Raw genomic sequence first — 544974 nt, 5'->3', positions numbered from 1 at the left:
TCTCCTGTAAAGTCCCAGTGGAGTGAGTGGCTCCACAGAACTCCCTTTTATTTCTGTTATCTCTACTCTCTTTTTTTTGTTTTCACGAATCACTGGAAAATTAAAAAATGCTTTCAGCCAGATCAAAGTTTAAAAACTGTCCAGAGCTGTGCTATTATAGCCTTCTGAGTTTCACTGCACTTCTTCCAGGTCCTTTCTCAAAAGTCATGGTTTCTACTGCACTGCTTCCTTGCAGAAGCTGCTATCCTATATGTATCTTCCATCTACGCTGTTAAATTGTTGAGCCTGTGTGTTCTGTTCTGTGTAACAAGTTAGTGTAATAGAGCTTCAGTCTCCAAAAGCCATTTCTCTGCTGCATCAACTGCCATCACTATTCATAGAATCGTAGAATCACAGGGGTTGGAAGGGACCTCTAGAGATCAGCTAGTCCAACTCTCCTGCCAAAGCAGCTCCCCAGCCCAGGTTGCACAGGTAGGTGTCCAGGTGGGTCTTGAACATCTCCAGAGGAGATTCCACCACCTCTCTGTGCAGCTGTGCCAGTGCTTCGTCACTGCACTGTGAAGAAGTTCCCACACACATTTGTGTGATAATTCCTATGCCTCAGTTTGTGGCCATTTCCCCTCATCCTACCACCATGCACTGCTGAGAAGAGTCTAGCCTCAACCCTTTGCCTCCCGCTCCTTAGATATTGACATATGTGGATCAGATCCATTCTGAGTCTTCTTTTTTCAAGGCTGAACAGAACCAGGTCTCTCAGCCTCTCCTCGTAAGAGAGGTGTTTCACATCCTTTATCATCTTTGTAGCCCTCCACTGGACTCTTTCCAAGAGATCCCTGTCTTTTTTATATGGAGGAGCCCAGAACTGGATGCAATAATCCAGGTTTGGCCTCACCAGGGCAGAGTAGAGGAGGAGGATCACTTCCCTTGACCTACAGAGGGCTGCCTTTTGAAAGAGAACATGGCTACAGACATTCTACTGCATCCTATCTCTTTGATTTTTCACATATATGATTTTTGGCTCTATAAGATAGAACTAATCATTATTCTATGTAGGTTGATCCAAAATGCACGCAAAACATTATTTGATAGCAAAAATCCTCAGCTCCAAAACACTATTTCACCAGCAGTGAACTGCATGCCATGCTTATAAAAATGTTCACCAGTGGAAGTGCCCCAGTGTTGTTACCATTGCTGAAACACACCACACACCACTGCTCACTCTGCTCACATTCACTGTTTACTCTCCATAAACATTCAATGAGGAACAATGAGTGTCAGTGGGTGCCATTTTTTCCCCATGGAGGAATTCAGTTCAACTCTTTTGCTTCATATGCACTTCCACATCAGACACCATTCTGTGAGACTGCTGCTCTATTGCTGTCTGTCACAAAGCAACAAAAAGTAACAGGATAGTGGTAGAGAAGTTTAACTTCTGCTCCCATCCCACCAGCATCTGCCCCTGATGTAGTGGGCCAACATAATAAAATAGAGGCATTACTTTTGGAGCAGCCCTCATCCCTAGTACGCATGTTATCCATTGGGCTGAAGTGGAATTGTTCAAATAATTTTCCTTTAGAAAAGTTTTCTGGAGCATCTGTTTAGCACTGCACTCTTGCCTAAGTTGTATCTTGGATACTTACAGACACTTGAAGCTTTACCATTTTCTTATTTAAGGCACTTGATCTAAAGGCAAGGAGGAACTAAATCAGCCCAAAGAGCAAATACCATCCTGTGCTTATTACATTGCTAGGAAGAGAAGCATTTGCATACTTTTTCCTTTAGGAGAGCCTGACTCTTAATGAGAGCACTAGATAGGGAGAGCAATACTGAAAGCCAGTGTCTTCAATCTAACATGGCCTTTGAACTGCAGAAATAAAGCATATTAAGGAATTGCAATTAATTATGTGATTCATCCTTACATATTTTTCAAGCAGTGGCAAGAAAAATTTAATTTCCATTCTTAAGATCAAGTGCTCTATGCACTGTCAGCTGATGTTTCAGGTTTTCAAGTTGTATTTCACAGATGCCAAACTGATAGCTTTAGAGAATGACAAAGCTCAACTTCAGGAGAGGGAGCTCTTATCAAAGATGATCTGTATGAACAACTGTCAAAAACAAGGAAACCTGTGAGCCTGGAGAAATGCTGTTATTAGGCTGGTGCTGACCAGTTATCTTGATAATACGGTTGGTGACACATTTAGCTCATAAACAGTGGATAAGCATAGAAAATGACTGTTTTGGGTCCCTCATTCGCAACAGTCCTCAAATGCTATAAAATCACTGTGGCTAGGCTGTGAAACATCTGAGCTGGAGGCACATCACCTTAAGATCAGCAGTACCTCTAGAAAGGAAGAGAAGAAAGATCATAGGGAAATAACTTAAAAATGATGTAGAACATTTTATCAGATTGCACCAGGATCTCATTCCTGTTTTCTTTTAAAATCTATTTTTGTTACTGTGGTCACATATAGAAGTCTGTCACATCAAATGCTACAAACATTTATCATCTTTTTTTATCAATAGTTTCACTAAAAACAAAAGCAGCATAGCTGCAATTAATCACAACTCTTCAACACAACTAGCTAAGAAGAGAAAGGTTAACTGCACATTCTGTTTTACTGGTTGAAGATGCTACTACAGTGGTGTTTGCTCAAATGGTTGTTTTACACATGCAGTGGCGTCATCCAGTTTAATTCCTGCTGTGTTTCTTTGCCAACAACTGCTAGTGAACATTTGCCCACCTTCCCTGCTGCTGAGCTGTATCAGGATTAGATGCAGGGAAGCGAGCAGGCTTACAACTTCATCTGTTGGCACCACAGGAATGCAGGAGCAGAACAGCATGGAAGTAGTGAAAACTTTCAAAATCATCAGTTTTAAGGTCTTGCCTCAAAATGGCTATTTCCTGGCTGGGGGGAAGGGCATCTTCCCCCAGCTGTGCCCTCCCACTCCCCCTAAAAGATGGGAGTGGGTGAGAGGGACTGGAGGGACAGTAAGAAAACTTTTCTTAAATGAAATGATGATGGACATTTTTTATTTGTCTGATCTATCAGGAAGATGTCAGCAAAACTGTGCTGGGAAGTAGGTTTTTAGATAGGAGTACCTGTCAGGAAAATACTGGTCCTATCTGGCTCATCTGGGAATAAAAAATTAAGGGGCTTTAATACATCTTATACTAGAAGATGGTGGATAGCTCACAGCAACAGGCCTTTTCCTTCTCTCACCAAAGGAAGCCACTTTTCCCTGAGTACTTAGTGTCTTTGAATGACACGATTATAGAGAATTGTATTTTGGGGAAAATGTGGTAGAGGCAGAGAGCTGTGTTTTCTGAGCATTTGTAATAGCATTTGCCTGCACTTAAGAATACCTGAAATTTACTTTCTGGACTCCATGCATTTCTTAAATAGGAAGATACACCACTGTAAGTGACTTTGTAAAATCACTTGTCTATACATGTATTACAACCGGAAAAAAAAAAAGCCAAAGGGCCACAACACAGGAAAAGGAAATGGTGGCTGTGTTCTTCTCATTGAGTTACTGGGATGTAAACTGTGTGCTTGTTGCATCCAGACATGTTGCTATAATGGATGATGCCCTTGTCTTTAGCAGAGCTTTCTCATAGGCATTCAAGGCCAGGCTGGAATTGACTTTGAGCAACCTGTTCCTCTGAGAGGTGTCCCTGCCTACAGCAGGGGGTTGGAACTAGATGATCTTGAAGATGCCTTCCAACCCAAACCATTCTATGGTTCTAAGACATGGTTCACTGTCAGTAGTAAATTGAGCAAGGAAGGGGGAGTAGCAAGCAGCCACTGTGGCCTTTTAACTTTAAACATAATCTTAATGGCTCCTTGTAGTTTTTTAAACTAGATGAGTACAGAGTTAAACAAAATAATAGTCTCTCCCATCCTCTCTTTTCTCATTGTTTGTCTTTTTTAAACACATGGCAAGTATCTCCATCTCTGAATTTGTTTCTCCTCTGATCCATCAGCAATGCCTGTTCATAATTACATTAATACTTCACCTCCATGCTCAGACAATGCTCAGCTATGACAACAAGCAATCAGTTTAGATTATTCATTGGCAGCTAAGAAGTAATCAAGATTTGTTCAGATGGAGATGGATTTGGACAAACTAGGCTGACACCTCCAAAGCAGCCATCATGGTCTGTAGTAGCAGTAGTCTCAAAGGCCATTTCATGCCTTAGACCTACTTGCTCTAATTGAGCTGTCTATCTGTCAAATATTATGTACTCTTAAGAATGAAAAGATATGTCCAAAGGAATTACTGTGATCTACAACAACAAGTTTATTTCTCCTTTACTTCAACATTTTTTTTTCTTTAATCAACTGTATTTCTACTTGATTACACTGTTAATAAGAAGCATACAGGCAATACTGAATGACAGAATTTGTGAAGCCTACACAGAATACTGAGGTAAGTTGAATACTGAGGTAAGTTGAATATTTCATCTGTAGCTCATTATGACAGGTAACAGTAGTTACAGAATGAGCCTCATATAGACAGTATCATTAGAAACAGCAACAAGAGTCATAAGAAGTAGCTGAATTTTCCTTGTTTTTTGCATGCATCTTTACCATCCAGAGGAGTGTTTACAATGCTGTGATCTCCAAGAGGGCTGATGTTCAGATTCTAGTACTAGCTTGGTGAGTAGAATAGCTAGCTACACTAACACTTACCTACTACAGTTGTCTTGCTGATTCAACACTACTTTTGCTTTTGGAGATCAGCTAGTGCTACCCAAAACAAAAGTCCTTAGGGCCTCCAAACTTTTTATATTGTACACTTCTGTCAGTAAAAATGCTATGTTTTGTCAATAGGTACTAGTTTAAAGAGAGTTTGCTTTTGCTTTCCAATGAATTGGAACAGCTCTTGCTTCAGGCAGAAAGCAACTGGCAGGTATCATACAGCCCTCCAACCTGTGTCTTTCACTTCCTTACCTAGCAGTTAATTGCCTACTAATGTGTGAACTAGCTTGTCTGACCTGACTTGCTGCATCTCCCAGAAAACCTTCTCTTAGCTGTTGCTTTCCTAAACTCAGTTACTTCATGTAAATAAACATAATCAAGTTCTTAAGGGACCAATAATTTATGTCACAGGAAAGAGTGAAAAGAGGCCAAACTTTACTCATAGCCAAGGCTCCTAAAGTGGCAGAAAACCATCAAGATATGTTTAACCATATTATAGAATCATATTTTCCAGTACTGTGAAGAGGACAAATCTGCCAATCTGGCTGAGATTAACCTCAGAGGAAGGAATAATCTTTTCTTTATTTATTCAGACAAACAGCTGAAAAATATTTTACCTCTTTACACATTTGACTGTCTTCTTATAGATGCTGTGGATCTGTTGAGGTTGGTGTAGGCAAACTTAATGCTTCACTCTGAGTTTCTGATGATAGCTTCCTCCTTCAATGTCTGTCATATTGAAAGCGTACAGTGGTTCTTTCGAGGACAGGACATTACATGCCAGCTCCATAAAAATGCCAGAATTGAATTAAGACTATGAAACATAATGGAAGTTCTGGATAATGCTTTAAATTCTAAAATGCTCATTGCATACTTCATTTTTACATTCTTTTGGATGTAAAAATATGGTTAATCCAGTTGAAGCAGAAGAACCTGATGATTAGGACAGTGAGCCTGAGTGAAAGGAATTTAGAGAACAAGACATGAGAGAAGAAACAGTCTGGCATGTACAGAGCTTATGAGGACAGCAAGTAACATAAGGTGTTGGTCAGGATAAGTGGTACAAAATAAACTGATCTAGTGATTTGACAACAATGTGCTCTTCTGTATCTCCTAAAATTTGGTATCTCCTTTCCTAGAGCTGTAGGAGTGGGTGAAGAGTGGAGAAAGAAGAGCTTTTTTCTGCTTGATTATTAGTCTGGGAGATAAAGGAGAGTAAACTGAGTGAGTCTATATTGACTGGTTTAGCCAAACACTTCCTAGTCTCCTTAGCATTCTGTGGTTTGTGGTGCAGTTTATTACTTGCCTTATACCTTCATAGCTTTGCATAAAGGGAAGGGCAGCTTGGTTATTGTTACTTGGTTTGTGTGATTGGCCTCCTTGACAGGGCAAGTCACAGGAAAAAAATAATCCTTAATGGGAAGAGCTAGGCAGCCTCTCCTGATGCAAGCTGCAGCCAGAAAAGAGGTGTACCAGGAAAAACTCAGGATGGATTATTGTCGTGTTGATTCTTGTGTAAGTAGTTCCTGGGAAGAAAGATTTCTTGGTTCACCTGCATGGCAAGGTGGAGTGTTAGGGCTATTGTTGAAGAGGACTCTTGTGTATAAAAAGGGCACATTGGTTGCATATCTAGAAAACTAAAAGCAAATCTGAGGATGCCTGGGCTCCTGCACTTGGTTCCCTTGTAGGAGGTTGTGAGCTCCATAGCATAACACAAACTGGTTTGTGAGATTGATAATCAGGGTTTAAGAAACTACTTTGTTCTTGTCTGTGATTTAGGATTACTTATCATCTCTACAAATGACCTTCCAAGGTATTCTGGTATATACTGGATTGTGATATGTAGCTTGGAGTTTAAAATTGGTTGAGGGAAAGTCTGAGATATGTTGGGTTAAGAAGCTTTTGCTCATAATCTGAACAAAAATAGCATAGTCATGTCCATTCTTATGTGACCTATATGTAAAGGTTTGCACATGTTTGTGCTGTTAGCCTTCGCAAATTGTCTCTTTGTTTAAACAGAAGGGGTTAGGGCTCTGAGACTCCAGGGGTCCATATTTAAAGCATGTGAATGACTACACCAGTATAATCCTGAATTATTTAACTACAACAATGTATGTAATTCATCTAGCTGGGAGAGAGCTTTGTAAATACTGTTTTCATGTATAATTCCATGAGGGAGGTGTGGAAAATGTAGATCATCAGAGCTGTTGCAATTGGGGTTTGGCTCTATATCCAAAATATGTAAGAATTTACTCTGATGGCGTAAGCCTCTTGCAAAATGTTCATTCACAAGTTCAATTAAAGAAACAACAACAACAGCAACAAATTATTTGTAGAAGAAATCAGTTATAAAGGAAACAAATTTCGTACAAGAAACGTTGGAAAACAAAATCACAAATAACAAAACATACTGTTTAGAACCCAGATGGCTGCATAAAGTAAATAGCTGTTTCCTCAGTGGAAACATAGGCAATTTGGCTGTGTGAAGCTCCAATTCCAGCAGAGATCCTTGAAACAGATGTTGATATTGCTTGTGCATGGAAACCCCAGTGAAAAACTAGATGTTCAGGTAACATGAATGTAAGGACTGACAACCTCAGATATCTTTGTCTGTAGGCAACATACTCTTAAACCAAAAATGTGATCATTATAAAGCCTGGGAAACAAGCATCTTTCTGTACATATGCTATGATCAGCTAACGTGTCTGGGTAGGGTACTTGAGAATTTTCAATAATTTTCTTCCATCTGAAACAGATAGGCCAGTGGAGTATTTCAAGACCAAAAATAAAATGTAAGTTGAATCTAAATACAGGTGGGGATATGTAGATGTATGTATAGTAGCTAAAAAATTATAATGTATTTTCCTGCATAGAGAAGAAAGAAGAAATTAATTTCAATAGTTCTTCATGTCATGCTAACTTAAAAAATTGTCCAATATGAATGTGGGTTTGTTTGTTTGTTTGTTTGTTTGTTTGTTTTTCACTAACATGTTTATGTTATCATTTCTTAATTATCTGATCAGGTGTGTCCTTAGATTGTTAAATTCTTGACTCAAGCTGATCCTGAGAAATCTGAGTTCCAGAAGTGTGTTTTCTGGAGGCAATGATAAAATTTTTTCAGTGGAACATGTTTTCTCTTTATAGTAAGTAGAAAAAGCAGTAGATTTGCAAAAACAAAACAAAACCCTGGCCCTTCAGTTCTTCAAAAGCTCTCATTGCTTGCATTTAGTAAGTGTGGTACAACAATTTCCTGACTGACAGCAGCAAAGCTCTTCTGTAATATTTTGCTGTCTGATCCAGTTGATTCCTCATTCATGAAGACCCAGAATACACAACCTGTGCAACAGATTAGTTTGTTCTTGAGCAGCTAATGGAAGTACTGTCGTCATTAGCTCCAGCATATACAAGGTTACAAGGTCAGGTTGCAAAGTTCATTCACACTTTGAAGCAGTAATGAATTGTGGGGTTTAGAACATCTACTTGTTCAGTAACATGATGACACAAGTACTGTTGGCACTAAGGGAGACTGCCACTGACTATATACATTTTTGGGTGAGTTGTCTGAAGACCACAGTGCGGTGAAGAAGCCTGATAATAGCTTTTCTCTTTTCTCTTTGAAAATACATGCAGGAGGATAGCGTCTGTGCAATGGGTTTTACAGAAGTCAGTGGTCTAAGTACATGCCTAGATTATGTGAGATTTAGTTTCTTGCTCAGCCTGGAAGAGGATTCACCTTCCTGTAGGACATTCTGAACCATGAGTGTTCTGGGAAATCTGTCATCTGCACAGATAGGTTCTCAATTTGATGAGAAAACACAGGAATTCATTGCAATAGGTTCAGCATTCATGCAAATATTAGTAAAACACAGCCTGCTCCAGAGTGTAGTCAGTGAGAATTTGGTGTTCTTGGAAACAAACAAACACACACACACAAAAAACAGTAGCTCAGTCAGCTCATGTTCATGAATGTCTGTCTGTTTTTCCAAGCTTAGGTTTGATCTCAAGAGGCCCCAGAGACAAGGCAAATGCAAAGCATTTCATAGTTCTATGGGTAAGACAGAAGATTCCTCACCTCCTCTCCAAATTGTGAGACGTCTATACATGAAAAAATAGTAGAAGTCCAATTTGTATTTTGTAAGTGGTTCAAAGCAGCAGATTTGTTAGCTGGTTGTGTCAAGGTACCCTAGTAATCTCCCACATGTTAGCTGGTTGTGTCAAGGTACCCTAGTAATCTCCCACATGAGATTAATTTCATTCCTCAAAGGGAAAAAAAAGAGGAAATATTCTGCTAGTAGGTCATCAGGTACCAAGGCTCTTTTAACCATTAATCTCAACAGAGAACCTTACGGACATTGCAAGGGATTTGATAAAATGTATGGTATAGAGCTACTGTTATACCTACTGGAGAGTGTTGAAACAGCTCAGTTTGAAACTATGTCCTCAAATGTTTGTGCTGAGTAGTCTCTCCTCTGATTACATAAGTAGCCCTACACTTTCGATAAGGCAGATTCTCAGTTCTCTCCCTGTCTTAACATTCTGATGTCATCTTGTTGCTCAGTTCAGTGGCAGCAACTGAGTTCTGAAGCACGCAGGGCTGAAAGCCTCTATCTTCCAAGGCTTAGTTAGAATGAGGGAATGGGAAGACAGCATCGTAATTCAGAATCCTAAATCATTCACTTGCCTATTCTCTCTACTACATCCTCTCTATCTGTGATAATGGACATGTGCTTGTCTTTTAGCTAAAGATACCAGTTTCCTGCACTTAGCATAAAATATATATTTTCTAAGAAAGCACCAAAAGTGTTTCCCAAAAGATATAGCTTTACTTAATGCTAAATTACAGTGCCTTTGCTGTCTTATGATATTGCTCCTCTAACTCACCTAAGTCTGCTGAGTCAACAAGCTAAACACCACACATCCCGGTATTAATTTCTGCAATCTTGACACCTCTGGATTGTAGTGTTACATTTCTTAACTCAGCTGTCAGCAGGCACTAAATGTGGTGGTACTGTCAGAACACATAGATTAGGGCTTAGTATCACAAGGAGATATTTTGTATAACTCTGAGAAATCCCCTTTTTAGACTCCTTCTGTGTTTACAGTAATAATGCACTGTGTTTGCCACTCTTAGTAATTAATGTCTAGTGCTAAAACTACAAGAAACAAACATTGCTCTGCTGATTTACCCTCTCTGAAGAATCTCTTTGATACAGAAGAAAAAGAAATCTGAAACAAAAAAAATCTAAATTTTTTCGTTTCAGAGAAGACTCCTGTGGTGCCTCCTGCAATTTGGACACCTGTTCGTCTGACCAATGCCACAATAAAATCAGACTCAAATTGCTTTATTCAGTAAAGATAAGTAGATAAAATCACATAAAATGAAGTCAGAGTAGAGTAAATTCTTGCTCTACTTGCAGCTGTTAGCTTAATGGAATTGCCTTTCTCATGGAAAGCGCAGCTGCTCCAGCCCTGCCCGCAGCATATATGTGTGCCTGAGATGGAAGAGGCTATGGAGCTGCAGCAAGGTCCATCGTGAGCTTCCAAGGTGGCTGTCAGAGGAGGCCTTCATTAATATGTGAGTATAGAAGAAAAATATTTTGACCAAACCATGCCTGGCTACCGTTTGTTTGGAAGATCGGCTGAGAACTCAGTTTGCAAATTGCTCAGCATATACTTGCTGATGGACCACTGTCTGTCAGACAGTAGTGGGTCTTGTGCAACATTTGTTTTCTGCCCCTAGTAACATCAGTGCATTTCCTTTTTACAAGTGAGCATGTGTCCTCATGAGCTGGCAGACCTTTGCAAACCAGACTGTTGGATTGGCTGCACAAGTGTCACTGGCACCTTGCCTTTGCAGATCATAGGGTCCACAACTTTGCAGGTTTGATTAATTCTTTATAGGAATGCATAATTGGACATAGATTCAATTCTGATTTGTGAGTGTGATCAGTAGATACACATGCAGGGCTACTTTTTCTGTTTTTTTCCCCTTCAGCTACACTGCTCATATTATAGAACTCCTCCTTTAGTTTATGCCACAAATACAATAGGACACTATGCCTTACTTTGCCATTTCCAAGCGATAATAATGAGCTCCTTTATCTTGCAGGAAAACTGTGAAAATAAGTCAAATAATGTACTGCAAATGGTTTGATACTGAACTGACAAACACAAAGAAATAATGTGGTTTTAGAAGTTGGTCTGAATAATATGCAAAAAATAAGGCTCTAGACTGGTAATGAACAGTGACAGAAGGAAAAATTATTGAATCGTTGCTCATTTAGTGAACGTGATTCCTGCTGTGCACTGGATGAAACTAGTCCCAAGGGGAAAATAGAAACACTATGATAATTTTTACAAAAAGAAGAATGACTTATGGTCACAGAAACAAGCTTACATTTAGTATTTTCTAACTTTTGAGGATGTGTGACCACCAGAAGATATTTCAGCAAAATTGTGTAGGGATATTTTATTAAAGTGATTGTATACCTTTTGAAAAGAGAATGGAATATGTAACAATTCTGTTCAGGAGCATTGACCTAACACCTACTAGTGCTAAAAGTACTGAATTGCCTGAAGTCACTTCAACTAAGAGAAGCTACCCAGGCAGTATGCTATCATCTTCTGTGTGGGGAAATGTGAGCCTTCTCATGAGGAAATGGAGCTCATAACCTGATAGAAGAGGGAGCCTATGGTGGAAGTTACTGTAGTCAGGTGGGTGGCTGGTGGTATCCTTATTCTGGAGTAAAGCATAAAGACAGCCCACCTTTGATTAATAAATTTGTCTGTGAAGAACAGGATGGATAATAAGTTGCTAAATGGCAATAGGTTTCCATAGGTCTGATATGAAGTGGCTTTCTCATAGATTTCAAGCGTTTTTCCAAGATTTTTAATTCTTTTTAATTTTTTTTTTTAAGATGAATTTATTATGTTCAAAAAGCAATTTCTAGTAGTTACTGACACAGATAATATACCTATATTCCTTTATCACATTCTTGGAAAAGGCAGAAATATTCTGAAAGAAAATCTCTGACATACACACTTCGAAAGCTTCAAACCAAATAGTTAGAATTTAAGAAATTCTAAACAGTTGAAAGCAGGATTTTCCTAATGAGAAACATCAAGGAATATTAACAGTATTTGCTATTTCCACCTATGTTTGTGATAATATATGATAAGATTTTTAAGGTAGAGAGCTGTAAACCCAAAGTGAGTCAAATGTATGTAGTCATATTTTACATTTTAATGGAACTAATGAATGAGTCTGGCTTGCTTTTGAAAATGCTTTTATTTATTCTTAGATTAAAACATAGAAGTTGTTAGTACAAAATAAAATTTCTGAGTTATACTTCTGGAGTGCATAAAACAGATCAATGCTGATACAAACTGGGAAAATACTGTTTACCTTGCGTACTATTTCAGCAGTATTCATTGTGGATTTACATCATAATTAGTTTGTTATGTTTCTCCTATAATGAGCTTGGCTTGAAATGGGAAACTCCCCTGGATTTAACTGTTGCACCTGATTGCCTTTATCTTTTTTAAACTTTCAGACACAAGCTCTAAAGCTTCTATATGTGTCTATTTCTATGAGAAGGTAGAAAAAAAAATCTATTTTTCTATCCAATATATTGAATGGCTTCAGCTTCAGCTTTGCTCTGTTTTATACAAGGCGACCTTTGCATTTGTCAAACAGTTCTTTGATTATAAAACGCTGCACGGGCCAGCTGTGAATTTTGTGCATATACTTTAAATTGCATTTGTATTTTGCAGACTACTATATATGAGATCTTTAGCAAGTTTTTTTTTTTCTTTAAATCAGGTCCTGTAATTAGTATTTACATCCTATTTAATAAGTATTTCATCAAAACTGTAATAGTGTGAGTGTTTGCATAGGGCCAAGTGGAGTGTGTGGCAGGCTGTTTCCTTACCTGAAGCTGCATTTGTGGAATAACAGGGCTCCAGATGGGGAATGTAGCTCCACCTTTGAATAAATGCATGATTCTGATAATTGTCTGTCTTGCCTTGAGGGATGAAATTCTCTTCATGCCAGAGGGTTTATGTTTTTTTTCATTAATACAGCATCCTTGAGCTGAACCAAAAACCCTGCCATCTTTCAAGAATTTCATTGAGATAGCAAAGAATTCAGATGTCTTGTGTTGGCATGGAGCCTTCCCATAGCTCCCCCTACCCTTCTGCAGGTTGCCCTCTCCCAGCCAGTGCAGGGCTGTCCTCTGGTTGTAGCTTCCATAATTCTGTGCATTGTTCTTTCTTGTATCCCTTGAAACTGGCTAAAATAAAATAAAATAAAATAGGAGGATAATTGAACAGTATAATTACCCATCATAGAGTATTGGGATCTACCTCCAAGTAGCTGAAACTGCCACAAGCAAAACAATAGCTTGTTGCTTATAAATAGTCCTTTTTGCTTTGTTCAGTCTGTGAAGCTGCAGCCTTCCCCACTGTTGCTTTACCCCAGTTGTGGAGCTGGGTAGATGGTTGCCATTAGGGAGGAAGATTTTCCTTCTAAAAATACAGGATCCAGAGCATCTTGTTGGCTAAGCAGAACAGATGGGAAGCATACTGCTCTGCCCTCCTCAGCAGGTTATAATCTGGTGGTTTGTGTAGGAGATTTAATGTGGATATAAATAAATAATAGAATGCTGTGGCCTACTGATAAATCAGTCCAAAAATACTTTGAGACTCATTTTTCAACTTCTTTGACAGAACCTGGTGTCCCAGTTTGAAGGACAGCCTGTGGATTTCACTCCCATTATCCATTCCTTTCTTAGCAATGTTACATCTCCCAGTTTTTCTAATAAAGCATTCTTTCTCTTTTAAGGAAAATAAATCAGCAATTAGAAAGTTTGACCAGAAACAACCCACCAAAGCAGAGTACAGACCTCTGTGAGTGACAGCACTATCTTACAAGTTCTATAAATACTTGGTGTCACCCCGTGCACATCTTCCATGGATTTTGCATTTATTTCTCCCTACATTATACACCAACATGGGCAGCAAAATATGGAAAAGAGGAGACAGAGCAGAGATTAGGGGCTGGAAACATATTCACAGCAGTATCTTGTCAGCTTTCCAGCACACTCTGACTTATCGAGATCCAAACACTCACAGCTGGTGCATATTTTAATGCCAAATGACTGACATGGCTGAAATTGGAATTCACAGTCTCTCGATGCACTGTACTAGCACATTTAGTCAGTGTATTGCTTTTGTGTGACTCTTTTAAAGTTAAGTTACATTTCAATGAGTGCATTATTATGGAGGCACTGTGAACTTGCATGGAAGAGCGTACGGTTTGGTGTGCCAAGTGGCTGTATGTCTGATTAAAATTAGAGGTAAAACAACATGAAAAGCCCTGCTAATTTACTGCCCTAAAATTGTCAATTAGAGAAGTGCCAAGCAGTCTGGAAAGAGCTCCAGTTTTTCCAAAAGCAGAACAGTGCCAACTCCAAGGCAGAGGAAAGAAGAAGAAATATTTGTCAACTCTATCCAATAGCTGGTCACATAGTAATTGGGAGGTAAATTCTCCAACCTGACTTGTTTCTCTGATTGTTGGAATAATGCCTAGTTTTGTGTGTGTTTTTTTTTTTGTTTTTTGTTTTTTTTGTTATTGCTGTTTGGTTTGTTTGTTTTGTGTGTTTATTTTTAATTTTTCACTTTGCCATTAGTTTATTCTTTTTTGTTCATATTGTGATGGCTTGCTGTGTTACTTAATGCATAGCTGCATATTCTACATTGTCATGTTTCCTGAACAGCTCAGTATATAACGTCTAGAAATATGAAGGCCCTTTTCCTTTTAAAAAGTGTTTTTAAATTCAATAATGCAGATCTTGCCTTGATTTTAATACTCTGTATGCCACTAAGAGTACCAGTGCAGTGAAAGTGTCCACCCAGTGAGGCATTCTGTGGCACAGACTGTTAACATTAGGGCCACCTTTGGGATCATTCTTCTAATGATAGCACTGGAATGGATGTGTCGCACAATGCTGTGGTATATGGGGATAGACTTTCATAACTTAAGGATGTCCCATATGCTGTTTAAATCGTTTAAATTATTCTGGAGTCATGGAGCAACTCAGATTAGTTCATTAAAATTCCTACAAAACTGTGAAAAGAATTGAATCCAGTTCAATTCAATGGAAGAAAGATCTCATGAGAGATGCTTTTGAACTCTCCAGACCTGAAAAAGTTTTGTTGTTTTCATGTGATTCACATGTTTGCAAAAAATTGTCTCTGTGGATTAATTTGACACAGAGGAGAGCAACAAATCAGTCAGTATTTTTATCATGACCATAATTTTGTGGGATATGCCAACCTGCTTTCTTTACTTTTTGTTAAGTCCTAGATTTTTATTTGCTTCAGTGACAGAAATACAGATTTAAGGATGAACAAAACAATATGGAGTATATTGACCAGTCTTTAAAAGTGGTTAATTAAATATCTTAGCAAGGACAGTCTGTGGAAAATGGAACAAAGCAGTACATAATTTCCATATCTGGGTAGTTATTGAAGAACATGTGGAAAACAAAATGAGCCACAGATGGGATCAGATTTTAAATAGACTAGTGGGGGTATCCAGGCCAACACTGTCACATACCATATTGGACAGAGTGAATAATCTCCATTAACTTCTTTGCCCCTTCCTGCAAATCTGTTCCAGGGTTGAAAGAGATGTTTCAAAGAGTAATGGGAAAACCTGGTCAAGTACTGATGTAAGAAGTAAGGAGAGGCCAAAGTACTTGGCTCAGAAAAGTAGTAGTTCAATTTTTCTTGGAGGCTGCTCTGAGATAAATGGAAATCAGACTGGTGGTCATTTGTACCTGTTCTATGTCAAGAGCTCTAGTCTCAGTAACTAGTGAGGTTCAAAGCTAGGACATCAGCAAGGCCCTGCCTGACTATAACATGGAAGGAAAACAAAATCATTTTTCCCCGAGGTTCAGAGCATGTATGTCTCCCAGTGCCCTTAAGAGCAGGTTCACTATTGCCTTCGGTGGCAGCAGAAGTAGACCATGAACAGCAGATTTTAAATGGACTATGTATATATGTTACATGTATAAGAATAATGCTAGTACTCCAATATGTGGTACATTATAAGCTGAAACTGGCTGTTTTCCAGAATTATGGAATAATGTGTCAAGTTATGAAGTGATTAGAAGAAATTGATTACTTATTTTTACACAGAATCTGTAATTTAAAAAAAAAAATCAAGTTTGTGAAGTACTTCAAGCTTGTTGTTCTTAAAGGTATCTCAGGCTGTTAAGAAAAAGAGAAATAGCACAAGGACCAAACTGTCCTTGTTGTCCTCTTGCAGACAACGTATTTAGTTCTTGCAAATAAGACTTTTATTCAAAGCACCAGGCCTCCTCCAAACAATCTGAGACAGTTGCATGTTTTGGTACTAAATTCCCTGGGAGCATGGATAGGGCCACGATGGTTCAGTATCAAGTGAAATCATATTTTGATCTAAGTATTTTCATTGATTCCTGTCTTCAAATTCACATTGTCTTCTTAGAGTACTCTTTCCTGTGCAGATTTCAAGGGAGGATACATGCCAAATAGTGTTCTTCACATGTCTCTGGTATTGCATATGTTTAATGAGTTTGAGCATAATTTATTTCCAGTAGAGAGCACTCTGAGATTAGAATTAATACTGGGAGTTCCATGAGGAAATTATGGTTTAGCCATAAATACAATGCACAGTGCAGAATTAAACAGATTAATTTTTAAGCAGGCAATGTATGCACTTGTAATAGTAGCTTATTTTTTCCACTTGATTTTTTGAAGACCAAATATTTGAATCTTATGAATAGAGTGTTCTTTAGTTTAACCTTTAAAAGTATGACTACTAAATGCCATATTTCTATCTTACTCTTACATTGTATATTAATGGAACTATTGTAAACTGTATTTTCATTATATGGTTTTCTTTTATTCCAAACTTGAAAATTATTTGATGAAGTGAATAATGCTAAGCAATACTGCACTACTGTTGCTTTCATTTCAGATTAATTATTTTTATTTATTTTCATATTACAGCGTAAAGCCTGTTTTTCATCAGTAACTTCATATAGTGTTTCATTCATAGTATTGAAAGACATAAGAAATATAAAATATTGCAATAATCAATAAACTTAAGTACAGACTTTCAATCCTGTTCTGTTTAGAGTGCATTAATCTACGTACTAAATCATGTCATCGTTGCAATTCTTTCCATCTTGCAGTTTAATTTTCCTTACGATGTGTTCTAATTACACTAATCTTTTTGTACTTGAAGGGGCTTGCTTTCAAAAGCTCTTTTGGTATTTTACTTCACCCTATAGTGTAATGGTGGTTTTTAAATTCTACACAGTCATTCGCAAGCTGAAGGGCTCTAATTTTATATGACCCAGCAATGATTAAGGATCAATCTCCAACACCTTTAACACCAGAATTTAGTTTTTTCTGGAGGTAAGAGCAGCTTACCTATCCATATAAAAAATGTAGAGGTTTATATGCAGTGCAGTAAGCTTCAGTACGTGCAGCTCCATCTAGAGAGATTTTATTTTACTCAGGCTCTTCTGACTGAACCTCACTTTCTGTGCATTTCTCTTTGTAGTTGTGTGGCTGGACATCCATATAGTTTCCTGTGCCAGGATGCTGTCACCCAGTTGGGCAAGAACACTATTGCTCTTTGAGATTAAGCCTAATCCTTATAGGATCCACAGGTAACCTGCCTCTTCACTGTATGGAGAAAAAAGATTAAATGAAACTAAAGCACAGTTGAGATCAACAAACATCATTTACGTGCATAGCTGAAAGTTTATATATATATAATCAGGTAGTTCAGGTGAAAGAAAACATGTAGGAACAGAGCTGAATCAAAAGTGCAGGCATCTCAAGAGAGAGAAGGATGAAAGACTGTAGGTGTGTACTGTATATACTCATTAGTGTATGAACAAATAAGTGTGTGACCCATACCTTTGAATGTCTAACTCAAATTAACTCCTTTCATCACTGAAGAGTCTTTCAAAAACCTATCCAACAAAGACCGACTTCATTTCAACTTCACTAGTCATTGACACACTGATGCAGGTCTACAGGAATCTTTCTTTCTGATAATGACAACATCATTAAAATAGAATCATTTAGTTCTAAATATTGTGGAGTGCCTCCCTGGTGTGCCAAGCACCAGTGCATGGATGTCTTTACAGCACTCTGGTGGGGTAAAGGGACATCTAGGTGTTTAATTTACACGTTTGTTGAAATGCTAAATGTAAGCATTTCAAAACAATAAATTGATCTGCACTGTTGTAGAACACCAATACCCAGTTAGAAAAATAACATAAAAAAAGTACAGTTCAATATGGCTCAATTTTTTTAATTTTTATGTATCTTCTTGGGAAAAACAACATGAAAACTGCTTAATTTTATGGGGATAAGGAAGAGAAGTACTAAGGAAGCACTGTTCAAATGAACCAAAACATTAATGTTGAGGAAATAACAAGGCTTTACTTTCAGGCTGATAGTTTGAACTCCAAAACAAAATTCGTAGTTTAGCTCTAACGTTTCATAGTTTGTTTTCATTCAGCAAAGATGAACCATGCTTAATTCTTATTTTCATTTATTTATTGTCGATATGTTAAATTGATATATATGTAAATAAAAACTTAAAGAAACAACTTTTTTTGTCCTGCTGCCAAAAATACTGGTGAGACAGAGATACTAAGAAAAGAGATTTTACACATTTTAGATATGTTAGTAGCCCTGCACTAATGACTAATGTGCTTATTAACCTTTAACTAGAAAAGGCTTATTATCACAGTTTCAGCTTTTCTTACAGCTGATACTTAGATAATTCTGTAAGGAAATTTTAAATATTTTTAGATTATATTTTTAAATATATATTTTTTTAAACAACAACTATACAGAGTATTAAATAGATAATTGCCAATTGCTTTGGATTCCAGACTTATTAGTAGGCTTCCCTATTTGAACAATATAAATAACCAAGGCAGAGACCCAGCTTGCAAGAACCTATCTGGGTCTTTATCACTGAACAGAAGCTGTCACTTCATGGGTGCGGTTCACTTGCTTCTTTCATGTATTTCTTGCCCTAGCATCAGCCAAGCTTCTTCCCATGAGAACTTGTGGCTGCTGTTTTTCTCAGAGCTCCCTTATCTCAGGTTCCAGGGTTGTCTTTTTTTAGCTCTCTTGTTGTGTTGCAATCTCTCAATGGACTCCCTGAACTGCAGTGCAATATGGCAGCTGAGGGGCATTGTTTAACTCTGTATCTTGACTCACATTTTTCACCTCTCTGGTTTTGTGAGGGCATTGATAATTAAAGATGAGAGGCTTGTGACTGTAGCGTAATGTAGGAATACTTCAAAATCAGAAAGCTTACATTACAGTACTCGAGAGGAAATGAAAGTTCAAGGATGCCCACATTATTAATCACTTGTAGTGTTTCTCTCTGTGATAAAATAATCTGTATTTGGTTTGACTCCGCATGAATACTTATATTTAAAAAAATGTGAGTGTATTCTTTTACCAGTTTCCTCTTAACGGCATTGCTGTTCTCTGGACACCTATAGGTATCTCACTTGATGAAAAAAATTTCTATCTAAATTTGCCAACACTAGAATAAGAATACCTGTTGCCTAAATTTGATGTATAATCTTTAGATTATAAATTCTTGGAGATAGAGATTGCCTTTTATTCTGTGCTAGTAGGGTACCTAAAGCAATAGTGTCATTGTAATTGACTGTACGAGAATGGGTATTGAAACCTAATATTTCAACAGCTACAGTACTCAAAATGTGTTTTGAAAGATGATATATAAAGGCTCTATTGCAATCTGTAGTTGGTAAACAATATAAAAATAAAAAATATGACACTTCCTTTGTCTCTCTTGTGCCCACAGTCAAGAAAACAAAGCTCTAGACTTAGAGAAACAACTATTAGAAAATACTCAGCTACAAGATATATGTAGTGACTTAATTTTACCTTTGCAAATGTGCTTGTTGAGTCTTCAGTTAAGGCCGAATAATATTTCCTCACTTATAAAACAGTATAAAATATGTCAATTTAAATTAATTTTAAATATAGAATACAAATTGTGTATCCTTATCCAAGGTTAATGGTAAGAACTGAAGTTCAAAGCATTAGATAAAAGAAACTGAGCTTTGGAGATGTGGTAGTCGACTTGGTTCTACAGCGTACACCAGGAGACAAATACTGCACCTGCAGGCTAAACTCAGCTAACTCTTCTGCTGATCTCTCTCCATTGGTAGCAATTTCATTCACAGATAATGAACATAAAAGCTTGGAGGAAAGGAGAGGAGGAGGAAGCAGATTACCAAGTTGCTTCCACAGTAAAAGCTAATTTTACCTGTGTATCCACCTGAGCAGTGCAAGCAGAAGCACTGTCTAGCTTGAAAGATTACATCACAGCTGAGCTGAAGATCAGCTGCTACATGTAGCATGGAGAAAATCCAGGAAGAAACACATACCGAGTTTACTACAGCTTTTCCCTCACCCCTCCCTTATGTGGTCTCTTGTCTTTGCTAATGATGGCCAACCTCTTTCATGGCTGATTGGCCACAAGGATCTACTTGTCCCTAGAGACTTTTGACCTTCACGTTTCTCTAACTTGAGCTGAGCAATTAGCATGCCAGTAAGTTTTTCTGCTTTGTGGGACATTATCTTTATGAACTATCCTTTTGTGTATAGCCTTTCCCCCCTTTTCTGGACATACAGATTTTTCCCTCTGCATGACTTCTTCCTTCCTAAAGAGCTCTCCTTAACAATGAATAGAAAAAGAAAGCCACTTACAGCTTCTTTTCCTTTCCCTATCACTGGAAAATACAAGGGATTTTATGCAGTGACTTTGTGCCATGGTTTTACAAGTTTTGTTATTGGTATTCCACATCATAACATGTATTGGGAGTTAAAGAGTTAATTCTCCAGCTCCATGGATCATCAATAGTTCTGGGTGTACCTGTCTCAGAAGAGAAGAGTTGTCAGCAGGAACTCAATGAAAAGTAAAGCCAAACACCAAACACCTTTGGATAAGCATACACTTCTGAAAATGGCCATAATTTACTCAAGACTCTTACACTGATACTGATGGGACTAACATTTTAAGATAAGATCATAGGAAAGAAACCTATATTTTTTTTTCTTTTTTTCTAAAAAAAACCCTACAACAACAAACCAACCAACCCAAAAACTTGTTTCTTTCCCTAATGCTTCTGTGGGAAGGGGAAGCCCCAGGCATCTGACTGTAAGTTCTCAGTCACTCAGAGACCTACAGAGCATAATATGAAACGATCACACCTCCATGGGGTAGCTTTTGGGAGACACTTGAGCCTATACAGGTGTGGGGTAAATAACTCCCAAGAACGGTACATCACAACAAAATAGTATAGATGATAGTATATTTTGAGTAGTTCTATATAGATAGGATACAAATAATGCAAAAGAGAAGATGGCTCACCTTCAGGATGACAAGGCTCGCAGGGAACTCCACGTAGGAGGGACTTCCAAGAAGAGATCCTTCCCTGGTGGTGGTCAGCCCTTAAATGGGGTTTGGGAGAGGTGGCGCCAGGCTCCACCCCTTCCAATCACACAGGTATATCACCTCCACCTGTGGCCCCATGGCTGACTTGGCGCTCACCTCAGGTGACCCATCAGTGGTTCAGGCCATGATTCAGTAGTTCCCATACAACAGGTGAACTGATTTCTTGGCTTTTTCATTTTTTCTTCTCTGAACTGCTGTCTGGCTCAATACTTTATCGGCTCCTCCACGTTTATTTATTTATTATTATTATTTCACCCCCTTTTTTTTCCTTTTTTTACTTCACAGGTACATCAATCCTCACTCCAGGCCAAGTTGAGAAAGGAAGTCTATTTCAAAGTGTCAGTGGTTTACAGGCTATTTTGGCCTGGTTCTGTGATGATTTGGGTGAGAGACCCAAGGACCCAGACCCCGGGAAAGGGGAAGGGGGAAAGGGAAAATGGAGATGGGCCTAGAAACAAGACAGTGGCAGGAGGAAAGCTGATTTACTAAATAATGTTTCAGTGTGCAAAATAACACAATATAATACAATTGGAATTGAGGCTAATAAATCAAATAAAATGAGAGGAGATTGTGTCCAATGAAACAAGGTCTTTCGCTTAACGCTGAAAGTGAGACAGCAGTGAGCACCTGATGCTGGGTTGATCCAAAAGGAAGGAGAATGTCTCATGACACACAAGCAGTTTCTATCTTTCCCTCTGAGCGGAAAATATAAAAATACAAAGGGACGTGAAATCCCCTGGATTATGTAGTTGTTCTTCTTTTCTGAGACAGATATACCTGGAACTATCGAAGATCCACAGAGCTGGAGCATTAACCCTTAACTCTTAATGCACTACATGATGTTATGATGTGGAATACCAATAACAAAAATCATAAAACCATGACATTCCACTCCTTATTCCACGTCACTACATCATGCTTAATATATAGAGAGGAACAATGATTAACATGCATTAAATACACACACACACAGTGTATATACATATATATACATGGAATTACTGACTGCACTCCCCCAACATCAAATTCCCATGTGGTACATGCTGAACATCCCCATTCTTCTGCATCACCCACCAAGTGGACCCAGGTCTCTGAGCAAAAATATTTCCACGGAGAAGTTTGTCCTTTCCAGAAGCTGGGAAGATCTAAACTGCTTTCTCCAACATGCTCTTTACATGTACTACAGGGACCTTATCTCTCTCTACAGTAGGGAGAGAGATGAATTGGGCAGGACCACCACATTCTTGAGTGTTGACCAACCAGGTGGCTTCTGCCAAATGCTTCTCCCAGTGCTTAAATGTATGCCATAGCATTAACTCTTTAACTGCCTGCATGATGTTCTGATGTGGAATACTGGCATCAAAACCACAAAACCACAACAACGTTCCACCACCCATTGCTTTCAACATGGTTTTTAATAACCCATTGTATCTTTCAATTTTACCAGAAGCTGGTGCGTGATAGGGAATATGATAAATCCACTCGATGCCATGATCTTTGGCCCAAGAATTAACAAGAGAATTTTTGAAATGAGTCCCATTATCTGACTCAATTCTTTCTGGAGTGCCGTGTCGCCATAGGACTTGTTTCTTGAGCCCTAAGATGGTGTTTTGGGTGGTAGCATGGGGTACTGCATATGTTTTAAGCCACCCAGTGTTTGCTTCCACCATGATAAGCACATAGTGCTTGTCATTGAGAGTTCATGACAAGGTGATATAATCAACCTTCCCATATTTTTACTTTTGCCATCACCCTTCCACCCAGAGTGGTTTCATCCTCTTGGCTTGTTTAATTGTGGCACATGTATCACAGTCATGGATAACCTGTGCAATTGCGTCCATAGTTAAGTCCACCCCTCGGTCTCTAGCCCACTTATACATTACATCTCTTCCTTGATGGCTTGAGCTCTCATGAGCCCACCAAGCTAGAAATAATTCACCCTTTTGTTGCTAGTCCAAGTCTACCTGAGCCACCTTAACTTTGGCAGCCTGATCTACCTGATGGTTATTTTGTTGTTCTTCAGTAGCCCGACTTGGGCACATGAGCATCTACGTGATGCACCTTCACAACCATATTCTTTATTTGGGCAGCAATGTCTTCCCACAGCTCAGCAGCCCAAATAGGTTTGCCCCTATGTTGCCAGTCATTTTGTTCGCACTGCTGTAACCACTCCCATGAAGCATTTTGCACCAGCCGTGGGTCAGTATAAAGACAAAGCACTGGCCACCTCTCTTGTTCCACCACATTTAAGGCCAGCTGGACAGCATTGCCCTGTTCCAATGCAGTTTGGATCAACCCATGGCAAATGGTTGGGCTGTGTTTTCACCCCTGAGGCAAACAGTTCCAGGTGTACTGAACGTCACTCCAGGTGAAAGCAAACTGTGGCCTGCATTCTGTGGCCAAAGGAATTGAAAAGAAGGAGTTAGCAATGACAGTGGTGGCATACCACTTGTCTGCTTTTGACTTCAGTTAATATTGGAGATGTAGCATATCGGATACAGCAGATAAAGCAGCACTCAGCGGGGGTGTGACTTCATTCAGGCCGTGGTAATCTACTGCCAGCCTCCATTCTCCACTGACTTTACACACCGGCCATATGAGGTTGTTAAAAGATGAGTAAGTTTTGCTGATCACTCCCTGTCTCTCTAGCTGATGAATCAGGTTATGAATGGGGAGCAAGGAATCCCTGTTGGTGCGGTACTGCCGTCTGTGCACCGTTTTTGTAGCAATCAGTACCTGTTGCTCCTCTACTCATAGCAACCACACAACACACAGATCTTCTGACAGCCCAGGCAAAACAGACAGCTGCTTAATGTTTGTATCTACAGCAGCTATTCCAAAAGCCCATAAATACCCCTTGGGATCCTTAAAATACCACCTTCTGAGGTAATCAATATCAAGTATACACGGAGCCCCTGGGCCAGTCACAATAGCATGTTTTTGCCAGTCTTTATCAGTGAGGCTTATTTCAGCCTCCAGCATGGTCAACTCTTGGAAACTCCCAGTCACCCCAGAAATATAGATTAATTTTGTCCCATGGTGACTCAAGGGCATTAGAGTGCACTGTGCACCAGTGTGCACCAGTGCCGCATATTTCTGTGGTTCTGGTGTGTCAGGCCATCGAATCCACACAGTTTGATATACTCTATTGCCCCTTTCTCCAACCTGGCTGGGGGCAGGGCCCTTCTATTTAATATCTTTGTTGTCCTTATGGCTATTGCTGTGTCCCGCAGCCACTGGAGCAGTCATCTTTTTGGAGTTCACCCTGGTGGTTGATCTATCTTGTAACTCTTCTACCCATGCCTGAAGTGCAAGAGTAGGTTTTTTATTTCACTTCATATCTTCTCCATGGTCACATAGGTAACACCATAAGGCAATACATGACATAGTCAGAATAAAGCCTGGTTGACTGTTCATCCATTATATTGCTCTCCATTCTATCCAGTCTTTCAGTTACTTTTGCAGTGGCTGAAACACAAGCTCATAGAGGGGTTAAATGTAACTCAGTGTCTTGAAGTTTATTAATCAGTTCATTTATAAGGGGTCTTCTTTCCCTTCTGCCATACATTGCTGCTAATGTACTGGCATACCTTTCTGGTGCAGTCCTTGTGAATATATGCCACATATTTGGTGTACACCTGACTCTCTCAGGATCATGCTCTTGGTCTGGTTTGTCATGAATGAATGCAGGGTCATGTAACATTTCCACCACAGCATATTCTCTCAAATAATGGATGCCTTTTTCCATAGCAGACCTTTTTTTTTTTCTCAGGCATCAGATCATCTCTGAAAGGATATTTTTCTTTTATGGCTATCAGCATCCACTTCCAGATAGTGAAGGATCTATTGTGGCATGTACTCTGTCAATGGTAGAGTTCCTGGCAGTGCTACGCAATTGGCGAGCTTCGTTACCATCTAGCCACCCACTGTTGGCCCCACTGTCCCAACAGCGTAGTAACCAGGTGACAATAGGTTCATCTGTATGACGTGTAAAGTCTTCTTTCAAAACTCAAATTTCATTCATTTCATTCACAATATAATTGGAATTTAAGCTCAGAAATAAAATAAAATGAGAGGAGAGAATGTCCAATAAACCAAAGGCCTTATGCTAAACACTGAAGGTGAGACGGCAGCGAGCACCCGCTGCTGGGTTGATCCAAAAGGAAGGAGAGTGTCTCATGACACACAAGCAGTTTCTATCTTTCTCTCTGAGCGGAAAACATAAAAATACAAAGGGAGATGAAGTCTCCTGGAGTACATAGTTGTTCTTCTCTTCTGAGTCAGGTATACCTGGGACTATCGAAGATCCACAGAGCTGGAGCTTTAACTCTTTAACTCTAAATGGACTGCATGATGTTATGATGTGGAATACCAATAACAAAACTTGTAAAACCATGACAGGATGTTTAAAACATAAGTAACCTCAAGGAATATGCAGTGTGTGTTGTGATTTCAGCTTCACTTTCCTGCCTTATTTGCTTGTTAATTCCACCCTCTAAATTGTACTATTTAAAAACATGTTTAATAATATTTGCCTAAAGGTTACGGTAGTGAGTACATTATACTCCGCCAGAGAGTATTAAGTATTAGCATACAATTTGAGTAGCTAAATCTGTCTTTATGGCACTAAAAATAATTCCCCTCATATAGGTGAGGGCAATACTGAATAAAATGACTTACTGAAGTATACATACATGTCTAGCAGAATTATCTTGTGAGCTTGCTGTGCAGTAAGTTCATCATACTGCTGCAAAGAACAGTTAAATATAGTCTTCTCTATTTCTCAGAATGTCATTTGAATTTTTTTGGTTTTGTGTATTTGGGCTCTTCATTTCTACAAGAAAATATTTTGCTGGATGTATGAAAGCTTTCCTCTTCATTTGCACAAACAGTTGCATTCTGAAAGCAAGCAAGCATGTAAGGAAAGAAAGAATAGTCTTTTTTTCTAGTGAAACCACAGAGGTATAAGGTCAACTGCCCTAAAAAAATGTAGGCAAAATGATGTACTTTTAATTCCTCCTCCTTACCCCTGCTGTTCTTAACCTAACAGGCAGCCTCCCCATACTTTTTTAATTAGTTTAGTCAGGATTCTTCATGCATTCATTTGCAAGTTAGAACTCTTTCATGTTAGAACTGTGGCTGAACCTTGTTAAGCTGATGCTGGAGGTGGCTCTCTGTAGCTAAGCCAATGTATGGCTACACTCATCTTCTATTTGCAAGGCTGAGACCAGCATCCTCTGTTTAAACACATGCAGGACAAAAACTCTGATTATCTTCCTGAAACTAAAGATGTTCCCATACCTGTTAACAACTTGAAGATTTTATTAAAATTATTTAAACTGTCTCCTTTTGAAATTGGAGGAATGTTCATGTTGGCCAGGAGGCACTCTCTTCCAACCAAAGCTTGCATTTCATTGAAGATGTTTCTTTCTGTGTGCTCTGGATAGAACACTTAGAATAATATATAACTGTTTTTCAATGTGTCATGAAAAATACAGTTGGATACAATTATTTCTGACTCATAAAAAAACATGAATGCCTTCCTTGTTGATTCACTATATTTCTTGCAGCTTTATATCCAAATGTAACTGTGCCGTAAGTTCAAAAGTGTAGGGATTTTTCCATCATATTCTCTTAATCCTTTCTGGATTTGTTCAGCAAGTATTTTCCTCCTGCAAGTTTCCTGATATTGACAGAAATTTTTGTCCTTCAGTCCAACACATTTCCGTCAGTCATGCTAATTCAAATGCCTTATGTAGGATCCAAACAAAATAATTTTTGCTCTTTCCATTCTAACTGATATAGTCTCATGATGATACTTGCCTGAAACTGGTGGTGAGCAGACCTTTCAGCATTTTACAGAGATTAATGAATTTGTCTTCTCAGTGTCCCCCAGAGGCAGGAAAGCTTTGTGCAGAAATGGAAACTGGGAATCCAGGGAGATTAATGGATTTGGTGAAGATTACAAGGGAAGTAGTAGCACAGAGGTCGTGAGCTTTCTTATCTCCCACTCCTGTCCTCACATCAGGAGTCTTCTTGCTGTTTCTATAACTACTAGGAGGCTTTTTTATTTAATGCTCAATATAGCCTATTAGGCTTCTTACTATGAAAATAAAAAGCTATGTATTCCCTGAGAAATCAATAATTTTAAGTAATAACAAATGCAGAACACAAGGAGATACCTCTATATTTATGGATATCCAGGGTGAGAAGATACAGGCAAGGGTTTCTTTTGTTGTAAGTTCATCTAGCAAGTTGGCTCATGATAGACAACATATCAAGGACACAGACAGTGCCAAGAGCTGCCTATGTGGAGACTACTTATTTACCAGTTGTTTGCTATTGTATACATCAGACCAAACGTCCCTGTTAAGTAGAATACCTCCACTATGACAATTTTGGTAGCTGTTAAGGATAAGACCAAATTCTGCATGTCCCTGAGCTACTGGAAATTAAGACGTTTCTCTCCATTCAAGTGCGTAATGTTTGTTCCAGGCAGATATTCAAGTCAATTGGAAAAGTTTCCTATAGTAAAATGGAGAAGCAAACCAGATATTATTCATACATCACTGACCATACTTAACTCTTACGGATTTGAAAGCCTTCTTGCCTGGAAAGGGACCTTAAGTTTCCTCAGTTCTCAGCTACCAATGTATTAAATATAATTTAATACCCTATACAGAAAAACAAAGTGTGACTGAAACTTATCTCTGATTGCAATCTGTTCTGACATGTCAGTGCATCTTACTGCCCTCTTTATTAGAACATTTTTTCTTTTTGATGGCTGAGACAACTTAGGATCAACATTCCTTTCCATTAAGGAAAATAAAACAATTTACTTCATGGTGACCTTTTCAAATACATCCAATTAATTAAATTTATTTCAATTTATTCTGTATTTAAATGAAGGATTTCATATTCTAACTTCAAGGCAAAACTATGTTGACTAAGACTTTTTGAAAACAGTAATCACTGTAATTTGAGTTGGGTTGCTTTTTTTTTCCCCCTTTCAATTTTACACATCATATGTTCCTTATGTCTAATTTTTAATATTCTTGTGATTGTGTTTTCATTTTATTTTGTTTTATTTTCCCCAGGACATTTAAGAAATTCTTAATATTGGGAGGTAGGTTTCCATGAAATACTCTGGGTCATCCTGGCAAAGACAAAAAAACTGAAGACTCCATTGAATTTAATTACAGAATTTACAAATGTAAAAGTTCGGTTTCTCCTTGTCAACTGAACAATCAAAAAGAGGTTAAATTTCTCACTGCATAGACATAATGACCTAAGTGATATTTGCTCTTTAGACTCAACAAGTGATTTCTTTAGCAGTGGCAATATCTCTAGTGAGATGCAGCAAACTTAAGTCTACTTTATATAATAGTAACTATTGTCTGGTCATGTTGATATGAATGTAGCTGTTCTCATTTGAGCATACTGTTAAGATGAGTTCCTCTGCTTTGTCTACCTAATCAAGATTTATCTAAAACAAATGAAGACTATGCTTGGAAACAGTTCCTTCACTCCCTATGCCAGAGGCAGCTTTTCTGATGCTAGATGAGGTCACTTATGATATTGTTCATATGTCAACGGTTTATGGGCTGGTTCAGCCCAGTTCCATGACAAATGGGTTGGGGGGACCTATGGATGCATGCCCTGGGAAGGGGAAAGGGAAAAAGGGAAAAGAGTTGGGAGATGGGCCTAAAAACAAAACAGCGGCAACAATCTGAGGAGGAAAGCTAATTTACTAAGTAAAATACCAGAATGCAAAATAACACAATGTAATACAGTATAATTGTAATTGAAGCTAATAAATCAAATAAAATGAGAGTGTCCAAAAACTGAAGGCCTTGCTCTAGTGCTGAAGGTGAGATGGCTGGGGAGCTCACACTGCAGACAAGCAGCAAGGGAACAGAGAGATGTATTGTGATTTGCCAACAGTTATCCTTCCCTCTGAATGGAGAACGGAAAATGCAAAGTAACGCGAAGTCCTCTGGGGTATGTAGTCCTTATTCTCTTCTGAGATAGGTATACCTAGAGCTGCTGATGATCCATGGAACTGGAGCATTAACTCTTTAACTTCCTGTACAGTACATGACGTTGTGATGTAAAATACCAACAACAAAAGTCTTAAAACCATGACATCATATGATTTTTCCATAAAATTTCATGTGAGTGACTTCTGCAATATTATTCTTCTTTGGAATACTATCAGCCTTTACAGTCTAATGTTCTGTTAATGCAGAACAATATTTTCCCTCCCTTCATGCAGTTCATGTGTTGTATATTACTTCAGGGATGCAAACCACCATCATGATCATCAGTATTCATATTCAAAAGTTTTCTAAGTCTTTTACTGTTCTGTTATCTTGTTTTTCTCAGATTTTTTGTTGGGAGTTTTGATCAGCTTAATCAACTTGCCAGACTTTTTTGCAGCTTATTTTAGTGTTAGACTGAACCCAATGAAGCTTTCGATTTACTGTCTCTAATGTCCAACATGGTCAATTTCTCAACCATGCTCTCTACTCTGTTTTCAGATAAGAATGTCAATATTTTTATTCTTTCCAATGTGTTCATCTTGCCATGAGGTACGCTCTCTCCAGTTGTCCTGCAGTTTACCCCCATGCCCTATTATTGTTCCCCCTGAAGAGGACACAAGAAAATGGTATTGTGGTCCTTGTGGCAGAGTTAGGAGCAAAAAAAGAAAAACACTTATCAACTTTCATTTTGTTTGCCTTCAGTTCTGTCTCCCTGATGTTTCTTTTTCTTTGTTGTTCATTTATCACCTGTGTTGTTCAGTATTTTAGTTTTTCAAATGCATCTCACAACAGGAATGAAAAATGTGTTTTCTGAGCAAGGCCAAAGCTGAAGGCAGCTGTGCAGATGCTGCCTAAGCCACTGAACATACAGGAATAAGACTGCTATTGCCAAGGCCTCTCCCTCTCGACTTGCTGCTCTTGCTACAGAGTACTTGAAGGAAAATTAGGGCAAAATGGGGGGATAATAGGATGGGAGACAATGTAAAAAAAGTAGTAATCATCAAGACATAAGCTTTGCTTAGTTCCTGGCAGTATCCTGGGGAGATCACTGCCATGCATATGTGTGACCACGAGCCTGGCTTCCACCCCACAGAGCCCTGCGTGCACAGGCCAAGGTTACTGAAGCGGGGCCTGCAGTGGAGCCTCTCCTCTCGGGGGAGTGAACCCCACTGGCTGGTTACATCATTTCGTATCATAGAAAAAGCACTTCTAAGGCATTAGAAATATTAAGGTATTGTCACTTTCTATTATATGCTGTTAACCTTTTTAGGGAGAGATTTTATGCAAAAGAAATGCAGGAAATGCATTAGTAAATGTTTTACTTGATAATGTTTATTACAGAAAGTTTTTCAGACCTAGTGAAATTACTTCTTTATTTTTTTAGAAAAATATACTTGAAAATCTTTTCAGAATTTGAAGATATTTGAGGAAAAAAACAGCACACAAACATACTGTGAAACAGATCTGAATAGTTACTGTCAAAAAACATTTATTATATATTTTGTACTTTATTTATTTTCAAGTATCAGAAGACCATCTGGTGTAATCAGAAGCTTAGCAGTAGGAAGCACCAAGCTGGATCTTCTCTTGCACTATGAAATAGCTCTAGCTTCCTTTCTGATCAGAGTGCACTGATCTGGTCAGTGCTTATAGTCACAAAATAACTCCATAATACTTTGGAACATGAACTTAACACCTTAAGCTAAAGCGAACATTCAGAAGAATATAATTTCTATATGTGATGCATAACTGAGTCCTTCAGTCCAAGAAATGAAAAATGAATGCATAACTGAGTCCTTCAGTCCAAGAAATGAATTTACCAACATTCAATTTTTACATTTCTCTGGCAACCTGAGAGTATAGTATCAATACATTCATCTTGCATGATGCTGTGACAGTGACAGAAGGGTTATGCAATGTCCTCCTTGTCAAGCAGTGGTGCTTGAGGATTTAAACACCTCCATTTCACCTTAATCTTAGGTAATATTGCCAGTTAGTTTAAGTATACCATCTGTGATCACAGAGCATCTGAAGCAAAACAGGAAATAGAAGCTAGGCTCTAACATTCTTGTGCTTTACTAATTGTATCTTCACTTCACAATAAGGAATGTTCATGAGGGAACTGTAACTTTCCCAGTCTAGCCAATATTTTTTGTTCTTGATGAGTGTATTTATTCAGCTATAATTCTGTCCCGAGCTTTTGTCATTTTATTTACTGTTATGCTTATTTGTAAAAATGGGAAAATCAATAGAGTACTGGGGAGGGTAGTGAAAGAAAAAGAAAAAAAAAAAACACTCAGAAGGAGTATGATAAATTTACGTTAGGATAAAAAACTCCACAGACAAAAAATAGATAAAAACACTAAAGGCAAAATCTGAACCACTCATTGATTCGTCATGTCTTTTCTACAGTATTTCTGGAAACAAACAAAGAAGATAAAAGGAAGAGGTAATCTTAGTAGCTTAATGAGAATTTTACAGTCAGCAGAAAGACCCAACTTTTGTGGTCTGAACACTGCATTCTGCACCAAAATTATGTTTTTAATAATTACCTAAAAGGTGTTGTGGATTCATCTATGTATTAAATTAGCTTATCTGTCTTGGGAAACTTCATAACCTGTAGCATGAGCTTACTTCACCATCTTTGTGTTTTGGTTTACGCCTTATATCTTACAGTAATGAAATAAAATGTTCATGTCATAGAAATTCCTTTATATCCTCCTCATATTATCTAGGTGTGATGATTTTTATAATAAAATAAAATACAAACACAGAGACTTCCGATTTTCATGGAAGTATAAAACTACTTTGTCACCTAGAAAATTATACTTTTCAAGAACACTAACAGTATATATTTGAATACTTATATTTATATATAATATATATTTGAATTTGAATTAGCATTCCTTTTTACTTAAGTGGAGTACATGGCCTTCAAAATGTATACAATCTTTGAGCCAAATAACTTCTGATTGTAGAACAATGTATAGATTTCAAGATATATACCACCATGTTAACTGGCAAAGTCCTGCTGGTATTTATTGTTTGCAATGAAGTACTGCAAAGTTACAGCTTTTGCATATGAACAAACCAAGAAATGAAATAATTTTCCTGGCTGGTGCAGGTCGGACTTTCAAACATGAAAAATACTGACAGTACTTGACTGAAAGCCTCTAGTGTAAATCTTTTCATAGCTCTTCTATTGCTGTTCTACTGGTTTCAGCCTCTTGCAGTGCACTCCCAGGTACTCATGGAGTGACTCTTGAGAAATAGATGGGCACTTCTGAGCAACAGTAGTAAGAAGAAATGCCTACTGCTGTAGTTCTATGTAATATGCTACCATATTGGCTTCATAGTGGACTGGTAACTTCTGGTCCTGACCCTAACAGGAGTTAGAGAAAAATATATCCATTCTCTAGAATGGATACTGCTTTACATGGATGGCAACACTGAGCAAACCTCTTAGTCTTGCAAGGGTTTCTTGCCTCCTTTACATTTTTTTCCGTTTCCTTTTCTTTTCCTCTTCTTTCCTCTTCTATTCTTTCTAATAGCATATTCTTTTTCTTATTTTCTGTGTTTGGCTTTTATATAATAAGCTGTTTCTGGTTTGGGATCTGGGTCTAAAAGACTGTTTATTTTCCTTGCTTATCCACCCTGATTCTACAGCTGAAACACAGCTCTTATTTTCCATGAGATTTAAATTGGATTTTTATTCAACAGACAAATAATTCAGAGGGTTTCTTTAGTCTCTGCTACTTCAGCATATTAAGTGCAAAAGAATTGTCAGTATCATTCACTCTCATTGAAAAAACAACCTGTTGTAACTTTGCATATAACTTGAAGGCTTCTTTTGTTCCCAAAAATTAGTTTACGTTTAGCCTATATTAGTTATTCCCCCAGATACTGTGTCCCAGACAGGCTGGTATTCAAGAGTCCTTGCAAATACAGAAGAATAACACCAAAGACTCTCTACAAAGACCTCATTGTAAGACTAAAAGGATTTCCTGTGAATAAGAGCTACACATGGACTTAACACTGCTGGGAGCAAGAACATGCAAGGAGAAACCAACTACACAGTGAAGCCAAGACATTACTGTTTTTTAATGATTTCTTTGTAGATAGGTGGAAGAGGTCTTTTCCCAAGGAGCTCATGATAATACAGCATAGCCAAGAACACAAGGGAGAATGCTGTATGGAAGCTAAAAAGGGAGCCTTGAAGGAAGAGAGGAAGCTCTGAGCTTTCTCTCTTTCTGTTCTTTTCTACTCATTTAGATTAGGTGTGAATGTTTCTGATAGGCAATGCACACTGCTACTTCTGCAGAAAGGGACTGTAGCAAGATATAATGATTTCTCAGTCGTACATTATGGTGATAGTTCAAAGGGTTAGCAGAACACAAACTAACATCACTCTCAAGGTAAATGCCACAGGACTGTTCACTAGAGCACAGACAGTGAGTGCCTGTAAGGAGTATTTACTATTGATTTCCAGAACTGCTTGGAAAGCAATATTTTGCACAAATATTTTAAATTAAATAATAATCTTCACAAATGGACTTAAAGGAAAACTGGTGGAAACATAGGATTAGGTGTGGATTTTCTTAAACTTAATGCATTTCTACTGGGAAAATAAAAGCAATTTATCTATTTTTTTTTCTTCTCATCTTGAAGACCTCCTACCTTTAATTGCTTTAAATAATCTCACATTTGTATCAACAGGGAACCTTATTAATATCATAGGTCAGTGCAAAAGAGGAATAATTTCAGCATGAAAATCCATGAAGGAGAGAAGATTTTGAAGTTAATCTTTCTCACATTAAATATTACTATGTTTATGTAATTTTGAAAGGAGTTAATCCTCAGCTAAATGCATCTCAGACTGTAGAGGAATACTGATGCCTATTCTGTAGTAATTTTAATGTGAAATAAAAGTTAGAGTTGATTTGATTTTGACTAGCTCTCCATTGCTGATCCATAGGATCATCACCTGAATTTTAACTCTAAAATGTATTTGGCTAACATTAGCTCTGGTGTTAGATATTTAAAAATTTGTGCAGTGCAGATGATAAAGCTTAGTATGAGCTATTTGCTCCAGGCTGCACTTCATATGTTGGTGAGGAATTTTCAGTGATACTTAGAAAGGAAGAGATACTCAGAGGATACCTACCTCTTCTCTGTTAGATTAAAAGAAGAGCCATCAGGCCTTTCCATATCTTTTTGTTCTTTACTGCTCTATCTAATAAGACTTCTCATGTTTTGTTTTCTCTAAAGCCTCAGTGACAAATCTTGCAGCTGTTGGACCAAACTGATTGCATGCTGAATCACAACGATGTAATCTTGTTCTTTCTGTGACATTTTCACGTGTCCTCTCCATGCATTCAGCCCTTCATTTTGATAAGAAAAGCTTATCTTTTTTTTTTTTTTTTTTTTTTTTACAAAAGCTACTCATACTCTGATCACAGTGACCTTGGAGTATCAGCTGGCGAGAAACTACCTCACTTTGCATTCTAAGCCATAATTGGTGTCAGTCAATATCCATGACATAAGAAGTAGTTATACACCAGAAGTTCAGAGAGTTCCTTAGGCTGAGAGCATGATAGGATAGGTAGATGTCCACTAACTGAAATGTATGTAGATGAGTACCTAACAGGATACATGACCTCACCACATAGTTGCCAGGTAGTGTCAGATCATAATTTTTTTCAAACTGTTATATTAGTTTTGGTAACCATGAAGAGACAGATGGCATTTTGTTGGCTTTCCAAGGCAGACGAATAATTTGCTGAGCTGTAGATAGTGTAATGAGAAGCCAAGTAAGTTGAAGATGAGGTAAAACCAAAGCATCTGTCAGTCCTTGTATGCCAACTTTTAGATGCTGCAGACGAGCTAATATTTCTACACACAAAAGAAGTAGTGACTGTTAGAGATTTGTGTAAAAAATATGGCATTTGATAACAATACCACAACAGATGTCATTGAGTCCATGTTTGATTTTTACTACTGCTCTGTGCAATTTTGGAAGAGATGCTTTCTCTGCACAGCTTGTATGGAGTATGTTCATTATAAAACTTTATTTTTCAGAAAACAATGAGATGGAAAATTCATAGCTAACCTGATATTGTTCTTTATCAGGCTTCCTTAGTGGTTAGGGTTTATTCTTTTATTTCTTTTCAATTATTTTTATATGAGGGAAGTGTCTATAGATACAACTATATGCTGTATATAATATATAAATCTTAAGAGGACTCCCTATTAAAATATAATGAAAAATTTTAGGTTACTCACACTATCCAGTATTACATTTTCCAACATGTTTCATAGAAAATGTGTAATTATATCTTCCCTATTCAAAGAAATCCTTCTCTTCGTACTAATCCTATTCTTTCTCATCTTCTTTGATGAGGGAGGACAATGTTTCAAAAGTTTCCCTTAAAGAGCAAAGCTTGTGAAAGAAACCCATTGAGTATACTATAGCCTATTTGACTTTTTCTCCTTGGTAATAGATGCAGCAATTTAATAAAAAGCATCTTCTATCTAGGTCAGAATTATTTGAGGCATGCATACTTCACTTTATATATACATATATATATATAATTATTACTTAATATATTAATTAATTTAATTAATTTAAATTAATACTTGCTAGAATGTGGTGGTCTCTGCACAGTCTGCATTGTGTGTTGAAGGTATGAGAGGAACAGTGGGTGTGGGTGAAGGGAAGCACTTACTGCTCGAAGATGTCAACCTGACCAAATCTAAGCATACAAATCTAAGCAGCAGATCCATGAAATAGTGAGAGAGAGACTGAAGAGTGAACAACAGCACTTTGGAGAGTGTAAAGAACAGGAGAAGGCTTCCCTGGATCCTGGAACCTCCCACAGCAAACCTGTGTGTGGCTGTGTATGAGCTGCAAACAGTATTTGCAGCAGGAGTCTGAGACTGAACAGCTGCTTACTTTTATTACATTCCTGCTGTTTTTCATTTGTTGATCGTGAGCAGTTCTGCAAGTTACATTGCTGGGTGCAGGAGTGGGGAGGAGAGAATTAAGGTGTAGCATGGTGCTCTGCAGACTGTGTTGCTCCAAGGATGCATCACTGTTCTGTTCTTACCAAAGCCTGTCAATAGGACTTAACAATAGCCAGAAGTTCAATTTGAGACAAAAATGGCATCAAGTAGACTGGACAGAAGTTGAATCAAAGGGGAAAAAGGAGAAACTGCTGATAAAAGCAACATACAGCACTGCTTGATAGATTCTTTTTGCTACATAAAACCCCATGGCAAGGAAAAGTGAAAACCTGTGATTTTATTATCAAATGATTTCACCATGGATTAGCAGATGCTCTCAGGCAAGGGAGTACTCTTCGACTTTGCCAATTCTTCAGAACACCTTCATTTGCCAACCACCATTACCTTATCCATACTGAACTGAAGTCTAACCTGCTATAATCCAGCACCTGATTTTTGCAAATAACTGAAGAGCAGACATTTTTCACCCAGTGGATTTAATTCTCTGATTTTTTATCTATTTCATAATATCCAAAAGGGTGCATAAAACACATGATTAGAGATCAGCATTAACAAATTTTATATGATTATCATTGAGATTAAATTGATTGCCCCAATGGAGGTCTGCTATTTTCAAAATGCCACTATGTCTCTGGTTTTATAGTGTGTTTTGCAGACTGTTTATGAATCGTCTTCCTTACTTATTCTGTTTTAATTGTATTCTTTTCTCCACAAGCATGAAATGCAAGCTCATGTTGTTACGTATTTAAATCAAGCCTTCTTAAGGACTGTGTTCAGAAGTAAGTATTAATACACGAGATGTTTACTTAAGTGAAAGAGTGGAATAAATACTTCTGAGACAGACAGAAAGAAAAACAGCCATTTAGCTTTTTACTACTTCACCTGTAGAGGAAAATCTGTCCCATTCAGTGTCCTCCGTTTTGATGAAAGTTCATTTATTCAATACACTAGCTACAAGAACTTCATACAGATAATGTGCACAAAAATCATAATTTGATAAATGTGCTGTTGATGATATCTTTGGATGATATTTTTGGAGACAGTTTAGAGCTCTTTATAAGGAGCAGTTTTAAGTGTTTGTATATGGCTAGAAATCACAGACACATATAATTTGTCTTGGCAATACCAAAATTGAAGTTAAATAGGAAGGTGAGTAGGGGTACTGACAGCAGTCTAGGGGAAGAAACGATACTGTATATTGAGCTGAATTAGATTATCATGCTGTAAATAAGTGGTAGCAATTGGATTTTAATTTGCTAGAATTTTTGTATCCAAAATACAGGTTTAAAATTCTCAAGTATAATTAATTTTAAAATATTTTCAAGAAGACAAGAAGATGAGCACAGAAATATCATACTTTAAATTTCATATCATTAAAGGTAATCCAAGAAGCTAATATAATTTTGTTCTGCTTCACTTTCCTTAAGTACTGTTTTGCTTTAATACTGAGCATAATAGATGACTACGCTTTTGGTTATATCACAGATTTCTTTTGTTAGAATGATGTTCTGATGACTCACTTGTGCTGTGCCAGCTCGCAGTAGATTTAATCTTTTTTTTTCTCAAACTCTATTATTTTTCTGCATATTCTGTGTGCTGTGGTTTCCACTGACCCTTGGTTGCTCTTAATACATTTTATTAGTGCCACTTAGAATAAATCTGTTAGGTTTAGAATAAAGACGTTAAGGATGTTTTCAACCTTAACACAATAAAAAGCATGCAAATCACTATGCATGCAGTCAACCTCTGCAATTTGTGAGTTTGGTGCAATGTTTTATTAGGATACTATATATAAACAATTTTGTCATCCAGAATGGATTATTTCTTTTCAGCTGATACCTTTCAGTCAGAGGAGCATCCTTTGCACCAAGGACTAGGAAAAAAAGAAACAAATAAAGTTATGGGTTCCAGATTTCTATTTCTGAAGAAATTTGCTTCTAGCAAAGCAATCACTGGTGAGAGAAAAAAAAAAAAAAGAGTAAATTCTAGCTCACTTGCTCTCTCTCTTCATGCATTCATGTAGCTGATCAGCCCGTATCTTGCACCACTCTACTTAACTCAGTGAAGTTATTTTCAGTTTATATGGATGCATATATTCCATAACAATTCTGGACATAGATTTAGAGGTTAAAAATAAAAAGAGATCTGATTTTATTTAAAAAAAATTTAGATAAAAGGAAACAAACAAACTAACAAAAAAAACCCTAAACAGTACATTTTCCCAACAAAATAAGATCTAACTCATGTTAGGTGTCTTGTTTTCCCTTTGAACTATGGGTTGGGTAGGGATAGTGATAGGAGGATGGTTGGACTAGATGATCTTGTAGGTCCTTTCCAACCTTATGAACCTATGAACCTATCTGCCAACGGAGGTGAGGCAGAGAGAGCTGGGACTGCTCAGCTTGGAGATACAGGAGGATCAGGAGTTCATGTTAGTATGCATAAATACCTGACAGATGGAGCCAGGATCTTTTCAGGGATGGTCAGTAACAAAACAACGGGCAATGTGTACAAATTAAAATACTAAACTAAAATTTCATTCAAACTAAGAATTCCTTGTGTGTGTGTGTGTGTGTGTGTGTGTTTATGGAGTCTCCATCCTTGGAGATAATAAAAATCTGACTGGACATGGCCCTGGGCAGTCTTCTCCAACTCATCTTGCCCTGAGCAGGGGATTAGACTGCCCAGTCTCTGGATGTGTCTTCTCTCCTCAGCCCTCCTGTGATGATCTCCCAGCCCCTACTATTTTAAGTACGTTGCAAATGCAATACTAGATATGTGGCATCCTATCTGCTTTTGTGCCCATCTGCTAGAATGGCATTATGCCCACTCAGAAGGTGCAATGCCAGTTTCAACAAGGCACAGGTGCCAACCAAACATAGATTTAGAAAGATACCCTGCAGAAGATTCTCCTGGTAGTAAGTAATGCCAAATTAGGCCCACATGCTTCATTACGGGGGATCACATCTGTCGACGCTTGTGAGCACTGTACCATCAATTACAGCCTTTATCCTTTCTTTCTTTTTCCTGAAAGCTTTACTGAATAGAAAGTAAAATTTATGAGCCAATCAAGGGCCTTGAGAAAATCTAGGGTTTTCCCTAGTGATCTCTGTCTTGCAATCCCAACTTTCAAACTGCTTGTGTTTATATCCCTCTGTTAGAAATACTTCAGTGTACACTAGAATTGTAATTTAAGGCCATGAGAGAAAGTTCATGTGCAATTCATTTTATACCTCTTAGACCATGAAGCACTTTTTGCACCAGTACCTTCATTTAGTAGAATAAAATACACTACTTGTTTGCTACCTTATCTGTCCACAAGTTTCACTTAGGCAATTAAGAGACCATAAAGCTCAAATTGCTGGTCACCATGCTACCTGTTTTACATGGTCTATTGCTGTGTGTGAAATGAAAACAGACTCAGCTCACACTATGAGAAGAACAGATGACTCAGAAAGTGCTATTAAATCCTCTTACCTCAAAAAACTGAGCACTGTGTAGTGTAAGACTGGTGTCAAAGTGCTCAGTGCTGACAAGCTTTCTTGGGAGCAATTCTCTGATTCTATGGTAGCCTATAGGAAATTTGTCCTTTATGTCACATAGGCCAATCTGGAAGCTTGCTATGCCAGAAAGACATTTTCCTAGTCTCCTTGTTGTTGGCCCAGAGTTGCTTGTCCTCTTCTTATTGGATTTTCTTCAGGTTTTCCCTAAAGTAAAGGTTGTCATTTAACACTGTGCAGTTCTGCATAAATAATTCAACTAAATCTTACAGTAAGGGTGAAAAATGCAATGCAAGAAACTGTCTTGAAAAGAGCAGTCTAGATAATATGTTTCATTATTTTCCTTAGGGAATAGTTAGAGGGAAGGACACACTGCTTTGTACCTGCCTACACCTCACATTTACCCTGATAAGAATTGGCTTGCTTTAACTGGCCGTCAGCTTAATTTGAGTTATGCCAACCATAAAAGCACAAGTCCAGACAAAGCCCCATGTTCTGTCAGCGTGCTTCCTAGCTCAGCCAAGAAATATAGTGTTGCCTCCTGCCTGCCTAGGCAGCTCTTACCAGCAGCAAGAGGGGACAGTTGGAGGTCCAGACACTGATAACCAAGTGCTGTCATGTTTTCTAACTGTTCCTCATGATACTTTAGCTGATAAGCAAACCAGCTGTGAGTTCAGGCATTGTAATTTTGGTGGTGTTTATTCCACATTTGCATCATTAAGAGAACACGTTTTAAAATGTTGTTGAGTTCTATAGACTGAATTTTATTCTCATAATGGTACATATATTGATATCCAAATAGATGATTATCTATGCACCATTAAGTATTCTGCTCACGGCCTTTTGCCACATCTTTCCATCCAAACCTGGAGAACATCTACTGTCATATGGTTCACTTATTTATTCTTTAAGAGTTAAAACAATAAAAATAGCACAGCAGGGTCTTGTCCATAAACAATGGAAACATTGCTATAAATTCAGTACTATTTCTGTTTTTATTATGTGATCTCTTCTTTGTTGTTAATCACTTGCCCTACTTAATTCATTCATTATACTCAAAAGCTTTGAGATTAAACCCCCAGGCAAGATAGCTTCATATGAATCCTTTCTTTTTTATCTGTTCCAAGTTAGATTAAGTCTAGGTCCTGTTTAATGAGGTGCCACTTGCTGGCTTTTCATGCAGAAAGATTTCCTCATACTCAGCGGTATGTATATACCATATAAATTATAAAATATTTTACTTTTTTTTCTGAAATTCTAACTAATAAGTCCTGCAGAAAACACTATTATTACAAGTTCCCTGGGATATGAGTGGTTGTTTCCTTCTGATTTGATTTTATTTTCTTTGAAATTAATCTAATCTTGCTGTTCATTTTTAATATATTTCTTTTTTTTTTTTTTTAATTTATGTCATTCCATAAAAATTTTGTTACCAGCGGTAGTGAGAAAACTTCTTTTTTGTCTTTGCCTTCAACTCAGGAGGTCAGCTGCCATACATCCCATGGATACTATTTCTGCACTTAGAGCCTCGTAGAGCCAATGTGAATTTGGCATGGGAAGACTTATGGTCAACTGTCAACACTAGCTAAGGGAGTGTGATAGGTCTCTTACTCCACAGGCTAGTTGATGAAGCACTTCTGTGATGATGCTTACCAGAGTTTAGTCTCCACCATGGTCTGAGGATGAAATACCCCTGTATCTTGTGTTTGCTGCCCTTCTGTTGGGCTCCTTTTCAGCCTCAGTCCAACAGTTAACTAATCTGTTCCATACTGGCAAATTCCTGATGCTAGTGGGGCTTCCTCTAAATTCATAGATCTGTTTGTACTGATTCAGCTTTAATTACAGATTCCATGCTAGACTTATATCTAAGGTCTTGGCTTCTGCAAATTCTCTGCAATTCTAGAAAAAGTTTAGTTGAAAATGCCATGCACAGCCCTGTCATCCTCATCTGTATATTCAGACATACTACAGATGGCATTTTTCTTTACGCTAATCATGAAGGTTAATATATACAAGGACAGTCTGTCTATGCTGCCAAATCTCACCTTTCTGGAAACAGAGGATATACATATTTTGCAAATGTTTTTTCTTTAAGATAAGGACAGCAAAAATGGAGTTCAGCTATCTTTGTAAAAGCTTACTACACTGAAGTGGTTGGTTATTTTAGCCACAAAACAGCAGCTTCATTCTGCTGAAAGTGATCAGAAAGTCTCTGCTGTGAAAAGGCCTCTCTGAAGTCTTTTTATTTTTTCTCCTTCCTTCGAGAATTTGAGACTGAACTCCTTACAAAAAGCAGAGGCAGAAATGTTGTCCAGGAATGCAATGATGTCCAGGAATGCAATGATGTCCAGGAAGGACCATCTTCCATGGTCTTTGGAGAGATCTTGGCCTTATGAAATTCACCTGCTGAATTTAGGAGTTTTGTTACCTCAACCTGGAATAAAGCTGCTCTTAAAAGGTCATTCAGGTTATGGTAATTATATTCAAATAAAAATCATTTATGCAGAATTAGTTGTACTGAATTAAGCCTATTAAGGAAATGTTCTTGTGGAATTTCTGAATGCTACTGAATTTATTGGGAAGATATATGATTTTCTTTAACCTGGCTTTCTGGTGATTCTTGAGCAGTTCAGCTGTACTGATGTTATCAGCCATACAGGGTCTTTTACTTTGGGCCCTTTTTCAGTATTTGTTTGCTCTGAGTTATTGTGAGGTTTTTGCAAGACATTTTATGAACAAACTTATGGAATTGGAAACCATGATTTATTGGTGTGCTTCCTGGATTCTTTTGTCTTGACATGCTCCTTGATGCAGCCTTTGATTATTTCAACTTAATAACAGTTAGGAGACTAATATTAAGGAATTATCATACAGCAAAAATAATTACAAATGAACTAGTAGAATTTCAGATGTGATCCAGATTAGTTCTACAAATAAGTCATTATTATTGTTACTAGCATTACTACCAACATTCAAATTTAGAATCAACATCATATAAAATGTGAAGAATATGGTAGAACAAGCAGATTGCTCAAAATTTAAAATTGAATAGCCTTAATTTTCTGCAGTACTCATAGATGAAATCAAGAGACAGCAAAGCTTATGTATGCAAGTACTAGTACATAAATATCATTCCCAGTAAATGATCAACAATTCTCTGTGAATCACTAAAAAAATTCCATGTTTATGTCCTTCAAAAATTTTAAAATAATAAAAAAAAAACCACGTATTAACTGGTTATTTTCCTTTCTTCCAATCTCCATTGCCAGTTTGAACCCCCTGTAAGATATCCAGAGCTGAAACTGAAATAACAAAAAGAGCTGCAGTGCTTTCAGTTCAAGGGATTGGTGGTGGTTCACAGTAGGCCTGCCCCCCACAGCCAGCTTTAGAGAAGAGATCGGTTGCTTTCCAACAGCATAGTGTGATGTTATCAAATATTTTGAACTGTAATCTTGCTATTACTATTAATGTTGCATTAAAAGATTATTTAATGAAGGAGATCATGCAGAGAACAAGCAATATAATGGCTCTGAGGAGCTTGCCTCCCACATACCTGGAAAACCTCCCTACTGCTACAGAGGGAGGAAGAACAGCTAGTGCCAGTTCTAAACAACAGGTTTCACACTGTATCTGTTAAGACCTGTTGCTTTTGGCAACAAAGTCTGACTCAAAGGCATGAATTTAAATTTTGAAAAGTGGTACTGGGTGATTAAAGACACAGAATATTCTAGCTTCTGTTGTGTATAGTTAAGTATTCAAGGATAGTTTTGGAGGTGTTGGCTGTCTGAGCATTCCTTTCTGCCATGTGTTATTAAACCTCGCTATGCTTTTTTGGGGCCTGAACTTGTACTGAAAAAAAAAAAGAAAAAGAAGCACATGTAATTAAGAAACAAATGCAGTTACATTGATGTAAAACTTGTTGAGATAACAGAAGAACAATGGCTTCAGTTCTGCTTTAGAACTGAAAGATGTGAGGGCTGCTCTTAAAGTAAAGCTTCCATTTTATAATGTTGGCCCATGATATTAGAAGCTTTTGTGGATTTTATGGCAGTAGAGGGTAAATCTTCCCACCAAGATTCCATTACATTTTGTTGCCATGTGACAGATGGTAGCAGAGGAGCAGTCTGACAAAACTGCATCTGACATGGAAGTGTGTATGAAGCAACAGCGTGGAACTGAATTCCTCCATGCAGAAAAAATGGTACCCTAATGGTACCCACTGACATTCATTGACAGTTGCTGAACGTTTATTGAGACCAAACAGTGGATGTGAGCACAGTGAGGGGTGGATGGTACATTTCAGCAGTGGTGACTGCAACATAAAAGACAAACCACACTCCAGACTGCCACGCACAGCTGTCACACTATGAAATGAAAAGCATCTTGACCAGCCCATCTTAGCAAACCAACTAATGGTGGTGACTGTTGAAAAATAGCATTTTGTAGCTGAGAATTATCTCTATTCAGTAGTGTTATTTCTGTGTCTGATTTGAATCTGTTGCAGTTTTCGTGGAAAAAAATTAGAGGTTTTACTTTCACAGCAACTTATGTGCTCCACGTTGTAAATTGAGTGTCTGTTGCTATATTAGGCACAGTACAGCATATCCCACTTTGGTATCTACAGTGATGACTGCCTGGCATTTCCTTAAATCCTTGCTTCATGTATCTGTTTTTCTCTTTGAAACACACTGAAAAATGAGTAAAGTGTGATGATATCAATGCATGGCTAAATCCAGACAATCCAGTAGTTGCACAGAGAGTGTACAGATTGAAGATCCTTTCAGAAATTTGTCCACATTAAAGAACATGTTAAATATGAACATATGTATAAACTACAAGAAACAAACAACAAAAACAACAAATGAACAAAACCAACCAACAAACAAAAACAACAAACAATCAAAAAACAATAATTACAAAATGTTTTGGTGAAATCACAGCTATGATGATCTTCTGAAGACACAGGCAGGACAAGTTGTGTAAGAAGAGATTTTTCATTTATCTTTTAACATTATAAAACTTGGCAAGTGTTTTATGCAAAGTCTTCCTTGTATCAAGCTTTATGCACTGAAGGAAAATTCTACACACTATTCCATTCTTCATTCAAAAGAAAGTTAAAGAACAACACTGTTTTTAACTTAGCAATATTCTTACAGAGGACTTAGAACAATGTTGCGGGGTTTGACACCAAACTGAAGAACATCAACAGAATAAAAAAATGTGAAATCTTTTATATGTCAGTATACCACTCTCTAAAGACTGATCAGACAACTGAAAAACGGTGCCATAACACTGGAGTCAGAGTCTGCCTACTTTTGGAACCCCATCCTCTTGTGTTTTACATCAATTGGTTATTGTGTCATTAGTTTCTGGAGTTTCTCTGTCTTTCCAGCTGTAGGTTGTTCTGTCCTGACTGCCTATTCTTGTATCATGGAATTTGAGCACAGAATATTTCAGTCTATATACAAGAATGGCAAGTGTTGCTGATGAGCCCTCATCCTGTACAAAAGAAATGCAACCAGTCAAATAAAAAAAAAATCCCCTTCAACTCAGTTTTTCACAGCATTTTTTCCATTTGTGTTCTTTTTTGTTTGTTTGTTCGTTTGTTTTAATCTTGCATTCTGTATACTGTGAGTAAAATCAAGCTCTTTCTACAATGTTTGTTATTAAGCAAAAGAAAATCCTACATCTGTGTCAACAGTTTACGGGCAGGTTCGGCCTGGTTCCGTGATGATTGGTGCGGGGGACCCACGGACCCACGCCCCAGGAAAGGGGAAGGGGGAAAGGGAAAAGGGAGATGGGCCTAGGAACAAAACAGCGGCAACGATCTGAGGAGGAAAGCTAATTTACTAAATAGATATTGGAAAGCAAAATAACACAATATAATACAATATAATTGGAATCAAAGCTAATAAATCCAATAAAATGAGTATGAGAGAGTGTCCGAAAAACCGAAGGCCTTACGCTAACGCTGAAGGCGGACGGCAGTGAGCACCCACTGCTGAGTCGATCCCAAAGGAAAGAGAGTGTCCCGTGACCGCAGACAGTTTTTATCTTTCCCTCTGAGCGTAAACACGTAAGAACGCAAAGCATCGCAAAGTCCTCTGGGGAATGGAGTTCTTCTTCTCTTCTGAGACAGGTATACCCATAACTATTGATGATCCACAAAGCTGGAGCATTAACTGTTTAACTCTAAATGCACTACATGATGTTATGATGTGGAATACCAATACCAAAAATCATAAAACCATGACAATCTGAAAAGATCCAGTTGTTTTTCATGACCACAAAATAATACATTTTCATATCCATTTCTGAACATGTTTATGGTTCAGAGTTTCCATCCAATTCATTAAACAGCTGTCTGCCTTCCTCTCAACTTTATTTGTGCTTGCATTTACAAAACATAGGTAATTAGAATAGGTATACAAATACCTCATAATATTTTCAAATACGTAGAATTAGGTATTTGAAACAAAGGCATTTTGTGTTATATTAATCAAAGAATAAAATGTGAAATTTCTGTGAAATTTTATATGAGAAGCACGACTATCAGATAGATATTCTTACTATGCTATTCTTGGTTTCTTAATCATAGTAGGAATGCATTATTTTGCAGGAAGAGTGCAATACTTTATCTGATGCCTGATGTGGTTTTTTTTGTGTAAATATTACTATGTTTAACCTCACAATGTCTTTGGAGGAAAAGTCAGAATACTTCAAGCAACACTTAAATATGAGGAAATAACATATTCAGTTTTCAGCGCATAATTCAGCCACCCAAGTACTCTTGAGGAAACTGCGAAGACAACCTGCATCTTCCTTTACAAAATTTTCAAAGTATTTATATTCCAGTGGGTATTGCAATCTTCAAAAATGGTCTTAAATTCTTGTGCACATGAGAGAGTTTTTCTGAGAAACCAAACATTAGGCATAACTGATAAGGTGTGTGGAAACTTCACAGTGGATTTAGATATGTGAAAAACTATAACCCAATTCAGTTTTGTCTATTCTATTCTATTGCATGTGTTTGTTGTTAAAACACTTCAATGTAAATGTTGTCTGCTCTTTTTCCTACTTTTGCCTTCATATATTTTAAAAAGTTGACCTGAAGAAATAAGTGGAAGACAGCACATACATTAGAAAAAAAATCAGAGAAGTAGGGGAAAAGAAGATAACAGGAGAAATCCACAGAAGAACAGTAGCATTCATAATCAGTTTTCTGATTCCCTTACCAAACTTAAAATAATTATGAGTAAAACAGTTTGTTCTGGTAGGTGCTATTGAACTTACCCAACAACAGCCTTTTTAACACAGTCATGTTTCTTTTCCTTACGAGCTTCGTAAGTTAAACATTTGAATTTACAGACCTACAACTAGTTTTATGAGTTCATGACAGTTCAGTATTTGTTTCTTTTGTCATCTCAACTATTAGGAAGATTTGGGCTTTTAAAATGACTGTCTACAAGGAACTCAGCTTCCGGACGCTGATGTATTTTGTTTTCTTTATAATCATCATCCAAACTCTTAAATGCTTTTACAAATTAAGCTTGAATGCTTTCGCTATCAAATGTATCAGATCAACTTATTATTTCTAATGAGTCTTCCTACTCTTTGAAATGCCACTCAACTTTCCTTTACTGTAACCATTAGATAAAGCTATACAAAATAAATAAATGAGAAGACTATTTATAACATGCAAACCTTGACACATTAAACCGTTATGTTCCAACAACTTTTTTGTGGGTAATGAAACACTCATCTTTGCTTTCTTTATACTGTGATGCTCTCCCTCATGACAGAATTTCATGAAGTTTCTTTTAACTCTGTTGATGATGTTCCTGGGAATCTCTGTTAACTAGTGAATGTTGCATATATAATTTATTCTAAACACAATTAACTTGTTAAAAATATTGCTTACAGAAGCTGTAGTGGTATATTTATGAATTAGTAACTAAGTTCAATATTTAGGCAAAAGTAGTAAAATTCTTAATGCTAGTTATTACGCCTGAGTGTCATCTGTTAAGAACATCACTTTCTCCTTGAATCATGTGTGATGTAGACAGCGTTTTTGCATGAATGTTCAATAGAAACCCTGTCTCATACAGAAATATCACTCTTCAAATTCAAAAGAAGCAAAAATTAACATTTGTTCTATTCCTAAAATATGCTATTCATATTAATTAATTAATTGTATTAAAATTTAAGAGAAAATATGCTATTAATTAATATAGGTGAAAAATTAGCCAAATTTTCAGCTTGAAAACTGAACCTCTAATCATCAATGACTAGACAATTCTTGGATGATTACAATTTGCATAAAGTAGCAATGACCAAGGAAAATCTTTACATTCTGTTGGTATTTTAATCACTTTTTTTTTCTTCTTCCTTTCAATTCTTTTTTATTTTTACCTGTGATCTGGCTGCATTTTCTGTTTTTTACAGAGGATTTATTTTCAGATTTTAGTCTCAAGAGTTACGGAGTTGAGATGCATAGTTTCCAGCTAGCACTGAAAAACACAGCTAGGAAGTAAGTCTCCTGAAGTTCACTGCCATGTCTTTGTGTCAAAAGGAAGTATTTTTACATTATATCAGTCCAGAAATGCTGTCTGAGGAATCTGATATTTGTGCATGATGCGCATTTAATGAATGCTGCTCTCACTTCTACACTAAGCTCCCATACAATGCTTGCAATTATGCTTAGGTCAACAACTTAATAAGTAGTGAGATGGAATGGAGTAGGAAAGTTTTTTGAATTAGCAGCTATTAAATTTTATATACTGTCCCTTTAGCCCCCTTTCCTTATGTATGTAAGATTCAAGTAGCTAAGATAACATGAATGGAATAGAAACCTTTACTATTCTATCACCTGCTTTTAGATTATTCTGGAATTTCCAGAGAGGATTCTTTTGGAAACAGTTAAAATTAATTCAGCAATTGTCATTAAAACTAATGACTGTAAATTGATTTAATTCAGGAAACATATCTGTCTAGACTCAGAACGATCATACCACAGCAGAATTCTACAGTTATGCTATTCATTCATGTTTTGAGGATTTTGTGCCCATGTGGCAGAGTGAGAAATCACAGACAACCTTATTTTTCTTGACTTGATATGTCATTTGCCTCTCTGAAAAGAAAAAAAAAAGAGTGAATCTGGGGAATCATTGTCTGTACATGTGAGTAAGTTTGCAAATGTGCATATTTAAACTGAAAACTATAAGTTTCATTTCTTATGACTTCTGGAATGGTCGACACTTTTAAGTGGAATTTATTGTAAACTCTTTTTTTAAAACTATTTTGGTGCCGTCAGTAAATGTGCTTGCTTTGTGAATGAGTGGAAGGCTGCTAGAGTCAGGTATCACCACTGCACTGGTTATGTCTTTCACTGGCATGCCCTGTGCAGCTCATGTTTTCTATAGATTCTTGCATCCTTTCCTGACCACCTTCAGAATTTGCATGAAGGAGTATGGACCTGAGTGGTATCCAGTTGGGGTCCTCTTCTAAACAGAATTCCAGTATGAAGCATTTCATTTTCCTGATAAAGTGAGCAAAACTTTACTTGAGAGAAGTTATTTGTAGTATCCACCTACAATTGTTTTGTCCTCTTCTCAGAAGTCCTAGAAAAAAATATGGTTTTGATTTACAATCAACAAAATAGCAATGCTTTCTTTAATATTAAATTAAATAAAAACAGGGGGGTCAATTTTTTTCCATTTGACTTCGTAAATTAAAGCATGTAAGCAGAATGCTCCATGTCTTGTGGGAAGGGACAGCTATACCTGGGATGAAGGTAGCAATCAAAACTGATTTATTCTTTGTAAATATCGACCAGCTCATTTGCTGGTGTTTAACTCATTGCCTCTTCCTTTGAGGCCCACAATGTATTTATGCTTTCTGAACTACTTTGTTATCCCTATCATAAGATATGCTCCTGCAATTAAGATCATCTTTTTTTTTCTGTCTTGTAGCTCACTTGTAAGATTTCTTCTGTGCTTTGTCTACTATTTCTTCATCACTTTAATAGCTTAAGCTGCATTTAATTGCAGCCTAGGTCGCTTTCATTCCCCTTGCATACATTAAAGAGTAAATTCTGAATGACTGGACATAACTAGTACTTATCATAGTAAATAACATATTCATCTCTTCTATAGTCAGATAATTTCTTACTTTCTCTTTCTGAAATGTCAACACTTAAACTGTGTCATGATTTTCCCATGAGGAGAAGTTGAAAAGGCCTTTCCTGAAAAACAGCTTGGAAATGTAACCTGCACATTATATTTAAACCATTTTTATAGTGCTCAGAAATTGGGTGAACACGTACAATACTCACACAGTAGAGACAGTGTGCTTTTTTCATTTTTCCCTCCAGGAATCTGTCCTGATTTTAATGAGTTTCTTCAGTTTTGAATTTGATTTTTTTTTTAAAGTTTCTTGCCAGTTTTGTGAAATCATTTCTCTATTATTAGGCTTCATAACTGCAGAAATTGTTGCTTTCAGTTAGATAACTGAAACTCTGAGGTGACATACATCACTATAAAATCTCATGCACTATACATATCACTTCCTAATGCTGAACTGAATGGCACCAAAGCTATCCCAAAGTTTAATAGTTTCTTGGATCATGGCTTTGCAGAGGAAAGCTCTGTAGGATGATGGAGTGTCATTTTAGGAAGAATTTTATGAACTTGGAGAAAGGGAAAATGAATAATCATATTTAGTTTGAAATGTGTTCTGTGCATTTATTTCAGTTCTGAAAAGAACCATACAACAGTGTGCCTGCAGGTTAGGCACTGTGCATAGCAGAGGTGTCCTAAGAAGCATTCATTCATTCTTAGTGCAGTATTTCGTAAATCTGAAACTACTAGAAAGATTTTTGAAAAACTCCACTAGGAGGAAAAAAATGAATTAATTCAAATACACAAATTGGATTAAAAATATAAATTTATTAATTTCTGCCAGCATCTAATGAGGCTTCTAGAAGGAGTGGCACCAGACTCCATGTGTGGCCTCTAACGTTCCTTGGGGAGGCTTGGAGAGGACAAGGGGACAAAAGATGATGTCAGCCTCTCCTAGGCAAGACCAGTGGGGAATACCTTCAGAAACACCAGTGGATGTCAGATTATGCTGACTAAGGATTTCACTACAGAACTTTCCATCATAATCTGGGTCTTCTATGGTTTTTTTTCTGTGTAATAAAGTATTGAAGGCACACACCATCTGATATATTTTGTTAGTGATCCATGGAGTCAAGCCACCGTATTACTTTTCAAGAGGAATGAACCTGTCTCCTCTGTGGTAGTTACAGAACTTCAATTAAATTAATGATTAGCAACCAATTGTTGTGCATACATAAATACCATTTAGTTTGGACTGACTTGTCAGTTTGTTGGTTTGGGCTCCAATTTGTTTAAGGAAGTGTTTGTTATACAATGTAGGACTGTTATTTCATAAAACTGTATCTGAAGTTGTTACTTTTCTGTGTTTGAAAATGAGTATTACGTTGTTTTACATGGAAGCAAAAAAGTGAAAAACCTCTGCTTTTATGATGTCTAAGTTTCAAAATCATGGTTAAATGTTTATGAAGGTAGAGAGTATAAGACTGTTTGTACTATATTCTTTATTAACTGTGTTCTAATATACCTATAGCCTACAAACCTGCAGGGTCCTACCCACATGGTCAATCACTGAAAAACAATGGCAGTGTCACCTGGGAGTGCAGCTTTTTTTAGGCTTTGAACTACAAGAGGGAAAATTTAGATTAGATATTAGGGAAAAAAATTTCATTCGGAGGGCCTTGATGCCCTGGCAGTGCTTCCCAGAGCTGTGGGTCCCATCCCTGGAGGTGTCCAAGGCTGAGCTGGGTGGGCCCTGGGCAGCCTGAGCTGGGGGGAGCAGCCAGCCCACAGCAGGGTGTTGAGGCTGGGTGGGCTTTAAGTTCCCATCCAACCTAAGCCATCCCATGATTCTATGATAATGACTTTTGCCTGTTTGTCCATTTTGGACAGGAAGAGATTATAGCTGGTGAATAATATATGGCATTGTGTGTGTGCTTTTACTCTGTGTTTATAGTTACTGAAGGAGATTTCCTCTCAGTACTCTTCCCTTCACTGAAGGAAGAACAGTCATACATGCAGTTAGTCCTTGCCAGTTTAATCATTTAATGCCCAAGCAACCACTGCAGTATAGCACTTATTCATTTTATCTGGATTTATTTCTACTCTCCACTGTGCTGATAGCTGAATACCTCTACCTGTGCAGTTATGTTTCATTAACTGGAATTCAAACCATTACTGTTCATGGCTTTAATGGAGAATCCAGTACTGAAAACTCAGAGGCCCATGATCTTTTGGGTGACTTGGTGATGGCGCTAATTAGAGCAAGCAAAAAGAGTTTCATGCAGAAATCTGTGGAAGCTATTGTCTAGCCACAGAGTTAGAAGGAGGATTATATGCCCAAGAAGTAGGAAGTATGGGTGCTGTTTCCAGAAATGCGAATTCCTACTGGAAGCATAAGTTATTTTTGCTTTTGAGAATCTGTCTGCCATGTGAAATCCATGTAGTAGTTGAACCTTGGGCTGAGAACCAATAGCTATCAATGGTGCTCATAAGCATCCATGAGTGGCATGTATGGAAGAGATTGTAATGACACATGATATGTTGTCTTGCACCCTTTGAAATTTCACTGTGCCCTTGTTAAGTCACAGAATCACAGAATTGCAGGGGTTGGAAGGGACCTCTAGAGATCATTGAGACCACTACACTGCCAAGGCTCCCTAGACCAGGTTGCTCAGGTAGGCATCCAGGTGGGTCTTGAATGTTTCCAGAGGAGACTCCACCACATCTCTTGGCAGCCTGTTCCAGTGCTCCATCACTGCACTGTGAAGTCAGTGGAAACTTGACAAAAGAAAACTTTCACATTCATAGGAATAGTATATCCTCCATCTCACACTTAAAAAAAAGGGATGTTAATTGAGAAAAGGTTTGCGCTGTATTAATTTTTGTTGTTAAATTTTCTACTCACCCATTAATGTCAATAGTCATCTTAGAAATATGATACTGAATCAAAACAAGAACCCTGTTGCTTTCTGCACACCCTCAACTCCTTTCAGGAGGCATGTTACCCATTCATTCATGCATGTGGTACATACTGTGACGGAACCAAGTCTGCAGAGTCCAGGACCAACCACCTGCAAAACATGTCTGGATGCAGAAACACACTTCCCCGCCTTTGAAAATGTGAGCTGAATTGCTGTGTGCAAAATGCATGAGCTTGCAGTGGGAAGAGCTGAGACAGAAGGTCAGAGACCTGAGAGAGAGAAAGAGAGAGAAGGTAGAAACCTGGGCCTGATTGTGTTTTCAGGGTCACACTTTGCAAAATTTCTGTGGCAAATGCCTAAACGAGCTTGATAGTGACAGCCTGTTTAAAGTATGCTGTATTTGAAGCAACTGAGTTAATATTTGAGACTCTGACAATTGGAAAAGTACGTTGGCATGATTATATTAAGATATCTCAGAATGCCATGTGCTTGCAAGACTGAATTTCCAACTGTTAATTTAAATTAATATTCAAGAGTTTCTAATTTGTTTATTTATTGAAATCAAATGCAGTCCATATTTCTAACTAATTGAAAAGTATACTTGTGATAGAGAAAATATTTAATTTCGGCAGGCAAGATACCAGACTTCCAAATAAAGATGATGAATTGCAAATTCTCAGTCTTAATCCCCGTAGGCTGACAGTTACCCCTTTAAAAGCAGCATTTGAGTGATATACTATAGCTGGTAATAGCACACAGCTGCAGAGTAGGAAATCCCATTGCTATCTTGCAAAGCTTTTATTTTAATGACAGGACGAGAGGGAATGGCCACAAGTTGCGCCAGGGAAGATTTAGATTAGACCTCAGGAAGCATTTCTTTTCTGAAAGAGTGGTCAGGCACTGGAATGGCCTGCCTAGGGAGGTGGTTGAGGCACCATCCCTAGCGCTGTTCAAGAAGCGTTTAGATGAGGTGCTTAAGGACTTAATTTAGTAGTTGGGTAGAGATAGTGATAGGAGGATGGTTGGACTAGATGATCTTATAGGTCCTTTCCAACCTTATGAACTTATGAACTTATTTTGCCTCCTTCATTTATTTTTCAAAATGATGTTTTCCTTTTTCAGAATAAAGAACTTTTCACCATTGCATGTGGGCTGCACCTCTAACAAACAATGGGCTGTTTGTTAACCATTTGTAAAAATTCCTGGAGATCAGTTCACGTTTTATTTCACTTACACATTTGTGATTTTGCAACCTCTTCCCCTTCCAAGTGTAAAAACACATTTCTGTTATGTATCCTAGTATTCAACATGCAAGATCAAATGCAAAGAGGCCTTTTCTGTCTTTAATGCATAAAGCATGTGTCCAACAACAGCAACAAAGTCAGTGCCAGAAGAAATCCAGAGGGAAGCAGTAGTTTGTGTCTGCACACTATTCTGTGTCTATGCACATATTAACCCCAGTATACAGTAAATTTTGTTACCATGGCAGCCCTCATATGAAAAGTTATATGCTAGTAGTGTATTTCTAACAAACACCAATGGAGAATACACATGTTCTGGCAAATGCAGAAGGGTGTGTTATTTATTTATTTATTTATTCATTCATCCATTAATTCATTCACAGATTTTCTGGGAGGAATCAAAGCACTATCATTAAGGATAACCAGGCAGAAAGGAAGAAGCAACTCAGAGTTTGCCCCAAATGTAAGGGTGGGGGGAATCTCCAGAAGAACTCCCTCTCCCCCTTTCCCATGCAGCAGCATCACCATGACTCTCAAGGGCAGGAATGCTGTAGCCTTTAATCAGACAAAACTACCACTAAAATCCTGTCCTACGGTTTTCAATCTGTGTACTTTTCATTGAGGTTTTTATGGGGTACTTTGCTTACATTTGCTTTTGTGTCTGTTTCTGAAAGTGAACTTCTTTCTTTTTGATAAAGCCAGCTTGTCAAGGGTTAGCTGTTATCAGTGATGCTTGCAGTTCCTCAACACTGCATGTTATCATATTCTGTGTTATATATATAGTTGTATATACAACTTTGCCAAACTTCACCTTCACAGCTGATGTTTTGAAATGGATGCTATTTGCCTCAAATAATTCTTTTTTTTATGCTTAAACAGAAAGTGCTCAACCATTCAGAGAAGTCATACTACAGTTCATACTGTTGTTCATTCTTTAACACTTTGAATATCACCTGCTGGCTTGAATTGTAGTCTTAACATTTGCAATACAGAAATGACAGCATCAAGCAAAGATGAAGTACAATAGAGAGATGTATTGTCAGTGTTGTACCATGCAAAACCCAACACTGAGTAGAGTGGATGTAGAGTGGATGCACTACAGGAGAGTCATCACTGGTGTAGAAAGGAGAAAAGTAAAAAGACCAGACAGACACTCCCAAGAGCGACAGGCTTCTGGTATTGGCTGAAGTTTAATGGAAAAGCACTGCTCCTGTCAGCTGGTGTACTACATAATAATGTTAGCACCACTACAAACAGGTTGACGTTTATTGCTTCAATTTCTTATGCACTGGCAAGAGAATTAACAAGATTGATGCATTAGGATCTTAGATCTAAGTCAAATTAGGTGACTAAGAGGGAGATGAAAAAAATGCGTGTTCTTTGAAGGAGCACAACTCCATCAGAAACTTGTTACATCCTAACATCAGGCCATCTGATGAGCTGCTGATTTAACAGCACACTTAGCAGGCAGTAGTTACATTGATAGAAGGGACTACTTAATCAGTCCTTTAAAGATATTATATTCCAAGTGATTTAAAGGAATATTGTGCCTTAGTAAGTGTGCCATGAGCATGTTCTGCATAAAGTGAATGCAAAAATGAGGATGCAAGTGTCATTTACACTGTTAGATTCTTTATTTGAGCATACACTAAGAAAAAAAGAAAAAGAAAAAGAAAGAAAAAGTTATAAAAAAGAAACAAATACTAAAATTTTATAAGTTATACTTCCTGGAAAGACGAGGGAAAGAAAATGTCAGCTATCTTGTTCTATGGATTTGCGGTGTAGAGAAAAATGGAGAATAACAAAGTGCTGAAAAATACAGTAGAGGAGATTTTTGAAGATGGAACAGTAAGGAAAGTGCTTGATTTCTACTATCTGTCTTCTGTGACTTGGAGGATCACCCTTGTAATCATGAATGTATCCAGAAATGCTGATTGCCTTTTGGATCTTGTTTTGCAGAACCAATAGAACAAGGAATACATCTTGGATTCTGCACCAAAGAGGAACAAACTGACTTGGTATGGAGGGGTCCGTTAATGCTTGGGGATCTGATACTGTGTACAGTATCTGATAGATATCAGTGGAAAAATCAACATGAGGCTCACTATCTTAAATCTCATAGGAAATATTTTAAATAAAAAACAACAAAAAAGTGAGGAGGCAGAATTAGTGTATTTGAAATACCCGATGTTGGATGGTGACTGAGGTAGAGGGTGTTTCATGCCAGCTGTCTATTCCAAGTCCAGAATTACCACTCCTTTTATATGATATTTGCCTTTAGATCTAGGCTGGCGACAGTACCCTGTATCTTACCTGCCTCAGCTTACAGGAATCTGCAGATTACATCTCTCCCTTGCTCTAGACTTGGCATACCGGATGCTCTACTTAAAATCTGCAGTTTGGCAGAGGAGCTGGAAGTTAGCCACCATTGGACTGTTCAGTTCTTCCCAGTAAGATCCAGTTCACTGCTGGGGCTGTGCAGTACAGGCAGCAGAGAACAGGGCCAGATGCAGTGGACAGCTGTAGTATAGCAGACACTCAGGTTGACAGCATGAAGCTTTTCCCAAGCACTGAATTTGTTAACTTTTGAAAATGGACAGAACTTTAAGGTCCATCATAGCAAGCACAAAAATAAATGAGTGGAAATAAAAATAGGTTTTGCTTACGGCATGGGGGATATTCATTTTGTTGAGGAGAAAATGAGGCGAGGCAGAGTCATTAGGAGGGCTCCTTACAAAAGCAGGAGTTGCTTGAGAAATTTCGGTGTCATTGACTAGAATACATCGAATACAAAAGGGAGATATAATAAGAGGAAAGCAGTTATGCACCTAAGCCCTGAAATGTAGCATTACATTCATCCTGAGAGGTAATCATTCCTGTCATTACTAAGCTGTAAGATCAGTCAGTCCTAGCATGGTAGAAATCTAGGAGCTCAATACATCAGTCAGATAGCTTTTCATAACCCTCTGCTTCTGCAGCTCACCTGGAGTTCAAGTAAAAACACCCAAATAGTAGCACTGAGACATCCAGTAAATCCTACAGTTCCTAGCAAACTTTGTAAGTAGTGACTCACAGACATCTTTAATTTAAATAAATTTTCTTTTCATTACTGCTTTTCTGAGTCCTTTGAAAGGTTCTTTCTCAGAAACCAGGCTGCTAGTACTGGCAATTTTGGCTCCAAAACAGAAATTCTATGGGCAAACAGTAAATGGAGTATCACAGATTTTTATCTTCTTTTAAGTCACCACTGGTGGCTTAAGATTCCCTTTAATTACTATAGTTGTATTTTGTTTGTGTATATGTTCTATATTACTTAATAATGCTTGTGAAAGTAATATAACAGAAATGGCAGGTATCACTCTGCCAGAGCAGTGATAAAAGTAGTCAGAGGAAAATGCTATCAGAGCAGAGATATGACAAACTGCTTATGCTAGAGACTGGCAGCAGCATAGAAATCCCGAGCACAGAATGACTCTCTCACCACCGTGCTTATGTGCAACCACTAATGACTTTACCATACTTACTCATCAACATCATGTCTTGTTCAGTGTCATAGGAACCATTCAGATTGTTCCTAGAATTACCTTACAGATCCAAGACATGATATACTGTCTTGAAGAAAAGGTCCTGCACTCTATCTATGCAGCAGCTGGAGAAATAGGGGAGTAAATGTTTGAGTTATTTACCACAAAATTTGACAAAATGCAGAACCTTCTGGCTTTCTTAAGGGATAAAAATCTATGAGAACCCATGCAAAAAAGACAGTCTTGGAGAATGAAATGGTAAGTCATATGTTTCATTGAAAAATTCATTGTAAAACATGACAGAAAGAAAACTGCCTAGAGATAGTTGAGGGCTTCTCCTGTAAGATTCTCAAAAATGTTTTGAACCATCCTGGTAACCTTAAGAATCCCTGCACCTCAGGGCCATAGACTAAACCCCATTCATTTTTGTGTCCCGTCTTCGCTCTCTTACTGTCTGAGAGCACAGTCCAGAGAGCAGACAGTTTATATTTAATGAATGGAAGGGTTGGAGAATTCATTCCAACTCTGTGTATATAGTCCCACTGCTCCATTATTGTCACTACTTATCAAAAATATAAAGGCTGATTTCACTACACTAAAACCTAATTTCTGTGTTTTCACTGATGTCTTTTCCCTAATGCAGACTATTCTTCCTTACTAACAGGACATGTGTCAATCCCCCTTTGACCTTCTCTGGCACTAGAGTTCCTGGAGTCTCCAGTTGCAGGGTGGGTTCTGGAGTCTTGGTATCTGCAAAAATATTTCTGGATCATTTCCAGGTTGTCAACAAGCTCCTCAGATATGTAGATTGAATACTTATGACTTAATGCTGTGTCAGAGGGCAATTCACTGATTTCCTACTTCATGTCATATTCTCAGGGGGGCATTAATGAACATCCTGGCTGTATCTGCCCATATCTGCTGGAATGTACACAAGTATGGTTCTGTTTCCCAGTCACCAGAATACACAGTTATAATTTGTATTTCTGAATGAGCAGAGACAGTGTAGATGAGATGGACACCAGCATTCTCCTATGTGAAAGTTGTCTTCACTGCTGTGTTTTTGTTTTTGTTTTGTGTGTGTGTGTGTAACTCACTTGCTTCTGAGCACTCTACTCTTGGCTTGGGTGTGTGACTCAGACCTTAGTTTAACAAGCTGGAGAGCCCCAGAGCACGCAAGGCACTAACTTGCTGTGATGTTTGGGAGGGCAGCACTTCTTGACAGGCAAGTTAAATACCTACAGACTTTAAAAATGCAAATTCAGATATCTATAGACTTCATCTAGGCTTTATACAGGACATTTTAGGAATTATGCTCTTGTACAGAAACGCCTAAATTCCCATGTTCCACTTCAGGCTTATTAGTCCCTCTGCGAATTTAAGCCTGGGAAAATAAAAGGCAGGATTCAAGTATCACCAGGCTGTACTTAATAATAAATCTCTAAGCATGCAACACTGACTTTGGTTTGAGGCCCAGCCAAAATTGAAGTGAAATAAGAAAAGAATATACATGTCTTCAGGGACTGCAAATCAGCAAATTGATGCTGAACAAGAGTAGAGCAATAGAAAAAGAAGCTGAAAGAGGAGAGAAACCTTGGACTTTAAGAAATTGCCTATTCTCTCAAAAGCATTGCCACAACTTTTCAACAAGTGCAAGCTATTAAAATACATGCACTTGAAGGTGTTCTATATGGCTTGGTGGAAATCTTGAAATCAGTTTCTGTGCTCGATGAGCACTTAGTTAGAAATTGCCATATAGCATTAAAATCTTTCACACCTGGATTTCATATATATTTCTTTATACAGCTGCTTTCCACCAAAATGGCTAATGAGGTAAAAACTTGGAGCCACTTCCCAGATTAGTTCCATGTTTCACATGGAAGAGAGGTTCCTATTTTGATGGAAACATTGGGCCACAGTCACAGCAAGTTCACAGAAAATGTTCACCTATCATTTCAAATAAAACAGATACAGTCCAACTGCAAAAGCCCACTTGAATTTTCTACCTGAAGTGGAAACTGCCATCCAACATGTAATTATACCCACCCCACACGTCTGACATTTTCTGCAGCTATGTTAGTAACCCGATTTCACATCACAGATAAGGAATGACTTTCCTGCCAATCCCTACCCTCTTTACACTTCTTAATCTAGTGAGATATTAATAATTATGGTAACGATAATAGTAATCATGTATTTACCAACCTGCCAACTTTTAGTCTCTACACTGATATTCTAGCTCACTCTGAGCAGTACTTTAAGCTACAAATGAACTTGAATGACAATAATTGTTTAGAAAGAGATTACTCAGACTGTAAACCACGTGGGACAGCCACTGTCTCTATTCTGTGTTTGCATAACACTTAGCCACACCAAGGTCCAATTCTCCTCTGGGAGATCACCATCTGTGATGATATAAACTAACTATAACTGGCTTAATGCCAGCAGCACTATAGAATCTGTTTTTTCTCTTGATTTCCCTCCTACCATTTATTCAAAGATCTTAGGAGCAATGAGAGCACAACAAGCATATGAGTTTATGCAGAATAGTTCTTTTTGTTTTGTTTTGTTTAAAGAAAGGAGGTCATGTTGGCACAAAGTGGGAATCATCTTTAGTGCTATATTTTCCATCCTCACCAATTTTCTCCCTGTCTTCTCCCTGAAGCAATGTAAGATAATCTGGCAACTTGTTGCCACAATGATTGGTGCTCTATTAGTCTCAAGAAATTTCACAGATCAGAGAAATATGAGAGAAATAATTTCATAGCTAAATTCTAAAATTCAAGCAGGAGTGTCAAAGATGTTTGGGGGAAAGTAAATAAAGAAATAAACTGCTAGCTGTTTTAGTCACTAGAGAATAATTTAAAATCTATTGAGTTTTGCAATAGTTGTCATATGTATTTCAGTGACTGATAGAATGACCCTTTATGAGGAGGACTGTTGTTTTGTTTTGTTTTGTTTTTTGTATTGACAAAAATGCCACATTTTATTTCATGTAACTGCTAAAGAGAAACTAGATTATTGGAGGCTTCTTTCAGTGTCTGGGGTACTCTTATCTGCAATAATCAGGTTTTTGTTCTGTTACTCTTCTATTGTGGTCTTAGATCCATGCCACAGCACATTCTGAAATTCAAATTCATACCAGTTTCATTGTTGTCCTTATAAGTTTGAGTTCTGGCAACATGCACGTGTTCTAGGGAGGTGTGGAACTAAATTGCTGTGCATGCTGAGAAAGAAGGGAAGAGGTGATTCCTCATACTCAGTGTGAGTCTATCCAAGGAGGAAACAGAAATACTTTTCTGTGATTTAGTTGAACATTGGAACAATAGAATTAAAATCATAGAATCATAGAATCAACCAGGTTGAAAAAGACCTCCAAGACCATCCAGTCCAACCGTCCACCTACCACCAATATTACCCACTAAACCATGTCCCTCAGTACAACATTTAAATATTTCTTGAACATCTCCATGGTTGGTGACTCCCTGGACTCAGATACTTCAGATCTCAGATACTGTTTTTTGCAACTGGTCTCATGATAAAATAATGTAAACAAGTTTATATATATATATATGCAGTCCAATTAATTTTGATTGAATAATGTGAGAAAATCACAACCTGTTTACATATACTCTATGAACAGGAAGTAAAGCTACATTAAATCGTGTAAATTATTCTCTGTGAGCTGCATATTCTTCTCCCATAGTTATTTGTCACCCCAAGACCCTCTATGTATATGTAAACCAAAGCACATGTTCGTAAATGTAAATAACTACAACAATATGTGCTTTTCCTTTGTGGAGAAGTCGAGTGCTGCCCATTTACACTGTGAACTTATTTAATCAGTGATTGATGCTGATTTGGAGAGATGAAGATAATTACTACCTTTTCCTATGTGAACCAGCTATCCATTTGACCCCAGTATTTTAGCCAAAGAATGTTGTGGGGAGTACAGATCCTTTTTAACAAAGAAGAATATCTGCTTTTTTCTGCTCTTGTGTTTTCTAAGTTTTGCTCCTCAGAACTTCTTCCCTCTCCCAGGTGGGTTTTGTGGCTATTATAGGACACAACAGGTTTCAAGATTTCTTTACTATGAAAGATCTGCCCTACAGCCTGCTCCCTTTTCAAGAGGGAGACAAGTGGGAGAAGTGAAGAAACATTCCAGCTGTTGCTTGTGGCTTCTGACATCTGTCTGTGTGACTGCAAGGGCATAGAGAGACTGCGTATGCAACTTCCTCACAGTTTTCAAAATATTTTAAAGATGGAGCAACGTCTATTTCTTCAAAGTCACCATTGCTAGTTTTTTTTGCATTAATAGAGTTAAGGACTAAATGTTATGACAAAACAAACAAACAAAAAAAAGAACAAGAAAAAGTTTTGGAGCACATTCTCTGCCATTCTTTTCCATCCATCTGTTTGCTTCTTGTCAGTAAATACATAAACTCCTCTCAAATACAAGTTCTTCCTTTTCCCTCTTTATTTTCCTGCATGTTTTCCATATTGACAGGAAATCCTGCAACGGTGATCTACAAAGCTGCTTGCCTTGCCTTGGTATACATATCAGCTAGGCAGGCTGTCTATTATCATAGCCACCTGGAGAAATATAACCACTTCCAACAAGTTTAAAGCTTTAAGTAAAATATAGCAGATATCTGGGCAAACAAGCGTTATCATGCCATCAAGAATGAAAATAATAATTAAATTCCATTCAGCTCAGGAACATGGATTGTCTTTTGTACAAGCAGGTTAATTGACTTCTGTGTATCTTACAGGGACACGAGAAATCTTCATGTTAGATATTTTACTCTGACGTAGGTTCACATACTCCACAGCAGCACCTGCTTATGTTTCTGAAGTGTTGTACTGACAGTGTAAGAAAACATCTCTTTTCAAAAACACCTTGGGAGATTTCAAGTGGTGTGATAAAACAAATGTGTGATAGAAATTAGAAATCATACAGGAAGTACTTAAGTGTGTGTGTTTAAAACATCGTAAAAGTATATACAGTATTATTGTGAAATATCTGAGCCACTTTCAGATGTTTCTTTTTTTAAAAATAATAACAATAACAAAAATATTTCGCATTCCTCATGATATTTGCATAACAAATAAATGGGAGCAGGAGCAGCAGGTCCTGTTCACAGCTCAGGAAACGCTAGTTGCAGCCCCATCTCACATTAGTAGATGATGGCAATTGCATTTTACAAGCAATTAGAGGAACTTCTGGAGTTTCCACATGCACTCTGAGATTTGGCAGCACGGCAGAATTGGAGAGATTTTAATGTTAGTACTGAAAGATTATAAAATCATGCCTTGCGATGTAGAAAATGAAACTTCTTCCAAAGCTGCATTAATGAGCTCATTTTACTAAACTTCATTAAACCGGCCATATAATCTGTGCAAACTTAGTCTGCTTCTCAATTACATGGAAGCGGAGTATGCTCTGACGAGTTAGGAGCCAGTGGCCATTACTGGTTGTGTCAAGCCACGGAGGTTTAACTATTACAGATGTCTCATTTTATGACTTTTTGAAGCTATAGGTGAAGAATCTGCATGAGGAATGTGTAATGTGGCTGTGGGTTGACCAGAAACCTGGTGATGCAGAGCCGTTGGACTGTGGGACAGGCTGGCAAATTGCAGCAGCACACATCTGGTTCTGCTTTGCCCTGGCTCTTGGAGCATTACTTTTAAAGATAAGGATGCAGGTAGATGTCTCCCTACTTGTCAAAAACAAAGATGTGAGATCCCACTCTATGGGAGCAGAACAGGAAACTTGCTTCTTTGCTTTCCTTCCCACAGGAGGTAACCTGTACCTGTCTATGTTGCCACTTATATTCTTCCTGTCCAAAAATCTACATCCTTCTCTCATTATGTTTCAGACAGGGATAGAGTGGTGTCTGTGTGGTGCATTATGAGCAGGAGAATTGTGGTCCTATTTGTGTCACAAAAGACTGTATGATACAGATACATTACATAAAGAGCTTTCTTTCATTTCACATACTTGAGAGATGCTGCTGTATACAACACAAAATGTGTTGGAAACAAATGCAGTTTTAGGAAATATCTGGACTCAGAAATTCCTGTCAAATTATGCTCTTTTCCCCTATGACTATTGATCACAGGGAAATTTGTGGGACTAACTTAAGCTTAGTGTATTAAAATGAAAAAAATGAGTTGAAAGAAGTATTAAATTAGCCAAAATCAGCTTCATTTTTCTGTTTTCAGTTAGTTTCAATTATGAAAATTTAACTTCTCATCTCATTTCAGAGATTTGTTTAAAACCTGTGACATGCAAAACATTGCACTGAAAGATCAAGCACTTTCTGATGTGTTGCCGTCCTGTTCCCATTGGTGAGGTAAACAATACTTATGTCATGACTTGATGGACTTTTGCTTATCTTTATTCAAACTCTATTGTGAACATATTGTATATATTTTAATCACTAACCAAAGACATGTTCAGATTGTCCATGATAACTCCATATCATACCTACCATGGTATGAAAGAACCTCCATATGAAGGATTATTATTTCTGTACTGCATATGGTCTCTCATTATATTATAAAAAAAAAAAAAAAAAAAAAGAAGGTGTAAATATGCAAATGTGTGAAAGAGAGCTTGTGTTGAGGTTATGTAAATAAACTTGCTATGCCTGTTTTGCCTGGGTATAGCATGATCAGTTCAAGACAGATTTACTTCCTGAGAAAAGGTCATGGCTTACAGAAAGTTTGTAAAGGATGGTATGTCTAAAAGCCATCTGCAAAAGCCTATGTATAATTTAATAGCGTGGTGTTAATTGTAACTTTACCATTAGGAAAGTGGCAGCAAAAATGACTCTGGAAACACCACAATGTTACCAGGGCAGAGGAGCCACGTACTGCATGGACAGAACCACTTTCAAATCCTTTTGTAACCAGGTCCCTGTACATGTCTCTGGGCATGAAGGACACCTAGGAAGTCTGTCTGGGGGAAATGGAAGGAATAGAAAGACTGAGAGAAAGGAGAGTGTAAAGAGCTTTTCAGATAGGATGGCAGATATGAGAAAACACCAAATGTTCCTTAAAGTGTTACAGGATCAGAGCTGGGACTGGCACAGACTGGTGTATAAAGTAGGGAAAATGTAACTAGTTCCTGCTGTTCCCCTGGCCTTCCTCAGGCTGAACAGATCTTGTTCAGAAAAGATTCGAGTTGAATGCGGCGATTATCTGGTAATTAAATGGTACTGTTGCATATGGTAGATTTCCAAAGCGGATTTGTCTTGGATTAACATCAGCCTGTATGTGAAGAAGGTGAACGAAATCCAGCCTTAAAACTTCCGTCCATTCTTTTCTGTTTGTTTCCTGCAGTATAAAGCCAGTGCAAAATTAAACTATACAGTCAAATTATCAGCCATTTGGCAGTGGTTCAGGCAAGAAATATTTTTAAAACAAATTATAATATAAGCATGAAACACCTCTGAGCAGCTGTATTCAAGGAAAAGCAATAGTTGTAAAGCTAATAGCAGTTGTGTGAGAGGCAAAATAGCATGTATAGCTAAGAGTTTAGTGTGAGTAAACTCTTTGGAAGCTGATATGTTAGATAAGTGGTAAAGCAGTCATAATAATATGTTAAGAACCATCAGAAAGTTCTTTCTCTATATATAATTTTTCCAGCACTCTGGAATGATTTTTCTTTTTTTAGCAGAACCACCTGCATAGGTTAGACTGCAGACCAAGACATGTTAAGATTCAGGATAGCAATTATTTCTGAACACTGAATGTAAATTTTCTCAAGGTAATAAGATGTTCAAAGGCTGGCCTCAACCTGCCATTACAGCATTTTGAGCAGTTTGTAATTTCTGCTTTCATATTGAAGAAAGTAAAACTTACTTTAAGAGTCCATATTACATTTCCTTTTTTGTGCTTCCTCACTGTATAAGCAGTGCATTTCTTCTCCTTTTTTTCTTTTTATTTAACATTTGTGTTTATGGTTCTTCTGTCAGCCTTAAATACACTGTCACATCATTGTTCAATCATTTTTTTTTTCCCCCATCTTTGAGAGAATCTGTGTGGGGGCAGTGTAGGTTCAGGAGATTTTAAATACTTCTTGGTGGGGTCTGAACCAGTGTTTGGAAAGTTCTGTTGCAATCTGCCTGAAATGAAATGTTTTCCCTGGGGCCAGAAGCCTTTTAATGACAGGTCAGTTCTAAAGATGAGTCACTGGTGTTGAGAAAAAGCTGACCAAAGAATAGTCAAGCTGTATTGCTGATGCAAAATTGCATAGGGAGGGATGACAATTTGAGTTAAGAAATGAAGAACATTTCTTCAATTCAATCATATTTCCTAAAAGAAACACTAAAAAATGAAATAAAAGCTTTCTCAAGAGGTTTATTTTGCTGTTTCTACCCAAAACAAAGTAGATACTTTGCTACTGAATAAAACCTCTCCTTTTTCTGCATTCTCCATTGCAGTTACAGTTTCCCAGTCAATACAGTCCACACTCAGAAATTATATCATTTCTTCAGGAGTTGGCTGTAGCTACTTCGTTCCTTATCATCTATGGATCACAGTCCCTCTACAAAGAGACAAAAACACCACTGCAAGCTACAGAGTGCAATCTTGCAGCTTCCTCTCTCTGGACATGCAGAATTTATGAAGGCCTGCTTTTTCATACTCTGATGAGATAGAATACAGAACGTGGGTAGGTTTTCAGAGTATTCTGCAAAGCCCACTGCAATGTCCCCATTCCACAAGGTGCCTGATGATGACTTATGTCAGCTGCAACAAAGGAGTCTGAGGACAGGAAGTGCCCAAGCTCTGAAACCTAATGACAAAAAAAAAAAAAAAAAGCTGTCAAAATTCCCTAATCAATTAAAATACATCCTCTTTATATTCAAATTGTTCACTTGGATTGCTATGGCGAGTCAATTGATTCTGATTCCTTTTGACCCAACTATTTTTTAAAAAATCCTGAATACTTTTCTTCAGGGCCATAAAAGCTGAGATATCCATCAAAGAACACTTACACCGCTGTGGTAGGAGCAGAGGATTCCAGAGGAACTTCCCCAACCATCCATAGGGGTGGATGGAAGAGGGTGGGATGCTGGTAGTAAAGAGAAAGTGAGTTTGAGTCATAGTCAGCCCTCTGTCAGAGAAATAATGGTTTCTGTGAAGATTTAAGGAGATTAATTAAACTCTCAGTCTTGTGAACTTTATTTTCAGACCATTTCTTGCTAGTCTATTTTTGCTTGAAGAGTGAATCTGTACAATTAATTGTGGTGCAATATTTTTTGTTGCTCTATTTTCACGAGCACAGCTTAAAAAATCTAGCCCTGTAATAAATAACAGCTCAGTAAGTTTTGAGCTCCCTGTCAGTGAATCTCTTTTAGTGCCACCTGATTCATTTCTGAGGCTCCAGTTTCTCACTGTGGCTTATTATTATGTTACAGTTCCGAAAGATGATGTAGGTAATTGCACTGGTCCCTTAGCTAACTATAAATTCATTTTAGTTTGTTAATAATAATGAAATTGCCATAGATGCCTCACAATATTTTTTCTTCAGAAATAAACATTTAAGTAGAGTTTTGCAGAAAGTAATCCTGGGCTACCCTGTGGCAACTATTATAATTAAAATATAACTGATTATATAATTGAAGCTGCTTCCATTTGATTAGCTTGGATCCCTTCCATAACCATCCTCCTCTTTTTGAATAACTCAGCCTTTGTGCTGCAGGAACATTTATGTAGATGTAGCCATGGGCTAAAGAATACATGTCCATTTCAGTCCACAGGTAAGGAAAACACTTGACTGTAACACCAATAATTGAAAAATTCTGGTTTGTGTGTAATTAGATGGCTTCATCATCCTGCTAGAAATGCTGGGCCATTGCTTGAGAAAACATCAACAACAAAACCAACAACAACAAAAAAGCAACAAAATAATCCCACAAAAAAAGTGAAGAGTAGTGCTCATGTCTCTGTTCTCTGTACTCCCAGAGTCACACTCTCCCTTTGTTAGAGGGCACTATTTTTTTTTTCATAGGTCTAAAGATAACTTTGAGAGTTCTTCTTGTCCATTACTCCGTCCAAATGGCAGGAAGGATGAGCCTCTTGGTTTTCTTCAGGTCTTCTCCAAGAATATTGCTATGATATAGGATGGCATGGTATTGGATGACTTGGGACATCTCCTGCAAGCGAACCAGAGATGGACAGACACCTGCTGTGAACACCCAGAAAGAAAGAGAGAAACACAAATGAGTTAACTTCTTAGAAGACTGAGGCACTGTTGGCAGTGGGATGCTTTGCTGGTGAAGGCTGAGTGGATGTTATATTCCCTCTCGCCTGTGGTCACTATATGTCAGAAAAAGCATGCAAGCTTTAGATATAAGGGCCTGAAAAGTCTGTTTGACGTGTATAGTTCACCAAAAGCCATCCATGAGTTTAACAGACAAAGGTAGCTGGTATTCCTTTCTACAATCTGAGTGAGCTCAAAAGCTGTGGAAGAGCACGGTGTAAAGAAAGTAACTGATTATTTAATTTACATAGTTTGCAATCAAATTGGGTTTATCTGGTAGCAGAAACATAAAGCATCTCTAAATATTGCCAGAAATGCACAGAAGAAATAAAATAAATTTGACAGAATAATTACAGCTTCCTTTTATGATTCCATCAATGGTATTTAAAAGCACGTGAACATGGGTTTTTACAAAAGGATTTATGAAAATCCCGAATTGTATTGAAATTCACAGGACTGAGAAGAAAGATCAAATTGCTCATGTTTTGACTGGTTTATAGTGAATACACACAGAGTCCTATTTTAGTGCACTGCATACAAAGCATGACATTCAATTAAACATTGGTTAGTGATTTCTTCATTTAGTGACAATCAGGTAAACAACAAAGTTGGAACTTAAGAAAAGGACTGTGGACTAAATTTCATTTCAGGTTAAAAGCTAATGAATTGAAATGTTAAGTCAATCATTTAAAAATTAGAATTCAATACTTTAATATCATGTAATCATTTTTATCTTTATTTTGCGACACGGAGTGAGCAAAGGGTCAAAATACACAACTAGAAGTATATTTTGACTAATGTGAATATTGGAATGAATGGTTTAGATGCATGTCACCTGGAATACATTAGCAACTTTCACAATGATTATTTTTCTTGCTTTCAAGGAAATTAAATAATCAACTAGCCAAGACAGCTCTAAAATAAGCAATTGACCTTTCACAGGATAGAAGGATTGATTATTCTATAGTCTTCATTTCACTGTACTAAAGACACATCAAAGCAGTCATTCAGAGGTGTCTAAAGGTTAGCTCACCAATTTCCAGCCCCAGCCCACAAGGCTCTGAGAATATTATGATCCCTCTAAGTTTTTATAAAATGAACCATGGTTGATTAAGAATCAAGCCTTAATCACCTTTTGACAGAGGATGCTATATAGCACAGTTGTCTATATTGAGGCTGGACAGAAAGAACATCAGGAGCACCTAAGTCCTTTACTACAGAAACATAAATATTAACATTTTACAGCTATGCTATGAGGCACAATACACTGAACTGTTACAAGGGCCATGCTCTTGCTTTTTTACTCATTACTATCTTCCAAGTAGGACAGGAGACTAATGGAGGAATTAAAGGGCTGGCTAATATTCAGAATGAGAGCTGGAGAACCACCAGCAGGCTGAATGGCTACTGTGTGATGATAGTTTCCTGATGGTATACTCAGTAAGGATTGAAGTTCTAATTTTAGAGGGCATGGGTATCACTTAAGCTTATCTGTGCTTTGTCAAAAGTGTGGGGAGAATCTACTTTTGGTAGATGCCTGAAGAAGAATAGAAGGTCAGCCACAGTGGGATTTGCTTGCTTTGTGGTCAATATGGAGGACTTTCAAGGAATCCAGAGGAAGTTCTGTGAGGGGCTGATTGCTCAGTTAAACTTTTTCCCTATTATGGCTCTCCGTGTCCACCATTATTTAGAAAATATGCACCAGAGAATCAGGAATATAAAAACCATGCTTCAATTTTGTTTTGTTTACTTTTCCTATGGAAAAGAAAATTAGATTGTTTTTTAAGCAACATGATTTCTGACTACAGTACTAATGTACTAATTTGTTAATAGTGGACAACAGGGAAATAGTCTGCTTGCTTCCTAGGTACTGCAGGATATAATTAAAGATCTAACAATACAAAACAGTTCTCTTTGAGGACAACTGGGTGAAGTAGGACTGGCAACATCAGTACCCAAGTACAGCAAAGCAGAAATGATCCACTGAGATATCAAATAAGATTAAAACTTTGAGATAGTTTATCAGATACTATTCTACATGGCATCCTTCAGACCAAGACTGTCTCCAGTGCCCCAGCAGATTAAATACAATGGTACAAACCCACACTGACCAGAAGCCCAGCAAACTGCCTTTATTCATCTTACTATGTTCAGTTTTTGGTAGTCTACATGTCTTCTGCAACTGTCTGTGATGTGTGACAGAATAGAGTCTACATCCAGGAATGACAGAAATTGCAGACTGAGTGGACCCCGGCCCCACAAAACTGCTCTCCATTTTATATTGAAACACAATATTCAGTTCACCCTTCAAGACAATCTGGTATATAATTTACATTTGCTTTCCCTCTTAGAACAGCTTGTCACTGACAGTAGTACAGATTATGTTGCTGCCATAAGGCAAAATGCCTGTTGAAAATCTGAGCCACAACGTTAAAGGTTATTTTGAAGGAAAAATGACTTAATTATAAGGCTAGAAAATTAATTAATAATTTTCTGGAATAATTAATATGCTTGGTATTTACACTTAGGAAAGTGATTCCAGCACACAAAGTAAGGCATTAAATTGAAATTAGCTATACTTATTTCAGCTACTAATATAGTTGCCCTCCACACCATGTCTTGTGGGACCCCTCCAACATCTGTTTGAAAAAATGAAACCAAATCAGCCCGCAGTTTCTGCATGATCTAATTGTAAATCTCCAGTCACTTCTTGGGTTTTATCCAAAACAACATGAGTTCCAATTTTTCCAGTTTTTCCTTATGCTGGTAAGTTAACCACCCATGTTATTACTGAGAAACATGACCCTGTGTTATGTTCCCTCACTGAGGCCTTTGAGTCAATAATCCCAGCAGTGCCTCAGCTTTTTTAGAAGTCCTATTCTCTTCTTTCAACATGCTTTACTTTCGACACAGTGCCAAATATTACAGCAAGCTTTTAGAGGTGCCAGAGTTACAATAATTAATGCTAAGAGACTTTTAGAAAGAATATAAGTGCTCATACCTCAGGGTTTTAAACATTTTCCCACTCTCACAGATTAAGATGAACCTATCAAGGGAGTAGATTATTCCATTTTATTTTCCAAAACCAAGATTTCTTATGCATTTATCCAAGGCATATAGTTCTGGCTCTCATCAGAGACAGGAAACGGGACTAGATGGCCACTAGCTCTGATGTAGTCTGGTAGGTCATGTGCTAGGAATAAAAGAGGAAAGGATTGCTGTATCTTTTGATTCTTGTTCTGCACACTAGCACAGAAATGGTCACAGCAGCTGCTTCCACAGAAGGTAAATGGGGTAAAGCAAGACTGTACCACACCATCGGGATTTCCAAAATGAAACTCAGTTTCATTTCAAAGTGTTCAGGACAGCACTTCTGAAGTTCCATTTTAACAACGAGCATTGCATGTTTAAACTGTTTCACTAATAAGACAGCAACCAAAGGTAATTCCATGAGAAAACAACGCCTGGCTGGATTCTGCACCAGTCAAGATTCTGAACAGGTTTACATGTGAGGCATTTTTTCTGAAACCACAAGGCCTACAAGTGTAGGAGTCAGGAATTTTCTACCTTTAGAAACACTGTTGGTGTGTGATTCATGTATGTACTTCTGCCCTGTGTCTGTTCCTGCAAGTATCTTTTCTCCAGTGGAGATCCTGGTGAGGGTGCAGCCCCTCGCACAGTTTAGTGACAAAGCACATCTGCTCATCATGCTGGCCCCAAGCAGCGACCAGTGTGTTCCCTCTGTCATGGGCCAAGAGGGGTTGATCTCTTTGGAAGACTCATTTTAATAGAGGGTGAGCTCCAACAGTTTGTCAGCATTGAGAACAAGGTTGTGACCCTCTGACAAAATTTTGGCTGAAAAATGAAATTTCCTCTCCATACAGGAAACCACAAGAGAGAGTATTTCTATAATACTTCCATTCAAATAAATCCAGGTATTCCAGTAATTCTATGGTCTCCAGTAAAAATATCAAATAAAGCTGTCATAAGCTTTTCTCCCAGATGCTTAGATACTACCTCTTTTCCCTGTTTACTTATGTAGCACAGCCTGAAATGCTAATGTACACCCGAGGTTATGGTCCTGTGGTTCAGGCTCCATGGCTTGCCTAGTAAATGAGGTTAGAGTGACTCTGTCTGCTAATATCTTCATAACTCCGGCCACTCAGTGAGAGCAGTTGGGATGTGATGTAATGAAAGCTCATAACAATATAATTTATTAGCTGTTTGGTAAGGCATAGAAAAGGTGTACTTGGTAAAGAACATACACCAGCCACAACAGTGTAACTGTCTAATAGAATGTGCTGTTGGAAAGGTTTACTGCAAAGGAAGATAAAATACAAAGATTAATAAAATGCAAAAATACTCACTTGGAAGCCTTCTGTTTTAAGAGAAAGCAGGTCTGATCAGCCAGCTCATGGAAGGTGAATATTCCTATGGCTGTCTTTGTACTAAACCTCAAATCAGACTGTTTCTGCTTCCTTCAGATCTGTAGAAACTTATCTTCACCGATGCCAAGGTCTTCCATTATCACCCTTTGGTAGAGCTGTCTTTCGATACAGAGGCATTTAAATGGCAGCTGGTCACTTTGTCTCTACAGCAGATTGCTCTGCTCATCCACTGCCTGAACAAGGAAAAACTGTGAGAGAGGCAGAGCACTGGAAGAGAGAGGCAGTGAGGAGGTGGTGGAGTCTCCCTCTCTGGAGATATTCAAGACCCACCTGGATGCCTACCTGTGCAACCTACTGTAGGGAACTGCTTTAACAGGGAGCTGGTCTGACAACCTCTTGAGGTCCCTTCCAACTCCAACAAGTCTATGATTCAGTGGTTCTGTGACTTTCACCCTTTCATACATAGATCACAACCTCAGCATGGCATCTTAGTCTGAAGCCTCCCAAACATTTTAAATGAATCAGATGTGAAACACTAACACGAGCAATATATCTCAAAGACAGCTCAGTGATAGCATGTGCTACTCTAGCTGTGATGAATGTTAACTTAAAATTTTAAATTAGTTATGAATAGTAGATTTCTCACACTGTCATTCCATATCATTTATTTTACATAGTTTACTATATTACTTTATGTTATAAACAGATCAGAAGCCAAAGATACAAACAAAACAAAACAAAACAAAAAAAAAAAAAACCCACAAAATTACCCCACCATATTAAACACACACACACACATATATATATATATATATATATAAAACTAAAAATGGATTGAAGGATTGAATATTTAAGCATTCAAAGGGGACCAAACACATTCCTGGTAGAAGCAACTGAAACTTATATACTCTGAGCAGTTCCCATCATCTTCAGTAAACATTCCTCAGGGCTAAGCTCCACCCAACCGGTTTTTTAACACTTCTCTGAATGAGACTCTATTAAAATTAGAGTACCTTGACCTCCACTGCAAGAAACAAAAGTCCAGTGTATTTTTCTTACTAATTGGCACATCCATAATGACTTTCATTTCAATGCACACTCTTGGAAATATGAATTGACGAGTAGCAAAGTTCATTGATTAGAGCTTGTGTACAGGCACCTTTCCTCTTAGTACAGTTTTTGCAGATAATCACTCAGCAGGAGCCAGCAGCTATTTATAAAAGAGAAATCCAGAAATGTATGGGTGAACATCTACACACAGGAAACATTTATCCAGCCACACACTTGAGCATTAATTTTACATACAGGAAGAGAGATTTCCCTTTTGATGATGATAGTTCCTGTAACAAAGATATTGAATGATCTGAACACTTTATACTATTTATAATTACCAAATGGGCAGGAGAAATTGAATGACCTTCTGGGTTAATAAGAATTTTGAGCAATGATTTCATTGAGATATAATTCAGTGTTCAGGAGGCATAAGTCTCATATCTTAATTAACAATATACATATTTTAAAAAAACATTATTTGAGTATTAAATCTATTATCACAATAAGACACTTAAGTGTGTGAACTAGTGTGAATTAATTCACAACTAGTCGTATGGATGGCTTTTAGCCCTTTGGCCCCATACTTGACAATATGCTAGGCTTGAATTAATGCACAGTAATTCACAGCTTGTCATGTCTTATTGTCAGAGTATATCCTTGAAGTGCTTTCACCAAAACATAGGCTGGCTTCACACTTTCTCATAAAGGAGTGTCTTCAGCTGCTCTCCATTGCTGTGACCTCCAAGAAAGGCTTTGCACTTCTCACCACCATCAGCTGTTGTCCACTGTTCAGGGACATATTGCTATTCCAATATTCCATCTTCCTGTAACAGTACAAAGTACACTCAGTGTCATTGCTTCCAAATGGATATGCTGTTTGGAAAACCACAGATCTATTCACACTTCACTTTAGCTTGAGAGTAATGGTGCTTATTGTACTGCATCAGTATGGTACTGAGAAATATCAGAACTCACATACACTGGAAAATGAGATTTCTCCTCCATTCTTGCCTGTCAGAAATAATACTGAATGAACTACCCAAGGCAGACAGTGACTTATCCACCTCAGGAATTGCTCAAGAGAACTTTGCTTTGGTGTGTGGGAAAAAAAACTACTCTTGTAATGCTGTTGTAGACTGCATCATCTTGATTTATCCCCACTGTGGAATTACAAGCATTGTTTGTTGCATCTAGCTGGATGCTAGCCTCACATAACCTGCTTAGTTTTTGCTTATTCATTTGTTAGGTCAGTTGACTTGTTTTTCAGATGCATTTGATCCCATTTGGCACTCCCCATTTGGAGTTTGATGTGGGAATTCCAGAGCTGCTATAGCACCCCAAGAATGGAAAGAGCCCCAGTTTTGAAGTGGATATATCCTCAGAAGGATAGCTGAAGAGATGAGAAAATTTGAGAAGTCAAAAAAAAATAATAAATAAAGCAAGTCTTGTTAAGAGGGGAGCTTGATAGGTGTGGTGATAAATCTGAATAAATAAAGGAGAGTTGCTGCAAGACATGGGGGTAGCAGTTTTGCTGATCTATGTTGGAAGAAAGCCCTGACTGTGTGCCAAAGTAAGACAGCAGCTGTGAAACACTGGGTGTGGATGCTCTGCAGTAATCTGCTTTAACCCTGTACATAATCATATAAAGTAGTGTCCAGCCCATGTTCAGTAGGTGGTAAAACACATTAAGTATGTGCCACACAGGCATAAAATATGCATAACCTGTTTCTTTCTTTCTGCAGTAATTCATATAATGGCAGCAGTGATTCTTCTGTCTGTATCAGAAACCATGAAGAGGTGAGTCAGGTCTTGGCACGCTCATACAGCTCTTGCCAGACCATGCCACAGGGCTGTTTTTTTTTCTTTTGTCACCCCAGAGTTCTTCTCACTGCTTCCTCTGCATGAATTGCCAAAGCAACCTTTCAGTGTCAGAATGAAGATGGCTAGAAAATCGTAAAATACAGTGGAATTTATTAAGCTGTGAATTCGTCAGTAATATGTGTTTCCCCAGAAAAATCTAGAACATCTCAGTAAAATTATTCAAACAGAAGGGTATTTCTGGGACTGCCAGCTCTACTTTTTTTTCAGTTGTTAAGGTCTTTTTTTTTTTAGATCCCCAAATTAATCAGTGCCTTAATATGCATGACTTCTTTTTTTCCTTAAGGTCTGAGTATTATATATATTATAATTATATATAGTATAAATCTGACACATTGTGTACAGACACAATCTACACTTGCTGCAGATGTCACCTCTTCAGAAAACAAAAGTGCGTTTTATTAACAAAATTAGCTCTGTGTATAGGAATATGGTACAGGCATTTTGGACGAAAAATGCTGTCAACACATTTGTTTTGAGGCACACCTCTGCCAATACAGCTCACGTATACAAAAGCTGATGAGTAACTATATACATTATGCCTGAATACATACAGGAGTTCAATATTTCTATTTACTGGGAAAAGTAATGGGATCAGTCTGATCTGAGAAGGGTTCTGCATGTAATTTGAGGGAATCTATGTTAAATTTAATGGGTCACATATCTGTCTCAAGTGGAGATTACAGTATCTGGTTTAAAGTGATATACAGTATCTGCCTTATTATGTAGCTTTTATTTTTAGCCAGGAATGGATTTAACAGTTGACACTCCTATTTAAGTATGAAATACATCAAGTTTATTGCCCAGGCCAGCCTGCTGGCTGCACAAGACACGCTAGTTTACAAACAACCTTGGGACTTCCATTCGTCAGGTCGTTTGGGGCAGCATGAAGTGGCAGGCTGGGGGCATAAAGTCGTCACGATCCTGCAGCAACTTGGGCTGATCTATGAAGCAGTATTGTTGGTGAGGCTGTAAAGATGATTGGAGGAAGGGTTGATCACTGCACTGGGAAAAGTTATGGAGCAGAGCTGGGCAGAAGGAATCCAGAGTGAACAATAGTTCATGCTCGAATGCTCTGAAAAAGTGTATCACGTGCTTTGCTTTACGCTTGATAAGTGCTAATACAGCCAGGTAGTGGGATGAACAGAACTGGTCTGAGGAAAAGGAGAAAAAAGAAACAGGCAATAACAAAATAACACAAGTAAAAATATTCTGATAGCTGAAAGGGAATATATAAGGGATCACAATGTACGCTGAGGCAATGTGAGAGCTTCCACATAACATTATTGTTGCTGGTTGCAACATCGTAATGATTTGGATATAGCAAGAGACTCCAAGATTATCATATTTCCTGTGATGACTGGCTGCTCCCTTGATCCTTCCTTGCCTGTACCTGCCTGTTCTTCAATACATCCATTGCTGTGGCTGGTTTCCAGTTAGAAATCAATAGCAGGAAACTGAGTGTCGGTACAGTTTCTAGCTTAATGATGTGATTCTCATTTTGCTTGTGTAATAAGAGTGGCAAAACAGAGGTATGCCATAAAGAGCTTATCTGTATTCTAATTAACTCAACTTTAGCTTCTGGCCTGGTCTGTAGATTTTCTTGGCACAGGAATGAATACTCTCAGGTGCAGAGAAATGAAAGTGTAATATCTAGTAATCATAATTGCACCAGTGAAAGCTGCTATATAAACAGAATTATTCTGCTTAAATTACACTTCTCCTAGGAACCTTGTTTTACTTCTGCAAGTGGCTTTGCTAAAGTGATACTAAACTTTCTTGTATGGCCTGGCTACACAAAGACTGCCATGCCAGAACTGAGTAATATTAACATGCCTATACCAGCAAAAATCTTCAACAGCAAATATAGTTCTGGTCAGTGAAATAAAGCTAAGGATTTTTTTCCCCTTTATTTTACCTCATTTATATCTAGCAGTTAAATCAATAACTCACCACCAAAAGTACAGCTATAAACATTTCAATAGATTCATCTTCAAGTGCAAGTTTTGCTCCTGAAAATGATGTTGTAACAGTCATCACATGGTCTCATGTCAATTGCTGAACAGATCTTCATTTGCAATTAAAAGCTAACATTTCTAATTGGCAGCTGTAATAAGCCTGTAGCTGAACTCTGGCAGCCCAGCCAGGGTCACCCTTCCTCATCCATCCGTATCAGCTGAAATCTGCCCTGCATTACTCTGGATTCTCACACAGTGAGAATAGATAGAAGCATAATTTTGCCTTTCATGCTGCAGAAATCCATTTGTACAAAAGGAAAGAATCTTAGTTTAAGTGACAGACATAGGATGAGCTGGTTTTGCTTCTCTGGTTTTGTAGAGCTTATTTATTCACTTACATATTTACTCAGGTAATGCCACAGATTCTTTAAGGTTAGCACAGACAAGGAGGACAGGCTATTTCCATGGGGGCAGTGTTCTGACAACATTAATAATGAAAATAGCTACAATCATCTTTTCTTTGTCTTCCTTCACTCCTGAAGGTTATGGGCCTAATCTTAGCTTCAGTTTCCCAGTGAACTTCACCTCCCAAAGAACAGCAACTGGGTTATTTCTGCAGGTAAGGTGGTAGGAGGACACTGCCAAGTAGTTGATGTCCAGGAAAGTTTATTTGGCTTCCCTCAGGTCCTATACATCCAGTAATAATATTTTTGTAATTAATCCAAAATGTCACTTGTCAAATAACACAAGATCTTTCTTGTAACCACACACGATTGCATTAGAACATTAAATCAGACATAACTGAATCATTTCATTTATATATAATTTTAATGTAAAAATAACATTAAACAAAAAAACCGGTAGTGTATTATACGAAAAGAGAAATTTAATGCAGCTTCATATTAAAGAATGTATGGACTCATTTTCTGAATATAGAAAGGACTAACTAGAGTGTTTATACCTGCAGCTGCTGAACTAAGCATTCCTTCTGACACCAAGGGTTTGTTTTATACTAATAGGTATTAGATCTGAAGTCACACGTACAAGAAAATATTCAAGGCTCAAGAAAATATTCAAGGCTCTGTTCTGTGCTAGTCGTATCACTTTAAATTACACTTCCTACATGTTCTTGAAATAGCACCAACATAACTCTATTGGCTTTGATATTTTAACATATAATCACCCCCATAGATGAAGGGCATAGAATTAAACTAGAGTTCGTTGAAAAAATATGTACAAAAATATTCACTTCCTTTAATAAATGTTGTTATTATTATAATCAAATATATTCACTGACAGAATGCCTCACTGTAACAAGAAGCTGAGAAGAGGCAGTGCCACTATCAGCACTGCCACTTTTCTGGAAGGTTATGTCCCGCATGTATGTTCAGAGAAGTTCTTACTGAGATCCCAGAAAGTGAGGAAAATGATCAGGCACTACAAACCTGCTAGGGCTACACACACATCCTGCCCACAAGGCAACCCTAGTGGCCTGTGTGTATGCACACAGGATGTGGGTAGCAAAGAAACACATGCAGGATGTACACAGTTGTTTCATATCAGCAGTATTTCCTCACAAGACGATTATAGGGTGGGAGAGCTCTCCTCTGAAACACAACTCAGTGCCGGAGCAAGGTGGGGAATGGGCTCCATAGATGGCTCACAATCCTTTGCATCATATTTCTGCACCCTGCTGGGTTAATGCCTTTTTGCAGCTATAAAAATAATATATGCACAAGAGGTTTTTCTCAAGTTTTGATGAAAATTAAACACAATATTGGCATTTTTGTACACCAGCCGGCCTCTGCCTTCAAACAATTTTGTGCTAATGTCCCTCTCTGAGAATGTGCTTCAGAACAAGTTCAGAGACTTCATCTTTATTTCTCATGCAAGCTCTTTTTGTTCTGCACTGCGTGTTTTAAATGAGATGGTTTGGAACTTATAGATGGTGTGCTTCTGTCTGTGTTTTATCATCCTAAGGTTTCTATATGCATACACTTTGTATTTATATCATAGAGAACTCTAATAAACTTGTTTTATCATCATTTTTTTTTCATCTTGACATAAATCAGAAGCCAAACAAAAGGAAGAAAGGTTTTCTCTGTGTTTAACCAGGTTGATTCTCATTGCTGGTTGTTCTCCATGACTTTATTTAAAAGCTTCCCTCCGGATTCATTAAGCTGCCTTTGACAGGCAGAGGCTTCATAGACAGTGCGCACACACATATGTATATGTGTATTCATTTGAATCTGTGCTCTTTCCGTCCGGTCTCTGTCAATTGTGATTTGTGTCTGGGAGGATGAACTGTCTGAAAAATAATAAATAAGAGGTCATGAGATGAAAACCATTATTCATGTTTATCTAGAAAGAAATTAAGTAAACCAAGTTCAGGTTTATTAATGGAAGAAAATTACCCTGGAGTCTCCACACACTGGATCAGAACTGGCTTGACACATTTAATTGCATTGCAGGTTCCTGCCCTTCCAAAGAAAATTACCACACTTCTACTGGAGCCACCCAGGGAAGTGAAAAGGAGGTTATCAAGCAGCCTAGAAATGCTGTGGCAGCTCCTCATATGCTCTAAACCAGAGAGAGCTCTAGTGCTAGAGATGGCCCATTATACCAACAGATTAAAGCCCAGCTGGCTACTGGCCATCCCAATCTGCTGACTGAATGCCTCAGTACTTCAGAGGCACGGGTGGGAGAGAAGTGCCTTTTGAGGAGATAAAGGAAGGAGAGATGGTCAGACAGCCAGCAATGTGAGGAGCTGCTGATTATACAAAACGTGTCTTCAGAAGGAAGGGTGTGCTAGTGTGGGGGCCTCATCTGCTTGCTCTGCTGGGTCTGTGTTGCTGCTGGATTTGCAATCTGTCTGCAGGTGCAGCTGTTGGTATGCTGAGAATGCTGCATACCAGGATGTATGCAAAAGAGGTGACTCAACACCTCTCTGATCATGATCATACAAGCAGTTTGGGGGTTTAGTCTTGATTGTGAGCTGATTATTACTTTATCTCCTACTAAACTGCATAATTCACAGCAGAGTAATATTTGTATGGTTATTTTTTTGTTGGCCTGTGTTTTTTTGTTTGTTTATTTTTTGCTTTTTGTGAGCCATTCTAGATAGCTTATTAGTAGCTCTGTTAAAAAATACCTTCCATCCCACACAGATACTCTCCTTCATGCGGATTGCTTCAGGCCTTTGCACTTCTTTACAGAGCCTCAAGCCCACTTCAAGGGTGATATTTTTGTAATACTCAACAACCTGTCTCAGGTGGATGCAGAAAACCATCTTTGATTTGGATTTCTCTGTAAGTGATTTAACTAGGCCCTCAGCTGAAAACAGACTTTGAGAGGAGTCAGAAGTGGTTCTTGAGTTCAGCCACGTAGATGGGAAAGCTGCATCTGAAGATAGAGATGTGTGAAGGAGACCCACCTGCAGCCACAAGTCTCCGTGGTGAGCTGGTCACAGCCTGTGTGCACATGAGCTGCTGCTGAGCACTTGGGAGCTCTATGGGCTCTCCCTTCCCAGCTTCTGAGGATTTAGCCTTGCTTCAGTGAAAACTTGGTTGAAGTACAAATGTGAGTAAATACATTTTCTTTAGAGTAGATTTTTGAACAGTTCCCTGGGGGTGTAGTCTAGATTTGAGTTATTTTTGAGATAGATTCCTAGATATCTTTTTCTGGGGGTATATTTAAATCATGTAATCATAGTATCATAGAATAGTTTGGATTGGAAGGGACTTTTATGATCATCTAGTTCCAACAACCCTGCTATAGGCATTGACACCTCCCTCTAGACCAGGTTGCTCAAAGACCCATTCAGCCTGGCCTTGAAATCATAACTCTAAGTGCTACCTAAAGGTGATTTCAGTCCTTTTTTAGAGATGTTTTTGGGAGTGTTTCAGAAGGAGAACGTGGCTTCTGAGGTACAGGCTAGGAGAGGAAGGAGTAAAACCAGGCACACATTCAGCAGACTGCCCACATTGCATTGCTGTGCTCCTCCCTCCTTCAAGCTGGCACTGTCTTTAGGCTGTGAATGTCCAGGGTGATAAATAGCAACTGGTAGTTACTTTTAAAGTATTTACCAGCAGCCAGTCCACATAGTGCTCAGCAGGAATTACAGGAAGTTTGGTTATGAGCCAGACTGTTTCTTGCCGTAGTAGTTGCCTGTTAGTTCTGTCACCAAAACAATAGGGGTTCATAATTTTACCTCAGAAAATGCAGATCCAAACTCTTCTGGCTGCAGAGGAGGTGAGTAGTAGTGTACAGTTCAGAACCATCAGTTTCCAAAAACTTCAGCTATCTCAGGGACATCCTCAAAACTCCCTCCATCACTAACTAGAAGCTGTCCGGAACTCAGGGCTTCGTTCTTAGCAGCTCCAGGATTGCCTTTGGATTCAGCTGGAGAATGCAATAGGAAGAGCCTGGATCGTATGTGCTGGGTGAGGCTGTACAGGAAACTGGTCAGGATCGCCAGGTTACCTACATGAGTTAAGAGTGTGAACAAGGAAATTCAACAGGGGTGCTTATTTGAGCAGTATAATCAGAATTCTTGGTCTACAGAACAGCTCATTATTATTGTTGACAATCCATTATACTGATAGTACTAGAGTAGTGGTACTTTAGAAAATAATTGACAAATTCACCTAGAAATATGTGAATCGATTTGCCTCTACTAACCAAGTGAAGTGAAGTCTATTCCTATGGAAACAAGCAGCACCAAAGAAGGTCCTCACACTGTATAGTGGGGCAATGAATAAAACAACAAAGTGCTAACCAGTAGATTGCACTGTCAATGTACTGGATAGCAGGTTGCTTGGGAAAGAGAAATGAGAGAACTCTGCTTGAGCAGGACACTCCAAGGTACAGTGTTGGCAATGCGGTCCTAAGAATAGGCTAGATCTTAGCCTGGTACCTGCCTGCTTTCTTGATGGGACCTTCTTTTGTCTGAATGATACTCAGCTGCTGAGAATCAAAGTGTTTGGAAAGCAATACTTGCAAGAGCACCCAATGCCAGGAAGAATAGAAACAGATTGTTCTGAGAAAGGGGTTCCTCCCTCCTGTCTTCTTCAAAGAGCTGACTCCTGTTTTGCTTATTTTCAGAGGAATGTTTAGGTATGATTATTTAAAAATAAAAACATGAATGTAATTAACTACATAGGTGTTATATGTAAGTTTCAAGTTCTGCTCAACTTGCTCTTTCAACAAGCCCCTCAAACTTTGTCCTTACTGCAACCTCTGTAAAGATGTCTCTAAAATGCTTCACTGGTTTTGGAGGTTTTTTCTTCTGAACATTGCACATTTTCACTACTATGGATTGTGACAGTTATGAGGTGTTCTTCCCTCACTAACAAACAATACTTTCACTTTCAAATTCTTCATTAAATTGTACACTGTACATCCTTTATGAGGCACTGTGTTAGCATTTAGGAAAAAAAAATTGGCAGCGGAAAGTCTGTTATAGTTGTGTGACAAAACTCAGATTGGAAGGAAATAGCTCACAAAAGCATGAATTAAACATCTAATTAAAAGTGTTAAGTCTCATTTTAATTTTGTTTGAAACACCAAAGACAGAAAAGCAGCTGCGTGTTTGAAGAATGCAGTGTGACAGGATCCAGTTGGGTACAAACCAAGAACTGATACCAGAGCTCAAGGAAACATTTATGTATGGAAATGTGGATTTCTAGAATCCTTGAAGAGATGATTTATCAAAGACTAGATGTTTGTAATATCTGCTTGCTAAATGGTTTCTGGAAGGTGGGATTGGCAGAATGACATCCTCTTTCCAAATTTCTACTGAGCAAATATATTTAATTAGCTTCATTTTTTTAATTGGCAGATTATACTCTTAATTCATTGTTTGGTGCCACACTTCCAGATTTGGACTAGTGGATTCACAGGGGTCTGACATAAATGGACTCATATTTTTAAGCGATGACTTTGAAGATGTGCAGTTGCCTCAGCTAACAGTTGCAGTGCCTCATAAGCCGTAGGTCAAAGATGCTAAAAAATTATTTGGCTCTTTTTTCAGTTATAATTACAATTTTAAGCTAGAAAAAAGAAATTACACGCAAATAAAATAAAAAAAGAAATGCCTGTAGTTTTAGAATAGTACTTTGTCTCCCATATTACATATCTACTTAAAAAAGAACATACTGCATGACCTAGGAGTGTTATCTATTGTTCAGTAATGTAACTGGACAGCCTAATATTTGCTCTATGAATAAGAAAATTGAATTGGAACAGTAAATTGCTTGGGCCATTTCATGTGATTATGAGGAAAAAAGCTTCTTGCAATTATAATTGTAATTCAAAATGTATTTTAAAATATTAAAAAGTTATCTGCACTTGCAAAAACTCGATCTAGCCAGAAGGAAATGTATTGTACTTGTATCTCTCCCTGTGGGCCATATTCTGTCAGATGCTGGGCAGAAAAGTCATGTTCAGAGAGATCAGTGCTGGAACCCCGTGAAATGCAACGCTCTCCTTGCTTCAGCCCCAAATGGGGCAAAAAGCCTGGAGTCTGCGATGTTTCATTGAATTGCAAGTCTAGACTTGGATCTGCTCTCTAAAGTGGCTTTACACTGGAGTAACTGGAACAGAGCTCCTGTCTTGCACCAGCTGATAAGAATTAACAAACGGGCTTTTGAAATCGAAGTACTTTCATTTTCAAGCCTGTCTTGATGTTGGGATGGCTGCTGTACAAAGCTTCTCGCTGAAATAACCAATACTCCTAAGGAAGCAACACCAGCAAAGGACTGTGGATGGCTCTGTAGAGTGCCAAAGCACACATGCAGCAGTGTATGTGGACAGTGCTGTAATTTGTGTGGCCTTTTTGTGTGGTAGGATTTTTTTTATTATTATTTGAAAGTACTTTCTGCTGTTTCTATTTTTTGTGAGACTAAAGAAACTTGTCACTAAAATGCTGGACAGGTTGCTAGAAACATCTGGCAGGAGAAGTTTTGAAGAACACATGAGCATATTTTGTTTTTTTGATGAAAATCTTTAAGGTTTGGGGGCTTTTTCCTCTCTGAAAAATTTGTGAGGTCTGATTAAATGCACAAGTTGTGACACAGTTACCACAGTAGCTCTAGATACTTTTTATTCTAGGTCTTCAGGCACTGAAACCTAACGGGAAAGGTCCCTGGGTTTATGCCTCCCATGTCTGAAGAGCACGGTACCTCATAGTGGAACAGTTCTGCCCCACTTCCTCCCTCTCCTGGAGATAGCATTGCAGCTGCCTATGGCTGAAGGTTGCTGTGTACGGCTTGGGGAGCCAAGCAGAGCACTACATGAATTTCAATAAGCATGCCTCCCTCTCCATCCACAGTCCCTCATACCTTTCTCAATTCTGTGTAACAATTATATATTATATAATATATTATATATTATTATATATAAAATATATTATTATATAATATATTTTATATATTATATAATAATATTTATATATTATATTTATATAAAATATAAAATATATTATTATATATAAAATAGATGTAACAATTAACTTGTGTGGGCTGCGTGAAGCCATGTCAGCTAGAATATGGGTGTAATTTAGCACTGCAGATGTGAAACTTGCTGACAGGCATCTCAGACAGAATCAGATCCAGTTCTTTTGCTATGAAGTTCCTGGGCACTAATCTAAGTAGGTAGAATATATACACTAAAATGCATTTCACGCTATCATGGACTACTCTTTATAAGTTCTCTGAACAACTCAAGATATTTACTTTATGAAGTATGCATCATGGTGTAGCTAGGAACAAACAAGAGTGCCTTAGAGTGAGAGAGAAAAGAGGATTGTGTTCTAGGAAATATCAATTAAATATTTAGTCAAAAAACAAAGTAATTTTGTCTCTTTGATTTCAACAGGTAAAAAATGAAAATACATTTTAGGGGAATTTACAGAACATCTAATTCCTCATTCGCTGTCCCCCCAAAATCTGTAATTATTCATAAACACAAGAGCAATAAGAAGTGGTACTCATTTATTCAATATGTAATTTGCAGAACAGTGATATAAAATAAGAACTTTAGAGGAGCTGGAAATACAAAGTGTTGAAGCATAGTGATGATGTTAATTTGCAGAGGGCATATGTATACAACTGTAATAACTGAACACTGGACAGGAGGGAGCAGAGTTTGGATAACAAGTCCAAGGACTCTCTGACTAGCTTGGGGAAGGACCTCAACAAAATGAAGAAATCAGAGAAGCTGCTGAAAATAATCAAAACGTCAAAGTACAACCAAGAAAGAGGTGGGTTAATGAGCTAAGTCATGGCTAGAGAGGAGAAAATTAACTATGAAACGATTGCAAAGTTATCATTAGAATGAAAAGAGCTTTCCAATTAAAAACAGACAAAAAATACATGTTATAATCACTAGAGGACTCCAACCTAAAGCCTGAAAACCCAGAAATACTTATTTGCATCGAAAAGGATACTTGTATGCAGATAGAGGCAGTAAGGCTGGAAAAGACCTAATTGGTCATCACGTCTAACCATCAAACATCCTGACCACTAAACAACATGCCCACTAAATCATGAGAGAAATTTTTTTTCCTAATATCCAGTCTGAACCTCCCCTGGTGCATCTTAAAGCCATTATCTCTCATCGTACTGCTAGTTGCACAGAAGAAGAGGCCAAACCCCACCTCACTACAACCTCTTTTCAGGTAGTTGTAGAGAGTAATAAGGTCTCCCACGAGCTTCCCCTTCCTTAGACTGAACAAGCCCCATTGCCTCAGCTGCTCCCTTTAAATTTTGTCCTCCAGACCCCTCACCAGCTTTGTTGCCCACATCTGGACATGCTCCAGGGCCTCAATGTCTTTCTTGTAGCAAGGGGCTCAAAACTGAACACAGCACTCAAGCTGTGGCCTTGCCACTGCTGACAGTAGAGGGACAATCACCTTCCTAGTCCTGCTGACTACACCATTTCTGATACAAGCAAGGATGCTATTGTCCATCTTGGTCACCTGGGCACACTGCTGGCTCATGTTCAATTGTCAACTAAAATCCCCAGATTGTTTTTCTCCATGCAGCTTGCCAACCACTCTGTCCCAAGCCTGTAATATTGCTTGGGGTTGTTGTGAGCAAATTGCAGGACCTGGCACTTGATCTTGTTGAAGCTCATACAATTGACCTCAGCCCAGTAGTCTAGCCTGTTCAGATCACTCTGTAGGGTCTTCCTACCCTCAGGTAGATCAGTATTTCCTGCCAACTTGGTGTCATCTGCAAATCTACGGAGGGTGTACTCAATGCCCTCATCCAGGTCATCAAAAAGGATATTAAACAGGACTGGCCCCAATACAAATTCCTCAGGAAGTCCTCTAGTGACTGGTCATCAGCTGGATTTAATTCTATTCACCACCACTTTCTGGGCTTAGACCTCCAGACCATTTTTAAATCAATGGAGTACACCTATCCAAGCCATGATCTGCCAGCTTCTCCAGGAGAATACAGTAGGAAAGGCCTTACTGAAGTCTAGGTAGATTATATGCACAGCCTGGTCATAGTAGGAGATCAGGTTGGTCAAGAAGGACCCACCTTTCATGAACCCATTCTGGCTAGGCTTGATGCCCTGGTTGTCTTGCACATGCTGTGTGATCATACTCAATCTGCTACATGGTCTTCCCCATACTGAGGTCAGGCGGACAGGCCTGTAGTTCCCCAGATCCTCATTTCAACCCTTCTTGTAGACAGTCATCGTACTGGCAAGTCTGCAGTCCTCTGGAACCTCTCCAATTGCTCAGGAATGATGATAGCTGGTGGAAAGCAGCTCGGCTATTTACCTTCACCAGCTTCCTCCGTGCACTTAGGTGGATCCCATCTAGCCCCATGGACTTATGACAGTCCAGGTGGAGTAGCAGGTCACTACCTGCTTTCCCTTGAATTGCGGGGGTTTTATTCTGTTCCTCATCTTTGTCTTCCAGCTCAGGGGTCTGAGTACCCTGAGGATAACTGGTCTGACTATTATAGACATAAGTAAAGAAGGCATAGAGAACCTCAGTCTTTTCCTCATACTTAGTGGTAATGTTCATTGCTGTATCCAATAAAAGATAGAGATTCTCCTTGGTCCTCCTTGTGCTGTTAGTATTTTTGTAAAAACATTTTTATTTTCTTTAAAAACTGTGGCCAGATAAAATTCTTACTGGGCTTCTGCCTAATTTTTCCTCTGTGTGTCTTAGCAACACCCCTGTACTCCTCTTGAATTGCCTGTCTCCTCTTCCAAAGACAGAGTACAAGCAAAAGCTCCCCGTTCAGCCACACTGGCCTTACTCTTTGCTAGCTCATCTTACAGCACAGGGTGACAGCCCATGCCTGTGCCTTAACATTTCTTTCTTGAGTAATGTCCGGCCTTTCTGAATGCCCTTGCCTTTCAAGACTGAAGTTCCCTTCCCACACACAATACACATTAAGTTTTCTAACTTATGCAGTAGAAGTTGATCAAACCAGCTGTTGCCGGGGAACCAATGCCTTTCTCGCACAGGCTTCAAGCACTTGTTTCAGACCAACTCTGGCCTAGCCAGGCTGTACATCCGGGCTCATGCTGCAAGGCTACTTTTATCCAGAGGACACTGCTTGTAAATTGGATGGTATTTTTCAATGGAGTATTAGTTTGTTAAGAGTTGTGTGCGACAACAGAATTATAATTTTTTTTTAAGTCCTATTTGTGCAAAAATATACTGAAATATACTGGCAATGGTTAGCATCACAGTGCATTCACTGCTCAGGAAATAACCAGATCATTACAGTGCTCTCTAGGCATTTTATATCTCTTCAGAAAAGGATGGCACAGAAAGCTCTGTACCACTTGGCACTCATTTTATGTAAATGAGTATAACTGAGGATTGTTGCTATTAATATATTTTTAATTGAGAATACATTGAGTAGGCAAGAAGAAAGATGTTTACTCCATAAAAACATTACTAGCAGTCTTCTCACCACAGAGCATCAACCAGGGAACACAGGGTTTTGTAATGTAGTTTTTTTTTATTATTATTTTTTTAAATGAGCCACATAAATCAGGGCAATAAATGCAGAAGTTTCTGTTGCATTGCCCTGTCCAGGTTGTCCTAAATTAAATAATGTGGGTGCTGGCCTAGCATAGAGGGTGAAGGTACACAGAAACACTTCTCGGTACTACATAGAATCATAGAATGGATTGGAAGGGATCTTCAAGATCATCTAGTTTCAATCCCCCTGCTACAGGCAGAGACACCTCCTTCCAGAGCCAGTTGCTCACAGTCCTGTCCAGCCCAGCCTTGAATGCTTGAATGTTGAGGCCCCATCCATAACCTCCCTGGGTAACGTGTTCCTGTGTCTCACCACCCTCACAGTAAAGAATTTCTTCCTAATACCTAGTCTAAATCTACTCTCTTTCAGCTTGATGCCATTTTCCCTCATCCTGTTCCTACTCACCCTTAAAAAATTCCCTACCCAGCTATTCTGTAGGTTTCTCTCAGGGACTGGAAAGTCCCCTCGGAGTCTTCTTCAGGCTGAAGAACCCCATCTCCCTGAGCCTAGCAGGGGAGGTGCTTCAGCCCTCTGATCATCTTCATGGCCCTCCACTGGACATGTCTTTGTCATACTCTTCTAGTTCCAGTTTCCTACCTTGTGCCAGCTTCTTGCTTTCATTAATATAAATAGTAAAATATACTTTAAATGACGTATAGAGAGCAACAACTTAATTTAAGCCTGAACTAGCCAAACCTAAGCCAAACCCTGCTCACAGTTCCACCAGAGAAAACACCAGTGTCACATGGCTGTGTCGATAGGATGCTCCATCACACAGCTAACAAATCCCATGGAGCACCACTGAGTCACCCTGTGCCTGGGGAGCATCAGCACACAGCCGGCCTTGGCTGCCTTGGTCAGCCCTGGCTCCTCTACTTTGCATGGTTGGAAGGTGTATGTGTGCTTGGCATCTGGAGAAAAATCAAAAAGGATTTTTCTCTAATCACTCTACTTAGAGAACTATTTCAATCAGCTTAAAGTTAAATATCTTATATAGGAGGAGGAGAGGTGCAGATTTGGTATTAGGATTTAAGGATCGGGTAAGGAGGGAGCAAATTGCTAGTGACAGATGTTGGTACCATGTGCATCTGAAAGTATACTAAAGAAGCTAGTGAAATAAACATTCACCATGAATACTTTAAAAATCAAGCTCAAATTGTGGAAAAAAATGTATGAATGTTCACAGCAGATTTTTCAAACTTATTGTTCTAGTGAAAATTGTAGAAGGCAAGTAAAAAACAAGTTTTTCTGTTTTTCTTTACTTTGTTCATTCCCCAAACCTCTCACAATACTGCTAGGGCCATCATAAGTGGGTGTGGTTCCCTGAACAGGTGAACTTGTGTCAATGGTTTATGGGCTGGTTCAGCCCGGTTCCTTGATGATTGGTGCACCCACACCCTAGGGAAGGGGAAGGGGGAAAGGGAAAAAGTAAAAAAGGGAAAAGGGAGATGGGCCTAAAAACAAAACCGTGGCAATGGTTTGAGGAGGAAAGCTTATTTACTAAATAAGATATCGGAATGCAAAATAACACAATATAGTTGGAACTGAAGCTAATAGATCAAATAAAATCAGAGAGAGAGTGTCTGATAAAAGCAAAGGCCTTACGCTAAACACTGAAGGCAAGATGGCAGTGAGCACCCACTGCTTGGTCAATCTGAAAGGGAAGAGCCTGTGTCTTGTCACACGCAAACGATTTTTATCTTTCCATCTGAGTGGAAAACGGAAAAATGCAAAGCAACGAAAAAGTCCTCTAGGGTATATGCACTCCTTCTTCTCTCCTGAGATAGGTATACCCATAACTACTGATGAGCCATGGAGCTGGAGCATTAACTCTTTGACTCCCAAATGTACTACACCATGTTATGATGTGGAATTCCAATAACAAAAATCATTAAACCATGACAACTTGCATTCCAGATAAGATAGCAGCAAAATGCATACAACAGAACAGAACTTGTCCTGCAGTTCTGCAGAGGTAAAGCTACTTATGAAGCACATGAGCCCCTGGGCCAAATCACAGCATATATGAATAAATGTCTTCTCTCAGCACTGGGGTGCTGTGCATGTGGAGTTTCCTTGCACACAAAATGCTTCCACTTCTGGAGTAGCTCTGTCTAGGAAACTTCTGCCTTTCCACAAGAGACAAGTGCAATATGTAGGCCTTTATAATTCTTGAACTGAGAGTGTTTTTCCAAAGGATATCTTCTGCCTTCCATCATTATTGGCATGAGTGATGCTAGGAGTACTGAACTGGTTGCAAAGGGGGACAGGGCAGAGTAATTCACACAAGGGTCCCTTCCAACCAAAACCATTCTATGATCTGTGATAAAATTGAAAACAAATGCTTTTCTATGAACCACACGGCCCAAAATGGGAATGGTCTGAGACAGTGGTACTTAAAGGAAACTGAAGCCAGACTTGAAGGAAACAGGGAACTAGCGACACAATGAAGCCTAATCAAGAGAAGAGTTTTGCCACAATGTAGAAAAGAACTTCAAAACTGCCCTAATATTTTAAGTGAGAAAAGCTCTACTAACACAATAAAAGAAAAAAATCCTGGGTTTGTCAATTAAATTTTAAACAGTGTGTGCATTTGTGTGTGTACGTGTGTGTGTGTGTATGTGTATGTGGCAGGGGAATGGCAATTTAATTTGACAGGACAAAAAGGGAAAAGGGGGGAAGGCATTTTTTCCATTCTGGGACTGCTCTGTACCCACAGCCAAAGATGTAGTCTCAGTTATTTTCTGCCTGAGTGCTGGAGCTGTTAATTTTATCCAACACTATGTGACCATCCAGTACAAGAATTCATTCACCAGAGATAGAATCCTTTGGGCCCATTCTTGCACATGAACTGAATTTTAGCACTACCCTCAGTTGGTCAGATGGTTCTGGATAAGGATAAGCCACTTAGAATTGAAATAGATGCAAAGCAGGATGCAGTGGAATAAAGCAGCCTTGTAAAGGATTGCTTTTCTTTCTCACAGTGCTAATCTGGAAAACATTACTTGGGTTTGCTTTTCATATATGTACCTATTAACTAATTTTAAAAATTAATCATTTCCTGAAGCATTAAAATGGTACTATTAACAATAAGAACACATGAAACAACATAGCAGTGCTTTTCTGAATAATTAAATGCAACTTGGCATGTGTGTGTGCCTTATGACAGATATAGGTAGGCATGATGTTATGAAAACAATAAGCTAGTTTGCTTTTTGACACACAATCTTCATCAGGAGCTGTACAGCATCCTAAAAGTACAGCAGAGTTGTGAAAATCACATGTTTCATATTGGGAAATTAGAGTCTGCATCTTTATGTTGCCAGCAGACCTGTCAGTAGATGCACGTCCCAGAAGTAAAGAATTAAGTCAAGAAGCAAGATACTTGAAAAGTCAATCAAAATTAATTAGGGAGTTGTAAATCAATCGATAATACACCAAGAAGTCATACTATGATCTCAGTTACTTGTTTAAGTATAAACAAGATAATCAGGTACATTTCCTGTCTAGAAATAAGATCACTACCAATTAACTTAGGACTTAATTAACTCTCTAAGGTACTGAACTTTAGATGCATCTTACACTGTCTTAACATTATTACTAGTTATTGCAGTGACTCTGGCACATTCTTGATTTATTATTATGATAATATAACTATTACATTTACACTTACCATGCTATTAAAAAACAGGGCCTTCAATATTACATTAAAGTCAAAGCCAGATAAAAGACAGGCATTAAATAAAAGCAAACTTAGACAGTATAGGTTTATATTTGAAACCCACCAGCCCAGCTTCTCTTCTTTGCTGGGAAGCATCAGCACAATAGTTTATACTTCTGGAGCTATCAATTTTCTGTTGCCCAGCTATAATTGCTCTCTATTTCTGGATAGGAGCTATTGGATTTGCCAGCCTTTTGATAGCTTAGAGAAATCATGGTGTAGCACAGTAATGTAAACTCTACCTTCTTTTGAAGATCCTTGCTGTTCATCCCATCTACAACATAGCTTGGGACAACCTTGATTTTATTATTAGTATTTTTTTTTGGTACTGAGACATCTCAGCAATTTCCTTCTTCTGCCACATCAGTGACCCAGTTTTCATTTTTGCTTCTCTATCTTTTTTTAATAACTGCAAGCTGCTCTTTTCCAAGACTGAGAAGAATTTGTTCTGTGTTTGCTAGGAATAAACAGTCCAGTGGAACAAGTATTCTGTCTTGCACAACAGAGGAGTAATGAGAGAAAAGTTGGATAAGCAAAGACATTTAAAGCTGTTCCTTTGCTCAAAGTGTATGTTAGCTATTCAGCAGTATATGATAAATGTCTCCAGAACACTGAGTGTGTAGAAATAAACCTACACTATAAGTAATATGCAAGTGTAGCTGTCGCCTTGCAAGCTGGCAACAACAACACCAGCACGCATCTTCTGTAAATGGGCATTTTGTCTTTTTTATAACTCTAACAAAGTCACTACAGAAGTATTTCAATCTTTTATTTCAGAAATAATGTCATCTTGTCTATATGTCAGATCTTTTTTGGGTGGCTTTATGAGCTCTTTCCACAAGGTAGGAAAAAATGATCGCATCTATATGTTTGTCTTTGCTGCAGGTTTAGCTGGCAAGTAGACACTGGCTTCTTTTATCATTTTGTGACAGAGCAGGACTAATGGGGCTAGGAAAGGCAATGTGCCCTTTGGTACTGGTTACGTTTACAGCAAAAGTGGGCTAACAGCTACATTTTGTTCTATGAAAGAATCACTTCAGTCTTAAGAGAAGCTCCTGGCTCCCAGGGATATTTTCCTGTGGTTTTGAATATTTTTTCATTTGTTTGTTTGCTATGTCCAAACTCTGTAATTAAAATAATCTGATATCTACTTCAAATCTGGCAACCTAGATATAGGGAGATCTGGGATTTTCAGGGTTTTGAGAATGAAACAAGCCCACAGAGAACCCTTTGATAGAATTGACCTCACATCTTCACCATGTGCAAAAACCTGGAGTTTTCTTTACCACAAAGTACTCCAGCACTTATTATATGACAGACTTGCTAATGATATATGCATGCATGTGGTGGTATTATGCTGAGCTAAACTGAAGTTTCTGTATCTCTCCATCCACTGGTAATAGGCTGGCGTTGCAGTTAATGTCTCCAACTCCTCAGCATCTCTAACAAATGCTATACGTATTCAGTACTTTCCATACACTTTTGTTCTGAAATAATGTCTAGATTGGTCACATAAGTTTAACACTTTACCTAAATCTAAGAATAGTCCCCTTGCGATAAAGGAGATGTCTATCCAGAGAAGTTATGTGTCAGAATATGCCAAATTAATGGTCAGCTATTGTTTCTAAAAGGCTAAAGAAATAAAAAATGAGATGCTTTTATTCTGGAGTGATCACTCCATCCTGGGAGTGTACTTTCTGAACGTGAGCCAGGAACAGCTCCCTGGAACAATGCCCTATGAGGGCTCACCCTATTCTGCCTTGTGGGACAGATTTCTTTCAAAATATGAAGTACTTAAAAATCTAATGCTGCCTACAGAGATGTGCTTGACAACTCACTGTTCAATTTCTTTTTCTTCAAATTGCTTTTAGAGTTTAACTGTGTCATTATTAAATACTGTTTGATAAAGCTCCTAGGTTTATCCAAATACATTTGTTGGGCATGTTTTCTACAAAAGCTTTTTTGCCACTTCCAATTATAAAACAACCAAGCACTGAAGAATGCCCTTTTCTCAGGTGCAGTCCTAATTGTAATTACAGTCATGTGATCATAGCACAAAAGGATCACTTTTGGTACCCCTGTCTGCTCTGCTAGGTATGCATGTGCTGCTAGCAGAAACCTGGCTGGGAAGAGATCAAAGGGGGCTGGGGGTGCTCAGGACATCTCCCAGCCCTTGGGCCCTGGTGGAGGGAACTAGAGGAGCAGGAACATGAAATGATACGGGAAACTGAAAATGATGCAGAACTCTTTTTTTTTGTATAATAACTTTTTCTCTGGTGCCCTTCTTCAAAGTCCTTTCTCCCTGGCCTCACCCTTTGTTTCTCAGAGTAAAACTCATAACTCTGAGGTAAATGCAACCATTGCTAATGTCAAGGGTCACATCAACATCTGTCCTTGCTCTGTGTGGCTGAGCTGATGCTTTGCCTCCATTTGACTCCGAAGCTAGATTGACCAGGGATGCAGTTTTCTGTGACAAGTATCTCTGAGTTGGTTTGTTAATGGCTTCCCATGTGTGGGGAGAAAATAATGTTATTGCTATTGCTGGCTAGTGCAGAAGTACAAATACCTTCAGACTCGTTAAAAATTGAGTTATGCCTGGACATTTCCTAGTTATGTGCTTGCTCACAGTCACGCAAAGAGCCTATTCAGAGATGGAATAGGGCACATCCAATCTGCCTCCCTTTCCTGTGATTTAAAGGACGCTCCTAATCATGACTTTATTATGTATGCTGCACACTGCTTGTATTTCTGAAAGGAGCTTGACTGAGAGTACTGACATTTCTTAATGATATTTTGATCATTTTCCTGGAAATTATATTGTTAGGAAATGTACCATGAGGAATACAGGAAGGAATGGAGAATTTTACATTCAGGCAGACATAGATGAATAAATTTTGCCACAGTCTGGGGTAAATTTGCTCAAGATATTTCAGAGATGTGCATGGAATATTAGGGGACACATCTGAAACTTCTCCAGAATTTATATGGCCTTTGGGTTTGACCCTTGAATACTTAACCTCTTTTTATGCGACTGTTGTCAAACTGCCTTTGAAGACTTCAGCTTTTCATGTTCTCATATCCCTACAAGCTATGTTTTTCACTGCTGCTCAGGAGCAATTACTGTGCTAGGTACAACAGCACAGTTCTAGGAGACAAACCTCCCCACACTGTGAGGAAGGATGTGGCCTGCGATGGGAGGTCAAGCTGCTGGTAATTAATAGCATTTTCATTGTGTTCAGGTATTTTAATCTATTTGGGTAGCTGGTAGCGTAGACAGGAGGGATTAAACTTGTGTGAGATAAAATATGGTGGAGAAGTAAGGAAAGCGGAGGAAAAAATATGAGATGTGTGACACATCACAATGGTGTGAGTATCTTGGCAGCTCATGAATGGAGCAGCAAATCCCAGATACTATAGCAGTGTTAATTCTGCAAGTGGTGATACTGACTCCCATGTTCAGCCTGTTTGCATCAGAGGATCTATCACCAGGAGAACATCAATGGAGGTGGGAAGGGAGCCTGCAGCACCATTGGAAGGCTTACTTTATTTTTATTTTGTTCCATAATGTTGGATAGCACTGCGGATGGACCAGAGCTTGAGGGTCCATTCGTGGGTTTTATCACTCCCTTTACCCAACAGTCTTTAATCTGGGTGCAAAGGGACTTCTCATGTGAGATAAACCCCGCTGACAGAAATGACTGCAAATTGGAGGGCAGCAGCTGAGCGGTTCCTTTATCAGTAGCACACACTGGATGCTAGCGAAAATACAAGCCTATCTGAAATAAATCAAGATAATCTCTTTCAAAACCTTCTTCAGTATCACCCCAAGACTGAATTATTATTGTTAACTTAATAAAATGATCTTTTGTTTTCATGACATGATAGACTGCACAGGATTTTTGTTGCTTCCTCCATGGCCTTGAATGGCCAAGTCTTCACAGCTTCCAGCACTCAAGAAAGCAGTTTAAACCTAGATCAAAAATGTTTACCATGCTGCTGCTCCATTTCTTTTTACAATATAAGTTAACGTAATTTGAAATGGTTTGCATTATCCAATTAATTCCTAAATCCAGCAGAAGCCATTTAATTTTTGACACCATGTTCCACTTCCAGACAATTTTAGAGAACTGTCCAGGTTTGGTGATCCTATGGAAGTTGTGTATACTTTATGGCATTTAATTCAGCCTTTTTGTATTTTTCAGTCCATGAATGAACACTAAATTTCCCAATTTCTTCCACAAGTGTATTTTGCAGAGATCTGTTCTGAACAGGAGCAAAAAGATACAGACAACTGCAAATCTAAGAATCAACTGGAAAACACAAAACACATCTTTCAAATGGCTAACATAAGAGTATCACATGTGTAATTGCTCTATCCTTAGTTAATGTATCTACTGCCATTTAAAATAGTATTTTTGCCCTTCTGCTTATTGAAGATCCCTTGTGCTTTAAAATTCTTCAATCAGTCAGGCTGTGCACTCATAAATTTAAGTTATCTAAAAGTGAATGTTGCCCCTCCGTATTTTTCCTCTAAAATCTTTACAGATTTTAAGTGCATGTAAGATAGAGCATATCTTTGAAGATTTTGGACACATGTAAAATAGAGTTTAGCAGAATATGTACAGTTATTGGTGACTAGAGCCAAGCAATCAATCTTAGAATCATCCCTGGAGTGCACTAGCATTTTCTTGCACATGGGTGCTTTCAGAAAGCAAGTAAATTACCTGTTTAGAGAGATTGAGTTGGTGTACTAACCTGCAAACTATAATTCAAAGAGTCAAAAGCCTTTTTCTCTCCACCCCTCTATACAGAAATTAACAACTCCAGTAGCATAATGTTTTTTTTGTACTGCTGCTCTCTCTTCAGTAAAATACACTTTATTACTATTTGGAGGCTTTATCCCTTTATGACAACCAGTATCAAGAGTAATATTACACCAATAACTTGGTTTGCTAAGTATTAATACAAGAGAAATTACACTAAGAACACTATGTGAGTTTAATTGCAATTCATACTTTAATATTTTGATGCAGCAGTAAAAATGTAGAACGAGAAACATTACAATTCTATTAGATACTAATAAATTGTGCTGTGGAGGAGGATATGAGCTGTACTTCTCATAATGAAGTACATTCAACTTCCCATCTCTGTTTTGATCTTGCATGTGTGCGATTTCATAGAAAGGTTGAGCAAGGGTGCTACAGGACAAGTCAGAATAGAGTGAAGGGTTATATAGTTTCATTTCCAATAATCAGAAACAAAGTAAAACTAATGTAAATCATCTTGCTCATGAAATATGAGATTCTTTAGAATGAGTTCCACCACAACTTATTTTTTTCTTCTGTAGGCTTTCCAGTTGTGAACATATCTAATAAAATGGTATTCTGAGAAATGTTCAGAGGCTCATCCCTTTTCATTTTTCCCTAATAGAAGTGATATTAAATGTCTATGCATTTCTTTGCTATTTTTATCCATAAATGAGGGATGCATGGTGGCATTAATTTTTTCACGGAGCCAAATCTTGCTGGTCTCCCCCATTAACAATACTGTAGTTTTTTGGCCAATCGTTTGATGAATGCCCCAGAGCAGTAACTTAAACACACAATATTTGAAGCTGTTGCATAATAGCCCTCACAAAGAGAAAGCTGTCTGCAGTGTGTATAGCACACATAGTTACACGTGTGAAACGTTTGAGTTTTTGACCATCATGTGGTGTTTAAAATACCCACTTCTGGTCTGTGTGTGCATGACGATAACTAGTTATGCCCCAGTAACCCATTTGTTTTTAATCAGCACTGTGTTGAGCAGCTTGCTTAGGTCTGTTGCTGCAAGACACTAGTTCTCATGTTCATAATAAGAGCTGTAAGAGAATAAATACAGCCAGGATCTAGGCTTCTCGTGCTGGACACTAGATTGCTAAAAAAGTTGTGATCTTAAGTCAAAGATCTTGCAATTGAGTGGCTGAAGAGGGTAGACTGCCCTCACAGATCCCTAACTTCCACGTCTCACATGTACTGAAGGGTGTTCAAAAGATAAATACCTTGATACTTTGATACCAGCAACAACTGAAAGTTTAGTTGTGTGTTCTAACATACAGACCAAAATGCATAGAGTTACGTGGCTTGTGACAAATTACCCAGCAGGCTCTGTTTCAATAGCTGGGAAGCAGAAATAACAATCTTTCTCTCCACCCCAAGTCTATTCTGATTAAATAAAGATGTTACTCAAGTCTGTTTTTTGCCTAGGTTCTCAAGTTAAAAAAAGTGGGGGGCTGACCCCACTTCTAGGACACTGATACTGAGCGATACCGTCTGTTGGAGCAATGCTTTCTTTATCAACAATAAGGACAATGTCAGCCACAAAATATTTTGGTATGGGGCCTTTGGTATCATTGCTGTCACTGATACAAATCTTTATGGAAGAGCTGATAAGTCTCAGTTCACTTCCTCGGGGAAGGCAGAAGAGTACAGCTTGAATAAGTAGTAATCTGTTGGCCATCTACATATAGCTGATACTGAAAAGTGTTGAAATGTATTATTTTTTTAAAAATGTGTATGAATCATCACATGTGGGTAGAGGATGATGCAGGCCTGTTAACTTGTGCTCTTTTATGGAACAGATACACACAGAGGCTCACAATATCAATACATAGCTTTTCTTACAAGGCTTGATTCTCAGAGGTCTGTGTAGTTTTCCAGTGTTCTCTGTGAAATTTTGGGTGAGAGTGAGAGCAATTTAAGTGCACAGATGTTTTCACACCACATCTCAGACCAGGTAACCTCACCAGCAAGTTATGTGCTTTTGTGATTCCTAGTTTTCAGTGTCTCACCATCCCCTCTTCTATTATTATGGACTTCCTGGTTTGTATTTTTTTTGTTGTTATCTCCTCTGTCTTCTGCCTGAGATCCAACTCTGAGCACAGCTGACTGCACATTTCTCTCTTTCCCAAATGTAAACTCATCCAAGTGTCTTGAATGAGTCGCTTACCCAGGGATCTTCTCAATTAAGATGTTCACAGAGTCATTAAACTAACTAATGGTGGAAACTTCAGTAGAAATAATGCTGTAATGAGACAAGCTTTCATCATCTCACTGAGGAAAACATATTTCACTTGATTCAGATAAATTATGTGCCCCTACACATTATGATCAATATTTTAGCAAGACATAGCATTTAACTATGTCATTTTTGAGTAATGAATAATCACATTCAGTATATGAAAAATGAGTAATGACAGATATCACTGGACTGGGGCATATTTTACTTCTCAAAACGATGTTTAAATTTTTACCAAAAAATGTATAAAGGATTCAATGACTCAAACTTGTTCCTTCTTCTTATAGATATCTATCATTTAATATGGTGATTGCACTAAAGTGCAGGCTAACATGACTAACTCTAATAAAGCATACATGCATTTTGATCAAGAAAAGCTGTAAGAAACTAATATTTTATACCATTGCCTCAAAGTTTGCTGATGAACATGTTCCAAACATGTCCAAGCTAGTCTTGGGCAAGGGTTGTGAAATTCTTTGTCTACGGGACAAGCAGATGGGCATGTCCTGGGGCAACGAAAGAGATAAGCTGCAGCTCAGTGGCCGCTGAACACTCATTTGTGTGGTACTCATCTCCGTGGGGAGATAGCCATCTCAGGAGACGCTTGCCTGGCACTCTCTACCATGGGATTTGCCACATAGGCAAGAGAAACGGAGAATAAAAGAGGGATCGACCACCATGAGGTTGTTGTTGTGGTTGTTGGTTGGTGTTCTTCCATCGGAAACCTCACGAGCTGATCCCTGCTGCTGCACTCCCTCCTGGGCCTGCTGTCTGAGACATGCTGCTTTCTCCTGGACCTCGCCGCTCCTTCGAGGTGTTCTACCATCTGAACCCTCATGAGCTGATCACTGTTCACTGCTTCTCTGGTGCTGACTGATGCTGTTCCTGGACTTTCCCCATGCTGCTTCTCCTGTGCTGACCCGGTGCTGCTTCTCCAGGACAGCTGCTTGCTGCTCAGGGCTGCCCGTTGCTGCTGCTGTTCTCCCCACTTCTGCCGCCCCTGCTCTTCTGCCTCGGACTGTCGGAGCCGCTTGCAACCGAACCGCCCCTGGGATCCTGGCTGCTGACTATCCCTGCGTTGTACAAACCCTTGATTCTTTCCTATCTTTCCTATCGCTCACCTTCCCTTCCCCATCACTCATAACCGTGTCCGCCTTCCCAATCTCCCTGGTGTATAGTGGTAGTAAACTGGTAGGACCAACATTTGAACCGTCGTTTCTTAATCTCACGCTGGGTATACACATAATCTTAAGAGCCTCGTCTTCCTCCTTTATATTGGAGCTTGACATTTTTAAGAAACAACAACAAAAGCGAACTCAGTTGTCATAAACAGTACATGATAAGACCAGAATTCAGAAACTGAAGGACAGAGCATGCCACTGAAGTGATCTGTATGTTGCATAATAACAAGAGTACGGCTACTTCATAGCTTTGCGAATCTATAAAACAGAAGAGCTGTAAAGTACTTTTATCAGAAAAGCTATCTAAAGTTATTATTTTTAAATAACATGCAGAAAACAGCAGTTGTCATGACCTAGGCGGCCTTTGTTTTATTTACTTTACTTGCCACTGCTTACTGTATCACATTTCTTTTGTATACAGCCTTGCCAATGGCTTTTGCCAAGATTATAAAATCTTTATGCTTAAAACTACATTTTTAAATGCTTAAGCCATGACTAAAGAAGCTGTTTTGATTTTCCTCTAAAAATGCCTACTTAAGAAAATCTTCTTCAAAGGCCTGTTGAATGAACTATCAGTAAATGTATGCAGGTCTTAGAAAGATCAGTAAGCATTTGTCACTGTAATCCAAAAAGAAATCTCTCTATGCATAGGTAACTAATTTTTCTCAGTCAAGTAATCAGTCACTTGATTACATTGATCTGTGGTTGACTCTTTTCTGCCTACATCTGATCTGTCATCAAGTTTTAAAGTTGCAGCTGGGGTGATAGATCTTGTTCTATGTTCTCAATATCCTTAGGCTGTAGTTGGTTGTTCTGCTTTTGACTAATTTCTTTTTTCATTATGTCTATCAGATGTGTAAAACTAATTTCCAAACTTGACCGCTGACATAGCTGTTCCTACTTGTAGGTGGGTTTAATGGTGCTATATTGTGATTCTACCTCTAAAAAAATAAAAATATGGCATTTATGAGTATTCCATATTTCTATTCAAAGAAAACGATGTGTCGCTGACCTCAATTGTAATTTCTGGGCTATTAAAATTAGGAGTGTGAGTAACAGTCCCTAAGCAGTTGGGTCAAATCTCCCATCAAGCAGTTTCTTATGGAGTTTTGCACTGATACCTGTAACAAGCACTGTTTAATTTTTAGGTGCCTAAAAACAACAAAGAGGTTTCTATTTCTAATGGGGTGTTGGAGGGAGAGCTGTTGGGAGGGGGGGGGGAGGTTCAGGTGTCCCCTCAGTATAGCTCATTGTATAGTTTCCTTTCAATGTTTGGTTATTTTAGTATAGTCCAGATACGTTTCTAATGTTTCTGCCATTTTACGGAAGAATAATATCAAGAAGATCAGCTATAATCTTCTCATCATATTAACATAAATGCTATTCTGCTGGTAAACTCCTTGCCATGTGCTGCTTTTTCACTCAGAAAGTAAAATTCTACTCCCTGTCAATATCAGTGTTTTTCTTACTGATGAAGCATCTAATAATCTGTGCTATATAATAGAGACATTTATATTAATGCCCTCCCAAGGATGATTGCTGACTCTTTTAGGACTAGTTTTCTACAATGATAAAAAGACATTCTAAAATGTGTTTTCCTAAATTAGATCATTTAAATTAGTTCACAATGTAAGTCACAGTAGCAAATTCTTCACTTGGCAGCTCTTCATTATATAGCTTGAATTAATTCTAGTTTAAGAATCCTGTTCAGTTATCCCCTTTTTTTTCCCTGCAGAACTTTACTTTCAGTAGATGTGATGACATCAAACAGTGGTATAATATTATTTGTTGCCATTCAGATTTTCCAGATATGGAGATGATTTCACAGGGTGCAGAATCCCATAAATCAACCAGATAAGTGATAAGGCAAAAAAAGAAAGAAAGTGGGAGTGGAAAAGCATCCCAGGCCCAAGAATTGAAATAAGCAGAAGTTACAAAACTCTCTTCTGGAAATGGATTTTTAAGAGTGTAAGTCATATAACCACTTTCCAAGATTTTACTCTGTAGTGCCTCCATGCTAGAGCCATACAAACACAGTAAAATACAGTCCATGCCCCAGTGAGTTTAATAGCCCTCTCAGTTTCTTCCTGTTGATGGTGTTTTGCTCATGTCCTATCCTCTTGTGTGGGATGAAGGCCTCTGTCCCCTGATTCTTTTAGCAGACCTCCAGTTAGCAAGAGGAGTGAACCCTCTAGACCTTGCCGTCAACACTACAATCCTCTTGAAGCTCACCTGGCAGGTCTCCCAGAAAAGCAAGACTTGGTCATTTAAGTTAGTTGACAGGAAAAAAAGGCTGAATAATGCTCATTCTAGCTATTTGTTTGGGATACTGGTTCTCACTTTATGAAACAAACATGCCAGACATTCTTCTCTTGAATGAAAAGAAATTGCTGCAATGGTCTTGCATGGTGCTCAGCAGAACTTTTCCAAGGCTTCTCAAAGGCCTTTGATAAACCATCTCAGATGCTAGTAAAGCATTGGTTTCTACTGGTCTTCCAGGACTCGTATAGAGGCTGAGGCTTCTTTCTTGCCATCTTGTAGCCATCCACAACTATCAGTTTCAAGTTAAAAACAGCTTTTGTTTCCTGTAGAAAACTGGTTTCTTGTTTCCTGTGAATGGGGGACAGGACACCCAAATCCACAGCCTTGAGTGCACTGCTCTGTGTTTTTCAAATGGAAGTGTGGGCTGGCATTGTAAAGGCATATTCTATGCCATAAAATTTTTACACCATAGCAAACTAGAATGTAAGAACTCTATATAAGCTATCCAGTAATGGTCTGTGAGCCTGGAGGACTAGTTTTGTCTGCCCATGGAAAGCAGACACTTCTGTTTTCCTAGCCAGGAAGTTAGGAAGAAGTACTGAGAGTCAGTTCAGGCTACTTCCCCCAGGTACCAGAAAAATAGTGCTGAAATGCTATTAAATTGATAAAAGCTGTGAACAACTCCAGATGCCTTCAGCTGGGTATGCATTTGTAAAAACACACTGATACCGCAATTTAGCTGACATAATTTTATTAATGCTTTGTACTATGAAGAAACTCTTTCGGTATTCATCAACTTCCTCTTAGGAAGAAAGTCTCTCCTTAAATGAATTTCAATTTTGGCTGGCTCTTCTCTGTGTTCATAAAATATGTCATGGATGTGGACATTATCTACCCTCTTCAATGCATCTTATTTATCATTAGATCACTTTGTTTATTTGGTACTGGACATCTAGGTAAATTCTTAAACTGCTGCTAATTACATTCCTTCCTTGTGGTCAACCCTGAATGGCTACAGATTGTGGTCTCAATGTATTTGTTGGAGATATGTTCCAATGTTTGTAGAAGACAGAATAGCTTATTTTTCTAACAGAAGGTGACCAGATAATTGATGCTGTAGTGGTAAATACAACAGAGACATCTTATCAGAATAACAGAAGAAAGAGGGGAAAGGAAGAGGAACTAGAGACCAAATTTTCTTGTCTAATATTCCACCTCCGTGATAATGCTATCTGCCATATATTATCCTTCTCATTTCCCTCATAAAAGGGAAAGCTTTGCACAGTCTTATATTTCTGTGAAGTGCTTTTGTGAATATCATCGTAAAAATCACTGAAGACAAAACAATATTTCAGCAGCTTATATATAGACATATATACAGGCATCATTGCTGTAAAGTGCTTCTGTCTTTTGAAAGCAGCACGACAGAAAGAAGGGAACTTGATGTGAAAAGTCCTTTTACCATGTCTTTGCATTTCAATTCTCTGGCTGTGTTTGTGTTCCAAAGTGTTGGTTTGGTAGTTTCGTTTTATCCTGTGTTTTAGCTTTGGTTTCACTCATAGGGAACATATGGTCACAGAATCAGTTAAAAAACTACTACAGGAATTGTTTCTGAGCACCAGGCTAGGAGATAGCAAGGGCCACAACAGGGTTGTAAGCAATAGGTTTGGTTAAAGAAAGGGACTGCAGCAGATGGTGTGCTGTTCAGTTGCCTGTTTCAACCCATTGTTTACATTCTGCTGTTAGGCACTGAATAAAATGGTATTCCTTAAATCTTTGGAGAAGATAGATGGCTGCTTTAAAACCTGCACAGCAGAGTATAGGTAAAAAACTACTTAAAGAAAAGAGAGAGAAGGGAAGAAAGGATTCAGTTGTGATGATCTTAATCAAATATCTATTTGAGAGGCCAATTGCTTCGTTTGGTTGATTTGAATTTTCTCCCTCATAAAGCCTTTGAACTTCTGGCAACCGGTACTGTCCAGATTCTTAGTTCTTCCACTTTCTCTCTTGCTTTTCAGAATTGAGTTTCACCAGTTATTCAACAGATTTTTTTTTTGTATACTAATTTCTGAAAACTGACATTTTCATAGTTTTTGAGTACACCAAGCCTTGGCTAGTTTTGAAAGTTTAGACTATTCTAAGTGCTTTAAGAGTTGTCTGTCTGGTGTGCAGAATGACAGTAATGAACAGGAATATCATCATTATTGCCTTTCTCCCCCCTTTACTCTTTTCTGAGAGTGGCAAGTTATCATGGCGAAGCTGTGCCTCCATTAGGCAGGGTCACCCATTGCCAGCATCTAAGCACTGCAGTACTGAAGGGTTTATTCAGCAGGACATGAAAATACTCCTCCTACTCACAGTGAGCAAATGTTATCAATGTATTTTCAGAAGTGATTATTGTATTAAATTATTCTTTCATAAAATAAGAGTAGCAATGATAATAAGAGAATAGCTCTGCACAGTTAAATAAATCACTCAGGCAACACAGAAATGATAATTACAATTGAAGTGGCAGACAAATAAATATTACCTACATATGTGGTCTTGAAACTGAGTAACAACATACTTTCAGTATCTAAAATTCTTGTATGCTTCCAAATGGGAAATTTAGCCATAGCAGCTGTACATGATGGGCTCTTACTTTATACATGCACATGTCAATTATGACTGTTTTTCTACTGTAGTAGCTTTAGGATACAACAAATTTATGCATCCATGCCAAGAGCCTGTTCTCATCAAGTAGGGTGAAGCGTTCTTGTGCTACCTTCAAGTAGATGCTAATGATGACTTAATTTTCGATGCATTAGTGTAAGCTGTATGCTTTACCTAACATGTTTTAAGTTTGTTCTATATACATATTTAGTGCAGTATGAATGAGACACAGAAAAATCAATCATTGCTTCACAGAGAAATATGAACTCTGTTAGCTTCATTTTTCAAACTGTGAAAATGACTTGACCTTCCTTTCCTCAGAAATCCAAATATCGCCAATCTGTATTCAACAGTGTAGCTGGGCACAAATTTTCCATTAACATTTTCTGGATAGAAAACTGTGATTTCGCTTTTGTTGCTTTGTGAAAAATAGGTTTTCGTTGGATCAAATGGAGTGTTTTGAGCAGAAAAGATTTACATGCTGTATCACAAGGGTTCAGTTCAGCTACCTCTCACTTTTGGCCATGAATAGATGATCAGAGTCTCCTTCAGCCACCGAGGCCACAGTTCTGCTACTCCTTCTGCAGGAGTGAGGACAACAGGGCATTATGTGGTGGTTGTGGCCCAGACACAGCGCTGCCTTTGGAGTACAGCACTGACCAGGCACATGTGCACAGCATGTGCTACAAAGTCTTGGGTAAGGAGATGAGCATGGGATGTAGGACTGCAAGAAAAAGGATGAGGCTGGGGTGCCCCTTCCCTGCTTCAAAATTGATACCCAAAGCCTGGCAGCTTTGACACAGCCTGGCAGCTCTCCTGGTTGGATGGTCCTCTCAGCCTCATGCTTTGCACTGTGGCCAAAGTGGTGGCAGCAATTGAGAGGCTCTTGTGCTCTGCTAGAAGAGAACTCCTGTGGGCCCTCTCTCCATAGAACCTCAAATGGGGGCTGCTCTAAAAGCTGCTTGCACTCCCTGCAGCATGTTAGTGTGCACAGCACCAGTTTGCTCCCCTAGCAAATACTGAGCTCGGCAGAGTATGCCAAGGTCGCGTGAGGCCAAGTGTGGCCTCGGGAAGCTCAGTGTGCAGCCTCACAAGGAGCTGGGACCAGGGGCTCCCCTGCTTGCCTCGTGGCAGCAGACGCCATGCCCAGCCCCAGCAGGGCCCTGGCCTTGGCTCACCCATAGTCTGCAGCAGCAGCATTCAGGTATATCCTTGGGTACTTTGAAATCTGGCTGCAAAAGCTGATTTGTGCACAAACTGCCTCATGCAACTGTGGGTGCAGGGTGCCCAGGAGCATCAGGTGGCCAAAACATACCTTCTGAGGAGCGGGATTATCTCTGACAGCGTCCATCACAGGAAGTGCAGATCCACTTGCTCCCACTGGATTTTCCACTTTTATTTTTGCAGGAGTGAGCTCTGAAAGCCTTGTTATGTTTTGTACAGATTTTGATATTTTCTGAAAAATTGGAGGGGTTACTTTCATGATTTCTATGTTCCTTATAACTTCTATGATTCATTAAGTAAAGGCTCTGATATCCGAGGACCGTGTTTGTCCTGTCCTGTAAGAGCAATGCCATGCACAGGCGTGTTCAGTGCAGGGGGACGGGGCTATCTGCAAGCAAGGTGCCGAGCACTGCTGGCTTCTGCGGCCCCATGTGACACGTGCAGGCAGTTATTTAGCTCTGCTTCGCAGTGAAGCTAGAGATGCTGAAGATAGGGAAGTTACCAAATGTAAGTGATGAGGTGGCAGAGCGGGCTTTTACTTTTGGTAAGAAGTACCTTTTGGTGAGGCACAGGTTGCCCCATCCCTGGAGACACCCAAGGTCAGGCTAAACCAGGCACTAAGCACCTGATGGAGCTGTGGGTGACCCTGCTCATTGCAGGGGAGATGGACCAGATAGCCTGTAAAGTTTCTTTCCGACTCAAATGATTCTATAATTCTATTTTTATTAATAATGTTTTATTTTTTTTAATCCTCTGGAGAAAATTTTGCAGTTGTGGCAGGGCTGGACACAAGGCTTGATTTTTGAACAGGGCTTTAAAAACCACTACGAATGGCAAAACTTGAGCCTGTCTGGGGAAAACACAGATAGGTGGCAGAAAGGAAATGCCTGCACCAGGGACAGGAGTAGAGCTGGGCATCACTGGGTGCCAGCAGGCTGCTGGTGTCACGGCCTCATCTGAGCTGCCCCCCACCCCCCCCCAGGCCTGTGGGACGCACAATGCAAATGGACATCCTGCAGTGAAGTCCAAGTTCAGATTAGGAAGTCCCCATCATGACTGATTTCCACTGTTCCAGAGCTTTTCCTCAGCAATATTCTTCAACCTAATACAGCACTGGGCAATGCCTTAGGAAGGCAAAAATCTTGTGCTGTGCTTAGCTGCTCTGCCATTGAACTGGTTGACCTCTTTGGGTTTGTCTCCTAGCACTCAGCAAGCCTATAAAGACACTTCAGTTGCAGGGCCCTCTGGAGCCTGCTCTCCGAGTCTGACTGCAGGAGCTTCAGCTGCGGAGGTCGGACCCCACCAAACACAGGATAGCTGCAGCTCTGCCCAGAACCGAGTCCAAGAGCCGCTGGTGTGTGGGACGCCTGGGATGGGCCGGTCCAGCGGTCAGAAGGAGCAGAGCATCTATCTCATCTTCGCAGTACCAGTAGCAGTGCAGTTGTTTGCTGTGGGCAGATATGCATTTGGAATCTCCGGAAATGGAGAAAAGTAGATACGGAAAATGGTGAGATACTGGTTACTGCTTAGAAAGCAGTGAGATGCAAAAGCGTGTGAGCAGGATTAAAGGGTCTGGGAAGAAATAAATTAATTTGGGGAATGGAGGGGCTGCTTTCTCCATCTCTCGCGCTGAGGGCAGACTGGGACCCCGGGGGTGCACCTGGTGCCGGCAGGACCGCACCACCTCTGCAGCTGTGCGGACAGAGGCGAAGCCCCCGCAGCCCTCGGAGCGGCCGCCCCTCGCGGCCTCGCCCAGGCCTTGCTTTGCTCAGCCGCCGCGCCTCTCCCCTCTGAGGCCGGCCCTGAGCCCAGCCGGGGTCGCGTCTCCCCAAGGCACTTCTCGTGCAAGCGGGACCACTTCGGTTTGTTCGCAGAAGTTGGCTTTGCCAGTGAAACCAGAGCCGCCCATTTCATATTTTTCCGTCCTTCTCCCTCCTCCAAGCCTCGCCAGGACACTCAGGAATTAGCCCGAGGCGTGAACCAGCGCTGCTCGCCCGCACCCTCGCTTTTCCTCCTTTTCCTCCAAACTTCCCCGTGCAATCCCGGCCGGGGGCTGCAAGCCTCCGCCAGATCCCGGCGCTGCAGCCTCGGCAGCTCCATGCCGCGGCTTCAGGCCGCCCCGGCTCCTCCCCTCGCGGCGTGAGAGAGTGTGTGTGTGTGTGTGTGTGTGTGTGTGTGTGTGTGCGTGCGCCAGGGCCGCCGCCGCCGCCGTGCCCGCCTCTCCCAGCCAGGCAGCAGCCGCGCCGCGCTGCTGGCGGCGGCCGGAGCGGGCGGCGGCGGCGGCGCACCGCGAGCCCCGGGCGGCTCCGCGCTGCTCCGCGGCGGCCGCCGCTGCCCGTGCCGGCCGGGCTGCCCGTGGCGCGCTGCCTCGGCTCGGCGCGGGGCGGGGACATCACTTCTCCGAGTCTCCCCGCCGGATCGTTATGGACCTATTCGACTTTTTCAGGGACTGGGACTTAGAGCAGCAGTGGTAGGTGGTTTTGATTATTTTATTTATTTTTATTTTTATTTTTATTTTTGGGCTTTGGTTTTGTGGTTCACTCTCGACCCCTCACCCCCGCAAGCCGCTCCTTACCTCTCCACCCCTCTCCTCCTAACAGCTGCCTCCTTCCTCTTCTCCCTGCTCGTTCCGCCGGTGCCTTCGCCTTTGTTGAGGGGCGAAGGGACCGGTGTACGCCGCGGAGTACCCGGCTCCGCGCTGCCGGCTGCGGCTGGCGGGATCGGCCCGCTCTGCGCGGCTGCGGGAGGCAAAGTTGGCCGGAGGGGGGAGAGGTGGGGGCACTGACATGTGCCGGGGTGCCGGCTGCGAACCCCCGCCCCGAGCAGGGACGCGGTGCGGGGAGGCGACGGCTTTTCCCGGGGCTCGCGGTTCTGTTCACGTTGTGTTTACTGCTGTCAGTGACAGTGTTCCTTTCGCGGGGGGAAACGCAACTGTAGTTTCGCCGTGAGGCGCGGTTGAACTGTAGCCCTGCGCAGCGCGGGGCTTTCTGATTTATCTGGTTCCCCGTTCAGGAGAAAGGGTTATTGAAGTTAGTTTCGGAAGTGAGAAGGTCGGGGTCTTTTTCCTTCTGTCTCTCTCTTTCTTTCTTCTTTTTTTTTTTTTTCGCCTTTTTTCTCTTCTCCACTCTTCCTTTATTTCTTTTTTTCTGATTTTTTTGACGTCAGGGCTGCATTGCTGTCAGTGAGCGCACCTCTGCATCTGTTACAGCGCAGAGTAAACTTGTTACTGAAGTGAACGTTGCGGAATTTCCGACGGGGGGGACGACTAACTGGGAAAGTTGCTGTTTGGGTCGGTATTTAGGCAGTTGGGTTGTTTTTTTAGCCAGCTTTCCCAGATGGATAATGAGTTTATGATTATTCCTTACTGGTCCTTTCTTTTAATTTTAGCAAATACGGCGATAATTTTTTAACTATGCACGGTTAAATTCGAAGGTTGGTTACTGCTTTGTGAAGTGGTTTTGGACGGCGTGCAGTTAGCCAGGAGAGCAAGGAAAATACGGCATTCTGTGATCCTGAACTCGCACAGATTTTGTGTGTATGCGTGTGCATTTTGACCTCATGTTTTGCAGAGGATTTACTTTACTTTGTTGATAATATGATAATACGAAAGTGTCACGTATATGGCAAATAACCATCATTTTGCCAAGCACAGTGTAGCTACTATGGTTGCAAATCCAAGAAAATAAGAACCAAATACCTGTCACGTTCTGTTTTACAGCAGTTTGGAGTAAATCCTCGGAACCATAATTGCACTGTATCATTATTAATCTGGAAGCAAGCGCTTTGGATACTAAGCAAGTTTTATCAGCTCTGAATAAACCGTCATATTGCATCTGTTTTAACCACGCTGTTGTTATTTAAAAGTAATAGTCATGATAAAATTAGTGCTCAATTAAATATTATGCCTATGCCATGATCTTTACTCTGCTCCACTGATTTATTTTGCAGACAACTGATAACTACCATATAACTACTCAAATAATATTTGCATACAATTTGCCTAATTTATAGTGTGGGTAACGTCATTAATTTAATAGAAGCTGTTACAACCCAATATGTGGGTGTAGTTCAAATACTGAGCACATTATAGGTATTGAGATTTAGTGTTTGCTTAATAACTTGCTTTCATTTGACTGTGGCTTTATGTGGATTTAGAGATGTGCGCGGAAGGAAGGAACTCCCGTGCCTCTGTTTTTGTGTAGAATATTAATGTTTCAACACTCATTCTGTGAATAAAATTTCCTTGGTTTCTTACAATTAAATTTGTATGTGAGTGTATGTATTTTTAGGGTTTTTGAGGCAACAGTATGTTTTACTTTGTCTGTTGCAAAGTGTCTTGATATCTACACCAACTCTGTAAGGCATGGAAATTCATGCACGGTTGGATTACTATTGCAGAGATCAAGTTGGATTTAGCCTTTAATAATCCAATTAGTATATGCATGTGTACATGCATATAGTATATGGGTACATAATCTACATGTATATGAAAACATTACAAGTATTTTATTGTACATGTAAAGATTTGTCTCAGACAAGTCATTTCATTCTTAAGGATAGATGAATTTAGCTCATTAATCCATACACATATGTTAATATACGTAATATATGTGTACAGGCATCATCTCTACATACCCAGAAATAGGCATTCTTGCCCATCAGAACTGATTTATTTTTGTCTGTATTCAGTGTGGTTTGGTTACTGTATATTGTTTATAATTAAGTGCATTTAGCATCATGCGTGTATTTGTACTTTTGTATTTTGCAACAGTCTTTGGTGCTTTTGTCTGCAAGCTGGCCTTTGTAAAGGGCATTTTATAAACATTTATAAGGCAATTAAAGCCCCTCATTTGCGCTGCTTGCCAGTGCAAAACTTGTGCTAACCTGTGCTACAATCACCAGGCAGGAAAGCTCAGGCCTACAGAGAGTGGGGGAGTCTGTATGTGTTATCCATGTACAAGTACAACACAAACACAGTGAGCCTGAGAAACTTGCATGACAAAAATTTATAGTTTGACTACAGCTTTTTTATCTGATGAAGAGGTTTAAAAGTAATGCATGTGAGGAGGTGACTCCCCAGAAGTTTTGGGGTGATGGGAAGAGCACCATTAGTTTGTTTTTCTTTCCACCAGAGGTACTTCTCTGTCTGTTCTTGTTGTGTATTTTGTCAAGAACTGTCAAAGTTGCAGTGTGCACTGCACCTGGTGTTCAGGACGGGTAGTGGGAGCTTTGTCTTGGCAGGAGCTGCAGAATCAGGCCCTTACTTTCCTGCGGTAGGTGAAATCACAACAGTGCAAGAATGAAGGGTTTTGTTGACCATCAAGAATGTTTTGAATTTCACACTGTATAATGTATAAAATAAGGCCATAATTATCCCACTCAATCTAATGGATGCTTTGTCAGACTTGAAATGCAGCAAAAAAAAAAAAAAAAAAAAAAAAAGGAAAAGAAAAATACACAACCCAGAACAATTTAAGTTAATCTAAATTCTGGGCTAGGTGAAAGGGCTAAACCTAAAGTCTGCTGAGATCCCTGGATGAACAGGAAATGTTCACCTGGGCTTGCATTTAATATGAACCATTCTATGAGGGGGAATGGAAGGGAGATGGATATAATGAAAAGCTTGAATGCCTTTGTGCACCAAGGGGACCACTTGCTGTTAAAAATCAGATTTCATCTTTTAAATCTCTTTCCACGCTTGTCTGTGGTAACCAAGTAAATGAAATCTTGAAGTGTCCTGGGACCATGTGGCTAGGTCCGAACCTGCTTATGGAGTGAGGAGATGCCATTAATCAGCAGCTGGGAAGCAACAAACCCCAACAAAAACCCAGCCAACCTAGGATATAGGGCTTTTTGGTAACACAAAAGTAGAGAGATTTGTGTTGTTTCATTTATCATTGTTGGTATTAATGCTTTTTAAGCCCTACAGTCTTTGAAAAGTGGGAGCGGAGAAAATACTTAGCAGCGAAGTACACGTTGAGGTATGTAAAATAAAAGCTGGCGAAAGAAAATAAAACCAGCAGGTGGTACAGTCGTTGTAACTGTGGTTGGGGTAGCGAAGACTTCATATCACAGAGAAACAAGCCTCTTGTCTTTTCATATTGTGTATCGCAAGTAGCCTCATTACAGCGAAACCAGCAAACTGCCAGTTATACAGGAAGAGGCTTAAACTCACTAAACTGTTATATAAATAGAAAGTTCAAAGGTCTGTTTGTGGCTGACAAAGCCGAGAACAGGACATCTGTGGGCCAGGTTCCCCTCCTGTATGAATGCAGGAACATTTTGCGTCCCCCAGCAGTGTGCACTTCCAAGGCATCCCTCAACCTGGAGGGGGTGATCCTACTCTCCTGACAAAGGTGAACTGTTTCACAACTAGCCTTGGGTATCCCCTGCATCTACCTTCCCTTTTTGCCTTGGGCCTGTGCAGAGGACCTTCTCAGTTACTGTTCCTTCTCCAGGGTCTGTGCTAGCTTGCTAAATGGAGAGCGTGAGTGTGGAAACAGCGTTACGCTTCTGAAGGGAATGTGTGAAATACAGTAGATAGGCTCTTTGGGAGTTAGATTGATTTTCATTTCTCCTTATTTTCTTTTAGGGGGTGGTGAGAGTGTTAGTTCAAGAAGTTGCATTTTGAATCGACTTCAGTAAGATCTTTTTCTCCCCTTCCTTTCTTCTACTTAAAAAATATTACAACTGAAATGTTGTTACTTCTTAGTATTATAGACATTCTCAAGTAATCATTTGAAAAAGTTTCATTTTCAATTTGCTTTGAAAGTGTAAATGGATGGATTGTGTGGCTGCTGGTGGGTAGGTGAAAGGGGATTAGATTCTTCCCTGGCTGATATTGAACTCCATGGAGTGTAAATCTTAAAAGAATTTGGCCATTGGCAAACATTAAGCTGCCATCTATCCTGTGAGGCAAAATTACGATCAGTTTAACAGCATTTGAATTGTTTTTCTAATGATTCATTCAAGAATTTAATTACTTTTAAAATATACAATTTGGGATGGAGAGTAGATACTTCAGATACTGCTCAGCTATTCCAAAGCCAGGCAAGGACTTCAGAGGATTCGAGTACTTTTTATATGAATGCCAATTATATTGTTTGGGATTTTGTTTTCGAGTAAAGATGATGTTGCGATGCAAGTCCATCATTGAAGCAGAATTATTCCTTTTTGTGCATCTGAGAAGACTGTCACTGCAGCCTAGAAGTTAACTAAATAATTTAAAGGGGAAATGTGACATTCTGTAATGCGTAAAGTTAAATATACTAAAAGATCTCTGAAAAACTGGGTGAATACTTCTAGTCTTTTGTATGACAGCAACAATATGCTTCAGCTTCTTGGAAGGAGTGTTCTGATGTTGTCTGTGTTATGAGGTCCAAATTCTCTTTCCGTCTGAGTCAAGAACAAAATTCCTGTCTTATGTGATTGAACAAATACAGCTCCAAGACTGGGTCTTTATATAGCACTTTGTAGACACCTATATAATTTTAAACACACAAGCAAACGTATTGAAAGAATACTGATTTCATGTTAAGTCTTACTGAATTGGGTTCTTGATCTCTCCCCAAACATTTAGTGTTTTACTAATGATTAAATCCTAGTTCTTCCTGTACTCAGTCATGCAAATGTATGGTATACATCAATTAGTCTGAACTCTATCAGCAGTTTTACACCAGTGCACAGATGATTGAGAAAGAATGCAAATATTAAAGCCCATTGAAACATAAATAAATAAATATCTATATTGAGAAGAGCTGTAGGAAATACACATCGAACCCTGGAAGAATGTGGAAACAGCATCTAAACAGACAGAGCCCACTCTGTATTTCCCCAGTGCCTTTAACGCAATTTCTTTGTGTGGAGGACTTGAAGGATTGGTCTCTTGGATACTCATTAAATGTATATAATCAATAAATACCATAAGGTATCTATGTGTTCCTCCAGTATGGATTTGAGCTGTAGCCAATGTCAATGGAGGTGTTCCTGATTGACTTCCGATGGTCCTGGGTTTGGCCCTATTGTGGTAAAAAAGGGAGACTTTCAGAAATGTACTGCAGCTGTCTACTGACCAAGATCAACGGGGCAATTTGCACATACATAGTACCAGACATGAACAATTCCACTATGTCCAATTTTGAACCATTCTAATTCATATTTACTACTTTACTTTTTAAAAGAAAGTGAAGAAAAATTGAAAAGAAACTTTTGGATGCTGTTAACAGTAACAGAATTTTATAAAACCATCAGACATCTGTTGACATTGAGATCTGATTCTGCCCTAATTCTTGGTTTGCAGTGCCATGAATAGTTTTTAAAAACTTGAAAAAGAAGACAGTAAACCCAGGAATATATCAAGTTATTATAATCTTCTGGACTATTCTTCATATAGTAGTCAGGAGGTCACAACACTGACTGGAGAAAACAGGTGTTTTACCCATTTGTTGTTACTGAATATTGTATATTCGTGCTTTGTAATCAAAACATTTAAATTGTTCTAGTAGCTTTGTCTTTCATCAGAGATGTTGGAAGGCATTTTACTTCTGATGAATGGAAAACTGTAGAGATTAAAAAAAAAAAAAGAGGAAGGATGGAAACATATATATCAGTAGGATTTTAAGCTCCATTTTGATTACCTTCCAGTGATGCAGTTATTTGGCCAAAGAGCGTGTGATGTTCAGTGAACATTTTGGGAAAGGAGATTTAGATATTCTTTTTCAAAAACTGTACCAGAGCCCAGCCTTGCAAAAACTTGGAAACAATTGCAAGTTACTTTTTTATTTCAGTGATCAGCATAATGGATTTGCAGGGTTGGGCTTGTAGTACTGAAAAGATAGTGTGGAACTAGCGTGCTGAGGTCGAGGAATAAACAAAAACCTCCTGCAGTTAACTTCCCAGATATTACAAGCTGTTTTATCGTGAAGAGGCTGTTTTTAACTCCTACATAGCAGATCCGCACCATAAATTATTGCGACTGTTAAACAGAGGTCCAGTTAGTAGTCTCTTCTGTAAAACTTTGCACCACGTTTTAATGACATTTTATGTATGTGTTCAAATCAAGACACAAACCTGATTGAATTTCTTTTTATTGAGTACTTGTTGAATTTCTCTTCTGTACGTTACCTGAACAGTTAATTTACTGGACTATTTACTGATGAGCATGGGTGAATCCTCATTCCAGGTCATCTGTGGTGCTGTAGTTTAAGGAAAGTTGGAGATGATGCCATAACTGGAAGCTGATTTTCACTGTAGGGGACTCAAAAAATGGGAGAATGCCGTTTACTATGTGCAATGTTTGTTTGGTGAGGAGCTGTAGTCAGCAATTCAAATGGATTCCTTACTCAGATGCTGCATGATGCTACCAGTTATAGTAAGACGTGAATAGCCTACTCGTAATTATATGTTTTGGAAGGGGTTGGATATGAACAACTAGTGAAGAAGAAAATGAGGTTGAGTGATTTTTAACTTGGTGCTCTGTTGTTCCTTTGACAAGTATTATAATCACTATTTTTGTACTGCTGTGGGTGTACATGGTGTGGAATAAATAAATTCTGTAGCTCGACAATGCTGGCAGTGCCTTTGGCTCAAACCTGCTAACATCTTACTACTGAGACTAGTCTTCTTCCTTATGGCACTCTACAGACTATTGCCAGGATTCAACTATAGTTTAAAAGTTTTCTTTCTGGTCATTCAGTTTTAAACTCGTATGATAGGCGATGGTATCTGCATCCTATAGAGGGACAGGTCAGCATGAAGTGAAAATGGATCAGTACTTGGTGGCTTGTAATCTGTGCTAAGAAGACATTAAAATGAAATGTTTGTAATTCGAAATATTTTTAGCTGTAAGGGCAGCAGTCCATTATGTAGCTCTAGTAATTCTTTCACTTCTTTCTGTATTAGTGATTTAGGTCCAAATTTCACTTGTGTGGAAAAAATCAATACTACTGTCTTTTGAGAAATCATATACAAAATTTTGCAAAGCTTTAAGTATAAAGTAAGGAAGCACAGATTCTTAAGGTTGCCAGTTCCCACTTATTTTAGTCTTATGTAATGAGAGAAATTGAGATTGAAGAGTAATAACAGTGTTTAGATGAGTCTGTTTCTGTGCTACTGGCAGTAGCCACGCTTGTGTTTGAGAATGATTTTGAAAAAAATGATATAAAAGATTAAATCATAACCTCTGTTTGCATAGAGGCCAGTGAGAAATTATTTGAAGGTGTTTAGTTTCAGTGGGTTGTGTACTTTTTAAGTCCCTGTTCCAAATTCTCAGCTGAGATGCCCATGGTTTGGGTGGCCAGTTTACATATGAAAATGCTGGGCCTTTTGTTGCTTAATGTGGGGGTAGTTTTTCATCTTTTTTGTCCTGTAGAACAACGGAATGACATTCTTTCTGGTGTTTCCTATGAAGAATAATGATGAGGAATTATCTTCTCTGTTTACAAGTGTTTAAAAACTCGTTAGTTAGAGTCCCTGGAAGAATTCTGATACAAGTCAGTGAGTGTAGTGAAGCTGATTGTAAGGGGAAGCAAACTGGGCCCTGGGGCTGGTGGTCAGCAGAGAGGAAAAGCTGTAAATAATACTGTGCATATGCTATGGTAAGCATTTTTATAGATCTCTTCTGTGGGAAAGGACAATGGATTTGGAGCTTATATTTACTCAAAAAAGCAGCCCTTTGATTTTCATGGCTTTATGCTTCATTGCACATTGGAAGGCCAATTTGTCTTCACCAAGCCTTTGAAGAGGGATAGGTGGATTGAGGCAGTGACCAGCGGCTGAGGGTAGTGGTTGCTTGGAGAAGGAGGTGCACTGCAGTTCTTTTGGTAACACTTGGCAGAGTTATTGTTATCCTTTTTAAGACTGCTAAATGGAGGTGATTATGTATTTAGGTCTGGAACATGGATTCTCTTAGCAGCTGTGTCACTAGCTGCTTTGCTGCCTTGGCAAAATCTGTCAAAATGGGGTAATGACATTTTCATCTTTCATAAATTGTTGTTTTGTTGTTGTTTAAATGGAAAGCAGAGAGGGAGACCAGATGGATTTACTTTTATCTAGTGTGTCTGTCAACTTTTTTCATCTTCTCAGGGATCAAATGAGAACTGTTTTTGCAATTTTCTGTACTTTTAACCTTGCTCTAGCTACGCTGTCCTTCATAAGCTTGCATTGTTTTGCCTTGTACCTGCAAGAAGAGCAGATGATGTCAGTGTAGGTTGTTTGTGGCATAGCTTATGCTTCAAGATCCTGTTCTGGTTGTAACTTTTGTGCCGATGATATCAGACATGCTTAGAAAAATAGGTTGAGATTTCTGTCCACAGACCTTTTATGCGATGTTGATTTATGTCTCTGTACTTTACTTACTATTGTAAGGGAAGAGATGAATGAAAGAATAACATCTCAGAGTTTTACTGATAGGCTGAGGCATTTTACAAAGAAATTGGTATTGTTACCCCCTTTTTATACACAGGGAAATGGAAGCTGTGAGAGGCAAAAAGGCTTGCTAAAGGATTGGTCAAGATGCTGTCAGTTGGGTTCCAGTTCGCTGCTTGCCCACTCTGGTGGGTATATTTTAGTATTCCACAGGGGTGTGATAAGGTTAAGTTGCTTAATGTTTATGAATGTTCATGGTGATAGAGCAAGACAGGAACCAAGGCAGATGTATAGTAGGGGAAAGGCAAGCCCATAAAGAGAGACAAGAGGATTTGGACAGAGCGTATCTGCAAGAAAAGAGAATCAAAGCAGATAAACTTTTTTGAAGAGCAAAGAATGTGCTGTATATGTACAGTGTGCATGTTTGTTATAATTTACCCTGCTCTGAACTGGACAGTGGACATTCCGGAGTCAGAATGGCATTGTTACTCCAGAAGACTTATCTTTTTCTGGGTCTTATAGCAAAGAACTGTATATGGAGCTGCAGCTTAAGTAAACATCAAGACTCGGACACTTGACTGACTAGGACATCTACACTTTTTCAGAAAGCATTGATGCACTTTGAGCCAACTGCCTTTGTTTCTAGGAGACTGATACTTTGTTGGTTAACCCTGGGCATGAGTTTTCTTCACAGTTGATTCAGTTCATTAGACTGAACATATTTTCTATTTATACCACTTGGGGATACAAATTATGGTGTTGTGTTTAGCAAGCACTAGGAAGCGTACATCTTTGTGATGTTTAAAAAAAATAAGAGAGGCAAAATTTTATTCACAACAGATCGTTCAAAGGTCCTTTCTTTCAAGGTTCAAGGGAAAATAGACTATAAGAACAATTGACTGTCATTATTTTTGCTCCAGACAACCAGAAGTTATTTGTACATATGGATTTTAATAGATTGTTTGTGGACTATGATTCTGAATTAAGGGCTTTTCAAGAATGTTGATGAAATTGTGTATTGTTTTAAGGCAATTTTGGGAAATTAATAGTAGCATATGTACTTAGAATTATTGTCTTCAGGGCTTTAACAGTTGCCTGTGGGCCAGCAAAAGTGCCCTAGAGGGCTGAGCTGAAGGCCACTGGCTGAAGCTTTTCATTTATTTACAAAACTCTAAAACATACTTGGCCAGAGATTCCTTTGCTTTCTCACTCTGATTTCTGGAGAAGATGAGAAGATACTCTACTCTGTGATAGAGCTCCAAAAGCATTATGCAATCGATGACAATGCTATTGTTGCTGCCTTTCCTTCTCTCTTTAAACAGGCCTTCGCTGAACTGATTGTTTTTTTGTGTACACATAAGGGGATCATAGATAAGGGACCATAATAATTATAAAGGTTTTTAGTATTTGTGTAGGAAAACACTTGCTTACTCTTTTACAACCATCCAGTCCTGTCTGCAGAAAATTGAGCATGTTTGGACTGTAGGCCATGACTAGGTGTTTTCCTTGTCAGGATAATAGATATTACGCTTTTCTGACACTTCATTCTCCCTATTTCTTTCCCTGTTACTTAAGACAAGCTGTTGTGTGAGAGTTCTGCCTGGCTGTAGATGGCTCATGAGTCTTGCAGTACATAAGAAGCAGAATCTAACAAATAAGACTAGAAACTACACGAAATACATAGACATAATACAGAAGTTGTATGTTTAAAAACACATCAGAACTCCACAAATAATCTAATATATAAACCATTTTTTTATCCTCCTGCATACCCATAACCAAGAATGTCTGTTAGCTGTGTTTCAACCAGATCAGTTATTTTAGGCTTCGTAATGATTTTCACTTTTGTAAACTCAGTCTGCCTGGAAGTTCAACTTCAATGATAAAAGGTCTCATCAAAAAATGGAGGCGGGCTTGTATGTTTGGTTAAGATTAAATGTCTTTCTAACTAATTAGAAGCCAGTGTCAATATATGCTCTAATGTCTTTGGAAATAAAGGGGACATAAATGATACAGTTCCATTGTATCAGGTCTTTTGTAAACAATTAATGGTGAGGTGGATGTATGAAGCAAGGACGAGAGAATTGATAAACCTGTGCCAAAGGGCTCAAAAAGTTGCAGTGAATTCTAAATGTAGATTAGGAGCAAATGATGACAGCCAAGCCAGCATTACCTCAGCTGATTAATTTATAAGGAAACTGGTCAATGATTTTAACCAACAGCTATGCATAGTAGAATCCTAATGGGATCTGTCTGTTAAGATTACATAAAGTAGAGTGTTTGATTTATTTCATAGCTTTCCAACGCTCTACTTTAACTTCATACAAATAATGCATTAGTCACACTGGATAAAATGGTGTATTGAATAAAGTTGTGATTTTATCCTCCTCTTATAATCTGATTTTATAAAAGATTAAATCTATTTTAGTAGTTTGTTCATATCATAAAAGAGACTGTCGGCTGAATGAAATCTTTGCATCTGCCACTTTCTATCTCATTAGAAAAGACAGTAACATAAAGTTCCTCATTTCCTTCCACTCTGTTTTATCCCCTAGTGTGTCTGAGTGTGTATTTCTTTTGTACATGTTTGTGTATGATAATGTCAGCATGTTTTCAATGTTGTTCTTAAGACTGTATCAGGTTTCATTTTAGGGGAGCATTGCGAGGGCTTGTAAATATTGTGACAAAACATACACGATCGGGAACAAGTAGGAGGGCAAGGGGTGACTCTCTAAAAGCTGAAAATGATGATACTAGTGGCATGACCACATATGCACACACTGGTAGATTCAGCAAGATTTAGTTCATGCACAATAAGTGAGCATGCCCACATCAGTGGGCGCAAGTGCATCTTTAATGTTGACTTAGGGCTGAATTAAAAAGATGTAAAGGTTGGGAATTCCTTTGTCATTCGGATGTCATGATGCTAGTGTTTAAAAAACAAACCTAATTTGTGTGCATTGATTCTTTGTTTTATTATACTATTTTTAATTACAAATTATGAATTTAGGTGTTTTTTTTTTTCTCACACATTATTGTCAGAATGTAGTTTACTGCTGGTACATTTTATTCCTTTCATTTAAGTATCCATCTTTGACAGGATGCTGATGTTACAGCTGAGCATTGGCTTCATGTAGAACTTCAAAGTGTGGGAAAATTATCTTTGTGGATGTTTTCTTTGTGTTTGATGTTCCCGCCATTTTCACTTAATTCTGTAAAGTAGTTAGGGCTAGGTTTGGAACATGATGTTCTCTGGGTTTCTGATGCTGAGCAGAGAGGCAGTATCTAATGATTTTATTAACTTTTTTGTCCAAAATGCAGATTTTGAAGGTGTCACTTCTCTCTTCTGTGGACTTTCTGGAGCATGAAACGTCTTCCTTCACATTTTCAGTTGTACTGGCTCTGGCTTTTCAGGCTTGGCTCCTTTTCCCACGTACTTCCAGTTGCTGGGAGATGTGTACACAGTCAGCCCCTCCTCTGTATGCCCCACTTGCAAACTCTGGGCACAGAGGCCATGGGAGCAACTGCAACCCGGGGAGCTGTGTGCCAGGCTCCTCCTGGGGTTGCCACAGCATTGACACAAGATTACACACACTCGATTCGTGGTGAAGGATTGGGGCAGTGTCTGGTCCTGAGCATGCTTTATGAATAAGACTTTAAAAGTCCTATGGGGTACATCAGCCTGCTTTGTTTCAGGAGGAATTGCCAGCGGGTGGCCCTCTGCTCCCAGTTGCCTTCTCACTGAGGCACCTCTGCCCTCTCTGACAGCCACCCAGGCACAGCTGAGTCATTTTCTTGGTTAAACTTTGTTCATTACCGAAATTGAGAAAAAACCCTTTACTCATCATGAAAGTGGTTTTGGTCTTGTGTACATTCCTATGAGACAGAATGCTCCTAGAAAGGACAGAAATATTTGCTGAGGAGGAGATGCATCCTACTTCTAGGTTTGGGGGCCAAATGTAAGAAGTATGAGTGGGTTTGCTTGCGGAGGGCAAATAGTTTACCTTTGGTATTACTGAATGAACAGTGACCTCTTTCTCAGCTAAATTTAAGTATCCTCAGCGGCAGGCTCACCTACGCCCATCAAACTGCTCTAACACCTCTGGCCTGCTTTACAAATGGGCGCTTGTATGGCAGTGGGCACGGCTGTGCCACATGGCTGCTCTGGTGCCTGGGGGGCTGGCAGCATGGCCATCCTGGGGCTCCCTGTGGTCTGGTTGGTGCCAGGGGTCAGCCTGGGGCTGTACATGATGGGAACTGCACCCAGCACTGCTGGCATCCTGTCTGTGCACGACCAGTTGGAAATTGAAGCATTTGTCAGCCTCCTCATATACGGAGTAGCATATGCTCAGGAGTGCTGGGTACTTACGGTTCCAGTTGCTGCTCAAAAACCTGAGCGGGTGCTGGAACTGCTGTTCGTAGTATGCTGTGGAACTGGTTTAACCATCCGGTGGGCAGTTAACAGCCCTGCGAGATGGTGGTGGTGGTAAGATATGGCGTAAATATTTAAGTATGAAAGAGCAGTGCCACAGTTTGTTTTCTGTGGGCAGTACTGACAGTATCTGAATAAGCAGACAACAGCCTTTCGTGGGAGATGTTTGCTGTATTTTACTTGGCAGCTGTTTGTCTTAATAGGAATTCTTCAATAATATTTATTGTATTTTGTGCTAGTAGGGGGGAGAGCCAAAGCAAAATCTGAGCAGTTTCACTTGCTTTACTCATCGTGAACAATAAGAAAATATGGCTGTATTAATTACTGTTGTGCTTTATTGGCAAAAATGAAGAGATCCTATAATATGAAATTGCTAATATAAGAAAGGCTTTGATTTTCTCATTAGCACAGGATATTTTGCATCTGTTCTGGTTCATGAGTGCATTGTTGGCACTTAAATAATAATAATGACTCAGTAATGAATAAGAATAACAGCAACAAATAGGCATGTGAGTGTGCAGGCAGTCAGGCACCCTCCGGTGTTTATCAGTAGGTTGGTTTTGGAGGTTTTACAAAATGAGCTGTTCCTGTATGACCATTTGGATTTTCTTAGATCATTGCACAGTCTTTCATTTCGCTGCTGGCATGGCTGGGTTATATGAAAGCACTTTTTTCATTGTGTGTCAAGAGTAAAGTGCTAAAATTCTCACTTGAAATGGAAAAAACATGTAAGTCTCCTTTTTTCCCTCTCATATTTTTTCTTGTTTCTCTCTCTCTCTTTTTATTTTGTGAATAAAGTCTTAAGTATCTCATTGCTTAGAATTCATGAAGGAATCTGAGCTCTGGATTGTTCTTCTAATCTTTCCAGTATGTTTTTAAAAATGTAGTCTGAAAACACCTTCACTATAATTCAACCCAGTTTATAGCAATTTTTCCCCACTTCTGTAGCTTCCATTACAAAAACAGTTGTCTTAAACTAATGTTAGCAGTCTATCTTGAACATTGAAATACCTAGGCATCTAAAATTCTGATTTGATTCCTGGTTTCTAACAGTGTTTCGCCTTGAAATCACCTGCCTATGTAATATTCTATGCAGTAGAATTTACAGATTTAATTTTATTCCAGCTCTTACCTGATGCTGGATTGATAACAGTGATAAGCAAAGGACAGCAGAATGCTCCCTTTGCTAAACCAGGGGCTAATTTTATCAAAGAATGATAACTTTTAGCCTTATTATCAAAGTAATTTAGACTAATCCTTTGGCTTCATAATTTCAAGTTCAAGATAAGGAAAATGTTCAAACAGGAAAAAATCAGTACCTGTGCTCTGAGTTATTTAAAAAACAACAGTAACACAATTGAGCATTTTAAATTATATCCTAATGATTCTGCAACTCTAGAAAATGAGCGTGTGTGTGTGTGTAAACAATTATCTGAAATGTGTCTATTCTTGTTGAAACGATTAAAGTCTGGGCTAGAGCGCATCATATGTGTGAAGGATCAGAACTGTACCTACCATTTAACTCCATTAAAATACCTACTTAAAAAGAAAAAAGAAAAAATAAAACTCCAAAAGTGGCCTTATTGATTGATTGCTTCAAGTGGCACTTCATTTAAGAAGCAGGCATGTGCTAATGTGCTAGTCACAGTAACTGTGCACTGCAAAGTAAAATAGGATTTCTTTTTTCCTTATTGACTGCAGATTAATATTTGGTTCAACAGCTCTTAAGTATAATGGCATGAACCTTACAAGGCATGCATGGTTAAAATAAAACAAGAAAGGAAATGAAAATAAAAAGGAAAAAAAAACACCCTACCAAACAAATAAACGTAATAAAACTCATCATTTCCCTCTAACTAAAACAGTTTAGCCATAGATAAGGCAAATAAAATTGGTAATGCAAGTAGTTTATCAGCACATGACCCGTAAAGTACTTGAAGTGATCTGTAAATGGAAGCAACCCTAAGTCTGCTTCTTGTCACAGTAATTTGTTTGGCTTAAGGGCAAATAAGTGGGTCTCCTTGGCAGTACAAGTAGATCACCAGGTAAGATCAGATAGGAGTCTCTGGTGGTAACAACAGAACTACAAGAAAGCTCTTCTTTTGATGCTATTTCTGCTGCTGTTGATGCCGAAGTTAATAAGTGTGCTAATTATCATGAACCTGATAGGACTTATATTAATTGACTGAAATAAATTTAAATTCTGGTTAAACAGAGAATAGTTTAATGGACTTTACCAGGTGCTAGTTTTCTTATCTGCTCTGTTCAGCATAAAGACATGCTTTAAAATGAAATAATTATCTGTGTTTTAACCTTAAGATTTTTGTGAGAAATTAATATGTTCACATTTAACTCCTAAAATATAAAAGCATCTTCTACCCTTCTCCCCTGTCCTGTGATACTTCATTCAAGTCTAATTGGTTCGTATGGGTTTTGTACTACAATAAAATCCCCGTGTAGTCATTCGTCACGTATTTACATGGCCCAGAGCAGTATGGCCTAACTTGTTCAGTCTCCAGATGCCGTTAAAGTAGTAAATGTTGGATAATAAATAACAACAACAAGCAGTCTGATGGCTATGGTCTAGATCTGGAGTTCCAGTTGGAGGGGACTCTGGGCTCTTGGGTAGATCATCTCTCTCCGTATCATTTAGCACAGTTGCTAAGTTACTATGTTTTTTTTACTGTGGGATGTGTTTAATCTTAGAGGTGTTCTAGGGCATGCCTAAGATTTGTGAAGGTACTCTGAGATCTTCCAAATATCTTTCACGTGTCCATGCAAAAGGAGAGCGGGTTAATATTGATGTTCCTTTGCTTGTGTGTTGCTTTTCCTGAGTTACAGCAGGAGTTAAGATGCGTGATATTGCAAATGTGGACATAGAGAAAACTAAACGTGTTACCTCTGGTGATAAAAATGTCATGTTCTTTGGAAATGTTGGAGTATTTATAGAATGTTTTGTTTTCCATAATTAGGCATTGCTGTTAGTGCATGTGACCTCCCTATTGTAATTGTCAGGAGAGCTGTCATACAGTAGTATGTGCTGTAGCACACTGAGAGAGCAATCAACTTTTGTCATTTGTCAGCTACATTTTAATACTTTTTTAAATATTTGAATTCTTTTCCTTCTCTTGCTCACCAGAAAGCATAATATTCACGTGTAAGGCTGAAAAACCGATGTCCTTTGTGCACCTTGGCTGACTGAGATATTGCTCTGTGCTCCCATTTGGCTGCTTCCAGAAAGCAAGGAGGTGTCTTGATGTGTTCTGGACTTGGTGCTCTCTGTAATCTGAATCACTGTTCACCTTTGTATCCATTTTCCCACTGTGTAATACTCTCCCTCCAAACCCCCCCTCCCTCCCCCCCAGACCCCTCCCCCCAAAAAGGACTTCCCCAACCCAGCAAAAGACAAACCTGTCACATGGTTTGTGCAGTTTCAAGTATCTAACCTCACTGTGAATGGGGCTGAGATGGTACTTTAAAGCTGTTTTGGTTTACGTGGAATAAAAATAGTCCAGTGCTTTCTGCCCCATGTGTGCCATCTGCTCCAGTGAGAAGAGGAAGCCTCAGTTGCTTATATCGGACATGAAACTAGCCGAATTGTGCTCAAATGCACAGGTGCAAAAAACTCCATTTTGAAACACATGAGCTAATAAATTGTCAGTTGAGAAATTAAAATGGGCTCATTTGTAGAGTGAGGGTGGTCAGTGTGTGGTAATTGCCACATGTCACACTTTAGTTTGGATTACAAGATCGTTGCATGCATTTACTTCAGGCAGTGCTTTATTGAAGCTGTCCTGCATTATATCTACAGAGGTGCTGGTGGCTTTTTTTGTTTTGTTTGTTTTTTTAATGTGAAATTCTCAATCACTTCCTGCCTGAGAAGCATTCTGCAGGGCTTTTTTTTTAGTTTTTAGTTTTGTATTCACTAACTTACTGTTTGTTCTAGAGCAGCAGCGATTGGGAGTTAAACTTTAAGTGCACATTTGGCTCTTTAAAAAGACATTTAGTGTACAATTACTGCTGTTTACCATCTTATAATTGTTGTTTGTTGAGGCTTAGTTTGGCTTAGGAAGAAGGGTATCTGTAATCTTTGAGGGCTGCAACTCCCTGTCCTAGTTTTCACAAAAGAGAAAGTAATTATAGATATTGAGATAGATACAGAGATAATGCAGAGCTGTATGCTGTGATGTTTTAGTGATCAGTGTAAAATAAACACAGGCAAAGAGAAGTTGAGGTAGAAGATGCCATATGCAGCTCCAGTTTCAGTCAGTAATATTTAATATGGGGTTCACATCAGATCTGAGAGTCCTGAGATTTGCTGTCTTGTTGTTACACAGGAGCACAAACACTGGATTTAAGTAAGGGACCATATTTGTATTTCAATTTGTAGGCTGTGATATCTGCTGTGAAAATGTAAGCTGAGCTTCTGGGTTAATTTTCCTTAGAGCTTGGGCTGAAAGAGACAGTTGTGTGAAAAGAAAATGTAACAAGTAACTGAAATGAAAAACATAAGAGAGGTAGTTACAAGGCATGATTAGCTAAGATAAAGTACCTTCTTTTAATTCTATTTAGGGAGTCACTGTAGTAGGAAGAGACTCCACTGTGTTTTTTTTAACAGAATATTGATGAGGCTAAAAGCTCATCATCTGAAGGAGTTAGGTTAAAAGCCACGGGAATGCTTACTTTTCTATTTGTGACGAATGTTTTCAGACTGCAGACACCATGCAGAAACAAAACTGTTTGGGGGATACATTTTAACAGAAAGCATTTGAGAACATGCTCCTGAAATTCCGCCAGGATCCTGAGCTGTGAATGTGTATTTTGAGTGCCATATTAACTTTCATACTGAGAACGTAAATGTCTAATCCTTTCCTTCCTGGTAGGAGTCACAGACTGCTCTTCACCATACTTGATTTTTAATGTAATTTTAATGAAAGGTGGATCTACCATTAAAGGTGATTGTTTCTTCTGTTATTGCTAAGCATTTCAGTAGTGTTAGGTGTTTGGAGTTGTGGGGTTTTTTTTTTTTAATTTTAATTTTAATTTATTTTATTTTGTGTAATATATTCTGCATGTAAATTTTGATCTTGTGTTTAATCTTACAATTGAAATCTGTGACACCACCTTTGGGCTTTATCTGTAGCCTTTTAAAATCAACTCTCTTTTAACAGGCAGTAATAGCCCCTGGATTGAGACCAAAGAGCTTTTGAGTACTCAGGTGTTACAAAGGCAGAATGTGGGGAAGGGGTGGTGAAGGATCAAATCCACCCTCCCATTTAAAAGGTGGAGATAAAGCCTGATATAGTATCCCACCTCTTCTTGATAAGGCTGGTCTGTCTGTGTAAATGCTGTTCCTCCTCACTATGGTGAACTTCACCCACTGACATTAAATCCTGCAAGCCTATTCTGTGATTTCAAGGCATGTCAAGGGATTTAGCTGTACAAGCTTTTTCTTGTATTTGAAATGCACCTTTTTGATAGTAGTAGGAAACATGGATCAAAATGTGTGATTCATCCTCTTTTTGCACCCTTAAAATCTTGTAACCAAGCTAATTAATATAGTTTATTTGTTCAGAACACTAACTAGTAGGAAAAAAAGCCACCCTCAAGGAGAAATTCTAAAGCCTATCTATTGGTTTTGATTTCATATGAATCACAATTTCTTTTTAAAGGCTGAATTTTTATGTGGGAAAGTATACTTCAGCTAGAGTGTAAAATTTCAGCAATTTTATGTCAGTGCTGTTGGAAAATTTTAAATTTAGAAATCATTTTTACCATTGGAAGAGAAAAACTGTTTTGCTTTAAGATATAAATCTGAGCGTCTCTTAATAAACACTAACATTACTGTGTTTTCTTTCTTTCTTTCTTTCTTTCTTTTTTTTTTTTTCATCTTTCATAAAAGGTTCTTTTTAGTGCAATACACATTTGGTTAAATCTTGCAATACCTTAATTCCTTTCATGCCAGTGCATCCCAAGGCACTTTACAGTCTGTAAGGTTAACATTAGAAATGCAGCACATAAAATTCCTTAAGACAATCCTTTTTAAATTGCTGAATAAAACATCTAAACTGTTAAGTTTGGATTAAATGACCCAGCAGTTGGTGCTTGTTTTCCTTTTGTGGAAAACATGTTTGAAACAAATGACTCAAATGAATAAAAGCTCTGTAAATAATATAACTTCAAATGATATTTGTGAAGGCCAAAATCTGCCATTCTGCAGGAGGAAGTCTAGACATGCACAAAGTTCAGCCCTGTTAATTAAGAGGGAGCAATACGCTGCAGTGAGTCAGAGAAATTTTATAATCCAAATGCTTCTAAAAGGGACTCTTGTCAACCTCCAGATCTTATTTGTTTTATAATCACTGCGTAAGGAGACTTGCTGGCTGAGGAGATGCATGTCTTTCTCTTTCACGTTTGAATGTGGTCCAGCCTGGTAGCAACCAAAAGCCGTTACCATCTGATAACATGTCAGGTTATGCAAAATAATTGTGCTCCCCAAACAGTTCTCAGTGTCAATGTCACAAAAGCCATTGCCATGCTTGGTGCTAATTTTTGCCCTCGCTGGCAGCCCCAGAGAGGAGGCCAAAGTTTGACTGTTATTTCCCCTTTCAGTAATTGCAGTGGTCCTGCTGAGAGTGTGTGTGTCTGGGCTGTGGTTAAACGGTGTGTGCTCTGTTCTCTGCTCTGTTCTCTGTGGGGCTGCCAGCCTGGCATCTTTTATAAGGATGATTTTTATCTTTAAGAAAACAAGATCCTTCATCATATTCTTACGCCACCTCTAGATCCAGAACTAGCAGATTTTTTATATTGATACAGTTAAAAAAACCAAACAAAAAACAAAACCTACCAAGAAATGCAACAGAACAGCAGAATGAAACAAAAGCTGTGGCAGTTATGAGTTTGTTTTGCAGGAGGAGGCCAGAAAGAATTTGTGCTTTTAATTTTATTTTTTTCTTTGTAATTTAAGATGTGTAAAACCTAGGTTGAAAAATAGCATCAAGAAAAACATCCAGCTAATAGCAATGGAATATATGAGAAAAAAAATAATCAACAACCCAGGATTATGCAGCCTCAGAACAAGCCAGCAGATGTTCAGGGCGGGTTAGAAAAACAACGTGATCAACGGTATGAAAGCTGCAGCAGATCTAAACAAAACCCCAAAATAGATGCAGTTCTAGAATATGCTTGAAAAAGAGAAAAATCGTTATGGGCTTTCCTCAAGCATAGCCACTGGTATCTGATAAAAAACAAGATTGAAACTTCTCAAAAAGGAAATTTATACAGAGATGAGTTTGCAAATTCGTTGTTAGAGACTATTCTTGCACTTCTGCAAGTGGGTAAATTGGTAACAGGATGAAGGTAGGTAGTCTGTTCCTCACCTGGGAAAGGTGCCTGAAGTATGAGCTAATTTCATATCCTTTATTGCAGTGGCACTTTCTTAGGAGTCCAGATTGTATTTGTATTACTTAAAGTAGTTTTTTTGTTTGTTTGTTTCAATGGAGAAATTAAGCTGAAAGTCTCCACAGATGTGAAATGGTGTGAGGTCACCCCACACCTTCACTTCAACAGCATCCCTTTCCTTCAGAAGGATGGCAGAGAGAGCAGAGCAGTGCATGGTGCTGCCTCTTGCCAGGGGTCATGGCTTAGGTTGGAGCCCATGCTCAGCTTGTTGGTTTGGGTAAACCAGAAGGCAGGCCATTTCCACAGGGCTGGTCTTACTCTCTGATGTCCATACCAGCAGTGGAGATAGGAGTGAACCCTGTGTGATGCATTTGATGGTCTGAGGCCTGTTCCCTCCTGCTTGAAATTGTTGTTCGCTTGGTGTGGCACTTAGTGGACCAGATGCCTGTACCATGGGTGGGCCAATGTCTGAAGCAGTGTGAAGCCCCTTCAAAAAGGGGAGATTCCTCACCTCAGCAAAATCCTGCTGGCCAGGGAAGCCGTGAACAGCCCTACATGCCTGATGGGGACTAGTGGGTGCAGGGATCAAGGTGACTGTAGCCCCTGCACAACAGCCATGGGATAGGCTAGGAGTGAACGTGGAGACTGATCCGCCTTTTTGCTTAGGAACCTTTTTTATTGGGCTGTCACCTGCTCCCCACCCCAAAGGGATATTGCAACTGCTAGAACCAGAAAGGCCTCTTGTGTGTCTAAAAGACGCCCTTTTGAAAAGATGCCTTAGGTATGCACTGAATGGGCTAAGTTACTGTAAATTTTAAGAAGGTAGAATATCAGTCTTATGTTTGGTTGGTACTGCTGGAGTAATGCCAGAGCGAGATCCTGATGTAGTGTCGGGGCAAGACACAGTGCCAAGGATGGTGCCTGCCATTAGTTTTCAGCAAGATGCCGGCTGCTGGTGCCTGGGCTCCCACCTGCCTTCCCTGGGCTCTGAGAGTGCTAATTAATGAATCGTCACCCATTTGCATAAGTCATGTGAGTTAGCAGCTGCTGCCAGGTGGGTCTGGTGGGGCTATACTTAAAACTTTATGTTGGAATGACAAAGATTTTATTCACTGAAATAAATTGTTCTGTTGTGGAGTGTTTGGAAAACAATTGATAGTGGTGCTTGGTTGTTGGTGACACTGGTGCACTCTGTTAAGATTTATTGAACAATATATTCTTTGTTGAAGAAATCCAGGTTGTAAGGCCAGTGAGCTTGATTCTCACTGTGTATGGCTTGAACCAGCAGCATGTGGACTGCTTAGCTGTTGGGGGATGTTTGTGGAGACATTAAAGTGATTATGTATTCTATTAGAGATATTGTCTTTCGTCAGGTTTAGGGACCTGTGAAATTAGTGCTGAGTTGTACAGAATCATGACCATGCTCAGTAGTTGCTGTCACTGCTTGGTGTTCAGTGTTACCTTGTTTTGCAACCCTTTGCCACCAATGGCTCCTCACTCCAGTCAGCATCTTCCTGCAGCACACTGAGCAGAGTGCAGCTCTTGACATACGTTACAAGAAGAAATCCAACTCCAGCTTTTCAGATGAAAAGGTTAAAGACTTTGACATAAGATAATTATAAAAGGAAAATGAATCTTCTCTTGGATCAAAAATTATTGTGTAAAAGAGTGTGTAAATTATGGCGTGCAAGTTAAGTAATGGCTTTTATACTGAAATCTGGAATTACTATGATGAAGGAGACGGTGTCAGACTGTGGTAATTTATTTCATTTTGGTTTCTCAGATCTGCAATGAATTTAGGAAATTCAAATTTATAGCAAATGGATCTTTGTAAGAATTTCTCTGAGAGAATGAGGGTACTTTATGAACCTCCAATGGGGTCAGATTGATGCCATTACTCTAGTGAGAACTTCCAGTTAAAAAGTTCCCACATACGATTTGTTCCACTGGCTTCTATAAATGGATTTTGCAAACTTGTTAAATGGTGTTTCCATTTTCTCATTTAGTTTGCATCACTGCTCTTCAGTATTTGAACAGCAGAGTGGTGACAAGTATAATGCATGATTTTCCTAATAAATCATAAAACCTTTCAAGTAATGTTTACTTCTTTCTCTCTCTCTCTCTTCCTCTCTTTCTCTGAGTAAGGCTTACATAGTAGTACTCTGTTGTAATAACAAAAATTACAAAAAGCCTGATTTTATGTTTCTTTAGAAATATAGTTCCTAAAAGAGCAGCTGTATTTTTGTGAGATTCAGTCAGGATAACTACAAGGACTCAATTCTATTCTCAGTAGAGGATGGCTATGAATTGGTCATAAGCATAATTCACCTTTGAGTTGCAGCACTTCACACAGAAAAGTATTGTTGATGCTACAGAGCATATAGTCTAGCTTGCAGTAAATCAAAACTCAGGGTGTAGCGTCTTTCTGTGTGTGTTTAAAGAAAGAAATGAGCAGGGTTATATATCTGCTATATCTAAACTGTGCTCTTTTGTAAACAGAACAGCTATTTTTGAACCTCTAGCAGGATGTTTCTGGTGAAGGGATAATGCAGATGAATCCTTGCTTGCACGCAGGCGCACGCATGCATTTATCACTCAGTGAAGGAACTGTGGGTATCATTCATTTAACTGGCAATTCTTTTGTGGTGTTAGCATCATTTCCTAGCAAAATTGGCTAAAAGAATTGTTTCAAACACAGAGGATATTTTCAACTGGCGTAATTGCTTGCTCAACAGCCAATAACTTTGGGGATTGTTTTCTATTTGAATTCTACACACAAACTGGGATATCTTTCCATTTGTTTAAAAAAGATTAAGCCAATAGGAGAAAAAAGGATCTTTACCCATTTTCACTGAGCAGCGAAGTTTGAATATACAGCTTGCAATTGAGACTATTTTTTTCCAAAGCCTTTGAGGGCCGTTTCTCAGTCTAGTGTAAACAATTTATTGTTGAAGTCCTAGAATATTTGCATTTTAATTAAAGACAATTTTAATTAAATACAAAACTTTAATCAGAAAAGCAGAGTTTAGGCAGATAATGCACTTGCATGCTAAGCAAGCTTACTCTGAGGGGACCTGTACTCTGTACAGCTCCTTGGTGTGGTGGTTAAAACAGAAACGTAGTAAGCTGCCTACCTCACCTACAAATAGTCATCTTCCTCTTGCCTCTAATACAGGCAACTAAGTGAGTAAAGGGGTGATGCTGAAGTCGTAGAGGGGTGTTGAGCAGAAAAAAAAAGTTGAATTTGAACTCATAAGGATGCCTGTAAAAGCAAGTGTTAAAATTACTGTTCCATTTTTAAAAATGTTACATTTCAGTGATATATTCAAATCTGAAAATGTACTGGAAAAATAAAAAAAAGGAAAAAGCATAGACAATACTTTGGCCATTTGATGTTGAAAAAGTCACATCAGAATTTCTCTGTGATGCTGTAACGATGATGTTGAAACTACATCACAGACCAGTTGTTTTTCCCTCTTCATGGACGAAGCTCCTAGTGCCCCAAAACAAAATCTATCAGTGCTCTAGTGGGCTCACATCTAATAGAAAGCTAGTGCATGCTGTAATGTCTTCAGGTACATCTGGGGTCAAATGTATTTGTGGAGCCTTCTGCTTTCATTCTGATGGAATTTTGCTTAGGCTGAGGCTGCGTTACGTGGACATGGAGAATAGCACTTTCCACAGTGAGCAATGAACAAGTCATCAAAGAAATGCAATGGAAGCCCAACTCTGACAGGTTTCCATTTTTGTTCGTTCTATAAGTTGATATTTATAAGGTTTTAGTACCCTAAGGTTGACAAGAAGTAGGTGATTTCATGTGCCTCTTCCATCTCTCTGTTGAAATTCAGTTAATTTGTTGTAAAATAGCACATAAGTAATTAACATCCTCAACAGCCGTAATAGGAAAACAGGATATTTCGTGTTTACTCATAGCTAGATATTTTGAAAGCAGTATTTCTCATTAAGACCTCATTGTTGCCAAACTACTCAGAAACTTAGAATGTAGGTGTCACTCAAGATCTTTTTAAAGCTGAGACTTATAAGTTCATAAGTTCATAAGTTCATAAGGTTGGAAAGGACCTATAAGATCATCTAGTCCAACCATCCTCCTATCACTATCTCAACCCAACTACTAAATTAAGTCCTTTAGCACCTCATCTAAACGCTTCTTGAACAGCGCTAGGGATGGTGCCTCACCCACCTCCCTAGGCAGGCCATTCCAGTGCCTGACCACTCTTTCAGAAAAGAAATGCTTCCTGAGGTCTAATCTAAATCTTCCCCGGCGCAACTTGTGGCCATTCCCTCTCGTCCTGTCATTACTTATCAGGGAGAAGAGGCCTACCCCCTCCTCACCACAACCCCCCTTCAGGAAGTGGTAGAGTGCAATAAGGTCTCCTCTGAGCCTCCTCTTCTCCAGACTAAACAATCCCAGCTCCCTCAGCCGCTCCTCATAAGACTTGTGCTCCAGACCCCTCACCAGTTTTGTTGCCCTTCTCTGAACACGCTCCAGGGCCTCAATGTCCTTCTTGTAGTGAGGGGCCCAAAACTGAACACAGTACTCGAGGTGCGGCCGTACCAGAGCTGAGTACAGGGGGATGATCACCTCCCTGCTCCTGCTGGCTACACTATTTCTAATACAGGCCAGGATGCTGTTGGCCTTCTTGGCCACCTGGGCACACTGCCGGCTCATGTTGAGCCGAGCATCAACCAACACCCCCAGGTCCTTTTCCTCTCTACATTCTTCAAGCCATTCTGCCCCAAGCCTATAGCATTGCATGGGGTAATTTAGTATAATATCAGTATTATGTTTTAATTCAAAAGGGCATACAAAAATATTTCATCTTAGGCTTGAGGTTACTTACAGTAATGGCATAGTTAATATAGTAGTTAATATATTACCTTTGCTAACAGGAAAAGTACTGCATATAAATATTTTTAGTCAATAATGTATTTTTTAAAAGGTTTCTCAGTGGGATCAGATTTATGTTGTTAGAAGAATTTATTCATCTGACAAGTGCAGATGCCCAGCATTTCATGTACTCTGAGATTTACAAAAGCAGTTTTTTTTTCTTGGATGTCATTTGCACGTGGTTCTGATAGGTAATGTAGAGAACTAGAGAATCAGCCCAGGAAATCATTTCTGCCAAATCCTACCTCAGATTGCAGCAGCCATTGGTAGCAGTAGACACTTGGATCACAAAGTGGCAGAACTCTGGAGTTGGGATCTGAGGCATGGATCTATGAAGAGAGTTTTGCCTGAAGCGTTGGAGATTTTCCTTGTATGTGAAGTGGGTCATCTTCCCCACCCGTGTTACTTGTGTACTGCTGCATGATGTGGTTTAACTAGGTAGAAATTGGAGCTTTCTCCTTTAGTTTCCACGGATAAAAAAATAGAGGATAACAGTACTTGTGCAGTAGATTATGCCAAGCATGCATGTTTCAACCGCTGTTGTTAGAGCCCACATGTTGTTTGTTGTACAAAATACATACATAATGAGAAAAATATGCTTAAACATATTCATTTTGCATAGAGTAGCCGAACTATATAATGAGTAAAAAGAACAATGCTGCTTGCATTCAATTTAAAACTAATGATCAAAAATAATTGAAATTCAACCCCTTTGAAAATTAAAACCTTTTAAAGTGCTTGAAAAAGCATCATTTCAATTCATTTTTATTGTTCTAGGATCAGTTTGTGAAGTTGTTGCATCAGTCTTCATACCTTTCAATGGAGCTGTATTCAATTGTGCTGAATCTGTTCCAAAAATTTTAATTGGTTCAATGGAATCTCTTCTCCCAAGACAGAGGTAGCTAATGCCAAGGAGTTTTTTAGCTGCTTAATTAGCCTGGCCTGTGAAATGATTTGGTATATGGGATGTCAGATATCAGGAAGAACTTGGCATGTCAGTGCTGACTTTGAGGTAATCCATCAATTTTATCAAATAAATTGCTGAGTACTTTTGGTGGTGGTTTGTGTTTGTTTCTGTTGTTCTGGCTTCCCTTTTTTTTTTTTTCCTTTTTTTTTTTTTTCAATCAATAGGTGTAAAGTAAGGATATTTCCCCCCTTTATTTTATGTCCTTTCCAAGTAGCTCTAATCTAATCACCATAAAATTTGCCGTACAGTTAAATAGCAATGCATGATTATACCTGATGACACGCTTCTTTTTTAAAAGTAAAAGCATTTAATACCAGGATTCTGTATTGATTGTGCTGCTAATTCTGCCTCGTAGCATAGGCAGCAGGCAGGTAGCTGAATTGTATTTAACGGCTTTATTGTGATGTGACTAAGATGGATGTGACATGGTCCTCTATTATTCGTTTGAGAATGTGGACACTAATGAAGCCATTAGCTGAGCTAAGGCAAGTGAAGAAAATAGGGAAATTACCATTATTCTGAAGCCATTAAGTTGTAATCTGCCACTTTCTCTCCTTACTCAAAAAGGCATCTTCTTTCTAAGGCCTCCCTGACTATCCTTTAAAGATTCATTAATTCATTAACTTTCCAAAGGAGATGGCGGAAACACAACTGAAATTTTAATCAGCTTGATGTGTCATATTATTAACATTTTGAGTGTATCTGTATTCACTGTTGCACCACATCAGGTTAAGGTTAAATAAACTACATTACAGCAAATAATGTTCTGTTTCATACCATAAAACATAAAATGTTGAAGGCAGAAATTGGTTTCATGGTTAAATTAAATTATGATACAGAGCTTGTATTATAAATTATATTATTCAAATGTATGTTCTTTGGAGGAAATGCAGCACTGCATCCATGTTATTAACATTAATATTTTCACAATATATCCGATCAGTCTGTAGTGTGTGAGCAGATACAGAAAGCACTACAAAAAGTTTTATAAATTGCCACTTTTACTATATATTCATGATCAATGCCTTTACATTATCTTTTGTAAAGTAACAGACTTCTTTTAATGTCTCTCTTCTAATGGGTTGTGCAGACATTATGTACAATTACAGTTGCAAAATTCTCTTTGTTTTTGCTTTCATCTAGATACCACAGAGTGCTATTTTTATCTATCTCTACTTTCTCATATAAATATTTCCTTTCCCCTCAGTTATACTTTGTCCTGGAGTACAGCAAGCAGCTTTTGTCCTGTACAGTTGTAAGTGATGGAGATACAGCTGTGACAAAGTGGGTGACTGCTCTATTTAAACTATTAAAATACCCTGTGTACACTGAATGATCTCAAACCTGCATGTTGGAGCACTGACCTTGATTCCTTCCCTTATGGGCATGACATTTCCTGGAATGTTGGTTGTTTTCTGGAGAGGGCAGGGAGTAAAGGTTTGCTATATATATATATATATAAAATATATATAATATATATAATATTTATATATATAAGATCAGTCTTAATAATGCCTCAATTAAAAGAAGCCTTGGGTGCAAATACTCTCCAGAAGGTGTATGTTTTGTTTGACATCACTTGATAATGTTTCAGGGATTGCCCATGCACAAAAGTATGGTGGAAAAAATGGTGTGAGCCCAGTAAGTACAGGGTGGGTAGCTGGCCTGCTGTCTGGAGGTGTAAGATGAGGTATGGTGATGGTCGAATGTGCTGCTGCTTCTGTAAACATAGTTACACTTCAGAATCATCAGAGTTCTTTCTCTACTTCCTACAATGTTTTTCTTTGCAAGCGCTTTCCATTTCATTCTGGACAGTTCTGCCCTTGTGTGCATCACAAAACTCTTAAGCAGCCTTATAACAAAGGCTGCATAGCTTGATATTAGTATTTATGCTAGGCAGGCAAGCCTGGTATAAATCTAAAGTGTTTTTCTCTTCTTCTTTTTTTTTTTTTTTCTTTTCCTGGCTGTGGTAGTGTCAGTTTGATATATCACCTTTCATGTTGTGTTTGTACTTGAGGTCAGAAAACTTCTGAGTTGTGTGTATCATCAGCATTGTAAATACGAAGTAGCCTTTGGCACCTTAGTGTGATGCCTTGCAGTGGATTTGTCAAAACAAACCAAAATCGCCTCTTTTGTTTTCCTCTGGAGTCAATAACACTCAGGATGAAGCGGTTAGTGACACCATGGATAGTAGTTGAAACATCACAGGTTAACCTGCTTATCAGAAGTGCTGGCATCAGTATTTTCTGGTATCACTGGTTGGCTTAACTGATCCATTGAGTGCTTCTGCAGGACTTACGGCATTCACTAACAGTTCACAGACTTCTAGCTTTGAAAAAATACTCAAATAAATGAACTTGTTTTGCTGTGTCTCTCAAGTCAGAACCTTTCCCCTTCTGTCTGTGAACATCTCCTTTGATCAAAGATGTGGAACAGTGGTTGTGCCTTCCAGCCTTCCCCAGCATGCCCTGCTGTGTGGACCAGCCCTGGTAGCTCTGGGGAAGCTGCTGACCCATTGCTGTTGCATGCATATTATGCATTTATCTAGGATGCTTTCCATGACCAAGTCTATAGTGTGTGCTTGGAAAAGTTATCTGCCAAATGGAAAACTGATATGTATCTGTGCAGGTGCACATTATTTATATGGATTATATACATATACTGAAAATAATGCCTCCTATTTATTTCCATGGAAATGACAACAGATACAAAGAGCACAATAATACTGTTTTATACAGCAAATTCTCAGCTACAGAAAATTCATTTTTCTTTTTTTTTTTTTTCCCAAACGTAGTGTATTTTTACCAGTGATGAATAAGAGCCTGCACACCATGCTCGTAAACATCAGCACCAAAGGAGGTGACCACTTTCTCCATCACCACTGCTGAAACACAGCACACACCCCTCACTTTGTTCACATCAACTGTTCAGTCTCCATGAATGTTCAGCAAGTGGCAGTGAATGTCAGTGGGTGCAATTTGTTCTGCATGGAAGAATTCTGTTCTACCTCCTTGTTCAATACTCACTTCTGTGTTAAATAGCATTCTGTCAAACTGCCCCTCTGCTGCCATCTTCCACACAGCAAAAAATTTAGTGGGATATTTGTAGGGTAATTCAGCCTCTACTGCCATCTCACCAACATCTGTCTCTGATATTGAGGGCCAACTTAATAAAAGAGGAGGCATTACTTTTCGCAGATTCATAGATCCGTTAGGTTGGAAAGGACCTACAAGATCATCTAGTCCAACCATCCTCCTATCACCATCCCTACCCACTAAGCTACTCAATCAAATCCCTTAGCACCTCATCTAAACGCTTCTTGAACAGCGCTAGGGATGGTGCCTCACCCACCTCCCTAGGCAGGCCATTCCAGTGCCTGACCACTCTTTCAGAAAAGAAATGCTTCCTGAGGTCTAATCTAAATCTTCCCCGGCGCAACTTGTGGCCATTCCCTCTCGTCCTGTCATTACTTATCAGGGAGAAGAGGCCCACCCCCTCCTCACCACAACCCCCCTTCAGGAAGTGGTAGAGTGCAATAAGGTCTCCTCTGAGCCTCCTCTTCTCCAGACTAAACCATCCCAGCTCCCTCAGCCGCTCCTCATAAGACTTGTGCTCCAGACCCCTCACCAGTTTTGTTGCCCTTCTCTGAACACGCTCCAGGGCCTCAATGTCCTTCTTGTAGTGAGGGGCCCAAAACTGAACACAGTACTCGAGGTGTGGCCGTACCAGAGCTGAGTACAGGGGGATGATCACCTCCCTGCTCCTGCTGGCTACACTATTTCTAATACAGGCCAGGATGCTGTTGGCCTTCTTGGCCACCTGGGCACACTGCCGGCTCATGTTGAGCCGAGCATCAACCAGCACCCCCAGGTCCTTTTCCTCTCTACATTCTTCAAGCCATTCTGCCCCAAGCCTATAGCATTGCATGGGGTTGTTGTGGCCAAAGTGCAGGACCCGGCACTTGGCTTTATTGAACCTCATCCCATTGAGCTCAGCCCAGCTGTTCAGCCTATCCAGATCCCTCTGAAGGGCCTCCCTACCCTCAGGCAGTTTGACACATCCTCCCAACTTGGTGTCATCTGCAAACTTACTGAGGGTACACTCAATCCCCTCGTCTAGGTCATCAATAAAGATATTAAACAAGATGGGCCCCAATACTGACCCTTGGGGGACACCACTCGTAACAGGACGCCAGCTGCACTTAACTCCATTCACCACTACCCGCTGGGCACGGGAGCAGCCTTCATATATATTATACATATATTGCAGTGTGAGTACAGGATACTCGTGTGTTCTTAAGATGCTTCTCCACAGCATCCTACAGAGGGATGTTGTGGTTGCAGCTAGTGCCTTCAGGCACTCAGAAGATGGGTATGTAAGTGTTGGCTCTTGCTAGGTTCAGTACAGATGTGGTGTATTGTTTTAACAGAAACTGGTCTGCAGTTTGAATTTCAAAATTTCCTTTCCGAAGAATATGTGAATTTATAATATGGAATGATCTAAATTGACCTATTCCTGTACAGTGCTGTTGACATTGTGCAGGAAAAGTTTGTTTTGACTTCCTTCTCGTATAGGTCAGCTCATTAATTTTGTTGCAGCTGCAGTAATATAGTAAATGTGGCTCAGGTATTACTGTACTGCTGTTGCATGTCAGATACAAACTGCCTTTTGTAAGTAATTTCAGTATGTAGAATTAGATTTTACCTATGTTCTGAAAATAAAAAGGAATTCATAATTCAAGGGAGAAAAATAACTGCATGCCTCAGAAGGAGCATAATAGAAACCGTGCATTGCATATTCTGATGATGACATCAGTAGCTATTCATTCCCTATCAGTAGATTAAGAAACTACCATTGCTTTGGGATGGGGTTTCCACATCTGTCTGCTGACAATGTTTGGACCACGGTCACATCCACTGTGATGTTCTTTGGTGGAAAAGGAGCTTGTTTCCCATCTCCTTTCACTGGCTGGAGATTAGTATGATATATTTGGCTGAGCACGGTTAAAGGTCCAGACATGCTGGCCAACAACCAAAACATGTTTTGTACTTAATACTGCCTCAAATTTCTTATAAATGGTCTGTGATTATTCCAGTCACAAATAACATGGGGAGGCTGTGAGATCTAACCATATGACATAGAGTCTGAGTTCTTTTGTAAATAAAGCCAGTCCTCAGGAGTGAACATGAGTAATGGTTGATTCTGAAAAATGAGGAATAGGATTGTGTTTTGAAGCTGGGTGAAAAAAAGCACACGTTGTAATTTATTTATTTACCTCCATTACTCTGCACTTCTCCAAGCGCTGAAGCACAACCAGAACATAAGATCTTATTGCAGATCTGCTAAGGCTCATACAATGGGGACTCCTCTTAGTTATTGCTATCAGCAGCAATGGATGTAATAAACATAAACCTCTCATGACAATCTCATACATCCCTCAGTTTGTAACTTCCCTTGCGACCTGAAAAATTGATGTACTTCGCAGTGGGTCTGTAAGGTTATCAGCAAACTCTGGGTCTGCAGACTTAAGGAAAAGATCAGGTTTCAGCATCCCCTGCTTTTCCATGCTGTCATCAGGATCTTCTGTGTTTTCTGTAGAGGGCTCCAGTCATAATTTTTGCCATCTTCCATATGAGGAGACTTCCTAGTAGGTGAGATCTCAACTAGCAGGAGTGTGAGGAGCTAAACCTGGTGTCTGAAGGCCTTACCTCAATGCTAGCCCACAGCTGGTGCGGATGTGGGAGCACCAGTGGAACATGTAAAGTGGGGCAGAAACAGGCAGCCATGAGAGTGTGCATCAATAATCGTATTTTGAGGTGAAAAAAGATAGATACATCTGCATAATCCCAGTTCTGGCTTTCAGATTTCAGGTTCTTTCTGAAATCCCCATGAGAATTCAGCCCCAACTTGCCTCAAGTAGTGCATGGCCTCACTGTTTCTGAATCTTCTTCAGTGTCCCTCAATGAAAGAGACATTCTGGGAGTTGCTTGTATTCACTCCCCCCCTATGTGTGTAGGAAGAGATCTTTCTGCTGAGGTGTGTCACTTGACTGTAATGAACTTATGAAATTTATTCCACACAAGCTTGGTTTGAGAAACAAATATATGTGAATAAACAATGTGTATGATTCAATTCTCCCTCTCGTGGTCAGAAGACGTCCTTTCTCTCAACCTTCAAGTATGGATGTACTAGATATTTGTTTGTTTGAAGCAACCTGTGTCTGTTGGAAGACTCCCATGTATGTAATATGGCCAGGATTTAGTGGGGAAGTTACTGATAGTTCCTGAGATGCATATATTGACTTCTTGCCATCCTGTGCATGGACAGATGGAGGATTTGAACCGAACTGCGACATTCCACAGAACTGTATTAACCTTACACATGCACACCTCTCCTAAGTGTCTCTAATTTGTCTCTTGTTAAGTGTTAAAGTACTTCTGAAACATAGCTGTTTATCATTCTTCTGGCACTCCTATTGACTCCGTTGGGTGATACAGTGTAAGCTGTGTTGCTTTTAAAGATGCTGCAGTGCTGTTGACTGTGATAGCAGCACTCTTCTAAATAAGGAGAGTAGGATTTGCCTCTCTGTCTCTTATAAATCCCTCTGTTTGGTAACAGAAGTCTTGAGGATTTTGTTCAGTAATGTTTAAGTCTCCCCAGAAGCAACTTAAAGAAAAATTGCTCAAATGTGCAGGTTTAAGCATTCCAAAATCAATTTTTAATTATTGTTTAATTGATTTCAGATATAAGAAGAAAAAATAAAGGAAAGAAGAAGAAAAAGAAGAAAATTCAGATACTCTTTACATAGGGAATAACAGCTGTTTTCTGTCAGAGTGGATATTAGAACAGTACCAAAATTCTCTCGTGCACAAAACCACTGCAAACCAATATGCCTTTTGTTCAGTTTTATTGCTGAGGAGCAGAAGTTTATTACTTTTTCTGTTTTATTTTTCGAATGTTTTGTATTGTATCGTTTTTAGTTTAACAGCTGCTAGCACATAACAGTGAGAAATTTCGTCCACTGGTGTGAGAAAATAATTGCCACTGTTCTTAAAACTCCTATTAAATTCCGGAGCAATAAGTTTAATTGCTTATTATGTATTTCTAAGTAGCTAGTTTCCTCTAAGAATTGGCTAAAGATTTTAATCACATAGATCTTGACTCCAGGATTGTCCCTTAGCAGGAGAACATTGATTTGCTTTTGTTTAGCCCCTGCGGAGAGCACCTTATCTCAAAGGCTGGGCTTTGTTACGATGAAAGTTGACAGAATTCAGATGTAGTCAGGTGAAGTCTGTCATGGTCAGTAAAAATGCTGAAGAATAATGGTAATAGAATATGATATTAATCTCGTATTTGTTGTTGTTGTTAATCAAAGAAAGGAATTAATAATGCAGAGATTTGGGGGAATTTAGGGTTATTGAAATAATTCATACTAATTGTCTTATCTGCTTAGTATGTCATTTGTCTTCCATGAATATCAATGCCTACATGCATTTAATCAAAAATGATTAATACCCAAACAAATTATAAAGAGAGAGAGTCTGGATTAACAGAAACATCAGGATATGCTTGACAACATTCACTCACAGTAGTTAAGACAAAAGAGAACGTTGCATACATTTGAATTTATTTTATCAGAAAAAAATATATGAAGAACTGAATATGAAATATTATGGATCTTTTATTATGCATATAAATATTACTACTTTATTAGCATGTGAATTGTGGCATGGCAGGAATCAGGCATCTGTGTTACAGCATAGACATCATGCGATCTTAGTGCAGATGTCTTAGACACAGGCAGCTCAAGCTATGGATGTGAAGTGCAGCAGCTGCCTCGCTGATGTAAGCAGAGAGATAGGTGCCTTTGAAGAGTGATTCAGCAGCTCTCAGTGCTGACTAATCACTAGATTTAGCCACTAGCAAATGTAAGATCCACAGTGATGTCTGAGCTCCTGCCTTTTAGGGCTGGCTTTAGGCTCTGACTCAGGATTGTATCTGCCCAGTAACAAGCTGGAGCCTACAGCCCTTTTCTGATGTGAGATGGCTGAGCCCATCACGTTTTCTTAGAAGTAGTGAAGCCCTCAGCAAAAGGTTTCTTTAATCGTACTTCGTGGCTTTTCTGCAATAACCTGGTGACAGAGAGATCATGGCTTTGGGGCCACTGGTGCCCTGAGGGGCAGAGCCTGCACACTGTCCTGGGAGATGGTATCCTGGAGAAACTGGCCTCCGTCACCTGCCTTAAGATGAGCTACAATGCTACCGAAAATGCAGCACCAGAAGTAAGTCTGATCCTGTAGCCTTGGGGCCTGGGATTCACCTGGAGGGGATTTGGGTCTTTGGTCTGAAGGTGTTTGTTTTCTAGCATGTGGGTATTGAATAAAATAACTGAGATCTCCTGGTCTTGGCTGATAGATGTGAGCTGCTGCTGTGACATGGGAGCGTGCATGTTGCCTGTGAGGCTCAGCAGGACCTGTGCAACTGTGACTTCCATGTCCCAGTGGATTGCTAGAGATGTAAAGTCTTCAGTTATTTCTCAATGTCATTTGTTGCTTTTATTTTCAGCAGATCTTTCACACTGCTGAGGAAAAAGACATAAAAAATATGAAGGCAGATTAAGTAGATATGGAGGAAGTAGCTAAAACCTGTCTCTGACTCCCAGAACCTGCTGCACACTCATTCGTGGTATACTCTGGACATGGGCGCACTGGGGGCTACCTGGGAACCATTAGTGATGGAATAAGGCCTTCTGCACTACTGAACTGCTCTGTCTCTGAAAGCAGTAGTTTTACCTTAGTCATAGAGGATAGTTCACCCTTGGTAAACTCTTTTCTGAATGTTTTAGACTGTGGACATTCTTTGTCAGTGGCTTCCTGGAGGTCTCAAATTCAGAGGATCATCTCACCAAGGGAGAAAGTGGGCTCAAGTGCCTTCTGTGAATATTATTGGTTAGCCTACCAGAGGCATGCCTACAGTCTGTATAACAAAGTTGGTGTAGTTTGACTGTTCCAGATGTATAGCCATAGCCTGATGTGCTGTTGCTACCCAGCAGGAGACAGCAATGGTGGCAGTTATTGGCACTTTTGGTATGTTGTCATCTGAGCCAAGAGTAGTTTGAATTTTCAAAGGTGAGAGCTGGAGACATTGCAAAAAGCAAAGGGGATAACGAGCCTTGGATATTTGTTAAACATCCATAAAATATGTACAGCCTGGACACCATGACTTGCATATGAATTCATTTTTAAATCTGACATATGCAGGCTGCCAGGACAAATGCTCTCTTGCCTTCCAGTCTTATGCTAGCTATGCATTTGTCCTGTCTGCCTTGTGCTGATAGTAGCTTTTAGGATGTCATGTTGTGAATCAGATCAAGCAAATGATCCTGCTGAAAGTCATCTCTTTTTTGAGGGGAGTGAAAGGCACAAGGTGGGGGGAAATTACTTTGCAGCTAAATTAATTTCCTGGTCTGTTGCCTGTGCAGTTGCATGAATGCCACTACCAGCACAAGGAGGGGAACAGAATTACTGCTAATTTAGAGTGTTTGTGAACCCCCATCCTTAGATGAAAGAATAAGTATCATTACTTTGTTAATACTTCTTTGCTCTCAGTTTTGACAAACTACTGGCCTGGGCCATATGACAGTAATCATTATTCACTCTTCAAATGTACTGTAGTCATCAGGCATGTTTTGTGGCTTCTCTGAGTATATATCTGTGTGTGTGTGTGTTGCGGCATTCTTTGCTTGCTAGATAAAATACAGTTATTAGTGGAAAAACATAACTCAACTTCGCACCACAGCAGCCTTGACATGAATGATTATGCTACATCTGCTTGTTGCACTTAAACACATGTTCTTCTGAAGATGTTTTATCTAATTCTCAGTGTTGCAACTGTTTTCAAAGGGCAAAGACAGTGAAAGGTCTGCACTGGCCCAGTGGCCCTGACTTCTAAACGCGTCATCAAATTTTATTGTGCATTTTTTATCATTTTACATTACTGTAGTGTGCCAATTACACGTTAATATGACTATTAAAGAAATGTTGTTTATAGAAATTCAAATTCATCTTTAATCACAGACCTGCATATCAAAAGTAAAGATGAGTAATTCTGGTGTATATATACATATATATATATAGAAAATTCTGTAGTCATAATCACAGTAGTCTGATCATAAAGTTCATGAGGCAGACTATTGCTTCAAGTTCTCTTCATGTTGAAGATAAGTCAATATATTCTGTATAAATGTCTATTATAAATTACCAGCTTCACATAGTTATTGTGAAATATTTAAACTCAATTTGTTCCGTTTTATTTTTTTGTTTGTTTGTTTTTGTTTTTTAGTTTATTAAGGCAGTACTGCCTCAGTGGATATGAGAGGTAGTAGGGAAAATCTGTTTATTCATATGCATTTTAGGTTTCCAGACAGGATACAATTTTTTTTTTCTTCCCTTGTAGTATGTATTTCAAAATATTAATTTCCAAAGAACATAACTTTGTGAATGCAGGTAATGCAGTATGCATAAGATTCTATTGCTTTCCTTTTTAAAGCCTTTTACACATAATTCATGCAGCTTATGTGTATCTCTTTGCATAAATACCAATAATGCTTTAATTTATGGGTATTTGCTGCTGGGCTTTGTTTAAATGAGTTCCATCCAAAAGGAATCAGAGCCTTCTATTCTTGTAGAAATGAGTAAACCACATGAGGTGAATTTTCATATAACCCATTTCAAACCTGAAGTTTTCAGGGTATAATTTAGATATTGCATTGGTGGTTTATGACCATATAAAGTGTAGGTGTGTGGGTAGGAGGTTAGATAGATGTACTTGTAAATGGCTAGAAGCAAGGAGGCTGAGTACGGTCTCCAGCAGTGCATATTTCAGCTCACAGTTTCATATCTCTATCCTAAGGCATTAGATGTTACTAATTCTCCAGAAGCCAAAAAAATTGTTTTACAGAAGGAAACTCTGATTTGATTAAGATATTGCTTTGAGACCTAGCGTTCCTTTAGCAAATCTTCTTACGACTGGAATTGTGCATGATTGGAAGTAAACTGCGTGTTATCTGAGAAAGGGAGAGAGAAAGCATCTCGTGATTTGGAATGATCCTGCAGAAGCAGCATTTAGTGTAATGATAGTACACTTAGATTAATTATAGAGCTGCTTACAGGCGCCACTATGTACTTATTGTTGTGTCAGCACTTCTGCTGTTAACCCTGTGTTGCAAAAGTTTATAATTTTGGCTGTTAAAATGAATAAACCTTATGGTTTAAGTTCAGGTTTTGTGATGTTTGCATCCATCCAGCTTTTAGTTAGGGCCTGAATGTTATTTTTGTTTTTTCAGCTGTTTCAAGTGTATGGCTATGAAATAATCACATCTATTTAGTTTTGTGTATGCTTGCTGCTTTGCCCATTCTTTTGGGAAAATTTAGTTTGGGCAAATGCCTAAACTGCACTTGCAATCATTTCAGATGGTCTGAAATTAGGCCCTGAGATATCTAACCTTTCAAACCAGAGTGGTGGGAATATGCAGCTGCCTCTATCCTTTTTACTCTATACATGAGTTTAAATCAAATTTTGCTTAATATGTATTTATATGATTAGCTGCAATGGTTTTGAAGGATTGTTAAGGCTTGAAATAAGCCTTGAACATGTCTTAAAGGCTCTTTACACAGAGAATTGGAAATACTCTCAGGAAGCTATTATAATTAGTCATGTAAACACTACAGAGCGGTTTTTAATGTAAACATTTAAAATATACTGTAGTCATTGAAGTGACAGTGAAATTAAGGAACTTTTTGACTAAGTCAGCAGAATGCCGTTTATCCTCATTTTACCACTGATGATACAGTCATAAATGCTGAGCAGATAAACTTGCTTGTATCTAGAGCACCTCCTCTGGCAAATGCAGGAGTCTGAGCAGGTTTTTCTAGCAGTTCTTATTTCTTATCCTCTCTTCTTTCTTGTTTCTGCTCTCAGATTGTATTTTACTTTTTCTGAGTAGTGTTGGCAAGTGGCTCTTATCAAGAACAAATGGTGCCATAAATCAGGACCAAAATCAATGATGCTGTGGGACTGTAAGAGCTAGATGTGGTTACGTGGGCCCGAGCATTCTACCTGCTTCTGAAGCCAAGAATTAGGATGGTGGCTGCTGTTCCAACACTTGGCTTCTCACTTACTGGCAAATAGATGTACACAGGTGTTTTGTCTCTGTCTTACAGTGTAGATATCCATATTATACTCCTGCTTTAATATCATTCTTCTCATAATACAAGCAATAAAAAATGCATGAAAAAGAAAACAAATCCAAAAACATTTATATTTAAGTCCATAATTTTGAGTAGAGTTGCTGAGAAATTTCGAAGACACTTAATCCCTCCACCCTGAATGCTCCTGGACTAGGATTTAGATTCTGCAGGACTGGCTGAAGTGCCTGTGTGTAACAAGGTCCTTCATGTCTTGACTGGCTGTTCTGCACTGCAGTTACTGCTCTTCCCAGTGATATGTGGTGGCACAACCAAGGAGTGTGTTATGCACACATGTGCACACGTGTTATGCCAAGGATAAAATGAGAGGGCTGATATGAGTGCCTCCTGGACATGTCCTTCATTACTCATTACAATTCTCTCTTCTAATAGAATTTGGAGGAACCAAACACGTGCTGTATGCATGGTTTTATTAGGGCACTTTGCCTTGGGTCCTTAACTCCTTTAGCTGGTCATTACCTGTCCAGTAAAGACCTCTAAACGGGCCATTAATGCTTAAGTAATAAACTGTTTCACAAGACTATCTAGTGCAGAACCTCTTCTATCATTTTTACAGTTACTGTTTAATAGATAAATCAATGACCAACAACTGGATATTCTTGTTTAGCTACAAAATCCAGTAATAGCAGCCACAGCACCTATGCAGTGGTTCCATTTAGCTGTTCTCAGGAAAGCTGGAGGTGGTCACACACAAGTAGGATCTCGAGTTATGCATGGGGTAAACTGGGAATAAGGGGAAGAATGAAGGTGTGTTCTGTTGCCAGCAGCAAGGAATATCTGCTTGTTAGGTGGTTTCTCTTATAGATAGGTCGTTTCATCAAGCCTTTCTTCCCCCACCCACACCAGGAGCCGGTAGCACTCAGACAAGTCCAGTATCAGCAGAGAGTTATACTACGTTCACAGAGCTTTTCCAAGCTAACAATTTGAGAACAGTGTAGGTCTTATACTCTTCAATATGTGTTGACTTTCTGTTTAGAATACATTAAATGCTTTCCTGATATGACAGTGAATGTTAGCATTTTTGTCTCCTTGTTCTCAGTATGAAAATTTCAAGACCCTGTTTGACCAGCATATCCCTTAGAATAGGTTTCTGCACGTGAAGCTGTATGGAATTCTTTCTCCCTTGAAAGAAAGAAAGGATGTGTAGTGGGTACCATACAATTTTTTGTAGGTAATCAATATTTCGGTCCTTGTTAATATCGGTGATATGATTGCCTACTGAGCACTGAAATAAGCAATCTGGTCACTAACATCTTTCTTGTTATCCTTTGAGCAGTGTTGGTCTGAGCTGGGAGGTGGTGTTTGCTTTTGTAGTAATGCTTAAATGTTCCAAAGTGAAATGAAATTTCATACTGAAGGTGGTTCTTTGCAAACACGGAATATTTTTCTGCAATAAAATGATACAAGATTTCTGCAAATTAATGACTCCAAGTGTGATTATTGCTTGTGGAGCAAATACTTGGTAATTATTTTTCTTGTATTAACTTGTATTAGCTATGGGAGAAGGTATCTCTAGCAATGTAAAGCAATTAATATTAAACAGCTGTTTCTATGATGGGGCTAGCTGGTTTGGAAAAAAAAATAAAACTTAGGGATATGTCTTGGTTTGGTTCTCCAACATGGAGCTGGAGGGCTTTCATTTGGAGCTGCTACCCCAAATTTAACAAGGCAAAAGTAAGATTACAAAATACGAGGAAAACTACTCTTTGCATTTAGGGGAAAAAAAACCAACAAAAACAGTACGTGTGTTTTCATTCATTAATTAGGGAAAAGATATATTTTTGACTAAGTCTTAACCAGACCCACCATGAGCTTCCAGGTGGCTTAATTGAACCACGTTATTGCACTGCATCCTAACAGATGATGTAGAAGTCACATTATGTATAGCAATATAAGAGTTGTATGCTGGCTCAGAGTTTACCTGGGGATGAGTTTGGTACAGGGTTGATTCATTTACGACTCTCATAATATTCATAGCACCTGCAGGAGGATTTTAATTCCTATAGAACAGAAATGCGTGAAAACAAAAAGAAATTGGAAAACAAAGAACATTTTACAAGTTGCAGCTCCTTGATTGCCTCATTGTCATCTTCACTGACAGACGGTGAATGTGTGGTAAATAGCAGAAGCAAATGGATGCATGTACCGAGTGCTCCCTTCATATTTGCAGGACAGAAGCTAGCCTGGTTGCCACTTCACTGCGTTAATGACATCAGGATTGAATTTGGTCCCATCTGCAATTGCCTAATATAGCCAACCTCTATTCTGCAGAGTTCGCCTCACTACCTACAGTAAATGATTTGTTGTATGCATGAATATTAAGCTTTCAAAGTCAACATGTGAGAATAAATATGACATGACTGTAAAAGAAAGTTATTTATGTGCACTGAAAAGGAGTGCCCATTATTGTTTTGATAAAAGAAGTGTTATATTGCATCATTACAGTGTGAAAAATGATTATTTCTTCTTTTTTCCTCTGATAGGAGGGAGCAGTAGACCTCAAATAATATTTGTTTGCGTTACAGTTTTGGTTTCTGGCCAGCATAGCCTTTGTTAGTCTTTTTGACTTAAAGATTTTCTCCTCATTTTTTTCTGTTCTTTTTTCTTTTTTTTCAGTCAAGCCTCTGTTAGAGAATTTTTTCCTGGCTCAACAGCTCTTGGGTGTTGTTTTTTTTTTAATTTTAATTTTTATTTTTTTTTATCCAACTGAGTGCAAGTATGTTTGCCTAGTGATTACAACAAGGCAGATACAATATTTACAGGCCTCAACAATTCCTGTGCAATGCAGTCTCCAGAGAAGGGCACAATAACAAAGCAAGCGAACATCAGTTCCCTAAAGCATAAGGAGCTGCATTCACTGGGGTGGTGACACGCAACGTGGATGGGAACCCTGGAGTTTTAGTAATTTATGGGGATGCTGGGGAGATGGATTTCGTTTAAATACAGTAACTGAAGAAATATTTCCAAGTTAAAAAGTCAACTAGTGGTTAAGTAAATATCCTCTTGACCCCTTTTAACTCTTGTGATATACCGTTGTTTAAAACTATTTACTTTGAAATGCTTGAGCCATAAAATGGCCCAGGAGAGATGGGCTGACCACAGATAGTTAATACACAAGACTGTTACTTTAATTTAAACCTCATGCCCATTTAAAAAAAAAATCCAATCTATTCTTTAATTGGATAAATGAGATTATGAATAGAAAACTGTGGAGTCTTGAATATAAATAAATAAATTGGTTTCATACAGTGTTGCAAAAAGCATTAGGGGAAAATTTTAGAGAAGAACAGAGATTCTTTCTTGTTTCTATAGAAACCAGTAGTGATCAGAAGGGGAGAGGATTTCTTTCAAGTGTACATTTTAGTGAGGCTAGCTCAGCAGCTCAGTGCAGTGGAGGGCTTGTGTGAAACAACCCTCTGGTGGCTCGGGAAGTGCCCGTGCCCCTCCGGTAGCAGCTGGAACCAAGTGACACATTGCCCAGTGCTGCTGGGCCGTGCTGCTGTGCTGAAGGGCTCCTCTTGCTGTCCGGCACGCTGCTGCGCAACACGGCTTCGGCTGACGTTTGGGAAGTGAGAGAAGACGAAAGAACTGGAAAATACTAACAGAGAAGTGTGCTGCTTGTGTCAAAATTAGCTATGCTAATTGCTGTGAAGCAATAATCTGCTTTGGTTTTATCGTGACAGAGTCATGGCCACTGAGATCCTGCATGTCAAAACAATTAGAGCCAGGATTCAGCGACTTGGCTTTTGGATCATGGTCTTCTTCCTGGTGTTCTGTGTGATATGTATCCACTCCACATTAGAATCTCAGTTATGTTCAGTTTTCCTAATATCACTTATGCGTTGCCATAAAGACTGGGTTAGACGAGCATTTGAAATCAAAATTCCAAAATAAATCTGAGCATTAATCAATACTGTGCCTTTAAAATAATTGTGGGATCCCTCTAAATGAAGTTCAGGTCAAACACAGCGTCAAAAATAATGCTGCTTCAAATTGCTGCAACCTGTCAGACCCGAGAACTGACTGAGGAATATTTAGTAACTGGCAAAGACACCTCTGTTTGACATTTACTTTTGCATGAAAACAATAGAGCAGTATATATTGGCATCTGAATGTATTAGCTGGTGGCAATCCAAGCCCTGGTATGAATTTAGATGGTATCCCTTTCTGTTTATAAATACGTAGTTTTGATAACAAGGGAACATTTACTGCAATCTTGCTCTGCAGTTGTCAGAGCAGAATGAATCATTTTGAAACATAAACCTCCTCAGATCTCAGAAATATCAAGAAAAACATAAAACATAAGGGAAAAGGATTATAAAATACAAATAAAAAAGGTTCTTAACATATTTAGAGGCCTATGGGTTGTAAACACTGTAGATTATCATTAATGAAACACTCTGCCAAGTACACAAACCACAGTTCGGTAGCAGCTGTTAAGCAAGCATTGTTCAAAGCTGGATAATCCTTAAACATTATACATTGTGGCTCTGTACCTCTTCCTACTAGTAATCAGATAATTGCCTTGTATTTTCTCTTGCCTGTTTTTTCTCTTAAAAATCAGTTTCATTCCACCTTGTGTCAAAAGGCTTTATCTTATAGTAATCACTTAGGCAAAAATATCCTGCAGAGGTCAATAGGCTGAGCTGCAGTCTCCGTTATTTTCTGAAATTTTGGTGTAATACAATTCAGCCCAGTGGTGTTACTTTGGATTTACTATGGCAAAACAGAAATGAATCCCACTGTACGAACAAGATTCGTGAATTGTACTGTGACAGTTTTTAAAATAAAGTGAGCTCTTCTAAAAAATTTTGGAACTTACTGAAATAAATACTTCCTGCAGTTGTTTTACTTTAAAAATAACTTTACTGTTAAATGTTGGGAGGAGGAGAATGTGGAGAACTCGCTGTTCCATTTGTCCAACAGTTCAGGCGCTGAAGGAAGGCTTTCCAGGAAATGGTATGCAAGTATCTCGCAGGAGAAAAAGCCTGGAAATGCTGGCAACTATGTATATCTATTTTCCTGCATCGAAATATCCTCAAGTCATAACAACCCAGAAATAGTGAGCCATAGCCCTGGTCGTTCTGTGCTCCCTTGAGCTCCATTGGCTATTATGGTTGAACTGAGAGAGTAGCTTATCTTGCACTTCTGGAATTTCTCATAACCCTACAACAAAGCACTATTGATTTTTTTTTAAGGCGGTCAGGAGGGGAGGAGGGATTGCAGAAGGTCTTATGGAAATGTGCTCAGTTTGGTTAAACAGCTGCACCAAATAATACTGAGTCTAGAACCTAACACTAATTTTGTAACCCCTGAACTAGGCAGCTGCTGTTTCCTCCTAATTAGCACACCTTGGCCCTGCATTAAAGTGTTTAGCTTAACAATACTTATTCATTCAGTTTAAAGCCTCCACACTTTTTGGTGGGCATTGGCTCCACAAGCTGATGGCATCAACTCTTAAGTTCAAGGTCTGGTTCCAGTCCTAAAAGTCAAAGCAGATGGGGACATAATTCAGAGAGCAGAAAACATCCTTCATCCTAAAACCTACAGGCTTTCAGGGGCTGTTTCTGTCTCAGTACCTAAAATTGCTTTTCATCATACGGCATAAGCAGAGGTTTGAGAGAGGGTGTTCCTATCCTCACTGCGGACGAGGCACAATGGGTATTTTCTAGCTAACAGATCACTGTACATATTTATTTATTTATCAAATGGCAGCATTTTGTTTTCAGGGAACTCTAATTCTTTCTGTGCATTGTAGAAGTGATATTATGAAATGCCAGTCAGCAGGAAAAATAAGAAAAAGGACCTAAGAAAGTAATGTATTTGTCCCCCATTTTCCAGAAAATAAATTACCAATGAAGCGGGGACTGTCTTTAGGCAAGGCTTCAAGAGGCAGATTAGACAGCAAAACTATTTCCTTGTTTTAGTGAAAAACAGTTTTCTCTGAAGTCAGGAATTCAGGGGTATTTCTAAAGAAAATAGTCTTACAGCAAAAGTGCAAATTGAGCAGCACTGAATAGAGCAGCTAACTCACTGATCCTCCTAGCTAAGCAATGCCAATTAAAGAGCCATCCATAACCAACCAAGTACAAAAGTATTGATCTCAACTGCCACAAAGAAGATGTGCATGAAGCAGTATTATTTTCTGAAGCGCAAGTAAAAGATTGGGTGGAAGTGTTCCTCAGTTGTTTTGCTGTAAGCAACCCCATTCTGTGCAAAGTTCTTACCACTGAATTTGTGCTAGCATATGCATTAATTTCTAGCACTTGGTTCTAGAATATTCTATAGAAAAGAGCCCTGCAAAAATTCTCAATATTGAACAAATTTTCTAATATTAAAACATAAACGTGCATTTCCAACATTTTGTCCTCTGTAAGAAGCTGCGAACACGATACTCTCTGTTTCCTGTTTGGATGCAGTCAGTTTGGGGTTTCTGGAGTGATTGTTGGCTTCAGCTGAAAGCCTTTAAAGATGATTAGGGCTGTGAAAACTCTTGCATTCTCCTGGCAGTTACCCATTTACACATTTGTCTGGAATGCAGAATGCAGCAGAGACTGCACACTTGTATCTCAGAAGTGCTGCTACCCACAAACCCGTGACTCACCTTGAGTTTACAGTGCATCAGTGGTGTGTGGTGGTCTGGAGAGTTTGCAGGCAGCTCGTGGGTACAGCAGGTCTAATCTTAATACTGCTAGACATTAATTTCTGTTTTATCGATAGAGATAGTGTTGGCCAAGCTACAGGAGTTGCCCTGTGCTCTCTTGCTCTCATTGGAACTTGTAAGAGCACATTAGTTACAGGTAGCCTGTCAGGTCAGGACGGACAGTCTGGGGATGTGTTAATCTTTAGATACTTAATGTGAATACTGAGCAGATTTTCAGAGAATCTTCAAAGCAGTCTAGTAGAGTGAAGACTTCAGTGGTCATTTGAATTCCCAGCCCTTGCCCATTTCTCTTCACATAACCAAGCTTTGGGATAAAATGTTTCTGGGAAGTCTGAAACACAGCTGACCTGGTAGATAGGCACAGTGAGATCCTGAGTCTTCTCTTATATTTTAAAAGAAAACAAACCCCAACTGTTCACAGTTCCCCATGAGTGGAATCCGGGAATGCCTTCAGATGAGGGAAGACTCAGCTTCAACTAGAAGCCAGACAGCTGATATTTGTAACTTGGGAGGTCTCTTTTGGATTAAAGGGCAGAAAATCTTTGTCTCATTAGGAAAGCCATTTGCATCGACTGTGTGTGAGGACTTTGAGTGTGGAATCCTTATTAGAGGAACTGCAATAAGATAAACAAAATGATCAGACTATGCCACTGCAGAAAATACACAAAAACAAATAGTCATTTAATCCGGGTGGAAGAAATGCTTTGGAAGTTGAAGTGGAAGAGATTCACAATGAAATTAAGAGGCTGTTGTAGAAAGGAATGATTATTTGAAAAAAAGAGAACACATATGCACACATTAAAACAAACAAACAACAAAAAAAGTAACCCTCAAAACAAAAACCTACTGAAAGAAATAAATCTAAAATGAAATGAGAAAAGTAATGCATTCCTACTAATCCCCCCCTTCCTTCTGTGTTTAATTTTGTAAAGCAGTCATAAACCTTGCTAAACAATCAAAAAATTAAATGTTGCAGTATAATTTATGGTGGTTACAGGATAAATGAGAATGCACCCTAATTAGTAAATTGCATGTTTATTTTATTTGCTTAACATGTAATTTAGATTGGATAAATGCGCTTTGACTGGCTATGGCACCTTGGTATCCTCATTTGGTGTAATTTTTAATCATATTGTTTTGGAATTTTATTGCAACATTATACAGTTGATATAACAGTGTGCAATTAGGTATGCTCAGTTCACACCTTGCTCTTGAGGAAATTACTTTTTATCTGTATTTGGATGGAGCACTTTGTATGGCAAGTGAGACCTTGGGAGTAATAAAGAATGCACATTGTGGGCGCTAGAGCTGCAATCTGAGTAGTAAATAATAATAGTAATGATAGCGCCTTGTGGAAGGAAAAAAACACCCTTAGAGTAGGCAACTGGAAATTATTATTCAGTGCAGTGTTAGGAGCTTTATAGGAATGTCTTGACATTCCAGCTAAACTGAGGGAAGATGAGGAGACTTGTTCTAAGCGCTGTGCATAGCCAGGTGGGGAGAGTTTTTCCACCCAGCACAAGTTAGGAGAGGAGGCGGGTGTTGAGAAAGGGCAGGTAGGTGATGTGGGACGTGGCAGATTCTCAAACAAAACTACTGTCCCAGTCCTTGATTTTGTTCCTGCACTTCTGTTACACTCTTATCCACGTCAGGATGCAGAGCAGCTAGTAACATGCAATAAAAATGTCGGCAGGGCTGCATAAAAAGATAGTGCACTGGGGGAAGCAAGCATGGGTACAGAGCATGTTCCGGTAATTCTGAGACCTAAAAATATTAATGCACTGCTTGGTTTGTTTGCGGTTGTGTATCTGATGATACATCAGGGAGCATCCATCTGGGATCTGCTCATCGCGTTTTGACTTCAATGGGCTTTGACTCTGGAGCTCTCATTTCCCTGTTGTTCATTTTGGTATTGTTAGGTGGTGACAGGACTAAAGAAGGCAGTGTCTGTACAGTGTAGAAATTCAGATTTACTTTACCATCCGTATTTAAATCCCCACTTTACATAAAAGGATGGCAGCATACTCAGATACTGTGTAGATGCTACTGGAGATAATAAGACTAAAACTTTGGGATTAGGAAAAAAAAATATATATTTTAAAAACAAAAATATTCACTAAATTAAGAAAAATAGAAATTAATTAAGAAAAATATAAATTAATTAAGAAAAAGTAGAAATTAATAGAGAATGTTAATTTTGCAGATGAGGCATGCAAGGCTTACAGACCATTTAATTTAAAGATCTAGAATATATATCAGCAGTAGAATTTTGTACAGTACTTTGACTTACAGCAGTTTGACTGTCATTTTCACATTCTGTGGAGTTTTTCCATAAGGGATGCCCAAATATTGCACGTATGCCAATCAGAGATCCCAAGCGACTCTATGTCAGAAAGATTGATGCTGGGCCAGATTATGCTTTCAGTCACACAGGTATAAATCTGGGGTAACTCTGTTTTCCTGCTCCCACTGAGGGCAGAATCTGTCCCGCTTTCCTTTCCTCTTTGTGTTTGAGTAATGGGCCCTGTAATGCACCCACGTGGCTCTGATCATTTGGCTGTGGCAGGACGTTGGTAGGTATTGCTTGAACACTGCCATTCCTGACTTTTTCACAGCTAATTTAAGAAATTTGGTTTAATGTAAGTTTCACAATTTGAAACAATACCCTTTAAGAGAACACAGGCAATTAATCCTAACTGCATGCAAGCTTGTTAACTTTGCTTAAAATTGGATCATATCTGAATGACAAACATAGACTAGAATCAAAACATCTTTTTGAATATTGTCGAAAAATAGAAGAAAAAAGCAGAGGAGAATTTTTCTGTTTTTTTTTAATTATTATTATGATTATTATTGTGATTATTATTATTCATTGATGCATTAGAAAGTTTAAATAATATTTACGGGACCCATCAAGTAGATGTCATAGTGATGTAAGAAAATATCTGTGGTATGTAGAGGCAGTGATGCAGCTCTTATAAATATCTGTATTGCTCTATAAAGGCAGACAGTGCTTCCCAGCATTCCTTATGGAACGCAGGGAGAATTGCATGGACCTCTTGAATAATTAATATAGCTTTCAGAACAGTAGTCATGGAAACCCTGGCAGTGTCACATGTATGGATTTTAGGAATTAGGCATGTTTCGAATTGCACATTTAACCAAAAAAGAGCATGTAGTAAGTCCTAAAGATCAGAAGCGTTTTCTTAGTGAATCTTGTTTGCACTGATGAGCACACATATCATGTATTTTTGGATACAAATAATATTTGGATGCCTAAAAATTTACATGCTAGCTATCGGAAGGGCCATTAGAGGCACTAACTGCCCTGAGTCATCTCTTAGATGTCTTATTCCTCTTTTTCTTTCCTGCACCCCAGTCCCCTGAAGATACTAGGATGTAAACTAGGTTTTAAATTGTATAGCCAATTGCTATTCACTTAAAAGACCACAGCTTTACCACTAAGTTGTGAGGCTCTTTCTATTAGTTCAGTTGTGTGGCTTTTTATCTGCTCAAAAAATGTCTCTTCGAGATCAATATTGTCATTACCTTGGGTGTGTATGTGAAAGAAGTCAACCAGGCAGCAGTGAAAAGCTATCATCCAGTCCTCAATAATATTGTACGTGGAAGGAATAAAAATACATGGAAGTTATTTATAGACCATAAACCCCCTGGTTTCATAAACCATTTTATACTATTATTTGTCCAAGTCTACAGAGTCTCTCCTGAGTTCAAGGCACACTCAAAAGCCTCTGTTCTTTATTTCTGGCTGTTTGAATGGAGAAATTAATTAGAAATACACTTAGCAATTTCTGGACATGAAAAAGCCATTTGGCCTGGTAAGTCTGCTTTCTTTTACCTTTTTTAATACTTTGTTTTGTCACTCTCAATCTACTCTCTACTATAATAATATCAATCTGTTTCATAAACTCATTGAGACGTCGTGGCAGTAATATTACTTGGCAGCATAATATGGCATATTCATTACTCTCAAAGCAAAATGATTTTTCTGTACATTTTGTGATCCAGATTCCTCAATTTGATGCACACTTGTGGCTTTCATTGAAGTTGATGAGCATTTTATATCTGTCTCTGATAGCAGGCACTGGCTTATTCTTTCCAAATGTAAAACAGTGCCTATAGTTTGTTTTGCTTTTCTTTGTTTTTGTTTGTTTGTTTGTTTTTAACTGCTAATGAACAGATTCTACCTTATCTCTGTGCTGTATTTAAAAGGTTCCTAATGTGAATTGAAATACTTCTGTTCAATCACTTCAAACTGATCTCTTTCCTAGCAAGTATAAATTCAGTTACATTGACCTGTCTGGCCAAATCTTCTTAAGAACCTTGAACAACATTGGGTACTTAATGTTGCACCCTCTCTGTAGTAAAACTAACTTACCTGTGTGGTGCTTAAACTGGACAGAATTCCCGCAATGAAGTAGTTATTACAGAAATGATCTAGCTTCTTATGATTTGTATTCCAGCCTTTTGTTGATGCATCTCCGTGTCCTTGTTGCTTTTTCTTTTGCTGCAGCCGTGCCACGCACAGAATGAATGGTTTCAGAGATTTTTTTGCACTAAGCTCTAAATACCTTTCCAGTCATTCTGCACATTGCTCGGCCATTCCTTTTCAGGTGAATTTCCTCCCTCCTGGCTTATTACACTCCAGCATTCCCACTTAGGTCATTTATCTGTAGACTTTGTATGTTAGCGATGGAAGCAGCCATAATGCTCACAGAACCAACTCAGAAAGATGTGTAAATATCTACTGCCTATTGGAAGTGTCTCATAATTACCTGAGAACCTTCAAAACCCTGGAAAACCTGTGTAGTTGCTAATCTTCTCAGGTGTAGTATTTTCTGGGAAGAGTCTGCAGGGAGTTAATTAAAATACTGCATCTCCTTCACACTTTTTAGTGATTAGAGAAGTTAAAGGAGGACAAGAAATTGGTCCAGGACTGTAAATGCATGCTAGACAATTTACTGATGAATCAAACTGTCATTCCCACAAAAACAGTTGGGGTCACATAGGAATTATAACCAATCCAAGAGCTTACTTTAATTGCGTGTTTGTCTCTCTTCATTTTCTCCTGCCTTTCAGGTAGGACTTCAGTGTATTAGTAGAAAAAAGCCTTCCTCCTGCCAATGTGAACCTATACATTCGTGGTACCAGTGCTGTCTTAAACCCATTACTACTCGGGCTGTTACATTTCCCTTGAAGTTAGATCTCTTACTCTGTTCCCTATGCAATAATTGAATTTGTTTCTTAACTCCCAAATACTGCTTTCTTTCTAGTTTTCACTTACAAATACAGGTGCCAGTTTCACCTATCATTCAACGCAGTGAGAGTTTTTATGATTACTTTATCACAGTGTCACTTTATCATGGATGTGTTATTGTGAACGTATCATTCCTTACTTTGGATAATAAAGGCTTGTTACAGTTACTGATGTTTGTAGATGGTAAAAGACGGTCAGGTTTGACTCTACTATACTCACGGATGTAGAATACTTGCAGAATATTACAGGCTGTTGGTATCTGTTGTGTTGGTCTTCTGCTTTACCTTGGTATGTTTGCATAGCACTAGTCTCCTGCTTTTTAGTGCTCTAATAAAACAAAGCCATCTAAAGTCAGCTTAATGACTTCTGCTAAAATCCAGCTGTCTCCTGGTTTTGGTGCAGAAAGTTATTCAGCTGTTAGTTAGCTTCCTTCTTGCAGAAATACATTTGTATACATATACACACAGACACACGCAATTTTATAGTTTCAAACAATTGATGGTTCTGTCATATCTGCAAGTAATCTGCAGTACCATCATTGCTGTGACCTTTCAGGCCACTGAATGTAAATCACATTCTTACCCTCCGGTGGTCTCAGTGGCAAATGAAAATTACTCAGAGATTGTGTTCGAACAGTGCCTGTCAAGTCAGCTGGCAGTGCAAGAAGCATACCATCATTCTGGTCACACTGGTATATTTCCAAAGGTACACCAACTGCAGTGTTCTACAATGCAATCTGTGGTTAGTTGAGGTACTGTGTTAGCTGTCACATGCGTGCTCATAACCATTGTGTTCTTCCTGACTCCTACCCCCTGTTGATGGAAATCCCCATTCTTACTTCTTCAGCCATCAAATCTCTCTGTAAACATTATTGACTTTGTGGGTTTGGACTTTTCAGACTGATGTCTTACAGTAACATCATTCCAGGGAATTGGTGGAAGATCATTCTTACACTGTACTCTGCCAAAATATGCATCCTTCTTTACAGAAAGATTTCAAAGTCCAGGCAGTGCTTTGGCACTTGGAAACTAAGTAGGGTATAACGCCAGGCCCCTGGGAAGAACACAATGCAAACAGAAGCAAGCTCAGAGGAGCAGGTAGTCGTGGAAATTCTTCTCACGGACTACTAAAATCATCATCTCCTGGTGTGATCCAATGTGCACGTTGTGCTCAAGAGTAACCCTAACTTGTACACGTTTGCTTCTCTCCTGAAGAATTTTGATCACAACTTTGATTCCTTTTTTAAAAAACAAAAAACTAACAAACATACAAAAAAAGAAGAACTTTAATTCATTTCATTCATTCTCAGGATCAGTAATTAGGATTTCTACAGAAATCAGTAGTCAGATGAATGAGTAGCACTGTTCTTATTTCATCCACTGTTGCTTCTCACGCGACTTTAACAGCATCAGTCATATCTCACTTTTGTTAGACATTTCAACTTTTTAATTTGTCACTTTTCACCAAAAGATCAAACAAAGAGGGGAAGCACTTGTATGACATCTGGAGCCTTAGTTCTCAGCGCATGCACGTACAGCACGTGCACTTGAACAGCAGTTCTTACAATGGCATTCACCATGTCAGGCTTTGTTCTGGATTTGTTCTCCTCTCAGACATCCAATGGAGAAATCTGGAGTCCATCTCTTTTCTCTTTCCATGAAATTCTGCATGTAACTGGCTGCAGGAATATCAAAACACATTTATTTCTGATTTAGCAAAATAAAAAAAATGTTTATTTGGATATTTTGGTGTTTGTAGTTTGCCTTCATCATCTGCACAGTATTGTTTAAAGTGGGCTGATACAAAGCTGGATTAAAGAGGCTCAAAGCAGATCTGATGTATACGTTGCCAGTAGCAAGGGAGGTATGAATGCTGCAATGGGCTTTGGGTCTTGTTTCCATTCGCTCAGAGTGGGGATCAGGTGAGCCCCTGTACATCGTAGAGCAAAAGAAACTGAAACTGTGGATCTTTGCCATGAATCTACATGGTACGTGGCCAGTTTAGAAGTGAAACAGTTTGGTTTAGCAGTATGGAAGTCTGAAAATGCTCTCATCGTACCTATCGCAGCAGGGCTCTTGATGCAATGACAAGATGATCAGCTTGACAGACTGACAACTTCCTTTTTTAAACACACACAAAAATAGAGAGGGGAGGTTCAAAAGAGTGGGAGGGAGAAGAAAAGACAAAAAAGCTTAGCTCTCCTGATGTGGCTTCTTTAATTTGCTGTCAGTGATGCCACCGATGTTAATTCTGGCAGGGTTAATTATGAGAAATTAAAAAGCTGCTCAGAACAGACTGTACCCTTCGTACTCCAATAAAGAGGCAGTTCTGGTGTGAGAAAATTTCTTCATTAATATACATCCCCAAAGGGCTACCGCATGCAGCTTTCTGAATATGAATCATAAACTCCCGAGGACCCTGCAGGAAGCAGGGGAGATAGGATTCAGAGATTGACTGTGTTACTTTTACTGCTTCAGGAGAATGACGTTCAGGCTGGCAGGAAATCACCATGCCAGTGACATTTGGAAAGAAGAATTTATTAATTTGCATGATGGCATGTTACAAGCTTTGAAATATGGTTTTAAATATGTTATGTACAGACACTGTTGTATCAGTGTTCTGAACGTCAGTCTGTAATGCATACAGCTGTTAACATGGAACGTAGCATAAGCACTGTAATTGTTTACCATTTAGTATTTTTGCAAAAATGGCTTTAGGGCATGCATTTATTTCTCAGGAAATTTCACTGGCTTCTTGCAAACTCGGCTCTGTAATACTCTTAACCTAATACGTTCTACTAAATGGCAATCTGGTTACACAGGATACATTGCAGAAAGTAAACCGAGAGGAATAGCACATACAAACTGTGCAGCTCTAAAATATAAGCTGAAAAAAAAAGAAAAAGAAAAAAGAATATGGCCCAGAACAATAATCTATAATTTATATTAGTGTAACTTGGCAAAGCCACATTACCAAGCAGGTGTAAGTTCAAATGAAGCCAGGAAAAAATAAAAAATAAAAATTAAATGCCTCAGTGGTATTAACTTTCAGCAGAAATAAAACCCTATTGTTTAAAAATAAAATAAAAATAATAACAATATGCTCAGAGCACTTGTAGTGTAACTGTGATGCTGACAGGGTGTTCCAAAACGCTGCTGCACTTCTGAAGACCTGGGAAAGGTATTATGATCTGTAAGTCATTACTGTTAAAAAACAAAAACAAAACCAAAAGCAGTTCAGCAAAGTTAACTTACAGCACAGAGGTCTGAAAGTAAGCCAGAGAATTAATTTTCATAAGAAAACGTTTCTTTTTTGTCCTCTAAAGCACCAGTATACTGCGTGTAGCCTTTCATTCAAGAATCTCAACAGGCTTCACAAGCATTAATTAATTAACCTTAAGAGCAGCTATGGTCCATGGATATTATTTTAAAACGCATTGAAAATGGTCACTCCGAGGGCTGATAAAAATCAATGGAGGTGGACCTCTACGGAAATGAAACAGATTATTTATAGCAGTTGAGAGTACTTGAGGACAACCTCTTAGGAGAAGATGTTACTTAAGCAGATTGCTTTTTCAGTCAGGTTACCTGGTGAATTACTGTTGCCTTACCAGTAACTTTGTGTTGGGGCAGTTCGGACTTGTGGGGCATCATTTGTGCATCTGCAATCACTGGTTAGCATGCTGGGATCTCTCTTGTGGCAGCTCTTTCGATATCGAGCTCACTCTGCCTATCGACAGCCTTTTGTTTTCCAGTTTCTTTATTAACATGGAATTAAAGGCACAGGTAGACAGAAGATCACAGGACCACCACAGCCACAAACCCAGTGTGATGTAGTACCTTTGTGGCTGAGGATCAAAACAACTCCATTTCCATGCCATTTTCTTTGTTCTAATGCTGGAATCCCACTTTCCACCTATTCAGTTAAACATCTGCTATCAAAACCAGGAGAGAGATTAGGTATGTGCTGTAAAAATGGCATTTCCTTTGCCACTGAAAAATGACTTTAACATTTCCAGGAATAAAGACCTCCTTTGTTTTTTTTTTTTGTTTTTTTTTTTCCCTAATCCCTGTCTCCAATTTCACCTTAGATGTGTGTGTCCCTCCCAAGCCCTGAATCCCTGCTGTCACCAGCTGTGCATTTGTTGGCAGAAAGCCACTTATCAATGTTAAGGATGAACTTTGAGGCTCATTGAATCATTCATTGTAATCCTCATGTAACAAACATAACATTTCAGCAAGATTTCTAATTACCTTTTTTTCATAATGCCCTGTTACTGCTGAAATGGCTCTGGTGGCACACACAGAAAAAAACATGAAGCTGTAAATCTATTGACTGGAGCAACGGCAGGAAGGAAAAAATGTAGAAGGGGAGAAGGTCATTTTTATAATTAGTGTAATACATCAACAAGCTAGGAACCTGAAATGGAAGAAGTTGTTAGAAATGGAAATTGGACTAAAAGGGAAAGTTCATCTGGAAGTATCTTCTTCCTCACTTCCCTTCTTATACCCTACACTCCAGAGCAGCCCTTCTGACAGTTCCTGGCTATACTGTTCTCACAGCCTGACTTTGCAACCCAATACGAAGGTTCGTACCCTTCTGCAAAGCAACTGCTTTAAAATATTCATATGGTAAAGATGAATGCTGTTCCCAAAAGGCTCCAAACTGCTGCTTCCAAAGCTTGAAGGTGAGTAAAGCAGCAGATCAGAGCCGGGCTGGCTTGTGCAGCCATCCTCATTATGTTGCATTTGGATTGGTATTGCTCGATTAAAACTCAGGGCACCCAGTAGTTCCCAGCATTGAAAGAAGGAATGTGCAAGTCTCAGGGGCATGTTAAGGATGGTCAAAATTCTGACAGATGAGATAAGCCTTATTCAAGATCCTTTGATTTCTAGCAGTCTTTTCCAGACATCAGTGCATTATTTCAGGAAAGATCATGAAAACTGCTCTGTTTCCAACTGGATTTTTCATCTAAAATGCAGCTCACTTGCAACTTGTTACTGTCTAAAGAGAATGCTAACACTGCCACATTTCCTCATTAGCTTTGCATAAGACAGACTCCTGTGTCACAGCTGATGGAGCCTTTATGAGCCTTTTAGCCAAATGACTGATGTTTCCCTCGTTATGTCAGATCTGAGGGCACTGCTGGCATCTTTCTTTATTCGCTGTCTAACACCATCAATCGAGCAGCTGCCATGCACCCATGATCAGGCTGATTATTAAAATGTGCTCAGGAGGCTGCCGACACCAATTTTCTTTCATCTGAAGAGGCCAATATACACTGGCTCAAGCCGACAGTTATGTACATGGAATATTTAGTGCAGAAGCCAGCAGGTAAGACTGAAGCTGATTCCTTACAATCTGTATCCAGTCCATTGGAATTATGATTCAGATGTTAAAGGAACAACAGTGATGTTTTTGTTTTTCCTCTCCTTTTATAAAATACGGCATATTTTCTCTAAAGCACTCCTTACTCTTATACCCAGGTGTCCCTGGTGATGAGAAGTCACAGTCAGTGAAGAGCTCATTAAGCTTGAGTCCTGCTAAAAACAGACCCGTGTGTGACTGCTCACCCCTGACGTTTATAATACCACTTTTGCTCTATTGTCTCTTCACTCACCCATACGTCAGTCTGTCTTAATGGGAGACAGCCTCTTCTTTCCTCATGCTAATAGCAAGAACCAGTGTGGTTCAGAGCCAGGGGCCAACCCAACCTGTTGGAGATTGATCAGGAGCTCAGGCTCAGCCAGAGCTTCCCTGCCCACAGCAAACAACAGCAGCTGAGCCGGGCACTCAGCTGTGCAGCTGGGAACTCTTCAGCCACTCTCCCCTCTGAGGTCTCTAATCTTGATTTCTTCATCTCCCAGTAGTAAGTTCAAACCATTATTTCTGTTGCACTTGCCATTTCACAATTAAAGGATGATCTGTGAACGTTTGTTGTTTTCTGTTTGTTTGTTTCTTTTTATTCAAGAGGTGAATGTTCTTTTCTAAGGAATATTTTAAGTTCAGCGGATAGTTTTGTTTTAGTACCATTGCATGGTTGTGTATGAGTAAAAGATATGCATAATCCATCTCATAGAGGTTTATGTATAGAATCATGTATACATTTCAAGCATAGCATTAGAGAGAAGGAGGGGAAGAACTACCTGTGTGCCTGAGCAAAGGATGCTGCAGAGAAAGGGGGCTCTTGCAAAATGCGCTGCTCCTTGGAGTGGGGATCCCTCGCTGACCCATCATGGCACTCTTAGTGCTGCTAATTAGCTGCACAACACTGCAGGGCATTCAACTCTTAGTGCCTGTCTCAATTCACACTCAAGAAGTTATTTCTTGTGTAGAAGGCTCCTCAGGGACAGGGAGTAGAAGCAAGAGCGAATGAATGACAAGTGCTGGGAGCAAAGCCCCGCTTCCTTTGCACTGTGTTTTGTTGGTACTCGGAGGACTTGGTGGGAGATCTGGCGTAGGACATGTCACAGGGAAGACAATCCCAAAAAGAAGAACGCTGATGTTCTCACACTTCCAAACAGCAGGCAGCACTGCCTCGGTGAGAGGAGCTTTGTGTGGTAGTGGGTGCGTGCATGCACGTATGGTGAGCGCACCGAAAGTTTGTGGAACAAAGTCCTTGTTCTGCAAACACCATAGAATCAACATGACTTCTAATAGAATGATATTCTGTGATGTTAAGTGAAGACATTTTTCATGGCCCACCTGCTAGTGTAACTAATTAACAGCCGCTCTCATTAATTACATTGATCAGGATCATAAAATAATTTCAAGTTGCTGAACATGATCAAGAGGAGTAAAGTGGTTTCACTTTAATCTCTTAATGATTTTTTCATGATTAATCAAAATATACGCAGCTATTTGATCTATTTTTTTTTTACTTCATGGGACTGCAACTCAGGGCAATTACAGTAGGCACAAAGTTGATGCGAAGAGAGCAACATCTCATCCGGCAGCTAATGAAGCAGTAAGGCATGATGGGAGAGGGTGTGTGTTATTATGCGAAAATCACCTCCGGAGGAGGGGGTGTGGGATTTTGTTTTGTTTTATCAAGAAAAAGTACACATGAAGACCTCTGCTCCCGCAGGAGCTTGGTTGTCTTCATATAACCACACACCCTGCTGTTGCCTTTTGCTAGCAGGAAATTCTTCAAGATTTTATAGAAAACTGAATTAAGGGGGAAAACCTCTTACCACAGTCTGATGGGCAGCTTCCATTTAAAGGTCATGACTGCGCAGCTACCAGCTTCTCTCACTGAGTCTGTGAATGTTGTATAGAACTGCTTTTGACCGTATGCAACTCTCTTTTGATGAAGACATGGTCTTCCTTCCCAGTTTTTTCCCTTTACACAGCTGCTACACCATGAGCTCAGGTTGCTGACACGGATGTGGTGGTAAATGGTGGTCCTTCAGGTATAAAGCTTCCATCTTTGTACATGCTCCAAATAATATACAAATCCTGAAAAACGCTCACAGTGATGTTTGTCATAATTTATTGTACTGTTATTACTACTCTTGACCTCAAATTACTGAAACATTAACAGTGTTTTTCATGGTCACAGAATTGGAATGGTTTATATCCAGTCTGAGATAGCAACATCTCTGTACACGATACAGAGATGTACATGGCAATTCATAGATGCCACAGGTATACATATTTTAAAAAAGGATGACATTGTTTCTGGTGCTTAGTTACGTGTGACTGTCAGCCACCCAGTCTCAGATACCTCCCAGAGATTGACAGTGAGCCTCTGTACTTGTGAAACACGCTTGGTATCTGCAGGGTTCCCCAGTACCTGACACAGGTGTGGCAGGCTGCTCCTTTGTTCCCTGGGAGCAGAGCTGGCAAGAGCACATGGCAGGACCACCAGGTGATGCTCCTTGGGGCCATGCTGCCCTTGGCATGCTGTGCTCTCACTGGGAGCGCATAGCAAGGAGAAAGCAGCTGTGTTGGATGGCACTGCTGCCGGTTCTGAGCAATGAGAAATTCAGCCATTTGTTCCTGTGAAAACTGTACCAGACAAATGTTTTGTACTTAAGGCTTGGAGATTTTTTCCTGATTCGGTGGCTTGTGGTTGGACTTACTGTGGCTTACCCAGCAACAGAAATACAATGATGTAGTCTGTCATGATAATGCTTTCTGTGTGGCCGTAAAGATCCACAGAATTTAACCTAGTTTTGGATGAGATAACTAGATTTAGATCAATCACAGTCATTTTGTAGAAGAGAGAGAATATTAACTTGGTCTTGAAATGTGATTAATTCCAATTTGCTCTTTTCAAAGATAAGCGACGCTCACAATCCTGTTAATTAAAAAAGTCTGAGTTTTCCATTTTTACTTCATGCACTGTTTTTCAGTGAAATAAGTTTGTCTTTTTCCTTCTTATTATTAATGCTCAGCTCAACATACCACAGGCTTCCTGAAGGAAAAGTAGTGTGTACTTGTTGTGACCCTGTGAAATGAAGATGAATGGTCTCATGCAAGATACATTATGGGCTTTATGACATGCATAAATATATAGCAGGTTGTATCCCTTCCATAAAAATGTTCTTAGGTTTCCAATATTGTGTTTTAATGCAGTTTTGTTAACAGGATGACAAATTGCAAAAATATGTATGTATTGAAATAGGGTCCCAGATTTGTGTGCCGTTCATTCCACTGTCGGCAATTGCTGCTTCTCAAGCTAGAGTCTGACTTTGACCTTGCTAAATATTCATCTCTTGTCTACTCCACTGCTTGATTAAGCCAGGCAGCTTTCTGCGTGTAGCTGTATTGGGCATGAATTTGACCACCACGTGGAAACACTTTTTTGGTCAATGTTAGGATGAGCAAGACCTTGTTAAAATCTAAACAAGCACAGGACATAGAAGATGTGCGTGATTTCGAAACTCTGCTTTCTTATGAGAACTACTGATTCCACATCTTATCTTCAACATGCAGCAACTGTCAGGCCTGTGTTACATGTTAAGAGGAAGTGTGTGTTATTAAAGTACTGTAAGTGGCCTAGCTAAGAATACTAAATTACCTTTAAGCTAAAACAGCAAAAAAGGGGAGGGGAAGTGAACTGTCACTTTATAACAGGCTTTATTCTTTTTTGTTGAGAGCATTTGGATTTTACATCTTCTTATGCTGCTAGGTTCAGCTACTAATAAAAACAATGATGTACTGTACTGTGACTGTATATGGTGTGTGTACATGCAGAGTGTTCTCTGTTTGCTCCCCATTGCTCAGTCATTACGTCTAACGCACTGTGAACACCACTGCAGCTAACAAGCTGCTCTGTGCTCAGACATGAGTCACTGTTAATGGATAGGCTGCAGGTCACATCCTGAATGTGCCAAAAGTTTTGTGCATAGCGTCCTTTGCAGCATTCAGCTGAGTTTTGTCATTTGACATAAGCCCAAGGTCTGATCCTTAGTTGAAAAATAAATGCTAAAACAAACTGTGGTTTTAAAATTGGATTGCCTAATTATTGTAGTTATTCAAGAAGGTGCAAGAATGTTTGTACCTGTAAGCATCCAGGTGTTTTGATCTTTTGAAGTAAGCAGCAGTCACAGTTTTTGAATGTCCTGGCTGGAATTTAGCAACACAATGAACCACTGTATAGATATCCCACATGGTATCAATTGAAGCTCCATTTAAGACCTAATCGTTGGCCCATACAAGCAGAGGAAAGCTTGGCTAGACAGATGGAAAAAGCTGCTTTAAGAAGGGATCAGAAAAGGCATTGCTACTCGGCTGGCCTAAATCCACTAATCTGATGTTATTATTAGCGATAAGGAGCAGCGACCAGGATAAAATCTCATTCTCTGCAAATGTCATTTAAATAGGACTCTGATATTTTCCAGTCAAGTAGACAGGCTTTAGTCAAATAGTGAGCACTTTATTTGTAAATGCAGGAGGAAAAGAAAAGCTTTAGTTCAGCAAGTTCTTAAGATGTCAGCTTACTGGTATTGATTAATCGTTCAGCGGTGGCAGCTGCTTCTTTATTAAAAGTGTAGCTCTCCATACAAAAGATATCAGACGTAGGAAATGTTTGTTGACAATTTACCTTTTCTCACAATGTGGCAAGCACTCAATCTGTTACACATTCTCCAGCTTTCTGGCTCTACAACTTAGATAATACGCCGGGCAGAGTTTATTAGTCCATCTGTATGATGTAGATTGTGGCAGCTGGACCCCACTGGAAACGTTGCTCTGTGCTGACCCACTCACCGCTTCTGGGATAGGAGTTCATTAACGGAGAGCCAGTCAGGAAAAAGGAAAAACCTCAGTATGGATGTGCTTGGCATATGACCAAAACATGGCCTGAGGACAGATGCGGAAAGAATCACAGAATCATAGCGGTTGGAAGGGATCTCAAGAGATCCTCGAGTCCAACCCCCTGCCAAAGCAGTTCCCTACACCAGGTCACACAGGTAGGCGTCCAGGCGAGTCCTGAATATCTCCAGAGAAGGAGACCCCACCACCCCCCTGTGCAGCCTGTGCCAGTGCTCTGTCACCCTCACCGTAAAGAAGTTCTTGCGCACATTTGTGTGGAACCTCCTGTGCTGCAGTTTCTGTCCATTTCCCCTTGTCCTGTCTCCACACACTGCTGAAAAGAGTCTGGCCTCGCCACTTTGTCCCCCACACCCCAGATATTTATAAACCTGGATCAGGTCCCCTCTCAGTCTTGTTTTCTCAAGGCTAAAGAGACCCAGTTCACTTAGCCTTTCTTCATAGGGGAGATCCTCCAGGCCCTTCCCCATCTTTGTGGCCCTCTGATGGACTCTTTCCAAGAGATCCCTGTCTTTTTTATACTGGGGAGCCCAGAACTGGACACAGTACTCCAGATGAGGCCTCACCAGGGCAGAGGAGAGCAGGAGGATCACCTCCCTTGACCATCTGGCCACACTCTTTTTAATGCATCCCAGAATGCCATTGGCCCTCTTGGCCACGAGGGCACAGTGCTGGCTCATGGTCAACCTGTCGTCCACCAGGACACCCAGGTCCCTCTCTGCAGAGCTCCTCTCCAGCAGGTCATCCCCCAGCCTGTACTGGTGCATGCAATTATTCCTCCCTAGGTGCAAGACTCTACACTTGCTTTTGTTAAACCTCATCTGGTTTCTGACTGCCCAGCTTTCCAGCCTGTCCTGGTCTTGCTGAATGGCAGCACAGCCTTCAGGTGTGTCAGCCAATCCTCCCAACTTCATATCATCAGCAAACTTGCTGAGGGGGGCCACTATCCCCTCATCAAAGTCATTGCTGAAGATGTTGAACAAGACTGGACCCAGCACAGACCCCTGGGGTACACCGCTGGTCACAGGCCTCCAACCGGACTCTGCACCGCCAATGACAACCCTCTGTGCTCTGCCAGTCAGCCAGTTCTCAACCCACTTCACTGTCCACTCGTCTATCCCACACTTCCTTAGCTTTGTTATAAGGATGTCATGCGAGACAGTATCAAATGCCTTGCTGAAATCAAGGTAGACTACATCCACTGGCCTCCCCCCATCCACCCAGCCAGTGACAACATCATAGAAGGCCACCAGGTTGGTCGAGCATGACCTCCCCTTGGTGAAGCTATCCTGGCTACTCCTGATAGCCTCCTTTTCTTCCAATTGTCTGGAGATGGCATCCAGCACAAGCCGTTCCATCACCTTTCCAGGGACAGATTTCACCCAATGAAGCCTAGAACCTAAGGTGTATCGTTATTAGTTAACTGTTTTTGAAAGTTTTAAAGCTTTTAATTCCATCCACTGCTGAATTAGATGGTTGCTCTCATGATTTGTCACACCGCTCAGGTGCCCAGGAATGTGCCTGAGCACAGGGCCAACCTGGCTCTTTACAGGAAGATGTACCAAGATGGGTATTTTCTTTAATCTCTTTTGATGCATTGCTCCTTTAGGCTTAGGACACAGCTCTCCTTGCTGATATTTGAAGCTGTGATCATGTGCTCTCCCCCAATGCAAAAAGACAGGCAATTAGCCAGAGTCCAGGCAAAAAATGAATCACTTTTGGAGTCCTCCTTTGCTGTTCAGTGCAGGGGAAGCCTGTGCGCTCCGTATAGACGGTAGTCATCTAATTTCTTGGGTCAGTAGAGCTATTAAAGTTGAATCCCACTATTAACTGATTGTGGGGCAGTGAAAGCAAACACTACACAATGTACTAGGGGCACAAGCCAGGCTTATCTTTTGCTTGTATCTCCTTTTCCTGCAAAGTGCAGAGCTGAGAATACAGTGTGTTGCTTTTCCAAGGGATTAGGAGGGATCTTAAGCCACATCATCATATGTAATATATTTTCTTATACTGTGAATAAAGTTAATAAGTAAATATTATTCTGGACATTGGAATAAGTTTGACTATACACCACCTTTGACCTAATTTCCTGTTTCTTTTTTGGCTTCCTTTTTCAATCTGGTCTATCCTCCCTTGTTATTCAGAAGTAAAACAGTTTGTCTTGTACCCTCAGTTTGTCTGGATACCTCCTTCATCTTTCATGGAGGCAGGGAAACTGCAATAGATCTAAAACGTTCAGTAAAAACACAACTATAGGAAGAAAAGAAAAACAATTCTTTTAAATCCCTACAATTACAAAACACTTAGCAGTTGTTTATTTTTTTGTATGTCAGATAGATATCTCATGCTAGTGCATGCTTGATGAATGTGTCCAGCAGAGCCAGTAAGACTAAGTGGACTTGAAACTATTTGGTATCTGGGGTATGGCTGAATAAGCCAATTAAGAACTTATTCCAATCATCACTTTTATATTCAAGACCTTGGGACGTAACCTGGTTTCAGCAGGGACAGAGTTGATTTTCTTCATTGTGTCTGGTATGATGCAATGTTTTGGCTCAAGGAGAAGTGCAGTGCTGATAATACACCAATGTTTTAGTCAACATCAAGCTGACTTCTAGTAGATACTATTTGTATGAGCTTACTCTTTGAAATACTAATGAGAAGTTTCCAAGAGCTTCTATTCAGATGAAAACTCGAATTCATTTTGAGCTCATGGAGTGTTTACCTGTAAATAATTGCCTTTAACTGTTCAGCAGTAGAGAGTATTTGTTGTTATTCCCTAATTCTATAACTGCAATTTTTCATAAAGGTTCTGATAGTATTTATACGTTCAAGGTTTCAGAAAACAAAGTGTCTGTGTCAAATGCTCGTGCAGACCATTGTTACTACGACTGTGATACTGTCTCAAATGCCTGTAGGTATAGTTTGGGTTTTAGGTGTTCTGAAGCAGTTATTTATGGAGTCATCTAGCTGTAAATTCACTCGTTGACCTTTGTTCTTCCTGTCTAACTATTTATCTTGAAGAACCCAATTGGGGTGATCCATTGTGGTAATGTTAGTCACTGTGCTCCATGAAGCGTTGCATTTCATTTAAAAATTGAGACTCATTTTTAAATAGTCTTTGGAAAAATGGCATGTTCCTGCATTACTAATTCCATTCACTTACTAACCTGGTATTGTAGTGTCCAGTAGGTGATTGTAGTCTGTATTTTTATATACAGTACAAGGTTTATATTTTTAAAAGCAAAGGGCTTTTAATTGAAATGTCAATGAAATGTTAGGTATTGATATTAAACTACACTGAATAAGTAGTTCTCTAGTGTTGAATTTCTTTATTTCCTATAGCAACCATTTGAAAAGCATATATAGATTCTTAGAAGTCAGGTTCTATATAACTTGTATTAGATACATGTCCACAGCTGGACCATAACTGAACTCCATATTGGACTTGCAAATGTTGCTGCTTTCACAGCTACTTTGATCTAAAGCTGTTATGAGGGCACCTCCAGAAAGTAATGCCTACTGTTTTGTTCTGTTAGCTCACAGTGTTCCAAGCAGATGTTGGTGGGATGGCAGTACAGGCTGAACCTTCCCACCAGTATCCCATTGCATTTTCTTGCTGTGTGACAGATGGCAGCAGAGGGGCAGTCTGACAGAATAGCATCTGACATGGAAGTGCATATGGAGCAAAGGTGTGGAAGTGAATCCACCATGTGGAAACAGTGGCACCCACTGACATTCACTGATACTTAATGAACATTGATGGAGAGCAAACAGCGGATGTGAGAACGGTGAGGGTGGTGTGTTTCAGCAGTAGTGATGGTGACAGTGGGTGACCTCCCATTGATTTCTGTGAGCACAATCTAAAGGCTCTTGTTCATCACTACTGGTGACTATGTTGAAAACAAGAGAGAAAATTCTCAGCTGAAAAACACTATCTCAAATAGTGTTATTGTACTCTTTGCATCTCTTGTAGTTTCCATGGAAATAAATAGGAGGCATTACTTTTGGAATGACCTACACATTTGATCGCTGTAGTGGATATAGAATATATCTGATGGTAGTGGGGCAGGCTGACCCAAGAGAGTAGGAGTGCTTTTCTTTTTTTATTTGACATTTGCCTTCACCCACCGGTGTAAAGTTCCAGGCTCCCCAGATGAAAACCATATTTTACTTAGCGTCATGCCGTTTGTGTAGTCCTGCAAACAAGTGAAGGAGCCAAACAATAATAAGAACGGAAAAACACTCCACTCTCATCTTCCCCTCAACTAAGGACAAACAACTAAAACAATGCCTGACACCCACCCCCTTTCTAACTTCTATAAAAGGCCACAGTTAGAGAAGGCATATTTGTTTTAAATTCCCACCTCTAAGTTGTGATGGGTTAAAAGGTTTAATTGTGCATCATAGGAAAGCCAGTAGGATTTGAGGGCATTGAGTTGTATTTAAATAGCATAATATAGGAAATGAACTGTCCAATAGGGACAATTGTATTTTGGCTCCAGTTCTAGTTCTGGTATATGTAGAAACCCTGTGTTACTTGCAGCACTTGCCCACGTGCAAGAATGGGAACATTGGACTGTTTTTTTACTGAGAGTTAAGAGTGCCAGCTCGATTCTATTTCACAAATTTCACTCCTAATAGAGAACAGTAGTTTAAATTGTGTAGAGCAGTCACTTCTGACCCCAAATATCTATTTTAAAATGCTCACTATTTTAAATATTAAGTCAGTGAAATAGAGGAGAGGAGGAGGGAAATGGAAACAATAAAAAATTTGTCCATCTTTTTTAGGTGGCACCTCAAATGCTGTGCGTGAGCTTACGCTTAGTAACTGTGTGGAGTCAAGAATTATTAATGTTTGGGGAATCTTCCCTTTAATTGAAGGATTGTGTTTAAATGATATGGTGTGAGGACCATGCCTTACCAGGTTGGACACAAGCTGGCAAATTCCTTCTGCCAGTAATGAATGACACTGTAATGGGAAGTGCTCCACAGAGTCCAGTGGCAAATGATTGCAGGCTTGGGCTGGTGGGAGAGCACAGAAGGATCCTTTGCAATCCCAGCCAATGGGCTTTAAAGACATAATATTATTTTCTAAAACATGCCTAGAGCATGAAATGGTTTTGGTGTTAACTCCCAAGGACCACAGGAATGCAAATTGAGAGAGACGTATTTATAAAATAAAAATAGGTACTGGCCTGAAGTTGTCTGTCAGAGTAGAAATGAATTTTAAATTACATATGCCTGAGGCTTTACCTTCCTTGCCATGGGCAAGGCAGATCTTCGAGCCATGGCACTGTATGCACAACTGTGCAAATAACAAAACACTGCTTTGGGAATAACTGAACCTATACGTTTTGTAAATCATTTCCTTCTGCTGAAAAAAATATTACCAGATGATTATTTTTTTTTCTTTAGCTCTCCTCCCTGCATTTTCACTCTGTCATGCTCAAGTTAATGCAGAGTTAAACAGAAGCTGAACTTCCACTCTGGCTGAAAGCAGTGCTCTGCTAATGCCATCTATGAATCTGAAGCTATGAGCCAGATTAATGGAAATGAGATGTTCCACTTTTCCACCAGCCCTAAAAGTGATTCCCTGCCTGGCAGGGTGAGCACAGAGGAGACTTGCTTTCTGCTAGTGTAATTATAAAATCTAACCAGACTGGCAGCACTTGAAAAATCAGCTTCCAGAATCAGCAGAATGAAAATATCAGCCCAATCTTGCACATCCTGTATTTTTTTAATTATTATTATTTGAGCTTTGTAGTTAAGCTTGTATTTTGTTGTGGAGGATTGAAAAGGATTTTCATATGCTGATTACATTTTTTTTAATTAATAGTCAGATATGGAAACATGTAAGCAGGAAGAAAAGGACAACTGAAGTATCTCTTTTGTTTACATGCTGTGCAGTGCCCAGTAAGCTGTATCCCTGCTTAGTTGGGAAGATGCTGCGGCTGCAGAGTAGAACTGTTGGCTGGAATGGGTAAAGGCAAACTCAGGCCTTCTCTGTGCTTCTTTTGCCTCTGCTTCTTACAAATACCAAATGTCCTTTGGAGCGGTGATACCAAATGATAAAAAGGACAATGGAAAGATTGGCAAAAATTTAGTAAAATAAAGAGTTTTAGAGATTTGATTCATAGGTCCTGAAAGCAAGTAAAATAAAAAATAAAAATAATAAAAAAAAGGTCTGCATCCATGAATGTATGCGGAACAGAAATGAAACATTTGGATTTTGCCTCTTTTTCTATTTGTGCCTTTAGAGGGCTGTAGTAGGTGGAATACATAATGTATTGACAGAAGATATATATTCCACTTGTGAGTAAAGCTCTGAATCCTCTTGGCTTCACTGTTTCTGAATCATCATGTCTTTCCTCAGTGGAGCGATAAATACAGTATTCAGTTCAACCCATTTAGCCCATTATTCATTTATATAAAGCAGGACCAATTAAGACATTCTTTTGTGTATTTGAACATTCTACATATGGAGCAAAAGGGAGTTAAAAATATCTGTTGCAGCAAATGTGACAGGATGCTCCATGAATACTGAGTACATTACTCCTACAGCTCCTCTGAACAGCAAACTCATATTTTGAACTGTTGAAATACACCATTAGACACTCGTGTAGTTTTTCTGATGTATGGGATTCAGAGTCACCTGCACGCTGCTTTCCATCGCCGCTAGTGCCTGCTTCGCAGCCAAGTGTGTGTAGGCACAGCTCTCAGCATACAGAGAGAGGCAGAAGTGATGGAGCAGCTTCTGAGGCAGATGTTCATTTCTAGGAGGTGTCTGTGTTAGGTAGCACTGGTGTATCAGTATGAATTCTTTTACTGGTACTGCTTCTTTCTTTCCAAACATGTGTTTTGACTTTTTCCTCAATCTCTGAGAGTTTGAGAAAAGAATGAAGTTAAATAATAATAATAATAAAAAAAAAAAAAGATCCAAAACAACCAAGGAATTCTTGCTATTGCAGGCTTAAGGAAATAAGCCAAAATATACAATTCCAATTCCAACAACATTTCAGAGTGGTAAAAGTCTCTGTTGGCTTAAGCGTTTCTTGGCACAAAATACTGATTATATATGTCTCAAGGAGACAATCAGCATGTTCGTATAAAAGCCTCAATCCCTAAAACACAATAACATGTGGTTGCCACTAAAGATATGCTGTTGAAATAGATAAGAAAAATTACTCTGGATTACAATGTGGGGCCTTACATTGAAAAGCTTTGTTTTGCATTAAAAGTGAGTTTGTGGCGTTGTGAAGTGATGAAATGGTATGCAGCATAATGCGGTCTGAATGGAAAGGAAATACTGTAAGATATAAACTGGTTTGATGGTATTTTTTCCCAGCAGCTCAGGGATTTTTAACTATTGCACTGCTGCCTGAACCACATCAGTCTGTCCCTTTCTGGGGAAGATCTGGAGGAGTGCAGAGCTTTTTTTCAAGGCCCCCGTGCTGGCACTGTGGTTGGTACAGGAGGGGCAGCTGCTGCTTTTGCAGAAGAGACTGCCAGGGAGGAGACAGAAAAGCAACCTGGTTGATTTTCGATGGGTCAGAGGTAGATGAATAGTGCTTGTCTTGTTGGCTAGCATAAGAGGAATTGTTTCAGGTGCATCACTTTATCTTTTATTGCCATTTGTGGTTTTCTCTTTGTTTTACCTAAGATCCTTTCAAAACCTCTGTTTCACAGCTTCAAACTCTGAGGAGTACAGCACTGCTTGGCTGGGGAAGGCTTTGCTTCATCAGTTTATCAGGACCTACACCAAACCACCCTGTCCCACCATGCTGTATAGTATCTTTGTGACCTCCAGGACACAGTTAAGGGCTGCAAATGGCAGTGCATGCACTGGTTTTCCAGTCAAGCTGTTAAAACAGTTATAATTGTGTTGTTGAATACTGATGCTGTGTAAACTGGTTTGAATTTGGCTTCAGCTTCCAAGCAGTGGATCTTGTTATGCCTTTTTCTGCTAGATTAAATACCCATCTGCTCTCAGAAATCTCATCCCTGTGTAAGTACTCCTGGTGTGTGATCAGGTTGCCTCTTAACCTTCTCCTTTATGAACTAAATAGAATGAACTGTAGTCTTTCCTTGTAAGGTAAGTTTCTCCAGGCTCTCTAATTGCTCTTGTAACTCTTGTCTGAATCCTTTCCAAGTGTTAGTGGAGGTAGGGAATAAAGCAGCTAAGCAGGGGAGGTCCACTTCTGTTTGATCCAGCAGTTTGGTATTAGGAAGCATTCACTGCTATTGAGAAGGCTGAGAAGAGCATCATGGTGAAGAAGAGAAACAACACAGTGTGTTTCATCTAGCAAATGGAGAGCACTTCCTGCCTTTGTCAGGCATTTTTCTTCTATGAAGACCTCTCCGTTCAGTCACTAGTGGAAATTCAGCTTAAACACATAATTTCTTCTCTGCCTTATCTCTCTGTCAGATACAATTCCCAACACGTCCCTGAGTTTGCCTGCTTGGGTAACGTCTGTGGTCATCGCTAGTGCCTGGGGTAAAGTTTCTCTGTGTCCTTTGTAGAATGCCATAATAAACATCACAGTGAGCACAAGTGGGTTCCAATAAAAGCACCTTGGTGATTGCATGATTTTAACTGTTCTAAGAAATATTTCAAAATAAAATGTATTAGTGTGTTTTAATTTAACTATATATAATGGACCTGATGCACCAATCTGCTGCTTTGTATCACAGCAATTCAAAGCATCCATATGCACAGCTTAGCAGAACTGTTTGGCAAACTCCATGGCACAAGGCAGTTGCAGTGTATCATTTGATGGAGCAATAAAACAGTGAGCTCAGTGGGAATGTCTGTTTCCTTCTTTCCATTTCTCATTTCCTAAATAACAACATAGCTAATTGTGGGCCGATGTGACTATATACTTATGATGTTCAATTAAGTGTTTTTTGTAGTGAGATGCCATTTTGTATTAGCAACAAATGTGCAGAATTGAAGTTCTCAGTGAGGTCTTCATATTGATTGTATTGCCAGTGGTTTGTTGAGTGTTTGGGACTCAATAGAAATACCTAGTGTATAAATTCTGCTTTAATACTGCTCACATCTAGGTGTAGGAAATTGTTGGAATGTAGCCTGAATTATGGAAGAATCGGAACAACTAATCCCTGATAAAATTGGAGTGCTTTAAAAAGTTTGAGAGAATTCTTTGTCCTTCAGGTTATATGACCTGAAAATAAAACCATACAATAGGATTTAATAAAACATAGGCTACCCTTTGTGAGAACTCTCTCAAGGCTTTTCAAGAAGTAAATAGTTACCATTTCCAGAGGTAATATACTTCATTTGCTTTATGAAGAAGCAACTTTGGTATTAAGGGAAACTCCTGTGCTAGGTATTGGGATTTAAACTCCTGTAGAGCGTTCCATCTTGTTCCCTAACAGACCACCAGCTTGTCTGAGGTCAACTGTATTACCGAGCATCGAAACAGCTGTAGTGGTTTCAGTGTTATTTCTCTTTTTTCTTTCTTCAAATGTTTTTATTTTAGTTCACATGGCTCCGGTAACAACTTGGAGATGCTACGTGCTGTGACTGCAGAGTAGCTGGTGATGGCTGTATTCAGTTTCCCATAACAAAAAAATAAAACCCTACATGCATTAGTAACACAATTCTCTAACCAGTTCTGCATTTTAAGGGCAATCTTATTTTTTGTTGCAAAAATGAAACAGTACATGGTTTTTATTCCCTAGGATAATTCTCAGAACAGATTTTCCCAAGGGAACAGCAGCAGTGCATGGGTGCTCTGAGGGTGAACTTTGTTTTTTCCATCTCTTAATAATGATTTAGTGGAAATATCTGTGTAAAAAAAGGACCATTTTTTTCTCTCTATATATACACATAAATATACATGTGTGTGTTGTATGAATAAAAATATTTGTGCACTACGTTACAAATTTTGATGTGATTTTGATGAATCTTTTCTGCTTCTTTATAAAGGCATTTGTAAGCAGTGAGGCCAGATTTAGTGCTCTGAGTCAGTGGGGAGCTTCCAGTTCATTTAGAAGGGTTTCGTTCTGGTGCATGGTGGGGAAGGTTGCTCCACAAGGGCACTGAGCTGTACTCAGGATAGAAAGAACAGAAGCTGTGTGCTGGCATGAGGTACTTCCCTTTCAGCACCTGAGAGAGATGATGACCCAGTGGAACTAGAAACAAATATTTTCTTGCTGTTCTTGCAATTTCAATTTCCATATTATGTGATAAAATTATAGTCCATTAAACACATTCCTTCACTTTTGAACCACTTTTCCTCTCCTTGCTTTAAAATGCTGCAAGTTTCAACACAAAAGGTGCCTATTTGCCTCCTGGGTTTCTCAAGCACTTACGTGTACGATTTTTACATGATATGTTTCTTTTAAATTTCCCCCCCTGGTAGCTCACATGGTGAAAAGTGTAAGCTGGGGGCATTTAAGAAACTGGTGCAGTGCAGACACATCTACACGTACACACCTGCTCTGAAATCTGGCCCAGTGTAGCAAGAACAAAAACAGAACAGCAAAGATGTCCTCTTTGCTGCTCAGCAGCAGAGCGTCCTGCTGTCTATTGGAGTTTGGAACACCGTGTAAACATCAACACTTTTTCTCTTCTTTTTGGCTCTGAGAAATGCCATCATCATCTTGATGTATACAATTATTCTATTTGGTATAGCAGGCAACTCCAATTTGAGGCAGGAATATGGCTGCTTTTTGTTAGAGACATAGTGATCTCATTTATATGCAAACGTAAGACAGAGATTGGAATTGCAGCAGGTACCATTCCTCCTTGGGCTGGTTTAATTGGGTCTGCTGTATGCAGTAAAACTCGCAGGTAATTACATTCAGTATTCATGGCAGATGCAGTTTTCTCAAGTAGAAACAAAAACTATTTGACCTCAGCCTATCCTGGACAAGAGAAACATAAGAAAAGTTCCTTCTAGACAACGAGTGAGGGGTTATATCCTAGCCTGCCTTTTGTTAGGTGGCTATCAGTTACTTGGCTGACAATAGGAATGCTGCAGTATTTCATGTTTTTATGCTACTGCACAAATAATAATAGTTTTTCTATTCCTCACAAATTATGATTATTACTGAACTTATGATGACTGCTCTATTTTCCAGGTCTTTTCCCTGGAAAGCTCTTTTCACTGTCATAGGTCTCTGCATGCTTCCCCACAGTCCTGCTGCACTCCAATAGTGTTCTGTCAGTGATTGCTGGACTAGCAGGATGATTTGCTTTCCTGGCATGTTTCACTTGTCCATAGGGACAGGCTGCTCAAAAAAGAGACCTAACCTGGTGCATCAAGATGCAGAAACTAGTAACTATCATTAGTTCTGAGTTGGAACCTCCAGGCGCTGAACTGCACGGTCTTCAGGAATAGTAAGATTGATGTGTCTGTTGCTAGTCTAACATGCCAGCCTAGCCTGCTTCCAAACTGAGTTGTGGCGTTATTATCCTGCAGTGACAGATATGTGCAGTGATGGTGATCTTTGACCTGCATAAAATAATTCAAAGGAACAAAGCGAAACTTCAAAGAACGTGAATGCGCCCAACGCTCTCAAGCTTATGAGAACAATATACTGTTAGCTTCAGTATTGCAGACACTTAATCATTTCATCAGTACCTTAGCATGTTCTTGTAATTAGAAATCAGTCTTTAATTTTAGAACTAGATTTCTTCTCTCTTCTGTCCTTTTCTTAGAAATCAATACTGTATTTTGATTTCTTTTACCATTTTGCATACAGTGTACTCTGATTTAGAAGACGAAGATATATTGCACATGTAACTTGTAAAGGGTACTTACTGTCCTTTTGTTGTTTTTGTTTTGGAAAGAACAAGTCATCTGAGCCAGCTGCAGTAAAATTTTCCCAATTCAGGCTAATGATCTGGAGAGTGCTTGCAAGTTCTTGAATTTTCTGATGCAGGGAGCCAGGAAACAGCAGTAAAACCCAGAACAAATGCATCCTATAATGTACTTTGTTCATTTATTTCATACCATAAGGATAGTTTTGTTTTAATTATTTATGATAATGAACTTGTGAGTGAAGGCGTTCTGCTATATTTTGTAGTGATAATGAAAGTTGAGTGAGTGAGGGCCTCTCCACAGCATCCTGGTGTTAAATGTGTTTTGTACACGAAATAAGGAGTCTGTCATACACTTTTAGTATCTTTCCTCTATTTCAACAAGGGCTGAAAGCTTGTTTTCTGCTTATGTCCTGCAGCTTATGTCCCTCTCCCTCATGATAAAACATGTCCCTAATGCTGTTACACATATCAGAAGTTCACACTGTGGAAAAGAACTTCTTAGTTAAAGCACATTATCCTTCACCTCTTCATGTCTGAGAGCTCCTAGGAAGCATCTTGAAGACCTTCCCAAACATTTTCTGTAAGCTGATAGGGACTATCAAAAGTTTTTCCCGTTGCCTGCCTTTATTGTTGTATTACATGGGAAAAAAAGGTGGAGTTATATACCGTAATGTAGGCTGCTCCAAAAGTAATACCTCTTTTTATTTCCATGGAAACTACAAGAGATGCACCAATTACAATAAAACTATTTGATAGAGCAAAGTATCAGTTACAAAACACGTATTTTCAACATCATCACCACCACTAGTGATGTGTTTTCAGCAGTGATGAACAAAGCCTGCATGCCACATTTGTAACCATCTTCATGGCCATCTGGAATGTGGCTTTTCTTTCACAGCTTTATTGCCACTGCTGAAAAGTGCCACCCACCCCTCACTGTGCTCACTCCCACTGTTAGGTATCCATTAGTGTTGAGCAAGCATCCATGTATGTTAATAGGCGCCATTGTTTCCATATAGAGGAATTCAGTTCCTCCCTTTGCTTCATACACACCCCCACATCAAATGCCATTCTGTCAGGCTGCCCCTCTGCTGCCTCCTGTCACATGGCAACAGAATGTAACAGAAGAGTGGTGGCAAGGTTCAGTTTATGCTGTCATCCCACCAACATCTTCCTCTGCAGTTGTGGGCCAACATAATAAAAAAGGAGGCATTACTTTCAGAGCAGCCTTCTTAAAAAAGGCCTTTGCATTCACCTGTAAGGTCTCTATGTGCAGATGATGACATTTGTGACTCGGGTTCTACAGGAATCCATTTTTAGTGGCATTATTTTTTTTTTCTCTTGCTAGTGATCTATTTAAGCAAAAGCTATTGAAGCAAAAGGCATTTCCTGGGGAATTAATGATCAGATGAGAGGAGTTGATAACCCATAGTACAAGTGAGGGCCATCTTTCCCAGCCCATTATTAATCTCATGAAAACGTCCCGTACAGAGGTCACTGATTCACTGATTTATTGATTTATTTATTTATTTTAAGTTAAAAAGGATAAAGTACAGTAACATTTGCTGCATTTATAACAGCACTCAGATACTATGCTTATATTTAATCTACTTTAACTCGGTGGGTTGATAGGATGAGATACTGCGTGGTGCTTAACAGCTTGATAAATATTAACGTATAGAGCATTTATCAAGAATTAATGCTTCTCCACTATCCAGTTGGAGCACTTAAACATTAGTTAGTATTTTATTCATTTGATAATTATTGGCTTCCTGGGAGCTAAAATTGAAGTCCTTGCTGGTGGTAGTGTCATTAAAGCTTGGAAAGAGCAAACACTATAAACAGTATTGATGGTAGCATTCAGTGTCAGCTTTATCCTTATGACATGGTACGTGGTAGGTGTCTTTGCTGGTAGTGCAAAGAAAGTGCTGTGATAGTAGTAGCTCCATACAGCGACAAAGGGAAGTTAGTGGAATTGTGGGAGGTAAGGAGACCAAGCTGGGGCTGTGGGAAACAGCCCCACTGCTGTCCCCAGTCCCTCCTGTGGCCAGGAGTAAGTCTTGTCGGCCCCCCATGCCTCAGTTTCTCAATTTGTAATGCTCCTTGATAACAGCAGTTAGCTACTTAACTAGTCTTTGTGCATTGTTCTGAAATAATTAATAGCTGTCTGGAAATCCTCTGTTCCCTGTCACTGTTATCAAATTTATAAATATTAGCAATGGAAAAAGTGAACTGCAGGCTCTCATTACTTAGCGCAGTGGGCAGTCCCATCTTCTTCCTTTTTCCTACTTTTTGAAAGTATTGTGAGATATGGTCTTGAAAAATGGTAAATCTTCTAGATCTGGCTGCAAAATCCTATTTAGATTAATGTTGTGGTGTGCTGTAATCCAGTGAATTAACAGGAAGATTTTTAAAAAGCAAGCAAACTACATTTTTGCAAGAAAATATTTAGAACCTGAGCAGAACCAGGGAGTCTTGTTGGTGCTGTTCATTCAGGTATGTTCATTGGTGAGCCAATCTGGCAGAAGCCCATGAGACCTTACTGATCGCATTGACAGACCTGTTTTCTGCAAGGGCAGGATGAAGTACAGAGGGCACAAGGCTATTTCTGTCTGGGTAGCAGAACCTCGCCAATCAGAAGAAGGGAATCTGAGCAGCTGCTTCTACATATATATTTACAGAACATATTCCTGCTGGTGTTAATTTGGTTCGATACCCTCCAGGAGAACATAAAACTGTAGTTCTGCCTCTTGACTGCTGCTAAATATCTTTCATAGCTGGCCCACGATTGTGAAGAGATCTGCATGTCCATGACCAGATGACCTCCTTAGAGCTGAAGTCATGAATTTATTTAAATCATCAGAATAAGTAAAGGTGGATGTGAAATGCGGCTTTGCATGTGTGGTAACCAAGCTGAGTTACTGCTGCACAGGTTGCTCCCAGGCCCCAGGCCCAGGGGTTGCCCTGGGCACAGAGCGGACGCCTGCCATGACCATCCTGCAGGCACTGCCCACAGTGATGAGCTGCCTTCAGGAGCAGGCTGACCCTGCCTATGAGCTCTCTTTTCTTGGCTCTTTGTTTTACTTTGTTTGGCCTCATACTAGAGCTTTGGAAGGCTGTGCTTTCAGTGGGTATGGGAGGCCCTACAAGGCCTGAGGAGGCAGATCTGTCTGCCATGGCTGCAGGCTGTCTCCTTGGACCCACTGGAAGATGTGATGTGAGGGGTCTCTGAAGTCAGCTGGGTAGGATGTCGACTTGAGCAGATGTTACGTTGATTCTAGAGCCGTAGTTAATTCTTTAGTTGTTTGAAACCGACATTTAAAGAATGTCAGTAGATAATACTGAAATGTGTTGTTTTTTTGTTTGTTTTTGTTTTTGTTTTTGGCTGGAGGGGCTATTCTGCTGTGGGTTTTTTGTTTGTTTAGTGTTGTTTGTTCATTTGAGTTACATGCAATAAGTTAGTGTGACAATAATCCATGTTCTAGAAATTGGAGAATCCTTCCTAGACTGACAGTAATATACACAGTTTTTAGGCTTTCAGTGTAGCAAAGCAAGACTTTCAAGTGGAAAATTGTTAATTTACTATAATGAATTGAAACGTGAAAAAACAAATATTTAGTTAATTGCCTCATAAATCTGTCTGTTACTATCAGTGGAATTAAATTGATAAACAGTTCTTTAAAATTAATTTCCACATGGCAGTGTGCAGATTTTATTTTATTCAAACCCCATTAGGTATTTGTATGAAAGAAAACATAAATTTGCATTTCTGTCACATTAAAGAGAGTGTGTGACAAAACACGCATTTCCTTCCGTGGATACTGAGGCTTTAATACATTTGGCATAATGAGGAGAGATAGATGCTAGTTATTTTCGAAGGCAATACCAACTGAAAAGTGGAAGCACATCAGATTATATTGTGTTGTGTTTTATGATTGTATTGTGTCACTTTACTGTCAGTACAGCTCAACTCCGTTTGCTTTTGGGGTCAGGATATGGTGGACACACTTGAAAGTCACATAAGGTTTTGGTCTGTCGCCAGTGCTGTAAAAGTATTTTGAAAGGCTGAGGGAAGGCCTGCTCTTTCTAGGGGATTGATGATCTTTCTGGTGCCTGCCAGAGTGGGAAGTCTTGGATAGAGGAGTTGGTGATGTTGCTGGGGCTGAATTGCCTCCTCCAGCATGGCTTTTCCAGGCTCAGGACTGCCACGGTAGCACCTGTAGGCCCTTGGTGTGAAAGGAGCTGGCAAGCTGAGTGCTGTTGTACTTTAATCACCTAATGACACTATGCCCTGTGCAGTATCAGTTTTTCAAAGTAAGTGGGGCACTACACGAAATTAAATCATTTGATACACTTCAGTGAATGTAATAAGAACATCCTTACTGACCTCTCCCAGTGACATTCATCGGGAGAAAACTTGTCTCTCTATGCATGACCCAGTGTTCTGGAAACTCACATAAAGATAATTATTTCTTCCTGTACTGTGTTCTTCGGTATTCTCAAAATTCAAGTGGATGGTTGTCATCTCGGAATTTAGTAGTGAACAAATGGTTGCAAGTTACAGCTAATCTTAACAGTGAAGTGTAATGCCTAGGAGTCAGTACTCCTCAGTTTAATTCCCACAGCTGTCTCTTGCTTCTTGACTGACCTTGAACATTCATTCCCTCTGTTGTTTTGCCTGAAATCAGTAGTTACTCCTTCCCACAGGCATAGTCAGTCATGACTTTACTGATTTGTGAAGAGCTTTGAGATCCTCTAAAGTCAGCTGGAGTGAAAAAATATTAGTAGCAACAGTGACCTATGAGACTTCAGAGGAAGAAGGTTGAAAACACATTTTCATTTAGTTTAATAATACTTTAATAATCAAAAGAAGAAATTTAATGTTAAATATTTAAACAAAATTGCATTTACTTTCTACGCATGTTAAGTGAGTATTAAAGCAGGATGGAAGCTAGTTTACATATTTTTACACTAGACTGCTTTAATATTAAATATTGAAATATGCTGGAGTTGGCCAGCATCCAATGAACATAACTTTTTAATGTTTGCAAGTTACATAGTATATTTCGATTAGACAAATTATGATAAGGAATTTCAAGAAGATGCACTTTTATTAGTTATCTTTATGGTAATGAAAATAATACTTTTTATTTGCTGATTGATAGAAAGAACAGAAATACTTGTAAAGGATTTCTAGCGTAAATAACTGGATGCAGTAATCCACGTATCTAGCCTTGAAAGGTCATAGTACAGTTACTATCGTGTCATCTGTGTCTGAGATTCTCTGGAGACTGAAGAGAACTAGAACCTCCTGTTCATCTGCCTTAAAAAAATTTAAGTACTCAAAAATACACATGTAAATTCTCTCTTCACATATCCGATAACATGCAAACAACTGTGTTAAATCAGGTTTTCAGATCTATGTGAATGGTGAACTTTGTTTAAGATAAGTTTCCGATGAGCTGTGAAACTCCTTGCCACAGGAAATTCGTTTTGAGAGTGTTAAGGATGTGACTACGAAGATATAGGGTTCTTAGTACTTTAGCTATGTGCGGCAAAAAATTCTCAAGACACTTTTGTAATAATCTGTGGAACACTCTGCTCTGTTCCTAGCGCCTTTGCTTAGCGTTGCTGTTGTCCGTTGCTGGAGAATGGATTGCTAGCTGGCAGGCCTTAGTCTTTCATCTAGGAATCTGGCCTTAGAAGGCCATATTTTCTTCATTGTGATATTTCTTTCATTCGTGAAATCAGTTACATGTAAGATTTCAAATGCATTCAAGGCTTAATTGGGAAAACAGATATAATACCTGATTGCCTTTGGAAACTGTAGTATTGGGATAATCATTTGTGTCGCACCCACCTTAAATATTCAAATGATTTCAGACATGAGGTTGTAGTTTTGGTAAGGCTAAATAAGATAACAGAAGAACATAAATTATTTTACAGTATTTGAAGTGGTTGCTTTTAGCTTTCAAATCCCAGGGCAAATTTCAAACTTGCATTTTTAATTTTTTTTTGCCACGGATTAAAGAATTTGAGTTAGAATGTAGAATACAGCAGAGAAGTTAGTTTGTACCAAAAAGTTGCTGTGTTGCTTAGAACTGGAAGTGTTATGAGACCTGGCCTATTTGTCAGTATCACAAAGCTAGGTCCCATCCAACTATCATCGAAATCACTGGGAAAATTGCCAGTAACATCAGCTGAAGTTGAACTGCACCCTTAGAGAGGATGTAACCCTCTGCACTGCTGGTGAACTTTGTGCTGTTTTGGTTACATTATTTTTTCATAGTTTTTACTTGATTTGTAAATGAGGAATAAACATTGTATTTGTGCTGAAGATACGAGAATATCTATTAAATATTATCCCACTAGAAGCCAAAGTGATGATAATCCATTCACCTGTTCACTCTTTTTCTACTTAGGAAAAATACCAAGAAAATATTCTATTCTAATCTATGTGTAACAAGTACATTTTTGCTGTGAGTCTTTCTAAGGTGTAATTGAAGAAAACCCAAGGTTTAGGGTTTGAAGTGTTCTAGGTTCTTTCCAAACTGATCACCATTAAGTCTCAGGAAGCCACAGATTTGTTGTATCTCCTCCATTTCGCTTAGTACTCAAGATATGTTTTATGATGGCATCAAAAAGAAGATGCATGTTTACTTGAATTTGTAATGAGCATCTCTTCCTTTCCCGTAGACATTTCTACGATAAATGGAAGCAATTATATAGGGTTTCAATAGAGAGAAGAATTATTTTATTAGGAGATAATTTCTCTATCCAGAATCATAAATAGCAATGAATTAAATTGTGTCAGACTTACAGCACTACTTGGCTTTGTACTGGGGTCTCTGAGTCAGTCTGCGTGTGTATGCAGTATTCACCAAGACCTGTGTGCACTTCTCTTTCAATCTAAAATTGATGAATGAAAACCATCCTACTGAATTTTTAATTTTCCTGTGGTGTTATTCTTCAGCACAAGTTAAGTTTAAAAACATGTGGTTAAAGAGCTGCAAAGCACGTGTAAATTCTCCGGGGATCAGAGGGGACTGTTAGTAAATGAGTGCATTTATTAGAGCTGTAGGAGCAGCTCGGAAGTACTTCTGTGATAAAATACTCAAGCAGTTGAGTCTGCTGATTCATCTGTCTCCGAAAGGATGTGTTAATCAGAGATTGTTTTGTAACATTTTTGAAAATGATGGAATTATGTTAGCTGTCTATCGCATGTTGTTGCCCATATTTCAAGGAAGTGTTTGGAAAATGCAGAAACTTGAGTTTTAAGGATGTATCCTACAGGTGACTAAAGAGTTTTAAGTAGCAATATTCAAGTTATAAAACCAAATAAAGTAAAAATAAAAGCAGAGTTCCAAGGTGGACGTAAGAATGCAGTCTGTATACACCGAATAGTAATAAATTAAAGCTATTTCCATTTATTTAAATTTATTTTATTTTTTTCTGCGTGTGGTGCATATATAAACAGAAGAAACTTAGATGAATATTTTCAAGCACATTTTTGATTACTAATTTGAGATATCCAGACAAAGGAAAAACTGACTGTAATGAGCACTGTTAGAAGATGTTTAATTGCTTTAAATTATTGTTATTCCTTGGGAGTAATTCATGTGCATATATAATCTTTGTAATAGTACCATGCAGCATTTGCTGTTGATGTGTATAAAAAATAATGCAACTAAACACAATCTGTATTTATCAGTAACAGATTAATATGTAAAATGCTGGTGCTGGTGAGTGTGAGAAGCATGATGGCAGCTAGAAAGCTATATTCTGAAGTGTTTTTGGATTATGCTGCGTACTTTGGCAGAGGCCTAATGGTTTCATTGCCATCAGTGAATTTTGAAGAAATTTCTAATCCCAAAAAGATGAGCAGAATCTGAAAAAAAGAGTGTGTAAAAATGACTGCCATATTCTGTTAAACTCAGAAAGGCAATGAAATTCAGAATTTGGGTGGAACCTCCCTATCCATCTCCCCAGTAGTTATCAGAGGCTCCTTACAGTCACAGTACATTACCCATCTAATAGAGCTTCTTAATCCAGATCCAGTGTCCTGAGTGTAATTCATCCGGTGGCAAAAATGCTCATAAATTTCACCTTTATGTGAGTTCGCTACAGTTTATTAGCAGTTCACTGTAAATCATAACTAAACTACTGAATTCCAGGTGTTTCTGGAAAATTTATATCAGTGCATTAGTGTGCATTCATTTATTAAGACAAACAAAAGATGATGACAAAAGCAACAAAAAACCTACCATGTTATCTTAATATTTTATTTACATATTGAGCGATTACTCTCAGAAAAATAATATGCTGTAAATCTGTTTAATGTGGTTGGTGTACTAACGATCCTTTTGTCTTTTAATGTCCTTTTGGAGTTGTGCTTATACTATAACTGTTTTACTCCACTCTTTCCTTTTTCCTTCAGTTTTGCTTTTGTTTCCTTTACAACAAATCTAAACTGACAGGAGGACTGTAACAGGACTCCAAAACATACCTTGAACATAGATTGTTAACCAAATTACAATCAGTGATGTCGTTTACACATGTTGCCTTTCAAAGCATGGACATGTTCATTTAATTTGCTTTTTAAATATCTATAACAGTGTCCCCGAGCATTTTAATAAAACAGAAACAGTTAATTATTGCCAAATAAGAATACACATACAGTGGTCTGCTGCTTGCTTGTAAATGTGTCTGACAGCACTTCTCTCTGAAAAGAAAATTGTGTAAATTGCCACTTACTATCATTTTAAATAAATAAAACTTATCTTGACTCTGTTTCTCTTTTTCTTTCCCACCCCTCTGTAATACTGTTCAACAGTCCTACTTTCAGTGGGACCATTTCTATTATAGAGTGATTGAACTCTGATTTACACATCAATTACCCAACTTCATGGAGATTTTCATGCTCCCCTAGCTGACATCAATGAAGCGTAACTGCGTAAGTGCTTTATTTCATCCCAGTTTTTGATAACAGACTGATAACTAATCATATCGAGAGACAATGTGTGATGATACAGGAAACAATAAACGCTCCCCCTTGAAACCTCATCTCCTCTTTATACACTTACTATTCAGGAAGTTATCTCTGCTATCCATTCCCCCAAATTGTTCATTCCAAATTCAAGTTTAGGAAGGGTTTGGGACTGCATAATGCCAAAAGGAAGAGAAATTGAGTGAAAATAGCATTTTCTAGATACTTAGGGAGAAAATACCTAAAGGGAATGAAGAATGTGACAAATACAAGACAAACCCTCAGCCTCCTAGCTTAAATTTCCATAAATTGCCTTGGGGTCTCTTGGGTGTTATTTTGTTCAGAGGCTTTAATCTTCTGTACTCTATCAGCCAGGCTATGGGAATGGCATTGTTTTTAATGCAAATTGTTAAGAGATTTAGCTCTTGTGGACAGATAACCAGTGACCAGCTCAAGCGTTTCTCTACATAACTGTTGAACATCAAAGATAGAATATTCTATATTTTAAAATGAATCATTTATCTCAAAGTACAGCGATAGATACATTCAGTGTTAAATACTTGCAGTAACTATTCATGCTACGAAGAAGAACACAACATTAAAGTAAATGTTAAATACAGGAGAGAGAGAAATGTAAAGCTATTCTATCATGGTCTGATTGGTCCCTGTTAAGCAGTAAAATTTACCAGGACAAAGATATAGGAGCAATGGTGCTGAACAGATGAAGAAGAATTTTGCTGTTTTACGTGTGGTACTGCTTATCATTAAGTGAAACAGAAACTTCAGATGGGTAGGGAAGATATATTAAATTAACCATATTTTTGTTAAAGATCAGGTTTTCAAATTCCCCACATTTACTGAACGTGTTTTAAGAATTGTCATGAAATTTAAGACCTCAGGCTGATTTTTTCATTTGAAGTAAGTGTAATGAAATATCAGGGTATGTACTGGGAGAATTTGAATATGCCAAGGAAGCCTGTTCTCCTTCCCCCATACAGTATTGTGGTAGCCTGGCTTTATATGAAATCAGTGCAGTAATACTGAGATAAATCTGAAGTATTATAGAGGTGAATTGCTGCAGTAATGTATTTGCTAGAAGCAGACTTTCACCTTGTTTGGTCTTCTGTTGAAACTGCCTTTTGCCTTATATTTTTACTCACATTGAAATATAACTGTCCTTGTGTGGAAAAGCAGTCAAGGGTGTAGTTTTGGCATAGGATTATTCTCATTGGAGAATAACTGGATTTTTCATGTACACCAACTATATTCACAATTGGTATTTGATTGGGATGTTGAGTACCTTGCTCAGGTATATGAAGGTTCAAGGAGGTCCAGTTTCTGATGTTACTTCACCAATTGCCAAAGCACTCGTGGCAGTGCAGCAGATCTGGCCCACAGTCAAAATTGTGAAGAAATAACCTTGGGGAGGGACTTTCAGTTCTTAAATCTGTACCAGTTTTCATCCAGTGCATCTTAGTTTAGAAACTTTTCAACTCTTGTTTCCACCAATGACCAGTTGAGAGCTTGTTTCCACCAATGACCAGTTGAGAGCTTGTTTCCACCAATTTCGGCTTGAGAGCTTCTTTCATCATGGGTTTAACCCGATACTTTGAGACAGAGGTGAGAGAAACTCTGAGAGGAGAATACTTGATTTGATCAGCATGATCAATGTGAATTCAGACATTTCTTTAAACACTGAAAAGTGTCTGCTTCCTCCCTAACTTGTGTAGAGATGCTGTTTCTCTTCAGTGTTGTGCACTTACCCTCTGACATGTAGTCTGTCACTACTATGCAGCCTCTCTGCTCCTGCTTCTTTATTGATCCTTTCCCCGTTGCACTTTTGTTGTTCTGACTGAATCAACAGAGTGATGTTCTGTTCTCATTCATGATGTTTTCTGCAACATTAGGTATTTGATCATTCTCTTCTGCTTTTTCTTCCTGCCACCATGACTACTCCTTCAAACTTGCCTGGTCTGACTTCTTTCTTCCACCCTGTCTCCACTATCAGGCTCATCTGCCTTTCCCAGTTCCCTTTCCCAGCTTCGGGAGACTACTTCTTCAGTTACCACATCTGTAAAGATAAACACAAAATGCTAGATCTCAACCTGCAGCTCTTCATCTGAGTTTTTGAGCCTTCCCTTCTTCCCTCTCAGCTTGCTCTCTTCTGAAATCTGTCCTGAAAATTTTTTATTTTGCACCGTATCCAATTACTTTCACCACAGATGACTGCACCATCCTTTCCAGTGCCCACGTTTTTCTACTACTCCTAATTCTCATTTTGTAGACCGTGCATGTCTGATTTCCATCTCTTCAAATCAGATCCACTTTTTCAGCTTCCAGCCCAGCACCCAGGTGCATGCTTGCTGTCCTTCGTCCTGCCTGCAGCTCCTGGTCTGTGTGTCAGCTGCTCCCCAGCCGCACGCATTGCACGCAGCCTGCTCTGCTGGCCCCGCGGGTTCAGCCGTGCCCAGCACCTGCCCTGTCACAGTGCATCACCTCGCCACTGCCCCTGAGGACATTTGCAGCTGAGAAAAATAACAAATGAATGTTTCCTGATCTAATAGTAAAGGATTAAGTATCAAACACTGTTATTCAAAATGTGTTTGCAGCTTGTCTTGATGCTAAACCGGACCGAAACAGCAAAGCAGTTATTGTTACTATTTTTTCTGTTCTACACAGCACTTGTAGTTTTCACTTGTAATTTTTAGACCAATGTACTCTGTAGCATTCTTACTGCTCACCGTCCCTGCTCTTCTCAGATTTATGTACAAACCTCCCTGTCCTAATTCAATTATTAATCTAATAAGTGGTTAAAAAAACAATAAAGCTCATGTACTTAAATTGACTTGTTACCTAACAGCTGCATCTAGGGAACTGTCCTTCTCATATGGGTATTATGCTCCTCACAATGGGTATTATGACCTCCAGCTGTTTTTGTTTTTTTTCTGTGATTTTTTTTTCTTCTAAATCTCTTTCTAAAATGTGTACAAAACTCTATTTGTGATTTCCTGCTCTCCTGGCATTAAAAGTGTCATGAAGTATTTCTCATACTGAAGAGACAGAATGAACTCTGGTGTTCCTCAGAGTGACTGTAGTTTTCATTGACACCTTCACCACTAATCACATATGTGTATTTCACAGAACATTAGTTAGGCTTAATATTAAACACAAGTCTTGGAGATTGTGTTGTGACCGCATTAAGAGTTTCTGTAGAACATCCTGCTGTGTTCTCAGTGTACTGAGACATTAAGATCTAATCAGTATTACTCTTTGGATCCTAAAGAACCCAAAGTTGTTATCCTATTCTGTGTATGATCTTATCATATGTAACTTTCCATAGCCACAGTTAGCACCATGTCAAGTAACCGTGTGAGTGAAGAGTTCAAAAAGCAGCTTTCGTTTTTTTTTTTTTCTTTGTTATTATTCTCACAGGACATTATGTTAGAAAGATTAGGATTGATTTGGAGATAGCTGTTCACTTAGAGCTTTGCTTATGTGCAGAATGGATTGGTAGTCTGCAGGCATCGTTGGGGGGCAGGAGCTAGACCTTTGTGCTTGTGTATTAGGTGCATGGACAATACATCTTTCAGAATCAGAGAATCACAGAATTGTAGGGGTTGGAAGGGATCTGTAGAGATCATCTAGGCCAACACCCCTGCCAAAGCAGCTCCCTAGACCAGGTTGCACAGGTTGGTGTCCTGGTGAATCTTGAATACCTCCAGAGAAGGAGACTCCAGCACCTGTCTGAGCAGCCTGTGCCAGTGCACTGGGATGATGTGCAGTGGAAGAGAACTACCTAAGTATGTTGTGTTTGGAAAAAAATGTGCTTTTTCAAAAAAACAAAACAAAACAAAAGAAAAACAACTTTTTCTATTAACTTTGTAAATACTGTTTTACTTTAAAAGACATAAAGTTAAATGATTGTGCCATTTTGAGTTACTGCTTTGTTCATTATAACTGTTTTGCAATGTGTAAATTGTCTTAAAACCTTTGCTGCTTTTTCTCCATTAAGATGTAGCATAATATTTCCAATTACTAGATGCTTCACATGCTTGAGACCTGAGCCAACTTTTATATAACACACTGGAACCTCACATGAAAGATGAGATCTCCTCTTCTGTGCTGAAATGCATGATCTGTGTTCTATAGTCAGATCCTATTCATTTTGTTTGAGTGCAGGATTTCACCCTGAAACTTCGGGCCAAGGTTGCCATTGTGAGATTGTAAAAATGCAACCCCCAATTTTCATGAATTCTTTTTGAAGCAGCAGTGCCTGGATTGTGACTGTTCCTGTAAGAAAAAGTTACTCATGTAGGATATAAAGTCCTGCTTGGATTAAATCCACTCAGTTGACTGGACTGAGTATTCTGAAGCTGAGATCAGGCTCAGAGTCTGCTAACTTGATCTTGTTGCATGAATCATTCTTTCTGTAGGTGAGGTTGCCAAGAAGTCACTGGGAAGGTCTCTCATGAGAGGTGTGAATAAAATGTTTTCCTGTTGCTCCTGGACTCGGTTGTGGTCTCGGACTAAACCAGTCTGCTACTTCAGAGCAGTAACAGGGAGAGGAATCAGCCTTGTCTTCATTCTCGTGTTCCAGTTTTGGAAACAGTTTGTACTCATTCTCCATAGCTGTGGATTTTAGTCTTGAAATGGAGACTTGATGGGAAGAAAGACTCATGTCCCCTCTCTCTACCTTGTAGTGAACAGATAGCTTGTAGTTTGCAGCACTGTGGTACTGTGGTAGCAGCATATGATCACATATAGAACAGGAAAATGTCTGTTAGCTACAACAATTTCTCTCTCTTAGATAACTAGAAATTTGTGCTATTATCTATCGCAAAAAAACCCAGTAATGATTATAAGAATCTTCTGAAGCTCGTTCTTGGTGAATGAATGTGAACCAGTGATGTCACTATGTCAAGTGGTATTATAAATAAATAAAATTTGGTATTTTCCAGAATGTAAAAGAAAAATATGGATATAAATCTTTCAGCTCAGCCTGTGTACGTGGCTTTGTCTTCTGTTTTTGAGCCATGCTCAAGTAATCCAAACTTGACTGATCCTGAGTTGCTTATACCAATTATTAATTCATAGTTTGATTTAAAGATGGCACTGCAACATTTGTTTGTCTTTTTTCTTTCCCTTCCTGTACAAAAACAGTGTAAGGGATACAGGGAGTCACCAAGAAACAGACACATGCTTTCCTGTGCTCTCTGCAGGGCTCACAGGTTCAAACACAACCTGCCTGAATCATAAGAACTTTAATTGAGTAGATAAAGAGGTCCTCATAATTATAAACTGCAGTAGGTATAACAAGAGGCTAAATACATAGCTGTGGTTTTAATTAGCTGGTGCTTCAAATTAGTAATTGTGGTTTCACTCAAAAATCAGTGACTTTATACACTGTTAAAGCCTCATCACTGTGCAGTTCATTCCTCATTATATCTCTCGGTGTGAAGCTTTCAATACAACATCATGCTGAGCTAAAAAGGCAAAAGTTGTAGATATTTGGTTATCTTCCAAGTGCAGTGTAGCTGTATAGAGATTTAATTTGTTCTCACCAGAGATATGAGAATTAACTCTTCTTTGTTACATATGTGATATGTCTATTTGTATGTATGCATCTGTACATATAACATGGGCATGGATGTGTGTGTGTGCATGTGCAGAATCTATTGGGAAAACATTGCTTAGAGCAGATGACATCAGTGCATATATCAAATATGCTATTCATATTGTCGACTGGAATTTGGTAGCTAGTCAACTGACACAAAGTAGAGCCAAAAGCCTCATAACAAATCAAATACAAGTTGAAATCACAGAAGTGTCCCTTAATGCTTGTCACATAAGGGGTTGTCAGAGCAAGTTGAAGCATGCATCTCTTCTTTTCCTCTTTCCTTCCCTCCCTCTCTTCAGATTTTCAATTATATCTTCCTCTGAGGAGCAAGAGATAGCTTGCAGATCTAGGAGACCAAAGTGCTTCAGTGCTATTCAGGGGAGAAGTGAATGTGATCATGGTCTAGGTCTGGCAGGTGCATGAAGTAAGCTGACATGCAAATAAGTACCACTAGCCATTGCAACACCAAGCCAATAGATCTTTTTCTGTTTGCTTGTTTGTAAAGTTATCTGTCACTAGAATCAAATATCCTACAGTCTCTTCTGGGACTTTACTACAGAAACACATTTTAAAAAACCCTTGACACCCACAATGAAGCCATACAAAAATTTTGACAAATACACGGGACAGAATTAGGTTGTCTACATCACACAGGGCTTGCTGGAGCACTGGGGTGGATATAGACGGGTTTCACACAGTTAAATGGATTTAAGGCATTTCTGTGCAACCTTGGTTTCACATTTGCTCTCTTTGCACAGATACGTTCTCTGTAGATGCATGTGCGTGCATCACATCAAAATTTGTTTTATTCTTTTGCACTGTGTTCTGCTAATTTACAAGAACATTCTGTCTTCCTCATTTTGAAAGTGTGCTGACTAGTTCCTATTATCCAATTTCTTATAGTATCCTGACTTCAAATTTAGATTTAGGAAAACGATGCAGTGGCTTTTTTGTTCTTTCAGAATTATCCTCAGGAGTTGCATAGCTTCTGATGTTTTGCTGTTCTTACTGATGGTAATGAACATGTAACTGCATTATGGGGAAAATAATGTACTGTCTGTCTTTCTCTTCTTCAGTCACTATGAGCAAGACCGGAATGCACTTAAGCGGAAGGAGTGGGAGAGAAGAAACCAAGAAGTCCAGCAAGATGAAGACCTCTTTGCTTCAGGTTTTAATCTCTTTGGGGAGCCCTACAAGGTAAATGCATAGTTGTTTTACATTTTTAGAATGCCTTTTACCTGCATTCGTTTTGAAAATATAAATAAAACTTCACATCAAACCAAGAGAAATAAGCGTGACATCTGTGTTGGTACTTACACTCTTGAGTAGGCCGATGTTCCAAATCAGCATATGGCAGAAGAGCAAACTGTCTGCTCCACCCAGAATTGTATGCTAGTATTAGCAGAATCAGGAATTTTGCTTAAATTCCAATTAAAGATGTTTAAACGCACCAAAGCCCAAAAATAGATGTATGCGTTGCTGGTATCTCTAACAGTGGGGTCAGACCTGCAGAAATAACACTGAGTCCTTTTAGTTTTAAAAAGAAAATATACCTGAATTGTTAAAACTGATGGACTTCTTTATAAATAGTGAGACCATGAGCTCTCTTTTACAATCATAACTATCCAAAGAAGTCTTCTGGGAGAGTGTTTGAAGCCTTGGGGACCATAACAAGGGTGGGACAAAAGGGGACTTTTGACAAGTCTTATTCGCTCTAAGGACCTGTGCTGCCTGAGATTTTCATCACCAAGGGATGTCCCCCTTTATGATTTCTGCTGCTTTGATTTTCAATAAGATATTCCCTGCAGAATTCATCAGAATGTAAATTTCCATCTCTTTCTCCTCCCAGTCAGTGGCATCCATTGAATAGCCACCACTTCATCTTTCCATTTCACATTGTTAACAGCTGTAGGGAGGATGAGGGCTCTTTGAAAATCACCAGAAAAGGAGGAGAAAAGACTGGTTTTAATATCAAATGGTGTCTAATAATTATAGCTTGGTACACTGATTCAGACTGATAAGTATTATGCAGTGGGAGAGTTTGTTTGTGTTTTGTCGTTGTTATAAAAATTTAATCAATGCAGTATTTCTTAACTGGACCACATTTTAGCACCTTAATTTAGAAGAAATAATATCTTATTTGCAAACAATTTTGTTGATACTTCCTGCAAATCCAATGCAGTCAAATCCTACAATGAATTATTTTCCTCATCAAACCCAATGACCAAATGAGTACTCACTGTAATTTCAGTGGATAGAGAAATATGTAAATCAGTGCTCAATTTTGAGTAAAGAACTGGAAGCATTTACCCCAATATTTATTTATTTTATAACAGTAGTTACAATATCTAATTTTACGTATTCCCATCCATTTGACTCCTAATTCAGGTGTTTATAAACAGTGATGAGATCTTTTCTCAGTCTTCTCTTCTCCATGCTGAACAGCCCTGGGTCTCCCAGGTTTTCCTTATACAGGATATGCTCCTGGCTCCTCTTTGTGACCCTCTGCTGGACTTTCTCTAGAAGATCCCTGTCTTTTTTGAACTGAGGAGCCTACAACTGGACATAGTATTCTATACGTGGACTCACCAGGACTGAATAGAAGGGGAGAATCATCTCTGTCACCCTCTTAGCCATGTTCTTTTTAACGTACATCAAAGTACCACTGGCCTTCTTGGCCACAGGTGCACACTGTTGACTCATGGCCAACCTGTTGGCCAGCAGGACCCCTAAGTTCTTCTCTGTAGAGCTTCTTTGTAGCTCATCCCCCAGCTGGTGCACACAGTTGTTCCTCCACAGGTGCAGGACCCTACAGTTGCTCCTTTTGAATTGCATGAGATTCATCTCCACCCAACTTTCAGCCTGCCCAGGTCTTGTTGAATGGCCGTATGTCCTTCTGGTGTGTCAGTCACTCCTCACAGCTTTGTATAATCACCAAATTTGTTGAGGGTGAACTCTATCCCTTCATCCAGGATGTTGATGAAGATATTGAACAAGACCAGACTTAGTACCAGTTCCTGGGGAGCACTGCTAGTGACGGGCATCAATCAGATTCCACACTGATGATCATGATCCTGTGGGCTCTGCCAGTCACCCAGTTCTCAATCCACCTCACTGTTTACTCATCTATTTGACACTTTCTAAGCTTCATTACAAGCATGTTGTGGAAAAGAGTATCAAAAGCCTTGCAGAAGTCAAGGTACGCAACATCCAATGCTCTCCCCTCTTCCAGCCATGACATGATAATGATGTCATAGAAGTCTACCACATTGGTCAATCATGATCTCCCCTTGGTGAATCCATGTTGATTACTCCTGGTAATCCTACTTTTCTTCTATTTGCTTGGAAGTGACAATCTCATCTCATCTATTCCTTGTGTATAACAAGATATATGATCTCAAGTGTGTCTTTGCAGTGTATCTGTGTCCATCTACCGCATTTTCACTCTAGCTGTTGGTGAATCTGTCTTTTGGTCCTGCTATCTGTCAAAGAAAACACAGATATATTTGCTGTTTAGAATGACATCTCTGCATTGATTCTGTGTAGTATACATATGTGTAAACATACATGAAAAGAAATATATTTTTCTTTAAAAATCCAAAAATGGATTGCACATATTTATTAGAAGTAAAAATAATAATCATAATCATAATTTGAAATTTCACTGTCTTGTGGAAAAAACACCTCCAACAATCCAATGACAGACAGCATTATTTTGGGAAAGTTGGACAGGGAGGGCTGTGAGCCCACTAATATGTTTTAGAGCATGTGAGTTGTGGATCTTGCCTTTAAAAGCTGATCCAACTCACTCATGCTTAATTTGTGAGAGAAGTTGAATTTTTACTTGTGAGTTACTAATATCTATTAGCATTTTGAAGCAGTAAAGTGTTTCAGAGATGAATATTTTATAGAAAATAGTACAAGTGGATAATGTTTTGCTTCTTTTGCTTTTCTGCTTTTTATTTTTTCAAAGGAATAGACTCAGAAGAGTCCATCTTGAGAAACAGAACCTAATGGGCAGCATTTCCATTGGGTAGTGTTTGGTGAATGCTGAATCATTTATTATCTTTTTTGGGTGTAAAGCTCTCCACATGATTCAGGCTTAGCGGATGTCAAAACATCTCAACTTCTGATCTACAGAGGCTAGTTTAACTGAGATATGAGAAAGTGAAAGAATTATGAAACCTCAGGTTTCATAAAAATTGTCACAAAACCCTTGCAAATTGGGCCTATAAGCTTGAGCCCATTAGTTCTTTTCTTTGTAAAACTATAATGCAGTAGCTAGCTAGCAAATTAGTCTTCCAATGGGATTCTATTACAGATGATTTTTGAAAGCAGTAGAGGCAAATGTATGAAGGTGTACATTTCCTAAATTAATAACAGCATAGAGTGAGGAGAAAGGCTGCTAGCCACAAGTCACAAGCCAGACATGTAATTTATGCCTTGGAATACTCAGAAAATGCATTTCCTTGATAGCAGCAAAATTGTGATTCAACATGCTGTTCAGGGTCTCCTTTGAGAAATCAGCCAATTACATAGAATATGAAGGTAGAAATTGGCCCCAGTCTGGAAGTAACAAAAAACAACCAGAAATTATGACCAGATTTTGTGTTTATCTCGCTGGTATCCAGGCTTGTCAAGAATTCTCTATTTCTCACGAGAGCCCTGATTTGTTGAGGAAAAAAACAAAAACAAAAACAAAAACATGTTAATGTTACTCTGTATTCCTTAAATGCAGGTAGTACACTGCACTATCCAACAGGGAGCTTAGGCAGGTTACATAATGTGCCTGAACTATGTTAGCAATAGGTATTCTAGTTATTTCACTGTAAGCCAGATTGCTGCTTACATTCACTTGGTGTTTTTGCTTTGCAGTCTGGTCCAAGAAACAGTGGAAGAAGTAACAATTCTTTCTTGTGTCTTCAGTAGTGATTGGATTTGAGCATGTAAAATATGCTAAGGATTCCTTATTTTCCTTATTTTCACACTTATTTTCCTTATTTTCACTAAATTCCTTATTTTCACACTTTTCAAGAAATAAATATTTTCATTAATGCTCTTGGAAAATGAGTACCAATAATAGTAATATATTTTATATGGGGTCTTTTATCCCCAGTATTCGGACATTTTACATAAAGTACTGTTAATATTAAGGAAAATTGTATTTATAATCACAACTTTTAAAGGAGAATAACTGTAGATAATCAGTTACTTCCAACTCAGAGATGATTGCAAACCTCTATTTCCAAATAAAAATATCGATTCCCTGTGTGAGGACTGAGACAAGAGCCACTTAATGTGCTATAATATTGAAGAGTTACAGTGATGGTATGTTTTCAGTACTCTTTCTTCTTCCCACCTCCTTCACCCCTTCTCTTTTCCATTTTACTTTCTGTACAATAAGATAAATGCACCCTGGAAGTCTAGCTGAACTAAAGGTGAAGTCTAGAGGGTAAGATTTTCTCCTTACCTGGTTGTTTCCCATGTGCCACCCCATAAGGAGTTAAAGAGTTTGGTGGGGAAGAAGGAAACAGAGCAAGTATGTAAGTGTTTAGACTTCACATCATAATTCATGCTGGGCCTTTAAACACAATGGAATCTCCTTGTTTTAAATTTGGGGGTTGAACAGAGAGAGCCTGGTTTTGGCTGCTGCCCAAATGGCTTATTGTGCAACTCAGTTGAAGGAGACTGCTCGTATACAAAGAGCTTATTCTTGGCCTAGCAAAAAATATAATTTTTGCCACTAAAATGACCAACCTAGGGACTTAGTGAATAAAAGTGATTCGTGGTTCTTCACAACTGGGGTTATTAACTGTGTCAGTGAGGAGCACTGGAGAAATGTGTATAGATGAGAACAACACTGAACAGTTAAATGTTTAAATCACTGCCTCAGTGCAGTTGTAATACATGTTAAAATCCCTCAGAACAAGCAAAAGAAAATTTGCATTTATTATCTTCTTTTTTAACATTTTTCTTATGGCGTGTGCTGTATGTACTAAGAGAAAAAACTTCCTGCAGTATTCTTCTCATCTCCTGACTAGTTCAACAGTGGGTGAAGCAGACATTTCAGGAGGAATCCGTGCGTGGATATTTTTCATCACTCAGACTTCAGCATAATACTTGAGGAAGATAGGATCGGCAGCATGGTAGGATCCATGCTCAAGGAATTAAGCGGGACTCTGACCAACTGCAAGCTCTTTATGACCTCTGATTAAGGCCTCTTTGGACTGTGACTTTATTTGCTGTATTGAATAGAAAGCCAGATGTAAATAAAAGAATAGTTAGCTATATCCTGAACTTCCGTTTTACACTACTTACATACACTGCAGTGACATAATTTAATTCCAAACTGTATAAGTTAACCATCTGCTTGAGCTGTACTTTTTCTCTGCTTTTATCCTGTAAGCCTTGTAAAGTAATAAGCATAGGGAATAGGATTTTTTAGTTCTCTACTGGTCATTTCAACAGAAAATAAAGATTAGTAAGAAGACTGGTACATTGGCTCTCTGTGGAAAGAAGAAATTAGCTGCATAGTAATTACAGAATCCAGCATATTTGTGCTACATTTTGCAAGCTTATATGAAAAATGAATAAATAAATAAAAGCACTTGATGCTTTTTTTTTTTTTACAAAAAAAAGTATAATAGTGGTGAGACACAGATGAGTCAGTATTTATTTAACAATTACTGGAATTCAGAAAAAAAAAAAAGTACAACTCACAGATAGAACCAAATCATAGACAGTGGGAAGAATCTTTATACTTAAGAATGTCTCTGTTTATATTCTATAAAAAAAAAAAATTATGAATTATCTCTTATTTGAAGCTGTTATAACATTTCAGTTGTTAGAAGCTTTTTCTTTTCTGGACTCAGATCTTAGATATCTTGGGTCAAACTGAACCTTCTATGAAAAAGGAATTGGCATTACACTGGAAGAGTTTTCCCATATGCCTGTTACAGACTACCTGGCTTCTATTTATGGCAGAACTATGGTCAAGGGGGTGATATTGCAATATCATATTTAAATAATATGTATGATAGCAATTCAAATGCTGAGTAGTTAGTAATTGCACATTTGCATGTTTTGCAAGATATGAAATGTGCAAGACCAGCTTCTCTGGCATAAAACCAGCCTGTTTTCCTCAGAACATCTATAAACTGAAATAATTTAAACATTTCTGAGGGCAAATTCAAAAAAATGAGAAGCAGTATACAAGCGTTACTCATACAAGCCTGTTTCAAGAGAACACAGTTATTGATAGATTCTTCTTACATAACATATGTAAAATGTAATTGAAATTAAATTAAATGTCAGCATGACACCATTAAATAGCTAACATTTGCCATCTTCTAAGACAACTATTCCAAGCAGTAACTTCCTAATTAGGAATTTACTCACTCTTTTCATTTATTTATTTATTTACTTATTTTTATATTCTAGACAAATAAAGGTGATGCTCTTGCAAACCGTGTCCAGAACACACTGGGAAACTATGATGAGATGAAGGATCTGCTAACTAACCATTCCAATCAGAGCCACCTTGTAGGAATCCCAAAGAATTCTGTCCCACAGACGCCCATCGACAAAAATGAACAGAACTTTTTCCCAGAACAAAGAAACAGGATGATCCCATCTCATCAGATCAGTGGCCACTCATCAACATCAATGCCTCCACCTTCTTCATTGTCATCTAATTCTGCTTTGCTGCACAATCACCAGAGCAGCAGGAAGTCGAGGACAGACTGGTCACGCAGTGGTCACAACTCTAGTGGGGCCCAGCCAAGCCAATCCAGTAGTCAGCAGAGTCGGACAAAGCATAGCTCTTCTCATGACCAGCCACAAGGCAGGTACGAAGACCTCTATAATTGTCAGAGTGAACAGCATAAAAGTGGAGGAACTGAGGAAGCAAATTCTATGGCAGCGTCTTCTCACTCAAGACGACATGCTCATTCAAAGTCAGCAGCTGGAGAACATACTTACAAAGAAAGCAGTCATTCAAAGTCACCCACCGAGCTTGAGTTTGTAGGTCATGGTCCTGGATCTCCACTTCCTTCCACATCCTTGTTATCTGCAAACAATGGTCTTTCAAGCCAGAATTTTCCACCAGGACTTCATTGTAAAAGTAGCATGGTCCAGCAAAAGCCTACAGCATATGTTAGGCCAATGGATGGTCAGGACCAGGTACCCAATGACTCACCTGAACTGAAGCCTCCCATAGAAATTGAGAGTGGATATGGAAATCAGTCCTTTGGAACGCTGTTGGAAGGAAAAGTGAACGCACCTAGTTCAAAGAATAAAGTACCAAAGCTTAATATTCCTCCTGTTGGTGAAGTAAGTTGTTTTAAATATCTTTATTACTGTTTGAGTGTTTTATGAACTGGATATTTGTCTTTGGAAATATGCAGTTCCATTTCCTGGAATTATGTTCTAAAGCATTCCTTTTTTTTCTTTTTTCTTTTTTTGAATATGCATGACTAACTTTACTTCTGGCAAAGTTTGTTGTGGTAGTCCCAGTTAGCTGAAGTTTTAAAATCACAGATTGGAATGTTTAACATTATTTGTTTCCAATTAATATAAAAAAATAGATCTCTGTTGAGTTCAGTACTGCAATATCAACTGGAATTCTGAATAGAGAACTCTGGTATCTTAGTTCATGCACCGTTTTCACTACTTTGTTTATTCAGGTAGGAGTTGGTTTGGTATAAATATCACCTTTTTTAGATCTTTAATGAAAAAATGGCAGTGTCTAAATTTCACTACTACCGAACAGTCCTACTGGGAAGGAGTTTATTTGTGGAGTTGCTGAATTCCCATTGCTTTTAATGGAATTAATGTGGCTTAAGTTCTCAGTAATACTTATGAAAATGTGTCCCATTAAAGCTTTTATGCATGTTGAAGAGCTCTTAATATTGGGATTCAATCCAGGTCTCTACTACCAACAGTTTAAGCTGTTGAATTTTGTATTGCTGGTCAGTACAATATTCCTGCGAGGAACGGAACATTTTAATCAGTTCATATTCATGTCCACTCCAAGCACAGATGCATAATAAGGATACAAATTGAACTATTTACAGTCTGCATGTTTTTTCTCTTGTTCTGAATTTCTCTAAGGCAGTAACTATTGCAAGGTAGGTTTATGGTGCATGTAGGAACAGAATTGCAGTACGGCTCTTTCATAGTTTTTTTTTTATTTTCTGTGAAATACTTCCCTGCTTGGTAATATTTTTATAGTGGGAATGAGGAGTGATGCATTCTTAAGTAACTTTATTGCTAAAGGTCAGCTTTTTCTACTGAAATAATTGTTTCAAGCCAATAATTTGTTTGACTATTTAAAAACTCGATGTTATTTGTTAACATTCCAGGCAGCAACAAAGACTGATGTGTTTTGCAGTAGAGCTTGGAATAATTTTCTGGGAACTGCATCTGAGAACAGTAAAAGGCCTATTTATATCAAGTGGAAGCTGAGGGTTGGTTGCAGATGGTGTTTTATTAGAAAATATATTTGTTAATAAACGTAGCTTTGTACAAGATTACTTTACAGATGTTTCTGTTTATTTTTACCTTAGGTTAAAAATCTGCTGATGTAGATAGTCGTCGTAGTTCATAGTGTTGTGTTTGTTGCTAGCATTGTTTGGCAAGTAAATAATTGCATGCAAAGGAAATAATGATGTTGTAAAAGCAAATACATTTATTCACTTTTGCCATCTATTAGCACTATGAGTCAATAGACACTTTCAAGTGGGGTGTTAATATGGAGTATTTTTGGGAATAGAATGTGACTTTTGCAACTTGTATCAGCTATTAAAGTACACTTTTTTCTTTATCTTTAATGTTCTACTGAAATCCTGGCACCTTTGCAATCAGCTGAGTTGATACCAGTGCTTTTAAGACTCGGGATTTCACCAGCAGTCTTCTTGTGAAGCTCTGAGAATATCTGGTGTAAATTGTTTTTGTAACACTTCTTCTCAGAGAGATGAAAAATGAAATTGTGAGATTATTGTTACAGATGCTTTAGTGTGCATATCCTGTATAGTGAAAAGTCAGGTGTATAATTAATTTAATTTATGATCAAATAATTGATAAAATATAGATATCTTAGAAATCGATGCAGATAATAATCTTAAATTATTCTCTGTTTTCAAAATGTGTAACATAATTTGCAAAGGGAAAGAAAACCCAAAGCTGTTTTCAGGTGAAGTATAACCCTCCTTTCTGATACAGAACAGATGATGATAGGCAGACTGATGGATCTTTCATAGGCAAATTTCTTCCTGAGTCTGCAGTGATGGCTTTTTATTTATTATCTTTATTTGTTTATTTATTTATTTAGCCTATATCAGGATTGTGAACTTCAGCCCTCTGTGTTTTTCCACAGATGTGTATTCTGAATTTGATTTAGCCTGCATTCAGCAATAAAACTCCTTGCAATCTAACCTTATAGATAGCTGTTTTAGTTTAAGCTTAATCAGAACTGACAGTGCACACCTACGAAACCCATAACCTTTTCAGAATGACTGCAGCAAGTGGCTCTGTTGTAATCTTTATACAATTGATACGGAGGCCTATGATCCTTTGGTGGTGCTTATTAGTTTATGAACCCTCCCTGGCCACCTCCAGCTGTAGTGATCTGTTTGAAACAATCCTGCTTCTGCTCCATGGGTTTCCATCCTAACAGTGTTCCAGATGGTGGTGGTGATCTTCACGGGAGAGTTGCTTTTGGGTGGTATTTCTCACTGGTTCTGTAGCTCTCCTGTATCTGTGTCCATTTGCCAAGTCTGCACACTGAGGTTGCAAGCCAAACTGTTTCAGTGATTTTCTCAAAATTTTGCGTGTTCGAAAAAGGAGGAGTTCTGTGGAGAAATAGAAGTCCTTGGTGATGGTCCTACAGCAATGACACCTATTAATATCTGTAATGGATAGGAAAGAAAGAGACCATTTCTGATATCTTATAGGGGGTTAAGTAACCAAATATTTGAAGAAGCAAATTTAAAAGATGAGCTCAGAGTGATGTGGAAATACGGTCTCATTTATCACGGCTTAATGGAATAGGATGTTGAGGGCCCTGGAAGCATTCTGCCATATGTAAGGAAGTGATCAATTTTATAACATAATTTGTGTCACTAGAGGTGTTGCTCCAAGAATCTTTGTTGATTCACCGAACCCAGTTCTGCCCTTGGATATATCCATCCATCTTTCAGCTGCTCTGGAATGGGTGCAGTTGCTAATGCCTCACTGCTGCCACGTCTCCACAATACAGTGGATTGTGGCTTAGTGATTTCTGAGCTTGTAAAGATTCCTGGTATGTTCTCACAGACTTACCTGACTTGGTCGGGATGTAGCAGCAGCAGCACTTATGCACCCAGCCATAAACATTATTTCATGTTCTTTCTTATTATTCTATACATTGTATGCATACCAATGTTACTTCTGATCTTGCATGGAATTTTTGGTAAATTACAGCAATCCTGAGTAATCCACAAAACGTTTTCATATTATGCAGAATTCTACCCACTGTTTGGTGGAAGATTGTAACTTATCAGTCAAGGAGAATTGCATAGCTAAATCCTACACTCATTTCTTCAAAAAGGCAGAGGTTAAGGACCGTGCTAACTGTTGGTGATTTCTCTGCTATGTTAAAATCCAGAATCTTGATACATATGCATATATTTCAACCTCTAGGAATCCAGTGCTTACAAATTATTTCAAATCAACTAACTCTGAAGGGAAAGCCTGTACTTTTCAGCTTGGGCTCAAATACGAATTACTGAGAGTATCGAGTAAAGAGTCTGTGGGAACAGCAGAAGATGTGTTCCTGGAAAATCTTGTGCATGGTTCTCCAGAATAATGCATAGATTTCCAATAAATGTTTAGGGACAGGAAATCGAGGGCAATTGAGAGAATGTTTGATTCTCTAGGCAGAGTTTTTAAATCTTGCTGAGCAATTGGCTTCACATTCCTTCAAAGCAGCAAATGCTGGTGTACCAAATGTTCCCAAAAATACAAAGCTAGGAACAAACGCAAAAGGCCTACATCTGTGTCACCACCCACTTGCATAATGAAAAATGAAGAACCTCTGTTTTCACTTTACTTCTAGGAAAATGTTTTGACAGGCTCAGTATACTGCAAAGTGATAAGCTTCAGTTACATGTTTCAAATCATTCTGTTATCGCTGCATGTATTGATTAGCTTAGTACTCTCTGGGCTGGATGTAAAAAAAGACTGCTCTCTTTCTGCATTAAAGGGCATGAAAAATTGACAGGTAGATAACCATATTGATTGAGCCTAAATACTGAATGCAAGGGACCCATATATTCCTTATAAAACCCTTTATAGGTATCAGAGCCAGTTTAATATCTTCTTTTTTTTTAGTTAAATGGAAATTAAATGTCTTTAATTAACCATCTCCACACCCTTCTGATATACATGCTACTCTTGTCTGCCAACTACAGTGAATTACCATGGTTGTGGACAAATTGCTTCTTTCAAATATGAGCTTTATCCATTCCCTAGTCTGAGCTCTGAAGAATGGACTGAATCAAGCATTAAGCTGAAATCCCTTTGCTTGGTTCATATTTCAAAAGTCTGAGGCCAAAAACAAACCCGAAGAGCAGTATTTCTTGCAGTATTACAGGTTAAGGACATATGTTTTTCATTTGTAGATACTGTGAGAAGTACTGTTCTTGTGATACTTCTAATGAAGTCCGTATGACACCACTCGACTGAAGACCTCTTATTGTGGCCTTTTGAAGGCTACTGTCCAATCATTTGGACAATTGCTGGGAAATCTACTTTGCAGGAATAGTGAGAGGACAGCTTGTTAATTTTATATCAAATATAAAACAATAATTATGCGTATTTAGGGCCTGATTTTTAACCTTTGTGACCAATGGGATCTTTGCACTTTATCTCAGAACCTTTGGAACAGGGCTCATAAAATCAGGTATGGTTAAAAGAACTCTCTGTGTACATTTGGTTCAGGGAAGGAAAGGTTATAAAATTGTTTGATTTTTTTAATCTTTCTGATATTCCCCAGTACTAATGCAGCTGTTTATAAGTGACTCGTTAGTGGTACAGTTTAAGTGTAAGAAAAACTAGTATTAGAACAGTTTGATATGAAATGTTATGAAATAAAATGACCTTAAAGACTTTACTGAGAGCAGCAGCAAAATTAGTTTTGCTTGAGCAAAGATGAGGAGGTGTCATCTAATGAGTTGTAGGGTGTATTCACAGCTCTGCTAATAGATTTGGTGTGTCACTTTGTTGGTACTTCTCAAACTCATAGCCAGTTTAATTTATTGTGTTTCTTAACAGAAGTCAGAAATCTTTAAACAATAAATCCTCTTTCTCCTTTGTGTAGTCCTCAGTATTTTGGTGTACCTGACTGAAAAAAAAAAGGTATTCTGATATTAACTTTCCACCCTTAGAAGGGTATTTCTCAGACTTTGAATTTATAAAGCTTGAAGTAAGTATGTATCACTATGATCGTATTTCCATAACTAAAACTACATCTTTTTTCTACTTCATCACATTAATTTACAGAAACCATATCAAACCATACAGAGATATCATTAAGTCTTATGATAATGTCTATACATGAACTGTCAATGCACTTTCTGAATAATGACCCAAAGTTGGTAGAGCCTATATTTTCAGCCTCTTGTTTTCATCCTTCTGCATTGCAAATACATGATACCCTGTGTAGCTGTCCTCTAACAAAGTGCTCTTCTAGGACCAGTCCATCAGGAGTAACAAAGCTGGAGCCTTTGCACGTATTTGTTGATATTTCTGTGCAACACTATGTGCTTTTGTAACTACACTGTCTCTGCAAACTGTAAAACAAAGAACATTCGTGTAACAAAAGGGATTTGAGTTTTTAGATGTATGTTTTTACTCAGGCTGTGACTAGCCCATAATGAAACAGCACATGTTTTTATGGCAAACAGGATCGGCACATTTCTGTGTATCAGCGTTTGGCTTTCTGTGCTAGAATGAATGGCCATTTGTGAAGTTTACCATGAGCTAAGTTAAATATTATTTTATCTGACTCAAACCTTTAAAGTAACACACAACTAGTGGAAAGAGCCTGCGTACATATTCATTGCTCTTTCCAATCGTAGCTTTTAGAGTTTTGTTTTCTTTCAAAAATTCTTCCATTTCTTGGTGAAGAGCATAGGAGTTTAGGTTTTAAGCAGTCCAGGAATACAGAAGTCACTTTTTTTGTTGTTTATTTTAAAGTTCTGACAAGACAGTCTGCTGCTGTCATGAATCATCACTGGAACTGAACACGTGGCATCTCTGGACAGCCTTGAACAAGGGCTTGGGCTCTTGCTAACAGCTACAATTTCTCCCAGGGCTACTCATGAAATGAATATGATGAAAACAGTACATCCAGTGCATACTTGTTAAGTAAATAAAAAGAGTCATAAAGGAAATACAGGAAAATCAGTGGGCACACGAATCTCTAATGCTGATGAAAATGGTAGTCAAGTAGAAAATTGGACTTTGCTTCATCTGGTAAGCCTTGATTATAAGAAACAACTGGCATGCTCTCGTGCAAATGCCAGGAATCTAGGCAACCAAATGGTGCAGAAAGTGTGATTAGATTTTATAGAGGTAATAGGAAACCAAACAGAAACCAGTGTTTCAGATGATGTGGTATAGCATCTGAGACTGACATAGCTACTGAAAGGTAATGGAGGAGGAATAGCACCATATATTGTTGAGCTGAGTGACAGTTTACAAAGAATATAGCAAAAAGTAAAAAGAAGACTAGAGAAAGAGGAGGAAAAACATGCTACTGTACAACAGAGATGTGATAGACTTGAAGGAGCTATAAGCATGATCCTAATATACAGTGAGCTTTTGCTTCATCTTCAGAAGGAAGCAGAGATGGATGGTGAAAGCGAGAAACATGCAAACTGGACTCACCATTGGGGGAAGATAAACTACAGCTCTGTGGTGGCTTTCTGGCTGGAATCCTAAGAGCAAAAGTGCTTAACTGCTCTTAAGTTCATCAAAGTACATCTTGTGAAAAGCTGTATGCAATATGCAATCAATTAGCTCGTGATCCAGAAGGCAGCAGCCTCCTGCTCTGTGTTCTTCTACTTTTACATACATAAATTACTGACATGCATACCTCTGGGTATTTTGTATGCTAAGTCCATTGACATGTAGAATTATACTAGACTTGAAACCATTAAAACAATACCATATGAACCAAGTTTATAGCATACCTTCCAAGTGTGAAAATCAGAAGAGGGCCATATACGAGCATTTCTGGCTTTATGGCCAGAGTCACCACACTATAAGCTACTTGTCTCTGATTCAAGTATGGAAAAACATTTAGGAGTTGCAGGTGAAAACATCGTATGGGAATACTTTAATTAAAAAAAAAAAAAAGAGTTAAAGAAAGTTGAGTGTATAACTTGGCAGCTTTCCATGAACTGCAGATATGGGTTAAAGTTATTTAATTGGCAAACAACTGTAAGTGTATTAGCAATATTGGGGAAAAAAAAAAGATTTTTTATTTTGGCTTGTGCAGCAAAGAAATTCCTCCCACATAAATATGTTCATTTTACTTTCTGGGAAGTAAAGAAAGGAAAATGTAACTGCAGTCTGTTATTTAATCTTCCTGAAATTAGCATTTGGTGCCCAGGAAGATTGAAAGATTTAATGCCAATGCCTTCCTCAAAAGAAAGAAATGACACACCACATATGTTTTAGCACTGGTTAGACTGTTAAATGGAATTAATCAAAATCCATGTTAAAATATTTCCATGTGTTAATTAGTGATGGTTTAGAACACTAAAATGTGTATTGGCTTGGGAATAAATTAGTGAAGAAATATCAGACTGAGTCTGTGAGCCTTTAATTGCAACATAATACAGTGTGTTTTAGAAAGATAGATGTAAATACACTCCTATGAAATACTATGGCACCGTGCATTTAAAAATTGTGAAGTAAAACAATCTAAAACAGATTTTCATAATGGCAGAGTGATGCCATTTCCCATTTTAAAAGAAACATTAAGTCATTCCCTCATTTAATAAAGCAAGAGAAAACAGTTCAAAAATGCTGAGTTTCATCTCATGCCAAAGGAAGTTTTAAAATTTCCCCTTTGAAAATCCCAACAATATAGCAATAGGTCTCCTGTTGCAAGAAGACAGAATTCACTTCTGCCTTTATTGCTCGACAATGCAAAGTTGCTTTTTTTTCCCGTTCCCTCACACTGTGTCTTGACAGCAGCAGAAATGGCGTAAAGTTTGGTTAAGTATGGAAATGAGGCCAGACAAATGGGTATGTTCATGCTCATAAATTAGCACACGTAAGGCAAGCAGTGCTGACTGTGGAGCACTGTCGATGTGTCTGTCACTGTCCATCTCCCGGTGGGCCTACTTCCCTGCTAGGACAAGCTGGTGGTTCTGGCCCAGGGGCAGGAACGGTCCCTCTGCTCTTGTGGCAGCAGGAAGGAGGGAGCAGCCTCTCTGTTCTTTTAAAACACAGTAAGCAAGAACAGACTCCATGAGGTTTCCTGAAGTTTCATCTGCAGTCGTGGTGGTGGAAATGATTTTGTGCACATCCAGTGCAGGGAGCAACAGAAGCAGGCAAATAATGATTTTAAGTTTGTCTCTAGTTGCTGGTCAAGGGTCCATTTGTAAAATAACAGAGTGCAAAGAAAAGATTTTGAGAGCAGAGGGAGGACGAAAGAAGAAAACACATATTCAGTCATTTTCCAGGCTGGTGGATCTGTTTTTGTTTGGATTTGCAAAGATTTCTGAGAGGAGTTTGTCACCATAGGTGTAAACCTCAGATCCCATTAATATTGCTCATTAATGCTGCCAGTCTAAACACATTTCAGTGAATACATGCTGCTTTCCCTTGCATGCTTCCTTGGAATCCTTTCCCATTGTCGTATCCCCAGATGTGTAAACTCACTGGGTTGTATTTCACTGAGCTGCAAGCTGTGATGCTTAAATCCACAAGCAAAGATGGCAATTAGTTCTGCCATTTGTAAACATCCAGGCACCTGTTTACTTTTGCCTGAATCTTAAACGTAAATGTTGAAATAATAATTTCATAAATAATTAAATTCGTTTGTAAGGCACTTACACTTTACAAGTGCAGGCGACCACAAAGACCCTCATGTCGCTTACTGGACTCAGGGTTTGGATTTTATTTATTCGAGCTTGTGCTGACTGAAGGCTGTATGTCCTCAGCAGCAGCCTGTGTCTGTGGGGTTTCATCTTTTTTGATGCTGAAAAAATCATAACTTCCATGGAATCGGAATCTAAAAATGTCTGAAAAAATATATATATAATTTCTACTACCATATGCTACTGATGCTTGACATGAACCTCACCTCATAGTCCGGAGTAGCTTCCTCATGCAGCTTCCTTGCAAAGTAAAGCAGCGCCGTTTATTTTGTACTGGGAAGAAAGAGGGATCCGTAAAATCTTTCCACCAACAAGGGCAGTTACATATTGAGATGGAATATGGAACAACGTTAACTAGGGAAATATTAGAAAGTAAACTAAATTCAAAGCAGTGATCCTAGCAAATATATCATTTGCTGCACAATACCACGATCACAAAGGTCAGCGGTTAACGTGGTGTTGTGGTATGGTCCACATGCTGCAGTGTCATGGACCACAAATGTTCTGCAGATCCCAGTCTGGGAATTGGGAATGTAGGGCTTTGCCAGTGTTTCTGAAAGCAAACTGCTGAAGTTTTCTATGAAGTTTTGTGGAGTCACAAAAAGCCAGTGAGGGGGTGTGCACTGTCTGTGCCACTGGCAAACATTCACTGTCATAACTTATTTCCCCTTCCAATAGGTAGAAAGTTACTAACTGTGCAGAGTGGGAGGTAGGGCTGCATTTGAAAAATTTCAGCCTGTGTATACAAGGAAATATATTTAAATCCTAGAAAATCTGTACTTGTAACTGCTATTGCTCCTTCCCTTCAGTGCAGTGATAAATCAGGTCTTGCCAGTTCCTTGAAACATTAAGTACCTGATTTGCTGTACTCTAGATATACAAAGTAAAGCAGGCTGAGGAGTAGACCTTTCTCTAAGGGATGTAGAGGTGGTCGTAAAATACAGACAGATTAAATCTGTCTTGCCCATTTATGTTGTAATTGCTCTGCAAGAGATTCCACATGAAACTTTTTCTCATTGTGAATAGAAAAAGCAAAATGGGACCATAAATGATTGGTCTGAATAAGACTTGGGGCTAGTAGCCAAGATGGGATGTAACAGGGATGTAAAGAATTAGTGTTCTTCACAGGAGAAGAAAAATTAAAATTTGTAAATGCAGTTTTTGTAAACACATTTTATTATGATGTAACTGCACCTGCATTTCATTAGGAAAATTGTTTGCTACAGTTTTTAATATATTCTGATGTATTGAATATATTGGATATACTGTGATAATATTGTGGGTGGGTTTTTTCTTTTTTCTGTTTTTATCAGTGTTTTACATCCTGTAACGTCAGACAAACGTCAGACTCTTGAGAGATGGCCTTCTTACTCATACTTCTTATCCCATCTTTTCAGAACCAATATTTTAGCTGTAATGGAGACTTCAGATAAGCAACCAGATTTCACATAACCAGGAATATCATCTCACTATTGACTGCTCAGTTACAAGAGCCAGGAGCTAGCAACTCAAAGAAAAGGAATTGCATTTCTAGCCTAGGACCAACCTCTGGAAACACGTCAGCAACCGATCATTCTACAGAGTGGTCTCTTCTTTAGTTTGGAGCTGAAAGGAGAGAAGCTCTGCAGAGATGCCTAGAACATGCTCAGAAGTCATGCTGGGCACACGGCCCCTTCACTCACCTCTTGTCCCCTACAGATCTCTGCAGATCAGCTATTGTGCCATGCCTCTTACAGATGAGCATACAGCTTAATGCTCTGGCACTGAGACTGGCGGCCCAGAACAAATTGTACAGACACTGACAATATTATAGAAAGGGTAAATGAGCATGGAGAACCTCTATCACTTGCCTGCAAGAAGCGAAAACACCTATGTGAGCAGATGGAGAGAATGGAAAAAATCCTGCTTTCCACTCACTACTGACTGTATCTCCACAGGGACAGCTGAAGTCTGGAGAAGAGAACAAGCCTGTAAGGGATGGCAGTAGCTTCTGTAAGTTAGGCACATTAAAAGGGAGTTGATTTTTACAGTCTAGCATGGGAGTGTTTCCATAAAATTCTTCATGTTCTTTCAGTAGTGGGAGCCCAGTACAATCCTCTACAACTCTTGGCTGCTCCAGCCATTTCAGTTCTGGGGTAAGGCACACGTCAGGTCACTGCAGGACAGAAGAGAACAGAGGCATGAACAGGGAGAGGGACTGAGGGATTTCCCCTTTCATTAAATACAATAAATATGTTTGTTCAAGAACAAATTGCTGGAATAGGAAGATGAGCAGCTCTGATGCTGAAGAAAAGGCTATTTGTTTCAAACACATAGGAAATACTGTTCCCAGACAAACTGTTGTAAGGATTGTCCTTTAACGAGGCCAAGTTTACTTGGGATCCTGACTCTGTGTGAGCTAACATGGGGCCCTGTATGATGAGTAATGATGTGACTGCAGTGAGTTGGATTTTAAACTATTGAAATAGAATACAGCACTTTACTGTAAGCTGCCCTTGGACTTTGGTGCTGTCAGAAATCCTTATTGAGTGGGATTTCCAGGTTTAAAGTCAATAGCCAAAGGCGGAGAGAAAAGATGCTATCTCTGTGGCATGCCCTTAATAAAAAGTTTGCTTGAACATAACTCCCTTATGATAGCAAACCTGTGTACAATGGAGGGAGTATTTGCTTGGCTCTCTCCAGGATTATCCGTGGTATTTTGTTGTAATGGTAGGGAAGGGAGAGAAAGAGAGGTCCTGAGAAAGACCAACCCTGCAGCACTGGAGTGTGGTGGGTGTACTGCTGTAGGTGTTCCAAGCACACAGGCAGCATGGGGCAGCTGGTGCAGGAAGGGAAACTGAATCGCTTCCACCACCACCACTTGGAGCCTGGGCTGAAGGCAATTCAGTCAGTAAAACGTGAGGCTGTGGCAGAGGGCTTGGAGAATGCCTAAATCATGCTGAGGGCATGCTACCCACCTCTCCCTCTCCCTGGAGGCTGAAGCCTCTGTCAGTGCTTCTTCAGAATGAGACCATTTCATGTTGGAGTTCTTGCAGATCTCATCTCTTTCTGTGGGTTTGGGTTGTTCAAAGTACTGGAAGTAAAGCTGGCTACTCCACTGTGCTTGAGCTTTTGCAGGCTACATAGATGATGATTTTTCTGTCTGTGATGTACATTTTGTTTTACCTGTGTACACCTTCATAAACACAGGCATAAAATAATGTATCTACAGTACATAGGCAGTAATATGGCCTTTTAGATCTGTGTACTCACTTGCAGTGACAGAGGCCTAAGAGACTTTTCTTGGCATAGCACTATCATTTCACAATAGATTACGAGTGAGGAAAGTAAAAAGGAATTACATATTTTTTTGTCTCCACTCCTGTGACATAAAGCCACATGGAGGGCTTTACCACATCTGGTTTCTGATTTTGGCCCTGAATACAGACAAGTATCACAAGCCCTAACAACTGTCATTTCTAGTTCTCCCTCCAGAAGTGAGACCCAAGGGAGTTGGTTTTCAGCTGAATGCTCTCTGTTCTGCTCAGTGCCTGAATTTACTGGCATTGCTTTATTGTCTCTTGCTGAATGGGCTCATACAATTACTTCTTAAATTTCTCTTTGTTCCCACAGCTACTCTCACACTTGGTTCCTCTCAAGTAGAAGCAGAACCAGCTATGCCCACAGTGCTGGTATCGCAGGGCTCCAAGCACTTCTTCCCTCAGCCACGAGAAGCACTGTGAGGGGAAGAAAGGGTTTGGAAGCTGGAGAACGTCCACCCACCAACATTAGAGGCAGGACAGAGCCTTGCCCTGCAGGTTTTTGAGATAGAGGCCATATCCCAAAGGCAGTGGAGGCAGTCCGGGCAGGCAGAGAAGGAAGAAAAAGGGTTAGATTGCTGCCCATGGAGCCAGTTACTGAGAGACTGGAGGAGAGACTGGGACGCACTGCAGCCAGCAGGTAGAAGAACATAAAGATGAACATGTCAGTGCATACTTTGGTGGGCATGATGGAAAAATAAGGGTGTGAAAAAAGAAAAAGTTCAAGGAAATAGTAGGGCAGCTATTCACCCAGGCTTAAGATACTGAAGTCTGGCTGCCCCAGAGGAGGAGCAGGAGTGCCCAGCTGGTCACCAGGGAAACCTGGGGGATATTGTTCTGACCAAATTCCCAACTGCCTTACCTCTTTTTGTGACTAGTCTGCACCATTCACAGGGTGACACTGTGAATGCATTGTTATTGCACTGACAGCAATAACGGGCTCTTAGTGATACAGTGATGCATCCACTTTGAGACTCCTGCACAACTCCACTTGTCCCTTGCATGCCATCAGATGCACACTGCAAGTAGCTGTGGCTGTGGTAGCAGCACATCTTGTACTCCTGTCCCAGCAGTGCCGGAACATTCCAGCAGCTGCTTGGTACCTGAGAAGCAATCAGTTATCTTCTGTTAGGAAAATCTGAGTTTGCAAGCTGCTCTTAAACCTTAAGATGATTATAGTACACATGTATATAATGTATTACTGAATCTTATATGTCGGTGTGTGCACATGAGAGAGGGTATTCAATTGTGTTCTCCCACCGTTCTTCACGTATTGTCATGGTCGGACTTTGCATATTGATACGTTCTTGTAGCAAAGCCTCACCTTGGACTTAGTGTCCTGTGCTCAAAGAGCATGGCAGATATTTTGGAACATAGGCTTTCCTTCATGAGCGATTGCTTTCTTTCTGCTCTGAGGGGGAAGAAAATAAGCCACAGGACTGCATTTGACACAGCTCTGTGTTTGACCTAATAAACTCCACCGAGAGCTCCAGTCTGGGTTTACACTTCTTTTTCCAGCTTGAAGCACAAGCAGAGTGAAGTCAGGTCTGCCCACAATAGACAGCACAAACACTCTTTGAAAGGGTTCCCAATGTTCTGAGGCCTAGATAGCTATGGCAAAGGTTTGAATGTGTGCATAGAAACGTACGCCATACAGGGTGTGTATTCAAGCCACTAGAAAATAAGGCAAAATGTGCACACAGCTCTATTGCGATTGCCCTTGGAAAAAGAGTAGTTGTGAGATTACGTTTGGCTTTTTCATTCTTCTGTGTTGTTTTTTTGTTGTTGTTGTTATTCTCTTTTGTTTGGTTGGTTTTTTGTTTTGTTCTTTTTTTGTTTGTTTTTTTAAACAAAAAGCCAACACTGGCATTTCTGTGTGTGGCTGTTATGCAAGTATCCTTGATGATTATTTGACACTGGGCTCTTAAAGTTGCAGCATCTTGCATAGCATAGCTCGCACAACTGCTGTGCTTCATCACTAGCAGGGTGAGAGTCACGGTGCTGAGCTGCAGTCACTACTGCTGACATTGTCTGCAGCATTCTGGGGAGGCATTCTGAACTATTCCAAAGGGTGGAAAATGCAGCAAAGGAGGCTGCTGGGAAAAGGAGTATGCAAACAGACAGTACTCCACCAGACGTCACATAGTTTTGCATATTTAGCTTTAAGAGATGGAGATAGAATAATTATGTCAAAATTAGGAATCCCCACATTTGAGGGTGGGTTTTTGTTGTTGTTGTTGTTTTTTAACAAAAAGGACAAATCGATGCATTTTCTCCATGAAGATCAATTTGGGTTTTGATTAAGTCAGTGTAATTTTTATGTTCAGCTTCAGTGGAAGAAGGTTTTGATCCCTTATAATTAAGATCAGTAGATTAAAAATTTTCACTTTTTTTTTTTTTTTTTCTCTGCCCATACATTCGTACCTTTTACATAGCATGCCCACCTTTAATACCTAGATAGGACCCTACTCTTCTGCAGACACTTTAAGGACCACATTCCAAACCCACCCTTTACAGAAATCTTAACTTCAGTAGTGTTTGGTTCAAAGCCTATAAAAATAAAATCTGAGCAAATTTTGAAATTACTGCATGCAGATGATGAATGCATTATTGACAGGCTGGACTCAGTGTTTGTGATGTCCTCTTACACAGCACTTCACCACAACTTGCACTGAAACAAGCTCCTGGGAAAGTAAATGGAGAACCTTGCAAATTGCTATTGCTCTTTCAGTGTTCATACATAATAAACCCAGCTTCTGTAAATAACTCATTTTATCTGTCAAACATTGTAGGAGCATATGCCACATTAACTGTCACCAGGGTCGTAAATAAACTATGTGTCTGTCTACACGTTGCTTATGTCTGGGGGGAAGTGAACAAGTACATGGGAAGAACAGTAAGAAGCACATTTTAATTGTAAAATAAAATATTTGAGTTGCTGTCACTAATTATTTTAAACACATCTGAACTTAAAAACAGTTCATAATTCAATAGAAGATATAAAGAGGCAATATTCAAACAATTGAGTTAATGATGCATCCAGGATGTATGTCTTAAATGTGTTTCTATTACCACTTGCTCAAGTACAACTCTAGGCAAATTTTGATTGCTTTTTCCTTTGTTCTTTAAAAACAAAGAACAAAATACTCCCTGCCCTCCCAACACACACACGAGCGCAAAAGAAACAAATGAACATGCAAACACAGAAAACCTAACTGCACAGAGTTTGGAGCCATGGCAGTATTTGTCACTGATGCTCTAATGAAGCCTGAATTTACCCTAACTCCATCAGAATCAATGGTGTTTTCTTTATGAAACCATATACACTTCATATTTGGGTTAGATTGCAGATCCTGACTATGGTCTTATGCTGTATCATAAACTGACATCTGTGTAACACTGTCCCAGTGGACTCTTTCTAATAGTTTGTGTGCATGATTTCAGCTAAACGGTCGGTGCAATATCACTGTTTTAGGTCACCTTCAGGCATAGTAGAAGACTTCTAATGAAATACCAAGATATCCAAGTGTCTACCCTGGACTGTCTGGATTATCTTGGCTGTTGAGATTTATTCTATATACCTTTTTTTTCCTTTAGGTAATATTGTCACTTAATAGACCAACTTCCGTTCTGTCTTACTTAGAATACTTTGTTTCTTGATGTAAGTTTGAAAGTCAACAAATCCAAAGCAGATTTCCTACAGCCCCTTCTATAGCTCTATATTGCAATTTAGGTAGAAAGAAATGTTCATTTACTAGCCAGATATGAATAGAGCTTAACAGGCTTGATTTACGATAGAGTAAAATTAAGCTAAATGCTGTTTGAGCCAAAGTCCTATTAGAACTTATATTGTTATACAATATTATCATTATTAATCATAGAATTATTATGATTTAGTGCCTGTGCTAACTACTAATACCATAAGAGAAATACTGCTTTAAAGGAAAACAAAGACCTTTAAAAATTCTGTTGATTGGCTAAAACACACCTTTTATATGAATGGCCTTTTACCTGAGGTAGTGAGCCAGAATATTAAGACATTTGTGCTAGTAATGTAATAGCTAATGAAGATGAAATCCAGTCTTTAGATATTTGCATAGTATTCTTGGTAACTCAGGAACTTTTGCTTAAACGCCCAAATATCACAGTAAAAGACTGAGGCACATCTTGGGGTAATTAAGCCTTGATCTGTCTTTAATCTGTGTCTTTATTTTTGCTTGGCATGCGTGTACTGAGAATCCAACACATACATCCATTTTATTTTCCTTTGACATTGCTAAATAACAGATAAGTTGTTTTCTGCCACCCACAACATTTTAAATGGCTTGCTAGAAAGCATATTCTATGTGGAACTCTTTGTGCTGAATTTAAGGCACAGCTACAAAAAGAATTCCAGTGTGCAGACACTTCTTGTTAACAGCCCTTCCATAGGTGCTTAAGTTCAAATTAACTGTTCTAAAACCCAAATTATAGTCAAATCTGGTGTGAGCCTATTTGCTCTGCACAACAGTCACAGGCAATGAGAAGTGTTCTGCTAGATTACTGTTTAAATCAGATCGCTAGAGCTACCTCAGTGGGAAAGTATTGCAGAATAACAATAGCCAGCAGCTAAATGTAATTTAATTATTAGGTTTACTCGTTGGTTGGCTTTTGCGTCGCTTAAAAGGAAACATTTTCAGCCAGGTGTATGAAGTCTGGCCAGTGTTAGAAATCATTACGAAAAGCTGGAGGAATAATAGACTGGTGATCTAATACACATTTAAATTAAGCAAGGTCTGATTGCTAAACGCTGAACTCTAGCAAAGGGTGGTGAGTTCATTTCCATCAAGGGCTGACATTTTGTCCTTTTTGTATATTGTGTTGTTAGTGGTTCAGCATAAGCAGCAATATGATGATGAAAAACCTGGAGACTGGGGGTTTGAAAATAAAAGTGCTTTATGGTTGAAATATCTGTTATTCTACACAGCATCTTTTCTGGTTGAAATGCGTGGTGAATTTGATATCCTCCATTTGATATTAAGAAAGCAAGGAAAAAGATAAATAGTATGTTGCTCCAGCTTTATCTTTCATCTTTCTGTTTGACTTTCTCATAACTGAAGGAGGCTCCAGATTGGTGAATGTTAGGTGGTATAGCATTGCTTTAGTTCTGCACCTTTTCCCCAAAAGTTCCTTCTTTTGTATTGTAACAGCAAAATTCCGTATCACCTCACCATTTGATATGATTGCTTGATAGGGTGTGATGACACATTCATATTATGCTAGGAGCATCATTTAACTCTCCATTTTTTTAAACTGTTTGCACAAGTGCTTGAAATGTGTGCATTATAAAGTAGCGTGATTACAGCTGTAGTTGAATTGTCATTTCAGTAATAAACCCTTCTTAGAGGGCTAGATGTTAATGCAAATTTTTGATCATTATAAATATGAATCAGTCATCAGCAATATGGAGTGACTTGGATGACTTAATGATGACTTAATGGAGTGACTTAAATGGACAATGGAAAACCTGCTTGCTGAACACTGATATCATGACTGCCAATCTCCTCATATCCCACCACCAAACTCTTCTCAGAAATGGTTTGGTCAAGGTGGTGGAAGTCCAGTAGTTCCAATTGGTTGTTTGGAGGAGGAGCATTACTCATAACCCAGCTGGCACAGAAGGATGGGAGCTGCAGACTCTGCATCCTCTGTGTTTGAGGAAAGAAGGTTGAAATGGGCTGCTGTCTTCTGAATGTGGCCTCAGTGGATATTTCATTCAGGCACCAAAGAACATTGCTTTTGACTCTGTGGCATCATGGATCCTACTCCCTGCCTTACTCAACTGAAGCCTATTGTGATAAATCCGAGTGTCCCTCAGTAAAACAGCCCTTTGTGCTCGGTTTCTGATAAATGTCTTTCATGCTGTTTTAAGAATAGAAGTGTCTACACTGCATGTAGAGAACTGAAGAAAAAGATTTTTTTGCTTGAGCTTCTTGTCTCATTCTTTTCTTGCTCTCCCTTTATAAGGAAGTTGCTTCAGCTGTGCTTCTCTGAGGGATGAAAGGCATCCCTGCAGTGAATCAAGAGCATCTCCTGTTGAAAACAGGAGGCTAAATGCTGACCTCAGGGTTGGATTTGAAGCAAGTTAGTGGACACCTGCGGAATCCTTCCTATTCTCTCTGACAACCGAACCTCATGTATAGTCCTGTAAGTGTTTCCCACCTCTTCTTCCCGAGCAAGGTGATGGAAAGAACAGTTACCTTCCCACAAAATATGCTTTTTCTTGGGCAAAAATTTAATTCACTTAAGTGTGTTGGGCTAAAATACCACGTAGGTTGCTGTCTCAGCTATAGAGAACCTTTATGAATGACAGTGAACGAGACCCATTTCCTAATATATGTCCATTCATGAATGAAATGGTGGAATTTGGTATTTTTAGTCAGTGTGTGATGTATAGAAATTTAAAGCATCCAGTTTTTGTGATTATAAGGCCACTGAAACACATACCCAATATGTGGATTCTCAGTAAAAAGTACAAATAGCTTTTCTCAATTTCAATTCAGTTTGTTTAAATTTAGAATAGTGTTGGATGACTTTCTGAATGCCTGTTCACTCAGTAGACACATAAAAGTCATATTTGCGTGCATGGTCTATTTACTTTTTAGGTCAGATTTGACACGTATATGTGTTATTTTAGGAGTGTAATCACTCAACTTGTTCCCAGTTTCAGAGAATTTTTAGATTCAGGTTTTTATGAATTTAACCAAATGCCTAAAAGATGCATTTACTGTGGAAAATACATAAATAAATAGGTTGGTAGATATTATGTCTTTAATTAAACAATGTGAGCCAGAGGGATAGTTCTTCATTGTGTTTCTATCTGGAAGGCCACATCTTCAAAATGTTAGAGCCAGCTCTCATGTCTTAAAAGTTAAGAGGCTGAAATTGCTAAGGTCGTTCTAATATGGAGATATGCCTGACCTCTGAGGTACTTGCCATTTGTAAGTCACTATTATGAAACCTGTAGTTTAAGTGGAGTCATTTGTCATGCTGAAAAGGAACAGAGCAATTCCAAAGTATACAGTAATGTAGTATATACCATACTGTAGTAGGTATATGTAAAATCCATAGGTGTTCTTGATGAATAACAATGCACTCTGACAGTTAAGACTCAACACAGAAAAATTAGGTCACAGCAGCTTGCTTGCTCTTTACACTGTCATGGTTGATTGGTTATTCTCATCACCCTTTGTTTAAAATCATTTCAGAATTAATTGGCGTTCATTAACACAAGTCTTTGTAGCAGAATTGCAGAAACAGTCATTAATGTAGCTAATAAACATAAAAAAGAAAAAAGGATCCTATTACCAGGTCCCTACAGGCCGTTAACTAACATTTTGAATAAGAATACATAAACATAAATTAAACATTTTTACAAACTGCTAAGAATGTGGGAATTTAGCATGGAGGTCTGTAGTAATGCTTTGAACCAATTTGTCACATTATGTCAATTTTTTAAGGTTTCTGCCATAAAGATAGTGGTCCTGATTAGATTAGATTTTTTGCTGTAGTCTTTCAGACTGCTTAAGAGGAGTCTCTGCCGGCTACTACAGGTTGGTTCTTCTACTACAGAACTACGACAGGTAGCTCTGATCCTTCTCTTCCAACTCACCTCAGGTTCAGTGAGTATTGAGGAATGTAGATGTTCGGATTACTTTGGTGATCTGTTGAGAACAAAAGGAACAGAGTTCTGGGACCTGGGTCGTGGCAACCCCCTCTATCAGTACAAGCTGAGGTGTGTAAGGATGGAGCACAGCCATGCAGAAAGGGCCTGGGAGTAATGGAGGATGGCAGCTGGGCCTTGCAGCTCAGAAAGTCAGCTGGGTCCTGGGTGCTTCCAAAGCAGCGTGGCCAGCAGGGCAAGGGAGGGGATCTGCCCCTCTGCTCTGCGCTGTGAGACCTCACCTGGAGCACTGCATCCAGATGGGGAGTGCTCAGCACAGGAGACACACGGAGCTGTGTGAGCACGTCCAGAGGAGGGCCACAGAAATGGTTGGAGGGATGGAACAGCTCTGTGTGAGGACAGGATGAGAGCTGGGGCTGTGCAGCACGGGGGAGGGAAGGCTGCTGGGAGAGCTGAGGGCCATCTTTCAGTATCTAAAGGGAGTATTGTAGGAAAGAAGGGGACAGACTCTTTAGTAGGGTCTGCTGTGACAGGATAAGGGAAAATGATTTGAAACTAGAAGAGGGGAGATTTAGATTGGATATAAGGAAAGAATTTCTTACAGTAAAGGGTGGTGAGGCATTGGCACAGGTTGCCCAGAAGTGGTGGATGCTCCAGCTGGGGAGATAGTCAAGGTCAGGGTGGATGGGCTCTGAGCACCTGGTGAATCTGTAGACATCCCTTTTCATTGCAGGGGAGTTGAATGGCCTTTAAAGGTCCCTTCCAACTCAAATGATTTTATGATTCTTTGAACTTAGGAGCCAGAAGTTTTGTTTGAGAGCCAAGCAGCAGACTCTGACAGTGCAAATATCATCTGTTTTGTTTTTGTGGGAGAAGATTGGTCACCAACTTGGTCTGGGTTTTGGTTTTCACATTAGATTAAGTTAGAACAACTCAGTAGAACGTGCTCATAAATTTGTTGCATGTTAATTGCTGGATTTCTGTTGTTTGATCTGTTGTCCTCATTTAATGGAATATGCAATTTAGAAGACACTACTGTATCTCCTAGATAACATCCTCTGCCATATTTTTCTAGTGGAACTCCCAGATCTATAGGTGGTTAACAGTAGAGTAGAACCTATGAAGGAAACACCCCTGGCACATGTAGTGGGAGGGTGGTGGTGTGGGTGATGTGCATCGTGGGCCTCACAGTGTGCTTCTGCCTGACACCGTGCAGAGATTGAGGGGATGCAGAGGGTCCTCGTGCACAACACTGAGGTTTGAGCTGGTTGAGAAATAGGCTCATTTCTGTGCTCAAGGGTAACTGTTACCCAAAATAGAAGGAGATGGGGCCTGTACTGCCTACTTCTACATGGAAGGGAGCCGTGGATTTTCAGAGGGTGATAAAAGCAATTGCAGCGCTGGGCATGCAGCAGAAGGCCCCAGCGTGAGCTCTGGCTGGCTTTTCAGGAGCTCCTTCCAGCCACACGAAGCTCATAGCACTGCCCGTCCGTCTGGAAGCAGCAGAGCCAGGAGAGGCAGCCAAGCTGCAATGCTCCATGCCCTCTGGCACCTGCTGAGGGCTGGCACTGTCCCTCACGGGCACCGTGCTGACCCCAGGAGCCCATATGACACCTGGAATCTCAATCTGCCGGCTTGATGAGGTGCCTGAGCAGCCAAGTGAGCATGGCTTGGGAACAAGTGAATGGAAATGCTGTTTTATTTATCCTGAAATATTGTAGACATCAAAATGGAGTCCTAGAGAAGGGCAGTTGGGAAATGTGTCACTTACTATTTAATTTTCTAATAACTTTAGTAGAGTTTTCTGAATACAAAGGTTAATTTGCACATGATCCACCTAATGTGCTTAGCTGGTATATTTTGAAAGCACTCTAATATCTTAACACTGTTGATGGATGCACTTTGAACTTTGGGTAAACGCAGAGTTTCCATGCAAATGAAGTCTTGGCATACACTGTAAGTTAAAGAAACATTTTAAATAGGAAATCAACTAGACAAATACATTGCTTTGTATGACTGACTTGATACACAGGATCTGCATACACTCTGACGTATGCGGAGAAACATGAAGGGGCACACAATTTCAAGGAATTCCTTCCCTAAGTAGGATACAATGGTAAATGAGCAAAGAAATGTATTTACCCCTACAATTAAAACATCATAACAGAAAGACAAAAAATTATTTTAGTCTAACTTCTGTTTATTGACTAGAACATATAAATGGCTTCAGGCACTACTAAACAATAAAAAAAGGTGGCTCACTATTGGGTCTTTTATCCACTTTAATTTATTTTGATGCTGCATGCAGTTTCTGAATATCTTTTGTGGGTTGTAATAAAATAGCCGCAGTGCAATTTTGCATGTATGTCAAGCGGTGCGTGACCTGATATGCAAATTTAATACCAAGGTGCCAAAACTGAATTCATAATGTTTCACATCTACAGAGCTGTTTAAGGCAGTTTAGAAATCAATGAATATGTAATATGAAGGTGATAAGACCAAATAAAAACCCTATTTATCTACTATGAAAAGTATTTATACACAGAATATTTAGCACAAGCAGAAAATGGACAGAGTTTCCAATTATATGGTTTGCATAAACAAATGTTGAACCATGTGCTTAGAATAGATAATAACGTAGCTAGTTCTTCTGCATTATACTTTAAACTTCAGAAATGTTTACAGATGTCTCTCTCTTAGTGTATATATAAAATGAAACTCTAAGCTGAAGCAGCTTTTGAAGAAAACCTCTTTGAGGTCTCTTATTTATTTTTAATTTACAGTATATGGGGTGCTTCATTATAGGTTTCTGTTACCAGTTTTCAGGTTATTAAAGATCAGTGAAACAAGATACACTTTTGTGAAGACTTGTAGTTTATGGTGAAATAAAGGACATAAATTTAACTGGTAATAAATAGGAATCAAATGTTTTCCATCTGCTTACCTTTAAAAGTAGCAGAAATCTAATTTTGGAAGCATTCTGGCTTTTGAAATCTTTTTCTGAATCGATGAACTGATTTTTTCTATTCTTTTCTCCAAAAAGTTAATTTAATAAAGTTTCAGGAGTTTACCAAATGGTACAGGTGAATTAAATTGAACTTTCGCTCAGCTTACTTCTTTGCAGAGATGGACTGCGAATCCAGCTCATGATTGATGGCAATCAGCCCCAGCTATATTACACTGAAAATATATGCCACGTTCCCATGTTGGAAGAGAGGGTATGCTTGTTTGATCCGCTGGCTTTGTTGTTTTAGAGCACCCCACCAGTCAGCACAGAGAGACAGTTGTATCTCTTGGCTTGAAATAAGTTACTACAGTAATAGTCACATGTGCTGAGCAACAAAAGAAAAATGAAGGGGTGCACGTCTTGAAAGATGTCCATCATGACGTGTGGGTGCCACTGATATTTGGAAGAGATTTTGCATCACTTTCCAAGAGGCCAAGGTCCATCCCAGAAGTCAGATCACTAGACTTCTTGTGTAAGAAACAAGAAAGCCAGAAGATAATGCTTTTTCTTTTTTTCTTTTTTCTTTTTTTTTTGCCTGACTCTTGGGTGTTGTTTTCTGCTGTTGGTCAACAGCCTATTGGCTTTATGTCTTGAACCTCATGACAGGTTTAAACTTCACAGTACATTTCAACATCTTGTTTCTCTGGTCAGCTAAAGATGAGAAGAACTGGGAGATAGATGATAATGAAGAAAATCTTGTTTTTTGTCTGTAGGTACTGCCTTGTGAAATTGCTGCCTCCCACAAAGAAATGATTGATGGGGTCATTTTTTGTTCCTGCAGATGGGATTGCTTACATTTCTTCAACAAGTGCTAAAACCATTCCTTTTTATGAAGTTTTCTTTGGCTCATGCCACTTTTTATTATGAGGAGATTGTATGTGAAAAAAAAAAGGAACCAAGCATACTTTGAGTGTTGCTCTTTTTGCTGGGCCTCAATTATGTGCTAAAACCTCTGTTTAGTTTTCTGTACCAGTTAGGCTGCATTAACTATCCTTTCATGAGGGGATGGTGCCACACTCTGTGGAGGGGAGCATATTGGTGTTTCTCTTGCCTAGAGGTATTCCCTAAGAGGTTTAATTTAAGGGTCTTGGAAATGGTAAGATCTTCGAGGTTTCCCTCATAAAATACTCTTGGCATCATCCTTCCACAAACCATTCCAGTCCTAAAAGAAATCTGCAGTAAAGGATTGTATTTGGAAAACCCTGGAACAGTACTGCAAAGAAATTTATGTTCCTTTTCTTCTAGGGCACAATGATCTTGCAGGAACAGTGCCATTGTATTCCCCTTTGGTTGTTCAAACATAGCCTCTGAGGGGACTGAGAAGCCAAAATTGAGAGGTGATATACTAAATGAAAGAACTCGAATGTATGTTGGTTAGTAAATACATGAATTGGAATATATTGTTGCTTTCCAAATAGAAATGACATTCTCAGAAAGAAATATTTGTAGTTCTTGTCTTTTATTATTATTATTATTATTATTATTATTATTATTATTATTATTATTATTATTATTATTATTATTATTTTGGTAACATAATATCATACCATTTATGCATTTATCTTTAAAATTAATCAACATAATCAATATACATTTTACACCCTAGGAATTTTTGTTTAAACCTTAGCTATATTTTTAACTTAGTTCTGCTTTACCAATAATTTTATTTTCTTTTTAAATCAGAACAAGTTTTTAACAAGTAGTTTGGGTTACTTTCCTCCAGAATCCTCATTTCCTTCATCAGGCTATTTCAAGGAGCGCGGAAGAGAATGATGGGAAGAGTTGGTAATACTGAAGGAGGTGACAGGGGCAGGTGAAAGCCACCTTTTCTTGTTCAAATTCTGGTTTCCCACTCGAGTCTCTGATCTGTAAAAGAGGCCTCTGGAGTTTCAACAGCTTGTTTTTGAATTCAACTTCAAGGCTAGTTGGAAGCTCCATCCTCACACCAAAATGAAGTGGTTTTGCATTGAACTAATCTACTTAACTTTTCTTTATGCAAATCTGAGATCAGGTGTGTTTTGTATAAATTTTGGACAAGCAGTTGAAATACAGCATGAGTAACTGTCAAGTGCCTCCAAAAAGAAATGGGATGTTTCAGTCTGTCAATGAAAACTAGTACCTTACTGTCTGGCACTAGGCCTCCCTTGGGCTTTCTTCTTGTGCAGAAAGGTGTAACATACCTTCATACTAATGCTGACATAAAGACTTAATCTGATGCTTCAAGAAAGCCTACGTGCAGAAAATACGTTTCTGTGAAGTTTATTTAGTCATCTGGGATTGCTGTTTGCTTCACTATTCAGCTATTATCTAAATGAAGAATAAGGGAGACTACTTTCCTGTGGAAAATATTCCTAAAATAGGAGCATTTTTTATTAGAGACTTGCATTAGTGATAGTTTTCTGCTTTGGAGAATATCTATACAGGAGGACTATAGTAATAAAGAAAACATTCAGTTCATGATACCCAATTTTCTTGGCAGCTTACATGTCTTTATTTGTGATTTTTCTGTCCCTGTCTTTTAATCAGTGACATGCTGTGAAATCTGCCATTTTTGCCATGACCAACCCATGAAATTTGTCACTGCTGTTTTTGTGATTTGCATGGGGCTTGCTTTTTTGATTAGCAAGCAGAGTTCACAAGTGCATGCTTTATTTGCATAAAACTCTGCTCCCCAAAAAACACATGGCCTCTCAGTCTGGCCCCCAAATTGGATTTTAACTCGAGGATTGATATTTCTGATATTAAGTGATAGTTATCTCAAGTATGTTCCCTTCCAAAAGGATATTTGGTTAGGTGACAAGATGCTGTTAGGCAAGCTTACCCTACATTCTTGGGTTCATCACCTTTGCTTTGCAGCGTTCTCATTTTCGCTCAGGTCGGTATAGGTGGATAAGCTCCAGAAAAGACTTCTACAGAAAAGGAATTTAGACGCTCTAAACATGTGTCATGCAGCAAAGCAGATTACTGTAACAGGCTCAGTTCAGGCTTGTAGCCCCAATTTGAAGGACACTGAAGCAGTGTCTTATGAGCACTTTGGCTGAACAAAAGATAGTATGTTTACTTTAACAACGAGCTGACATTTTGGCAGTGATTAAAAAAAAATCAGTTTGGCTTTATTTTAAGTGCGCAGCCGGAATGAATTCATTTGTTCGTACTGGAAGAATACTTATCATAATGAATTCATGTGGTATCCATGTGCTTGTCACGTGTTCTTTTTTACACATATCCCTCTGTAATCCCATTTCAGTGCCACTTTAATTTAGCATTAGTTAATAGACTCCACATAAATGTTGCTCTTTTTTTCTATCTCCAAATAAATTTCTGGTATTTAAAACTGCTGAGCTGGAGAGGAAAGAGCTATGTATTAATAGCAGCACTTTGAAAAATTAACAGAACTATTCTTCCTTTTTTGTCTGTTGATTCCCTTTTAGTACTTTACAAGTTAATAAATAAAAATAGGAGGCAGGCGATTAGTCATAAAAAATAAAATTCAGTGTTTAAACATTCAGCTTGCCTATGTGTGATAGTCATCAATAACTTCTGACTAGCATGGAAGATGGATGGATCCCAATCAGTCAACAGGAACAAGGGTGAACAGGCCCACCAGTTCAGTGGAGGAAAGGTGCTTGTATAAGTAGCCCGCCTCCACATGCTAGCTACAATTGACCTAAGAAACTTCTTCCTTGAACTAGAAACACAACTGACCAAATAATGCAAATTGATTCTGTAGGCACCTTCTTACACTCAAGCTGGAAAACTAAGGCAGCTGGTAGAAATATCTCCTGGTGTGTGGAATCTGCAGTGTTCCATGGAAGTTAAGCTATTTGACTCAAGTAGTCTAGGTTTCACTGACAGACTGAAGATCTGGAGTATTTGAGTTTTTCCATGAACTGGGCTGTGACTTAGGATGGATGGGTCCACAGTGTGGTGTGAGATAGCCTGACAAAAGATGAAGCAGAAAGCATCCATTATGATAGAAAAATACTCCAATGAATAATTTGGCTCCAGTTTTTTATTATTTATTATTTATTATCCTATAAAAAGGGTTTATCCAATAAGACTGGAGCTGAATTTTCATAGGGCGTTTTAAACAAAAGTGGCTTCACGTCAAATTTATTCTGGAAAGGTCAACATTAGTTTACATCAAAGGTTTGGGTTGTTGAGAAACAATAACATAAGGTCATAATTTCAGCTTGTTTGAAGAGCTGCAATGAACTGCTTGCCAGAAATTCGATCTCTGGTAAACAGTCCCCTCTAGGCTCGCTTGCAAAAGCTTGCAAATGCGCTGATGCTTTTTGCCCATTAGGTTCAGGATGACAAGCAACCCTGAAAGCTGCCAGTGCTTATATACAGAATTTGGTTCTGGTTTCTTTTCTTTTACTTTTGTTTATTTTTCATCTTAATAATGAAGTCACCTGGAGAAAATATGAAGGGGAGTAGGTAAGAGGAAAGGTCACAGTGTTCAGACCCCAGCTTATACTAGTTTTATAAGTGTGTGGTGCAACTGAAAGTTGCAATAAAATTGTTGATCCTAAGAGTCCTTTTAAAAAAGATATTATAAACTACAAGCTGGAGCCCCTTTATATCATGTTGAAAATTGATCAGAACTGAAGGCTTCTTGCTGTAGGGGCACAGGAAGCCTTTGCTTAGCTGAGGGAGTGCACTCAGAAATGCCAGGCCAGTGTCACTTTCACAAAGCAGGAAGCTAACAGCTCGGGCTCTTCCAAAGACTGCCCAGGGTTGGCTGCTGCCAACCTTTCCTATTCCTCTGATCAAGTCCCAGAAGTCACCAGAAGGTTAGTTGGAGACCACTGAAATGCTAAAAATCCTTTGTTTAACAAACACTGCAGCTCCCTGTGGGTCTTTTGGAATCCATGTGTTCTTGCACAGTTATTAGATTAATGTAATTTCTTACACTTTCACACACGTGGAGTCTATAATATCTTATCATACGTGTAGGAGCCCGATGAGTAACATACAAAAGTTTGTTTAATTCCATGCAGTTCAAGAATCTCCTTTAAAAAAAGCAAGAACAATAGAGTCATGATGCTGTCATTGACTTTGAATGAACTTTGTGAGCTTCATTTATTGGGGTGGAATCAGGCCTATGGGGGCTGTTGAAGCCATAGCATCCCTTAGGATCAAGTGACAGATCTTAGATTGGGAGTATCCAGTAATTATCCAAATCCTTTGTGTACTGTTACTTACAGTTCTGATTTTTACTCTAACATTGCTAGCGGTACTAATTTTTAAGTTACTTTGCAGACTTCTATTCATTCTTATATTCATTGCCCCTCAGTGATGTGCTAATTAGAGCAGCCAAATGCTACAAATGAGTCTGTGTTTGCGATTTTTCAAGGGCTGGTGTCTAATCTTTTTCTCCACCATTATAAAGATGTCATGAGGTAGTGTGTAAAGTTATGTTGTGGGAAACCAAACAGGGGGAGAGAAAGAGAGATGAAGCATTCAAGGGTGGCTGATTTAACTCTTCTGAATGCAGTTGTGCTAATGCACTCTGGGCTGGAATAGCTGCTGTGCATGGGGTGCTTCACAACCTTGTACTTTCAGTTGCAGCACTTTTTCTCTCTATTAAGAAAGAGAAATACTTTAACACTCATAAACATTTGAGCCTGGAAAAAGGCAGTTCTGTGCTAAGAGCTATTCTTCAAAATAAGCAATAAGCAAAGTCTGCTGTTTGTCTGCCAAAACCACGATCCACTGAAGAAGATGCTAGTCTATGAACAGGGAAAAGACAAAAGAAAAGACATAGATTCAGTCTCCCTTTACCTAAAATACTTCCCATAATAAAGAAAAAATAATCTGTTTGTGTTTGCCAGCAAGTACTCCAAAGAAGAAAGAGCTTCTTTGCGAGACCGGCAACAGTGTTCTGAAGTAGCAAGGGCAGTAGGGCAGATCTGACACACGGCAATGCCATGCGACTTGGGAAGGCACAGCGTGAGGAAGTCCTGCTATGTGGAGTTGCATTTGGATTTTTACAGTGTTATTCATCCCACCAGATTTTGGACACTGAAACTGTAAGTCCAAGGTTAGGTTCTCTGAAACCAATTGAGAGGAGTAGGTAAAAGATCTCACCTGCCTAGCCATTCTAGATTGAAACTGTGCTTCACTTGACCTAGCTTTTAACTTTCCAAGAATAGTTTAAAGTTTCAGGAGAACTCATGGGAAGAGGCATCTTTTTCCAACACATGCAGTTACCTGTTCTGCATGAGGAGGGGTACAAGAATCTGACTAGAACTAACGCTTTGTTAATGGGCTTTGTGTGAGCTTTGTATACATATTAGGTTTTGAGTTTTTAGCAGAGAGATGATCCGATGTCTTTACGCACCATGCAGGTTTCTTTTATGACCATTACATTTAACACATATGGAGGCATACCTTAAATGCATTTTCCCCATGCTAGACTGTCATACCTAATGCACAACAGAGGCAGAAGTAAAAAGTATTTTCTTGTGAGCTCTGAAACTGAGGACAATTATTCAGAACAATGTCATCCTACTTTTGTTAAATATAATGGCAGTAATTGCTCTCTTCAGCATTTCAGGATTGAAGACTCCCCTCTCCACTGCCCTTTTTAGTGAATTCCTTGATTCTTTATAAAAGGGTTTGAAATCTCTTCTGTAACACTATTTGACTAGATCTATGATGATGTATGCCAGAACATGTCAAAATAATTGTGTGGTAACTATTCTGGGTTAAGAAGAATCATATTTAATGTTACTAATTTTCACATTATTTCACCCATAAAAATCTTTCTAGCAGCAAAAGTTTTATTGCACTGTATTTCAGAGTCTCTAATTTATTCATGGGATAAATGTTTCATATAATGAATTTTCTAGTAAATGTATTCTGAAATTCATGCAGGAGCAGGACCACTGTAAAGCTGCACACAATTGCATTAAAAGAGATAGATTTCCCCCTCTGGAAAATTTGGAGGGCAAATCCTGTAGCTTACAGCCTTTATAGCCCTGCTTTCCTCTTTTATTAAGCTTTTGCAGAGCTTTAACAACTTTATTGCAAAAATGCTACTACTACATAATATGCAAGTTAAATTTTGAGTTGTTTTATATGTGCAGTTCTTTGCTTTAAAAGAATATTAAGCCCAGTATTTTTCTTGATCATGACTTAACCATATTTTCAGTGTTTACACGAAATTGTTTTTGTTCCTGTTTGATACTTTGTCAATCACAGATAGGGAGCAAGAGGTGTAGAAAGCTCATTTTCTTTCTGCTAGAATAAGGCATTCACTATATAGACATGTATTGTGTTTGAAGAAGAGGTACAGAAGAGCACAGGAAAGCACTGATTCTGTCTTCTGCAAATGTTTTTTGCTGAAAATGACACCTAGATGAGGTAGCATGTACTGAGCAGCACATGGATCAGAAAAGCATAACCATACATGGTGTATTAGTAGCCTTAGGTTTCTTCCTGTCCTAGTCAGTGGAAAGTCATTTGGCTGTAAACTTTCTCTTGCTGCATACTCCAGGTAACAAAATCTCTCGATCAAAACGCAACGTTCTGCAGCAGAGAAGTGAGCAACAGATGTTCCTGAAGAGATTAAGGCTCTCAGGTGTTCAGAAAGGGCAGTTCTAACCTTGTTGTACCGTGTTGGCGAAAAAAATTGTGGATAAAACTGGTCTTGAGTAACCAAATTATATCACAGGGGCACCTAGCCTCAAGCTGGGTAACATCCAGGGACAAACTCATTGCCAATCTAATCAGTCCTTGACAACTAGCAGCAAAACAGATAAGCCATACTGCCCATGCCATATAAAATATACACAGTGGTCAACACTGACAGAAGCACAAACTGTATTTACCTCTCTACAAGTGAGTAACATCCACATACTTCAGACTCTGAGTATGAGAAAGGACTGAAATGGCACTATTTTTGAATACTGAATGAATATTTTTCAAAGAGTAGTGATTAAAACAATAACAAAAAAAGTGAGGGCTTAGATGTTAAACTGGGGATAACGGCGATACTAGTTGTGTACCTAGATGTCTACAGTCCAGTGTTCCTAATTAGTAAGGCAGTACTGCACTGGAATCTTCAGTATAGTCAGAACACTTGTCAAAAATCACAGAAAAGAGCCAGCCTTTGTGGTGAGTGGAGTGTGGTGAGTGGAGTGGACATCTTAATCTGAACAGTCTTGCAGCGTCATTTCTTTAAGGCTGCTTCTTAAATAAATGAGGTAACCTAACCCCTTTCCAGATTTCTGTTTTAATATTCTTTTCAGAGCATGGGGATTTTAGGATGTGAATCTCTGAGTGACCAGATGCATAGAAGCAGGTATTAAATTGCTACAATCTAATTGATATATGCTGCCATCAGTTTTGACCCAGGTAATAGCACAGCTAAAACAATTTCAAGTGGATCGAAACATCCCTGGAGTACTTACTTCAGTGATATAAAAATCTTCAAGCAATGTGTCTTAAGTCCTGTAAATCATGTTAGACTTAATGAAACCTCCTGCAAGAGTATTCCATATCTATGATGCATTCAGCTGCAGTCTGCTGGTTTTTTGTGTCTGGTTTTAAGAATTACGCAAACTTTTGATGAAGTGCTATAGTTGATAGGTTTGAAAAATAAAGACTGCCTTTTAATGGTTCATTTTTGTGGCCATCCTAATAATTGCAAAGGAAACTCCTGAGATCCACCGTATTTCAACGTCATGTTTTGATTTTCTTTTGACAGAGGAATTTTTCCTCATGGAAACTACGAAAGGAGAGTTGCATCTGCTGTATACACAATGTCTCTTTCAACTGGCTTGATACAATTGAGTCAGATGGACTTCTTAAGAGTGTTGTTCCAGGACCTAAAATTTATCTACCTTACATTTATCAGTGAGCTATAAATGTTGTCCTTTGCGAGGGAAGTTACTAGATAATAACAAGAAAAAATGACAGGTGAGACTGCAGACACATACATATACATTTCTCCCTCCATATGCACACATAAATCCTTTTGACATTAATGAGAATAACATGCATGTAGTGAAAAGACTCTGTAATAAAAATTGCTCAGTGTAAAGCACTTAAAACGTCACATCAGATCTCTGTTTTCAAATATTTTCTTATCATTGTTACTGCGCTTAATAGATACAAAGGTCTTCATCTCTTTTAAATTAGGGCTGTGTTATGGATTTTCCTAATTTATTCTTCTGTAGTGTTTTTATTGGTAGCTTACTGCTGGAAAAGAAACACGTTCTTCTATGTAATTACCGGATATACGCAAAGTAAATGGATTCAGCAACTCCAAGGAACACTGTTCTGTCCCAGGCAATTTCAGATGCTTATTTTGGGGAGGAGTGGATCATGCTAAAAGACCCTAAAAAAAGCCAGAGTTTCACAGAAAACATTCAACAATTTTGAAGTTCAGGTTGGACTTCCTCAGAGATACACAGACCAATAATCATTTTGGAAACTGTTGTTTGTAGTGCCAAAAGTCTTAGCCCACATTTACCAATGATTTATCAAACTAAATGCTGTTACTGACAAGCACTCAAGAAAAAAAACCGAAAAAAAAAAAAAAAACAAAAAAAAGAGAGAGAAAAGAAAGGTACTTTCTCAGAAAAGGGACTGGCATAGTTACCATGACATTTAAAAAGTAGTAAGGTCTTATGTGCTCTTATTTGCTTTCTGGTTTCTAAACCAATAAATGTATCATTCTGAATCTGTATTCAGTGACTCTGTGAGCTAAAAAGCATTTAAATAAATGAAAGCCATGTTTTTCATGTGAATAAATGGTGTGGTAGCTTAGGCTTTAAGAGGAGCACCAAATGTCTCAGAACTCTATGTAAATCTGGTGATATAGCACTGTATCAAAGTAGTTGGATTTTATGCTTGATAGGCAAAGGTGCATCCCTTCAAATAAAATTAAAAAAAGGTCAGTGCTGTCTTATTCCTGTAGTGTACCTGACAGCAAACAGATACTGCTTAGTTCCATAAGTAAGATGTGGTTATTTCAAAAAGGGCCTTATAATGCAATGTTTTCCATAATTACTTCAGTCTTAGTGGATACACTGCTGTTTTAGTGTGCTATGCAAAAGGTGGAGTACACTGGCTGTTCTGAAGGGAACTGGCACGTATGTGCAGAGCAGACTCTGGAGGGGCTGGGCTGGAAAGAAGCTGCCATTTAATGAAAACAAACATTTCAAATATAAAGCTTCCCAGTCCTATAAATCCTTAGGTTCACGAAACCAGAGCTCATACTTCCTACTTCACTGTCTCACTGAATTGTGTCTTCTTGAACCATTTAGATTTAATCATTAAATCTGTAGTCCACAGAACTCTGACTTCTGTCAGAAGTTTTCCTCTTGAGCTCTGCTCACGTGCTTTAATGCTGCAGCACTGGCTTTGCCTCATTGAATCTAGAAGGCTCAGGAGACAGAAGCTGAAGCAGCAGAGCCCTGTGTGCTGGTAATGCAAGAGGGGATTTGCAGCAGATAGCTACCAACAAGGTCAGTGAGGCTGTGTGAAACGCCTGGCAGCCCCAACCAATCCGTGCTGCATGCAAGGATTCTTCCTCTGCATAGGTTCTGTTGTCATATTGTCATAATTACTGCTAGTAATCGAGTTGGTAAATTATTACAAGCCTTGAGCTATGAGGCTTGAGGGAATCAGGGATGTCAAAGAGAGAAAAGCCAGTTTGCTTTTCCCGTGTAGGTGGAGAGCTGTGCGCTTCAGGTTTCTCTGTCCCCCTCTGCTCTGTGGCTTCAGTGTCCAGCATGGGCTCTGCCCCTCGGGGCCCAGCCCTGCCGCATTGGCTGAGCAGAGGGCTCAGTGTGCAGCAGTGCTGGCTGGGCATCGCGGGGAGATAGTGCTCCTCTTCTGCCAGGTGTCTGAGCCCAGCTGCAAAGCCTACAGTGAGACAGCCTGGTTCTGGAATCAGAAGTGCAGCTTGTTTTAATGGTATGTGAAAATGCTCAGAAAAAGATGGGTTGAGAACAATCCACATGCATTTCCATCTCACCGTAGGGCTCATTATCCCCTTGGAGCAATCCAGGCTGGCCTAATTACTCTAGTCACCTTCTGTGTATGTAAAAGTCAATAAAGAAATCTGATTCCCCTGAGCAGTTCCCACTCTCTGTAGAGAAAGCCTCCTCCTAAGCAGCACTGTGCTGTGTTCCTGGCCATGCTGGGTGAAACCTGCCAGCTATGTTTTCTAGAGGTAGCACCCACTGGTTCTCAGCACATAGGCACACTACACTGCCCTGGCTCACCCTGAGCATTTTCATTTCTTCTGTGCTTGTGTTCTGTGTTGACATCACCTACCGCTACTTGAAATGGCATGCTCATACTGTAAAAATTGCACTTGAAGAGTTGGGTCAACTTATGGTGTTCTTCACATTTTGCTCAGTTTGTATCCATAATAAATAGTCTAAGGTGATCAGTGAGATTTTCTGGATAAATTCCACCTTTCTTTGATCTTTGTCAACTCCATTGTTAGCTGAGGTTGCTCTTCTCTCTTTTCTAGACAAAGGCAGCTGTACACATTTGTTAATAATGGCAATTTTCCAGTTCTTCAGTCACTCCCTTTGCAGAGCTGCTGCCCATCTGCAGAACACGCTTCTGCCCAAGCCCCGGGTGGGCTGGCAGTAGGCGTGCAGGGGGCAAGGTGCCGTGCTGCACTGCAGGGCTAACCGGAGTCTCACTGCTTGTGGATGTGAAAAATGGTCTGAACATGGTGGTGTGGCTTTGTGCCTTTTTCAAAACATGGTACTGCTGTGCTCTCTTCCCTTCCTTGGGGCGTCTTGTAGAATAAAATAAGCCACTGGAAGAGCAGATCCTTCCTGAAATCCATTCCAAAGAAGTCTGTCACACTTGGACACTGTAAACACTGACCTCCTTATCCCAGCCCTCCCAGTACACCCCCCCCCCCCCCCCCCGCATCTCTGCCCTTTTCTCTGCTTACAATATCCATTTTTATCTTTCCTGTTACTTCACTCCCACCACACTTTATTAATCATCTGGCCACTATCACGTTACACTTAATAAATGAACAAGATCTAATACAAAAATCCCTCTAAACCAGATGACTTAATACTCTTTCATGCTTAACTCTTTTATTTTGTCCTTCAGATGTGTTGCAAACGCTCACAAGTGTCCTATAGAGAATGAAATGCTTTTAATAAGAGTAGTTTAAAATATATGTAATTTTTACAACCTACTTTAAATGCCACTGCCCTTTTCTGTTTAAGGGAATATTGGTACAACCTGTACAATATTACAATATTGTACAAATATACAAATATTGTACAAAATACAATATTGTACAAACTTTTCTGCAAAGGAAGATAACTCTGCTATTTTTGTATACAAAAAATTGGACAAGCCTCACTAAGTTGTAAACTTACATTAACATGTGGCTCTCTCCAAGGCTGAGATACGGGAGATACTGGCCCATGTTCTCAGGGCAGCCCACTCCTGGGACAAGGCCTACTAATGATGGCCACAGTATTCTCTGCTGGGTAACTGAATTACCCTGTTTTCAGGGTGGAAATGAAAAACAAACTCAGTTCTGCTGGGTGCTGCAGGCCTCTGCCTGAACCTCCTTTAGTGCTGACTGGCTCAGATTTCTCTTGTGTGATTTTTTAACCTTGCACAAATTTAATTTTAGTTCTCATATTTCTTGGCCCTGCAGAGCTCTCCTGCCCAGATGAGGCTGCCATTGTCGAAGCTGAACACTGGGCCTTGATGATCAGTCTGCTGTCCCATTCCTCCTGCAAGACCTCTCAGTCAATCTCTGCAACCCCTTCCCACCTGTTTTCTTTCCATGATATCCTAGTCCATGTGTGCTCCTGTAGCTTATGGTCTGTGAGCACTATGCTTTCTAGCTTCTCCCTCCTTGAGTGGCTCCAGGTCAGTCAGACATCCCTGCAAGAGGTCTGAAATAGATGTACAGAGAAGTCCCCAGCTATCTCGAAGTATCAATCAGTCATACACAGGCAGGCTCTGTAGGCAGTGACATCTCTTGTGCTATGTGGGACATTGTCATCTTCTCATTAACTGCCAGGGAGAGAGAAGTAATAGGGCTATCTTATAATAGGCGACTGAAAACAACAACTCTTAATCTTCTTTATTTACTCACAGAAGTATCTTTCCTTATCAAGAAAGAAGATGGTCATTTATGTAAGACACGATAATTTCCACCGTCTTAATTTCACCTGCCTTAAGTTCCTATGCACAGCTTTGATTTTCTAACATGGACGTGAATTTTTACATCCAATGGTAATTTGTTCAACCAGAAGCATTCTACGTTGCGTTTCTAAATTGAAATAGTAATGACCCTTGTATGACTGTGAAAGATTAAGCTCTGTGCTTTCAATGCTTCAGAGGCTTAAAAACACTGGTAAGTAGGTATGGTGTTAGGTGATTAAGAGAAAGAGGTTGAACTTTGCATCTGGTGTAGATACCATAAAGCTTTTCTGGAAAATGTAAACCAAATTACCCGAGTACTGGAAAATTGCATTGGAAAATAATAGCAGTTTAATTTAGTTTTATCACGCAGACTGACAGCTGGAGGAGATTCGGTCTGTTGCTGAACCCCCACATCAACAAGTTGTGTCTCTTCACACACACACGGCTGGGAGAAGCTGCTTATTTTAAGACCAGTAAACTGCCACTGCTGTGAATTTCTAATCTTTTCATTAAGTCTTGCTCTCTATGATTGCTGGCTGTGTTTACTTTCCTTTCTTTTAATTCACTATCTCCTAAATTATAAAAATTGAAAACACATTAGGACAAAAAAGAGGAATGGAAAAAGCTAAGCAGACAATCACCTTGTAAACATCTTGTGATGGTGATGGCTATTAAACAGGAACATTCAGTACCAACTGAGGCACAGGCGAGCTTATCCAAGCAAATCAATGCAAGTTAATCTTTCAGTGTCAGCTGGCTGAGTTTTGGACTAGTGATGAATGCCTTGACTGGAAAGATGAAATGCTGGAATGCCAGGCACTGCTCTGACAGCTACAGATGGTGCCAATTACTGCCAGTAGAGCCTGTCCTGCTGTGAGCCCAAGATGTCTGATTTGTGGTCACAGAAAAATGAAAAAGAGGTTTCCCAGCTGGGCCTGTCACCTGTCCTATATTGCTCTGTAGCAAAAATGGTATTCGTGTTCTAAAATCAAATTTCTTTGTATACTTATGCTAATGATCCCGCCATGCTAATTACCAGACATATGCCTTGGAAAGATGCAGACACTATTAGAAAATAGAATTTTCCTTTCCCTTGATTAAAATAAACTTCAGAAATTATACAAAAGTTGAAATAAAATGCCGCATTGAAATAAAGAGGGGGGGAGGTGAATGGAGGAGAAACAAGTAATTCAATAGTGCAGGCAGCCATTCTGTGCTTAATTTTTCTCCATGCAGTTGAAAGGGATTTACAGGCTGTAAATCAGAACAGAATCTAGCCCACGGTCTCCAGTCTTACCATACCGAGTTCGAATGTTAATATAAGCCTTTATTTTTCCTTTGTACGTTTGAGCCTTTTTGTGTTTGTTTTTCATGTACCGTCTTATTCCATCACTACCCAAGCTATACAAATTGTCATTTATTGCACTTTCACGTTATTTCCTGCCTCTGTGATATTTAAAAGGATTAGTCTAGACATCTGTGATCTGTAATTGGCTTTTTCCATGAAAGGGGATCAGCTGTAAGAACTTAAGCAACCCAGACTTATTTTACTTGTGATACTTGAAAGCCTTCTGGACAGAGCACCTTTGCTGCAGTGATTTAACACCAGGTTACTTGGCGTGCAGACGTAGCTTCAGCCAACCCCTTGCCATTGAATCTGCTGTGATTTTATCCACCTGAAAATAGCCCATGTGTTTTAATGAAAATATGTTTTGAAGTAACTGGTTCCAGGTTTGGCTTCCTTCGGCTTTGTGCTATGAAAAAGAACTCAACAGAATACACAAACTTTGAAATACATTTCCCTCCTGCTTTTATTTTTATATTAAATTAACAATAATGTGGTAATTGTCCTTATTGAAGCGTGAAATACAAATCTGCCTCTTTTTCCCCTGTCCTCAGAACTCATTTACCACCATTTGCCTAATTCTTAGGAGCTAGCAGTTAGAGGCTTGGGGGACAGATGACTTGTTTTTTATTAGACTCAACCTTTGCTAATGAAGCTATTTTTTCCTCAACTTCAAACAAAAACGTTTAAGCAAATTTTAGAATCCATTTAACAATAGTGATAAATCAGTAGACAAATTATACTGTAAAAATAGCACTTGCAGCAGCTGTAGAGTGGTATGGGCCAAAGTACCTTTAGGTCCTGGCTTGAGTCACAGTGTGTTTGGTACTTTTAGATAAGTGCTCAGTTGCCAGTTGTAGTTCTTCCATATAACATGGGGGAACTGGCCATACAGGTTCCCTGTAGCCATCAGATATGTTATAAGCATTCAAGGGTGTAATACTTTTTTATCTGGGAATGAAGTGATTAAGCTAAAATGAGAGAAGGGAAGAAATCATGACTTAATTAATTGTTATCTCACTACATTTTGTCAACTGAAGGGGAAAGCTAAAGCAACCAGAAAGTTTGGGAGGAATTTCAGCGTATTCGTAAAATCCCATAGCTTTCATGTGTCTAATTTCTTAGAGATTTGAAATATTTAATTTCAGGTTTAAAATAGTTAATCAGGTTGAAATATTTAATTAGTTACTTTTTTCTTTTTCCCCCTTTTTGAGTTCTGTAACAGTTAAAGCCAAGGAGGGGTCTCAGCTAACGTCTCAGCTTCTCATAGAGCCTGGTCTTGTAGTACACATCAATGAAATCATTTGATTTTACTGGTTCCTCTATTCTGTGTAGCTGGTCTGTATTTAAAGACTTTATCATTAATATAAATGCAAAGAAAGTTTGCTGGACCAGTAGTGGGAAGAACCATATGATGAAAAGCCATTGTCCAAGCACATAAGATCCATAGACTCATTCTTAGGTGCGGCTGTGGATTTTCTAGAGTTTAAAACACAAAATAAAATCTTCTCTTAAGCACTATTTTCATCAGCAAAGCAAAGGTGGATGAATAGCGGAGCTTAATCCTGTCACTCCTCCATGTGCAAAAGCCGTGCTCTTTTGCTCTCTTGGCAGGGAGCAGGCCGGCAGCGAGCCCAGCATGGCCTGTGGGGCCTGTCTGTGGGCGCTTTGGGCTGGGGGCTCCTATTTGTTACTGGGTTTTCTTTTCCCTCCTCCTAATTATTTAACTGTTCAACCCAAACATCTAGGCTTCACTGCCAAGGGTCTCAGCTTCTCCCAGAGAAATATTTTGGTTGTCTTCTGAACCACTTTTTCATTTCCTGACTGCTGAGAGAAGGAAGATAAAACGAATGAAAGCCACAGTGGTGGGCCCCCAAGTACAGTGTTTTGGGGAGCAGATACACCGTTTTGTGTAACATTAAACCTGGGGAGATACTTAACCACTTTGCCTCAGTTCGGCATGTCTAATACTTGGCACAAACCGGTGTATTCGTGTTTCATTCAGCTTGGCTAACAGCCAGCATAGAGACTCTATTTTCATTTTTGAATTTCACTTGGCAGATCCTTAAAAGTCACTGGAGAACTTTGCCTGGGTAATAAAAAGCAACTTTTTTATTGAAAGCTAATTATTTTTTCAGCTCTATGTGCCAGCTGTTTAAAAATGTTGTGGTCACGTTAGTGCATACTTTAATTACAGAGTTCTAGAAAAATGCAGATCCTATTGTGAAATGTCCCTCACAGCAGTTAATAAGCCACTTTGTTTGTGACCACAGATAAACCCCTTAAAGAGATAAAGTTTTTGGATGTAGTCATAATATAACACTAAATGCCCAAATACCAGTGTAAGGCAGATTCTGTCTGCCTCTGTCTGTTCAGGGTGGAAAATTGTGAGTTTAAGGCTAAAAGACCAAACCTAAGGCTTAATGAGGCTTTAAGAAATGCTCAGGACCTTCCCGATCACAAGGAATAGCGGACTAGAGGTTCCTTTGAATTTTCATCTATTCCTAAGGAAAATCCAATCAGGTACTCCCATGAATCCTTGTGAACCAAAATACTTTTGAAGGTCAAGTGTGAAAAGCCTCCCAGGATGCAGCTAGCCCAGGGCACGTGTCCCTGCACAGCAGCACGCTCCCAAGTGCCAAAATCCAGTTTCTTGGCAGTTGTGCTTGAGTTGGATGGGGTTTATATCTCAGGAAAAAGAATAGGGACAAGAGCAAGGGGATCAACAGGGAGGATAAGCACTATGTGAACCAAAGCAGGTGGTCTTGTCCCCTTTGTGGTCCTCCTGTGAAGCCAGCCCCACAAGGCTGATAGCAGGAGCAGGCTCCCTCTGTGCAGCTGCAGCTTCCAGCTCTCCTTCCTTCCCCCTTCCTGCATGGCCACAGGGGAAGCATTTCTTCCAGCTCGCAGTGTTGCGTGGGACTTCATCTTTCACAGTGCCAGTGTTTGCAGAGCATTTGGCCTGCCAGATGCTGCTTCAAATTAAGGATGGGTCTGAGCCAAAATCTTGGGTTCAAATACCTTCAAACTTTGGGAAAGTTTGCATCCAAATTTTATGGCTTTACTCTATCCCTGCTTCATTTCAGTCTTACCTAGTTACAGTTTTTATATTCTTCTGCAATGAGAAGCTGAAAAAAAAAAGTAATAGGAACAGAGTGGGTGGATGTTCCATGGGAGAACAGTAAAACTTTGCCTGGCTGGAGGCATGCTCCCTTTCCTTGGTCAATTTATTGAACTCATAAAAAGGATTATTCAATGGACAAGAGCAGGCCAGCATCCCTACCATTTTTACACTCTGTTTTTTGGTCATACCTTTCTTATAAAAATAAAGTACCTTCTGCCCATTATTTTTGATTCTTTCCCATAAAAACTAATGTGTTGCATATACATAAATGGATTTTTATGTAAGTATATAAACGCTATGGGAAAATGACAAAACATATGGAAAGTAATAAAATCATCTAAGGGTATTTCTGGATATGTGATACCAGAAATGCACGTTTCTTCTCCAAACCTCTTTTAATTAGTCTCTTTGAGTTTGTTTAGATTATATGTGACATCATTTTTCCTCTCTTTGTTCTGAAATAGACTGAATATCCATTCCACTTGTATTTCAACATTTTAAGTGTAGCATCATAGTGGTGGAATGCCTGCTACCCCTGCAAAGTGAGCGGTACAACATTGGCTCATACTAAGTTGTATCCAAGTTGTTTCATGAGAGACAACTGTAGCTGTTACAAGTAGCTGTGCTAGAAATAAACAGTACAAAACGAAGATGACATAATTCTGAACATGCGAATTTCCAAATGATTTATTTGACCACTGACTGTGTCAGAACGATGCAGCTAAGGATGTCTAAAAAAACTGAAAAGCCCAAACTAGAGTACATATTATGATACCATGCAATCTGACATTTTCTCCTAGGATATGGTGAAAAGCAAGGAGAAAAATCAGTTTAAGGTGAAGAGGGAAGAAACAAAAAGTACATTTTAATGAGACGTTTACAAATTGTTCTGCACAGGGAGAGGCACATTATGCTAGCACTTTGTCACTGTAAATATTGCAGATGTCGTTCCTCTGTGTTTGTCCTGGAGCATTATTAGAACAAAAAATATACAAACATGCAGCCAAATGTTTTTGTGCTGCTATTAATGCCTTTGACTCATTCAGGCTTAAGCAGGGAGTATAGAGCTGCTCCACAATCAAGTTTTTGTTCAGGCATGAGACTAATTGCTGTAATGATAAATTCCATGCACACCCCAGCACAGTCAGCACCGGATGGCTGCCACTGGGTTTTGCCTTCAAGACAGCACCTCACCCAGCCGTGCTGCAGGAGCAGGAAGGGGGCTGCCACAGGCATGGTGCAGACATGGTGGGGGATGAGAGCAGGCCAAGGCCCTGCCTGCTTGGGTTGTGCGAGCGGACATCTCTGCACCTTCAGCACCGACCACTGCGTAGCCCAGCTTGGTGCCTTACACACCCTACGTCTGTGCCTCTAATCATTCATTTCATCTTCCTTCCTGAGTTTTAGGGGAAGGGAGAAGAATCCTTTGGAGAGCAACACGAAGATTTTGTTGTATTTTTTCCTCTCAGATGCTGATGGTGTCTGTGAGAGCTAGCAGAAGTGTTCCTGAATGTTCCTATCTCCCCCTTTGAGTTTTGCCAGAAAGCTCACTTGTTTGCCTTCATGATGTATTTAAAAAATGCAATTGAGCAAAGAGTTCATATTTTCTTAAGACCTGATCATTCTTAATGAACTACTAATGTTTCATATTTTTGTCTGCAAGTATTTGTTTTTGGAAAACTGCCATCCTCTGCATGTATCAGTGTGTATGTATGTGCTCCCTACCACCAGTGAATATCATTAATGTTTCAAAACTGAGGATTTCAGTCTCAAAAGCAAAAATAAATGTTTTAATTTGACAGTATGACTAGCAAAATACTAATTTTGGGGGGAATAAATCCTCACCCTACTTGAGTGGAAATAAGAGTGCAAATAAGAAGTAAAGCCTTTTCAGAGTTTCCTGAAGGAGTAAATATCAGATTGAAGCCCATGTTTAGAAAACATCCACATCCATTGTAACAATGCTTTGGTTATAGTAGCAATTTCTAGTAGTATAATTTGATATAAATGCTTATGGTACAATTACATATTAGGAAAGAAAACTAAAATGAGAAATGGTCTGTGAGAATCATTTGCTTCTTTTATTGCCAATGGTATGGTGTGTCCATAAAAAAGAAATGCATATTCCATTTAAGGTACGATAGGCTATAGTAAGAAGGCTGAGTAAGTGAAAACAGGGAAAAATACAAATTTTATGAATAAGATGTGGCAGACTACTTTCAGAAGTCAAGTTAATAGTATAAGATCAATCTGTGCTAATGTGACTGCTTTATATTTTTGTCACGCCTTTGTAGCATTGGAGATCATTAAGAACTGTCTCCAGGGAAAGGGACCTGTGTCTAAAATCAGTTTGGGCCCGTTATCTTCTGTAAGAGGCTGCCTGTACCCCAGGCATCCTGAATCCTCTGTTTACTAGGGGAGGGAGCACATTATGTAATGGATATTAATACAGTGGGACCCCACATTTCTAGAGCTCATTAATCTGAATAACTTGGAGAGCTGAACATCAATCTGTTACTACCTCTGCTGCGCCTGCTGTTCCTGCTGCTGCATGTGTTTTTTGTGTGTTTCATGCCCTCACTTTAGTTATTCTTTCTTCTGTTTTGTCTGGTTCTGAAATACTCATTCACAGTGAAAAACCTTTAGTATGCAACTTAAAGGATGCGTACTGGCACAAGCAGGCACCAGGGGATGAACTTCACTGGTCTGAATGATGGCAGAATCCCCAGATTTTGCTGTTAATGAGGTTCCTCTGCTGCTGCTGTGTGCATTGCGCAGAGGAAGGGCTGCATCCGGTAAAGACACATGCCTTCTTGATCCGCCCAGCCAACAAGTTTGTCCAGGCACTGAAAGTGGAGTTTCCAGCAGTCCAGCTCTTTATGTTCCTTTGCAGGAAGTTATCTTTAAAGACATTATTTTTGAATACCTTTACATACTCTGAGCTGTTTTTCTAAACACAATGGTAAAGTTGAAATAATGAAGCGCATGTATGTATTTTCTGAACAAAAGTAAAATATGATTGTGGGATGCTAGCAAAAATGTAAAATCAATTTTCTTAAAGCATTATTTTGAAAACATGACATGGCATCTAAGACGTTTTACTTCCCTCAGAACATAGTTTAGACTTTCAAAAGAGAAACGCTAAAGATCAAGATACAACTTTCTGATTATCCTTTAAAAGGTTGTGATTTTCACACAGCTATGTATGTCTTCTGCTTTTCTGATGAGACTGAAAGCACACTGTGAATTACTGAGTAAAATGCTTATTAGTCCCTTGTTCATAATCAAAATCTATCAGAATTGGCACAGCGTTACAGAATCAACATTTTAAAAACATAAGCTCTGAAAGACTTGTTTTTTAGCAATCTAAACATATTTCTACTTTATGCACATCTTAACAGTTTTTAATAGCAGTGGAAATAGTGCTTTAAATGGCATGATGTCCGTAAAACTGCAGCTTACGTCATAGGACACGTTATGCAAAGGCGTAGATAACACTGAATGTGTGGGCTTTATAATGGCTATACAAATACCTACATAAGTTACCACTGGAGATCACAGAAATTATATGTAGATATAATTTTGGGTAGATATTATTTTGCGGTCCAAAGACTACTCTAAATCTGGTTAAGTAGTTATTCACTAGCTGAACTCCTTCATTTATTTGGTACAAAGATCTCTTCCGAGGTCATCTGTGCATATGTCTGTGCTTTCTCTTGTAATTTGATGACTGCATCTCCATAGACATAGCTCTGGAAAGTCTTCATTGTCCTTCTGACAGGTGCTGAAAAACTGTGGGATTAGTAAAGCTTCAGTAAATTAAAGTGTTGGCAATGTTGCAAAATTCACATCGCCTTCCAATAAGAAGTTGTAAAACTAAGAAGGATGCTTGTAGGCTATTTAAATGCTAGGATATACATTCATATGGTCATATTTCTGTGATTTCTCGTCCAAATGACACTGATAAGACTAAATTGAGTATAAACAGATAGAGGTGTCTATGTGCTAGGCGGACAGTCATGTTCCTATCCTTGTGTGATTTTTTAATATTTTAATTAAACTAGAAGAAGTCATATAGGAGACTGTTCAGCTAAGTTAGGAAGTACAGTCCAGCAAGGGTTTGTGCTGTGGTTTGTCAGCACCCAAACTGCCATGGCCTAATGCCACCCAGCTTTTGGGCTCCCAGCGTTGTGGAAGTGCAAGCAGCATAAAAGAACATTTGAATTTCAGTAAGAGCTTAGTGCTGTTTGCTCCTACCCTACACATGCCTATAAGGAACATGAAATCCAATCTTTAAAGTTCAGTTTTCTGATCTGATTTCTGCCCCAAGAAACAGGGCTCGGTAACTTCTATTTCTTAGCTTTCCATTCAAGTTTAAATAAAAACTGATCACTTTGAACTGAGTCCATGCTACTGATCTCATGTCCATCTGCTCATATGCCCTTTCCCAGCATGGCCACCTCCCTGTGACAGTTTTCCTCCTTGGTATACTAGCTGTCACACTGAAGAGAGATCATTTTTCCTCTTGAGCTATCCTACATGTGTGGGACACAGCCTACTTGCCTCCTTCAACGACTGAACATGATCTTTCCTTTAAAACTATCTTTATTTTCTTTTTGTTTGCAAGTGCTTCTCTTTTTCTCCCTCTTTCTCTAATGTATCTGTGAGTCTATGTCTTCTGAATGCTACAGAAAATAAATTGTGTTGTGTAGTAATGTAACGAGAGCTGCTGCTTGAATGAGGAGCTTTCCGAGGAGTAACAATATTTGTTGAGCAGATGTTATTCCATTCTGAATAATGGAAACCATTTGGTGTCCTTCAAAATCATCATGAGGGCAGTAGACAGGAATAAAAAAAGATTCAGCAGAGACGTAACAGCTGGAGAATTCCTTCCCCCTCCCTCCACACCATGAATTGTAGCTATTGCAGATGTTGCAGAATGGCCGAGGTGCTGTTCAGGAGGAAAGCTCTGCAGCTTTCTGCACCATGTGAAGCCATGCAACTGGCTCCTGCACCCTGCTGAGCTATTCAGTGGAAAACTCAGCTGGGTCATGGAGTTCCTGCCAAGGGGCCAGAGGGCAATTCCTGTAGAGTGCATCAAAATTGGGGCAGGAAACTCTACTCCCTGCACTCCTCTGAGTCTAATGCAAAATGTCCCACAATGGGCACTTTTGTTTTTATTAGACAGAAATTCTCTGTGCCAGGAGATCCTCAGTTAGGTAATTTAGCAGGTATGGTTACACTTTGTTCACTAAGCTTATTAAAGACAAAAAAAGAAAAAGGGTTGTTCCTTGCCATGGATCAGAGGAAATGCAATTTGCATTATTTTTACTTTAAGAACCTCTTAAAATATTTAAGACTGCAAAGCTATTTGCAGCTTTCTACCGTCCAGATACTTGCATGCTTTCCTGAACAGATATTTATGAAATCTGGAGCCATTAGACTTTTTTTTTTTTTTAAGATGTGCTCCAAGGCTCTGTGGTTGTGTCTAGATCTGTCTGATGGAGAGGGATCAGAAAGCACTATAAAATAAATGGACTAGTAGCTGGAGGCCTCTCATCAGGGCTCTCGTAAGAATGGTTGGATCTGGTTACCCTCGGTGTTCATGCACCAGCTGAATTTGCTAATATTAACTTGGTTGTGTGAAATTAGCAATGTATTTGCAAACCAACTTCATATCTTCTGCATTTTCTCCAGGAGCTTGACATACGTGTGCATGAGGAAGTCATAACAGAAACTCGTGAAACCATTTATTGTATGAGGACACTTTTGGTCTCCTCAGTTTTCTGAAGACTCTTCAAGCTGCAGTGAAGTGCATAAAATTTAGTGAAGTCTTTTATGTTACAGGACAGTATTGAAATAAACGCACATTTGCGCACCCCTAGCTGCATGATTGCAAAACATTCTCTCAATTAAGAAAAGATTGAGTAGCTGTAATGCAAGAAATAGCAATCCATAGGAGAGAGCATCAGGAGAAATAGCTGCTTTATTAGCAAAAGTTTGATGATAGTACAGCCACTCAAGTAGAATATTCATCTACTTCAGATCTATTCTTAATTAATTCCTGAATACTTGACAGGCTTTTTCATTTAAAATTCTGTTTTCCCCCTTTGAATATCCGTCCTTGTTTATGCGTTGGTACTTAGTTTTCTTACAGCACAGCCTAACCTTTCTTTTCAAGCCTTTTTTTTCTTTTATGAATGAATACTTTATATCATCAAACTCTCACACAGAAGTGCCAGTGTGGTTTGAAAGTAAAATAAGAAACTGATGTTTCTTTATAGTCAAGAGCAGTATTTCTGCCCCAGTATGTTTCATTGCATCAGCCAGAGTATAGGGTTGTGGTCATTTTCATACCAAGGAAACAAAAAACCAAACTGGACAAATGTGGTTATTTTACAAAGCCTATCTTCAGATAGCATTTGAGATCTTCCAGGTGATGGTGGAAGAGACAGTTTAGGTAAAATCACTAATCCACCTCTTTTTTTTTTTTTTTTTTTGATGGCCAAAGAAATTAGAAACTTTTTTTGCTTTGTTTTCTAAGGCAGAGGTGAAATACTGCCAGACCTCCTGGAAAGCCTGGCAGAATGTAGCAGGTTTGTGTTGTCTTTGGTAGCGCGCATTTGGTATCAACCATCTGACCAGTGCATACATTGCCCCAGGGTATTTTATGTGCCTTGCCAGACCAGGATGTGTTGGGAGGGTCAACTGGATTTCTGTGCAAGATCAGAGAATAGCAACACAGCCCTCACTATTTCCACAGGCTGTGAAACAACCTTTTAGACTCCAAAGTCATTTGGAACAAAGAAAGTTCCTCTCCTCTGAAATAATGGAGAACCTAGGCTGAATGTGTTTCCAGAAGACCTTTTGCTTTCTGCTTCAGTTCCCACAAAGTACATGAGTGGCTTCCTGTGCTCCCAGGGCAATCTGTCCTTCACTGTGAATTGAGAGATCCCAGACTAAGTAAGAGGGCAACCAGGGAAGCATTGATGCTGCCAAGACATGACTCTAATTTAGTGGGTAAGTTAGGAAGAAAGTTCCCTGGGCTTCCAAAGATCAATAGCAACAAGTATGGGTGTTTGTGCAGTGTGAATTAGAACAGCTAATTCAGTTCTGATCAAGGTAGCTCTCTGGAGGGTCCGCTTTGTTCCTATGACACAAGGTAAATGGAGAGGACTAGCTATGGAACAGGGTACCAACTTGTGGTCTTAAGGAATCCTTTGAAGCAACACTCCCATACAGTACTGTTAATGTTAAGCTTACAGCCAAGCACGTGGCTCCTTACTCTTTTAATAGAGCTGCATACTCACAAAGAGGGTGAAGTTGCCCTTTAGAAGGGAAATGATAAGCAGCCCATATCTGTACATAACTGTGCTGTGTCATCAGGATTTTTTAGAAGTCATTGTTCCTAGTTGTGTGTCAACTTCAACTATAAATCAGCACGACTTTGGTAACAGGGCTCTCGGTTAAACCCCTCATGCTTGTTTCAGAAAGAATATGCTTCACTCAGATCCTAAAAGGTGGCTTTCTGATTTTCTGATTTGTTCTTCCAAACATAAGGAAATTTCCCTTACAATTTTTACCAAGTCTCCCAGCTTGTTGTTTATGGCTTTTGCTGTCATTTTCATTAACAGCAAATTGTTCAATATGATGCTAAACTGAGCTATATTAGATCAGCTAGAAATCTTTGTAGGGTCTCAAAGCACATACATTACATATTCAAAACAGGACCTAATGTTTCAGAGATTCATATTCTACTATAATTATATGGTTCAATGCAAGTGATTATATCTCTTCTTCAGTATCGGACTGAAAAGTTTTGGTTTGCTGGCTTCCTCATAATTTACTGCCGAGGCATAATAGGCCAGTCTTGCGGAAAAAAAGATGATAAATGACGCTGGCAAGGATTCATAGATTTATTAAATTTCTATCAAACAGTGCAACAAAAAAAATCTGCCTAAGTTAGAAATGGACTCAAATTTTTTAATCAAAATTCATGAGTCTTGATGCTTGGTTCAGTAGGTCCAAGGAAGGCTTGAATTGAGGACTGATTAAAGAAAATAAAAGGCTTATTTGAAGTAATTTTTCAATGACGGCTTTTAATTGGATGTTAAATCAAATTCTTATCTGCTTTTCTGCAGATAGCACATTATATAAAATACAGTTAGTGGCACTACCACTGTAACTGATACACTGAATAACAATTGACTTCTTACTTTACACCAAGAGGATAGAAGGACTGCAGTTGTCAACCTGTCAGAAATTAAGTATGTAAATTAATGCTTAAGTATATGAATATGAATATGATTTACAAGAGGCTCTGAGTGCTGTCAGTAAAAAAAAAAACTGATTTCTTCTCCCTCCAAGGTTAACAATTACCCACTGACCTTTACAAATTTGAGCTATATTTTTTCCTTTTGTCCTTTTTGTTATTTTTTTACTAGTACGATGTTCCAGAGTTTCAATAATGCTGAAATAATCTGAAGTAATCTGTCATGTACAAAGTGTCTTGCTAATACTTATTATTTCATGGGTATAAGGCAATACATTACTAGAGAATTATTATTTATTTTGATGTCTATGCTATCTGTGAAATTTGTTGCTTGCTTTCATTGTAGACTGAGTTGTAGGATAGCACTACTTATGATGAGAACATATTTTTAATTGACCATCCATTAATTTTGTAATATTTACTGTTGAGAATAACATCTGATTTTCAGGCTTTGGAAAACAAAAAAGCAAAACAACAACAAAAAAGCCCTACTAGAATAATCAGCGCCCAAAAAGAAAAGTAAAATGTGCTGTAGAATGTATGCAGTGAGAAGTGTGGGAGAAAGAGGAAAACCAGCAAGTTTACGCTTCAGTGCTACACTTTCTTTCTCTTATATAGGACAAAAGCATATGTGTGGGTTTTCTCTGCTGGAGTTTGCATCGTTCACAGTATAATCACTGTGTTAAACATTATGATTATTTGTACCACTGGTATTTGCATCTAGTTCTTATGTAATCCCTTGCCTATTTCTTCACAGAAGTGTTCCCATAGGAAATAAAACTTCATATTAGGAGATCGTCCATGAGATTTGATTTTAAATTCAGAGAAATTCTGCAACTCTCCTTCACAAACAGATCAGAAGCTTCTCTGAACAATTAAACCATACAAGGTATTACAACATTTTTCCACAGAGGCAGTATCACGCACAAGTTAGTGTATGTGAATTGTGGGATTCCCAGGCCCAAGGTAGAAAACTAGGCAGTCCTTGTGATTTCCTTGTAGTTTTTCATGTTTTCCTATCTGAGATACACAGCACGCTGGAATACCTAACTTCTGTAGCTGGGACAAGAGCACTGAGAAAGAAAGGAAAGCTCACTGTAATATTATTGCATGCTAAAATGAGTTTAAGCAATTGCAGCTTCTCCCACTGTCTTGTAAAACGAACCCCCTGAGCAGAGACAAACCATCTTCAAAAGATTCTGAAATTCGGTTCAGATAATCGCCAAGAAGTTTAGCTTTTTGAAGGCTTTGAAGTCCCTAGTTAGTCATACCCCAGAGCACATGGAGATTCAGTGGCTTGTGGGCTTCCGTAGGTGCCTGATACATTGCAGCACATAGTGGTGTGCTGGCAATAATCTAGTGCTACTGTCTGTGGTCCCAGAGGCACTCTGGGGTCCTTCTTTCAGCACCACCTATGAGATGTGAATCCAGTTTCTTGCCCTCCAAAATGACCACACAACTTTTGGATGCACCAGCCTTTTTCTGACCAGCCCAGAGGAAGGTGCTGAAGGAGTGTCATCCTCCAGTGCTTTCACTGCTCACTTATGGGCTTGGAGTCCTCCATTCTGTTCGTTGCTCATCCACCAGTGCCACGCTGAACCAGGGGCTTTGCTGCTTCCTAGAGGAAGAGGTTTGTCGTGACTCTAATTTGCATTAGATATTAAATCCTTTTCTTACACGTCTCATTTCATGCAAATACCCACTTTAATTCCTCTGACTAGGAAGTGTAAACTTTTGTTTTAAAGCAAATTCTTTTCATTTTACTACTGCAGTGATTTCAGCATCTTATTGCACGATATGTGGATGCCCTATTTCATTTTGTATAGATGAAATTTGGGCTCCCAGTAACGCTTCTGGTTGGTGTCCTGCATTCAACTTTAAATTCTGGGATGTTTCTCAACTGCTGCAAATGAAGCTGTGCCACTTTAAACTGTACAGGAGTCTGATGCTCTGGCAGGAGGAGGCCTAAGTTCGCATAATCAGAAGGGGAACTTGGTCATTATCTCTGTAAAATAGCATAAACTTATGAGTATGAAAATCTACTTTTTGGAGGGAGGTAAATGATTGTCAGAGAAGAATCCTTCAGGGCACAAATGTGCGTGCAGTTTTTCACTTAATCTTCATAGTAGCAAAATGCATCTTTTTGCTAAATCTGAGTTGTGTGGTAAATACACCAACAAACACCAGCAACAGTTGATGGGGAATTTTTCTTCTAACACCCTGGAATTAAAATAGCATGTTGCTCAACCAGATATGGTTCTAATTATAGCGTTTGTATTATACTGTTTTAATTGTCTTCTTAAATGCAGTTTTTGACATCCTGCCAGGAACTTCTCAATGATTTCTTCATTGAGCGGAGGACTTTCAGTCATCTACTACATTTCTTAAGGCCATAATTTTCAACAGAGTTAAAATCTACTTTTTCTTACTTGCCTTGTGCTACAGTTAATATCCTTCATCTCAAGAACGACTGTTCTGTCACCCATTTACCTGTGAATTGCAGTCTCCTTGTTTTTTTGTTTATTTATTTACTTATTTATTTTTAATTAATCAGTTAAAGGTAGAGATGGAGTAGTTTAGCGTATGAGCAACTCATCTTGCTTGGCTTAGCTCAGAGAGGTGGTCACATAGTTTTTTGCTCCTGGGATAATAAGGATTTAACAAATAGGGAATTCACAAAGTTCATTCATTTCCACAGTTTTTATATAATGAATTTTTAATTATACTTTGCTGTATGCAGAAGTCATGGCAGATATTCTTTGCTTCTCGTTTTACAGAGAGAGCTGCCTTAGGGTGATGCTATTTTAAATTCTTCAGGAGAAACTATGAGTAGTGACTATTTTGATAGTTGTCTTAGCTCTGTGGCTGCTTTGTAGTTCACATATTTGGTACTGAGAGTTACACACTATGGGGTAAATTGTAAGCATGTTTATGAATTGTCAGGAAAGGCTGCTGTTGCAAACAATACGAATGAATTTTAAAGGCAACTCAGTGGTTCCAGACAAGAAGGCAATTCTACAGAATTAGGAAGAGTGATTTAAGGTCATTCAAGAGCAAAGAATTTTTCTTAGTTCCGAATAGGTGTTTTTGTGTTTGCTTGTTGTTGTATATTTAGGGAGTAGGAGCAACGTGTCAGAATGATTCCCATTACATTCATATTAGTACAGAGTCCCTCTCTTGACCAGAAGTGCCTGCTGTTGAATTATAGCATTCCAGGGGACTCTTTAGAAAACTGGACTTAACTGGTCATACCAAACAACTAATATACTTGCTGTTAAGTTTCTATTTGTGTCTCCAAATTAAGCATTTTCAAAATTAAGAGATACATGGTAGACCCTTGTCCAGTCAAACACTTGACACGAGTGCTTAACTTGGAGTATTTAAGCTGTTGAAATGAACTTATATGAAATGAAATTGTATTTTGATAAAAGTCTGCGATTACTGAGAAATCATGGTGCTAACACAGAAACCACTCAAAGACTTTGTTTAAATACTTTTATGAATCAAAACTGTTTCTGAAGAATGTATTACAGATAAACCCCAACAAATGGTAATGGCTCTTCTGATTAGACAAGAACTCAGGCAGTCAGGTCTGTGGAAGAAGGTAGTAAGTGTCCTGAAGTTGCTCCTGCTGTTCAGTTTTTAATGTTTATAATGCTTCAGAGATATTTCAGCTTAAAATGTACAGTATAAATTTATGGCAGATGTTTTTACTAATGTGCTTCTTTTAATCGTCAGTTCAGTTGCTTTATTGCATGCTCTCCAGGAAAGCACATGCAGCTAATATTCATCTGCAAATGGATGCAGTCCAATGCATTTCAATAGAAGTCTCACTTAAAAGAAATATTTGGAAAGCATAGAATCATAGCACCATTAAGAAATGTAGGTGAAAAACTTACAGTGCACATCTTTTTGGTCTCTCCAGTCCACAGAACAGAATTGTCAGCTGTAAGCATCTGAGTGTTTTTAAAAGATTAGCTTAAGCAAAATTAGCAGGAGAATGTACCTATTATTCCTGGAATCGCTCTGCCATTCCTTATATGCAAAGTTTATAGTAAAAAAAATAGTCTATTGTTGTTTGATAACTGAAGTACTACTGCAATGATGTTCCAATGTGTTTTCCTTCAGACACACATCCAGCTGTATTATTTCAGCAATGAACAATTAACTGGAGTTTGATCACTGAAATTCATTAATTGTAGCCTAATTTGCCACTACTGAAAGCTGCCAGAGATCTGTTAGTTCAGCATTATGATCTGTTAGATCAGCATTAGCAGATTATCTTTTGTTGTTAAAGCTTTATTCCTTTTGAAGTAGCTGTATCCTTTGTCCATAGTTAATTATGATATTAAATTGTGGAGGAATGTTTCCATTTTCTCAAATGGCCTAATCTGAGCCTTTGGTCTGACACATCAGATTAGCTGAGATTTAAACCAATGACCTCCTGGCTCTGGATAATGTCTTGTTGGTTGCTATACAAAACATCAGGGCTGTCCCTGTTCAGGTTACACTAAATCACAAGCTGATGAGAGGTGACAGGTTCTGCAGCAACTCTGAATCATGTGTTGTTTGATTTCTGCCTTTTTGGGCCAAATTCCTCCCAATAAAAGGTACAAAAGGTCAAGCCCTGTCCAGAAACACTGTGCTGAGATCATTGCAATGTTCTCGTAGTGTATTTTTGTTAGGGCAAGTCAAACAGTGGAGTTCTTCTAAATGAAAAAAACATATATAATATCAAAAGGCTGTTTATAACAACACCAACCCAAACACAATGCTTCACTGCACATCCCATCCCTCATTTATAAATAATGAAGTAAAATGATAAGACGTTAGACAGAAACACTTTTAGACTGAGCTTTTCTCTGAGCCATGGAACAAACAGAAAATACAATAAATATGTTCTGAAGACAGTGTCTGGTTAGAAGTGCTTGTGTGCCAGCTTGCAGCCTTGATGCACTCTGAAGTCAGCGTCTAAGACAGCACTTGGCACAGATTGAGTTGGGAGTCTAAATGTCATGAATGGTAAGTGTCTAAATCTTGATCTCTCAAGTTGTTAGGTTGTTTGCTTGAGCAGTTGACCCCTGAGGTGGTCAAAAATGTCAGCAGAAAACTGTTCAAAGAGATCCTGCACCACTGAACTCTTGGATACTCTTGTTGAGTCTTGACTGTCACCGTAAAGTTGCCATAAGCATTTTTTAAACTTCTTTAGTGTTCAAATAAAAATGATTTTTTAGCTTTCTAAATAACTCTAGAAAGTTTATACTTTAATAATAGTGTACAACCATTTGTTGATGAGTCTTACATGTGTAGCTGTACCCATAGAGAGAGGAGAGTGAAGGAAGGTCTGGGAGGAGACAGAAGCAGAGAGGACGATCTAGAAGCAGATGGTTGGAAAACCACATCATTCTGAGGAAGTGACTGCAAGCAAGGTTGGACAGGGTGGTCCTTGCAGTGTCTGAATCATGCTAAGCATATTCACTTGCGAGGCCCAGCAGAGCTGTGTCAGAAGATGTGGCCTGTGTGTTGCATCCAATTTTGGTTAAAGCAGGGAGTAGCCTATGGGCTTTAAGTTTTCACTGTGGTGTTGGCCATGCAAAACCTGCAATTTAAATAGTAGTCAATGCCTATAAGCGTCCACTTAAAGCCTGGGCAAGTACTGCAGAGCTACCTGCCCACTACTTGTACCTTAACCTCTTCCCAGCATGCTTCCAGAGTGTAGAGATGCTCAATAACGTAAGTCCTTCCTGCCTATCCTCAAATCCTTGGCTTCTAGATAGGAAAATACTAGGGAAATATGTCCCATGTTAGTTAGAGATAAAATGGTCTTTCTCTCTGTGTTTATTCTCCAATTCTGCCTACGGGGTATCATTCAAGTATTTTCAGTGTGATCAGGTTCTAAGTTCATAAAGGTCATGTTTCCTTAGGAGTAAAGGGAGCAATTAGGGCAACAGGTTTTATTTCATTTCATGAAAGTTAACATAGTTTAATATTCAAGTAATAATTACAGTAATCTGTAAATTAGTCACCTAAAATATTAGTTCATTTGGCACAGTCCTCATGTACAGCTGAAATCCTGTAGTTACCTTTTTAAATACCACAGAAATTCTTCATTGTTGTTATAAAATACAGATGTGGATTAGAACGAAACTTGCATGGTTAGCAGAAATGGAATATATAATTAGAACAAAGAGGGCTTAAATCAAATTAATCTTTATCTGACAGGAACAGTTAAATTTACATCACTGAGTGCAAAGTCATAGCCAAAATTGAAATTAGAAACAGATAATTATGATAAGAGAGGACACTTATGCTGACTTTTCTCATTCATAATTGGAAAGCACACAAAATGCACTGCTTGTTATAATTAGAATTAGTGTTAAAAATACACCACTTTTGATGAACACTAGTTTGTTGCAATAAAAAGTTGCCTAAATACTTGTCTGGTAGAAGCACTAGTTGGTTTTGATTAGAAGATCTTAAAGAGAGTAGATGACTGAATAACTTTTCTAAAACAATAGGAAAAGAAACAGATGTAGTAACCTTTTTGCACGGTATGTTCCAGACCTTGGTATGAGTAGACTTTTGATGGAGGCCCTAAGTCCATGCATTTATTTATTGCCATTTAAAAACTATTACTGTGCTGTAAGAATGGCTCACTAGTCACCGAGGAAAGCATTTGTTGCTTTGGATCTGGTCTTGAGAAGAGAGAGCTTCATTTTTGTCAGTTTGGATCCATAAATTCAAGGTGCCCAGCACCTGGGAGGATCATGCCCTTCTAATAACCACACAGCTAGCTTTTCAGTACATGTATCTTGAAAGCATTTAACAAACTTGACCCCTTGCATGAGGAGGAAGCAGCTCATTTAGCTTGCTAGGAGTCCTAGAAAAGCAAATACGTTTTATTGGATCATTACGAGGAAGAACTGGTTTGAAACCATGGAGGATATCAGAATCAGGACAAATGCCAACACTGAAAACTGGAAATTTTAATTCCTTGATTCGCAGCTATGTCCTCACTCCTTTTATACGTGTTTGCAAAACTGGGAGCTAAATTCTCAGTCACTGCAAATCCATTGTGACTCATTTGACGTTGTCAGATTGTACCGGTTTACTATGCAGCTGAGGATCAGATCCTGTGTGTATACAATGCTATGGATACATACGCATTTATGGTGTTTGGAAACAGCACTATAATTGCCCCCAGCTGTGCAAAATCCAGATGCTTAGATATGTAGATTTCAGAAGTGGTGTAGCTGGAGCTCTAATGGTATTTGTCTGCTTAACGCTTCCTTGGCATAAGGGTGGCTGTTTCCAAAACATTAAGAATGATGGGAAGAGCTGGGGTATAAGTTCAGACTTAGGGTGGATTCTCACAGACTTTGAGCACTTCCTCCTTTGGCTTTCACTTACAACATTTATTAATGAAACAGATCCAGAGAGTCTCTGGGAATTCAGCAACACGATAGTTTAGCATTCTGTCAGAAAGTAGCTTGTCAGATGGCTCTATTGTACTGGGATGTGATTTTTAGTAACATGTAGGATTAGGGAAGTGATTCATGTATTGTACACTGTTGAAAAGAAGGGTAATTTGAGGTAGCAGAAAGGATTTTCAATGCCAAAACAATAATGATAATTCATCCTGTGGTAAGGAATTGTTATGACACACTTTCTATTATTAATCTGGTTAGAGGGTCTAGGTTAAATGACTGCAGTCGATTAAAACATATATAGATAGAAAAGCTTTATGTATTTATTACCTGCTTAAAGAAAAATAAACTTATCTGAGAAAATTACAACATAGAAGAATGAGCAACTGTGATTTAACAAGCTGCCTTTACACGAACATCTGGAAGTATTATTATTACCATGATGATTACTATTATTTTACATAAAAACAAAATACTTGCAAATCTGAATGAGAAGTGAGTTGTTTTGTTTGTTTGTTTGTTTTTTGTTAGCTGCCACAAAAATAACCAGGGTGGTTAAAATAAAGTTAAACTGTAGCAGTTCTATAGGTCCTGTGCTGCCAAAACTGCTGTAAATTAGTGCTTTGTCTCCTGGGAAGTGTCCCACTTGAATCTTGGAGTGCCAAAGCACTTGGTGCAGTTTGTACAACATAGTCCCTACGAGATAAATATGAGCTGCTGTAATTTCAACAAAAGCATCGCAAGAAGAAATTCTAGCGAAGAGGAATTTCGTTCAGTTGATGCCTTAGGGTGGTTGTTCATTGAGGTCAACCCAAAGGATACACAGTGCTTTTAGCTCACTTGAAGTCTGGCTTCTGCCAGGCCACAGTGAAGCATAGTCCTGGTGTTCGCCTTCTGCATAATACCAAAACCTGCTCTCACATAGGAGCTCATTTGGCCAAAGCCTTGTAAAGGCAATGTATAGAATCCCAGTGTCATAGAATCACAGAGACTGGAAGCTACTTCTGGAGACTGCCATGCCCAACCCCTCAGCTAAAGCAGTTCACTATAGCAGGTCACACAGGAAGAATCCAGACATGTCTCGAATATCTCTGGGGAAGGAGAATCCACCACCTCTCTGGGCAGCCTGTTCCAGTGCTTCATCACTTTCACTGTAAAGTTCTTTTGCATTATGGTATGAAACTTCTGGTGTTACATTTTTTACCCATTGCCCCTTGTCTTATTCCTCTTTGAGATAATGCCCATTTTCTTTTACTGCCTTCCCAGAGCCTAAGTCTGTGTCTAGATACACTCATGTATGATACTAATCAATAAATTGTTGGTGCCTTTTATTGTTATAGAACTGACAGGAGTTTAATCATAAGGCTTAGTGCAATTCTGCAGTATAAAGTGTACTTACAAAGTGTACAGACAGACCAGTGCATACAATGTCATGCTCCTTAGAAGTCATCTTGTGATCTGCTAAAACACAAGCCTTAATTATGATGATATCTGATATATATATATTGTTATGGCAACAAAAGAGTTCATTGGTCAGAATGGTCTATTAGGTACCTACTTTTTGTTAAAGCAGAGCTCTTAAGTTCGTAGGCTTTTGAAATTAACCTTGCTGGGTATCCATATTGTAAGTTGTTCTGTAAGGAGCTGAGGAAGGTAAGACAAATTTAAATGAAACGCTGCTATAATAAATATGAATGTTAAACTAGAGCACCTTTCTCTTTATTCCTGTACTCATCGGCATTGCACTGCACAGTAAGTTATTGTGAACATATTTCTTTCTAGTCTGAAAACAAGACAAATACCAGCTAGTTTAATTTAATATCCAATGAATATCCCTTAAGGAAAAATTATATGAATCTTTGTTACAGTATTTCACAAATCAAATTAGCAACTCAACATTAATAGATTTTGACTGACACATCTGATTTTAGCAATGTCTCTATGGACTTAAGCTCTTCCTCATTAAATGAATTATAAAATTCCTCCTCTTGATCAGAAGTGTCTCTTCTGTCTCTTTTCAATGGAACTGAGGGAAGATCTTTAGCTGATATAAACCAGCACAACTCCATTGAAGCCCGTGCAGATACTCCCGTTTACATCTGCCTCAATAGTTGAATGCTCAATAAAATTTTACTGGACAGAGATTCCCAGTAGCAAAAGCTAATTTCTTGTGATTAAAGTTTATAATTTACAAGAGGAATTATGGGAAACCAGAGGTGTTTTTTTGTAGAACTGTAGAATCACCAAGGTTGGAAAAGACCTCTAATATCGTCCAGTCCAACCATCCACCTGCCACCAATATTTCCCACTAAATCATGTCTCTTAGGACAGCATCCAAACATTTCTTGATCACATCCAGGTACAGTGACTTCATCACCTCCCTGGGCAGCCCTTCTCCCACTGCTCTTGCTGGTTCTCACGATGGAGATGCCAGTATCTCATGCAGAGATGGGTGTTCCACACCAGCAAAGAGACAGTGACGCTTTTGAAATAATTCATCCAATAGAAGACAAGCTTGCTCTCAGAAAGTACAAGGGATTTCTACTGTAACACATATCCAACATGTTTGGACAGGAGAGGGCCAGCATTTTAGCAGAGAATGACAAGGAACCACATTCCACCCAGCACGCAGAGCATTTACCTGTGGTGTGAATGGCAAAGCTTCACGCTCCTGCTCTGCTGAACTCAGCTGAGAGGCTTGAACCTCAGGCTGTCACATACCATGTCAGTATTGTAAGCACCATGGTGGCCTTGCTTATTCTGCTGCAGGACTGTCTTTGCTGAGTGTGTTGGGATTGCTTATCTCAGTGTAGGATAATTAAATGTCAGCAGGAGCAGGAAATTTCAAATCAGTTGCCTGGCATATAGGAGACTGTTCTAACATCACTGACTGCTTTGGTGCGAGCGCGAAAAGGAAACTCTATGTTTTGTACCGTGAAAATATTTAATTCCTAACTTCTCTAGAAAGGCAGTTCAAAACTACCCTTACGAAAGTAGATAGTCAGCAGAATTAATAGCAATCGTGGTTCCTTTCAGCGAAGTGAGTCTTGTTCAGATGCTGCCTACTGGTTTGTGGAACTACAGCCTGAAAGCAGTGAATCTTCTAAAGAGAAAAGATGACATAGGTAGGAAGAGAATCAATACCTAATTTCTTCCCTGGAATTGCTTAAGAAAAAGAAGGAGCGCACAGAATAGTATTGCTATCATAATAACCACATTAAGTGTGTTTTTCTTAAAAACCATGTATGCAGATATAGTAACATATAAGAAGCCAAACAATAGATCCTGGATTTGCTACGCCCTCATTTTACTGTGCTTCTGTGCTATGCAAGCTGTTTCCTTAAAGAAAATGATATTTTTTCTTCTGATTTAGTTAGTGTTTGGCCAACATTCTCTCCTCTGAGATGATTATGAAGGTGACTTAGTCCCTCTGGAATAATGTCTTATATGACACCTGATGGGTCTTACAAATTAAGGTAGATAAGTGGGCAATTTATCTCCACAGATATCTCTACAGAATCATTTTCCTTTACCGACTAATACTTTAAATTTCTCCAGCACTAGGTGGGAGGCTTCTCAATTTCTTTTGCTGTGAGCAATGTACTGCTTAACCCAAAACAAATGTATCTGATAGATGGGACTAATTCTCCAAAAAGGAGCTGTGCCTCACACTTGCTGCAGGTTCGTGGCCAGCCTTCCCTGACAGAGCTGGTGCGAATTCAGACACAACAAAGGGACTGGAACATCTCTGTACCTCCTTTAATGATTGTTATTTTTAGAACAGGTAAAAGCCAGCTATGCAGCGTGAAGGATACAAAGGAGTATGGAGTAGGTGTGATAAGAATAAAAATATAATAACTGAAGGAGGCTGAGAGTTTCTTGCACGTGTCACCTGAGAAGTTTCCTGGCCCAGAGTGAAAGCACTTGTATACATACATAATTCACAAGTTGTATGTCATTTCTCTGATGGATAGCTCGATCAGCTCCTGTTTTTTGTTGGTTGCTTTTTTTTTTTTTTCTAATAACGTAAATACATTTAGGAATGAGAAGTTTTGGGCCTGATTCTCTACCTAGAATTTTACACCATTAACTCTGGTGACTTCACTTGACCTTCTTGTGATTTGTTTTTGTGTTGATTAGATGGCAGACCATTTCTCTGCCACCTTCAAGAGTGAGGCCCTTCACTGTGCCATCTGGCCTCACTCCGTCAGTGCAAATGGAGTTAGTATCATTGACCCAGCAGCTCCATACATCAGAAATACAGCTGCTTTGCAAATTAATACTCTACTGTTTTTGGGACTCTTGTGAAGCTGTTTACGTTTCCATCTCTGTTCTGCACATCTGTAGTAATGTAATATTTCTGTTAGCAAGATTTGTTGCAGACACAGTTCTTTGGATTGCCAGGGAGGAGTTCTGGTGACTTCCATTTAATTTCTTCTGAGTAGATGTGAATGAAGGCAGGATCAGCCCATTGTAATCCAAAGGGAAGACCGCATTCTGAGACATCCTGACTGCACCTGTTTATTCTAGTGTGTAAAGTAAAGCGGGGTTTTTGTCAACCTGCTTGTCACAGTGAGTAAAAATGACGAAAAATGTAAGCAAAACTTGTTAAACAAAGTCCTTCAAATATTAGAGGTGATTACTGAGAGGGAGGTTGTTTAAATAATTAAAAATAAATCAGGTGGAATTTAGTCACAGCCAACCAAAGTTGAATGTGGTTTTTTTTTTTAATTTCTTTTAATGACTTTGGGTTAGTATCAGAAAATTTTACAAAGCAAGAATTAGGACATATACAAGTTGTTTATTATTTTCATCAACAACTGAGATGGGTCTTCAGTTGAATCAAGGAATCCAATGCAGATTTACCCTACTTAAGATAGACTACACTATGTCTGATGACAGAAAGGCATTTCAAGATGGCCAGTGAAGCAGCAGAGGTATCATGCTCTTTGCAGATTTTCTTTCTGTTGCATATTTTCTTACCTGTTTTGCTGCTCCACCACTCATACCTGTTGTATTCTGCATTATTATGGCTTTTGTGTGTGTGTTCCCTGCATATGTGTGTGGTGTGTGCATGGAAAGTAAGAAGATGGTAACATTGCAGGTACTAAAAGGATAGATTTCCTGCTTATTGGAAAAAGACACCTGCAGAATTCATGCTAGACTGGCCATTGCCATGAGCCTGTTGGCCCTACAAATGTGCTTTTTGACCCATAATAGGTTACAGCTTGATTTAATAGGTCACATTTCAGTGCCTTTATGGACACCTTTACATCTTCTTTTCAGTGTAATTATCTTTACACACATCTGATACAGCACTGTAATTGACTCCTGCTTTTGTATGGTGATAGGTTAATGAACCAAACTGATAATTTTTTTAAAGAGAATAAATCACTTGTGTATTGTTTTTGAAATGATAGTGAGGCTCTATGTTCAGCGGGCTGCTTGTGCTACAAAGAGAATGCTTTGAAGAGAGACAGCCTCTATCTGAGGCGTTATGCAGCAGCTCACAGTGACATCCTGGCTGCTGCTCGTGTCTCCTATGGGCCAGATCCTGCAGGGGCAATCTATAGCCAAAAAGTTTCTCGCCTACAAAGTGGATGGGAAAAAAAATGCTAAAAGTTAGGAATTCAGCTTTAAAACAAACAAACAAACCAACAAAAACAAAACAATACTCCTGAAGAAAATAGTACATTCCTTTTATTTCAAAGTCAACATTTTCCCCCAAAATTCACACTGATGTGATGTGAGTCATTTTTCACTTTCCTGTATAGCCAAGTGTACTTGGCTCACCATTTTTGATGCTGGTTTGTTTTCATACAACTAGAAAGGATTCTTTGATTAATAGTGGTCACCTGGCATTGATTCTAGCTATTTTAAAAATCTCTTTGAACAGTGGAAGCATTAGAGCTGGAAAAACCAAGTTTGCAGGTGCCTCTAGGTCTTTTCAGAATTTTAATGGACACTGCACAATGTGATTATGCTTTTTTTTTTTCCTATGCTCTTAAAAATAAAGGAAATCCTACTTGTTTTTATGAGTGGGGAAGAATGTATTTATAGACAGAGACAAAAAGCATGCTTTCATATCAGATCTTAAAATCTTACCTTCCTGATTTCTGAGATTGGGCTATGGCCCCAAACGCTGGGGGATGACTGCATATGCTAAATTTTAACCTGCAGAATTTCCATGTGGAGTTTGATGTGTATATTACTGCTCTTTCTCTCCAGTTTAAGGCTCAGTCCTGTGTCAGCCTTAGGCCACAACTTGTGCAGATTTGGTCTGTTTGGCTTTTCTGCAGAATTATTTGTGTTTATTAAAAGAGTACCTCCAGAGGTTTCTGCCTCTGAGTATATTTGGAGTTCTGATTTTTCACAGAGGTGCTGAAGAGAGGGAATTTGAAGCTAGGAACATGGTTTTACAACTTTTGCTCACATGAATAGGCCTATTAACTTTAGAATACCTGTGTGAACTCATGAGAGTAAGGAGCCTGCTGAGGGCCCTAATTAGTTAATGTGTGAGTGCACAGAATGTGCTCCAGATGCCCATTCTTGTTATTATGCAGAACGTGTTTCTCCGTTTTTATAAAGATGCAACTTCCACTTTACTCTCCCTGATTTTCTTTATTGTTGATTAATTAATATTTGATATGTGAATTGTACAGGACATCAGAGCTTGTCTAGTCCTTGGATAATTTTGTGTCAGAAACAAGATGCAAGAGTCATAAACTTCTGGACCTACACAGCAGAGAACATGTGCAGTAAGTGGGGATGCAATCAGGTTTCCTGGCAGTATGTAGTATCTTAATAGCCCAAGAATCATAGAATCATAGGGGTTGGAAGGGACCACAAGAGATCATTGAGTCCAACCCCCTGCCAAAGCAGTTCCCTACACCAGGTCGCATAGAATGTTGAGGTTCCCTGAGGATGAAAATGAATGGAGTCACAAATGTCTTGTTTACACCTCTCCCAGCACTGATTGAAGTGCAGCTGAAAATGTAGGTGCCTCTGTGTTCAATGTGCTAAACAGCTCTTTCTTAAGCCATACTTATAAATAAGCCACAAGATTTTCACTAACTCCTGTTAGGAAACAGGTCTTATGCAATTGGAGGAAATTCAGTGTGTCTTCTAATCCATCCAGATAATTTCAGCTGAATTTGGGAAGGGATGGTGACACTGATTTGTGAAAGCAAGCAGTCAGCTGTGAAAACATCTGGGGAGGCTCTGGTCAGAGAGAGGTACGTAGTGTGAGCCCATCTCTCTTCAGATATTAAAAGATCTAGTCACAGAAGGGGACAGACAGATGGACACACACAGAGCTTTTGTACTTGGTATTTGAAAAGTAAAACTTGTAAAATAGTCTTCAGAAGTGTCTGAATACAAATTCAAGCAATGCAGTCTTCCTGCATCCATTGGTTCATTTTAAAATGCAGCTCCCTGAGCAAGCACGACAGAGAGCCAGCGACTTTGGGTTCAAGAACAGACTTGTTGTGTTCCATGAAGCTGGGCATAGCTGTAAGTGTTCGCAGGATCAGGATCCAAGGTGTTGCATGGAATTTGGCCTGGCTTTCTGCTCCCCTGTAGGATCTGACCTATTGTTTTCAAACACCACCACAATCGGTGTGTTTTACTATGGCTGTGATGTTATCCTGAAAGGCAACTGGGAATTAACACGCTGTATTTCATTATTTCATGACTTTTATATATTCATATTTAGACTGAGCAGTGCTAAAAAGAATATTTTATTTCATTATGCAATTTTTAGTGAGCTTATTATCAGTAATATGTTTAGCATAAAATTTATTAGTGACATGCCCTTTAATTTAGCCTGTCTAATTGGTGCTAATTTAGTTAGATTGCATTAAATTACACCCTTTTATGTAGCTATGTGTGGGTCAAGAAATCCATTCCAACAGGTTAGGTAATTATTCATGCAGCTGAACAGTAAAAATGGCATTAAGGTAGATGAAAAATGCAATCAAGTTCCAAAATAATAGTTTTTCTGGATATGATTATCAGGGAAATGGAGTTTCTGTTATAAATGTTCTTCCTTTGAAGACTCACAGGGTTCATCTTCCATCTAAACTCACATCCCCAGCCTCAACAACAAAGACAAAAGATGTGAATTAAGATCATTACTCTTACGTGAGGGGGAATTATTAAGAATGATCTTTATTTCAGCCTTCATTCCTTCTTTATCATGCTCAGCACAAAGATAACAATGAAAAATATGTTGTTCCTTCTTTTATCTGAGTTTCTGCTTTCTGCTCCATTAGAATTACTTCGGTCAGATGGTTGAAGTGGAAAGTAATTGATTTGATCTCAGCAGTGTACAAAGAAGCAATCTGAGCCTGGCAAAACAAAACAAAAAATCTGACCTGTAAGAGCCATCGATCTCTAACAGTAAGGGCTACAAGGCAGAGCTCCTGGGCACAGGTCTGCAGCTGGTGTAAATTGCCGTGGCTCTTCATGAGCTGTTTGAAGTCTCTAGCAGTTTTGCCTGTAGAGGTGTCAGACCTGGGATGTGTTTCCCCAATTTGCAAGGAGAACTCCTGGTCTTCTGTGGTCTCTGAGTGTCTTTCCACCTCATCATCACTGAGTGCCAGCAAGTGCTGTGCTCCCCTGGCCCTTGGAGCTCCCTCTGTCCTGCCTCTCCTGCTGGGAATCCAGTTGAGTGCTCAGCAAAGGTCATCAGTATTTGCAGATGTTTTAATGCATGGTTTCTGTGCCTCAGGACATGCCTTCACTTTTCCGTGCTGTCCATAGCAATGGGTAGGAAAAAAAGACATTGAGGCTTTCTCTTGGTGAATATGTGTCTCGGTCCTAGAGTGTAGATGGCATGCACTCAAAGCGATGGCAAATCAATAATTAGCCCTCTCCTACCTTTTTTTGTTTGTTTGTTTTTTTCACCCAGAGAACATAAGTCTTATATATAAAGCTTGGACAAGTTTTGAGCATGTTTCTAGAGGTGCCCCTTGCAATGCAATGGTTTGCTGACCTGATTCTGTGGTTGTTGTTATGTTGTGGTGTTGTCATGGTTGCTGAAGGAGTTGTGTTGTTAAACTCTGCTTCTCAGTTGTTCTGTTCCTTCTTGTTCTTGTGAAGCTTAGTTTTACTGTAGACTGAGACAACCCCGAGGATGCACTTCTCGAATATGTAGTAATGCTTGTGCTGTTTTCACATATATATCTCACTCCAGTGATAACTCAAAACCTTTAAAGTATAGTGATAACCTCAGATTAGCCACATCCTCAGGGAGCATCTGCACAACCGAAGGCAGTGGGAGCCAGGCGAGAAGGAGAGGTCGGTAGGACCTTAATCACAGGGAACCACTAGGGAAGAAGAACATGCATGTCACCACTGCAGCTCAGTTGTGTGTTACTGGGATTTTGCAGGTAACCAGCATTACAGATGCAGAAATACAACCATTGTTCATTCAGCTCCTAGCCAGTCCCATACTTAAGTGATTCCATTTTTTCCCTGCAGCACCAATCAGAAAGTTGACTTGGAGAAGCAGTACTTAGCATACAGTATATAGCAATTTTCTCTTCCAACTAATTGCTAATCTGTGGAGAATCTGCTTAAAAAATAGAGAGCCAGTTTTACCAAATATCAAGGTGAAGTTCTTAATACAAACGACTGAGCATTGAGAACAAAGCTAAATTCCTGCTAGGTCTGATCCAGGAAACTTTTTAGTTGCTTGAAAAGGCTCCCAAGGAACTGCTAGAGCAATTGTAGTGGAGTTAACCTCAGAAGGCTCAAGAAGAGCCCCTTTTGGGAAGGAGATCTCTGGTCTGAGTTGATACCTGTTTGACATTCAGAAGGATATGAGATCAACTTTGCCTAACCATCCAGCAGTGAAACTGGCAGAAGAGAGAGCAGCAGCAGCTCAATTGTGAGCATCAGACTGTTCAGTAGGTTTTGGGTAAATAAATATAAAAAAGAATAAGTGGAAGTCTTCCTCCAGTAGGAAAATACATCCCTGATCCTGTAAATAGAAGCAACATTATTCAGCTGTGACAAAGTATTTATTTCACTGTGCGTGAAATAAATACTTTTTTCTTCTTGGAGCTGTACCCAGAAGCAGGAAATACAGACTGGAAAGGGTACAGCCACTGCCTGAGACAAGTTTCTTAATCTGTTTAGCAGCTCTGTTGATGCTCCTTAGTGGGACCTGGAGATGGCAGGCTGGGTAAGCATGCTGGGCCATCTGGGTCATGGCACTGGTCTGGGTGTTAAGGAAGCTGCAGCTCAGCAGTATACAGGGGAGCCTGAGCTGCAGAGCAGAAATGCAGTACAGCTGCACTAGAAATTAGTCTGCTCAGGCACTGCCATGGTCCTCTTACCATGCAAGCAGTGAAAATAGACAATCTATCCCGGAAGTGAAACGTAATAGTCTGCATGTGTTTTCAGAGCCCCAAGGAGAAGACTGGATTTTTTAAAAGATGTGTTTATAGATTGGCTTCCAAATTACAACAATAAACACTCTACCCACGCTGGTGCTGAGCATCCTTCCAGCTATTTATACATTCCAAAATTAAATGCATGGTTCAGTCCACTCTTCCACTCTGTCGTCAGGAGAAAATGACCAACTCCAGCGGCAAAGCCAAGTGTGCAGCCAGGTTGATCAGGAAGACTGCAAGTGACTTGCAACATCCTGCTGTGTAACTTCCTAGGATGCAGCTGAGAGGAGGGAGGAAGGATCTCTGTCTGCCTGCAGTCTGGTAAACCTCCCTGGTTCCTGCTCACTTCCAAATATTTAGAAGCACTGCCGGGATGTTACATGTCAATTATCTGTATTATAAAGTGATAGAGGTCAATTTTGAGATCTCATGCTGAAGTAACTGAAATTCCTCTGTAGTTTTCCTTGTATCCTGCCAAGGTCCAGTGCATGGGCTGGTCACAGCTCAGGAGAAGTGGTGATACTGCATAAGCAGGGCTGTGACGTGGGGTTGTGCTTTGGATGCTTCTCCTGCAGATGTCTAGGCCATCAGTAGTGTCCTTCATCCCTCTTGGCATGTTAGACTTGTGGCTTTGAGTTTCTTATTTTCAATCCTAAGCTCTCAAAGGAAATCTCTGTGGCTTTCTGTATGCATGTAAGCATGATGCTAGTGAAGGAATTGTGAAGCAGGTTTGTGCTCTTGGTGCGGTGTGTCCTGGAGGCACGATGCCAGTCACAGAGTGCCATCACCAGACTCCAACAGAAGCTGTCCTAAATTGGTTGCCATTGCTTGCAGGTAGCCAGCATCAATGCTGGCACTTGCTCATTGTTTTGAGGGCTGCTAGATGGAGCACTGCTGGGGGATGTGAGCCAATACTTCGTATGGTAATATTTAGAAAGAGATGAGAAGAACCTGCTTTTCATCTAGTCTCATTCTTCCCTGCCAGCCTGCGCTTTTCTTCAGCTCAGGAGACTGAAATCTTCTGTTCTGCTGTAAAAAGAAGTCACTCTGTGAGCAGAGGAGCTAATGAATCCTGCCTTGTAACATCTCTTTCTCATGCCGATCCTCTGATATCGTACAAAGGGTAAGCTTTATTAGCTTTCCCTGTAATGGGACAGCAGTGGGGCCCCAATCCTGTCCCCCACTGCCTTCTTTTCAAACTCCGAAGAGTTTCCTTATCTTTTGACCTTGATGCTGGACAGCAGGGGTGAGCTGAACACCCTTTTGTATGAGAGCACAAACGTTATTCTAGACTCCTATGACTGCCGACTGCTGGTGTTTCATTTCTGTCAGGAACTGGGCTAAAAATAAGACAAATAAATCCCCTGAAATTAAAAAGAAACGTCAATGTTTAAATGACTTCATCAGATAAACTGGAGAAGCATCTAAAAAATTTGAAATAAGAGTTATACTGGCTAAGCTACAGTCCACCCACTCACAGCAACAGGAGTTGATACTTTAATATTAGAGAGTGGGATGTTGTTCCCCAAACTCCATTTTCTGTCTGTCAGCATAAACACAGAGAGCCCCATCGTGTGGTTTCTGGCTTCTCTTCTTTAGTCCATGAATCAGTTCTTATTTATTTATTTATTTTGTTAGAATTGGTGGGGTGGGAGAGGAACAGTTTATCCATGTGACTAACAGGAGGGAAGCAAGTGGAGTGGCTGAAGTCAATGTTGGATTCAAGCATCAGATTTTCCCTGTCGGTTTATGTCACAAACACAACCATACTTTAAATTCAGCTGCTTGGGTAACACCTGAAAGCTGTCACTGCAGTAATGCAATTATGATAGTGTATCAATTGCTGTAAATCAGAAAGCAATAGATAGGGTGTAGTTGTCATGTTCTTTGTGGTTAAATTATGTCGAATCTCTAATCGCTACCAGAAGAGAGGCTGTCATCGATAAAGGGAATCTAGAGCTGAAGAGTGGTATTGATTGTGCTGAGGAATTTACAAACTGTTTCTCCATTTTTCCACACTTAGAGCGGCCTTTCAAGACCCACCGGCAGCTTCACCTTTCCCTGGGGCTGGGGCAATAAATCCATAGGTTTACCATTTGCATTGCTCAGGTTCTCTAGGGAAAGGGTCTTTGGGAGATGATACTTTTTACACAGTTTCTTATAGAAGAAGGCATGCTATGTGGTAGCTCAAATTTAGAAATGGTATTTCCTTCTTGGAGGCAGTAATAGCCATTCTTGGACACAGTCTCCTATTACAGTGGTGATGGGGATCTCACTCCCCAGGCTGTGCTGCATCCGGAGCATCTCCACTGTGGCTTTAAGCATCTTCTGGAACTTGTTTGCAAATGATGTGACTTCTCGACCTGTACCTTCCTCCAAGAAAATGACAATGCTTATCATCTGCGTTCATCATCTAAAATAATAATAATAATAATAATTGATGGCTAAAATTCATAAATTATTTACATGCAAACTTCAGAACTGTAGGCAAAAATTAATATCAAATGACTGCGTATGATGAAAGTGGGAGGATAGGGGTAGACTGCCAGGACCACCGGTTGTTTTTTCTGCATTTGGTTGGCTGGTTGTTTTTTCCCTCAAGAATCTCTACAGATCAACATGCAGAGAATTTATGTTATTTTTATTAATATGTAGCATATGGCTTGAAAGCTTTTCTGTGTTTAGAGCTTTCACCTAAATTCATGTAGTTCCTTGTATTTGTTTGCTTGCATATAGATGTGTATATGTACACATTCTCTGTATATGCATGTGTTTAAACTAATATTCTTTGTGTAGAAATGCTATACTCTCATGCTGCAGTTACTCTGGTTTTCACCACCCTCTTCTTTATGCTTGGGTGGTCATATTCTGAAATTTCCCCAGGACCAGTTCTTCAAGCAGTCACGTTTCTCATCACATCTGAAGGATTTTGTGCCTCGCATGGTAATTAGGTCCTCTTTGTTTCATCTGCTGAGCTGCTCTCTGCTACTTCCCGAGGCACGCTTGTGACTGGAGGCTATTGCTGAAATGTTAGAGCAGTGGAGATTCTCTAGGAGTAAACAGCTTCACATCAACTTGCCTTTTTTTGTTTTCTGTTTTCCTGATGCTGATTTACATCCTGTTTAGACCTTGTGCAATTACATTAATCCTTGTTGCTTACTTAGAGTGATGCCATTTATTAGGATAATTTACTATTGCATCGTGTGGCTGATGGGTATGTATGGAAATCGTCTGTGTATAATGTCACAAACACATGTGACATTATACACAAAAATATACAGCCATCTATCTACCTAAGACTTTAAAATGCCGATGGCTTTGCTCAGAGTGCAACTAGCTGTCAAGCTTTATAGACTTTAAGCTATGATGGCTTAAAGGAAAGCTCAGGTTGCTATTTCTCCCAGCATCATGCCCAGCACCACTTCAGTTGGTTTTGAGCCTCCCTTCCAGCTGGTGAGTTATGGAGGAGAATCAAGCCCTAAGTTTTTCACCTTTGTTATTTGGAGCTGTCTATCTCCTGCAGCCAAGCATGTCAGAATCCCTGCAGGTAGGGCAGGGCAGCACCAGGCACAGCTTTACCCCATCTCATCAAGAACACCCAAGGTGATGTCTGGTGGGTGTGTGCAGGCCTGGGGGTGCACGTGCATTTACGTGGAAGCATAAGTCTAGAAGTGCACAGACATCAGAAAGGGAGAATTGTAAATTCTGGTGCTGGAAAGTAAATTCTTGTCAGCATGTGGAATGCCTACTGGTGGTTCATCTGTATTTTTTTCCTATTGTAATTAATAATGCTGTGATTACTGAGATTATAATGATTGCAAATCCCTGTAAGTGGTATCCAGATGGAGGTTTACACAGCACTTTTTCCTTATTGTGTGTTCTGCAAACATATTAAGAAAGTCTCTTAAGATAATATTACAAAACGTCAAGGAAAATTCTATCTCCTGAAGGGCTGATGAGATCATATGTGTGTGGCTCTGTGTTATCTTGCCTTGACACATGGAATTAAATCTTGGACTAGCCTCACCTAGGAAGACATCATTCTGCTAGCATTTTCTCTCTCCTGGCCATTTCTGATATGACAGCTTTTTCCTTTCAGCCAATTAAAGCATAGCTGTTCTACAGACAAACCAATGGGAAAATTGGGCAGTTTGTTCATTGCTGAGAGTCTCTTCATTTCATTTTGTTGAACTTACCAGTCACACGCAAACAGACATTTGTGTCAGAAAAACCAACCCCTCAGCTCTGCAACTGTGCTGCAATTTTAATGAACCAAGATGCATATGGAAGGGAAGCTGTACTTTGCATGGCCTGTTTGCAAAATCCATGGGTGTCTATAATTCAGCTGTACAGGTGAGAATCCTGAGACACACCAGTTTTGCAGCAGAAGTTCAAATTTAGCAGCTGGGTCACTTCTGCTAATATATACTTTTAAATATTGTTGGGTTTTTAAAATTCTGCAAAACTGTGAAATTGCAAGCAGGCACTTCAAGTGTTTTCCTGATTTTTTTTAATTTTTTTTCAATAAGTTCTATGTTGTTCCCTTCTATACCTCCTACCATTGTTTTATTTTGTCTTCTTAATGAAAGTGTCTTCCTGGTTGGAATCTGTAAGAGAGAGATGCATTTTTGTCACAGTGAAGTTTTTAAAATCTACACAAAATGAACAATTTCAATTCTTCAGCTTTCTGAAAAGTTTTTTAAGTGTTGTTTTAACTCCAAATCAAAGCAATTCCTTTTCCTCTCTCCAATTCAAAGCTATCATTAGACAGCAAATTACTTATTGTCTAGCTTGACAAGAGCGGTTGGCTCTCAGTCTTGCATGCAGATCCCCAAGCCACTGTCTCATGGCAAATTTATTGCCCATCTGTTTCCATTTCTACACTGCGAGTTCATTCTGGCTCAGAAGCAGCAGTGCACAGTTGTGGATTTTCTGATCCATATTTATTTCTCCCAACTTTCAGTCCTTAAGGGAGACACCCCATTTAAGCAGAGTGATGACCTTGGTTTCTTTGTGTACTCAGTGTAGAAGTGGGTTCATCCAGAAGGTGACTCTACAAGTATAAGGTCTCAATTAAATACCTAAAGAATAACTTCTCTAAGATCAAACTGCTATATGCTTTAAGTAGTTCCTCTAAATGAAGCCTTGTTGGCTTATAGAGACATGCTGATAATGTGCTCATTGCCTTGTTGGATCAGCAAGCAACTGATGCCGGGCGGTCCTTGGGGCTGAAGTAACAAGACAGTCTTGTATTCCTGGGGACATCATTGCATTTCAAGGTTGTGATGTGAGACATGAGACTGAAAAGCCATCCCCAAGCTGCATTTATTCCCCTGAAATGCTCACTGTGTAAGACCTGACTTCAGTTATAAAATAGAAATAATAGAAAAAAAGGTCAAACCATTTATTGAGGACTGACATTTACAGCAGTCAGGAATCTCCAGCTGTATACAGCTTTCTCTGTATATGTCACTCCTGTATCACACCATCCTGCTGAGGATCTCCAGACCACTGTTTTCTAGCTATAGCTAGTAAGATAGATGTCTAGTTAGGAATTACTTCTTCTATTTATACAGATGCACAAACAAAGAATCCCAGAAGTTAATTATCTCGCTCCAAGTTGCTGTACACCGCTACAGCAAAGTGACATTGTAGGTCCACAAATTACTCTGTCTCTGCAGTTGCAAAATGCTGCTACTTTGCACTTTATTCAATGTAGTCAGAATGTAGACACAATCTGTAATAGTGTTGCTTGAATCTTTGTTTCCTGTGAAAGACAAACGATAAAGCTCTTGGGTCCTTGATCCCAACTTAGGTAGTGGGACTTAGGCAAGCGTAAGGGGATCAAGGAGTGCATCAAGCTGTGGATCAAACGTAATAGGCCAGACAGGAACCTGAAGAGTGAATGTTTGCCCATCCTGTATCCATACATGGATGCAAACAGATCTGCCTCAGAAGGCATCAAGCTGTGTGTGCGATGGTGTGTGTGCCAGTCCACATCCAGAGATCTTCTTTGGCATTCAGATATTAGCAGAAAGAAAGGGAAAGAGAACTGTGCGCACACTGTTACACGTGTGCACATACGTGCATAGACTGAGCGTGAGCAGAGGCTGGTAACGTGTTTCAGAGTTGGTAACAGCAATGTGATTACAGGTGCTGAAGCACTAAGTGCCAGAACACCCTCTCCAAGGGTACAGAAGGCTGTTGTCATTGTCAGTGTCCCCTTAGGTACGGTGCAATTCTGGTACTTGTCTCAGATGCCCTTCTGTGAGATTTGCATTGCCTCAGAGTCAGTCCCTGTTCTCCTTGTCTGAGCAGACTGACTTTGAGAGCTGAGCCTGGAGATCACAGCATCTCAAGGAGACCCCACAGGCAGACAGCTAATGCAGTCTTATGGCCAAAACCATTTTAGGCATCTTAGGCAGGACATGGCTGTGGGACAACTCCAGTCCCAGTGGCATTGAGAAGAACTGTCTATCCCTATTCCCCCATGTCAGGCTTCATCTTTGTTTTATATTGCTGTTTTCTTCCAATTGCTCATACACTGCTGCAGCTTTCTTCTTCTGTGCTTTGAATTAAGATGTTAATATCCTGTTGTCAGAGATTTAAGGAGCCTCGTGTAGACATAGACAGAATTGAATTTATAGAGCAAGTACAATAGTAGTCTTGCAAATGTTGATAAAAAACATAGTAATAAACCTTGCTTAAAAGATAGTGGATCTCATGCTTCCTCTTCCCCCATTCCGTCCCTGAAAGGGAAACTTTTTACCATCTGGAAAAGACACCCAGAATTGCCTAGTCAGACTCAAATGTAATAATGAACAAAAAAAAAAGTTTAGATTTTAATGAAACATGTCCTCAAAGTTAACTTAAATGCATGTTTAGATAGCTTTTGAGATTAGTCTAAGAATAATAAACTGTTATTTATAGGGAACTTCCTGGCCAGAGCTCTGAGCAGCTCCAGAATACCAGAACAAAGGATTTATAGCCCACTGATTACTTAAAACAGTGATGTTATTTTCAGATTCAAAAGTCTTTTTTCCTTTATGACAACCTGTTTGTGAAGAAGAAAAGCTGCCTGCTGGTCCTTTCAGATTCTGGAGTTACTCTTGATAGTTTAATGTGTGTGGGTCACCTGGTTTAGCTTGGGTTGGGAGCTTTTGTAGATCCACGTTATGTCCTCTGTGCAGATTTGTTTTTCTGCTTTTGTCATCGGCCAGAATAAATGGAGGGATGGGAAGTGCCTTGGCTGCTGGAGGGAATTTCCCCGTGGTGTCCCCAGTCTCCTAGTAGATTAGTGTCTTTTCTAGTTCGTTTCTGATGGGATCCAGCAGCAGGTCAACATCCCTAGGTAAAGGAAGGCTTCCTGGAGTGAGCAGCAGTCACAGAAGGTAAATTAATGGAAGCTGGCATCTGCTGATCACTTTGACAATAAGGATTTTTGCTGCCAACATTTAGAAACCATTGGAAATGGTCTCCATTGGAAACCAGATTTCGACTTTCTGCCCTGGGCTGCCAAAAATATTTCAGCATAAAATGCTAAAGTAAGTTGAACTTTGAATTATAATTTCAATGACTGTCTAGTGAAATGGATTAATGCTCTGGCACTGCACCTTTGAGGCTTTGGCTCGAATCTTGCAGGATAAAAATCTGTCTGCTTTGACAGTTGAAAAGGTCAGAAGTGAAATAATGTCAGGTGGTCTTAGCCCAATTCAGTGTCTCGATTAAGAAGCGAATGTAAAAGTTGTTGATGCGGGATATCATATTGGATCTTTTACAAAAAAATAAATCATTTTTATTTACATTTTATCAGCAAAATTAGATGCAGACTGCTGCATTCTTGAGAGGTGGAGCTTGGGTCAGACTTCAGGAACTCTGGATTTCGAAGAGAAGAAAATGGGGTTTACAGTATATTGTATCTTAAGCTCTAAAGCTTGTATCCATCATGAAATTGATTCCCTGATATTTGACCATATCAAGCATAGTTCTTGCTCAAATATTCTTTAAAGTATAATTTGGGAATTTTTATTGGCTAAGAGTATATGAAAAGAGCATGGTTTTGTCACTGTTCAGGCAAGTACATTTAGTTTTTGAAACTGTTGTGATTCAGTTCCTAAATTTATTTAACGGGATTGTAGTTAAAAACAGAAACAGAAACAACAGAATAATACATATTTGCATAATGCAATTTGTCTCTTATTTTTATACATATATAATTTTATATAATATATAAACATAAATTAGTTTTCCAGACATCCCTGAGGAAAGGTCACAGTGACAAATATTTCTAGCAATGGGAACAGTAATTTCTGTGGGGAAAATGAGAGAAAGAAAGGATTTGTGGTGGTGTGCCTCAGAGGAGGGAACGATAGCTGGCAGAAATGCAGAGCACCTTCTCTGGCTTTGGACTGTCCCTGTTCCACCTCTCACAAGCTCTCCTCACGTGTCCGGAGGTCTTGGCACCACTCGCTGGAATTGGGTTGCTGGTTTTGTTTGCTTATTTTGATAAGAAACACACATACAAGATAGTGCAAATTGGAAATAGGCTGTCCTGGTATGCTACATAAATATTAGCTGGTAATCTATTGCAGACGATTGAATTTGTGAGCACTTCTGTCCTTTTCAGTGCTGGTAGGCATCTGTTCTATTTAATTCACTGTTCCTTCTGCTCGTACACATATGTGCTATAGTGTGTAGGTTTTTTCAAGTTGTGTTTCCATCTTAAGGCAAATAAACCCCATTCTCCATGTGGTCATGATACAGTACAAGAGCTGATGCAACACGTGTTGTAAAGATTAACTGGCACTCAGTTAGGCCCTATAAGGCATGATGCACCGTGTGTTATCCTCTAATTTATGTTCAGTTTACAATGCTGATCAGTTCACGTAGTGGACATAGACTGAAAATAGTGCATTTCTGAAGTACAGAATGTATACTTTTCAGTAAGGTGATCATCCCAATAACAAAACCTTAGAGGAGCATCAGAGATTCAGATACACCGTAATTATGGCCAGCAGTAGCGTGGTCTTGCCTCTCACTGCTAACTGGGATCTATAAAATGGGGCCCAGGGGAGCACTGAAGCCACAGAATTATATTCTACTTGTTCTATAGATTTTTTTCTGGTGAAAAACAAACAAACAAACAGGTAACACATCACTCTGCTCCCAGTTAAGAGAACTGGAGCTTTGCTGCAGTGCAAAAAAAGGAACTTGGGATGAGATACTTGGTTGTGCTGCATTTTGTTCCGCTGATGGCTGGTGGGTGCCAGGCTGGTGAGGAAGGCAGGGAGGCCAAGAGCTGCCGTGAACCATTATTTATAACAGAACAAAGTGGTAATTTTGCAACTATCACAGCTCAAATGTGGGACCATTTCCCTAGTAATAAAACTATTACTCTGTAACTGTTTACTTATCAGGAGGCCATTATGTGATTGATGACCTGAAAATGGGGTTATCTTTCAATTCATTTGAAATGCAAACTGACGAGAAAATCTATAGTTATTGCAGCATATTTTTAAGCAAAATCGGGCGCCTACATTGACCTCCTATTTACATTTCTTTGAGAAGAAAAATCACATAAAAGCTATCAAGAAACACATTTCACAGCAGGCAAATTAATTGGTTTTACTGTATTTGAATGGAAGGTTTGTCAAATAAAACATGCCATGACAGTTAATAGTGTCATTTAGAGGCAGAAAATTATTGGCTTATTTGTTATTGGATAAAAGGAAGGCAAACACTTTGTATTAGGAAGTTTTAATGTGTTTAAAATCCTCATTAGGGATTTATGGACATTCTTGCTTAGCATAGCGCCTCATTAATTTGAGGCTAAACAGTTACTTCTGTGTTTCAATTCCAATTTTTTTCTCCCTTTTCTTTAATTAGATCTCACATTAGAGTTTGGTCTCTACACCACTGGAGATGTAGAATTAATTAATGTGATTTATAAATCTAATGGAAGTGAGTTATTCTTAGATATCTTTTCAATTCAGCGAGCAGTTTAGCTGCACATAACATAAGTGCACGCAGATCTAAGAGATTTGAGGAGCTCAGGAAAAGTGTGTGACTTCTGTATTGAATACATTTAGCAGCATCCCTTGGCATTAATAGATCAAAGGATTTTAATTAGAAATGTAACTAAAACGGAGGTCATAAAGATCCCATTCAAAATCAGATTTTCTTTGTTCTAAGTTCTGTATTGTCCAAAAAGCGTTGTTTTACTTCTCCTTCGTGTGATAACAAGAACATTCCATGGCAATTGGGGTAATAATGAGCATAAGATCTGGCTCTTAGTGTAGTCTGAGTTTGGATCAGATCCCAATAAAGTAACTGTGCTATTTTGTTGGTATTCATAATAGGAAAATGGCTTTTACTTCTCGTAGGAACTTTGTTCGATGGAAGTTTATGTAGGAAATACATTTGTGTGGAATATATATGCTAAAACGCATGCCGTTATTTCAAATTGAAGATATTTCAAAATGCACTCGTTTTGTTTTTCCCTGGGCAAGGCTGTGTCCTTGCCCTTTCAGTTCTGGCCTTCTGTTCAGGAGAGCTGGTCTGAGGGTGCCATTTGCAAGCTGTGCTGGTGGTGGAGGGACACATGAAAACTAACAGTTTGCAGACAAGCTTTGAGCAATTCATTTGAGTCCTAGCACTAGCCTTGCAGCCTTGCAAACTGATGTACAAATTAAACCTGGGAGAAAATTTTTCCATGAGGATGTCCATACCTGCTTAAAAAATTGAAGTAGAACAGCTAAGCAGCGCAGTTGCTTGCTGTGCTCTTGCATCCACAGTAAAGATACTGTCGAATGTAAACAGATGCTTAAAAAGGTTCCTCTTTCAAAGCACAAAAGAGATGCTATAGTCTGGATTCATGAGGTCAAATAATGCTTCAGGCTATGCTGATGCAACTGCACTGACATCGGTGGACTTGCACTGTCACAAATGCCACAGCTTGACCTGACAGCTTTGCTACTATTTTAGCAGAAAGTTATGCAACTGCTGCCTGATTCTGCATGTTCTCTTGCTGGCATGTTCTGGGAATAGACACTAAATGACGCTAATGTAAAATAGATCTAAAGGAGATCCAGCTCCAAGTTGTAATAAATTTAGATGGTTGAGTCTGTAGAGTAGAAGGATTTTGAATGATTTCAAAGAGGTTACTCCAGAGGATACTCTGAGAATGGACACAGCTTCTCATTTACATTACTATACCCGAGAGCAAATAGATTGGGAAGCCAAACTCACTTAACATTCCTTTTGTACTTGTGCTGCCTCACTGTCTTCACAGGATTTGGATTTCACTCACACTGGTACAAGTAAGAAAAGAGGCAGGCACTTGATCTTCTCCTGCACCACATACTTCACCGCACCAGGGGGTTGCACTGTGTGCTAGATTGGCTTTCATGTTTAAAGTGGACAAGAGCACAGTGGCATTTTAGGTCAGTGTGGTTTTTATCATCAGTGTAATGGAGGCAAGCAAAGTAACTGTTCCCAGTATAAGACACGTGAAGGAATTTACTCATGTTACTTTAGTAAATGAGTACTTGCAGTTGTTGGATGGTAGAAGAGGATGGGGAGGAAGAGAAACAGGCAGATGGAAGAAAAAAGAAAATAATGCTTTCCAAACTCAATCATTCTCTATCAATATTAAATGGGACGTAACAGCCTCTATGTGAGCGATGTCAACGTTTTGGTCACAGATAAGAGATATCACTTTTGCTGGGACCTGGCTGAATAGTTACTCTGCTATTATCGTCATGGAGAGCTGATACAACACTACGTTCAGAATATTCCACAAGTAAAATGTGCAGCTTTACCTACATTTAGAAAACTCCTGGACACTCTGAAGTGAGAGATTGCTTTATCAGGCATCTCTCTCTAATAGTGTCTGGCAACTTGCTGCATGAAAATAATGGCCAACCATTGAGTTTGAATTGAACATCAACATGCTGTGCTTTGTGGAAACTATTTTATGCCGATCGACATTGAAATGGTATTTTTAAAAGAAAACACCAAAGAAATGAAAAAAAAAAGAAATAAGAAAAAAAGAAAAAAATGAGAAGAACAAGACAAATAAAATTTTCACATTGAGGTCAGCCCAGTCTGACGGGTACCATAGCAGAACTGAATGCTGGAGAAAAAACATTGTCCTTGCAGTTGCACTGACAGGGAGGTTGTTGTAAGTTGAGTTCATTGTAGGGAAGCCAAAATATAATGCCTTCCAGATTTTGGGTTAGTACCTAAGTGACCCACTTTGGTGCAAGAGCACTGTTTTGACAGGAATGACTGGAGAGGAGTATGTTGAAGACATTAGCTTTCATAGATAAAACTATAGCTACCTATTGTGGGTAGTTTGGAATTCTCAACTTGAGACTGTTAGGGAAGTTTACTGAAGTCAGTGGGAGTCCGACCCAGGCACATTTCAGACCACAATAGTAAGTCATTTTTCCTAGCGTATGTGCTTTACTTGAGGGAGAAGGCAAATACTTCTTCATCCTATGCTTGAAAAGCAGCACTGACTTCAGGCCAGACTGTCTTAGCTTAATAAATGAATTAGCCTGGTCTGCTCCTTAACACTTTTTCTTGTTTCCAGATCTTCAGTAAATGCATGTTTGATACAAACCCTTCATAGTGCAGTATTTGCATTTAGGGAGAACAGAGAAGTTCACTGTTTGTTGTTTTAGGCAATAGTTTTCTTTCTCTCTTCTTCTTTCTTACAGATACAAAGAATATGTTCTCACAGACTTTCTAGTGAGGAAAATAGGAGATATTTTGAGGGTTGAAATAATAAGAAATGGCTTCTCATGATATTTTGTTTCCAAGGTGGTGGAAGTACTAAAAGAGAACAGTGAATATAGGTTATTTGGGACCCACAGATGGCACCCTTGAGAATGAATAACCTTGTGAAAAACACATATACATATTTGAATACCAAGGAAGAAATTGTTTTTCTTAATACCACCATGTCTGACTTCATTCAGTTTCCTGAATCTGATAGGCCTTAGACTCATCAGGATATTATGACTGGCAATGGTAGATCACAGCGGAGACCCACCTGTAATCTGTCCATGGGCCAAACATACAGTACTGATGTGTGTTGGTGATAACATCATGAATATCAAATACATCTGAAAAAAAAACCCAAACAGTTAGACTGCAATATTCATTCCTTGCTCTTTTGCTGCTCCCACTCTTACCTATTTGCACTAAAGTTAGTAAAGAAGATCCTTCCAGCTAGCGAGATTAGCTTAATGTCTATTTCAGATGTCTTTAATATGAATGACCCTTTTGGGAAAAATATTAATAAAACACGAAACAGACAAAATCGTGAAATATAAAACAACTCAAAGAAATTAGAACAGTGGTCTCTGTGCAGTGGTATGAAGTTAAATTCAAGTGAATGTGAAACAGTCTTTCTCAGAAAGAATAATGTACAGACAGATTACAGCTGAGGGACAGGCAGACATTGAACAGGCTTAAATCCAGAAGAGATGTAGAAAATGTCTGAAGAGGGGAAATGGACCCTGAACATATAAGGAGATACTGATGGAAGAAAAGCTGATATTGGAAAGGAGTGGCTGCGTACTCCTTTCAAGTGCAGACAATGTATTGCATATTTGTAGACTACTGCTGAGAAAATTGCAAGAACAGAATCATAGGTTCATTTGTGCTAGAAGGACCTTTGAAGGCCATCTAGTCCAGGATCCTGCTCAGAGCTGGTCTGGTTATTGCAGCTTGTTCAGGGGCTTGTCCTAATGAACCATGAGCATCTCTAAGTACTCCCACATCTTTGGTGCCTGCTCCAGTATCTGGCCACACTCAATGGTGGAAATTGTTTTACCAATAGTGAGTTGCTATTTCCCATTTTCTGAAAAGTCTACTGCCTCTCATCTAACCCCAGCCATGTAGGAGGTCCTCAGCTGGACCTTGCTCCAGTATACCAATGTCTTTTGCATTCTGGGAAGCCAAAAGTCAAGCACAGCACTCTGGTTGGAGTACCGAGTAGAAAGTCCATGCACATGTACATTCCTGCTGTTACAGCCCAGCATGTCACTGGTTGTCTTTGTGTTGGACACACTACTGAATCCTGTTCAAACAGTTGGCCACCAAGACCCCTCACGTCCATGCTTGCAAACTATCTTTCCAGGTTGTTGTCCCTCAAACTGAGCTGCTGTGTTGGGTTATTCTATCCCAAGTCCAGGAATTTACTGGTGTTTGAACTTTGTGAAATTCTTGAACAAACTCCAAATGCTAATTCAAATTCAGCTTGGAATCCACAAATGCTACCACAACAGGAAAATACAGCCTCAACATTGTGTTTCAGACGTGGTTTAACCCCAGCTGATCTTTTTCATGTTAACCAAGCCTGGCTACACTAAACACTCATGTATTTTAGTCTACTGGCAGGCAAGGAGAGTTCTGGCTGCTGTGTGCTAAACTTATCTTGTGGAGCTCACTGCAACTGGATGCTGTGTGTTAAACACAATGAGAAAGACAGGAGAGAGACTCTTGGAGAGTAATTCTTCTATTAATATATATGATAAATATATATGTTATAAATATATATGTTATATACATGCTGACCCATGTACAGCCATGACTAGCTAAGACTGTTCTGTGAACTGCAGCTTGCTTGAATCTGGAGGGAGTTAACTATTGGAATTATTTAGGAGACTGTAATACTCTGTCTGTTCTTATGGTCTGTGAACTGGGTCGGTCCCTGGTGAGATCTAGCATCATCAGTCATAATATTCTGATGGTCTAAGACCTAAGTCAGGGAAGATTTTTCCACCATATCTGGAAACCCTGCTGTTCACTGCCTGATCCATTTTCTACATGCATTAATCAAAAAAAAAAAAAAGAAGCGCTCTCTGTTCTTAAGAAACCTGCCAGGAGCTGAAGGCATTTGTAGGATGAGGCTTCTGCTGACAGACTTGGTTTTGCTTCTTCTGGTTTTCTAAGCGTTTCCCTCTTATCTCTGTGTAGTGCACAGTAGAAATGATCAATCAAGGCTCATGCACAGGATCCTTTCTTGCTAGCAAGTGAAAAATCAATTTGTGTTTGAAGAAGTAAACTGTCGCATGAGCTTCATCTTCCCAGAGTCAAAATGGCTCTCTTGATAAAGGAGATGACAATGAAAGTAGAGCTCTCGTATAAACATATAGGTGTTCCTATGCAAGAGATGAGAGTGGGTTTCTGCAGTTGTTTAACATGCCACCTTTATCTTTCCAATTAAACACAGATAGGAAGAACTGGTTACTTACTGAATGCCAGCTGTGCACCAGTGGAGCCAGCAGAATTGCTCACAGCTTATTCAGATGAAAATATAGTCAGCCATTTTTGTCAAAGCCATTTATTCACTGTGTATTTCTTCTTCCCAGCACTGGATTTGAATTTTCAGGAGTTTTCTGATAAGTCTTTTGGAAGATTTTGTTGCTAACCTTTTAAGACGTGCCTGCTGTCTGGTGTAAAATACAAAGAAACGAGGCTGCATGTGATTTTTCTGTGGCCACAAAAACAAAATCTGATCTAATTCAGGTTATAAATTGTTCAGGAGCTAAGAGTGGTCAAGGAACTGCTGAAGGAATAAATGGAAGGTTAGATCAACATGACTCACCAGACAGTGTAACCACTAACCCCATGCCATTTGATCTGCATGACATTGGGCTACTATTCCTCACTCTAATATTTCTGCCTGCCTTCCCTCTCTTTAAAGTTTAGCACTGAGCCATACAAGCCATACATTAAACCTTTGGTTCCACATCATTTAAGTTCTGTTCTTTCTCTTATGAGACTGAAATGTGAAGAGCCTTATAATACAAGCTGGGAGATTTTGACCATCTGACCTTTAGTTTTTATTCTTTCTTTCTTTTTTTTTTTTTTTCCTTAAGCCTGGAAGCAGTATCTGAAAGTAAACATGAAGCATTTTGATGCAAAAGAGGTTTGCCAGATTAAAATGAAATTGAAAGATAAGTTCAGTGTAGCATGTAGCTGTTGTGAAATCTTTTTGTTTTGATTGAAGTTATATTTCCTCAGGACTTAGATCTTCGGCTTATGTAATATTAACTGTTCTTCAGCCCAGAGCTCATGCTGGCTAAGAGCAGCTCCTGTTGTGAGATGTAACTGCTCAGTCACACAGACGCAAAATTCCTGGAATCTGTATTTTGGCTGGTTTAAACCATGCTGCTCACAAAGGAAAGGAAGTACCAAAGGTGTGCACAAGTGAAAGCTGTGGTCCTCCAGTTTAAAATCACAGCAACTAGCTGTTGTGTTTCACTCTACCTTGATCCACCTGTGCTTGGATTGCATAGTGGGCCATGGGAGCCTACTTGCACTTTTATTCTGAATGCAAGTATTTGTGGAGAATTAACGTGCAGTTTTTGATCCATATTTTGAAAGGTTGGAAGGTTGTTTTTTACTTCTTTTCTTCTTTTTTTTTTTTCCAAAGTAATGTAAGTCTCCAATTAATCTGTGCCTTTCAAGTTCCCTAGGATGTGCAACTGTAGCATGAATTTAGAGAAATGGTCTCACTTCTTGAGAAATCCATTAATAGTAATGTACTGAAATACTCCTACATTGATCTTCTCTCTGATAGTCATGTTGTAATAATTATTCTTTTAATGTTTGCATCAATCTAAATGTTTTCCTCTTTGTGCTAGCTCATTCTTGGATCTCTCTATATGACAATCACAGCACTTTGACATCTTGCATTACTTTAATACCAGTGATTCAAAACAAAGCTGTGCCAAAGGGAACAAAAGTTCTGTCAAGCCATTAAAATCTTCTCTGCCATTAACACAATTAAATTGATGTATGAACATTTAAAGTTATTACTAAGTGCTGCCAGCAGAAGCTAGTTGTGATTGTATAATATATAGTGGGCTTTATTGCAGCAGAGTAGTATGTTTATTATTATTATCATCATTTATTCTGAAGTAACATAAACAGGGCTGTGAGTTAAGAGAGCACTGCAAGGCAAGTAAGTCTGCCTTGTGTTAATAGCCCAGGGCACAGTTATGACATTTCTAGACAGAGGAATACCATGGTGTCCAAGCTAACCATTGAGAGATTTTTTGGTTGGTGTGTAGACTGTGAGCTGATTAGGGGAGTACTTGCTTTGTTTTCTCATATTCCAACATTCTACTTCTTCAGAGAGTAAAAATCAGGAGTGTATTAGACATTTTGTCCTCCTACTATCCTACTTCACATTGCAGAAATACTTTTTTGAGTATCTGAGTCAGATTGTATTTACAGTTACAATTTGCAGAATTGGAGTAGAAATTGGGAACAAAAGGTTTTTACTGGTTGAGAGTTTTTAAATGACATTATGGAAAATGACAATCACCAGTTGCTGTCATACATAAAATCAGTAAGAATGCTTCAATGTGGTCATTTTGTCTTCAATACGTCTTTACCAAGGTACTGCTGAGCTGTTGGAAATGCAGGTTATAGTGGTGAGTAATAATAAATGGAACATCTTGCGTATTGGGCAAGTAGAGCATATGGCATTTGAGAGAAGGCAAGTACAGTTCTACATATCTGTGCCTGGTGTGAGAAGGGAAGTCGGTAGCAGGAAGAGGTCTACAGGCAGGCTAAGGTAACACCAAAACCAGAATTTTAACTAATTTCCACAATTTTAAACACTATTTTATATTTTATTAAGTGAAGGAATTGGAGACCCACTTCCCTGCAGTTTTTGAGCTAGCCTAACCACAGTACATGAATATAAAGTATTCTACATTAATAGGAAATGAACATGGTGACCTGTTTGGTCTTTGACTTTTGTCACTGTATGGATTTATTCTTGAAGTTTTGTGCAGGTTGAAGTCTAGGAGGAAAGCCATGGTCACACTTTCAGTCAAGCTCTGCAGCAGATTTAGATGGCACAGATGAATCTTAGTCACGAATGTCCTTTACCAAACTAGTCATGAAGAGGTAGAAAAGTCTCACTTGAATTGTTATGGCATGAAGTATATAATCTTTTTTTGGGACTTCCCTGAGTATTGGCTCTCCCCCTGCTGTTCTACTGCCATGATAAGAATCCATTGTAAGTGCCTGCAAGTATTGTAAAGTGGTTTTACATATAGATCGTGTCTGTCTGCCGTTTATGTTGTTCACAATATTTAGAGCTTCTGTGCCATTTAATAATGCTGGCGTGAGGGGCTGTGGAAAATATTACAACAACCATTTTAACAAGTATATTCAGCTGGAAGGCATTAAAAGCACCATTCTGTATCTGCATAGGTATGGTTTTATGCATTGGTATAATGTTTCTTCAGCGGGGGAGAGGTGTCTGTCAATCCTCAAGAGGTGGATTCCTGTGTGCTCTTCAGTCTTGACATAATACCTTACCTGGAATGGGCTAGTGATGTGATAGACAAGAAAATTAGCCCCAACCCTTATAGTTCAGCCAGTATTTTACTAGTATATTACTACGGTTTATGTGCGAGTTTTAATAGCCACCTTGGTTGTTAGTGTATAAAACTGTAAAATAAGATAGTTGATGATAACAGCTTTCTTGTAAGTGTTGCCACCTCTGTGTTTTGGTGCTGAGTGCTGCAAGTTAAACCAAACCTTGTGTTTTTTGTAAGGGCTACTGCTAGGAGTAACAGTGGGATCTTCTTCAATTACAGACGTTTTCAGGCAATTCTACTGCCAGTTCTCAACTGTGAGGAAATCAGAGTACTTTATTGCTCCAATAGTGTCATTCCTAGCACAAAGCAGTACAAAACAAACAAAAAAAACCCCAACAAATTGTGACAAAATGAGTCCTACTGATGACTTCTGTTGATCTAAACTGGAAAACTTGGTAGGCAGCAAGCATAGATGCAACAGTCATTGAACAGAGGCAGTTGCTTGTTAGCTGTTCACCTGTACTTTGCATCTAGTGCCTGACTAAACATTTCTTTTTTTCTTTAAACCTAGGTTACCCTTCCAAATGACTCCAGCTGTGTGGAAGAAATACTGCGTGTGAGTAATACACTTTGTTTTTGACATATTTTTTTTCTTGTAATTGTAGTGTTTTTATTTCATCTTTCACAGAGAAGGCTGTCTTTAACATCATAGTTAAATAGTAAGTTATTAGTGGATTTGTATCAAAGAGACATAGTCTGGTGGGCTCAGGATGTTCCATACTGGCTAAGTTCAGTTCTAATATTCTTTCTTCCAGTACACCTGCAACTTGTCTTGGTCAGGAATTACATCCTTTCCTGTTAATTTGTTTAAAGTTCTCAGGCTCTATAAGTCTCTCCAGAATCCATTTCTCTCCCACCCTAGTGCAGAGTTCCCTTAATTCTCCCACAGTGGCTTATAATCTTACTTCTTACCTCATACTATGGTTTCCCAGCACTTTTGGTTTTGTTGAAAATGTACAGACATTTTCTTCGTTAGGAGTTCTGGTTAAATATAGAAAAAATATAGAAAATATTAATACAGAAAATGAAAACAGCAACTCCAAACTGAGCAACTAATTGCACTAAGATCATGTAACAAGAAAAAGAGAGCATGGGAAGTGTGTTGGATATGCCTAAATCTGCCTTACTGTAACTGTAAGGTGGGCTTTTCCTCAGGCAGTCCGAAGTCAGGGTCTCCTGTTGACAGTGAGATTTCTCTGGGACTAGTGGTTTTGCAACCCACCAGTTTCTGCCTGGGATTTTGGGTTTTGTCCTCACAGTTTAAGTTTCTAATCTCTCAGAGCTGCCTCTGTGGGATCCCCAGCCCACCTGCAGGTTTCAGTGTAGAGAGGATAAAGCTTCAGTGGAAATTTGTGCTGACCTTGTCTTTTTCAATTGGAGCAACTGGTGTAAATTTATCCAGACCCGAAGTCGAGAGTAATAGTTGTGTCAAATTTGCTTACAAAGACACAAACTTGTTCATTAAATGAAACAGTCTTTGCAGTATTCAGTGAAACTGTTTGTGTGAAAACCTGTTCCTGTTTCTCAAACACCCATTATCTTGGGATGATGCTGATGTTCTTATGGGTTGTCAGTGTTTCTGCATGGGTTAAATCAGCAGGAAAACATGCACATGCAGACCTGCAATCGCAGAGGACTGTGTGTCAGTATGTGCACCTAGCAGTGATGAATGCTAGGAAATAAATACGATTTATTTTCAGTGTTCAAAGTGAGCAGCAGTTTGTTACTTATATGATATAAAGAAGCAAAACCAAAGGAAGTGTTGAAATGCAATGTTCTGATTATTTGATACAGTTAAGATATTTCTTCCCTGTGTATACTATTCAATTAGGTGTGTTTCTGTTGTTGGAATAATCGACTTATTAGGTGGGGAAAGCAGTTGTTTTCAGTCAACAGCATCTAAAAGAAATGTGATGTAGCAAATGCCAGGGATCAATCATTCAGATGACAGATTTTATGTTCGAACAGTGCATATAAATCCTAAGAAGCAGGAATGTTTGTCTTTTTTTCTAATCAAGAGGAGATGATCCTGTTTCTACCCCATGACTGTAATTTGAGTCAACAAAACTGGAATTAAGGTTTGTTTCTTGGAACGATCGAGTCCTCGCCAGCACAGCTCGTTTCTGCAGATTACTTCCCAAACTGTCGTACAAACAGACCCCGATTGCTTGACCCAGCTCCAGAATTTCACAGGCTCCGTTCTGAAAACCGCTGGGATTAGTGCAAGTTGTCCTGTCTCCTTCAATGGGTTTGGATCAACTGCGAAGTTCTTGAGCGTGTGAAAGCCACACATCTGCTCCTGGAGCTGCCCATCAAAGGCTGAGCAAGCCCCCCAGTCCCTGATTGCCTTCAATGGCAATGTTTTAGGCTTTCGACTTGTTTGGTGCTGAAGCACATGTGGTACAGAAGTACCCGAGTTTTGTCAATGACTTTGTTCTTGTCAAATTTATAATGCAGAATAAGCTGGTGGGAAAGGTGTTTTGGCTGCATGCAGAGTATCCTATTCTACTTGATAGGCAACAGTGAAAAAAGAAGTAAGAAGAGGGGATGCCCAGCTGTAGTCAAAATCTAGTTTTTGGGCTCCCTGTGGGAGTCCTGTGTCAGGAGATTCAGACAGAAAGGAAAACCCTTGGTTGCAGCAGCAATTCGTGCTTTGAAAACCTGGATTTCAAGTTTCCAGCTCCAACAGATATTTTCTGGCTTACTGGGGCCATTGACTCAGGCTCTGAAGAGCCTTCTGGAATGTGGGTCTTAGCTCGCTGGTGACAGCTTCTGCAGCTAAAAAAAAAAGGATATTAACATTTCTGTCTCTGTCAGGGATGCTGCAGAAATAACACAAGAACGGTTACAGAGCACTGATATCCCAAAGGTAGATAGGTGGGAGTGCAACAGTGTGCATTCTGGCCAATAGAAAAAGAAACAGAGTTCAGCCCCAAATATCTGGCTGTATTATGCACTCATGTATGCAGCTTTTAATCCCAAGTGACACCACTGTACTCTGTGTCACTCCTATAGCTGCTTAGCAAATGCTTGGATTGGCAATTTCTGCTCCCAGCCACGTCCGCTGCAGAGCTGCGCACCCCGAAGTGCCCCCTTGCCTGCCAGCTGCTTTGAGGACATCTCCTACTTGAAGTTTGGTTTTTTTAATTCTTTTGAGTCAGGAACTTAAGTGTCTTAGTTCAGTGTCACCCCTCAGAAAGGCCTACCAGCTCTTTCAGAGTTTTTTTTCCATGCTTTACAAGGAAGAAGGACTTAAGCTAAGAATTGTAACCTCAGATTTTACCAAGCTCGTTTTTCAAGCTGAACTTGATTAATGTTTATTGTAATTGTATAGGTTTGCAATTTCTTCTCTCTGTCTTTTTTTCCTTTTTTAAACTAAAAATCAAAACAAACAAACATAGAATGCTAAGTTGAGTTTATGGACCAAGCTTTCCAATGGAGTGAGGGGAAAGGTCTTGAGCACACTCACAAAGTTTCGGTGATTTGGATTTGCTGATACACTCACTTGGGTCATCTCATGCAAACACTCTAAGGACTGTTCATGATAATCAAAGGTTGATGGCATTCCGGACTCCCGTTCCTTTTGTTTTTCTAATCATGATATCTGAGAAAGTTGTTAAAAATTTAAATTATATAATAAAATAAAATCCCTGTTGTACGCCTAAGGCCAAGCTATAAATGTAGTGCAGGAGATCTGCATTTAGCACAGGTTGTTAACGCCAAATTGAAACACAGAAGTGAATGGTTGTTGGTATACTTTCTTCTGTTCCAAAATTCAACTATTTTTTTCAACCAACATGTTGGCTTTGAGCGAGTGGATAATGTGGAAAATAGGCAATCAACAGTACGTGCCTGTAATTCACAACTTATTAATATGCATTTAAATTAAGTTGTCACTTGCTATATGCAGCCACTGAAAAATGAATTCATTGAAATGTTGTGATACAAAGTGCAGATGGGGAAAGAGAACTGACATTTTAAACCAATACTCTAAAGCTGTTAGTTGTGCCACATCTATCAGTGCTTTATGCCAGCGTGCCTTGCTGTCACTGCATATCATTTGAAGGCATTGTGCTGATCCAAACCTAGGGCTGTGAGCAGTGAGTGAATTTGCAGGACCCCTTTTGCGCCTACAGAGAGCATAGAAGGGACTGCCTTTAGCATGGGTTTGCCTGTGGAAAAGAGGAGAGAAGCATGCAGCATCTCACAAGAAAGAAAGGAAGCTATTTAAGTAAAATTTATTGAGGACTTGTAGTGTGAATTGAAATTCTGGGCGAGGTGTTTAGGCAGTTGTTTAGCCATAATCCTGCAGAGGTGAGTCTTGGGTCTATATGTGTGAAGCTGTCGGGTACATGCTGCTCGTCATCTGGGCAGGCTCTTCTCTCTGTCCCCCTCAGAGGAGCAGAAAAATTCTTGTACATCTGTATTCACTGTAGTGCAGCATCAAGGAATTCAGACTTCTGATGCTATGTGGATATCTGTGATATTATTTAAAAGCGTTCTAGTCTGAAAGCAAAACTAATCCTAAATGTAATTTAGATTGTAATTAGTATAAAAATGACTGGAGTTAAATGAGCAGTCTGTAATTTGTACGTTCTTCTATTCTTCTGATGACTAGCTCACATCTAATGACATTGGAGAATATGTAAATTGATCAGCAGGTGAAAATGCCCTTGATTGGGTAAATTACGTGCAGTGTTACCTTCCTCATGCCAATTGAAAGCACTAATGGATTTAATATGTATCATCCATAGCTGAGGTGAGCTGTTCACAAAGCAAAATTGGACTGTAACAGATACAGCCCATTATTTGCCCCCTCAGTAATTGTTTACTCTTCTAAAATACAAACCAACACTGAAGTACGTTACTAAACATAATTACATTAATTGTAATTTGAAACATGCAGGTATGCAGTCCAGTGTGGTTACAAACACACTTAGCAGCTGACAAGCAGTTTGAATATTTTCAAGTGGAATCTGGGGACTTGCTGAGGAGGACATGATGTGAATTTAAAATGATTATCCAGACGTCACTGGACTAGTGAATAACGAGCTGACTGGCCTAGTAAATCATGTGAACCTGTCAAATGTGGGAACACATTGGGGAGGAGATGATGTCAAGTAACAGTAACTTAGCAACCTGGCATTTAGCTGTCCAGAGAATGAGTAAGAGTAGCCACTTTTAAATAGCTGAGTAAATAAATGAATCCCTATATGTCTTAGGTGTGCTATAAAAATAGCCCAGCACCGTATGTTTTCTGTCAAGCTGCTTCTTTCTCTAGGATAAGGTGATTTATTCCTTCTGTTGAAATGAAAAAATGAATTGAAAAGTTAACCCATGTGTAAATGTGTATCTGCGGCCTTTGTCCCTTGTTTGGCATGCAGCCCTTGGAAGTGTGTAAGGAATGGGTAATAGCCTGCTTTGAAAAAGGCAATACATTGTGGCCTTTTTCCTTTAGACCTTGCTTATTCACATGAAGATTTGGATAGATAAAAACTGTACCTTTCCTAGCAATATCCAAGTCATTGCATTTTCAGCTTTTTAACAGCATTTCCTGAATGGAGGCAGAGTTAGTTTCTGCTTGCACACCAAAATAAATCAGGGGGTAATTCTGCTGACCTCTGATCTCATTTGAGTTCATAGAACTCTTCATCCTCCCACACTGCTATGAACTGGCAGCAGCTCCACTTACATTGCTGCTGTTGTTATAATACAAAAAGTAGTTATTCCTGCATTACTTCGGGCGTACGCGAGAGCAGCTACCAGTCCTTTACTCCGATAGCTTTCTAGATGTAGTTTTACTCCAGGAAAATGGAAACACTGAATAGTTCCTTAAGAGCAGCTCTCTCCTGGCTCAGCAGGTCATCAGCTCAGTTCTCAGCTCAGTATTAGCAGAGTTCACTAATGATTCCAGGAAGGTCAGATGAAGTCTCTTCCCAGCATTTGTTTTTTGTCCATCTTCCAGCCTTATACATACATACACATTGAGATCAATAATTTGAGTCATTTCAAGACATCTTGGCATGGTCTTGGAAGAGCAAAAGGCTCTATGGGAGCTAGAAGCCTTAGGTCTTCTCAGTCAAGAGCAGACATGGAGGCTCATCCTGGCCACTGAAAGTTGAACCTGAACAAAGCAGGACGGAATTTGTCACATTTTTGGCTATTCCCTGTTACAGTGACAACATGATGGTCACCCATGAGAAAGACACCTCAAGAGCAGTATTCTAAAGTAGTGAATATATTAACTTGAGTTAAATAATTTGGAACCCTCAAACTTCCAGCTGGATGGGAAGAAGGTTGACATTAGTCGGTTCTCAAATACTTTGCATCTTTGATAGTTTTGTGGGCCATAGTTGCACCACTGGTACAGCATAGGTTAGGCATGAAAGGGGTTTGCTTGTGATGTAGATATATATTAGAAATGAGCTTTGTACTACCAGGTCAATGCAAAGCAGAATTCATGCTGCTGGGGGAGGTACCGAAGAGAAAAAGTTGACTATCTGATCTGTCGAGTGCATGTCGGTGTGCAGTGTTTCTGTATTTGGAAGGTGATATTTTCCACTTGCGTGATCTAGGGATAAATGGCTCTTCAAAATATAAGGTAGCAACAGATTAAACCTTTATCAGGACAGGCAAGCAAGGTCTGAATCCAGACAGCAAATAAATAAATAAATAAATAAATAATAGGTTTTATTTTCATGATAGCATTAAATAAATTATTTAGAAAAGAAGTTCAAAATTTAAAATCTGATCATTATATGGGTTTATTGCAACTTGTCTACATTTTAACAATAACAACAAAAAAATTAAAAAAGTTATTCGGGAAAGGAGGAGACCAGTGCATTGGTTCCAAACTCAGTATTCAGTTCCATTACTACCTACATAAAGATAATATTTTAACATATATTTTTGTAGTGCCAAATTGAAACATTGCTGATTTCAGTATTATTACATACTTCTGCTGTCATTGTTTGATTTTCCATTGCCGCTGAAATTAATCTAAAATGAACTGACATCATGAATGTTTGAGCATGCATTGTTGGTCCCAGAGAGAATGAAAGTGCTCTCATCTCCTCTACTAAATGAAATTATGTTAATTCTCATCTGTTTTCTATGCTCTCTAGCACGTCTTTTGCACAAAAACCAACCCAATCCCTTCTACTTTCTCTTCCTCTTCAGTAGACACTTTAGAAATGATCCAGTATATATGGCCATGTGTTTCATACTTGGTATGTTCGCTCAGACTCAGTACACTCTTAGGATGACAATATGGAAAACAGCTTTAATAAAGCCGGTTCAAAACCAGAAAATTATCAAAGCATGGTCATTGTTTTGAGGCAAAAATGGTAATAAGTTTCATGACATCTGCAGAAGATCAGGAGCACATTCTTTGGCACTTAAAGATTTTGGTAAAAATGTGGGGAAAAAAGTTGATGAGGTCATGTTGTTTAGTTGAAAGTATCATTAAACTGCAGTGCCATAAGATTTCTACTCCAGATTTGTGCACTCACAAGATCTGACTACCTGTCCCTTTTCATCATTGTAAGTAAAGAATAACTCCTTTATCTTCGAGTGAGAAAGCTAGAGAAAACAGAGATGTGGATTTCAGGCTAAGTTTGACTTTTTGTATGCTCCTATGATCAGGAACGAGCAAAACTGTTGAACTTACTGGAAAAAGTTAAGTACTTCTAAGCTATTTTAATGTTCTGCTCTGTCTATACGGGGCATCCTTCCTCAAATACCTTGTGGACTGCATTACGTTATGAAAAACATCTTTAGAAACTTCAGAGCCTACTCTGTGCCTGTCTAGGAGTACTGCTCCCAATTCCAAAATGACTGGTAACAACAAATATTGGCACACCATCTGGTGAGGTCAAGCAGGAAAACAACATGAAGCTACTATGCTCCTCTTACATATCTTATTGTGAAAGTATTAAGAACAAAAATCAAGCTCTCTTTTGAAATATAGGTAGTATTCCCCTGCTCTCATATTAATCATTTCTGTTATTTCATCTCATCCTGTCAAAATGAAACATGGTTAAATATGGGCATCGAGTGTTTAAACTGCTAGCAATGTTACCTTTCATTTAAGTAGATTAATAATGTGTACTCTACATAACAAATTGCTTTAGGCACAGAATGAAGACATTGAAAACATATTAAAATCGAGTTAGGCTTTCTGAAACGAGTGCATGCTTTAGAAACAATTTTAGTTTGAAGTGACAAAGCCTATAGTTGTCTTTTGTGAGCACTTTATCTCATTTGCCTGGGGTAAATTGTATTGCAGTTTTAAAATCTTGGGTGGGAAGCTTCCCATAAGTCAGCACTACTGAAGAAGCTGATGGTGCCCATGGAACCTAAATTGGACATTTGTGGTTAGCCAAGAGAAACAGAGCTACAATAAACTAGACAGACTTACAGCATCCAAGGGAAGATAGGGTTGGAAGATGTGACTAAATGAATCTTCGGAAGGAGTTTCAGTTTCTGTTTGAAATTCTCTGAAGGTGCAGCTGGCCATGACAATTGAAACATTAAAAAAAATATATGGCTGATAGTTAGAAATATATGTATAAGGAAAGATCTTGAACTAGAAAAAGGAAAAAAAAATAGACCGAAGAGGGTCCATATACATGAGAATACTGAGTTTTACTGTTTTAACTATAACTGTCATGTTGCAACCTTTGATGTTTCACTGCTCTTGTGGTTTAAGGAGGAAGGTGAAGAAAAGAGGACAAAGAAGATGTTTGGAGTAGCCTTGGACTTAAAACATTGAATCTCATTGCTGATCTTAAAATCGTAGAATGGTTTAGGTTGGAAGGGACCTTAAAGATCATCGAGGTCCAATGCCCTGCAGTGGACAGGGTTGCCAACCACTAAATAAGGCTGTCCAGGGGGCCATCCAGCATGGCCTTGAATACTTACATAGATGGGACATGCACAATTTCTGTGTACAGTTTGTGCCAGTGCCTCACCACTCTTACCCTAACATATAACCTATATCTTCCCTCTTTTGGATTAAAATCATTTCCCCTTGTCCTACCACTAACAGACCATGTAAAAAGTTGGTCCCCCTTTCCTGCACATACACACCCTTCGAGTACTGGAAGGTTACAATTAAGTCTCCCCAGAGCCTTTTCTTCTCCAAGCTAAAGAAGCCCAACTCCCTTAGCCTTTCTCCATAGGAGAGATGCTTCAGCTCACTGAGCACCTTCATGGTACTTCTCTCCACATCCCTCTTCATGCTGGGCCCCAGGCCCGGACGCAGAGCTCCAAACGAGGCCTTGAAAGGGCAGAGCAGAGGGAGACAATCACCTCCCTCTTCCTGCTGGCCTTCTTAATGTACTTCAGTCTAAATTGAACACAAGATGCTCCCAATCCTTTTTAATTTAAGATTATAGACACTGCCTGAGGTATTGGTCAAAAAGATTGCCTTTGGAGTGATCCCCTATACAAGCAGGTGGTCTGTTCCAGTGGAGGAGTGATATGGCAACACGGTTAGCCTTGCCAGCCTCCGTGGGTTTGCAGAAGCTGTCTAACATGGGAAGGCTGTCCTGCAAGCATCAGCTGTCTTAGTCCAAGTTGTTCCATACTCTGTAGGGAGACCAATTTCGAAAGTCATTTTCTGGGGGGTGGGAGTAAATTATTTCTTTCATATATTTCTTTTATATTAAGACTTTCATACAGTATAGTCAGCAGTGTGCTTTCTGATGATGCCTTCCTTAATATATGTGGAGCTTGTTTAAGCTGGCAAAATATAGACTACGTCATTTCACTCCTGCCATTAAGCGATACTGATATGATCCATTTTCCTGTCTCTTGGAAGATCTGCTTAGTAAATGTTTGACTATCTACACTCAGATAAAACATCATACCTTTAATCTTTCTGCATAACTCTGAGATGCCTCTTCGTTCCACAGTCTTTCCTTCCATGAAACAGGGAAGGAGAATCTCACCCACACTGCCACAGCACTGCAGAGCTGAATTAGATCCTAGCAAGATGTACTGAGGCCTTTGGTTGGAATGACAGTGTTATAACTGTGCAAAAGTCAGGCTCAAACAGATATTTAAAATTATACTGCATACTGTGGTTTATCCATTTCTGTAGAAATCTCTAATGTTTCTTTAAACAAAGTGTGTCATTGAATTTAATCTTCTGAGAAATTTTATGAACTTCCTATCTACTTGAGACATACATTTCAAATTGTGTTTTATATTGAATTTTTAAGTCCCTTTCAGTTTCTTGATACAGTACATAGTGTTTAATAAGCATATGAGAAGAATGTGCATTATGGATGGAAGACACTTTTGAGCATTTTCAAACTGTCACATTTAAATTGTCACATTTGTTTAATTAGCCTGTAGATCCTGCCACATTGATTTATGTCAGCTGGGTAACAATTTCTTTGGATAGCTAGAACATCTGACTAGAATGCAATTTATTTATTCATTTATTTTTCTGGGGAATTTCTCACATTTTTATTTAAAAGCAGTCATCCAGGCACCCAGACTTGCAAAAGTCAGCGGAAGAAAATGTCAGCATGTAGAATTAGAAAGGAAGAATATTTTAATTGTTTCTGGAGTTTAGGTGTTTGTTGACCACTGTTCCGATGGAGGCAAGAGATACAAACAGGCTACAGACAGGAAGGTGAAGCTCTGAGCTGAGTGTCCAGGTTTAGGTTTGTTCAACATTCTGTGCAGACTCTTCATTCCACTTGCTGCGTTGCTATAATTCTTAGCAGGCTCTGGGGACGAGTTCACTATAAACCCTGTTTTCAACAACTGAAAGCTCTTCTTCAAAGATTTTCTCTATTCCAAAGTTTCTGTGCAATGTCTAAGTAAATATATTTTCTAGTTGTTGTTGAGGGAGAACTATAAATAAGACTGTCTAGTGCTTTGCAGGGTGAAACAGGAACAACTTGGGCATATATGCACTTAGCAGACATATCTGATGCTAATGGGAAAAAAAGGCCAGGTTACTGTTCTTTAGATTTGCTGTTGTCTCAGTGGATAATTTAAGGCATGGACTAAATTTCATCTGTGGAGTCAAACTGAAAAACACTGGGTATTGTCTCTTGTGAGGAAATCTTTGAGACCTTCTGATGGAATTTATTGCACAAGCACTGAGTGTTAAAGGCTCCTTTAGGCACTGTAGTCCTTGAATTTCTTTGTCTTGAGTATATCCTGTTAAAGAATTATGTTATTTGCATCCCACATCCCAAGGTACAGCAACCTTTAAAAGTATTCCGCTGAGCCTCAGAAAAAAAAAATAAATAAAAAATTGTGTTTGCTCTGTAGGGGAACATTCCCAGTAGTCTGAGGGTTTTTTTTGTTTTGTTTTGTTTTGTTTTTTGTTAATTTAGCCAATTAATTGCTTCCCGCTTATTCCAGCATTTTATCATTTCAAACCTCACAAGTCCTTAATCTATTCAGTAAGAGGCATGAGCTGCCAGTTTATCTGGAAAAAGGAGTGTTTTCCTGGTGAGATAAAATCTGGTGCTGAGATTTTTTATATTTATTTATTTTTTCTTTTTGAAGACCAAACCCTTGTTGTTCCTGAGTTCAGAAAACAAAAGAAGAGAACACAGATTCAACACTAAGCCATTCACTGGGGGTTACTTGCCATGAAAATATTTATCACCCTTCTTTTGTCTTGGCAATTGAGATACGGTTGCTTTTAAAAGAAGTTGTCCTGATCTCCTCATTGTCATTTTGCTTAACGTGATAAGTGTAAACTACAAGAAGGCTATCATGTTTGAAAGGGTATGGGAACCCTTAGGAATCTTATACTCACTGATTGTGCTCTTTGAAAAGGCTTAGACTGGGAATTTCACTAAATGTATCGTTCTGTCTCCTTTTGGAGCAGCATTGTCATTTTATAGTGTCTTTCACTGAAGACACAAGTTAGCCTTCACAAAGAGTGCTGCGTTACTACATCTAGCCTTTGCATCTCTTCAGCAAAGGGAGATCAACAGCTCCTTTTGGTAATTGCTTGAACATGATATATATGGCACACTGCACTGAAAATGGAAAAAAAAAAAAAGTATTTTTTGGCAGATTTATTCCAGTTTGACTTGCATGATGGTTGTCACTGTTTGACACCAGCTGGAGTTGCAAATAGCAGTGCTGCTTAGAGCTGACTAGCAACTGCTGGCCTACTGGGTGGTCTTTTCTTGGGGTTGCTCCAAGTTTGTTCCACATTGCTCATATGACCCCTGATAAACTATTACTAGTGAACAACTTGCTATTTTTTTTTAGCCAGCTAGCAGCAATAAAGACAAAGCATGTCATCATCTAGTAATGCAACTATATAATTTTTAAGTGCTGGAGCACCAAACTTAGTGCTATTTAGTGCTGCAACTTTTGCATCCTTTTCACTGGCATTCCCGTGGGAGGAAAAAAAAAAAAAGCGTACTTCAGAAGCAGGAAGGTTATGGACTTTGCCATTTTTCATCCCCGTTAACAGAATTTCATCTCAGTGTAAGTTTGCTGTTTTGTGGTTTAAAAACAATGTAGACATGGAAAGCATCCCTCAGTGAGGATATGTTCATCTGGTGTGTTGCCCAAGCACAGCGATTTTGAGTGTTAGGACCACTCCGTGGGACCAGGTGTCCTCAGTTGTCACACATTTTAGCAGCGGATCTTAGTGGTTAATTCTTCCAACCTCGGGCTCATAAGCTTTGTAAGAAAGAATGAGCTGGGAAATGGGGAATCAAATGCAAGCATGCCACAGTGGGACTCTGTCTAACAGAAATATACTGGAGCTGCCATACCTTAAAGGAGATTAAAAAAATCGGGCTTTATTGGCTTCAGTTTTCTTTGCTTCTGGAGCTGGCTTGTTCGGGTAAGGCTGACATGCCAGCAAAATGTATGTTGTATCAAAGGTTTTGTTGTATCATCTTCTAAAACATACATCTATTTTTTATTCACCTGTTGGCCTAGCAGGAGTGGATCAAAGGACAGTGTTGGCATGATTTATAGGACATGCAGATGCAAGATCAGATCTGCATCAAGGCTCAAGTGAGGAAAAGGAAATCAAGACTGAAATGTGTGTTATTTTCCAAAGACTGAAATTACTATGATAAATGCTGGGTCTCGTGGTAAGATTTCAGGTGACTGCTTAGGTCTTTCTGAAGGAGAAAGGAATTAAAGGGTTGAGTGAGAGGTACAGCAGGGACTCCCACTCTCTAACAGGCTAGAACGCATAGTTTATTCTTGGCAAGCATGGTGAGCTTTTAACCTTACAAGTGCCAAATTTGTTGGCTTCGGATTGAGCTTTTCTGGCCATCCAGGGCTTGCTGAATGCTGATCAAGCTGGCTGTGTTATCCACTCAGGACTGTCCACTGTGAAGTTCCAGCACTGTCCTGGGTACGGCATAAGACAAAGAATGAGTGTGTCTTTGCCCCCAGAGCATTCAGTCTCTGATGTAAGCACCAGGATAGTAATTGTACACTGTAAGGGGAAATGCATTCTTTGTGTAGTAGGGGTGAAATAAGTCTACAACTGAGACACGTGGTGGGTGGGTAAGGAAAAAATCACAGAGATTAAGAAAAAGAAATGGTGAAAAAGGACAGCTTCTGTATGGATGGTTTTTAGCTTTTCTAGGTGTGTACTCTTTCCACTTCAAACACCAACCGCTGTTTTAGTAACATTCTAGTTCAGGTATGGATGAATCATGTTAGAGGGAAACACCCTATGCTACCCTGGCATACCCCCACCCAGGAAAACTCATGATGCAGTACTGCTTGTGTGGCAGCGTAAAAGAGATCTGGCAGAGTCTTGGTTTTGAAGGCAAAAAAAAAAGGCAGCTTTTGTAAAAGATTTCAATGTGTATTGTACAGCAGTGTGTGGTAGATTCATTTCTTTGTATTAGATGAGTAACAACTTGCAGTCCAAATTTAATGAACACAAATCATACTTTAAGCCAAAGAATTCAACCTTAAACTCAAATGAGTTGCCTATCCTGGTTTCTTTATTTCCCTCTATACTGTATTTCAACTAATTTATATCCCTGTTTAAATGCTAAAGCTGATGTCTTCTGGCACAAGTTGATACTTGCTAATTCTGGGAGATTTTTAGCTTGAGTTTCATCATATTGTCAGAATGTGGTCTATAAACTGGCTACATGGGTCTATAATGCAGTACTCAACATAAGAGGTTTCTGTGCTAACCTACAGCAAACTGTTTAAGTTTACTCATTTAATTTTCCCTGATACTGAATATTGAAGATGCTATTTTTTTTACTAGGTTGGTGTAAGGAGATTCAGAAATTAAATGCTCTTTTAGTGATAAATTACATGGATAAGGTCTTGTCTTGTGACTATATAATTCACCAATGCTATTTGTATGAAGAAAAAAAAAAACAAAACAAAAAAACCCACCCTGATTTTATCTGGCAACATAAAGGAGATGGTGTAATGTGTCACATAAATGTGTGCAGTTGTGTGCCTCAGGGTAGGTGCAGTCTTTGTTTTGTAACTGTAAATTATAGTTTTTCTCTCCTCTTGGTGTGAACCCTAAGTTTCAGAGAAGAAAACAGGCAATTCGAGACATGCCTTCTTGCTTGTGAAGCTTGGGATGGATGGAACAAATTACCAGATTCCCTTAAACAAGTGCCAGCAGTGAATAGTTTCAAAACACAGTTGCTTATTTACTTGGAGAAATGTTGCCAACGTTTTTTAAATTGCAAAGATGAAATTGTATGTTGGTATTAGGAACTTTTTAAAGAATAAACTTTTTATTACTTATTGTGTTTTTGTTTATATTATATTGCTGTACTGCCAGGATGTTATGTTGTATTTAACAGCTCAGTGCACTCTTCCTATCTCTTGGGACCCTCATGAAAATTAGATGTGCCATTCCTGGATATGGTTACAAGTGTCATTTTGAATAAATAAAATCAAAGGGATATGGCTGTGCAACTCAGTGTGGATGAGAAGCTGCCAAGAACAGGAGGTGTTGTGTTGGCCATGCTGTCTGCATTAAGACCCTGATACTGTGTACTGGGCAACGGCATCATTAGTTTGGTCACAAAGAATCATGGAAGAAAGATGCCTGCCTTTATGGAAGTGGGCTTAGTATACATGGCCTCAGGTACCTGAATGTTTATGGGGAGTGTGATTTCATAGAATCATAGAGTGGCTTGGGTTGGAAGGGACCTGAAGGATCATCAAGTTCCAAACCCCTGCCACAGGCAGGGCCACCAACCTCCAGATCTGGCACTAGTCCTGGCTGCCCATCCAAGCTGGTCTGGAACACCTCCTGGGATGGAGCATCCTCAGACTCTTTGGGCAGCCTGTTCCACCTCCTCACCGCTCTCTCTGTGGGGCTCTGTACTTAATGTTAATTCAGTATCTAGTTCTGGATGCCCTACATGGCCCAGGATCTCACACATTCCACTATGTGAATTCCACAGAAGTCTTAACTCTGTCTCACCATATAAAACTTCCTATGGAAGCTCTCCTTTGGGCTTCTTGCAAGGTTCTGCTTCATTATTTACACTGCATGATTCTACACTGCCAATTATGTTCTGTGAACCCTCAATGTTCCTTCTGCCCTTTACTCATGCAAATTGTCTAAACCTGAGAAGAGTCGAGCTACAGCTCCCACAGATGTCTCGTTTGATTGCCATCCACCATAATGGTGTTTCTGTAGTAGGACCCTTAGGGAGTTGTGCTGCAACTGTTCCTGCTGCTGTGTTCCTGAAAATGCTAAGAGTATGTAAAAAGGTGCTCAAGGACACAAAACCTGCTTGGAATTGAATTGAAGGACTTCTCTGGGCAGTGTGAGCCAAATTCAGGGTCGTTTTTGGTCATACAGTCTTCCTGGCATGTGTTCTGAAGAAAACTACCTTGGAGAGAAGCATCCAGCCAACTTCAGAGAGGAGCCCAGGCATGTTCTTGCATATGCACAGCATCAGGGGCCCTGTACCCTGCAGAGAGCTAAGACATTTGGTAATGTTAACACACTATCATATAGACAGTGGTTACTTTTAGGGTTGTGTCAGACTTGCTAAATTGGAAGTCTAGTGATGGGTTCACGTGGTGTAGGTTCATTACTCTCCCCTGAAACAGACTGTTGAGCTGAGATACCTTCTCACTGTAATGGAGCATTGTTTTAGTTCACATACACAATATTGGTTAGAGCAATAAGCATATCAATCATGATTTGCTATTTTTTTATTGTCTTCTAAATGCTCTAAGCAAAGGTGGTGAGTGTTATTAGTTACAAAAACTACAGTGTGAGGAAAATATATTAAAAAATTTGAAGTATACAGGAGGCAGAAAATGCTATGAAGCTCAACAGAAAATGCCTGTATTGCTTTCAGTTTCTTTTTGTAAACAGTTCCCAAATGTTTGCAAAGGAGGAAAGGGGAATATTTACTGTAAGGTTTTTAGTCAACCCCCAAGCAGTTTCTATGTTCGTTTTCACTACATATCATTTCTGTCTGTCCTTCCCCTCCTTATTAATATGGAAAGGAGTAGCTATTTACCATGGGAGGCAATGGAATGCATCTTGCTCACCAGCTGAGCAAAGGGAATTATTTGTTGTCATGGAGAAAACCCACAAGGTGAACACTGTGTTTTTAGATTACGGTCAGGGAAATAGCTGCTTTTGGTAGAATAAACTCTAGTTCTGCAATAAGAAGCTCATGCGTGCATGCACTGTATTTTCAAATTGCTTTCTAGTAATTTTTGGTGCAGTAGCAAGATAGATTTTAGTACGACAAAAACATCATTGCAGATGAAAAAATGTGCTGGGCACTTGCCACTGGTAATAAATTTGCTACAACATTTACATAGGTAAAAAGTTTCCTGCAGTAATACTCATACCAGGGGAGCTTTCTTTCACTTGGAGGCCATTGGCTATCATGAAAATATTTATTTATTTATTTTCCCTATGGGGAAAAGTATCTGGAATCCCTTTGATGCTGAGAAGTATTCTAAATGCTGAGAAATGATGATCAAGTCCATATCTATGATCTTATCTGCCGTGGCCCTACCAATACTGTCTTAATGTGCTAAATCCCTTCCTAATAAAGCCTTTGGCACAGTATAAGCCAGATCAGTTATCTGTCAGGGTATTCCCAAGAGTTCATGTAAATTTCCCTTTCCTTCATAGGGAATATATATGCAAAACAACTCTTCGTTTTATTGCCTCTCTGTTCCACTAGACTTTAGTGTCATTTGCTGTTATTTATATATGTATATATATGTGTTCATTCTTTCCTTATCCTTTTCCCCAAAATCAAAGAGTTGAATAGGTTTTAGCTCTGTAGGCATCACACACATAAAACATGTCCACCCCTCATGCACTACTGACTCTGTAGCACAGAGAGTTTGATCAGATTTTTATTAATGCACAAGTTAGGAAGATACTGTGAAACAAGACACAATTTTTATTAATTTGCAGTGATAGTTCATGAAACATTAATAAATCATTAATGAAGGCCTTATTAAATGGTAAATCGCTTGGTTATCTTTATTCCATCAAGGCAATAGGTGCCAGCTGTAACATTAAGTTTGTAATAACCTTGGAACATCTATTCATCATATATTAATTTTTTTCCAAACACAACCTTAACATACTATGTAACCAAAAACTGGGGTAAGTTTACAGCAGCAGTTAGCTAAAATCTGAAAAGACTGAGACAGCTGCAGCTGACATTGAAAATACCTGAAATAAGGTATATTTAGCCACAGCAATTCGTACAGGGTTGTTCTTCCTCCTTCTACCTGTTCCTCCATCTGATCTCTAATAGGCAAAGATTCAGTGTTGAAACTACCTTTGTAAACCCCAGTGCTAAGGAAGAGAAAACCACTGGGATTGTTTCTTTCTTCTGTGTTTTTGTGGATTTGCTATCCACAAGAGGTAGTAGGGGTAGCCAAGAGAGATCTACCAAGCAAAGGAATAGCACTGTTGGGCTGAGTGGGATCTGAGGAATCCCATCATCTTCTACATATCTCTGTCCAAGTGCAGGAATCAATTCTACCCACGCCATTCCTGACTGATGTGTGCAAATTTGTTCTTAGAAGTGCTCCTCCAAAGATGGAGACTGTGTTGTTGCATGAAGGACCTTTTTCAGTGGTGCACAGTCCTCACTGTTAGAAAGCTTTTGTGTGTTTGTGTGTCTTTCTGACTGCAGTTTAAGTTCATATGCACCAAAAAATTGAAGAAAAGATTCTTCTTTCCTTTTGCAAAAGCCCTTTCTGTAATTGTGGACTGTTCTTATGTCTCCCTTTGATTCTCCCAAGGGAAGTAGCCTGAGTCTAATATCTTGGGAGACCTGAAATTAGATACAGCTAATCATTTTAAAGTGCACTGTACGAAAGAAGCTGATTTAGGATGGACACAGGGTACATGATCGAGCTGGGTTTTTTTGTTGGTTTTTGTTTGTTTTTATTTATATTTATATTTATATTTATTATTTATTTTCATAATGGCTTCCTAGAGCCAAAACACAGCATTTTCATTTGAGCAAGAAGGAAATGATGGAAAATGAAACACGGAAAAAGGAAATAAATCTGGAAGGCGGCTATTAATTTTAGTGACTGGTTTTGTAAAGCTATTTACCATCTGCTTCACATTCCCTGTGCTCAGTTCCTTAGAAACAGAAAGGTTTCGGTCCTTCCCTACTCCTTTCTATTAAATCCTGATTTGGACCGGTACCTCTGCTGCCCTTAAGAAGTTTGCTCGTAGTAGCTGTATTTTCAGGGACTTGTTAGAGCTCTTCTGCATGTGTACTTCTTAGTTACTTACCTGAGGGCTTTTCTAACTGAAAAAAGCAGACGGAACTGAAAAGAAGAGCGTGCCTAGCTCTAATAAATAAAACACATGGATTCAATTAAAATAATGTTTAAATAATTTTCAGAAAGGAGGATGCTTGATGTTACTACATCAGAGGACCACAATGACCTTTAAGCCAACAAACTTTGCAGGTTTACTTTCTCATTTAATCTCCAGGTCTGTAAAAAAATACATGCTTCCACAGCAGTCATCTGCCCACTCCAATAGTTAACATGACGTTGGAATTACTTTATGTTCAAACCATGTGAAAATGAATCCTAACTTGATTTTGTGGGATTAAACAGTTTCCATTAAATTCCTCTTTAAAGCATTTTGTATGCTCAGTTGTGTCATTGTTAACTTCCAGGAATTTCTAAATACTTCCAAATTTGGATTGATCAAACTTTTTTGCTTTTTTAACTTTTCCTGGGAAAGAAAATTATATATATGAATATAATTCTCTTTCTCTTTTACCAGGTGTCCACAAATGAAGATGTTTATATATACATTTTAACCGATACATCAACCCCTCTAAGGTTGTTTAGAGAGGCTGTGGGTGCCCTCAGCCTAAAGGTACTCAAGGCCAGGCTGGATGGGGCTGTGAGCAACCTGCTCTAGTGGGTGGTGTCCCTGGCTATTGCAGGGGGTTGAACCTAGGTGATCTTAGAGGTCCCTTCCACTCCAAACCATTGTATAACTCTATGGTATATCACACCCACACTACAATTAAGTGATTCCTTTCTGTTATAATGTATTAAAAGATAGATATATCAGAATTCACAAATAAAACAAAATAGAGCTTATCAAGTACTTAAAGCCAAGGGATCTCCAAAAGCAATCAAGGCATTGCAAAGAATTCCAAAATCATGTGGACTGCTAAACAAATGGCATGCTTTCTTCTAGGACCCCAGTTCTCCAAAGTAATGTGCATGTGCTTAAGGACCAAAGTAGGAGAGTTAAGCAGCCGGTCACATTTCTGCAGGGTGTGGGGTGGAGGTTTTGACCCTTCCCTGAAGCCAGTGCTGTGCCATTTCTGTATGTCATTCTGTAGTTCAGTGGTGCTATGTGTGAGCATAATGTGCAGTTGTTTTGGGTGGGGACACAGCACAGCAGCCAGTGTGCAGTGTGGTCAACAGTGCTATAGCTGTAGGTATATTTCTGTAAGTATCTGTATGCTCGTTGTTTTCATGTGTGTAATGTTTCTTTCCTAGCTGAGCTTTAAACCCTTGTGTTGTTTTCTATATATGATCCTATCCAGAATTTTCTATCCAGTAACTGAAATGAAACACTTCTTTCATAGCTGGCTTGTACCATCTGCAGTACACCTTGGTGCCCACAAGGTCACTTAGTGAATATATGAATTAGATAGCTATAACCTCACCAGATCTGTCTTTTGCCTCAGTGGAGTCAGTCTCTTTTACTTTGTAATTGAATTTTCTCAAATAATGTCAGAATCATTTTTAGCTTTTCCCATGGTTTTATATTTGGTTATCCCCTAACAGGGAGATGAGTAGATTTGTTTACAGTTCAGCCCACTGAGTTGGTTCTCAGTAGATGCTAGATGCATTTCAACAGTAAGTATCCCAAAATTTTTGCTGGTCTCACCTTCCTATGAATCCCAGGTTCTCTATCCCTTTCTTTATTCTTGGGCAGGAAGAGACTGAGTTCAAGCCAATAATTGCAGCTCTAGAATATGCTTCATTTCTGCCTTCAGTCAGGCTGCCTGCCTGTCCCTTTTTTAATTATGCAAAATAATCTCTGTCTCATCATTTTGCTATGAGATTTGCCACAAAGCAGCCTCTGTGGCATAGACTTTGGCAGAGACATACAGGATTTGGGTTATATCACCTCACTGAGTAGCTCACTGAGTGCTTAAATTTTTCTCCACCTACTTCTATGTGTAAGTCAGATATTCTGTACAGCACTGCGCTGCTGCAGACTCACTTACCAGGAGGGATGAACCATTGATGAGCTATCCCATTCCTCCTCCTTGCCTCAATTTGGTCTTTGGTCAATGAAAACAAGCCCTAGACATCTGCACCGTCCTCTGTCCTCGGGTCATTTGCCCAAGCAATCACCAAAGCTTTGCTGCAGCAGCAGCAACACTAAGAATGGAAATTTGATGGGCTTCAATAAAAAAAACAGTACCTTGCAGAGGTGTGGGAGAAGGTTACATACCTTCTTGGTTGACTGGGGTCTGTGGCATGTAGTTTTTCCTTTCCTTTTCCTTACCTATGCCATGGGATTTTTGAGGGGCAACCTGAGATACAAAACTTTCTGTCTGTGTTTTCAGTGATATATACATTAGAATCTAGCTGTAGAGCTGCCCACATGCAACTACCATGCTACCCTTTGACAACAGCTATTTTTAACAGAATTATTTGCATTATGCATTGTTTTCACTTGTGGAGCTTTTTCAACAGTGGTCATCATACCTGCAGAAATCTGTGTGCTTAGAAATTCTCTTCTGAATTTCCTGGGCTTGACTAGTGTGAAATAGCAGCTGGGAAGTTCAGCTTACTACAGTCATTGTGTGCAAGAGTTCCTAAATCAAACTCACTTTTACTCACTTTTATACGCTTTTTGCAGGGTTGGACTCGATGATCTCTAGAGCTCCCTTTCAACCCCTACAATTCTGTGATTCTGTTATTCAAGAAAGAATCAGTTCTGAGATAGTAGGCAGCAAAAATAATCAAGACAAACAGAACATCACCAGAGACAAGTATTACTGCCTGTCTGAATATTTATCAAATTAAAAACAAAAATAAGAGAGAATGGAGCAGCATCTGTCATAAAGCGTACCCACGACAAGGGTATTTATAGACTCGACCTAAAACAAAATGTTTGCAGTTTCTTTATGCAACCAGTTTTTCCCCTCTCTTGAACATAAGCCCCTTTGCAGTCCCACTGAGCTCAGTGGGGTGATGGCTCTGAGCCTCCACGTGAGGAAGCCTGGTGTGCACTTTCACTTTTTTGTATCTCATATCCACAGGCACCTAGGTGCTTTCTTTGAAGACAGTCGGAACACATGTGTACAAATGATAAATCAAGACACTGGTCCAAAAAAAAGAGTATGTTGCTTAGATGGTCTGGTTTGCAGGTGTTCACCAGAGATGAGCTTCCTGGTAAAGGACACACTTCCTGTGTAACTCCATACAAGTCACCTAATCTCTCAGTGCCTCATTTTAAAATGAAATTGATAGCTCTCTGATACAGTGACACTGTATGTCACTGTACGTGGATGTTGCCAGAGCTGTGAGAAGATGCTTTGGTACTTAAAACACTGTCCCTTTGCTCGTCTATGCCAGGCATTCAGGCTGCAAGCCCACTTATAGTTTTTCTAGACCTGCCTCTGGTTAATTTTGCCACTAACTAATGCACAGCCTTGCATTTTGCCACTATGCAATCCTCTATGGGGTTGCATCTAATGCAGTCCAGGAGAGACCTTCTTCCTGCTTGGGCTCTGCAGGTAAAAACTTCTATGCTTATGATGAGCTTAACAGGCTGACCAGGAACGTGGAAGCGGATTCCACCTGAGGAGTAAACGCATGGGCAGAATTGTAATGAGTGAAACCTGTCCTCACCCTCTTCTCCAGGAAGTACTGCCCGTGGACAACTACGGTATTCATCTACCACATAAAGGGGGTGCTGATACTTCCTAAGCAATTGTATCCTTCAGGCTCTAGGGAGAATAAATGATTGATTTTCCCCTCTTTTCTTTTCTTATGTGAAATTGTTTTCAAAAACCTGTTTTTTTCTTCTGTAGGAGATGACCCATTCCTGGCCTCCTCCTCTTACTGCTATTCATACTCCTGGCAAGGCTGAGCAGACCAAGTTTTCTATCCCAAGCAAGGTACAAGTAATCTATATCCAGTGACCTGATTAACATTCTGCTCTGTTGTGTGTTCTTCGTTGGTGAGCTTATTTTTGTAATTTGTTATTTTTTTAATTTTTAAATTTCCAAGCCTTTTTTAGTTGGACATTCTCAATTAGAGAATGAGTTTTATCTCTCATTACAACAGCTTTCCTACATCCAATGCAATGTCTTTTGTTTTTCGCTCTGAACACAGTGGCTGTGTCTTTGCGATTGATGCACAATGAAGTTTAGACTGCATGGACAAATCATAGTTAAATTATGCTTCTGCTTGTGCAGTGCTGTGGCATCTGTCTAATGCATGCTCCAAGGGCAGATGGTTGCAGAACACATTGCCTAGTATTGGCCTTGTTAGAAGCATGCACTCAACATTTGCCACATCCAAAGCAGTGGCCTGGAGACTACCTGCAGTTCACCTCAGATGTAGTGAACTGTTAAATCGTATTATTTGAACATGTCTTCAGCCCAAATTTTGTCATTGCCTTCTAGCTGTGATTCTGGTAGAACATTAAGAGATCAGTCTTGCACCCAGAGCAATCTCAGCCAGTGATAACATTTGTTGGGACCTGAGCACATGTGAGCTGATGTTTGGGGAAGAGGGGAATTTCCCCTGGCAGGGAATGTACGCCATAATAACATGGAGCTACGTACATTCTAAAGGAAGCACCTTGGAAAATCTCTCTTAAAGCTGGACTGGTACTGCTTGACACTATGGTTCATGCAATCGTGTCCTCCTTTAGAAGCTGGAATGTAGTTTTCCTTTTACTGACTTTATCTGTTTGGCATATAGTCACCTGCCTGAAATGTAGCCACCATACTTAATTGGAAATCGTATGAAATTAGCAGTATCTGTGGCTTCTTAAAAATAACAAAGCCAGTGCCCAGAATTTTTTATTCTGATGGAATGTGATTGTTACTCCTCCAGCAGTGCCAGTGTCAGTGCATTTAACTCCTGCAGCAATAAACACCATAAATCATAATCATACAAGAACAGAATCCTCACTGTAAATCTGGTTAAATTCACGTGAAACTGATTAGACGAAAGCAGATTCCTACCTATGTGAATACATGCATAAGTGGGAGTGGAGTGTTGGTTTTTTTGTTTGTTTGTTTTTTGCCAGCAGGAAGCTGTGTTTTTTAATTTATACTCTGCCTTAATATAGTGTTCAGTTTTTGATGGGTCATTTTGATGTGAGTCCTGCAGACTGCTGCTGTCTCCATTGAGAGCAGAAGAAGCATAAATTCAGAGGAGCTGAAATTTTATTTTGCTATTATTTGCTTTGAACTTTTAATATCCACAGTTGTTAATTTCTGGTGAGGTTAAATGTTTATGATAAAATTCTAAACCGTATAACTGGAATATAAAAGTTCAACTATTAGAGCTAGCAGTTTAGGAAATAAGAAAGCACAAAATGTTTCTGAGTTAGTTAGTTTTACCTTAAAAAAAAATTATTTCCCAAACATCACACAAAATCAATTGTAGATTGCCAAATTATTAATATTAGACATAGCACGGCTAGGTTCTGCCACGTAAACCAGAGACAGGCACTATTAGAAGTTCTTAATTTAACCAAAAAAATAAGCATCCTCATGAGAAATATATACAAAAAATGCGATTACAAAAATGGAACTTATCAGAACAATTTATCCCGTTGACATTCAAATTTCAAGTGCCATGTTTACTCTTAGGGCACGATTTACTTCACAAGGGACTGACTGACAGCACAGTACAATATTAGGAACTAATAATGCCCTAAGAGGAAGTGCAGCGAGGGCTTTAATGACTTTAACATCCTACAGAACTAACACTTCCAGCAAAGTAGTGCTTGGCTGTAAGGCGACATTGTAAATAACACCTCAACTTGAAATGATCAGACTCTGCTTGGAAGGAGAGCTGATTACAATCACTGTGGACTGCGGAGCCTAAAGAAAAACTAATCAAGAAACCACTGTGACATGAAAGTAGCATAGGCATTGTGAGCCAACAAAAATCCCTGCGCTAGCATGCTCAGGGTTACAAGCCAGATTCTCCAGTGTAGAGTTGTATTTCCATTGATTTCATTGGATACGAACCAATGTCCATCAGGTGAAGAAATGCTTATTGCATCTCTACCAACTCTGTCTGAAAGCCCAAAGAAAACTGCTGTGCCTATCAATAAGAGATTACTGTATTTTCAAGCAATATGATCATAAATGAAAAGCAGTGCTGTTGAATTTACGGTATTTAAATGTTATGTCATAGATGCATTGCACATGTGTATGTCCATGTTCGAGCCTGGAAAAGGTTGGGGAGGTGGAGATTTACAGCAGCTGAGGACAAGCTGTTGTCTGATGTACAAAATTGTCCTGAACTAGTGCTCTGTCTCCATGTTTAATGTTTTTTTTTACATTAAAAAAAAAAAATTAGCTAATGTCACCAGTTTTGCTCCGTGATCTGTTCTCTGTACCATCTCCTTCCTTACATGTGTAATACCAGTGTTCTTAATCTAGCAAGCTAAGATATATCATACCTTTGCTTTCATGTAACTAATACTGACATTTTGTGTGTTCTTCTTTGTAGGACTCCCAACATCTGACCTCAGGATACAATGTACAAAGTAGGTCTTTATCATCCTAAAGAGTCAGGGTTAGGTTGTTTTGTTTTTTTTTTCTTTTTGTTTTTTTCCTGTTTAACATCATTAAAGGCTAAAAAAAATGATTTCTGTGGTGCTAAAGCAGATCAGTTCCATTTTTTTTTTATATGTTATGCATTGTGGCATGTTGTGAGACCGAGTATAATTAGATGTTCTGACAGCTTTGGGTGCATTTTAATTCTACAGTAATCTTTTGACATTTGAAGATGTGTTTCCTTTGTTTGCAGAGTGGAGTGATCCAGCGGGGAAAGTTGCAACTAAGTCAGTGCCACAAAAGTCGTAAGTATTATTTCCAGCTTTGCATCTTCTTTTAAATTTATCACAGAGAATGAACTTATTTCTGCAAAGGTAACTAAAATCTAGCTCCACTCATAATCTTGTCCTGGTGTTCAGGTGTTCTCAGTAGTCCTTAAAAATTAGCCATAAACCAGTTTTATGTTTTCAGTGCTTATTACTGTTTCTTCTTTTTAAGCATTAGCTAACAGAGCTGTGTATGAAAGATGAGTTTATTAAGCAGAAATAATGCTGATTTTAGTTGTACAGCTTGCCAGAATTAAATCACTTTTATGCTTCTCTCATCAGACTCTAAGCCTCTTACAATAGAATATGCAACCCAGTGAACAGATGATGCATGAATTTTAATGTTTATACTATGAGGAAGAAGTTAAACGTAATACAAAACGATACTACTGACTGGTGTTGAAAAGTGGGTCTTGGGCTTCATACGCATTGAAACTGCTGAAAGTCACAGATGATCTATAAATATGACAGTGGAAAATTGTAGAGGAGCTAGTTCTCCACTGTGCTAAACCATTTTAGAATTGGTGCTTTCCTGGTTTAAGACTGTGATAACATGACACTGTGTTGAGACTGAACTGTTTCCTTACTTTTACTCTAGGATCTCAAAATAATTTGCAAATGGGAATTAAATACTTACTTTGATAAGAAGTTTGTTGTTTTGACACTTTTTAAATTATTTCAGTTTATTTTATTTTTCTGTTCAAGCGTTTTAAACTACCAAATGCAGAACCTTGCCTGCTTAAAGGCACGTTTTTTTAAATATGTGTTCATTTAAAATGACTTCAAAATGATTCTGGTGGTTCTGCTTTAACCTACCAAGGACACAATTTTGGCTAAATTTGTATAGGGGAGGAAAACTCAGTGGAGAGATAATTACATCATTTAAAAAATAGATTTTTAATATATTGTTTTTAATGCAATTTTGTGTACAGGAAATAACTTGCTGGAATTCAGACATCTTTTTGCAACTACATACAAGATGTGGGACTAGACTGGTGGTGTGCGGTCCAGTGGTACACTTACTAATCCCTGCAGGTCCAGTTCCTTGCTCCTAAAGTCATGGAAGCACTCATTCAAATAAAGTTAGTTCTGTGCATAAATCTTTGCAAAGAAACTGCGGAGAAATGCTGATGATAAGTACATTACTTTGAGCAAGTAGCATTTGTTCATCAAACTTAGTATCAAATTAGTGCTTCCCCTTTGCTATTTTGATTTCCTTGATGGTTGATTTCTGACTTTTTAGAAGATCCTATCCAACTAGACCCTCTGTTCTTTGTAGCAGAATGGTTGCATTCGTGCTTCAGAACATCTAAGTGGTCCAAACCTAACATCAAGCACATTCTGAGGTAAAAAAATACAAAAAAACATACAAAAAAACATTAAAAAACATAAAAAAAAGATATCATTGCATCTTAAAATGATTTTTCTCCTAAAAAAAGCGTATTTGGACTCCACTGTGAAAAATATTTTAGTGAGCATACTATAAAATACAGTATTTCAATAGTTTGTAACCAACAGTAATAGACTTGTCAATCATGGTTTATAGTTATAAGCTGAATTTCAAAAGAACAGTACTTCAGAGCTCAGTGGTATATAGTGCATTTAATGGGACCAAAGCTCTCTATAGGAAGCCTGATATAAAACTCGAAGACACTGAGTACATTTTATGAACCAGTTGCTCTCTGTTCTGCTGCTTGATCTAAAGTTCCAGTACTATCAATCAGATTTCTGCTGCAATGAACTGCCTTCTTATGGTAGGTGATAGATTTTACACATGAGAGATCAGAGCTGCAATAAAGCTACTTTTATTTTTAGCTTCCAAATGAAGATCAGCTAACCCATTACTATCACTTTTTCTCTTTTACTGCAGAAAAATTGTTAAGGCAGCTTCCAAGAATTTCCACAGGGCTTTGTAAGGTTAGAAGGCAGTACACTGTGAGACTTGGTATTACAGGGCCAATTTGTTTCTTTAGATCTGCGTGTACAATCACCACCACGTTCAATAGGAATTACTGTACAACAGGACATACTGGGGCATAATGAAATTGAAACAGAAAGTGGGGCAGAAAGGCATAATGGAATCAAGTAGCTAGAGCTGGATATTGTTATCCAAATAAACTCTGATACACTGAAAACATCTTCAATAATTGTGTATTTTAATAATTTGGTATTTATCAGAATAAAGTTGTGTTAGGAAGGATGTAATCTTTTTAACACTGGATAGTGTCAGAGATACTGGAGTGTCTGAATAAAATTTCAGTCCAACTCATTCCCACTAACACTTTTTGTTACACTGTAAGCCACACCGCATGATCTTACTGATATCAAAACTGTATTCCCACCAAATATTCATGTATTTTTAATGTATTTTGTCAATGGAAGACTGAGTTGAGTTGTTTGACTCCAAGAAGAGAAGGCTCTGGGAAACAGTATTTCAGCCTTCAAATACAGGTATGTGGGCTTACAAGAAAGAAGTAGAGAGAAAGAAACAAGAAAGAACTAGATCTTCACCAGAGTATCTAGTGATAGAACAAAGAGTAAAACTAGAAGGGTGTAGATTTAGATTAGATGTAAGGAAGAAATGCTTTAATATGAGGATGCAACCAGCAGTGGAACAGGGTGCCAAGGGACCTGCAAGTGCTCAAACTCAGGTTGGATGGGACCTTGAGCAACTTTGATCTACAGGAAGAGATCCCTGCCAATGGCAGGGAGTTTGGGACTAGATGATCTTTAGAGATCCCTTTCAGCCCATTACATTCTATCTTTCTATGATTTCAGCTTGATCAAAGCTGACTGGATTTATATTTTCTCACTCATACTCTGTGTTAGAGATCTTATTAACCTGGACATTCTTCTAGATATTTTCCTTTTTTTTTTCTTTTTTAAGCTTACATACAATTTGATTTAAACTTAAGTCATATTTTCCATTTTCAGTGATAGTCTTATAGATTCCATTGGTTTCATTGGGAATCTGTAGGAATTGATACTAATATGCTTGCCTTCGCTGTGTCACTGTTATACCATGACTAATTGAGACGTGTAGAATAAAGATGCTTTGCCTCCATGATGCTGTATTCTGCTCTAGCAGACAAGCTGCCTGTATCTCATTACAGAATTTGTTTGTGGAAGCGCTGGCATTACAGAAGATCAGACCAAAGGGATGATGTTGGAATTGTGTCTAAGTTCTGCACATACACTGTACATGAATGATCAGGGATATTTTAAATGATTCATAAATCATTTAAAATCATTTAATCATTAAAATCATTTCTCTAACCTCAGGTCTTAATTTCTACTCAAAAGTCTTGAAATTTTGAACAACTAGCGCATGCATGGGTATGTGTATACCGTGGTGGCTTTTTAGGGCTGAAACTAGGCTACGTACAACTATGCTTCATCCCTTTTTTTTTTTTCTTCATTTTTGTTATCATTTTTTTTATGTTATCATTTTTTTTTTCTTCTCTTTTGTTGTTGTTATTACTTTATTTCAAATTCCCTGTTCTGTGGGGAGCTGTGCAGTCAGTTTTCAGCTGGTCTACTCTGATTAGTTTGTTACAAATCACAGTAAGTAGGAACGGAAAAGGTGCAACCAGTTGCACTGAGAAGGATTTTCTGTCAGCTTCCATGCATTCAAGGGTATATACTCAGCTCATGACTTCGGTTTCTGTTATATAATAACCACTGCAAGTATGTCATCCTCAAACATCCAGTTCTTTTGTTCGGTTTGGTTGTTAGTACTTGGCCTCTGTCCAGTTGGAAACTACCCAGAACCTTTTTTAATCAAGCACATCCTGTGTTTTGAAATCATACTGCAGACTAGTCTTAGTTTCCATAAAAGCCCAGCTGAAAAGAAGAGTGTAATCATCATGGTATTCTTCCCATGTCATAAAATGACTTCCTATACTTACAGCATTAATACAGTACTAAAAAGCCCTTCTCATGGGCTAGGTGAGCTGCCGGAAGCCATTAAAAATGTAGAGCAACAATCTTCTCGCATGAAACAAAAACATCTTATTTTATCTATATACAGTTTTTGCACTCCATTGTACTTAACGATACATAACCTGTGTGGGAGCTAGAGGGCAGCTAAATAGTTTGGGTTCAAAATCAAAACATGCAGCTAAAACCTTTTATGTTAAATTTCAAGAATTTCTTATTGGTTGCACACCACTGGCTTCAAGCAGGCCAAGATTTCGGTTCAATGAAAAACATTTCAGTAAATACTAGCACTTTTCTAATCCTATGGGTCATCACAGTACTAGATGGAAAACTGTTTGAAAATGGCAGTGTGCTCCCTGACATCTAACTACATCTCCTAAGTATCTAATGGCTTTTTGGAAGTTCTCCACTATGTCAGGGGCTGTGACATGGGAACCAAAATTTGGCAGCATGTTCAAGCTATGAATTAAAGGTAATACAATATTTGAAACAAATCAGGTCCTTATGAAGAGTAATCAGATATCAAGAGGATTTTACACCAAGGATTATATAATGGATAATGCTACAACAACTAGTATTGTTATTCAGAACATTCATATCAAGAAGGGCTGGTGAATTCTTAACCTTGAAAGGATTCAATTTTAAAAACCTGGGATGCATTCAGTATTGATGCATGATTGCCGGGTCCTGCACTTTGGCCACAATAACCCCATGCAATGCTATAGGCTTGGGGCAGAATGGCTTGAAGAATGTAGAGAGGAAAAGGACCTGGGGGTGTTGGTTGATGCTCGGCTCAACATGAGCCGGCAGTGTGCCCAGGTGGCTAAGAAGGCCAACAGCATCCTGGCCTGTATTAGAAATAGTGTAGCCAGCAGGAGCAGGGAGGTGATCATCCCCCTGTACTCAGCTCTGGTACGGCCGCACCTCGAGTACTGTGTTCAGTTTTGGGCCCCTCACTACAAGAAGGACATTGAGGCCCTGGAGCGTGTTCAGAGAAGGGCAACAAAACTGGTGAGGGGCCTGGAGCACAAGTCTTATGAGGAGCGGCTGAGGGAGCTGGGATTGTTTAGTCTGGAGAAGAGGAGGCTCAGAGGAGACCTTATTGCACTCTACCACTTCCTGAAGGGGGGTTGTGGTGAGGAGGGGGTAGGCCTCTTCTCCCTGATAAGTAATGACAGGACGAGAGGGAATGGCCACAAGTTGCGCCAGGGAAGATTTAGATTAGACCTCAGGAAGCATTTCTTTTCTGAAAGAGTGGTCAGGCACTGGAATGGCCTGCCTAGGGAGGTGGTTGAGGCACCATCCCTAGCGCTGTTCAAGAAGCGTTTAGATGAGGTGCTAAAGGACTTAATTTAGTAGTTGGGTAGAGATAGTGATAGGAGGATGGTTGGACTAGATGATCTTATAGGTCCTTTCCAACCTTATGAACTTATGAACTTATGAACTTATGATTTCCACTTCAGTCGCATAGACCAAGAAATATTAATCTCCATCTGAATTAGGAAGAATATATATATATTATATATACATATAACTTTATATCTGCATTCCAGTCACAAACCAGTCCAGATGTAATATGCTCATGGAGATGAAATGTCAGTATTTCTAATTACAGCTTTTAATCAATAATATTAAAACACAAGAACATCAATTGATCCCACCAGTGCTGATAGCCTGTTCTCTTTTATAGTGTACATTCGTTTTCACTTAGCAAGTGTGGCAAGCTTTAATCACTAGACTAAGTACTGCCTGTTTGTAAGAAGTGGGAAGTTCCAAGGATATTCCCTCTGGGTAAACTGGGAAAGTCATGAATACAAGGGACTTACGCTGCCATGTACAAATTATGATAAGTGAAACAACACTGGCATGTAATTGGAACTCCATTAGTCTTTAGAGAGCTGCAGTGCACCATATTAAAGGGACAAATAGAAAATGAAAATAGAAAATCTGTCTGGTAAGATATCATTCATCTTTCATATTTTGTTTTGTTTTATTAGTTAGAGGTTTCCTTTGCATCCTCTTGCTCTGATAAGTTCTGAGGAGTTACCACCTGGGATTTAGAACAATGATAATCAGTCATGATTATATCATTTTATTCCTCACTGCTGCAGGCTTCTCCTATTGAGCACAGTACTAAGTAATCAGGACTAAAACATGCAAACATTTCCTTCGGCCAGTTGCTCTTAGAAACAAATTCACAAAACATTTCAGCTGTTAAGTATTTTAAAATTCAGTGCCAATTAAAAGCTCTGTATCCATGAAGATAAGCCCATATTCAAAATAATTTTTAAATTAGACTTCTAATTAGTTTTCACTATTCAGCTGGCTTCCATACAGTTTAACCTTCCTGTCAAAATAAAGTTATTTCCTAATACATTCTTTTCCATGATCTCATTCTCCTGACATGTTTATAAATCAGTTTAAAAAATTGTATGAACAGAACTAAATTAATTCTCTTAAATTTTGCTGATCAATGTTGAATAATTTTTCTTGACTATCACAGGCATAATTATTGTCCTTCTTAGAATGCCTGAAGCAACTTAAGCAACTGCCATCTTACCAGGTGATGACTGCAACTCAAATAAGCATTAAAGCATTTGAATTTTGTTTGACACTACATAAACTCTCATGAAATGAACATTTTTTTTACCCTGAACACTGAAATACTTTGTTCCCAAGTATGATGCATCACAGCTAAATATATGCTATCACTAAAGTGTGACCACCAAAGTGTCAGTATTAATAGAGACAGGTAAATGACACACATTAACATGTTTAGGTTCAGGATGTATTTCCCTGTCTGCTATTTATCTGTTACAATTTTGGAAAAGAGTGAGACTGTAAATCTGCCACAGGTTTCCCTGTATTTAAAGAGCTTTTCCACGAGCAGCAGTATATATTGTGCTGTCATGGCTTAAGTCGAAAAGCGACGCCTCAATTTACATTTTTTGTGAAATGGAATCGCTTCTGAACTTCAGTGCAACTTCAAACTTCAAACATTTTTTAAAATGAAACAATTTTCAAAAGCAAACGTACTTGGTAGATCTGAAAGTGTAAATCAGAATAGATCAGAGAAGGCCACCAGAGCCAGCACCTTCACACTTACTGATGACATCCATATAAACTAACTTGTTCCTTGCTCTCTTTTCACCATAATTTGGACCTCGCCCTACTGCCTCTTAACTCTGACCTGTTAGAAATTTCAGCTTCAGAACCCAGTCATTTACCTCACATGCAGTTTCCTCCTGATGCTCACTCCTCTAGTCACTTTCATTTTTATTTTCGTGTCTTACTAGTTGTTTAGACATGAGTAGCCTGAGCTAAGCTGAGAAAATTGTCACCAAGACTTGTCTGCACCAAGCAGCAAAATAATAGTTGTAATCGGAAATGGGTGATAAGCTTGAAAGAAGAATGGATTTTGCAAGGGACCTTGGCATTCATAATACCAGAATGGCCATGAAACTCCCAATCTGTGTCCTAGGGATCCTAGGTAAGGCTAACTTCTAGTATCACAACTTAATCCTTTGCATCTTTCCTCTGAATCTCTCTTGACAACCCCAATAATCCACTACATTTTTCTCAGCTTTATACTCTCCATCCAGATGAACTTATATTGCCACCATTATCCTTTAGGCTAAGGGCTCAGCAGGGCTCCAAACCCGATCAGTTTTCTGTCCAGAGGGTTTCTTTTTATGAAGTTCTCGTAACACCCCACAGGGCTAGGACGTGTTCACTGCAGTGTCCTGTCTTGAATGGCCTTTGGAGTTAAAGATTCAGAATGTCTTTACCTTTATGGGTCTTCTCAAATGACTGAAAACAAACAAACAAACAAAAACAACAACAACAAAACAGGAAAGTTTTCTCCACTGCTTTGCTAATTACTATTCTGAGTTCCAGGAGGAAGAGCCACTTGCTTTGCTCTTGCCTGTGCAACTTACAGAAGTGCACTTTGAGAATTTGTTATTGCTGTAACCATAGGTTCCTTAAGATTGGATGTGGCCCTAGAGCAGGAGGGAGGTATGCGTAGCCTTACCCCAGCAGGTGCAAGCCGATTGTTTAACTAAAATTTGTGTTACAAAAAGCACAGGGTGGAGGGGAGCACAGAAAATTGGCCAACAGAAAGTTGTTTCCTAATTCCCATAAGGGTTTGTTTTTTTTTTTTATCTTTCAAGATAAAAATACAAATATATATATATATATATAAAATTCTGCAGGTAGTTTAGCTTTCATGGAACTGTCTCTTATTGAAAAGTCTTGTTTGTCAAAATACTTCAAAAAAGATCTTCCTAGGTTCTGAAAGAAAGATGTTGACTCATCTACCTTGTATCAACAAGGAAGGTTTCAGTGTAGCTGTCAGGCTCAGCTCAGTCTGTAATAAAGTAGTAAATATCACCAGTAATGAGGGGATTGCTTTCATGACTACTTATTGCTATATACTCCATATAAGTATTTCCTTTTTTTTTTGACCACATGTATTTTACTGCATTTTGAGGACCTATATGTCTTTTCTGCACAGAGAGAGGAATGTAAATCAGTGTTGCCCATTTTTGATTTAACATGAATTTCAATAGTTCCAGACAAACTGGAAAGCCTATACAAATCATATAGTTTCAAGTCTGGCTGTGTGCTAGACTGGAATTTTTTGTTAGGTCAGACCTTTATCTCAGCTTCTTTTTGTGGTTCTTTATGGGGAGATTGAAGAGGAACTGAAACTGGTGACCTGTCTTGACCTTTAGCACTGGATTAAAATTCCAACTTGCTACCATGGCAACAGGCCTTGAAAATTAGATCCTGACAGAAGCAGGGAGAAACTTAAAACTGCGACTGCGGCACTGAACTGAAGAGAGGTTGCTTACAACTGTCAGTGACAGGCTCTTAATTGAAATAATCTGCCTTTCTCTGTACTTAAAAAAAAAATACAAGAAAGAGAGAACAGAAAGTGGTGTCTCGATGGTTTTAGGCAAACATCTGCTGCAGTGCAGAGTAAAACACATCCTGATGCATCCAGCACAACCAGGCTGTGGTGTTAGAGGTGGCTGCAAATGAGCCTGCATGAAGAGAAGGAACCTAGACGTGCACTCATATTGGTTTAAACCACTCAGATCAGGCCACTAGCAGGAGCCAGAGAGTGGTCACTGTGAAATTACAGGTTAACTTTCTGCTTCTTTTCTTTGACCAGACATCAGAGTGCAAAATAAACGTCATAGTGTTGTGTCTGACACCCAGGATCCATGCAATTATCTACTCTGAAAATGGGAAGGAATAAACATAAGCTAGAGAGCGATATTTCAGATCAAAGGTAATAATAAAGTTACTCATTTTCCAATCGATCCAATGCAACAGTCAGACAGAGATGATAATGCAAGTCCTTCGCTGCTGAAGGAGGTTATTTTCCTTCTCATACAGAGCAAAACATGAAGAGAGAAGGTGCTGAGGGTCATGTAATGGATATCCTGCTCCTTTTCATCTGATCCAGGAATCCTTCTTATCCTAAAATCCAGTAAACATGAAGACCAGACTGTAGTGACTTCCCATGTTAACTGTGGCTTTCTCAAAACACATGAGGGTCCTGAGGATACTCTGAGAGCCCCATTTCCATTCTCCCCTTCTTGTGGTGAGAATGGGCCATAACGACCACCTCATCACCAAGGGGACTCCTAGCATCTTCTTTTTCTAAATTCCCTGTAGGGATTGCTACCTTCTTTATTAAAAATAAAAATAATAATAATTAAAATGGGTAGCTTTTACATTCTAGGTAAAGGAGACTTTTTAATGGATAGATAGTGCTGAGTTGGATTAGATGCCCTGTATAGCTAGATAACCGTAGAATCAGATTGGGATATAGATATTGTGTATGACTCGATGAAAATGTAACAGCTACAAGTATATGGTATTAAATTTTTTGAAGAATTGCTTTTGACAAAGCTTCGTGTTTGCAGACAGTGCAAAATCCTAAGACTGTGTTTGGAGTCTGATTTCCAGTAAAAGATATGCAAAGAAAAATACTTCCTTTGGTTTTCTTTGCGCCATATGGCTAATGTATTTGATTTGTTACCTATTGGTGAACTGTATGATTACAGACGATCACAATCACAAAGTTTTGGATAATGTATTTTGTATCATTCACCTCATGGTTCAGAGATAATGGTTATCACTAATACTGCCCATTATCTAGAGCAGGTAACCATTAGGTAAGTGCAGGCTGCATTGAAATAACACATTATAATCTCATCTTAAAAAAACACCAATTTCTGGAATAGACTGTTGATATGATACACAGCAGAAAGTGGATGAGTAGATGAACCATTTTCTAACAAAGGGAAATAAAATCCACTTAACATTTCTCAGAGTTATGTGCTTCAGTAATGTCAGGCAGTTAAAAATAGAGGCCTTGAAATTTCAAGTGTCAAGTTAGTTCCTAGAGCAAGTTAGTTAAATCTGAGGAGTTACAGTCACAGATGAGTTTGGCCCATCCCAGCATACACCTGCCACTGTTACCATTCCCAATAAAAGCACCACTAATTCTGCCTTTAATTACTGTCAGACTGTAATATGTAGCCCTGGAGTATCTGGCAATAAACTTGTGTTTTGCCAGAAGGAAAGGTAAAAAGACATTTAAATAGGTTTTTTAAAATAAGCATGAAATCTCTGAAGATGTACTGTTGTCATGTAGGCTGTATATCAAAATACATAAGCATCTAGTTGTAACAATAGCTTTGTAAACACATTACTGAGCAAACTATGAAAAGTAATCCACCAAGGAGCTATTTCCTTAACTCATAAGCACTAAGTTAAGAGACCAGTGCCATAAAGTAGATGCGTGCAGTTAAAAAATACTTTCCTGTTTTTGTGAGATTATTTTATTTCAAGCCCAATGGATAGTTCCTTTTTATTTTAGATGCTTATATTTTTTATGCTCGGAAATATCTGTATTTAAGGAAAATGCCAGTCCTCCTTGAAAAATCCATTAATAATTCATTAATATGTGAACAAGGGCCAAACAGTGCTTGAAGGTGGGGTGAAAATGCCCACATGCATCTCACATGGGCAGGATGGCTGTGGTGTCACGCAGTCCTACCACGGCAATCCTCTAGCTTATTGTGGAATTACAATATTGCACTGAGTAATTAGAAAAGTCTTCAGCTGTCATTGCTTTCAGCAGCCTCCAGGCATGGCCTGAGGGGCAGCTGGAACCCACCTCCCAAGGCATGCAGAGCCTCCTGACTCCCAAACCCTCTTGGAGTTTTGGTGAGCTTTCATCTGCTGCAGGGCAGCCCTATTGCATCAGGGCTGCAGGCTCCTTACCCAGCTGCACACGTGCTTCAGTTTTACGGCCATTTGGAAGGCCAGATAATCCTGGCACATCTGTCTATCAGCTGTGCACATCACTTGTCTTTATGTCCCCACCTCAAGTCAGGTCAGAGCAGACTGCTGTAAATGGCGAGGTCGTGAGACAACCCACCCCACAGTATGGATCGTTCAGATCCTATGTTGACATCTTGCCTAACGCCTGGCTGAGGATCCTTCCCGTCATACCGTATTCAGTGTCAAGAAGGGAAAGGAGAACACAGCCAGAGTGTGATCTGAATTCTGGGCTGATGGGCTTTTTTGCACTTACTGTGTCTTCTTTCAAGTGTGAACAGCAATGTTACGGTGACTACAAGATGAGTTCACTCAGATAATATGCAGCTCCCTTTCAGCGGGATTTTATTCAGGAAACTGCATAACTTGAGTAAGTGAAGGTGTTAAGTGAACTATATAAAACTGGATATGGAATTAGTCCTCCATAGCTACAAATCAGTAAAATACATACATTGCCAGTTGCCTTCTTTTTTTTTTTTCTTTTTTTTGCATTTGTCTTAAAACTGTGCAGACATGCAAATACTGAGCTAAACATCCAATATTACATTTCTTCTTCAAAATACAGAGCTATTTTCTTTAACTGGTGTAGCATACTATTATCATTATTATTATTATTAGTGGATTAAAAAAAATTACACAGAATTGATATAGGTTAGATCTTGGTCTACATGGTGTGTGGCTCAGATGGATTAATATCAGTGAGAGACCAATCATTGATTTTCTTTGCTTTGTCTTAATCTGTAGAAGTAGCTGTTTCGGGGACTAGTGAAAATGTGTGTGGATGAAATCTTGGCTGTGACTGGTCATGGTGCTGTTAGAAGTAATCAGAGATTGTCTCGATCTGAATGATCTGAAGAATGACTGAAGAATGATCACTGCGTCTGGTTTGTGAAGATTTTACGGGACTTTTTATTAGTATAACAACATGGCACTTCAGTGTTGCTGTTTTTTTAAGACTAAAGGCTTTAATAAGCAGTTCTTTCCTGTGTAGTAACATTTAAAAAGTCCATTCTGATAGATACCATTTCTTCACGTGTTGTCTACAGAACATGCACTATGCATCATATTAAAGAAAGAATAAAGCAAACATAATGAATCTATTAAATCGTAATGGCTCCCAGTCGTGACAAATTTGCAGATTAAAGCTCATCGAATACACATTTAAATGATAAATGATAATGGCTTGGAAAGAACCATTATGATCTATTTCATCAATAATCCACATTTTTTTTGCCTTGTAACTACATCAAGGATGAATATAATAGATAGAGCCTGATGTAAAAAATATTTTGTTTGTGACAGAGAATCAGAGAAAATAATTTCTCAAATTAACAAATTTAAGTGGTTGTTACTGTTTGTTTATACTGCTTGTCCATGACAGATTTTTCCCCTAATTAATATTAATCATTTATGCTCAGAAAAAAAGTGTGACTAATCTTAGTATCCCTTAAACTTCAGTTGATTTCACTATGTTTTGGAAAGAGTAACTTAATAAAATGAAGAAAGGATGCAGCGTTAAACACGTCAGCTTTTCTGTTGCTAATTGTTCAGCACTTGGGAGCACCTAGTCCCACAAAACTGTGAGCAGCATTCAGGTGGGTTTTCATAGATCTGTCACATTCCCCATACAGAAACACATGATCTGTTTTTTCATTTACTGTGTGCTGGAATTTGCTGTGACTTCTCAGGACAGCCCTCAGGGCACTCAATTAGTTCCCAAATGCATTCTTTTCAGTCCAGATGGTGTCGATGTGTTTCAACATTCACATGCATGCATGTGTATAAGACCTGATGGGATTTTCCTTGAATAATAGAATGGCTTGGGGTGGAAGAGACCTTAATGAATATCTAGAACATCTAGAATATCTAGAATATCTAATATAATATCTATCTAAATATATATATATATATTGTGGTTTTTTTTGTTTTTGTTTGATTTTTATTTCTGTGATCCTGGAGGGATTTATATTATATGTCATGGCAGTCTGACAGAAATTCCGACTGGAAAGTTGCAGTTAATCTAAAGCTGAAAATTTTCAAATTAATCACATGTTTTCATATGCAATATTCAGAAGTCAAATCTGTTGCAAATAGGAACTGTGGTGGATCCATTTGCCTTCCTGTGTTTGTGGGAAAATTGAGTGATTTAACATTGAAGCACTATCCCACTGCATTTAGTCACACTAAGCCATCTGAGCTAGTGGTGTCATTTAGCTGAAGGACGTGGAAGTCCATTTTAAGAACCACGTTTACCAAGTACTTCTGAGCATTTTCTGTTTTCTGGTAAGGTATCACTTTCTGCTGGGCAGCCATTTAGCAATAAACAAGACAGTTGGTGTGTCATCTGAGAAATAAAGAGCAAGGTCTTCTTCTTGGGCCTTGATAGTCCTTTTGACAACATCTATGGTTTAGGTAGTTCTCTCCAAAAATAATTCCTTGTTATTTAGATTTTTGATTTATAGCACATGACTCCCCTGCTTCACTGGAAGGTAAGCACTTCAAGAGGCTTTTATCTCCTGCATTTGGTATCTGTAGTAAGTCAGTACTGATAGCATCCCTTACTACGTAATGTTTTGAATTACAGAAGAGTGAATGGGAGGCTTTGAACTTTCAACACACACTTTATGTAAGTTCTCAATAAAACATAAGCTTGCACTGAATTTTGTAGTCCGTCTCCTGAAGACTCCACGTCCAGCTATTTTTAATGCCTGTGCCAGGAGATGCTGGGGCTGCAGTGACATTCACAAGTTCCTGCAAAGATGGGATTTGTGAGGACAGCTGTGGTGTCACCTAGTATTAGATCTCCCAGAACCAGTGCTGAGGAGCTTCCACTCAAACCAGTGCTTCCACTCAAACCATGACAACATCAGGTAGAAACCCTGTGGGATTGCCACAAGGGCAATAATGCTTGCCACCACCAAAGGGCCAAGAGCTGTGACGGCTCCTGCACTGGCATCAGTTTGGTCATCATAAGCCACAAATTTACGCACACCATGACACAGTGGAGACATGGCCTTAATTCTTCAGAAGCGTGCAGTCCAAACGATTTGCACACGACAAATGCAGAGTTGGGCTCTGTGTTTTGATAACCTGGTCACTCCTTGTGTGGCCTGCTTCAGTCTCCCAAATCCCTGTGCAGTCATGTGAGGTACTCTTATGGCCAGGCTCATGACTTCAAAACTTGTCATTAAATATTCCTCTCGGCAAAGTTTGGTTTGTAGGTGCTCTTCAGGAGGGGGTCAGTCCTGAGTGTTAAAAAACAGCTCTATTTTTAAACTTTCTTCCATAGCAAGATTTTCTCAAATGACTTGCTGCAGTAAATGGGTCTTTTTAAATTTAAAAAGTTCAGTCCTGAGTTCAGAGGTAGCCCTCAGGCACTGTGGTGGCAGATCCTTGTACATATTACGGAGTGATTATTGACAGAGTTTAACTTTATTGACCCCGCTCACCTAATTCCTGACAAATTTTCTAAATGTGCTCTCTAATGTCCTTACAGAACACTGCAGACTTTGGGTAATTCCAGAGCTGCATCTGAGATTACTGCTTTATTACCTTCCACTTTTCCATTCCCTTTCCCAGGCTGACTGGTCCTCTGTCGTTTCTTTTTTAATATATTCTTATCAGAATACGTGTGTTTGTCCTTCCCATATCTTTCCACCTAGCATTTATCCAGGGCATCTGATCTATTCTGTTGACTCAGGCACTTTCCTTCTCCTGCTGTAACCCATCTCAGGAATATACTTGCTTATGCAGAAAAAAAGTAATTCTTTTCAGCAATGCGATAGCTTTGCCAATGAGTTCAGTGCAAACAGATGGCTTGTTTATTCCTCTATTGATGACTGAGAATGTTCTGAAAATCTGTAAACTTTCTACCTATCTGACTTTCCCTGTGCAGACTTGCATCTCTTTTCTCAACATCTGCCATGACTTTGGGTTTCTTGCTGGATCAGCTCATTTTCCCCTCTCTGTCGAGCTTGCACAGTAAAAGCCATACTTGAACTGGTAGAGAAAAACAAAATATTTAATTTCTTCACAAGATTCTGGTGTTGACTGCATATATCTCCTTACTGTATAACTTAAGTAGATTTTGAGCTTCAGTGTTTTTATTATTAGACACCACTGAGGTTGTTAATTGCAGATAAATTCTTTGGATTTTAGAGAAACTTTTGTAAATTTTCACAGAATCAAAACTTAAAGGAAATATCACTTTAAGAAGAAAGGTTGAGTACTTTGGGAGTCTTCATGAACCTTTTTCATTTTTTCCCTTTACAATAGAAAGGCTGAAAGTGAGAAAATAAAAACAGAAGTAAATAATAGGGCATGTTTGCAGTGTCTGGAAAGAAAACTTACTAAAGCAAATTAGAGCAAAATCAAGAAAAAAAAGAAGAGCTTTTGTAGAAATAACTGGTCAGAAAACTTTTCTTCCCAGACAGATGTCAATGAAAAACTATAGAAATGTGTTTCAGTACATTGATTTTTTTCTCTATTCATGGACATATTGCATACATATGTTTACTTGTCTATATCATATTCATATCCCACTAAAAGACTTTGTAATAATGCCCATTTATGTTCACAAAGTTTAACTTAAACTGGAAATTTTCTTTTCAAGGGATTAGTCTGGAATTATTTTTTGGGTAACAATATCACACAAAACAACTTTCCTAGGAAGAGATTAGGGAAAAACACATCTTCCCATTGCTTTATGTTAAAATCCTACTGTTGCATCATTGGCTTTAAATACTGTAAGCCTCGAGAAATCACTGGTTAATGACACAACTTTGCCCTAATTAGTTCCAAGAAGGAGACACGGATGTTTCCAGGGAAATTTCTTTGTGTTGTGGCCTTACGTCCAGTTGAACACAGGAGAGCTGAATGTGTGACTGTTGCCTGTGTAATACATTCTCACATGCATAGTGAGTCAGAATATGTGTCGTGAATAAAGTAGGGGAAATGGGAAAAGAAAACTGAATAAAAACAGCTTAACACTGTCTTTCAGCATCAGCTCTGTTCCCGTTTCTATTGCAGCTTCTGAGTGGGGCTATGGAATGGAGACTGAGAATTGAATTACAAGGTTGGTTGGTAACAGCAATTTGTGCAAAACATAGCTCTCACTTTCTGACCCGCCGAGTGCCTGACCTGGCAACCTTACTCGCACTCCTAGCAGATGTGTTTGTCCAGGTGTGCAGCTTGTATGTGTAATGCTTTAAATAATGATAGGTGCTGATCATTATTCTTGCAGTACTAAAGAGAGATGTGTAAGTGTACAGAGATGAGCATGATGCATAGTAGATGAAGAAAATAGAATAGGGTGAGAGAGATAAATTTGTTGTTAAGACACTGAAGTGGTGCTTGGGGGAATTTGATTGTAATTCCAACTTCCTGTATGACCTTTTGGAAACTATGCCTGGGTTCTCAGTCTGTAAATACCAATGGTGTTTTTTTCCTATTCCCTATCTTTTCAGTTTAGCAAGGACTTCTTTGTGCTACATCTTTGTGCTCACCTAACACAGGAGGCAGGGAACCTTCCCTCTGGGTGCAGTAGCACGTGTGTGAGGTGACATGAAGGTGTGGATGGAGGTAGGGAAGAATGAAACGTGAAGCCATGGAATGGGAATCCATGTAATTGCTTCAGAACTTTCAGAATTCAACGTACGATGCTAGGGATAAACCCGATGAAAAAATGACCTATTACAGACTAAGACTGTAATTTCTGTGAAACTCCCTAATATAAGAGGCTTCTGTAAAAAATCTGTTCGTTTAATCTCTGGCAAACTCTAATAGGGCTTTTCACATAAGCTGTTTATTAGCATGCATTTGAGATGAGTGCATTACCCATGAGTAGTGAACTCACAAGTGAGTTATGCGGGTAATCCCAAACAAGTGCCAGTAAAACTTTTATAACACATGGCATCATCATGGAATTTGTTTAGGCCACATATTTTACAGGAGGGAAAAACTATGTTAGTCACATATTAGAAGGTTTATGTTTTTTTTTTTTATTTGACTGGTGCAGTTTTCACATCACTCTCCCTCTAAAGCCAGGCCAAGTGAACACCCGCCATCCTAAAAGGAAGAGAAAATTACAGCAAACACATTTTTGAAATCTCCCTGAAAATAAAACAAGGAGCAGATTCTAATCTCTTTACTCATACCAATACCACCTTACTCCCCAAATAGCCCCACAGATTTCTTTGGGACCATTTGTCAAGTGAAGTGTTATTTGACATGTGCAGCAAAACTCAGAATTGGCTCAATATAAACTAGCTTTTCCCATTTAAGCCCTCTGAAGCTCGCTGTCTTCAGTGGTGAGAAACACATTTATTTTGTTTTTAATCCCATCAGAAACAAGCATTCTCATGCTGGTCAGAGGGCTCATTTCAGCCCTCTATTACCAGACATGGGCGATGTGAAGCCAAATCCTTGCAGTTTTTGAAAGGCAAGATAGAGAACCGCCCTCCTAACAGGATTGCTGGCAGAGACAGCTTGCTTCTTCCCTGTCCATTGAATAGGTTGGTTTGGGGCACCAGAGATGGAGCAGTTGGGGTTCCTTCCACTTCCAGCCGCTGGAACCAGCAGCATTACAATGCATACCTTGAACCAAATATATACATATATATATATATATTTATATATATGCTATATATAAAGTCTGTTACAGTGGTGTAAAATCTTTCTCACTATCACTTCAGTGTATTGGTTGCTATGTCCCAGATTCATAACTCCTTATCCCGAGAGCAGTTATTTCACCTTACATATTTGTGCCTTTTTTCCTTCATAATGCAAACTGTACATCATAAGAGAGAATTTTTATATAGCTTTTTTTCATTATTTTTTTTTTCACTGCTGTGTTAATTCAGTTGTCAAGACCATAGATCCTGAGCTGGTAGGCAACAGTAGCACTCAACCTGCCTTTAGTGAGAGCAGGATCAGTCCAGAAATGTCCTGGGCTCGTTCCTTTGTCTCACTTAAAATAACCGCCCCTGTGTTCTGATGGCTAATCAAAGATTGCTGCTTACAGCTCCATGCATAACCTAGCTATCTCCACATTAACCTCCTCCTTTCATTTCCTTGCTAATGTTGAATAGGAAACAGTTATTGAACTGCATTTATGTTCATAGAAACGGTTTGATTAATTGACTGTGCTTTGAACTCTCGTGACCCGATGCTGAAATATAGCTCAGACAAAAGTGACAGAAGCCCCGCGACAGGATGGGGCTATTAAAGAGCACCAGTAAGCTGTCCATGGTCAGCCTGCATTCACGTTCGTGTTTATCCTTGTGGAACTTGGTAAAAGTAAAGACAGATGTCCAGCTTATCTCATGGAGTGAATATCAATAATCATATGTACTGATGCTGCTCACTGCAAGTCGAGCCTACTCCTGCTGTCACTATGTCTTTATGTGTCCACAGGGAGAAAACCTGGAAGGCAGGGGAAAAAATGTAAGTATTGCCAGAAATCTCTGTAGGCTATCTGAGAAGGAGTGGATGTGCAAAACATTTCTTTCTGCATAAACATTTAGAAATCAAGCTCTCATAAGTCAGAGATCCACCAAATGTGGTGTGAAGAGCCAGATGAATCCTGCCTTCTGGCATGCCATCATTTGCTGATTGATTTGGAATGCAGAAGGGCCTTTTTTATTTTTATTTTAAAATTTGAACCACATCTTAATACAAATCAGGTGAAAAATAAATTGAAAAATAGCAAGCCTGAGATTACAGATGTGCCGGCTTCATATTGTTCAGTTTAGCTGAGGTCATAGTCAAACCCATCAAGTTCACATCATTTAGTGTATGGCCACTGAGGTAATATTCAAACAAAAGAAAAGCAGTCAGAATGCAGATACGCTCCTACTTTGCCAGCTGGCCTCATTCAGCTGTATAAAGCACACTGGCTTCAGCTACACAAGGAACTCTAAATCAGCAAGGAACACGGGTTTGTGAAGGATATTCTGTTCCAAACAGCCCAGTCATGCTCCAGCTCTCTGACTTCAAATCAGTCATAAAAAGGAAATACCTCTCCTAATATTCAGTTGCATATTATGAAATATAAAATCTAAGAACTATGCTAATGATGATACAGTTCATTTAGACAGAGGAATTTTTCAGTGGAGGACATTTGTATTCTGCTCAGTGGCTTAGAAAAGGCTTGAATTTCCTAGAAAGCCTACAAGTAGAATTACTGGCAGCCGTTCCTGTTTCATACTGGTGGTGTTGCCATGCTGGTTTCCCTGCACACAGGTATAGATTTATGTAGATTAATTTGGTATAGTACAGTGAATTGCCACTATGATATATATTTTAGAATTACTTCCTAGCACAGCCTAATGGCTGAAATCAAATAAAACATAAAAGCAGATTTATAAAGATTGCTGTATAAATCAGATAAAGCTTTATGTTACCTAGCATTGGTAATGGAAGCTTTTCCTGCAAATAGTATAGAAGTTATTCATGTAATATTTTCATTATTTCTGTGAGAGGAAAGCAACAAAAAAAAAAAAAAAGAAGAAAAGAAATAAACAAGTCTATCGGGCTTAGCCGCCATTTAACATCATTAACTATAATTTTGCCTGACAAGTTCTCTCATCTGATGATGAGTGGAATGGTAGAAAAGGAGACTGAACAATTGCATAAACCCAAATGAAATATGCCCTTGTATTCTAAGTGTGCACAGTTAAAAGAGAGCAATTTATTATACTTTTGCAGCTAGAGCTTAATCTGGTTTTAAATAGACCTTTTTTTCTTGTAACTTCTTCCGAGATTTAGCTAGTTGGAGAAGATGCATGATGCAGCGTTCCACAGTAGCTCTCGCTCACACCAGTTTGCTTTGAGATAACTTTATTAGTGCAGTGACGATGAAAATAACTCACAGGAACCGCAGATAGGCCTTCAAACAACAACTGATGTATTCAGGGGGGTTGAAACAAGTTGATAAAGGAGTAATGAGGGAGAAAAAACGAATACAGGGCAGAGAGCTGGGAGGTGGTATAATGGGCCCAGCACCTCCTGGGCCCTGAGTGGGTGGCAGGGGGCATCTCCATTCTGCCAGCCTCCCTGGGAGGATGCAACTTGCAGGCTGCCCATCGGTTTTCACACCGGGCACTTCTAATATCAAACTGCTGTAGTGAAGCAGTACAAAATACTTTGGCCTCCTATTGTCAAAATGAGTGGAGTGTTTAGCAGGGTAACCTCACATCTTGAAGGCAGAACTATCAGCTGCCTGTATTCGAAGTGTGCCTTGTGATTCCTCCAGGTGGTGAACATATCACCTCTCGCTGGTGGAATATTTTGACTGTAGTTATTTTGTCTGATATTAGCCTGCAGTTTTCCACTTATTCATTAGATCCCTCAGACCTTGTTGTTTTTCACTGGTAATTCTGTAATTATACCAACTGTGATAAACACTCTCTTACCTCTTGAAGAAATGCATCTCTGTGCCTTTGCATGTGAAATGAAATAAGCATCTACCTGAGCATTTGCACCGTGGATTGATTCGAGCAGATGCAGAACTTGTGAGTTTTACATCAGATCCCACAGAAATAGAAAAAGGAAACTTTTCCAAAAAAAATGATACGTGTGTATGTGTAAGCAGTTGAGAGACAGAGCAACACCAAATTCTTGTAACTGTGCCCAGCTGGCACAGGCTGCACTGACATAACACTGGACCCTCTCACCCTTGGGTTACCTGTTCAAATTCAAAGCAGATTTGGAGCTAGCATAGGTCATTACATTCTCAGAGCCATTCAGTGCCCTGTGTGAAATTTATTGAAGATCGCAGTCCAAGTCGAATGGACATGTGTACAAATCCAGTAACTATAATTTTAATTGGCACTCCTGTTGATAGAGGCAGCATGGAGGCTAGGAACGGGGCTGCAGATTGAATTTACTCTCCTTGTTCAGACCTGGGTTCAAAACCAGTAGAGCAGAGTGTGGGATGTTTGTGTAAATTCTGTATGATAGGAATGTTTTTGAAGTGAGAAAGGACTGAAAATTTCAAATACATTTGTGAAGCCTAAAGTCTCCCAGAAAACCTTAACTTCATTGCTAGCAGTGTTCACTCAGCTGCCTGAAACTTTGAAGCGTCTTAAATAAAAAAATAAGGAAAAATATGTTCTAATTGAAAGTCACAGAATACCAGGAAAATTAGTTAAGGGACTGTATGTACTGTGACTTCCTACGAATGAATGACTGTTTAAACAGAACCAGATCTACTGGTCTTACAAATATATTTTCCTAGAAGAAAGATACTGTTTCCTAACAGAAAGGAAAAAGAGTAGCCTCCCCTCACACACACATCCTCCCAAAAAAGAAAGAACATGTCCCCCACCAATTGCCTGAAGCAGCTCTGTGACCATGAGCATTCATTGTCTTCAGAGAACATATACTGCTAAAACTCCTTGAAGGAATGAGTTTTAATTTGGTTTACAGAAAGCTTTAGGGGGTATGGTTCTCTACAAATTAGACCACAGGAGCTATAAAATGAAGGATGTCCTCCCTAATTAGAAACAGTGGAGAGGCCTGGTTATAGCCTCTCCTATAGCTTCCTAGTTATAGCCTCATGGGTGCCCTCTCACATCTAAGCTGGGCAGATGTTTCTCTAGTAACTGTTGTCTAGCTATTTCCTAGAATTTGTCTCTTGTCCAATTTTCTGTCTGCACTTCTGAACACACCTTCCTTTGCTGCGGTGGTAAAACCCTCACCGAAGTTTTGAGTGACAGCTGCAAAACAAAAATGTGTATGTTTCTTGGCAATCTGCCATCACTAACAGGGCAGCTTCTTTGTTTTAAATATTAGGAAATGGTTTTCAAGCTCAGGTGAATGTGACAGTCAGTTTAGCTGCGTTCCTTTTGCAGCGTGCAGCTGTACTCGTTTCCTCATTCCTCTTCTTTTGAAGTTAATGAGAGCTCTAAGGAGAGGAATGAGAGCTCTAAGGAGAGGAATATATATAGACTGAAATAAATTATGCTTTATGGTAATCAAATTCCATTTTCCAGACACATTTTTTAACAAGAAAGCATTCATCAAACTGGGATCCAGGACTCTGGACAAGAAAATAATACAGTTATTTAAATATAGCTAGGAAAAAAAAAAAAGGTGCCTACAAATCTAATAGTGGGATGTCTACATCTTGTCATTTGTTTCAAATTATAAAACCAAATGTAAGCATAAATGCACAAGGACACTAAACATAAATGCACAGCAGAGAAGAGTCAGCTACAGCTATATTTCCAAACTGCCTGTGTTTTGAGAACGGAGTGTGAGCGTGAGCTGAGAACTGTCCTGAGTTCAGGCAGTTGTAATTTGATGTTTTTAATTGTCAGTAAGAGAACACATCCAGGCTCTTAAATTATCCCCTTCTTTTCATGTGGATCTGTATGGAATAGGACTGAAGATTAGTCCAGTGGAAACCTTGGGTTGATTGTGACACGTTGTTTCCACTGGGAGTTGTAGTAAGGCAATTTGAGAACAAATACAAGGTAAACAAAACAGAGAAAAAAAGTCAAACGTCACTCCAGAATATAAAAACGGAAATTTGAAATGAATTAAAGTATTTGTTTAGCTGCCCAGCACAAGGTATTACTGACGAGCTAGGGCTCTGTTTTTAAATGCGTCTGCTCTTTAGAGTTCACCAAAATGTAGAACAGAGTGCGTCTCATGCCCGCCTTATTTTCGTGTAGTGTTTCATCCTCCGCTTTGTGGGGGAACTTGATGCCAAGAGAACTCACTGGAGACTGAGTGACAGATCAGGCTGTTGTCCCACATTCCCTTTCTACTAAATCACAGTTTTCTTTAGATGGAAGGTGGCTATTGTGAAGCTGTCAAACTGAGGAAAGTTAAATGGGCTGAAGTGAAGGCTCGTGTTAACAATAGCAGCTATCTCTGTCAAATGAAAGCTCAGCAGACAGTTACAAGGCAATTCGGCACTGATGGGTGGTCGATTAAAAACAACAAAAGGCAAGATGAATGAAAGGGGAAAATCCCTATTACTTTGTGGTAGGAGCAAGGAGAAAACCAAAAATAAAATAAAAAGCCCACCTCAGTCAACCCTGTAGCAATTGGAGCAGACTTGTAGTTAGCGTGACCTTCATAATCTCAGGTATGGCTCAATAAAACTGACAAGATTATTTTCTTTTCAGGCAGTGCTGAAGTACTTTCATTGGCAAAAGTCTGGAAAAGTAAAATAAATGTAGAATTCGAGGCAACTGAAGAATTCTTGCATCTGATAACAGCTGGAACATAGAGCCACCAGGAAAAATAGCTAGGCTTTATGCTAAAGAATTTGTGACTTCATCTTTCTTTAGACAGCATCATATCTGAGGTTTTGAAAGTTACACTACAGACCAGAAGAGGAACAGAGAGAAATTATCTCTGAGCTCAGGGGTGCACCAATTTGAATTGGATTTGAAATATAACTTTTGCATTTCATTAGGAAATTAAAGGTAGTGTTACATCCTGGTGGTTACCCAGCTGTCTAAATTGTTTGTGTCAACTTTGTTTGTAGATTAACAATTCTTCCACCAAATGCAAGGTGTATCATGCAGTTTTCTCTTTGTGGGACTCGCCCAACTTCCACTGAATTAAGATAAGAAGTTGGAAGGACTTAAAGCTTGCATGTCTGACATAAGCTTAACTTACTCACTTGTTCCTCAGGCACAGTCACTAAGACTTAGAGATTAAACTCAAAATATTTAAAGTAAGATGAGAAAGTAAAAAATTAATGCAGTAAAAGAAAGAGATACATAAACCTGATGGGAGATTTAAGTTTTGAAATCCTAATGAAATTTGATAGGAGGCAACACCTACGTCCACTTAGATCCTATGAAGTTCCCATTGCTTTCCTTACAATATAAATGCAAGGGAAAATTCCATGAAATTCAGAAAGCCAAGGAAAACAAACACATTCTTACACAGCATGGAATTAGGACTCAGGTTGTTGCCAACAGCGGGATCAGGATTCAAAATGATTCTGAAAAGAGATTGTAATAAAACATTTGGGAGACATGCTCCACAAGGATAAAGAACCAGTGTCTCTTTCCAGTTATATTAGGAAAACTAATTCAGTGATTACAGATTGTTGCATTGAACCATCTCCTATAAATAAGATGTAGACCTAGATGTATGACAGGCTGGATCCAGTCTGACAATTTTGACATTATAGTACGATATGTCCCTGTAATGTCATGATGTCATTACACTTTGTCAATGAAATTAAGTTTAGACTGCATTGCCTCTAAGTTCTAGCCTAGAAGAAAAGGTTTAGTAACTGTTTATCAATTTCATGTAGTAATATTCTTGCTTAATTGTCTTAAAATTACATCAAGATCGTAGTGTCATAGAATGATAGAATGGTTTGGTTGGAAGGAACCACCAAGATCATCCAGTTCTAATTCTCCCGCTATAGGCAGGTATCTCCCACTAGACCAGGTTGCTCGCACACGGATCCAGCCTGGCCTTGAATGCTTCCAGGGAGGGGGCACCATAGACAGAAACCAGGTGCCGGGTATAAATGTACAAAAAAAAAAAGGACAAAACAATCAGTATTCTGGGGTTTTCTTTCCTATAATGTTTTAATCACTGAGAACCATGTTATGATTTTAAAGGTGTTTTATTGTGGTAGTTGTACATTTCACCTGATAACTAAATTAATTTGGAAGTATGGAAACAATATTAACCAGCCTCACAGAGAATCAACCAGAACATATATTTTAAAGGCTTTGCAATAAAGTGATGGCTTTGGGACAAAAAGGGTCAAGCTCTTTGTTGGGAGGTCATCTTTCTCCTGGTTTTGGGAATGGCAACGTGTCATGTTGTCACTAGAATCAACACTATTATTTAGATATAAAGAGTGGCGGTGGATATCCTTACTGTATCCTTTTAAACCAATAACTGAATATTCTGTTCTTGGTTCCTTCCAGCTTCATTCTTCTAACACTGGAAAAATCTCCTCAAGCACCAATTGAGTGGGTAGCTCAAAAGTAACATAGGTTTCCTAGGAAATGTGAAAAAGCAGAGTGTATTTGTATGCGTGGAGTGTGTGAATGTGGGGAAGTGCTAGGTTTTCCAGAGTAGTGCTATTTGCAGCAGTAGTGAAAAAAATAAAGGGCTCTGTAGATTTCAGACCAAAGTGCAATGATATCATGATATCATTTATAGGGAAAACAAACATACAGTAAGAGCTAACACTGAACTTTTGGTAAGTGTATCTTAATAACAGAAATATGTCTTTAAAAATGTATGTGATAGGTCTCATATGGTAGTAGGAATATGTACAGCTTTCAGCCCTTATGACAATGGAAACTACCGACTTTATTTTGCATAGCTGAAGAACATTACAATTCTCTGACATTTTGAGGGCTACAAAGGCAACAGCACTAAAAGCTAGACATGCTTGAGGTATACTAGGGCTGCTCCAAAAGTAATGCCTCCTATGTTATGATGTTGGCCCACAGTGTCAGAGGGGGATGTTGGTGATATGGAAGTAGAGTTCTGAACCTTCCCACCAATCTTGCATTATGTTTTGTTGCCTTGTGATAGATGGCAGCACAGAGGAAGTCTGACAAATTGATGTCTAACGCAGAAATGCATATGAAGCAAAGGGGTGCAAGTAAATTCCTCCATGAGGAAAAAACAACACCCATTGACATTCATCAGCACTTGCTGAATGCTGATGGAGACCAAACAGTGAATGTGAGCACAGCGAGCAATGGGTAGTGCATTTCAGCAGTAACAATAGGAATGTGAACATTTCAGATATCCATGCTGATGTTTATGAGAGCAACTTGCAGACTCTTGTTCATTGCTGGTGAAAATGAATCCCTCATGGTGCTTCATATATTGAAAAATAGTGTTTTGTAGCCAGAATTTTCTCTATCAAATACTGTCATTTTGCTCCTTGTAGCTATTCTGGTTTCTGTGTAAATAAATAGAAGGCATTATTTTTGGAGCAAGCCACATATATCAGAAACTTGTTTAGCACGCACAGAAGGCACTGTAAAATTATTTCAGTGCCATAATTCAAATACTGGGGAAAATTCTCCTGTATCACAGCCAGAGCAAGATTGGGTTTGCAGCCAAGTACATCAACATAAATGTTCAACTGTCTGGGGAAATACAAGTCGTACACTGTTACTTAGGGGAAAATGTGCACAGACATGGTGGAGCCCCTTGTGAAACAATCCTCATTTTGTTAAACAATGGGATCAAATTTTCAATCAGATTATCAAGCAAACTGCATTCTCCAGGCTTGCCAAGCAAAGAGAAAATATCAGCAAGACTGATATATTTTTACAGAATTAATGATGTATGAAACCTGGAAGTGGAAACATACATTTTCTTTTTATCCTCTAATTTTTCTTCTTGCTCTATAAGTGAAAGGAAATGCTTGAAAGTATTTACAGTTATTCATATCTGTTTATCTTAGAGTGATTATCAGAGCAAACAGTGTCAGCCATTGTGTTTGAATCTGAGCCTGAAAAATAGTGCTTGTAGGAGCAAGGATTAGTTGCATGAGTCTGTGTTCAGAACTGTGCCTGGTACTTGATTTCTATCATGCATACTCAGGGCCTTATAAATCATCCAGATTCTGAAATAATTTCCTTTTTTTATTATTTTCTCTATTAATTTTAGAACATGCTAGGCTTAATTCATTTTTGCATTTTTAGTGTGATCCATGGGATGTTCAAAGTTTGTTTCGAATCTATGGGATAGTTGTTGTGGGTTCTGGATGTGGGATTTTCCAGCTTCAGTAGAATTGGTTTTCAAAACTGATCAGGAATTCAATGAAACTCATCTTCCTTGAGATCATCTTATCCTTGCTTTCTATGGGGATTTCTTTACTGATTGATCAGCCCTGAACAGTCTTGTGTACCAGGCAGAGTCCAGCAGTAATGTTTATAAAAGTGTAATACTTTTGCAGCACTGAAAACCTCAGTCATTTCTGTCATGCAGTCATAATAACCCCCTGACACTTGCTCAACTTCCCCATGCCAACCCCTGCTCTTCATTCGCCATGCACTACCAGTATGCCAGTACCATTCTTGGAATCCTGCTTTGGTAACACACCCCCCTGAAAACCTCTCTGTAAGTGCTAAGCTTAAGGCATTCTTGGTAAATCTGCCATGTGACTAACTTCACTTTGCTCCATATGAGCAAACACTATTTCCATAACTAAATGTCCCATTCTCTGTAGCTTAACTCATCACTGAAAACCATGGAGTTTTGCCTTTTCATTTTCTGCCTCTGCAAGAGTTCCCATTACAAGGCTTTATTAAACAACTTGAGCCTTCCTTTTGAACAACCAAAGAAATACTTTACGGTTTTATGAAGTTGTTGTTCATCTGCAGTGAAATGAAGTAGCCAAGCCCCTTCATTGCCTTACAGTACACTCAAGTCCAGCAGTTCATTCATGAGGGCAAGCTGACCCCAGGAATTCAAAAACCCCTCAACCTGAGATCTGTTCAGAGTCTTTGTTGTCATTCTTCCACTTATGTAATTAGTTAGGGTCCACTCACATAGTTCAAGGTGTATTTAAAATACAAGCGCATTGTTCACAGTACAGCCATTTTAGAGTGGCCATTGTTGTGAACAAAGCCAACACGCTTTGCCTTCCACTTACTCCTTGCCAAATTATCTGTGCTTTCTGTGAACGGATGAGTATATGAGCAGTGACTGAGCTTTTGAGGATTTCTTGGGTTCCTTTTAGGAGTTTGCTAGCTTCCTTGCGTCATTAAACACTGTAATTAGAGTGAATGTTTTTCAGTGGTCATTTAAAAAAATGGAGCATCTAATAGGGGAAAATGTGCTTTGTGTTAGGAACAAGAGATAATATATCTTCTTTCCTATCTCTTCAATTCTTCCTGGCATAGGTATACATTCTACAATAGCACAGTGATTTTTATTTTTATTTTACTTTATCTTTGTTGTATTTTTCTTCCAAATCTTTCATGTCTTTCTTCTCTCTTTTCCACTGGACCACCACCTTTTTTAGTGGATTTTCTGTCTACACTTACTTCTTTTTGTCCCTACCTGCTTAACCAGGGGACAAACCTAATGGCATCCATGTTTGGGCTGGAGAAATCTGGTGGGCCCGATACTTAACAGAAAAATAGTTTCCCCATTCAATATGTGCTGAAGGTATGAAAACCGAGCAAAAAATCCCCATGTTGGATTAAAGTGCAGTGAACCCACAGCAGATGTTATTTCTGAGCTGAGAGCCAGTAACTAATCAGTGGCCTTTTGCAGACCTACGTTTGGTTTCAGGGCACTGGCATGTATTGTCTATGAACACTGTTCAAAGAGCTTGTCAAGAAAAGGAGACTACAAAGGGAAATAGCTCTCGTGTTAATTGTTGTCAAGAGGCTGTTGGGTCTTGTTATGGCTAAGAGCATTTGAAGTAGGGAAACAGAATCTGAACTGGTGAGAAATTATCCTCTGTTGAACTCTTTATTTACTTGGCACCCTGTACTTCGAATCCAAGGTCCAAGCACGCGCGTCTCTTTCAGATTTCAGGTCCACTCTTGTATCTGAGGGGTGGATGAAGTGGACTAATCTTGTGGAGAAAGACTGCAAAGCTGCCCCTATCCTCCTGAGCTCCTGCTGCAGGATTGTCCCAGGCAGTGAGAAAGAGGCAGAAGTCTCCTTGTGCATGTTGTGCTGCATATTGATGGTGTAGGACACCCGTGGACCTCAGTGGCTACTGCAAATGAGCTGTGGGACTGTCCCCAGCACCAGCTTGAGTGGAAACCTGTGGCTATTACTGGTGCTCAGAGGTTGAAAGAGACCAGAGCTGCTGGTGAGCAGCTTTGCAGCCATGCCACATAGCATGCACTGAATGAATTTCTCTTCTCATTGTCCATCTGCACAGCTCCTCCCAGTCTTAGCAGCAATGCTATCGAGGGACAGAGTTCATCTCAGTCCCTGTAAATAGCATAGGGGGCTCCGTGTCATTCTTATCTCTAACACTGAAGTATAGTCTTTCTCCATGACTCTGAACTTTGCAGTCAGCATTTTGGAATTAGAAGCAAATGCTTCAAATGACAGAAATTATTTTATGAATTTAAGTAGAGGTCAGAGCTGCAAAAAATACATCAGTATGAAGGCTTTAGTGAACACAAAAGCTGCTTTCAGTCCAGACCAGGCTACTGAAGTTTATGATTTCCAGGTACAACTCATTTCTAATCTGCATAAACAACAAGGCTTTTCTCTTCAGTTGCAAGATTAGTCAATGTAAGGGGAAGACAGTGCAGAGGAAGATTTGTGGATGTCATGTTGGCACTGACAGCTCATCAAGCATTTCCTTGAAGGACTCTCTTTGCTACCAGAGTGAAAATAGAATAAAATAAAATATAAAAGTGTGCAATCAATGAGCAAAAGTAGTGTCCTTCCATATGCACTGTAGAACATTAGATAGATGAACCAGTCTCGTGTCATTTGTTCCCCACTGAACAACTCTTTTAAATATATTTTCTGGCATGATTTCTTAAAAGTGTTAAAGTTACCTTTACAAGTTGCTGTGGAATTATCAATCATTGTGTAACTATTACTAACTTCCCAAAGTCTCTGTGTGTAAATATGCCAATCCTACTCCCATTCTATTGGACTCTCAACACAGGGCAAGTTTGGACCTCAGTAAGGATGTGAGTCAGAAAATTATTGAATATGATACAGTATTATTTGCACTCAAAATGTATATGACTGTAACAAAAAGATGAAATTTGGTAGCATGTTTCTCCCTCCTCACATAGTTCTTGTCTCAGCTTTAATGGAAAACAAAATGCCTGTCAAGAGAGAGGTCATTATGGTGCTCTTTGAGCCAACTTAATATTTTACTTTCCTTGAAGAGCTTTTTGTACATAGAGATTAATGGATGGCTAGATAAAGAAATTCTTCCACTGAAAGAATTCAGTTTGCTTAATCCTTCTGAAATTAAGAGACAATATGAGGAGGTGAGTAATGAAGTGTACTTTCTGATTGTGTGGCACCTAATAGATAACCACAGGGGTTACTTTTCTCTCACCAGCTGTAATTATATTAATTACTGATACAGTGCCAGAAACACTAAGGCAAACTGAGTGTGACAACACAAAATGGAGTGTTTCTTAGCAAGACATCTTTATCCATCAGCTGGACCAGGGGGAAGCTGACCGTGTTATGAGGCTAATGTGTGCTTCTCCTGCGGGAGGGAAGATACCAGACCTCTATCACTCATAAGCTTTTTTGCTGTGGTGACATACAATATGACTTCAGTCTGTCATGGTTTTGTGGTTTTTGTCGTGTTGTTGATATTCCACATCATGACATCGTGTGGTGTGTTGGGAGTTGAATAGAAAAGTTCTCATCCCAGCCACAGTCCAACAGAAACTGAAACTCATCCACTTGCAGTAGGTAGCACAGGGCAGACTCCTCCTGCACTTTGAGAGTGCTCTTGGGCTAGTGGTTAGGAGCCGGTGTCACCGTCGAGGCCCTGGTTCGATTCCCGTACGGAATACCCAAAATGCAGCTGGAGCATTAACTCTTCAACTCCCAACATACCACGTGATGTCATGATGTGGAATATCAACAACACCACAAAATCATGACAAGTTCTTTCTAAAGGGAGGCAACTTCAGGTCAGAGGCTGAAGATCTGATCCTGTTCTTCTAGCAAATTAATTCTAATTGTGCCTCTGAAGATACTCAAATGAGTAGAAGTTACTACTTTGAGAAAGAGCTCACCAGAATGAGTGTGTCATTGACCAGAATGTAATGAAGGAAAGCACTGCATGAGGAGAAAGAAAAATTATGAAACTATATTTAAGTATGTATAAAATTGCTGGACAAGTGGCCCTTAATATTAGAGTAAATGGTGCTTATAAATTCCATTTAATCTTCTGAGATTTTCTTTTACTGTAACTCTTACACTGTCTCAGAGGACATATTTTAAAGATGACTTGCACATTTCAGCAGAGGAATGGATATCAGGTTTCAAGATTTATAGATGGGATGTTTTAAAACAAAAGCTCTTCTTTTTTCTTTTGGTAATTCTCTACCTTTTTTTTTTTTTCATTTTCTGAGGTTCTTTGTCCACTGTTATAAATTTCTTGGGGGAAATCTATCATTAAATGTTCTCACACACATAGACCCCATTTCTCCCCCTTGATAAATGATAAAATTTTGCTCCAGTGTGTGAAACACATTCTTGAAATACATCTGAATCCCATTATCCAGTTTGTCATTTGCATGGTACCTTTTGAGTTAGCACTCTCAGAGAAGTCTTATATTCTACAGAGAAATGTACTGGGAAAATGGAAAAACAGGTTCAGTATATGTGCACAGGATAAAGGATCATAGATTGTGTTGAACTAATGGCCTTATTTCCATGAAAGCTCAGGGGGAGAAAAAATTGCATGTCAGTGCTGGTCACTATTTCCATGGACAGGTGTTCTCTCCACATTCATTGCTCAAGTTAGTAAAGCACCACTTTTTTCACCACAAAAACGTTTGATTCCTACCTGTTCTAGATTTAAGTCTTACTATGTATCAGAAGTGAAATTTGCTATAACAGGATGTGTTTTCTGTTTAAGGAACAGGATAACTAGTTGTGGCACATCTCTAATCCAAGTCACACAAACCTTCATATTAAAGTGTCCGTTTGTATCAAAAGGAGGTTAAAGTAAGAAGGAACTTCTTTCCTTGGAAAGCCCCAGTGTCATCTGTGTGCTCTCTGTACTTACCACTGCTTCTCCTGATCAGTGCTTTGCTGTGCCGTTTGTGTCACTAGTCTTAATTTCATCCTTACCTTTTCTCTAAAGCCAAATTGAAGTCGTACAGCCTACTGCCTGCAGTGATTGAGGCACGGTCTCAGATGTGGATGATTCAGATCATTTATTACAAGTTCTAACATCCCTTATATACATTCACAAGTTTTTTAAATTTCCCACTCGCCTTTACATGTCAGCAAAATGACATCCACAAACACTCCTTACCCGTGCATGCAGGCACTTATCCAATCAGAGTCATGAGTGGTTCCAAGCCACGCGTCCTTCCTCCAAACAGGGTCATCTTCACACGGCCATCACTCAGCTTACTTGACTTTGGTTTCCTTTCCTTCTGGAGTGTCCTTGGTTCTCAGCCTTCCTTTCTCATGCTGTTTATCTTGCTCCACAGCTTTCGCTCTGAATATACTTTCTTTTATTCCTACAACCACCCGTGGTTTACTCAGGCAGCAAGAACTGAAAAAAATATTTTAAAACCTATTTTGAAAAGCAAGACTCTCATATTTGTATTAATGTATTCCCATTTTACCAGAGACAAACCCATCAGAAAAGGAAAGGCATGTGTTTCTATCTGTCACCTTTGACTGTCCTTCTTGCAGAAGCAGTGTTCGTTTTTTGTTGTAATACAACCCAGATGTGAGATCTATTTTGTACAAATGTGGTTTGACATGATCAAGTTAATTTTCTGGGCAGCGCAGGATTAGGGAATTGCACAGTATTCACAGTATTCCCTTTGCTGTCGGCTTGCAACACCCTCTGCCTTTCCCTTCCATTCCCACAAGACTTTTTTACATGTGAATGGAGCTCCAGCACAGTGGTGAACTGATCAGAGTGCCAATTAGAAGTGCAGAACCTGGATTCTATTTAGAAAGCATGTTAAGCACCTCCTCCTTGATGCTGTCACATGAAACCTGCAACATCTTATTATATACAGCTTCCTCCCAGTACAGCCCTACACATCCTGAGAAGGAAGAACTGCATAATGTTCTTGGAAGGTTGCTGGCAATCCAGAGTTGATTCACTCTTGAAAAGCATTTAAATGAGATACACATTAAATCAAATAAAGAATGCTGAACTGTGAAACTACTCCCTTAAGAAGTTCTAATGCTCTGTAGGAGTACCTGAAATTATGGTGCACTGTGATGTGGCATACAGTAATTTTTCAGGGGGGAGATTATTTCACATCTCATAATCAAATTCTGTCTTGGTAATTAAAGGATCCCAAACAGCAGGTCTGGTGTGCACTGAACACACGCACTGTTTCTGTGTGTGTGCACCCCAGCAAGTTACATCCCCAGACCCCAGGGCTGATTTTAGGGTTCTGCTGCTGTAGTTCCTCCCTGTACTGATGTCTGGAAAAAGCCATTTCAGAGATTCAGGTGTCTCTTCAAGTCCAGCATCACCTTGTTCTGCAGCTTTGGCCTCCCTCTGTTCATGGCTTCTCTGAGTAGTTCGAACAGGTGCCTAGACTTAGATTTTAGCTGCTGTAAACCATTTGGAGTGGCTGGAGGGACTGTGTGATTATTCATCCTGAACATAGAGAAAAAAAAATGTATAAAACAGTTTTTCCTGCTGAGAAACAGAAGCCACATTGATATGTGCATTATCTTTTAATATTGCTTATTGATGGACACAGAGAGGTTTCTTATTAATAAAAAAATTATATTTTTGAACAAAATATATGTGGATGAAGAGGGAAGGTATTTTAACTCATTGGACCAAAATCATAATAAACTGATCTTGAAAAAGCTCATTTTGATTTCTGAATCATATCTATTCTGTATCATCATATTCTGATGTACAGTGCAAGCTGAAGGCTCCTAAAAATAATATTTTGTTGTTACAGTCTCTACTAAGGCTCTTTTGGATATCATCCAAATAAAGCTGCCATTCGGACATTTGTCCAGTTAAATTTGTAAGAACAATCTGCTTCGGGAGCCTACTCATCCCTGGAGGAAGTGGGTATCACAGTCAGTCAATGAGATTGCCCCTACTTCCACTGCAGATAAATGTGTTGCTTTGCCACAGTGTTTCTGCTTTGCAGGAATTTCAAACTATAAACCTCTGAAAATTGTGGATTGCAATAAATGTGCTGACACAACTTTGTCTGTTAAATGGCATTGCTCTAATAATGAAATCAAAAATCCTACTTAATCCCACTCTTCCCCTTAAGTGGTGTTTTGCATTAGTTGTGGATGAAAAGACAAACAAGTACATGTATATTCAATAATAATGTCAACTGGGTCAGGGAAGAACAGGAAATAAAATGAATTCATAACACCTCTGAAAATAGCTTTTTGATACAGGCATTTTTCTCTTTGATTTGCCCTCATTGAGGCTATTCATTGTAACTTTAATATATCCACTGAATTGGCTCTTATTAATAGCCAGCCTAATCTTAATAACAAATGTACACCGTAATCTCCATTCTGGGTGTCTTCTGAGGTCAACAGGTATGTAGAACAGAATAGATAATATGTGTATTTAAGAGGATGTTTCACTGATGAGCGCCTAATTTCATGTTCAAAACGGACAGATAATGTTTGAGAGAACTATTGATGCAAAGCCCTTCTGTATTGTAAGCTGAACTGGGTTACCTCTATAGCTAGGATGGTGAAATAGTCCCCTTGGGTTATGGCTGCTGGTGATCTTGAAAAGGCATTGTTAGGCTTTGAGTGCCATCAGATGCTATTTTCTTATAAATGAGAGTTAGTAGAAACATTAAACAATACAAGATACTAGGACCCATGCCTTCAGAATATTAAGCACAGTTTAAAATTGTGGAAGACCATCTAGTCCTCTGCTTTCTGTGAAATATTGCATCTTTTATCTGCTCTGGGAGCACGTTATTTGAACTTTTCCGAATCCTACTTTCATTTGAATGTACTATGTATTTTTAATTTATCCCCTCACTTCTCTCCCTACCATAATATATTTATTGTTGATACTCTACTCAGTTTCTCCTTAATTATTCCATCTGCCTGAAGAATGTGATACATTTCAGAAGCTGTGTGGTTTAGTTGTTAAACCTTTTAGTTTTGTAACTGAATGAGATGACATATTCTTTGTTTAGCAAAACTGGCTAAGAAGAATTATATACTCCAAGTGATAAGCTTGGAACTGCTAAAGAAATACCAAAAAACAATTTTTTTCCTCTCTCCAGTCGCCTAAAACATCCATTAGTCTCTTGAAGGGAACTCATAAATCCTGCAAATTTAGTTTATCTGAAACCAACTCTAACAGTTGTCCTTCCTACTAATCATGTTTTATATCCATTTTATATTTTTCAATATTCAATAAACATGTCTTGTGCTTACTGTACTTCTTAGAAAGTGTCTTCAGAGTAGGCTGTATAAGGACAGTTATTAATCACCCATTTCAGATGACTGTTTGGCTAGTTTACTAAGTGTACTCATTTATCTTTTTTATGGTTTTTTTTTTTTTCCTTTGTCCTTTCCATTTATCTAGTGCAGAGTTTCCTTTGTTCTTTTTGGGTTATTTCTACCAGAATATGTCAAAAAATGAATTTAACATGTAACAAATGAAAAAAATAATACCTGGAAAGAGGAAAAAAGCCAAACAAGCCCTTTTGGCTTCATTGATGAAAAGATCCTCTGCATTATGTCCTGTTAGGTCTGCATTAAAAAATAATAATAATAGAGTACATTATCTAGCAGTGCTGCTTTAAAGCAGTAGATAATTTACATATTGAAGTGAGATGTAGATCTAAAAGTTAGAGTGTAGGACTGAATTGGAGTTAAGAGTCAGGATGATATGGCCCAATATTATGATGTTCTCCATTCCCTGGTGGTATTGTCCTTCTGGTGTGTAATGAGACTTGCAGATAACTATGTGGGGCTGTGGATTGAGCGAGGCACGGCATTATGCTGAGTGTGGCACTGTGAGTAATGGCACTGGGCAAATAAATGAATGTTTCTGCTAGATAAACAACATCAAAAGTTCCTGTTCATCACCAAAATCCATGCCTCTGAAGATTAATATTTCCTGAAGAATTCTTACTTTTAGAAGATTCCTTATCCACACTACAGTCTTACTTTTATGGTTTCACATATTACAGGGAGGCATCTGCCATTTATCAAGAGGTTAATGACCAGTAGTTATGTGTCCAGATACTTTCTAAACACCGAGCAGCCCGACAACAGAGGTCACAGAAAGACAGATGACTTACAAAACAGTTTAAAAATCAACTTGCACTTTCTCTTTTTAAGGGTGCCGACAAGGCTTCAAACTTACATTTTCCCATTGGGATTATTGTCCCCTCTTTAAAATTCCATATACCACGAAGTAGTCCTCAAACAACAAAAAAATAATGGAACATCCATTGATTGCTGTAGTTATTTAAAGGCTAATAATAATTAAAAAAAAATGATAGACTTCAGTCTCCATCAAAGCAGAAGTGGAAACTGCAATTTGTCATTCTCCTGCAATGAGTAAAGCAGATCAGAGTGGGGAAAAGGAGGCTTGACAATTTCAGCTGGTGTCACAGCACATCTGGGTGATGTGCTGACTGATTCATTAGTATGTCATCCTGCAATAAAAGAGGTGAGGTGCTGGAACAGGCTGACCAGAGAGGCTTTGGATACTCTGTCCCTGGATGTGTTCGAGACCAGCTTGGATGGGGCCCTGGGCAACCTGGGCCAGCATCAGATCTGGAGGTTGGCAGCCCTGCCTGTGGTAGGGGGTTGGAGTTTGATGATCCTTGGGGTCCCTTCGAACCCAAGCCATTTTATGTTTCTGTGATTTTATGAAGTGTGCCCAGGGGAATATCAGCTCTGAGAAATACCAGCAGATAAAAGTGGAAGTGTGTGGGAAGCTGTACGGAAGAGTATTTGGCCACTGTTTAACATGTCTTTCTAGGTAGACAGACCTGAAGAAGAGACTTTTTCTGCAAAGATGAAACAGCAAATAATGACGTTTTACCCCTTTTTTGTGTTTTGAGATACGCAAATTTTGCATAAAAAAAAAAAGAAGTTGTATAAGACAAGTGTTAGTACAACAGTAGGCATTATTCACCTCTTTCTTCTGTCAAAGGAAAGGAAGGAGGCTTTGGGACTGCCTGACCTGTTGGGAGTTTTCTTCCCCTTTAACCAAGAGCAGGGAGCAGTAACATGAGATATAGGGGTAAAAAAAAATGATATGAACAACTAGGAGAACACATCAATCCTGAGAAAAACTTCTACCATTTCTATTCCCTGTTCTGCATTCTCAGGTGAGGTGGGATCAATACAAGACTCAAAAAAAGATCAGTAATACCCTAGATCCAGAATTAAAAATGGTGCATGTTTTTGTCTCCTTTTAACAGTTTCAGAACTGAATTTCCCTTTCACCTTCTGCTATAGAAATATGCATTGGTTTATATGAACTCTTCACTATGATGTAGTCTGCAAATAAAGAGGACATGAAGGTGAAGCTGACTGCCAAGCTTCATTATGGATGAATCTGAAGGTCATTTGCTCTTACCTAGCATCTCACAGAATAACATACATATTTAGAGTATTCTTCAGTTTCCCTAGCATGGGTCTGATTCTCTTGTTGAACTGAAAAGGGAGTTCATCCCATTTTAAACAACTTTAATTCATTAAATGTAATTCTGTCTCTTGGGTTGTTTTTTTTTTCAGGATGCTTGAGGATGATCTGAAACTCAGCAGTGATGAAGATGACAATGAACAGGTAAAATACATCTCAGTGACATATAAAAATGTTGTTTTATTGTTGTGTTTTTGTTTTTGTTACTGGAATGTGTCTGCATGACCATTTACTATGCTTGCATCAAAAGCATTTTAAGGTGCTGCAGAATTCATTATGTTAGATTTTACCTGCACTTAAAACCATTTCTGAATCTTTTACAGAATTAACTGTTAAATAGATTAAACTAAACCAAAACAATGAATGCCAGCCTTGGAATAAGAGAGCACACGTCATCGTCTGGGAATAGCTAATGTGTGCTGAGTTCCTACCCGTTGTACCAAATTAACTGTGGAACAGTCTCCACTTGTTTCACACTCAATTTCTGAAGTTGATGACCTGTATAGAAGTGGGTGCAAGATGACCGCATCAGACCACTATCATGACTGTAGAGTTGTTTTGCGCTTCGCAATTCATCTGTAGGTTGCACCCATGAAGTCTGAGTCTTTATGTTCTGTTCTAGTACGTGAGAAAAGGGCTGGGGAGCCATTGTCAATAATTCAGCCATTTGTGAGAAGTAAAATCTTCAGTATGTAGATCTAAGTCAGTACTGAAACTCTCTCAAACTACTTGGAACATTAATGAAGAAACATTTTCAGAAAACTGCCTGATATAATTCTCTTTTCTTCCCTCTCTATAAATATTTATGAGTAATGCTGAGAAATAAGGCTGGTGAAATTCATGTTCTCGACATTCTTATTAGAAACACTGAGACTTTGGGTTGAATTCATTCTATATGTTATTTTATGTAGATCACTCTCAAAATAATACCTCTTATTTATTTCCATGGAAAGTACAATAGATACAAAGAGCACCGTAACACTGTTTGATAGAACAAATTCTCAACTACAAAACATTATTTTTCAATGTAGTCACCACCATTAGCTAAGCATTTTTGCCAGAGATGAATGAGAGCTTACAAGCCATCTTCACAAACATCTGCACCAGCGAAGGAGTCCCACTCTTACCAACACCACTGTTAAAATGCACTGCCCAGCTCTCCCTGTGCTCACATCCACTGTTTGGCCTCCATAACTTTCAGCAAGCATCGAGCAGTGCCAATGGCTGCCATTGGTTTCTGCATGGAGGAATTCAGTGTCACACCTTTACTTCATTTGCTTTTCAAAGTCTGACACCACTTCTTCAGACTACCCCTCTGCTGCCATCTGTCACACAGAGACAAAATGGAACAGCATTGGCAGGAATGGTCATTCTCTATTACCATACTGCCAGCATCCCCCACTGACATTGTGGGCTAACATAATAAAATAGGAGGCATTACTTTTGGAGCTGCCCTAGTATAGGCTGAAATGTATAAACATCTGCAGTAATGAGGAAAGTAATGCTATAGTAGCCTATTATGATCTGTTCAGGAGGGAAGTGTTAAATATAAGTGGATCTTTCTTTCTTATGTACTTTTAAACCACCTAAATGCTCTCCTTCAACCCACCTGCATGAAGCCCTGGACAACCAGTAATGTGGCTCCACAAGGTCACACACTTTTAGCATTACTACATGATTTGTAGTGATATTTTTCTCCTTTCTTGTAGTGATATTTTTTTAGCTCCATAGACACAAGTGTGTGTGTCTATGGAGACACACAGTTTTTGCTATTAAGCCAACATAGATTTTCTTATTTAATTATTAACGTTGGACATGTATTATTTTGTAAGTTAATAATTTAACATGTTCATTAGTTTCAGAAAAACAAGGTCAAATATCCCACTTGCTTTATGTTGCCCTCTTTTTTAGTCTATACATTTTAATAAAACATATGACAAATTAAAAGAAATGTTATTTCTCTACATTAACTATATCACATTTTATATGCGGCCAAAGACACTATTCAATCGGTGCAGCTCAGGCTGGACAGTTGGACATGCACACTTTACAGTCATACCAGGAAAAATGCATCTTCTGGTGTCATTTGATCCCTTAGTTGAACAAGTCAGTATTATTAGCACCAAGTGGCATTTTCATCTGAAGGCCAAGAATCAAAAGGCTGTATTGATGCAGCACACTATTGTGCAAGTGTGTTGGCTTGCCCAAATATTCCCAAAGGTTGACACTGTGACAATGTAATGTGCAAAATTCAGAAACGGTAAGATCTTCTCAGGCAGGATTCAGTTTTGTTTTCCTACTATAGTAATTTTCCATTGATTTCAATAGACTTAGAATTAACGCAGTTAACGCTGACTTGGTGTCATCTCTGATGTCAGCCCCATGCAGGAAGTCCACATTTTGTCTCCACCACATAACATAGTATTGGCAGCTCTTAAAGCACTGCTGCTGTCAATGTACGTCCCTTACCCAAAGGCAGGGCTATGCTGGGAAGCTGTGTTACCTTGGCCACAGGTCAGAGGCTGCAGTTAATGTGTGGAGGTGTGCCCGAGTTGTAGGAAGCCCCAGACTGCAGCAAAACTTCAGAAGACTTTCCAGCAATATGTTTGGCAGTGTATGCTGAGGACGAGAGAGCCATAATAAGGAGCATTCATATCTATTCTCAACATTTTATAGTACATAGAAAATGCTGCGTTTTTTTTCCCTTTAGGCAGCATGAATTTCATGTCACTCTGAGTGATTAGTGTTGATTAATATCTCCTTAGATCTCCCAAATATCTTCTAAAGAGGCAGATTATGGTAGCTATATTTAGAGATTCAAAACGTGAATGGATCCAATCATGTAAAAAATAAATGAACTGTCTGGACAGTAAGCACGCAGGTCATATTTCTTCAGTTTCCTGCACTTCACAAGAATCCTTCACCATTTAAGTACCCCATAAATGAGTGGATACGTTGCTTTTATGTGCATTACGAATAGAGAATGTAAGTGATGTTATAAGTGATGTTATACACATTATGGAAAAGAATCCTTGGGTTTTTAGGTTTCCTGGAAATGTGACCGTATGTGTCTGTCCTTTAGATTCGTGTCGTGCTGCAGCCCAGAGTGAGGTCTTGCAAAGCTGAGCAGCATGGCTCTGCTGCATCACTCAAGCGTTATATTGGCAGTACCTTCACACTTCAGCAGCTGCTGCCATCTCTCTTTAAAGGAAAGAGAGGGGACTAGGTGTGGAAAAAAAGGTTGACCTAGCACATTGGTCAGGCACATAAGCATCAACAAAGTAATTGCAATGTTTTTTATCTGCAAAATATTATTTACAAAAAATATGTAGAACATCCATTCATGAGGGGCAGATCAAGGTGATTACAATATACAAATTATAGAATGCTGTATTTTCAGCAGTGGGGTTATAAGAATATTTTTTTATTAACATAGAAATTGTTCATGCAAATGACTTCTATAGTTTACCTGTACATGCATGTGCATTCTGACAGGGAAAGAAAAGATTGAAACTCAAAATCATTGTAACACTTTATGCAGTAATGCTATATAATGAATCATTCTCGTTGCAGTCTTTCTGATTTTTTCTGCTGTAGGCCAATGTGAAACACTTTTACTCATTTTTGTTTATAAAAATATGACTTGTAGAACACAAGTTTGTTATCATAATCTCTCTAATAGTATTCCAAGGTAGCTGAATTTCTTTGAGAATTTCAGTCATTAGGGAACCCCAGGACTCAGGCTTGTATTTATCCTTTGAGAATTGCTAGACACCCTTCAATACTTACACGGCAGGGGCAGTAGTGGCAGTGATCCATAAATGCACCTAAATACTAACTACCAGTGGATGTCTGTGGCATGTGGAGAGGGTTTGATCTATCAGCCTGTCTTCTGAGACTTCCAGTAGTCCATTTGTCTTGTTTCAAGACTGTTAGACTCTCATCTGCAATAAACAGATCTCTTATTTCCTATTTTTTCACTCCTGTGAATGAGCACACATTTCTGATCTGTATTACATGTATTTGGGGGCCCATGAACCTCATACTTTTTGAGTTGTTAAACAGCTCCTTCCTCTTCTCCCCATTGTGAAGGAGAAACCCAACACATTGTAAGGAAACTCTGTGGTTTTCCTCTCCTTTTAGATTCCATTACTACATGCTCTGGCAGCTATGAGCTTGGAGTAGAAGTTGTTTGGGCTGCGACATGCAGGAGGTGCAATGAGATGATCTTTTAGGATCCCTTCTGACTTCAGATCTGTAAATTTTTGGACTGTATTGATCATAGCTATAGATCATGAAGGAAGCTACGAGTTACCCAACCTCCAGTCTTCATTTTTTGGACCTTTCTTGGAGAGACTGCAGTTATCACCTATATCTAATGTGTGTAAACACATCCCGCCACATCTTCAGTGTAGACTATTTCTGGCCACATGACATGCTTTGTCTCTTAGACAAAATGCTGATTCTTATGTCTTTTATTGCTGGTGATTTGGGATTAAAGACACACAGAAAACGACAGGTTAGATCTGGAATCAATTTTCATTTACAGCTGAGAAGCAGTTATTGATGCTGTGCTCACAGTTCAATAAAAGATCTAAAGATATAGACCTTGTGTTTCTTTTTCAATATAAGCAGCATAATCAGTCGAAAATATTTTTACAAAGAAAACTGTATTGACAGTTTTATTAAAATTGCTGTCTTTAAAGTTTTAAGATATCAACAATTTGACCTCCTCAAATGGTTTTTAATATGCATACTGACCAACTCAATGGATTTTTATGTACCAGGTATTATAAATGTTTAATGTATTATCTGAGAAGCATTGCTACTTTTAAGTATTGCCTGAGTTTTAAACTCTGCTGAGGGGAACATTCTGTTCATGTTGTATTCAGAGGTCCTCTTGTACAGTATTTTTAGGTTGCCCACAACAGATAGTGTCAGGGCAGGTGACACACAGGTTCGTAGTTAAACCATTAGGTGACAAGGTATTTCAGAGATGCTGCTACTGATGTTCTTCTCTAAGGACAGTGCTTTTCAGGTGGCTTTATTACTCTGTTAAAAAACTAACTCAGAAATTAGAAAGAGTAGTGACTCTTTTCAATTAGTAGCTTAGTTCAGCTAGAAGAGCTTGGATAAAACATGGATTTATGTTTTTGCTCCTTAAAGCACCTCTGTATAACTCAAATTAGCTTTGAGCTCAAAGGCATCTAAATTAGTTGTGTCTGGATACAGTATTATAAGTAGATGTAGTGTACCCAGTTTTCTTTAGCCAGCCCTTTGTTCCTCTGCCTAAGGAAAAGTCCTGTTAACCCCTGAAATGCATTCTTAATTGAAAGCACATTGCTAGTGATCTGTGTGCATTTTAATTAAAGAAACTTTGATACTGACTGCATTGTTTTCATGTAAATAGCATTTTTGGCAAATGAATGAGATGTTTTTCTTTTTTTTTTTTCATTCTTCACTTAATGATTGCCAGCTTATTTGAACTCTTCTGATAACCAACTACAGAGACATTGTTGTGATAATACAAACATGAGACATATACATAATCCATGGCCTTGATCTGTCTTCTGTATTTTACACAAACATTATTATTTTTTTGCTAGGTTTCTACTAGGTAATTACTTACAAAAAGTTTGACTTTGTAGCTCAATCTAAAAGGTGATCAGCTCAGCTTTGAATTGCTATAATGCATACTGAACTCTCAAAGCCTGTATTCATTTCTTTTTTTTTAATCTATGATATGCAACGATGCAGTATGCTTTTGTCTTGAAACACATTTTAAAGTGATTTGGCTACCATTTTCATTGTAACAGTAGATATCTTTTCCTGTTATCATTTATCCCATTTTTTTTAGCTGGGTCCTGAACAAGCTGTTTACTCCCCAAGGTTTTGCTGCATTTCCATTTACTTTGTTATCAGCAGAAAGGCTGAAGAACAGCTCTTCAGTAATGACATCAATACTGCACACAGTGAGAGAGGTCATCTTGTCAAAGCTATAGAAAAATCAGATGGATTAGGATGAAACTAGGTGCAAAATAACTTTGATGGAGTCTTTAATGTAAACAGTTTATCTGTCATTGGGTTTCATCTAAATCCCAGAATGATGCAGCATCGGTTGTAGCCACAGCAGTGTGTTTTGATAAAGAGCCTACTTTACAGTGTTTAAGATCTATAGTCATGTTTTATAATTGTAAGGAAATGTTTTCATTGAGCCATTAATGAAAACAGAAGCTATTAGGATAATGCAGTCATTCTTCTCAGTCTATAACCATGAAAAATCCTTCCATGAAGATATGCCTTGTCTTGCTACCTCAGTCCCCTATAATTGACACTCAGATTATTTTATTCTGTACAACACTAGTAGAACAGCCATGTATCATCAGCCATGTAGAATGAATTCTCCAGCCTCCGTTAGTGTTTGGAAATAAGGGATCTCATGTCTGACGTGTCTAAGATACTAATTCACATAGCGGTGACATAGATTCCTATCATTGTTCATTATCAGAAAAAGCTTTCTGTAGCCACTGTGAGATCTGAGGTGAACTTGCTGCAGTTATGAGTAACAAACATGGCACAACACTAAATACATGGTGCTGTCAAAGGCTTGTCAATTTTTCAGACTCTTGGAATCTCCTGTAACTATTTCTGCACATACTGTTATTGTGGAGGTCACTGGGGAAAGGGATTAATGCAGCCCTCAGAAGGAATGGTTGCTGTAGACTGTACAAATCTGTAGACCAACAAGATGTTTGCCCCTGCGGATTGCAGCCATGGAGTTACCTCAGCTCTAAGGTGACAGCCACAACAGCACTGGAGGAGCCTCATCCCTCCCACTGAACTGCCTTTTCCATGAGTTGCTTGGTATGCACTGGCAACTCAGTGGCCCAAAAACTTTCTACCACTGTCGAGAAAATAATGCAGGAAAGAAAAATACTGGAAGGTGAGCAGCTGAGGCAAAGGCTAGAGCTTTCCTTTGTTGGAAAGATGGATAAACACAGCTGCAAGAACTCCTGTCCTCACATTTCCACAAGTAAGCAGGCCGCTCAGCACTCTCTTAAGCATTTGCATTTCTTGGGTTTTGTTTTTCATGCTACCGGTCTGAAGCAGCCAAACTGTCAGCCGTGCCACTAGAAATCATTCACCTCAAGGAGAAGCTTTAAACACAGGCCTGGTTCCTCTATCACTAATTAAGTAGAGGTAGAAAGGCCATTTGATCCTGAGCACAGCCATAAGGCCTATACACTGGAGAACTGCCAGCTTTTGGGGCATGGGAGGGAAGAGGGAGATACATCTTTCAGTCCTCAGGATGGATCACACACACTGTGTGTGCATGCATGCCTACACACATATGTTTTTATAAAGAAGGCTTTAGGATAAGGATGAAAAAAAATACATTTCCACAAGTCCTTTGGCATACATATGCCACTTATGCAAAAGCCTTGTATTGTTTTGGCAGCAAGCAAAGGCAGCAGCAGCTGAGATAATTGATTGACACCAATATTGTTGTTGTTAAAAGAAAAGCCAGACTTGACCATACTGTCCTTTAAAAATAAATCTGAGGTCTGTGGTATCTGTGGGCCATCTTGGTGCTCAACACTCACTAAGCCAACCACGTAGGAAACATTTATCTTCCTTTTCTCCTCAAAAGGAGAGTGTCATTTTTATGATGTATGCCTTGTAAAGCATTTTGGTTAAGAAAGTGTTTGGCTTTCCTGTACTGGCCATCTGCAGCATTGCTCTTATGTAGAAGCCCAGGCAACTGCGTGTGTGGACTTCAAAATCTGACTTCTTAGGTTTTCACACTGGTAGAATATAGTGCTGGTGTTTTCTTAAGACTGAGGGTCTGTAAATGTCTTGACAGAGGGACTCATAGGTGGCCAGAACAAGCATAGAAGTAGGTGATGAAAAGGGCATGATAAATCCAGTAATTAGCTTGTCAGCCAGAATAAGGGAAGAGGAACTGAAAGTTGATCTCCCCTGGAGGAGTTCCAGGAGGAGAACGGTAATGAGAACTAAACACCCTAATTTTTCTTATGATGAATGCATCTGCCACTGCAAGGTTTGTTGGGGCTAGAGGTGCTTCACTTTGTACCATCAGGATGAATCTTCCAGGAACAGACCTCCTACTCATGTGTAGGGGCAGGCTGGGAGCACTGTGTGACACTGCAGACTTAGGCCAGGTTCTCTCCCATAGAGAGAAAAAGAGGTAAATCCTTTACAAAGCTACCACTTTTCATGTGTAATTTTCAGAGCTGTGCTACTTGGCAAAGTCATCTGAGCAATATGGTAAATCAGACCAAGGGCAGCAAAGAGTTATTTCATGTGTGTTTACTTCTATTGCCTATTTGATTTCATAAGTTCATAAGTTCATAAGGTTGGAAAGGACCTATAAGATCATCTAGTCCAACCATCCTCCTATCACTATCTCTACCCAACTACTAATATTTAATATTTAATAATAATAATAAATAATAATAAATATTATTTAATAATAATATTTAATTTAATATTCAGGGTAAATGTAATGTCCAGTATAAAGTAAAATCCTAAAAGTATTTAATCTTTTGTAGGAAAAACACAGGTAGCATGAACAAATGAACAACAGCAACATCAAAACACATCTTTCCAGCACCACTAGTGCTGATATTCTTTGACTCTGCCCTTTCCTTCTCAAATCTAGGAAACTCTTCATTTATTAAGAGTAGGGAAGAAATTAAGGATAGATTGGAATCCTGGAGGAATGAGATAAAGGACTTTGCAGAAAGTAAGAGTAAAGAATTGAAGGCCATAAACTGTAAAGGAATTGAGGTAGGAGGACCTGTTTCAGAGGCATTTGCCTAACCTCCTTTCCATTTTGACACAGAAAGTTATAACCTGCATGAAAGTTGTGAAAGTAGCAATTAGACAATGCACACCAAAAGTACACTTCACTGTAAGACTTCAAAACATCAGCTGTTATTCAGATAAGTCTCAGAGATGGGAATAGATACAAAAAAATGTACTCAGTCAGTTAGAACTGGACAACTGAGGAATACACCAACGGTGGAGATGGTCTGCACCTGCACAATGAAGTACCAGGACATTATTTGTCCTTAATTTTGTTTTTTCCTCCTTTTTTCTTTAGGAAATTTTGGAGAAGGCTTTTATTTTTTTACTTCTCTTGTAAATTTTTCTTGACCTTTTTTTTCAGTTTCCTTTTCCTTCTTGTTTTACCATGTGATTAGAAACACAGGTATGGAATAAGCCCAGCAAATTATGGATTTTTTGTTTTATTAGCCATTGAACATTAGTATTGAACCAAACACACATTTTAGGAGAAATTAAGTAAGAAGACAATACTACATTTTATTCCTCAATAAATATTTTATATTTTCAGGGTAGGGTTAATCATCTGCTAAGCCTGAGTTTTTGTGATAAATTTATAACAATTTATTTACTACGAAATTTTGTTTATAACTAGAATTTTAATCCAGATTTTTATTTTTATTTTTTCTTAAAGATGGACTTCCCAGAATCATAGAATTGTATAATGGTTGAGGTTGGAGGTGACCACTTGGGACTGTCTAGACCAACCTCCCTGCTTCAGGCAAGATTACCTAGAGCACAATGCCCAGTATCACATCCAGGCGGGTTTTTAATATCTCCAGAAAAGGAAACTCTACTGCCTCTCTGAGCAACCTGTTCCAGTGCTCCAGTCTCATGTATAGAGAGAACTTTCTGTGTTTGATTTTGAGCCCATGGCATCCTGTCCCATTGGCAGGCACCACAGAAAACAGCCTGGCCTCATCCTGTTGATCCCGTTCCTTAAGATATTTGTACACATTAATCCCTGAGAGATCCCTGCTCAGTCTTCTGCAGGCTAAAAAGTATGAGAATGTTATGGGGGACAGCATTGAAAGCCAGATAGATGACATCCACTTGTCTCCCCACATCTACCCATCCAATCATTCTGTTTTAGAAGGCTATCAGATTGGTTAAGCATGATTTCCCCTCAGTGAAATCATGCTAACTGCCCCTAATCACCTTACTTATCCTCTACATGCTTAAAGGTGGCCTCAAGGATGAGCTATTCCATCACCTTTCCAGTGATAGAGGTGAGACTGACAAGTCTATAGTTTCCTGAATCCTTGTTTTTTTCCCTTTTTCCCCTTCCCTGAAGTGTCAGTGGCCTTCTTCCAGTCCTCAGGCACCACTCCTGTTTGGCATGACAGATGAAGTCTCCATCAGGGCCAGTGTGATCTAGCACTTGTCAATGCCTCCCATCAGGGCCAGTGAACTTGTGGCAGTTAAGTTTGCTCAAATAATTTCTAACCCAACCTTCTTCCAGCAAGAGAAACTGTTCCTTTTTCTGTTAGCTACCCCCAGTCTCCAACCAGTCCTGTTTATTATAGTTTTTCCAACTTGTTTGAGATAGAACAATTGTTATGAAAAATCAAGCTTCTCTCTAGGAAGGAGTTCTGTTCTCTACCACAGAACTCAACAATGACCAAACTGATATTGGTAGGCCATGTAAAAGTAGTGGATTTCATGAGATGTTCTGAGAGTTGATTCACGTTTGTAAAGGAACCTGAAAATGCTTTGGAATACAGTCCTACAGAAATTGAATTAATAGAATTTGTAATGCCATATTGTAGTTCATTTGTAGCGTGAAATTGTCAAAGTTTGTACAATTAGCAACTCCTTTCAAAAACATTTTTGGAAATGTAAATATTGTTTCAAGTTTCTACCATCAAGATTATGTGATTCTGAAGACCAGGTTTTTCTTAATATGGAATTGTCTGTCAAGGATCGGTATTGGTCACATTTTTAATTACACACTTAACTTAGTTTCCACTACTGGCATAATGTAAACAGATTTTGGGAAAAATACTGACAGAAGCCCAAATATATCTGCAATGTTGCTCAATTAAAAGCAGTTCACTTACACCAGAGATGCAGTTAACTCCTAGCCCAGAGACAGATTGTTTTAGACTTGCTCACTTAAACCCTTTTTCATTTTACCCAGCCTCTGCTGTACCAGCTGAAATTATATTTCCTGCTGCTAAAATTTTACCCTAAACATTCTTGAATATCTCCTGGTAAAGCCAGAAAGATTACTACATTGATGAAAGCAGTGATGAGAAGTTCTCTGTAGTTCAGACACAACAATGAACAGTTCTGATTTGTAGATATAATATGCATAGTGACTTGTTACTTCAAAAAATGAATCTCAGACGAACCATCCAGTGTGTTTGGCTTCTGAAGGAAAGGTATTCATTTTCTAAATATACCATGAGGAAAGTATCTTAATCATTGTGTTTGGTCCTAGATATGATAATATTGGGCTTTTTGTCCTCAAGGTGTTGTTGACCTAGACCATCACGCACAGAATCTCAAGTATGAGGTTGCTAACTTCATGTCAGAGGCAATTAGCAAGAAAGAAATACAGTCCCCTCTGTTGACATTAGGGGACAAGTAGAGGAGAGTGTTACCAATGAAGTAAAGAAAAAGAAAAAAAAAGAAAAGAGGAACAAGTCACACATTTCTGCGTACATCAATATATATTAGTACTTCAGTTCTCATGTTCAGACTTTCTGTTTCCCAGCGGAATCCTAGTGGTTAGTTTGCTGCAAGCACAGGAAGTCATAGATAGAAGTAAACATGTCATTACAGAATTGGAGCGCAATACAGAGCAGTCAGCAGTTAGAGTTTTCTGATTCATGGCTTATGATCACAGATAAAGTATTCTGTATAAATAAGTATAACTTCCAGGACATTGGATTGTTGAGCTGAGTTCACAAGGTGTCTCTTCTTTACCCTCTGAACAGAAGAACAGTGTGGTGAATTAAAATTTGTGTTGAGTTGCTTAGCTATTCATCCAGGAAAGCAGAACTGGTTAGAAACCAGGAGGTAAAGGCGAATTAGATTTGCAGCAGCTCTGGAAAAAAAGTTAAAGCATGGAGGCCCATCTCCTTCTGTCGTCATGTTCAATGGCTTGAAGTGCCATCTGTCTGACTCCAAGAGACTCTTCAGGGCTCAGCAATTGCCTTCTTAGGTGGCTACCAGTGTTTCTGAATCAAGAGTGAGGAGATATTCTTAAAAAATACATTCACTTATTGTAAATCTTCACTTCTTTTGAATCAAATACATCACTATGAAAATACTGGATTTTCAACTGTGCAATGGAAAATGTTAATTTTAATCAGAGAGAAGATATGTTCCCTTTAAAACTTTTCTGAAAATCTAATTTGATTTCTACAGTTCCAGTTCTTCTACACTGATATTTTTGAGCTGGCCTCTTGTTACTTTACTAGGAAACATGTAGTGTTTAGTAGGAAACATGTAGTGTAGGAGCACATTTCCTGGTGTTTTCATTTCCAAAGTCAGTCTGGTGACTGATACTCATGAAGAAAAAGTGTCATTTTTCACCTACCGTGATCCTTGTGCACAATCTAGAAGCAGCCAGTGTTTGTTCCTGTGTGAGCTCTTTTGCGTCATAGATAAATATCTGCTAATGAAATAAGTTTATGGGTATATTCACGCTGCACAAATAAAACGCAGATGGTTCTTGAACAACTCATGCCAAATTCGAGAGTAATGCAACCTATGAAGTAGAACTATGAATTACAAGTCTTTCATGGTTATGAAAGTTATAGAACATCTCCAGGCAAAGACTCTATGATGAATGATCTTCTGTATCTTACTGCTTTTTATGTATTCAAAATCTTTTTTTCTTGTTCACTACTAGAGTCAGCTGTTGAAATAAGGTCTTAAAGAGCAGGGGTACATTTATGAAAAGGCCATAATTGTGAAAAAAAGTCAGATAGAAATTACAAATTAAAGTGGAATGATTGTCTAGTTCATTCTGGCTTCCATTGTGTAATCATCCTAAATTATTTTAATGCACATTTTCAAGCTTAAAATTAGAAAAAGTCCCATAATGTAATTATCTTAACACCTATTGAATGTTACATTAAACCAGTCCAATTTCATACCAGTCTTTTGCAGCATCTTCTCCTTCTCAGGGTACATGTATCATGATTTAAGGACATCCTACCTACTCTTTTTCTAGATAGTACTTTTAATACATGAAGTTTAGGAAACAATATGGAGATAAAACCAGTTTCTTACTTGTAAAGGCCTAGGGATATAAGATAGAAAATAACTCTTAAAACATACTTGTCTTAGAAATATCTTAAATTAATAATCAAAAGCTTGCATCAAGTCTAAAACAAATCAAGCTCAGTCATAAGGATGAGAAACAGGAGTTATTAGCTGAGTAACAAGGCTGATGGAGTCTCGATGAGATCATTTTGTTCAAAGATTAAAGGCGATGAACACTGAAATAGTTGAGGAGGATGGCTATGAACACATCTGACAAGAACTGCTAAATTCAGTAATGATCAAAAGTTAATTATCAAAGCAGAGAGAACTACTCAACACAGACAATTTGAGTCAATAGCTGAGCAGCCCAGCAAAAAAGTAATTTGAGAGAAGTATTTTCCTATAATGAAGTTATATAAAAGTCATACATTTCAAAGAAACCTGCCTAAAACAAGATTGCATTCTTCCTGATCAGAGAAATATAATTAGCTGTAATTGACAGACCTGCTGCACACCACATATTTTCAAACAATATGCTTCTGCATCAAAGCTTGATGTGTAGAGTTACTCAGTGTCACTTTGATTTTGCCTTTCTTTATTTTCTGCCACTGGGCATGCTCATGATATGGCAACAAATACGCTTTGAAAAATGAATGAGCAGCACCTACAAGATAAATTAAAGCAGAAGGCATTCTGCATTTCTTTTTCAGATAGAACCTTGCCGTACTCTGTGCTGTGTTTAACATCACCATGTTCCCACTCAGAGGCAAACTGCATCATTTAAAATAGGAAGTGACCAGTTGCTTTATCATCCACAACTGAACTAGGCTAGTACGTAGATTAACCTGAGAACTTGCAATATTTTTCTAAAACTTGTTTATAAGAGGTAGGAAAGTGCCTTCTTCCAGTAACACAGGGGAAAAAAGGAAAAATTTTCCATGTAAAAATTTGTGATATGTGCCAGAATGTTCCTCCATAATTCCTTGTTCCCGAAGCTACCATGTTTTAGATCAAACATCAACATTGCTAAGTAGTCAAAAATCAAATGCCCAGTTTAGATTCTGCTCTTTAATATTCCATGAGTTTAACACTCACATATTTTCACTCTCTGAAATATCTTCATCTTCTTTAATCTTTCATGCAAACAGTTTAGATCATACCATCACGCACATGCACTCCTGAATATCTTCTGCTTCACTTTGTATTAGAATTGACTGCATTATTATTAACTTCTGATCTTTGCTCTTCTGTTTTACTTTCCATATCTGTATTTTGATACCCATTTTTTGTAGTGACTTTTGAATAATTTAGAGGGAAAAAAGCCTGTCTGAGATTTAGATGCATGTTTCACATGCCTGAATTCAGAATTTCCTATAGTCCAGATATTTGGTATCTGGACCATGTGAAAAGTCTCACTGCACAGTCAAAAAATCTCCTGCCACAGTGAAAGGCTCTTCATAAGCTTCAAAAATTATTTTAGTTCCTCACAGGATGATACTGAAACTTGACATCTAATGGGAGGTTTGGGGAACTGAAATGAAGTATTCAGTAGTATTTTAATCAATTTTAAATGAAGCATTTGCATGTTGTTGCACGTAGTTTATTACATAGAAGTATTTCTTAATAGCATGTGATTTGACTTTGTGCATGCATGTGACAGCTAAAAAAATGGAAATTTTGGAAATTTTCAATAGAAGGAGGCACAACTCACGCTATTTCACTAACAAGACAGGAACTCTGTTTCATTTATAGGCTTCTTTGAGAAACCATCATTGGTTTTGGTGCATAATATGTTTTTGTGAAATTTAACCTTCAGCTTTTCCTAGTTTTAAGTGCTTTATTTAGTATCTACTGTACAATTAAAATAGTTGTTTCCTATCATGCCTCCATCGGTTTATCCTTTAGATGGAAAAAATGCATCGTTCTTCACATGCTGGGAGCCAACCCAGAGTATCGTTGTTGTCCTTTGTCAGTTGTCACAAGCCTTAATTCTTTCTCTCAAATTAAAAGTTATTTTTAGGGATTTCCACAGATTTAAACATGGATTTTATCTTCAAAGTGATTGGAGGAAAACTAGTCCTACTGTAGGGCCCAAAGCAGAACTAATTCTGGCAAAATTTGGAACCCAATTTTGCAGATTCCAGAGGTTTCATGTTAGTCAGTTTTCATAAAGGATTTAATTCCTCAAGGGCTTATGTGACCATTTTTCAGGACTTCTAATATTAGCAGTTCCTATGTGGGAACCATTTTTTTTCCTATCACTAAGCATACCAGAGGTTAAAGTTCCTCACCAAAATCCTTCTGTCCAATTTTGGTAGGCTTTACAAAAATATCTCCAAAGGTAATTAAGCAGTGAAACTTTCCTTTGTACAGTAAGTTTATGGATCAGTTGTCTTAATTCTGCCTTTCACCACGACCCTTATAATCTCACTAATCATCTGACTGCTTTCCACATTTAAATCTATTATAGTCTGGTTCTGTGAATGCTAGAAGGAATTTCCTGAAGTGATGAAAAGCACTAGTTTATCTGAAGGTGGTGTCTCAAACTGTCCTGCATTAAAATGTGTGAGATTCTCCTGAAAAGGGATACTTAAGGAAGGGAAAAACATAATTGGATGAAAGAAGAAAAACGGGACCAGGTAAAGGTCTGGTAATGGTTTTCTGCCTAGTCATCCTGTTCACCCTCTTGGTGCTTGGCCTGCGTCAGTTGCATTGCTGGGGAACTGATGAAATTGACTGTGCCCTTCCCAGTCATGGCCTATATCAAGAGCCTGAACCAGAACCAACTTGGTGGATTACTGGCAAATGCATGGCTTGATTATTCAAAACCAAGTGGTGCCACACTGAAACAGGGCCACAAAATGTCACTCACAGGTATGGTTCTGTGCTTCTAGCCTGAAATAAAGAAGCACAACTAACTACTGTAGGACCCAGGGGAGGCTTTCCTTCCTCTTTCATGAGGCAAGCCTACTACAGCTTATCAGACTAACCTCATTTAGCAGAAGCAGAACGCACTGTTGCGATTAAGAAACAATATCAGTAGAGATCAGACGCTAGCAGAGTATAAAACACCACAGGGACCACTACTAAGTGGGATCCCCTCTCAGCTGGACTGAGACCAGCAAACGTCAGGTCAAATTATGCTCTCTAACAATATCTAGAATCTCCCTTCTTGCCAGGGGATATTGGTTATGGCCCTCTCTCAAGGAACGTGGTCTAATACCATGCTCTGGCAGAATCAGCAGACTACATGACTTGGCAATTTATAGAAAACTGAAAGTACACATCCCGCTCACACCCCTTTCCTTTTTGCATGTTAATTGTTGTATGCTTTAGCAAGACGTTTGCTTGTCTGTGTATGTTTGCAATTGCTGTCTGTTGAGTGTTTGTCAACTGAGATTGTAATTGCTTAAGGACATTAAATAAATTTATAGTTTACCACCTGATTTGTGGTCAGTGAAGTGTGTTAACTAAACTCTGCGCGATACTGCTGACAGACGTCAGGGAACAGTACACGACAAAACATTATTTACCTATTCTGAAAACTTGAGAAGAGATGCAAGGTTGGTTCAGGTTGCATAATTATGCTACAGAAACATTAAAAAATAAACTAAAATCTTCCACTAAGCTCTCTAGCCACTTTACCAGTGTGATAGACTGGCACAGCTCTGCCATCGGTGCTCCTAGCTGTGTTGCTTAGCAACATTTTAATTCAAGAAAAATCGAAGGAGATGAAATCCCCATGGAGAGGGAAACAGAAATAAGAGGGCCGTTGACAGATGATCTGAGTTGTTTCTTCTAATATACTGTGAAGATCACTGGCTCTTTTCATGAATGATAAATGGACTGTACACAGATCAATGGGTTCAGCAATAAACTGGAACCAGGCTCCATGTCTGAGGTGGTGCAGGCTGAGATGCCCAAAGATTTACTCATTTAGATGATTTGAGAGTGTTTTCTCTAAGGTTTCACAAGAGGAAATTGATCTGAACATTTGGTCATCCCTTGACCTGTCAGTTGTTGGCAAATAAAAGCTGTTTTGGAAACTGAGTCTATTTTTCCCTTTAATTTTTCCTGTTGTTGTTCCTGTTCTGAATACGGGCAGATAGGTTGTGACAAAGAAGGCCAGACTTAGAGTAGGAAGTGAGGTAATGAATGATTCCTCAACACTGATAGCCATTAAAAGCAAACGAGCCACACTCATATCACAAACTTGGGCAGAAGTCTGTAGCAGTATTTCCCTGAAAATGGCCAGCTATGAAGACATATTCCCATTGCCCTGGCCGTGGCCAACTGCTAGAGTGTGCACTTCTGAAGAGCATCCAGTAGTTAGTGCTTGGGTGCAGGTTAGTTGTGCTTAGGTGAGTTGTGTAATTGCTTGTCTCCCCCACCCCTCTTCTGTTTACAGGCTGCTGAAAAGACAAAACTGAGAAACATTCCTGTAAAGTAAGTTACTCTTTTATCTGTCGGAGAATGTAACTTGAATAAACTTATTGTGTACAGTTGCTAAAATGACTAGGACAGTAAGAAGGGCAGTAGAAGAGATAATGGAATTCAAGTTGACCCTAATAATAGCTATAAAAAGGTCAGTATTGTTGAGGAAAGCTTTTGATTTCTCAAGTGTCTGTAATACTACCCAAGATTCATCCACTTTCCATAAATTAATGTGTTGTCTATGAATAGCTGCCAAATAATATCACAATCATACTCAATACATAGTGCTCCTAGCCTTGGGGAGGTTTGTACATGCTAAAAAGATTATGATTTTTAATTGCAATCCTTGAGAAGGTCTGACAGGAGGGAAGTAACTAGGAATGTGCCAAATGATTTCTAGACACATGGGAATATTTTGCACCTGTGTATCAAGGCTTTGCCATCCTGTTGATTAAGAGCTCTCTTACTCAGTATGTGTGTCTTTCTCACACCACACACAGACGTATGTTTCTGCTCTTTACAGTTGGGCTTTATGAAGTATGAGCAAGCTACCAGGGAGCAATTTCCAGGGCATTTTATGAGAAGTTCTTAAATCTTAGGGCACTAGCAGCAACAATCAACCATATATCACTGAATTAAGAAAGTTCCTTTATAGGTGTCCTAGCTCTTTGAGAAAAGGCATTTTCAGTTAAAGCTACCAGCATCAGTGATTCTCTTTAAATAATGAATACTTCAATCTTAATGGGCTTTTCTGTACCAATAAAACATGTATTTTTAGCTTCAGAAGGTGATCATTGCAGTTTAACTAAATCCCAGTAACTGTATATTCCTGTTACAGACAGTAAATGTTCTTGTTTTCATAGTAGTTTGCTTCTTGTGCAGGTTTTGGACTAGAGTGGTTTAGTATTTGTAAGAATATGCACTGACAGAACTCACAAATCATTGTATTTTAGCACACACACAAAGAGTATAGGTCTACCTCTCACTGGGTTTCCATCATGCATACCTCATCAAGTGAACACAAAATGTGTATGAGCATTCCTTGGAGTGGTTAGACAAGATGCAAGATAGTCATAAATCACTTTCTCTTTATGTTTTATTTAATCTGATAAAAATTAGAAATAGGATCCATTGGGGACTTGATAGCACATGAAACTTTTAATATGACAAGGGACCTTACTTGCCTGTAGGGTTAGTTCAAATTCAATGCAAGCTGAATTAAAGTTATTGATACCTGGTGGTTGTTTAATAGAAAGTATGAAATGAGCTGTGATTTCAGTTCATCTTCTGGAGAATTCAGGAGCTGTAAGGTGATGAGAGTCCAGGGGAACAACTCCAAAACAGACATTTTTCATTAATCCTCATTTTTAATATTTTGGGTCAAATTCTCAGGAATGGCTCAACTAAATTGAGTTTTCCCATGTGTGACGGAGCTGTTGAGCTTTGCAGTCATTAAACAGCATATGTGTTTGACACTGATGCCCAATTACTCTGTAAAAAAGATTTGGGAATGCGGAAGTGGGGGATTTAGGTTAAATAATTCTTTTATGTGACCTGAATAAGAGTAACATTTTGGAATGGAAGAAGGTCAGATGGACAGTCTCACTCCTTCCACCTACATGTGCATATTTCACCCTGTCATTTTTCCCCAACAGGTTCTTTAACTTCTCTCTAACTTTATTCATGGTTGCAGCTTCAATTAGTACCCTAGGGAGTCCATTATACATATTAATTACAATCTGTATAATGAGCAGCTGATAAATCTGCCACATTTTTTCAGTGAAATGTACCTATTTAAGTTACCTGTATGCAATTATGATTTTATGCTAAAATATTACCTCTTAGGGCAAAAGCAAAAATAATATCTCTAAAATAGCAATCATAGACATAGATTACATTTACATAGGTTGCTCTGAAACTCACAGAATCACAGAACCATGGAATGGCTTGAGTTGGAAGAGGCCTCTAAGATAACCCAGTTCCAACCCAACTGTGGGCTGGCTCCCCTCACAGGAGCAGGGCCCAGGGCCCAATCCATCCCAGCCTTGAACACCGACAAGGATGTGGCACCCACAGCTTCTCTGGGCAGCAGTAACAGGACCTCACCAACCTCTCAGTGAAAAATTTTCCTCTGGCAACTAACCTGAATCTCCCCTCTTTTAGTTTAAAACCGTTTGCCCTTGCCCTATCACTACCTACCAGTGTAAATAGCTGATTTCCCTCCTGCTTTTAAGCTCCTTTTAAGGCTACAATGAGGTCTCCCCTGAGCCTTCTCTTTTCCAGGCAAAACCAGCCCACCTCCCTTGGTCTTTCTTTGTAGGAGAGATGCTCCAGCCCTCTGAGCATCCACATAGTTCCTCTGGACTTGCTCTTGCCTGAGCTGAGGGTCCCAGACCTGCACCCTGCTCCAGACAGGGCCTCACGAGGGCAGAGTAGAGCGGGACAATTACCTAATCACTTCCCTCTCCCTATTGTCCACCCCTCTGTTGATGCAGCCCAAATACTGTTGGCTTTCCAGGCTAAAAGTGCGCACTGCTGGCTCAAGTCCAGCTTTTTGTTCACCAGCACACTCAAGCTTTTTTCCCAGGACTGCTCTCAAAGAATTCTCCCAGTCTTTATTCATATCTGGGATTGCCCCAACCCAAGTGCAACACCTTGTACTTGGCCTTGTTGAATCTCATTAGGTTCACACGTGCCCACTTCTTGAGCCTGTCCAGGTTCCTCTGGATGCCTTTCTTCTGTCCTATCAACTGCACCACTCCGTTTGGTGTTATCAGCAAACTTGCTGAGGGTACACTCAATTCCATTATCTATGACACAGATAAAGATAATAAAGAGCATCCGTACGAAGATAGATCCCTGGTACACCATGCATCACCATGCTCTGCCTGGACATAGTAGCTCTTGATCACAACCCTCTTGCTGCAACTATCAAATCAATTCCTTATCCACTTTACAATATCTCTTACCTATCTGAATGTAATGCATCCTGTTTACTTCCATGGAAACTACAGCAGATTCAAAGTGTACAATAACACTATTTGACAGAGAAAATTCTCAACTACAAAACACAATTTTGTCAACACAGTCACCACCATTAGCTGTGTACTTTAGACAGAGATGAACAAGAACCTGCAGGCCAAGCTTGTAAACATCTTTGTAAGTGGAGGTGGTTACTGTTGCCTCTCCTGAAACACACCATTGACCTCTCACTGTGCTCACATCCACTGTTTGTTCTGTCAGTATTCAGCAAGTGTCAGTGAATGCCAGTGGATGTCATTTTTTTATTCTTGGAGGAATTCAGTGACATACCTTTGCTCCTTACACAGTTCCATGTCAGATACCATGTTATCAAACTGCCCCTTTGTTACCATCTGCCACACAGAAACAAAATGTAAAGGAATATTGCTGGATAGGGTTCAGCCTCCACTGCCATCCCACCAATATCCATCTCTGATATCATGAGCTAACATCCTAACATAGGAAATATTACTCTCAGAGCAGGCCTTGTATGCAAGCAGCACAGCCTCGCTAAGTATACCTTAAGCTAGGACTTAAGCTAAGACCTTAAGCTAGACTTGCTTTTAGCACTGTTGCTTTTGTAGCTCTCGAATGTCAAAGAGAATTTTTCTTGAATTTTAATGTTCTTCAGCTATGCAAAATAAAGTTGGTAGTTTCTATTGTCATAAGGGTTGAAAGCTGTACAGATTCCTTCTACCATATGTGACTTATCACATACATTTTTCAAAACACATTTATTTTATTAAGACATATGTGATAGTACACTTCTGCAAATGTGAATTGCTTTTGGCTAAAAGCCGTGCACTAATAAGTTGAGTTGAATCTAACCGCATTTGACATCTGTTACAATATATATATTAAAAAATATATAAAATATTTTCTGTTGTCATTAGCATTAAGAACTTCCTTGTTTTTATGTTGTGCTGACATAGTTGTTGTTTCCCAAACCTAAAATCAGAAATCATTCCCTTTTAAAGACTGTTGTTTCCACAATATCCCTAGTTCAGTCTTAATAGTCCCACCGTTTAGCATGCTAGTTAAAGAACACGACTAAGATTATTTTAGAAATAGTCTATTTACTTTTGGTTGCTTGGTTATTAGAATCACAGAACCATAGAATGTCTTGAGTTGGAAGGGGCCAAAAGGATCATTGAGTCCAGTGCCTGACTCCACACAGGACCACCAAAAATCCAAACCTTATCTCTGACAGCTTTATCCAAATTCTTCTTGAATTCCAGCAACTTGGGGCTGTGATCCTGCAGAGCCTATAGCCCTTTCCCTGCCCAACCACTCCTTGGTGAAGAACTTTTTCCTAACGCCCAGCCTGAAACTCATTTGACACAGCTCTGTACACTGCCCTTGGGTCGTTTTGCTGTCACATAAGAGCAGAGATCTGGGGTCAGGAAGATGCTCTGAGGGCTGGAGCACCTGTCCTACGAACAGGCTGAGGTAGATTGGCTTGTTCATCCTGGAGAAAAGACGGCAACAGGGAGACCTCTCTGCAGCCTCTTCTGCTTAAGGGATATTTATAAGCAGGAGGGTAATAAACTTTTTACATGAGTAGACAGTGATAGAACAAGGGGGAATAGTTTCAGACTGAAAGAGTGGAGATTTAGGTTAGTTGCCAGGGGGAAATTTTTCACTGAGAGGGAAGTGAGGCCTTGGCACTGCTGCCAGAGCTGTGGGTGCCCATCCCTGGAGATGTTCAAGGTTGGGCTGTATGGGCCCTGGGCCCTGACCTGGTGCCTGATTTAGTGATTGTCAGCCCTACCCATGGCAGAGGGTTGGAACTGGGTGATCTTAGAGCTCTCCCTTCAAGCCCAAGCAGTTTGATGATTCTGTGCCAGTGCTGCCACTCCATTCCCCTGTGAGGAGCTGTAGGCTGCCATGGGGCCTCTCCTCAACCTTCTCTTCTCTGAACTGAACAAACCATGAGAGCTCAGCTGCTCCTCATGCATATTCCCCTCTAATATTGTGGGTTTTATGTTTAAGTTTACTCTTACTATTTCCGTTGAGTCCTTCCATCACTGAACACTTCAGGAGGGGGAGAATAAACAAGGAAGTTTTCTTTCGTCAGTTCAGTTAGGCAGTTATGCAGATGATTTCTCATTATGCAAGATTTTGTAGGTGCTTAAGAATCAGTTAATCTAGTTCATATCAGTTATATGAACTTCCTGAAGGTCAGAGTAATGCAGGTGGTATCTGACTCCTTAAGAAGGCATGATCTCTATTCAATGTTGTTTATAGCTCTGCAAGAAGACACAACACATGCAAAGAAATTCATCTTTATGTATTAGTAGCCTCATCTAACATACTACTAGTATAAAGAAGTAGCTGAGATGTCTCTGCCTGCTAAACTGACCTTTTTGGTGAAAATAATGCAATTACTTCTCCAGAACCATAAGACCTTCTTCTGTCCATCTGTGGTATCAAAGCCACCCCATAACTGCACATTCTATTCACTTTAACTTATTTTATACTCCTCTTTCCCTATCGTAAAAGGAGCACTTGCTGTCCATCACAGATTTTATCTGTGTTTATGTTGACAGACAGTAGCAGGGAAGGGATTTCTTGTACGCAAAATTCTAGGTACTTTCTTCCTTGCTAGTCCTTATCATGCTGTTCCCATCCCTGAGTCTGAAAGAGATAACATGACTTAACCAAGTTTACCCTGTGGACACTTTCTGATTTCTAAAGAGCTATTACATGAGAAATTGTTTTCAATTGAGACACATCCAGAGGAAATAATCTATTATATACCCTGTGATTTGGATTCTTATTAAAATTCAATAGCAGCTTTGTTCTGAAAAAACAGCTGATGATCATAGTTCCCAGGCTTTTTTCCAAACTTGGTTGGCAATGAGAGCCCACAACAGCATAGGAGCCTAGAGGCATCATATTTGTGTTGAGTTGGACCAAATCACTTGTCTTGGCTTAGTGGGTCAAGCTGCAGGATCCCATCAGATCTGAGCACAGTCAGGGTTAAGCCTTGCTTTCAAGTACAAATATACTTTGCTTGGCAGCCTGTATATTAATGTAATCTGAAGGTCTGCTAGCCTGGTGCTTAATCTCTGCCAGTGGCAGAATGTGGGGAAAGGACAGAAATTAGAGAGGTATCCTCCAAAGCTGAAGATTCTCTCATTTTCCTGCACACAACTGTTTGCACTTCCATGACCACACATCCTATGTTTAGAAGTTAGAAATGCACTTATCCTCCTTGCAAAATCTCTCCTGAAATCTGTTTATACTTTTTGTCCCCTCAACATCCAGTGGCACTGAACACGATAGCGCTTGAAAAAATACTGTATTTTGTTTGTCTTAAGCCCTGTTCGTCATATGTTCACAGGAATCTATGCAAGTAGTTATGTTATGCAAAAGAACAAAAGTTTACTTGCTATTTCTAACTCATGATATGACTTATCTCTTCTGTATAGACCAAGGAGTCCTCCTACTCAAAAGCCACTGTTAATGCTGTTTTCCCTCTTAAGAGTGTGAGTCCTCCAGTGAGCTAATACCAAGCAAAGGGAAATCTCTGCAGTTGGGAAAAGAAACCTTCGAGTCAGCCAGTCAGGCAGAGGCAGTGGTTAGGAAGATAACTGGTTTCTTTTTATTCTTTTCCATATTGGAGAGATTAGTTCTTTGTACGGTGCTGCTCTTCTGACTGAGGACCAGATATAGCCTCACTCAAAAGCCTCAGATTGCAGTCCTTTATGAAAATGGCCAGAGGGACTCCTTAGGGAAGTGCAGGCAGTTGAAAGAATGATTTGGTGAAAACCCTGGTTTCATCTATCTTAGCAGAATTGAACAATTTTTTAAGAGATAAATATTTTAAATGGAAAATGAATATTTTTAAGAGCAGCACTTGTACTCCATGAACTCTTGTAGAACCATGAGAATATTCAAATAGACTTCTTGCTTCAGGAAAGAGAACACTGGCTTCCTCAAATGCCATTTATCTTCTGTTACAGAACTTTAAAATCTTCAATAGAAAGCATCGCCATTTCCCCCCAAACACCTGCATATGTTTAAATTCCATGTAGAGTTAATGACCTCCAGATTCATGTTTTGGGATTATAGCTTGTGTTAAAATCTCACTGCTTTTTATATTTTCAAAATATATTTGTTTTCCATCACTGACAAGACCAGCCACAAGTCTGTTAAGCAGGAAGACTTGTGGTGTTTACTGTCTTTTCCTGCCATAAAACATACCTTCTCCTCAGAAGGGCATCAGAGTTGACTTTATACAGTTTTCTGTCCCAACAATTGTTGGAATTGCAATCCTTTAGCTTTACGTGATATCTTGACATTGATTATCTTGACTTGGTATCTTGAGAAACATCATTGACTTCTCATTTACAAAGCACAGTGATATTTTTCATGGCCCTTTTTGTCCTTGATTATAAATGGAATAGGAGTGATTATTTTTACTGTTTGCATTTTAAAAAATATCTTTGTTTTACCAGCTGGAGTGTCACCTTGTTTTTCCCTTCCTGGTGTAGACCTGCATGGAAGGTCTAAGGTCTAAGCAAGTCATGCAGAGCCAGAGGATTTTCTTACTGACTCAATAAGCAGGAGGGTAAGCAGGTCAGACTCTGAGGGTCAGTTAATATATGCTGTAATAGTGGTAACCATAAACAGATCTTCTGCTTCTGTTTTCAGAAATGCAGGCCACTGGGCTAGGTTCGAAGGTTTGTTTTAGCACTCAGATCAGGCACTTGTAACCAACAGAAAAGGTGGCATGCCACAGGTACTCATGCTCAGCAATTTCTGCTGTAGAGTATCTCCTGTATTAAATATATTTATATATATTGAGAGAGAGAGAGAGAAAGAAATAGAATTATATAGTATATAAACATAAGTATGTTTATATAAATTTACATGCATATCTACATAGGCATATTTATATAGGCATATTCATGTATGAGTAAATGAATCTAAGGAACGTTTGCTAAAGAACTTGAAATCAAATCACATTCAAATAAACAAAAAGCTGAAACTTGCTATAAATCTCATTTTCAGTAAAACTCCCAGGCAATTTATACACCATCACCTGTTAGTCTCTGCTTCTAAACCTTCCTTAGTCTATTTGTGTCTAACTACTAAATCAGCCAGCACCAATTCAATTAGTTCTAAAAATCCATTACAACACAGGGCCTAAACTGCCTGCTCACATTCATTTCTCAAAGAAATCCATTCATATTTATGTTTTAATACTTTAAGTCTAGCATGTGAAAGCACTCAAATCCCCAGCAGAAATCCAGGAAAAAGCCTGCTTACAGGCAATTATAGACAGTGTTCTTTAGTCCCTGATCCTTCTAGTCTGCCCACTTTGGCATCCATGCAGTTGCAGAGTTTGGACTATGGGATCCATTTATTGCACCAGCAATCAAGTCCTTCAGAGAAGTGACCAAACGCAAAACACCGCTGCTCCTGGAAACTGGCCTATGTGGTTGCACCTGTAAAGGCACACTGCGCTCCCAGCAGGGTTGAGGCCTGAAGTATCACTACAAAAACCAGATGCTTCAGTTTCCAGAGAGTTTTATTTAGGGAGCTACGTTTTCTCAGCAGAATGTGAACTCTAGAAATGTTGCGAGGGATTATTTTACTCTTACAAGTTAAAGGTTAGTGTTGGAAATGGATTATGAAACCGCCACTTTTAAACTGTTTGCAAAGAAACGCACATATTAAATCCTTTTTGATGATATCACACTAATCCCTAAATACTGATTTTTATGTAAATTTTGACTCTTGCAAAGCTCTGACAATTCAGCTATACCCATGTGGCTTTATCAGAGCTCAATTGCTCCTTTAGATCTTCTTTTCTTTTCTGCAGTACCTTTTGCTTTATTCCAAAGTCGTCACAGTGGCTGGAAGATATAGTGCTTTGGACATAAAATAATAACTCTGTTTAATATTTTACCTTTATTTTCTGAATTTGTCCCTCTGACACATCTCGTTAGATATATTTTTATCAGTCCAAAGGATAACCACAGTAGGGCTATTTTTATTTCTAAGGAAATGATGCATGATAACTACTGGCAGGGCCCAAACCAGTAAATCAGTCCTGTTCCAACCACAGAATGTATTAAAAGTCTGTAGTCTATGGTAATAAGTTATAATTCACTTAACTAGCAGTTTGTTTGAACTTAAAACTGTGCAAACGAGGGTCACATTGGTTAAGTCTTGAAATAAAGAATAGTGTGTGCTTGTTAAGGTTTTGGGCTACCCACCACAACAGGAGAGAGCACGGTGCATTTTTGTAGGGAAATGTTTCAAAATTGTCTGAATAATTTACAGTAGGTGGTTAAATTAAATTACCACATATCCTGTGTACGGCACAACATTTGCTTATAAGACAGGAGATGAACACCGAGTGCTCATTCATCTAATCTCTTACAAATAGGAGCACACACCATCAATGCCAAGCACTGCTGAATCCAACCACATGCACCACTTGCAGCTCCTGAGCCCGGCTCATTGCTCAGGAGCCACCACATGACTTGGGACTGCTAGAGAAAACTTTACTGTGGCATATTTTTATTCACTGAAAGTATATATTCCACTTGATTATTTGTGTAAAATTCACCACAGGAATTGCAGCTGGACAAAAATGCACATTTTTGTTTTAACTGGATCATTTTGGTTACTTTTCAAAACTACATTTTCTCACCTGTGACAAAGGTTTGTCAAGATTAAATTTAGGTCAACTTTCAGAGGTTGTAAAAACAAAATGAAGTGAAAGTTTGAACTAAACAAAAGCTCTTTTTTTCCTCTTTTCTTCCTTCTTTTGGAAATAAGCCAAAGTCAATATTTTTTCCAATCTTAGCATGTATTTGTTGTGGATCAAAGGAGGTTCTCCCCTTTCTACTACTATGTTGTTGATCATTTTAGGTTTTGCATTTGTCTTCCTCATTATTAACTTTATATCACTTAGCATTTATTTAAACAAGTTATTCTAAGCATTTGCCTTGGGCATCGTAGTAAGTAACAGCTGTTTTCTAACTACCTGTGATCTTTTCAAAATTAATGCTTTAAAAATATGTTTCTGAGCGAAGATACTGCAACCAAGCAACAGATACAAGCAAAGTTGAAGAAAATGCCTGATCCCAGCATAAATGGAAATATTTTGCCTGCTGGTTTCAGTACTGAATCCTGCACAGGAACCAGCGAGATAACACATACTCCTAAACTTCACTGCTATGCCACTTTTGTCTCTCTGAAAGAAAAATACTGGGAGCAAGTACGTACAGGAGTCTCTAATTTACTTAGAGCCTAGCACAGTACAGACGCTCTCCAGATAAAGATTCTTGCCTTTGAGAGCCTTCTAAGAGGCAATGTAAAGCTACCTGGCACTGTGATTTGACTGAGAGTATCATAAGCCTCTTAAACATTTGAATCCCTCTTTCTGCTTTCTTGTTCCGTTGGTAGCTCTCCTAATTTTATGTCAGAGTGAGAGTGGAGAATGAAGTTTCCTTGGTCCTTCTGGCTTGTGGCCTCTTGGTAATAAATCTAGGTTGTTCCTAAAGTAATACCTCCTATTTATTTCTGTGGAAATTACAACACATGCTAAGAGAACAATAACACTATTTGCTAGAGCAAATTCTCAGCTACAAAACATTAATTTTCAACATAGTCACCACCATTAGTGATGTATTTTCAACAGTGATTAACAAGAAACCACACTTTGCACCATCCACCCCTCCCTGTGCTCATATCTACCGTTTGGTCTCCATAGATATTCAGTAAGACTCAGTGAATACCAGCGGGTGCTATTGCATTCACGAGGAGGAACTCAGTGACACCTTCATTTCATTTGCACTTCCATGTCAGATGGCATTCTGTCAGGTTGCCCCTCTGCTGCCATCTGTCACATGAGAGCAAAACCAGAATATTGGTGGGAGAATATTGGATCTACTGCCATCTCACCAACATTCACCACTGATGTTGTAGGCCAACAACATAACAGAGGAGGCATTACTTTTGGAGCAGCACTCCTAGTAGTTTTCCTCCGCCTTGTGAGGTCACTGAGATAGGACAGAATAAGGGTGGTACCCTTTGCTATCAAAATATCCTCCTTGTTATCATTGCTCTGATATATCCATCAAAAAGAGTCTCCCACATAGTAGTCCTTTAATTTGGTGGTAAAATATTCGATAAAAACAGGTATATTTCAAACATGTTTTTTGTTTTGTTTTGTTTTTTAATAGAAGTGAAAAGAAAATCTACTAGCTGTGAGAAACAGAAAAAAAAATCCAGTCATTTAGGATCGATGAATACAAAAGAAAGGAAATAACACTGCTACAAGGTTAATTCTGCCTAGTACAACATTTCCTAGTATTGAATTGCCTGATATACTCCCTCAGGGGTTGCTCCTGCACTTGCAATAATCGAGGCTGATTTTATTGGAAAATCACCTCTGGATGAGATACATACTCTGGAGAGAACTTTTCATGGGTACAAATAGGTTTTTGGTGCCAGTGCCATGTTGCCCAGGCCAGCACAGTTATAGTTCCCAATCTGTCTGTGCATTCAAGCAGCAAATTCATTAGCAACCCTTCTGGTGGGATAGAAAAATAGACATATTAGGGAAATTCACTTTGAATTGTTTTCAGGATTTGTTGGATAACCGTTCAGTAATCAAACTGCGCCTCCTAACAAGAGCATTTAATATTTTTATTAATAGTGGCAGAGAGGCTGCAGATATTCCTTTAAGTGCAGAACATTTTACTGTAACACTATGTGACTTGCAAAGATCATGGATGAAAGAAGAGATTAGCATAGTTGCAATGGGGGTGCCTGTAATGTCTGAGCTGATTTTTGTTTCGTGTCATGCGGCGAGTTGCTCTGAGTCGTGTAGCTCTCCCGTTACAGATGTAACGTGTGTTCAGTATCGGCTCATCCATCAGCCCTTGCCATCTTGCTGGCTCTTTAATTGTAGAAGTGGGCTGTATCTCGGCAGTGATGCTTTCTCTCTATGGATGTAGGTTCAGATATACGCAGTGGCTTCCAGGCCTTGTCAAGTGGAAACCCAGCATATTGTAAACAGAGTGCATTCCGCCTCCAGCCAGAAGGGATGTGTGGGGCACCCCCACAGCCGGGCCCTGTGCTGACCTTGCAGTGCCTTTGTGTAGGGGTTGGAGGAGTGCTGGGAAAAGGCTGATTCAGAGAGACAGGTGAATGAGGAAGAAAAATCAAGGAGATTGGCACAAGGATGGTGAAAAAAAAATATCTTCCTAAAGAAAGCTGGAAAAATATTTACATTCAGAGCCAACATCAAGCCTTTATAATCAGGCTCCTCTAGCCACAGCCTGGTGTGGGAAGAAAGTCCTGAACACAGCTTGCAACCTCAGGGCTGTATAGAAGCCAAAGGTCTACTGGGCAAAAAAGAAGCTGCATGGAATTTATTGCACTGAGCTCCAAGAATTGGTGGTGCTAAAAATTAGGATTGTAAAATACAATCTCTATACTCTGTTTCCTAATTTGTGTTGCCTTGATTGTCACACAGTGAAGAGGAGAGCCGTCCTTGATATCAATCATAGTGGTATATGGCTTAGCACTTTTGGGTCTAGCAGTCAAGTAGCAACCCTCTGCAGTACAGCTGTAGTTCAGTTCCCAGTGGGCCTTACTTAGTTGATTAGATATATTGAGTTCCTTGTGTCATTCAAAGACAGCAGAATTTCCTACAAGATGATGTTAGCTTCCTCTCACTTCATTTCAATTTTACATAACCAGTGTCATCACATGTAATAGTTTCTTCATAATGGAACTTCATGTCAAATCAGATTTGTTTTTAAAATGAAAGACCATGGTGAAAAGTTTTTTAACCACTGATCCCTGGGAAAAACCTTACCACAGTGAAAATGGCTGGGAAATGTTCAGTCATATTTGAAACCGAAACAGTGATAGTTAAAGCCAAGTTCTGTGCAAGTGGAATTACATACATTTGAACTTCAGACACTAATTTATCCCTGTGTATTTCAAAACAGCATCTGTTAAGTACTGACATGCTTTGTGGACACAAAGCTGCTCCTTTCCTGGTGCTTACCTTCTCTTCTGCTGTCCCCACCTGTTCAGGCAGACTGGGAGTTTGAGGACTGTGCCCATTGGAGGACACAGGTATGGGCTGCATTGGAGTTCAGGGTGTAGAGAGAGGATGGGAGAAACACAGAAAATAAATGCCAGTCCAGAACACATACCATGATGAGCATAAGCCCACATTCCTGTACCACTGTCAGAAGTCAGCTAGCTCTGATAGGAAACCTCTGGAGAAATCTGGTACTTTGGAGAACCTTCTACCCATGCCACTGCTTGAAGCTCTATTCTTTCCGAAGGTCTGAGATCTCATTTCTCTCTTTGGTTCACCTTCTCCATGAAGTTTCCATGTGGAGAGACTCTTCTGCCTGTGCCACACCACACACTCACTGAGGTTCACCTGCCAGCTTTCCATGTGTCATCTCCCACCATAATGGCTGAGGCACACAACATGACAGCACAAGCACTGTTTTTAAATAGCAAATTCAGTGTCACACATTCATGATGAAACCCTCTTTGTAATTCACAATTAGCCTTAACATGCTGTAAGGAGACTGACTGCACATGAAGGTGTCACAAGCTACAAAGGTGATATGGCTCTCTGTATTGTGTATCCAGGACTGCCCTTCCTGTAGTTTTATTTCTTGGCAGTTACCTAAAGTTTTATGAAACAATTTTTTGTTAATGTGACAAAGTCACTTCAATTACAGTCATTATAAGTTTTGCCAAGGTTGACTATGGATCATTTTGTGTTCATTAGAGCACAAAATTAGAATTTTCATTGCAGCAACTGTAAACAGTATTGGCTCAAAAGAGTCGTGTTTTTTCCCCTCCATAAAATCTTGGATAAGCTATAATTGAGGAATTCCATGTTTTTTGACAAATTTTATTTTTTTTTAACTGCCTTCCAGGTTAGTGGTGGGGTTTTTTTTGTTTTTGTTTTTGTTTTTAATTCTTCTTTCCAGACCTTGATATATTTATTTCGGTTTAGAGACTGAATAACTGGTTCTCTTCAAAATGATGACACATTCTGCATGAACAAACAGGTGCAGTCAGTGTCGTTCTAAGGCTGAATAAATTATTGCTTCAACGTCATCAACATTTTTTTATTGGTTCTTGGTTCTTGTCACTTCAGCTGTAGATGGTCTTCAGGAAATAACTCTGATTCAGAAAACACTTCATCATCTGCTCAAGTCCCACTGAGCCCCATTAAGCTTTCACTTAAGTAATTTCAGAGTCTATTACTTAAGTAATAATCAAAGTTTCTATTTAATATGCTATTGACTTGATGAATATATAATTGAGTCTGCTTTTCATGCTGATATAAATATAAAGAAATTGCATCAAAACCAATCATTTCATGTATGCAAACATAAAGCAGATAGGAAATAAATCCAGCAGAGGTTTTCAGTAAAGTCCAGGCTTTCAAAAGCTGTCTGGAACAGATAAAGAATTGGACTAGCTCTTGTTGTCTGTGTTTAGCAAAATAAATAAGATCAAGAAAAGCATCTTGGAGAGAAGGAGATCACATTTTTCACTAGATTTCTGTAGTCATTTCTTTTAGGTTAATTTAACCTTTTCATTGCTGAGTTAGCTCACTAGAAGCAATAGTGTACTAAGTGGTGGGAGAGTTCTTAGTAGAAAACGTAAGTAAAATGTTTAATCTGCTATTTGTACAGGCTCAAGATGAACCCACGCTGCCCTACCTAGTTTCTCTGTCACTTAGGTTTAGTCAGTCTGAACAGCTCTTCACTTGTGCTTCACTTGGAGGAACTCATGGGCTTTGATGTTAACCTAATGTGTACTTACAAGCAAGGAGAGGAACAGAGACTATTAAGAAAATAACAAAGAATTTCAACAGACAACTCTGTCAGAGCTTGCACAGCAGCAATCCTCTGCATTGTTTCTGCAAATCTGCAGCACATGGGCTTCTCCTGGCATGTGGCATGCTCACATCTTGCCAGTGGAATGCCCAGTCCTTAGCGATATTTTTTTTAGACATAATATGCCATGATAATGTCAGCCGGGATAAGATCTGTCAGAAAATGCCCCATCAGGCTTCATAATCTTATTCCTTTTAGCAAAACTCAGAGCTACAGTGAATGGGGACAGCAGACATATAGCAAAGGCATATCTCTTCCTCTTAAACAAAATATATTTAACAAGATTATGAACTATTTGTTTTCCAAATTAGCACCCCATGAGCACATGAAGAAGCCATCCAAGTGGCAGATAAAGTATTAGATGCCTGTAGTTAAATTTCATATATTAAACAGACTATGAATTTAAGTAGGTGGTAACAGCTACAATAATAAATTTTATAGAAATCAGTGTAATCTGAATAGTATGAGAGCTTATTGAAATGTGTTCCTCTTATTAAAACTGTGAAATGTATGTTGTTGAATGCATATGTGTGCGTGCAGGCATGCAAATTACTAAGTGGAAAGATTAGCAAATTATGAATTGTGCAAGTCTTACTGTATGTAGGATAAATTTTTCCTTTAAAGCACATATAAAGGTTTGGTTCTGCAATTTTCTTCTCAACCCTGTAATTTTACACTAGCTGGCATAAATTAGCAAGCTAAAAGTCTAAATCTATCTGTCTGAAATGCTTCTCAAAAGAAATAACAAGATGAACACAGTTGGTATGCACTTTTCTGCCCATACATAGGTTAAATTTAAGTTGGGGAAAGAGAAATCCTTCAACTTCTACAGTTTATCTGTGTTGTTTGTACTCTGGAGTTCTCTGAATAAATTTTCGTTCAACTTCAAGGACTTTGAGTCTATAAGAAACTGGCAGTGCCAAGTGCTCCTTCTCTACCGAATGTGATCATTTTCAAATCCAGACAGTGTCTCACTTGCATTAATGTGCTCAGTGGTCTGGTGTGAATCAGTAAAATGATGAGGCTCAGTGAAGGGGGAAGGCAGGCCTTCCACGTTTATTTATTCTGGATAAACTGTGCCCATTAATCTATCATGAAAATATGGAATTAGCAAGGAAGAAACCACAGTTGCAAATTTGGCAGTTGCTAGCATGCACAGATGGTCTTAGAGTGTTTTAAGATTTTCCAGTCTTTTGATATTGATACCAGCACTGAAAAGTAGCTCGTGTATTGCTAATGTTTATCTAGAATATCCACAGAAAAATAACAGTGAATATTTTGGATTGTTCACTCTCCTCCTAGCATATTTGCATCATGTTCTTTACTCTTAAAGGTAAAATTCTGTGCTCTTTGGTTGTTTTTAAAAAGCCTAATTAGTCCGATTTCCTCAAGTAAGAAAGACATAATTTATCCAACAAAGACATTAGGATTACAGAGGCTTTTATATGGGAGATACTGAACAAAGTTTGAAGGTTGGTAGTCATAGTGGGTTTGCAAGTGTTACAAGTTGAACTGTCTGTAGTAATGCAGAGTTCTGAAAACTAGGATGTTGAGCCCCTCATTGATACTGTATAGAGGACTGTTTTCAGTGTATTTTGCTACACAGACAAGTTTTTGCTCATTGTTAGTCTCCGTAGCTTCACTGAGACTGAAAATCTGACCTTGGAAGTGTCTCCATTCATAGGAGCTCAAGGCATGAAGTTAAGGGGGAAGAATGTCATCTGCTTCATTTGCTTTTGGGAATATTTGGTTAAGTCTTTAAAGACCTTGTCAAAACACTTCAGAAGATAATCACATAATAATTCATGTTAACTTTCCTTTGAGTTTGCTCCCCACTTATTCAGAGCGTGAATGTTAATGACAGTGTTGTGAAATGCACCTTCTGAAGTGCTGTAGTTGTGTATACAACCCACATGTGTACAGGGTAAAGGCATCTTCAGCTACAAACAGCCCAAGGTACTTTGTATTAATAATCTGTAAACACTGTGGGGGAAAGAAAAAAACAAACAACAACAAATACAGACAGAAAGGTATTTATCTCAGCACACAGAAAATTTTAATCTGGTGAAAGAAAAAGATCTGGGAGGCAAAAGTAAGGTGAAAGTTTTAGTTGTGTGACAGAACCAGTTTGCACCACTGTCTCTACAGCATCCAGCAGTGTAGGTTTCATTTCCATAGATCTGTCTGAACATACACAGATGGTGAGACAGATGATCAGAGAGACAGACAGACAGACAAATGAATAGGTGCATCTAGATACAAGTATGCCGTGGGAATTATTTGCTAATTTAACAAGCATACTGACTGTTAATACATAATATAAAATATCCAGATATTGTATAACCACTGTGACAGTAGTTAGGCTTTAGTCTTGATAGATACTTCTTTCCAGACCTGAAATAAAAATGTAATGCAATAATGAAGATGATTTGGGCAATTTATGCTATCTGTAATGTATAGCTTACCAGAATAGATTAACCCTTTAAAACCTTGAAATGGCTGCACATATTGCAGGACTCCTTATGTAAGTCTGAAGATCCTGGAGGGTATGAACTTTTCAGCTTTTTTTTGCACATATGTGAATCTTCCATTTAGCAAGACAGAACTGCACACAAACAAACAAACAAACAAACAAAAACCTCACAGAAACCCATTTCAAAATCCCTGAGCGTCAATTAAAAAAGCTCTACAGCTCTGACTGCCCATTTGCTATGAATTTCTTCAAATACTGCCTGCTGTCAGAGTTCCTGCAGCAACGTCAGTTCTTTTGTTCTATATGCTTCTATTTTGGCATGAAGATTGTACTGAGGAGAATCCTAAATTTCATTCTAGTCTACCTGTCATTTAAAAGAGTAATGCATACCATACACCACAGACAGATATAGATTCAAAAACAAAACAAAACAAAAAGAAACTAGAAAGAAAGAAGTCTGACATCAAGCTAGACTTTGAAATGAGCATGCAAAACTTGTTTTGTAAGCAAAAGCTCACCCTGGTCAGCAATAACTAACATTATCTTCCTTTCTTCCAGATATTTTGAGAGTAACTTCTTCCTTTGTTTAATACCAATAACCAATGAATCTGGACTTTATTTGTCAGTCATACACAATTGTATCACCACTTATGCACGCAGTCCAAAATGCATCCACACATTTCAGAATTAAAGCCACATGTCTAATATGTTTTTTCAGGGTTGTTCAGGACACATAATTAATATTACGTTAATTTACTGATCTCTTTCGAAAGTAGACATTCTGATTCCATTTTTACCATATAATTGTGTTACAGTCAAATGATGTTTTAATCTTGGTAACCAAGTAAAGGATTGCCTGTTCCTTTCGTCCTGTGCCATCCTCTGCAGTGAATTTCTAAGTTCCTCTTTCTAATTTGCCCAGATATAGGCATACAGAGACCTAACTACTGCCTAAATTCTTGCAATTACCAGGTCCTCACTGTCTTTCTTTCCCACCTTCCTACATGAGTTCATTAGCATTAGGGGAGCGCTAGCAAAGTTGTGTTCTCTTGGACGTATGTACAGTGATGCTCAAATGTAGGTCATTCATTTTTCTCCTTCTTTCATGATCAAAATGTGCTGGACCTCAGCTCCCAGGCTCTGGTAGGGTGTTTCTTTGCTCTTTGTGTGTTCCTTACTGCAGTTGCCTGATCATTTTATTCTGCTTCAGCTGAGTTACCTGGGCACATCTCTTAATTTCATGCCATTTGTCAAAGTAAAGGCATAGTCAGAGGTTGTGATTTGGCTCTATAAATATTAAGTGTCATTTTCTTCATAAAATATTTCTAACTCATTTTAATGCTGTAACTCCATCTAAGATGATTTTCCTTTGGCCCTACAGTCATTGTACAATGATCAGTCTTTTAAAGAAAAATGATTATCTCCAACAACAAAGCCCAAAGACATTAGTTTTGTTGTCACTTTTGTAGTATGCCCAGGAGAAAATCTATCCTCTGTCAACCTCATAAGTGAGAACTCAAGGAACAATTTCACGTGTATTTTTCCATTTTGGCTCCCAAGTGCCTTTGTCTATTTGCTCTGACCTTATGTTGGAAAGTTACAAGTTATGAGCGTTCATCTTCTCCGTACTTTTCTATGACTGCAATTCAGCGTAATGGAAACATTCCACTACAATTAGAAATTGAGCCCATATAGCACCCTGCACTCAAAAATTTAGTTTGGGACACTAACCTACTTTAAAGAGGCAAGCCCCGTCAAGAAGATGGGGTTATTGAAAGTCCTGAATCTGTTCTTCATAAGCTTTACACTTTGTTCATATACTAGACTACATCTTAAGTATAAACCTATCATCAGGTTTAGCAAATCAATACCGTAAGTGTGAAATGGTCCCCAGAAATCTCTAGAATGCCATTTCACAGTAAAAGCAATTGAAAGAGGAGCTGCAGTGGAATATCTTATGAGATAGCCATTTAGATCACAAAAGGATCATAAAAGTCAGAAGCAGTTTGTTTGAAGCAAGGTTTATAATATAACCATACAGAGCTCTCTGGGAAGAAAGAGGAAAATTGCAAACCAATTTGTGGTTACGGCTTTTTCAGTCAATTCTACAGGGATTTAAAACTTGTGAAAGGTGAAACTTCTGCCATCTTACATTGCTCAACTAGAAAGAGATAGCTACAATAGTAGTAGCTAAACAAACACCAATCATTGAAAGCCAGTGTAGGCTTTATTAACTTCAAAACAATTAGTGCTTCTTTAGTTCGTTTACTATTGAGCAAAGTACTATCAGACAGTGTCATTTGTTGGTAAACTGAGCATCTTTTGAGATTTGCCTTACTATATTCTCATAATATTTGTCAGTGAAGTTTTGATACTCTGCTTGCCGTTAAGGCACTAATGAAAGCATTAAAAGGAATGTTTCTATAAGCAAATAGCACCTGAGCATGCCAAACATTTTGAATCACAGAACTCTGTGTTTCTTAAAAGGTTGCCCTGTCCCTGTGCAGGACAATGGCAGCAGAACATTCTCTATGAAGTGATATGTCACAAAGCAAAAACATACCCCAAACTTAGTCATGCCTGTTTAACTCTACAAGTGTGGTACATGCCCCTGGAATTAATATTTGCTCTTCATAAAAGCTGGCAGGTACCCTGGCTAACTAGAAGCCCTTGAGTGAGATGTAAATGAATCCCTCTAATCACTGGAAACTGGATTAGGTTGCAGTTGCAAGTCCTTCAATTTTTAATTTTTTTAATTTTTTTAATTTCTATGATTCATGGCTGATTACAAGCTAATATGGAGCCAGTCTACCTTCAGCCTTTCTTGCTTCCTTTAGAAAAAAAAATCTAAACAATAAAAACAGTTACTTCTTTTTCTTCTGCTAACATTTCTCTTTGAAGAAAGGCACTGCTTTAATAAAGATATAGGAAATGAAATTTCTGCTATGTTACACTGAATCAGATTACTTTGGACAAATGAAAAGTAATACTGCCTCCTTTAATACCATTAGTAGAATTGATATTGCAGAGTTCCTTTTAGACCACAGTGCACCGACGATTAGAGGCCTGATGTAGTTTACCCTTTGATGGCACCCATGTGCTACGGTGCTGGGAAATGCCTCAGTGGTGAGTTATGGACACAGGAGGTGGAGGAACGTGCCACAGTGCAGAACCAGGGCTGGGGGAGAGCAAAGCATACAGAAAGGACTTGAGCCCAGGAAAGGGATGCTCTCATAGTGCTGTTTGTGGGCTGGGACACAGCCCCTGACTCTGCATGAAGGCACCACGAAGCACCTCTCCACAGCCAGGAGATGAGGCAGGATTACTCAATTTAAGGGTCAGGTCCTAATTGCAGTGCCTTTATATTGTGGTAGCCCTGAGGATTTCTCAGCTGTACAATGGAGTGAAAACATGTTGGCTGTGCTTTTGTGGCAGCATGATGGGGTTCTGATGCCCGCCTCTGTGCGGCACTGACATCATGCAGTCACAGCTGCTGCTGTCCTGGGACTCCTCAGGTCCCAGGCATGAAGCAGGGCTCTGAATCAAGCTCACGTCAAGTTGTGCTCTTGATTTCCTAAGCTAGCACTGTTCACTCTTCAGCAGTTGAAGTCCTGTGCTGCAGAGTGCTAAACGAGTGCTTGGCATTAGGCATTATTTATGTACAGTGATGAACCATGCATTTCACTCATGTCATCATTTACTGCACATACTGGGAAAGTTATTGGGCTCTTTGGGCGATTTCTTTTCCAGGAAGTGAGCATGGCATTTTTCTTTTTATCTTGCATAACCTTTAATTTATCACCCACTGTCTGCTTTCTGGATCACTGTTGTTTTGTTTTGTTTTGTTTCCAGTTTTGTACATATTTTTGTGTCTAAAACACTGAGAAAAGATGCACATTAAAACATCTGTTCTAATCCATTTATTAGAGAAGGACAATTACAAATAGTACTACACCAATTAATTAGTAACCTTATTCATTGCATAAACACAAATCATGTTAAGCCAGTTTCTCTTCCTTTGCATGATTTGCACCATTTTTATCATCTTATACGACTGACACTACTGAAATAAATTTCTTATCATGGCTCAGAAAGACAAAAGCAAATTATCTTTTTCCCCACGTGAGCATTAATGAGCAGGAGGCTGGAGTGCACCGTCTCCACCACTTATTGCAGTGTCATTTGTTGCAGACTGCAAAGGAGGAAATCTTAATTACTAAATGCCGCCAGAAATCTTTTGGCCTTGTTTATGAGTAGCCAGAGTACTCTTGTAGCACTGGGCCATTGATCTCACTTAGCCAGATTAGGAAAAGGGTGTTGCTGCGGTCAATGGGCTGACTGGGTCACCCAGCATGTAGGAGAAGATAACTGCATTTAATAACAAAAGCAAATGCACCTGACAGCTTAAAATCTGAAAGCAAAGGGACCCAGATGCCACTGATAGCCATGTCATCATAACAGATGCAATGCACACTCCTCAGTGTAGGACTGTAGTGTGAAACAGCCTTTCTCCATTTACACTGTGTGATCAGCACCATTTAATACCGCTGATGGCTTTGTCCCACGAACCCAAACCTCTTCTGGCATATCTCTATTGATTTCTTTGGAGGTACCCAGCAGAGAATTCGGCTCCAAAGCACTGTAGAAAAAGAAAAAGCTGTCAAGATGAGAAGGGCTCACTGCTGAAGCTGTGAGGTGTATGAGGCATACAGAGAAGAGAGACAGCTTGTTGCTTTGGCTAAGCAAGCTAATTCTCAAGATGAAAGATTTTTTTTTTAATCCTACTTATTAAGTAGAATGTAAGTAAAAGCTTGTCTTACATAGCTAAGCTTATCGTAGCCTTAAACTCTCTAAGTAGGGACAGGCTCTGTTCTGAGTCACCCTCATGCAAACCCAAGACTATTCAACTTCTCTGAAGGAAATGTTTATCACTTTAAGAAAACTAAAATCCATTTCTTCCTAGCTTGCTGTTAGGACTTGTAGTCAGAACAGATTTTATTACCAGCATTTGCTTTATAAAACACTACTAGCAATGAGAAACAGGACTAAGAGAACCCTTGATAATGTTCAACCACCTCAGAATCATAGAATTGCTCAGGTTGGAAATACTGTCAAGATCATCAAGTTCAACCACAATCTAAACATAACTCTAACAACCCACAGCTAAATCATATCCATGAGCACCACATCCAAGCAGGTTTTGAACACAGGGGTGGTGATTCAACCACCTCCATGGGGTGCGTACTCCAGTGCTTCACAACCAGAAGTGTTTGGGGAGCTCCTGTCTTAAATCTGAGTACTTTCATTAAAACCGAACAGAAAGAACGAAAAGTGTATGATGTTTCCCTGTAAAGTTGTAGAAGTTTGTTTTACTTTTTTGTAATTCACAGCAGTAGCATTTTGGAAGTGTGGCTTAGGACCAGCTCCAGCTCTCACTCAAGCTAATGTGAGCTGGATCAGTTCCTCCAAGACATTCAGTTGCAGTTAAGTTCTGTGTGGAAACAAGTGACTGTGATTGAACACATACCTACATGCATCACATGTCCCAGACAGCTACCAAGGGGCCTTCACACATCTCACTTTGCAAAATGTAAAACCAGCATATAAAAAAGTCTCTAAAATGTGAAGTAAATATAACTGATATAGAAATGCCTGTCTGGGCTGTGAGCAGCCTGAAACCGCTGTTCTCTGAGGTGCAAATAGTTTGGTGCAATGGGGGCTGATACAGATGTTGATGTGGCTGCTTCAGCATCTGGTACACCAACAGGCAGTGTGTTAGGAATGAAAGGAACATCCTCAAGGTAATGCAGTGTTGGCATTTATAGGCTCAATTCCCCTTATGCAGTGGGAAGCGATGTGTGAAAATGTGGATTGTTATGGGTTATGTGTGGAGGAGATGTGCAGGCCCTGAAGAAGATACAAATAGATGGCACTGGTTGCGTTGCACCGCAGCAGCATTGTGCTTCCAGGAAGTTGGAGAAACTGCTCTGATAGAATCTAGCACAGTGATCTAAAAACAAGACATTTAAGTAAGAATCCTAATCTTCACTGATTGCTTTTTCTTCAACAAAATCTCTGTGGTACCATTCACAAAATTCAGACCTTTTTGGCTCATTTGCCAAGATTTATCATCTTAAAAACCCTTGTAGAAACAAGAAGCACTGAAGTTTTTGCTTTGGATTCAGTTAATTGTTGTGGGCAATGCACATACCATAACATATTCTACTGAAGACTTCATACATAGAGTAATCATACTAGATGTTCATGCCTCCATGTAATAGATGTATCCTAGATGGCATGCAAGTATGCAGAAAAAAAATCACTCATAATTACATCAGCAAAAAACCTAGATGTAGGGAAGGGGCTGAGAACTCTTAGCAGATTCTCTTTTGTCTTTTTGTGAAAGTATGTGAAATAACACAGTCGTTGGTCACGCAGAAGAATGAGGAAATTTCAAGTGCAGTCTGAAAAATTGCCCAATTTTATACAGAAAGTAAACTGAAACATACGAATTCAGCTATATAAAGTGGTTTTTCATAACTATCTCAAATCAAATCAAATATTTTGACAGTTTTGAAAGCAACATACTTTTATTAAATTGATCGAAAGGTTCCATTGGTGTTGCATTGCACTTTACAAGACTCATCCCTCATAGACAGGATGCAGACAACTTAAAGCTCTCGTTGGAGACTGCACTTTGAGCTCAACTTATTATGTAAAATATCTTAATTCAATTTATTAAAACAAAATATTTCATTGTGGAGGCTAGTAACTCAGAATATTTTATTTGAATTTTCCGAACAGAAATGGATTGCTTTGGAGGGAAGTTTGAAATTGTCTTGCAGGCAGCAATGCCACTCACTTTTAATGAGAATTTTTTTGTTAGATTGTCCCAGGGTTTGATTTCTCAAAGCTCTGCTATGCATTCTGTAGAAGAGCTAATTACGGTTGCACTTCTCAAGTTCCACTTTAGGAAAGATATGTGGTGCAATTTTTGCTTCACCACTGAGCAGAAGATCCTTTACGTAAATTAAAGTAGATTGCAGTACCCTTACTGAATGGCTGGCCGGGTCCAGACTGTGGGCCTCTGCAGGACTGCACACAAAGTGGTACCTTTAGGTTTTTTCATTTTGCTGGCAGCAGAGGGGTGAAGACTACTACGGATACTCAGCTGCTGTTCAACAAAGGCAGCTGGAGCCACTGGGTCTGAATAAAGAGGATTTTGTTCAAGCCCATTGGGCCCAAGGTGATTACTGAACACCACAATCAGGGTTTTTTATTTTTTTTTATTATTATTTTAAGTTTGATTGCCCTCATCTGAGACTGGAAGGCAGAGAAAGAGCTGTGGCACTACAGATCCCTGTGATCTATCTCCCTTTGCCATGTAATCAGAAGAGCTCTGCAATTGAATATTTCACAATAATCACTGCATTTTCAATAGGGATAATATAAAAGCAAATATCAAGGCCTCTGGCTGACAAAAGCAGAATACAGAGGGAAAATATGAAAATAGCAACTTACTTCAGCAATAAAGAGAGTATATTTTAGTCTGCAGTTTTTCTTTTTGTTAAATCATGACTTTCTAGTAAATGACATCCCAGAAGATATTTATCAAAGCAGGAAAGCACTAGAAAGGAGCACCCTGCATTCACTTTAATATTTCTCCTTTTCTTCTGACATTTTCTTGCCTAGAGATCTAATTCCATTAAATATGTACATTTTTGACTGGAAGACTTCTTCATGTATCTTTCAGATGAATCTTAAAAGTACATAAGGTCTGTAGGGCAGGTTTTTTTAAGTGCAAATGAGGCGCACAGTAGAATATTGTCTATGAGGCTTTTCAAATTATTTATATTCCTGCAGTACTTTACCTTTCTCTTTCTGCAGCAATGATAAGGAAGTAGTGAGACTCCAGCGCACCTTCTGTGGAACACGGTCAAATAAAATTAGTTATATTTAATATCTGACACACGGGAACTCACTTTGGCTGATGCCCATTTATATCGGGCTTACTGGATGTTACCATGTACGTAACTTTCTCTGATCCACACAGAGAATTAAAACCTGTTAGGCCCATGTTTTTCAGTGTTAGAGCCCTGTAATGCTCTTATGGATGGATATAAATTAACGCTCCCTCATTAAGCCTACTTTTCAGTACATGTGAGTCCGCTGTAGTAATACTGACAGCTAAATGCTCTTTTGGCCCTCAGCCATGCCCACTTGTGCTATTCTCCTCCACCCTTCTTCTGAAGCTGTGTAGGGCTGACCTGTATCGGTGTTTGAATAGATACACTCTCCAGGTCACTTGGGTGTTGCAGAGAGTGATGTGGAGGCTAATTAAGTGTCCCTTCTCCCCACACCAGCTTTGAAGCAATGACCTTATGTTGTGCTGGAGGCCACTGTGCTGTAAGAGGTGTTGCTTCAGATTTGGTGTAAAACAAATGTTTCATCCATTTGCATTTGTAGTCATTAATTATTTCATTGCTTTCTCGTAATAATTTGAGTTAAGAATATTAATCCTGGTGACCAAGCTGAATTGCTGCTTGAATAATTATAATCTGCCTAAATGTCTGCCTGTACTGCTGCTACTGCCAACCTCTTCACATTACATCTGAACATCTCAGGCCATATTTCATTTTCTTCAGTTGAATAACTTATCCCACAGTTGCATCACAGCTGTGGCTGAACTGAAGAAATATACAGAGCTACAATGACATTAAGATCAGGAGAGAGAGAGTGAGGCTTCTCTTTCTCCAGTTGTGTAGAGAAGACATTTGGTAAATTAAGCTACTGCAGAGGAGAAGAGGGTCTTCAGCAGGAGTAATGAATGACAAAATGGTCTATTACATCTCTGTAGGAGATTTAAGAGCTAAGTCTTTCCAAAGCTTTTTGTGAGCCGAATGTTTACACTTCCCCTAGCATTACCTAGCTATAATATCTCCCAAAATTCATGTGGTCCAGAGCTCTATGAAATGGAAGGCCATCTTCAGTCCACAAACTCTAGGTCACTCATACGTACCCTTAACAAATATGGTGGATTGTTCAACAGAGAGCCTTTCTCCATTGCTGTGGCTACTCCTTGTTCTTGTATCTCCCCAGTCACTTCCCAAGACTTCCCTGTTTTTCCATCCGATCACAGATTCTGTCTGGCTGCCCCTTTCATCTGTTACTTCTTTCAGCAATCATTTTGTCTTTTCTCTCTTATTCTTTCCCTTAAAGCCACGGTTGCAAATAACGTCCTTTTGTGCTTAATGACTCCCATATCTGGCATTCTGGATCTTGCATAACTCAGGACTGTGGCAAGATGCCACGAGCTTGTAACACAGTGTGGAAACCTGTGAAGGTATCCCCCACACAAAGCAAGTGCTCACACTTACCTCCTTCTAAAGGACAGAGTCTGTTACCCTTCATGCAGTGGGCAGCTTCTCTGGAAAGAAGGAAATGGCTGTGGCAAATTACCTTGACTATCCCACTTAAACAGCTCTTCTCCCTGTTGTGGTTTAACCTGACAAGCAGCTGAACACCTTCATTCACTGTTCCCCTTCCACTGGCGTGAGGAGAGAATCAGAAAAAAAGAGTAGAACTCATTTGTTGAAAAAAGAAAAAGACTGTTTACTAAGACAGAAAAGGAAGAGAGAGAAATAACAGTAACGATATGAGTTATACGTATATTTATATTTTTATATAAACACGAAAGTTGTGATGAACAAAGTAATTGCTCCCCCCTGCTGTCCCAAACCCAGCTAGTCCCTGAGCAGCAGCAGCCTCCCCCCGGCCAAGTCACCTCAGCGTTAAAATTTTCTCTCAGGATTCCATATGTATGGAATATCCCTTTGGCCAGTTCAGGTCAGCTGTCCTGGTTCTGTCCCCTCCCAGCTCTCTGTGCTTCCCAGCCTCCTCACTGGCAGAACAGTGCCAGAAGCTGAGAAACTGAAACAGCCTTGGCTCTGTAGAGCACTGCTCAGCAACAACTAAAACATTGATGTGTTATTAACATTGTTTTTCTCCTGGAGCCAAAGCGTTTCCTCCTAAAGCCAGATACTATGCAGAAAACCAACTCTATCCCAGATGAAACCAAGTAACTCCTACAGATGATGAGCAACTTCTCTTCATGCGAGTCGAAGCTATCAAGTTAGGGAATGGACATAGAAAATGCCTTTCTCTTGATTCTATCATTGTTGCACAGAAGTGCAAATGTGTATTGGGATGATTGTACTAATTGTGCATATATATAACATGAACAAAATGCAGCAAAAATCAAGCCTGTACCCAGCCTTGGAGACTTAAAAGCACTGTTCTCAGAGATGGTTCTTAGCCTTTTACAGGAATTTGGTTTACTGTTAGGGTACAAGTTGCAGAAGTTAAATAATCTTCATTTATGGCCACCAGTGAAAAAGCCAAAATAACTGACACCCATCTATTCAAACATGCCATATTCCCACTTAAAAACAGTACCTGTATACAAGTGTAGCTTTGTGATTGCTCTTGGATTTCAGCTACATTAGGCTTGGAACCTGAATGCGTGGGCAGAGCTTTGGTCTCCACTTTACCCTATTAAACTTGTTTCTCATCCTTGCATATATTGTTTTTGCCGTTGAACTTCATTCAACAGTTAGTTTGATGTGATAATATGCCCTCCCTTGGAGTTCCTGAAGTGTTTTTGGACTGTGAGTGTTCTCAGCTTCCTTCTTCTTTCCATGTGTGGTCCCACATCTGAAAGGAAATTCCCACTTTTGTTCAGATTTCTTCTGGATCCCTAGCTGAAAGAGGAGTCTGCTGTCCAGAGTTCAAGTCAAGCACTGTGAATAGGAGATTTTCTTTGTTCTCAGTGCCAGTTCAACCCTCTTTAGAAGTCTGTAGTCTTATGTAGATATGATCCTCTCCAGTGACAGTTTCTGACACAGAAACCAAGCAGCCCAGTGAGATCCCAAGCTCTCCTGCAAGTCTTTTTTTATCTCAAACATAGGAAAGTATCTACCTTCTTTAATTGTTGGTTTGTTGTATTATTTCCCCTTTCTGAGTCATAATTTGGCTTTCAAATGGCACTAATGTCTGCAGTTGTAACTGCACACAACATTTAAAATTGGATAATTCAGATAATAAGTCATCTAACTTTGCTGCATATTTTGAGGAATCATAGTACAGACATTGAATTTTATCCAAATCTTTTACCTGCTCAAGGAGTTGTTGTGCCTGCTGAATTCTGCGAACTGCTGTCTGATATCATCTCCCATCAGTTCGAAATTTTCTCAGAAGTGTTGAACTGTGGCAGCTTTAGTTGCACTGCAGTCATTGTCAGGAGAAAAAAATTCCTTTCAGTTTAACACTGAGACTGCAAGAACTTCACCTCCTTGTTTCCTTCCTTTGGGCTGCCTGGCTGCTGCTCTCCACATGCACACTCCATCCCCAGATGTTTTGATAGCATCTCTGCTGATATCTGATAAATACATCAGCAAATACAAGTATAAGGTAAATAATCACCATCAGCAGAAGTATATAGTCAAGGCAGCATGTTTTGATATACACAGAGGTGAGAGTCTGTGATCCCTTGAAGAGCCAGGACCCACATGCATACTGCCATATGGCTGCAGACACCTGTGGGATGCAGTAGGAAGACTTGTCAGCAGTTTTTCATTTGCATTCACATAGCAGGATGCAAGGTGCATGCATCTCTCAATGTTTTACATGGAAAACATCTGAATGGGTAAATCATAAGCAAGACAAATACATGGCCGTGCCCCCAAAGAGAGAATACATATTGGTTGTTGGGAAATAAATGAAATTATATTTTATGCCTAGCTGTCTACCACAAAAAACTGGTTTATAAAGGGAACAAAACTAAGTCTGAGCAGTTCCTGCTTTTCTCACCAGGTGTTCCCTGCCTGAATCTCATCAAGCCTAAAAGAACTTCTCTACAGCTTCTCGTCCCCAGTATTTTAGATAATTGTTATGTCCTTGTTTCTTTTGTTTCATATTTCAACCATTAATAGCAGCCTGAGGGAGAAGAGTGGGGAAATATGTTGCTCCTGAAAAATCATTGTAGGAAGGGTAGCCAGAACATAAATGATATTGTTTTGGCTTCAAAAGGGTAAGCAGGTGTCTTAGGAGTCCCAGAAGAGCAATGTGCAAGCTTGTACAAACAACCTCCAAATCATGCCTGTTTGTTATTCACACAAACAGAGCTGAAACTATTTGAATTCTACAGTTCCCAGAATTCAGATGGCGCACAATGGCCCATAATGAACAGCACCTGTGCTTACCTCAATTACTACACTGCGCTGAACAACAGCAAGAAGGGCTTTCAAGAATATTTTTTCAATAATAGGTTTAGTTATGTCTTTCATAATTGGATTCAAAAGCTCAAAATTTCATTTTGCAACTTGTTCATGAAATTTGTATGAAATTTTCTGGCATTTATTCAAAAGAAATGCTCTGTGAACAAGAAATTGCAAAAGAGCCAACTGCTGGTAACTAAGCAGCCAAATTATAGTCCGAGCACTTGGCAAATACACCATCTTTTTTTTATTATTTCAGTAATTGAATTTCTGTTAAAGCGTGGAGCATAATTTAACATCAGGAATTTATTTATAATACAATAGTGTTTCGGTAATAAATGCATTATTATTGTCACTTTTAATGGAGTCTTATGTATTTCCTCAGAGACTTTGTGGCAGACTCTGAGACAACCACAGCATCACTGTTGTTTGTAGACAATTGAATTAATTGAAGACAGGGTCATTAACTCGACCTGAATACCTCTGATTGCTTCTGTAAATAAGGTTAGAGATCAAATGGCTAATCTTTGTTGTCATTATAGATTCTTTTTACATTTTCACACTGCCTTGTATATTAAGATCATTTTGCTAAGCAGCTTTCCAGGCTGTCGTGTTTACAGTATTGTCTTGCATGGCACACAACCGTAATTGTATCAGACTTACATTTCATTTCCCATATCTATATAAAACATGATACTGGAGAGAGACCTATTCGGGATTGCAGCGCATAAAAACCATTGGACCAACAAATTAATAAACCAAAATGAATAAACTTTAGCATTAAAAAATAATCAAATCACAAAACAAAAGTTGGTTTTGTTTGCTTTTGTTTGAAAATTTCAACCTGCAAGACTTGCCAGGGATAATTCAGTGAGCCCATTACTCAGTTGGGAACATGACCCACAAGTCCAGCTCTGTGTATACCAGCCTGTGAGTCAACTGCTATCTGGGCTTTTGGCATGCATTTCCCTGGAAAATGACCAGCAGGCTGTCAGTGAAGCACAGATAGAACACAGTTATTTTTCAAGGGGAAAACAAAACAAAACAAAAAAGGCTGTGAGCACACTGTTCCATTTTTCAACAAATCTAATAAAGAAGGTTGCCTAAGAGGTCTAGGAAGGCATGTGTCATGAACAAGAGGCACCCTAAACTTGAGAATGAGGTCAGGTTCACACTGAACTCAGGGATACCAGCTTGTCATCACTCCCATACTCCACCACATACTTAAAAAAAAATCAAAACCCATTACTTTCTTAGAAACAGTCTTGTAAGTAGAAGAAAACAGCTGACAGTGTATTATAATGTGCCTAGTATTTGCATGTATTTCTTTCATTCTAAATTTATATTCAAGATGGGCTGAAACCCAAACCCCAGATATGCAGTGTGAGTTATCCAAATTCTGGAGCCAAATGTGGGATCCTGAGCCCATCTGTAACCTGGACAATAAGTGATGTTTCATGAATTCAGATTCAAAAATAACAGCCTCTCTACTTCCAAACTAGCAAGTACAGATTTCAGCTCAAAAACTGTGCCCATGTCAAACTCCCATTGACAGTCTGTTGGTGCAGGAATCCAGCCCAACTTGAGCATGGTAGGAGGAACATGCTGCCACACCATGTTTTTTTCACAACAGCCTCTGCATAACTCACTCAAAAGAGTATTTTGGGGATGTTTTTTTTGTTGTTGTTGTTGTTGTTTAGAATGCAAAGGAGGAAAGAAAGCATTGGTTAAGGTAATAAATTGTTCCAGAGTTTTGAAGGCTTTGTCCTGGCCACGTAGGTTTTGCTCTGCAAAAACAGGATCATCAGCCAAGCAGTGCTATAACTGAGTAGTTTCCAGCTCAGCACTGAAGTTCAGTGTGAGCTTTTCAGGCCTGGGCCATATTTGTGTCTCCCCTGATCGTTTGCAGGGGTTGCAAGCACTGGTGGATCTCGTCTCAGAAACCTGCTGCAGGAGCAATCAGTCCTGCTCAGCCTGTATTACCATTTGTTCTCCCTCATTCTGTGGAGTTTGGCATTTTGTTAATTAAACTGTATCATTTATGATATCCCAAATACTGAAGGTAAAATTAGAGAGGGGTGCATTTTTCTGTTTTTGTTGTTAAATTCTAATGCAGAAAAGAAATAAGCCAATACTTCTGCACTTCCCCTCTGGGTAGTGACACCTCGTTCCTCATTTTGTTGTTAATGAGCAAGAGAGCTTCAGGTCTCATATAACAGGCAATTAGCCACTGTGCTACATCAGGCATTAGGAGACTGGCTCTGCCTAGGCAGATGTGTGAAGAACACTTTTGCGCCTTACTAAAGGAATGATTATCAAGTTGAAAACAGTAAGAAGTTCAGGAGAAATCGACCTTTGTTTATTTACCCCTGTACCCATGAGGGCCTTGGGTTTTCCTGACCTTTGCTTCTCAGGACCTCCAGCAGGTTACTAATACAATAACCCATCATCAGTCTGAGGAAAAATAGATGGTGATGCTGAAAAATCAATTCTCTGTTAATTCAGGAACATGCATCCAGAATGAAAGCGTCTTACTTGGAAAGTTTTCAATGAGAAATAATTTAACCAGTCCTATAGGTCTAGATCATTTTGTACATATTGTAAATATAGAGAAGGTGCAGTGGTTGTCTACAGACCATTCCAGGTCAGATAGTAACTGGCTCTGCCCGCATTGCTGTTTCTCTCAGCCTGGATTAAGAGAGCAGGTAGTATTACAAAGGGGTAAAGTACTGAAGTAGCACTTCTGGAAGGCGTCCAGCACTACAACTGTTATTTTGGTGGTCTCAATTAGTCTTTTCTGTTTAAGTCGAAACTGGCTCCAAGCTTGGCTTCAGCAGGCATACAGCCAGTGCAGTCCTTTTCTTTGCAGTGTTTTGACCTGACTCACACACAACACCATTCTGAAGGTGCAGAGCACCAGCAGCTCTTCCTGGAAGAAATGGCATCTTCTTGCCCACAAAATCCCAGCAAAAGGTTCTTGCCTTTATTTTTATATTGATGAGAAAGGCTGAAAGGCAAGATTTTCAGCCAGATATGGTTAAAGAATTAAAAATTATCTGTTCTCTTTGGCTGCCATTCAAAATAAAAAGCATACAAAATGCATTTTAAAATAGCTGAGCCTTTTGTCTTAAAGGGCTTCATGTAGAAGATTTAAGATGTCAGCTTTAAACATGACACTGATGGCATTAGGCAAAGTATGAGAGTAGATACTTGTAGTAACTGTCATTCTTTTCTGACTGTTTATTAATGGTCTTTCGTGATTTATAGAGAATGTTGTGAAGAATCTGCAAGTCCATTCATCACTCCAAGAAGCACCGTTTCTTCTTAATGCTTAGCTGTGCCATAATTAGCTGTGGGTGCTGCTGAAAGATTTAGCTCTATTCTAACATTAGATCCTCCAAGACAGTGTTTAACCCTAAATAGATTCAATGTTTTATATTTTGTTTTGTTTTGTTTTAAAATAAATAAATCAGTGTATTATGTAGCTGGCAAAATAAGGCTGAAAACCAGAAAGTTCATATTTCCTCTCTGACAGGAGGCTTTCACCTAAAATATAAGGAGGACACCTATATTTCAACATTCATCTCTACCAACATCCTCCTAGAAAATTTTCTGTTCAAAAAACAAGCAGCGTGCATTTTTGTAATCATTACGTGCTTTGATGGTGCACCATAAATTCATCATGTATATTTAGGAATACTTACTCCAAAAGTATTTCAGCATAATTGCTCTCTATTAATAACAATGATTCCTTTTTATGAGAGTAGCACCGAAGCTGTCTGCTTGTGGATTTTATTAATGCCTGTTATCCTACAGCTCAGCTCTTATGAAATATGCTTGGAGTCTCATAATGCTATCTCTATTAATAACATCAGTAAAGGAGCACCAAGCATTTGTTTTGCCCATGAAAACCCAGAGAGATACAGAATTTAATGAGTTTTTTGGAGTCACAGGGCTATCTTTCCAACAGTGCAGTAGCCATCTCAGCAGCAATGGATTTGTTCATGCCTTACTCATCTGAGTACAAGCCGACAAGCCAAGCTACAGCCCTAGCACCAGTCCTGTTGTTTCATGCTTTGTACAGTATATAAGGCATGCAGATTGCTATGAGTTTGTGGGCAGCTGTAGCTCATTTGATTAAATATTACCCACTCTGTTTTGATTGGGCTCAGTTTTTGTCTCTGCCATTTTATCTATCTATCTATCTACTTATTTATTTATGTGTTTCTTGCTTCTCTCATGTTCCTGAGAATAGTTATCTTGAGCCCTTTCAAAACAGAGATGTCTTTAACTAGCTGGACCAGGCTGCTCCCCCTTCACCAGCTTGTAGGAGCTGATGCCCCCAGTTCATCCTCTTTGTGCTGCTCTCGAGGTGGTTATGCTGCTGCACTGCTCCCAAGGGATTCTCCCGGAGAGCAAATTCCCAGGCAGTTCCCTGAGTTGACCTCATGCCACTCATTCATTGCACACAGGTGTGAATGACTGTGTGTGCTGTAAAGCTGTGGAAAATCAAGATATGCTTTTTGGCACCATTTCAAGCTCAGAGGTGTTGTCTTACATGTGGAAAGGAAAAAAATCCTTCTTTCTCATGTTTTCTGACTGCTTGGTTGCTCAGTATAGTAAAATGAGCTTTCCTCTCAAATAGCAGATGCAACTAGAGACACTGGCGACTTAGAGGCTTCATGCAGATCTACCTGCACCAGTACATTTTTGTGGCATAGCTCCCAGTTACTATTCCCACTGGCCCTGTAGGCTGAATTCCGATTTCAGATAGAACTGAACTAGAACCGAGTCATGTGGTTAATTTACAATGTCATTTTTTCCAAGTTTCTGCCATGCATGAATGAGAAAAAAGACAATACTTTGCTTTAAGAGGTTCACTCTGGACACTTTTAATTGTGGACTTTCTGCTGAAATAAGTAGAGCAGTAAGTGCAAGTAAGTGACTCACTTAAGTATAAATGTATGTTAACTTCAAACTGAAGATCAATATTCATTAACTTTCAGAGCTAGAAGATGTAGTTTTCTACATTTTCTTTATAGAAAATAAGAAAGTTTCCATGTACATCAGTAATTCAGAAACTATTTATTTCTGTGGAAACCACAGCAGATGCTAAGAGCACAGGAAGACTTCTTGATAGAGAAAACTCCCAGCTACAGAAGACTGTTTTTCAGCATAGTCACTACCTCTGCATTAGCTTTGCAATCTCACGTGCACACAGTGCTCGTGAACATCTGCACCAGTGAGGGTGACTGCTGTTGCCGTCACCACTCCTGAAATGCTCCACCCAGCTCTCACTGTGCTCACGTTGACTGTTTGGTCTCCATCGATGTTCAGTAAGCACTGATAAGTGCCACTGGGTGCCACTTTTACTGCACGGAGGAATTCAGTGACACACCTTTGATCCAGGTGCACTTCCATGTCAGACACCATTCTGTCAGACTGCCACACTGCTGCCACAACAAAATGTAACAGGATAGTGGTGGGAAGGTTCAGTCTCCACAGCCATCCCACCAACATCACCTCTGACCTCGTGGGCCAACCTTGTGACACAGGTGGCATTACATTCAGAGCAGCCCTCGTATCAATGCCCATCTAGCTGGGTTCAGTGAGGCAGTACTGATATAATAAAATGGTCCCATTTACATCAGATGAGGCCCTTTGGAGCCTCACAGCAAGACAGAGCATTCTTGTTCTGCATGCCAAACGAACAGTAGCACATCATGGCACAGTGCAATAATACTCCGACACATGAATCCATTCACTAAAATAGTGTACATCAAAAAGTCCACATACATCTCATCCTCTGAATAATATCATGCTGACAAGATTGTTTCCAATCTCAGAGGTGAGTAGGGTGACGCTTGCACAAATCATGGATACAATATTGCTTTTAATATGCAAAATCCCCTTCCCTTCCATGTCAAGTGTGTATAAGAATGCTGTGAAATTGAAAGGAGAGCAATTACCATACCAATAGTTCAGAAAGTTTTTTATGTGTACCATCAGGAATGTGCCATTAAAATTCCTCCTCATCTGCTGATTGTTCCTCGTAATTTTGCAGGGAGTTCGATATGCTACACCTGTTCTTCGTGGCAGGTGTGAGGAGTAAGAACTTACTGTAACCCAGGAAGAAAAGCAGGAAAAGGGTCACCATAAAACACTAGAAACAGTGCCATGGTTAAAGTCACATTGCTGAAGTATATACACAGTTCCACCTAGGATTTGTGGCTAATGTAATTCTTTATTGGAAGGCTCTGACCTTGTTACAGATTCTTGGCAGCTTTTCCCCACTCTATTCATTACTAATGCAAGCTGTCAATCACTTTAGTTCTGCTTTGACATAGATTGTGGCTCATAGGAGTTAGTTCTGTCATTCTTTTTATTTCTTTCATCTTTACTATCCTTTTTTATGGTCTTTAAAGCTGGAAGTATGAAAGGGTTATATGTGTACGGAAAAAAGTCTGTTTCAGTAACTCTATCAACCTTGTTATAAACAGTCTTTGACTAAAACAGTTACTTTTGAACACAGTAAAATGAGACTGTGGTTTTCTACATACAACATCTTGTAAATTACCCTCCTCCTCAAAATAAATCAGAACTCCAATTTGCATTACAGTACTCAGATTGATAGCACCAGATCAGCTGCCTCATCCCGAATCGTGGACTGTAGGGGTTTTTGCTCTCTGTGTGTTTTGACGTGAGAGAACCGTCATAAGTGATATCTTACTATGCTTGCTAATGTTAGCTGAAGTAACAATTTCCACACCTTATTTCATTTCACTGACCTGAGAGGTGATTAATATTTCATAAGGACTTGATACAGGCTTTTTCAGGTCCTGTGTCAGCCTGGTCTTTGAAAGTTTAGATTTGAATCCTACCAGCCTGATGATAAATAATTGAACACTAACCAATGGAGAGGCGGTGAACAACTCATTCAGAGTGATCCTTTTCTTTAAAGAGCAATCTAGTAGCAGTCATATATAAGTTTGAAGATATAGATATGAACAATTTGTTATAAAGAAATGACAGCTCCCTTTCAAATCAAAGGAGAATATTACTTCCTGAAAATGGTGTAAGAAAAGAAAAGAAATAAAACTTTGTGTTATTGAACAGCTATGGTATTAAATTCGGACACTAAATATTAATCTCTTAGGTGCTGTTCTATTACTGTCAGAATAATGAAGCAGACTTTTTTGAATGTTTACGGGGAATGCCCAGTAACTCCTAGTAATGTCCCTCGGGTTCATTCTGTTTTTCATAGATTCATAGATACATTAGGTTGGAAAGGACCTACAAGATCATCTAGTCCAACCATCGGAAATGGTTGTTGGGAAATACGGCTCAGACATGGTAAAATTCATGCTAATTCCAGTCCAGTATCTTAACCAGAAGATTAACAAGCCTGTGCAGTCTGTAGTCCCTTTTCCAGTGTAGACCTTCCCTTTTACAGATATTGTTGGTCGCATTTTCCCTAAAAATAGGCCAGTGGAGTAAAGCAACCTTTGTAGAGTACTGATTTTTGGTACAAATACATTGCTAGCATTGATACACTGTTGACTTACTGGTCAGTTTCCATCTAGTTTTCCCACTGCCCAGAGGTGCTCTGCTTTCTCAAAGTTTACATTTTGATTTTTGGGTAAAGCAAAAGAAGAAGCGACCAATTCATCATTATCTTAAAAAGGAAGGGTTAGAATGAATAAATCTATTGCTGGATGGCACCATCAATTTGCCAAATCCACTTCACAGCAATTAGCACGACTACAACTAATTGGAGAAAAGTTCAGGGAAATATCTGAGGATTTGTTAGGAATTTTTCTTCCTAGATGAGTTTTACTGCAGTAGTCTGAATTTTTTTTACAACTTCTTTTTACATACATATTTACAGGGTAAATTGTTTATTATTTTTCCTATTGGAGGTTAATGAGCTTTAGTATTTCAAATTATTTTTATTCTAACTACCATGTCTAATCTCAAAAGCCATTTATTACATCATTACAGTAAATGATGTGTAGAAAATAAAGTAATAACAGTCTTGATGAGAACTGTAACAAAGTACGAGGTGCATGTTGGGTCTTCACTTCCCTAGGCAGCGTAGTAATCCAGACACATACTAATGCTAGATCTTTCACTGGCTCTGGGAGAAGATTTCTTGAGTGAAAACCAACCAAACAAACAAAAAGTAAATAATTAAAACCAGAAAAGCTGAAGGCAGATCAAACTATAGCTGTCCACCACAGTGAGTGACACACTATGAACCATCAGCAGCTGGCTCCACTGCCTGCTCTTGACAGATGACACACACCTGCAAGTCTCAGCTGCTCTGTATGTAGTCCAAGCTTGATCTCAAAAGTACTGAGAACAGGTACTGAGCCAGGTACTGGTGATACTGGTGTTTGTCCCCTCCTTCAAGACATTTTTCATCTCATGCTTCTCACACTGTGTGCCATCACGCTGCCAGGGGAAGTGCCATGCACTGCAAAAGCAGAAGAAGGGAAATAGGTGGAAGTGCTGCAGATGAGCTTCCTTCCAAATTGCTTTCAGATGTGTCAGTCTGTTCTGTCTGCTTCATTACCTGATAGTAGGGAGGCAACCCAAAATGCTTAGCAGCCTCCAGGCAGCTAGAGATGTTATCACAGTGAGCTTTGCAAAGGATGGATGTTTGGTTGTCCTCCCACCTGCAGTGGGTGTCACTCCAGCAGCTTCCATTTCCATGGCACAGGAAAAGTGATCTTGGAGAGGGGTGAGCAGACACTGACCCAGCTGGTCTGAGGAGTGAGGGTTCAGCCTCCTTGCTGAGTTACACGTGTATTTTTTCTACCAAGGAGGACTGTCATGGTCACAGCTGTTGATGAGGACAGAGCACCTCTCACTGCCTTGAAGGATTCAGCTCAAGTGCTGAGTGAAGGGCTTGGAAAACGTGGACCACAAAATGCAAAAAGGAACAAAACTGATGTTATTATTATTGCAGAGGGGCTGTACACAGAATTTGCGAGGCCTGCACTGAGTATGAGGAGGTTCATAATACCTCTAATGTTTGCTTTGTCTGTTTGGATTGCAAGCTCTTTGGCCCAAGGACTGTGTCTCATCACATATTTACATAGCTCCCAGCACAGCAGGTCGCTGGTCTCGGTAGGGGTCTCCAATCTCAAGTGATAATAACGAACTGGCTTTCTTCTAAGTGTTATTTACTCAAACAATACCGTGTTTCATTGTGCAGCATTGTTTTTACTTTATTTTATTATTATTTTTCAGTTCAAATTAAATGAAAACATTGTCCACTCAAACACCAAGGAACAATATGAGTGCTCACCTCCTGCTGGGAAATAAAAATTCAAGAGTTTCAAATACCAGTGTTTCCTGCCCCCTTTAGTCACTCTGAGGACCTGTGTTGGATGATAAAATGCTTTAAATCCATTTTAAACCTTGTCCACGCTGGCATTCCTTGTCTGGATCTTAGCAACACAACAAAGCTTGCTTTGAAAGTCTTTTACAGAGGGACCCTTGAGTTCACGTAGTTGGTACTTCTGTGAAGAGGACCAGTTTATGTGTATAACAGCTGCTTGAATGCACATTTGCAGAATCTGTCAGAGCATCTTTTAAAGCAAGTGATGTAGTAACTTTAAAGCTGAGGAGGTGTTTTGGAAGGGTGCAAAGGAGGCTGCTGTTCTGAACTAAAAGATTAAACAAATAAACAACAACTAAACAGAATTCTCTCTACTAAATTCATTTTCTTCTTGGAAGCAAGGGTGTATTTTTTTCTATGCATTTCTATGTGAAACTTCTGTATATTTTCCTCTGTTCTGCTGAACAGCATTATTAGAAGCTGATTGTGCATAGAGCTATATGCAGGAGCTTTCTGTCTTCAGTGTTGTGAGATGCTAGGAAAGGCACTTTCAGTCTCATCTGGCTGCTTTGCGACGCATACAAACAGTGTTACTCCCAAGTCAAACTGCATGATGGAAAGTGAATGCTTCTGCTTTAAAAATGTTGATCAACAATGATGTCTTCAGCATGAAGCCGCCTGATGTAGCCAAGGCATAATTTCATTATCCCAGATGAAAGACAAATATGACCTCATTGTGCTTTGTATGAAAAACATTATTTTGAGTCTGTCTGGTAACTGCAAGCTTGCCGAGCTATGTTACTCAGTAATCCTTGGCATATGATAACATTTTCTGGCACTAGCATGCAGAAAAAGAGAAAATAAGGCATCTATTCCCATGATTTTTGTCTTGCCCTTTGAGCTCTTTGTCAGACAGCGCAATCTGCTGCAGCACGACTCCTGGTGTTTTCTGTAAGCTCATCCCAGCTACAGTGTCAATTCTCTTTCAGAGTGCTAAAAGATGTAGCTTGTAATTAAAGGCTGGAAAGGTCTGGGCCTTAGCTGCTGGGGTACTGCCCTTTGCTTCTTTGATCCATTTTAAGTGGTGATATCCTTTAAATCAGTGATCTTAATGAGAGCAAATTTGCAAGCGCTGACAACAGAGGATTTTTTTTAGGCATGTCTGCACAACTAGACACGAGGAGGCCCACATATATGCATGTGTATGGAGGAGTTGCACTGCAAAACTACTCCCAGACAAGGTGATTTGTCACCACGAGAGACTGGTGCAGGTTTGTGCACCCTGCTACAAATCCCTGCAGGTGGCTGGAACAAAATTTGTTTGGCATACTGTGTTAAGGTTGGTGTTCCATTCTGGTATTTTAGAATAGAAGTGAAGCATATCACTTTGGAAAACCTTGATTTTTTTTTTCCCTGTTATTTTTACTCCTTCTTGCAGACAATTGCAATAATATAGGAAAACTCAGTTTTCATCTCCTTTCGGTGTTTTCAAAATAGAAATTCTAAGAGCAAAATTGTGAGATAAATAATGAAAGTCAAACTCCCCCACACTCAATTTTACTCCACTATTCTGTTTACTGGGAAAAACAAACAAACAAACAAACAAACAAACCAAGTAAAAGCCTTACTTCTCTACGTTTTCTCATCTCATGCTTCATTGAATGGGAGGGTTAAACAAATTTCTAAAAATTGAAATAAAATATACATTTTAAGGCTTTAAAAAAATAATAATGTTTAATTATACAAAATACCCTTGGAAATACCCATGTTCCTCAGTTTGACCTGTTACTTCCCATTGTGATTTGGCAACTAGATCTTCAGAGTCAGTTGAGTGAAGAGCCTCAAAAAGAAGAAAAAAATAGTATATGCACTTAATGAGCAACAAAGTTAGTGATCTGTCTCAATTACCCAAGTGAGTAATTTTGTTTCATTAATGCACCCTGAAGCACCAAGCTGTTTTTGTCAGTGGGCACTGCAGGGCCCTTGCAATGCTCAAAGAGACTGTTATGTTACCAACCACAGTGTAAGGAATCGCTTTGCCAGCAAGGAGAAAGAAAGTAGCTTAGCTTAAGAAGAAAATTAAAGACCATACATTATTGTCATGGAAGCCAATGGCAATACTTCAGAAGACTGTAGTGGAGCAGGATCAAACATCAGTTCTTTCTGGCTTTTCCAGCTCCCATTTTCTTGCTTACAATTTATTTAGGAGGGCATCTTGATGCACATAGCATCTCAGCTTGAAAGGTGAAGGAGCGTGTGTGCCTGGCTTATGTGAATCCTTCTCAGAGAACAGTAGAAAAGCAGATAGAAATGAAGGGAAAGAAGTGTTATAACTTAAGAGCTTCTCTGGATCACTCAATATGGGAAACACACAGCAGATGAAATATGAAAGTGAGGTATTGAGTATCCATAAGAATACTAGCAAATGGTGTCAATTTTCAACAGTTTGCTTTGCCAGCTTCACAAATTGTAAATCAATCATCAAAAAGTCTCTGTATAGATCAGCTGAAGAGACATAAAATCTTACGGTTATCATTCTGGCAAAATGAAATAAAATAAAATAAAAAATTAAAGGTGAGTATATAAAGACTCAGTCTGGAAGATTTCTGTAGCTCTAAAAACTGGGATCATCCAGTCTCTAAGCATAGAAATAAATGCTGAGGAAAAACAATGAGACAGAGAGCCATGCTAATAAATAAATCTTGGAGGACAGTTGAACACACAGAAAAATAGATTTTACAGAGACTTACTTTCGGCATGAAGACCATTTTCTCACTGCATTATCATAAAGCAATCCTTTTTCTGTGAGAAAAAAAAAACACACAAAAAAAACAGCTATAAATAAAAAATTCTCGGGCACTCTCTGGAGAGTTGTCAAAAGTATGTAGTTTTTATACACCATGGTGCAAAAGTATTCATTAAAATTAATTTTTAAAATGCTCTGTCCAATATTAGTTGCCTGCTGTCCTTTCCTTGATCATAAATTATAAATGAACCGGCAAAAAATGTGGAAAGCATGGTTTCATTATTGAATTATTTAAATATGATTGTTAGTTTTTGCAATTATGGGGCTAATAGGCTCAAGTTTGTGACTGAAATGATTCTCGCTTGAGGGTGATGATGATGATCATGATGTCATCAACACCACTATCAGTGTGCCACATGGAGCATAAAGCAGGCCGTCTCCTTGGTCCCTACATGGACACGTGGTTGCTGGAGCATCCATTGGGTCTGCACTGAGAGAGTGGGAGCTGATGCTGAAGACGGTGTGAGCAGGGTTCTTTGGGTGCCTCCCTCAACCCAAGACTTTAAAATCTGGTCAACAAACAGCGTACTAACCAGGGGGGATCTTCTCCCCACAGTGGCTTGCCAGTGCCAGTGGCACATGCAGCGGGCATAGCCCATTCCAGCGGCGGCTCCGGGAGCTCCAGTGAGTCTGAAAGCAGCTCTGAGTCGGACTCTGACAGCGAGAGCAGCTCCAGTGACAGTGAGTGCAACGAGGAGTCACGCAGTGCCACGCCAGAGGTATGGCCATGCTCACAGCACCAGGGGCTCAGAGGGAAGAAAATGTCAGACCTCCATGTGGTTTGATGCTGTTGACTTTTCTTTTTCCCTTTAGTTTTACTCGTATGACCCACATACTCATTCTAGCTTTTGGAAGAATCCTGCTGGCCTACATTTGAATTACTTTAAAGAAATATTTAGATTTCTGCCAGTAGCTAGAGAAGATTTTATTGACACAGTATTCAGCTGGGGCTAAGGAAAGGCAACGTGACGAAACTGTATCTTCAGGGACCAGCTAAACTTTTTAGTTGTATTAAATTTCTCCAGGGCCACATTGTAAACCAGATAAGGAAGCCTAATTAACCATAAATACTCCATAAATGCTCCCATAAAACTTGCAGTCACCACTAGTTGACTGAAATAAAAAGGTGCATTAAAAACATCCTCACTTAAAGGAAAAAGCTTTGCTTCTAACTGAGTCTTGTTCCCTGTTGTTCTTTCCACTGCAGCCTGAACCCCCCTCAACAAATAAATGGCAGCTGGATAAGTGGCTAAATAAAGTGAACCCCCACAACAAGACCATCATCAGCAATCAGAATGAGCCTCATAGTGAGACCAGCTCCCAGCCGCAGAGCACCCAGCAGGCCGAAGGGCAAAACAAAGGAAAGCTCAACAACAGCCTGCCCCCAACCGATTCCAAAGACCGGGCAATCCTCAGTCCCATCCGAGAGAAAGCCAAACCACGGGTTGCCCAGAAAACCCCAGAGGCAAAAAGCTCCAAGCAGAAGTCACCAGCTCATAATGAGCCAACTGCACAAAGGACTACTGGGAAAAAGCAACCCAAAAAGGTAGAAAGGACTTCCAGTGTAGAAGAGTATAACTGGCCCAAACCAAATAATACCAGCAACACTCCCAAAGAAAAAGACACACAGGAACCCCCCGAGCAGCCAAAGGTTCGAACTAAAGCAGCAGTTGGCAAGACTGCCCCAAGGAAAGAACCTCGAACAAGCACAGGTCTTACTTCAGAGAAGAAAAAGTACAGAGGTCCCAGCAAAATTGTCCCCAAGTCCCGGGAATTCATTGAAACTGATTCATCTACTTCTGACTCAAATACAGATCAGGAGGAGAGCCTGCAGGCTAAAATATTGCCAGCTTGTAGTGGACAGGCCAATGGCATCAAAGTGAAGGACTCTGGCAGTAACATTCTCAGCGTAAGTAGCTTAACTAGCAATGGCAGCAACACATCCATTGACCAGACCAGCAATGACTTGGAGGAGCAGCTCTTTTCTCCTATCCCAATTGTACAAAATGAACTTCTGTCCCCTCTGAGAGAATATGAAGAACTCAAATCTCTTTGGGTGAAAATAGACCTTAGTTTACTCTCTAGGATACCTGGACAAGAGCCTTTTGAGACCACATCTGTGAAAACTGAACCAAGAGAGGCAAATGTGAAACACAGACGACCATCTCGAGAGTCTCCTACCCCAGCTGCTGAAAAAACATCCACAAAATCCAAGAGGAAACACAAGGTAACTAATTTTCATCATTCAGAAGAAAACACTATTTCTGTGCACCCATCAGGTCAGGATTGCAATCATTGACTCCTCACTAACCTGCAGCAGGACTGTAAGGAGGCATATTTGTACATAATTTGTAATGTACATTGAATTTTACATATGAAATTAGTAAAAAAGAAAATGAACACTAGCTGTCAAAATCGATGAACAAAGTCGGTTGTTTTGTGTGTGTGTGTGTGTGTTTGCTCTTTGCACGCTCATTTGCAATGTTCTGCAATCTGCAGAAAGGCTCATCATGACAAGTGCTAAGGGTTCATCCATATTCAGAAAATATGACTTCTGTTTGGAAGGCAAGGTTTTATTGTCGGCAGAATAAATGTGTTTTCACCACTTGCTTAAACATGCATAACTTCATTAAAGTCTGTGAAATGGTGCTTGCTTATGCTGCTGGTGAATTTAGTTTTTGTATCGTTTTGTTACACAAATGAATGTGATTCACAGACATGTCATTTGCTTAACTAGCTGCTCTGTGTATGCAGCTACCTGGAAAAGCAAATATGTTTTGACTTAAGGCATTATGTTTTATCATGTGTTTATGTTATTTATGCCCAAGGGTATCCTATCTTGTAGGATATGACAGTGTTCTTCAAACTAAATCTGTTCTCAGAAAAGAAACCGGAATTTTATATCATAAATGAATTTTTGTAGAGTTCTTTTTGGTTTTGTTTTTTTGTTTTTTTGTTTTTTTTCCAGCTGAAATGTTTGTGCTCTGGTCTCCTTGTGAGAAGTTATCATCAGATATGTATTTTTATACCCCAAATTTTATAGATCATTATGAATGTGACTTCAGCTGTCCGTTCTAGCAGACATCCGAGCAGCACTGACATACTGAGTTTGAGCCGTCCAGTGATACAAGAGAGCTGATATGTGAAAAACACAGACAATGCCAGACAGACAGGGTCTGCACCCTGCCTACATGTGTCATTGCACTGGCTCCTTCCCTCTTGAATTAAGTGGAAATAATCACATGAGGAAACTCAGTAGGTTTTTATTGTGTATATCTTGTAGCTGCATACTAAAAGCAGAGAGGTAAGAAGGAAGGAGAAAGGAATAAAGAGGAAAGGGATGTATGAATGTCAGTGTTTATATGTATATTCAATAGGGGGTATATTAATTAAAAAGAAAGAAAAGAATTCTTGGTAGGTCACAATGGAGTGTCAGTATGACGGCTAAAACAAGAGTGTGGAACTGGCAACTAAACTGGGAGCTGACAGGTAAAAAAAATAAAACAAAACCTCAGAATTTCATTAGTTGCAATTGTGAATCATAAAGGAACATTGTGAGGTATCTCACTCTGGGATTGCACAAACACAAGCTACACTCTGAAACAGCCTGTTCAGCTTCTTAATGATTGTTCAGCTCTACCCAAGAGGAAATAAACAAATTACAATGGCATTAACAGTTAAAACAGAGTAGGAAGAGCCAGATTTGGATTCTGAATCATGCTATTAAAAGATTTGTTTTGGCCATCTACTAGCAGGCTTGGAAAATGCTATGAAGGTTCCAGTGATAGAGCAGTAATCAGCTTTGCTTGTATCGTCCCAGTTCAGGCGCAGGAGTCATGCACCACGGAATCTTTCAAAGCAAATTTTACACCTGCTATGGCTGTTAATGACTGCCTCCTTAGAGCTTAGTCCTACAGGACTTTCAGTCCTGTGAGAAATACTTACTCAAGGAAGTTTACCCTTGAACTTTCATTAAGTAAATGAATAAAAGCTACATACTTGAGTAAGATTTGGAGCTATCAAGTCAGTCCATCTGAATTAGTAATTAAATTTCAGTGCAGTGAAGAAGATAACTATGGCATATGAGATATTTTACTTCCTGACTGCCTGGCTATGTCACTGGTCATGTAACTTGTCATGTGTTTGAAGCATGTTTAGCCCTGATTTCATGTGACTTCTCTTAGACCAGCGTTTCAAGCAATGCTTCAGTAAAGAAAATACTCTGAGATTCCTGAGCAGCTTGTAATGGCAGGTGAATCTGTGCATAAATGCTTGATCTTTCAAGTTCTACATTTTCTGTTAAAACAGTCAGAAAACCTGGAAACCTTTGTTGAAACCAAGAAGCAGCGCCTGGAGGACCCTTCAGCTTCATGCTTGCTGCCACCTTGTATCTCTCCAATACCGAATCACAGATTAACCAGCACTAAAGAGTAAGTTCTTTTTCTCTCATAACAACTCGGGAAGGATTTTACAGTATTATTCAACAAACGTCTTTGCTGTAGAGACAAATGGGAAAGCATGGGTGGCTTCACTGTTCCCATCTCACAGAAGGAGGGTCCATATGGTTTTGGATGAGGTTCAGTCAGCGTCCTGTTGGGCCACGGGAAATTAAGAGTCCCACCACAGTCCAGAGTTACTCTTCTTTCACAATATTGCATTCTTTAAAAGTTTTCTCGCTTTCATCATCCTTCACCACAGTGCAGCCAGAGTGGGCTCTTTGTGATTGACCAGAAAATATTTTTTGAATTCTGTTCTTAAAAGATAATTCTCAGTTTTCTTGAATGACTTTGCCATTCATTTCAGAGGCTCTGAAACTGTGTATACAGAAATACCAGAGGTGAAACCCTAAATGATTCAAATGCATGCATTGTGTTTCAGCAGTCATAATCAAGTGATTTGTGCCTTTCAGTGTCTTTGAGAGATGGCTGAAATGTTTCATCAAACAAACACCATGTAAATAATGATTCTGCTTATAATAATCAGAAGATTAACATTCTATAAATAACCAAAGGACCCAATTCCCTTCTGTCATCAATTTTGTGCTTTTTTTTTTCTTTTGAGATGAGGCATTGCTTTCTGCTTCACAGTAGGACAAGCAAAGAATCAAATGCACAGTGTGCTTCTGAAAACAATATGATTGTTTTTGCATCTAAATTTAGATATAGTTCAAAAATCATTTCTGAGACAGTACACAGATTTTAAAACCCATAAAGAAGGTTGAGCATTATTTTGTTTGTACTGCTATAATTACAGATGAACTTCAGTCCTTGAACTAACCCCTCATTGTACGTCTGAGTTGGAGTCTGGAAAAGGCAGATGACTTGAAAGTAACAGTGTGATATGTTGCACATTTGATAAACATCATGATGGGTGTTGCCTAGCTGTCATTACTAGAACTACAATGAGTAGAGATATATTGCTGAAAGAATAAGGATCATCCACCCTCAACACCTCCACAATCCATTAACAAAACCTTTCTATTCTTGTCCCCAGCAAGCCCAAAGGATCCACCCCCAACCTGATGTTTCTTAATTTGAGCTTGTTTTCCAGGTCATTAATTTAATTCCTCAAAGCTTTCTAGCCTTTGGTATTCTCCATAAAAATATAATTCTGTCCATCAGTAGTTATTTCTATATGCTACCTTTTCCTCTCCTCTGCCCCAAGTTTTGAAACAAAATGCTCTGACTTCAACTGCAGAGATCTGCATCACACGACATTTATTATTAGTGTCTTTTGAGTTCATTTAAAACAAATGCAATATTATTTGATAATTCAAGTCTCCAACTCCCTCTGATGTGCTTCTGAATATAGATCAACATATTTCTCAGAAGATTAGGGAGCTAACTGAAGGGCATGACAACAAATTTCTGGAGAGCCCCAGGTTGTTTTTAAGCAGTCAGGAGTAGTTCTGATTTCCACAGGGTTAAGCAGAATTTTAAAGGGAGAAAGGAGAAGCTAAAACTATAAGCTGTTCAAAGGTATGGGAGAAAGTAACACTTCAGTGGTAAAAGGTTGAAAGAATGGCTTTACTGTTTAAACCTTCCTTGCTCCCAAAGGTCCTACATTTTCATTCAGAGCTCTCTAAAAAGGGATTTTGAGAAATAAGGGTGATTCGGCTAGAGCAGACGATGGTGTTCATCCATGAAGGTGTAATGTCTCATGGTGGATTCTCTCTATCGGGAAGAACTGTAGGTCTCTGTGGTTAGAACGTGGTCCATGTGCCAACAAACCAAGTACCCCAAGACAGACTTCAGAGACTCACTGAATTATTTTATAGATGCAGGAGTGTTTTGAATGATCGTGAACTCTGGAGTAAAATATGGAGGTGTTCAGAAAGGAATCTGTGGAAGATAGGCATGCCTATGCTTTTGTAGCTCCCACTAGCTGACTATCTGTGGTTTAGGTATTTAAATACCTTTCTCTCGCAATCTGTTCCAAAATCTGTGGGCTCAGTAAAACAACGAGGATGCACAATTAATTTTTAAAGGGTTATATGTCTAATATGGAGAATTACATGTCTAATTTCTACCAGTTCCTATGACTACATGTACAGTTTTAGTGTAGAAATTTCAGATGGTCGCTTATGAACTTAAAACCCATTTGCACAACAGGATAATTGTGGGGGTACAAGAAAGAATATTCAGAGCAGAAGCGGTGGAGCAAGATAAACAGCAGATAACCATTTTGTTTTATGTAGCTGTTGTATAAGCAACTAGATATTTCATGTTCCTTATCTCACGCAGTCTGGGGTTCCTGCTTTTTCATAAATCTGATGTGACACTCAAAATATAATTGTTCAAACCGTCATCAAGGTATTTTCCTTATTTCTAATATTTCAAAGCATATGAAGGAATAAAGGATACTATTTTGTACCCAAGTAATTCATTGTAATTACTTGAAACTCTGTTGTGAGGCTGGGTTTTTGCCCACTTTGCAGCAAAGGATTGCTTATGTATTTACTTGATTACCAGAGCAATTTCAATTTAAGCATGAACTCAGTGTGCTGCTGAATACTGTTTATATCTGAATACTGGATTGGTGGGCCCAATCCAGACAGAGCAGTATCTGACAACATTTGGCAGCTTATAATAACACAGAGAGTTATGTGCTGATGCAAACTGTGAGTCTGAATATCAGACTAGAACCATACTGGGGAAGCATGCCCGCCATGTAGCAGGCATGCTAGACGGACGTCTGGAGCAAACATTTCAGGCTGATTTTCAAGATTTCCTGTTCACTTCTGTTTGACCTTTAGTTAAAGATGCACCTGTACTTGGCAACGTATATTAGCTGATCCCTTGGGTAGTCACAATGGCATTTGTTGCAGTTCATTCATGGCAGAGGCAGCCTTCTACATCTATGACAATGACTTCAGCTTCATTCAATTGCTGCCATATGGTCCAAGCTAATGCGGGAGTGACCTTTCCCTGCTAACCCCCTGCAGAAAATCAGATACACCGTCAATGTGCAGCATTTCATTGTGGACAAGGAGAGTAGAGGCAAAGGAAAGCCAAGTGATTGGCACAGACAATGGCTTTTGTCTCACTAATAGGCCAGAGCTACCACTGCATACCACAACGAGTAGTTAGAGAAAGGATAAAGAAAAGCAGATTGAATTGTTGGAGAAGATGGAAATTCTCTCTCCTTCACAACTGACCTCTTGTTGCCTGCTTGCTTGTTTTCTGCCCTAAAAGAAATCAGGCTGAAAAAAAAAGCAGAGGAGAGTCCTCTTGTTCCTTGGTAATTGGCCTTCTCTGACACAAAGATTAAAAACCCTGCAGCCAGAAGACCATCAGTTCTACTGGTGGTTTTTTCCTTGCACTTTTATTGTGCATCTGCCTAGATTTTAAATATAGTTTAGCTAACAAACATGTCAACCAATTAAATCGTTGAGTCTTGGTAATCACTGCAATAAATTCATTCAGAATTAGTGAGTACTGCAATCAGACTAGTTTCTTATCCCATTGTCACGCTCCAATATAAAGGAGGGAGACGAGGTTCTTTATATGTATATGTATACCCGAGGGCGAGATTAAGACACAACGGGTCAAATGTTAGCCCAACCAGTTTATTACAAATACTAGTTGCTTAGGGATATGGGGAAGGGAAGGTGGGCGATAGAAAAGAGATGAAAAGCAAGGAGACTTGGCAGAAAGCAAGAGAGATATAATCACCACCGTGGATCCAGCGAGGTTCGTAGTAGGTCCGTTGATCTCAGGAACTTGTCAGGTCACCGCAGGGGATGGGAGATGGCAGCAAGCAGGCCTCGGGGTCCGTCCTAAGTCTCTTCGGGAGTTCTCCTCAAAGATCTTTTCTTTGGGAGTTCTTCTCCCAAGTTCTTTTCTGAAAGTTCTTCTCCAAAAAAAAAAATCCGTAGTTCAGTGAAGGCCTTTTATCCCCCATTTCTCAGGAGTTTTTTTTGTAACATGTCTGGCCCAACAGATAAGCCAGCAGCGGATGTTGCCTTCATTGCCATGCAGGAGCATTGTCTTTGTGGTGGTCAGCTTCTCCAAGCCGTACTCCCACGGGAAAGACTATTTGCACCTATTTCTGCTTATCTTTACAACCGTAAGCAGAGACAATGGCACCATAACACCCATCCAGATAACCAGCAGTTATCAGTCAGAGTCTTGTCACCAGAAAAGGCCTTACGAAGCAAACTTTGAGACAAAAGAAAACAGTTTCTGTCTTTCACACCCATTAACAGCCCAAAGCAAAGTGATGATCTGGTTAACTGCTGGTAACAAACTATTTCATTGAGGTTTTTGTTAATGTAAATGTTTTGTTGTAAATCTGAGGGAGGAAACATTGCTAAACAACTGGTGTAATTCCTGTGAAACCTGTAAATGTACAGGATTAAATGGGCAACTGGGAAAAAGAAAAAAATATAGCCATTAATTACTGTTGAGTTTGGGGTTTTTGACATGCAGAAAAAATACATCCTAAAGAGCCCTTTCAGTTGTAGTTATATCTTCTCACCACGGAATGACTTCTGTATCTTGCTTTCCTCCATCTTGTGCTTGAATACAAAACTGAAGTGAACAGACAAAGTTTTAACTAGTACCCAAAAGGGAAGTCAGATGTCTGAATATAATCTCTGTTCTAGAATATATACTTCGAATCATAGAACTGTTTGAGTTGGAAGGGTCCCCTAAAGTACATATAGTACAACTCCCCTGCAACAGGGATATCCGTACCATTACCCAGGTGCCCAGAGCCCCGTTGTTTAGAGAAGATACTTCTACTGTGGTATTTGCAGCCTTTTTTTTTTCTTTTTTTTTTTCTTGTACTACTCTCTTAATTCCCTCCATTCCCTCCTAGCATTTGAGAAATGTTGCTTCACTTGCTGTGTATGTGCTTAAATTTCCCCATGCAACACCCCATGCAAGTGCCAGGAAAGGCCTGGGAACAGGAAAAGATGTACTAAGACACCTCACTAGTGGTTTCTACAGTGGCTTTAGCCAATGGCTCACCTTCCTTTTTCCTTCAGGGACTTTTGAAGTAGATCTGTCAGGCTCAGTTGCTGTTTTCTTCACAAACTTTTACCAAAGTGAAAGAGAGCTCCACTCTCCTCTTTGTGACGGGTAATTGGAACCACATTGCTCTGTGCTCCAGACCATATACTCTGAATAGCATGCTCAGGGTTGCCCACTGGCTTGGGAGGTAGAGAATTTTGATTCTACTCCTGAGTATTTCATTAGTTGTGTCTGCTTTACCTCTGTACAATCCCATAACACATGTATGCTTTCTTAGAGCAGCATTTGCTTTATCTTGGAATATTTTCCTCTGGAAAAAGTTCAGAGTATTGTTTTACTGTAGCAATGGTGACTTGTCTGAGTTCCAAAATACCCTTTGGTGTAAGAAAGCTAGCAGATGGGGCTTTGAGTGAGAACTTTTTGGAGTGCATTTGTGGGACCACATGTGCATAAAATCAGTCTTCTCAAAGAATTGCCCTTCTCGTCTGATCTGATTGCTTTCCTTTGATCTTCAGGCCCATGTGTTTTCCAAGCAGGAGAGCATCCATACCTGCCCTGCTGCAAGGCAGTATGAATTATCTGCTGATTTTATTTCTTCAGTCTGCAGATCTTTAATATTAGAGAATTTCTAATATGTTATTTTTAACTCTGCTTCAGTTGAACTACAAGAGTTTTGAGTAGAAGAACTGCAATACCTGAAACATAGGGGTTTTGTTTGCTGTCACTCTGTTGTGAAAACAAAAAGGCTGAAATATTTTTATACTATCAAAGGCCAAAATAGGAGAATGACCAAAGCAGGTATAGGTACTGATGCTGTTGGTGAAAATGAGAGTCTAGACTGCATGTCGAATGAGGAGTAGGGAAACATGGGCTGATTCTTCTCTTTTGCTAGTTACTATAAAGCAAAGTAAATCTATAATTCCTGACAGTGACTGAAAGTAACTAGGAATGAAACATAAATTCTTGTTGACTTAATTTCTTATTGAAATTTTAGTCAATAATCATGAAAAGTGAGTGATTGTGTACTGCACTATTAGATGTCAAACAACAGATTAAAATTCAGGTTATCTTCATTGACTGAATTAGAGCACTACCTAAAACAAAAATCTATGATTAGAATAATATGTTGAACAGTCGGTATGGTGCTGTGCTTTTTTTTTCTTTTCATGATGGATTTGGGTTAAGAAAGGTCTAGCACGGGGTTTTGTTTTGTTTTGTTTTTACTGTGTATCACAGCTGCCATTTGTAGCCAGCTAACAATTTCTGTACATAAAACAGACAATAGATTATCATATTACTTGAGCTTTCATGTCAAAACCACATTCATTTTCTGAATCACGTTCAATTCATCAACCAATATTTGCTCAAGGGCTTTTGCCAGCAACAATGCATCATTTTAATATAGTGTTGAACACTGGTTTTATTCTAGAGGTCAAATAATTATTATCTTGTTATTGTTTTGGTTATCATTTTGTAGTTGTAAATTATGATTTTTTTTGTTCACATGGCATGTGCCACTATGTGTTTTTGCAGAGGTTGCTTATGTGAGCCCTAATCTACCTCTTTAAAAGATGCTTAATGTTAAATACATAAATAGCTATACTTGGTGTCAAGTATACTAACCCTGTGCATAAAAGTTTTCAGCACTTTGCTGAGTCAGAACCTCTATGACCTCTCAAATGAAGACTGACTCAAATTAGCATTTAAAGTGGATGCAATTTATACTAATGCACTGCAAGTTGTCCTCCAAAGCAGGAGGTTTCTGCAGGCATTGAAACGACAGATAGCTCTTCTATTTTCAATGCCTGTTCTCCTTTTGACTTTGCTCCTAGGACATGGGGAATCGCAGCATACATTTAAGGGCAGAGCTGGCTTTTCATTAAATAAAATCTAGAGCTTTGTGCTATGGAGAAGAAAGCGCAGTTCTTGAAATGCAACTGATTCTTATCTGTGTCTCAGGAGCAGCAGTAACTCAGTGAAGAAGATGGCAAAGAAAAGAGAAGAGAAGCTCTTTCCTCCCCCATTATCCCCCCTCTTGGATGAGCCTGTGCACCGGCGACACAGCAGTGACAACAGCTCCTTCAGCCAAGAGACCAACATCACGAACATCTCTCAGACCAGTAGCTCTTCTTCTTCAGTTTCTAAACACAGAAAGAACGAAAATAAATCTTCTTCTAACCCCAAAGGAATCTGTGTAAGTAACAGACCTCAGTTGCTGGAAGTGAACAAGATAAAATAAAATTAACTTAGCTTTATTCTGTGTTTTCGTTATTTTTTCTGTTCTTTTTTTTTTGGTATCAGTTTTTAAATCCTTATATAGCTCCACCCTAGTGCAGGAAGGAGTGTATCCATGCAGAGTTGTCCGACATAAGTGTCTCTTGCAGTTTCCATTTTTAGGTCAGCATTAGGCATCTGTTTCTCATAGTGTATCAGTTCCTGCAACAGACTGAGCTTCTGAGGGCAGACTTTGCACCCACTGACTGCCTGTTGTCATTTTCCCAACTCTGAAAATAAAACGCAGTTTTCAAACAAAGCATCAAGAATGCTGATATCTTTTACGTGAATAATTACTACAAATTATGGAGCAAACTTATCTGAAATATTCTGGACTAAACTAAACAGACAGTAAAAATCTAACTTGTCCATAGCACACTAAAAACTAAAATGTCTTCTCTCAGGTTTGCAGGCTCCCAGTTTCTAGAAAGAAGAATAATTTCACATCATTTGGTCATCTAATTTTACAGAAAAGAGGGAAATCTGTTTTCTGACCTATTTCAGAAATTAATTCTCCCACTAGAATTTCAAACCTATTTCTTAGCATTAAAAAACAGGAAGAGAATTCTACCTCAGAAGAGGACGTGTAGCCCCTTTTTTCACAGTTTGATGCCTTGTGAGAGGTTCTTGCCATGCACTGAAATAGCAGAACTCAGAAGCTGCACTGGAACATAGGTGACAAATCGCTTCACCTTATTTATTCAGCCCTGTTGCTTTCTGATATCATTGTGTCACTTCAAGCTGCGAGGGTAATACACACACCTTCAAGAGAAATCAATGCCAAAATGACCTGCGTATGTCAGCAGATAAACTATGCTATGTAAAGAGCAGGGCTACTCTCTATCCTAGCACTTCCAGCCTGTTTTTTTCCTTGCTTTATCTTGATCCTCAAAATATTTTTCTATCAAATATTTTTGAAATAATATAATTCTAGCTAAAATATGCTAGAATTCTTTTATCAGTACTTTGGTTCATCTATAGTTTAATTTATCTCATTGAAAGTTGCAATTACCTGATTTAAATACTTCTGTTAGGCTTCTATTTTCAATCAATGCAAAGTCACAACTCCCAGCTTCTGCTTTTTATTCTTCTCTCTGTTCTGTATAATAAGGATGAGGAAACTGTTCCTTGCTGAAATCTAAGCAGAATTCTCATCCACCTTACAGTAATGTACTAATTCTGTAGAAAAACAGTTACATTAGCATGATCCATCTCAAATTGAGTTTCCTTCCATCCCTTCAGCCCAACATGGCTTTAAGGAGTGTCTTGTCAGGAGCACTGTATTATCCAGGCTGATTTTCACCTTGGAGCATAGGGAAGTGCATTCAGGTGAGAAATCAGTGCTGGAATCATAATGCCTAATTAATTTAATGGGATCACATTATAAAGAATGGAAGATGATTCACAAGGTTTCCTGGATGTTGTTGGGTATATGTGCGTGTATCTCAGCTTTTTTTGTGCATCTGTATGTTTTGAATTTTGAAGAAATAATAGCAGTCCTTTTTTCTAGGAGGAAGAAGCCCACAATGCACCAACAACCAACACTCTTCTTGATACCAGCCATCTAGAAACAGATATCTGGTGTACAATGCCAACTCTTTCCAATGGGAATTCTGAGCCCAGAAGACCTAAAATCACATTTGATGATGTGTGAGTACTACTAGATCTCTTTGTGCCAGTTGCATATTAAGTACTTGGGATTTTTGTAAAGTAGAGCTCCCAGAGCAGGAAAGTATCTTTAATTATAATGCATATTATACATATATATAGCACTGGGCACATGTGTGGATGGTGCTGCACAATGGCACATACATTACAAATGAACTGTTATCTCTGATTAATGAAGTCTCTGCTGATAAATGTTTTCAGATCATGAATGTTGGCTCACAGTAATTCTTCTAATTTTATTTTAGTTTAAAATATTTTTCCTTTTTCCTCTATTCAGCAGACATTAACAGCTCCTCTGGGTGGCCAGTTACCATAGATAGTTATTTTGCATTCTGGTCACTCATCAGATCTTTTCATATGGCAATTTCAGATTAATATCAGGATATGACTGAAAGAAATAAGTGGGTATATATATACAAATTGTTCTTGGAAGCAGTCAGCACTTCTCTCAAACAATGTTTGTCCAACTGTATGAAAACAAAGACTTGAAATAATTGATTTTGTCTCTTTAGGCTTCACAACGCAGATTATTATATGCAAGAAGCTAAGAAGCTAAAGCATAAAGCAGATGCATTGGTAAGTTTTCAAGGCTTTTTTGTCCCTTTCTTCTATGGAGATGGGTATTACAAAAATTTGAATTCTTAATCTTGCCTAAAGCCTCGGAATCCAACCCCTGCTATGGACTAAAACATGCTTCAGACTCTGTAAACACACTGCACACAACAAGCCAAAGACTTGAGCATCTTTCATGGGCTTTAACACATCATTCACCCCAAAATAAACTTCTTACAATAGTTGGTTTCTCTTCTGGGGAGAAGCAACAACTGTGCTGTGGGAAGGATGTAATGCAATATCATAAAAGATTACGTGCTTTTGAAATTTGTAAGTATAAAACTTGCTTCAAGCCCAAAACAAAAGTATTGAAATACAACATAACAGAAAGCTAAAAAAGGCAAATTGCATTATCATTTGGCTAAACTATAAACTTCAACTCCAGTTGTTTTAAATTTGCAGAAATGGATTTTTAAATAGTGTGTTTGTTTTTATTGCATGTTATTAGGCTGGTAAATAAAGACTGAACACAATTATTTTACCAGAAATCTTGCAATGAGGTAGCTCAATGCTGGGAAAGTTTTTTCTCTCATTTTGTCTCAGATTTAATTGCATTGAAACTGACCTCCATTTGCAAAGCGTTTTGATTTTGATAGAACTACCCAATCAGATAGATTGCAATTCTGGTAGATTACAGCTATAGTTTGTACAGTCCACTTAATTGCTAACTCTGAAGTGCTTTTAGCAGTCACAGAATCACAGAATTGTAGGGGTTGGGAGGGCCCTCTAGAGAACATGTAGTCCAACCCCCTGCCAAAGCAGCTCCCCAGCCCAGGTTGCACAGGTAGGTGTCCAGGTGGGTCTTGAAGATCTCTAGAGAAGGAGACTCCACCAGCTCTCTGTACAGCCTGTGCCAGTGCTCTGACACTGCACTGTGAAGAAGTTCTTACTCACATTTGTGCAGAACTTCCTATGCTCCAGTTTGTGGAGATTTCCCCTTGTCCTATCATTGCACTGCTGAAAAGAGTCTGGCCTCATCCCTTTGCCTCCTGCACCTTAGATGTTTATAGACATGGATCACATCCCCTCTGAGTCATTTGTTTGTAGTAAGATGTTTGCTCCTCTGTTCCACGCAGAGCACAGAACAGCAGCTCATTTATGCAAGCTAAGTAGAACTTGGTTCATCTATTTATTTAATCTAAGATGTTTAAAATGGAGTGTGGCCATTCATTTAATCCCTCCGTTTCTTTCAGTTGTAATTTGGGTAATTATTCACCTCTCACTGATAATTTGGGCAGTTTTCTATGTGCATATGGTGCATTCTACATCAGAGATTTTTGTACCTGGAAATAAGTACTTGTCAAAAAACAAAACTGTTAAACGCTGTGTTTTAAAAATAACAAAAATCCACTGCACTCTCTCTGCTGTTGATGAGCTAAAAGAGTGAAGGAGAGCTGATGTGCCAAGCTGCCTGCTTCAGCTCTCCCTTTCAACTCAAGGCAGTACGTTTTCTATGGGTCTATGGGTGTGGGCTTTTGGCATCCCACCACAACTGTCACCAAGGAGGCATCTGTCCCTCCCAAGGTGGGGGTGGTGTGCACCAAGGGCTGCGGCCTGGCTTGGAGCTGGCTTCATCAGGGTGCTGGGGCTTCACTCAGGAAGGCTGGCAGAAGTGGCCTGGCAGCACCTCCCTCAGCTGGCTGACCTTTAGAAAAGACATACTCTGGCACAGGGCTGCCTGCTTCACGCTAGCAAATATTTACAGGCTCAGGCTCCTGATGATCTCAAAGTGCTACGTCAATCCGTTTCCCTCCTCAGCCTTATTCACTCCAAAAGTGTTGACCTGTCTTCCATCCTCTTACCTTTGACTACGCCTTGTGGAATTAGTGGTGTTTCTCAAGCATAACTAAGAGGAGCAGGCAGAGCACGTCATGTTGCTACCCGCGGGCAGGCCGCTTTTGTCACATGCAGTTTGACACCCCGAGTGCTCCTATGGGAACGCGGGGCCAACTGCTACGATACAACTTGTTGGCAGACATAAATCCCACAATCTGCTTTTGCTTTCTGCTATGTAGGTCTCAGCCTTTCCCCCTCCACCTACCCACAGTACAGCTGTACTCAAATTATCTCCATGTAACACGCTTGCTTTGAAAACTTGTAGTGTGAGTTGTCCCACGGAAACAGTTGCTTCTGGTTACTTGGTGCTGACATGACAGAACACACAGAAATGAAAGATGTATTGCAGTGGTCAGAAAGATAATGCATGTGGCCTCAGAATATGTCAGCAAATGTAAATTAGATGTATGGCAGTGCTGTGTCTGAGCTTGTGTGGCACAGAGATCTCTGGTGAAGGACAAAGCATTTTGCATCATGGGAGCAAACCCTTGAAAACCTCTCCATGTCTGGCACAGCAGTAAGGAATCAGCTTATTTGGACATGTTGCAGTGTCCACTAACTGTACCATATGGAAGAGATCTTGGAGACCTCACTCTGTTCCTGGCTGTGCTATGATGAGCTGGAGCAATTCCACTTAGTCCACTGGAGTGAGTGCGGAGCAAAGTGCAGGAGGGAATCCCATTTCTGTCTCAAACTGTGTGTAAATACTCAATCTGCTCACAGCCAACTTCCTTATTTTGTACTACGTGTGTTTTCTTTGGGAGACCTGAAGCAAGGAAGTTGCAGTAAATGCCGAGGAGCAGACAGCAGAGTACAGGGAAAACATACACAAATATTTCCCCTTTTGTAATCTCTATCAGATGTTCAAAGGCAGTGTGCAAGTACAGAACTTGAAATTAAAACCTTCCATGAATGCAGCGGGAAGTACTTAAAAGGAGAAGCCACAAAGCCAGAGATGCTATTACCTTGAACCAATATTAGATGTTCTGCTCAATATTCTGGTAGGATAAGCTTCCGCTTCATGAATGAGAAACATAAGCAAATGCATCAAAATATTTTGATAAAGACATCCAAATAAATTTTTAAATGACTTAAAAGTATATTGAATCTCTTATGTCAGATGCCACATTAGTAAAATTCTTACATCCAGCTATCAAAAATGGAAAATGTTAAATACTATTATAAAATACTTACTATAAAAATGTCATATATAATATTCATTACACATAAAAAAGAAATCAGTATGTCTAAGTCAGTTTAATCACAACCATTATGAGAGCTAAAACCTTTCACAATAAAATCCTAGTAAAATAAAATATTTAGTAGTGCTATATTTTCTCCTTTTTCTTTCTTCCCCTCTTTCAATCACCACATAAATGACAAGGGCTTTTTTTTTTCCCCGTCAACAGTCACCACAAATTGTGACAACTGGCAAGTGGCCCCGAGCTGTTGCTTAACCCTTGCATAGTGGCACACAGACTTAGTTCATATATTGAAGAGCAATATGGATTTGCTCGTCATCTGTGTAAATCCATGGATGTCAATTGGCTTTCCTCTGTGCAGTGCCTGGCCATGTATCACTGGAAAAGACTGGTATAAACATAGACCTGGCTTCAGTTTCTGTATGCATTCACCCCTAACTTGTGGCAGTGCTTTGCTTTCATCCTAATGCTGGCTTTGCTTTGTATTATGACCTGTCTGCCTCAGAACTAAAGCTGAAGGATTTTCTTGATGATGTCATTCCCATTTCAGCTGGAGAAGTTTGGCAAAGCAGTGAATTATGCTGATGCTGCCCTGTCCTTCATCGAGTGTGGGAACGCTATGGAGCGAGATCCATTAGAAGCTAAATCTCCATATACCATGTACTCAGAGACTGTGGAACTCATCAGGTTAATGTCCTTTCTGTGATCATTTTCGTAAGCTCATTTCAGTCGTAATTAGAACCTGCTATGTTTTAAAAAATATCATTTCAACATATTAATGATTTGTCCAAAGCATCTTCATCTCAGAAGTCATCATAATTAGTTCTTGCCATTTTATTAATGTCATGGAAAATTTATAATTGATGGACACTGCTTTTATAAATTATCCCCTTTAGAGGTTATAATGTGAGTGTTATAATTTGCAATATTCATAAAATTAAAATTGAAATGTAGTGGGTGGAAGTAAAGTATAGTAATTTCACTGTTTGGCAATGACACTTGTCTTTTAAAAGATGTAGTTTTATAATTCAGAACACTAAAAGGAGTCTATCAGGATTTCTATTACAAACCATGTTTTTAGAGGTTTATAACTTGGTTGTTAAAAAAAAAAAGAAAAAGCTGAAACCTGGCACTTAAAATCATAGCAAAAGGTGAAGGTTTTTACTTCTATTGCGTTAAAAAAATATACTTTCTAATGATAAAGAAATGCGATTCAGATGAATTCATTTTAATACAGTTTTGTAGACTTCCAGGCTAGAATATAGATGAGACAGCTTTTACTTACTAATAAAATGCCCAAGCAGTGTTTGAAAATCTGTTACTGTTACCTGTATCTGTTTCTTAACGTGTGCTTCATAGAAATGATGGTCTCCTGAGTAACTAAGGTTTTTTTGCTTTACCTATGCAAATTATCAAAATGAAATCAAGTAGGATTAGATTTATCTGTAAGTAGAACAGCAGGATTTTTCTTCTTCACTGTGATGCGCCTTTGCTTTCCCCAACGTATGCTGGGAATTTCATCATTAATGTGATTACTGGCAGTATACACAAGAGGTAGAGAAGGAGGCAAATCAGACCTCTAAATGTTTGCTTTTTAATAGAACAAAGGTGGTTTTTTAGCATGCAGGATTTCAATATGCCAGATTAGCTATTAAAGGTGGTCAAAAATAATACGTTTTACATTTTGAATAAGTAGGTATTTACATTATGAAACGTATCAAATTTTAAGAAGCTCTTCCTCTCAGGTAAATAATATGCCTATTCAATAATTTAAAATGCTGTTACATTCTATACTTCTTAAAGAGAGGAAGAATGTCAAAGAGACTCAACAAAAAATGGTGTTCACTCAATGTTTAGGATTCAAGTTAAACCCTCAGGAGGAGTAGAATTAAGAAAATCTGCTTCCTCATGCTGGAGCTTCTGCTAACAGCAGATAGTTCATTGCCTTGTACGCTGAACTACACAATAACAACTCTACAGCAGGGCAAACTCACTTAAAAGGAGTGAGTAGTTCTTCACAGGACACCACATTTATGTTCATTTTTTGAGGAAACTACACAGCGCAGTTGAAAATCTTGTTCCTCAACCCAGCTGTCTGTCTATTCAGAAGTGGGTCTGGATTCAAAAGCCACAACATGTACATGACAGCTCCAGGAGCAGCTCACAAATGGGTGATACATGCAGTTACCCTCCATCTACGGCGCCAGTGTGGGATGGAGTCATCTGAGTCTATGGTTGTACCATGATGCAACTGATGCTCAGCAGTACCTGTGGCCCCACTGCGTTCCTCCATCCCACACCAGGGCTTCTTGGCAGCTCCTGGCTCCCTGAGGGCTGCACAATAAATAGACCTTGGCACAGAAACAGTGCCTGCACTGCTTCTGGATTGCTTTTTGAACCACTTCTGACTGTAGAGGAATCTCTAGGAGAGAGCACCTCTCATTAGAGGTGACCTCTAGTTTCTACATAGCTCCAGTCAGGTGAGATGAACATTCGTGTATGCAGCATCTTGTATGCAGGGGTTAAAATGATATGACCACTTAATTGGCATCAGTGGACCGACATGGAAAAAAGGTGATTGCCCAGATGAGCAGCAGGCTTGTTCCAGTTCAGTAACCTCTAGGAACAGATACACAGCTCTTGTGGGCTACAGTGCATGCTGAATGTTCAAGGGAAGCATGCAGCAGTACACATGCACATTTGTAATGTGGATCATAACATTAATGTAGATTTTTACTACTAGTGGTTTATGAAACAGAAGATGTTTCTCACTTTCACTCCTCCCTTTCTTGGAGACCCATTTTTTTTCCTTTTTGCTTTATCTGTTTCTGACCTATCTGCATCAGATGTCTATTTATCAAAGCAAGCAGAGCATCAGAGAGATTGGGAATATCAGAGGCGTGATATTCAAAGGTCTTTTGGTTAATGGTAGTGCTAAAATCCCTGATGTAATACTGAAAATCCCAACAACTCTGTGCTTGCCTAGACTCATTCAGTATGACTAGAACAACAAAAAACAGGAGGTAGGACATGGAGAAAGCACATAAGGTGTTGTGCTACAACTGCAGCCTGGGGGCTGATAATAGGGGTGGTGGGAGGAAGGCAGGGTGAGAGCAGCACTGCCTGCCTGCACTCCATTACCTCCTTGTAAATGAGAACTCATCAAGATTGCCTGGATATCTTAAAACTTTCTTACGCAACGTTGAACCCTATTACTTATTCTAACACAAGTACCTGTGAAATTGCATTAGGGCTCAGAACAATGAATTTATGTGATGAATTGATTTTCAAGAGACTAAATGCATGGCATGAAGTGTGCTCAGTTAAAGCAAAAAAAAAAAAAAAAAGCACGAGGAGGGAGAGGAAGCAGATCTCAGTCTTTCATTGTCCAAATGTTGGACAACAACAATTAAATAGAAAAAGGAGACAGCGTATACAAGACTTGTAAATTAATGGACTGAAGAACTATGAGTGTGACCTTTCCTGTATTTAACACCATTTTCCATATAAAGTACATAGAAAAATTATATATATAATGTATATTAAAAACTTTGAAATAGCACTTATGAAGAGGATTTTGAAGGCATCATTCAAGCACAAAACGTTATATGTAAAATCTTTTTCCCTATTACTTTACTCTCAGTACATAGAGGGATAAGTCCTTATGCTTTTGTCCAACACATCGCAGGTGTTTGCAGGACTCAGCATCGGTAATATGCTCAACAACAGTTCACCTTGTTGGCCTTGAAAGTGGGTTGATTTTAAGTGGTGCTTCCTGTTCAATTTTGCATCATCTTACCATTAAGGAACGATGTGATCACTGGCTGTTGAGTTTGGGAATCATACCTTTGTGCATCTGTTATTTTTTAGTTGATAGTATTTCTCAAAACATCTGAAGAGTTTCTTCTCTCCTTGCCTTTCTCACAAGGTATGCAATGAGGCTCAAGAATTTCACAGGCTCTTCTGCCACAGAAGGCGACAAGAAGCTAGCAGTTTTATGGTAAGTCCCTCTGTGACAATGATAAGCAGCTAAAATCTTAAGGAGGACTTTAAAAGTACTGAATTACTTAAGCAGCTTACAGAAGATCATTATTCTTGTTTTCCATTAAACTATTAAAGGATAACTAATGGTTTTCTTCAGCAGCTGACTAAACATTTATTCTTCTGATTTATATTCTTATCAAGATCAGATTGTAATGCTTTTGACCTTTTTTTTTCCTTCCATTTGCTTATGTTTCAAAATCTAACCTTAGAACAGAAACCACAAAATATGGGCCAGCTTTTGTAATTTTTTTTTCTTTTACCTTCAGTTTATAAGTTTCATTAAGCAATGGAATTAACATAATCCTTTCCTAATTACCACAGCTACCGATGCTTATCACTTCTCTACTTGAGAATGTTTAAACTAAAGAAGGACCATGCTATGAAGTACTCCAGATCTCTGATGGAATATTTTAAGGTAATCTTTATTCTGTTTAATTTATTGATATGAAATGAAATTCATACTGGCACTGAGAGCTCTCACAGCATAACTGCATGACTTAGAAGTCCCCTGTTTAACCTCTCCCCTGGGAAATGTAGGAAGGATGGCTGCAGGGGAGTGGGGACAGAAGTGATCTGAGGGATTTTTGGCTTAGTCACTTGACTCAAAAGACCATACTCAATAACGGCACTGAAATAACGTTATTCTCAACTCCGTGTAATGTTTATGCAAGATTTTGTAAAGGAAACAGATTTTCAAGTCTTCAACATGGAACTGATTATGTGCTGACCTCCCAGAGAGCCATAGGAAAGAAGGTCTTTAGGCTTTACTTTGTTAAACGTAGATTTTAAATTCAGGTAGATACACTGAACCTTATTGCAGATTTTTTTGGACTCTTCTTTAGCTGTGTTCATCTATCTCTAGCATAAGCCTCCTTGCTGTCTTTCAACTCAGCCTCAATAAGAGCTGCCTTTAGCACTCTCCGTATGTTTCTGAGGAACTTCAGATAGCCATATCTACATCTTGAATGTTTTCCTTTGCTTTGTAAGAGTGGAGAGCAAATGACTGTTATGACAGTGATGTTTTCCTTTACTTTGTCAGTTGCTGTTTATCCGACATAAGAACAAGTTCTCACTTTCTCTAAATTATGAAACAGAATCTTTCTTCAGTTCTCCCAAGGTTCTTATATATATATATATATATATATTTCCCTAGTTAACACAGTTCTAAGCATGCATTTATTCTTGCACTAGGTTACTACATACTATTCTCTTATTGCCTAGTTGTGCTGCTATGGCAGCCCATATGTCTTATTGGTTTTTATCAGCTTTGACACACTAGTACTGCAAACTGCTAAATCTAACACCGCAACTTCAATATTTTCATGTAAATGGTCATGAAATTGAGGTACTGCTGTAAAACTCCACTTTGAACTTGCTATGAACCACCATTCAGCCCCGACTTGACTGTTGTTCTATGCATGATACCTAGACACTGGACTGTGTCTGTGTATCTCAGTAATTCAGTAACAGTACTTCTGACTTTCTACCTAGATGGTCGATGTCTTTAAGTCACTGAGGTCTCTTGTGTTGTCTTCAGTGAGTTTTCAATCAAGAACCAGCATAGCAAATAACATTTGAACTAGACGTGTTGATAGCCCCAGCATTTTCATGAAATGCATTCCTTTCACTTCAGATTTTATCCAGGATACATATAGGTCATCTCTTAAAAAAAATGATTATTAAACTTCATCAGCTAACAGCAATGATTTATTAAAAGCAACAGGGAAGGGGGGTGGGGGTGCGTGGAAGGGGGATATGATTCTCTTTTCCCTTAAAATCACTTTACATTCTCTAGCTGTGCAAAGTAAAGAGCATATGTACAATGAGGAACATATTTCTTCTCCCAGCATAAGACCAAAAGAGGAAGAAAATTAAAAAATAATTTAAAAAATGCCCCAAAAGCTGTTTTCTAGCTTTCTAATTCAGCTGATGTTACTGGATGTATGTTATGGGCCGCTGCAACTTGTTTGCTGGAAATAGGTTTTGAGTGTATGCAGATTATATATTCAGGATCTTTTTGTAGTGAATGCATACAGGGAGAAAAGACAAGAATGGGAGCTATTAAATACCTATTAGTTTTGTACTGCTGCACAATATTCTCTGTGTTCACTAGCAAGAACTTTTAATAAAATTAAATGGCTTAACTGTTTTCATAGAATTGTTATTCAAAGTTTTGCACAATTTAATGGTGAAAAACAGCCCAGAGCTTACAGCAGAACTGGAGATTAATATTTCGATAGAATTGTTTTTCCTATTTTTCCTCACAACTGCCACTTTGTTCAAATTGAAACCATTTGTGGACAGAGCTGGTTCTGATTAATTTCCAGTTAGATGTTTCAGAATAACCTTTCAATCACAAAAAAGAAACAACTTGGATTAAAACACAGTCAAAGCATAAATGTGTAAAATTGAGATCAAATTTTGTAAAATCAGCAAAAGTGACATCATTTCATTTATTTCACCAATGAATTTCAGGAGTATGTTTAACTTTTTTGAAAATATGTTGTCAGTAGTCCTTGGTGAAAATATTTCAAATATCCTAATTGTCAAATAGATGCCTCTCATCAAGGTTTAATCTTGAGATACTTGCTCCAGATACTGTCAGAAACAATCCCCAAAGGACAGACACTAATCTCAAAGCTGCTTCTTCATCTCTGAAGATTTCCAGGGCAGTGTAGGATCTGCGTCCTTCTTGCATACCTGCTGGTGGCAAAAATATACATTACATGAGCTCTGCAGCAAGCATTCCAGTTCGTGCTCATGTCTTTACGGAAACACAGTGATGTGCTACACAGCCAGCACTTGTGTTTGGGCAGAGATTTCTGTTTCGGTCAATACTGTTTGGCAAGTTCAGCAATAATTTAGAAGTCAAGGATAGGAGATTACTCTCAGAGTCAGTTGCATGTTCCTGAGCTCCTCCAAACCCCTGTGCCCAACTTGGAACAGAGTGATTATGGGAATCAGACACATTTTTTATCAACCATGGTAATACTTCGCAGAGAATTTGTGAAATGTGTCTGAATTTTCACTGCATGCTGACCTCTTTGTAAGGGACCTCAGATCAATTGTCTTCAGAGAGCACATGTAGATGGTTTCTGCCATTATATTAGTGCTTTTATGGGAATTAAGAAAGATACTATCCAGTCTGAGTAAGACTGGAAAAATTCTGGGCTTTGCTGTTGCTTGGCAGTCTTTGTAGAGAGTCAGATGTAAGAGTCAAACTTCGTAAGCAGGTAAGGAAAGTCCATTCATGGAAATAAAATACATGAGAACAAGAGCGTTCAAGCAGTTCCTTATGTAGAAGTTTTATTTCCAGTTCTCCTACTATCTGAATCCCAAGACGACTTCGCTAGTAACCTTGGGGAACGGCATTTTGGTAAGGCACCAAAGAGAATTCATTTTGTTTCTGATTAAAAGATTTCAGGTCTCCCAGAAGACAAGAAGTCACTTGCACTCTGAAAAGCTTACTTTATAGAATAAGTTTAAATGGTAATTAAACCAATTCTTTGTAAACCACCTTTGTTTTTGCTGGGGCTTTATTGCATTCGCTGTTTCATCAAGTGACGTTAAAGCTACTGGCTGGAACCTACCAGTCATCCCCCAGATGCTTGATTATGAGAGGGATGTGCAGGGCTGCTGTTCTGCTACATGCACTGCAACTCATGCAGCTAAACCAGGCAGTGCTGAACCTTTAGTCAACAGTATTCATGTACGTCATCCTACTTGCATCTCTTTTATTTACATTTTGGTTTTGTTCTTACAGAACTCTTCAAAAGCCTCACAGGCCCCCTCACCTTGGGGTGGCAATGGAAAGTGAGTATTTTCTTTCTATCCAGGAACGAGTGTTTCCAAGATGGGGGGAGGGGAATGCTTGGGTACCTTTAATGGCAACGACTAGGCCATGACACAGTCGTTTGGAAGCTGCAAATGTGTTTCTAATATCCATCAGGCTACAGAATTGGTCAATATAGCTGCCTTTGGCTTGTGCAGATGAAAAGTTCTTACTATGCTAAATTAGTTACCCATGTGAGTAGTCCAAGGTGAGTGGGAAGGAAGAGCAGAAACACTCTTTGTACCTTGTAAGTCTACAAGCAGCCATGCTGGGTCTGTGCTGAATTCTTTAACAGTTTGCTTCTCCAGCCAAATGAAGGCCATAAAAATATCTGTTAATTAGCTAGCAAGAACCATGCCATTTCAGGAAGCCAAAGTAAAGTTAACCTTCACTGCAATGATTTTTCAATGATTCGTTCAGTAATGAAAGACCAATGAATTTTTCATTGATATATGGTAAGTGCAGTTTAATAAAACTGGAGGCGTAATAGCGGTGAAAATGTGAGGGCACTTAGTCAACCAATTATCAGAGGCTCTATGCTAACATCCTCACCTGAAATGGGAAACCTGAAACCAGAGTAATGCAGTTATGGTCTGCTGTTCAATGAACGCGTGTTGCTGCTGCAACCTTGCGACAACTATTGCCATCTGGCATCCGCTTCTACTGCTCCTTTCTTCTGGCCACACGTACAGATAAAACAGAGGAGGACTTGACCTTTCATTCCTTCTTTGTTTGAGTAGCCTGAATGGTAGGTGAAAATTATTTTTGTTAATGGGCTCTTCCTGGTGATTCATGAGAAGAAATGACTGTTAGGCATTCCTGAGCAACTGTATAAGTAAAAAAATAATACAACTTTAGAGGGGCTCACAAGGAATTGAATTTTTTATACAAATCTTGTTCAGAATCAGTGCAAAACACGAAATTCCATCATTTTGCTTGAAGGAGTATACTGTCTTAAGTATTTTGAAGTAACTTAGGGTGTGGCTCTGGGCCTGATGCTGCACTGGAAGCATGCCCTCTGCCTGCCTTTCCCAGAGCTGCTGGCTCTACAGTTTCTTCTTATTCTTCTGCACTTTTCTAACAGATGAGAAGAGAAGCCACATACAACATAGGAGTGACCAACCACCGCCAGGATGTGGCTCCACTGGAGGCACATCAGTGGTCTGGTTCAAGGGGAGGAGACAGCAGGATATTCTTAAATCATTTTTTGAACAAATCAAAACTTATGTATTGCCATGAAGTGTTGTCAGGTTCAGGATTTCAAGCTAGCAGAAATCTCAGCTTGGCTTACTGGGATTTCTGGCCACTTTTCTTTGAAGGGATTGTGAACCTCTATGAAGTTGGCCTGAGTTCCAGGCTGGCAGTGAAACAAGTTTTCCCTGGTTTCATTACAGAAATGTTTCCCACCTCTAGCGACACAAAGCACAAAATAGAGAGATTTAATAGACTCACCACAGTAATAATGGCTGTGCACAACAGGGTAAATCCAATGAACAATGTACTTTATTTGGCAGAACTGCGTCAGCTCGTTGTAAGTGGCTCTAACAAAATACTCCCAGTCCCCTCAGATTCTTATGATTTTTAACTGCTCCCAGACCTAATTGAGTATAGTTCAGTTCTTCTGTGCATTAAAGACGCTGTGGCATGTCAAGTAACCAGGATGCTTTGAGACTTAAAAATAAAGCATTTGTGCCGCAGGACATGCTTAAACCGTAACACATAAGCTGTGTAAAAAGCTGCTGGCTGCTGAATTAACTCGTTCTCTAGCTCTGAAAAAAGGATGTATCACATCCTGAGAAGTCTGTTGTTGAGCACTGGGAAAGAAAGGCACTGCAGGAAAATCTGCAGCAAGAGCTGTCACTACAAATGCCTGTTAGCCCAGCACTGCACCTGCAGGGTATCAGCGCGGCCGGCCTGTGCCTGGACTTCATGGTTAGGATCATTGCTGGTGACTCATAAAACCAAGAGGAGCTTTTCTACCCTGGGGTTTGGATCAGGCCCATAGCAACTCTGAGTGAGCTGTATGTTGTTGTACATTGATGGTTGAAGCTCTAGAGAGGGGTTATTAACATCCCCACCCAGAGAGCTTGGAGGTCTTTGCTTCATGCACAGGGCAGATGGAGCATACTGACCCTGCATTTCATGTATGCTCCATAGTAATTCAAATGCATTTGTTTAGCTAAGTGCTTCCAAATGGTTGCAAGAGGAGAGATTTTAGGAACCCTTGCTCTGTTTGCTGAAGCCAGTTTTCTAAGAGAATAGCTGTACGTGAGCATTTGGCCCTGCACAACTCTAAACATGAGCTTGCTGTGCCAGCCTCCATGCTGCCTGCAGCCAGTGGGTGATTCCTAATCACTGGTGTTGGAATTAAAGGAAAATCTACACTAGAACATTAGTACTGCTCTAAGGAGGTAACTTAAAACACTGGATTGTGTAAACTTGTGGAGATGAACTGTAGGCAATAAGAACCAAATCTCCATAGCCAGTCTTAAAGAATCCTACGGGGTGTTCATAATCCTGCAGTACCCTCAGCTCCTAACACAGCTCTGCAGGGTGCTTTTAAGACTCACACTTTACTTACTGTGGTGACTGCATTTGGAGCAAACTGTCATTGTGGTTTCCACAAAATGCTTTAATAATAAGCCAATATTGCTTTCTAACTGCCATAGCAGCTTCTGGCAGCAGGTAAAAAAATCATTACAGCTTTGAGATATTTCTTTCACTGAAAGACTGATCTACTTTTAGGATAGATATGGGGGGTTTTTTTGTTGTTGTTGTTTGGTTTTTTTTTAAATAACACGTTCATTTGTAGGGAGAAGTTAATCCCTTTTTTATTTTCAATCACTCCAGTTTATAAGCTCTCCTCTCTCATAAAATCAGGTGATACTATTGCACATTCTCGCCTCGCTGGGGTGAGGAGTTGGTTTTTCAAGTGCATTTAGGATGGCATTATGCACGAAGGGAATTCACTCTCCCTTTCTCTCTTACAGGAGCACAGAAACACCGTCGCCCATGTCCCTGAGTCCATCCCCTGTTGGCTCTGCTGGAGGCAGCGCGGGCACCGCTGGCTCCTCCTCAGCAGGGACCATCACCATCCCTCAGCGCATCCACCACATGGCTGCCAGCCACGTCAACATCACCAACAACGTCCTGCGAAGCTATGAGCACTGGGACATGGCGGACAAGCTGACTAAGGAGAATAAAGGTGCCGTGCATGCTTCTTTCCTTATCTGCTCTGGCTTACCTGCTTTAGCTGGCTTTCTGTTCGCGTAGGTCTTATTTGGAGTTGGACCCAAAACCACCACATCTAAGAAAACAATTGTGACAGCTTGAGCAAACCGACCAAATCTGCTTGCTGGTCACTGTAGCCAAGGCATATCTTCTCTTGTCAAGCACAGAGGGGAGATGTGTAACGAGATGAATGTGGGGTTGTCAGAGCAGCTGGCAAATAATTTAGCAAACGACCCCCAAGTGATGAGAGCTTTTGAGTCTGCGAATTTGTTCACAGTTTCAGCTTCTCATAGAGCACTGAGGTTATATTCAGACTTCTCTGTCAGCTGGTTTAAGACTGTTATGTATATGGATATGACCAAAGAAACATCTATGACAGGAGTAAGACCCAGAAGTAAAGATGTTACAGTGATGGTTGGGACAGTAAGCAAAAAGCAGATGTTATATTTATGAAGGGTTTCTGGGTAGGGCATGACTACTAAAAAACACAATCTCGGCTCTCCTATTATGGATTGCAAATCCACTTGCTTAATCCTAACACCTAAATGTGAGTCTATAGTACAGTTATTTCAAAAGAGTTTTGCCAAGCAGCTTGAGAGTAGGTTATGTTGAGTATAGTGGAGTTGCAAAGGTGTAACTAAAGGACAGATCTGGTCTATTATCAGCCATCTGTGAGCTGCCCCATGATAATGTAATTATTCAGATTCCAGCCATAGGCTTACAGAAATCACTGACAAAGCTTTCTTTGACACTGGAGGTGCAGAGCCTAACTGGGAAATATTCTCATCATGAATTGGCTCGTTCTATTAAATTATACCAGGATTTCAGATGGCTGACTTCCCCTGACAAACGAGCTTGCTGTATGCAGTTTGATCTTAGTCCCGTTGATGTCAGTGGCAAATATCCACTGAATCAGAGAAACCATGCTTGAAATTCATAGGTTTTCATAGGTTTTTATGTCTGAATGGTAGGTCGTAATGATCTATCCCTGGGTGAAGATAGAAGTTCTGTCCAGTCCTCCCCACTGCTTCTTGCCTTTGTTCTCATTGGTTAATTTAGTAGCATTCTGGATTTTTTCCATATTTGCATCTATTTTCACAACGTATGAAAGTGATTCCCTGTCAAATGAATATTACAGTGAATATTACAGTGGGAATGCAGAAGATGCTCTGATAGGAGAAAGATGGTGATAGTCTTGTAATTAGCTCTGTGTGTTGTGAAGTTGTTAAATGTTCTGCTTGGTATTGAATCAAAATAGCTCAGGCATTCAGCCAACAGACAGAAAATGTACCCAGCCACTGCTGTTATCAGTACTAGAGCTGGATGGGAAAAAAACCTGCTGACTTTTTCTGCTTTTCTCCCCCAACACTCTTCTTTGTTCTCCTTTTGATTTATTGTCAGATAAGCCCAATTCTGCAAAGCTGTATAGAAGTAATCTTTATTCAGATGAGCAGTCCCTTTACTTCAGTGGGACTGGATGCATAAATAAGAGATTCTCACATGGACAAGATATCTAGGGTTGTGCCCTGTTCCTTCATATCTTGTTTCACAACTTGCAGCCTTGTTACAGTGAATGGAAAGTTCATGTTACTTCTAATTTCATTTATGTGTTATAATCCATTGGAGAGAGATCGGTTTCATATGTGCTATAGCGTGTCTGCCTTTACATTTTATCTGAAATGATATCTCATTTCTAATTAAATACTAGATTTTAAGTTGCGTACTTAAACACAATTAAACTGCAATTTGAAAAATGCATGCTGTAATAAAAGTATATGAGAACTGCTGTGATAGGCACATCTAACACATGATGGATTTCATTTGGAGAAGGTTATATCTAAGACTTTATTAAATGAAAAATATTATAGAATTCAATGAACTCTACCTGTAATGATATTTAATACTTGTCACCTGCATCTCTCACAACATTTGAAGTGCCAGTATCTTACTGACTGGGACAGGACTCACCCGTTATCGCGTTGCTATACATAATCCACGTTATCCAGCAGGACCAGCTGTTGCTGTGCACAATCTCTGTTTTACTGGCCTGGGGACTTAGTGTTCAACACATCTCATGAAAGCAAACAGGACCTTAGAGTCTGCCTTGAGTCCCAAGTAAAGAACAAATCTCTGGGTTTCTGATTTAGGGGTGTTTAGTCAGTCAGTTCCTCTTAAAAAAAATGGCTTCTTCTTTCCTGGAAGCAAGAGTGGTCCATCCCCACTCAGTCCTCTCCAAAAAAAAAAAAAAAAAAAAAGAGGGGGGAACGAAGGAGGGGTGGGAGGGAAAGGGAGAGGGGAAAAAAAAGCACTTTTTAATGGAAAATGAATTTTCCGTCAAAAAACAGATCTAGTCACATTTTTTCTTTTTCTATGTTCTTTTTCTTTTTCTTTTTTTTTGTTTTTTTTTGTGGTCAGCTCTCATTGTTTCTGTTGTCTTCTGAATCACAGGGGTTGTCTTGCCCAAGGACATGTCCCTGATGAGCTAACATAGTTGGAATAAAAATGCGGCCCCATCTTTGTAACATCTAATAGCCTTTACTTCTGGGTCTTGCTGCTGTCATAGATGTTTCTTTGGTCATGTCCATGCAGACACAAGAGATCTCTGCCACATTATAGGAGCTTTGAAGCCTCCCCATGTGCATGGCTGTCAGCTTAGGTTTTGTGTTCCTCTAAGTATGCCACACTCCCAGTTTGGACTTGACTCATGTCCAGCTGGCTCAGAGCAGGAGACAGAAGCCTTTCTTGTCATCTTGACAAAAGATGTGCCATTAAAATAAAAAAGCATAGCAAGAGGAAGAGCAGCAGAACTATGACCTGCCAAGACAATCTGGTTTGAAAAGAAAAGCGAGAACAATCTGCCGTGTACCCCTGGTTGAATTTCCCCATGTCCACAGAGCTTAGAATGTGTGGGAAAATAGATGGCATTTGTCATGAAACCTGTATCTGCAGGCAAAATGACAGACTTCCCCAAGTCAACCCATGTTCTGGTTCACGGTGGGTCACCGAGACAGTTCTTCACCATTCAAACCCTCAAATTCTCAGCTTACTTTACCAAATGGAATATTCATTTAAAACTTCCAAAAATAGCAGCACTTTTTGTCTGCAGTAGAAAGCAATCAGCTCTGCAGTGATGAAGGCCTGTTCTTTCACATGAGTTTAATAACTGGCTTCAGTGCTTGTAGCCTTTTTCAAGAAATATTTTCAAATTGTTAAACCAAAATTAAGCTTTAAGGTGAATTTTCATTGTTTAAAATAATTTATTTGAGCCTAGAATGAGGTAGCTAGAATGCAAGCAAGACAGTAATTTTTTCACTCCTAATGTTATTGATTTCACACCGGAGGAGAGGAATAAAAGACAGAGGAAGGAAGATGAAGAGCAACTGCTAGCTGCAGCATCTTAACTCAACTGGTGATAGCTCTAAGCTTTCATTATATGCTTGCCTCCAGCCAAATCACTTTTTGCTGTGATAGTACTGTAGCTTTCACGCTGACCAGGGTCAGGCTGTCAATACTTGGATAGAAAACCTCAAAGCAGCACTCACTTGCTGAAGAAAATATTGATAATGGTTTTCTACCTGGCATCTGCACTCCAGACCAGCAGCCAATGCAGCGTTAGCTGGCTGCGTGCCTCAGACTGGATTTTAGATAGGGTGAGAACACAAGGTCTGAGCCATTGTTGTGATTGTTGGTTGTTATCTGACTCTGAGAGGCCTTTAACTGAGACTAGGAACCCGTTCTTCTAAACGTAGAGTAAATGTTGCATGTGTGGGAATGCCTGTGCCCCAGTGAGCAAACTTCTGTAAGACAATAGAGGGCACAATTCAATTCTCCATTGAAAGCAGTTAGAAAGTATCTGTTGACCATAGTAGGATTAACTTTTCACCCAGAGAACATCCAGCACATGGTATACTTCGTTCTCTCTACCTATGTGTTCTTTCTATGCATGGATCTCTGTTGGATGATTTCCTGCTAACCCTTCCTAGCACCAAATCCCCGGGGCTTTACCCATCTCCTCTTTCCCCTTTGAGGCTCCTATCTCCTAGTTGCTGTTTTTCTTCTGTTTCCCCTCTCCTCTTCCTCCCCCCTTTCTACTCCAAACATGTCCTCTGAAGCCTGAAGCTGTGACAGAATGAGCAAATGGCCAAAACTGGTCCAATGGGAGAAGCAGAAATGGAAGGCTAGGAGAAAGAGCAAGAAGGATTTTTACGATGCAGACTCATTCTTCATGCCCAGGATAAGGTGCAGCATGGAAAAGGCAGTGTCACAGTTCACTGTGTTCATCGTTCATTCATCACACAGTCAGCAAGCCTAGGCTAAACTGAAAGTGAAGATCACTGTAGCAAGCAGTCATACCATGTTGGGGTTTGTTCCAGCATGGAGTGTCCAATTTGACCTATTTATGTGTTTTGTTGCCTTTGTTTAGTTCTTTCCTACTGCCCACATACTTATGTGCAAAAAGACACGGGAATGGACAAAGCGCACTGCTGCTACTGCATGTGAAATCATGGTAATCCCTGTATTTCTGTACCAATGCCCAAAACAATAACTTCTGTTTCCTGTGTATTGCAGAATTCTTTGTAGACCTGGACTCAGTGATGGGACCTTTAACACAACACAGCAGTATGACCAACCTGGTTCGTTACGTTCGCCAAGGACTCCACTGGCTCCGCATTGAGGCTCACTTGTTGTAGTGACTGCTGCCCTGCTCATAACATCGCCATTCTTCTACCTCTACCAGCGCACAGACGATCACTGGTGGAACTCCACTCATTTCTGGAATTTTATTCATGTAACTTCATTTTTATTGCCTTTTTTAATATCCTATCTATTGGAAGTAGAAGTCATCATAAATGGAACTTATGACTCGAGAGCAGTATGTGTTGTACCATCTAATCATTTTCGACAATTTTCTATGCCTTTTGTCTTCTGGATCCTGCCATCCTTATGTGCTTTATGGAACGGTACATTCCCTGCAGTATTGTTTTAAGTCCGTGCTGCCTTCAAGTGAAAAGAAAAAAGCACTTTGAGAAGATATGGATTCCTGAGAAATAGTACAAAGCATCTTAAATATGTGAGGGTATATATAAGAAGTCCCTTCTGAAATAAATTAGTAGAATTTATAGCTACTCACTCAACATCATCTTCTGAACCTGTACCAAGCTTTTCACCACTTAGTTCTGGCATCATTACATTACACAGTACATTGCTAAGATTTCATACTTCCAATAGGCTTTATCTCCGGAAGAAAACATTGAATATCTTACAGGTACATAATGTAAGATCACCAAAGGTGTTAAGAGGTAAAAGGTTGAAGGAATGCCTCATTAAAGAAAGATGACACACTATGCAATGAGGTTTTGATATTCCATTCTACCTGTTTATTGTTGGCTTAATAATTTCAGTAGGCAGCACAATTTATTGCAGTTTTTAGGCAGTTTCAAAATATTAGCTTTCATAGTCTCATCTGCCATTCCTGTTCCAGATCTGTGAATTTTCTTTCAGTTTTACTGTTAGTCTCAAACAAATATCCAGCATTTTTCTTGGCAGAACCATCTCTTCTTGTGTAGTGATGACTCAGTGAAAGCAGATTTTAACGGGCACGCTACATTCTAAGCATTGATATTGTATGTAAAACTCCATTAATGAAGTGTATGCAGATTCTTCATGAAATTCTCTACAAGTTTAGCTAAGCAACCGCTGTTGAAACAATGTAATTCCACGTGGCATCAGTTTACACCTGTTTTGTTCATTTCAGAGCATTAGGAACAAATGATATTACTTACCTTGCTATCATGAAAACAATGATAAATTAAATAAAATCAATGAATTTACCCAAAAGCAATATAACATTTGTTTAATAATGGCCATGAATACTTCAGTCAAATTACCTATTTTCCAAGCTCTGCATCTATTTACTGCTGTCATGTTTTGGACCATTTTTCTAATGCGTGAATAATAATGAGACAATTCAGATAGAATTTCAAAGCAATTGTGAATAAATTACACCATTTCACATTTGCTCTTTCCTCTTCCTTTTTTTTCTCTTGTTATAAACTGCACTGCTCTTCTGGTGCCACTGCAAGAAGCGCCGGTGCATGAAACAAAACAAAATGAATTTATATCAATAATTCACAAGACTTTAAATGGCCTCATCTCATTCCTGATATAATGCCTGCATACCTTACTGAACTGTAAATTCCATTTCTGTAAACAGAAAATGCTCATAGCAATGTAAATATTATTCTGTCTCATCTCATTGAAATAATACAATATGTGTTTAAATGCCATCCAGATATTAGTTAATTGCAATTACCTTCTGCTATATAATCCTGTACATCCTTTAATCTTGTGAGTTATTGGATTCGACTCACTGGGTTGTGACCAGATAAACAGGACAAATTTACATTTAAAAGGTTCAGACTGTTACGGTTTTTAGAGCAGGCCTTGGATATTTGCAATAAGAGCTGTTTAAGGACTCTGCCCAGTGCACATTTGAGACAGACATTACTGTAGCTGTTCTGTATTAGTTTCCTGTAATGCTACCTTTTCTTAAAAATCAATAATTGCTAACACATATATTTTTTCCACAAGACTGGTATTGTAAACATAGTCAAGGTGTGTCATTAGAGAAATCATCCAGTTTAGAGTTGGTTGTCAGCAAAGGACATGGGCAGAACGTGCACGTTCTGTCTTATCTGCACATTCCTGTTCCCAAAGTAGTCAATACACTCTTATCTGTTCTTGGAAGGTTTCAGTAACATGGATGAAACACGAATCCAACAGTATTCGTCACGCTGATTCTGGCCCCAGCAGCTCTTGAATAAAACCACAACAGTGGAAACAGTTCAGAAATGTAGAATAAAAGTGTTGTTTTTCTTAAAAAAAAAAAAAAAAGCAAAAAAAAAAAAGAGCACTTCCAGTTTTTTGGGTTTTTTTTAACAGATGAAGCAGAGTTGAGCTGGTTTTATCACAAGCCAGAATTTTCCATTCCCTTTGCAAGATCTCGCTGATGAGATTCGTCCTAATTGAGTGCACTGTCATCCCCTGTTCCTTTATAGCATAGACTGAAACCCTAGACTGCCATGAATTTACGAAGGCCATGGCTTGAAACACAATTTGAAATACAATCTTTAGGCACAAGACTGTTCAAAGAGTTAGCTGCACTCAGTGAAGACAGCGAGTTATCTTTCACCTGTTGCTCGCAGTAAACAGACTCCTATCTCTAAATGTACCCCATGTACAATCTCTTGCTTAAACAGCTTAAGGAATTATCCCACCTGATTTTGCTTCCTGTGACAAAGTTTGAAATGTATGCTGAATCAATGGCATGATTATATTAAGTCCAGCAGTCAAGCCTAGGATCACAAGCCAACTTACTATTTAGCAGTCTTGTTTCAAAAGCAGCTTAGAAACAAATTAAATATGGAGAGTGAATTACCTTCTTATCCCTAGGGATGATGCTTCTTTCGGGTTAGTTATTAAGGATTATTGCACTTTTACAGGCACCGTATTCATCTCATTTCAAATGCCAACGTGTCATTTCTGTGGAATCGTTTTACCCTTTGAAATAATATTTCCAGCAGAGTTAATCAAACAAAGTTGTTTATTTGTTGCAGTCCACAGGGAAGCTGTGTGTGTTGGGCATTTGCTGTGTCCACTCTTAACACTGCCCACTTCAGGCATTCAAAGTGATGAACCGAGAACTAAAAATCACAAGATTGACTCAAATCAACAGCTTTAAAAAAAAAAGTGGTTGCTGTTTGTACATTGCCTTATGGATAACGAGATTTGACGCTGATTTCAGTACCCTTTTCCAGGCATTTTTCAATCATGCTGAGGGCCAGAAATGACATATTTGTTTTTAATAGTGAGAAACAGAGACACTGATGTAATCCCTTGATTACTGCAGCTGTACTGTAGAAGGAAACCAAGCTTCATAAAAAATAGCCAGAGCTGACAAGAATGTCATTTGTGTCCCATGCTTCAGGAGGTTTGCACAATATCCATAGCTCAGCAGTGAAAGGAGCATGCAAGTGAAGGGCTAACTGCAGGCATTTCAGAGCTCCATCAGTACACAATCTGATGGCAGCAAAGCCATAAGTGCTCAAGCGAGACATTTACATAGCACTTAACCTCTATGTCGAGAGCTGCAGCAGGTCTTAACTGAAGGATCTGACAGTGTGCAGGCACAGCGTCCTGCTTGGACTGCAGTGACTATCTCTATTTATGTGATGATGTCTATTGAGAAACCATGGTCCAGGAGAGCGGGGCTTGAAGGGAAGGTCTGAGATGTATCCTATATGGTTCATCTTCCTCAACCATGTCCATGGTCACTGAATTCAGCTCCATCGGCTCCTTTGGAAGGACAAAGCACACTTTCCGATATAGAAAATTAACAGCATAATCAGTTCATGCTAGATAGCTGGGTTTGGCCCAGTATTTGTGCTATTCTATTCTATTTTATTTTATATTTTATTTTATTTTATTTTATTTTATTTTATTTTATTTTATTTTATTTTATTTTATTTTATTTTATTTTATTTTATTTTATTTTATTTTATTTTATTTTATTTTATTTTATTTTATTTTATTTTATTTTATTATCATTCTGATTTAGCTTAGTGCCTTTGTGCTGACAGTGTTGATTGCAGCCCTCCCAGCTTGCTTCTCTTAGCTTCATTTCATGCCTTCTTGTATAATCTTTGAATTATTGAAGTAGCCTCTCCATTAACATATTGTCTCATTTGTAGATGGACTCCTTTGACAGATAAGGAGAGATCCGTGGCGTGCATTTTTTAAAGAATAAGGGTCAAGGTCTTCATTCCTCCTAAAGAAACAAAATCTGAGAAATTGGAATCTGGACCTTAATTTCTGTGCACTGATTTTATGATGTTCTTCCATTGCAATCGTTTAGATCCACTGTTAAGGTTTTAGGTTCTTTGGAACCGAAGTTTGCATAGTATTTTTATCAGAACTCGATGACGTCTAAATCCAATGATTAGTTTTGTGAGTGCAGTCTAAAATATTGGGAAAAAGACGTGGCCAGTCAAGGATTCTGATTTAGGCATGATTAGGCTTCTTTGATCTGAGCTCAGGAGAAACTGCTACACACAGTACTGAGATGTGCACGTGTGTGTGTGCACATATCTGTGGATTTGGATGTGGATTTGCAACAAAGTTCTGCGTTCATTACTTCATAACTCAGAAAAGTGATGCAAGAACCTTAAAAAGGAAACATCCTTATGGGTGCAGAGTGGTGGTAGGATTGTTAATGTGTTCATCTGTAGTTTTTGTATAGTCCTATTAGCATCTGTTGTCTTCTTGCAAGCAATGGAGATATGACAGAAAGTAGCAGGAGTTCTATCCTGGCTCCTGAGGTCAGTGTCGGTTCTGAAGGCATTGTCAGCTTAACTTATCTGCAACAGGCCAGTGTCTTGAACTTCTAAGAAAGGAAACATATTTCACAGTTCACCAAAGAGGATTAATTTGCCATTCTGAACTAAGTGTACAAGTGTCGTACGTGGCAGGCCTGCACAGCGAGCTATCAACACAAAGGGCCTTTGCCTCACACAGCATCTCCTTGAGCTCAGCAGCATGCATTGGGACTGAGGCAGAGGGGACGAAGATGAGAAGCCAGTCCACTGTTCTTATGACATCTTCCAGCTTTACATATTTTTTCATAAATACAAATCAAATAATTTATGTTAATGTTGAGAGGGCTCAGTTTCTTGAATACTCCTGTGCTTCTGTGTTAGAATCACAGCAAAGCATGCAGACATTCTGTATTGCCTAATGATTTATAGAGTTACATACATTTCACTAGGTACAATATATCACTTGGTATTTCGTAGCCTATATGTAAAGACTAAAAGCCCAGATAGGCTATCCTTCACCATGAAACCTCCCTGCTAGTGAGCAGGAAATGTTTCTGCCTGAATTACAGAGCACCCGTCATCTCTACAATACTGTGTTCCAACCTGCCTTGTGGTTTTGGTAGCTTTACTTTCACTATCCTGTTAAAAAAATATTTTGTCTGATTTTGTTGCCTTCCTTGATCAGTGATTCTGATCATCTCACGCCAGCTTAACCCATGCTGGTAGCTGTTGAAGTCAGAAGAGACTGAGTTTGGATCTCATACAGCCAGTGGGATCCCATGGTTCTGTGGATAGAACTAAAAGCAAATTCAGATGCAGATGAGTTACTGTATAACACTGATGTCAGATGAGAATCAAACTTGGCCGTGTCTGGAGGTACTGGAACAAAAACTCTGGAAAGATAAGCTGTCTCAGAATCACAGGGTATGTAGCAACATCTGAGGCAATTCACTGATGCTATAATTTTAGCAGGTAATAGAAAAAATGTGAAAAGTGGTTTAAAAGAACAGGGGCAAGTTTGTGTGGGCTGGCACTGTCAATTCAACCCATGCATGCTTCTGTGGAAAGGGGATTCATTACTATTGATATGTCCTGCAAGATAAGCTATGCCATGGTATCGTATGAAGTCTGAATATGATGCTATCTCATCCAGTTCCTTAATCAGGATTCAGGCTGCCACCACATGTCACAGAGAGACAGTGCTTATCACTGCCCTGGAGTCTCCATAGGATTAAACCATTTTCCTTTGCCTCTTGAGGACCGAGGACTGAGTGTGAGGAGCCCACAGTCAGCTTGAGTAGAGCTGTGCACGCTCAGTGCTTTACAGAGAGGCCGCAGGAAAGGCCTCACCTGCTGCACGCTAGAGCACAGCATGGTGCCTGGGCACTCAGGTTGGCTGCTCGGGGGCACCAGGTGATGGCTGTGCACTGTGTGATCCCACGAGCCCTGCCCACTGAGCTGGTGTGCGGGAGGCATGGCGGCACTGGTACCATGCCAAACAGGACAGCGGGATCCCAGCCTCACTGCCTGGGTACCACCGAGCTCTGCCTCTGTCTTGCTTTTTGTCCCCTTGGTCCTGGTCCTCTGTGGCTGCGGAAGAGATTTGTATCTGAGCACTTCCTTTTACTTGCTTCATGTGTAGAAACAGCAATCAAGTTGGCAGAAGCGGTACATGTAGTATCATATAACTATGGCAATATTTACTGTGAGCTAGCTCGCAATTCATATTGTACTGTCCACGGGAGTGCTTGTGCTTAGAGGGCCCTAGCTGAGCCCCATTGATGCCGTGGTACAAGCCATGTGAGCAGATGATGCAGTTGTTTGAGACTTACTTTCTTTAATTTTCACTGAGTTTCCCTCTATGCAAGCACTGTAACCACTCTGTTAGATAAGAATTTACACAGTTGTGTGAGTAATTGTAATTCCATTGAGATTCTTCAAGTAGAGATATTCCTAATTTCTTCTTGGTTATTTCCTTCTCTGGGTTGGAAGGAAAGTCAAATTCCAAAGGGAATTTCATTGTTTTAATGGATAACAGTAACTAAAAGGGACCAAACTTTGAGCTCAGTAAATGTAAAGGAACTTGGCTCCATTTGTGGAATTAATTGGACCAAATTCTGCTGTCGTATGGCAATCATACAAGTCTTATTGTGCTTTGAGCACTGTTAATTGAAGGAGCTGGCTGTAAAAATGGTGTAGCATTACCAGAGTTAAGGTTATTGGGCCAGAATGTCAATTGCATTAAATCAATTAGTTCAATGGAATTACACACATTTGTGTTCTGGCTGAGCTCTCGCCTCACTGAAATTCTCTGGACTGGTGCTAGAATAGCTGCGAGTGCACTCCCTCTTCATCCAGACCTTTTGCTGACACAGCCCTTGCTCAGGGAAAGCACCTGTGACTTCTGTGACAGATAATGCAGAATCGTGAACTTGAAGAAGCTTTGACCCACTGGCAGGAGGCATTTACCCTTGAAATTATGACTGAACTACATAGGGGATAACAACAAACATGCTTTATTTATGACACTGGTAGAGTACAAGTTCCTCAACTGGTGCAAATTGGTATAGGAATACTGATTTCAGTGGAGTTAATCCAATATGCACACACTGATGAGCAAACCCTTTAACCCCAGACTAATTTTTGCCAATATGTCTCAATGCAGATAAATTCCCAAAGCTTTTATCATCATGCCTTTTTACTGATCATGCCAATGAAATGATTAATGTACCATAATCCTTGCCTGGAAGGAAATACTGTAGTTCGCAAAGCTATGCAGTACAGAGCACATCATAAAACCGCTTTAGACCACACAGTCTGGAAAAGCTTATCAGAAACGAGACTAACTGGGAAGCTCTCTATCTGATGTCAATTACACTTTCCCTCTGAACTTCCACCACCAAGGTTTTTACATACAGAGTGAACCATAGCTGGATGTTTCTGATGACTTTGGGCCAAAGCTTCAGCTGATGTGCCTGTGAGTAGCTCCATGATGTCAGTGCTGATTTACACCAGCTGAAAAACTAGTCCTCTCCCTTTTCACACTGTGCTATGTGCTCTAATGCAGCTTTATAAATACATACTGAAGCTGAGTGTATGGTGAATTGTTCTGATTGAACACCAGATAATTCCGGCTAAGAGACTTGAAGGGTAATTTCTGCATGCCATCTAGGCTTGCATATGTTTTTGTTTTTCTTTAACTGAAAGTATGTTGCAATTTAATTACCTCTGAGTTTAAATATTTACTGTTCTCAGAATTAGCTTGCATTAAAAAAATGGCAGATAAATTCAGATGTGTCATAAATGCTCTTGGTCTAGAGACAAAATCTGTTATGTTCATTCAAAGGCATTGCAGCAGGCTCAAGTGTGTTTTCTAAGCCAAATGGATTTTGTACATGCAAAAGTGATGGCAAATATTTATCTAGGCTCAATTCTGCCGTTCTTCCCCTGAGCATCTTAATCAACAGGTTGCTGCACTGAAATCCACAGGAGTAACTGTGTGAATTAGTGCTCAGCCCTCAGACTGCAGAATCAGGCACACTGAATTTATCAGATGGATGCAATCAGGAGTTTAATTTTAGCCATATGCATCATTTGAGGACACTTAAAATTATGTACATTTTATCCAAGCTGACAGTCCTTGTAATTCCATAAAATATTGCATTATTTATTCCTGTCTGTATTTTTGACATCTCTGGCTTGCATAGCTTCTACTGAATCTTAAAAGCTGTTTCTTTAAAACCCACATTCAAAAGGCCTAGGGCGTATCGTCACGAAGTATGAAAACAAGCCAAAAGATCTGGTTCTTTTGCTTTGACTTTGAGCTCTCTGGTTTGCATTTGATCTTTGACTGTAGCACTCCCAGTATTTTTTAAATGGCCCAATTCCGTTTGTTTTCTGAGAAAAAAAGAAAGCAAACTGCAAGTAAAATTCAGGAAAAGTAATGCTGGCTAACTCAGTGGATGTTTGCCCTTGGTGTTCTTCACCTGGCCATCTTCTGAGCAGCACGGTAAGTGCGTCCACTTGCCTGGCATTATTAGCTGTTGTGGCAAGTACTATTTTTTGCTTCTTTTTTCTTTTTCTTTTTTCTTGTGTGTGTGTGTTTGTATGTGTATAACTAACCAGAATATCAGGAAAAATTATACATACTTTCTTCTGGTTCCTGGAAACAGAGCAATGTGATGACCCTGCAGTCTTCCAACAGAAGTCAGATTTAATTTCTGCATTGCAGTTCAACTAAATTATCTATTGGAATTAGATCACAGTCTACTAAATGGCCCTTTATCTTCCATTCTTGCTTTTTTATTTACTATTGTAGTAACCTTCTTTTTTTCCTTGTGTGTGCAAATATCATACCAATAATCACTGCAACTCCACAAGGTGTCTTTGTTCTGAACAAGCATGTTATTCTTGTAAAGTTTTAAGTATAAGTTAAGATGTTTTGTACAGACCAAGGTAACTGTTAAAATGTCAAGCAATTACTGAAATGTTGTATAGTTACAAAAGTTTGATTTCTTTTGCTTTATATGTATAAAATTGTATCTTGCCTGTTTTGCTTTGTATTTCCAATGTGTTGCACAATTACGCATTTTGTTTACATTTGTTTTCAGAAAAAGAAAAAAAAAGAAATAACAGTAATACTTTATGTACAAACATTTTAAATGTACTTCTGTTGTTTTTAAACACAATGTCCCTGTATAAATAATATTGGTTGAACTGGTACATTTGTGTCTCTCATAGAGGGATTAATTATACTGCCAGTGCATTGAATTATTTAAAAACAAAACAAAAAAAAGTAAAATAAAATTTTTATGAAAATGTAACCCATTTTATCACTATAAATTATTCTGTCTTCTGCTATTTTCTCCTTCTCCTCTCAGGACAAAATAAGTGTGGTACAGTAAGTACTGTTTGTGGGAGAGATGGCATAGGTTTTAATTTTTAATCAATGAGTTTCTGTCATTAGAGAGGCCTGAGATGACTTATGTTAGAAAATAATGATGTGGTGCTGATAACAGCTGGGAGGAACGGCACAAGAAGTGTGTTACCCCACCCTGCAGGGGCTCAGACAGAAGTCTCAGTTCTGTCTTTCCCAAACCCAACTTGGAGAGCAAAGAAGAAGGACTCCAGAGGCTGGGTTTATTTGGTTTCCTGCTGACAAGCAGCTTCAGCGTGACTAAAGTGGTGTGATTCAGCACACTGACCCCCTGCACAGGGGTGTGTTTCTCCTCAAGGGCTTCCCAGGATGACAAAATGAGAAATGCCAGGTTTTGTAGCATCCATTCAGAAATAGCTCTAAGAGCCTGTACCAAGAAGACCAGCTCAAAAGAGATGTAAAAAGCTCTTGAGAGATGCTAAGCATGAGCTGGGGTGCTGCCTCCCTCTTTGGCACTGTTGGGAGTGGACATGGACTCAGAGCACAGACAGCATTGCAGAAAGGATGCCTTGAGACACATTGATAGGTCATGAGATTTATGGCTTCTTACTGTGAGGCCCTGCTTAACACAGGGTGGTCGCTGCTCTGCACTGTTCTCATTGCACAAAGCAGCTCAGAGCTGTCGAGGCCGACTGCTCCACACCACACCTGTTTGACCTGCAAGGCACTGCCCAGAGCGGCAGCCCTCCTCTAAGCAATGGGTCACTTCAGAAGAAAATCTGGTATTGAGAGCCTGTGCTGTACTACCTGTGCCAACAACATTCAAAGAGACAGAAAACATCCCCTCAGAGCCTCAGGGACAGCCATCTTTTGGGGCAGCAGGAGGCAGGGCAGGTCAGTTGCTGCATGTGCCCTCAGCATCCCCTGGTGTGCCCAGAAACCAGTTGGAAGTGTGACTTCAGCCAGGCAGTGCACCGCCTTCCCTGCGTGTGGAGCCTTGTAATCAGTCACCAAGTGCCCTGTGATCCCAGCGATAAATGATGAATGGTTCTTCGGATACCTGCGCTGCTTTGTTAGTGCTACTGCACGACTCAGGGAAAAAAAAAAATAAAAGAAAATGATTCATTACCACTCTCTGGGAGTTCCAGAGCAGCAAAAGCTGCCAGGCTGCTGGCTGGAGGGCAGAGGAATGTCCCCTCAGAGCACAGAAGTGACAGGACGGTGAATGTGGGTGTTTGGATGCTCACACGCATCCCTAACAATGCACATACTCAGGCAAAATGTCAAGCTGCTCTCGTCCCACACAGGAGATGCCCTCCCACCTACCATAGTGGCAGCAGGGCAGGGTGTTGGGGGCAGCAGTGCCATCTCGGGACAGACCACAGCAGCACTGCTCAGCCAGCAGGTGATTTAACTGCTGCATCATGAATCTTGCCCATGACAAGATACTGTTCAAGACCAAGGGATGTTTTCTTGCCAGAAAGAGCAACATAGACATTATGAAGACTAATTTATACCCAAGAAGTCCATCTGAAGCTTCCCACAGCCCAGAGAGCTCAGGAGCAGGAAGCATAGCCTAAATCCTGACCCTCTTCAGAGGGCTGAGACCCTCCTCAGCCCTTCATCTATGGTCCAGAGAGAAGTGATGCTGTGTCAGCTTCACATGACGCAGAGGAGTGTCACAACCAGCTGCATTTCAAAGCAAGGTCTGATATCTTTTTATCCTTTTGATTAACAAGAGCACACGTGCACAGGGATTTTCAGTGTTTTCCCCCATACTGTGTCCACGCAGTTGGAAGGTCTCTATTATAGCTAATGTAAAAGTTGGCACAAGATTAACATGTGAAGATAATGTTAAACAGAAGTTTGTGGTCACAGGAGTTTGAGTTTGTCCCTGTTTGTATTTTTTAGTTAAGAATGTGTACAGTCTTTCTGGAAATGAGAATGTCCTCCTCTCTTCTGGGACCCTGAACATCTGTGAGCCCATGAAGAAAGCCAAAGGTAAAGGGTGAACTCATTGGTCAGGCCTCAGGAGCTGGGCTGCAGAAGGAAAGACACTGCCTGACAGCACTGCACTTCTTCCTAGGCCAAGAATGTCTGGCAAATCTGGGTGATGACATTTAGGGTCAGATTTCCTTTAAGGTAGGTGTTATTCAACTGGAAAACTAACTCTGACATGGCTCTCAGCTGTTTTCTGGTTATATTTCTGGCTGTATTTCCAATTTTTGTTGTGAATTCTAAAACACAAGTGTGGGCACAGCCTCTGGAAATGGGGTACATCTGTTGGACTCTGGCTTGCAGCTGTCTGAAGATGTGCCTGCTGGTACCTGTGGGAACACATGAAGACGTACCACAGAGTTGGCATTTTGAAAGGAACATTTGAGTGGAAAAGTAAAACAATGAACCCTCTCACCATCACCATTTGCCCCCCCACTTTTCAGACAGCCCCAGGAGGATGGGGCTCAGACAGGACCTGTTGGCTGGCGGTTGCTGTGAGGCACACATGCAGGGTGCTACTGGGCATGGGGAGCACCAAGGCCTCACTCTGCTAGAGCCGTAGCAAGCAGCAAATTCTGCAGCATGTTTTTCTTCTATTTTTTTTTCTGGCAACTCTACATTCACTGCCTATCAAGCAGGAACTAAATAAAAAGGCTGTTATTGTGCTTCGAGCCATCAATTTGAGAGCAATCACCTATGTGTTCGGGATGTGCTGGCAGTGAATTATCTGCAATGAGAAGCTGCTTGCCAATCAGAGTTGCAAAAGCCTGCCGGTGTTGGCTGCTCCTGGAAGAGGCAGCTCACTCAGCTAAGCATGGCAGTCAGATCCCCAGTGCCCTCTGCGGTCTGGAAGCGGAGGAAGCAGAGGAGCATCTTCCAGAGGCCCAGAACTGCAGAGCCCTGAACATGTGCTGTCTCATGCAGCCGAGACACAAAGTAGAAGATTTGCCATGGAAGAACAAAATGATCTACAAAACTGTCACTAGGATGGGGAGAACAATGTGCCCTGGAAACTCTGCCATTGGTGTTTGGAGGTTGAGCCACTGTGACCTCAAGAAATGCATCCATTTATTAATCAGGTCATCTGCATACACCATCTTCTGGAGAGAGCCTAATTCTAAGTTACTTCCCACTGACTTACCAAGTCAAACACCAAGGTAAGTGTAGACAGCTTCAGGCCTTCAGGTTTGCTACACCAGCCTGGAAGACAATGCAGAGCATATATGATTTTGCTGTCAAACCCAGCACCACGTGCAATGAACACTGCGCTCTGCAGGCCCATGGGAATGACACCTCCACATCTTACAGAGGCATTTCAATCTCAATCATCTCTGCATCAATCAATGAAAATATCACATCTATTTTCATAATGGAGCTCCTACTGCCTGGCACGGGGACTTCTGCACGCTGCCAGCCCGTGGCTCAGGCCCCAGTCGCTGAGGTCACCTCCACCACTGCTACCATCACCCAAAGTCACTGTTAGCCTCTGACTCCAGGAGGGTAATTCATTACCTTGAAGAGACCATCTTCTCACCCATCTATCTATATCTCAGTGCTACACTGTTTACGTTAGCATAATCATTTCTCATGGACAATGTCAATAAATGCGGGAGACAAAAGCACACCGATACCACCACCAACAAAAAGCCCAAAAATAATTCCTAGAATGAGTTGTCAGAAACCTTTTATTTACTGTTTCCGCGCATTTCATTTATTCCTGGCAGCAGGCCAACCTCTCTGACAGTTAAGATTTATTGATTTAATTGCCTAGGGTAACCATGCAATAAAATCATCTCAAAGATAAATTTTCATGGCACTGTGCAGCATTGAAGCAATTTTTCAAGTGCTATGGCTATATTTCTGCAGGTTACAGGTGCAAAATTTGCTTAAAGCAGAAATGTCTCATAACTGTAACCTCAGTGCATTAGTGTGGTCCCTTCTGTGGACCTCCTTTTTTTCTGTGTTTCTGGGGACGTGCCCAACTCCCCCACCCCTTTTTTTTTGCTGTTTTGTTTTATTTTAAGGAGGACAGCACATGTCTCTCAGAAAACAAGTGATATTTTCTTAATTGGTTCATATATTCAATGTCTTCAGTTTAATTAGTAGTGGGCTTAGAGGCTATTTACAGTGTTATATGGAAGCATTTGTCTCCAACTGTGTGACACTCACAATGCAGAGGTCTCACATTGTGACATCATCGTTTATTGAGCCTTTAGATCTTTTTATTTACACCATTAAAGGGCTCATTACAGTTCAGAACAAAGAGTAAATGAAAATCTCTAATTTCCAGGTTAAAGGCAGCATTTCTAAAGTCAGAGATGGCATAAACTTTTAGAACTGGGGCATGTTTGCTTATCTCCTATGATTTACTTTGGAGTGAGGATGCTGCCCGATTGCAGCATGGTGTGTAACGCTCATTGCTCTGGCAGACCTGCAGCTTCCCCTGCCAGACATGAGTGCTTTGTTTCCCCTCCTGTCCTGCAGAGGGAAGGTGGCCACGGCCAGCTCCCAGGGGCCACCAGCTCTGTGCAGGTGCCCTGCAGCTGCTGCCCATCCCAAGGCCACAGACACTGAGGTGGGTGTAAGCCTCACCAGAGGTGAGTCCCACATCATGAGTGTTGACAAATAAACATGGAAACAAAACAGGAATTCTGCTCCTAGCAGGCTTTCCCTTGCACTGATCTCGTTCTGCAGCTCCCTCTTTCTCTTGTCACTGGAAGGTATGGCCTCAATGCCTGGCCTCTGGCATCTCCCTGTGCACTCACCTCTGTTCTGCAGTCCTCCCCATTGATCAGCCTCAATTCCATGGCTCTGACCACTCGTTTGCAAAGGACTTCCTTTCCTGCAAAGGCTGCAAGGACTCTGCGGCCACCTGAGGCACAGCACAGGGTGGGAGCACAGCCTGGAGCAGACCCAGCCCACCACACTGTGAGGCTCTGCTGCCTGCCGGGACAGCGGGACACACTGCTGAGCACATCAGCTCCCGCTGTGGTAGAGTTGGGCTGTGTACAGAAGCTGCCCAGGCAGCCAGATACAAAAAAATAAATACTCCCCATATAGAGAACATTCATACACTACCTAGTAAAGATGTGTTTAATTTACAAGTGAGACATATACAATGTTCATTCGTTATTTTGGGTTTGGTCCAAGAGAAGCAGCATGTGAGCTGTGTAGATGTGTTTGTAGATGTGTGAGGGAAAATGTACTCCCTGTTTTCAGAGCCACACAGTTCAATATGGGTAGATTAGGGTGCACGTTATACTTGTTAACCCATGAATGAATCAGAAGAAGAGTTTTGAAAAACAAACTCATATAAATTCAAATTATTACTAATAAAATGTGAAACTGGCTGAATGATTTATGTTTTTTCCTGGTGGGAAAGAGAGCTCAAACTTGCAGACATACTCTGCTGACAGATTGTGAGTCTCACGTTGCAAACAGTGACTTTAAAACCGAGGACCTTTACGCTTGCAAGTTAACCTCTTTGACCTCTACCCCTCTGACTTGAGCCTTTCATTAGGTGAAATACTGTGGCAGGTTGGATACATTAAAAAGAGTATTAGTGAGAAGAGAGGCAGCTGAATCAATAGTGTCAGTAAAGGTAGACCTATTTATAGAGAAACAATGTCAGCATATGATAAACCTGTGAGTAAATTGGCTGAAAGCCCAGAGCTTTGTACTGGTTTGGAGAGCTTGATGGGATCTGAGCAACAACAGGAACACTTGGTAATACCTGGGCTCAAAAATGTCAGCCATGCCCAATGGGGATCTGAAAAACATCAAAAATGTGCCTTGAGGTGGGAAATGTAGGAAAGTAAAAAAGGAAGGGAGGAAAGGAAGGAGAAAGGGAAGGAGAGATGTAGGTTGGAAGGGAGGGAGGAAGGAGGGAAGGAAAGGAGGGAAGGAAAGGAGGGAAGGAGGGAGGGAAGGAAGGAGGGAGGGAGGGAGGGAAGGAAGGAGGGAGGGAGGGAGGGAGGGAGGGAGGGAGGGAGGGAGGGAGGGAGGGAGGGAGGGAGGGAGGGAGGGAGAAGAGGCATATTTTTTTCAAGTGCTAAGGAAAATCCAGCCCTGTCAAGGCTGGATGGCATTGATGAATGTTGAGGTCCGTATCTGCTCTCTCTTTAACATGGAGCTGAGCTGGCTGTGAGCCATGAAGACCTCCCATTCTAAAGTCACACATAAACCTCAAGGCACCTAAAGTCAATTGCCACCTCCAAACTCAAGAAAAAAAGCTATCCACGTATTCAGAAAAAATACTTCATGTTGTATTAACTAAATGCACGAGTCCCTCAACTTATCATCAGGAGAATAAACCTGGCAACTTCAGAGAGTCTGATTTACCCTAACCAATCTGACACAGGAGATTGACTACCTTTAATGTAAGAGAACACACAAAGGAATCTGAACACACTCTTGAGCCTATACTAGTAACGAACAGCTGGGTAGAAGTAACATCTTGTCTCTTTTCATTAACTCTATTTAAAGTTAAGTGTTAGCTTTATAAGGGAGAAGTTGGTGTTACAGACATAAGTCTTATGGGAGCCAGACCTGCAATGAGGGGTCATGTTCTAAAACATGCTCCTGAAAATTAGTCAGTTAGAAATATTTTAAAAGAATAGTATTTCAGTTTCAGGTGAATATTTGAATAATTCTTCTAGTTCTAAAGCAGAATTATTTTTTTACTCCCTAGTTGTCAAAATTCCCCTTTTCTGCACCCTTGAATATCGAAGTTTGAGGCAACTCCTCTAGTCCTTCCCAGAACACTCAACTTCACTTTATATTAGCCTGAATTATAAAGTGTCCTTTGTTTCCTTCTCGTTTTCTGTGGCCCCTGTAGTGAAGTAGGATGCACCAGATGATGGGGGTGACTACGTTTCTTCTTAACTAACTCTTTCATTTTTATTTTTTTTTCCTTTAAAATTCACTGCTGCTGTTGTCAAGCTTACAAGGCAGGAACATAAAATTGCCTGAAACATGATAACCTTGTGTTTGTGTAGGGAGTTCAGAGGAGCTTTCAATAAGATAAATACCCATTCAGAAATGCACCCAATGAGATCAAGCCTCTGAACTGAGCTGTGGAAAAGATGCATAGAGCCAGATGTGTAACATTTAAACCTGTGGGCAAAGTACACTGCATGTTCCCCTTAACCAAATACAAGGCAGGGAGCCCCAGGAGCAGGACTCTATCAGAGCACACAGACCCCTTGAGAGAAACGAAAAATCATCAGTACTGAGTCCTACCATGGGATTTTAGTTGTCTCCATTTGAAATAAGCAGTCAGGTAAGACAATAGTGAAAGTGTAGCATGGCCTGTGAGTAGGCCTCATGAGTGCTGGCGTCTGAGAGCCACATCCTGAACCATGCCTGTGATGCAGTTGCCCTAGTGTTCCTATGATCATCCTGATCACAGAGTGAGTGTGTGTTAGATGCCCTGAACACAAGTTAAAGAAAAAAGGAAAGTGCTATCAATCATGTTAAGACCCCTACTGGTACATACCATGTTCACATAGACGGAGTGAATACCTTTAAAATGCTCATTTAAACTACAAGCTGTTTCAAAACCCCTTCAAAACTCCTTCATTTTATTAACGTTGAGAAGATGTCCTTTGTTATAAACTCTTCTAGAAATGATTCAGATGAATTAGCTCAGGAAAATCTTGCTGAGTTGGAAAGCGCTGAATCGGAAGCGGTGCTGTCAGTGAATAATGAAAGTAAACCATCATTCTGAAGTATGACTAATGGTGACACGGCCTGTCTAGAAGAACAAATAACCAAAAAATGTACTACTTGGCCCCAAAACTGGGCTGAACATTTTTTTAAATCACTTCACTGCTATATGAAGGCTATTAACAAAACAGGAAACACTGCCAATTTGTGGACTAGAAGTCCAATGGGGGGAAATTTCACTTGTCCAAAGGAGAGATAGATGATTCACTCTGTAGAAGAGTGGAACTTATTACTCTTAGAGGCAATATTAATAGATCCATCCAAAATCATCCATGGAACAGATCTATCGGCAGTGCCAAAGATCCTTAGCTGAAAAATGTGCTGAGAAACTTGAATCTGCAATGTAGAATGCTGCAGTGAAGTGATTACATTTTGTAGCGCCTAAAATGCTTTTATCAAAGGATGACTTGACAAGACACTGAGATAGCTAAACGCTTACGACAGAATGTCAGTCAAAAACTTACATGTATTATTCAAAGAGCAGACTGAGCCTCAGCTTGGCAAAGGGAAAAATGCTAAACTAAGGCTTATGGAGAGAGTGTTTAGGAATAGGTGGAGGTATCTTTAGCAATCCAAGTAGGTTCATTCTGCTTCTTTAGTTAGATGCATCAGGAGTGGCTTCACTAACACAGGGAGCTAATTTGATCCATAGATTCTCACTGAGGAGTCTAGGGGTAGATAAGCGCATTGGTGTGCTGTTGCTCCAGGATCCAGAAGTTTTCAGCTCAATGTTGGTAGCTCTGTAGCTAAGAACTGTCATTGTAAACATGTAGTAGAGGTAATAGCTGCCACCATAAAATGTGTTTTCTTTTCAACAGACAAGCATAGATGAGTTGGAATTTCCTTAATACAGTGACTCACCTCATGAATGATCCACACTGAAGAGGGTTCTCTGCATCACTAGGAAGGTCACCCATGAATGTACGTTTTAAAGCCCCAAAACAAACCAAGTGTACCACAGCTCACCCATTCAACATCACAGCACATGTCCCTGTCCGTCCTCAGCTTATCTGGGATGACCAGGAAAAGGACAGCACACATTTGCAATGGTCTCCTGAGGCCTAGTGAAGCAACCTGGTAGTCAAGAATAATAGTCAACAGCATGTACCCCCTCTCAGGATTGGGACTTGCAGCTGAATCCACTGCTGATTTTTTTTTCCATCGTCAGAGCTTTATAAAAGTCATGAGCCTTGTGCTCACATCTGGAAAAAATCAGAACAGTCAACCTTCAGCCTGACGTGCATCTTGGGCCCTCTACAACAGATGAACAAACAGAGTGAGACAATTAATGTAGATTTATGCTTTTATGAATATGCACATATATGTTTTCAAATGATGCCACTGTTCCACCAGTTGCAGGCTAACAAGTCAGTCCAAGACTGACCTCTATAAAATTCCCAGTCATCCCACTGGCACTGTTTTCTGCAGAGCTCTCAGAGCATCTGACAAACACTCTGTAAGTCATTAATTTTACTGTGGAAGTGATCAAAGAAGTGGTGAAATGATGAGCAAAAGGAAAGGTAAGGAATCAATAGCACTACTGAGCTCAGACCTGAGAGTACTGCACTGCTGGTCACATAAAGAGGAGGAGCACACACTTCCTTCTCTACAGCATAGCTGAGATAATGAACATTGCCTGAGAGAAGCTCAGGGTCAAATCATTGCACTGTTAAAGCAGGAGTGAAAGTAAGGTAAACAAAGCCTCATGCTTGATCTCCATCTCCTTGCAACTGTCTAATTGCCTTCTATGCCCAAAGGCTTTGCAAAGCAGGAAAGCAAAATTGAAGAAAAGTGCCTTGAAGATCTTAAATATACCTATGAAAGGGAAAAAAAAACAAGTTTTCCTATAGGTTACATGTATCAATTAAACTTTTCAATGAGGAGACCTCCCTTGCTCTCTCAGCATCAGCACTCAATTCTACACAACTCTGTTTACTCCTTTAGTTAATATGAATGAGTAGTTACCACATCAATTATTACATTTTATGATGTGCATAAAGTTTCTGATACACAGTTAAAAGATAGGGTCAGTGTTCGAGCTTAGCTCAGCATTTAGCAAGCTTCCCTTCCTGGATGTTTTGATTACTTAGGAAAGCCATAACCTCTACACCATAATGAAGGACTGGAAAGTTATAGGGTAATTTGTAGGAGAAGAGTGTGTATGAGGATATATGCACTATTATAAAGCTCAATAAATAATCACTTGAAATCACTGGCATTTAGGACTCTCTTGGGAGGAGCTTTCCCAGCCAGCTCCTGATCCCTCATACACTGAGTAATTCCAGATTAAACCCACCACTCTGTGAAAGCGTACGTGACATCAGAGACCCACTGTGACCCAAAATGCACGTTACTTAGCTCCAGACAGCAGCAAGGGGGTCATGCATGGCTACAATTGTAGGGCTTCGGGTCCTGGGTCCCCAGTGTGGCTCAGAAGGAAAGTGGTGCAGAGCACAAATGGCCACAGCTGTGGGAATGATGTAAGATGTCTTCTACTTTCATTTTATTGAGAGAGCCCGTACAATTCAAAATCCAGCTGTGCATGTTGGTTCAGTCTGCCTATTAAACAGGCTGCATTTTCTCATGCCTATGATTGATATGGTTTCAGGCACATCTGTGTACGCACTCAACCCCCTTCCCTCCATCCTCTCCATCGCAAGCCACTGTGTAGACATTAAAAGTGGGAATTTGTCTTTTGTATGTGAGGGCATAAAAGGCTTCTTGACTTCCACTGAAGGACAATAGGTGGTAGTTCACTTTGATTCCTTAATGCTAATTTTACCTTGGCTTTACCCAAGGAATACACAGATGTCCAGCAATGGGGTAATCAGCCCCTTTCCTTTCTTCACCTTTGAAGCATAGGAAAGTCTAGCTTGGTATAAAGCCTGAGCATATTTTTCAATAGATAATCTATGGCTTTAGTAAAAATGCACATTAAAGCATTTCAAGCCCACATTTCAGTAAACATTCTCCAGAATTTTAGCTATTTATCAAATATGAATGCACATCTCAGGATGAGGATCTCATTTCCCCCTGGTGTTTTTGTTCCAAAAATAATTGGAAGTGACAATAAAGAGAAAGATGATGTTTCAACTTTGTGTTTAAAATAAATATAAGGCTGTCATCAGAGCTGAGCTGTCTTGTGAAGATCCCTCTCGTAGGAGTCAACAGGCAGCTCTACTGATAGAGAACAGTGTTCCATTATTGATTAGCTTTTAAGTTCTTGTTACATATTAGATTAGGATCACAGTATGCATAGGGAATGAATAGCCCAATTACAGTCCAAAAAGCTCATCTCAAAGTGGTTTGAATTTTGATAAAGAATTTTAAGGAAATTACAGTGTTTATTAAGAAAGCCTTTAAGGCAGATATTTACATATTTATTGCACAGCTTCTCATAGTGGGGAGGGCAAAATCGCCTTCCATTATTGCATACAAGGCCAGTTTTAGCTCCCTCCCAGTTATGTTTTTAAAAGTATGGGAGTTAGAGGTTGTTGTGCAGGCAGCTCAGCAGCACACAGCCACTCAGCATTGCTCAGAGAGATGGGGAACAGAGTCAGAAGGGTAGAAGTGTGAGAACTCACGAGTTGAGATAAGGAGATTTTAAAGAGAGAAAGAAAACAAACAAACAAACAGAGCTTCAAGTAGTGCCCAGTGCAATCACTCACCACCAGCTGACTGCAGACTCCCAGCAACAGCAACCCCTCTGACCAATTCCTCCAGTTTTATTGCTGAGCACTGCAGCATAAGGCATGGGATGTTCTGTTGGCCAGTCAGCATCTGCTGTCCTGATTCTGTCCCCTCCCAGCTCCTTGTGCATCCCAGCTCTTTGGTGGCAGGGCAGAACACAGAGCTGAAACATCCTTGACTCAGTGTAAGCACCGAGGTGCATAAAGGTGGTCTTGGCACAGGCAGCCAAATCCAGGCCAGCATCCATCCCCTGCACAACCAGTGTTTCAACATCAGCTTTAGAGAACCACAGGCTCTGTTCCCACTGATGGTGGCCATAAAATACTCCCCAGGGATGGTCTGGAGGTAACCCAGGAAACAGGAGAGCCCAACTCCAGCCCACTTGCTTTTAAAATCATGGTGTGCTGATCGTCAGAAAGCATGCATGCACAACAGAGCTATTAATTCTGCTTTTGAAAGGGGATGTTCACCTGAAACGGGCCCCTCACTACTTTGGTCCTATTTGCTGAGGGTGGCCCTGTCCTCTGGCATGTGCCTTTCAAAGGAAATCTCACCCCCTGATCCCAAATAAGCCATAAGATGCCTTTGCTGGGAATGGATAAGCACATGGTCTCATTTAAATGCCTGCTGATGAGAAATACAACGCACACAAAGCAAGAGGGGCCAGCAGCATCTCTTGGTGTTTCTGCCATTGGGTACTGCATTGCCACCAAGTCACACCCCGTGCCACTGAGAACAGTACAGGCCACCTCTATGGAGGGTGCTCCACTGCTGTAAGATGAAAGAACAAAGAATATTTGCACACACAGCCAGAAGCAAACCCTGGGATATTTATAGCATTAGCCGATGAGATCAAAACTTTGAGCCACACTAATGTTGACAGTTCACACTGAGGCCGTTGAAAAGGTACTGGAGTTTGCACAGGGTGCAGAAGTCTTGTTACTGTGCACGGGACCAAGAGGTCACCTGCTGGGGCCTAATGGCCATCCAGCATGAGGACGAACACCCATCGCAGGGTTTCATGGGGAGCACAGGACTCTTTCTGGCTACTGATTGAGAATCCTTAATTGAGATCCTGAGCCACCATTCAAGGTATGACCTCCAGCATGGCTGTAAAGTGATGAGAAGTGATTTCCTATGCATGAAAACTGAAAAGCATTCTTATTCTTAAATCAAGGTAAAAAGTCAACGTTCAAAAACTTTCAGAGCAGAAAACTGCAAAGGAAGGATGTTGACTAAGTGTCATTAAAATATTTTGAATTAAAACCAAAATAAAACATTTTTTAAATTATCCAAAACATCACAATATTTAATTATGCAATTTAAGCATTGGAGGGGGGCATGCAGAGCTGAAATTCAAACCTCAGCTCTCAGCTGTCACTCATCACGACACCAGCAATATCACATTTTACAGTTTTCATCCCATATAAACCTGACTATTCCCGTGTAGAATAGAACAGCTCTTTTTCAATTTCTAGCCTTCAGCACAGCGGAACAGTTTTACAAATTGATCTGCTTTTCCCTCAAATTTGCTTAATTAATCATTCCTCTTCGTAGGTTAACCTCCCTGATGCTGCTGGTGTTGACTACATCTCCAGCAAAGCATGGAAAATGTCACCAGAAAGAAATTTTCAAGGCCTTAGAGGGACTCTGTGGGCAAATGGTTACCACGACCCAACGCCGTAAAAGTGTGATTAAAGATAACTGGGACAACCAGGTGGGAGAGTTGCACTTGCCAATGAAAAACTGCAGTCAAAACGTTTTGTAAGAGCTGCAGGCCCACTGGCTCACCCTTTTTGGAAAGCAGTAAATGAAATACTCCATAGAGAAAAGTCTTGCTCACGGCTTTGTACAGCACTGAAAAACTCATAGTACTCCTATAAGTCTGCTGCATACAAAGCCCAATTTCCTCATTTTTGCATGTTTGCAAGCAGTGTAAGCACCAGGTGGCTTTCATTCAAGTAATAATTTGTGTATTATTAGAGAATTATTTCCAAGTTTTCCTGCATGCAGGAAAGTTCCCAGGCCACTGTGTGCTCCAGGAGCTGCTCCGTAACTTTGTGTCTCTGGGGCCTGGGGTCCAAAAAAGCCTTTATTTAGCCTACAGTGAGGATGATTTCTGTTAGGAAATATACATTTTACAGGCACACAGATCAAGCGGACCAACACACAATGGATGTGCTGAGCTCTCATTAGAGCACTGTTCCTTTGACAGTCTGAATGGTCTGTCATCTACATTAAATCACTTTCTTTAGTTAAGCACATGCACAACTCTTACCTAAGTGGGTAGTTACTAAGGAGGTAGTGCTTATTTTGTTTCTAATTGTGCTGTTTCTAGCTCATAAGCTAGACCAGACTGCTCTCTTTAAAATAAAGAAAATCACTGTTGTTATTACTATTGCCACCATATAATTAGAAATGTTTCTTTGTTTTCTTTTACCTCAATAAAACAGCAGAAATTATGAATCTTCATCCATTTCTCTAAGGGGCTATGGAGAAATACTGCTTTCAAGAATAAAAATGAAGATTTTACCAAACTATATAAAACAAATACTCAAGGCATTTTTGAGATGCATTCTCACATATTGCTGAAATTACACACAATGTGTGAAAATTTGCTTAACAAATGTGACAAGATGGTTACTTAAGGGACTGAAACAGAAGGAATAAAATATATATTAGACAACTCATCTCTCATTAATTATTATTCTGAATGAGAAATAATGCCAGGAGCAAGAATGGTGCCAGAAGAAGAGATGTGGAAATATATTATCATGTATTTAAAAACCTTTAAAAGGTATAATAATAATTAGGAAATTATTGCACTGATGGTCCTTTTGGCTGGGCAACCACCTGTTCACACTTTTATTAATCATTTGCTTGCTTCTTCCTCAAAGTTGGCATGCAAAGATCACTAAAGGAAAAGCTACCCGAGTAGAAAGGTGACAGAATACGTGCTATGATGGAAAAAAATAATCTTATAAAATTCTCAATTTTACTAAAGTGCCAGTTAATGTGCACTTGTTGTCATACACACTTTCATCTCCCAGAATATGCTGTTACTTGCTCTTGAGCATTGCACAGGCCCCCTCTGCTCAGCCTGCAGCACAGGTGGCAGTGCAGAGGTGCCCTGCCCTGCTGCTGCTGGAGGTGCTGTTGCAGCACTGCAGCCATTTGTGCTCACCATGCTCCAAAGCTACAGCAAGCAAGTTCACAAGCATTCCTCATCATTCTCTCCATCAGCCTTTGAGACATTCATGCTTTATCTATCCTGAAAGAGGGAATCACCTTTTTCTGTGGACTTCTGTCCTGCTTGTTGCTGCAGTCACATCTTTTTCTTGGGTTTCCTCAAAGATTTTGTCATGGCCTTCTCTGGAATCAGTCTCCTACAAATGGTAGAATTGCTTAAATGCAAAATTCCATGTTCGTTTTCCTGATTACTCTCCCTTCTGCTTCTTTTCTCTTCTCCCTCTCTTGAACTTCTCTCCCAGCTTTTCCTGAGTGTCTGGTCCATGATACATTTTAGAGGGCTCTTCTTGTCCATGTGTTCTCCACCAAGGAGATTCTGAACTTAAGTCCAGACTGCCACAGTGTGTGCATCTCCACCACACTCTGCCACACAGCCTAGCCTGTTCCCACACCAGGTATAGTTAAGTGGGCTCTGTATGGACAGAAATAGGTAGCAGAAGGAAACCTGCCCTGTGGTGGCACTCCTATCTTAGCAAACATCTTCTATTCCTTACCCTCTAGGAAACAACCCCATTTCCTAGCATCTGTTTCTGTGATTAAGTGCAGCCCCGACAGGTGGGGAAGGTAAGCTGGAGGGTGAAAAAAAGACAGAGAAGGAGACAAAATACTTTGCACAAGGTCCTCTGTGCCATAAAAGACAGGAAGGATGCTGGTTTGTCGTGACATTGCATGGTCCAATGGTGAGAAAACCTGTGTCTTTGCTTTGCTCTTGGCAGTCACGCTGACAAGAATCAGCAGCAGAGGTGTCCCCACAGGTGCCATGTGGCCCCATGGCAGTGGGGCTCCATTGCATCTGCCTCCCATGCTGTACATGAGTTCAGCAGTTATTAAAAGCAAAATCCATTCAAAATCATTTTTAGAGGGAAACTAAGGCCCTTTCTGGTGATATTATTTCTAAGTCATGTTTTATTCTGCCATTAATTTACTTTTGGAATGCATGATAGCTCCTTGCACCCAAGGCAGGCAATAATGGTCTATTAAAAGACATCATCTTTGTTTCCTAATGCTCTATCAAAGATTCATTGATGAAAATAGCCATCTGACTGCTTTCATCAGCTTTAAGGAATTCCATAAAAGAATGAAATATGCTTTCCTTATAATTACTTTTGTCTAAGATTTATGATGAAGTGAGTAGCAGATAAACCAGGCACTTGCTGAACAAGACTCAGATTTAAGATGGGTCTATGCGAACAAAGAAGGAAGCACCCAATAATAAATGCATTCCTTGGGAGAAATTTGGAAGTGTTTGTCAGTGACACAAGTTACCACATACGCCTGGCAACACTCACTGATGGTGAAAGCACAGCTCCAGTGCCTTGATCTAGTGCTAAGTTTGGAGACCAATCACCTGAGCAACTCACAGGTGAGGACCAGACCAACATTTAGAATATGTCCTGGGTATGACCACACAGCTGAATAAGCAGAAACATGTTTTGTGCCACCTGTACGGAGGGTGTTGCGTGTGTAACAAATGCCACAAACTTGTGGGGAAAAAAAAATACTGCCTGAATGCCTGGCAAAACTTTCTGTATTTCTGCCAACAGTAAAGGTAACGACAATGGGAATGGATAGTGTGATTCGTGTTGTGGGATAATTGCATGCCATTTGCCAGCTATTAATCTGGCTTAAACAGGCAAAGATGCAATGGTCATTGCTGTAACTCTTTACCAGTCTGTCAGTAATATGACCTTTCGAGTTTCTGGCTCCAAGATTACCTAAAGCACAGAATTGACACTATGGAAATTCTTTATCTATTTTTAAGCCTGCTATTAGCTTTTTGTGTAACCTTCAAGCCATGTAAATTTTTGTCCTTGTCTTTTCAATCTCCAAAACAGGAATAACAATTCCTTGCCCAATTTCACTGCACTTTAAAAAGGCAATCAGATACTACAGATGTAAGTGATACTTAAGTACTTGTAAACACGCCTGTGTCACTCTGTATGTTAAGGCAATCACCACACTCTCACTAAATGAAAACAAATTATTCAGTCATATGCACCAAGGGTCTACAGTTATTACTGTATGCCCATTTCTGAGGTTGCTCTACCTCTACATGTCCACCTATGTGTCTATTCTAAACGAGTGTGAACGAAGCCAGGCACTCTGAAGTTAAGCAATGCCACCACGAAGGTTGGCAAGACAGAGGACAGACCCTGAAGTAGAGGATTTATACTTTTAAAATCTTTGGTGTGATGCCTCACATAAGTTGTTCATTGTTCATTCTTCATACATGCTGAGCTAGTCAAGATCCTCGCTCAGTCTAAGGGCATGCATCATGCTGTATTACTTCTTATCATTGTTGACCTGCCCACTACCAAGCTCTCTCTCCACCTCCTTGGGGCCTCATCTCACTCTTCTAAACCAGCCAGTCAGTATGTCCCTTTTCCTACCTTACAAATTCCAGTAGATTCCTCTCTTCAGGGCTGGCGTTTGTCCCATCTACACCCTGGAGAAAGCAGAGGACTTGTTTCTGTGCCCAGAATGAAAGACAACCTACACTGGGCAGTAGTTCATCTTTCCAGAAGTGTTAGCATAATATCAGGGATATCCCAGCACTGCACAGTAGTAAAAATGAGGCTGGGGTCATGAGCTGCTCCGTGCTAAATGTGAATGGTGTGTGGTTAGCTTTCTGATCTGCCAAAATCTGAGTCTAAGCAAGCCTGCATGCTCTCTTTACACACAGACATATTTTAAGACTCCTTGCACTCCTGGATTTGGCTATTATTTTCACCCAGAAAAGTCAACAACCAACAGAATTGTACACCAAATCTTGTCAGAGCCAGAAGTGAGAGCAGAATACAAGAGGGGATGCATTATCCATTTGAGTAAGAGGCAGTAGTGCAGAAATACTTTTAATACCCTAGCTATTCACTCAGCTTCTCCTCTTTTTCTAGCTAATTACATCAAGAAGACTTTATGGAAACTGTTGCCAAATGTTTAAAACAAGAGCAGTTCAACCATTATTTCAGTCCCAGGTTACTATGGTAAATTGTACATGCTCATTTCGTGCATTCATTTGTGAACGTTTGACATATCAGTGATTAATTAATATTAATTGCAGAAATCACTTCAGGCTTGCTTTATGCTAGAAATCACACACAATCCTGGCTCTAATCACTCGGCATATAAAAAACTTTAATTGATAACCTAGGTTTAATATCCATCAGGAATGGATTCTGTAGGAGGAATAGAGCAATGTTCCCTGTAATCATCCTAGAGGAGATAGAAAGCTTGTTCTACCAAAATCAAAGAGGATTAGGCAGCAGAAGCCTGATAGTAAAGTAGCAATTATGGAAGGTGTTTTTTTTTTTAAATTCCATGCACCTGCTTCATCAAAATAATAGGCATCTTTTAGCAAAATAGCCTGAAACTCAGTTCACTGACTTTCAATTATCTGATGCTGGGAAATGCATCTGGAGAGTCACAAAAAAAAAAAAAGGTGATACACACAGAGAAATAAAGAGAAGGGAGAATTAGAATGAGGAAAAATATGAAGGTATGTGTAAGTGGGAGCCACAACTACCCTGAGCCCTGGGCTGATTGTAGAAAGGAAAACATTTTTTTGAGATAGGATTGTGACATCAGTCCCTAGTGGAGTGCCTTTGACTACAGAGAACATCTTACAACAGAAATGGATTTGTAACATTGCTTTTAAGGGCAAATTCAGGCAACAGCCCTTAATGCAAGCATGGTAAGCTCAGAGTAGCTTTTCACAGATGTTTCAGGCTGTACAGCTCAAAGCAAAAATAGCTATCCTCAAAAACCACTTCCACAGGTAGCCTTGCTACAGAGGAATAGGAAAGACTCCATAGTTTTGTTTCAAAAGATGTCTAAAATTAGAGTGGAGCCAAGCTTTCCTGAAGCAGTGAGAAAGAGAGCCCAAATACAGTCCTGGTTTCACTTGAGGGACTACACCATGTATCACAGTGGGGCTTGAGAGACAAGCACAAGGCAGACCATTGGACCCAGAGTGGCAAAGCTTGCCTGGGGGTCTGTACAATTCTTTGTCAAGCTCCATGGGTGTTGGGTTTTGGGGTTGTTTTTTTTTCAATAAATCCCAATCTCACCTGAAAACACTGAATCACTGAACAGCCTTCCTCAATTATTTCATGATCAACTGTCCTGGAACCTCCACAGATAAAGAACAGCAGAGCTCTTAGCAGAGAAAAGCTGCACTGTCAACCTCACTAACAGGTAGAGTTCTTTTTTCAGACTCAGAATAAAACCAAGGACAACACTTTAATTCCATTTTTGTTCAGCTTTACATCCTTGTTGCATTGCTGTGCCCCTTCACACACATTTAATTCTCTGCTCTACTGCATACAACCACCCTTACTTCTTACTAACTTACAAATTATCTCTTCTTTTGAGTTGCACAGGACTGCTCCCTTCCCATAGTTTTTCTTCTGTGCCATTGTTTGAGAAACCATCTCCCTGTAGGACACCCAAGGAACACCAGACATGGTTGGTACAGGCCAACCCTTCAGTAAGAATCTTAGCCACATCCCAGCTTCTGTAGGTGAAGTAGAAGAATTCCTTTGAAATTAATTAGAACTTCTTGAGTGAATTCCAAATGAACCTTTGTAACATTGTCATTAGTTTTCAATACATCTCTTATTTTACCTCATTACAACTACTGGTAATAAATGGTAGTATCTTGATTGTAATTAAATAGAAATTAATTTATTATTTCCTAATGAACTACAGCAAAGTAATCACTATTTCAAAATACATTAGCTGCTGTTCTATTAGGAATACAGGCAACTCATTTTTAATGAATTGTTACAAATTATTATGAATATAAGTCCTAAGCATACAGAATAGACTTTACATCAGTAGCTGTGCCAGGTAGATGCCAGCCAGCTTCGCAGTGAGTAAATCTACCCAAGGAACCTGGGATTTGCAAGATGCCAATGCCAAAAGAAGAAACACCAAATTATGACATTTCAATAAAAATATTTTTGTTTTCAAGAGGTTGCAATTAATTTTTTTTAAATTATAGAAAAACATGCTTTTGGGAATGTCATCAGAGGAAGAGGGCAAAAAAGCACCAACAGCAATAATATTGATTTTATAATATTAATGAGACGAGAGCATTTTTACACTTTTGTGCATGATTATAATGAAAGTGCTTTGTAGGAGCATCAACTGACTAACAGGTCTATTAATATTCATTTGAACCGTTGGAAACAGGTGTCTTTTTTCACTTTGAAACCTCCAAACCAGAGCTGGCGGCACACATCCCTCAGGCCTCCCCTCAGGTGTACACCTGGCACTTCTGCCAGCGGTGACCACCAAGTTCTCTGGGCTTTCAAAGCTCTAGATTTTCCTAGGGAGCGATGGCACCTCAAACATGAGCTGCCATCCCCTTGGCCACAGCACAAGTACTCCTCACTGATCTGACCTCAAGACCCGTTCCAGCATGGTTTTACAGGCCCTTGAATGTTTTCATTTCCCCATTTCTTCTCTATCTTTTTATGCTGCAGGGTCAGCATCCGACTGTTATGTACAATCCAATTGGATTTCCAGAGGAAATCCAGTGTTAGGCTGAGGATGGGTTCTCTGGGAGCTGCAGTCCCACATGCAAGCTGTGGCACAGAGCGGCTGCAGGAGAGGGCAGCACTCCTTCAGCACACTTAGTGTACCCAAATGTGCATCTCAGACACTGAACAGGGCAGGCAAACTCCCTTTTTCAATTTTGTTACCTAATCAAAACTCTAAAGCATTCTAGTGTCAGAGAGTGTTCACATATCATCCACTTTCCATATCCAGTGCTGACAAAACAATAAAGCAGGAACAACACAAGTTGTGAGAAAACTAGTCTGTCTCATAAATCTTCGCAGGAAAATGGCTGCTGTTTTATGTTATTGCAGTGAGTTGTTTCCAATGAAGTGATTACTGTTAGATGCATTTTTAAATTGCTTTTGGTATTTTTAAAAATACATGACTTTGAGAGAGATAGAAATGAGATTGAGTGGCACTAGACAGTGCCTACAATATGATTAACTTCTTCCCAGACCAGCTCCTTCTGAAATTAAAGTTACCCATGCAGCTTTTGCCAACATTCACCTGTCTGAAGAGGGCTCATTGTTGTCTGTGATATATAATGCCATTATCCAACACCCTACCCAACCCTGCTCTTGCTTCAAAAAATGCAAGGCTTGCTTCTTCTCCAAGATGTTTGACTATAGGCCCCTAATGTTATTTTAAAGTGTGAATGTGCATGTGTAGGTACTTGAGTTGTGTAGCACAGAGCCTCAAGTTGCATCCCCCTGTGACAGCTGTGGTTTCTGTCCACGAAGGTGAGGATCAGCTCTGGCAGGTTAACCGAAGGCACACTAGCACAGAAAAAGGCTGAGCTAGATTTACTCAACTCCAAATCCATGTTAACCTTTTCCAGGTGAGATGAAGTTCATTTGGAAGACATCCAAAGCAATAAATATCAAGTGAGAGGTTTTCTCAGGGCTTTACAAGTCATTAAAACTTCAGGTAGCTTTTACCTATCAAGGGCTTCACTTATGGGTTTCCACGCTCACACAGACCTTTTCCTGGATATTATCTTATCACTTCCAGCAGCTAATGAAGCCTGTGGGCACCCCAGTGCCCACCTACAGGCTCCCTGTGCTTGCTGTGTGCTGCACAGACCGGGCTTTGCAGGGTTAAGTTTACCCAGACACAGGAGACTCAATAAGAGGCAAAAGGAAAATGAATTAGAGGAAAATCAACAGGCAGCAAAGGAAAAACTAAATTACATTTCATGTACACACATGCAGTCCTTTGGCTGCTGGGGCAGAAAATGTAGCCAAAACCATGCCGTTTTTATTCTAAGCAGTGTATCAATCCATTGATTAATTTTACACTTTGTTTGTTATGAACCTGGGCTGAGGCCATGAATGCTGCTATGAAAAGAAGAATATAGCCAAAAAGGAACTCTTAAAAAGTTGGCAGCTGTTTCAAGGCAATGTGTCTGGCCAGCAGGAAGGAGATGGCTCCTCCAGGGAAGTGTATGAAGCTGTAAAATCATTTGTGGACCTGCCCTGCTCAGTTTATAAGGTGTGACTTAAAGTCAAGTTTCTTGCACAGATTTGTGACTTGTAAATCAAATGATAAAAGTAGCCTAAAGTATCACTTTTCCAAAAAGGCATTACAAGATTGGTTAAGAATGACTGTATTTCATCACTAATACCATTAACTTCAGAATTGTTTCCATCCATTGCTGAGCTGAAGGAGGGCTTACTGTAAAGTGTTACACCGTGCATGGTTCAGATGGTCAGCTTTATGGTACAGGAAGCAGAAATAGAATCGAATAAAGGAATACTGTAAAATACCATGGACCAGTTTCAACTTTGGTGTAATCAGCAGAAATTAATGTCATTACACTCACCCACACCAAGGCAGTGACATCTCTTGGGTATGAGGCAGCAAATCTCATCTCCCCCTGCTGCTTCCCAGGGGCAGCTGAGGAAAGCAAAAGCAGGCTGCCATCCCATCGTTTCCCAGTTGCCTGCTATCTGTTGGGAATGATTTGGGAAATACACCAGAGATCTCTCAAAGATAAAATGTGTGACTTCAAATATTTGAGGTCTGTTTAAGATCTCAAGAAAACGAGGCAGAAGGAGACAAGGACTCTGTCTGAGATATATCTCATGCTTCATCCAGACCGCATTGCTTAGTGTGGGATAGGACTGTGAGTTTCCATTTACAGGAGGATCAGAAATCCCCATTACTGCTTATCCTGTTTGCATCAGGCAAGAGATAGCAGGAATCATTCTCACTGACAAGGAAATCCTAAATAGTTGCTAACAAAATCCTCAAAGATGGTCTTGTGAAGGCTGATGGATCATCCAATATTTGGCTCCACGATGTGACAACAACCTCACCATGAGCATAACAGGGGTTCAAAAATCTCTGGGCAGAATTATATCTCTCATTAATTAATTGCTAATTAATCACAGACATTTCATGGCCCGCCCCTTGCCCAAGTTGTATGGATAAGGTTTTGTTTGAACCACACTTCATCCAGCAGTGCTTGAGGATCAACAGAGCTACGCCATGTGCTACAAGAAGTGATGCTTCTTATGAAAGGCCACTAATGAAATAATTTTTGAGTTAATGTTTGAAAATAACTTTGAAATGAGGACTCGCACAGATTTGTTTTCTTATTGCAGCAATTAGTTTCATGAGCAGTGACTGGCTGCAGCACCTTCTGCCATGTCTGACACATTAAATAAATTATTCACTCTTAGTTCGTTAGTCAGAAATAGTCTGCAGTACCTGCTGAGCAACAGGACTAGCAGCAAAGCCACAGATCATCTGAAATAGAAAAATGAAGTCAGACATTTCCACATAAACAGAAAAAAAAAGGGTGGGGAAAGGTACATGAGATGTTGTTCTTCCCACCACGTGGCTCTGTCAGAAGACTGTCCCCTGCCCTTTTTCTTTTTTAGTGACCAGAATACAGTTGTCTTCTTCCCACCAAGTTGGATTGCCTTAGTGAAAATTCCCATTTCCTCTGGCGGGAATATCCTCAGTATTGATCACTTTTTAATGAAAGCACAATGTCACAGCCTCGAGGAACAGCTCATTATTTTAACTGCCAATCCACCTCTCTATTGCAAGCACGATTTTTGGAAGGAGTCTGTTTTTCAGACTTTAGGTGGGCAGGCAACCCCTTCGTGGGAAGGTGGAAGCTGAGGCAATGCAATGAAACGAGTGGGATCCAGGTTATAATGCTGGGACAGACTTTATATAGACAGATGCCTGTGATTAATATTCTAAATACATACTCAAGCATCAAAATGGGTGACATGATTTTCCAGGAGTGCAAAGCAGGAATGGCAGTGGGGACACACTGTATGTGTACATGTGACAGCTGTGTGCACAGCCCCAGCGGAGTTGCCACCATGAAGCAGGCTTGGATAACTTACTCCTTCTCCTTGTTCAATCAGGCATCTCAGACAGAATTAAAAGGCTTTGCCACTGCAGGGCATTCTTCCTGGTCACACGCTCAGAAATGACACAAGTCTGCTGTGCAAAAAAAGTGTTGTTTAAAGAAGAAGAAAAAAGAAGAGGAGAAATCCAATAAATATCCCATTATTTCCAGTGTATATTATGCAAAATTGGACGTGAAATCTTTATATCACATAAATGCGAAGGTCACATATTTGTTCATTAAATTCTCCTCAGTCTACATCATTATGCTCATAGTTTTTCTTATACTTAATGTAGTAAGGGCCTGCCAAATTCATTAGACATCAGCTGATAAATGGATTTGAACTCACAATCTGTTAAAAATCACAGAGGCACATTAGAGTAATATTTCCATGGCTTAGAGACCGTATACATTTAAATCTTCCCAGAGAGCATTTTGAGCATTTTTGATCCAGTGCAGCAGAGTCAACACATAATTCAAGTCTGCTTGCTGTAAAAATTTACAGGCTGGGATCTTAGTATCACCAGTCATAAATCAAAGCTGCACACTTAAAAATGTGGTGGTGGCAACACTGCTGGATAGGATGTAAACATCTTATCAAACTCATTGTCATGCAGCACTTGCACTGGAATAGTAGACAGAGCTTGTTAAATATTGCATTTATTTTCTGTCCTCTGATGGAGTTTGTCCACATAGCATATAATGCTGGGTCACGTCCAGACAGGGAAAGTCTGCAGATGGGGAAGAGCTTCTGAAGCTGTCCTGGATTCTCACCCTAGTGCCATGGCTCCAAATGCACTTTTATATGAATGGGGGACAGAACAGAATATGAAGCATGTTTATGTCACTGTTTATGTTTCACTTACTCATTGCTCTTTATTGTAATCTCCCCCAACTGATGATAAAATGCTTATAAAGCATTGGGCTGATAATTTGCAGACTCTCCCACTGCTCTGTTTGTTATAAAGCTGCTCCTGTCTCCAGAAGTCTTTCTTCCTTTTGGATTTATGAGCCTAATGAACCACTGTTATTCTCCATCACAGAAGCCTGTTATGCTGTGACATTATAGCAGGAAGATTTGAAAACTTATGAGAAAGCACTTGAAACAAACTGCTGCTCTTAATAAGTGCCTCTTGTCTTCAGTGTGGTCTGAGGAAGATCTGAGTGAGCTAATGAATGAACAGAACAAACTGAGTCCTGCACAAACCCTTCAAATTCCCCTGCTGAATAAGCAGTGCTAGTGAGACAAATCCTCTGCTGGTGTGAACTGCATTTGTCAGAGCCAGGATGCTGACATTCAGCTCCGTGGAAGGCCCGCTCAGCATACAGGGAGCCCGAGTACTTGGGGCTACTTAGAGTTTCCAGGTCACAGTTGTTGGATATATGAGACTAAATACAATCAAACTATCATTAAAATTAAGCTCTGCCTTAGTAGAATCTCTAGTTCTAATCTAGAGCACCTCTGGCTGACTCTAGATTCACTCAAACATCTTTCCTGAAGCCAGCCTCATCACAAAACTCACATCACTTCAGACCAAGTAAACAGCGGTGGGGGAAAGGGAGCAGTTCCCGAAGCCTGGACGCAAGTTGCTGGTCACCTTGTTATTTCCACAAGGGAGCACACTTATGCCTGCCATGAAGAGAGAGGCAATGCCTTGGCTAGGATGGCCCCAAGCTATTTAGGAAGTTATATATCATATCCAACACGTTCAGCCCCACCTGGAGACCATTAAAAAGCCCATGTAAAGCTTGGAGCACAAGGCCCATTGGCTCCCATTCAGATGCCCTCAGCCAAAAGTGCACCCTGTTCAGAGCCCATTTGTGCTGGCTGTCATTGTCAAAGAGGCAGGCCTCAGACCCAAAAATTGACTTCAGCCAGACTGTGTGGGGAGCTGGACATAAGTGAATTGCCCAGTGTGAAGCAATAAGTCAACAGCAGTGCTAGACAGAACCTGGGCGTCCTGGCTGGGAGCACAAGAGAGACACTGGCATGCTCTGGCAAGGTGTCTGCTGCCTTTGGCTGTTGTGCTGGATTCCCAGGGACAAGTGGGTTGAGCCAGGTGAGCCATGCTGCCTGTCAGGGCAGAACTTGAGATGATGCCAGTCCGTTCCCACCCTAAATGTCCCTGCCTGTGGAGCCAGCTGGCTCCCTGCAGGTTCCAATCAGAGTGTCAGACAGCACGCACACAGAATACCCATGTAGGCAGCTTACTGGTAGCAGCACCTAGCCATGAGCTACTGTGATAGCCTTGACATACCCTCTCTAGCCAGGGGATCCTAGAGCTGGCCCGAAGTTACATCCACAGGTGTGCAGTCCTGCCAAAATAATGAGACCTCCCCCCACACATGATGCTTTATCATGCTTTCAACTCTGCGTATTATTCATAAAATCTCTGCTGTCTTCAGTTAATCTATAATCATCAGATCTTTCATCAGAGCACACATATCTCAGCAACTGTGCTCATTACAAAACCACTGTGGCATAATAGGAAACAATTCCTTTTTCTATCATATTGTGAGACTGGGAACTCAGTGCAATAAAGGTCGTTTAGCCAACAAAGTGTTAGTGGAAGATGTATGGCAACATGCCAATCAGTGCTTTGAAAAGCTCAACCAAGGTGACTCTGTTTGTTAAAAAGTGTTCAAAAGCCTCAATTACAATCAGTTAAAAGCAATAAGCATGCAAATTATTTTAAAACAAACTTTAATTAATTTCAGCATATGTTTCACTTAGGCTGATTAGTCAAATCTGATTTTCTGAAAAGAAACAATAAACATCTGCTAATGATGATTTACATATTACTGCTCGCAAGGCCTGCAGTGTGCTCTGTGGTGGTGCAGGCTCTGCTCAGCACACGGAAGAGACTTAGTGCTGTGCCAGCTGCCCCCAGCCTGCAGCCATCAGGTACAGAGCGTGACAAAAATAATTCGTTGCTTAAGTGGCTAGAATTGCTTTAAAAGAACATGATGGTTGTTTGTATGAACAATTGTCCCAGAGATCACTTTCCTTTTCATTAGACACCCTTTGGATGAGAAACAGGTGAGTAAAACTAAAGACTGGACCCACAGGTCTCCTAGCTGAGGTTCTCCACAACCTGACCTCAGTACAACTCTGTCCTCTGAGATGCCAAGCGAGAAGTTACTTTGCCAACTGCATTCAGAATAGCAAGAAGGGATTAACAAATTGTACAGCCCACACTTCCCTCTAAAAACGGTGGAAAAAATCATCAGTTCTAAAAACTCTTGGCTTAGACAACACAGCTGCCTATTCTTCGTTCACTATGGAGGGAGACAGGAAGTGATAATCCTGCATAGTCAGGAGGATAAATCCCTCTTCACACCTGAGACTCCTCCGTGAGAGGCCTGAAGGCAGTCCCTTCATACCTTTGGGGCTGTAGCTCACTGTAATGTAAATATTTAAAATTCCATACCATTTTATAATCACAAGGCTGACAATGGAATAGTTGTAATATCCTGACAATGCCAAATCCAGATTAACACAATAATAGTTGTTCCCAAGCAGTTCATTTGCACTCGTACCCAATATGTAGTAATCCCAGAGAAACATAAGAAAGTAAAAAAGAAGTCTTGCCAACATATACTTCACACTGAGTTGCAGGATGTCATATTCCAAGAGTTATTTCAGTTGTAGAAACCATGTGGTTCCATTGCTTGGCATGAAGAAAGGATAAGGAAAGAATGGACTGTGACAGGTGCTGCTTTAAATATTTTGAAGATATGCATCAGGAATAGTTCATAAAAGTGCTTCCAAAGTAGTTCTTACACCCACTGGGCTTGGCAGTCCTTGCTCTTAAAAAACACAAGCTTGGCACAGTCATCTCCTAAATCTTTTAAACTAGCTTAATCCTCCCAGTAACGAAACGTGCATTCAGCTAGATGGGGGCATTTATCTGAAACACACTTATTTACAAGTAAAACATGAAATTAGCTGGTCCCGGAAGGCGACTCTGTACTTACCAATTCTTCTTCTTTCATAAATCAACCCATTCAAGAGGGTGCCACATTTGTTTTTCCCATTCTCACATTCTGCTTGAACAATCATTCCTCTTTTTATGCCAAAGATGATCCTCTGGAGAGATCTCTGCGTGATTCTGTGATTTCTAGCTCCTGGGGGACCAAAAACCGTGTGTGTGTTGACAGTCACCAGGAGGTTTGCAAAATCTGGAGTTCTGGGAATGTTTACAGGAGGTTCCTGTACTAAACAATGCTTCTGCTGTGTCTGTATCCAATGCGAGTGATAACAGTAGGATTACCACATCTCTGCTGATTCCCTCTCCTCAGAGAGCAAGCCAGTGAATAGGATATAGGGCTGCACTGTATACATGCTCCTTTTGTACCTTGACTGCTGTGGAATGGGCAATTGCACTCATCACACCCACTGTGGCCAGCTACTTTTAACACTATATTTTTAACACTTTCTAGGTATACTTATTCTGCAGAAAGTTTTGCATCTCCTCCATGGGAAAAGAGAGGAATCTTAATTCTTAAGATTCCCTCCCTCAGTCTTCTGTCCAGTTTGGGGAAACAATGGATTTTCTGGAATTCCTCAGTGGCATACTCACTACTGTGTCCTTACTCCATTATACTGCTTCTGCATAACAAAGCGTACAGTGGCCATGCATCACCAAAATATGATGCTTTCAGCTTTAGGATTCAAAATTATTATTGAAACTTATCCCTGTAGAATTTCTCCCCAAAACTTCACTATCCCAGCAGAGACCGCTGCAGAGACATAACATTCTTTGGACAAAGGGAACACCAGTGCTAATGGAGAACAAGACCCACAGCTCGTAGCTGAAACAACATCACTAGGCCAGCCAGACCCTGAGCAACCACACAGCTTCTCCACTCTTCATCTGAAACCAGGAGATAATTCCAGTTAGCTTCTACCAGAACAAGATGTCACTTGCAAGGTCAAAACAGTTCATGCACAGTGTGCTGAAGATCAGAATTTTCATTTCATTCATTCATTTTGGTTTTTTTTTTTTCTTTTAATAATATGGCACATAAAAATGGCATGAAGAAAAAGAGTGCTTATCTCACCTGCCCAGGAGAATGAAATATTCATAAATACACTTTCATTTCCCTTTTTACACCAAGTTACCTCCTGTCACTTGATTATTTCAGCCCCAGGACTACCAAAGAGATTTCCTTTTTTTTTTTTTCTGTAACTTTGAAAGACTTCCGGGTACAAGATGTGAAAGAGCACAAAGATCAGCACCAGACTTAAGAATGCAATAAAGCCCACAAAAGTAGGAAAGACTACTTCCACAGAATTTTTGAGAAAAAGAACACCAGCTCTTCATTCATTCCTGTATCCTCTTTGAGGTCTGGAATAAAGATTTACTGAGAAAATGAGTTACATGTGAACATACCAGATGATGAGTCAGAAAAGCCGTGGGCAAGAATTCAGCAAACCTCAATTTTACTAATGCTCATATGTTTCTAAAACAAGATCTTAGGCTCAGGAGAAAATGGGCATGCTGGAGATGTGGCTTTTGTCAGTCAGCAAAATTGGTGCATGTATGAGATGGAGGTGGCCTCTCAACAGATTCCACTTTCTCCTAAAGGCAGTGGTCCCCAAATTTTGTTGGCTTGGGAACAACAGTGAACATAAACCATTCTGCCAGAACCTCAGACATTACTCATCCTGTCTGCATCAGCTTGAAATGTTAAATTCCCAGTTGACACAAGCAACACTAGAGGGTCTCAAAGGCAACACAAGAGCCTTCTGTTGTGAGAGATGGGGTCTTTTCTGACAGGTATTAAATAACATCCCCTAGCTCTTCTGGAAGAAGTGAGAGAGCAGAACAGAATAAAATATACAACGTGATAGCAAAGCTCTTTGTCTTTGAAAACAAAATTCCCATCCTGTGCAAAGAATATGAAGGAAACAGATGTTCCCATGTGGAGTTTAATGGCTAGATTGTTAAAGGGATAACATAATTTCTCCTCTCTTTATGTGCCTTGCTCAGGCTAGTACTGCAAATCTTCTTCCTTCTGAATGAATGGTTCTTGATTCAGGACCAGATTCTGACAAGTCTGAAGGAAAATGAGCAGAAATAGCCTCATGATTCTTTCTCTGTAGGCATCCAGTGTTAGAAGCTGTAAAAGTAGTCCACGTGCTCATGGAAGCATGAAGGCCTTCCTCTGTAGGCTTCTGGAAGAAGAAATATCCTTTGTAGGAATTTCCTATCTAAGAATAAGACAGCGATAAATGGATTTTTGATCAGTCTCCCTTTTAGTATAGTGACACTGTACGTGGGTGTGTCTGGGTGTTCACGACATCACTTCAGTTACAAACACCAGTTAAATGATTGAGTTTTCAGTGAACCTAACTTGAGGTGTCTGGCTGCAGAGAGGGTTTCAGTTGAGCTACAAGAGTCAAGACTACAACTTACTCTGCTAGGCCTCCCTGAAAGTGAGAGGTGCACTAAACCCTCTGTGCTGTGCCCTGTTTTCCTCACTTATCTGTGGGCATTAATAGACAGATTTTGGTCTCCAGAATTTCAGAACTGAGAATTTACCACAGGGAATACATTCCTTCTCATGTTTTTCACTTTAAGTTTTGAGCAATTGCATGGGGTACTTTTCAGGTCAGTTCCTTTACTCTCAAATTAAGCCTGATTTTTATCTCCAAATAAAAGCAGAGAACATCAATTACATTGTTGGGAAAGTCAGTAGTTAAGAAGCACCTACGTGACTACATTATGTCCATGAGAGCTCCTAGAAAAAAAGGTCACTGTGTATTTATCTGACTGCACACTCCATAGGAACAGTGCTCTATAAGAAGTGCTTTTAGCAACAGTTAACATTTTCAAGACAATATGTCAGCTAACGCTAACCTTTGAGAGTAGGGTTCAAAAAAAGGTTAAGGCAAGTTAACCTAAATAGCTTTGAGAAGAGAAGTGTTGGAGGTAATTAATACTTGAGAGGAAATAATGTAAAGAAAAAGACAGACTTACTAGACGTTGGCCAAGTGCAATGTACTACAAGAAGTAATAACTTTAAATTAAAGAAAGGCAAGTTTAGATTAGATAACAAGAAAAAACTTTCCAACAGGAACAGTAATTCAGCACTGTAGCTCTCTGAAGAAAGAAACTATGCACACATTATCTACAGACACATTCCAGCCGACACAAGCTAGCTAGTTACCAGGGAAAATACCTGGGATAAACCTCAGGGGATTCCAGTGCTTTGACTGCAATCTATAAAGACCATTCCAAAACCAACATGTATGATCCTGTGATTAACACACACATCACCTATTAATCTTATGTGTTTCAATGGCTACCGCTTCCCATTTACAGCATACCCACCTGACAGAGATGGATGGTGGATTGTAGAACCATAATGCAGCCCTACAATAGATTATTGGTTTGATCCTCCCCTTAGCCAGGCATCATGTCTCACCTCATATATGCTATTCCCTATACAGTACATTTCTAAAGGCCAACTCCCAACCATAGAAAAGCCAGATGCAAGAACCAACTTGGAAAAGCTAAAAATGTGTTTCATAGATTCATGGGTATTCATAGGTGTTACAGGTATTCATTTAGCAGCATGCTTAGCCAACCACAGTTTGCAAATATGCTGAATTTTTTCAAACTGAAAGTGACTGGGTCTTCCAACAGCATGATATCAGCTCTTATTTTATGAGTTTATTTGCCATGATCTTTATAGTTTGAAGGATTAGAATTTCCTTCCTTAATCATACAATTTCCCTTCTTTTTCTTCAGTCCACAGTATGATTTGTTAACTACTTCTCTATTTGAAAGGGCGGTTCCTGAACTGAATTTCAGAAGAGATCTGATGACTTCTGGCAGGGAAGAGAAAATACAAGATGTTGCGTAGTCTGAAGGAGGAAACAGCATAGGATCTCATCTATCACACAATATACCACAAAATTAGCAGAAGTATTGTTTCACTCTGATTAAAACCATATTCCAGAAGAATAGTTTGTCTGCTGTACATGTCTCTAAACTCAGGCACTCCCTCAAGAATAGAACTTCTCAGAAAAATATGGGGAAGCTGAAGACATCCCACAGGAAACTAGTAACTGAGTCCAAAAGTAAAAGGGTTGTGGTCAGTGAACGTATCAGTGTGACAAAGCACTGCAGAATAAGGTCCAGATCTTCAGTGATATTCATGTGCTTAAACCACTGACGAAATCTGAGAGATGATGATCCACACAGGGCTAGTAAGACACGTTCAGAAAAAGAGTTGTGAAACCGGGGTTCCTGGGATTTCTCACCAGTTTCAGCATTGACTTCCCACAAGATTGTGTGCCTAACAACAATTCAGTGCAAAGGTGACATCTATACATCACACAGACTCCCAGAAAATTGCCAAATGCAGTGTCAAAAATAATTCTTTGTAAAGTATTTATTACTCAGTCTTCTTACTTCTTTGCTTACCAGATCCAGTTATGATTTCCGTCACTGGAAGATTTAAGCAATATTCCTAGCTATATTAGTCAGACCAAAAGATTAGTGGCAGAAAATCATCCAGGGTTCAACATCAGCATTTAATCTTATAGCTACAGTAGAAGATTCTCCCACTGCTCCTCCAGCAGGTTAATTTATAAAGGTTTATATATTTATATCAGGTCATAGTGATGGTGGGCTGCAGTACTATAAAAAAAGAGAAAAGAAAGAGGAACTTTAAGGAAAAAGAAAGAGAAAACCCCCAAATTCTGAAAGCCCTTGGCTAGACCCAGGTCTAGATTGATAGATCTCAGCTTCCAAAAAAAAAAAGTAACTTGAACAAAGATGAGTAAAAAGTAAGTTTTGTTTCTACAATGAAGTTCATAGGCCACTGCTACTGGCCAAGAATACCTTAGCATGGCACCTCATCACAATCCTCTGTCAATGGAGTTGTTGCCTTTACAACTTTTATTGCCTCAGAACAGGTGTCACATTCAGCCCTGAACTCAGCTATGCCTCAGTGCTGTCGTTTGCTGCAGTGTACTTCACATGCTCCACTTTGTCTGCAGAGCAACTAGAAACCTTCACACGGAAAGGAAAGTCAAGTCCCTGATGGCACCGCGTTCTTGTGCCAGGAACAGACACGCTCTCTGTTCTGCCCAGGGAATCAGAAATAGCTCCTAAAGCACAAGACTTTCTGTAAGTTAAATTACATCTTCTTTGAGGCAAAAGAGCTGCAGAGAATAGTAGTAAACATGGTTATCTTCAAAGGCCACATGACCATACATTTGCCAAAAGTTTAATAGACCTAAGTTGGCTAAGGAGCATGAGCTGGATATTTGAAGATGCTTCAGTTCATCAAAGGAATCAGGTATTTAAAACAGCTGTCCAACAGGGCCATAAAACCAACTCCCTTTAAGATGGAGCTTAATAAATGAATTTGAGAAATTGCAGGACTAGTTTATCTACAACAAGGTCTTATATGGGGAAATACAGTGTTCTTGTAAGTCAATGGCTTGCTTCCTGGCATCAGTCTCACTGATTTCTAGCAATATTAATCTGTTATTTCTAAAAGTGATGCCACAATCCAAGTTAAAGGATACAGGTAACACAGTCTTCTTGAGTACAATCTGTTGAGACTTTGCCTGTGGGGTTGGGTTCCTTCAGCTGTCACTCCATCATCTATCTCAGATATTAACAATGCATACTACACAGAGGCAGCAGCCAAACAAGCCTTCAGTGACGATATTTTAGATTTCTCCAAGATCTGTCCCATCACCCACAGCCCATACACAGAAAGCCCACAGCAGCCCTCAATTCTCCAGCACCTGCTCCATGTGTTCCTATACCCACATCCCCCATCTGCCCTATGGCTGAAGCCAATGAGACACTTTCTCTGTGACTAAACGAGACGCTGGCTTCCTTTCACAAGGAGCTGCTTGCAGGAAGATGAAGATCCAAATCCACCCACAGCCTTTGGTCCCTCCCTGGACACCAGAGGCATTCCCAATCAGAATGAGTTCCTACAAGCCTTTTGTGAATGCTGTGTGTTACTTGGGTGACTGAAATTACTCAGTTTCTAGCTCGCTGTCTCACAATTCATGGGAGCTTATTATTAATGGCCCAGTAAAACAATATACAGCCTGTTGTATCTTAATCCAATAGTCAGTAATGACCAACTTAGAGAGATCATTTTAGACCTATGGGTTTTCTAAGGCCTTTTGAAGGTAATGGCAGTAAAATATGCATATATTAACGTTACTTGTTGAAGGCAGAATATAGAGGCAGTATAAGCAATAATACAGCGCTGTGTAATAAAAATCGAGAATTCTTTTCCCTAAGTGTAAATATAAAATACCTCTGGGGGACATATCCGAAGGAAGAGTGTTTCAATAACGCATAGTTAAAATTATATTTTTCAAAGCTATCCAAGTATAGGCTAATAAATAAACCGTAAAATAAAGCAACATTTTACAAGGAAGACTCATACAGTATCTCAAGCTTTTTGCCACTCTTAAAATCATTATTTAATATGGACATTTTTAGTCACAAAATTTCAAGAGTTTATTCAATATCTTTTATGTGCTCTACAAGGTTATTAGAGAATTTATTTTCTCTTTCCCTTACAGATTGGAAGGTGGGCAGTGATATATGAGCTTTCACATTTTATTTATTCACCAAACTGTTCCAGATGTGATCCCATCATTTATCCACTGACACATCAAACCTGCTGCGTGACCTTTACAGTGACCTCTTTACAACATTTGCTTTCATGCTCTTAAAGTTATAGCAGCTTAACAGTGCTTGCTTCAGTGGGAAGACAAGAGAACTGATGTGGGGGGAGGGGGCCATAATTTAAAAATAATAAAAATTTAATTCATCTCCTACAATATGAAAACTAAGTCCAGGTGGTAAACTAGCCAATGGAGTTATATTCTCAAAAATGTTTCAATCATATTTTACTCTGAGCAGTATTTCACTCCATGGAGTTGGGATGTACTGGATTTGAACAGGCTGGATTTAGCAGGCACTAAGTCTTCCTCCATTTGTGTGATTTTTCACAGCAATAGGCATTCTTTGCGTTGATATGACTTTCATTACTGCACATCACCAAATAGAATGAGGGTCCATGGGCAGTTTTCCTTCTTGAAGAAAAAAAATCTATTCATGGCAAAACTTCCTTTAACTAAAAAAAAGAAATCTGCACCATTATGACCTTAGCATTATGCAAGAAAAAACAAAAACAAAACCAACCAAACAAAAACACAGAAAAAATGTTGGTGTCATGTTTTGGGGAGTCAGTGAGCAGAAGAAATTATTTCAGATATAGATCAACCCTTCCAGTCAACTCCCAGAGCCCAGAGCTGGACAGCTGGGAGCTTCCAAGCCAAGCCTGGTGAACTTTCCTTAGTATTTTTTTGTCTCCACTATGGTTCATGCAGGATTTACAACCCAAGATGTACTAGGGAGAATCAAGAAGAAAGTACATGCACACATTAGTGTGCGCATACACACAAACACACAGGATGAATCCACAACAGTTATTGCCAAAGGATGAAGAGATGATGAGAAGAAGCTGAGAGAACTGGGACTATTTAGTTTGAAGCAGAGGAGGCTCAGGGGAGACCTGAAGAGAGGTTGCGGCAAGGTAGAGTTCAGCCTCTGCTCCTGTGTAACTAGTGATAGGATGAGAAGGAATGGCCTCCAGTTGCACCGGAGGAGATTCAGAATGCATGTAAGGAAATTTTTCTTCTCTCAAAGAGTGGTCAGGTGCTGGAACAGGCTGCCCAGGGGGCGGCTGAGTCACCAACCCTGGAGATGTTCAAGAACCATGTTGATGTTGTACTGAGAGACATGGTTTAGTGGGAAATATTGGTGGTTGGTGGATGCTGGGATTGGATGATCTTGGAGATCTTTTCTGACCTTGGTGATTCTTTAATTTTATGATGGCATGATGATGCTGCACACCACCTAAATACCAGCTTCCCCAGCCCACACTGCAATCTCACTTAGAAAAATTCCCATCATTTTAAACAGAATTGTTCAAATAATGCTTAAGTAAGAAGTAAAGCCTGGAAAAGGCTTATGTGAGAAATTCTGGATGGCCTCTTGGTATTCTTGTCCTCCACTCTCTGCTCTGCCCACACCCATCGCAGACACATTTTGCAAGGATGTCCAAATTTTAAGTATCTATCAAAGCAAAATCTGAATTGCAAAACACTGAAGAACCCCCAGTCTTTTTCCCCGTTCTCTTCTCCCTTCCCTCCCTGCTCTGATTTGGCCACTGCTTCAAACGCAGCGTGGCTGAATGGACTTTCTCTGGCCTTCTGTAGCTGTGTGGCTTCAGGAGGCACTGCCCCTGCACACCATGGAGCCAATTGGGTCACAGCCCAGAACTGGCTCAGGCCAGGCAGCAATCCCTGTGCCCACAATGCATACCCATCACACAGAGGAAGAGGAGCACAGTGATCTCTGCAACTGTCTTCCAGCTGCACACAGATACCTATGGTTAACCCAAATATTGACCTCTGTTTCAGTGACTTTTAGCACAGAGACAAGCTCTGGGCTGAAGCCGAGCCTCTAAGGTTTATGCACAAAGTGGAAAATCAGAATCATTCCTGCCACAATTCCCCCTCACCTCCACCACAATGTTCTGAAACAATTTTCTGGGGGTAGTGCTGTTTTGGGTTTTTTGTTTTGCTTTTTTTTTGTTTTGTTTTGTTTTGTTTTTTGTTAGTTAAGTGTTTTTTATTTATTTTTTAATAAGGAGATTTCAGACTCAGAGTCAGATTTTAAACAGCCTATCTTTTTAATATTAGTTTATCAAAAATGGAAAAATGTCATCAAATAAGCATAGTTGTTTCTTTAGGAGTAAATCAAAGTACAAAGATAAAGCGGTAGAAAAAACAATGCATTAACCTAATGCGCTTTGAAAACAGATACCAAACAGTGCAAATACCTGATATGTAGATGCCAGAAGGAGAATATTACCAAGATAGCTGCAAGTACAGCTTCCAGGTTAAGCATCACAGGAAGATTACAGTAACAACACCACCACCAAGTGATTAATTCTTAGGGAAAAAAAAATAAGGAAGGCGCAGACCTGTTTTGATCACTTCTCTAGTTCACAGATTCACATTTCAGCTGGATTCACACTTTGAATAAGTGGAACTGAGATTTGAAACTTTTCAACTACCCCCCACAAATCAGATCTGAGTGAGCTCCCCAGCCCGCTTGCTGTTACTAATCCCCGCTGGCAAAGGAAAGGCAACAGTGGGCTTCTGAAAGGCGCAGATTTGCAGGGTCTGGGGCGTGAGCTGGCGGGAGGTTCAGGCTCCTCATGTCTGTAATTGGAAAGGACATGAAGTAATGAAGTAATTTCCCCATCCCTGTTCCCCATGTTTATCAGAGGCTTGTCTGCAGTGGAGGAAGGGTGAGAGGGTAATCTGAGCCTCCACAGAAAACCTGCTTTTTCTCCAAAGTTATTTGGATTTCCATGAGCGCTGGCAGAACTTTGGAAGGAGTCCAGGCAAGTGAAGGAATTTGGCTGCTCTGAAAATATCATACAGGAACTTTAAAAATTGAACTGATTTATGCCCTGTAATGTTTTCAATACTGTATAAATTAAGTTTGAGTTCCTAGACTAGATTTTAAGAAGAAATTTTATACGTTATGAGCCATGAAAGAACTGGAGAAAAAAATCTTATTGTCTGATAATTCCACCTCTCCTTTAAGACGTGCTAGACTTTGCATATATAATGTGTTCAAAGGAATAATATGGAAAATGCATTACTTTGTAGCATCAAAGGATGTTCCAGAATACCTTGAGGTCCTGACAGCTATTTGGCATTTGCTAGTATCTTACAGAACTGTGAAATAGATTAGTGATAGGAACTTTCGGTGTTCTGTTCACCACCAACTAGCTGTAGAGCTGGACTCAGGCGCACAGTAGGCTTCGAAAGTACAACATCTAGGAAGTGTAACCTCAGTGCAGAGAGAAAATTGTCTCCTACAGAGCACTGCTTAAAGCCACCTTTGTTCCTTCATGCACAGATGGCTGCACTCGGCCTTCTTTCCTGTACGGACAGGCTAGTCACGGTCCAATGCTCTCGGCAGTGTCTCCACGGCACAGTCTCAGGAAGTCCTCTAGTGTCAGTAAGCAGCCATGTGCTTTCTGAGGCTTTATGATAAACTGTGAGGTTTTCAAAGGAGCCACAATTTGCACTTCTAACAGACATAAATACGTTTATCCATGGTGCCTTGTCCTCGGTCAGAGGGAGATGCAGCTGTAAATAGCGACATACATTTTCCTCTTTTAATCATCCACGGACACAGCCTCAGCTGGTAATCTAAAGGCTGAGTTGCAGCCGAGCTCTGATTTGATTAATCACCAGCCTCCTCTGAGGTTTGAGGCTTGTTTCTGGTTCAGAGGTCAGCATGTACAAAGGCCGTTCCCAATGAGCCAGCTGCCCTGTGCCGACACACAGCACGTCCCCCAGCCAAGAGCAGCAGCACAGGCACTGCCTGCAAGCTGCCCACACTTCAGCCTGAGGAGGAGCATCGGGAGGTGGCCAACAAGTAGCTGCCATGCAGAGACATGAAGGACCGAAACAGGAGAATATCACTTACTTCTGGAGCCTGACGTTAAAATCAGGATGTTAGCAGAAACCGACATAGTGGCCAGAGAAGTGAAATGATAAAATTAATGCTGTGCTGGCTGCCAAACTGCTCTCTGAGAATCTAGGAGAGCGATGCAGGTGCAGAGCAGCTCAGCGGGCAGACTGGAAATATCACTTCCTTTGTTGTTTAGTCTGGAGAAGAGGAGGCTCAGGGGAAACCTCACTGCACTCTACAACTTCCTGAAGGGAGGTTGTGATGAGGAGAGGTTTGGCCTCTTCTTCCAGGCAACAAATAGGACCTGAGGAAATGGCCACAAGTTGTACCAGAGGAGTTTTAGACTGTCCATAAAGAAAACTTCTCTCAGAGAGTGGCCAGGCACTGGGATGGCCGGCACAGGGAGGTGGGGGAGTTGCCATCCCTGGCAGTGTTCAAGAGGCGTCTGGATGAGGAGCTGCGAGATATTGTTTAGCAGCTTGTGGTAGCAATGGAAATGGGTGGATGGTTGGACAGGATGATCTTGTAGGTCCTTTACAACCTTGTGATTCTATGATTCGTGAGGAGACACAGACCTTCTACATGTGGGTACGCAGCAGGGCTGTGGCTGGGGTTTGGCAGGAGGGAGCAGAATCAGTTGTTCGTAACTGTTGCACAGCTGTTATTCTCCCATCTCTAAATCTTGAGTTATCTTTTCAAAGAAGAGCTCTACATTTTCTGACAGCAATATTCAACCTGTGACTGCTTGGAGCCAGCATCAACACCAGTTACCTGATTGTGTGCAAGCATCCATCTGCATGTGCAAATGAGATGGCTACGATGCCTCATCTTTGGTAGAAATAATTGTGCATGGACAAATTCAGATAAAAAGCAAAAGAAAAATGGAAATGTTATGCTCTTCCAGAGGCTTGTTTCCCTCCCTCTGTACTTTACGCCATCCACAGATATACAGTAAAATGGTTCTCTGAATCAGTATCCTTCTTTTCTTTTGTGACCCTGATATCTTCAACCCCTCTAAAACTGATGGAACAGGCAATAACCCCGCACTTCCACCAAGCCTTTTCAATAACAATACATCTTCTTTTTCCAAAATGTAGTTTTTTGCCTTCTCCATGCCCCAAATCCCTAAGGTATGAACAAGAACCAACACCAGACCAGTACTACCTTTCACCAGACCATTACATACACTTTCACAGGTGTAGACCTGTGAAAGTGGAGCAGAAATAAAGCCAAATCTGTTCCTAGTTCTGTTGAGAAATCTAGAAATTTAACCCAATGGGAATGCAATGGGCATTTTCAGTGAATCCCAGCAGAGTGAAGAAAGTTCCAGATGTACACTGGAATTAGATTTACATTTTTAGTTATATTCTCCACTGTGAGTTCTTTTCTCTGCTATGGGATTCTGCAGGCTTTAAAGAAGTGTCCCTGAATCTCAGCACACAGAAGTCTTAGGATATTGCTTGAAAAAAGTACACCAAGAGGAAATTGTGCAATCAATTCCATGAGAATGCCTCCCTCAGCAATAAACACTGCCTGTGCCAAATAAATGGGTGATGTGCGTCATAAATTTCCTCTTCCTGTCAGAGCAGCCACAAGAAATGGATGAAGTTATGCACATTTGTATAAAAATAAAAACGTGTTATTTGCTCTGCAGAGCGCTGCCGACACCGCAGAGCACTGTGCAGCCGAAGGCACAGCCTTCTCACACAAAGGAAAATACATCCAGTTTATCTCACAGTCACATTTACACCAGTTCCAGCCTCACTCATCACAAACAAGGAAGAAAAGCCTTAATTTTTGCATTCGACTTAAGCCTTTATCAAAGACATGTTGTATTTAAAGAGGAGGTCTTTACCACTTGCTGGAAATCAGACCTAGCACACAGCTGTGGCAGCACAGCCCAAGCCTGACAGTCCAAACCACAAGCTGCTGGCATGTAAAGTGAGGATCTTTCATGCCTCCCTCTAGGCAGTATTTTTCTCTCTGACTGCACTAACAGAGTGAGAAACTTGCTTGCACTGGTATCCAAACGGTATAACCACCACCATCGTGCACCAAGCTCAGCTCGTCATCTGGCATAGGTAAGCACTTCTGTTTCTCCCACAAAGCCAACCCCAGCTGGGAAGGCAGGCTGTGGTAACAACAAAATTTTGGACTACTTTATTCTATTTATCCTTTCTTCTGCTCCATTCTTCTGTCCTCTCTTTGCAGAGAAATGTTACCTGCCACCACTTGACCCCAAGCCCCTCTATGCCTTTACAGAGCTCCAAAGACCAGCCCTGCCCAGGTGCACAGTGGCACTAAGTGGTATCACCTTCCTCCTGTCTCTCAAGAAACATTTCATCTTCAACAGCTGCTTCCATAGGATTCTTGCCTCAACTGGGAAAAAGAGCTGTCAGCACTGATATATCAGAAATACAATTCAGGCAGATGTCTTTATTTTTCCCCCTTAGACTGATCTCATTTTCTAGAGTATTATTCTTTCTCCTCCTAGGTCAAACAACATCTGTTGTACAAAAAAGAAAGCAAGCTAATTTATGTTATCAAGTCCACATCTTTCCATTTGTATTTTGCCTTCATGGGAATTGCCCTGCTCTGTCCTCTGATCCTTAGTGAATTGCGGAGTCCATAGTCAGATCTTAGCATGACTTCAGCATCCCTAATTGCTGCACAAGCCTTTATTTGATCCTGCTCTATGGCAAGATTTGGAAGCTACATCTGCAATGCCCCCAGAGGAGGGCAGTGGTGCAACTCTGACTGCAGCACCCTGCTCCCACCTCTCTGCCTCCTGCCAGCCACAGCAGGCAGCACTAACACTCCCTGTTGCTGCTGCTGTCTGGGGCCTGCTACGGCCACAGAAGGTGTCACTGATGGCTGCCTTTACCAGTCAGCATAGACACAGCTGTAATCTGTCAGAAACTACATAAGGATATAATGCTTGCAACTGTAAACTGGCATAATGCAGTAATGTGTGCCGCCAGCTGCAGCAGTGGGCATCCAGCCACAGGCCAGCCACAGGACTCACAGTAGTGAGGGCATTTCATCCCGTTAGAATTCACAAACAGTGACCCAAACCCAGCCGGGAAGGAAAAATTAAGTTCCTAGATTCAAACCTGATTTAGTTCAGCAAGAGCAAAGCTCATGGAGGGCTCTGCAGTTCTGGCTCTGGCCTTTGAGCATGAGAACTGCTGGCTGAGCTCAACACCTTTGTTTTGCTCTTCTTCTTTCCCAAAAATAGAACCTGCAGAAAAAGGAAATAAAAGCAAAAAATCCCAGCCCTCTGAGACACAAGATTAAATCAATAACTGTACATCCATTTGATCCTATTTCATACACTGAAAAGCCAGTCTCTCCCCTTCCATGTCTAAAGCTGCCAAGAGCCACAGTGAGTGTGGGGAAACAGAAAGATAGCAGTGATTGCCCAGATTTGTTCCTCACGAGCAAAGTCATCATTCTCATGTTGGTCACTTCCAAGAGCAATTGGTTCAGCTGTCAGAGGACACATTCACACAGGAGTCAAGAAAAAAAGCCTTCTCTCACATGGAAGGACAAGTGAGTACCTCAGGAAGCCAGAGATGTCTCTGATGAATCCCTGCTGTTTATATCATGATTTATACCTGATCTTTGGTGCTTGCTTTCCTCCTCTGCTGCAACTTCACCTTTTAAAGTGACAATGTGGATTAAAGCTGTAGTAGTTTCCACTACATTTTTCACTTAATAAATAAATAAATAAAACACTTGACTTTTCCATACGGTTTTCGCAAAGAAAATGACAATTTACAAACATAAAATCTTTGTTGGTACTTCTGAAGGTTAAAAAAAAAAAGGCAATCTCCATATATTCGCATTTGTTCTTTTAGGTAAGGAAACTAGTTTGCTGTTATACGACTTAACCAGTAGGATACAATGGATTTCTGCAACGGACATTTTCTGCCTGAACGTGGTATGATGAGCACAAAAAAGACAAAAGGTGTGCAACCATGTGTAGAACTGATTCTCATTCTGATCTGAACCTTCAGTGTATTTCTAAGCAGCAGAAAAACCTTTATTGCTGATCACATGAACAGGAACTAATATCCTCCCTGTTTGTTCATATTTTCTTCTGAGAATGGAGTGTAAGAGGAGCACAGGGACAATGCTCCAATCCCCCCTCCATCCAGATGCAGCTCAGGCAGGAGCACATTGCATTGCCCATCTTCACTTCCAGACACAACATGAAGGACCCTGCAGAAAAAATGGCAGAAGTTGCTCCCCTCAGCTACTTTGCCATTGCAGAGACAGATTAAGATACATCCCGTGGATAAGGCTGTGACAAGCATTCCATCTCACTGCACTGGAGGTGTCTAAGCAAGAGGATGGGCATGGCTCCAGTGCTGCTGTCTGACCCACCTGGTGGCTTATACTCAGACAGGTAAAGTCTTGCAGTACTTCAGTCAAGAAACAATCCAAAGGTCAAATATCTAGACAAATGAAAACACTACCTCTTTCACCTGGATTCTCTTGTTCAAACCTGCAGGGGAACCCCAAAAATCACAGGGATGTTTTGGAGAGAGGCTGTAGATTTGCCACTGAAGCCCAACATTACAGTGCTCCAGGTCTAGAAAAAAAAATAATAATAAAAGAAAAAACTGCTGAGAATTGTGAAAGAGATTTTGTATAATGGATTGAATAGTTGGTGGTTCCAGTCTAGTCAGAAAGCCTCACAAGAAGGGCCTTACTTTGCAGCATTAAGTATTTCTGTTCCCATAGGGCAGTAGGGTACGGTGAATCGTGCCACAGTTTTTATGGTTAGCTGAACATTTCTTTTCAATCTCTGAAGAGTTTGGGGTTTGTCTGAATTGTGAATGATGGCTCATGTCCAGCTCTGTGTGCGACATACTCCTCTAGTGACAAAGTTCACACACTGAGCCTCAGTCAAGATTCCACACATAGCCTGAATATTGCTGGCACCCACAGTGTGTAATTAAGATCATATGAGACTCAGCATTTCTTTCCCTTGCCCAGCTATATCTGACAAAAGGGCCAAATGATTCTCCTTGCTCTGAAAATTTTAGTCATATCTCATCCCTTGGCTTCCACTTACTTTACATGCCTTCATTTCAACCTATAATTTCTATGTAAACATTTCTTCACATGCTCTGAAACAAATATTGCCATGGTACTTTCCAACATGAGCATTTCCCAAAAGATAGAAAGGCAATGTTTTTAGAAGCATTGAAGAGTCAAAAGCACAAGTTCCTGGTCAAAACCTCACCCAGCATGAGTGGTTCCATGAGCAGGGAAGATGGAGGAGCAGCACAACATGGATATAAACCTCGATGATGCCATGAGATTATCTTGGCAAGTCACTCTAAATATCTGAATTTAAAGAGATAAAAGACTGGCTTGGCAAATTGAAATAGCAAGGATAATTCCACAGATTTTATACCAGCAGCCAATTCTTCTCCAGTGGGTTTAAATGGCAGGAATAAGAACTAGTTTTCCTTATTAGACAGATATTTTGTCATTTTGCGCATCACTCTGTGGATTGTTTTATCAGTTAATAAATAGGGGAAAAAAAGCACTGTTCTTGCGAAATTTTTATTGCCATCTTTTAAGCTGCTCTGTTCATTGTGACTTATGACCAACAGATTAAGGTCCATACCAACCTGAAAGGATCAGTACTCCTCCAGCGGTCAGGGTTGGTTAAAAGATAGGAGCGGAAGAAATGAGTATTATGACAGTTTGTCAAGTGCTTTTCTTACCTGGCACAACAGCACCGTGTTGACTGCCTCTGGGCATTGATTGATAAGCTTACCATAATCCTAGGGAAAGCAAAAGTAAGATTGTCTCTTGTACAGCTCAAATGAAATCAGCTGTCCTCTATAGCTGGGTAAATTCTGAGCAACTTGCTGAACTTGCTCTGAGTTTACACCAGTGAAAACAAAGGAAGATTTTTGGTACGGAATTTTTATGATTAGAAACAGCTGTACAATTGTGAACTCTTCCGAGCATGAAGGAAAGCCACATGTAAGAGTTATGATGGTCAGTTTGTGTATTTTCCATGCCCTTCCTTCAGTTCGATTGTTGGCTTCCCCCTCTTCCACAGCAACAACTTCAATTTCTTTTCATGCACATCTATGGGCAAAAAAGTGTTGTTCATCCTCCTGCACAGTCCACAAAACTTGCTCTATTTCAAGTACCAGAGTTGGGGCTCCTTCAACATTCAGAACCTTGCATGATGAGAGATGAGAAATCATCTCATTTCCCAGGTAGGGGTGGAGAAGGAGCACTTTGTTAAGGAAAGACAAAGCAATCCATTCTAACAGTAGAAGTGTGGGAATGAAAGGGAAAAAACTGAAAGAGAAAGGAAAGGTGGAGGGAAGAGAGCAGGAGAAAGGCAGAGAAATACTCCGGAGAGAGATACCACTGACTTCAAAATTCCTAACCTCTGTTACAATGGAAACGGAAAGTCTTTTGTGCTCCTCAGATTTCCTCTTCAGATGATGAATGGATGGGGTGGGCAGAAGCCTGCCGAGGACAGACACGGTGCTCCTGCCTTTGTTCACATGCAGGAGTCCGCAGGGCTGGTCTTTGCAGCCTCACACTACAGCACACAGTGGCACAGTGGACAATGCTGCTGACAGTACTCCAGGTGAGATCTAATGCTTTTTGCACTAACAGACATGTGGTCGCTTTTGTTTTGTACCCTGTCGCTCTACTATACAGCCCTGCCTCTCACCTGCCCTTTTACTACAGCTGTGATCTAGGCAGACACATTCAATGATTTTTCCAAAAGAATCTGACCCCACAAATCCCCCCTCTTAATCCCTCTGCTGAATGCTTGCTCTGTTTAGCACACATTCCCTGCTCTGATTCCCTGCTTGCAGATTAACTATTTTACACTCGTCCACACTGAACTCCATTTTGCCATTTGTCAGCATTGCTGCTGAAGAGATCTCCGCCCAGGGGAGTCCATTCAGGCCTTGCCTGGTTCTGGGAGTCCTTATCTGGAGTAACTTCTCAGACGTCAGTACCTTCTCCTTTACACCACACCGCAGAGGGGCAGGCTCACTCTTTTCATGGACTAAATAATAAATACACCGAATTCTCTGAAACATGCGACAGCTCAGCGATTCCATGACCCAGGGACACCACTGCCTGCAGACGTGTGACAAGAACTGCTCCCACCCCACACTATCGTGGAAAAGCTCCTGACTGGGCAAGCCAGGCAGTCAGGAGGGGTAGTAGCTAGGATGCCTTGCTGCTGGTGATGCCAAATCTGGGCTGCCTTAGTGACATGAGCGTGCTGGGGCACCTTTGTCTCATCTGGATCATGCATTACAGAGGTCCTGAAACAGTCCCAAGAACAGCCTTCTGCCAGCTTGAGAAGTTTTTATCTGTGCTTATTGTCTCATTCCTGCCCTTGAGTTGGTTTTGATCCAATAGCCCCTATTACCTCCTCTTCCTTTACCTTTTGCCTTAGCTATTAATCTCTGATGTGGAACTTTGTGAAAAGATCTTTGAAACTCTAAGCGCACTGCTGAATTTCCCTTATCTAGCCTGGCAGTAATATCTTCAAAGAGCTCCAGGAGGTTAGTTAAGTATGACCTCCTCTAGCTTCAAGCTCAGCTTCCCAGCTAACCCTTCACTTCATTGCTAGAGATGAGAGAAAGAGGACAGGGAACTCTGGGACAAAGAGGCACATCACAGTTACAGTAAAATCAGCAGCAGGCACAGCATTGATCCCACTGCCCAGCACATCTTTAAATTACACTGGTGACACCACACTCTCTGGCTGTGAGCTCCGTTTTTCAAGGAGCCAATGCAAACCCTGTCTCACAGGCGTGCTGCCACTACCCTCATCAGGGATTTCTGAAATAAAGCTGAGGACCTAACCACTCATCATGCTCCTTTGGATCACCCTCCCCCTCAACAAACCCTATTGATGACTGTCCAGCTTCCATGGAGTCATTTTAGACTTAATGTTACAGCAAAATTTTTCGCAGTGGAGGGGGCCAGTCATTAGAACACACCATGAAGAGAGTTTTTTCTATCCCTGGAGGTGCCTGAAACCCCTCTGGTCCAAGTGAGCAGTGCTGCCTAACTTCAAAGTTGGCCCCGGTTTAGGCAGGAGTGTGAACCACTCACTTCCACAGTGTATTAGGATAAGGCTTATTCGTGTCTTTTTAGTTCCCTTTGGACCAAGCTCCATCCTCCAGATATTAATTGGCAAGTGCGGGAGCCTGAATCTAACTGCTACCTCCCAGAACCTCAGCTGGGACTATGCATGGTTCTGTGAGCTCCCTCCCTTCTGCATCATCCCGAGCAGCATTAAAAGGTTCATAGAAATAAACTTTAAATGCTGCTTGGGCTGATGCAGAAGGGAGGGAACTCACAGGGAGGGAATGAAGTGAGTCCAAATTTTAATTCCACCTCCACTTGCAATGTGCAGATTTTCCCCTTGCACTGTGCTTTCTGTTCCCCCACAGAGCACCTCGCTATGTTTCTATTCTCACATCATCTCTTGCTGGTTTCTCATTTACATCATAATACCGGAGTTGCTGTTTACACTGAGCTGCACAAAGGTATGTTTTACGTCTGACTGGGATGTGATCGTTAACATCACACCGCTGGCCCCAGGGAGTTTCATGACTGGATTCAGATCCATCTGCCCTGTGTTCCCAACAGGGATTCCCCCTTCAGGCCTGAATATTTTGGCAGGAGGCAATTCAAAATGTGCTAAGCACTACATGTCAGGCAGGATGAGTTACCTTAAATGATGATCTATTATACGGATGTGTCTGTTGTTTTGTATTTTATCTCTTTAATGAATGGCCTCTTCAGAAGTTGTGGTGCAGTCTGTGCTCCACCGGAATAAAACTGCTTGCTGCCTCTAGTGAGGTGAACACCCTTAGCATTCTGGATTTATAGATAAACTTCCCCAGAAAGAATAAAACAAGGACACAGTTCATTCTTTACAGATGATACTGGGTTAGTAGATTTCAGTGCATAGCGTTCTCCTATGGGTTTGCATCTCAAAAGTACATGTGATGTTTCCTCCACCAGTGTCTGCAATAGCCTGTCTGGAAACCAAAATAAAGGCACAGTCTGCTCTGAGTGTTCCTGTGGGGAATGACACAAACCAAGCATTTCCACTGTGCCAACAGCAAACTGTCACAGGGCAAGGAGACAGCAGACAGCTACTTCACTAAGTAGCAAACTTCTACTTGGCAATTCAGGTGGAAACAGGAGCTACAAATGAAAGAATGAGGATGGCGAACGTATTTTCCTCATAGGAAGTGCTGCGGAGCTTCTGACACTTTGAGGGCCAGTTTCAGCAGAAGATAGAGCAGCCTTTAATTCTCCTCAGATGTTTTTACACCTTGGGCTTACTGCAGCTGCCCTTGTACTCCTTTCCACTCTATCTACCATTTGTTCAATTACTCTAAATCAAATCCCTCATTGATCAAATCCATCATTTAAGGAGCATCTGCAGATGGACAAAAAACAGCAGTTTTTTACCTTCAAGCATGAGAACAGAACTTAGCTCATTGTCTGCCTTCTACTCTTCTGTGTCCACGGAGGTAAGAGACACCTTAATCTTCACTGGTCTCTCCGTCTCTGAGGACAGTAGCTCACTTCCAATACTTGGCACAGATGAGGTTCAAAGTTGCAGCCTGAAAGTGGCTGAGTTCTCTGAAGAAAATATGAATAAGAGAGAAGACAAAAAAGAAAGAGAAAAAAAAATACTAGCAGAATATTAAGTACGACAGAGCTTGTCCTAAACAATGCCAATCTCTGTTGGCTTCTCAGAAGTTGTAGTGCGTACACATGCAAACAGAAGTGCCCTCAGGAGACGTGCACAACACAAACTGGGCCCCAAGGCTGGCTGTGGGCTGTGTCCTTTCATCTCTAATGCACAGCTAGGGCTGACCTTTAACGAGGAAAACAAAAAAAAGGGAGGTGGCTGCTACTGAGTCGCACAGAGGAGGAAAAAATAAGGTGTGAGTTATTATGGAGAAGAAAGGAAAACATTTAGAAAATCCTGGGAGGCAGAGTATTTTAAGAATGCTTCTGGATGGGGCAGACACACTAGGAGCACAGATTTTGCAGAATTGGCTGCTGCAGTGTGGGTTCATTACTGGGTATCCTTCAGTTTTCTTAGGATAGATGCCTGAAGTCTGAGATTTCAAAATCCATGAGAGCATTTGGAAATCTTGGTTTCTTACATGTTTCTGCACTGCTCTGACAGCTGTGGTCTGTTGAACTTTCTCAGTACTGAGTGTTGCCATAAGAATTAGGACAGGTGTCCTTCTGGGGCAGATATGGCATACTGAGACCCCACAAGTTGGCGGGAAATCATAGAATCATAAAGTCATAGAATGACTTGGTGTGGAAGAGATCTCAAAGCTCACCCAGCCCCACTTCTGCTGCAGGCTGGATGCTCCCTATCTCCTCCCAGCTCAGGCCAACTAGGGACCACCCAGCCTGGCCCTGGGCATCGGCAGGGGTGGGCACCCACAGCTCTGGGCAGCAGTGACCTCTGAGAAAATAATTTTCCTCTACTATCTAACCTAATTTTCCCCTCTTTTAGTTCAGAAACATTCCCTGTTGTTCTAGTACTATCTGTCCATGTAAAAAGTCTCACTCTCTCCTGTTTAAGTTATGGAAGTTACACAGTGAGGTCTCCCTGTATCTTTCTCTTCTACAGGCTGAACAAGACCAGCTCACTCAATCTTTCTTTGTAGGAGATGTGCTCCAGCTCTCTGAGCATCTTCATGGCCTCCTCCAGACCTGCTCCAACAGATCCAATGGGAAACTGTGTAATCAAACCTTAAGACAAGCTGTGGTGCAGACAGCAACAAGTGTGATAGCACACTGTCCAACATAGGTTGGACAGTCATCATCACCAATTTACTTGCTTTCTCAGATGAGTTTTCAAAGAGTGGTGGTCTCTGTCCATTTTTCACTACAATACTCACCATACTTTGGGTAGGTGACCAGCAGCTAGTTCAGCTACTCTTGCATATATTCATGTCTGTAGGCGTAAAAGAGAAGGCCCTGCTGACCTACTGGCACATGTATCATCCACTTTGCACATGTTCTTGGAGCTCCAGCATCCATGCCCTTGCCAACAAGCCCAAAACTGCCTTCACATGGAGCGATGGGGGAGAGCCCAGTGTCTGTGCCTGTGGCAGCATGACTTCATGCCCATCAGAAGAGTCATGTGGATGAAGGTGGAGAAAAAAATCACTGCGAATTAATCAAGCCACCAGCAGCAGAGGCAGGTGCAATGGCTGTACAAGGAAAACAAATCAACCAATGGTTAAAAATAGCCCTTTTGATTACTGTCTTTAGTCTTCGTCTAAAGACAGCATAAGGACTTAACGTTCTCTTTGAAGCTAACCCTTGTCCAATATTTTACTGCTGCTGCCCTTAGAGTTAGTCAATATTCACAGAAGATAGGAAGGTAGATTGATTAGAGGTAAGAGATACCTGTGCTGAACACTCTTGCTTTTGCACAGCCCGGGATACTGCCCACAGGGCTCACTGGGAGGCCTCCAGTCCCTGCATATGTGGTCAGAGTAAGATCCTAGTGGTCAGTCAGCCAGTTACAAACCATTAGTACTCATTGTACAACCGACCTCTTAGTCTCCATTTGTATTGCTAATCAGGTTTCACAATAGGAAATCCAGTATTTCTCATGTTTACCTTGCTGCAAACTACTGCTTCAAAAAAGCTTTGTTATCTCTGAGGCTGTCATTCCTAGTAGTCCCTGGCAAAGCTCAGGTTTCAATGATATTAAAAAAAAAATTAAAAATAATGATAATAATAATAAGATAAAAAGGAGGAATAACAGTAATGTGTTATTAGCTTCTAGCAGTTTAAAATTTATCTTAAAATGCTATCATATCACTACAAGAAAAATCACCTTGAGTTACAATTTTTAGCAGTCCAGCCTAAGCAGAAAAGCTAAGCCTAGCTTTCATGAACCAAACTGACACCACAACCCGATCCCAAAGTGTTCATGGTGTTCATTAGTTCACTGCTGACACCTGTTTACCTTAGCTACCTGTACATGCCCAGCATGAGAAACTCTGAACAAGGGGATGTGGAACGGGGCCACGCAGCCGCACCACCCCTGCAGCATGTGCTGGGGAGCTGGCACTAGCACTGCTCACGAGGCCCAACACTTCAAATAAACAGCCCCAATTACTCCCTGGCTATGACAGGATGCAGTTAGGAGCATTATAATTGTGAATGTTCCCATTGCCCACATAAATGTCTAATCCTTTCTGGAACCCGTCTAAGTTTGTGGCCTCAATTAAATCTTGAGGCAGTAAATGTGACAGGTTAATCATAGGACTTGTTTCTGGAAACCTAAGTGTCTCCAGTTAATTTTAATTGTGGCACCTTCTCACTTCAATGTCTTCTTGAGGAAGGGTAAACAGAAGCACCTAGTGTCTGCTTTCACGCTATCCATTACTTCAATACACTCTGTTATATTTCTTTCACTAATTATCTCATTTATTAGCTGGCGCAGGCTTTTTAGTCTCTCCTCCTATGAAAGTTGTTCCTTGAATCCAGCTTGTGAATAATAAGGTCCCCCTCAATAAGTGAAGCGCCCATTATTCCATCTCAGAAAGTCTTACTAGAGCCAGGGTTCAAAGCAGAGCTCTTCAGCTGTACCTTCCTGAACATTTGCACTGTCAGGACCTGTGCCTCCCATATGGTCAGCCCAGATGTGCAGTTTCTTCTGTTCTTGCATTTATCTGAGCAATATATTCACTATCAAACTGTTACCCAAAATCATATAAATTCATATTGTATAAACTCAAAAATCATGTAAAGTGTAATGCAGGGCCAGCTCCTCCTCCTGTTTGAAATGTAAGTACTGACTAAGCTCCTTGCTTGCAGCTTTTGTTTGGTTGCTCCAATCATTCATTTGCAACTCAGTGTTGACAAAGGACATACAATTTATAAATCTATATCAGCTATATACAGAAAGATTTTCCAGCAATGATACACGTGAATAGGTAGTTCCCTTGTTGTCTGATTCAGACTGATTTAGACTCACTTTTTCAGACATTTGACCTTCCAGCATTTTCCCAAGAATGTCATTTGTCTAAGTACCACCACCATCAACAACAGGAAGTTCCTACCTGAGGACCACGTGCTTCTGCCGGCACCTGGATCCAGGAGACTCAGACAACAGATCAGAGTTCTCCTGAGCCAGCAGAAAGGAGGTCCTCAGCCTTCAATGGAAAGCCCTGAAGGCTAGGTAGTTCATCTGAAATGTCTACTGTTGAAATAAAAGCAGGAAAGGAAAGTTTTGGAAACATGGCTCAAGTCTTCAATGTACCTTTAAAATTACTGAGCGAGAGAAACGAGTTGAGATTTCCAGAAACCATGACACAAAAGCATAAAAAGTCAGCTAAGAATGGAACACGGCTTTGACCTTTCATGTTCTCCAAGAGGGATTTTGTCACCTAGTGGGCCACGCTTTGCCCGCAAGTTCGTTCTCATAAACCTTAAGCAGCTTTTATATTTTGTACAGTTAAGATATAAGCCATTCAGCTTGCAAAGGCAGTGACTGATGCACAGGCAGGTGTCATCATCTTCCCGTTTCTGGAGACAAATGACTCAGGAGACCTGCAGAAAGGCAACCCCACAGGGCTTTGCCAAGTTGCCTGAGTTTCTTGCAGCAGCCTTCCAGTGCCTGACTCAGTTGCAATGAGATGATCTATTACCTTCCTCAAAATCACATAACTGTTCCGTCAGAGAAGGCTGAAGCACAGTGATAAAGGATCTCAACTCACAGTATATTTTCTCTAATGGAGGCCTGCCCACTGGATGTGACATCCTGTGGGTCACATGGAGGCCTGAAATGTTGGAATATCACTACCAGAGGGCATGGGGTTCAACAGAAATAACTGGCCAATAGTTAGAAATGCATCCACAGGTTTGTGAAAGGCTAGTTCAGACTCACGATACCATAAATATAGTTTGTGTAACATTGGAGAAGTCATTAAACTCCAGTAACTCATGTAATTACTGGTGCAGTTAAGGAACACCTGAGATTAGTAAATGTATCAAGATAATCACTAGGAAAGAAACAAACAAAAGATTCTATCTTCTTTATGACTGTATTCTCCAATGGTTAAAATGAGAAGAAACTTCTTCCCACCTCCCAGGACACCTGTGAAAAGAAACTCACTGAAAACTGCACTGTGGCAATAGAGATTCTTTTGATTCTTTGCAGTTTCCTTCACGGATGGACATTCAAAAAGCATTTTTGAGGTGAAAAAAATTGTATTTACCATTATATTTCTGTTAAAATACAGATCAACACTATTATTTTAAGATATGTTAAAAATGCCTGTTTCAGAGTGGGATTGCTTCTCCATCTCTGCTAATAATTCCCCATTGTGAACAAGAAGAGTATCATTTTCCTTACACCTTAAGGGAACAAACAATTTTCCCATTTCCTATGACATTAATATACTTTAAATGGCTCTAAATTATGCACACGTAAGAAATGAAAGATTCCCATCACTTCAATCTACACGAAAATTTCAGCAGCTGCATTTACCTTATTGTGATTCACTGATTTTAAAATTGCAGGAATGCCTCCACCAATCTTTTGAATTAAAATCTGATACATCTTCTGGTTTAAAGCACTAAGTTAGCCTTTCAAGGTGAGCAAGTTAATAACATACAAATCCGAATTCAATCTATTACAGAACTTCTTGCACAGGTTTGAAGAAACTATTTTGTGAACTTTGTTTTGCACCTGTACATACCTCGCCTTCCTAGATATATCAGTGGGAGTTCAGAAGATAAGATATACTGACCCCAGGTGACTTTTGAAGAACTCCTCATCTGGATTCAGGACATTGCTTGAGACAATATAGGTGGCACCCATTCCCTGCGTGTATCAGACGAGCTAATCTCTTAGCAGGACTTTTGATTCAGAATCACATCAGGCAACAAATTGCATTGCAGCACTCTAGGAGCAAGGGTACCTGAATGAGAGATGGAGGGTACATTGAATGAAGCCATCAAACAGCTGCAAAGGAGAAAGCAGCAGCTGTAATGAAATTGAGGGCTACACAATTTCCTCTTAAAATCACTCTTATGTTGCAGTCTGAAGTCCTCTCCCTTTGTCGGGATTAATCCCACAGTTAGAGGCCAATTTAGTGTTGATGTGTTTGTGACAATAGATATCTTACCACAGTCTACAAGCAACTGTTATCATATTTCTATCTCTGATAGTGGTGTGTATCCTAACAGTGTGACACCAACCATTACTAATCAGATGATCAGTAGCTGGAACAAATGGAATGACTCATTCTAGGGTTTTTCTGCAAACAAGACAGTACTGGAGAAGAGGAGGTGAGGCAGCATGAGAACAGTTGCAACAATGGGGACACCACTCAAACCTACGGTTTCCAAACCACCCCTGCTTGCAGCCTCCACTCTGTAGAGTAAGAAGGAATAACACAGGCATAGGCATTTTGCACTCAGTGCCTGAAGACTGTGCTTCTGTACTAGATCCGTGTCCTTTAATAAAAGGTCATTCATCAAGTGCAGTGTCAAACACTGCCAAGCTAATGGTGCAACACATCCTGAACGTACCCGGGAAACAAACTTCCCACCAACTGAGGGAAGGGGAAGAGCACGTTCCACTTTGTAGGGGAAAAACAAGAGAGAGAGACAGATGTCATCTCAACAAATACATTCAGAAGGTTCAGCTTCTGTAGAAGAACAATGCATTCGTAGTCCAATTACAACAGAACGGAAAAGAGACTGATAAGCTAAATAGCCTTAACTCACTCCCCAAGTTCCAAGCGGTGATGTGCTCACTGGTTTAACTTTCCACCAAGATTACAGCCGTGTGACATTGGAGCCTATGAATTTAGATAGCTCATTGGTTGTAGGAGACTAAACACGTACCCGTATCAAGTGTGTTTTCAGATCCTTCAAACATGAGGGGAATTCAGGTAGAGAGTATCGTGTGCTGCTGCCGCCTGGAGTCTCTGACACAGCTCTGAATTCCTATTACAGCTTTTATACATAACTTTCAGACTTCATTAATTCTGGTGGAATTATGATTCGTCTTTCACTTTTTTAAGGTTATGTGTGACAAAAAAATTATGCTTTCAATTTGTAAAACCAAATACCTACGTGGGACCTGTCGCCACCAACAGAAGCTCCAAACAATCACACTGATGGGGTTAATTGGCATTTTAAAATAAATCACTGCCTGCAGATTGATTTATTTCCCCCTCCTCTCTTTACACAACATTACTGCTTTCTCTATAATTATTCAATGCTAAGTTCATGGTTTTGAAGCAGACGACTGCAGACTTAGGAAATGGTGTTTGATTTGTTGCCATGGAAACATCTTGCTGTAGATGTACTCTAATCCCATGACAACTCTGTCTCTTAAGAACCATTTTTTCTGACATAATAAAAATCTGATCAAGGTCAGATTTAATAACAATCTCAGTTCCCAGACTTTATTTCGTAAAGGTTTAGTGAAGTTGTTTCTTTTTTCCTAAGGGATTCTCTGGAAACTTTGTTTGTTTTCTTAGCTGCATTGAAATTCATTCCCTAAAATACATAAACCTGGTGTGGTGTCATGTTAATTTACAGTGCATCTTCTGTTATTGTCTAATTGCATCATTAAAAGAAAGTTACTTATAATTGTTTATGTTGTCTTGACAGATGTTAACATTTTACATAACATTGTTCCCGCTAATACATACGTTTGGGATATCAATAATGCTTATCATTTCCTAACAACTGGTGTTTACATAGCAGCAAATGCCAGCATAGTTTAACTTTCATTTTGTACTGCAATGTTTTTCTGAGCTAGTTATCACAGGAATATTCAAACCAAGAAGGCTTGAGATGAGTGCCAGCGCTCTATGTGTTACACCATAGAATGAAACCACATATGAACAGAAGAGTTGTGTTAACATTAAAAACGTGACTTAGCAATGAGGAACTTGAGATGCACTCAGGTATGAGCTTTGGGAACTTTTTTCCCTCCTTGGCACCACTGCATTAGTCCTTCAGCTGTTGGGTTTCCACCAAGGGTTTTCAAATAGCAACAGCTCCATAGTAAGACCCTTGGCTAGCATAACTCATGTACTCTCTTAAGGCTGGACTTTCAAAAGTCAGTGTTGATAGATACACTAGAGATTTCAGAAATGTCTTTTCATCTGTTCTCATCCAGTCTCTGGACAACTGAGTCCTCAGGAAGTTTCACTTCCAAAGCAGTGCTATGCATCCATAAAATGCTCAGTCTTCAGATGAAATCCTGGCCGCACTGGCCTCAGTGGCCAATCTGCCACCCACTCTACCTGGATTTTGTTAACTTTGTTTTTTAATAGAGAGTGGGAAAGAAACTGAACTTAAATTTACTGTGTAGACTTTTCCATCTGTGCTACTTGTCTAGCATTGCTTTGTAGCTCCTAGAGAGAAGGAAAGATAATTATCATGTTAAACGCATCCTTGGGTAGATACCAAAAAAATGACAGCCTATAAACACCACCCTTTCCATTGGTTATGAAAGGAATTCCAACTTCCTCAGAGGCAAAGGTCTCAGATCTTCAGTCGCAGAAGCACTCTCTTCAAATCATATTTGAGACAGTTAGGAGAACATCTGAGGGAAACACACTCTTCCTAAAACAAGAACTTCCTTTCCTGCTGCAAACAGGCTGAGAGAGCTGGGGCTGTTTGGCCCAGAGAAGGCAAGGCTCCAGGGAGATCTGTGAGTGGACATTCAGTATGTAATGGGAGAACAGAGGAAAGGGGGAAACAGATTCTTTATCAGCATCTGTTGTGATATGACAAGGAGAAATGGTTTCAAACTAGAACAAGGGAAATTTAGATTGGATATAAGAAAGAAGTCCTTTATAATAAGGGTGGTGAAGCACCAGCACAGGTTACCCAGGGAGGTGGTGGTGTCCCATCACTGGAGACACCCAAGGTCAGCCTGGATGGGCTCTGAACCGTCTCAGTGCAGGGAGTTGGACCAGATGGTCTCAAGTTAGTCAGTGTCATTAGTCTCAAGTTTATCAGTGTCTCTACCAACAAAACTATCTGTTGCTTTTCATTGTCAACATGCAATTAACTCACTCTGCATAAATGGTATCCTTGAACTGCTTAATACATTGCATCATAATTTGTGACATCATAGCTACCAGTATTTCTTCTCACTCTGTCAAGCACAGCCTTACACTACTGGCAGATCTTTGGGCTATAACTTTATAACCATCCAACACCAGACTATTTGATCTGCTCTGGGTATTGTCACATTCTTGCCACTGCCTTTCACCAAGCTGTATTACAGTAGTGTTTTGGATCCACTCACAGGCCATGTGGGTTGTGCCAGAAACCCAATAAAATAGAGAACAGGAAGTCCTCATCTCAAAGGGACGGGTAATGGTCTCTACCTAGTGTGGTCAGTTGGTCTCTGGTAGTCAAAATCCACCACTGAAATATAGCAAAGAGTTTTCAGGACTGCTGTTAAAACATAAGGAATTTGTTCTGTAGATGCTTATATTGCATGTAATACTATTACCAAATTGTATGAAAACACAGAAACTGTCATTTAAAATAAGAATAGGGACAAATTTTACTAAGTTCCTCAAAACAACAGCTTTTCTGTAATAACTTTCAACCATGACACCACAGGCAGAGTATAACCCCTCCTTGTAGTCCAGAAAAAAACAGAGCTACATCTGTTCTTTGACATTACAGGTGATAAAGCACCACTTTGATGGCCCAGCTGAGATCAGAGCACGTGCTAAGTACCACATAGACACACACTAAGATACAGCATCTGCCCTGCAGAGCTTTCATTTTAAGTACTGCAAGATAGAGCAAAAAAAGAATTATTCATATTCCTGTACTCCAGGTCAGGAAGCTGAACCCTGGGCTTTAAGTACAAGTTTGCTCTCCCTTCGGCATTATCAGCATAAACAAGAATAATTGACAGTATTACTGTGAGGAAATAAGAAAAGCCAGAACAGTTTCAGTGAAGATTCTGTCATGACATGCAAATTATTTCAAGCATTTACACATGGTCCATCAGTATGGAGAGAGAAAGTGCTGATGTTACTGCTGTAGAACTTCGGGATATTGATCTCATACCCTGTGCCCTATCTGCTGGATGTTATAAACATGATACATCTGCACACACCAAAAGGTGGTTTCTGCTTTGGAAAGAAATGGGTCCCATGAGAATGCTGCTGCAAGATCCATGTGCCAGTAAATACAGCATCATCGTGCTGTCAGTCTTTCAGCATTCAATCACCTGGTGAAAATGCAGTATAACAGAAAAGGCCACCCCTCAGGACAAGCAAGTCAGGCACCACAGCAAAGAGAACAGCAAATCCCATCCACCCAGGCTGCCCTGCCCCCCACCCCCCACCCCCCCCACCCCTTCAGTGAAGTCAGACGAAGTATTTGAGCTCTTCTCCATGCTTACCTTCAAGAAAGACATCTTTAGGGGCTTATCCCAGCGTGTGGACTAGTACCACACAATAGTTAACTGATACACAAACAGAAACAAAGGATGCCATCAAAACTAAAGAGCTCAGAATTTGCTCCTACATTAAAGATGATCAATGTCTATTTTTCTTTGTTTACTTACTCCAAGCAGACTGCCTGATCTGCCCTGCTCAACACTGGACCTTGATCACCGCCTACTAAGGGTAAGTTACTGGAGGAAGCACCAATTCCAAGTATTGGCTGATTTTGTATTATTTCCTCTTATAAGGAATGTCAGTCAGCCCCCAGCTACTTCTACTCAATCACTTTCTATTGAAAAGCAAAAACAACCTCAAAAAAGAGAGAAAGAGAGAATGAGAGAAAGAAAGAGAGAAGAAAGAGAGAAAGAGAGAGAGAAAGAGAGAGAAAGAGAGAGAAAGAGAGAAAGAAGAGAAAGAGAGAGAGAGAGAGAGAGAAAGAAAGAAAGAAAGAAAGAAAGAAAGAAAGAAAGAAAGAAAGAAAGAAAGAAAGAAAGAAAGAAAGAAAGAAAGAAAGAAAGAAAGAAAGAAAGAAAGAAAGAAAGAAAAAGAAAGAAAGAAAGAAAGAAAGAAAAAGAAAGAAAGAAAGAAAGAAAGAAGAAAGAAAGAAAGAAAGAAAGAAAGAAAGAAAGAAAGAAAGAAAGAAAGAAAGAAGAAAGAAAGAAAGAAAGAAAGAAAGAAAAAGAAAGAAAGAAAGAAAGAAAGAAAGAAGAAAGAAAGAAAGAAAGAAAGAAAGAAAGAAAGAAAGAAAGAAAAGAAAGAAAGAAAGAAAGAAAGAAAGAAAGAAAGAAAGAAAGAAAGAAAGAAAGAAAGAAAGAAAGAAAGAAAGAAAGAAAGAAAGAAAGAAAGAAAGAGAGAAAGAAAGAAAGAAAAAGAAAGAAAGAAAGAAAGAAAGAAAGAAAGAAAGAAAGAAAGAAAGAAAGAAAGAAAGAAAGAAAGAAAGAAAGAAAAAGAAAGAAAGAAGAAAGAAAGAAAGAAAGAAAGAAAGAAAGAAAGAAAGAAAGAAAGAAAGAAAGAAAGAAAGAAAGAAAGAAAGAAAGAAAGAAAGAAAAAGAAAGAAAGAAAGAAAGAAAGAAAGAAAGAAAGAAAGAAAGAAAGAAAGAAAGAAAGAAAGAAAGAAAGAAAGAAAGAAAGAAAGAAAGAGAAAGAAAGAAAGAAAGAAAGAAAGAAAGAAAGAAGAAAGAGAAAGAAAGAAAGAAGAAAGAAAGAAGAAAGAAAGAAAGAAAGAAAGAAAGAAAGAAAGAAAGAAAGAAAAGAAAGAAAGAAAGAAAGAAAGAAAGAAAGAAAGAAGAAAGAAAGAAAGAAAGAAAGAAAGAAAGAAAGAAGAAAGAAAGAAAGAAAGAAAGAAAGAAAGAAAGAAAGAAAGAAAGAAAATCCCATTGTTTTTCATTTTGTTTTGGTGGTTTGTTTTTGCTTGTTTGGAAGGGGTGGAGGGTGATTTCTGGAGTTCTGAGCCCATATGTGGAGTATCAGTAAAAGCAAAGTTGCCTTGACAACTGTAGTCTTCTGCTCATAGTAATTTCCTTTGCAGAGAGAAAGGCTGCCTTAATTCCTCATTTTTCCTCTGCCTACACTAAACTGCCCTCGCTCTCCTCACAGGTAAATTGCTCTCACGCACACACTGTGTCTCCCTCAATGTGTACCCAGGGCACAGACCAATCTTGTTGATTGAGTCTGGAGTTTTAATAGATGTCATTTGAGTTTTAAAAGCGTTTTGTATTAAAACTTTCAGATCTAATTGACGGATATTCGATTTCAAAGTCTCACTCTACTCTTCATAAATCGCTAATAGTATTTTATCCAAAGCAGAGCTAACCTAATAAACAGATGAAACTTTGTTGTCATTTCAACTGCTCGGTGCTCTGGGCTGTATATAATTGCTCTCTCCGTTTTACAGTTCTTCTGCTTCAGATTAAACTTTTTCAGGATGTTGCAACGCCAAAACACGCATCCTAACAGGAAATCGGCATCAAAGGTAACGGGCTCACACACACATCTTCGATGCTTTGAAACCAGAGGAAGAGAAATAACTCTTTAATTTACAACAGTTATTGCAGAGGATCGGAGAAGGGGGAAGAAACGACGACAAGCGGTGATGCGGTGCGGAGCTGCGCCCCGCACCCGCGCCCCGCACCCGCACGCTCAGCCGGCACAGCGCGGGCTCCGCACGCCCCCTAGCGGCCATCAGCGCTCGGTGCGGGGCGGCCCCGAGCGGCTGCGGGAGAGCAGCGACCCGGCGTGGGATGTCCGAGCACCCGGCGCCCAAAGGGAACCTGAAAACCGAACGGAAAGTGAGGGGAATTGCTTTCAGGGGTGTGGGCGCATGAAGTAGTTCTCTGCGCTAAAAATTCCTTCGTGCTTCCGTAAAAGAATCGGAAATTTTCACGGAGAGCATGTATTTTTCAGCTTTGCTGAAAATGATTGTCATGGATTGCTTTTAAATAGCTCTAGAAATGACAAAAGGCAGCGCCCACACGCTGCCACGTTCACCTTTGGGGCAGCCAAAGTGTATATTCACAAGAAAGTGTTGTGGTGATACGCACTGCAGTTGGGCGACCCCATCCAGCCAACAACCCACCCCAGGGGACAAACCACAACCTGAAAATGGCAAATGTTGCACACAGCCCTTGGACTGGTGCTGCATTAGGATGCCAGGTGCACCCCCGGATTAAAAATGCATACAGGGTCCAGTACAGATGGCCTCAGAGCGGGCTGCTCAGGGAGACGGTGGCCAATATGGTTCAAAGGAATCTTCCCATATTGGCCACCTGCAGTCCTGTTGGGTCCTACTGGGTCTCCACATGCCATTGGAAGAAGACAGTGCAGCATAGGTGAGGAGTGGAGCCAAAGAAGATCTTAGAATCAAAGAATCATGGAATTGTTTGGGTCGGAAGGGCCCCTTAAGATCATCTAGCTCCAACTGCCCTGCTATAGGAAGGGTCCTCTCCCTCTACAGCAGATTTCTTACATCCCATCCAGCCTGGCCTTGAACATCTCCTGAGGGAGAGGGGTGGGAATCCACAACTTCTCTGTTCCAATGTCTCACCGCCCTCACAGGGAAGAATTTCTTAATATCTAGCCTAAATCTATCCTTTACCAGTATAAAACCATGTCCCCTCATCCTGTCACTACCTGCCCCCAGAAAAAGTCCTTCCCCATCTTTTCTGTGGCTCCCCTTCAGGTACTGGAAGGCCACTACAAGGTCCCTCCGGATGAGTGCAAGTCTGCGTGCACTATGCTCAAATGGGCAAGAGGACACAAAAGCTGAGCAACATTAAAGTATGATTAAAAGACTCATCAAAAAACTGTAAAATGTTCTGATTAAATATTGCTGGGGCACAGCAAAGTATTTTGTTGCTATCGGATTGAAAAATTTGGACAAGAAGCAGAAATGTATGGCACTTCTTTCCGCACTGTGAAAAATATCATGGGCAAATCTTCTCATTTTTCCATTTATAAATGTGTGGATGGTTTATCTGCCTTGAAATTGTTTATATTTGTAAACACAGAAGCATACATCTACCTTGATAATCCTTTAAACTCAATTCAGCATGCCTGAAATACAGACTGATCCCTTCTGAACCAGTTAATGATACAAAACATTTTTTCTTACCAAGAGCAGAGTCCTGTTTGTGGTACATTCTCCTACCAAAGGACAGGGTGATCTTTGTGACCTGCCAGAGCTTTGGATCTCCTATGCTGTGTACCCCCCTACAAGACACCAGTCCCTCTGAGCATCAGCTTCCCTAGCTGCAAAATGGTACAGTGTTGCTCTGCCTTGAACAAGCAACTCTGCGGTCTGCAGATGAAGTAAACCAGACAGTAATTGCCATCAATCACAGCAGAATCCAAGAAACTAACAGCAAAATGTGGCTCATCTCCCAGATTAGTATTTGGATAACACGCACAGAAACAAATAGTGCGACAAGAGAAACCTGTTTTCATAGGAATCACACGTAATTACAAGGATATTCATTAAAATGTTTGGAGAATAAAAGAGGATAAAGATGAGCGGACACATATCTTATTCTACAGAGCTGCATTTGTTCGTAGAGCCCCTGCTCCTCCTACTCAGTGGAATCTTTGATAATTCACATGTGAAATTAAAGGCATCTTATTTATTCAGTTATTTATTATTCTCTGTAAAATGAGTTAGGAATTTGTCCCTGTGAATAATGTTAGCCATAATAGTTAATTTACTCCTATTCATTGGCAGTAATAAAAATGTACAAGGGGATGCAGAAACATTATTATTTCTTGCTTGAAGTGCAATTTCATGTGGTGAGAAAAACATGCTAATATGCTGCAAAGTGCTACAGGAATTTAGTTCTCAAAGGAATGGCAGTATTAAATGTATTCTGACAAGAAGGGGCTTTGGAAGGGAAACATTTATCTTCATAAAGTCATTAAATTTACTGAGCAGCACCGCATTCTTACTGCAATCTGCTCACTCCATTAAAGGCAGAGCTGTGGAACGGTCTCTGCTGTATTAGGAACATCTACGCTGCTGAAAATTGTAATAATGGGGAGAAGGAAGGCTCAAGGATGGGGAAATATTATCTTCTTTAAAGAACCCTCTGCACAAAAGGAAACTTGGAAATTGCCTCTCAGAAAAAGAACGAGTTTTGCTGTCTACCTTTGGAAAGAAGTATGCTACAGGGGAACCTTGGAAGATAAGACTTTAAAACAATGAAATGAGGACTAATGGCTTTGAAGGCATTGACAGCACATAACTGACAAGTGAGGGATGCTCACGGTGTTGAGTTTACATGTTTCTGTTTGTCCTATAACCACCAGCTCTTGTTCAGGCTTATGGTGATAGAACGAAATTGGAGCAAGTAGATAACTTTTCAAATTGGAGGTTCCGGTCTCAGTGCCATTTCCTGCACAGCTGCTAAACTTTATTTCTCTTGCTCCTTGATAGCTATGCGGGTGTGCAGTACAAAGAGAAACCTACTGTGGTGCCTCGGTGACGCATCGGGTGAAGCTTACTGTGCCAGTTCAGACAACCCAGCAGAAGGGCCTTGGTCAAAGTCACACCGCCATAACCTACTGCATATTTAAAGAGGGAAATAGTTTCAGCAGCAGGAGAGTTCCTCCAGCTGGAAGAAAACAAGATAGAGTCATTTTCATGGGGAACTTATTGTACTAACTCCAAAGAGAAAATGGTCCTAAAATCAGTCACGCCTCTGACAATGAAAATCGCTGCCCAGCATGCACCAGACCCAGGACAAGCACTGTGCTTTTCCAAACCAAATGCAATCTCCTTCAGAACTGGAACGCACAAGTTGCTCTTCCCTAATACCATCACAACTTCTGCAATGATTTCTGAAACATCCGCCAGAGAAGCGCCTGAGTGTTCTTAGATTACAGCAAACATCAAAAAGAGACAGCTAATTAACTACCAGCCTAATAGGACAGTATCTCTGCAGAAACATAGTTCTGAGCAACAGCCAGAGCCATCAGCATCATCTCTACTGTTGGCTTTTTGTAGCACAGACCTACAGAGCTCTCCAGGATCCTGTCTGAGAAACATGGCAGCAAAAAACATCAACATTAACAACCAAACTGTCCTACCCTGCTAACCACAAAATGATACGGCATGCAGGAACACCCTCATGGAACAGCTGCTTGAGCAGCAGGACCTGCACCTCACCACGGGCAGGATTCCACCTGTCTGAAACAAAGAGCAATGCTCTTCTCTCCCCTGCTCAATGCTACAGGGTCTATCCCACCTCTTCTAGCTGATTTTGTTATTTTCACATCCGCAGAGATCTCAATAGCTCACAAATAGGTAGGTATGTCGGGTAGTGTAGCCCACAGAACAATGGTACAATCATGACAATTTCTAAGACGTAGCCGGTTGCAACCTTGCTGTAAAAGAGAAAGAAAAAAATCTACATCAGGAAACCACAGACTTCCCTAATGGGTTACAGTGCATAATTGAGTATAAAATATAGTTATTGCTTGAACTACAGTTAAACTGAGATTTCCAGCTTCTCAAGTAAATGTTCTGCTACTGCTGCTAAGCCATGGTAATAATTTCTAATTGTGTGGGTTTTAAGTGAAAACAGTAAGAAATGCTGTTCGATTGGTTACCGTAAACTATTCCTTCCAATGCTACCAGGTCAGCAGAACAAGCCCTGGAAATCAGATGTCTTTTACTAAACACTAACAGGAGCTGGAAACTAATGAAGCAATGCTGCAGTAGCATCACTCCCATTACACAATTAGAGAGACAGCATTGGACACCATGAAATTGTCACACACCTTGCTAATGAACCATGTTTTACACACATTTAATTAATTAATTATGGCTGAAGTCATTCGCTGCTAGCCAGCAACTGCTTTATTATACACAAATCTGACCACCTTACAAATACCACACTGGAGTGCTAATGAGCTATTAAGTGGGACTGCATGTTACCAGCAATTTTGTGGGAAATCAAGTAATAAGAGATCAAATATCAAATAGAGGAGTTTTTAATCGAAGTGAGATAATTAATTGCACCTCCTGTCTCACAGCCTTCCTAGTACTTTACAAGAAAATTGAAAAAAAAAAAAGACAGGTTTCTCATCAAGTTAATATGATCATATCAACAAAAACTTTTAAAATCACGAGTGCCATTTAGCATGTATGTCAGCAGTTATTATTTACACAGTGCTTTCTCCTTGGGATTTTGAAGTACCACAGAGACATTCAAACACCAGGGAAAGACAGTCACTGATCTCTGTGAGCTGAATCAACAAGTGAGGGAGGAAAGAGGTGATATCTCTCACATTCTGTGAGAGTTGTCTGCTGCTAATCCCTGTGGCTGGCACATATCTGAAGACAATCCTCTACTTCTTTGGTACTGATGGAAGATTGAATTTTCTTGTGAATTTCTACCAAATCTGTTCATGGTAACTTTCCATATGATGTCCGTCTTCTCCAGAGAACAGGCTTGGCCTAAGATGGTACAGGTTTGAAGTTGGTAGGACAGCTAAAAAATTGTCAATTCCAGGTCAGTTTTGTAGCCTAAATAACACTCCTCTACAATAAGACTCTTCAGTTTTTATATGCGTATGTGCAAGTGCATTATAAATCCCTGAGGCTTTCATAGAACTTTTTGTCTACAGTTTTGGCTCAAGGTAGCTTAGCCATGACTTCCTTATCTCCCATAAAGAGTCTGAAGTAACATGATGAAAGCATACTTCATTTCTCCCTGGATCAAGAATTACTTGTTCACTACACTTAAGTCTCATTTTTTTAGTTTACTGGCTGATACCATCATCCCTGTTATCCAATTATTTCCTTCCCCCTTAAAACTTCTTGTCTTTCAGTATTCTACAGGCGATCATTAGTTAATTCCTGTTGACTTTTATCAGTTGTATGCTCTCTAATTGGTTTTTCACATTCCTATTTCCTTTTTGTTCCATTTCCATTTTTATTTTCCTACACTCTAACTTCCTTCCTCCAATTTATTTCCCCCCTTCATAAACTATGATTTTTATTGTTGTTGAATGCAGCCTGCAGGCTAAAAATTATAGTCAGCCCAAAACCAAGTTACCGTAGTGCTTCAGTTTTTCAGATTCATTTCAGAAAAGAGGTTCTATTTGGCTAAATTTCCTTTTCTGTATTTCTAGCCACTGAAGAAGCTGCACATACAATAAATATTTAATAAGAAATCCCCTCCAGCTAAATTCAGGCCCCACAGCATCTCATTACCATGTCTCAGAATAGCATCCTCATTGTCACTTGTTTAATTATGCTAGAAAGAGTTGAATTGTGTGGCTGTTGGGATCAGAAAGTGATTAAATTCACTTGGCAAGACATTGGATATCTCGTTATGATACCCATTTAGCACTTCTAATTGAGTCCATTTAAAAATATATATATTTCTTAGATCACTACAATCCTGACTTTGGATCTTTCCAACACTAATATGTACATATTTCCTATTTTTTAACACAAATATTTACATGTTTCCTTAACTTTTCCCTTTTCTGATAGAAATTTGTGCCACAAAAAGAATCCTGTAAAGATCAAAAGCGATTTGATGTACTGGTGCACCACCAATCTTTTGGAACCACTGTCACTCTTCTGAGCAAAAGGAACTGAAACTCTCTCAAGTAGACACTAAATCTCTCTTTTCTACACACTGACACCAGCTGAGTGTATTGCCCTCTATAAATGGCCACAAACGACAGCTTGCTCCCAGCAATCCCCATGACCATAGCTCTCCAGCAGCTTGAGAGCTTGTCTCCTCGTGTCAGGTGGGAAGCATCAGCAAGCTCAAGGTGAAGATGAGGATGCTGGTGGGGAGGAGGAGGTTTCTGCTTTAAGTGTTACTACTTTGCCGAAATTAACTTCTGTAAAGTAATGCAGTAGAAGAGCTAGGTATCATTTCAATCACAATTAATAGCTCAAAAGAAGACTCAAGTGATGTACAAGTGCCAGATATCTGCACAGGGGGCTAATTTCATCCCAAGATGTCAGATGACAGAGTGCACTCTATTAAAGCCAACATATTTACAGTTTACCAGCATAGATATAGTTCTTATACTAGTATTGGGAAAGCATCTTAAGCTCTCACAGCAATGGCTACATGCAGTCAGAAATAGACAGACAGTTCACACACTCATTTATAGGAAACTGTCCAAAAACAGTCTCATGAAGACAGAACTTGAACAAATTCTGGGCAATGTTTGTGCTACCTGAGTCTCATTCCAGCACAGAAAGACTGATGAAAGTCTCTTCCTCACAATGAGTGATAAATAACAACATATATCCTCAGAAATAAACCATCTTTAAAGAATAAAATATTTTGAATTGCAGGATTAAGGACAGAGTAGTCTAGGACACTGCTCCTTACAAACATCCTTAGGAGTCTTTACAACCAACCACCAAAGCTACACCTTTGTTTCATGGAGATGTCAAAAGGAAGGAGGGTATTTTAAGAAGCCCTCGAGAAATTCTGTAGCAAGTCTTACAGAAATAAGAAATAGGAAATCTTGAATTAACTCAGCATCAAATATGGTGTATGCACAACAATTTATTATATACATAAAAACAAAGATGGAAAAAAGTTATATGCCTTTGCCAAAGCCTCCACAAAAAGGGCAGTGGCACCAAGAAACAGCCCCTATCAACCCCCTTGTCCATACAGACAGATGCTCTGGCTGAGCATCGAATCACCACAGTTTGCTCCAGCACCTGGCACCACTACAGCAGGCAACTAACCCTTCCTATAGATTCTCATCTATAGCAAAGGTATTCCATTCTCCAACATCCAGTCACCTCTTTATTTCTTATTCCCTCTAACAAAGCCTCTGTTTTTTTTTCTTTCTTTTTTTTTTTTCCCATCATCTTCCATGCACATTCCCCTTTTTTAAGAAATAAAGAAGTTTTAGGGTTTCCTTTCTGCAGGTGTAAGCTAACCACCAAGAGAGCCAATACCTACCCAACCACAGCTTTTGGCCCCTTGCTTTTACTACAGTGATTACCACAGAAAAAGTTTCTCCCTAAAATTGGCACAGTGATATTCTAGAGCTATCCTTAGCTACTCAAAAGCCCAGATTTTGGAGACTGGTGGTCTTACTTAATTTTTGAACTACAGTACTGAATATTTGCTGGCAAAAACATCTGTTCTACAGATTCTTTAAAGTTTATTAATGTAAACAAACAAACAAAAAGAAATGGCAGAGAAAAACTTAAAGCCTCAAGGCCACCATCAGCCTTAGGATTTGTGGTTCTCCTGAGTGTGTTTTTTTAGTGTGTCTGTTCAAGCTGGCGCAGGAGATTGACTTCTAAGGTTGATGGTATTGATCTAATTCACAGCCCTATACTCATTTATCATGATTCTTTAATCAATAGTGTAGCTACTTAAGATACCAGGAGTTTGGGTCCTTATTTATCTAGATGACATTTTGATAGCACCTATATCCTCAGGGGCTCTTGTCTTTCAGGTCAGCACTTCATTTCACCTCACCTTTCCTCAAGGTGTGTGAGCAAAGAGAAGACATTAATGTCACTTGCTCCAGTATTTTTTCTGGCCATGTTTCTGACTCCTCAGTGGGTTTCCTGATCACATACACATACAGGTCAGGTGCTGAGCTGGTGACAGCTGATATCCTTTCAGCATAGTCACTCTGGTTTTTAGGGCTCTCCTTTGCAGTCCATTTTGTCTGCGTGCCACCAAAGTCTCACCCACTGAAGTGTTACCACATTGCTTCCTGCCCTGATGAAGTCTTCCTACCCCATAAACATCTTTACTCAACCCCACTGTTAGTTAAAATCTCTTCTCAGAGCACTAGAAGATTGGGGATTATCTACATCAAGGTCAGTCAGGTTACAGGGACTGGAATGATCATGCTACATCCATTCCCCATGGAACTTTATGAATTTCAATTCAGTTGTTTCAGGAAAATAATTTCTTCTATTGCTCCAGAACAGAGAGCAAATGTAGCCAATTCCCATCCATAGATCACTCCTAAACCCACCACAATTCTTTGTCAATAAAATTTAACCCTGCATTCAGGTCTTCACATCCACTTCAGTCTTTAAAGTAGGTTTATCTAGGAGAGAAGTGGTCCTTGAGCAGGGATTCTATAGGGAGGGATGAATTTTACCAGTCTATTTAGCAGAATTCATAGCTTCCCATATCAGTATAACTACAGCTGCTCCCTGACATGCAAAGAAATATCATCTTTAAGAAGGACTGCAGCATCTTGTATCTCAAAGGCAGAATAAGTAATGCAGGGTGACAGATGCTTCCATAGATGTTTTTACATTGTAGAACTTACAGAGCACATACATAAATGTATCTACCACACATGCAGGAAAGACTTTATTTACACATTTCCTTCTTGTCATATTTAATTCACACGCACAGTCTGCTGTGTTCCAGCTTGGCCAAATCCTCGTTCACCTAACTCTATCTTCCCTCAGCACTGCCACATCCTGAGGGCACACAACTGAGAGAAGAGGGAAAGCCTATTAAGCGATGAGGATGCAGTGTTTATAAAAATTAAAATGTGTGCTGGGTATTTGGGAAAGAATGAAAAAAGAATTTCAAGAGCTGCATTGAAGTGAGCTGAATAGTTTTAAAATATTAAATCAAGGCCTTAATTACTATGTCTCTAATCTCATGCAGTCACACTTCACTTTGAGGCAATTTCTGATTAAATAATAATACTTTAAGGCAAATAACAACACTTGGCACTTTTATAGTGCCTTTTGCCTAATTAGTTTGGGATTAGTTCCTTCGCATTGGGTATGGGGCTTTGAAGATATACAGTGCTAAGTAGCGTTATGACCCGAGGATCTCAAAGCATTTTACCTATACGTGTTAATTAAGTCTCAGAGCACTCCTATGAGGTAGGTAAGTATTTTTGTATCCCTTTGTATTCAACAGGCCCAAGCAGAAGGTGTGTTGGGCAGTGTTTTCAAGCTTGCAGACACGTTCTCATGTGCACAAGATGCCTTGATGGGCTGGGCTCTCATTGCTCCTCAGCCAGAGAGCATCCATATGAGCACCTCACTTCCAACTGCAAGGCTCTCGTAGCTGTAAGCTCCACATGATGGGTGGGTGTGCTCACAACAGCTGGGAAATCAGATTATTCCTTAGAAAAAAGTACTAGTTCATTCCAACCTGTAGGGAGCCCAGTTGGATGGTTATCCCTCATTGTTATGGTCAAAGCTTCGCAGACATGAGGAGTGAAACTGATCCATTGCAACAAATCAAATCCAGGGATTTACCTGGTGGAGTCAGGCAAAGTCACAGCCCTGTTTCAGCCTGTATGGCCCTCAGATTTTCTCCAGAAACAAGAGATGCCCTCTTCTGTTTGCTTCCTAAAACCAGCAGATCTCAAGGGCTGCCCAGGCATCACGGGCTGTTAGCAAAGCAAAGAAAGGAAACTTCTTCCTTTTTAGTTCATCCATTATGAAAACAGAAACCAGAAATAAGGAGTTACAGAATCTTCTTTCTATTTATAATTAATATTGTACCTGAAGCAGTCACCTGCAGAAGAAAGGAGGTATGAAAGGATTTCAACTGACTTTGATAATTAAGGGTATTTAGTGTCCTTTAAACAAAGTTTAGAAAGGAGGAAATCCACAATCTGCTTGAATGTTCTTAGTTCAACAATGTCTCTGAGTTGACAGCTAATAATTAATTAACAATGAATGCTGTCTTTCAGCCTGTCACCGTGATTGACACTATCATCTTCTGAAAAGCGAAAGATTTGTTAACGTGGCAGACTACAGTCTGGGAAACGTTAAAGCTTCACAATTCCCACTGCTTTCAGCTAAATGCTTGACGTGACAGGTTAGCTCGCACTGAAAGAGGAGGCGAAGAGAACAGCAGCATCCTCTGCTGGTGGATGCGTGGATTCCCCTCCTAGCAGTGATTTTGCTACGGACAAATAGGAGAGAAGAAGGATCAAGTGGACTGGCTCAGAAAATCTGGGAGCTGCAATTTGCTGGGGGAGGGACAGTCGCCTGGGAAGCGTTACACTGCTCTTCTGCCCAGTGATGATCGCCTTCACAGGCTTCGGTTCGCAGGAGGGTGTGAGCTGAGAAGGGAGCTGGGCAGATGCTGGCTGGGGGACCGCTGCAAGAGCCCTTGCCCCTGCTGTGCTCGCTCAGCTCAGCACTGCGACTCAAGCTTTGCTTTGGCATCTTCATCAAAAAAGTACAAAGCAGCTGTCCAAGACAGTCACTGGGAGCTCATTTTTGGTTACACATATTTGTTGCTGATTTTATTTTTTAAATCCTGTATTTAAAGGCACTGCCAAAAACTATGATGTGTATTCTAACTTAAAATAAATGACCTAATTAAGCTAATCATGCAGCAGAGAAATATTAAATTCTAGTAAACAGTGAGTCCTTTCTCATCTCCACAATATTGCTACTGTCTACCACAGATGCAGCTTCTCATCAACCTTCATTTCTGGCTGCTGGATCTTTTACCTTAACTCTTAATGATGGCAATGTCTATGCTGGCAAGCTACTGGTATTCATGGCTGCCACTTCCTTAAAGCCCACACAGCCCCAGTCCCTGCCGTGGGCTGGCTGCCACCCCAGCTCAGGCTGCCCAGGGCCCACCCAGCCCAGCCTTGGGCACCTCCAGGGATGGGCACCCACAGCTCTGGGCAGCACTGCCAGGGCCTCACCACCCTCTGAGTAAAGAATTTCATTCTAACATCTAACCTATATCTCTCCTCTTTTACTTTAAAATCATTCCGCTTTGTCCCATTATGATCAGACCATGAAAAAGTCAGTTCCCCTCCTGCAAGTATTCAAGTATCAGAAGGCTGCAGTGATTTCACTGGATCCTTCTCCTTTCCAGGCAGAAGAAGCCCAGCTCCCTCAGGCTTCCTTCACAGGAGAGGTGCTCCAGCCCTCTGAGCATCTTCACAGCCCATCCTGGACCCACTCCATCAGCCCCACATCCTTCTTGTGCTGGGGGCCCCAGGCCAGGACACTGTACTCCAGATGGGACCTGATGAGGGCAGAGCAGATGGAGACAATCCCCTCCCTGCCCACTGCCAGCCCTCTGCTGATGCAGCCCAGGACTGTCCAGGCGGTGAGCACACACTACTGGCTCATGTCCAGCTTTTTGTCTGCCAGGACCCCCAAAATCTCTGCAGAGCTCCTCTCAAGGAGTTCTTCTCCCAGTCTGTACACATATCTGGGGTTGCTCCAACCCATGGTGAATCTCATTAAGTTCACATGTGCCCACTTTTCAAGTCTGTCCAGGTCTCCTTGCATGGAATCCCTTCCTTCTATTGTATCAACTGCACCACTTATCTTAGTGTCATCAGTAACATTTATATCCTTGATCCCAGTGTCTGCATCACTGAGAGAGACATTGAGGAGCAACTGTTCCCAAAACAGATCCCTGGGGGTATCACTTGTGAACGACCTCCACCTGGAGATAGAGCCATTGTCCACAACCCTCTGGATACAACCATCCAACCAGTTCTTTATCTACTGAATAGTCCACCCTTCAAATCCAACTCTCCAATGCAGGACCATGTCAAAGGCTTTGAAGAAATCCATCAGTTTGCCCCTCCTTTGTCCACCAATTCTATTCCTCTATCCCAGAAGTCCACCAGATTGGTCTGGCATGATCTTCCCTTAGTGAAGCCACACTGGCTGTCTTGGATGACCTGGTCATCCCTGAAGTATCATAATATCTTTCCACATGGATATGCTTCATGATCTTCTCAGGCACAGAGGTGATGTTCACCACACTGTAGTTCAATAGGTCTTCCTTTCTACCTTTCTTAAAAATAGGAGTGACGTTTCTCTTCACCAGAGACTTTGCCTGACAGCCATCAGTTTTCAAACACATTGGAGCAGCATGGCAACCACATCAGCCAGTTCCTTCAGGACTCTGAGAAGCACGTCATCCGGCCCCGTAGACTTGTACACATTCAAGTCTCATGAGGTGATCTCTGGCTTGCTCTTCTCTTACAGTGGGAGGGTTACTGCTACCCCAGCCCCCTCCTAAAAGTTCAAGGATACAAGAGAGGTGGGAATCCTTTCCTTGTGGACACAAGACTCATGAAATTTCTCATGCCTTACTCTTCCTTGTGTTTTTTTCCTCTTCTTCCTTTTCCATCAGACATGAAAACGACTTTGCTTCTGCTAACAAATCTAGCTGCCCAGGAACTATTCTCATTTTCCTTCCATTTCCTCTATCTCCGTGCACCCAGTATTTGTGTATTCAGTCTCCCTGCTCAGAAATTTCCCACACTGCTTGCTTCTCCACCTCTTCATCCATTTCTTTTCATTTTCCTTTTCACCAATTTTGTCTGTATAATATTTTTTCTTCTGCTTTTCCACACAGGTTCTGTTCCATCCTCCCATGGATACCAACATTCTATTCTTCTCTCTGGCCTTCCTAATGCAATCCTTCCACAATAACATTCCCTCCCAAATGATTCTGCAAGCACCTTTTTTTCCTAGCTTATCTCCCCCCCGATCATGTGTTGCTGTTTTCCCCTTCTAATTTGGGCGCTCCCTTCTATTATTTATGGATTGTTTGCTTTGAGTTTCAAGGCTGTTCATGATTTACTGACACATTCCATTTCCCCTCATCTGCTCCCAAGATGTCAGTTCTTGTCTCCAATCAGCCCTTGGCACCAAACTTCTACATTTGCTGCTTTTAAAAAACAGGTCTTTATTTCCTTCCTCTCATTCTGTCCCCCCACGTCATGGAACAACCTCATTCATTCAGCTTTTCTAAATTATCCTTTCTAATACTGCCTATGAAGAAATTGACATCAAAAGGCTGTTTTTGTTCTGATCCTACCACCTGAAATACTACTTCCTTATATTACTTACACTGCTGTCTGCTGGGAAAGGTCAAAATCCCTAAATTGATCTTCTGGTTGCTACAGAAATGTAAGTTCTAAATAACAAATAGAACTTGTACGTAAAGTACACTAAATTCACACCATTTGTTCTTAGCAGGGAAAGCTGCAGAGAACATCTGCAAATAAGCCAGCAGCCCCACATGGATTACATGCCATGGAGGATTACATGCCAATATTGATGACAGAAGATGCTCAAGCTCTGTGCACTAGTTTAACAGCTCAGGCACCCAGCTCCTTCAGGTGTTCTCTATTTCAAAAGAAGAAGTGCAGGGAGAGAAGTGGGAGAGCATTACAAGACATCCTCAGTAATACATCATTTCTCTGAAGATGGAACTCAGGGAACATTGTATTACATATGCAAAAAGCTCTGCAAGTCAACAGATGCACAAGATCACAGCAACCTGACTTCTGCAAGACTCCTGCAAGCACAGTCTGCTTAGTTAAAGGCTTTAATTAACAACTTTGCAAAGGACAATGAGATTACAACAATTATTCACCGCAGGCAGCCTGCTTTTTCCTCCTCCAGTCTCCAGCACTTGCTTCAGCCTGCATTTCAGATAAATGTTTTATTCTGTATGGGTAGAAGGTTCATTATGCAAGTGACAAAAAGAAATCATCAATTGCTGTATACAAAGATCCTGGTATACCTGGTTAATGTAGTTATCATATGTCACTGCAAAACATCTTGTCAGGATTTTGTAATTAGAAAAGCTATTGCAATAATAAAAGCAATACATTTAATGGAGACAAGTATCATGTGTAAGACGATCTTTCAAAGCAAAGACCAATACTACAAGAGCAAAGCCTCGATAACCTTAACCTACATACTTCAGTACCCCTCAATGCTCTTTGGCCCAATAAAGTGCCCTTTTCTGCTCTATAATAGTGCTATTCAGATAAGTAACACTGGCCAATCTACAGGGCTGCAACATTTTTCAAAGGACAAAAAGCATTTCTTTCCCATTGAGTCAGCAGGATATCTATTTTCTAGTAACAAAGAGTTTTCTGAACTGCTGAGAGATTTGTCAAAACAGAATCACAAATGATACATTAACCAGCCAGAGTGGAGAAATTATTATTAGGCATTAAAAGAGAAATCTGTAAGTTTACAAGAGTAGGACTGTGTACTTGACTTTTTACATTCTCTGTAAATGAGAAATCAAACATGAAGGGCAAACATTTAATCTATAGCAAATTCAGTCATTTTAATCACAGCCACTCATATGCTTCATCGTTCACAGCAAAGGGCAACTAGCAGGGCATAGACACGTGCCTGCTTAGTGCTCTGCAGTGTGCTGTGGTTATTTAAATAGGACTTATCAAACCACCAGGAGGAATGTTATATTGATGAAATGCCAGCTCCCTCTTTTGCAATTGAGCCCATAGCAAAGGCAGGCACTGGTCAGACCTCAGTGGTTCCTGGGGCAGGACAATACATTTCTTCTTCCAAAGGCACACTCTGCTTGCAGGGCTGGAATTTTTCATGGCTTTCCTCTGGCCCTATGAGTCCCAGGCAGCTCATTGCAATTGTCCAGAAGGGTAAAAACACACCCCAGTATCCTACTGCTTAAGGCCATATTCAAGAAGGAAAGGTGAGGTTATATACTCACAGGACAATTACCATAACAAATCTGTTAAAGCTGTTCAGACACTGTACAAAAAGGGAAGGAGAGAGAAAATTCTGTTTACTGCATCAGTCTCTGACTATCCCCTACTGCCATTTCAGCACAGGACACACAATAAGCAAAGCTGTCTCACCTGCACACACTGATCTGATGTCAATGCAGTGTGCCTATGGACAAAAAAAAAAGAAGTGAACTATACATCTATGAACGGTAGCTTAGCTATTTAGAATAAACATTCTACACAAGCAAAAATAATTCACTTATCTCCTTCCAGATTTGACATAATTTAGAATTATTTTTTTTTTTTTAGAATTCAAATTTTCCTTGTTTTCAAAACAGGGAGTATGTGGTACAAGAACATAGGATCTGAGTGTTTTGAGAGAGTGATGTGGGTAAGATTTTTGTGAAGAGGAGAAATCCAAAAGTTTTGTCAAACTCTATCTTCGTACTTGCTATTTACTCAGCTAGTGATGTTAAATGAACCCAAACGTCTGAAGATAGCAAGGGGTCATAAATAATTTAGATAGAGGGGAAGATAAGCAATGGCAGAACTGGCACAGCTCTTAATTTGAACAATTCCTTTAATTTAGCATTAAAAAGGGGACTTCACCTCCACGGATGAAACGTACCCTGGGTTATTGTTCACTAACACATCTATCCTGCAGGTGGTTAAATGCAAGCTTTCCTCTCCTTTCCTGTTCACCTCTCACACTAACCCATGAACACACAGGGTCTTCCAACATCAGCAGTTCTCCATGCATTACTGCAATCAAAGCCAACCCTGGAGACACAGACAGAAAGAAAAAAAACAGTTCTGGAACTCTAGGAGAGCTCAGTGTGAGCATATACTGAATAACAGGAGCAATATATCAGTAACTATTGTAATCTGCCCATTTCTAGAACAGCCGAATGGTCAGTGTTGTATGTTTATGTTCAGTGTTTTATGACTGCAGGAAGAACACTGATAAGAATGCAGAGAGGATTTCAATCTGAGATTCCTCTAATAATGCATTAGGATGCAGGATTGTAAACATTTCTCTTCTAGGGACTCCATCTGCCCTAGATGTTTCCTTGCTCCAGTAACATTTCCTATAAGAAAACACTTGTTTTCTTCAGACATTTTTTATTATTTTAAATCTAACATGTCTCCTTAGCAGCAGAAAGTTAATCTTTAATTAATGAATGCGAAAGCTTAGACAAACCACAAATGTGCCACTCAGAGCATCAGGCTTACAAAGCAAGTTCTAGTTCTGTCAGGTTTCCACACCACATACAGCTGCAACACGGGCTTATATTACTAATCACTTGCAGTATTTGTGTCTTGGGTTGTAACAGATGGTGTTTGTGAAGCATGCAAAAGCTCTGGATAGCCAAATGGTACAGCAGTTGAGATAAGGAAAAAAATCCTCCAAACAAAATACCCATCCCTACTGTGGAGGCTGGAATGTGAGCAGTGTTTAAATTATTCCTACTCTCTGCAAGCACATTACATTTACAGACTCTTAACCTCTGCAATTAAATGACTCAAAAGGCCAGTGAGGCTAAAGGCTCTAACAGAAATCACACTTCAGGTAAGATAGATGGCTCTTCCCTTTTGCTAAGGGGACACAAATAAATAAGTGATTTATATATTTCTGAAAAGAAAGCATAGCTAAGAACTTTTGAAGACCTTCTATGCTGCCATGGAGCTGTGTTGCACCTGGGCTGTGTGCCCATACTCCCAGGCCCACCTGGCTCTCACTGTTGGTGCTCACGTACATGCTGAACGTCCCAGAGGAGCTGGGTGATGACATGAAGGCCAACAGTGACATCACATCAGCTGGTTAGTCAGCAGTGCCAGCTAGCAGATCCAAAGTGCAGCAACACAAGATAAAGCACAACTCAGGAGTATCTATTCCTAATACTCCGAAAAGGCCGCAGGGACAGATTAGCACAGAGTACCAGAATCGCAGAGGTTGAAAGGGACATCAAGGGATCAAGTCCAACACCTGTGCTAAAGCAGGTTTCCTACAGCAAGTCACTCAAGTGGGCATCCAGACAGGTCTTGAATATCTCCCGAGAAGGAGACTACACGACCTCCCTGGGCAGTCTGCTCCAGTGCTCTGTCACCCTTACCATTAAAAAAGTTTATTCTGAGTGTTAGTACAGAACTTCCTACGTTCAAGTTTAGGCCATTACTTCTTGTCCTATCTCTACACGCCACTGAGAAGAGCCTGGCCTCATTGATTTGCGTCCCACTTCCCTTTAGATATTTATAAACATTTATCAGATCCCCCCTTAGTCTTCTTTTCCCCAAGTCTCTCAGCCCATCCTCACACAGGAGATGCTGCAGGCCCTGTACCATTTTGTGGCCCTCCACTGGACTCCTTCTAGGAGATTCCTGTCGTTTTTTGAACTAGGGAGCCCAGAACTGAACACAGTAGTCTAACTGTGGCCTCACCGGGGCAAAGTAGAGGGAGAGGATCACCTCCCTTGGCCTGTTGGCTATGCTTTTTTAATGCACCCCACGTTACCACTGACCAGTACAACTTTAGAGTAGTTCACAGATGTTACTGTAACAGCTCAGTTCTGACAACAAAAAGTTGCACTCCCAGGTGCTACAGTACCTGAAAATTCAACATGATATACCATAAATTCAATCCGGACTTCAGCAGAGCATAGTGAACTGTTCAGCTATGGGCAGTGGCAACCTCAGTTTTCAGTCTATATGTTCATCTCTGCAAACAACAGTACAGGATCTGCCATGCCAGCGTGGAGCTGCTGCTGCAGAGCTCAGCCATCAGAAGGAGAAGCAGGAGGTACCCGCTGTAGCTGCTTGGTTCTTCACCCTTGATTGGCAAAGTGCTTGAGGAGCCTGCAGTGGCCCAACAGTCTGTAATTCTAAGTGCTGAGCTCTTGGTGGGTAATTCTGGGAGAGTCCTATGAGCCTCCCTGTGTGGAGACTCATTTTCACAGTTCCCATTTTCATGAGCTTTTCTGCCCATATACTGACCTGGCTTAAAAGATACGGAATGAATGAAGGACAACATGCATCTTCATACTAGCATTTAACTTACTGACCAGAAGGTCTCTCAACAGTTTCACAAGTTTAACAAAGGAAGAAAGAGGCTGGAGCAGCTGCCAGACAAGATTACAGAGACTTGTTTTATAGGAAAGGATAAAGAAAACAGAACTATTTGTTGTCCTACCCTTACTGCTCTCATCAAACCTAGATCTTTCTAATGGCATTATCAAGTAATAGGGTAATAAAATTATGACCATTTTTCTATTGCATTAATAAATAATGATAACTCAACAACGCTGCATGAGTATTAGATGGAGGAAAAACCTATACTTCATAACAAATACTGCAGATAACGTTTTACTGTTTTGGACAAGAAAATATCCAATTAGAAAGAAATTGTTATCATTAATTTTAATCCATTTTCCATTAAAAATATAGGCACAAGACAAAGATTTTTTTTAGTTTCTTCAGTTAAATAAGAGAATGTTAGCCCTTTAAATATAATTTCAAATAAAGTGTGAGGCTTTTTTGTGTGTGTTTGTTCTTCTTCAAGTGCATTTTTGCATGTGTTCTGTTGTTGTTTTTTAAGCAAGACTTTAAGAAGATATTCTGACCGCTGCTAGACAGCATTAGGCAGAGCTGAATCCCATTATACTGAACAAAGCTGCATTCATTCTCTTCTGCGTTGCTTTTAAAACACTTCCAACAAATAGGCTCCAGATTCTCCCACTGGCTTGTGTGCTTGATTTCTTGATGGTATTCATGCTGCCTTTGCTTTTAAAGACATCTAGTTTTGTTCAAACAATGCTAATCTGAAAGTACAACACCTGTCTGAGGAGCCTTTACAACAGGTTTCCATGACCTTGACGTGTAGCAGTGCTGACATTTATTATCATTGATATCTGGCTGGTATTTTTGATGTCCCACTATCAAATTCTGAACCACTGAAGAGAAAATGATTTGCTATTAGCCTTCACTGAAGCAGCACTGGTTCTAAAGAGGGAGGCTCCAAAACATCACCAATTACATCCTGTAGCAGCAGAAGACAAAGCAGAGAGAATTAATACAGCATTAAAATACAGAAAAATGTGCCTGACTAGGACATTTCAGATAATACACTGACAAAGTGGAAAGTAGCACTCATGCAGAATGTGTATTAGCACTCAAGAAAAATGTGCCTCATCACATCTTTTTGTAGTAGAAAACCTGCAGCAGTCAGGAGCACAGATAGTCAGCACTTACCTTTTTTCCCTCAACATGTCAGGCTTACCAAGATACCAATAGCTCACTGCTTCTCTCTCTGAGTGCTTTTGGAGAGCCTGCTGCTGGAAAGGAGCAAGTGTTCTCCCAAGTATCCTCTCACAGAGGTGAGGAGAGATTTGAGATGAGCACAGGGGCACATGGCTTAGGGCTCTGTACTTCTGCTGTAGCACAGAACGACAAGGCAGTCAGCACAAGTGGAAGGCAAGCAGCTCAGTGTACAAAGCCAGTGGGGCACTCGGAAAACCCAGCACACACTCCTATAGATGCCAGTGGCCTGATGGATAACTTCCCCAAGACCACCTCTTTTCTTCCTCAGGTCTTCTTACTATAGGACAGCCAAGTCAACAGCACAATTTGGTTCTTGAAACCCACCAGTAGCACAGCCCCTTAGAAGGAAGTACTTGCTTCCTCCCATGCACAACACGGCCATAGGCAGAAAAATCTGAGGCTCTGCTGTCAGACCTGCAGGTATGCACGTGCTGCTGCTGACTGCTGTAGTGCTCTGCATCAGCTTCAATGCACTCATTTAAGTGGCAACTCTTATCTAGCTCCTTCCTGATATGTTTCATTCCTCAGTAACCAAAATACTTGAATGGTTGATCAGGCAACTCTTTTGTTAGCTGTGTCCTTTACTGTTACCATTTACAGTAGAGTGAGGACATCAAATTTAGGTTGAAGATCTCTCAACTTGTGGAGCTGAACGAGGAAATAATCTTCTGCCATAGGAATTCACCAGATGTTGAACCTGAGGTTGCTGGCACTAAAAGCAGGTCTGAACCAGAGGCCTTCCACATGTCAGCCGTTCTGGAGGATGACCTCTTACGAAGAGTAACAAGTGAAGATGTAAAAACTGCATGCCCCTGCAAGCCACATTCATTTTCAGCTTTATTAGGCAAAATCCCGGGACCACTTGATTTTTATTAGTGGTTAAAGAAGGAAACTGTTTCTGAAATGAGTGATTAGTCTTACTAAAATACATGAGCATAAACCAAGCTTCAGAAACTTACTTTACATTTTATGTAAAAATCAGAAAAGTAATACATGGAATAGAGCCATTAAAATGCATGTGCATTTTTGTGCAAGTTCTCTTTCTTCTCTTCCTTTTCTTCCCAGCTTGATAACTATATTGTTAATAAGAATAAAATATCGGAATGAAATATCAGCCTTTACTTGTACAAATACCCAAGATCTTGTAAGTCATTACAACGTGTTTTTGAGATTTGCCACTTCACTGCTCTATAAAAAGCTTCCTGAAAAAGTATTAACAGATGGCCTCTTACTCTCCGAGACTGTTTGCAATACACCAGATGGCAACCTGAAAGAGAAAATCCAACTCACATTTTCAAAACTGAAGGAAATGTGACAATATCCTCACAATAAATATACAGCATGAAGGTAGCAATAAATGATCTGTTTGAAGCAAACTGCCTTTCTTTATTTAAGAAGTGAATCCAGACCTCATTTTATAACATATTGCAGAATGTTTCATATCCAATACTGGAAGTAATTTCTGACGCAAGCTGAAAGTTTGGTTTAAATGAGCAAGAGATTTATGAGAGGCAAGGTTATTTGAAAGAGCAAAAAGAATGGGCCAACAGCCTCAGGGGTTAAGATTGGTATACTGAATCTCTGGTATCTGGTTTGCATCTAAGAGCTAATCAGTAGGTTGCCACATTTTTGCTATTAATATTAGAAGTATTAAACCCAACTTGCCAATCTGAGTTTGGTTAGGGGAAGGTAATAACTCTTCCAGATACATACCACTTCCTAGCTTTCTGATCCACCTGCTAGACAGCAGCTTAGCTCAGCAAAAGAGACCTGGAGAGCTCTGCTAAATGCCATCAGCTGCTTGCTGTGCTCCTGGCTGTTCTTTGGGATTGCAACTACTGCTTAGATTGATCATGTTATCCTTCAGAAAAAATGAGTCACCCCTGCTTCTCAAAGAAGTCCCACTAAAATACAGTGGCCACTGATGGGGTTAGAGGTGTTTTCCAGCACACATCAGGAAACAGAGGAACAGATCTTTGTATTTGTACAGTGTTAGAGTGATGGGTCTTCTTCTTGGGTAAAGCTTTGATGAGTCAACACAATTTCATAGTATCCACTTAAGTTGTGGTCCTGTGCATGGTTTTAAAGCCCCAAGGGATTCTGGAGAGATGAAATAAATTCTACAGGCAAGGACAGGTAACTTCCCAACGATCTCAGCACAGTGGATCAGTAATTGTACTTATCCAACTGTACTTGTCCAATTCATCCTTCTTGTGAGGACACACCTTGAAATCCCATCAATTTCCTCCTCCAAACCTTTTCTGAAGCTGAAAGACTGGCACTGGGCATATAAACACCTACACCTGCTTTCCCAGAAATGCAGTTATGTATTGTGCCACCAGGTTCTAAGCAAAACTCCCTTCTGAACTCAATATGCCAAAAGCACAAAATTCCTGTAAAATAAGTCATAAAATTACAAACCAGACAGCTGTCCTACCATAGCCTATGAAAGGAAACTATTTTATAAAGCTGGTATTTATTATTAATAACATAAATTGTTTTATAATTATAGCAGATGTATGAAAATTGTCATAGAGAGAGTTTTCCTCTTTGCTTTCTCATTGGCAATGAGCCCATTTGCACAAGTGATAAACAATAACAAAAATAATTCTATGGAGATAAGACAATAAGGGGACTACTGCTGGGCTTTATGCGTAACCATGACACCATGCAGCTGAAATACCTTCTTTCTTAGCCCAGGACACAAGTCTATATAAACCATTTAAAGTTTTGGCGAAGAGGCAGGAAATCAGCCAAGTTCCAGACTTTCAAAGTCAGCTGTAATGTGCCCACGGATTTCACCTGGAGATGGATCAACTTTTCTCCTGAACAAACACTGTATTCGTTGCCTGTTTATATTTTATAACTTCATCGTTTTCTCATTGGTCTATAGATCCATAATGCTAAAAGCTACGCTGTACAAAAATTCATCTTCAGAAGAACGTGGGATAAAATAGCATCTCAATATTACTATTATTACTGGGTTTTGTTACCATTTTTGGGTGGCTTTTTCTTATTGTTTCTTCAAAAGAAAATCAACTATATGATGCTCACGTAGCAGTATTTAAGTGGTTCCTCTATATCTGATAAGAAAGTCATTATCTTAGGAACTGGAGCTTGCCCAGTTTGCAAAGTGAATACATCAGATTCCCCTGGCTTTATTATTCAGAAAGCTATTCATGATTTGAGCTTACCTCATCCAGTTCTCACCCAGCACTCACCATCTCCTGGAATTGAGCCAGACTGCCATCTTCTCCTCTTGCAACAACATATAATGCTCATTCCCTAATTGCACTACTGCCTCCCTCTAGCTAGCATGCTGCTTACAAATCCACTTGAAAGTTCAGACACATTGTTAGGAAAGGGACCAGTAATCGCATTACTTTCACCCACCTTTGTGTAGGTGCTACTTTTGCAAGACTAAATCCATCATAGGCCACGTGCTCCTTACTCTGGCTCTCCTCTGACTCCGTGGTGAATGAGATCAGCAGAAAGAAAAGACAATTTTTTGTTTCTTTTGCAAGTTGAAACAGGTCTCACCAGGAGGGAGAGGGCAGAGCCAGGGAGCTGAACAGCAGCAGAAAGGTGGGACCACCCCAGTTAGTGGCAGTCAGCTCAGCCATAACAAAGCCTCTCCCTTACAATGGCTTGCACAACAAAGTTTTATCCAGTTGGGTCTAGAGCCAACTGAGAACTGGAGGTTCAAAACACTGAACTTGCAGTAATAAATCCACCACTTAAACTAGAAACTACGTTTGTCATTTGAGTGAAATAACTAATCCCATTGGCCTTCATGGAGCCACACCACCCATTACTTGATTTACCTTAATAAAGAATTTAAAATATTTCCATTGCATTTTCCCCAGTCCTTCAGTGATCAAATGCATCGAAGTCTTATTCAACCCTCAGGCCTGAGTTTCTGTTTTAAAGCTGGGGCATGACGGATGGAATGACGGGGCATGGCGGATGGTGATGGCCTGTCAGCAGTTTCCTTTGGGAATTGACAGGCTCAAACTGAGCAGTTTGCCTATGTGCAAGCTAAGAAACAGAGATGCCAGACCTAAGAGCTGCCTGGAGTAGCTTATAGAAGTGGTCAGTGACTGCTTCCTAGGAAATTGCCTGGACAGATAGCAACTAATCTGCATTGAGAAAGTATAAGCGAGTCTCTGTACTTTGTTTTACTCTTTTATGTGCTTCTTCTGAAGCTAAAGGGAGTGGGAAGAAGAGAAAAAAACAAAAAACAATTACTCACAGCCAAACAGCAAAACTCATCTGAAATTATCTCTTTTGTTCAGCTCTGAGCCAGGCAAAACCTGTACTGGCCACCACAACCACCTTTACTCCTACTTGAAACAGTTTTCAGATTCTAATAACAAAGGGCCAGCATCTCTCAGTCTGATATTATTCATTAGAACTACACCATTCATTATAATTGTGGGTGTTTTACATTTTAGAAGTACTAAATCTGGTCCCACTCTCACTCCTTGTTGCATAAATCCCAAAGCAGCTTTCAAATGTAAAACCAGTGGGAGGAAAGGAAGCAGCCCTTGTGTAAGACCATTGATGTGCTTTGGCCCAGGTTTCTCCACACAGAAAAACACCAACTTTGCTGAGACAAGAATGCTGGGAAACAGCAGTTTCTCCCTCATAAAGAATTAGAGCACAGCTCTTAGGAGTGCAGCATTCAAATAAGAATCAGCATTTTAGCTGAAGACAAATGCACTAATCATGGTCATGAACACAGCTGAACTAAATGTCTCAGCAAAACCACTCAGTAATGGCATTAGTCATTATAAAGGAAATGAGTATTTTCAGGATAGGATACACTCAAAGAATACAAACAGAATCTTTTGTGCTTTCTTGTATGGAGGGATGATTCAGAGCATATATTTGAACAACTTGCTTCTAAAAGAACAGCACAATTCAAGGTATTTGTTAAAGGAATGTGCCTGGAAGAGAAAGAGTCACTCCATAAATTGTTCTCTAATTGTTCAGATGATCAGTTCCTCTATCACTGAGCAGGAAAGGTTCACCAGAAAAAAAAAAGAAAAAGAAAAAAAAGGAACAGTAAGATTTCAAAAATAAATTGAAAATATTTTACTTCTGAGCATTCCTAAACCTTTTCTATATTATAAACTGACTACTCTATGGTCCCTGAAGCTGTAAGGATGTGGCAAACAGGATTTGGTGTCTGTCTGAAAACCAAACAACTTTTAACCTCCTCTCCCTCGCACTCCGATCTTTTCCTCCAAGCACATTGCTCAGCGCTGTATAAAGAAAACACCAATGCAACTTCAGGCATTATACACATAGAGGCAGCAGTAAAACTTCTCTGAAAATCACTGTGTTTTTGTAAGTGCATGCTTTATGGAAATGGGCAACTTATCATTACGTATCAAAAGGATGAGGATTTTTTCTTGTTTAAAACTTGGGAGCACTACTTCCACTGCTTCTAATAATATAAAATAGAAAGATGACAGAAGCATTCCTCTACTCCAGCTCAGTGATGTACAGCTGAAAATGACTAACCACATTAACCACTGCATAAAATATAATACATCTAGCAGTAGCCAATGTCCCACAGCTCATGGTTTTCTGTCTCACATGTTCCCCGATGTGTTGCTGACCTCTAGTCGAGGAGATCTGGAAGTACAAGCTCCAGCCTCTCCCACATATACAGATAACATCTGAAGCATTAACACAAAATCCGAACAAAGAAGCAGAAGGCTGAAGGACTTTTGCCTCCTTTCAGCTGTGATCATGAAACAAAGCCCGAAGGTGCAATGCAAAGCATAGACAAACAGATGGAGGGTTTGTAATAGGTCGGTGGGAGAGATTTAGTGTAAGAACGCAATACATTTTTGCTTCCTAGATTTTAATTTTATTGTCTCCTGACTCGTCTAAGCCTCTCAAGTGAAGTGGGGGATTATTGATCTGCAACCAAGGATAGGAAAAAGCGTTGAGAAATCCAGACCTGCCTACTATTCCAAACTAACAACTGAAAGAGAGAGGGGAGCGGGAGGTGGGAGCTTTGTCAGGCCTGCAGCATACAGTCATAGAACGGCTTAGCTTGGAAGGGATGCCTCAGATCACCTCATTCCATCCCGCTGCCATGGGCAGCCTGAGCTGGTGGGTGGCAGCCGTGCCCATGACCTGAATGTCTCCAGAGACGACTCTCCACTCTCTCAACTATTTTATCACTTTTGAAGAACTCGAAACCACAAAGATCCTTACGTAAACAACTGACCTGAAAATAATGGCAAAGCAACATATTTGTGGCAGAAAAGAAATCTTGGTAACACTCAGGCTGTCAAAACTTCAAACTCAGAAATTTTACTTCTGCTATTAGAAGTTGTCAAACCCGGACTTCAACCTAAACTGCAGAATAACATGACTGCCTGGCATTCCTGCAACACCTGCATCTAAACTTGCCACAGAACACACACGTGCCATTGCAGTTGCTGTAAAGCAAACACACAACATACTGAGACATTTTCACTGACTGCTATCTTGGAGAAGAAGAAATGCAGGCAAGAGCGACAGTTTCAAAACTAATCACCCTTAAAAGAGACAGGGGTTTGAAAATCCTTAAAGTATGAAGATCCACTTAAAGTAAACCTATCAGTTTCCCCGTCCGCAGTGCCATACCTCCAAAATAAACAGCTTTAACCTGTGCTAATCTATTTCAGCAAAGAGAAAGTAAACCTGGCAACGGGAAAATGATTAATCTACTATCAAATTCAATAAGCCAGTCTATTTGTTTCTAACACCTCTGACCTTGATTGTGTTTAGTAAAACAAGCTATCTGAATTTTCCAGTGGAGTAGATAAAGGAAAAAGATGAGTATTCCACAGCTGCATGTAACAAGGGCTCCCTGAGTAATGGATCACGTCCTTCTTGCTGTGAGAGATTCAAGAGGGCTCCAGTAAAAAGAATCATTTCCTCCAGCACAAAATCAAGCTCCCTTTGAAAGCAGGAAAGCGTGGGGAGTATTAGAACAGGCTGTATGCTCAGTCAAGGATAGATACTATGCGCTTCATACCTACCGGGGTTTGTCTTGTAGGAATTATGCCCTAATTCCCTTCCTAGGAAACTTTCAGAAAAGCCTCTGTTCCTGAAAGCCGCAGACACAGAAATCAAAACGAACTTTTTCCAGAGGTGTGATTAATACTCGCCCTTGCATTAGGCAATCCCTTGCAGGAGCAAGCACCGCTTAAAATTCACGGCAGCTCTCGGGTCGGGGGAAGCGTTTCCTTCACTCCTCGGGACCAGGGCAGGCCTCTGAGCAGCACGGCACAGCGGGCTGGGGAGCATCGTGCCACACGGGAGATGTAAGAAAACAAACGCTGCTCAGAGTTTTTGAACAACGGTTCAGAGCAAAATTAGCACTGGGTTTTCCACTTGAGCACACGTTCTTTATTGTAGCGTCTCCTCTACTCGGACTTCGTGTTATTTGTAGACTGCCTTCAGAAAGCTTTGGAAAAGCACAGACCGCCTTGGGTGAGAAGCGCCAGCTATGGAACTCAATGTCCTCTTCCCATGTCTGCTCACAGCTCATTTGACCTTGAGTAAAAGAGCTTCAGCTCTCAGGGCTGGAGCCCCTGATCTGTAGAGTAGGAACAATTTCTGACTGCCCCCTGCTTGCTCGACTTGAAAGCCAGGTACAGTTATCACTGCTCTTGAGCACAGAACAGACAACTCTCCAACACTACGAACGTGAACTTTTTGATGGAGCCAGATAGGAAGCGTCACTTACTGGGATTTCCCATCACTTTCTTGCTGACACTATTTTGATGTTTCCTTGCAAAACAAGTTATTAAAAAAATATTTTAGAAACTTGAACTAATGCTAGTGATATTGAGTCATTTCAATCTGACAGAACTGAATACTTCTGGTCAAGATTTTTTGCTTTGGTTTTATTATTTTGACAAAATAATTGCATTCTCATTTGTTATAATATAACTTTATAGCATGTCAAAATTCTACAATAAGAAAACTTAAAACGATGGAATAGAAGGGCCCCGATTTTATCAAAACATTAGTTTCAATACAACTGTCAGCAAAACAGTATTTCAACATCAAAGCATGATTTAACCAAACAGACATTTTCCTGACAGTGAACGTGCAGTCTGATGATACTCATAGAGCTCTTATGATTTCTTCAGGTGATGCACAGGCATGACTTTGGAAGACCTGCAGCTAAATTCCAACAGTGCTTGCAGCTCATTACAACCATCAAGCACGACCAGGCCCCAGCTTCATTTGTAGCCACTGTTTGTAGGTCCAGCTGGCTGCAGAAGAGGAACCCAGACCAGAATACTGCTCAAGCAGTGGAGCACACTGAAACTATAAGGAATACACTGTCTATAGGTAGCTGCTCTTCAGTGACACTGTAAAGAGTAAGCTGGGCATCTTCAGCAGAGTGTACAACATACTGGAAATTGAAGACTGATTCTGCTAATGCATCAGGACCGAAAGAGCAATCAATCAGAACACACAGATAATACCACATGGACTACACTCAGTACAAAAAAATCACAAAACGACGGTCTCCAAAATGGCTTCAGAGAGAAGCTCAAAGAACTTGCACAGTTGAACACAACCCATACAAAGCTTACAGATACTGTACTTAAAACACAGAAATAAGTTGCAGCAGAAACAGCAAGACCTGAGTACCTAGTAGGACCCAGTTAGATCTGCTATGCCTAAAACCAAACACAATATTTCTCTTTTGAATCCTACTCTTCTTAGATTTCTGTTCTATGTTCTTGTTGGGTTCTAATCCTTTATACCATTATTTCATATTTAATTTATTATATCTTACTGGTTTTTTCCTCTCTACTGCTTCAGCTTGGACATGAAGTGGGGATAAGAGCCATCTGCAGAGGCAAAAATATCAAGCTCTATCAGTTTCTCTTGCTCATCCTGGGACCTTCACACACTGCTGGATAAAAGCGTTCTGCTGCTCAGCATTGAATTGGGTGTTAGGGAGACAGCAAGCAGCTCTTGGAAATATCCATACTCATCTCAGGATCTCAGTTGCCACCACTAGTGCTTCCCAAATGTAGTCTGAAGCTGTCTCTAACCTAAAGAGACGAAACATAAGCTGACTGCAGTGCCTCGTAGGAGCTGGATCTTGACCATGATACTGCAACCACTGTGCCAGTGGTGACACTGCTCCCCATCAGAGAGAATGCACTTTAACACGAGGAACTAATGACTTGGGGCATCGTGTCTATAACCCCTCCCCATGCTGTAGAACGTTCATTCCAGCAGGGGACTCCACTAGACCAACAGAAGGTAGCAGCAAGTCACTAATATATAATTAACATGCAACAGTGATTAATTAGTCAGCATCTGACCAATAACCATGACATTCAGCTGCCTTTGCCTGTCTCACAACACAGAAACATTTGCAAATCCCACAGACAGCTATTAATTCAAATATACCCCATCTCCCCCAGCAAGTGCAGAACACAGGCCAAAGGGGCACTCCAATCTGCTGCACAGCACAGTATGAAGCAACAACATTTCCATACGCTCCAGCATGCACAGCGTGCTAGAAATTAGACCCAAGCCCTACCTTTGCAGACAGCAGGTCATAAACATTCGATTCAAATATTACAAAATACACCCATCTTCAATTTTAAACAATCCCTGTTAGTTTGTACAGTGATTTCAGAACGTTGTGCAGCTATGCACTAGAAACAACATCAGTTATGACTGACTGTGGTATAGCTGGTTAAGGGCTAAGTTTTCAAATCCATCGCTTAATTGCTCCCTGTGCATTAACTTATTAACAGAGGCCTGTTTATTGGCTCTGCTTTGTGCCAAGTGCTTACAACGGCTACTCTGGGGTCCCCAGTGGGATCTCTCCATACACATACCACAGGTAACAATTCCTGCTGATGCAGCATCATGCTGTTCTTCCAGCTGTTCCGGTGCCAGCCAGAGAAATAGGGTCAGCACTGCTATCTTATTTGCTTCCTGATGCTTGGCTTGCATCCTCCTTCCCTCTAGAGAGAGCACTGTTCACAAAAGCACTTTATTTTCATTGCTCCTGTTAAGTTCTTTTGCTCTTCAGCAGAGGCTGCTCAGCCTAGCAAAACCCGGAGTGCAGGCTCTTCAGTAGAAGCAGTATTTTGCTTTAAGAAACATGCCTCCTAGCTTTGCTTCTGCTGCTTTTGTATTTCTCACAAAAGATTCCGCAACCAATCTAACTCACGCAATGCTTCTAAGAGCAAAGATTTTTCACCGCTGTGCCTCACTCATGTCCAAAAAATATGTTAAGCCTCAAACAGCAGCAGGCAGAAGGAAATTGCTTGCTAGGTGGACTGCAGTCCTGCTCAGTGACTTGTGCAATTATTCAAGAACGTCCTTGCTCTGAGCATGTGGATATGTGTCTTGATTCACTAGCTGTCAGAGACAATTCTGTTTCATGTCCCCTAAAAACATTACTAGATTTTGATTAAGGAAGGTCAAGGATGGCTTTCCCTTCCAGTATTGAGACTTGAGGAAAAAATAAATAAAAAGTACTCATCACCTATCACCAGGACTTTTATCTCTACTTGAAAAATCAAATAGCCTGAAGCGATGGGAGCCATAGATAGCAGTACATTCAAAAGTGCTGCCATGCAAATAGGTTCCTAAAACTACAGCATGTAGATTAGGTCCCCCAAAAAGTATTATTACAGAGCAAAGGAATGCTCAGGCAGCCGATTCTATGACAATACCAAATTGCCTGAGCAGTTTTAAATGTGTACTGTTACTGACCTTTGATACTACTGATATTGGAGACTTTAATTAATCCCTAATGTTTCAATACATTCAAAAACAAAACAGAACAAAACAACTTTCCCAGTATTTGATTTGCCTTTGAAGGAAAGAATGTCAAGAGATAATTAGCTCTAGCTGCAGACTCTAAAGCTTTGCCTGGCACCACTGTCAATAAAACACATCCTCAGCCAGTGTGAAATTGATATAGATACAGTGGATCCGCCACATGCAGCTGCAGTATTTCACAACAACTGAGGATCCAAGTATACATGCAGAACTGAAGGAAGCATATGTTTTCATCTGGATTAATAATGCTGCAGAACACAGAGCATCTCAAGCCGAGTAAAACAAATGACAAGTTCATGAGAAATATATTCTTCTAATTGAGTTTAAGGCACTAAATAACTGCTGTCTTCTCACAGAGAATCAGATTCAGTGAGAGTATCTCTACATTAATTAGGACCAAGACTGTCACATGGATTTTAATGAAATAAAGTTGTCTGTGGCTTCTCTAGGATATTAAAAGTCTGAGGAAGACAACCAACAGCTGGCTTATTCCTTTTTGTAGGAACTGGAAGAACAGATCATTGAGGAAGGTATCAGGAGTTAGCATTCAGAACAAGGTCTTATCTGCTAAGGCACAGATTCTGGTACTCTGAAAGCCTCAATCACCAAGGTGGAATTATAGAAAACCAGCAG

General features: G+C 39.6%; 1 protein-coding gene across 2 annotated transcripts; it reads left to right on the top strand.

The window, feature by feature from the left end:
• The first annotated feature begins 108653 nt into the window (after window positions 1-108653).
• AFF2 (ALF transcription elongation factor 2) lies at window positions 108654-447133 on the top strand. Of its 2 annotated transcripts, XM_065729740.1 has the most exons (22): window positions 108654-108785; window positions 197348-197468; window positions 203712-204602; window positions 290050-290094; window positions 312089-312175; window positions 314757-314793; window positions 315057-315108; window positions 333844-333873; window positions 352822-352873; window positions 370224-370261; window positions 412642-412804; window positions 413293-414312; window positions 416394-416515; window positions 423521-423755; window positions 425346-425485; window positions 426016-426079; window positions 429704-429840; window positions 433082-433153; window positions 433519-433612; window positions 436961-437010; window positions 440020-440234; window positions 444830-447133. In XM_065729740.1, the coding sequence occupies exons 1-22, from the start codon at window positions 108739-108741 to the stop codon at window positions 444949-444951; spliced, it is 3834 nt and encodes a 1277-aa protein (XP_065585812.1). In that variant the 5' UTR covers window positions 108654-108738; the 3' UTR covers window positions 444952-447133. The 2 variants fall into 2 exon arrangements, with proteins under 2 accessions (XP_065585812.1, XP_065585814.1); XM_065729742.1 differs by lacking the exon at window positions 333844-333873.
• Window positions 447134-544974: the final 97841 nt, after the last annotated feature.

Source organism: Cyrtonyx montezumae, unplaced genomic scaffold (genome assembly GCF_038088225.1).
Source record: "Cyrtonyx montezumae isolate F1298 unplaced genomic scaffold, pur_monq_1.0 scaffold_11, whole genome shotgun sequence".
Taxonomy (NCBI): domain Eukaryota; kingdom Metazoa; phylum Chordata; class Aves; order Galliformes; family Odontophoridae; genus Cyrtonyx; species Cyrtonyx montezumae.
This window is presented reverse-complemented; position numbering and strand designations above follow the sequence as displayed.

Excerpts from the sequence above, each read along its gene's own strand:
- AFF2 (XM_065729740.1), top strand. The coding sequence starts at position 108,739 with ATGGACCTATTCGACTTTTTCAGGGACTGGGACTTAGAGCAGCAGTG. Across the intron at positions 370,262-412,641 it reads CTGAGAAACATTCCTGTAAA|TGGCTTGCCAGTGCCAGTGG; the intron begins GTAAGTTACTCT and ends TTCTCCCCACAG. Across the intron at positions 412,805-413,292 it reads CACGCAGTGCCACGCCAGAG|CCTGAACCCCCCTCAACAAA; the intron begins GTATGGCCATGC and ends TTTCCACTGCAG.